The sequence below is a fragment of the Oryctolagus cuniculus genome, chromosome 8 (assembly GCF_051225735.1).
Source record: "Oryctolagus cuniculus isolate XC-2025 breed Fujian yellow rabbit chromosome 8, ASM5122573v1, whole genome shotgun sequence".
Taxonomy (NCBI): Eukaryota; Metazoa; Chordata; class Mammalia; order Lagomorpha; family Leporidae; genus Oryctolagus; species Oryctolagus cuniculus.
In genome coordinates this window covers 92,669,964-93,246,679 of record NC_142874.1, presented here as the reverse complement: position 1 = coordinate 93,246,679, position 576,716 = coordinate 92,669,964, and the positions used below count along the sequence as shown (strand labels likewise).

The following is a 576,716-nucleotide window of genomic DNA, read 5'->3' as shown; positions in this document are numbered from 1 at the left end:
ATAAAGGGTTGATAACCAGAATCTACAAAGAGATCATGAAACTCCACAACATCAAAACAAACAACCCCCTTAAGAGATGGGCCAAGGACCTCAATAGATATTTTTCAAAAGAGGAAATCCAAATGGCCAACAGGCACATGAAAAAATGTTCAAGATCACTAGCCATCAGGGAAATGCAAATCAAAAGCACAATGAGGTTTCACCTCACCCTGGTTAGAATGGTTCACCTTCAGAAATCCACCAACAATAGATGCTGGCGAGGAGGAACACTAACTCACTGTTGGTGGGAATGCAAACTAGTTAAGCCACTATTAAGTCAGTCTGGAGATTCCTCAGAAACCTGAATATAACCCTACCATTCAACCCAGCCATCCCACTCCTTGGAATCTACCCAAAGGAAATTAAATTGGCAAACCAACAAGCTGTCTGCACATTAATGTTTATTGCAGCTCAATTCACAATAGCTAAGACCTGGGACCAACACAAATGCCCATCAAGAGTAGACTGGATAATGAAATTATGGGATATGTACTCTATAGAATACTATACAGCAGTCAAAAACAATGAAACCGGTCATTTGAAACAAGATGGAGGAATCTGGAAAACATCATGCTGAGTGAATTAAGCCAGTCCCAAAGGGACAAATATCATATGTTCTCCCTGATCGGCGACAACTAACTGACCACCAAAGGGGAAACCTGTTGAAGTGAAATGGACATTATGAGAAACAGTGACTTGATCAGCTCTTGTCCTGACTGTTGATGTACAATGTAATACGTTATCCATTTTAGTGTGGTTTTTTTGTTCTAGTACTATTGGTTGAACTCTGTAATTAACACACAATTATTCTTAGGTGTTGAAATTTTAACTGAAAAGTGATCCCTGTTAAATATAGCTGATCAGCACTTGTCCTGTTTATGTACAATTTAATAGCTTATCCATTTCAGTATTTTTTGTTTTGTTTTGTTCTAGTACTATTGGTTGAATTCTGTAATTAACACACAGTTATTCTTAGGTGTTTAAATTTTATCTGACAAGTTATCTCTGTTAAATATAAGAGTGGGAATAAGAGAGGGAGGAGATGTACAATTTGGGACATGCTCAATTGGACTTGTCCCAAATGGTGGAGTTAGAATCATGCCAGGGGATCCCCATACAATCCCATCAAGGTGGTAGTACCAATGCCATCTCACTAGTCCAAGTGATCAATTTCAGTTCACAATTGATCACACTGATAGGTCTGAGAGTCAAAGGGATCACACAAAAGACTAGTGTCTGCTAATACTAGCTGATAGAATCAAAAGGGGAGATAATGATCCAACATGGGAAGCGGGATACACAGCAGACTCATAGAATTGCAGATGTCCTAAATAGCACTCTGGCCTCAGAATCAGCCTTTAAGACATTCAGATATGGCAGAAGAGCCCATGAGAGTATTTTCGGCATGGAAAGCCAAGACATTCTGGCAAAAAACAAAAACAAAAATAAAACAAACAAACAAAAACAAACCTAAATGGAAGATCTCAGCTAGTGAGATCCCAGTGGAAAGAACGGGGCCATCAAAGAAGGAGGTACCTTTCTCTGAAGGGAGGAGAGAACTTCCACTTTGACTATAACCCTGTTGGAATAAAATCGAAGTCAGCGAACTCAAAAGGCTTCCATAGCCTTGGCAACTCATGACTAGAGCCTAGGGAGATTTCTGACACCATAAACAAGAGTGTCAAATTGTTAAGTCAACAACAGGAGTCACTGTGTACTTACTTCTCATGTGGGATCTGTCCTTAGTGTGTTGTCCAATGTGAAGTCATGCTATAACTAGTACTGAAACAGTATTTTACACTTTGTGTTTCTGTGTGGGTGCAAAATGATGAAGTCTTTACTTAATATATACTGAATTGATCTTCTGTATATAAAGATAATTGAAAATGAATCTTGAAATGAATGGAATGGGAGAGGGAGTGGGAGATGGGAGGGGAGTGAGTGGGAAGGAAATTATGGGGGGGGGATAGCCATTGTAATCCATAAACTGTACTTTGGAAATTTATATCTACTAAATTAAAAAAATTTTAAAAAATGAAAGAACACAAGGATTGCCCAAGTGCTTGGGCCCCTGCACACGCATGGGAGACCAGAAGGAGGTACTTGGCTCTGGCTTCGGATCGGCACAGCACCAGCCTTAGCGGCCATTTGGTGAGTGAACCAATGGAAGGAAGACATTTCTCTCTGTCTCTCTCTCTCTCACTGTCTATAACTCTGCCTGTCATATAAATTAAAAAAAATATATATATAAAATAATACATCATTAAACATCATGTTCAACAAGTAAAATGTGGAAAATTCATTCCTCCACAGGAATATAGACAAAATGTAGAGAAACCACTCCTCCACAGGCATACAGACAAAAGCTATGAACAATAATCAAAGCGTAAGATGTCAGTTTTATTCTTATATATTTTTTATTCTATAAATACTACCTCAAATCAGAGAAAATACATGATATTTGTCTTTTGAGGACTTGTTTATTTCAAGTTTATGTCCAGTTGCATTTTGTTGCTTAAGACAGGATTTCATTCCCTTTCCTTTTCTTCCCTTTTCTTTTACTTATTTTTTATGCTTTACTCTGATAATATCTCTAGAATTCACTACAATCCCATTTTGATTTTTTTATATACATCAAATAATAGAAGCCTGGAATGCTCAAGTATATCCATTTCCCAGCTCATAACTTTGCTTTTTTATTTTTTTTTAATTTTTTGACAGGCATAATTAGACAATGAGAGAGAGAGAGAGAGAAACAGAGAGAAAGGTCTTCATTGTCCGTTGGTTCACCCCACAGTGGCCGCTATGGCCGGTGCCTTGCGGCCAACGAGCTGGGGAGATCCAAAGCCAGGAGCCAGGTGCTTCCTCCTGATCTCCCATGTGGGTGCAGGGCCCAAGGACTTGGGCCATCCTCCACTGCACTCTCGGGCCACAGCAGAGAGCTGGACTGGAAGAGGAGCAACTGGGACAGAACCGGCGCCCCAACCGGGACTAGAACCCCGGTTGCCAGCATCGCAGGCGGAGGATTAGCCTAGTGAGCCACAGAACTGACCACATAACTTTGCTTTGCATAGACCACAATTGCTGACTGCAAAGAGTTCGAGGAAGAGAAGCATTTTAAATCCTGCATACTTAAAAAGTGAACTTTCGTTTAAACTTCTAGTGTCGTTCAAGCAGTTAACAGTTTAAGTACAGAAGACTTCATCAAGATATAACAGCTGCCATTGGCCTTAATTAAGTGAAACAGGCAGGTATGACAGAGAAGTTATTTTCCTCAAAAGAGGGGTAAGAACTGATAGGTCACAAAATTTGTGATGAACCTCAGCTTGACGACACTCACATACATGGCGTCAGTTTCAGAAAAGGGGTTAAAAGGATTACACAAGTTTATTCAGAATTCTAATCATAGTTAATGCAAGAAGTAATAAATCAAAATAATTTAATTTTTCAGAGCCTTGGCATTTGTGCCAAGAGAAAAAGAATGAAAGTTTAATGCTCTAGATTTGGTGAAATATTTTGAAAAGGGCAAATCTTGTCATTTATGATCCTTTCTTTCATGAGGTTTTCTATTTCTTTACTTATACTAAATTTTGCTATTTCATTAGGCTAGCTTCCCCTGGCTGAGGATTTTTTGAATTGATAATGAGACAGTTTATGTCATAGGTAAGGTTTTTCATAAAATTAGCTTGAGTTTCTCCTTTGGCTGAAAGTACAGTTAAATCTTGAGCCAGATGAATTGAAACAGGAGTGCAGGGGAGCACAGTACCCAGGAGAATGGGCTCTCTCATTAATTATTGTGGAAATCTCAGGCAAATTCCCTGAAACTTTTTCCTCATTAGTAGAATGCAAATAATGGAATTACCTATTTGATGTTTAACTATTTGTTACTAAGAAAAAAATTGAATTTTAAATCTCAGACACATTATAATGACTTCAAAGCATTTTGGATATTATAAGAGTTTTTCAGAGAAAACCTAAAAAGTTGGGTATCTCAAGATAATCATTAACTTTGCTCAATTTACCATTATTGAAACTGCTATTTATAATATTTAATTAGAATTTACTTTTACTGAACAGATTTATGTGTCTGTATCCAAGTGTTTATCTAACAGAGGAAGTTTTTTAATTGAATCAACTTCATAGCTTTCCTCTTGCTTTTCTATAAAAAGCCTTATCAAATATAATGTTATTGCTAAGCCCACAAAATCCAAGAATCACTTTTCCTAATACAAATTTTTTGGCTACTTTACCTTATTGAATGGTTAAGTAGGAGACCTTGTGCTCTGGCCCTTCCATTGTCTTCTTTAATTAGGACTTTGCATATAAGGGCAAACACTGGAACTGACTGACTCTATTGTCCAAATCCTCACTGTTTAGGGATCAGACATGAAGGGTTAGGTTGTTAAAAGCTTTTGTCTCTGTCACAGAGCTGGTTAGTAGCAGAACTGAAGACCCAATCCTTCCTGACTCTCAATCCAGTGCACTTCCCAATAATTCCTTGGTGGATCTCAGCTACCTCTCCACCTGTCATTCAACAACCAGAGTTAGCTTAGGTACAAACATTTTTTTTTGTTAAAATAAGTCCAAAATAAAAAATCTACCTCATTCAGAGAACATATTTTCTTCCAACTCTTCTCTCTCTGTATACACTTTTTTTTAAAGATTTATTTATTTATTTGAAATAGAGAGAGAGAATCTTCCATCTGCTGGTTCACTCCCCAAATGGCTGCAAAGACCGTAGATGTGCTGATCCAAAGCCAGGATCCAGGAGCTTCTTTGGGGTCTCCCACATGGGTGCAGGGGCCTAAGGACTTGGACCATCTTCTGCTGCTTCCCCAGGCCATGGCAGAGAGCTGGATTGGAAGAGGAGGAGCCGGAACTTGAACTAGTGCCCATATGGGATGCCAGCACTGCAGGCAGTGGCTTTATCTGCTACGCCACAGTGCCGGCCCCAACATTTTTGCCTTTTGGATAAAAACATGAGTTGAGATGCCTATCTTGAAGATAGAGCTAACAGTTTCCCTTCCAAAATCTTGTAAGTTGGGAATATTAAGGAAGTGCATCCTTGGGTTTGCTATCACACTGAGAAAGTTGCTGGATAGTTGGGTGTTTTTCTACCCCTGATAAGGACACTTAAAGCATTGACTCTCTTCTTTCCCTTTTCTTGTTGTACAGACTTTTAGGTCATTGATTGAGACAAAGTACCTCAACCTGCTCCATTTAGAAATCCTTGCCCATGTACTTTGAAAGAAGGGAAAATCTGACTTTCAAAAATTTCCTGTGGACATGGAACAAAAGGCATTTTAAAGGAAAAAATATTTTGTGAAAGGAACCACTAGGCAACCTAGACTTAACCTTTTTTCTTAGGAAATTTTAGTAGTTTATATTCTGTGTAAAAATTAATGAGAAAAAACATTGCTCAAAGTTCATGAAAATGTTGAGCTACCCTTTGAAATATTGCTGTGGGTAGTTGAATACTGAAGCCAAGTTTCTGAGTCAAGGCTGAAGGACATCATTTCCCCATTTGGGTTTCCGAAGTCTCCTCCTCATAATGTCTTCCTTTGAGAAGGGAAGCTGCACAAAATAAGAAGAAGGGAAGGCTATTGAGGAGAAATGATGATTCATTACCACAACTCCCAGCAACAGAATCATCCATTCACACAGGTCTGTTTTTCTCAGTCATTATGCTACTGAATCACTGCTGTGTACTGTTTGGGGCGTAGCACATGTCAACACCTGTAAGAAAGAAGCGCTGTTTGAAAGCTTGTTTCTGGGGTGGACTGCCAAGATGGTTGGTGACATGCTCTAATTCCAAACGCCTCCTAGCAGAAAGGGCCACATTCATATTCTAGACTTGCACAGCCTGTGCTGCTCCTAGCAAGGGTTGTGTTCCTCCTGGAAGAGTCTAATTGATTGAGGCCTGAACGTGCTTACTTCTCTGTCAAGCAGAACAGGTTAGATCTGGAATTTATCCACGTTGACTACAAAGGATTTAAAATAGGCAAGTATAAATAAGGTGAATCTCCTTGCATCTTAAGGACAGTTTATTATGTTTTGAATTCACTCCCTGAGTAATAGTGATCATTTATGCTTTTAACTTTCCAAGAAGGTTATTTCAAGATAGTTGTTATCTGTTCTCCTCGTTAATCTTGATCTGCAAATGCAAACTTTTTTTAAGATTTATTTATTTGAAAGTCAGAGTTACACACAGCGAGAAGGAAAGGCAGAGAGAGAGAGAGAGAGAGAGAGAGAGAGAGAGAGGTCTTCCATCCACTGGTTCACTCCCCAATTGGCTGCAACAGCCAGAGCTGCGCTGATCCGAAGCTAGGATACAGGAGCTTCTTCTGGGTCTCCCACGAAGGCACAGGGGCCCAAGGACTTGGGCCATCTTCTGCTGCTTTCCCAGGTCAGAGCAGAGAGCTGGATTGGAAGTGGAGCAGCCGAGATTTGAACTGATGCCCATATGGGATGATGGCACTGCAGGCGTCACCCCCCAAACTTCTGAAATTAGTTCTAAAGTCAGCTGATTTTAAAAACAAGTTGGAAAAAGAAATAATTTGATTTAGGAGGATATCAACATTTTTATTTATTTTATTTGACAGGTAGAGTTATAGACAGTGAGAGAGAGACAGACAGAGAGAAAGGTCTTCCTTCTGTTGGTTCACTCCCCAAATGGCCGCTACAACCGGTGCTGCGCCAATCCGAAGCCAGGAGCCAGGTCCTCCTCCTGGTCTCCCATGCTGGTGCAAGGGCCCAAGCACTTGGGCCATCCTGCACTGCCCTCCTGGGCCACAGTAGAAAGCTGGACTGGAAGAAGAGCAACCGGGACTAGAACCGGTGCCCATATGGGATGCTGGTATCGCAGGTGGAGATTTAACCAAGTGAACCAGGGCGCTGGCCCTGAGGGTATCAACATTTAACTATATTAGCCTTGACTTGTTTTGCTTGAATGTTTTATTCCATCATTTTCTTACCCACAATTGTATGATAAGGAATAACACACTTTCTGTCAGATCCTTTGGAGCTGATAGATAAGGTGCCTTGCCTCATTACTTAGAAAGTTTATCAGAATATTGTAAATCATTTTCATGTTTCTTTAATTTGAATTTCCTCAGCAGAAATTTCTGGTAAAGAACCAGGTCATCTCTTTGGTAAGCAAGATAACTGTTGGTGAAGGCATTCCTTTTGGGAGTAGGATGACATCTCTCTAAAATCCCAATGGGAGACCAGAACAAACACTTTGTTTCTCTGATAATGCCCTGGAATACTGTCCTTCCAAGTACCCCACCCGTGAGAAACAGTTCCCAGAGCGAGAGAGAGGCAATACCTCCAGCTGGACATGAAAAGAGTAAGTAAAACAATGAATTTGGCAGGGATTAAATGAGGGCTCAGATAATCTCTTTCCTTTTAGTTTGAGTACATTTGTTTCCTAAACAAATGGAAAGTGAGTCTTAGAAATATTATTTTAACTAGCATGGCATTTTTACTTAAAAATCATTTTAAACCTAATTATAGTTCTAGATAGCTGGCATGAAAGTCATTCAACTCACTATGGAGGTAAAACTAAAATTTATAGCTGAGTATTTACTGGGATTTTGTTGTATTCTGAAAATTCAGAATTTTGAGAGATATCTAATGCATCTGGAAATAGTGCAAAAATATATTTTATGGGCATGATGTAATAATCTATACTATGACAAAGCTGAATTTTACATAATACACACTGCCAGGGGATATGAGTATGAAAGAAAGCAGCCATATCAACACTTGCTCACCCATAAGCTGAGTGGATTCCATGGCAACATAACATACTCTTTGTCCAGGCTCCCTGGGGTGGACTCCTTCTTTCAGGGAGTTTTGGTGACAAAAGATTAAAATACTGATCATTTCCACAGATATATTATTACTTTTTAATTTATTGCTGTGGACTGCTGCTACAGGGCTAATGAAAATATATGTGTTTTTGTGACTTTTGTATGCCGAAAATCAGAGATAACAGAGTGGCCCATCTCGAATCGCAATAATTTATCTAAATCTTTCTTCCCTGAGTGTCCCATCAGGGACTACCATGTGTCTAAAATTCCTATCATCACTTGTCATTCCAAGACGCATTAAAGCGTCTACTAGATTGTCTTTGTGGGTTATTTCTTGTCAAAATACAATGTTCTTGCATAATCTGGGGTTTGTTTTTTCATTGAATTTAGCGACTATTTATTGATTTCTAAGCACACAGCAGGTATGTGTCAGAGGGCTCAGCACTAGTCCTGGGAAACTTACAAGAGAGTACAGAGGCATGTGAGGGTAAAAGGCCTTTGTGTCTTCAGAACAGAGTTGCAGGAGCTCACAAAGTCTCTGACATAGTTTTGGGCTCCAAGACCCTCAGTTTTGTAAAGTATAGAATATTATTAATTCCCTGATTTGAGCCTCATATTTATTGGTAAATTAGAGACAATGCTTACATTAAAGGGTAGTTCTGAAGAGAGAATTTAGTATGTAGAAAGCAGCCTGTATGGTAACTGACACAAAACATGTTCAATGGAAGGCATGCATTCCTAATGTTATGCTAATATTTTTGAGAGGACTGTGCTCATCTGGCAACTCTGGAATTTTATAATACAGCATTTAGAAGTTGATTTGCTTAGAAATCTTTGGACTTTATTGAATCAAATTATGAAAGATCTTAGGGGCAGAAAAGAATCAGCCCAAATCCTTCACAAAAAGAAAGGAAAAGGAGTGATGAATGGTTGCAGAATTCTTTCGGAGATTTCTTATTAAACAGAGAGACCTCTGCTGAGTAGAGCAGTATATACAGAAACGTGTGCTTCCTTTAGGCAGACTCAGTGAAGGAGTTCTACAGACACAAATGCCTTATTTACTATTTGGATGTGCTCCCAAGGAATCATTCGTTCAATATTCATGCATCATTTGTTCAGTATACAAATATTTATTACATTAATAGAATCTAGTAGTCATTGTTCTTAAAGCTGAAAATGGAGAAGTAAAAATACAGTTGATAAAAATCAACATCCTTGTGGAACTTACACCAAAGAAGATGATGCAGGACAATAAACACAGTCAGCGAATAATATATGAGGTCTATTAGAAGGAGATAAGTGCTGTTAAGAAAAATGAACATAGGAAAGCAATTTGGAATGCCAAGAGTTGCAGTAAGTGAGTGGCTAGTGTAGGTTCTCATGATAATGTCTCCTCTGAGCCATTACTTTAAAGAAGTGGGGGAATAAATTAGGCAGATAGTCAGAGTTGATTATTCTAGGGAAAGGAATGAAAAACTTGAGATGAGACCGTTGGTGATCCAAAAATAGAATTGAAGATAGAGAGACTACAGTGGAGTAAGTAAAAAGTACGAGTATCAGGAGAGATGGTATGCAAACAGATCACGTAGGACTTGGCAGGCCATCCTAAGGACTTGGCTCTTCCCCCTCAACAATGTGGGGAGCTTTTGGAGGGCTCTGAGCAGGTTAGAATTATGATTTCACTTAATTTATTTAATTGTAAACTACCATATAGGAATAGATTTGGGGGGTACATGAAATGAGATCAAGAACAAAAGTAGGGAGCTCTCTTAGGAAGCAATCTTTTATAGGAAGATTCTTTTAAATAAAAAATTATCTACTTGTAATAGCCAGGTTATCTTTGGTGGTGTGATCTAAGTCAGTCCCTTCGATGTCAGTGGAACATCTACTCAGCATGGGCAACATAGCTATGTCTTGGGGTCAGCATTATGGTATAATGGGTTAAGCCACCACCTGCTATGTTGGCATCCCATATGGGTAACTTTTTGAGTCCCAGGTGTTCCACTTCTGATCTAGCTCCCTGTTAAACCACCTAGGAAAGTAGCAGACCATGGCCCAAGTCCTTGAGCCCCTGCAACCACGTGGGAGACCCAGATGGATCTCCTGGCTCTTGGCTCCAGCCTGGCCCAACCCTTGACATTGTGGCCATTTAGGAAGTGAACCAGTGGATGGAAGATCTCTCTCTCTCTCTCTTTCTCTCTCTCTCTCTTTCTCTCTCTCTCTCTTTCTCTCTGTGTATGTGTCTCCCTCTCTCTGTAACTCTGCCTTTCAAATAAATAAAATAAATATTTTAAAAAAGACAGTTGTGACTTGCAGGAAACCTTAAGGATTAAAATTAGATTCTTGATGCATTTCGAGTCCTGAAGGGCCATGCTCAACAGCAATAGTAGGTAGCAACACTGCTGTTCTCCAGAAGACTCTGGAATGGTCCCAGGGAGCAGAGTACTCTGATTTCAGGTGGAGTGAGCAGTGGGACAGGGGTGTGGTGGATTGCACCTGCATGAAGGTAGCAAAGTAGAAGTGTTACTGGTCTTGGGCTGTATACTAGGTGGCCCAACATGTGGGGGAAAGCTCAGATAAGCACTGCATTTGGATGTATCTGTTTGGATGATTTTAGAGTAAATGGAAACAGACATTATGACAGTATGATCTTTGTAATACTAACGAGTCATTTGAGTATCTAGAATTTGCATCGTCAATCGCCTTAGGGAAGAAATGTTCAGGGGAATTTCAAAAGCCCTATACTTGGGAGGTATCGGGACAGAAAGAATGCTTGATGAGTCAGACCACTCTCCTATCTCCCTGAAGTGACAAGGGTAAGGAGAAGAGAAAAAGGCAAAGCAAGGAGATGGTGGCTGTGGCTGTCTGTGCAAGGAGAGGCCTCTTTCCTGCTCCCCACAAGCTGGGATTCAGCAGTGATTAGACCCTAGAGAATCTGTAGGGATGTCAGAGTGGGGCATCCTTGTATCTCTTTTGCTAGATAGTGCTCAAGGAGATCACAAGGCTGAGAGGAAAGGCTTGAGTATTTAGTCTGGACAGATGTGTATGGCATGGTAACAGACTGGTCAGCATTACAGCTTAAGGAGGAGTTGAATGAATCTTGGAGTCCGTAGTGACCAAAAGATACAGATGGAGAGCTGGAAGGGAAAGTAAGAGAGGGAGAGGGGCTATGCATAGAGGACTTGTAAGCTGTATGAGATGCATGGGTCCTTTTAAAGGAGGATGAGGAAGAAGGCATCTGTGTCCTATGTGGGACAATCAAAGAAGTCCATTCAACATAGACATGACTCAGAAAATGGTAGTTAATGGTCTGGTTTCCCCAGTCCCCAGAAAACAGGAACAACCACCAACTGAGGAATCACATGGAGCTGGGGTGAAGGTCGGGAGATATTCCTCTCTTTCTGAGGGAAAAGGGTTTGAAGTAGACCCTGAGTGTCATATAAATTCGATATTTGAATTGAGACTTGAATTCATAATACCTTTGTAGAGCACATCACTATTATGTTTTGACCCTCAAAGCTAAGAAATATGGAAATATGCAATCCCCCCACCCACCATTCAGATCTACTACACAGGAGCCCAAACCACCCACTATTAAAAATTAAAAAAAAAAAAAAAACACCAAAACTGAGTGGATTCTTAGGCAGAAATTTCTTAGATTATAATTTAGGCTTTGATATTTTTTCCCAGAAGTGAGAACAGAGGGTGGGGGTTGTGGGAAGGAGTGTGACTCTATTAAAGGCAAGAAGCACACAGATAAGGAAAGCCTGGAGATGCTGGTGGCAAGAGGAAAATGAGGGCACCAAATGCCCCAAATCGGAAAGGAGCAGGTTGGGTAGGAACTGGAGAGCATGCGGGAATGAGGAGGCTGACAGAAAGAATTTAGGCTGCGTGCAGCCTCTCTCAGTGGGGAAGTAGAGGTCAAGTCATCTGCTGAGAATTGAAGTGTGTTAGAAAGAGTGGACTTGGAAGAATGGGTTATGTACCTAAGGAAGGCAGAAGAGTCAGAACAGCCACTCTGGAAAATGGAATATGAATCAACAAGGAAAGAAGTATTTGCTAAGAGGCACTGAAAGCTCTCTTGAAATTAGGTCACATGAATGTGAACTGTGTCAAGGTGGGTTTTTGCCTCTTAGTTTCTTTGAGTTACAGACTGAGAGAGGGAGAGACAGAGAGAGAGGTCATCCATCCACTAGTTCATTCCTCAAATGACTCCAATGACCAGAGCTGTGCATATCCAAAGCCAAGAACTAGGAGCTTCTTCCAGGTTTCCCACATGGGTGCAGGGGCCCCAGCATTTGGGCCATTTTCCACTGCTTTTCCAGGCCATTAGCAGAGAGCTGTATCAGAAAAGGAACAGCCAGGACGTGAACCAGCACCTATATGGGATGTTGGCACCACAGGTAGAGGCTTAGCCTACTATGCCACAGTGCCTGCCTGCGCTATTTTATTTCTTTACTAATTTTTTCCTTTATTCTCATGGCAGTAATTTTAAATGTTTTGGCCACATAAGGAAACTATTGATCATTTAGTATTTTATTTTTAAATATACTTTCTCTGTAAGAGCTTCAATAATTAAGTTATCTGATTTAATTAATTAAAAGAGCATAAGAAATCGACCTCAAGGACTTCCCATGTGGTTTTATTAGCTTTTAGCTTTTGTGTGTAATAGATGTAGGCAGATCACATTATCTTCTCAGTGTATTTGGCATGTTGTCTATGTGAGTGGTACTAAAAGTGCCTGGAGGAAAAGGAAAGTAGGAAAAAAGGAAGGGAAATTAAGTAGAAGGGAATATGGAGGAGAGAGAAGGAAGGAAGTGGAAGCAGAGGAAAGAAAGGGAAACAAGAAAAAGGAAAGTCCAGGAATTTCAGGCATCAAAATTTACCTCTCACAGATACAAATTTGAAACCATTTCAAAACATGTGGGGAGAAAGGAAATAAAATACACATTAACTTTGGTGCAAAACATTTGAAATCCATGCACATGAGGGGTTTTCAATAGGTTCATGGAAAATTTGTATTATGGAAAACAATGCATGGATTTCTATTGGTTTTTGCACCAACATAAGCTTATCCTTTGTGGGGAGCAACTCGGACTAGACTAAGTTACTGGAATTAAGACTTATTCTATGCATCTGCTCTCCCACAATATGGCGCTGAGAAGGGAGAAACAGCTTCTACACAGCTGCCTCCAGTTCAACCAGTAACCTGCAGGAGCTGATCCTGCTCCTGATTGGAGGAGAGCAGCGTACTCGGCGTGTGGGTAGCAGAGTTGGGATTGGTGGAAGAGGACTATAAAGGAGGAGAGAGACAACATGCACCAGGAACATCTAAGGGGAACATCTATGAGGAACACCTGAGCAGCCCCCGAGAGAGCCAGCCAGCGGTGTGCCGCTCCCCCGCGGAAGTGGGGAAAGTGGCAGGGGGAACCGCCCTTCCACGGAGGTGGAAGGGACGGTAGCCAACCCGGGAAGAACCAGCAGCAAACCCGGGGAGGGCCGAGCAGACAAAAGAACAGCGTAGGGTCCTGTGTCGTTCCTCCGTGAAGAGGGGGAGCGACAATCCTTCAATTTCGTGGTACAATGTAGTTTAAGAAGTACCTCCATATTTCCAAGACAGTTTAAATGTTTGAGGAGTCCTTGAATGAATGAACCTCTTTATAAACATGTACTTCCCTGTCCTTAGCCTGTAAAAAATGTTGACCAAAAATAGTGTATGAAGTTCAAGAGCAAAGCAGGTTTTTGAAGTTGGATGGACCTGAGGCTAGCACATACAGGCTTTGAATAAACAGTTGTTAATAATTGTCACGTATGTCAAGCCCTCAGTCTTAAGGCTGGTTTTTGCATAGTAGGAGTGGAGGCCAAGGAAGGAATGGGAATTGAGAGTTCTATGCTTAGTCTGACATAACCGAGGCTGGTATCCTTATTATAAGAGGCAAAAAGCAGATGTACTGATGTTAGAGCTGCAGGAAGAGAAAGGTGGGTAGTTGCTCAGGGCAGCAGCAGGCAAAAATCATGAAGAAAGGGGATTTTCACAGATGGACTTTTGTCACAAAAAGGTCTCCATCAAAAAGAAAAAAAAATAGAAGGAAAAAAGAGAGAAAAAGTGTTCATTCTTATACACTCTTTTCTTCATATATTTATACTTTCATTCCATCATCCACACACAATCCACATACCAATTGGTTTTCAGTTCTTTCATTTCTTACCAAACTTATTTAATGACAAGTAAGATCTCTATGCCATAGCAGCCTATGAGGGTATGCAAGAAAGGTCATAGAAAAATGGAATTAAAAGATAAGCTTATTTTGGTTTAAATATTTTTGAAATTGGGGCATAGTTTTTGTGTCTTGTGTATTTCCATGAGTTTTTAAAGAGGGCTTCTATTAACAAGGAGTCACTGCCTATAGATCAGATGACTGTGTCCACTCCTCTTGCCCCAGCACATCACTTTGGTCTGTTTCCAGGACCTGATTTAGGAAAATTAAGCTTAACACACTTTTTCAAGGATGCAGGAAGAAGAGCACTTTAAAACCATTATTGCAACCTTCCTCCTTGAGTTGTATTTATTTTAGAGAAATCAGAAGATCTAGGAAATCTCTTTTCCTATTTCTCTGCCCTTGTCTTCCCTGGCACACTTCACTTTCCTGCCAAGTCCTATGTCTTTATGCAGCTTGCTTTCCTGCAAAGGCAAAATCAACACTGCGGATCACCCTTCAGTAGCTGATAACTGCACAGAGAAGGCCTTTGGCCAGGGAAATACATCACTTTCATTTTGTTTTCAAAAGGCAGAGGAACCCTGAGAGGGAGGACTGCAAGCCACTAGAAGCTTTACTGGAAACAAAACACAGTTTCTCACTAGAGCCTTTGCCATTTTATGAAGACAAGTCTGAAAAACACCTTCTGAGCACATAAGAATGTCTAGAATGTAAATAAATTATACCTAATAAGTTCTCAGAGGGCTATTAGCTTCTTTCCAGTGCAATAAAAGCTGTCTCATTCTTGCACCAACACAAATGATGATGTTCCTTGGAAATTTTCCGGGTAAACTAGTTTGGAATTATGGGAAGGGCCCTCATGGCATCAATAATACCTCCCATTAATTCCAGATAAGACTTGTTTGCTGGCCACCTCCTATTTGGCTGATTTCAAAACTTATTTTTGCAGAAAATATAGCTAATTTAAGTCAGATATAAATGGAAGCATATAAAAATACCTATGATATAGTAAATGAACAGAAACTAAAATACCATCTAATCCATAATTACAGCTATTTAAAATTCTGCACAGAGAAGGATAAGGATTAGAAGTGAGCATGACAAGTGGCCCGGGACATAGAAGGTTCTCAGTGAACACTGTAGAGTGAATACTGCACATGAAAAAGAAACAAAGATTTATTAAAAATCATAACATTGCCAAAGACTTATACAATTTTCTGCTGAATAATATGTTTACAAAGTAAGTGAATTCTTTAAAACCAACCAGTTGCATGAAAGGAACCAATCTATCTTCCTTAGATCTTCAGTTTTTTCCACACCTAAAGTGCTGCTTCTTTTCTTAGGGCTGCACCCTGGTGATAGAAAAGCAGAGCTGATCACCATCAATGTAAAGTTGTCCAGCCAGCACAGAAAGATATGCATCATTGTATTCTCAAGTTCAATACTGGCCAAAAGGATGGTCTAATTAAGGAATTAGGTGACTACAAAGAATTCTGGTCCCTCAAATACAAATCATTTAATAGTGTAGCTTAAAATTTCAACTTTTACAGGCGTTTTTAATTGTTAAAAGCTTGGCCCCAAGTGAATGCAAATAACTGGAGAAATAATTCTATAAGGATTCTTGGTCATTTGTGCCTCAATGTTCGTAAGCTTTGGGGTACTTCATAGTCATTAGGTTTTGGAAAGGAGGAGAAAGAGAACATGAGGATTCTGGAGGTGGAAGTGTTTGGAGGAGGGCATATTGAATGGAGAAAAGGGCAAAGAAAGGAAAGACAAATTTCTCCTTCGCAAGTTCTTCCCATAGCTCTCTCTGTTGTCCAAGAGTGAATGTCATGACTGAGGTGCAAGTGCAACTGTTGGAGTCGGTGCCACAATGTTTACTTTGTTAAAAATAATGGTTGGGACATGGTTTGTAACTGTGACTGGGGTTGAAGATGGTCATGTCCACCCTCCCTTAAGGTCTGTGGGATTCCTGAGCAGGAGTGAGTGTATTTAGGGATTAGGATCTACTATTTTCAGATGGGATTTAGTGATCATAACACACAGCCGGGATCATGGTGCTTTAAATATGTTTTAAGAGAGTACGGAGCTATGCCATAGTGGGTAAAGCCATGGCCTGCAATACTGGCATCCCATATGGGCGCCGGTTCTAGTCCCGGCTGCTCCACTTCCAGTCCAGCTCTCTGCTATGTCTGCTATGAAAGCAGTGGAAAATGGCCCAAGTGTTTGGGCCCCTGTACCCACATGGGAGACCCTGAAGAAGTGCCAGGCTTCCTGGCTTCCTGCAGCTATGGTCATTGCAGCCATCTAGGAAGTGAACCAGCAGATTGAAGACTTCTCACTCTGTTTTTGCCTCTGCTTTCTGTAACTCTGCCTTTCAAATAAATAAATAAATCTTAAAAAAGAGTGAGAGAGAGAGCGAGCATACCAGGATATCAAATATCATGGCTTTTAACAGTTTTCTGCAATAGATTACGAATCTAGGGACTCCAACCCTTTACTCTCAGTAACAGAAATAATAGTTTGGAAAAAAAGGTAACTTTTGACTGTGAGTTAATACCCACCCTCAAAACAATTTGATTGCTTCCCTCATCTGTACTTTGTTTTAAACCATGAGCATTTTACTGTTGAACAGAGACAAATTTTTTTTGCTTCACTGATAAGAAGTTCATACACACCTGCTTCATTAATAATATAACTAGCCCTTACTTGAAATAACTGAGAATAAGACAGAGAACCCACACATCAAGTAGCCTGCGAGTGTTGTGTGTCTTGCTTTACAGACAATGAGTATGCATGTGTGTAAGTAGGTCTGTGTGAGCACACACACATGCATGCATAGATATATGTATTAGGAAAAGAAAACAAGGTGGATATAATGTATAACATTTCTAAGTGCTTATTATGTGTTGGCATTCTTTTAGGGACTTTTATCATTGAATTCTTAGATTGACACCTTACATAATGACATAAATGCCATTATCAGTCCCATCTCATAGCCTATCAAAACACAGTAGATAAATCACTATGTTATGTTTTGTAACCACAAAGAAATGAGGGAATAGAAGGGAAGTGGAGAGATAGCTCTGTCATTTTGTATCTTTGCAGAGCTGTTTTTTAGCATGGCAAAAGGAAAGGTTTTCTGAGAGCAGTGGTTCTGCTTTTGGTCAATATTGGAGAGCTAGGAGCATTATACGTGGCTTTTGAGTAATAAGTTGACATCCTAATCCATTTTATTTAGATGCCATTGATATGGTTCAATAGTTTCTTTTTTTTTAAACTTCCTTTGTAGTCCATGGTATTGTTTTGGATATGGCATTAATCCAATTGAGAATATAGCTCATAATCATAAGGCTATTTTTGATAGAAATGTCCCTTAATGTGTGTGAAATAAGTGAAATATTGCTTTCACAGGCAAAAGAGAAGCTTGGATTCATGCAGAGATACAGCAAAGAAATTATATCCTAAGATTTGGTCCCAGGCCCAAGCAAGCAAGCAGACTTGAATCAATAAATATAGAGTTTGAATCCATTTCATACATAACACACACACACACACATACACACATGGATAGGAGTGTGTGTGTGTGTGTATCAGCAAAAAAGACTACACCACCAAAAAGTACTGAATAGTTGCTGATGGGTGGTGAGTTAATTTTTTAATCTCTTTTCTGTTGACTTTAAAAATCTGTACACAGCGAACAGTCCTGAGTTTCAATAAAAATCCTGTGCAAACCACTCAGCCCCTACTTATGACATGGCTACAAATCAATAGAATCATGCTAGGATCTTTGTAGGAAATACAATCATGTACTAGGTGGGATTCTTATCCCCTAGGTATTGTTTATATGTTATGGAGATAGTCATGAAAAATGAAGTGATTATGTGATTGTGACAGATGCGTATTTCTTTATCAGAGGAGGGAATAATCTGAGTTGAGTTGTTCAAAGGATATTCAGAGGAGAAAAAGGATCAGGTTGGGCCTCAAAGTTAGATCCAGTCGAAGGGGACATATGAAGAGGAGACAGAGTTCCAATTGTATGGAACAATTTTTTATTTTTACAAAAAGGGACCAGAAACTTGTAATTTATTTGTAACTGCGAAAATGGCCTAGTGGCAAACAGAAACAACAAGATTGGTTCTGAATATGGCTACATTTGAATGTCAGATTAATATCTACTCAGAGTAACTTCTTTAAATACTTTTAGCATGCCACTCCTCAGTGTCATAGAAACTTGATAAAGTGATCCCTTATCAGAACAAGTAAAAGTATGCTTCTGTCTACCCCCTATATTACGTTTGCATCTTGGATAATACAAGAATATTTCAAAAAGCTTAAGGAAAATGGAATTAAAAGATAAGTTTATTGTCCAGTGCCGTGGCTCACTAGGCTAATCCTCCTCCTGTGGCGCTGGTACCCAAGGTTCTAGTCCCGATTGGGGCGCCGGGTACTAGTCCCGGTTCCTCCTCTTCCAGTCCAGCTCTCTGCTGCAGCCCGGGAGGGCAGTGGAGGATGGCCCAAGTGCTTGGGTCCCTGCACCGGAATGGGAGACCGGGAGGAAGTACCCAGCTCCTGGCTTTGGATCAGTGCAGCGCTGGCTGTGGTGACCATTAGGGGAGTGAACCAACAGAAGGAAGACCTTTCTCTCTGTCTCTCTCTTTCACTGACTATAACTCTGTCTCTATCACTTTCATCACTTTGATGAAATGCTTTCAGCTTTTCCAAATTCAATATGATGTTGGCCCTTGGGTTGTCATATGTAGCTCTTGTTTTCTGGAGGTATGTTCCCTCTATAACCATTTTGTTTAGAGTTTTAAACATGAAGGATGTTAGATTTTATTGAATTTTTAAAGCATTTTTTGAGATGGTCATTTGGTTTTTATACTTCATTCTGTTCATGTGATCAATTATGTCAATTGACTTGAAAATGTTGTACCATCCCTATATCTCTGGAATAAATCCCACTTAATCATTATGGATGATTTTATTTTTTAATGTGCTGTTGGATTAAGTTTGCTGGTATTTTGTTGAAAATATTTGTAACTATCTTCCATAATATAGTGGTTTAAGGTTTTGCTTTATGTCTGGTTTTGTAATCAAGGTAATTCTGGCTTCATAGAATGAGTTTAGAAAGGTTGCTTACCTTTAGGATTTTGGAATAGTTTGAAAAAATTGGTGTTAGTTCTTCCTAAAACTTTAGCTGAGGGCTGGCTCTGTGGCACAGCAGATTTAAGCCCCAGCTAGCATCCCATATGGGCTCCAGATCAAACCCTGACTGCTCCTCTTCCAATCCAGCTCTCTATTAATGCACCTGGGAAAGAAGTAGAGGATGGCCCAAGTCCTTGGGCCCCTGCACCTGTGTGGGAGACCCAAAGAAGCTCCTGGCTCCTGGCTTCAGATCAGCTCAGCTCTGGCCTATGTGGCCATTTGGAGAGTGAACCAGTGGATGAACTCCTCTCTCTCTCTCTCCGTCTCTCTCTCTCTGTAAATCTGCCTTTTAAATAAATAAAATGCTTCACTCGTATACCACTTTTCAGAGTAATGGCACAGTGCTCTGTACAGAAATGTCAACTGTGAAGATAAACCTATGTTGTGACCTGAATGCATGCAAAGAACTCTGAACTGTACAACCTGTGCTTGAGCATCCTTTATTGAAACCCAAAACTGGAGAAAGTATGGTATACCACAAAGCCCTGAAAACATGCTACAATATGAAAAGAACTAGGAGTCCAAGCTCTACATTGCTATGTGACAGTCATATACAAATAATTTGAGTGGACTGGGGTCTACACAGCATTTTAATTCTTTAATTACTTGGGATTTTAAAGGCCTTTGTGGTAGAGACTTGACCCTTTCAGTTTTGGAGACACAGTGTTAGTGTAGAGGGTTTTGGGAGCAAATAAATGGTTGCCCAAATTATTCTTTCAGCTGTTTAGTTTGATCATGGAAAGCCAGTATTTTCCCCATGATTTCTGGAAATTTTCAGGGATTTGTACATATGCCCCATTCTTTTTTATTATAAACACTTTTATTTAGTAAATATAATTTTCCAAAGTACAGTTTATAGATTACAATGGCTTCCCCCCCAATAACTTCCCTCCCACCCTCACCCCTCCCATCTCCCACTCCCTCTCCCATTCCATTCACATCAAGATTCATTTTCAATTATCTTTATATATAGCAGATCGATTTAGTATATATTAAGTAAAGATTTGCACCACACAGAACATAAAGTGTAAAATGCTGTTTGAGAACTAGTTATAGCATTACTTCACATTGAACAACACATTAAGGACAGAGATCCTACATGAGGAGTAAGTACACAATGGCTCCTGTTGGTGACTTAACAATTTGACACTCTTGTTTATGGCATCAGTAATCTCCCTAGGCTCTAGTCATGAGTTTCCAAGGCTATGGAAGCCTCTTGAGTTCGCTGACTTCTATCTTATTTAGACAAGGTCATAGTCAAAGTGGAAGTTCTCTCCTCCCTCCAGAGAAAGGTACCTCCTCCTTTGATGGCACGTTCTTTCTACTGGGATCTCACTCATCGAGATCTATCATTTAGGTTGTTTTTTTTTTTTTTTTTCCAGAGTGTCTTGGCTTTCCATGCCTAAAATACTCTCATGGGCTCTGCAGCCAGATCCGAATGCCTTAAGGGCTGATTCTGAGGCCAGAGTGCTATTTAGGACATCTGCCATTCTATGAGTCTGCTGTGTATCCTGCTTCCCATGTTGGATTGTTCTCTCCCTTTTTGATTCTATCAGTATTTTCAGACACTAGTCTTGTTTGTGTGATCCCTTTGACTCTTAGACCTATCATTATGATCAATTTTGAACTGAAATTATCACTCGGACTAGTGAGATGGCATTGGTACATGCAATTGTGAAGGGATTATATTGAAATCCCCTGGCACATTTCTAACTCCACCATTTGAGGCAAGTCCAATTGAGCATGTCCCAAATTGCACATCTCTTCCCTCTCTTATTCCCACTGTTATATTTAACAGCGATCACTTTTCAGTTAAATTTAAACACCTAAGAATAGTTGTGTGTTAATTACAGAGTTCAACCAATAGTATTAACTAGAACAAAAAAAATACTAAAAGGGATAAAGTATTAAATTGTACATCAACAGTCAGGACAAGGGCTATACCCCATTCTAATTCCCAATTCCCACCTCAGTTTTATCAGCATGTCCTTTTCTGTATTGTGTTGACTGAGCAGCCCAATCTTTGTATTGAGTCTAAATATTTACTTAGGCATTTTACCTATGTTCATTAACTGTTGATTATTCTCAACAACCCATGAAGATTTTGCTTATTATATTTAGTATTGTGCTTGATCCAGAATAGCAGGTACTGCCCTAAGCATTTTAATCTGCCTGAATTAGGGTCTCATTACATAATGATAAAATGTATAATATACTGCCCATGTGTTTGTATAATCTTTTTGTAGTTATGCTATGCCAATTATAATTTGGAGATTTAGCTACTGATTAATCCCATTAATGATTAGGCCCAGATAAAGCATTCTCCTAAGTAAGCAATATATGCTTCTGACTCCTTCCACTATCATTGTTACTTCTATTCTCCTTCACAACAGTAGAAGCTGGTGCTGGAAGAGGATAATACTTTACTTATCATTAGCTGGAAAACTAGAACATTCAGGAAGCTCTGTTGACCTTACCATTTTCCCATTACATTTAGTAGATCATTCCTCAACTTAAGGAGCTATCAATTGTAACACAATAATTAACATAAAATTACAAACCATATCTTAGTAGGAAACACTGTTCTTCATTATTACCTCCCTTAGTACTAGTAGCTGGCATTACCACTCTATTCTAATTTTTTAGCCGTTCAGAAATATTTATTCTCATTTTATCCTGATTTGAGATATGTTACATATTGTAATCTACTATTCTGGAACAAACAATGCATTTGGTTACCTAAATACTTCATACATAGCAACAGAGAACAATAATGTGAGCCTATGTTGACTGTCTTTCTAGGCTTTGTTGTATGAGTCCACCATAAAGTCAATTACAAATTAAATCAAAAGACAAATCTGTTTTGGTGCAAATTTTCCACAAACTTTTGACAATCCCTTGTATGCATGAATATCAGTATTTTTGCTGTAAAATTAACAGTTTTAAACCCATTTCTATGGACTTTTTGAGGTTCCCTTATAATGATTACAGTAGTAATAGATGTTGATAACTGCTACTAAAATTCCTGCTATTTTCATAGGCATTAAATTATTTCCCCTACTGGCAATCCTACCTGGAAGTAACATTAAGTGATCTCCAGCTATACTATTAGTTTTAGGCTTTAAAAAAATTTCCATTTGGAGGCCTGACAGGAATGTTACAGTTAATTCATCATAAGATGTAATTCTTTATATCACATATCATATTTTAGCACATTTTATCAATAGGAATAGTCTTCTATACTATTGGTGGATTCTTTCATTGATTTCTGCTATTTTCAGGACAGATACTCAATACAACCTGAGCAAGAGTTAGTTTTACAACAATATTTGTGTTATTTTTTCTTCCCCATAACGTGTCCTAGGTTTATATCCACACCTTTACCCAAAATGTTCTTATGCATTTATAATGTGAAATACTGTCTAATCTACAGGCTCCATTATTTCAGTAACAGAGATAATACTAATAATCTTTATAATCTGAGAAGTCTTCCCTTCAAAACAAGAAGTCTCGGCATAAGCAATAATTTATTAGTTTCTGTTCAATAATGATTAATAGAACTCACATTAAAACAAATAATAACAATGCACAATACTTAAGGATGAACTTGATCACTAATGTTAATTTCATCCATTTATTTATGGGCTCATCATATTTACTAGGATTATTACCTACTAATTTATAACAACTATTCCATTATCAATAATCCAAGGAATAATCATTCCATTATGAGCAAGAGTAGTAGTCAGCAGCTTCAACCACAAAATAGGAGTATCATTAGTACAATTCTACTCAGGAGTGTCGCTCCCCCATTCGCGGAGGAACGACACTGGACCCTGTGCTGTTCTTTTGTCTGCTCAGCCCTTCCCGGGTTTGCTGCTGGTGCTTCCCGGGTTGGCTGCCGACCCCTCCACCTCTGTGGAGGGGGCGGCACCCCCTGCCACTTTCCCTGCTTCCGCGGAGGAGCCGCACACCACTGGCCGGCTCTCTCGGGGGCTGCTCAGGTGTTCCTTCAGATGTTCCTGGTGCATGTTGTCTCTCTCCTTCTTTATAGTCCTCTTCCACCAATCCCAACTCTGCTGCCCACACGCTGAGCACGCTGCTCTCCTCCAATCAGGAGCAGGATCAGCTCCTGCAGCTTATCAGTCAAGTTGGCGGGAGGCAGCTGCGTAGAAGTTTACTCCTCCCCAACGCCATATTGTGGGAGAGCAGATGCATAGAATAAGTCTTAATTCCAGTAACTTAGTCTAGTCTCAGTTGCTCCCCACACAGGAGGAACATCCATTCTACTCATCCCACCAGTAGTAATCATTGAGACAGTTGACCTTTCTATTCAATGTATGGCTGTTCCTGTACAATTACAGTCAAAATTATAGCCAGTTACCTACTTATACACTTAAATAATGATGCCACTTTAGTTTTAAAATCCATTAACTCTACAGCAGTACTGATTACATTGTTATCTTAACATTATTTATCACTTTTGAATTTTGTGTAACCTTAGTTCAAGTTCTATCTTCATATTTTAGTTAGCCTTTACTACCAAATAGTTCATCCTAGCCCTTGAATGCTTGTGAGAAAATTATTAGCCCTGCCTGTAACATCCAGGATAGTAATGGGATTATGCTTTAATTCAATTAGTTTACTATCCTTACTAATTACATTAACAATGTATTAATTATGAGATAATAATTGAGAAACACATTTCAAAGCTACCACATATTAATTGTTCAAAGACAACTATAATATAGGATAATATTCTTTATTCAGTTAAATTTTTTCTCTTTCCAGACTTCTCTGAGCCTTTTTTTATCATTCAATCTGCCACCTCTGACCCCAGAATTTGGAAGTTTCTGATCACTCAGAGGTATTTACCCACTTAAGACCTTAGAAGTGCCACTGCTCACTACATTAGTAATACTACCCTCAGGAGTATCAATTACCCAAGTTCACCAGAGCTTAATAGAGGGCAGCAGCTGCAAATACATGCTTCAGGCCCATTTTATCAGATCTCAGTAGGCATTTATTATACATTACCACAAGCCTCAGAATATTTCAAAACATTCTTTACCATTTCCAGTGGTGTTTTATGACTCAGCACCATTTATAGCAACAGGCTTCCTCAGACTACATGTAATCATTGGTACTGCATTTCTTATTATTTATTTATTTATTTATTTGACAGGCGGAGTGGACAGTGAGAGAGACAGAGAGAAAGGTCTTCCTTTGCCATTGGTTCACCCTCCAATGGCTGCCGCGGCCGGTGCACTGTAGCCGGCGTACCGCTCTGATCCAATGGCAGGAGCCAGGTGCTTATCCTGGTCTCCCATGGGGTGCAGGGCCCAAGCACTTGGGCCATCCTCCACTGCACTACCTGGCCACAGCAGAGAGCTGGCCTGGAAGAGGGGCAACCGGGAGAGAATCCGGCGCCCCAACCGGGACTAGAACCCGGTGTGCCGGCACCGCAAGGCGGAGGATTAGCCTACTGAGCTGTGGCGCCGGCCTGCATTTCTTATTATTTGCTTCTTATGTCATTTGAAATTCCACTTCTCATTTAACCATTTCTTTGCTTTTGTAGCCACTTCCTAATATTGACATTTTGTAGATGTAGTGATGTATTCTGGCTATTGCTACTTTACTGAGGAGGATCCTAATATGGTTCTAGTCAGTATAATGGATTTCAATCACCTAGTGTCAAACCACCCAAAACAATGAATGTTATATAAACTTAATATAATAACTACATTAATATTACATTTTCTACTAATTATAATGGTTGCATTTAGAGTTTCATAACTAAATATACAGAAAGATCAAATCCATATGAGTACAGTTTTGAACTATATGATCTGACTCTTTGACACTGATTTGACTCTATATAACTTGACACTCTAAGATTTTGCTTAATAGTGATCACATTATTGTTATTTGATTCAAGAATCAGCTTCCTACTACCCTTATCATGAGAATCTCTGAGAAATAACTTAATGATATGATCAAGGTAACTGAGTAGAGAGGACTTTCACTTACGTGAGCCACAGAGAAAAAAATACCAGAACCAATGAAGGCCAAGACTGAGTTTGCAGGATACTGACTGAGGGAAAATGTCAGTAAAGAATCTCTGAGAACTTCAAACAGCACAGAGATTCTGAAAACCAGCAGCTCCTGTTCCCTAACTGGTGGAGAGAGAGAGGCCTTGCTGGGAAGAGGTATGTAGAAAGCACCATGACAGCTGCCAATGCCACATACCAGCAGACCTAACTGCATGAGAACTCCACCGTCCTCACTGGCCTTAAAACTAGGCTAGGAATCTGACTGGGCTCCAAGAGACTCCTTTGCTCCAAAAAAGAAACTCAGATCTCAGATTGCCTCCTTCCACTGCCCCCTCCAAAGCAGCTTAACTAGGCTGCTGTGGTTCATCTTCTGTGGAAAATCAATTCTGACTCAGACTCAAGGATAGCAAGCAGCCCCATTACCAACAGTTTTTGTTTGTGTGAAGAACACTAAGAGATCCATCATCAGCACGTTTCTTAGACCTACAGCAGGAATGCTGCATTATATCCAAAAGCAGGGGTGGGGAGGAGGGTGCTGAAGCTCAATGTCTATGCAACCTCTGCCTTGCAGGGTTTTGACATTCTTGATGCACATGAACCTCACAGTATGCTAACAGAGACTTCCAGAATTAATAATAATAATTGTAGCAATAGCTGTTATTGTACAGGAAATATTTCCATTTCTCCAAGAAACACAGTAGGACAGCACTCCTCTATCTCTTGCAGTTAGGTATGGTCGTGTGGTTTGCCCAGAATCAGAGACAGGGCAGTTTCCAGTGCAGAGAGAAAGCCCCTGCATATGGTAACTATGAGATTTCTGGGCACAAGCTCTGGAACTATGTTCATTCTGTGCGATCTAGGAAATTTTCCCTCTGATTCATTCTGGCAGCTGCCAGTCAATAATCCCCTGCATAATCACATTCACCCAGAGACACCTGGATAAGACCCCACTGAATCCTGCAGCTCCATCACTGTAACTTCTTAGTATTAAATTCCTTAGTCATCAGAATATAACCTCCAGGACCTAATGAAGAACCTGATTTCCATTACCTCATACGTACATCTACCAGTGGACAAGCCTGAGAATAGCCTGTATTCAACCTGTAGGACTAAGGCAAATTTTCTTTCATATCATCCCAGTGCTGGGACTAAAGATTTTGTTTTTTTTATACCTAAACATCAGAAATACCCACCTAGGAAAGACTACATTACACAGTCCACAAAGTCACAGATATCGGTGACATAAGCTGCATCATCATTTAGGTGTACTTGGAAGGTGTAGGGGACAGCCTCCTCTGTGTCCCACAGCACCAGGAACATGGCTACAGCTATCTCCAATCTAGTGTGATAAGATACCCAACTCTCTGAGGACTGAAGATACACACCTCAGAAAAGCCTACATACATGTCAGAGTTGCTAATTCACTAACCCAACAGATATAATCTGTAGTCAATCAACAAAGTGAAGAGAGACAGTTCTTACATATCAATATTTACCTTGAATATAAATGGATTAAATTCCCCAGTCAAAATATATAGATTGGCCAAGTGGATGAAAAAAATTAAGATCCAACTATATGCTGCCTATAAGAAACTCAGTTCACAGGTAAATATAGACTGAGAGTGAAGGGTTGGAAAAAAGATAATCATGCAAGTAGAAAAGTAGAAACCAAAAGCGAATTGAAGTAGTTATACCAGATTAAACAGATTTGAACTAAAAAATTACAAAAAGATACAAAGAAAAATATATGTTGATTAGAGGATTGATTTGGCATAAGATATAACAATCATAAAGGTATATGAACCAAGCATAAGACCAAAACAATTTATATAAAGCAAATATTACTAACCCTGAGGGGAGAGATATGATCCATTAAATCAATACTTGGGGACTTCAATGCCCCATTAATATCAATAGACAGAAAATAAACAAAAATCAATCAGAGTTGAATCATTCTGTAAAGTAAATGAACCTAATAGACATGTATAGCCCTTTTCATCCTTTTCTCCAATACCTCCAAAATATATTTTCATTTCAGCAGCACATGGAATTTTTCCAGAATATACCATATATTAGGCCACAAATAAGGCTTCAGCAAATTTTTAAAAAAATGAGATCATACAATGTATTTTCTTGGTCCACAAAAGAATAAAATTAGAAATCCACAATAAGAACAATAGGGGATTTACAGATACATGTAAATTAAATAACATGCTACTGAATAACCAATGGATCATTGAAAAAATTAAAAAGAAAAATTAAAGAATTCCTTGAGGGTGCTAACATTGTGGTGCAGCAGGTTAGGCCATTGCTTGTTATTCTGGCATCTCATATCAGAGTTCTTATTTTTCCAAAGATTCAATGATGTGGGTTTTTTAAATTTTATTTGTTTATTTGAAAGGTGGAGTTATAGACAGAGAGAGGGAAAGACAAAGAAAAAGATCTTTTGTCTTCTGTTTCACTCCCCAAATGACCACAACAGCCACAGCTGTTGGCAGGGGCTAGGAGCTTCTTCCAGGTCTTCCACATGGATGCAGGGGCCCAAGCACTTGGTCCATCTTCTACTTTTCTCCCAGGCCATAGCAGACAGAGAGCTGGATCAGAAGAGAAGCAGCTGGACATGAACCAGTAACAATAAGGGATGCCATAGGCAGAGGCTTAGCTACTATGCTACAGCACTGGACTCATAAATGATGTTTTTAAAAAAATGTTTAATTTAATTTAATTTTTATTTTTTTGCCAAGCAGAGCTAGAGAGTGAGAGAGAGAGAGAGAGTTATAGACAGTGAAACAGAGAGAAAGGTCTTCCTTCCATTGGTTCACTGTCCTAATGGGTGCTATGGAGGGCGCTGCGCTGATCTGAAGCCAGGAGCAGGGTACTTCCTCCCGGTCTCCCATGCGGTTCAGGGACCCAAACCCTTGGGCCATCCTCCACTACCTCTCGGGCCACAGAAGAGAGCTTGATTGGAAGAGGAGCAACTGGGACTAGTACCTGGCACCCCTAACCGAGATGAGAACCCGTAGTGCTGGTGCCGCAGGCAGAGGATTAACCAAGTGAGCCACGGTTCCCGCCCATAAATGATGCTTTAAGATTAACAAATAAATGCATGGAACCTTCTCTAAGACTGACCACATACTAGTCCATAAAGCAAGTCTCAGCAAATTTAAAAGAATTAGAATCATACCATGCAGCTTCTCAGACCACAGCAGAATGAAGTTGGAAATTAGCAACTCAGGAATCCCTAGAGAGTATGCAAACACGTGGAGACTGAACAATATGCTCCTGAATGAACACTGGGTCACAGAAGAAATTAAAAGAGAAATCAAAAACTTTCTGGAAGTAAATGAGGATAACAACACAACATATCAAAACTTATGGGATATGGCAAAAGCAGTGTTAAGAGGAAAATTTATAGCAATAGGTGCCTACATCAAGAGATTGGAAAGGCACCAAATAAATGAGCTTTCAGCACATCTGAAGGATCTAGAAAAACTGCAGCAAACCAGACCCAAATCTAGTAGGAGAAGAGAAATAATTAAAATCAGAGAAGAAATTAACAGGATTGAATCCAAAAAAAAAAAAAAAAGCATTACAAAACAAAAAAGGAAACCTGTTGAAGTGAAATGGACACTATGAGAAACGGTGACTTGATCAGCATAGCCCTGACTGTTAATGAACAACTTAATACATTATCCCTCTTAGTAGTTTTTTTGTCTGTTCTACTTAATATTACTGGTTTAATTCTGTAATTAATACACAGTTATTCTTAAGTGTTAAAATTTAACTGAAATGTGATCCCTGTTAAACATAAGAGTGGGAATAAGAGAGGGAAGAGATGTACAATTTGGGACATGCTCAAGCTGACTTGCCCCAAATGGTAGAGTTAGAAACATACCAGAGGACTCCAATTTAATCACATCAAGGTGGCATGTACCAATGCCATCTCACTAGTCCAAGTGATCAATTTCAGTTCACAATTGATCATAATGAAAGGACTAAGAGTCAAAGGGAGCACATAAGCAAGTCTAGTACCTTCTAATACTAACAGATAGAATAAATAAAGGGGAGAGTGATCCAACATGGGAAGCGAGATACTCAGCAGACTCATAGAATGGCAGATGTCCTAAACAGCACTTTGGCCTCAGAATCAGCCCTAAAGGCATTCGGATCTGGCTGAAAAGCCCATGAGAGTATTTCAGGCATGGAAAGCCAAGACACTCTGGCAAAAAAATAAAAACAAAAAAACAAACAAACAAACAAAAAAAAACAACCCTAAATGAAAGATCTCTGTGAGTGAGATCCCAGTGGAAAGAACAGGTCATCAAAGAAGGAGGTACCTTTCTCTGAAGGGAGGAGAGAACCTCCACTTTGACTATGACCTTGTCTAAACAGGATAAGAGTTGGAGAACTCAAGGTGCTTCCATAGCCTTGGAAACTCATGACTGGTGCATAGGGAGATTACTGATGCCATAAACAGGAGTGTCAATTTGTAAAGTCAACAACAGGAGTCACTGTGCACTTACTCCTCATGTAGAATCTCTGTCCTTAATGTGCTGTACATTGAGACTTAATGCTATAACAAGTACTCAAACAGTATATTTCACTTTGTGTTTCTATGGGGGTGCAAACTGTTGAAATCTTTACTTAATGTATACTAAACTGATCTTCTGTAAAAACAGGAAGAAGAAGAAGAAGAAGAAGAAGAAGAAGAAGAAGAAGAAGAAGAAGAAGAAGAAGAAGAAGAAGAAGAAGAAGAAATTATCAATTCCCAACTTGACTCTCACTGGGATTAAACATGACAATAGGTCTGATCTGATTTCATCATCATTTAAAAAATCATCTATTATTTTTCACTGCATGTTTCTGTGTGGGAGCAAACTGTTGAAATCTTTACTTAATGTATGCTAAACTGTTCTTCTGTATATAAAGAGAATCGAAAATGAATCTTGATGTGAATGGAAGGGGAGAGGGAGTGTGAAAGGGGAGGGTTGCGGGTGGGAGGGATGTTACGGGGGGGAAGCCATTGTAATCCATAAGCTGTACTTTGGAAATTTATATTCATTAAATAAAAGTTAAAAAAAAAAAGAAAAAAAATCAGCCAAGCGAGGAGCTGGTTTTTTGAAAAAATGAATAAAATTGACACCCCATTGGCCTAAGTAAAAAAAGAAAAGACCTAAATCAATAAAATCAGAGATGAAAAAGGAAAGATAACAACAGACACCACAGAAATAAAAAGAATCATCAGAAATTACTACAAGGAGTTGTATGCCAGCAAACAGGGAAATCTATCAAAATGGATAGATTCCTGGACATATACTATCTACCTAAATTGAACCAGGAAGACATAGAAAACCTAAACAGACCCATAACTGAGACAGAAATTGAAACAGTAATAAAGGCCCTCCCAACAAAGAAAAGCCCAGGACCAGATGGATTCACTGCTGAATTCTACCAGACATTGAAAGAAGAACTAACTCCATGTCTTCTCAAACTTCAGAACAATTGAAAAAGGTGGAACCCTCCCAAATTCTTTCATTGAAGCCAGCATCACCTTAATCTCTAAGCAAGGGAAAGATGCAGCATTGAAAGAAAATTACAGACAAATATCCCTGATGAACATAGATGCAAAAATCATCAATAAAATTCTCGCCGATAGAATACAACAACACATCAGAAAATCATCCACCCACACCAAGTGGGATTTATCCCTGGTATGCAGGGATGGTTTAATGTGCGCAAATCAATCAATGTGATACACCACATTAACAGACTGCAGAAGAAAAACCATATGATTATCTCAATAGATGCAGAGAAAGCATTTGATAAAATTCAACAATCTTTCATAATGAAAACTCTAAGTAAATTGAGTATAGAAGGAACATTCCTGAATATAATCAAAGTAAATTATGAAAAACCCACGGCCAGCATCCTATTGAATGGGGAAAAGTTGGAAGCATTTCCACTGAGATCTGGTACCAGACAGGGATGCCTACTCTCACCACTGCTATTCAATATAGTTCTGGAAGTTTTAGCCAGAGCTATTAGGCAAGAAAAAGAAATTAAAGGGATACACATTGGGAAGGAAGAAATCAAACTATCCCTCTTTGCAGATGATATGATTCTTTATTTAGGGGATCCAAAGAGCTCTACTAAGAGACTATTGGAACTCATAGAAGAGTTTTGCAAAGTAGCAGGGTATAAAATCAATGCACAAAAATCAACAGCCTTTGTATACACAGGCAATGCCATGGCTGAGAAAGAACTTCTAAGATCAATCCCGTTCGCAATAGCTACAAAAACAATCAAATATCTTGGAATAAACTTAACCAAGGATGTTAAAGATCTCTATGATGAGAATTACAAAATCTTAAAGAAAGAAAAAGAAGAGGATACCAAAAAAATGGGAAAATCTTCCATGCTTATGGATTGGAAAAATCAACATCATCAAAAAGTCTATTCTCCCAAAAGCAATTTATAGATTCAATGTGATACCAATCAAGATACCAAAGATATTCTTCTCAGATCTAGAAAAAATGATGCTGAAATTCATATGGAGACAAAGGAGACCTCAAATAGGTAAAGCAATTTTGCACAACAAAAACAAAGAGAGAGGCATCACAGTACCAGATTTCAGGAAATACTACAGAGCAGTTGTTATCAAAACAGCATGGTAATGGTACAGAAACAGATGTATAGACCAATGGAACAGAATAGAAACACAAGAAATCAACCCAAACATCTACAGCCAACTTATATTTGATCAAGGATCCAAAACCAATTCCTGGAGTAAGGACAGTCTATTCAAAATGGTGCTGGGAAAACTGGATTTCCACGTACAGAAGCATGAAGCAAGACCCCTACCTTACACCTTACACAAAAATCCACTCAACATGGATTAAAGACCTAAATCTACGACCTGACACCATCAAATTATTAGAGAGCATTGGAGAAACCCTGCAAGATATTGGGACCAGCAAAGTCCTCCTGGAAAAGACCCTAGAAGCACAGGCAGTCAAAGTCAAAATTAACATTTGGGATTGCATCAAATTGAGAAGTTTCTGTACTTCAAAAGAAACAGTCATCAGTGTGAAGAGTTAAAATGGGAATGGGAAAAAAGGTTTGCAAACTATGCTAAAGATAAAGGGTTGATAACCAGAATCTACAAAGAGATCAAGAAACTCCACAACATCAGAACTAACAGCCAACAACAGATGCTGGAGAGGATGTGGGGAAAAAAGGGCACTAACCCACTGATGGTGGGAATGCAACCTGGTAAAGCCACTATGGAATTCAGTCTGGTGATTCCTCAGAAACCTGAATATAACACTACTGTTCAGCCCAGCCATCCCACTCCTTGGAATTTACCCAAAGGAAATGAAATTGGCAAACAAACAAGCAGTCTGCACCTTACAGTTTATTGCAGCTCAATATACAATAGCTAAGACCTGGAACCAACCTAAATGCCCATCAACAGTAGACTGGGTAAGGAAATTATGGGACATGTACTCTATAGAATACTATACAGCAGTCAAAAACAATGAAATCTGGTCATTTGCAACAAAATGGAGGAATCTGGAAAACATTATGCTGAGTGAAATAAGCCAATCCCAAAGGGAAAAATATCATATGTTCTCCCTGATCGGCGATAACTAACTGAGAACCAAAAAGGAAACCTGTTAAAGTGAAATGGACACTATGAGAAACAGTGACTTGATCAGCCCTTGTCCTGACTGTTGATGAACAACTTAATACGTTATCCCTCTTAGTATTTTTTTTTTGGCTGTTCTACTTAATACTATTGGTTGAATTCTGTAATTAACACACAGTTATTCTTAAGTGTTGAAACTTAACTGAAAAGTGATCCCTATTAAATATAAGAGTGGGAATTAGAGAGGGAAGGGATGTACAATTTGGGACATGCTCAAGCTGACTTGCCGGAAACGGCTGAGTTAGAAACATACTGGTAGCTTTGGGATCCGCATGGAAGGAAGGCCTGTATTTCCGGGAATGGAGAGGCCTACTTCTGGGGGAGAAAGTCCTTGTCAAGGTCCCTGCAGGTGCCAAAGGTCAACCAATGAGGATCAGACCCGCCTCAACCTGTAACCCCCATGCCCTGAATCTATAAAAGGAGCTCTCCCAATCTGTGACACGTGACTTCCCCGACCCCACTCTGTTGCTCTGTTGGGACCGGGGAACCTCGCCCGGGAGCAGAACCCCAATAAAAGCCTGTGAATTAATTGATTCGTCTGCCTGGGAAGATTTGCTATGCACCGGACACTTTGCACATACCAGGGGATACCAATTCAATCCCATCAAGGAGGCATGTACCAATGCCATCTCACTAGTCCAAGTGATCAGTTTCAGTTCACAATATCATAATGATAGGACTAAGAATCAAAGGGATCACATAAACAAGACTAGTGTCTGAAAATACTAACCGATAGAACAAAAAAGGGAGAGAACTATTCAACATGGGAAGCGGGATACACAGCAGACTCATAGAATGACTGATGTCCTAAACAGCACTCTGGCTTCAGAATCAGCCCTTAATTCCGATCTGGCTGAAAAGCCCATGAGAGTATTTCAGGCATGGAAAGCCAAAACACTCTGGCAAAAATAAATGACCTAAATGAACAATCTCTGCGAGTGAGATCCCAGTGGAAAGAACAGGTCATCAAAGAAGGAGGTACCTTTCTCTAAAGGGAGGAGAAAACTTCCACTTTGACTATGACCTTGTCAAAATATGATCAGAGTCATTAAACTCAAAAGGCTTCCATAGCCTTGGCAACTCATGACAAGAGCCTAGGTTGATTACTGATGCCATAAACAAGAGCGTCAATTTGTTAAGTCAACAACAGGAGTCACTGTGCACTTACTCCTCATGTAGGATCTCTGTCCTTAATGTGCTGTACATCGTGATTTAATGCTATAACTAGTACTCAAACAGTATTGTTCACTTTGTGTTTCTATGTGGGTGCAAACTGTTGAAATCTTTACTTAATATATGCTAAACTGATCTTCTGTATATAAGAGAAGTGAAAATGAATCTTGATGTGAATGGAAGGGTAGAGGGAGTGGGAAGGGGGAGGGTTGTGGGTGGGAGGGAAGTTATGGGGGGGAAGCCATTGTAATCCATAAATCGTACTTTGGAAATTTATATTCATTAAATAAAAGTTAAAAAAAGATTAGCAAATAAACACTAAAAATCAACAGAACAAACAATAGAAATTACACAATCATCGCAACTGATACAGAGAATACATTTAATGAAATTCAACATTTCTTCTTGGTATAAACCCTCAAGAAACTGTTTATAAGGAACATATCTCAATTATAAAGACTAAATATGACAATCCAATAGCCAACATCGTACTAAATGGAGAATATATGAATGCTTTCCCCCTAGATCTGGAGAAAGATAAGGATGTCTACCGTCACCATTCTTATTCAATATAAAATTTGAAGTATTAGCAAGACAGCTGGGGAATAGAAAGGAATAAAATGCATTGAAATAGGAAAGGAAGAAATAAAAATACTCATGTTTACAGATAACATGATTTTGTACATGTAAAACCTAAACATTTCACCAAAACAGTGATAGTACTGATAAGCCAATTCAGTAATGTTGTGGGATACAAGATCAATATAAATTTTTTAAAGATGTTTATTTATTTGAAAGTCAGAGTTACACACAGAGAGTAGAGGCAGAGAGAGAGAGAGAGAAAGAGAGAGAGAGAGAGAGAGAGAGGTCTTCCATCCACTGGTTCACTCTCCAACTGGCCACAATGGCTGGAACCGAGCAGATCTAAAGCAAGAGCCAGGAGCTTCTTCTAAGTCTCCCATGTGGGCGCACGGGCTCAAGGATTTCGGCCATCTTCAACTGCTTTCCTAGGCCATAGCAGAGAGCTAGATCAGAAGTGGAACAGCTGGGACTTGAACCGGTGCCTATATGGGATGTCGGCATTGTAGGCAGCAGCTTTACCTGCTACACCACATTACTGGCCCCAAGATCAATAAGAAATACAAGTAGCATTTTTATATACCAACAGCAACCATTGTCAAAGATAATTCAAGAATGAAATCCTCCCATTCACAATAGCTAAACAACTAAATATTAGACATAAATGTTACCAAAATGAAAGAGCTCTACAATGAAAACTGATATTATCAAAATGTCCATACTATTGAAAATAATTTACAGATTCAATTCACTCTAACTACCAAGGACATTCTTCTCAGATCTAGAAAGAAAATCCAAAAATTCACACAGAAATATAAAAAAAAACCCTAAATAGCTTAAGTAATATTAACCAACAAAAATAAAGCTGGAGGCATCACAAAATGAGATTTCAAGATATAATACATTGTATGTGCAATCAAAACAGCCTGGTACTGGCACAAAAATAGGCATGAAGACCAATGGAATAGAATATAAGCCCCCAAAATTAATCTATGTATCTACAATCAACTGATATTTAAAAAATGAGCTAAATCGTTCTCTGGAAAATGTACTCTTCAATAAACAGTTCTGGTAAAATTGGATCTCCACATGCAGAATTATGAAACAATATTCTCACCTTACACACTATACAAAAATAAATTCACAATGGATCAAGTACCTAAACCTAAGACCTGAAACCATCAAAATAATAGAGAAAACATAAACACTGTATGATACTGGTATAGGCAGACTGCTTGGATGAGACCCCAGAAGCACAGGCAATTAAAGCAAATCTTAGACAAATGAGATTGCATCAAGCTCAGAAGCTTCTGCATAGCAAAAGGAACACTTAGCAAAGTAAAGAGGAAAATATGGAGGAAATATTTAAAAACTATGTATCTGATGAAGGATTAATATCCAAGATATATAATAAGCTGAAGAAATTCAACAGCAACAAAAAATGGTTAAGAAATGGGCAAAGTACTTGAAAAGCCTTTTTGCAAAAACTGAAATACAAATGGCCAACAGACATGAAGAAATGTTGAAGATCACTAGCCATTAGTCAAATGCAAATAAAAACAAACAGGAGGTTTCACTTCACCCCAATTAGCAAGACTATCATCCAAAAATAAAAAAAATAACAACTGCTGGCACCATAATGCACTATTGATGGGAGCATAAAGTAGTATAACCATTGTGGAGGACATTTTAGAGATTCCTCAGAAATAAGAAAATAGATCTACCATATGATCCAGTTATTCTACTCCTGGAAATATACCCAAATAAAATGAAGTCAGCATATAAAAGAGTTATCTTATTCCCATATGTTTATGGCAGCTGAACTCACAATAGATATAGAATCAATACAGATGTCCATCAACTTATGACTGGATAAAGAAAATGTGTTTTATATACCTGATGGGATACTACTCAGCCATGAAATGAATGAAATCAATCCTGTGTTTTGCAACAAAATGGATGAAACCTGAGATCATTATTCTTAATGGAATAAGCCAGATCCAAAAAGACAAATATCAGGTTTTCTCTGATTGCAGCTAATATATAAAATACAAAAAAAGTAAGAAAACCCCCCCCCAGAAAATGGCACTGATGAACAAAACCATCAAGAACACATATAATGGAAATATATTTCATGTTCATGAGTTGGAAGAATGAATATCAATAAAATGTCCATAATACCTAAAGAAATCTACAGAGTCAACAAAGTTCTTATCAATATACCATTTGACATTTTGCAGAATTAGAAAAAATATCTTGAAACACATATGGAAAAACTATAGACCCATAACAGACAAAGCAATTGTGAACAAAGGAAATCAATCTGGAGTTATCACGATATCTGATTTTGAAGCATACTACAAAGCTAAAGAAATTAAAACAGTGTGGCATTAACATAAGAATGGACACATAAATCAGTGGAACAGAACACAGAATCCAAAAATTAATCAACATACACACAATTAAGTAATTTTTTACAAAGGTCCCAAGAACACACATTGGAGAAAGGATAGTGTTTTCAATAACTGATGCAAGTAAAACTGGATGAACATAAGTAGAAATATAAATTGAATTGCTAAATCTCACCACATACAAAAATAATCTCAAGAAGGACCTAGGACCTAAATGTAAGACCTGAAACATAGGGGAAAACATAGGGGAAACACTTCAAGACATTGGTATGGGTGATGATTTCTTGGAAAAGATCCCCAAAACTACAGGCAACAAAATTAAACCAGATAAATGTGATTGTATCACATTGAAAGGCTTCTGCACAGCAAAGGAAACCGTCAACAATGTGAAGATGCATCTGACAGAATGGGAGAAAATAATTGCAACTAATTCTCTGACAAAGGATTAGTATCCAGTATATATATGGGACTCAAACACCTCAGCAACAAAAAATAAACAATCTAGTTAAGAAATGGTTGAGGAGCCCACACTGTGGCCTAGGAGGTTAAGCCACCGTCTGCGGTGCCAGCATCCAGTGTGGCCACCTATTCACGTTGGCTGCTCCCTGCTAATGCTCTATGGAAAATAGCAGAAGATGACCCAGGTGTTTGGGCCCCTGCACCCATGTGGGAGACTCAGAAGAAGCTCCTGCTTTCTGGCTTTGGATATGCACAACTCCAGCCATTTTGCAGCCATTTGAGGAGTGAACCAGTGGATGGATGATCCCTCTGTCTCTCCCTTTCTCTCTCTCTGTAAATCTGCCTTTCAAACAAGACTACATATTAAAAATAAGAAATGGACAAAGGACCCAAATAGACCATCCTAAAAAGAATACATATAGCAAAAACATATATTAAATAATTCTCAATATCACTAGCCATTAGCCATCATGCCAATGCAAACCAAAATCAACAAGATGTCACCTAACCCTTTTTCAAAAAGAATGTAACAAATGCTGATGAGGATATGGAAAAAGAGAATATTTATACACTGTTTGCGGGAATGTAAATTGGTATGGCCACTATGGAAAACAGTTTGGAGATTTTTATAAAAAACTGGAAATAAAACTGCCATATGATCCAGCAATCCCACTACTAGATATATATTTAAAAGACATAAAATTGTTGCATCAGATATACCTGCTTCACCATGTTTTTTGCAGCCCTGTTCACAATAGCCAGGATGGACTCAACCAAAAAGTTCATAATCAGATGAATGCAAAAAGGAAATAGGACATATGCACGCAATAGACTACTACACATTCACATCAGAGAATGAAATTCTGTCATTCACAGCAAAATGTAGACAACTAGAGGATGCTATGTTAAGGTAAGTAAATCAGACACAAAAACACAAACACTATGTTCTCCTTCATATGTAGGACCTAAAAAAATACCACCACAATCGGTACTCAGCCTGTTGATTACTAGAGGCTGGGAGGTGTGGGAGGTATAGAGGGAATTTGGATTAAAAAATGAGTGTAGCTGAGAGTAGTTCATTAATTGTGAGAAATATATGATACTAATATAGATGGTAATAAGGAAGATTGGGTGCAGCTTATAGATACATCATACTAATAAATATTAACAATATGGGAATTGGTGTGGGGCATAAGGGAACTGTTTGTACTTTATAATTTTTGTTTTGTAAATTTAGAACTTTTTGAAATTAAAACTTTAAAAAATTTTATGCTTATTCCTACTATAGCACTAATTTGAATCTTCATCCTGGCTCCAGGCCTAGTCTATGAATGAGTCCAAAGGGACTAAAATGAATTGAATGTGATAATTATTTCTATTCGTAAATTATATTTTGTAACTAAAAACATGCTTTCTATATATATATATATAAACATTATTTTAGGTTATATTACATCCTCAATAAGGCTTTTAGTATATTTATCATACCTAATATCTTCCATAATGTTTTTAGAAGGCATAGTATTATCATCATTTATCCTGGGAACTCCCATAATCTTTTTTTTCAACTTTTATTTAATAAATATAAATTTCCAAAGTAAAACTTTTGAATTATAGCGGCTTCCCCCCCATATTGCATAATCTTAAATACCCACTTGACTGTATCCACCATAATACCAATCATTTTACTCATATTTATAGCCTGAAAAGTTTAGTACAGCTATAATGGTATCTAATATATGTGGTGTAGACTACATTTGTAATTTAAACCTTCTTTAATACAAAAAATTATAATACCCACAGTTGTGCTTGTATTATGATAATTGTAAACATTCTATACTATTAATTAATACAGCTATACACAGCCTACTAATTAGTTTCACCAGATTTTTCCTCTTAAACTAATTAGGTGAACATAGCCTATACTTCTCACGTCTTTGACTCACTATCAGCCCTCCTTCTAATACTGATGACTTGGCTGTTTCCCCTAATAATTATAGAAGGTTAACATCACCTATCCAAAGAATCAAATACGTGAAAAAAGTATATTCACAATTTTTTTTCTACAAATATTGCTAACCTTTTCATTTACTGCCACAGAACTAATCCTATTTTATCTTCTCTTTGAAGCAACACTAATCCCAACTATAATTATTATTACCTGGTGAGAAAATCAAACAGTGATTAAATGCAGGACTTTACTTCCAGTTCTATGTACTGATTGGCTCATTACTTCTACTCATAGCCTTAATTTATATCCAAAACTCCACAGGCTCATTAAACTTTTTAATAACCTATTACTGAATTCAAATAGCACCATAGTCCTGATTGAATAACTTCCTGTGACTAGCATACAAAATGTCATGCATAGTAAAAACCCTCCACCTTGGATTACCAAAAGCAGATGCAGAAGCCTCAGTTGCTGGATCCATCATTCTTGCAGCTTTACTAAGATTAGGAAGCTATAGAATAATATGAATCATCCTTAAATCTACTAACAATATATAGCCTACCAATTCCTTATATTGTTCTTATAAAAAATTATAAAAAGGATATTTGTTCCAGACTTAAAATCACCACATATTAGCCTGTAGACCATATAGATAATAATAGCTATTCTTATCCAAACACTACAAGTTTTCATCAAAGTTGCAGCCCAAATAATTGCCCATGGCCTCATATCTTCAATATTTATCTTTCTCACAAACTCAAGCAATAAATAAATTCATATGGTACTATTAGCTCCCAAATCACAAATAGTACTTTCCTTAATAGTATAATGATGACTACTAGTTAACTTAATTAAATGGCTTATTACACTCAGCATAATGTTTTCCAGATTCCTCCATCTTGTTGTAAATGACTGGATTGTATTGTGTTTTTTTTTTTTTACTGCTATATAGTATTCTATAGAGTACATGTCCCATAATTTCTTTCTCCAGTCTTCTGTTGATGGGCATTTGGGTTGATTCCAAGTCTTAGCTATTGTGAATTGAGCTGCAATAAACATTAATGTACAGACCGCTTTTTTGTTTGCCAATTAATTTCCTTTGGGTAAATTCCAAGGAGTGGGATGAATGGGTTGAATGGTAGGGTTATCTTCAGGTTTCTGAGGAATCTCCAGACTGACTTCCATAGTGGCTTTACCAATTTGCATTCCCACCAACAGGGGGTTAGTGTCCCTTTTTCCTCATATCCTCTCCAGCATCTATTGTTGGTAGATTTCTGAATGTGAGCCATTCTGACTGGGATGAGGTGAAACCTCATTGTGGTTTTGATTTGCATTTCCCTGATTGCTAGTGATCTTGAACATTTTTTCATGTGTCTGTTGACCATTTGGATTTCCTCTTTTGAAAAATGTCTATTGAGTTCCTTGGCCCATCTCTTAAGGGGTTTGTTTGTTTTGATGTTGTAAAGTTTCTTGATTTCTTTGTAGATTCTGGTTATCAACCCTTTATCTGTTGCATAGTTTGCAAATATTTTTTGTTCCATTCTGTCGGTTGCCTCTTCACTTTCCTGAGTGTTTCTTTTGAAGTACAGAAACTTCTCAATTTGATGCAATCCCAAATGTTAATTTTGGCTTTGACTGCCTGTGCCTCCCGGGTCTTTTCCAAGAAGTCTTTGCCAGTGCCCATATCTTGCAGGGTTTCTCCAATGTTCTTTAATAATTTGATGGTGTCAGGTCACAGATTTAATTCTTTAATCCATGTTGAGTGGATTTTTCTGTAAGTGAAAGGTAGGGGTCTTGCTTCATGCTTCTGCACGTGGAAATCCAATTTTCCCAGCACCATTTATTGAATAGACTGTCCTTACTCCAGGGATTGGTTTTGGATCCTTGATCAAATATTAGTTGGCTGTAGATGTTTGGGTTGATTTCTGGTGTTTCTATTCTGTTCCATTGGTCTACCCATCTGTTTCTGTACCAGTACCATGCTGTTTTGATAACAACTGCTCTGTAGTATTTCCTGAAATCTTGTATTGTGATGCCTCCGGCTTTGTTTTTGTTGTGCAAAACTGCTTTAACTATTTGAGGTCTCCTTTGTCTCCATATGAATTTCAGCATCATTTTTTCCAGATCTGAGTAGAATGTCTTTGGTATTTTGATTGGTATTGCATTGAATCTGTAAATTGCTTTTGGTAGAATGGACATTTTGATGATATTGATTCTTCCAATCCTTGAGCATGGAAGATTTTTCCATTTTTTGGTATCCTCTTCTTTTTCTTTCTTTAAGGTTTTGTATTTTTATTGTAGAGATCTGTAACATCCTTGGTTAAGTTTATTCCAAGATATTTGATTGTTTTTGTAGCTATTGTGAATGGGATTGATCTTAGAAGTTCTTCCTCAGCCATGGCATTGCCTGTGTATACAAAGGCTGTTGATTTTTGTGCATTGATTTTATACCCTGCTACTTTGCAAAACTCTTCTATGAGTTCCAATAGTCTCTTAGTAGAGCTCTTTGGATCCCCTAAATAAAGAATCATATCATCTGCGAAGAGGGATAGTTTGATTTCTTCCTTCCCAATGTGTATCCCTTTAATTTCTTTTTCTTGCCTAATAGCTCTGGCTAAAACTTCCAGAACTATATTGAATAGCAGTGGTGAGAGTAGGCATCCCTGTCTGGTACCAGATCTCAGTGGAAATGCTTCCAACTTTTCCCCATTCAATAGGATGCTGGCCGTGGGTTTTTCATAAATTGCTTTGATTGTATTGAGGAATGTTCCTTCCATACCCAATTTGCTTAGAGTTTTCATCATGAAAGGGTGTTGTATTTTATCAAATGCTTTTTCTGCATCTATTGAGATAATCATATGGTTTTTCTTCTGCAGTCTGTTAATGTGGTGTATCACCTTGATTTTTTTGCGAGCATTGAACCATCCCTGCATACCAGGGATAAATCCCACTTGGTCTGTGTGGATGATCTTTCTGATGTGTTGTTGCATTCTATTGGCCAGATTTTATTGATGATTTTTGCATCTATGTTCATCAGGGATATTGGTCTGCAGTTCTCTTTTTTTAAAAAACTTTTATTTAGAATATAAATTTCCAAAGTACAGAATATGGATTACAATGGCTTCCCCCCCATAACGTCCCTCCCACCCGCAACCCTCCCCTTATCCACTCCCTCTCCCCTTCCATTCACATCAAGATTCATTTTCGATTCTCTTTATATACAGAAGATCAGTTTAGCATACATTAAGTAAAGATTTCAACAGTTTGCTCCCACACAGAAACATAAAGTGAAAAATACTGTTTCAGTACTAGTTATAGCATTAAATCTCAATGTACAGCACACTAAGGACAAAGATCCTACATGAGGAGTAAGTGCACAGTGACTCCTGTTGTTGACTTAACAAATTGACACTCTTGTTTATGGCATCAGTAATCACCCTAGGCTCTTGTCATGAGCTGCCAAAGCTGTGGAAACACCCTGAGTTCACTGACTCTGATCATATTTAGACAATGCCATGGTTAAAGTGGAAGTTCTCTCCTCCCTTCAGAGAAAGGTACCTCCTTCTTTGATGACCCATTCTTTCCACTGGGATCTCACAAGCGGAGATTTTTCATTTAGTTTTTTTTTTTTTTTTCCCCCAGAGTGTCTTGGCTTTCCATGCCTGAAATACTCTCATGGGCATTTCAGCTGGCTCCGCATGCCTTAAGGGCTGATTATGAGGCCAGAGTGCTGTTAGGACATTTGCCATTCTATGGGTCTGCTGTGTATCTCACTTCCAATGTTGGATCATTCTCTCCCTTTTTGATTCTATCAGCTAGTATTTGCAGACACTATTCTTGTTTTGTGATCCCTTCGGTTCTTAGTCCTACCATTACAATCAATTGTGAACAGAAATTGATCACTGGGACTAGTGAGATGGCATTGGTACATGCCACCTCGATGGGATTGAATTGGAATCCCCTGGTATGCTTCTAACTCTACCGTTTGAGGTAAGTCAGCTTGAACATGTCCCGAATTTCACATCTCTTCCCTCTCTTATTCCCACTCTTATATTTAACAGCGATCACTTTTCAGTTAAGTTTCAGCACTTAAGAAGAATTGTGTATTGATTACAGTATTCGACCAAAAGTATTAAGTAGAACAAACAACAAAAATACTAAGAGGGATAACATATTAAGCTGCTCATCAACAGTCAGGGTGAGGGCTGATCAAGTCACCGTTTCTCATAATGTTCCTTTCACTTCAACAGGTTTCCTTTTTGGTGTTCAGTTAGTTGTCACCTATCAAGGAGAACAAGTGGTATTTGTCCCTTTGGGATTGCCTTATTTCACTCAACATAATGTTTTCCAAATTCCTAACAGGGATCACTTTTCAGTTAAAATTTAAACACCTAAGAATAATTGTGTGTTAATTACAGAGTTCAACCAATGATACTAGAACAAAAAAAAAATACTAAAATGGATAAAGTATTACATTGTACATCAACCATTAGGACAAGAGCTGATCAAGTCACTGTTTTTCATAGTGTCCATTTCACTTCAACAAGTTTCCCCTTTGGTGCTCAGTTAGTTGTCGATGCAGTTCTCTTTCAATGCTGCATCTTTTTCTGGCTTAGGAATTAAGGTGATGCTGGCTTCATAGAAAGAATTTGGGAGGATTCACTCTCTTTCAGTTGTTTTGAATAGTTTGAGGAGAATTGGAGTTAGTTCTTCTTTCAATGTCTGGTAGAATTCAGCAGTGAATCCATCTGGTCCTGGGCTTTTCTTTGTTGGGAGGGCCTTTATTACTGTTTCAATTTCTGTCTCAGTTATGGGTCTGTTTAGGTTTTCTATGTCTTCCTAGTTCAATTTAGGTAGGTTGCATGTGTCCAGGAATCTATCCATTTCTGATAGGTTTCCCTGTTTGCTGGCATACAAGTCCTTGTAGTAGTTTCTGATGATTCTTTTTATTTCGGTGGTGTCTGTTGTTACGTTTCCTTTTCATCTCTGATTTTATTGATTTTGGTCTTTTCTTTTTTAGTTAGTTGGACCAATGGGGTGTCAGTTTTGTTCATTTTTTTTTTTTTAAAAAACAGCTCTTCGTTTGGCTGATTTTTTGTAATGTTTTTTGGATTCAATCCTGTTAATTTCTTCTCTAATTTTAATTATTTCTCTTCTCCTACTAGATTTGGGTCTGGTTTGCTGCAGTTTTTCTAGATCCTTGAGATGCATTGAAAGCTCATCTATTTGGTGCCTTCCTCTTTCTTGATGTAGGCACCTATTGCTATAAACTTTCCTCTTAACACTGCTTTTGCTGTATCTCATAAGTTTTGGTATGTTGTGCTGTTAACCTCATTTACTTCTAGAAAGGTTTTGATATCTCTTTTGATTTCTTCTATGACCCATTGTTCATTCAGGAGCATGTTGTTCAATCTCCATGTGTTTGTAGGTATTCCTGAGTTGCTAATTTCCAACTTCATTCCTCTGTGGTCTGAGAAGCTGCATAGTATGATTCTATTCTTTTGATTTTGGTGAGACTTGCTTCATGGCCTAGTGTATGGTCAATCCTAGTGTTTGCTATGAAAGGTTTTTTTTTCACCTTCATTCACAAATGATAGCGTTGCAGGATATAATATTCTGGACTGGCAGTTTTTCTCTCTGAGCACCTGGGCTATGTCTCACCATTCCCTTCTAGCTTTTAATGTTTCTGATGAGAAGTCTGCTGTGAGTTGAATTGGAGACCCTGCGAGAGTAATCTGACGTTTCTCTAGTGCACATTTTAGAATCTTTTCTTTATCTTTCACTGTGGTGAGTTTGATTACAATGTGTCTTGGTAAGGATCTCTTTTGGTCCTTTTTACTAGGGGTTCCATGAGCCTCCTGTACTAGGATGTCTGTCCTTCTCCAAACCCAGGATTTTTTCTGCTAGTATCTCACTAGAAAGACCTACTAATCCTTTCTCTCTCTCCATGCCCTCAGGAACTCCTAGAACCCGAATGTTGGTTTTTTTAATAGTATCCTGTAGATTCGCAACAATATTTTTAGATTTCTAATTTCCTCTTCTTTTCTTTGGTTTGACTGTATAGTTTCCTGTGCTCTGTCTTCTAAGTCCGATATTTCTCCTCTGCTTCACTCATTCTGTGTTTAAGGCTCTCTAATGTGTTTGTCATTTGATCTATTGAGTTAATTTCATTTTTATTTCTCTTCTCTATCACAATTTCATGTTCTACGAGTTTCTTCATTTCATTTTGAGTCCTCCTTAAGATTTCATTTTCATTAGAGAGATTTTCTATCCTGTCCAGTAAGGATTTCTGTAGTTAAAGAATTTGTTTTTGAGAACTTTTTTATGTTCTTATCATAAATTTTTTGAAATCCGTATCTTGCATTTCTTCTATCTCATCATCTTCATAATCTTGAATTGGGGTATCTTGTTCATTTGGGGGCGTAATAATGTCTTCCTTCTTGTTTCCTCAGTTTCTGTGTTTGTTGCTTGGCATTGTGGAGATATATTTGGTTTTTTCTTTTCTTTTTTTTTTCCCCTCGCTGTAGTGGTTTTTCTCAGTATACTATGACCCTAGATTAAGTGGACTGTCTGCTTTTGATGGGTCCTTAGAGGCTTGTGATGGGTGTGGCCAGTGAACTCTGTTCAGTTCTTCAGGGTTAACGGTGTGCCAAAGGTGACACACCCAGGTTAAGTGTGGTAAATCTCTCTTGCTCTCTCTCTGTTTTCTTTTCTTTTTTTTTTTTTTTTTATTCATAAGGGAAGTTAATCCGCACCACTGAGTGGAGTTGAAGGCAGTCAGTTTCTGAGCTCTGGCTCCTGTGGGTATAATATTCGTCTGCTCTGTCCCAAGGACCACACAAAGGATCTGTGCAGTCTTCAGTGTAAGCTCAAACTCAAACTCCCCTGCAACCTCCCACTAGGTTTCCAAGGTTACCGAAATTTTGGCATCTCCGGAGAGTACTCATGTCTCTGGTACTCCAGGAGTGCTCTCACACACCCTCACTTTTTTTTTTTTTCTTTTTCAGTCTCAGTTCATTAGCTCCACACATTCACTAGGTCCTAACCTCCTTTTATTTCTCCCTACCAGAGTCAGGTTTTTCTGCTTGGCTGATGGCAGGCACAGCTTTTACGTATGTCCAAAATGGCACCTGCTCTTTGTCCTGCTTGCCTTTGTAAGGTGAGTGGAGCGAGAGAATCGTGTCCATACTGGTCCCTTTTATTTAAAAAATATATATATATATATATATATATATATATATAATTTCTCTTCTCTAGTTAGGCTGCTGAACTTTCCCCCACGGGGTTTCAAGCCTTGTTTCCTCTAGGCTCTTCCTTCTGCTTTCCCGCCAGTGTCTCAGGCAGTAGAGGTTTCACTTCACCTCCCTTTCCAGTGCTGGTGCATACATTCACAGGCCGGGGTACTGAGCCATGGGTGCCTGTGCCCTCCACCTAGTTCCACCTTGTCCCACTACCTCTGGAAGAGTTTCCTCTGCTATTTTTTGCCTAACTCTTCCCTGAACCTACAGTATTTCCACTTTTATTCAACTGTCTTTTCCCGGACTATCAGTGTGCTCCCTCCCTATTCCACCATCTTGGAGCTCCTCCTAGATATTTAAATTTTACAACCTTGTAAGTTTCTTTCCAATAGGTATCACTTATCACTCTATCTAAACCTTTAAACAAGTTCATACACAGAATTACTTTTATTAAACTCAACTTGACTAGAGTAAGTAGCCCCAAAAATATTTCTCATTTCAAAACGTCTCCAATACAAAAGGCCTAATTAACTTATCTTTCTTCTCCTTCCTCATTTCATTTTTTTCCTAGCTATCTGATTTTCTCAAGTTATCTCAAAAACAAATATAGATTGATAAATAAAGACCACCTGCTCCCAACCGTCACTTACTTTCTATAAACATATAATGGAGAATCTACAAGAAGAAAACCAACTTTTTCACACTCAAAAATTATCCAATGCAGAGGCTTAACCTGCTATACCACAGCACTGGCCCTGAATTCTTAAAATGAATAATAACCACCATTTCATTGTAGCCTGTTATTCATATAATCACATTTAAGTTTCAATAAGACTAATAGTAAAACACCACAAATAATAACACTAGAACCTGAGGTCTTGGAGTATTTTTCAGTAGCCATTACTATGGCTTATTCAAACATCAATAACATTCCCTTTAAGTAAATTAAGAACACTGTTAACTCTGTAAAGGATCTACCAAACGAAATTACAATTCCACAACCAACAACAACACTGTAATTAACTCTAAGGCACCATACACAGACCACTGTTTGTTCATAAGTGAAGGTTTTGAAGTACACCAACAAAATCTACAACTAAAATCATATATAATAATAATAATAATAATACAGTATATGTCATGATTTTCAAGTAGAATTTAACCATGAATAATAATGTGAAAGATCATTATTGTGCTTCAACTGCTGGAACATTAATGGACAGCATTTGAAAGTTCTACCTCATAATGAAAAATTTCTATCATTACTTTATTGACCTGTCAGCTCCATCGAAACTCTTCAGTATGATGAAATTTTGGATCTACTAAGAATTTGACTAATCTTTCAAAAAATGGCAGGATTTTTCCTAGTCACAAGAGGACACCTTGCAACAAATATTTGTACAATAATGGCATTGTCCTCTGTCATGCCTATCTGTCAAGACATAAGCTATGTTTGAAGATCCATGTCTTCATCTACCTACTTATCCACATAGACTAAGGACTATATGGGTCATATACCTTTCTAGAAACCTTAAACCCTGGAATTATCTTACTATTCACAGTAATAGCTATAGCATTCTTGGGGCCATGTATTACCCTGAGGATAAATGTCTTCCCGAAGAGCAATAGTAATCTCAAAGTCATATTAGTCATTCCATTTGTTGGTCCTAACCTAGAAAAATGAATTTAAGGGTTTTCAGTTGACAAAGCTAACTTATCATGACATTTTGCTTTTAATTTATCGTGATATTAATTATTTCAGTCCTACTCACTATTCACCTTTTATTCCTCCACAAAAGAGAATATAACAACCTATGAGGAATCTCATCTAATTCAGTCAAAATCCCATTTCCTCCTTACTATATAATTAAAGAAAATCTAGGATTTCTTTCCTAGGCTTACTTGAACATAAACTGATCTTATCTCTCTTTAACTTTTAGAAGACCAAACAAGTAAAACCCAGCAAATACTCTTAACATTATACCTCATACCAAAATATTATGATACTTATTTATCTATGCAATCTTATGACTTATTCCTAATACACAAGAGGTGTATTAGGAATAATATTATTATTTATTATTATTCATATTATTATATTATTATTCCTAATACACAAGAGGTGTTCTACCTCTTGTGTTTTCAATCATAGCAATTATTTCAATATTTCAATTATCCAAACAGTAATAGTCCAACCACTGAACCAATGCTTATATTCTGCTTATATTCTGAATTCTAGTAGTTGATCTTACACTCACATGAGTCAACTAGTAGAACATCCCTCTATTATTATTGAATATGAAGCTTCCATTCTGTATTCTTGTACAAATACCATTTACAATTTTAATCAAGAGTAAAGTTCTAGGGCTAGTATTGTGGTGCAACAGGTTAAGCTAATGCTGGCAATATTGGTATCCCATATTTATGGAGTGCTGGTTCGAGTCCTGGCTGCTCTGCTTCTGATCCAGTTCCCTATTAATGTGCCTGGGAATGTAGTGGAAGATGCTTTACGTGCTTGGGCCCCTGTTACCCATGTGAAGGCCCAGATAGAATTATAGGCCCTGGCCTTGGCCCGGCCCAGCCCTGGCCATTGTGGCTATTTGGGGAGTGAACCACAGGTGGAAGATTTCTTTCTCTCTATCTCTCCATCTCTATGATGGAGAACACCTGGTCCCAATCATTACTGACATTCAAATAAGTAAAAACAAATAATTAAAACAAGAGTATACGTCTTACTTGAAGAGTACATTAAATTACTTTGGTCTTGTAAACCAAAAATGGAAAGCAGTTCTCCCCAGAACAATCAAAGATGACTTTGACTACCATCAGCATTCAAAGCTGAGATTCTATTTAAATCATTGCCTGATTCTTTCTCTTGAGGAAAAAGACATTTCTATGTCCTATATCAGTATTAAGAACATAAACATGAGCCGGCGCCGTGGCTCAATAGGCTAATCCTCCACCTTGCGGCGCCGGCACACCGGGTTCTAGTCCCGGTCGGGGCGCCGGATTCTGTCCCGGTTGCCCCTCTTCCAGGCCAGCTCTCTGCTATGGCCAGGGAGTGCAGTGGAGGATGGCCCAGGTGCTTGGGCCCTGCACCCCATGGGAGACCAGGAAAAGCACCTGGATCCTGGCTCCTGCCATCGGATCAGCGCGGTGCGCCGGCTGCAGCGGCGGCCATTGGAGGGTGAACCAATGGCAAAGGAAGACCTTTCTCTCTCTGTCTCTCTCTCTCACTGTCCACTCTGCCTGTCAAAAATAAAATAAAAAAAAAAATTTAAAAGAACATAAACATAAAATTGAAACACCCTATGTATATCATGCATAACGTATCTTTCCCCATTAATTATATACCAAATAATATATATACCTGAATTTTCTTAAAAAAAAGATTTATTTATTTATTTGGAAGGCAATGTTACAGAGAGGCAGAGGCAAAGAGAGAGCAGTCTTCCATCTGCTGGTTCACTCTCCAAATGACTGCAATGGCTGGAGCTGAGCCCAGCTTCTTGCAGGTCTTTGTGTGTGTACAAGGGTCCAAGGTCTTGGGCCATCCTCCGCTGCTTTCCCAGGTATACCAGCAGGGAGCTGGATCAGAAGTGGAGTAGCCAGGAATCAAATCAGCACCCATATGGGATGCCAGCACTGCAGGTGCTGGCTTTACCTGCTTTCTTTTGAAAGAACAAAGTTGACAAAAAATAAAGCAGCCCGGAAAAAGAGAGTATAAAATGATAGAAATCATGAGGAAATGTGAATGGCCTGAATATTTCTAATAAGGAACTAAGAGTCTCAGGAATTTATTATCAATTGTAAGTATCAGTTAAATGACATTTGTAGCATATGCGAGCAAAATTACACATAGACTTGATTTTTCCTAGTATATAAATATTTAATTGCATATTAAAATATACTTATGCATGTAAGAATGTGCATTCAGCCATTTGAAGTACACAACACATTGACTTATTCACCCACATAAAAAAGTTAACCATATAAATATCTAGTACATTCAAATTTTTATCTTGCATAGGACATGTAGTTATTAATCACACTCAGCACATTAACTCAAATCAATTCTCAGCAATATGCGCCTCATCTCCAGTTGGTTTTCTTTACTGCCAACTCCAGGAAATCGATGATTTGTTCAGGATGTGTTTCTCTGTTCTTTCCTGTTCCAGCACATTTGTGGGACTCTATACTGAAACTACCTGACATCTGGTTCTTACCTCGAACCCATGGACTTACAGTTTCCCACTACTTCCCCTGAAATAAATGAGTCTGATGGATTAATGACTAATCAGCCATTGATCATACTTAACTGTGGTGTCACACATTTGTCATTATTTTATTTTGGCAGTCAAAGACCTGATGTATTCAAGCAAATTATATTTGAACCATGTAAAATCAGCACAAACATGGGCTGCAAATCCTTCCATATGATTACCCCCAAAGCACATAGGAGCAACATGATGTACTATGAGTTTTACTGGACACTGTTTAGGGTGATAGTGGCTGGAGACAGATGCTACTGCAGAGGTTATGTACCACCACATAGCAGAGATAACTGAAGAAAAAATGTTTCTGAAAGGTTCCACAAGGATTGCTGATACCAAAGAATTCTTTGATCACTTTTTTTTCCAACTGTTTGTCACATCACCCTCACTTCTGTCTTTCTTACTGTTTTTGTGTTCTTCCTGACTTTGCATCCCTCCTTCCTCCCCACACTCATCCTCTTTTTGTTCTTTGTCCTCTTTCAAGACAGTTTATGGGAGGCTTCTTTTGTATGCAAAGCAGCCAGCAAGATATGTTCCCAAAGTGCCATATTTTCTCATATGAACTGTATCATTCCCCAGTAACCTGAATCCATTGCAACCCACTGTTACATTATAGAGCAATTTTTCTTTACCACAAAATATAATGCAAAGTATGAAATTATGAACAAAAAGTTCAGATAAGCACATGACTAAAGGTCTATTATTGCTGACACCGGTACTTAAATATTGTTATTTTATTTTACCAATAGTAATACATTTAAGCTACTCAAGATCATTGAAAGTATAACACTTTAAACATTTTACTTGGTTTATTTGACAGGAAAAAACTTATCTAAAAGTTGACAACACATGTAATTGCAACTACCCAACAACTTATTCCTATTTTGAATAATCATGTATTATTACTTTCAATCCAATGTTAGTCACACAAAAGGAGGTAATTTGCAGTGAAATGCCATGGTACAGAGTCTTTATTATTGTTATAATAATTCTTTCTAAATATATATTCACCTGCTAATGCACAGCATTTATTCAGTACATTTCATCTTCAAAATACTTTACCCATGTGAATTAATTCATTGCCAGAAACACCTTAGTGAGACAGATGTGAACTATTATCTTTTTTCCCAGGTGGGAGTATGAGATGGAGATAAATTGCCTAACAGCAGACAAAGAGAAAATTAAGACAAAGATAGAAACAAGAATTTCTCTGTATTCTAACCACACTTTTTACATCTATGTGGTTTTCTTTTAAATAAGAGAAGTTTGGTCTGTAGATTAGAGTTTTTCACTGAGATAGTGATGTTGGCTTGCTTCTGTGATTCCTCCTTGATCTTTTCTGGGTGATATTTCTTATCCCCTAACCTTTACTTTGTCTTTCTTTTATGAATATGGACAGGAGTGACGATTTCAGCTTCTCAGCTCAAGATGCTCCTGAAGATCTAGTCTTCCATTGCTGTGCTTTGAGGGAGTTTGTTCTGCATGGCTTGAAATCTCTCTACCTTTGAATTTCAACAACCTTCTGTGTATCAACATTTAATTTTTGTTTTGTAGGTGACTTGAGGGGAAACATGCAATCTTTGCATGCAGGCTGCTAATAATTGATGACTGTTTTGAACATTTGATATATTTTGTGTGTTGTAAGTCAGATCATCTTATTCTCAAAATTCTCTGACGACTTAGCATTCCACTCAGAACAAGTTTTATGTTTTTATCACAGCCTTCTACTGCTCTTTCTTTGCTTCTTTTATTCCAGTCACATAGGCTTCCTTGACCTTCCTCAAAAACAGATAGCACAGCCATCCTCCCATGCCCCTTAGGGCATGTGGGCTTAGTTTTCTCTGCCAATGCTCAGGAGACCATCTGGCTTTGGGGTACTCTGAAATCTCCAAAATAAGTTTGTGTTGCATATATGTTTAGCCTTGTTGCTTGCCACAAAGTGCTGATAGAAAGCCCTTAAATTTGGCAATTATACTCATGTCTGGTTGCGAAAATATAAGGCTATGGGTACTTAGTGTGACCATGCCACTAGAAAGATTAACATTTCACTCTAGCTCTGAAAAATTATATCCTTTTTAAGGTCACTCCAATCTTACACATAATTTTCCCTTTAGGGCATCCTTTTGACATTTAATGCATAGAAAAATACTACATTTTTTCCCAGTTTGTCTTCAAATTATCCAAAATATTTGCAACTGGATTAGTGAGTTAATCTCTACATAGAAATTAAAATATTTATCAAACTACTATTTATTGTTCAAAGAAATAAAAGTCACAAAGATTTGCCCTGCATATCTTTTTTTTTTTTTTCTGCAGGGCAGAGTTAGACAGTGAGAGAAAGAGACAGAGTTATAGACAGTAAGAGAGAGACAGAGAGAAAGGTCTTCCTTCCATTGGTTCACTCCCCTAATTGCTGCTACAGCCGGCGCTGCATGGATCTGAAGCCAGGAGCTGGGTACTTCCTCCTGGTCTCCCATGCGGGTGCAGGGACCCAAGCACTCGGGCCATCTTCTGCTGCTCTCCCTGGCCACAGAAGAGAGGTGGACTGGAAGAGGAGCAACCAGGACTAGTACCCGGTGCCCCAACCGGGACTAGAACCCAGGGTGCCGGTGCTGCAGGTGGAGGGTTAGCCTAGTGAGCCATGGTGCCCTGCATATCTATTCACCTGCCATTTACTATGCATTTGGAAACAACATAATAACATAAAAAACTGGAGATCTTTCTCTCCTTCTTCCCTTATTTTAGTATCCATAATAAATTGTATCCAGATATTCTTAAAGGTTTATTATCTCTGAACAACAATTAGAGTTAATATTTACTTATGCTTACCTATGTAAATGTTTGGAGCTAAAACCATTTAAAACAGATTTAATGACTTTTAATAAAAATTTATGTAATCTGTTTGCTTCTAGATATAGTAACTGTATCCTATCAATATGCTTGTCCTAAAAATGTGAATTTAATATGGCAAAAATAGAAATGTCAATTGTCATCATTTTCTAACTATACTACACATGGTATGTGAGTAAATCATTAGCACTGGTACTTACAAAAGTTAAGTTTGCAATAGCGAAAGCTTCTGACTCTTCCTGCAAATTCCTAGGGATGCTGTAGCTGGAAACCATTCTAGGTAATGTAACACTGTTCTGCTCTTTCCTTGAAATGGCTGCTGTTATGGACCCATTGGCACCAAGGGTATTTATAGTCCGATTTTCAAAGAAGTCTCAGAAGACGTGTGCCAAGAGTTCACTGAATAAAATCCTACTGAGAAGCATCTCCTAGCATGTTTGAGAATGTCAGTTGCAATGTGGCAGATTTAATTGTTTAGTAAAGCAGAAATGTTTGCTTGGTTAATAATGTCTCTTTAAAGCAGACTCGGATTTAATACAGAATTTTTCTAAGGAACCAGTCCTAAGAAACAGAAGTCAAGCTTTTCTGTTATTAATTTGCATAAGGATGAATTATCAGCTTTATTCTCTTCAAAAATTAATCCATTCCAGAGTTGGATTTCTCCTTTTTTTTCCCCATTGGGACCTTAATCATATCCTAGATATATCAGTGCTCTAGGATTAAGAAGATGGATTCAAACAGCCAGAGTCAGTGATAACTGTATTATGATCTTCCCTGAAGAGCTGAAAAATGGAACTATTGGTGTTTATTGGGTCATTCAGATAATGATGTCAGGAATCTGTTTTATAATTCATAAGTGGCAAATGAAATAAAATTGTGTCTGAGAGAGAAGAGCATGGTATTTGCTAAGATGGCGACAGTAATGAAATTTTTTTCCTTCTCAGGCTTCTCCTTCACAGCCTTGCTGTAAAACAAGGGGAATTTGGTTTCCCTATTAAGTGGCTTTAGTTGATTTTAATATCACTGGTTATTTATGCATTATAAAGATATTTGTTTGATAAATCCAAAACAACATGGATTTAACAGTGGTTTTAACATTGGAGACTTGAGTCTGATAATATTTATGTTCTTTCAAAATAGACTAAGCCACTTGCCTGAGATTTGAACTGGGAAATTTTCCCAGGAGCCTCTACCCGTCTACATTGATGTCTGATTTGATGGAGTTTCCTTTGTACGCAGTGCTACACTAGTTCAAGAGAAAAAGAATTGGTATAGTTGGCTTAGACTAGTCAAAGCATCCAGAATCCACTGAAGCTTATCTGATGCTTAGGAAACAACAGTTTTTCTGGCAGAAGAAAAGGGAGACATGGGTATTTCTAGGCTGACACAAGTGGCAGGCCATAAATTCCGTTTCCATTGTATTCAGCTTAACAAAAAGGAGGAGAAAGAATGCAGCGTTTCTCAACTCCTGACACTGTTGACATTTTAAAAATGTTTATTTAATTACTTGTTTGTTTTGTTTTTATTTGAAAGGAGGAAAGAAAGAGACACACAGAGAGAGACAGAGATATTCCATCTGCTGATTCATTCCCCAAATTCCCACAGCATCCAGGGTTGGGCCTATCTGAAGATGGAAGCCTGGACTTGGGCATCCCACATGGTTTCAGTAACCCAAGTACCTGCATCATTACCTACTGCCTACCATCGTGCACATTAGCAGGAAGCTGGAATGAGAAGTGGACCCAGGCGTCAAACCTAAGCACTTTGATATAGGATGCAGGAATCCCAAGAGGTCTCTTCGTCATTGTGCCAAATACCCATCTCAACTCAGTTTTTAAAATTAGCAAAAGATCTGAATAGATACTTTCACAAATGAAGATACATAGATGGCAAATGACCATAGTAAAATGCTCAAAATCATGTCATTAGCACATTGTAAGTTAAAACAGCAATATTATATAAGTATACACCTCTTGAGTAACCTGAAAAAGAAAGAAACAAACAAAATGCTTACAGTATCAAATGCTTACATGGAGGTGGAACATTTACCCTCATTCATTCCAACAGGGACACAAAGTCATGTATTCACTTTGGAAGACAGTTTGGCAGATTCTTTTTTCTTAAATTTTTGAGATGGCATATTTTTAATTTATATTATAATCAAAAGCTAATGCTTCTCTAAATACAGGGTTTGACAAATAAAAAGTAAAATGACAATCGCTCAGCAGGTGTATAGGCAAAGATAATAAACAATAATGGAATGAGAAGATATCAGTTTCACTCATAGTACATTTTAAAATAATCACAAATCATTAAAACTACAGTAATATGTTCTGTATTAAAAAATGAGAAATGTGTTGTAGTAATTATCATGCATTTACTGTGACCCTGTAAACCTAGTGTGTTAACAAATTCCTTTAAAAATAAAACTATAGTAGCATATCATTCTTTTTAAAAATATTTTATTTATTTATTTGAGAGACAGAGTTATAGGAAGAGGAGGAGAGACAGAGAGAGAAAGGTCTTCCATACACTGGTTCACTCCCCAAATGCCCACACAGCTAGAGCTGGGCTGATCTGAAGCCAGGAGACAGGAGCTTCTTCCAAGTCTCCAACATGTGTGCAGGGGCCCAAGCACTTGGGTCTCTTCTATTGCTTTCCCAGACCATAGCAGAGAGCTGTACTCGAAGAGGAACAGCCAGGACTCGAACCAGCACCCATATGGGATGCTGGCACCATAGACAGGGGCTTTAGTCCGCTAAACCACAGCACCAGCCCCCATAGTATATCATTCTTAACAATTTGCTTAAGAAATAAAAAAAAAAGTTTGACAAAACTATATTTGCTGCAATACTGATACAGATAAACGTTTTTAGCTTAAAAGATTTTTTTTCTTAATTTTAGTTCTTACACATAAGGTTGAACATGCAGTATTTGTTTTTCCATCTCCAACTTATTTTACTCAACATTTTGTTATCCAGTTTCAACCATTTTGATGCAAATGATAGAATTTCATTCCTTTTACAGTTGAGTAATATTTCATTGTATGTACACACACATGCACAAATCACATTTTTTTAACTTTTATTTAATGAATATAAATTTCCAAAGTACAGCTTATGGATTACAATGGCTTCCCCCCCATACTTTCCCTCCCACCTGCAACCATCCCCTTTCCCGCTCCCTCTCCCCTTCCATTCACATCAAGATTCATTTTCAATTCTCTTTATATACAGATCAGTTTAGCATATATTAAGTAAAGATTTCAACAGTTTGCTCCCACACAGAAACACAGAGTGAAAAATACTATTTGAGTACTAGTTATAGCATTAAATCACAATGTACAGCACATTAAGGACGGAGATCCTACATGAGGAGTAAGTGCACAATGACTCCTGTTGTTGACTTAACAAATTGACACTCTTGTTTATGGCATCAGTAATGACCCTAGGCTCTTGTCATGAGTTGCCAAGGCTATGGAAGCCTTTTGAGTTCACCGACTCTGATCATATTTAGGCAAGGTCATAGTCAGAATGGAAGTTCTCTCCTCCCTTCAGAAAAGGTACCTCCTTCTTTGATGACCTGTTCTTTCCACTGGGATCTCACTCGCGGAGATCTTTCATTTAGGTTTTTTTTTTTTTGGCCAGAGTGTCTTGGCTTTCCATGCCTGAAATACTCTCATGGGCTTTTCAGCCGGATCTGAATGCCTTAAGGGCTTATTTTGAGGCCAGAGTGCTGTTTAGGACATCTGCCATTCTATGAGTCTGCTGTGTATCCCGCTTCTCATGTTGGATCATTCTCTCCCTTTTTGATTCTATCGGTTAGTATTTTCAGACACTAGTCTTGTTTATGTGATCCCTTTGATTCTTAATCCTATCATTATGATATTGTGAACTGAAATTGATCACTTGGACTAGTGAGATGGCATTGGTAGATGCCAACTTGATGGGATTGAATTGTAATCCCCTGGAATGATTCTAACTCTACCATTTGAGGCAAGTCAGCTTGAGCATGTCCCAAATTGTACATCTCCTCCCTCTTTTATTCCCACTCTTATATTTAACAGGGATCACTTTTCAGTTAAGTTTCAACACTTAAGAATAACTGTGTATTGATTACAGTATTCAACCAAAAGTATTAAGTAGAACAAACATAAAAAATGCTAAGAAGGATAACGTATTAAGTTGTTCATCAACAGTCAGGGCAAGGGCTGATCATGTCACCGTTTCTCATAGTGTTCATTTCCCTTTAACAGGTTTCCTTTTTGGTGCGTGGTTAGTTGTTGCCGATCAGGGAGATCATATATTTGTCCCATTGGGACTGGCTTATTTCACTCAGCATAATGTTTTCCAAATTCCTAACAGGGATCACTTTTCAGTTAAAATTTAAACACCTAAGAATAATTGTGTGTTAATTACAGAGTACAACCAATAGTACTAGAAAAAAAAATACTAACATGGATAAAGTATTACATTGTACATCAACAGTCAGGACAAGAGCTGATTAAGTCACTGTTTCTCATAGTGTCCGTTTCACTTCAACAGGTTTCCCCTTTGGGACTGGCTTAGTTCACTCAGCATGATGTTTTCCAGACTCCTCCATCTTGTTGCAAATGACTTGGTTACATTGTTTTTACTGCTGTATAGTATTCTATAGAGTACATGTCCCATAATTTCTTTATCCAGTCTACTGTTGATGGGCATTTGGGTTGGTTCCAGGTCTTAGCTATTGTGAATTGAGCTGCAATAAACATTAATGTGCAGACAGCTTGTTTGTTTGCCAATTAAATTTCCTTTGGGTAAATTCTAAGGAGTGGGACGGCTGGGTTGAATGGTAGGGTTATATTCAGGTTTCTGAGGAATCTCCAGACTGACTTAATAGTGGCTTAACTAGTTTGCATTCCCACCAACAGTGGGTTAGTGTTCCTCCTAGCCAGCATCTATTGTTGGTAGATTTCTGAATGTGAGCCATTCTCACCAGGGTGAGGTGAAACCTCATTGTGGTTTTGATTTGCATTTCCCTGATTGCTAGTGATCTTGAACATTTTTTCATGTGTCTGTTGGCCATTTGGGTTTCCATTTTTGAAAAATGTCTATTGAGATTCTTGGCCCATCTCTTAAGTGGGTTGTTTGTTTTGATGTTGTAGAGTTTCTTGATCTCATTGTAGATTCTGGTATCAACCCTTTATCTGTTGCATAGTTTGCAAATATTTTTTTTTTCCATTCTGTCGGTTGTCTCTTCACTCTCCTGACTGTTTCCTTTGCAGTACAGAAACTTCTCAATTTGATGCAATCCCAAATGTTAATTTTGGCTTTGACTGCCTGTGCTTCTGGGGTCTTTTCCAAGAAGTCTTTGCCCTACCTATATCTTGCAGGGTTTCTCCAATGCTCTCTAATAATTTGACACACATCACATTTTTAATTCATTCTTCTGATGATGGATACCTTGGTTGATTCCATATTTTGACTATTGTGAACAGTGCTGCTATAAACATGGTGGTACAGGTGTATTTTTGATACAGTGTGTTCTAACAATTATCAACATCACCAGCCATGAGGGAAATTCAATATTATCTCTATCAGAATGGCTAGTATCCAAAAAACAGAGTTTATAAACCCTGGCAAGATGTGGAGAATGGGGAACTCTAATGCATTGTTGCTGGGAATGTAAATTAGTGCAGCCACTGTGGAAAACAGTATGCAGATTACTTAAAAAAACTAGAAATAGGGGCCAACATTGTGGCACTGCATGTACTTGGACTCCTGCTATCTATGGGGGAAACCCAGATGAAACTTCAGGCTCATGGATTCAGCGTGGCCCAGCCCCAGTCCCATCCGTTGTGGCCATTTGGGGAATCAACCAGCGAATGGATGATCTCTGTCTGTCTCTCCTTTCTTTAACTCTGCCTTTCAAACCAATAAAATAGATGTTAAGAAAAAAGTAAACAAGAAATAGCTTTGCTGTAAGATCTAGCTATCCCTCTACTGGGGATATACCTGAAATTCATGATCACAGTTATCCTTTGGGGTCAGAAAATTCTTGATTGTGGCAACTTTCCTGTACATTGTAAAATATATTAACACCTATTTTATGGGAAGAACTTAACTATTACCTTTTAAAAATTTATTTGTATAAAGGGAACAAATTTCATATATTTCATATATACCATTTTAAGAACATAATAATACTTCCCACTTTACCAACTTTCATCCCTTGCTGTCACCCTTCCTCTCCTTCCTTTCTTATTTTTTTTCTAATTTTTGCAAAGACATACTTTCATCTCCCACTAAATATAGACTTCAACAAGTAGTAAGTAGAAAAACAATTGTTTCTCAGGAGTATAGGCAAGGGCTATAACAATAATCAAATCTCAAGGTGTCAATTTCATTCATATACATTACATTTTTTGTACTCTATATATTAGGTACCACAATTCATAGAAAACATGATATCTGTCTTATAGGGACTGTCTTTTTTCACTAAACATAATGGTCTTCAGTTGTACTCATTTGTTGTAAAAGATAGGATTTCGTTCTTTTTAACTGCTGAATAGTATCCCATTTTGTCTCTATCTAATGGATAGAGATTAGCATTAGGTATTAGCATTTCCCACAGAATTTGTGACAGCCAGTTACACCAGAGGAAATTGGGGGAGGGGGAGTGATGTAAAATCACCTACAATTGAACTGCATCTATGTAGCAGATAGATTGCCAGTGGGTAGACTTTTGTATGACAGTGGCTTTAGGCTTGACTATGGGACTAAGGACTTGATAATAAGCTGGGATGGTTTATACATGAATGAGTTTAAGCAATGTATGTCTGGTGACCCTCTTTGAAGATCTTTCCCTGGTGTGTGGAGCTTAACTGGTCACAGCCTACAGTTTACTTGACTTCATATAATGTGACCTCCAAGACTTTCTCTGTGTGTGCGCAGATCTTCCAAGGAGAAGTCAAAAGTCAGGAAGGTTCAGGGAGGGAAAAGACAGAGACTGAACAATGAGTTCAATGGAAAAAAATGTACTCTTAATGTGAATTTAAAGAGAGTTGTTACAATGCAGTTCCATTGGGGAGAGGTATTTGAGTTATCTGTCAGTATGCATTATAGCACCCCATGCATTCTCATGGTGAATGGTTCAAATGCTGTGAGAGGGGGTATATCTTAACAAAGGAACTTTAAGGTTAAAGGAACATTCTTCCAAAATTGGGCACTATATGAGCCCTTGACTGAGACACACTTAACTGGAATGGTAGAGCTTAAAAGTTCAAATTTCTTGAGCTTGAAGGTAAAAAGAGCCATCATCTTAAATAAATTGAATAGCCAAAATAAGCCTGTTATTTGAAGAAGTTGTTGCTTAGAACTACAGTAATTCTATTTAAGTTTTCTTTCCCTTTTTTATATATTTTTCATTTTAATAGAAGAAAGTAATCTACACTGTACAAAATTTTAAAAATGGGGTCATTTCAGGGATAGAATGCAGCAAAGACATCTCTGTATAAAAAACAAGAAAGGAAAGTAAGCTACAAAAAATGAATAGTCGGAATGAGAGAAGGCATATGGATAGATACACTGAAAAGTACCAGTGGTACCATCCTGTACATAATTTATTCAGTTAAATTCACATATTTTTAAAATGTTGGTATTTATAATGATAAGTGAATTACAAATGATAATTCACTACATATTTTCCGCATTGAAAATTAAGTTGGTTGCTCTGTGGTTTTAACATCCAATTCTGTATGGCAGCATGGATAAGAGTAGGAGTGTGCAGCAGTGCTTAATAGCTGTGTGACATTGGGAAAATTATGTAACAGCTCTGAGAATTTTATGTGCAAAATGGGGCTGCTAATAGAACCTCACCTGCACTGCTGTGTGAGCATTATCTCAGTTATTACTTATAACATTGGCTGTAGAGGGACAATGTTTAACAACCGTTGCTGCTGTTTGTTGAAATACTTTCTTGATTCTGTCTTTACAGTGGATGCTGGTACTTACCTAAGTTTAGCCACAGCTAAAAGTGCTAGCTTTCTCCATTAACTGAATCCATGCCTAGTCCGTCACTTCTTTCTTGAAAATAGTAGAGTCCTACTGTAGTGAATCTTCCTTTTAACTAAAAATCAAGGCTATATTTATGACATTCATCCATGTGGGCAGGTGGAGATGCTGTTCTTTCACTATTACAGCTGTAATACTTCATTCCACAAAAGTATCTCATTCTGTGTCCATACCATTTGTTATTTATCTGTTCATCATTTATTATTTCCTGTTATTGGTTATTAAGTTATCTCCTGTTGTTTGTTTTCACAAAGATGCCACTGTCGCTCCCCCTCTTCGCGGAGGAACGACACAGAACCCTGCGCTGTTCTTTTGTCTGCTCGGCCCTTCCCGGGTTTGCTGCTGGTTCTTCCCGGGTTGGCTGCTGATCCTTCCACCTCCGTGGAGGGGCGGGCCCCCCTGCCACTTTCCCCACTTCTGCGGGGGAGCGGCACACCGCTGGCCGGCTCTCTCGGGGGCTGCTCAGATGTTATCCGGATGTTCCCCTTAGATGTTCCTGGTGCATGTTGTCTCTCTCCTCCTGTATAGTTCTCTTGCACCAATCCCAACTCTGCTACCCACACGCCGAGTACGCTGCTCTCCTCCAATCAGGAGCAGGATCAGCTCCTGCAGGTTACTGGTCGAACTGGAGGCAGCTGTGTAAAAGTTGTTTACTCCTCTCCCAGCACCATATTGTGGGAGAGCAGATGCATAGAATAAGTCTTAATTCCAGTAACTTAGTCTAGTCCGAGTTGCTCCCCACATGCCACAATACATGTCTTTTGCAGCACAGGAGTAGGAACTTTGTTAAAGAATGTAAACATTTTTTTGTTTTGGGATCATGTTAATTGTATTCCATTGTGAATATGCTAATTTTCACTCTCACCAGTAGTGCACAAAAGTTCCAGTTGCTGTACATTCTTATCCATAATGTTGTGAGACTTTTTTTTCTTGTTTATTTTTAAAGATTTATTTATTTATCTGAAAGTCAGAGTTATACAGAGAGGAGAGGCAGAGAGTTAGAGAGAGAGAAAGGTCTTCCATCTGCTGGTTCACTCTCCAGTTGGCCGGCCGCAATGGCAGTAGCTGGGCCGATCCCAAGCCATGAGCCAGAAGCTTCCTCCGGATCTCCCAAGTAAGTGCAGGGGTCCAAGGACTTGGGCCATCTTCCACTGCTTTCCCAGGCCATAGCAGAGAGCTGGATTGGAAGTGGAGCAGCCAGGGCTCATATGGGTTGCTTTACCCACTATGCCACAGCCCTGGCCTCTCAAGTTTTGCAAATGTAAAGATGTGAATGCTGTCTTCTTTTGAGTCTGAGCATGCTTTTTTTAAAAATTGCATTTTCATACTTTCTTTCCTGTAAGATGCCTCTTTTTATCTTTTGTCCATTTTAAATCTATTTTTCTTATCAGTTTGTAATATAATTTTTTATATTTGCAGGGCTAACTCACTGTTATTTGTGTTAAATATCTTCATCTAAATTTTGGCTTATGGGATAGGCGCTGTGTTATATTAGGTTAGGCCTCGGCCTGTGGTGCCTGTATCTGATGGTATCCCATGTAGGCACGGGTTTGAGTCCTGGCTGCTCCTCTTCCAATCCAGCTCTCTGCTGGTGGCCTGGGAAAGCAGTGGAGGATGGCCTAGGTGCTTGGGCTCCTGCACCCACATGGGAGACCTGGAAGAAACTCCTGGCTCCTGGCTGTGAGTTGGCACAGCCCTTGCCATTGTGGCCAATTAGGCAGTGAACCTCTCTCTCAGTTTTCCCTCTCTCTGAAACTTTGCCTCTCAAATAAATAAATACTTAGAAAATGAATTTTGATTTGCTTTTCATATTCTTTAAAGTATGTATAGTTGATACGCTTATCAGTATTAATTCCTCAATAGCCTGAAAAGTGTCCCACATTTGGAATAGTGAGAACAGGACATTCTGCAATGACACAAGCAGAGACTACACGTACTTGTGAGGTAAAGCCTGACATCCTGTACCCCAGCCATTCTCAATAAAAACAAACCAGTGATTAAGCCAATGGTCCAGGATGCCACGGGAGCAGCCTCAACTCAATCCCAAATCTGCAGCTAAGCCCAGCTGTTTGGAAAACGGAAGTGATGCCAACTTGCAGACGCATGACATCATTCATTTTTTGATGTGATTTGTTACACCGCATTATTGCAATAGCATACTAAGCTAGAACTAATCGGCAGAGTTCCTTAATTGAATATTGTTGATTTTATAATTCATTGCCTCTAGGGTTTGTACATTTTATGTCCTGTTTAAATCTAATTTTAGAAATTCTTCAGGGGCGGGCACTATGGCCCAGTGGGGTAAAGCCGGGGCCTGCAGTGCTGGCATCCCATATGGGCGCCAGTTCGAGTCCCGGATGCTCCTCTTCCAATTCAGCTCTCTGCTATGGCCAGTAGAAAATGGCCCAAGTCCTTGGTCCCCTGTACCTGCATGGGAGACCTGGAAGAACCTCCTGACTCCTGGCTTCGCATCAGCTCAGATGAGGCCACTGTGGTCATTTGGGGAGTGAACCAGCCTATGGAAGCTCTCTCCCTCTATCTCTGGCTCTACTTCTCTATGTAACTGTGTCCTTCAAATGAATAAAATAAATTAAAAAAGAAGAAATTTTTCCAAAGTTACAAATATATTCTTCACTTGTTCATAAATACCTTTAATTTTCCAAGGTTACCAACATATCCTATTATATATGCATTTAAGTTTATAAACAACATAGAATTAATTTTGGGTATATGTGAAATAGGGTTCAAATATATTTTGTATGAATACTGCAGTTGTCTCACTGCAAATTGTTCATCCATTCTCCACAGATACACAATATTATCTTCTTTCTGAAGAGTTTTGTCTACACTTGTGCCAAAATCACATTGACATAGTTCTTAGAACCTTTTAGTAAGCTTTGCTATCTGGTAAGGCAAGTCCTATTTTTTCCTTATTTCAAGAAATTTCTCTGTATTTGAGCTTTAATTTTTCATATGCTTTTCTAAGCAAGTTGTCAATTTCTCTGAAAATTCAGGCTCATGTTGGATCTATAAATTTGGAAGCATTTGACAATCTTATCCAGAATAATTATTTTTGTTTACTTATATTTAATACAACTTTATAAAGTTTTATAATTTATTTGATCAAGCTCTTGCACTTTTTTCAAGGTATCTTTAGAAATCATATTTTCTCAATGTCTATAGCTGTAGACTACAGAAGTAATTGAGTATTGCATAACTGACCCTTTGCCCAGCAATCTTGTTAAGCTTCATGACTAATTCTAATTCTTTATCTGTATAATCTTTCATATTTTCTGGGTACAAAATCATGCTTTCTGCAAATAATGAATAGAGTTTTAAATTTCCTCCCAGTATTCATGATGGTGATTTCTTTTTCTTTTTTTTTTTTCTATATAGTCTTAAGGGGACCACCAGAATAATGTCGAATAATATAATGAACTTCTTCATTTATGAATCAAAATGCATATATATTTACATATATGTCTGTCTTCATTCATGAATCAAAATGCCTATACATTTACATATAGATTTATTGCTGAATATATATATATATATATATGTATTGCTGAATATATATACATACATATATAGTGGCATACATATGCATATTGCTTCATTTTGCTCATATCAAGTTACTTTAACAGTTTATAGAAATCCATGCCTTTTTATGGCTGAGTAGCATTTCTTTGTGTATATATACCACGTTTTCTTTATCAAGTCATCAGTTGATATATACAGAATGGAATATTACTCAGCATAAAAAGAATGAAATTCTGTTTATTGCAACAGAATAGGTCCAACTGGAGACCATTATGCTTAGTGAAAGAATCCAGTCCCACAAAGACAAATATCATATGATTTCTCTGCTATGTGGTAGTTAATATGGACTACAAAAAAACTATAAGAAAGAAACTGCCATCTTCTGATTTGATTATTGTTTTTAGCCCTTGTCTATACTTACAACTCCAGTTTTATAATAATTCGGTCCTGTCTTTTTAGATACATTAGTCTTTGTTTACCTGCAGGAGATACATCTTGAAGCTGTAAATATCAAATTCTGTGCTTGTTTATACAATGTTTTTCCATATGATAAAGTTTAATTCATAAATTAGGCATAGAAGAGATTTATAAGCATATCATGTAATGAAATAAAACAATTATTATAACAACATACTGTATCCACAACTTCACAGATTCATTGTTACTGTAGAATTTAATAACCTCAGTATATAAATTTTTCTCTTTTTAAAAACGATTTATTTATTTGAAAGAGTTACAGAGGTGGGGGTGGGGGTGGGGTTGAGACAGAGAGATCATCTATCCACTGGTTCACTCCCCAAATGGCCATGACGGCTGGGATTTGGTGAGACTGAAACCAGGGAGCTTCTTCTAGGTCTCCTACATGGGTGCAGGAGCCAAGGACTTGGGCCACCTTCCACTGCTTTTCCTAGGCACTTAAGCAGGATGTTGTGTCAATTGTTAAGTCAACAACAGGAGTCACTGTACACTTACTCCCCATGTAGGATCTCTGTCCTTAATGTGTTGTACTATGCAAATTAATGGTAAAACTACTTCTCACACAGTACTTTATACTTTGTGTATCTGTGTGGGTGCAAACTGTTGAAATCTTAGTATATACCAGGTTGATATTCTGCTTATAAAGATAATTGAAAATGAATCTTGATGAAGAATGGGATGGGAGAAGGAGTGGGAGATGGGATGGTTGCTGGTGGGAGGGAGGTTATGGGGAAAACCCACTATAATCCAAATGTTGTACTTTCTAAATTTATATTTATTAAATAAAAGTTAAAAAAAAAAGTGAAGCAGCCAGGACTGGAACCCATATATGGGATGCTGGTGTAGCAGCTGGTGGCTTAAACAGCTGTGGCCACAGATTCAACCCTTTCTTTACTTATCAAGTTAAAAACTTTCACCTTTTCACCTAAAGGAAGCCCTTAATGACTCTGATTGGCTTATCTAAATCACCAGCATCACTACTCCTGTGCTCTAAGATCAATAGATTTTAAAACAGTTACTTGAACACAAGCACTGTGTTTCTATCTATCTGATAACCCAGATGGCTTGTGTAAACAGTGTGGATACTGATTGGCTGAACAATCAGTTGATTCATATCCTGGGTGTGACAGAGAAAGACAGGGTGAAATTTCATCATTCTTCTCAGAATGGGTCACAGTATAAAACCTGTGTATTGAATTGCTTACTTCTGAAATTTCCCATTTAACATTTGTAAGCCACAGTTGACTTGATAACTGAAACCACAGAAATCGAAGTCATGGCTTGGCAGAGGGCAGGCTGCAGTATCCACACAGGTTTCATTATTAGTAGTGTTCTAAAATGCCTGCGATTTAATCCTATCCATGTTTTTTTCCTCATCATTCTTACATTACAAGTCTATGTCCTGGAACCACATTCCGTCTTCCTAAAGTATATCTCAGAAATTATTTTAAAAGACTTTCGGTATTAAATACTCAGATTTACTATTATTTACAAATGTATTTTGTTGTGTAAACCATGCTAGGTTGACAATTTTTTCATCATTATATTAAAGAAACTTTTACTCTGATTTCTGACTTTTGTGTGTTAAGAAATCAGCAGTCATGTAAATGGTGATTTTTGTTGTAAGTAATTAGTTTTTTCTTTCTGGTTGTTTATTAAACATTTTTTTTTGTCTTTTGTGCCCTGCAGTGGTGTTATGTTATATCCAGATGAAGATTTTTGAAAATTTAGGTCTTGCCTGGCCCTTGTTATCCCTTTTAAATTTAAATGTGTATTCTTTAGTCAATTATGGGAGATTATCAGATATTTTCTCCTCAAATGTTACCATTATCTAATTTGCTGCATTATAATTTTCCAGCACTCCAGGCAGAGGTTTGTTAGTTTTCCTGACTTTTCCCACATAACTTTTCTTTTTCATAATTATTTTTGCTTTGTCATTTTGTTTTACATTATGAATTGTTTGATCAAATCCAATCTCCTACTCAGGGACTAATCAGATGTATTTAACATGATGTTTTATTGTAGTAACACACATATTCAGGAAATGTACCTCGTATATATGCTTGTTTCAATAAGTCACTCCATCTAGTATATTTTTAAAACTGTTTTTAGAGCAGTTTTAGGTTCTCAACAAACTTGAGAGGAAGGTTCAGAGATTTTCCATATACTCCTTCCGCCCATCATACACAGCCTTCCTATTATCGGCCTCTGCCAGGGCGGTGCCTGTGTTACACTGGCACACCCTTATCACCCAAAGTCCACGGTTTCTGTTTGAATTCACTGCGTGTTGTATGTGCTGTGGATTTTGACAAATGTGTAAAGACATCGACGCACCATTACAGTGTTATACGTGAGAGTTTCACTTCCCCTAACATCCTGCGTGTCTCCGCTGGTGGGTGTACATAAAGCATGAAACAATCCATGTGTGGGAGTAGGGGGATAAGGAAGATCACTGTATCTCCTTCCCAACTATGCTATAAGCTTAAACCCCACTAAAAGCCGTCTATTTAAAACAACAGCAAAATCCCTCTGTGCTCTGCTTCCTCATCGCTTCCACTCCCTGAAACCTGGCCATTACTGAGGGCAGTTGAAGTGAGCTGCTGCAACTTTTGTATCCCTGCATGATGATGCTGTCTCTTTAACTCTTGGTGTGATACGCCCACATCCCAGGATGCAACTGCAGTGTTCAGGACTAGGGCCCATGCTGAGCCCTACCCCCAGCTGTAGGTCTGATTGGATTACCACCCCCTTCCTTACAGAAAAAGAGAGGGAAGGCAGGAAAGAGCCGTTTCTGCACCTGGAACTCACTTGGGAATATCGCTGTCCCACCGCATTATTGCTGTCTCTCTTACCCATGGCAGCTACTGTTTTTGGTTTCATCTTTCTCTCCACTTTATGGATAACTCTTCAGCCCACCCATGATGGGTATTTCTGTGCGGGGTGGCCCACACACTCATGAAGATGTGTTTATTCCCTCGCTGTTAAATAGATTCTGTTCCAGGGCCGGCGCTGTGGTGCAGCAGGTAAAGTTGCCACCTCCGTTGCTGGCATCTGGTATGGGTGCCAGTTTCAGTCCCAGCTGCTCCACTTCCGATCCAGCTCCCTTTTGATGGCCTGGGAAAAGCAGTGGAAGATGGCCCAAGTGTTTGGGCCCTGCCACATGCTTGGGAGACCAAGAAGAAGCTTCTGGCTGCTGGCTTCAGCCTGGCTCAGTGCTGGCTCAGGTGGCCACTTGGGAAGTGACCCAGTGGAGGGAATATTTATTCTCTCTCTCTCCCTCTCTCCCTCCCCTTTCATCTACCTCTCACTGTATAGCTTTTTTTTTTTTTTTTTTTTTTTTTTTTTTTTTCAGACAGAGTGGACAGTGAGAGAGAGAGTGAGAGACAGAGAGAAAGGTCTTCCTTTGCCGTTGGTTCACCCTCCAATGACCGCCGCGGCCGGCGCACCACGCTGATCCGATGGCAGGAGCCAGGTACTTATCCTGGTCTCCCATGGGGTGCAGGGCCCAAACACTTGGGCCATCCTCCACTGCACTCCCGGGCCATAACAGAGAGCTGGCCTGGAAGAGGGGCAACCGGGACAGAATCTGGCACCCCGACCGGGACTAGAACCTGGTGTGCCGGCGCCACTAGGCGGAGGATTAGCCTAGTGAGCCGCGGCACCGGCCTCGCTGTATAGCTTTTTAAAATGAATAGATAAATCTTTAAACAATCTGTTCCCACTTGCAGGCAACAATAGTTTCTGCTTAGTGTTTTTATGTCTGCAGGAGACAAGAATATGGATTGGTAATTAATATATTCATTGATTACATCTCTTTCACCATCTCAATAGTTTGACCATTCCCAGAATGTCATAGAGTGATATGTGGTGAATCTAACAGTGTGTAACTACTTTCCAATGACCTGTGGAAGCAATTGGATCAGAAGTGGAGCAGCCTGGACTCTAACTGGCACCCAAATAGAATGCCAGCATTGCAGGCGGTGGTTTTACCCACTGTGCAACAACACAGGCCTCAGTGTGTAACCTCTCCAGACTTTTAAAAATATTTAGTAATATGCATTTAAAATTCCTCTTTATCTTTTCATGGCTTGATAGGTTATTCTAATTACAACTGAAATGTATTCCATTGTCTGAATGAACCACAGTTTATCCATTCACCCACTGAAGGACATCTAGGTTGCTTCCAACTTCTGGCAAGAATGTGAAAGGCTGCCATAAATATGCATGGGCAGGTTTCTGTAAATTTTTAACTCATCTTGTTAAATACCGAAAAGTGAAACTGCTGGATTGTATAGTAAATTTATGCTTCCTTTTGTAAGGAAACTGGGTATTTTCCTTCCTTCGTATCACCAAAGATCTTCTAAAACTGCAATAGTTTAGTCTTTGGTAAAATAATTTTTCCTAAAAGCATGCCTTATAATGAAGAATAGAACATTCTTCTCTGTGCAAAAATGGTTTGTTTCCTTTTCCTCCTTACGGAAGCATAAGTGGATTTTTGTTTGCTGTTCACTGTGAGAAACTGGTTGAGCTCCTGGAGATGAAACTCACAAAAGTATCAGGACAAAGCAAAACTGGGTCCCCTGAAGTTTCTCTCTCTCTCTCATAGTTGTACACACCCAGCCTCTAGCAATTTGTCAAGTACAGTTCAGCTTCTCCTACGCTGGCACTAGATCTTGCAGATGTTTCTGCGGGGTGGTTGGGGAAGAAGGACTGTGCTTCCATAAGGTTCTCTGTATTTACCTGCCTGGTTCTCCGCTGGGGCTGTTGCCGGTGCTGTGATGCCACTTGTCTGCAGGACCTAAGATGAGCTGATTTTTCATTTCTTCAGTGTTTTACTTGTTAGGACAAGCGACGACTTCCAGGCATCTACATATAGACTAAAAAGTAGAAGCTTGGGGAGCTCCACATGCGCTGAATTGTAGATTTCATATGACTTTCAGTTTTATTTCTGCGATTCCTATTTGTTCTTTTGCCTAATTTTCCTGTTGAAATTCTATTTTTTTAACTTTTATTTAATGAATATAAATTTCCAAAGTACAGCTTATGGATTACAATGGCTTCCCCCCCATAACGTCCCTCCCACCCGCAACCCTCCCCTTTCCCACTCCCTCTCCCCTTCCATTCATATCAAGATTCATTTTCGATTCACTTTATATACAGAAGATCAGTTTAGCATACATTAAGTAAAGATTTCAACAGTTTGCTCCCACACAGAAACACAGAGTGAAAAATACTATTTGAGTACTAGTTATAGCATTAAATCTCAATGTACAGCACACTAAGGACAAAGATCCTACATGAGGAGTAAGTGCACAGTGACTCCTGTTATTGACTTAACAAATTGACACTCTTGTTTATGACATCAGTAATCACCCTAGGCTCTTGTCATGAGTTGCCAAGGCTATGGAAGCCTCCTGAGTTCACTGACTCTGATCATATTTAGACAAGGCCATGGTCAAAGTGGAAGTTCTCTCCTCCCTTCAGAGAAAGGTACCTCCTTCTTTGACGACCCGTTCTTTCCACTGGGATCTCACTCACAGAGATCTTTCATTTAGGTTTTTTTTTTTTTTTCTTCCCAGAGTGTCTTGGCTTTCCATGCCTGAAATACTCTCATGGGCTTTTCAGCCAGATCCGCATGCCTTAAGGGCTTATTTTGAGGCCAGAGTGCTGTTAGGACATCTGCCATTCTATGGGTCTGCTGTGTATCTCACTTCCCATGTTGGATCATTCTCTCCCTTTTTGATTCTATCAGCTAGTATTTGCAGACACTATTCTTGTTTATGTGATCCCTTTGGTTCTTAGTCCTGTCATTACGATCAATTGTGAACAGAAATTGATCACTGGCACCTTGATGGGATTGAATTGGAATCCCCTGGTATGTTTTTAACTCTACCGTTTGAGGTAAGTCAGCTTGAGCATGTCCCGAATTGCACATCTCTTCCCTCTCTTATTTCCACTCTTATATTTAACAGCAATCACTTTTCAGTTAAGTTTCAGCACTTAAGAATAATTGTGTATTGATTACAGTATTTAACCAAAAGTATTAAGTAGAAAAAACAAAAAAATACTAAGAGGGATAACATATCAAGTTGCTCATCAACAGTCAGGGTGAGGGCTGATCAAGTCACCATTTCTCCTAGTGTTCATTTCACTTTAACAGGTTTCCTTTTTGGTGCTCAGTTGGTTGTCACCTATCATGGAGAACAAGTAGTATTTGTCCCTTTGGGATTGGCTTATTTCACTCAGCATAATGTTTTCCAAATTCTATTACTTTCTTAATAGTTGTATTGTTTTCATCGACATCATAATGATGCTAATTTTGTTTTTAGACTTAATGGTTCTGAAAATCTGAAGTGTTCATGAGTCTAATTATTCTAGTGTCATTGTTCATGTGTTCTTGTGATGTTTTAATTTTTCATAATTGAATTAAATGTTAGATGTGGGATTCTTTATATTTCTTCTATAAGGACATTTATTGGGCATCTTCTAAAAATCTTATAAAATACCTATAATATAAAATTTATCATTTTTTATTTTTTTAAGTTTTATTTAATGAATATAAATTTCCAAAGTACAGCTTATGGATTACAATGGCTTTTCCCCGCCATAACTTCCCTCCCACCCGCAACCCTCCCCTCTCCCACTCCCTCTCCCCTTTAATTCACATAAAGATTCATTTTCAATTATCTTTTTATATAGAAGATCAATTTAGCATGTATTAAGTAAAGATTTCAACAGTTTGCTCCCACACAGAAACACAGAGTGAAAAATACTATTTGAGTACTAGTTATAGCATTAAATCACGATGTACAGCACATTAAGAACAGAGATCCTACATGAGGAGTAAGTGCACAGTGACTCCTGTTGTTGACTTAACAAATTGACACTCTTGTTTATGGCATCAGTAATCTCCCTAGGCTCTTGTCATGAGTTGCCAAGGCTATGGAGGCCTTTTGAGTTCACTGACTCTGATCATATTTAGATAATGTCATAGTCAAAGTGGAAGTTCTCTCCTCCCTTCAGAGAAAGGTACCTCCTTCTTTTATGACCTGTTCTTTCCACTGGGATCTCACTCGTGGAAATCTTTCATTTAGGTCATTTTTTTTTTTTTACAGAGTGTCTTGGCTTTCCATGCCTGAAATACTCTCATGGGCTTTTCAGCCAGATCCGCATGCCTTAAGGGCTTATTCTGAGGCCAGAGTGCTGTTTAGGACATCTGCCATTCTATGAGTTTGTTGTGTATCCCACTTCCCATGTTGGATTGTTCTCTCCTTTTTAATTCTATCAGTTAGTGTTAGCAGACACTATTCTTGTTTATGTGATCCCTTTGGTTTTATTCCTATCATTATGATCAGTTGTGAACAAAAATTGATCACATTGACTAGTGAGATGGCATTGGTACATGCCACCTTGATGGAATTGAATTGGAATCCCCTGGCACTTTTCTAACTCTACCATTAGGAGCAAGTCCGATTTAGCATTGCCAAATTGTTCAGCTGTGGGATTATAATATTTGAAATTTATTGTGATGTAGTACATTTTTTCTCTTCCAATTTTTTTGAGAGAGTTTATCATGAAAAGATAATGTGTTTGTGGGCCGGCGCTGTGGCACACTTTGTTAATCCTCCGCCTGTGGCTCCCATATGGGCGCTGTTTCTAGTCCCGGTTGTTCCTCTTCCAGGCCAGCTCTCTGCTGAGGCCTGGGAAGGCAGTGGAAATAGCTCAAGTGCTTGGGACCCTGCACCTGCATCAGAGACCAGGAGGAAGCACCTGGCTTGTAACTTTGGATTAGCGCAGCTCCGGCCGTTGCGGCCATTTGGGGAGTGGACCAATGGAGAGAAGACCTTTCTCTCTCTATTTCTCTCTCACTGTCTGTAACTCTACCTGTCAAATAAATAAATAAGATCTTTTAAAAAAATAAAAAAGAGATAATGTGTTTTGTTGATGACTTTTCTGCATTTAACGAGATCATATGGTTTTTGTCATTCATTCCATTGATGTGGTGTATAATGTTTATTGCTTTGTGTGTATAGAACCGTCATTGCATCCTAGGCATAAATCCTACTTGATGATTGTGAATGATTCTTTGAAGGTGTTGTTGAATTCAGGTATTAGTATTTTTTTGAGTATTTTTGCTTTGTGTTAAGAAATATTGGTTTGCAATGTCCTTATAATGTTCTTATCTAGCTTTGTATCAAAGTAATTCTAGCCTCATGAAGTGTTTGGAAGGATTCCCTTTTCTGTTTTTGGGAGATTTTAAGAAGGTGGGAGTTGAGTTTTTTACATTGTAGTCTCCAGATGTAAAGCCATCAAGTGTTGGAATGCATTTATTACTGATTTAATCTCCTTTCTCATTGCTGATCTCTTTGTACTTTCTATTTGTACATGATACAGTCTTGGTATTTGTGAGGATTTGGGGGCTTTGATTAGTGTCTATTCTTTTGATTTGTTTTTAATGTGAAATTATTTGCTCTTAACTTCTGAAAGTCACATGAAATTTCTTCTATGTTTGGGTCCCTTTAAGTACTTTTCTGGGTATTGTTTTAGATAATGTAGGCGGTATAATTGCAGGTCTACAACTACAACGTAGTGGCTGGCTTTTGCTTAGACATGTTCAGAGAATTCTTCAACTGCTCTGTCCCTCTACCTCACATACTCAGAGGGAAGATTGCTATAGACAAATCCTGCTGGGTCCTTTTGTGAGGCAGTATTTTCCCCCCTAGTTTATCATTTCATGGAAGATGTTACTCACTGGGGCCCCTGGATTTATGGGTGGACCTTCCATACAACACTCCAAATACTCTATCTTTCATCTTTCATGTAGCTTTTGAGATCACACCTCTCTGTTTCTGTGGATGGCAGATGCCTCATGGTCTCTGTTGGATTCAGAGCCCACTTTCCTCTCCTGATTTTGTTATGCTGCTTCATTTTTTTTTTTTTGGAGAAAGAATTCGCTCATATTGTGTTACATACACAGTTTAGATATATGTTAAGTTTTTTATAAAATTTTGTAAATAATATTCATATATGACAGTGGAATTGCTTTCAGATAAATAATGATGTTTTTAACTTGGATGGAAATATCTTCACAGTTTAATTTTGAACTTGCATCATCCTTTTCTATATGTTAAAGGTAGATCATTCTATAAAGCAAATATTTTAATTCTCTTTGAATCAATAGTTGGTGTTTTTTATGATATAATTTTCCTTAAACTGCCATTTAGTTAAGTGATTGTTTCTTTTCTGCAACACACACACACACACACGCTCACACAAACACACACATTTTGTTTTCTCCTTTGAGCTAAAGAACTTTTGCTACTAGAACACAGAGTCCATTTTTTGACCTGTATCACTTTTTGACTTGCGTCTGTATTTCACAATAGTTTGGCTTCCACATTTGAAAATCCCTAGTGCAAAATTATATGTTTGTTGAAAAATATTATGTAAAAAGAACACACTAAAATGTGTTGAATTGCTGCATTAAAATATTTAATATGTTACAAATAGTAAAAACAATGGATTTGGAATAATCCTATGTCTCCAATATTTAAATAAATGAAGTGGATAGTATTAAATATATAGGTGTTTAAAGTTTTCCTTTGTGTTTTGGTCTTAACTAGCTTTTGGTTATAGAATTTAATGTGTGCAGGAAGAATTCTATGAACATTTCTTCAGAAACTATAGTATAAGATCATAACATTTAATATTATGTTAATCTTGACTAGTGTATTAGCAATCAAAACAGTTTTCTTGGAAATAAATTGTGAAAGAGTGGAATGTTTCCTGTTCTTAAAATGCATTAAACATTGTTTAGTATATGTTATCAAAGACCATCAATCAATATTTTAAAAGAAGCTGCATTTTTCAAATTATTTTTAATTAAGACAACGTTAGTGTTTCAGTATTTTTAAAAATCCGATTGTCTACATTTTTTAGTAAGCCTTACATTGACTATTGAATATTTGATGATGTGGTAGGCATTCATAATGCTAATTTCTCTTCTGTTTTCTGGCAGTGGAAGATTTTGCTTCTTCGCCTTCTTAAATTTACACAAGGGAGGGTGACTAGCTCTGGCCAGTGAAATGTGAGCAGGAGTGATGAGTATCACTTCCAGGAGGGAGCATTTAATTGCTGGTGCTCTGGTTGCTGGCTCTCTTCCCTGCCATGATGCTCATACAAGTATAGGATGACATGCAGCTACCATGAGACTGACGCATTCCAGAATTCTGAACCACACAGCCCAGCTGCCCTTTGAGTTACCTGGATCTGCATATTTCCCTGTAAAAAATTAAGCCTTTGTAGTATAATATCAGCAAAGCTTGAAGTTGTTTGTAACTGTAGCAGGACCTAGACAACCTTGGCTAGTATCAAGTGGTGAAGCATAAAGTGCTTTAAACAAATACAGAAAGAACAATTAACAAATGCAGGCAAAAAGAGAAAATTGAAGTAAATTATTTTATATTAGGAAATGTTATCCATGTCTCAGATTTTGTCATTTCAATAAAATTAGTTTATTTTTAGATTTCTTATTAAAGTAAGTTGACACCTCACATATCCCATTTTCTCAACTTGGTGAATTCAAATTTGCTTTTTTGTAAATTGTAATATTTTTTCCAGAGATAAAGTCTATGAGTATGTATTAATTATTTGTATGCTAATATTCTTGCTAAATATAATAATTATTGAATTTAATCAATGATCTATCCTATTCTAATCTAATAATTAATCAAATTGTTCTGTGTCATATTCGTCACAGCCTGAGGTTAGCACTGGAACCAACCTCTATTGAAATTTTGGAAGGAACAATATGAACTGCTCATTATAGGTGTGGGTAGACCTTTATTTTGTCCTTGTTTATTTATTATATGATTGTTTCTTTGGATGCTCAGCATTTGAACTCCATGTTCATGTTGGGTGCCTCTTTAGCCCCAGGTTTTTTTAATTTTATTTATTTTTTGACAGGCAGAGTGGACAGTGAGAGAGAGAGAGAGACAGAGAGAAAGGTCTTCCATTTCCGTTGGTTCACCCCTCAATGGCCGCTGCAGCTGGCGCGTTGCAGCCAGCGCACTGCGGTGATCCGAAGCCAGGAACCAGGTGCTTCTCCTGGTCTCCCAGGCGGGTGCAGGGCCCAAGGACCTGGGCCATCCTCCACTGCACTCCCAGGCCACAGCAGGGAGCTGGACAGGAAGAGGAGCAACCTGGACAGAATCCGGCCCCCGACCAGGACTAGAACCCGGGATGCCGGCACCGCAGGCGGAGGATTAGCCTATTGAGCCAGCATAGCCCCAGTCTTTTCAGGAAAAGTCTATCCTTAAGGGTAGCACAATGCTGGTTGGGGTTTCCCTTGAGCAATGGGACAACAGGATGCTTCCAGACACTGGTTGTATTGTAGAGAGATGACAGTTGTTCCCTAGTCTTGTGGTCTTGCTTCATTTGTGGTCTCACCACATTTGCCATATCTTCTTTAAGCCTGGAGCTGTGGCCATGCAAGTGGTTTTAGAAGGCCATCTTGTCAGTAAACTTCTCTTCTTCTAATATCAGTTTTAACTAAGACCCAACATAAGATAACACCTAACATTTGTTTCAGTTTCTGTATTAACACAATTTTGAGACATTTTTAAACCTTGATGTAAAGATTTGGCTTTTACAGTTAGGTGTTTGATTTATACATTATGTTTCTATTATTTAACTACTTTAATGTTCTGTTGGGACACAGAGATGTACGTCATAGTATATGGCATAGACATTATATAATAATAACTATAGCAATATAATAATATAATGTGAGACTCAGAGAAATGTTCTCTTTGTGTGTCCTTTTCTGAGTGGGCAATGTCTTCAATGTTAACATGAGACGGCAAGTTCTTTATTAAGTGAATCTGTGTTTAAGTGATACAATGGTCCATGCTTCATACAAATCCCTAAGAGCACAGCTTCCCTCAGGAGGAACGGGAGCTTTGCATCATGTCTGTCTGTAATAAAATGCTGATCACTGGAGAAAGTGCATCCTAGAGACTAGCATAGAGCTGGTAGAGCTATTGATGTTTCACATTAATTTGAAATTTGAATCCATGCTATGAGAAGTGAAAGGGAGAAGTAGGAACTTTTTTAAGATATAATAAAACGTACTGCTTCCATTTAAGTTGACAAGTGTTTACTGGTTGCCTACTGAGTACTGGGTGCTGTTTTAAGTGCTGTAGTAAGCGAAAGATGAATGATTCCTGTCCTCAAGCAGATCTGAGTGTTGAATCAGCCAGGGAAAGCCAGCGGAGGTAGAGTGGGTGTGGGAGTTGGGTAGGGTGGGGCTGAAAGTGTGTTTCAGGTAGGCAACCAGAAAGGGAATTGCTGGGGGTTCCTGAGAACTCCACAGAACAGATCAGGTTTGTTCTCTCTGGGGACATACTGTGGGCACGTGCTCCTCAAGAGGGATGGAATTCTCATGCCTGACTTTCAGCCCACATGCGGTCTGGCACGGTGTAAAAACCACTCTGCTAGATCAGTCTCAGCAAGGTTGCCGTTTCTTTTTCCCTGCAATTGTGGGTTCTCCATTTCTCTGATCTGCTCACCCTGTCATGAAGGAAGGAGATAAAGAGTAACATCTGTGAGACTGCTGGCAGAAGGGCATTGACTAGTACTAGACCTGGTGAGAGAACAAGGGATTCAGGCTGCCTCTATTCAAGGTAATGAGATAGAGAAGTTGACATAGATTCTGTCCCACAGTACCTCACTCGCCCTCTCAGGCAGGCATAAAAACCAAGGCAATGTGGACCATGCACATGAATGGTGGTCATTCTCAGTGTCGGTCTTCTCTTCTGTTGGAAATTCTAGGATTCACTTTCAGTTTGTTCCTTTTATGTTTCTAGATGTGTTGCTTGTGTTGTATGTCACAACACAATTTCATACTGGTCTTTCATTTGATATTTCATTTCTAAATTGAAGTATTGAATGCATGGTGCTTACAGTGTGATTTTTATCTTGTCATCTTAAATCTGTCAACTTATTAACCATAATAAATATAACCAATGAATTACAAAATAAGCCAATAAAACAGCAGTAAATAAGTCAATAAGCCTGTGATTGACTCACAGTGTGTAGTGATTTCCCAGGGAAGACCAGGAGCTGGACTTCAGTGCAAGTAGCCAAATCCTGTACTCGCTGACACACTTTACTTGGTGTTTTGAAGTTTACTAATATCCTCTCTCTGTGTTGAACTTTAAATGTTATATTATAGACTTGGAAGCTTTGGTTGCATGGAAGAATGAGCAGTGGGAAGAGTTATTTTAAAATTTTATTAATGATGTCATCTTTGCCAGTGGTAACTGCAGTAGGCCTTTGCCTGCAGAAGGGGCTAGCAATCTTTTTCCATTGATGTCACAAAGATTAAATGAGATACTAATATAAAACAGGGATTCAAATATACATCAAAATTCTCATGGAAAATGAAATTTTAAAAAGTTTATTTTGTTGTAAAACGTTTTGAAACCCATAAACAGTTTTTAAGAATGCAGATTTCCCATCAACTTTTTGAAGTAATCTCATGCATAGAGAGGCAGCTAACTTATTGCCTTGTTTATCTTAGTTACTACTATATTGATTAGTCTATATAAAATAGGTCTTCAAAAAGTTCATGGAAAAGGAATATTATGAACAATCTATGAATGGATATCAAAAATTGTTTTGGACTAAAGTAAACGTACTTTTTAATTCCATTTTCCATGAACTTATTGAAATACTCCCACATGGTTTACTGATATGGATGTTCACTTTTGACAGTTTTAGATAATTTTTTTATGATTTTTTTTGAGAGGTAGAGCTAAAGTCAAAGAGAAGGAGAGACATAGAGAAAAGTCTCCACATGGGAGACCTGGAAGAAGCTCCTGGCTCCTGGCTTCAGATTTGCCCAGCTCTATCCACTGAGGCCATTAGAACCAGTAGATGGAAGACCTTTTTCTCTGCCTCTGCCTTTCTGTAACTCTGCCTTTCAAATAAATAAATAAATCTTTTTTTAAAAAAGTAGGAAAGTCCACAATTCCCCAGGAGTATAAACAAGGGCTAAAAATGACAATCATATCACACAATGTCTGTTTCATTCCTACATATTTTTTGTGTTCCTTACTAACTCTCACATATCAGAGAAAACATGATATTTTTCTTTTTGAGACTGACTTATTTCACTAAGCATAATGGTAGGTTACAACTCTTTCCAGCTCCAGAACCATGTATATAAAGGTTTCTCTATTTTCCCCTTCTCAGGGAATGATAACAGCTGTCAGCTCAAGTTCAAAAGTGTGTATCCAATGACTCCACCATATTCAGTCAATAACTGGCTGGATCAAGTCTGTGTACTAAATGTTCCTGGGATTTCTCTACTTTGTTTCAACTTCAGTGTCTAGAAAGTCTTTGCTTGAATTTACTGAATGAATTCTACCTCTCAATGAGGTAGACCTGTTGTACACATCCAGAGCACATAGTTCAGCACTCACAGCACTGTAGTATAATTGCCAATAAACATGTCTGTCTCTTCCACTAGCCTGTAAGCACCAATTATTATAGAGATTATATTTTATTTAGGTTGGAGCAAAAAGTCAGGGAATATTTGTTAAAGTATGAGAATGGCAGTAGTACATTTAAATGTACATTACATCTAGTAGCACAATTAAAGTTTAAATGTATTTTCTAATAATATACCCCAGGAAGAGGGAGCACAACCCTAATTCAATTCACTCTGTTTCACAGGTAGCTAACTGATAAAATGAAGAGTCTAGTTAGAAAACAAATTAAACCCTTTCAGCTTTACTATTTTAGCATTTTCTGAAGATTACCCAGTGAGAATCTTCAAATACTAAGAAACCCAATAAACAAGAATTCAGAAGAATGGTTGCCTCTTGATTGAATTAACTAATGCTATTTTCCTAGGTTCAGTTATAGGGTAAATGTCCAATTTCACAAATTCTAGAGAACTTGCAATTAGAAGATCAATGAGGGCCATTTTAAACATGGGTCTAGAGCATTCTAGAATAATGTAGACCATGTGTTTCTTTTGAATTCTTATTTTGTACTGTGGTTTAAAGTTGAGACTAAATTACAAGTTTTGTGTGTTTACTTTGAAGGAACAGTGAATATAAAATAGAGTAACAACTTGAGAGCTACATGATCTGTACAGAAAGCACTGCTCCTCCTATTACTTCCCATTTTTTGGGCATATCTCAGTTTTTTCATCTGCAATTTAGAATAGCAATAGTAACCACCTTACTATGTTTTGCAAAGATGAATGGATGAATACATGAGAAGTTATTAAAAACTATCTCTGGTATAAAGTACATAGTCAATAAATGTTATCTGTTATTTTATGATTAACTTACCATTGTTTTCAATTACTTTCTCTTGGCTTAACTTTTAAATAGTGGGGTTTTTTTTTTTTTTTTTTTTTTTTTTTTTTTTTTTTTTTTACAGGCAGAGTGGACAGTGAGAGAGAGAGACAGAGAGAGAAAGCTCTTCCTTTGCCGCTGGTTCACCCTCCAATGGCCGCCGCTGCAGCCGGCGCACCGCGCTGATCCTGGCAGGAGCCAGGAGCCAGGTGCTTTTCCTGGTCTCCCATGGGGTGCAGGGCCCAAGCACCTGGGCCATCCTCCACTGCACTCCCTGGCCATAGCAGAGAGCTGGCCTGGAAGAGGGGCAACCGGGACAGAATCCAGCGCCCCAACCGGGACTAGAACCCGGTGTGCCGGCGCCGCAAGGTGGAGGATTAGCCTATTGAGCCACGGCGCCGGCCCGAATAGTGGGGTTTTGATAATCCAAGGGTCTTTTGCCATCTGTGTTCTGTTTGCATCCACCTTCAAGAACAGCCCCTTCTTTGGACCACCAGATGTCACTGTTTCTGACAGTTTCCAACTTCTTGACCATCTAAGATACTCTATTTCAAAGTTATGAAATTGGTGGAAATTTGTGGAAATAAAATATTTTAATCACTTGAATCATATTTAAATATTGAAAAGCATGTTTTTATATATTACACAAGGAGTGTATATTATACATATCACTGCTTTAACAATGCTGATGATATGACATCAAAATTGACTTCTAAACTGATTCTTCCGGATTTTCTTTTCATTAACTAAAAAAACAGAAAAATATTGCCATCACTGACCATGTTTAAGATACTTGATAGGAAAATAAATTACATCTCACATGGATACTATCATTAAATTAAGGCTAATTACAAAGATAAGATAGTTGTAAGTAGCTTATCACATTAACAGTGGTAAGTGTCATTTAAATGAGACTACCAAGCTATGAGAGAAAAGAAAAGAAAAAGCTCTTTTTTTGATAGGGTTCAGTAATATGGAGAAATATTTTAGTTCATTTTTAAAGCATAATTAGGATTGTTGTGGCAAGTGGGTTGGGGAAGATTAATGTATGCAAAAACAAAAAATACAGGAAAATATAGAAAACATATGTAGAAGAGTTAAGAGGCTCATTCTTCTTAAATAAAGATATACCTTGAGGAAAGGACTTGAGTACAAGGGAAAAGTTTTAGAAGTGTCAAAAGAAATAAAAAAAATAAGGAGAATATTGGCAATATGCATAGCTGAGTTTGAATCCTGGGAGTTAATCTCTTAATGTACAAGCTTAGAGCAAACAAACAAATTAAAATAGGATATGGGGGGGGGCATGTAGACATGTGTCTTAGGACTGCCTTTGTCTATAGCTTAATCAGGCATTAGTGTATACGGAGACCCTCTCAAACTACAGCAAGCTGCCCTGTGAATCCCAAGACATTCTAAGAAGTGCTTAGGGATTTGTGTTGAATACTTAACCTGAAATTATCAACTTTAAGCATCATCTAGCCCAGTAATGCTTCTAAATTGGATGCTAGAGCCCTGACAACCTTTAACAGGGACATTCCTATTACAGTAATTAGGCCTTTTATCACTTTAATAAAGGAAGAAATTATGCTTTCAAGACTTTACCAGCTCAATCTGTTTTTAAGAATTAAAAAAAGCTATTATTTACTTTCTCTTTAGAGAGATTCTATGGGTTACGTTTATTATGCTTTTTTAATATTCTGTAAAATTATTATTAAAGATCATGTGAGCTAAATAATCATAACAGTTTGAGGATAGATGAAAGTAAGTCTTCAAAGTCATTTTGGAATAGAATGGCTTGCTCTAATACTGCCTGTAATGTTATCACTTTTCTATCATCCGAAGAATGGAGTTTTGCCTGATTTCTTTTCAAAGGCTCTTTTGGATTACAATAACCCTACTACAAACTCATTTTTTGTCTCCTTGGGATATTTCTTATGACAGTCTAAATTTTCTTTTCTGAATTTCATATCCATCTCTATTCCCTTGAACCAAGCTAAATAATTCATTTCTTCCCATTTCAGCTTTTTATAACACATAACCTGTTTTTCTACTCCCACTTTGCTCTACCTTAACCAAACCATTCACAATTAAGGGCCTGAATCTTCCTTTATTTCCTTCATCATTCTACTCTTCATTGTGTTACCTGTGCCACTTGAATATCTACAGCATAAAATGCACAAGGAGCTTTTCAAGTTTGAAAATTGCTCTTGTGGATCCTGTTGCTAAGGAGACTACTTCTGCTGTATTCAGCTTTATTTAGCAGAGAGTCCACTGTGAGAATACACAGGGCTATGGCTGGACTTTTTTGTCTCTTATTTTCTTTTTCTCTTCTCCTCTCTTTTCTTTTCTCTGCTTTTCAGGGTTTTGTTTTGTTTTGGTTTCTTTGTTTGTTTTTCTTTTTTTATCCTGTCATTTAAAAAACAATCTGAGTTCAAGGAAGAAGTGGAGAAAAACAGTAACTCCCTTGAGTACCAACTTTGAATACATATAGTTAAAACACTCAGTGTTAGGTTGATAACTCTTGCTGGTGAAACACTTGGAATAGGAACTGAGGGACTTGTATGTATAACTGAATGAGTGAGTCTGTAAGGATTTGACCTTTACGATATTATTTTTTTCAATATTCACAAGTCTTTTTTTAACTTTTAATTAATAAATATAAATTTCTAAAGTACAACTTTTGGATTATAGCTGCTTTTTCCTCCCATAAGCTCCCACCCGCAATCATCCCATCTCCCACTGCCTCTCCCATCCCATTCACATCAAGATTCATTTTCAATTATCTTTATATACAGAAGATCAATTTAGTATATATTAAGTAAAGATTTCAACAGTTTGCACCCACACAAAAACACAAAGTATAAAGTACTGTTTGAGTACTAGTTATAGCATTAATTCACATAGTACAACACATTAAGGACAGAGATCCTACATGGGGAGGAAGTGCACAGTGACTCCTGTTGTTGATTAAACAATTGACACTCTTATTTATGATGTCAGTGATCACCCAAGGCTCTTGTCATGAGCTGCTAAGGCCATGGAAGCCTCTTGAGTTTGCCAACTCTGATCTTATTTAGACAAGTCCATATTCAAAGTGGAAGTTCTCTCCTCCCTTCAGAGAAAGGTACCTCCTTCTTTGATGACCCGTTCTTTCCACTAGGGTCTCACTCACAGAGATCTTTCATTTAGTTTTATTTATATTTTTTTCCAGAGTGCCTTGGCTTTCCATGCCTGAAATACTCTCATGGGCTTTTCAGCCAGATCCGAATGCCTTAAGGGCTGATTCTGAGGCCAGAGTGCTGTTTAGGACATCTGCCATTCTATGAGTCTGCTGTGTATCCCTTCTTAATTCTATCAGTTAGCATTAGCGGACACTAGTCTTGTTTATGTGATCCCTTTGACTCTTAATCCTATCATTATGATCAATTATGAGCTGAAACTGGTCACTTTGACTAATAGATGGCAATAGTACATGCCACCTTGATGGGATTGAATTGGAATCCCCTGGCACGTTTCTAACTCCATCATTTGGGGCAAGTCTGATTGAGCATGTGCTGAACTGTGCATCTCTTCCCTCTCTTATTCCCACTCTATATTTAACAGGATTACTTTTAAGTTAAATTTAACGATATTATTAAAGTGTCATTTTACACTATGTCATATCTCACCAAACTTTACTCTGTGATAATCTATTCTTTGGCAAGATAACAGAATATTCCTTCCCATAAACTAATGCTTTCAATTACTATGTTTTTGCAAATGTTACGTGATTATGGAAATACTATTTAATTGAGTGTTTACATAATTATATTTATATATGGCAGTCATTCATTTCAACCATACCATGCTTAGTTTTCAATTAATTCAAGTAATTATTCAGATGATAACAATTCTTTTCTGTCAAGTTGTTAGGAACAAGCCATCAAACACCTGTAAAAGATAGGTATTTGCTGACCATAGCGTCGGTCTTCTCAAGAAACAAATCACTATTTTCAGCCTTCAGCAGCCCGGATTTTTAAATATATCTGCCTCAAATTGCCAGAGGCAGACAGGATTAAAAACAAACAAAATCAGCCTTCTTCAGTCATCATCAAACACACATAGCTGTTCACTCCGGACAGTTGGCTACTTGCAGGTGGAAGTGCCATTCTGGCATCATCATCACACCTCCTACACTCTATTATTTCTGCAAATAGGTTTACATGCACAGCAAAGCAAGGGGGGAGGAGGGAGGATATTTTTCTTCATGGCATTAGTTTGTTTTGGCACAGATGGGTATTTAGATAAACCAGCAGGTCCTTGTTAAAACTGCAAAGGAGTTGATATTTGTCCATTTTATCCTGCTTTAACTCATTTGTAGCACACCCAGCTACATCCTTTAAGTCACCTCTGCCAACCTTTGCCACCAATCAAACAGGGACATTTACAGTATGGTTCTCACACATGCACAACATACAGTTATGGCAAGTAATTTGTCTTAATTTAAACTTTTCCTTTTGTGACTCCAGAAAATTTCCATTTTACTAGCTGCTGTATTACTGACTCCATAGTGAGATAAACCATGTGAACATATCAGTGAGATGAGGAGAAAATGGTTTATCTCAATTTTAGAACGATAACACTTCGGAGAGCATTTTTCAGGGTTTGCAAACTATATATACTCAAAGAAATGCAGTTTTTGTTCCTCCCTCCTGCCTTCCTTCCATCCTTGAAATTAGAGGACCTAAATGTTTAAATAGTTTATGGGATGATGCAGCCTCCAATTTCTTTTAGTTTAGTTTCTTAGAAGCTGTGCCAGGGTGAGTTCTGCTCTCTGAGCCCCTCCTTACTCCTGATCCGGAAACTGCTTTCCTGGGAATGATAAATCTCAGATAGGGCTGTTTATGGCCCATTTCCTGGGAGCTGATGGATACACAGGAGTGTATCTCAGCATCTGGTCTCTAAGTGTTTTAACCAGCCTTGCCCTTCTGTTATCTCTTTGTCTCCCTACACACTGAGCGGCACCCACCCACTCCCTTGTTTCTCATCTTTCTAGCCAGACATCTAACAGTGTTTACTTACCAGGGTCTCATTTCAAGTTCTATGCTGCACCTGTCAGCAGGCATCAAAACAAAAAAAAAAAGGCATTTTGGTCCTAACTGACATGAAATTGATGGTAAAATAGCAAACAGATGTGTAGTAGATATACACAATATGCTGTATTACCATGTGGATAAATGCTATGGGGCTGACTTGAAATGAGTCGTGAAGAATGCGTTAGAGTTACCCAGGGAAAGAGACAAGAAGGGTCATGGCGCTTGGTCAGAGGATGGCAAGGAGGTGAGCCATGATGAAGGATCATCATATACAAAGGCCTTGACTGAAGTGAGCAGTGGGTCAACAGGCAGAAGCTTCACATGTCTCACAGTCACCAGATTTTGGTGTTTTCCCATGAGCATGTCAAGGGGAGGACATCTATGATGATTTTTTGTTGATATTCACAGTACCTGCAGATGCTGGGAAAGTTAACATTGAAAAAAGTTTAATCTAGAGTAGTTATACAGTACTTATACTAATTACAGCTATAATTATAAAGAAATGCATATTATAATTAGATACAGATATGAGAGGGATCTCTTAGATCATGTAAGTCAATTCCTCATTTCACTGATAAGGAAAATGAGTCTCCATGATATCAAGTAACATTTTTTTTTAAGATTTGTGTATTTATTTTGAAAGGGTTACAGAAAGAAGGAGGGAGGGAGGGATGGAGGGAGAGAGAGAGAGAAAGAGAGAGAGAGAGAGAGAATCTTTCATATGCTAGTTTACTCCTCAGATGCCTAGGCCAAAGCTAGGAGTGAGGAGCTAGGAGCTTCATCCAGGTTTCCCACGTGGGTAGCAGGAACACAACAACTTGAGCCATTCTCCAGTGCTTTTCCCAGGTCATTAGCAGGGAGCGGGATTGGACGTAAAGCAGCCAGGACATGAACCAGTGCCCCTATGGGATGCCAGTGTTACTGATTGTGGCTATACCAGCTATACCACAATGCTGGTTCCATCAAGTGATTTTTTCAAGGTTGGTCTCATGGAAGCACAGCAGACACTGGATTAATAAAAATCTGTTAACTGAATTATAGTTTAATTTTATTACATTTTCATAAATAAACTCTCCATTTATACTTCAAGCATGGTATATTCATGGAGTACATTTATTTGTTCACCCTCAAGTATTCCTTTTCATCAATTGAAACTTTCAGTACTTATATAAAATAAAATGAACACCTGTTTTGTATGGTGATGTTTCTATTTTACCTTTGTACTTCTGAATCTGAATAAGTGAAATAATCTCACTAAGTTTTCAGTGGAAATGTAGACCATTAGTTATCAGAATGAATCTGGGGGCCAGCACTGTTGCATGGTAGGCTAAGCCTCCACCTGTGGTGCGTGCATCCCATATAGGTGCTGGTTGATGTCCTGACTGCCCCTTTTCCCATCCAGCTCTCTACTTATGGTCTAGGAAGGCAGTAGAAAATGGCCCGAGTGCTTGGGCACCTGCACTCACGTGGGAGACCTGGAAGAAGCTCCTGGCTCATGACTTTACATCTGCCCAGCTCTGGTCATTGCAGCCATTTGGGAGGTGAACCAGTGGATAGAAGACCTTTCTGTCTCTCCCTCTCTGTCTGTAACTCTGCCCTGCCTTTCAAATAAATAAAAATCTTTAAAAAATAAAAGAATGAATCTGTACAAGTCTGGAATACAGAGAATCCATATAGTGCAATTCTGAAATTAATGGCTTTGTAATAAAAATCTCATGTTTGTGTTAAGCATTTTTGTTGGCAGATGTACTAGTGTGCTTCAGAGAGGACTCATCCTAAATGAGAATAAGATTAACCCTTTATTGAAATAGAAAGGATAACACTGTACTGGAGAACACAAATGGAAATAAAGGGAAATCTCAAGAGAAACAAATGGGTATTATAAAGGCCAGTATCACGGTTTAATCCTCCCTGTTTACAATCCCCAAATGCAAATGGCAAGTTGTTTTAAGGCAAAGTCTAATCTCTTTTGCATCTGTTCTCTAAAGCCTTGTGTTAGACAGATATCTCACTACAGTGCTGGCATCCAAACAAGTTCAGTAACATGCAGATCTAGCAGTAGAATTAAACCAAAGAACTCTGAAATTTGATTAACATTTCCTCCATTTCTGTATTTCTGATTTCAACTTCCCAAATTAAGGAAGCACAACAAAACACTTGGCAGTAGAGTCACATATTGTCATTAATGGTCCATGTTTCATATTACCAGAATTGCTTGTTCTTACTAAAAGTGTATTGGAAATCGATAGAAAAGAAGAAACCTGAATATTTTGTCCCATACCTTGACTAACCATATACTGTGCTCCACAGTCCCAAAACTGCAAAATAGATACACAAGACAAAAGAAAACAACAGTAATAGTTAATGCCCTGTTGCTAAATGAGAAGTTACCCCAGATCTCAATTTAGTTTCTCAAAAAGCTAGCCTGGTACATGTGGAAACTTATTTTTGTTTTGGTAGAGATGCTTCTTGCCTTTAACCATTTTTTTTCAAACGGACTTTGCGATTTGTCTAATTTCACTATGATTCTTGCAACCGTGAAGAAAACTGACCTAGAAGGAGAAAAACAGTAGCAAAGCAGAAGCTCAAAGAAGTGCACAAGATCTGGGACAGAGAGGCTAGAACTTGTCTCATGTGTTACTTCCTTGTAAGCACTGCAGCTCTACCCTTCTGGGAGGAAAAGCATTAAAAAAATAACTAGAAAGAAATGTTTGTCCCCATACAAACTTACTTGTGTCTATAGTGCTCTGGTTTATAAAATACCTTTGGCCTCTAACCATGCCTGTCCTAAGAGCAAGAACGTCAGGATCCTTGCTCTCTCTCCATGCATCTGTCTTGATCAGCAAGATAGAAGAATTAGTGATAGTCAAAATTCCTTCTTTTAACTTTGTTTTTATCATAAAGTGCTTTTGCTTAAAGTTTCTAGCAGTGGCTGGCATCTGGTGTGGGGGCCTGTGGACAAATCTCTCCCACCTACTTACTTCTGGAATTAGAATCATGGGTTCACAGCATGTCGGAGTTGGAAGGAACCCTAGAAGGCAGTCTAACTTACTAAATGCTTGAATCTCTTTCATTGCATTTTTGCAAGTTGGTTTTCATTCCTCCTTGGATAGCACTTGAATAGTGAATGAAAGCCAAAAAGAAGGATGGAAAAGAATATTGATTATCTGGTACTGAGTACCAGGATCTGTGCTGATATTGTTGTACCATCTAAATGTCCTTCAGTTCTGTGAGTCATTGTTGTATTCAGCAGGAATCAAAAGTAAGAAAACTTCAGCATGTAAAAAGGGGCCAGTGTAAGGTGTCAAGTAAAGATTTGATATCTGGTCTTTCTGCACCCAAAGGCTCATGCTGTTTTACACAGTGGCTTTTACATCTTAAACCAAGGAACACCCGTTACTTGGCATGTTTAAGGGTACTGTTGTAAAAGGATAATGAAGCAATTTTGTGGAAAAACTGAGGTGAAAAAAATTGAATGTATTTTTTTAATTTTATTTTTATTTTTTGAATGGCAGAGTGACAGAGAGAATGGTAAACACAGAAAAAGAAGCAGAGAGAAAGAGTGAGAGAGAGGGAGAGGGGGATAGTGAAGGAGAGAATGAAAGCAAGGATCTTTCATTCACTTATCCACACACCAATAACCAGGCTAGAGTCAGGCCAAAGCCAGGAGTCAGAAACTCCACCTGGGTCTCCTATGAGTGACAGGAAGCCAAGTACTTGGGACCATCATGCACTGCCTTCCAGGCACAATAGCAGGTAGCTGAATGGGAAGCAGCTTGATGGAGGCAGGACTTGATACCATGCATTCTAGTATAGGATGTGGGTATCTCAAGGGGTAGGTTAATCAGCTGCAACAATGCCTGCCCCTGAACATATTATTTTTATAGTAGGAAATCACAGACTTTATTGTGTTAACATCCTCTGTGTTTCTCCCCAGTGTGATAAAAATATTTAGTATTTGTTGACTATTTATTATAAGGTCTGTTTAAGCATTTTAAGAGTGTTATTTAATATTTGTAACAATTCCCTCATCAATTTATGTCACAGCAAACACAAGGATTGATTAATTTGCAAAGAGTCATCTGGCTGGTAGGTGCTAAGACTGTGATTTTGAGAGATTGTGACTCAGGAGTATTAGTTCTTTCACATTATACTACACTGGTCCTCTATACAATATTTTGTTTCCCAAGCTTATTTACCACAGATATCTTGAGGAGTACTATTTCTTATGACAACACCAATGCTCAATGCAAATCTAGGCAAAAGTTTGAAGATAGGAAATATCAATGTGATCAATAATATCCTTATAGTGAAACAGAGACTTTGTACCAGATACTCATTTACTATTTTGAAAAATAGTTTTCTATTTCATACACAATTTATATTAATAGCAATATTTCAGAAGGGAAAAATGATTGTGGTTAACAGTGATAGGAAAGCTGGCGTCATGGCACAGCAAATTAAGCCATCAATTGCGACAATTTCATCACTACTCTGTTCCCAATCAAGGTCTTTCTAATGCTCTTGGGATAGCAGCAGACGATGGCCCAAATACTTGGGAATCTGCTACCCACATGGGAGAGCAGGATGGAATCTTGGCTTCTGGCTTTGGCCTGGCCCAGCCCTAGACATGGCAACCATTTGGGGAGTGAACCAACAGATGTGAGATCTTTCTTTCTCTGTTGCTATCACTCTGCCATTCAAATGAATAATTAATTAATGAGAATGTAATGATTACTTAAGAAAGAGAATACTTTACTAGATTCTTATTCTTAGTGCCATGATTAAGAACTTTTAATTTTATTTGGAGGCAAATAGTAATTTAATTAGTATTTCCAAAAAGATTATATTAATCTTTTACTAGAAAAAGTAAGTTTAATTTTATTTTAAAGTTAAAAAATAAAGTTTTCCTACTTCTGTAATACAAGAAAATAGTTTAATATCTACTATTATCTAAAACATAGTAGTAATTATTACCATAGCAATGTAATATGTGCTGAATTATTAGCAAATAAAAGCACCAGGAACGTTGCTTTCAGAATAATCTCTGTAAAATTGATATTTCTTTTGTTTCACAGATGAAGAATCAGGCCAAAGATTCGTTTTATTTTTTAGAGTAATTAAGGAGAATTAGGAATCAAGCTCAGATCTCTTTGAGAGAACTTCCACATACAGCTACATAAAGAAAATTGCTTGCCTAACCTAAGCAATATTTGTTGAGATTTAGGGACATGTGTATATGTATACATATGTAAATAAATAAATGAGATGTATACACACATATTTATATATTATAATAACTTATAGAATCTTACATAATCATTTTTAGAATTTATTAGGTGACCTGCTGGGTTGGGACAAAGGAGGGAGGTGAGATTGACTCAACTTGGGAACAGAATGGAATAGATTTGGGTGTGGAAAGTGCTAAATTCAGTTCTAAATACAGGGTGTTTTTGGTTTCTGTAAAACCTACTTGTGGAGATGCTTGGTGGGCACTTGCAATGTGAATCTGAATTTAGGAGATTGCTTGGGGAGTGCTCAGTACATAAGTGGTGGTAGAAACCATGTGTTCAATTGAAAGAATCTGTGCAAATTATTAGAAGCAACATAAAGGTCACAATGTTAAAATGAACTTACATTTTATATTTTCATGTAGAACAATTGACAAATAATGCTGTATTTAGATGATGTATAACCAAAGCATTTGTTATAGTATGCAATTGATGTTACATAAATATGAATGTTACATAATTCATTTATTCACAATAAAATATGCTAAAAGGAAAACATATGGAGTTTTAATTTTCACATCCATTAAATCTTTGATAAAAGCATTAAAAGATAAAAAAGATGAAACCTCAATATCTTTAATTCTTTTTCAACTAAACACACACACACACACACACACACACGGTCCTCAAAAAGGTTATGGAAATATTCATTATGAGAAAATTATGCATGGATTTCAAAAGTTTTCACACCAGAATAAATTTCTATTTTAATTCTGTTTTCCATGAACTTTTTAAAGTTTTCTCAAATATATGCATATGTATTCAAAGTAAGAAGTAGGTTTAGTTACATCAACCATGAAAAGGAAATGACTTTTTCTCTCTTTCTTTCCCACCAACATTGGAGTGAGATGAGATGAACCAAAGAAAGAGGAACTCATCTGACAATATTTTTAGTTTTCAATGCAAATCATTATATAATACCAAAATCTTTGCTCACATCTACCATAGTCTCAACACAATAGCTAGAATGATTCTTTTACATCTTAGATCTTCTCAAACCCTTTAGTGGCTCTTTTGGCTCTATCTGTGGCAAAAGCTTACATCTACCTATCAGGTTCTAACTGTGCCATCCCATTACTGCTCTGCATTCTTTTCCTCTTCTTGCTCAATATACTCCAGCCAGGGTGGCCAGTCTGCTATGCTGTCAAAAATGTCAAGTGTGTTTCTGCTAATGAGCTTTCTCTTAGCACGCATGCTCGCACACTTTCTTTCTTTCATTCAGATTCTCTTCTCCAGTTATCTGCTTGCCCTCTTCCCTCACATTTGCCAGACTCTGTGCAAATGTCACTTTTTTAAATAAGTCAGACTAATGCCTGTCCAGGACACCCCATTTAATAGTGCAGTCTGCCCTCTCCCAATTCCTCTCACCCCGATCTTGTTTAACTTAGGCAACTTTTTTATACCATTTATATCTTATGTGATACATAATTTACTTAGAATATTTCAGCAAACTTAACAATCAACAATTTTAAAATATACCTTTATTTTATGTACAACTAAGGAGAAACATTGCCAAACTATAATATATCATCAGTAGTTAGATATAACTCGATTTTATAGATGCTAAAATGTGAAAAAGAATTTCCACTTTGTACTTAATGAAATACATATTTATTGCATCATTTTTCTTCATCTTATACCGCAGTGTGGGTATACAATTGCAAAGTTCTTTTTATTTTTTGTCAACTGATATATCTCAGGTGCTTAGAACAATGCTTTTCAAGTAATAGAGTCTCAGTAAATATTTGTTAAATGAATTAAGTTTATCAGTTAAAGAGTAGTTACCCTAGACTAAGTAAAGATAAAACCAGAAAAAAGAATGATTGTTACCAAGAGATCAATAATTAGTGGAGACGATGGTGGCTCCAAGGTATTACTTCTGGATGAATCAGTTCATGAATTCAGATAATCACCCCGTAAGGTTCAGTATGACTACATTCTCAGCTGTGGATGGCATTGTTGACCACCTTATCTGCATTTGTTACCTATTACTACTTTTTTTTTTTTTTTTGACAGACAGAGTGGACAGTGAGAGAGAGAGAGACAGAGAGAAAGGTCTTCCTTTGCCGTTGGTTCACCCTCCAATGGCCGCTGCGGCCGGTGCACTGCGGCCGGCGCACCGCGCTGATCCAAGGCAGGATCCAGGTGCTTCTCCTGGTCTCCCATGGGGTGCAGGGCCCAAGCACTTGGGCCATCCTCCACTGCACTCCCTGGCCACAGCAGAGAGCTGGCCTGGAAGAGGAGCAACCGGGACAGAATCCGGCGCCCCGACCGGGACTAGAACCCGGTGTGCCGGCGCCGCAAGGTGGAGGATTAGCCTAGTGAGCCACAGCGCTGGCTCACCTATTACTATTTAATAAGTTACTCCAAAACTTAGCAACTTAAAAAAACACGCTTATTATCTCACAGATTTTTTGTGGTTAGGAATCTTGGCACATCTTAGCTGTGTCTTCTGTCTCAGATTCTCTCAAAAGCTGTAATACACCAGATATTGACTGTGCTGTTATCATCTCATGGCTTGAGTAGAGAAGGATCTGCTTCCAAGATCATGTGACTACTGGTAGGCTTCTATTTCTCATGGTGCCTTAAGACGAGGGACTCAATTCCTGGCTGGTAACTGCTGAGTGATTATTCTCAATGTTTTGCCAGTTTGGCAACTTGCATCATCAGAGCATGGAAATCAAGAAAGCAGTAGAGGATTTCTTTGCTAGATAACAGTCACAATTTTCTAGGATCTAATCATGGAAGAAACACACCATGGCCTTTGTCACTAAGTTTAGCCTACTCCTGCGGGAAAGGATTGTATGAGAACGTGGATATCATGATGTAGGGATCATTAGGGAACTATCTTGGATGTTCCCTCACTTTCCATCCATGGTGATTTATTTCTGAGAGTAGTACTTCTGTAACCATAGCTTTTTGGATGCAGAGTAGATAACTGATGCAGGCCATGCCAAATTCTGTTGTATAATTTTTATATTACAGTGGTTCGTATTTTAGTATTGCTCTGAGGAGTGCTCTAATCTTGGGAAATGTGTCTTGATTATCCTCTGTCACCTGGAATAAGAAGTCAGAAAAAACACCTATAGAAATTAAAGGGCAAAGATGTTTAGAGAAATCTAAAGACTTAAGGCCTGGTATAGTGGTGCCAGGGGTTGAGCTGCTGCCTGCAATGCTGGCATCCCATAGGAATCCTGGTTGGAGTTCTGGCTTTCTATCCGCTCTTCTTAACAGCAAACTCAAGATGGTTATATAACTTGCAAGTAGAATTCTTACTAATTATTCCTTTACAAAGCTCTGTACCTTTGTGACTGTGACTATTATTATGATACACTGTGATAACATTCTCTAATGAAGATGTAAAGAAAACTTGAAAAGGGTAGAAGACTTTGAACTTCTAGTCCAAATTATAGCACAACTTAAAATTTCAGAAGAGTGGTTATGGTTTCATGATTCCAGTCTCTATAAGGTTTTAAAAGCGAGCATATGAAGCAGAAATAGGTTTACATGACCCACTATGGAGTTAAATTGTCAGGAGTCTGAAAGGTGGAATTCTCTGGAGTCACATTTAAAGCATAATGGCTTCTGTCTAGTCATCTCTAATTCATGCAATACATTTGGTAACCCCAAAACATGAAACACAAGAAAAATACCGAACAATAGCATTGAATTCCTAAAGATTGGCTTAAACTAAAAATACATTAATATGGCTAAATGTAAAAACATTGTTTGTAGCCATGATTTTGTAAAAGTTTTTTTCAAATTTTCTGTAACGCAGAAAAGGAAATCACAGGATGTCCCAGAAATCTGAAGTTACAAGGATCGTAAAAGAATGAGTAAGAGATGAAGTGTTGTCTACACTGCCATTTCCTTTATTTGGATTCTTTGGTCAGCCTCTAATCTTTTTTCCAAAACACCGTTACATACCAGGTCACCTCTCAAAGCAAGGCTGAGTCAAAAGATGACTTTACAATGAAATGTCCATTCTTTTTGCTTTCTGTCTTTTATATATGTGGCTCATATTTTAAGCTCGGTTTCCCTAATATATAGTGGATACCTGTCTCCACATTCCGGGATTGTCCAAGTCTTTAGTTGGCGACTTTGTAGTGAAGTTGTGCAACACTGATTGGTTTTTATATTGTTGACACAAAGGAGACCTCCTCAGGAAGGTATGATTACATGTGTAGATAAAGTAAAATATTTTTAAAAAGAAATTACAAACGAAGACTTTTACAACTCAATTAATTATGTTAGAGAGCTCCCCCCATTGTCCTTATTCTCATTTAGGATGAAAGAGCTGTCTTTGTTTGGTGACAGGGTTCTGCTGAGCCAAGAACTAAAATTGAAGTTAATGGATCTTCTCTTTTATTGTGTGTTCCTGAACAAATCACTTCAGGACAAAGGCTTCATAAGAAAAGTCTCTGGGTTTAATTTACTGATGATTGATATAATCATGTTTTGGGGGGAAATTGGCCATCTGTGAATGGCATCCAATGAGATGTGTGGGTGTGAGTGGGTTGCCCAGAAGCCTCCTGGGCATGTTTCTGCCAAGCTGTCCTCAGCTCAGAGGCTAATTAAAGATGAGAAACTGCCAAGCAATATTGAAATACAGCCATTGCAAGATCACAAAATATTATTAGTTTCATCATAAATCAGAATTGTTATGGAACATGGCAATTTCCCTTTAATACACTAATATCTTGAGTTTATGTTGAAATTCCACAAATTTATACTTTTCTCTCAACTTCTAATGTGACCACCTTAGTTCAGTTTCTGATAATTTCACATACACATCACTACAGACTTCATAGAGTTGTGCAGGGTTTGGCTGGACTATCTGACACGTATGAGAGCTGTTTCTCAGTTCAGTGCCATGATTTACTCTGGGAGAACTGTGGCTCCCTTTGTATTCAATGCTCTTGCCAACATCCTCATCAGTCCCGCTTTGGTCATCCTCACTGTTCCATCTCTCACCCCCTTCTTTATCCACTCCTTTCCTACCTTCTTTCCTTTTCATTACCATTTCTGAACTTTTCCTTTCTCTTATTTGTTTTTTGTCTTTCTTTTAACTGATTTGATCATGATATAACCTTTTATTAAAAAAAAAAAAAGACTACCTTTTTTCAAAAATTCCAAAACTGATAAACCGAAAATCAAAGTAATTTTCCAGAAAATGATTTTGGGCCAAACATTAAACTGAAATGAATCCATTTTTCATCCTCATTTACCTCACATAGAGTGAGCAGTCACACTTTTGCCCACTGAAATGCTGATGTGTTTGGCTACGGGGTACTGTACCAAATTTCACTTAAGGCCTATAAGGTAAACACATCCTATTATGTTTATCAAAGAGGGATGAAATATGAATTATAAAAGACATCTGGCCTGGAAGATTTGGATGATAGACTTTGGATCTGTTCAGCATTTACTCTTGTCACTACGACTCTGAAAGCAGCCACTACCCTGTTTTCCAACCATATTCCATTTTGACCCAATGTCTCTCTCTAAAACTCTTGGTACTTTCTTTTCAAAAATATTTTGTATGTGAAAATAAATAACATTGCTGCAAAACACAAAGGAGAAACCATCCATAACACAATAAGTTGCCTGATAAAATGAGAATTCATTGGCCAAAATAACAGTAAAATGGAAGGAAATAAGAAACTTGGAGGTGGTGTACAGGTTGATGCATTGACTGGCTATCATTTCATGTGTGTAATCTGGTCTTCAAACTCTTCAAGTATTTATGGTAAATGCATACAGCTTTTCACAATCATACCTCAGTAAAGTGTTTTTTTTTTTTTTTTAAGAAGCAAAAGACCCAACTTCCTTTTTCCCCTTTATCCGGTGTACCCAACCAGAGAAATTACCAGAAGGGGCTGGAGTAGAGTTTCAGGGTTCCTCGGATGTATGTAAATATGTGTCTAAGCATTATACATGCACATATGTTTATGAAAATGAAAAATTATGACTTTGCATTTTTAAATGGTTTATGTCACAATTATCTTCCTACCTTATCGACAACATATCTCTAATTACTACGAATCATTCCAATTTTGCAAATGGAGAAAATTTTTTTTTAATTTTTTTCTGACAGATGAACAAAGTGCACTATATAAACAGCCTTAAGCTCTCATCTATTTCTAATGATAGATGAGGATGAAGATCCATTAACTTCAATTTTAGTTCTTGGCTCATCTGATGATGATGAGGATGGATACATGAAAGGAAATTTTTTATCCAAGGATAGGTCAATTTTACAAGTTTATATTAAATATATTTCAAAAAATTATATCAATTTGCATTTCCACATATAATATATTAGATGGCCTTGCTCTTTGCCAGGACTTGGTGTTATGAAAGTTTTTACCTCTTGCCAATCTGCTAAGTGGACAAAGATGTCTCATGCTTGTTTATATTTCCATTTTCTTGATTATCATTCTGGCAGGCTATTTTTTTTTTTCTGTTCCTGTTCCTCTTCCTTCTTTTTGTTTTCAAATTTCGGGTTTCTTCTTCAGGTAATTCCCCTTTCATCTCTCTTATTAATTTCTAAAAGCACTTTGTAAAGTACAAATACCATTTGTTTCTTTCTTTTACAAAATAAAATTTCTGTAAACTTTTTTTTTGATTTGTACATTTTTTATGGTGATCTGCATAGATACTTTCTTGTAACTTCATGGGCAAATCTCTGTATTTCTCTCTTGTTAACATGCGGATTTCCTGATTTATTAGGTAGATCACCTCAACTCAGATATTCACAACTATATTTATATTTAATTTGAATATATTTTTAGTTTCATTTCAAAATTTGGACTTTGTGTATTATTTAATATATCACATTCATGTATATTATGGGAGAATTTTGTTGTTAAAATGACAAAGTAGAAGTTTAATTTCTTCCAATTGTCCAACAAATAATTAAATCACCATACAACATGCATGGAATTATCAAGTTTTCTTTGCCAGTTTTACATGCTGCATTGATGAAATAATGTATCAATAATACGAATGATGTTTGTTTGATCTCATTCTAGTAATTGGTTCATTAGGATAGCTACTAGGCTATTTTATTGTAGGGCAAATTCTTCCTTAAAATTACTGGAGCTGGTATTGTGGTTAGAAGGTAAACTTCCACCTGCCAGGTTGGCTGGTCCATTCCTGGTTGCTCCACTTCTGAACCAGCTCCTGCCTAGTGTGCCTGGGAAAGCAGCAGAAGGTGTCCCAAGTGCTTGAGCCCCTGCATCCATGAGGAAGACCCAGAAGAAGCTTTTGGCTCCTGGTTTTGGTGTGACACAGCCCCTGCTGTTGCAGCCATTTGGGAAGTGAACCAGCAGATGAATGATTTCTCTGCATCTCCTTTCTCTGTAACTCTGCCTTTGAAATAAATAAATAAATCTTCAAAAAAATTGTTGTCCAAGATTTTCCTGAGATACATAAATAATCATGAATTTAAAAAGTTATGTTTGACTCATCAAAAGTATAGAATTATGTTTAAACCAGTATTGTGTGCATTTTCTGAATTTTTGTGAAAGTAAGTCTACTTGTCAAGAAATTAGTTGGGTTATGCTTTGTGTTCTTTATAAATTGCATAGGCTTTCTATAGATAAATATATGTAGGGCTTTTAAGTATATTTAAAATTTCTTTTCTATATTGGAATTGATCTTTATTCTCCATACTCCACTGTTTTTTGACTGGTTGGTAACAGACTAAATGAGACCTATAGCTTTTTATAACTTATATTTTATATACAGATGTGTTATCTAATTCTTGAAGAATTCTATATTTTTATTGTTTTGAGTTACCTAGATTTTCTAGCTATGTAAATCCTTTGATGGAAATTAATAATGATTTTTCTTTTCCATGTGATAAACAAAATGGCCTAATTTATTATTCAGTAACAAGCAACTTCAAAATTGCAGTGGCTTAAAATGACAAAAAATATATTTCTCATCAAAGCCACATTCAGCTGTGAGCATCTGAGTGCTGTATTTCGCAATGTTCTCACTGAGACCCAGGTGGAAGAAGGATTCACTCTCTGGAATAGTCCTGATTTTTGTGGCAGAGGGAAACAGCAGTGTAGGCATTGGAGAGTCTTGTACTTGCTCTTGAAGCACCTGCCTGGAATAAACACATTTGGCTTCTGTTCACGTTTCATTGGCTAATGCCAGTCACATTTCCACATCTAATTTCAAGGATATGGGAAATGTAATTCTTTGTATCTGAAGAAGATACGAAAATTAAAATAGAAAATATTTGGGAGTGAACAACAATGAATGCATACTTGTAGATTGTCGCTAATGAAATATTTACTAGATGTGTTTATTAGGCAGCCAAAAATACTCTAAAATAAATGGATTAATTATTCACTTATATTATCTCAAAAGAAATATAAGCATTTGTCCATACAAAAACTTGTACATGAGTTTTCTCAGCATTATTCTTTAGAAAAGCCAAGAAATGTGGCACATCCACCCATACAGTGTAATTTTTTTTTTGTCAAAAAAAGTATATAAAGTACTGACATGGGCAACAGCAAAGACTGACCTTGAAAACATTATGCTAAGTGACAGAAGCAAGATTCAAATACTACATATTGTATGGTTCCATTTGCATGAAATTTCAGAATAAAGATCATTACAGTCAAAAAGTAGATTGTTGATAGTCTAGGCCTGATAGAGATTGGAAGTAATGGAAATGACATTGAATAGCTTGCTTTTGGGATGATGAATATGTTCTAAAATTTATTGTGCTGACTGTTACATAGCTCTGAATATATTAAAAGCCAGTGAATTATATATTTTAAATGGCTGAATTATCTGTTATTTGAAGTATATCTCAATATGTCTGTTATTTAAAAACTATAAAAGCATATTAGACTACATAAAAATAATATAGATAAAACATTATAAATGTGATAGAAATAATACATAAAATGAAAGTGTTGTGCTTGAGAAGATGAAGAACATAGTCTGCAAGATTTATCAAGTTGGAGGAAAGAAAAAGAAGACAAAAATTAACACTGTTAGGACTTGGAAAGTTGTATGTATAATAAGCGTATGAATTATGTTCAACTTCATCAGTCATAGGGAAATGCAATTTAAAATGGCAATGTGATTCACTATACATCCACAGGATTGTATAAAATAGTCAAAGAGAATGCCAAATGTTATTGACAATGAAAATCAAGATCAAGTGTACTTTCTCATGCTTGGTGATGGGACAAACAAAGTGATAACTATGTTGAAACATTGTATCAACATTTCATTAATGCTAAATCCTTATATTTGCATAGCCAACGGTGCAGAAAATCCAGTCTTATGAGTCTATCTATTTATTTTTTTCTTAATCTATGGTTCATGTGTCTTTTATTTTGCATTTAAGTTTCCAGATACATGGGTTAGAATATGTTTATTGTGTTTATGGCTTTATGATATTTAGTTCAGAGATTACATTCTATAACAATTCAATTATTTGAAACGTTTGGAGACATCTCTTATGGCCAAATATATGGTCAAGTTTTAGAAAAGTTCCATTTGTTATTGAAGCAATGTTTAATTTATCTTTGTTGGATGAGGGATTCATTTTCTAGTTATTAGATAAAACACTTCCTCTTATTATTAATCATTTTCTGTTTTCTCTGTCACTAAAGCTATTTATTTTAGGAAAAAGATAACTTGTTATATTATGATTATAGGTTTGTCTGCGTCTTATTTCCTGTTATATATTCCCAGACTGTATTATTAGAATCCTGTAACTTCTTTTATACTCTAAATTATTAATGGATTGTCCCTTTGATTCGTGTGAAATCTCTCTCATTCTCTGTCTCTCTCTCACATACATACATGCAAACTTTGAAGTCTGTTTTATTTTTATTCTATTGATATTTGTGTATATGTAGTTTATAAATCTATTGAATATATGTATTTATATACATATATATAATATGCTAATATAAGGAAAATTCAAAAGATTCATGGAAAATGCAATTTATATTTGAATTATATTTTATACAAAGTATTTGAAGCCTATTCAATGTGTTTTTTCCCAGGAAAATATTTTTATATATTAGGAAATATATATTATATATTTATGTATATATGTATCACTGTCCTTTGTCTTATACAAATAGCCACTATTACATCTTACCTCATTATTTAACCTTTGAGTTTCAATATTTTAATTGGAGATTTTAGCTTGTATGTAGTATGTATTTAATGTTATCAATATACTAAGGTTTATCTCAGCAGTTTTATTTTCTGCTTTATATTTGCCATATTTTCTCTCATATCTTTTTGCTGGCTATCTTTATTTCCCCTCTTCTGATTGAGAACAAATTCATAATTTTTAGTATATGTTAAATTTTATTTAGGTATACAAATTATATACAAATATACTTCATGTATAAAGATTTAGGAATATAGTGATACTTTCCACCCTACCCTCCCTCTCACTCCTTGCTCCTACCCTTCCCCCTCCTTCCTTTCCTATTTCTTCTATTAATTTTTAAAATGATCTACTTTCAGTTCACTTTATACTCATAAAATTAACCCTACACTAATTAATGAGTCCAACAAATGGTATGAAGAAAAAGATGCTCCTCAACAGTAGAAACAAGGGCTGTAAACAATCATCAAAGCTCAAAATGTCAATTTCACTCCTATACATTACATTTTTGGTACACTATTCATTACCACAGATCAGGAAAAGCATAAGTATTTGTCTTTTGAGGACTGGCTTATTTCACTAAATATAATGGTTTCCAGTTGTTGCAAAAGACAGAATTTCCTTTTTTTTAATTGCTAAGTAGTATTTCATAGTGTAGCTATACCATAATTTTTTTTATCCAAACATCAGTTGATAGATATATGGATTGATTCCATATCTTAGCTAAACATAGGGGTGCAGATAACTTTCATATGATGATTTCACTTTCCTTGGATAAATTCCTGGAAGTGGAATTGCTGGGTCATATGGTAGATGTATTTTCAGCTTCCTGAGGTATCTCCGTACTGTCTTCCACAATATCTGAATTAGTTTACATTCCCACCAATAGTAGAATAGGGTAATTTGTCCTCATATCCTCACCAGCGTTTATTGATTTTTGATTTCTGTATGGAGGGCCATTCTAACTACAGTGAGGTGAAACTTTGTTGTCATTTTGATTTGCATTTCCTGGATGCCTAGTGAATTTGAGCATTTTTTCATATGTCTGTTAGCCATTTAAATTTCCATTTTGAGAAATGTCTGTTCCAGTCCTTTGCCCATTTCTTAACTTGATTGTTTTGTTATTGTTCAATTTCTTGAGCTCTTTATCAATTCTGGACATTAATACTTTATCATTTGCATAGTTTACAAATATTTTCTCCTATTCTGTTGGTTGCCTCTTCATTTTTTGAGTGTTTCTATCCCAGTGTTGAAGCTTCTTAGCTTGGTATAATCCCATTTATCTATTTTTGCTTTGATTGCCTGTGCTTCTGGGGTCTTTTCCAAGAAGTCTTTGCCCACGTAACTATCCTGCAGAGTTTTCCCAATGTTCTCCTGTAGTAATTTGAAGATATCAGGTTGTAGATTCAGATCCTTGATCCCTTTTGAGTTGTTTTTTGCATAAGGTGTAAGGCAGGGGTCTTGTTTCATACTTCTGAATGTGGCGATCTAATTTTTCCAGCACTATTTGTTGAACATAATGTATTTTCTCCAGGGATTAACTTTACCTACTTTGTCAAAGATTAGTTGGTGTAGATGTGTGAATTAATTTCTGGAATTTCTATTCTGTTCCATTGGTCTACTGGTCTATTTTTGTGCCAGTATCAGGCCGTTTTGATTATAACTGCCCTGTAGTATATCTTGAAATCTGGTATTATGATGCCTCTGGCTTTGTTTTTGCTGTATAATGCTGCTTTAGCTATTTGGGGTGTCTAGTCTTTCCATATGAATGTTTGCATCAATTTTTCTAGACCTGAGAAGAATGTTTATTGGTATTTTGGTCGGGATCACCTTGAATATGTAAATTGTTTTCAGTAGTATGGACATTTTTATGATTTTAATTCTTCTAATCCAGGAACATGGAAGATTTTTCAGTTTTTTGTGTCCTTTTCTAATTCTTTAATGTTTTATAATTTTCATTGTAAAGATCTTTCACCTCTTAGGTTAAATGTACTCTGCAGCTTTGTGAATGGTATTGATATTAGAAGTTCTTTTTCATCCATTTCATTGTCTGTATATACAGAGGGTATTGATTTTATATGTTAATTTCTTATCCTGCCATTTTATCAAACTCTTTTATGAGTTCCAATAGTTTCTTAGTGGAGTCTTTTGTTTTCCTTATATATAGAATCATGTCATCTGCAATAGGATTTCTAAGTTGTATCCATTTGATGTCTTTTTCTTGCCTAATGGTTCTGGCTAAAACTTCCAGGGCTATATTGAATAGCAATGGTAAAAGTGTGTATCCTTGTCTGGTTCTAATCTTAGTGGAGTGGAAATGTTTCCAACTTTTCCCCTTTCAATATGATGCTGACTGTGGGTTTATCATAAATTGCCTTCATTATGTTGAAGAAGGTTCCTTCTAAAGCCAATTTGGTTAAGGTTTTTATCCTGAAAGGATGTTGTATTTTATCAAATGCTTTCTCTGCATCTGTTGAAATAATCATGTTTTTATTCTTCAGTTTTGTTAATGTGATGTATCACAGTTATTTATTTATAAATCTTCAACCATCCCTGCATACCAGGGTAAATCCCACTTGGCCCAGGTGAATGATCTTTCTGATGTTTTGTTCCATTTGATTAGTTAATATTTTGTTAAGGATTTTTGCATGTATGCTCATCAGTGGTGTTCTGTAGTTCTCTTTCTCTGTTGTATCTTTTTCTGCTTTAGTTAATTAAGGTGATGCAGTCTTCATAGAAGGAGTTTGGGAGGATTTCCTCCCTTTCAATTATTTTGAATAGTTTGAGTAGAACTAGAAATTAACAAAATTGAAACAAAAAATACAAAAGGTGAGTGAAATGGAAAGATCAGTGTAATGAATAGATTTTTTTGAAAAAATAAATAAATTGATATGCCATTTGTCCAACAAATTTAAAAAAAGAGGGAGAAGATCCAAATTAATAAAATCATAGATGAAAAGGATATGTAGCAACAGATATCACAGAAATAAAAAGAATCATCAGGAATTACTGCAAAGAGCTATATACCAACAAATTGGAAAGTCTAGAAGAAATGGATAGATTGCTGGACACATACAATCTACCAAGATTGAGTCATGAAAACAGAAAACTTAAACAGACCAGTAATTAAGACCCTCCCAACAAAGACAAGTCCAGGACCAGATGGCTTCACTGTTGAATTCTTCCATATAAAGAAGAACTAATTTGAATTCTTCTCAAGCCATTTAAGCATAATTTTTTTGATATTACGCCTAACATTTATAACAGAAATATTTAGATCTATATTTCCTTTCCATTAAATAAAGTTATGAATATCTGCCTGCATAAGACAATTAGCTCAGCAATAAGGCTCAGAGAGTTTATATTTGGACAATCTCTGAATGGTCATTCTCAGCTTCAGAGGTCTGTGTGGCATTGACTGAGGCTGTGATTGAAACTGCATTACAACTCAGCACCTCCCTTCATCCAATCCACTTTTACTGCTTCTTTGTAGCACTCTGTAAGAAACTTTCAGAACACAAATCTTAGCAACACAGAATATGCTCCTATAGAAGCTGACCTGCAGTACTCAGATTGTATTCAGTTTGAGGAATTTTATCCACTATTTATAATGGTTTGCACATATTGTAGCATGTGAATGAAGTCCTTAAAACACATAATTGATTGTTTTTCAGCTTAATTTGACACAAATTCTTCCTTCAGACCTGATGATCTTACTAAATAATAAAAAGAAGTCCAATTTAAAATAAGACTAAATTAAAAAATGCTCAAGGATTAAGTTCATTTTTATGTTTAACACTAGTTTCAAAGATTTAGTGGCCCACACAAAGTATATATAATAAGGGCAAGTCTGCATATATACAAAGTGAAATAATTTGATTTACAATAATAATAGACAGTGGCCACCTGCTATTTGTGTTAAATATGAGTCATGTCCTGCAAAACCATCACTTGTGAAACTACAGATAGCTCATATTTTAATTCCAATTTTCAGGATAGGCCTAAATGAATAAAGATATGGCAGGTTTAGTGATTAAAAGAGTGGCAAAGTTCCAAATTCACTACATTAGTGGGTTCATTATGAGTTCTTAATTTGCAGCCTAGTGACACAGGGACAGTTGGTATGGATTTAATTGTTACCACACTTTTAACATAAGGGCTACCTGGTGGAATAACACATGTCACAGATTTGATTTTATTATGCATCTTTAAAATGAATCTGAGTTAATTCTAAAAGCAGCTATTGATTGAATGATGAGAGCACCAGTCTTAGACCCAACCTAAGGGTCAGCCTCAAATTTAGCTATCGTCCTCCGAAGCATGCATGCAAAAGGCGACCTTGTTAGTTATGCAATACAATATTTGCTCAGAGGCAATACTGAATATCTGTTCTTGGTACTAACAACAAGAAAAGATTTCTCTTGAGGTCCATCATGATCAAGACATTGTTGCAAGTTAATAAACAACATCCTCAACGGTATCCTTAAAATAGATGCAGTGACAAGAGCTTTATGAAAGTTTTCCAAATGGATCCTATGCATTATTCCAAGGGGTAGCTCAGTAAACACACTTCTGTGGATGGAAAGGAGAGAGCAAGATGGTTAAGTCTTGCTTATCTGACTCAGGGCACTGAGAAATAAGGTAACAAAAATCCAATGCATTCTGGGTAACTGGTCTAAGATAGGGATATATTTTATGGTATATGAATTTGTTTCTCTCACAAAGAAATTGTGAGATAAAGAAGGACAGGGTGCTTAAATTGTAATCCTTGGAAAATGCAAAATGAGAAGGTATTCTCTGTTGCTTACTCTACACATTTAACAGATATTTGAGCACCAACTATGAGCTGAGTAACCCATGGGCTTATTCGGCACTGTGTCTTAGTTTTGATGCTATATTTTTCTATATGTTTATGTAAACACACATATGGAGATGATCTCTCATTTATGATGGGGTTATTACCTGGGAAACTTCATACACTAAAAAAGTAGTAAATCAAAAATATATTTAATGTACCTCACCTACTGAATGTCATAGCTTAGCAACACAGCACAATGTGGAGTACTGTTTATTTACACTCATAATCAAACAACTGGCAGCTGCAGCTCACTGCCAATACCTTGCCTTAGTGAGAGGGTATCCTACTGCATATACTAGCCTAAGAATAAATGAAAATTCAAAGCATTGTTTTTCACTGAATGTGTATAGATTTCACACCACCATGGAGTCAAAAAGTCTTATGTTAAAGTATCATAAGTTGGGGATTATCTGTTCATTGTTTCTTTCTGATTACTGAGTTTTGGAAATTTTTATTAATCATGTCTTTTGATTGGCATATGCTTTTAAGTTTAATGGAATTTAGTTTATCATTCTCTTCTTTTATGACAATTCATTTCTAAAATATTTATTTCTTTATTTGAAAGGCAAAATGGCAGACAGAGGGGCAGGAGAGGGAGATAGAGAGAGGGAGAGACAGTGAGAGAGAGAGAGAGATTGTCCATCAGCTGGTTCACTTCCCAGGTGCCCACAACAACCAAGACCAGGCAATGTGATGCCATAAGCCAGGAACTCAATCTACATCTCAACTTGGGAGGTATGGACCCAGGTACTTGAGATATCATCTGTTGCCTCCCTGGCACATCAGCAGGAAACTGGATCAGAGCAGTTGTAAGATTTGATCCCAGAAGTTCCACTATGCCACAGTGTCCACCACTTTGTATCCCCTGTAAGATACTTTGTTTACACTTCAGTCATTTCTATATTCTCTCATTTTTGTCTTTTAGTAGATTTATAGTTTAGCTTTTATGTATATATATATATTAACTTTTTTGTGTGTAGACTTCTAATTATTTTTTGATTATTTATTTTTAAAAAGATTTTATTTATTTATTTGAGAGTTAGAGTAAAGACAGAGAAAGGGAGAGACACAGAGAAAGGTCCTCCATCTGCTGGTTCACTCCCTAAATGGCCACAGCAGCCTGAGCTGCGTCAATCTGAAGCCAGGAGCCAGGAGCTTCTTCCAGGTCTCCCACACAGGTGCAGGGGCCTAGGCACTTGGACCATTTTCCATTGTTTCCCAGGCCAGTGCAGAGAGCTGGATCAGAAGTGGAGAAGCCAGGACTTGAACTGGCACCCATATGGAGTGCTGTCATTGCAGGAGGTGGCTTTACCCCCTGTGCCCCTTGCCAGCCCCACGTGTAGACTTTTTATTCAATTGTTTTACTGTCTCTCAAAAATCACTTGACCATGTAGATCAGCTGTCCATCTAGACTTTCCTATAATGTTAATCTATCTTTCTGTTCTTATTCCAATACTGTTCAGTTCAGATAGCTGTACATTTGTACTAAGTCACACTCAACCTAGAGTTAGTAATACCATTTCATATAACACGTGAGACTTAACAACAAAATTCCTTTTACCCTTGAGTTTTGTGCTATGGTTGTCTCATATAGAACATGCTTGTGTGTTTAACCTCTAACCCAAGGCCATAATTTTTTGTTTTGGAAAGTCATACACACTCTAGTGAATTATGAACAAAAATGCCTTGTATTTGTATTTTCTCAGACACCATTTTCTGTGCTCTTTATTCATTCCTACAAATATAACTTGCCATCTTTAATGTTTTCCCTCCTGCCTGAAGAAATATCCTGGGCATGTTTTTATAATAGAGAACATCTTCTAGTAATACATTTTCTCACTTACTTGTTTAACTAAATATACCTTTATTTTGCCATTATCTTATAAAGATATTTTACTAGCTAGTAATTTTAAATAAAAAAATTTTTTTCCAGCAAGTGAGACTAGTCTATAGTTAACATGGTTTTCATTTATGTAGGATGTCATATTTGCTGGCTACTATCAAGATTATGTTTTTGTCTCACTTTATGCATTTTGATTGTGATGTGCCTATGTATGATTATGTCTGCATTTGTCCTTCTTAGGGTTCATTTTGTTTTTTGGGCATTTAAGATTGTTTTGTTTTACCAAGTTTTGGTGATTATACCTTCTATAATTTTTCTGCCCTATTTTCTCTCATTTTTCCTGGAATTCCATGTAAACATATTAAACCTCTTGATAATACTGTGTGTCAGTGAGGCTGTGTTAATTTTGGTTTTAATATTTTTCTCTCAATTTTCTGCTGGTCATTCTCTGATGATTTCATTATGTCAGCTTCATGTGTCAGTAAATTAACCTATTAATTTTTATATTTAAATATTCTACTTTTTAATCTTTGGTTTTCTATTTAGTCTTTCATGTAGTTGCCATTACCTGCTGATATTCCTCATTTACACTTTTTGTTATGGAAATATTTCCTGAAAATATTATAGCTGCAAATTCCAAAACCTGCATTATACTGGAGGTGCTGATTAATGGCTCTTTTGATCTTCTCTGTCTCAGTTTCCTATTTTATTCACATTTCTCTCAAACATTTAAATTATATTCTAGAAATCTGGGATGGTATGTTAGAACAACACTGGGTTTTGTTATCCTTCTCTGAATGGTGTTAAATTTTGCTCTAGCAGATAGATGCCTTAACTAGACTCAAAGTTTGTTTCTAGTGTAGTCAGCAGCAGCGGAATTCTCTACTCCGTGCTTCCAGTGCTCCACCAAGTGCTTTTTTTCTGTCCCCAACATTCTCTGTCTCCTTCAAAGCCATTTTAGGTGTCATCTAGGAGTTTTAAAAAGTACAATTTAACATGATTTTGGTTCTTTCTTCAGTGTCTTACTCATTTCATACTTCCCCCCCACTCACACTCATTTTAACTCATGCAACTCTGAACACCATTTTTGAACTCCTTGAGACAATACAGCTGTGGGTCTCTACTCTTATTTCTGCCTAACCCTGCCCACAATGATGCACTGTCACAGCATATATATATATATATACACACACATATATATATATAATAAAACATTATACATAAAACTGTATAGATACAGTATATTGTGTTTTATATATAGTATGCACATATATACTCTCTATATTCATATAGTATATTATAATCTGTAAACTGTATATATAATCTGTATATATATATATATATATATATATATCTCCCCCAGGGTTTAAAAAAGCTGTTATCTGTGAGAGTGTTAGTACAATTCAACATCTTTGTCATTGCTAGAAGCAGAAATCCTCACTTTGTGGTCTCTGAGTATATCCACTTATGCTTTGAATATTTAGCAACAAATTTAAAAAATGTTCATTTTTGTATTGGCAAACTTTTAAACTGTCCAGAAGACTTTGAAAACAAAAGTTGCTAAAGTACTTTTAGCTTGATCATATGGTAAGGCATTATTACAACACATTTATCTCAGAAAAAATAAAACTTCCATAAAGCATTCCTATAACTAGATTTGAATAATACTATATCCTGGAATGTGTACTAAGATAAACTATTTGTGAAACAGACATCAAAATAATTAAATGAAAAAACTTGGTTATGGAATTTTCCTAGCTCTGCTGCTTAGTAACATTTTGACCTTAGGCAATTTAATTACCCTGTATGCCCTGGTTCCTCATCTGAAAAACATAACAGTAGTGCCCACCTCAGAGACTTGTTGTGAATATGAAATGTGTAAATAAGTGGAAACTGCATGACTTATGAATATTTCTTATGTACCATATAAGTATATATCCATTAATATCTCTGGAGATCTTAGTATGAATTCTGAGTACTGAGAAAATATTAATTATTATATAAGTATTATAATTAATAAGAAGGAATTATTGTTATCAATTATACTTTGGCTCCAGTCGGGTCAGATCCATGTTAAAAATGCAAACAGAGGTTAACATGAATTAACATTTAATATATTCCAATATTTAAAATGGTCTACATCAGAGCTAGAGGAAAAATCATTCCTTAGTTGCTTATTCAATTTTTTTAAAAATTTATCAGTTGCCTGGTCATAGGAATTCTCAGAGTAAAGCAGTGGGAAGTTTATAAATTGGCCCTGATTGCTTTGGCAACAGAGCCTGAGCCTGTTGGATATCAATATTATCAATGGCCTCTCGACTCTACTGCTTCACTCAAAGGCTCATGCTTTGTGTTACTACAACCCCAAATTTATTTTTATTACCTTATCAATTGGTTATGCTCAGATTGCCACATGAAGAATGTTGCTTTTTTTTTTTTTTGCTTTCACTGCTTTTTTAAAAAGATTTCTTTATTTATTTGAAATGCAAGTTACAGAGAAGCAGAGACAGAGAATCTTCCATCCGCTGGTTTACTCCCTAAATAGCTATAATGGCCATAGCTAGGCTGAGCTGGAGGTAGGGGCCAGGAGCTTCTTCCTTGGTCTCCCACGTGGGTGCAGGGGCCCAAGGCCTTGGACCATCTTCTGCTGATTTCTCAGGCACATTAATAGGAAGCTGAATTGGAAGTGGAGCAGCCAGGACTTGAACCAGCACACATATGGGATGCTGGCACTGCAGGTGGCAGCTTTACCCACTATGCCACAGCACTAGCCCTTGCTTTCCTGTTATGAAAGATAGATGAATGCATAACAAATCAGAATTTAAACTCTAAAATGACTACTACTAATTTTTGTCTGAAATGGAATCTGTGAACAGCTTGGGAAACAGTACAACTTTTCTTGAAATTCATGTATTTTAAAAAATGGAGTTATGGAAATGAAGATCATAAAATCCAAGTTTTTTGCAACTGTAAGTATTTAATTCCTTCATCAAGTCCAAGATTGTGACCCTTTACTGGGGCCAAAACCAATTACACTTGAACACAAGAGTCTTCTGTTTTTTTAAATTTATGTTTATTTATTTTTTATTGTTTTATTTTAAAAGCAGAGAAATAGAAAACAGAGGGCTCTTCCACTCATTGTTTCATACTTCTGTCCACTGCTTTACAACTCAGTAGGGCTACACCATTTCAGAACCAGGAGCTCAGAACCCAATATGAGTCTCCCACATGGCTGGGAGTACTTGAACCATCATCTGCCTCCCAGGCCGCACATTAGCAAGAAACTGAGTCAGAAGATGAGTTGTTGGGACTCTAACCAGGCACTCAGATAATGGAAGTGGGAATCCCAAGCATAAATTCAATCAGACCAAGAAGTGAGGATTGCCCAACAGAGGGGTCTTTTTCATTTAGGAAATGTTATGATGGATGTAACAACATCCAGGCACTGATGGGTAATCTTGTTAGTTTCCAGCTCTTGCACTGTATGAAATGTCCCCTCATCTGGGTCTCCAACTCTTATTTTGGGTAAAGAATCCTAATTTTGTTTGTGTGTTGTAGTATTGTGTCCTGCAGAGGAGAATAGGATGTAGGCCATTCAGCTGGATGTGGTTCTGTATTAGTTTAATAATCAAAGCAATTTCACAGTATTCCTTTTCTCTTTTCCAGTAATGGTTTAGAACTAGGAAAGTGAATGGAATGCAATTCTGCCCAGAGAAATGTAAAGAGAAGTTTATGGAAATGCTTTTGGTGGTATTCATTACTCTTGAAAAGGAAAATATTCCCTGCCTTCTGGCCTTGAGAAATTATTTTGCAAAGAAATAATGCCACAAGTTGCTCCATCCCTCTTGTAACCATGACAAAATTAATAATTCAGTTCAATATGGCAGGGCCAAGAGGTCAAATATTGATATTGTGGAGTCATTACAGTAATGAATCCTGCAATTGCTGGTCATCTAGTGATGTTATGATTTTATGCTCAAGTATTTTTTGAGTCTTTTGTTTTTGAAGCCAACTGCATTCCAAAAACAAAAAAAATAAAAACAAAATTTGTATCTTATATTATGTGGAGGCAAACATGAAATACCAGACCTGACAGTTGGGTATGTGACCCTGGGAATGAACATATTAATAAATTCATTAAAATATAAAAAATAATATAAAAATAAAAGCTCCCACCAAACATTGGTGAATGGTCAAATTTGCAACACTCTAAATCTTGTCATATAATTGTGTACTGTATTTAAATAAATAAATATTTTACATTGAAAAGCTTAACACAAGTTTTATACTTGGAAACTTTTTGAATCTTGCTAAATGATATATTAATGGACATAAAGGCTACTTTTAATATACATTACATTAAAGCATTTAGATCTGGAGAGGTAGTTTTGAACACAAAAACAAAAAGGGAAATTTTAATATTTATCCCATTTTTTAAAAAGTTTTTGTTTTGTTAAAACTTTATTTGAGAGAGAGAGAGTGATAGAGAGAGGGACAGTGCTCACATATGCTGGTTCACTCCCAGATCGACTACAATGTCTGGGATTGGACCAGAGACAAAGCTGGGTGTTTGTTACTCAGTTAGGACTTACCATGGGGGTTGCTGGAGCAAGATTACTCAAGCAATCACCACTTCCTCCCAGAGTGTGATTTAGCAGGAAACTAGAATCAGGAGGCACAGCCAGGAATCAAACCCATGTACTTCAGTATGGGAGGTAGGCATCTTAACCGCTAGACCAAGTGACACTCCCCTAAATAGTTTTTATTTAAAAGAGCAAAATACTTGAGATAATTTATAAAAAATACCCAAATGTGACACATTTTTGAGGGGGGTCATGATCAGTTTTAGCAATCTTTAAGTGTTACATTATGTTAAAGGCTACATCAGAAAACCAGGATCGCATATGAGATTTGGCAAAAATCTGTGAAGTAGTTTTCACTGAAATACTTTCTTAGTTTTATTTTTTATAAGATGCATGAGAACATGGAACTCCTTCCCTGCACCACTCTCTGTCATTCAAAACTATAAAAAAGAATGTTGGGCCGGCGCCACGGCTCACTAGGCTAATCCTCCACCTTGCAGCACCGGCACACCGCGTTCTAGTCCCGGTCGGGGCGCCGGATTCTGTCCCGGTTGCTCCTCTTCCAGGCCAGCTCTCTGCTGTGGCCAGGGAGTGCAGTGGAAGATGGCCCAAGTACTTGGGCCCTGCACCACATGGGAGACCAGGATAAGTACCTGGCTCCTGGCTTCGGATCAGCGCAGTGCGCTGGCCGCAGTGCACCGGCCGCAGCGGCCATTGGAGGGTGAACCAACGGCAAAGGAAGACCTTTCTCTCTGTCTCTGTCTCTCACTGTCCACTCTGCATGTCAAAAAAAATGTTAATTATATATAGGACATAATGTTGGGTATGATATAGAGAACATAGGGTGTTAGCATAACATTTTCTGCTCAAATATGACCAGCAGCCCTGTATTCCAAACAAAGATAAGTTCAGAGTCTTCCTCCCAGCCTTCAAAGTTCTCTGCAATTAGAACTCTATTCATCAGTCCAGTCACCATTTAACCCCTTAGTCTTGTCTGTAACTCCACTGTCCTACTTCATCATCTCACTACACTGCAGACTCACCTGCCCAACATCCTTGTGCACCTGTTGCCTGTGGTGCCCATTTACCAGGGCTTAGGCTCAACTACAAAGGAAGGTCAATCATTCCTGAACTGTGTTCTCAGAGAATACAGTGCGTTACTGATTTTCATTATGCAGAAATACAGAGTTTGAGGGGAGGGTACCAGCAGAGAGAAACAGTGTTGAGAGATTTGCTTTTATTGGGCAGCCAAAGGGACTCAAAATCCTAAAACAATTGTAAAAATTCTTGGTTATTAAGATTTTTCTATTTTTGTGTACTACTATTTTATGAACTTAGCCTACCACAGGATGGAATTGTTTTTCTTCCTAAATAATGTGAGGAAGTATTTAATAAAGAAAAAAAATCCAGTTTGTTCAATCAATTGTTGATGAGAAATACTTGTACTAGGTATATGAACATACACTATGTGCCAGATATGTGCTAATGGTATATAAGGCTTGAGAGCAGGTTAGACTTCATCAATTTACTTCTTTCATGACTAAATTCAGTGGAGTGAAAGCAAACATTGAGGATATTTTACAATCAGCCCTCTCTGATACTGCACACTTAGATTCTTACTCTGGTCTTTCCAGAATCCAGATTAGGGATGCAATGCAGAAAATAAGCAGACTAAAAGTAGTAAAAAATGATTTTTTATTTATAAAGTAGTAGGCATCATAGAAATTTAAGCTTACTATTTCTGTTTAGAAATAAAAACCAAATTAATGTATGATTATTCTCAACAAGTGGGTTTAACACTGAACTTTAGACGCTAAAATACCAAGCTTTCATTTTAAAGAAGCTTAGAAGAACAAATTTAAGAGCTATCCATAGTTAAAAATTGAAAAGATCAAATCCTTTGAGTGCCACTTTAATCCTAGATCAAATAAGTCCTGCTGGGCCAAGAACTAAAATCGATTTCATTATCCATATCAACTCTTAATTCCTTCCATATTTTGCTGAAAGCAGATGGGATGTGTAGAAGATAAATATTATTTTTACATCTAACTTTATAAAGCTTGGATGGAATCTGTACTTCCATCAGTTTCTGTGCTTCTTATTCACATGTGAAATGTCCTTTGTCCCTTAAGGATAGAGTCACCCCACGTGTAACATAAAAATTATTTTTACTTTAATGAAGGAAAGTAGTCATAGTTCTTTAGGAAAATATTTCTCTTCACAGTGGCGTGATCTCCTCTGTTACCTTGTTTTATTTTAAAGGCAAAGTTACAGAGAGAGGTAGAGACAGAGAGAGGTCTTCCATCTGTTGGTTCACTCCCCAGATGGCCGCAATGGCCAGAGCTGTGCCGATCTGATGCCAGGAGCCAGGAACTTCCTCCAGGTCTCCCACGCAGGTGCAGGGGCCCAAGCATTTGGGCCATCTTATCCTCTGTTACCTTGTTCTGAGAAAAGTTTCATGACAGTGTGGCAGTGACAGGCGTGCACTGCAGCTGTGTCACTGGGGCTGTAGATGAAGAGGCACAAGCAAAGCTGCAGATATGGGAGATTATGGGGAAGGAGTGTGCTGAATGGTGGCAGAACTGCAATCAGATCTGTAGGATGCACCCAGACGCCACTCCCTTGACTGTCAAAGTCAAGCCATTGTTCAGCATGCAGGGAGGAGCCTCCATGCAGACTAGTCAAGAAAACAGAGCTGTCATTTCATTTCAGAAGGTGACTCAGACACCATCAGCTCCTCAGGAATGAAAGCTTACTACTCACGTAGCATTCGGGAAGAGTGATTTCTTCATATTGTAAATGTCAGTAAGGTATCATGTGAGTAGTGAGGGCTTGGCTCTTTCTCAACCCTGAATGGCTATGAGACAGCTGTGGAGAGATGTCTGTGAACAGAGGGAGCCTTGTACAAAGCTGTGAATTTCAAGTTTACCTTCAGAAAGTTTCCTCATGTTCCTACTGGTGTGTGTTCCAAAGCTCTCCCTTGCAAATCCATACACAGGACTTCTGGAATTCCTCAATGCCCACAGTCCTCCCTCCTCCCATGGTCTATTTGGAATAGTTAACCTGTTCAGAAAATTATTAACAAATCTTAACATTCATGATTACTATGGAGCTATGTCATTTTATAGACAAGAAGAACATGTATGCACATGAACACATAATCACATGGAAGGGGAGGGCAAGTGATATTGTTATGATGAATAATGTAACATATATATCTATATATATAATTAAGCAATAAATTATTGAAATCCAAAGAAGGTAGGGACAAAATTAGTTATCAGGGAAGATTGACAGAATGGTTATCCAGAGATTTCCCTCCTACCTGACATCTTTGCCTTAATTAATTGATGACAATGCAGTCTCAAGCTCCAAGTGTTACACAGTTGACTGAAAGGCTTTGGGATTGCACTTTTCCAAATCATGGGAGTTGCATGTAGAATGCTAAATAGCAATGTATAGTGTTGGGGTGTGGTGGGTCAAACCACTGCTTGAGACATCTGCCTCCCATATCAGAGTGCTTGGATTCAAGTCTTGTCTCCATTTCTGGATCTGGTTTCCTGCTAGTGCTTCTGGAAAAGCAGCCGGTGATGGTTCAGGTACTTTGGTTCCTGCCACCTGCATGGGAGATCCAGATGGAGTTCCTGGATCCTGGCTATCCTGGCTTTGGTATGGCCCAGTCCAGGCTTTTGTTGGTATTTGGAGGAGTGAAGCAGTTGCTGTGCTTTTCAAATAAATGAATAACTTTAAAGTTAAAAATAAAGTAAAATATAGCTTTCAAGTTGGAAGAATTATCAGTTTTTCAAAATGTGTCCCAAATTACTCATTCTTAAAAACTCAGGTGTAATTTAAAAAAAAAAAAACTTGAAAAAGGGATTTCTTTCTGGCTATAGAAATTACTAAAGAGCTACTACTTAAGTTGGTAGTTTACAATTTTAAATAAAACTAGTTTTCTGATATGAAAAATTGAGATTTAAATGAAGAATGTTTGTTTATGATAGAAAATACAGAAAAGCCACATGCCTCCCCTTGTATATTGATTGCTTGAAAAAGAGGCTTTACTAAAATGCAAGTCTACAAAAAATATTTCCTGTGGAAAGTTTAAAGTGTAAGTCAACATATTATCTTTGGGTATGACATTGGCTAACAAAAAAACCACTGGCTTTGGTAGGCAAGGTTTACTCCAACTTTCATTGCTTTGAGGGTGGTTGTCATGCACAAAGAACATAGCAAATTAAGGCAAGTCCCACTTGTTTGTTTGATTTTGTTTCTTGCTTCAGCTTTAGCTGTTTATGCTCATCATTCCCCCAAATTTATGGGCTTAATCAGCAGTCAAGGGAGACAGCTTTGTTGCTTACATGGGGAGATATGATTTTGTATAGCTATGCATTTCAAATGTTCATCAATCCACATAATAAAGTAATTTCTCTATTGTTAAAAAAAGTGAGTCAAGAGAAATTAATAAAAAATATGAATTAACTACAAATTGTTAATAAAGCCTAATGTGCAAGGCATTAATTGATGTGCTTTACAAAAATTGTCATCTTCTCAGTCATTCTCTAAAGTAGCTGCTGTCATTTTCTCCATTTTATAAACAAGGAAATTGAAGTATAGAGTTAAGAAACTTGACCATTGCTATATTACTAATTAATGGCATGGTTAATTTGTATTCTTAGATAATCTGGTTTTACCCACTCCTTAACAGTTCCTTAAGAGACAGCATGGTAAACTGCAAAGCTTCTTCCGGGTCTCCCATGTGGGTGCAGGGACCCAGGGAATTGGACCAACTTCCACTGCTTTCCCAGGTACATTACCAGGGAGCTGGATAGAAGTTGAGCAGCCGGGAGTTGAACCAGCGCTACTTTAACCTCAGCACCAGCCCTAAGTGCTAAGTTTTCTAAAAACATTTATGTGATTAAACTGTAGAAACTATAGTTTGTCTTTGTCTTTAAAAGCTGAAAATGTGCTTTTTTTTAATCTAAGAAAAGTAATTTCAAAAGGATTTGAGAAGGTAGGGAGAAAGTAGATCAAAGAACATCTTTTTGTCTCCAGCATCATCTGCAATGTTGACAATGAATTTCCCTCTTTTTGAGGGCTGGAGAATTTTCCATTGTGTATGTACAGTACATTTTCTTAATCTGTTCATTGATTGAATTCTTATTTTGATTCCCTATCTTAGCTATTATAAATCAGGCCCAAATTCTGCATGATCTGTCACTTATATGAAGAGACTGAAATGCTGAAATTATAGCAATAGTATAAAATGATGCTTACTAGAAGCTGAGGAGTGATTGGTGAGAAGTTGATCAAAGGATACAAAATTGCAATTAGACTGAAAAATAAGTTCAAGAGATCTATTGCACATCATGCTGACCTTACTAAATAATAATAATAACATTGTATATTTGAATTTTGCTAATAGATTATACTTTAAATGTTTTCACTGCAAAAAAATTCAGTGAGATGGTTCATAGGTTAAATGATTTAAGTTAACCAGTCTACATTATATGTATATATACATATAAATATATGTTTATATTTACCATGTTGAACACCATAAATACATATGTCTTTTACTTGTCTATTAAAAATATGTTTTAGGTCTGGCATTGCAGTGTAGCATGTTAGGCCTCCACCTGTGATGCCAGCATCCCATCCACTCCCTGCTAATGCACCTGGGTAAGCAGAGGAAGATGGCCCAAATCCAAGGGCTCCTGTACCCATGTGGGAGACCCAGGAGAAGCTCTGGGCTCCTGTCCTTGGCTTGGTACAGCCCCAACTGTTGTTGCCATTTGGGAAGTGAACCAGTGGATGGATGATGGCTTTCTCTCTCTCTCTCTCTCTCTCTCTCTCTAACTCTCTCTATAACTCTGTCTTTTTTGAAACAAAAATTTAAAAATTTGTTTATTTACCTGAGAGGCAGAGTTACAAAGAGATGGAGAGATAGGTCTTCCATTCACTGGTTCACTCTCCAAATGGCCATGATGGCTGGAGCTGGGCTGATCTAAAGGCAGGAACCAGAGCTTCTTCTGGGTCTCCCACATGGGTGTAGGGGCCCAAGCACTTGGGCCATCTTCTACTACTTTCCTAGGCCTTCAGCAGGGAGCTGGATCAGAAGTGGAGCAGCTGACACTCAAACCAGTACCCATATGGGATGCCGATGCCACAGGTGAATGCTTAATCTACTGTGCCACAGCACTGGCCTAAAAGAATCTATAAAGTGCAAATTAAAACAAATTTTTTTTACTTTGAAGCCTTATTTTTAGCTGTATAATTGTTAAGTCCCTCCCACTACAAAAATACTACATCCTAAGTAAAATGTCTTTCTTAATACATTGTTCAGATTACAATAGGAAGGGCAATCTATATTCCCATCCCCCAAATATTCCTGTGTGTTGCAGAGTTGTGACCTTGGACCAATGAATATATTAAACAGACACAGTAGATTCTAACTAACCACCTGGGTAACAGCAAGGTGAGGAACTGAGCCTTACAATCTCACTGAGCCTGGATCTGCCAGGAAAGAAAGTCCCAAAATAGCAATATCCCCTAGCTGTCAATAAGAGCAAGCTTAAACTATCTTAGAGGAAAACATTCCCAAGTTCAACTCTAGGGATTTCCATAGGTTAAGAACAAATAAACGTGAGGTTAAGCATAGCAAGAATAAAAAGCAGAAGGAAATGAGATGTATGTTTTTTTCTTTTCTTTTTCTGTATTGCTTATTGTAGCAGATATGCTACTTACCGCCAAAATCTGTTTTGCCTGTTCTGCTCTGCATAGGTCTAGGCTAGGGTTGCCTCCCCCACAGTTATTATGGCCATGTTACTAAGTTCTAGACACTAGAGCAAGGGCAGAAGTAATATACATAACCTCTGTGCCTGGCCCTTGAAACCCTTCCATATGCCGTTTTCTATTTTCTCTCTTCCTTCTGGCAGATGGAGGTGCCTTAAACACGTGACCTTAAAAACCATTAAATGAGGGTGGCAGAGCCCCCATCTCTAGATTCCTGTTGAATAATCGTGAGTGACAGAGCAAAAAATCTTTGTAAAACTAAGCATCCCTCATTTCTTTGGGGGATGTGACCAATTTGTATTTTTCATGCTTTCCTTGGGAAGATTCATATATTAGACTAAAAGGCTATATATCCACACATAATGGGAAACACTAAAGGTTTTTAAGTGATCTGAACTCTTGGCTGGGTAGAACTGTAAATTGTTCCCCTAAGGTCAGTGTGAAGGTAGAAGAACATGCATGGATCTGTTGGCTAGAGCTATAACAAAGCTTGCTTAGATGTCCACTAAAACCCTTTTCCCCTCTTGAACATAAAGTTAACTTTACTCTTCCCAGCACTCTGGCCAGGTAGCCACATGACTAGGTTTCTTTCTATGGAAGTGAACAGAAGTCATGCATGCCACCTGCTGGTCTGGCCTATAATAACCTCCCATATGCACTTGTCCAAGCTCTTTTCTTCTGATTGACTTTGGTAAAGACAAATCCTAGGCAAATTTGAAAATCATCATTGAAAATGGCAGAGAATCCAACATGAAACAATACACTGGGAATATTTCCCACTGACTTGGGAACTTTGGCAAGCAAGAAATCCATTTAATTAAATAATTTGTGATTAAAGAGCCTTATCTTTTCATATTGAGTATAAGCTTGCTATGAAGATTATTATTTATTATGTGTTAATGAACCCAAATTGCAAAAATGCTTGGCTTATATACCAGCTTAAAGCATCATTGCCTTACAGTTGTATATTATTATTATTTTTCAGAAATTCTAAATTATCTTATTTCTACTAGTCTTTGGATATAGGTATATATCAGCATCCATATTTTAGTATGCATTCATTATAAAAATGTTTCAACAACACAGAGCTATAAGAAGTGAAAGTATATCACAACTCGGTGATTACATTAGCAACTAGGTAGATATTATGTGACATGTTGACTACATTTTTAACAAGTTAGACAAATACATATGATTAATTATGCATGTACCTTTATTTAATGGATTTTCTATAATTTCCTACTCTACATTTTAAATAGAAGATTAAATGCTATTTTATTGTAGAAATTTATTTGAATTTATTTATTTAGCCAATTCCTTTGATTTTCTTTCATTTTTTACAGTTATAAAATACGTTTTTATTTAATTTTTTATATATTTATTTGAAAGACACAGAGAGGGAGAGAGAGGCAGAGATCTTCCATCCATTGGTTCACTCCCCAAATGGCCACAATGGCCAGTGCTGGGTCAGGCCAACGTCAGGGACCAGGCACTCCTTCCAGGTCTCCCACGTGGGTACAGATGCTCAGGCACTTGGGCATCTTCAGCTGCTTTTCCAGGCATATTAGCAGGGAGCTGGATCAGAACTGAGGTAGCCAGGGTTCTAACAAGTACCACATGGGATGCTGGCATCCCAGGCATTGGCTTCACCTGCTACTCCACAACACCAGCTCCATTTTTCTATCATTTAAAGAAGTTTAACTAACCTGATTTAATCTTCATGCTTTGAACACTTGTGTTGTTTTATTACATTGTAACTCATCAACATGTACAATTAAAATAATTGCAAATACATAAAACCTTTTGCACTTTTCTGTAGTTTTTTTTTTTTTTTTTTTGGCCTATCACAAAATTGTTAGGTGAAATGGTATGTTTAAATTTGTGCCACAGCACCGGACACACGTGGTACGTGTTTTTTGGTTTTTTTTTTGTTTGTTTGTTTGTTTTTGTTGTTGTTGTTGTTTTTGACAGGCAGAGTGGACAGTGAGAGAGAGAGACAGAGAGAAAGGTCTTCCTTTGCCGTTGGGTCACCCTCCAATGGCCACCACGGCCGGCGCGCTGCGGCCGGCGCACCGCGCTGATCCAATGGCAGGAGCCAGGAGCCAGATGCTTTTCCTGGTCTCCCATGGGGTGCAGGGCCCAAGTACTTTGGCCATCCTCCACTGCACTCCCTGGCCACAGCGAGGGCTGGCCTGGAAGAGGGGCAACCGGGACAGAATCCGGCGCCCCGACCGGGACTAGAACCCAGTGTGCCGGCGCCGATAGGCGGAGGATTAGCCTAGTGAGCCACAGCGCCGGCCCACGTGTTTTATAAATGTTTGTGAATGGGTGACTGAATGAATTAACTCTTGTGAATAAAGAGATGAAAAACAGTGTCTGCTTTTAAAGTCTCCAATCCTGTGGACATGAAAAATGAAAAGACAAAATGGAAAATAGAATAAATACTATGACAGAATTAATCATAGAATGAATGTGACAAGCCATGTAATGTCAGAGATAATTGGCTTGACCCCCAAATCCCCTTCCTCAAATTTGCTGGCCAAGACCACATCTTGCAGTGTGACGCAATTTTCTTTTGTGTGAAGTCATAAGGCACACTGACTTTGTTGTTAGATATACCTGAGCTTTACCACATTCTATTTGAAGAACCCTTGATAAAGTAGCTTCTATTCTTCTTAATTTCTTTATAAAAATCATTAAAATGTCTATATCCTAGGTCATTGAAATTTAATGGATAAACATATGCAAAGTGTTTTATTGTTAGAAGATACTCTAGAGATACTGGTTCTTTTCTCTGCTGCTCTGATAAACTATATTAAAAGTCACCCTATATTAAAGAATATCTGACAGTTTATGCCTATGAACATAATGTTTTACAAACTATTCTTAATTTATTACCCTAATTTATCAGAGTTTTGGATAATCAGTGCCAAACCCTTACCATGAGATTCTATATTCCTGTCTTAGAGCAATTCAGAGGGAGAAATTATCTACTAAGAGATTTAATTCTTCCAATAAATATGGCACAAAATTCTGAATTTCCACAGAACATAGCAAGTGTAAAATAATAAAATAATATGATACTTAATAGATTATTTAAATGATGAATAGATTGTTTTCAATATAACACAGTTTTACATTGCCTATTTTTAAATTATAATCTTATTTTCCAAGTAGCTATTAGCCACATTATTGATAAGAATAAGTATGCATTGTCAATTCTTTGAACATGTGTGTATGTTGAATTTTCACATACTTTTGCTGTGGGTATGTGACAAGGAAAAACCTGGGGATCCAATGATCACATTTCCCAAGATGTAGTTATTCTTTTTTTTCTTTCTTTTTTTTTTTTATAGAGTTAGGCAGTGAAAGAGAGAGAGGCAGAGAGAAAGGTCTTCCTTTTTCCATTGGTTCACCCCCAAAATGGTTGCTGTGGCTGGCTCACTGCGCCGATCCGAAGCCAGGAGCCAGGTGCTTCCTCCTGCACTTGGGCCATCCTCCACTGCCCTCCTGGGCCACAGCAGAGAGCTGGACTGGAAGAGGAGCAACCGGGACAGAATCCGGCGCCCCATCCGGGACTAGAACTCGGGGTGCTGGCACCGCAGATGGAGGATTAGCCAAGTGAGCCGCAGTGCTGGCCCCAAGATGTAGTTATTTTAACTGGCATTTAAAGAACCACCACCCCTACCCCCAGGGCCAGTGCTGTGGCCTAGTGGATGCAGCCACCACCTGTGGTGCCAGCATCTCATATGGGCACCAGTTTGACTCCTGGCTGCTCCACTTTTGATCCAGCTCTCTGCTATGGCCTGGGAAAGCAGTGGAGGATGGCCCAAGTCCTTGGGCCCTGCACCCACATTGGAGGCCCGGAAGAAGTTCCTGGCTCCTGTCTTCAGATCAGTCCAGTTTCAGCTGTTGTGGCCAACTGGGGAGTGAACCAATGGATGGAAGACCTTTCTCTCTCTGCCTCTCCTTCTCCCTCTGTGTAACTCTGACTTTGAAATAAAATGAATTAATCTTTTAAAAAAAATGAACCAACTCTTTACCCTTTGGTATTGGATATCAACCAAAATATTTTCTTATTTCTGTTACTTTTCCTAGCAGTTTTTGACCATTCTGATTTATATTATGTTCAATTATTGATATTCATGTTGCCATATTGAAAAGTAGAATTTCTTCAACTTTGCTTTTAGAAAGTGCACTAAATTTTCCTGAAATCACTAAATAGCTTACTAATTTTGTGGTAGAAAAAAATGATGATTTTTTTTAAAAAAAGCCACGTATTCTGGGGCCAGCACTGTGTGTAACAGGTAAAGCTGTCGCCTGCAGTGCCGGCATCCCACAAAGGCACCGGTTCGAGTCCCATCTGCTCCACTTCCAATCCAGCTCTCTGCTCATGGCCTGGGAAACTGGTAGAAGATGGGCCAAGTCCTTGGGGGCCCTGCAGCTGCATGGAAGACCTGAAAGAAACTCCTGGCTCCTGGCTTCAGATTGACGCAGCTCTGGCCATTGTGGCCAATTGGGGAATGGAAGACCTCTCTTTCTCTCTCTGCCTATCCTCTCTCTGTGTAACTCTGACTTTCAAGTAAATAAATAAATCTTTAAAAAAAGTCATGTATTCTTTATCTCAGAATTAGCTAGTGTTATCACAAATTCTATATTCAATTCTTCTTAAACTTTGCTGCCCTTAATCTACAAATTATTTACTTCTTTACTAAAGAATTGTTGTTCTGAATTTCTTCCTCTACTATGTTATGATATGAGTTATAACAGGATCTTGACTTTAAGAAGTATTTCCATAACTGTGTTTAGAAATATGATAGGCTATCTTTTAATAACTTTGAAATATTATTCTTTTTTTTTTTTTTGGGAGATTACTGATGCCATAGACAGGAGTGTCAATTGGTAAAGTCAACAACAGGAGTCACTGTGCACTTACTCCTCATGTAGGATCTCTGTCCTTAATGTGCTGTGCATTGAGATTTAATGCTATAACGAGTACTCAAACAATATATTTCACTTTGTGTTTCTATGTGGGTGCAAACTGTTGAAATCCTTACTTAATGCATACTAAACTGATCCTCTGTAAAAAAAAAAAAAAAAAAAAGAAATTATCAATTCCCAACTTGACTCTCACTGGGATTAAACATGACAATAGGTCTGCTCTGATTTCATCATCATTTAAAAAAAAATCATCTATTATTTTTCACTTTATGTTTCTGTGTGGGAGCAAACTGTTGAAATCCATACTTGATGTATACTAAGCTGATCTTCTGTATATTAAGATAATCAAAAATGAATCTTGATGTGAATGGAAGGGGAGAGGGAGTGGGAAAGGGGAGGGTTGTGGGTGGGAGGGACGGTATGTGGGGGAAGCCATTGTAATCCATAAGTCGTACTTTGGAAATTTATATGCATTAAATAAAAGTTTAAAAAAAAAAGAAAAAAAAAGAAATATTATTCTTACAGAGATTTCAATTTTTACTTTCAAGCTTGTTTTATCTACAATACCTTAATGTCTCAACATACTGATAACTATACTGGTATTTGTGAAAGACAACTATGAAGCTTTCCTTCAGAAACAAAGTACAAATGTCTTATGATTCCCTTGTATAAAAACAGCAAATCCATTCTCTAATTACATGAAAAGAACAACTCAATTACTGAAGCAAGACTTCCTCTTTTCTGGTAAAGATAAAGTATCAGAAATCTATGTGGAAGAAAGCATTTTCGCTTTCTCTATCTTCAGGAAATGCAGTACATAGCAATATAAATAAGCAGCAAATCATAATACAATTAATCAGGGCATTACAGGCACCAATCACACATATGTCAGAGATTTTCTCTTATTAGAACAAAATTCTGTCTAATTTTCTCTATAACTTGACTTATTTTTTCCTCATTTCTATTTGTCTTTTTAAATTTAACCTTGAGTTTTTCTTTTTTTTTTCTTTTTGAGTTAAGAGGTACAGGAAATGAGTCAAATTTCAGTGCTAAACGAGTTGTCTCATACTGAGTATTACCCAGAGGAGGTAGAATGCGACTTCTGAGAACTTTTCAATGTATAAACCATCAAAAAACAAGCTTTTTTTAAAGGAACTATTAAAAAAATAAGAAAAGAGTCTCAGGGACCTGTGGGACAATACCAAGTAATCTCCCATATACTCAGTTCCCCCAGTCCAGAAGAAGGACTGGGGGAAAGAGTCAGAAATGTATTTATAGAAAAAATGGGCTGTTGAACTTTTTAAAAATTTTATGAAAACTTAAACCCAAGGTCTCAAAATACAATACACATAAAGAAGGATTAGCAGAACAAAAAAGTCACACTAAAGAAACTTGTGATTAAGTCATTGAAAAATTCTTTATCACTTCATCTTTTAGTGATTAAAAAGAAAATAGTAAAGGCATTCAAAGCGATAGAAAGGTTTTGCTACAAAGAAAATAATGACCACAGATTTTATATCGGAAACCATGCAAGACAGAAAACATAATCCCATCAATCAAGCATGGAAAGAAGCTGTTAAACCTATACGTCTATTTACTGAAGTTTTTTCTAAAACACCGTAGTATTAACATACCACTCAGCAATTCTGCTCCTTCACCCAATTCAGTTGCAAATTTATGTCCACATGAAAACCTATTTCATTTTTCAGTGGCTTCATTTGTATCTGCCAAAACCTTGAGGCAACCAAGGTGCCCTTCAATAAATGAACATGTTTTTAAAAAATGGTACTAGTGAGGTATAATGGAACACTATAAAGTAATTTTTTAAAAAAAAATGATTTATTTGAAATGCAGAGTTACAGAGAGAGAGAGGAAAAGGGAGAGAGGGAGAGAGAGGGATAAGAGAGAAAGACTTTCCACCTGCTGGCTCACTTCCCAAATGGCTGCAATGGCTAGGATTGGGCCAGATGGCAGCCAGGAACAAGGAGCGTCATCCACGTCTTCTATGTGTGCACAGGGGCCTACGAACTTGGGCCATTCTCTGCTGCTTTCCCAGGCCTATATGCAGGGAACTATATCAGAAGTTGAGCACCTGGCACTCAAACCAGTACCCATATGGGATGGCAGTGCTACAGGCAGCAGCTTAACTTTTTATGCCACAATGCCAGCCCCTATAAACTGATTTTCAAAAATGGATTATCAAGCCATGAAAAGATGTGGAGGGATCTTAATTACATATTGCTGGGTGAAAGAAAACCTGAAAAGGCTATATACTAGATCATTCCAATTATAAAATAGTCTATTAAGAAAAAAAAAAGTATAGAGACAGTACAAAGTTGAATGGTTGGCAAGGGTAATGGTGGGGCAAGGGATAAATAAGAAAAGAAACAAGAGGACTTGTAGGTTGGTGAAAGTAATCTGTAGATAGTGTATGAGTATATCACATTATGTGTTTGAGAAGACCCATTGATCTATAAAATACTAACAGTGAAATAAAATACAGGGGCTGGCACTGTGGCATAGTGGGTAAAGCCACAGCCTGCAGTGCCTGCATCCCATATGGGTGCCGGTTCTAATCCTAGCTGCTCCACTTCCAATCTGGCTTTCTGCTATGGTCCTCGAAAGCACTAGAAGATGGTCCAAGTCCTTGGGCCCCTGAACCCATGTGGGAGACCCGGAAGAAGCTGCTATTTCCTGGCTCGTGGCTTCAGATTGGCCCAACTCCGGCTGTTGCGCCCATCTGGGGAGTGAATCAGTGGATGGAAGACCTCTCTCTTTCTCTCTCTCTCTCTCTCTGCGCCCCTGTCTCTCTGTAACTCTGCTTTTCAAATAAATAAATAAATCTTAAAAAAGAAATATAATGCAAACTATAGACTTTTGTTAGTGTAATATATCTATATTGCTCTATTAAAAATGTACCACGTTATTGCCAGATGTTACTATTAGGGCAAACTGTATATGTTTCGGATGGGGAATATATGGAAACTCTGTACAATCAGGTTCTGCTTTATATAAATTAAAAAGAATTGAGAGTGGAAGTTTTAGATTCATTGCATTAGTATAGAGAAAGTAAGGATTATGGCTTCTTTCAAGCTGAGTAAAACTTTCTGATGTGTTCAACAAAATTTTGGTATGCTATACATATATTTTGACTGTATTTTCAAGATTTTTGAAAATCATTGATTAAAGTTTTCTGGTGCAAACAGGAATTTCTGGTAATCTACAATTCTCTATAGAATACAAAATTGTATAAGAATGGAATGGACATCATGTGAAATGATTGTCATTTTTAGCCGTGTTTCTACTCCTATGGAACTGTGGTCTTTCTACTTTTTACTTGTTGAACATTATGGCTAGTGGTGAATTAAGCCTGTGATTTTGGAGTAGATTAAAATTATGTCTTTGCAAAAATTAATGAAAAGAAAGAAGTTAGGGAAAGAGAGGATTTGGGGGAAGGCGAGGGTGTAGGAGGGAAGTATGGTTATCTGTCTTTGATTTATTTTGTTTTTTTTTTCTCTTGCCATTATTTTGGGATTCCGTTGGGCCCCAAATTAATAGTAATTCATTGTGCCACTAATAAATATTTAATGTAGTTACATAGTTTTCTGCAACTATACTGAAAAATTGCATGCTAAGTATATTGAAAATTAGATCATAATAAATAAGAGACTTGACAATTTCTATCCAAGCCAAAAGAATTTAAAATTTTTGCAATGTTTACAAAATAATTACATTATATTAGATATGCAACTGGGTCTTTCCAGTCTCTTTCCTTTCTTGGATGCTTCTCTTTCCATTACTTACTGGAATCACTCCTCATCTCTTTTTTTTTTTTTTTTGAAATATTAAAAATTTTGGAAAAATTCTAGAAACAAATTTAATTGGGAAATAGAAGGTTGAAAGGCTTCCCAGAGATGATTAAGCTTTCTGATTTTGATAAATACAAGTGTTTTTAGTTAGTGCAGAGTGCCTAGATTCAAGTCCTGGCTCAATTTCTGATTCCAGCTTCTTGTTAATGCACACTCTGAGAGGCAGCAGATGATTACTCACGTAGCTGTGTGCTTGTCACTGATGTGGGAGATCCAGATTGCGTTTACGCCACCATGCTTCAGCCTGAGCCAGGCCTGGCTGTTGTGGGGATGTGGAGGGTGAACTATAGGACAGCAGATCTATTTCACTTTCTCTTTGTACCTTTCAAATAAATAAAAAATAAATTTTAAGAATTGATGCTAGTTGAAGCAATTGTTATTTCTTCCTCAACTGGAAGATTGCCAAATTCCTAACACTATCTTATTGTAGGAAACATTGTTCAAAATAAGGGGAAAATAACAATATAGCATTAGGCATCATAGATGAAAGCTTTTAGAATACCAGAATGTTATTTATACTCACTAAAAATATAGCACGCTAAATTAATATATTAGTCACATTTTACAAATATTACATAGCTAAAAGAAATCCCAAGATCACTTTCCATTTAGCATCTCTTACTTTATAGAAAATGTTAGGATTTATTCTCATAAAATCAACAGGTGCTCTTCATGAAGTTGTTCCATCATTATGTTTTATTTGATATTTGGAGGATTCTGTTATTTTCCCCTGTATGTCTTGTCCAACTATATAGTGCTTGTTCCAGCTCAAAAGTTTATCAGTGGGCACTTAAAGTACTGTCATGGCCTGTGTATTGAAGACCTCAAAGGCCTGTGTATTGAAGACTTGGTCCCCAAAACCTTACATTAATGGTCAATGCATTAATGTTAATGTTCAATAGATGAAGAGTGGAGACTCTACTTAATTATGGTGTCCAAGAGGAGGGTCTAGAGGGAGGTCCTTAGTTCTCTGGGACTGTGCCCTCAGAAAGTAGTTCTCACAAGAGAGTTGGCTATGAAGGCTGAGTTGACACTCCCTGTCTCTTTCTCCACTTCATGGCTCACCAGAAAGCTCCCCACACACAAATTCCACCACTCTCATCAGATGCCAGACTAATGGAATAGCCCAAATGTGGACCATGTAATGCCAAACTCATGAGCAAAATAACTTTACTTCCTACTAAGTTTTGCTCAAACATTTGTTTGAGTGACAAGAATCTGACTAACTCAAATGCTTTAAGGAGTAGTCTAGTAATTCAGACTAAACTAACTACACTATTTTGTTATGACTTTATCCTCCAATTAACCAATTGGGTTTCTATCTTATTCTGTGATCATACCTTCAAAAAATATCAGCTCTATAGATTGAATTCCTAACTTATTTCCATTGTGTATACTTCTGAACCCTATAGCCTACTGTGTTTGTTATTTTCAAAATTTAGTCCTATCTTGATTTTTCCAGCTACTCCCAGAATGTTCCTTCTGCCATCACATTCTCTATATGTCATCGCCTCACTAAGCTCAACAAACATTCCCTTCCTCATTGTTATTTCTTACCCGCCTGTTGTTAAAACACATTTTAGTGCCTTGAGATCACTCTGAATTTAGCCTATAGCTGTGAGAGAGAACACAAAGCTCCACTCAAGAGGCACATGAGATTCAGCAATAGTTACCATTTCAGGTTTTCAGCATGCTCAAGCTTCTTAGCAGAACTGAGTCTGGTCTTTCACCATATTACAGTGAAAAAGATGGACTCAGTCTCTATTTGGGAAGTGAAATTCATGAGAATTGGTGACTAACTCAATGATGGAGAAGTTGAGGGTGACTCAGGTTCCTGGTTTGGGGAACTGGTTAGATACTGGCTCACTGAATCTACTCTGGACTTCTGCAAGGCCTTCTTGATTACCTTTCCCATTGGTTAGTCTGATATTGCCTTGATAAATAATATATTGAATCCTTATATGGTTTCATATTAATATCAGGATAAGACTGAATTCTTGATAGCAGCTGAGTTCCTTGCAGCCCAATTTTAAACATAATGCCTTATCCTATCTACTCCCAGCATAGTATTCTGACCAATTCAGTTACTTTGCATATAGTTCCACATCTTTATGCATTTGAACATGGCATTTCCTCTAGTCTGAAAGGTTCTGACCACCAGTATTGCCCAGATAACTCTTGATTTTATCTCTAAATACAGTTCAAGTATTGCCCATTATGTAGATAGCTCCTTCTTTATTATCTCTCTTTGTAGGACTTTACTATTGGTGTTATGATATTGTATCACAATTATTTGCTTACATGTAACTATCACTAAAATGAAGCATATTTTACATAACTAATTCTTTTTTTTTCAGTTTTATTTTATTTATTTGACAGACAGAGTTACAGAGAGAGGCAGAGACAGAGAGTGTTCTTCCATCCACTGGTTCACTCCCCAGATGGCTGCAACAGCTAGAGCTGTGCCAATCTGAAGCCAGGAGCCAGGAGCTTCCTCTGGGTCTCCCACATGGGTGCAGGGGCCCAAGGACTTGGGCTATCTTCTGCTTTTTCTATTGCAGAGAGCTGGAGCGGAAGAGGAGCAGCCAGGACTAGAACCGGCAGCCATATGGGATGCCAGCACTTCAGGCCAGGGCGTTAACCCACCGCACCACAGCACTGGCCCCATACATAATTAATTCTTAATCTTATAAAGAGAATTTTAAACAGAAATGATCTGCTAGTCAGATACCACATTTTACTCAATACAAGGGATCTTCAAAAAGTTCATGAAAAATCTATGCATGGACTTCAATTTTTTTGCACCAAAATAAGCACAGTTTTATGCTGGCACTCCACAACATTGTAAAGAAAACTTGTGTTTCTAATACACAGTTAAATATCTGGCTCAAATTTTCCAAACATTAAACACATAATTTAATGGACTTAGTGTAATGGTGAAATTTATCAAATTATTTATTTTTAATTTTCATCTAATGAAAAGTGAAGTGACAGAAAAGAGAGAAAGATACCGAGGGATTTTACATCTGCTGGTTCAGTCCCAGTGTGTCTACAACAGGTCTGGGTATGGCCAAAGTCAGGTGCCTGGAACTCCTCCTGGGTCTCCCACATGAGTGACAGAAGCTCAAACACTTGAGCCATTATATGCTGCCTCCCAAGATGCATTACCGGGAAATTGGATAGGAAACAGAAGAGCCATGGCTTGAACCAGCAGTAAAATATGAAATGTGGACATTATAAGTGCTGTCACAACACCTGCCCCTTAAATTATTTGTTGTCCCAAGATATTAGTTTTAGATTTTTTTTTTTTTTGCTAAAATACATAGGAAGAGAGGTACTACTTTTGGTTGGTACCTGAATATTTCCAAGAATAGCCTCTATGTAGGGAGAATACAAACCATATTTTGTGTGGCTGAGTTCTGAGAAGTAGGGCTATCTGTGAATCTATAACAGTGGGATTGACCCATATCTGCAAGATGTAAAATAAAGAAATTATTGGAGCAAAATTTCATGTCCAAGACAGACAAAACATCAAGAAGGGAAATGAATGGTTGAGTTGGTGATTGGGATGAGAGAAATGGAGCAAGCAGTTTTTTTTTAATTTTGTAACTTTTATTTAATAAATATAAATATCAAAAGTACAACTTTTGGATTAGAGTTTTCCCCCCATAACCACCCTCCCACCCGCAACCATCACATCTCCCACCTATTCTTCATCAAGATTCATTTTCATTTATCTTTATATACAGAAGAGCAATTTAGTATATACTAAGTAAAGATTTCAACAGTTTGCACCCACACAGAAACAACAAAGTATAAAGTACTGTTTGAATACTAGTTATACCGTTAATTTACATAGTACAACACATTAAGGGTAGAGATCCTACGTGGGGAGTAAGTGCACAGTGATTCCTGTTGTTGATTTAACAATTAATACTCTTAGTTATGGTGTCAGTAATCACCCCAGGCTCTTGTCATGAGCTACCAAGGCTATGGAAGCCTCTTGAGTTTGCTGACTTCGATCTTATTTAGACAAGGTCATAGTCAAAGTGGAAGTTCTCTCCTCCCTTCAGAAAAAGGTACCTCCTTTGATGGCCCGTTCTTTCCACTGGGCTCTCACTCACAGAGATCTTTCATTTAGGTCATTTTTTTTTTTTTGCAAGAGTGTCTTGTGTTTCCACGCCTGAAATACTCTCATGGGCTTTTTAGCCAGCTTTGAATGCCTTAAGGACTGATTCTGAGACGAGAGTGCTGTTTAGGACATCTGCCATTCTATGAGTCTGCTGTGTATTCCGCTTCCCATGTTGCATCGTTTTCTCCTTTTTAATTCTATCAGTTAGTATTAGCAGACACTATTGTTTATGTGATCCCTTTGACACTTAATCCTATCATTTTGTTCAGTTCTGAACTGAAATTGATCACATGGACTTGTGAGATGGCGTTGGTACATGCCTCCTTGATGGGACTGAATTGGAATCCCCTGGCACGTTTCTTTCTTTTATTTATTTTTTTATTTTTTAAAAACTTTTATTTAATGAATATAAATTTCCAAAGTACAGCTTATGGATTACAATGGCTTCCCCCCCATAATGTCCCTCCCACCCGCAACCCTCCCCTTTCCCACTCCCTCTCCCCTTCCATTAACATCAAGATTCATTTTCGATTCTCTTTATATACAGAAGATCAGTTTAGCATACATTAAGTAAAGATTTCAACAGTTTGCTCCCACACAGAAACATAAAGTGAAAAATACTGTTTGAGTACTAGTTATAGCATTAAATCTCAATGTACAGCACACTAAGGACAGAGATCCTACATGAGGAGTAAGTGCACAGTGACGCCTGTTGTTGACTTAACAAATTGATACTTTTGTTTATGACATCAGTAATCACCCTAGGCTCTTGTCATGAGCTGCCAAGGCTATGGAAACCCCCTGAGTTCACTGGCTCTGATAATTTTTAGACAAGGCCATGGTCAAAGTGGAAGTTCTCTCCTCCCTTCAGAGAAAGGTACCTCCTCCTTTGATGACCCATTCTTTCCACTGGGATCTCACTCACGGAGATCTTTCATTTAGGTTTTTTTTTCTTTTTTCCCAGAGTGTCTTGGCTTTCCATGCCTGAAATAGTCTCATGGGCTTTTCAGCTGGATCCGCATGCCTTAAGGGCTGATTCTGAGGCCAGAGTGCTGTTTAGGACATCTGCCATTCTATGAGTTTGTTGTGTGTCCCGCTTCCCATGTTGGATCATTCTCTCCTTTTTAATTCTATCAGTTAGTATTAGCAGACACTATTCTTGTTTATGTGATCCCTTTGGTTCTTAGTCCTATCATTCTGATCAATTGTGAACAGAATTTGATCACTGGGACTAGTGAGATGGCATTGGTACATGCCACCTTGATGGGATTGAATTGGAATCCCCTGGTATGTTTCTAACTCTACCATTTGATGTAAGTCAGCTTGAGCATGTCCCGAATTGCACATCTCTTCCCTCTTTTATTCCCACTCTTATATTTAACAGCGATCACTTTTCAGTTAAGTTTCAGCACTTAAGAAGAACTGTGTAATGATTACAGTATTCAACCAAAAGTATTAAGTAAAACAAACAAAATAGTACTAAGAGGGATAACATATCAAGTTGCTTTAAGAGGCAAGTTTATGAATAACTATATGCTAACAGGGTGGAAAACCTCAAAAAAAATGGTTAAATTCCTGGGTAAATATAACCTGCCAAGATTAAATGCAGAAGATATAGAACATCTAATAGGCCTATAACAATGAGCTTCAATCATCAATTAAAAATTTCTCACCAAAGAAAATCCAGTACCTGATGGGTATACATCTAAACTGCACAAAATATTTAAAGAACTAACTCCAACACTTTTTAACTTATTTCAAAATATTGAAAAAGATGAAACTCTGCCAAATTCTTTTCATGAGGCCAGTATTATTATGAAAACAAAACCAAAGGCATAACACAAAAAGGAACCTACAGACCAGTACCCTTGATGAACATTAATGCAAAATTTTGCAATAAAATATTAACAAACTGAATCCAGCACTACATCAAAAAGATCATACATCATAATTAAGTGGAATTTAGTTCTCAGATGCAAGGGTGGTTCAACATTTACAAATGAATAAACATCAAAAATCACATCAACAGAATGAACTACAAAAATCATATGATCTTCTCAATAGATGCAGAGAAAACATTTGGTAAATGTCAACATCCCTTCATAATAAAAAATTCTCAACAAATTGGGTAGAGAAGGAACATATCTAAAAATTAAAATGGCTATATATGACAAACCAACAGGCAATATCATACTGAATATGGAAAAGCTGAAAGCATTTTCCCTCAGAAGATTTGGAGCAAAACAGGATGTTTACTTTCACTACTCTCATTCAGTATATTAAAGTATTCAGAGCAAGAGAAAGAAAGAAAGGACATTAAAATTGGAAAGAAGGGGCTGACACTGTGGTGTAGTGGGTAAAGCCGCCACCTGCAGTGCCAGCATCCTTTATGAATGTTGGTTCAAGTTCCAGCTGCTCCACTTCTGATCCAGCTCTCTGCTATGGCCTGGGAAAGCAGTGGAAGATAGTCCAAATATTTGGGCCCCTGCACCTGCATGGGAGAGCCAGAAGAAGCTCCTGGCTCCTGCCTTCAGATTGGTGCAGCTCTGGCCTTTGCAGCCATTTGAGGAGTGAGCCAATGGATGGAAGATCTCTCTCTCTCCCTCTACCTCTGCTTCTCTGTAACTCTGCTTTTCGAATAAATAAATAAATCTTCAAAAAATATTGGAAAGAAGGAAATCAAAATACCCATGCTTGCACATAACATAATTTTGTACATGACTTTGTAAACCCAAACACTTCACCAAAAACCTGTAAGAACTAATAAACCAATTCCATTAAGTCACAGCATACAAAATCAACATACACAAAACTAGCATTTTTGTATACCAGTTATCAGCTTCTGGAAAGAGAAATCAAGAAAGAAATCCCACTCACAATATTTTCAAGGAATTTAAATATTTACAGACAAATTTAACAAAAGAAATAAATGAAAATTATAAAACATTCATGAAAGAAATCAGGCCAGATCAGAAGCAATATAAAGATAGGTGACAGGCCTATTAAAGGCTGCTCCAGACAGTGATCTGCCCTCAGGGAGACCCAACAGGCCAGTCCAATGCAGTGGCTTTCAATGTGGAAATCCAGGGCTTCAGCAGAAGTCAGCTTATGAAGAGCTCTGGCTGCTCTGCCAGCCAAGAGTTAGATCACCAGAAATGGAACTGCCCTGGAGTCAAACGACACCCAGGTCAGAGCCACAGACCTTGTTGTCTCTAAGCTGAAAAGCCCTTCACTCGGCCCAACTGCCAAAGTGACCACCACTGCTGAGGAGATGGCCAAGTAGGTTCGGTGACATTGCAGACAGAACTGTAAATTTCCTGTTACAGATACCACCTGCCTTTACCTGCCCAGCTCTCCTCCCAGGCCAGCTGGGTAATGGAATTCAACAGGGTGCCTTCCCCAAGAGGTTCACACCTCCCTTAGGATGTACCCCATGTGAAGAGACAGATAAATCTGGGCCTCATAACTTAGAAGGCCTTAAAGCCCACCAGATCATTATCAAGCCCCTTCTGTCAGTTTCTATTTGCCTCTCAATCGGAGAACTTATTTGTGACTTAGATAGCACCTTTCTTATGTCCTCTAATAATGACTCTGTCTTTTGTTCTAGACCTTATCTAGCCCATCTGGGGCCTCATTCCTTTGTAATCATAGCCTCTACTCTTAAATCAATGGCTCTACTCATGATCTGTTTTGTATTGATGGTCCTCTTCCACACTTAATGTTGTATGATCGCTCAGAATTTCTCTACAGACAAACCTCTACCTGAAAAAGATGAGTGGCTTTTCTCTCAGGCTTGGTTGAGATCAGCTTTAAATCACGTCCATCAAACAGTCTTCACAAGGGTCCAGAGACCCCCCCCCCCCCAATTTCCTCTCCTCTATGAATTCCTCTCATTACTTGGCTAATGAAACTTTTAGGATCACTGGTTGCTCTTCTCACCCAGTCTTTTATGCTACCATGTCTGTTTAAGTGTTTATAGGAAGTGATAATGGAATGAACCAAGGCCTTCACCAACCAGGCGGCCAACCAAATGCTGCTACAGGGATATACTCAGCTTCCCACCCAGGAGACAGCGGCTTGAGACATTGCCCCATGCCAGCAGAGAGTACCTCGTCACTCCATATCAGCAGGAAGTAGCTCTAAAGACAGATCATCTTCCCTCGACCACTCCTGGACTTTTGAGCTGATGTAATCCCACACAGCACCTGCTTGATAGAAAACAAAAAGGGGGAATGTTAAAAAAATGGCACAGTCTTATCTTTGGCGTGATCTACACCTTGACACCATCCTAGCCTGTAGTCCCCGCTGCCGTTGATGGAAGCCAGGTGACCACATGGCACAACCACTAGTGTCAGCTCCACTCCCATCCTAATGGGATTTGCTGCACCTACTTCCCTGCCCACCCCTGGCAATGTTTCAAGAGGATCTATTCCTGAACATGTGACTCTCTTTCTCTCCCTCTTTCTCTCTCTCTCTCTTGATCTCTCTCTTTCTCACGCTTTCTCTTACACTCTCCTTCTCCCTCTTTTTCCCTCTTTGCCACTTCCTTCTGGTCTGTTGGGTTTCCCAACAAACCTTTTCCCTGAAAAGAAAAGAAAAGAAAAGAAAAGAAAAGAAAAGAAAGGAAAAGAAAGGAAAAGAAAAGAAAAGAAAAGAAAAGAAAGGAAAAGAAAAGAAAAGAAAAGAAAAGAAAAGAAAGGAAAAGAAAAGAAAAGAAAAGAAAAGAAAAGAAAAGAAAAGAAAAGAAAAGAAAAGAAAAGAAAAGAAAAGAAAAGAAAAGAAAAGAAAAGAAATCATCCACGCCAGGACACACGAAAAATTTAGTTATTCTCTGTTAATGGATTTGAAGAAATAATACTGTTAAAATGTCTGTGCTACCTAAAGCGATCTATAGATGCAGTGAAATCTTATAAAATAACAATGATTAAAGAATTTGAAAAAAAAATCCTAAAATCATCTGGAATCACAAAATATATTAATAGCTGAAGGGATCCTGAGCAAAACAAAACAAAGAAATCAAAAGCAAAAAATGAAGCTGGAGGCATCACAACACCTGATTTTAAAGCATACAACAAAGTGATAGTAGAACAGCATGGTATTGGTACAAAAACTTAAATATAGATCAATAGAACTGAATAGAGGGCCCAGAAATTAATCCATGTACATACAGCCAATTGATTTTTGACAAAGGTACCAAGCACATACATTGGAGGAAGGATAGTCTCATCAATACTTGGTATTTGGGTGGGGCTGACTTATAGTGCAGCAGATTAAACTGCGACTTGTGATACTGCCATCTCAGAGTGCTTCTTTGAATCCCAGTTGTTCCACTTCTGATCCAGCTCCTGCTAATGCTCCTAGGAAGACAGCAGATGACAGATCAAGTATTTGGGTTCCTGCCACCCATGTAAAAGATGTGGATAGAGTTCCTGGCTCTGGGCTTCTGCATGGCAAAGCCCTAACTGAAGTAGTTATTTTGGGACTGAATCAGGTATAGAATATCTCTCTCACTCACTCTTTCTCTCTCTTTCTGTTTTTCTTCCTTTTAAATAAATAAATAGATCCTTAACTGTAAATTTTGATGACAAAATTGGGCATATATAGAAGATTGAAATTTTATCCTTACCTCTTACCATAAATAAAGATCTACCCAAGGGGCCAACACTATGACACAGTGGGTTAGGCATCCGCCTGTGGTGCTGACATCTTATGTGGGCAATGGTTCGAGTCCTGGCTGATGTGCTGATGGCCTGGGAAAGCAGTAGAAGATGTCCCATGTGCTTGGGCCCCTGCTCACATGTGGGAAACCTGGAAGAAGCTCCCAACTCCTGGCTTCAGATCAGCCCAGCTCCAGCTGTTGTGGCCATTTGGGGAATGAACCAGCAGGTGGAAGACCTCTCTCTCTGTCTCTCCCTCTGTCTGCCTGTAACTCTGTCTCTCAAGTAAGTAAAAAAATATTTTTTTAAAAAATTGACCCCAGAGAGATCAAAGACCTAAGTGTAAGACCTGAAACTATTAAATTGCTAGAAAAAATATATGAAACACTTCAAGACATTGGTGTAGGAATTAATTTCATGTATAAGACCCAGAAATGCAGACAACCAAAGCAAAACTAGACAAATGGGATTATATAAAAATTGGAAGCAATGGAAACCTTCATTGTAATACAGATACATCCACTGAATAGGAGAAGATATTTGTGAGCTATTTATATGACAAAGGATTAATATCCAGAATATATCAAGAACTCAACAGATTCAACACCATCAACAAAGCCATGCAGTTTAATGAATGGGCAAAGCATCATTATAGAAAGAAGAAATATAAATGGCAAACACATATATGAAGAAATGCTCAACATTACTACTCATTAGGAAAACACAAATCAAAACCATAATGAGCTATCATCTAACTCCTGTTGGAATGGCTATTATCAAAAAGACAGAAAGTAACATAGGCGGGCAAGGATGTGGAGAAAGGTGACTCTTACATGCTGTTAGTGAGAGTGTAAATTAGTACAGCCACTAGGGAAAACAGTAGGAGCGATATCTTTTAAAACTAGAAATAGAACTGCCATATGATTCAGCAATTCCACTGTTGGGTATATCTCCAAAAGACAGGGAATCATTTTATCAAAGAGATATCTGCTCCACAATGTTTATTGCAGCACTGTTCACAACAGCCAAAATATGGTGTCAACCAAGGTGTCTATCACCAGACGAATGGATAAAGAAAATGTGCTATATATACACAGAGGAATATTGTTCAGCCCCAGAAAGAATGAAATCCTGTCATTTGCAGCAAAATGGATGGAACCGCAGGACAGCATGTTAATTGAAACAAGTCAGATACAGAAAGACAAATACTGTGTTTTCCTTCATCTATGGGAACAAAAAAATATGCTCAATCTGAACACAGAATGTTGGTTACTAAAGGCTGAGATGAGTGCAAGGGATAGAGGGTGTTCATGTTTTTAAAAATAGAGGAATCTGAGTGTGGTTCATTAATCATGAAAAATACTCTCATATGAGATGTTAACAGCAGTGAGGTGTTAGTAACAAGGTAAGTGGGTGTGGTTTATTTTTTGTGGCTAATATACTAATAAAAGATGTTAACAGTAGGGGAAGCTGGGTGCAGCTATATGGGAACTCTGTACTACTTCACAATTTTTGTTTTGTGAATGTAAAATGATTCTGAAATTAAAAAGTGTTTTTTTTTTTTTAATGGCAAGCTTGAGTTTACGCTGAAAGAGATTTCCTGAAATGTCTGATGAGGGACAGCGGTTTGAGGAGTGTTGTGCTCATCGAGGCTGAAGCATGAACTGCTCAGGGATTACACAGCTCACAAAGGCCAAGGATGGCACACTTCTAGGTTTCTTCCAGCTGGTAGTCAAAGAGTTTTATGACCATGCTTTATCATTTTCAGACAAGTTCCCAAGTCCTGTGGTTTTGGTTTTTATTTATTTATTTATTTTTATTTTTTGACAGAGTGGACAGTGAGAGAGAGAGACAGAGAGAAAGGTCTTCCTTTGCCATTGGGTCACCCCCCAATGGCCGCCGCGGCTGGCGCACTGTGGCCCACGCACCGCGCCGATCCGATGGCAGGAGCCAGGTACTTATCCTGGTCTCCCATGGGGTGCAGGGCCCAAGCACTTGGGCCATCCTCCACTGCACTCCCTGGCCACAGCAGAGAGCTGGCCTGGAAGAGGGGCAACCGGGACAGAATCCGGCACCCCGACCGGGACTAGAACCTGGTGTGCCGGCGCCGCAAGGCAGAGGATTAGCCTAGTGAGCTGCGGCGCTGGCAAGTCCTGTGGGTTTGTAAAATATTTTCCATTCCTTGGAATAGAATAGTGTTAACAGCAGCAGGAATGGGCTATTACAATAACCCAGGAGAGAGATGATGCTGATTTGTCCTAGAATATGGCCAAAGAGAAAAATGGTCTAGTCAAGAAATTTTAGATAGTTTTAATGAACATAAATCAGTGACTAATTGGATTTGAGAGATCAGAGAAAAGGCAAAAACTGACTCCTGTTTTCCTGCTTGATCACTTAGGTGGATGGAGTTGACATTTATTAATAAAAGAAAATCAATTAGAGAAACAAGTAGGGAAAATGTCAAGATTCTTTCATTTATTGAGTTTAAAGTACCTGTAAGACATCTAAATGTGATCTCTTATCACAATTCATTGATTAGGACATGTTCTGTTTTCACTTTTAAACAACTCTGAAATTGCATTGAGTCTTACAATCAATGGTGTGTCATATAATCTTGGCAGAACGTTTGCTTTTTGTCCTAGTGAAATATTAACTACCAGTGCAGCTTACATCTCAGCAGTATCTTAAATTTGAAGAAATAGGGTGGTATGGCGGTCCAGAAAAACAGAACTAGTAGGTTATACTAAGGGGCTTCAAAATATTCATGGAAAGCAGATTAAAAGATTAATTTTTTGATGCAAAATTTTTTGAAAGCCATGCACTTTTTCATAATTCCTATTTTCTATAACTTTTTGAAGACTCCTTTTATGTATGTGCATGTACATGTAGTTATAGTTTATGGAAATATTGAGGAGGGAGAGAGTGAGGGAAAATACACAAGGAATAGTGAGGGCTGGCAATCTGGGATTCACTGAGCACCAAAGCATGGCGAAGCACCTTGGAAAAAGTTGGTGCTGAGGTTTTGAGGCAGAATTTCTTCCTCTCTGAAACTGGGTGAGTCTACGGCCATACCACCCTGAAGGCGCCCGATCTCGTCTGAAACTGGATGAGACACACCCACGTTACCAGGGGCAATTTCATTAAACTGAAATGACCGTAGATGTTAAACACAGCTGCCCTCACTACAACGTCTGAATTAGTGTAAACCAGACACACAAAAACCTCTCCTTAAACATAAGTGATCACCAAATAAAGATGAAAAAAAATCGTATTTCTACCTAAAGTGATACAACTATCGTGCACACAACTGGAAATGCACTCTTAATTCTATCTCCGGTAGAGGAAGCAAAGTCCTTGGATTACACCTGTTCTTCTGCTTGATGTATAGCATGTATGTTGTGAGATAATGCTAACCACTATGAATATAACAGATTACATGGTATGGGTTAAGAAGGGGATGAAAACAGGCAAGTATGTATGTGCTTATCTTAGGGAAGATCTTTGATTCATGTAACTATGATTTGGTGATCCAAATCTTTCTGTGAGCTCAAATATCTGTCTTAACTTCTGACCAAACACATTTTTATTCTCTCTCCTTTTATTGATATGCCAGGGAGACTAAGATTCTTTTATCTGTTAAACTTTTCTTTCCAGAATAGTTTGCCCACTATATTTCTTTAAAAAATTTAGTCAATTAAAGCATGTTCCAATAAATGATAAGTCTGTTTTAGTATTTGTAGGTGGACAAGGCAGGCTTGGTCTTGTGCAGTTCCACCAAAAGTTTGGGGATAGAGAGATTTTCAAACCTCCTATAGTGTAGGGAAGGGTATGTGAGTCTTGGAAGAAACTGAAGTCTGTCAATATCATAACTGTGCTTTGTAAATCTAACTTATCTTAGATTTGTTTTTCTTTGACCTACATTGAGTTCCTGGCTTCTGACTTTGACCCATGGTATGCCTTGGAAGTAACAGGAATCTGGGGAGTGAACAAGCAGATGGGAGTTCTCTCTCTCTCTCTCTCAGTCCCTCCAGCTCACCCAATGATTTTAACTGTGAAGTGTTGATTACATAGAGGAACTCTATTTGATTTTAGCATAAAATGCTACTCACATTCAGAAATAAAATGGAAATAGATTACAGTATTAGGGAACACACTGATTAAATTTGGGTGAGATTTATTCCAAGAATGGTACCAGAAAGAGTGAGTTGAATGTTTTTAGAGAAAGTGAATTTTGAGACGAATATTTAAAAAGGCACATGTATTACTGGGACATCATGAATCAATAAAAGGCCATTTCATTGCCCATAAAATTTAATCCCTGCTGTTAAAATACATTGCAGCCTAGATATCATGATGTATTTTTCAGTGTAGATTTGATCTTTATTTTTTAATTAATAATACATAGCCTCGATATCCAAGAGCTGATTTATTATTTATGTATCTCTTTCAAAGAGCCATTCATGCATTATATATTCAGACAAGAAATTTGCCTTATTTTATTTGGTTAGTTTTCAATAGAAAATACATTAGGATGTTATCACATAAGTGAAATTGATATGCTGAAATTCACAATCCTCCCAAATTCATGAGTGCCCTGCATACTGACAGTTGGCAGCAATTAAATGATCTAGAGTGAATTTCATAAAGCTTTTTTTAACATTACTTTTATTTAGATATGAGAGAATGTTCAATGTGTTGATTTAAAGCTATGAACGAAAATCAAATTAAAGAACAAAGGCTCATTTTAAAAAATCATTTCTCTACCTTTGTCTACTTTCCCAGTGAAAACTAATAAGGATCACCCAAGCACTATATACTTGTAAACAATGTCTTGACAAGACAGTCTATAAAAATCCAATTCAAATCGTATTCATTAGCACTTAAAATGCAAAACACTTCACCCAATTTTGCCAATATACAAAGAAAGCATCCATCATGCTATTCAATAGCTTACAACTTTTCTTTTAAACAACAACCAAGTAGCATTGCTATTAAGTTATTCTCTTGGTGAAACTTCTCTGAAATATTGGAGTAGGTAAATTAAGTTTAAATCTAAAACTGAAAACGGAGAAAACAGTGGGGGCAGGATGCAGGGAGAGGGAAAGAACAGTTTAGGAAGTAAGAATCTTCAGAGGCACAGACAGCTTATTAAGTCAACATTAATTTAACCGTCCTTTGGGCAAATTACTGCTGTAGGTACGCAGGGTACACCTTTGAAAAAAGCAAGAATCTGTTTCAGCACTTTCATTCTACTTGCAATATGGTTGGAAATTTTATGATAAATATGAAGAATAAAATAAATGGAAAACCTTTTAGTTCTAAAGTGGATAATAGAAAAATGTTGAGTATCTTTTGCAATTAGTTATTTTTCAAAAGCTTATTGAACAGTAGATTTGCAGAAGGAGTTATGGTAATTATCTTTGATTTCCCTTACAAAATTAAGATGAAGTGTTACTTGGATTGAAACTCTCTGAGTGAGTATCCTGTTCTTTTACACTGTCTCTACAACAGCAAGCATCAGATTCAATATGGATCAGTTATATAGGTATTTCTTAAATTTTCAAATCAAATACAGGAGCTGGTGCTGTGTCACCGCCTGCAATGCCATCCCATGTGGACGCCGGTTTGAGTCCCAGCTGCTGCACTTCCTATCCAGCTCTCTGCCACAGCCTGGGAAAGCAGTAGAAGATGGCCTTAGCACCCTGCACTTGCATGGAAGACCCAGAAAAAGCTCCTGGCTCCTGACTTTGGATCGACCCAGCTCCAGCCATTGTGGCCATTTGGGGAATGAACTTGCAGATGGAAGACCTCTCTCTCTCTCTCCCTCTGCCTCTCTGTAAATATTTCTTTCAAATAATAAATAAATAAATCTTTAAAAAATCAGATACATCAGAATACAGTCATGTACTGCATAATGGTGTTTTGGTCAATGGCAGACTGCATAGTGGAACTGAAATATTTCTGTGATCTAGTGACATCAAAGCCATGGTGACATCATAGCAGAACACACTATATGATTGTGATGATGCTGATGTAAATTAACCTAGTGTGCTGCCAGTCACATAGAACTATAATGCTACAATTATAGTGTAGTACATAATACTTGATAATGGTAATAAATAACAATGCTCCTGGTTTATGCTTTTACTATACTTGATTATATTAAAATGTACTCCTACTTAAAAAGAAAAAAATTACCTGTAAAAAAGCCTCAGACAGTCCTGTAGGAGGTGTCTAGAGGAAGAGATTGGTATCACAGAGAATGACAATTCCTTGTGTGTTATTGCCTCTGAAGATTTAAGGGACAAGGGGTGGGGGTGGGAGATAGTGATGTTGATGATCCTGCTTGTGTAGGCTTAGAGGAATGTGCATGCTTGTGTCTTAGTTTCTTTCCTTTTTTTTTTTTTTTTTTTTTTTTTTTTTTAACAGGCAGAGTGGACAGTGAGAGAGACAGACAGAGAGAAAGGTCTTCCTTTTGCCTTTGGTTCACCCTCCAATGGCCGGCACGCTGCGGCCGGCGCACCACGCTGATCCAATGGCAGGAGCCAGGTGCTTCTCCTGGTCTCCCATGGGGTGCAGGGCCCAAGCACTTGGGCCATCCTCCACTGCACTCCCTGGCCACAGCAGAGAGCTGGCCTGGAAGAGGGGCAACCGGGACAGAATCCAGCGCCCCGACTGGGACTAGAACCCGGTGTGCCGGTGCCGCAAGGTGGAGGATTAGCCTAGTGAGCCACGGCGCCGGCCGTGTCTTAGTTTCTAACCAAAATTTTAAAAAAGAAAAAAAACTCATAGGATAAGGATATAAAGAAAGGAAATATTTATGTATAGGCATACTCAGTGTCTGTGTTTTAAGCTCAATGTTATTAGAGAGAAGCCAAAAATTGTATAAAAGATAAAGCTTAACAAGTAAAAATATTATAGAAATAAATAAATAAAAATATATAAATGCGAATTATATATATAAATAAATAAATACTAATAAATAGTAAACAAAGCTTACTTTATTGTTTTTAGTAACTTATTGGGCTCTTTTTATAAATTTATTGCAGCCTCAGTGTACACTATGTATAAGACCTGCAGTAGTGGTTAACTTTTGTCTTTTCTCCTCACCCACTCACTGATTCCCCTACAGCAACTTCCAGTCCTGCATGCCCCATTCTAGATAAGTGCCCTATAAAGGTATACCAGTTAATCATATTTTTATACTACTTTTTCTATGCTTAGATACACAAATATTTGCCATTGTGTTACAGCTGCCCACAGTATTCAGTACAGTATCATACTGAACAGGTTTGTAGCCTATGTGCAATAGGCTGTATCACGTGGCCTATGTGTCTAGTCAGCTATACCACCTGGGTTTGTGTAAGTACCATCTATGATGTTTATACAACGAGGAAATCCCCTAAAGTGCATTTTCAGAGCATATCCCCATGGCTCAAAACTGCATTAGCGTCATTACTATTATTTTTTAAATTTTAATTAATTTGTTTTAGTTTTAAGAGGCAGAGAGGCAGATAGAGAGGCAAACACAGGGATAGACAGAGAGAAATCTCCCATTTGCTGAATCACTCTCCAGATGTCCATAGTGGCTGGGACTCTGCCGCACTGAAGCTAGAAGCCAGGAACTCAATCCAGGTATCCCATATGCTTGGAATGGACCCAACTACTTGAACTATCACCTGCTATGTGGATTATCCGGAAACTAGATTTGAAAGTAGAGCTGAGACTCAAATCCAGGCACTTGGTATGGGATGCAGGGGTCCTAACCAAAATTTTAACTGCTAAACCAACCTCTCATTAATAATTTTAGATCACCATGGATTAGTTTGGAAATTACTCTTTGAGATGTTGAAGAAGCCCCCAATGTTAATAAAATACACATTTTTCATAAATGCTGTTCTTTTTTCACTTATTTATCTTTCCCCATAAAAAAGAGAATGAGTAAGTTCTCTGATGACTTTAAAATTATTATATCTGAAAACTTATGATAGTTTTTTCTATTTCTGTTATTATGATTTCCTGTGTTACTCATTCATTCCTTGGACATATAATTTGCTGTTCTTTGTTCTTGCCTCTTGCTCGAATCATTAATTTTCAGCCTTTGTTTATTTTTAATATATGCATTTAAGTCTACAAATTTTCCTCTAAGCAAAGCTTCAGCTACATCCCACCAGTTTTTATATGTTATGTTTTCATTTCCTTTCCATTCGAAATATTTTCTAACTACTTTAATGATTTCTTCTCTTGCCTATGTTATTTATAAATGTGTTGGTAAATCTCCAAAAAAAAAGGCAACTTACTTTACTTATTGCCTCTCACTGATTTTTTTTAGCTTAACTCCACGATTGTCAGAGAGTATATTTTAAATTATAGGAATTCATTTAATTTTTTAGACTTAAAATGCCTATATAAATTCTATTTTATTAAATGGCTAATGTGTATTTGCAAAGGCAGCATATTATACAGTCCTCGGTTCATACTGGGTTTATATAAATTAGGTCAAAATTGTGTTTTTTCAAAAAATTTATATCCTTGGTGATTTTTATTTGCATATTATATCAGTAACAAGAAAGTGTGCTAAAATGTTCTGCATTTGCAAATTTGACTATCTTTCCTTTGAGTTCTGTGCATTTTTTGGTTTATGTATGTTGAAGCAAGAAAGTTACATCCAAACTAATTTAGTGTTCTTATATCTTCTGTTCAAATGACCTTGTTATCATCATGAAACATCCCTCTGTATTTCTTGTAATGCTTCTTTCAAGGCCATTTTGTTGAATATTCTTGCTATAGGTTAAATACTTTTCTGCTTTTCATTTTTAAAGAGAAAATTTTTTGAGAAGCATAAAGATAAGGAGAGAGTGAGAGAAAGAAAAAGATAAAGAGTGAATGAGAAAGACAGAGACTCCTATGTAATGGTTCACTCCCCTAATGCCCTCAATGGCCTAGGTGGGGTCAAGGCCAGAGCCAGGAGCCACAAACAAAAATTCAAGTCTCTCTCATGGGTAGCAGTATCCCAGTTACTCGAGATATTACCACTGCCTCCCATGTGTGCCTTGGTGGGAAACTAGAGTGAGGAACCAGAGCCAGGAATCAAACCTTGGCACGTTGGTGTGGGAAGCAGACATCTTATCCATCAGGCCAAATACCCAGTCCCCAAACTATTTTCTTTTTTTAGTGCTTACATGGTATCCATGTATTCCCCATGCTTTTATTGCACAATCTATATATGTTCTCATATGTAGGTAAATTTCTTATAAGCAATATGAATTGTATTGCCTTCAAATTTAGCCTGATAAATAGTTTTAAAGATTTACTTATTTTATTTGACAGGCAGAGTTAGAGAGAGGAAGACACACACACACACATGCACACTCACACACACATGCACATATGCATGCACACACACACATATACACATAGATGGATCTTCCATCTGCTGGGCCACTCCCCAAATGGCCATTATGGCCTTGTCTGGGCCTGGCTGAAGCCAGGAGCATGGAACTCCATTTGAGTCTCCCATGTAAGTGGCACAGGCCCAAGTACTTGGGCCGTTTTTGCTGCTTTTCCAGGCACATTAGCAGGGAGGTGGATCAGAAGTGGAGCAGCTGGAACTGAACCAGCACACATATGGAATGTGTGTGTTGTAGGCAGTAGCTTGATCCACTATACCATAATGCTATCCCCTAGCCTGAAAATTTTTATTCCATTGGTATATCATGCAATGTATGTATAAATATTTGTAGTTATATATAAATTTTATTATTCTCTTTATATTATTTTTATTTATCATTTTTAAAGATTTATTTTATTTTATTTTATTTGAAAAGATTTTGTTTATAGTTGAACATACTTATAATTTTGACTATTTCATTTTTTTAACTTTTATTTAGTAAATAAAATTTCCAAAGTACAGTTTATGGATTACAATGGCTCCCCCCCCATAGCTTCCCTCCCACTCGCATCCCTCCCATCTCCCGCTCCCTCTCCCATTCCATTTACATCAAGATTCATTTTCAATTATCTTTATATACAGAAGATCAATTCAGTATATATTAAGTAAAGATTTCATCAGTTTGCACCCTCACAGAAACACAGAGTGTAAAATACTGTTTCAGTACTAGTTATAGCATTACTTCACATTGGACAACACATCAAGGACAGATCTCACATGAGAAGTAAGTACACAGTGACTCCTGTTGTTGACTTAACAATTTGACACTCTTGTTTATGGCATCAGTAATCTCCCTAGGCTCTATTCATGAGTTGCCAAGGCTATGGAAGCCTTTTGAGTTTGCCGACTTCAATCTTACTCCGACAGGGTCATAGTCAAAGTGGAAGTTCTCTCCTCCCTTCAGAGAAAGGTACCTCCTTCTTTGATGGCCCCGTTCTTTCCACTGGGATCTCACTCGCAGAGATCTTTCATTTAGGTCTTTTTTTTTCCCCAGAGTGTGTTGGCTTTCCATGCCTTTTTGATTCTATCAGTATTAGCAGACACTAGTCTTGTTTGTGTGATCCCTTTGACTCTTAGACCTATCAGTGTGATCAATTGTGAATTGAAGTTGATCACTTGGACTAGTGAGATGGCATTGGTACATGCCACCTTGATGGGATTGTATTGGAATCCCCTGGCACGTTTCTAACTCCACCATTTGGGGCAAGTCCGATTGAGCATGTCCCAAATTGTACATCTCCTCACTCTCTTATTCCCACTTGTATATTTAATAGGGATCACTTTTCAGTTAAAATTTAAACACCTAAGAATAATTGTGTGTTAATTACAGAGTTCAAACAATAGTACTAGAACAAAAAAAATACTAAAAGTGATAAAGTATTACATTGTGCATCAACAGACAGGACAAGGGCTGATCAAGTCACTGTTTCTCATAGTGTCCATTTCACTTCAACAGGTTTCCCCTTTGGTGCTCAGTTAGGTGTTTCAAGCATGAATTCACAAAGTAGGACCCATGTGAAAACTCTAGCCTGGTTTCACACTACAAAAGCAGATTTGAATTGTTATGACCAAGACTGTATGGTGGTGCACAAAGCTGAAAATATTTACTGTTAGATCTGTTATGGAAATATTTTGCTGACCCCTCCTATAGGTTTAAACATGAATCTCTGATTTGTTCTAATTTGTCTTAAATTTACATCACTGCTCCATGGACAATGAATGCAAGGTTGTAGGAACATTTTAAATTCATTTATCAACTCTTGTCTCATACTGTTTAACATATCATATGATTTATTTGTATACCTATTTGAAACTTACAAGTAATTATAGTTACAATTTTACACAAATATTCATTTACATAGATTTGAATATAGTTACACTTTCTAGTAATCTTTTTTATCTGTTGGAATTATTGTAGTTTCATCTGGGACAATTTTCTCTCTTCCTGAAGTGCTTTCTTCAGTAGTTCTCTTATTGTGTCTATACTTGTAACATTTTTTTCAGTTTTTCTTTGCCTGAAATATGGATTTATTTTATGTAGAATGAAATTTTGGTTGGCTTATTATTCTTGATTGAAAACATGTTTCTGTTAGCACTTTAAAGGTGTATTCCATTATCTCCATGATTTCATATTTTTCTATTGTATAATCAATTGTTAATAATATGGTTGTTTCTTTTAAAGTAATGTCTTTTTCTGGGTTATTTTGTGTTTCACTTCCAGCAATTTTCCTATAATATGAGTCAGAGTGATTTTCTTTCTGTTTTTTTATGGTGAAAGTTCTTGAATTGAAGAATTGATATCTTTGATTTAAGCTGGCAACTTCTCAATCATCTTCTCTTCAAATAAGATCTTTTCTTTATTCTCCTTTGCTATATCCTGGAGCCGCAGTGACTTATAGCCAAGTTCTTTCATTGAGTTTTTGTTTTCCTTGTTTTCTGAGTTTCAATCAAAATTCCATCAATGTATATTCGTCCTATTTCCTGTAACCCTAATTGGTAGTTTAATCCATTTAATTATTAGTTGGATATGACGTAATGTTTAGTTCTATTATTTTATATTGATTCATTTTATTATTCATTCAATTTTTCTGAGCAAATTTTCCATTTAGTACCTTCACCCTTTTAATCATATATACTTTAAAGTTCAGATCCAATAATTCAAAAAACTCTTCAAACCCTAGGTGGCTGTCCTTTTGGTGTGGGGTATGTGTGTGCATGTTTGCATGTGTGTGTGTGTTTCTTTTGGTTTTGGATGTCTGTTCCTGTATCTTGCCAAGAATGCTGGACATTGCTTATGAAAAATTATAGAGTCTCTGGCTATTACTTTCCAACAGATACTTTTTTTTGTAGTTAAGGCTGAATAAGGTTGGATTATCCGCTCCCATATGGGATGTGGTCACCACAAGGAGAGGCTTAACCCAATATGCTAGAGTGCTGGCCCCTGTTGATATTTGAGAGAGTGTTAGTTTAGGTTAAACTTTTGCTTATGTAACTTCACTTTTAAAAAATCTTTGGCTCTAGTTGTTTTGCAGTCTAGTTCTTCTGAAAATTGGAATCTTTATATTTTAAGTTTGCATAATGTTTTCACTTTCAATATATTTAGTCGTACTACCTCTGGACTACTCACAATAATAAAATTACATTTCCTTCTTTTTCTCTTGCCAAATAGAGTTCATTGTATTGTTCTTCTTGGTTATATTTGCAATACTAAATATATATTTTAAGATCAATAAGAAGTGATATTATTTGATATCTGGATATCATAAGTCAGGCAATAATTACAAGTACACACACACACACTCTTTCACCGCATACTGACATTTGATATGACTATATTTGCTTTGCATTCACCGTGTACATATGTGGTAGTGGAAACTCATAGCGGCCTTTATCTGAAGGCTTTTTAAAATCTGTTGGCAAGACACTCTGGCAAAAAGATCTCTGTGAGTGAGATCCCAGTGGAAAGAACAGGTCTTCAAAGAGGGAGGTGCCTTTCTCTGAAGGGAGGAGAGAACCTCCACTTTGACTATGACCTTGTCTAAACAAGATAAGAATCGGAGAACTCAGAGGGCTTCCATAGCCTTGGAAACTCATGACTGGTGCATAGGGAGATTACTGATGCCATAAACAGGAGTGTCAATTTGTAAAGTCAACAACAGGAGTCACTGTGCACTTACTCCTCATGTAGGATCTCTGTCCTTAATGTGCTGTACACTGAGGCTTAATGCTATAACGAGTACTCAAACAGTATATTTCACTTTGTGTTTCTATGGGGGTGCAAACGATTGAAATCTTTACTTAATGTACACTAAACTGATCTTCTGTAAAAAAAAAAAGAAATTATCAATTCCCAACTTGACTCTCACTGGGATTAAACATGACAATAGGTCTGATCTGATTTCATCATCATTTAAAAAAAATCATCTATTATTTTTCACTTTATGTTTCTGTGTGGGAGCAAACTGTTGAAATCCTTACTTAAGGTATACTAAGCTGATCTTCTGTATATTAAGATAATCGAAAATGAATCTTGATGTGAATGGAAGGGGAGAGGGAGTGGGAAAGGGGATGGTTGTGGGTGGGAGGGACGGTATGGGGGGGAAGCCATTGTAACCCATGAGTCGTACTTTGGAAATTTATATTCATTAAATAAAAGATAAAAAAAAAAATCTGTTGGCAAAGCCATATAACATAAATGCTGGGAAATTAGTAATCCTTAGCCAATGCTGGAAAATGATCTCAGCTCTCTAAGCCCTTGAAATAATTTAATGTTTTCTCTACAGTCTATCCCTTATCAATTCAGTGAGACTGCAACCCAGTTGGCCATTACACAATGGTGCACTTGTAATGGCAACTTCCTTTACCTGTTTTGTTTCCTGCTTCTCCAAAGGTGTTCACTGGAATAAAATATTACAAATTAAAAAAAAAAAAACCTTTTTGCTTAAATCCCTATCTCAGAATCTGCAGCATAGAGAATCCAATTGAATATGTGTTCCTCTCTTACTTCACCTCTAAACATCCATTAGCTATATCATTTTTACATTCGTGGACATTTTATTTTTTATTTTTTTTAAGTCTTAGACCTACAGCTAAATATAATCAATGCTTATTCCTTTACCATTTTAATTTATCTTGTATTTGACTGGAGTTAGTCCACCATTAGTTTCTTCAGTAAGGTCTCAAAGGAGCAATGCTACCTAAGTGCTTTTATTTTGAAAAATGTTTATTTTATTTATCTAAGGGAGAATTTGATTGTATAACATTCTTAGGTCAAATTAAGTGCATGAGGGCTGGCATTGTGGTACAGTGGGTTAATTCCTTGCATATGACGCCAACATCCTATGTCAGATTGCTGGTTTCAGATTCGGCTGCTCTACTTCCAATCTAACTTCCTGATAATGTGCTTGGGAAGACAGTTGATGATGGTCCAAGTACTTTATCCCTTGTTGCCCATGTGGGAGACACAGATGGAGTTCCTGGATCCTGGCTCCAGTCTGGCATGGCCCTGGCTTTGGGGCCATTTTGGAGAGTGGACCAGCTGAAAGAAAATTCTTCTCTGTGTCTCTAACTCTCCCTCTCTCCAACACTCTGCCTCTCAACTAAATAGCTTTTTTTTTTTCAATTAAATGCATAACACCATTGTCTTTTTGTGTTTAATATTGTTGAGAAAAACTGGGATAACAGCTTGATATCTGCCTTCTTTTTTATGTCTGTTAATCTTTGTAAGAGTAATTTTTATCCTTGGAGTTTAAAAATTTTACTACAATATAATTAATTTTGATTATTCTATGATAATGCTATCTCATTTCAACATGTGACTCTAACACTTCTTTAAAAACTGGAAAATATTCTGAGCTATAAATAAATACTTGTTCATTTTTTTTTTTTTTTTTGACAGGCAGAGTGGACAGTGAGAGAGAGAGAGACAGAGAGAAAGGTCTTTCTTTTCTGTTGGTTCATCCCCGCAAAGGCCGCTATGGCCGGCCGGTGCACTGTAGCCGGCGCACTGTGCTGATCCAAAGCCAGAAGCCAGGTCCTTCTCCTGGTCTCCCATACGGTTACAGGGCCCAGGCACTTGGGCCATCCTCCACTGCACTCCCTGGCCACAGCAGAGAGCTGGCCTGGAAGAGGAGCAACTGGGACAGAATCCTGCGCCCTGACCAGGACTAGAACCCAGTGTGCTGGCGCCACAGGTGGAGGATTAGCCTATTGAGCTGTGGTGCTGGCCGAATACTTGTTCATTTACTTTGATATCATTCTTTTGGAACTCCGGTTATGTCTATGCTTAAAAATTTTCATTTAATGTCCCTTGATAAATGTGTTATTCTTATTTCCTTTTTCTTGGGTTTGTTTTTTCTTAGTCTTGTCTTCTATGTATCAGATATATTTTCAGCAGTTTCTCTTTTGCTGTAGTGTATCCAATTTTAATTTTATAGTGATTTGGATTTTTCCTCCTAACTTTCTTTAGTATAAGTAATTTATATTTTATCTTTTCCTTAAATCCCTTTCATGAGGTTTTGTATCTATGCTTAGTACTCTTAACATGCTGGAAATATTTCACAGTTTAGGTTCTGGAAGTTTCATTTTTTTTCATGATAATATTTTTCTAGTGAGTTTTCATCATCTGTTTCCTCTTTTCTTCCTTATGTTTTTGTAGGTACTCATTTTGACACGAGGTGATTTTTTTTTCTGTTTGGATTTTTGAAGATTTTTTTTTTTTTTTTTTGACAGGCAGAGTGGACAGTGAGAGAGAGAGAGACAGAGAGAAAGGTCTTCCTTTGCCGTTGGTTCACCCTCCAATGGCCGCCGCGGCCGGCGCGCTGCAGCCCGCGCACCGCGCTGATCCGATAGCAGGAGCCAGGTGCTTCTCCTGGTCTCCCATGGGGTGCAGGGCCCAAGCACCTGGGCCATCCTCCACTGCACTCCCTGGCCACAGCAGAGAGCTGGCCTGGAAGAGGGGCAACCGGGACAGAACCAGCGCCCCGACCGGGACTAGAACCCGGTGTGCTGGCGCCGCAAGGCGGAGGATTAGCCTGTTGAGCGGCAGCGCCGGCCCTGGATTTTTGAAGATTTCATTTGAGGACAGGCTTGGGTTCTGATCTAGATTAATGGTTAGTTTTCATGTGACTCAGAATTAATCATTATTTCTCTTGATCCAATTGAAAGGAGATATTTAGGTAGAGCTTTCATTCTGTTTGTCTTTTTTCCTATCTGCCAGTTATCATGAGAACAGACTGTTTCTTCTTCATGTGATTTCTCTTAATAATTCTTTCAAATGGTCTCCTATGTTTTTCAAACCTATTTATGTCAGGTAAATTTTTATTGTTTATCTGTGCTCTTACATCCCAAATAGCAAACAAGAAAGTAGTTTTAAATTCAGTGTATACCTTTTACCTTTAAAATACCTGGTAGTTCTCTAGTGACCAAGTGCTGTAAATATCTTCTCTCTATTTTTTTTCCAAACAATTTCCACCAATTTGTGATTTCAGACTTGCTGACAAATTATTTATTTAAAGCTGGATTTTGTCAGCTTCTTGCTATCTTTTGTGCATTTATTGGTTGGTATACAGTTGAAGGAAATGAAACTGTTAAATGCTTACCATCACCTTGGAGCAGGACATCTGATCTGCATTTTAGTTCTCAATTATCAAAACATAAAAGAAGCATAGAAAATATTTGGACCAAGTATCTCATTTTACAAAGATGAAATTCTGGCTGAAATGAAATGATAATACCAAGGCCACGACCAAGCCTGTTTATGTAGAAGCATAAAAATCAACCCAGACTGTGTTTCTCAATCCAATGCCATTTAAATACCATAAATATTTTATTTCAGTACTTCTAGTGAAACTTGTTTCAAAGCAAGAGATTTGTTAGCAAGTTGTGAAAGTATTTGTACATATTGGAAATAAGGGTGAATTTTCTCAATAATAAAGAGATATCTTTGATACCAGACACTTCGATTCCACTAGATTAAAATAGTTTTGTACAGGTCCACATCGGATATTGCTTTAGTTTTAGGTGTTAGTGGTCTGATGAACACAGTTATTAGAAATGATGGAGGGTCTTTGTTGCCATTGAACACTAGGGTGTCCAGGGGATCAGTAATGTCTGATTCTATGCTAATTATTATCATTTGTTCTCAGGAGTTGGTTAAGAAAAACAAAAACCAATGGAGGTCAATTGTTATTTGGGACTTGCTTGAAATCCCTACAATTTATTCTGGGCATGTGGACTAAAGCATGGCATAGAGTAAGACCTAATTCTCCTGCATAAACTCAAATTTTAATTTAATTATTCAACACTCTGCATCTGTGCAAGATGCAGTTCTAAAAGAATGCTAATAAAGAGCTACATAAATATTGATTTGTGCCATTAAAAAAAGAAATGAAGTAGTATGTGGCTGTGGCTCAGTTATCCCACTGTTACTAATTGGGTTTGCTCACGTTTGACGAGTTCTGCAGGCAAAATGGAATAGGTCTAAGGAGTCTAGAACTGCAGGCTTACTGCCTTTATACCACTTCCTATTTGAGATTTGTCTTACTGTCTATTGTTTGCTATAATAGATACTTTATAGTGAACAGAAATTTATTGGCTTATGATTATGCAGTTGGGAAGCTCCAAAACAATGTGCCAAGACATCTGATGGGACTTTCCTGCTGCTTCATATTCTGGCAGAAGGCATCATGGGGGAGAAGGGAAGTACCCTGACATGACTCTAGTGGGTCCAGATGCAGCTCAACCCATTACTGTGGAAAGTTCAAGCCATTAGCTTTGTCCATGCAGTACTAATTCTACAAGCATGGAGAATGCAAGAGCTGGGGAGGTATGGCGGCTTCCACCTAGAATTTTAAAGGTTGTATCAAGTTTACTTGGGAACCTAGGAAGAAACTTTGCAGGGCAGAACCACCAGGCAATCCCTGCTAGGCAATGCCCAGTGGAACCACAAGAGTGGGTTCATACTTGTTGGGCCAATCTCCAATGCAAGTCCAGAAAGTGGATCATATCCAACTGATATTCTGTAGTCAAGGCTTTAAATGGTGTCCCCAAATGGTAGACACCTATTTAAGGCTCTGGGATGGCCATGGATCACCACATGGACTTAGGCACAGCCATCTTGAACACAAAGAAATTTTGTGCCACATACTAGACTGAGGAATAGATATTCAACAATGGGTAGCATCCCTGAAGCATTAGGAGGACAATGCATACTCCAAATCCCCTCAGACTACTAGTGTAAAATAAAATATAATGGCGGATGAAAGAGCAGTTGAGTTGGGAAACACAAGACACCACTGTCTACATCCAAAAAATAGCGTAAAGGAACCATAGCAATGAATAATACGAATGGAAGCAAGGAAGATGCCAGGTCCCATCCATATGCAAGAGCTGTCATCCACACTCAGTATTCCCACTTTTTATCTTTTTCCCTCTGGAACAAAACAGAAACTGATGAGTGGTAGGTTGTTTGTGTAGTCCCTTTTCAGTACAGCAAAGTTACAACCAACTTAGAACTCATGTTACTTGAGGGGACATCTCTCACTCCAAGCAGGGACCTATGGGAGACTATAGGAAGGAAGACAACCTTCATCAGGATTGTCAAAGAGAATGATTCTGCAAGTGCAGTTATGAAGTATATCAAGATGGTTGACACTATTACCCACCTGATGGGCCTCCTAGATCATACAAGTAAGATATGCATATGCACAGCCAAGGAGTGAACACCTGGTGAAGCCAGCACTTGCAGACAGGACATACAGACTAGGTATTGTGGAACAGCTAGAACACTCCCTTGTGGTTGTTAGATTGAGTACATCTGACACTCTGGGAGGTGTATATGTGGAAGGGGAGTAACTAACCTTGTCAACCTATTCTACTTTACAATCTTTTGGAGTTAGGTATGGCAGGGCAGTGTAATTGTTTACATTAACCAGTCAGTTCCCTAGAGTAACACTATGATAAGGTGGTGGGTTTGTCATCTGTGGATCCCGAATTTGTCAACCAAGCCTACATTTGTTCTAACATGGCTAATCATTAACTTTGCACCCAAAATCAATGACCATCCAGTTTCAATTGCATTAATACATATATATGTATATATATATATGTGTGTGTGTGTATATATATATGTCCTACACACACACACACACACACACACACATATATATATATATGTAGGACTTGAGTGGGCAAGAAATGTCAAGCATTGCTGGTACTTTGGCAAGACCAGTGCTCCCTTTAACTTTTTAATGACCACTGACCCATGGATGAATGCTACTCTGCAACTGGTTTAGTGCTCTTTATGACAACACTTTTTGTTTTTGTTTTGGCCATAGGAATATGAGCTCCCCCTACCTATATGTTCCTTTGTAGGGAATGCTGACCACAGAGCACTTGCCCTCAGAAGAAAGGCCTGTTGTTTTGTTGTTTAGGGAACCCAGGTACACAATGTTGGTGATAAAGGCCACTGCTGCTTATTCATTTTGTGTCCTACAGGTTCACCCTCTTCAAGGGCAAGTCAGACAGTTGGTTGCATCCCACTGTATGCATTCTTATACCTGGATAATCATCAAAACCCTGGAGACCATGGTACAGAATCCATCATTAACCATAGCAGCTATGATTCACACAACAGCTGAGGCAGTGTCTTAACAACCACACTTACTAAACTCCTGGTAATCACGTTTTGGACAACGATATCACCCTAGACTGCCTTCTAGCTGGGCAGGGAGGGTATGGATCAGAGCTAACACTTATTGCCATGTGTACTTCAGAAATACTAAAGTCATTAATACTAACACTTGACAAAAAGGTACTAGACCACAGAAATGACAAAGTAATCAAAGCCGTAGCTCTCAGGCTTAAACATTTATTGCTATATTTTGTAATATAAATAAGGCAAAACAAAATCTCTCTAGTTTCATTTTGTTTCTACATGAAATCAATTTTTAATTTATTTTTAATTTTTAAGATTTATTTATTTATCTGATAAGCACAGTTACAGAGAGACAAGAAGAAGGCACAGCGAGAGAAATCTTCTATCTGCTGGTTCATTTCCCAAATGACCACAATGGCTGGGGCTGGGCCAGGCCGAAGCCAGGAGCCCAGAGATTCAGCCAGGTCTCCTACTTGAGTGCAGGGGTCCAAGGACTTGGGCCATCTTCTGCTGCTTTCTCATGTGCATTAGCAAGGAGCTGGATCAGAGTGGAGTGCCTAGAATTCGAACCAGCACCTAGATGGGATGCTGGCACTGTAGATGGTGGCTTAATCTACTATAGCACAGCACTGGCCCAAGGTGTTTTTATTTTTAAACAATTGTGTATGCTTAAGGATTTAAATCATTCATATATACTTATCTGTAACTCTGTTGTTTGTTATCTACAACTATATTGACCTTGTTTATCCCAGATGCATACTCCCTTCTCCTCTGTTATCCCGCTTCCTTGATCAATAAAATTTATCATCATGGTAGTGGAATCTTAATTCTCATACATTTAAACTGCTTTAAAGATTTCATGCAAAATTGTTTATCTTAAGGGCATTTAATAAATGCTGACTGTGATTTTTTTTACTTTAAAAATTTTTTTATAAAGGGAATGTATTTCAGTATTTCATATACACAGTTTTAAGAACATAATGATACTTCCATGCTAACCTCCCACCCTCCCTCACTCCCATTTTCCCTCATCCATTGCTTTCTTCTTCTTTTTTTTTTTACTTTGTGCAATGACGTACATTCAATTTATTTTATAATCATAAGCTTAACCCTCCACTTAATAAGGAATTCAACAAATGGAAAGTAGAAAAACCACTTTTCCTCAGGAGTATAGACAAGGACATTTCAAAATGTCAATTTTATTCATCTACATTAAATTTTTTATTGTATATATTAGTTAGCAAAAATCCAAGAAAATATTATATTTTTCTTTTTGGGACTGGATTATTTCACTAAACATAATAGTTTCCAATTGCATCCATGTTATTTTGAAAGATGGAATTTCATTCATTTTTATGGCCAAGTAGTATCCGATCATGCATATGTTCCATAATTTCTTTATCCAGTCATCAGTTGATAGACATCTGGGTTCATTTCATGTCTTAACTATTGTGAATTGAGCTGCAACAAACGTGTGGGACAGATAACTTTTTCATATGCTGATTTCATTTCCTTTGGGTAAATTCCCAGGAGTAGAATGGCTGGGTCATGTGGTAGATCTATTTTGAGATTCATGAAGAATCCCCATACTGTCTTCTATAATGGATACACAACTTTACATTTCCACCAACAGTGTATTAGAGTAACTTTTCCACTACATTCTTGCAAGCATTTGTTATTTTTTGATTTTTGGATGACACCATTCTAACCTGGGTAAGGTGAAACCTCATGGTGGTTTTATTTGCATGTCCCTCATGGTTAGTGATCCTGAACATATTTACATGTGTCTGTTGGCCATTTGTATTTCATACTTTGAAAAAATGCAGTTCGAATAACTAGATCATTTCTAAACTGGATTTTTTGTTTTATTGTTTAGTTTTTTTAGCTCTTGGATATTAGTCCTTTATCAAATGTATAGTTTGTAAATATTTTCTCCCATTCTTTCAGTTGCTTTTTTACTTTGACAAGTATTTCCTTTGCTTTGTAGGAGATTCTTAGCTTGATGTAATCCCATGTGTACATTTTTGTTTTTATTGCCTGTGCTTCCAGAGACTTATCTGAGAAATCCTTGCCTATGCAAAGGTACTGCTGTGTTTTTTCTTATGTTTTCCTCTAATAATTTTATTGTTTTAAATCTTAGGTTTAGATCTCTGATTATGAGTTCATTTTTGTATAAGGTGTAAAGTATGTGTTTAGTTTCAAACTTTTTCATATGGAGATCCAGTTTTCCCAACATCATTTGTGAAGAGACTGTCATTTCTCCAGGAAGTGGTTTTAGTGCATTTATTGAAGATAAGTTGGTTGTAGATGTGTGGATTAATTTCTGTGGTTTCTAATCTGTTCCATTGGACCACATGTCTATTCTTGTGCTAGTACCAGCCTGTTTTGATTATAACTGATCTGTAATATGTCTTGAAATCAGATATTGTGATGCTTCCAGCTTAATTTTTATTGTTTAAACTGCTTTAGATATTTGAGGTCTCTTTAGATTCCATATGAATCTTAAGGTCATTTTTTCTGTATATGAGAACATCCTTGGTATTTTGATTGTGATCACATTGAATCTGTATATTAATTTGGGTAGTACAGATATTCTGATGTTATTAATTCTTCCAATCCATGAACATGGAAGATTTTTCCATTTTTTGTGTTCTGTTTATTTCTCTAATATTTTGTATTTTTCATTGTAGAACTCTTCCACATAATTGCTTAAATTTATCCCACAGTATTTAAATTTTTTGTGGCTATTGTGAACGAAACTAGTCGTACAAGTTCTTTCTCAGCTATGGCTTTTTGTATATATTTGCTGTTGATTTTTTTTTAATTTTATAAGAGTTATACCAATAAAAAATGGATTGGCACCGTGGCTCACTTGGTTAATCCTCCGCCTTGCGGTGCCGGCATCCCATATGGGTGCCGGGTTCTAGTTCAGGTTGCTCCTCTTCCAGTCCAGCTCTCTGCTGTGGCCCAGGAGTGCAGTGGAGGATGGCCCAAGTGCTTGGGCCCTGCACCCCATGGGAGACCAGGAGGAAGTACCTGGCTCCTAGCTTCAGATTGGCACAGCATCGGCCATGTCGGCCATTTGGGGAGTGAACCAATGGAAGGAAGACCTTTCTCTCTGTCTCTCTCTCTCACTGTCTATAACTCTACCTGTCAAATAAATAAATAAATAAATAAGAGTTATGCCAAAAAATTCCAGAACTATATTGAATAGCAATGGTCAGAGTGGACAGCCTTGTTTGCTTCTGGATCTTAGTAGAAATACTTCCAGCTTTTCCCTACTCAATATGAAATTGGCTGTGTTTCTCATACATTGCCTTGGTTGTGTTGGGAAATGTTCCTTCTATACACAATTTCCTTAAGGTTTTATCATGAAAGAATGTTATATTTTAGCAAATGCTTTCTCTGCATCTATTGAGATAGTCATTTGACTTATATTCTTCAGTGTGTTAATGAGATGTATCATCTTTATTAATTTGCATTTGTTGAACCATCCCTGCTTACCAGAGATAAATCCCACTTGGTCCAGCTGAATGATCTTTCTGATGTGTTGTTGGATTCGATTAGCTAGCATTCTGTTGAGGATTTTTGCACCTATGTTCATGAGGGATATTGACCTATAGTTCTCTTTCTTTGTTTTATATTTTTCCTGGTTTAGGAATTAAGGTGATGCTGGCTTCTTAGAAGGCTGTTGGGAGGATTCCCAATCTTTCAATTGTTTTGAAGAGTTTAAGAAGATTTAGGATTAGTTCTTCTTTATGAGTTTGGCAAAAATTAGCTGTGAAGCCATTTAGTCCTGAACTTTTATTTGTTGAGGGGTTCTTTATTACTATTTGAATCCACATGTTGGTTATTGATCTGTTTAAGTTTTCAATGTCTTCATGACTCAATCTTGGTCAATTTTATGTGTTCAGAAATTTATCCATTTCTTTTTTTTTTATTTATTTTATTTTTTTGACAGGCAGAGTGGACAGTGAGAGAGAGAGACAGAGAGAAAGGTCTTCCTTTGCGTTGGTTCACCCTCCAATGGCCGCCGCGGCCGGCGCACCGCGCTGATCCAATGGCAGGAGCCAGGAGCCAGGTGCTTTTCCTGGTCTCCCATGGGGTGCAGGGCCCAAGCACCTGGGCCATCCTCCACTGCACTCCCTGGCCACAGCAGAGAGCTGGCCTGGAAGAGGGGCAACCGGGACAGAATCCGGTGCCCCGACCGGGACTAGAGCCCGGTGTGCCGGCGCCGCTAGGCGGAGGATTAGCCTAGTGAGCCGTGGCGCCGGCCCAGAAATTTATCCATTTCTTCTAGATTTTTCCAATTTGTTGGTATATAGCTGTTTGTAGTAATTCCTGGTGATTCTATTTAATTCTGTGGCATCCGTTGTAACTTTTTATAATCTCTGATTTCATTAATGTGGGTCTTTTCTCCTTGTTTTGGTTAGTTGGGCCAATGGTTTATCACTTTATCTTTTTTAAGAAAACCGGCTTTTCATTTTACTTATCTTTCATATCTTTTTTTTTTTTTTTTTTTTGGACAGGCAGAGTTTAGACAGTGAGAGACAGAGAGAAAGGTCTTCCTTTTTCTGTTGGTTCACCCTCCAAGTGGCCGCTGTGGCTGGTGCGTTGCAGCCGGTGCGCTGCACTGATCCAAAGCCAGGAGCCAGGTATTTCCTCCTGGTCTCCCATGCGGGTGCAGGGCCCAAGGACCTGGGCCATCCTCCACTGCACTCCCAGGCCACAGCAGAGAGCTGGACTGGAAGAGTAGCAACTGGGACAGAATCCAGCGCCCCGTTGTATCTTTTTTGGCTTCAATTTTATTTCTTTTCTAATTTTTTATGTGCACCTCTATTTTATTTTTTATTTGATATATACAAATTTAATGTATTTCATATATACAGTTTCCACCCTAAGCACCCTCCTGCCTATACTCCTACCCTTCTTCCTCATTATTTCTTTCCTCTACTAATTTTGTGTTTTTTTTTCTTGATCCTTGGGATGCATTGTTAGCTTATTTATTTATGTCTTTTCAATTTCTTGAGGTAAGCATTAATTGCTATAGCTTTCCTCTTCACAATGCTTTTGCAGTATCCCATAAGTTTCGTAAGTTGTGTTGTAATTTCATTTATTTATGTCAATTTTTTGATTTTCTTTTGATATCTTCTAAGGCCCACTTCATTCAGGAACATGTTATTCAATTTCCATGAATACACATATATTATAGAGATTCTTAACTTGTTAATTTTTAGCTTCATTCCATTGCAGTCAGAAAATATACATGGCATGAATTCAATTCTTTTGAATACATTGATGCTTGCATTATGGCCTAGCATATGGTCTATCCTAAAGAAAAGTTCATGTACTGATGTAAAGAATGTGTATCTCTCAACTGTGGGATGAAAGGTTCCATAGATACCAATTAGATCATTTAGTCGATAGTGTACATTAGCTCTGTTGTTTCTTTTTTGATTTCTTCTGTAGTTATTTGACCATTATAAAAGTGGGGTTTTGAATTAACCCATTATTATTATATTAGAGCCCATGTCTTCCTTTAGATCCATTAACATTTGTTTTAAATAGCTGGTGGCCCTTATATTGGTTATAAATACATTTACTATAGACGCATCTTCCTGTTGAATTGATCTCTTAATCATTATATAATGAACTTCTTTGTCTCTTTTAAGAGTTTTTGTTTTAAAATCTCTTGTTGCTATTAGCATAGCTACTCAAGCTCATTTTTTATTTCTGTTAGCATGAGATATCTTTTTTTTATCCTTTCAATTTCAGGTCTGTGTATCTGTGTTAGTGAGGTGTGTTTCTTGTAGGCAGCACATTGATGGATCTTGTTTTTTAATCCATTCAGCCAGTCTGTTTCTTTTAATTGGAAAAATTAGACCATTTAAATTCAAGGTTTTTACTGAGCAATAATTACTTAGCCCTGCCACTTTCCATAAATATTCCTATTTTTTGGGATCATCTTTTTTTATTTTTATTTTTTGACAGGCAGAGTGGAAAGTGAGAAAGAGAGACAGAGAGAAAGGTCCTCCTTTTCAGTTGGTTCACCCCCCAGTGGCTGCTATGGCTGGTGCACTGTAGCCGGTGCACCACGTCGATCTGAAGCCAGGAGCCAGGCGCCTCTCCTGGTTTGTACTTTTTTTTTTTACTTTTATTTAATAAATATAAATTTCCAAATACAACTTTTGGATTATAGTGGCTTTTTGCCCACATAACCTCCCTCCCACTCTCAACCATCCCATCTCCCACTGCCTCTCCCATCCCATTCACATCAAGATTCATTTTCAATTATCTTTATATACAGAAGATCAATTTAGTATATATTAAGTAAAGATTTCAACAGTTTGCACCCACACAAAAACACAAAGTATAAAGTACTGTTTGAGTACTAGTTATACCGTTGATTCACATAGTACCTACAACACATTAAGGACAGACATCCTACATGGGGAGTAAGTGCACAGTGACTCCTGTTGTTGATTTAATGATTGGCACTCTTATTTATGATATCAGTAATCACTCGAGGCTCTTGTTATGAGCTGCCGAGGCTATGGAAGCCTCTTGAGTTCGCCAACTCCAATCTTATTTAGACAAGGCCATAGTCAAAATGGAAGTTCTCTCCTCCCTTCAGAGAAAGGTACCTCCTTCTTTGATGGCCTGTTCTTTCCACTGGGATATCATTAACAGAGATCTTTCATTTAAGTCCTCTTTTTTTTGCCAGAGTGTCTTGGCTTTCCATGCCTAAAATACTCTCATGGGCTCTTCAGCCAGATCCAAATGCCTTAAGGGCTGATTCTGAGGCCAGAGTGCTGTTTAGGACATCTGCCATTCTATGAGTCTGCTATGTATCCCACTTCCTATGTTGGATTGTTCTCTCCATTTTAACTCTATCAGTTAGTGTTAGCAGACACTAGTCTTGTTTGTGTGATCCCTTTGACACTTAATCCTATAATTATGATCAATTATGAACTGAAACTGAGCACTTTGACTAGTGAGATGGCACTAGTCACTTTGCCACTTTGATGGGATTGAATTGAAATCCTCTGGCATGTGTCTAACTTAGGGGTAAGTCTGAATGAGCATCAGCCCTTGTCCTGACTGTCGAGGAACAACTTACTACTTTATTCCTTTTAGTATTTTTTGTTCTACTTAATACTATTGGTTGAACTCTTTAATTAACACACAGTTATTCTTAGGTGTTTAAATGTAACTGAAAAGTAATCCCTTTTAAATATAAGAGTGGGAATAAGAAAGGGAGAAGATGTACAGTCCGGCACATGCTCAATCTTTGTTTTTTGTTTTTTGTTTTTTGTTTTTTTTTTTTTTTTTTTTTTTGACTGGCAGAATTAGACAGTGAGAGAAAGACAGAGAGAAAGGTCTTCCTTTTCCATTGGTTCACCCCCCCAAATGGGCACTGTGGCCAGTGTGCTGCAGCCAGCAGGCTGTGCCAATTTGAAGCCAGGAATCAAGTGCTTCCTCCTGGTCTCCCATGTGGGTGCAGGGCCCAAGCATTTGGGCCATCCTCCACTGCCTTCCCAGGCCACAGCAGAGAGCTGGAGTGGAAGAGGAGCAACCAGGACAGAATCAGGTGCCCCAACTGGGACTAGAACCCGGGGTGCTGGTGCCACAGGTGGAGGATTAGCCCAGTGAGCCGTGGCGCTGGCCAATCTTTGTACTTTTAATAGGAGGTTTTCTGCTTTCTCATTTTTACATGATACTGACTATCTTTCTCTGTATGTGTGTATCTCATCCTTAAGTATCATTTTTAAGGCTGGACCATTGGTGACAAATTTTTTCGATTTCAGTTTGTTTTGGAAGGTCTTCATTTCACCTTCATTTATAAATAAGAGCTTCACTGCAACATAATTCTGGGTTGATAGTTTTGTTTTTTTTTTTCCTTTCTTTTAAGACTTGGAGTATGTCCCTCCATTCTCTCATAGCCTGTGGAGTTTTTGATGTGAAATCAGCTGTCCATCTAATTGGATATTTTTGATGGTAATATGACATTACTTTTTTGTTCATTTTTGGATCTTTTTGTTTTGCTTTTGAAAGTTTGACTATAATGTGTCTTGGTGAAGATCTTTTCTGATCAGATGTACTAGGTGCTCTATATGCTTACTTAACTTGGATGTCCATATATTTCTTTGAATTAGAGAAATTTTCTGTCATTATTTCACTGACTAAGTCTTCTAATCCATTCTGTCTTTGCATACATTCAGGAACTCCTAAGACATATATGTTTGGTTCTTTGATGGTATCTCATAAATCTTGAATACTACTTTTGTTATTTCTAATTTTTCTTCTTTTTTAATGACTGAGATATTTCCAAAGATCTGTCTTCTAGCTTGGATACTCTTTTTTTGCCTAATCATGTCTGCTGTTAAGGCTTTCCATATACTTTTTATTGAATTCTTCATTCCTAATATTTTATTTTGATTTTTCTTTAATATCCCTGTTTTCAGCAGAATTTTTCATGTGTCATATATTGATTTCTTTAACTTATGTATTTACTTCTCTGTGTTTTTGAGTAATATTAGTATTATTCTTTTAAATTCCTTTTTGGGCATTACATCAATCTCTTCATCTTCACATTCTAATACTGAAGGATTATTGTGATGATTCAGGAGAATCATCTTGTCTTCCTTGTTCATGTTTCTTGTATTTCTACATTTATTTTTAGGCATCTGTGGAAACCCCTGGTTTTCTTCTCTGATGGTTTTTATATATTTGAAATATCCCTCCATGCCTAATAGAGTATTTGTTCCTTTAGTGGACATCAAGAGGTATGTGCTTGGTGGGGCCAGGGAGCTTTTTTCAGTACTTGAGAGTGGGTTCAAGAGTCCAGAGTGACATCCAAATTGAGTGTGGTAGATCTCCTCTATCATCAGCAGGGGGACAGTATGATCACATCAGCTGGCCTGTGCACAGTTTTAGACACTCTGCAAAGTGAACCAACTCACCAGCGTGAGCCAACAGTGGCTGCACATCCCACCCACTCCAGGTGTATCCACCACACAAAGGAACTATTTGCTCCCTGCTGTGACTTCAGATCCCCCTGCAGTGACTCACCCCAGCACTCAGGGAATTCTGAGCCTCTGGAGACAGACCTAGTGATTGACCAAAGAATCAGCCACATCCCATGCCCTGCCACATAGTTTAAGATTCCCAGTGTTACAGGGGACAGGGCTTCTACAGTCACAGGGAGCTGGGTTACACTCTCAGCCCCATGAGCCTCTCCATCCATGGAGAGAGCTGCAGCATTCTTGGAGCCAGCTGCCTGCCCAACAGAGATTGGTCAGTGCTTTGCCTTGGCAACTCACCCAGGACAACCCTCCAGGGCAGACTCAAAATCAGTGGGGACCATGGATTTAGCACTCTGAAAAAATCCCCCATTTGTTTACATCCACAGCAGCCTCCTTATTAAGATGTTTCTTTCTCCCTTATTAAGATGTTTATTAAGATGTTAACTCATCTTGTTAAGATGTTTCTTTCTCCCTTCTGGTCATGGTACCTCAGTTTGGGGAAAACGCAACGCAATGGGCTCTCCTTTCTCAGGTTGGTTGGGTTCCCTGCCCCTACTAGCACTTCAGGCCAGACTTAAAGTCGGTAGGGACCACAAGGTTCTCCCTCAAGCAATATCACCAGTGGCACAGCTGCTGAAGATTCCTCTCACTTCAATCTGAGAACAGGGAATTCCCACAAATCATCAGCTGTGGGAGACACTGGCAGTGTCCCACTCGCTGCTGTGTGGTTGGACCATCCCTACTTCTTTGTGGAGTCTCTCTTCTTTTTGTAGGCTTCACACAAAAATTTTTTCTCAAAATTTCCTCTGGGAAAATGGTTCCTACCCATTCTTCTGGTATCTTTTTGAAGTCAATCAGCACTCTTTTTCCCTATTCAGCCATCTTGGATCAGGTAACTGTGATATCCTTAGGGTCTTTCTCATTGTAAATCTCAGGCCCATTTAAGCTTATGTTGTGTTTTTGTGTTTTAAATCAGCATTTCTCCTTATTTACTTCGTCTATCAAGATAGCTGGACCACTTTAAGCAGTGTTTCAGGATTTTGGGAGAGAGAGAGAGAAAGAGAGAGAGAGAGAGATCCTTGCAGGCAAATTCCAATTTTCAAACCTTTATCAAGCTTCTGTTTGCATTATGCTATTTATGATATATTGCTCACATGGTCAACCAAAATCAATGTGGGAAAGACACATCCTTTCCTAACATCCAAAAATCTCACTCCATTACAACTTCAGGCTGTTTCTTGAAGTTTGGGTTTGAAGTACAGAATATCACCTGAAAGAAGGCCAGGTTATGCTGAGTCCTGGGGATGAAATTCCTTGTGTACAACTACTCATGAGCACTTTCCCAAGTATAGAACACTGTACACTAAATAGCTGATTACCATCTTCTTATGATTCCCCCAGTTGCAAGACAGAAGCAGGATAATTTAAATTGATAGCAGTCATAGGTTCATAGAAATTCCGAGATCCATCTAGGCAAATATTTTCAGTTTTATCTCCTCTAAGATTTAAAGAAAAATTCACTTTCATATCCAAGTAAGAAATTCTATTTAACTTCCAATGAAAGCCTGAAATGATTAAATCAGAGTTACTATGTACTTTATATGAGTTCAACAGAATACCCAAGAATTTCTCCAGGGTTAAAAAAAATGTAAATGGGGACCAGCTCTGTGGCGCAGTAGGTTAACCTGCAGCACTGGAATTCTATATGGACGCTGGTTCTAGTCCTGGCTGCCCCTCTTCCAATCCAGCTCTCTGCTATAGCCTGGGTAAAGAGTAGAAAATGGCCCAAGTGCTTGGGCCCCTGCACCCATGTGGGAGATCCGGAAGAAGCTCCTAGCTCCTGGCTTTGGATCAGCACAGCTCCAGCCAATGCAGCCATCTGGGGAGTGAACCAGCAGATGGAAGACCTCTCTCTGTCTCTCCCTCTGACTGTCTGTAACTCTACCTCTCAAATAAATAAATAAAATAATTTTAAAAATGTAAATGTATATAGGAATACTTGGGCAAAGCCAATAGGAATCTTTACCGCAAAAACTTCCAAGGGTCATGCTGGGTTCTTTCTCCTGGGGCTCACTAAACTGACTGAATCAGTTCTATTCAAATCTATAAAATGCCTCATACAAATAAACTCTTTTTCTTTCATATAGCTTTATCAAACTGAGCAATACCTTTGTTGGTTGTCTGTCTTTTCTCAGGAACAGTATGTTCTATTAATCATTTTTATAGGTATCTGAAGAGCAAATGCTCCTGGCTATTACACTAATCTTGCTGCCCATTACAATTATTATGCCCATTTTGCTTCTGATAGCTAAAGTATTGGAATGATCATTTTAGGATCCTCACATCCTCTTTGATGTCTCGTATCCTAATAATGCAAAATCCTTGACAGCATCTACTAAGTTTCTTAACAATTCTGGTTTCCCTCTCAGAAGTAGATTCTTTACCACTTTGATAAACAAGGCACTCCTGTGGGCCTCCCCATAAAACAAAATCATGTTGTGAGTCTTCCATCTTGTGTAATATATTTTTTCCAGCAAGCCTATATGAGCTTTTAATCTCCTTACTCTACCATTTGCCATATCAATTCTATTTTATGTCACAGGGGCCACCAATTTTTGTAGCCCTCAAAGTGCCATCTACACGGTATATTAACACTCTTTCTATATCCTAAAGCGTTGCCAGAATATTAAATCCTCTATCACAAGAGGACTCTCTCATCTGATGAACCTTACATTATTCAACTTTATGTTTCACTTGATTCATTTCATTCAAGATTCTCTCTTCTGCACTTTTTCAAGGTCTTCATGCTCTTTTGACTTATAAACTCTTTTGCTTAGGAGGTCCATATCTCCTTTAACCTGGTTGTGTTAGAGCTGAACCCTAATTATTAATATGGTGACACGGAAGGGAGAAGAAGATGGATCTGGAGGGGTAAGTATATTTTGTTTTGTAAGACACAACATTGTGTATTGTGGTCAAGCAAGGAGGAAGTGCAGAATTTCACATAGAGAAGAGGTATGCTTCTGTCGGCCCAGAGAGTTCAGAGAAATTTGCGGATCAAAAAGTTTATAAATATGTGGACAGAGAGACCGAGAGATCACCATCTCAGGTGTCAGGGGTCCTTTCCTCCTAATCAGGCCCTCACTTTGGCGCAGCTGACTTGTTGGGACTAAGAATTTGAATATCTTAGAAGCATTGATATGCATAGAATTTAGGTTTTTCCCTGATCCTTAACTTTCTCTGATCACTATCTTCAGACAATGAGAATCTCTCTGTGTTTCATATGCTGCCACAGAGACCCTCTGTCTGTTACAATTTATTTTATATTGGTGATTTGTTACCCCTAGCCTTTGTTTTTCTCAAATTGAATACTAATGGCCTTCACTATGACCATCAAGTTCCATAGTCTTTGGCATTATTATTCTCCCCAAACCTCTCAAATGCCTGGTATGTTGCACCCATGAATGCAGTCCTCCAAACTGGAAAATTGTGGTTTCACTACTGGACAAAAGTTTTATTTGTTACACTGAAGCCATATGTTAGGAGCTCTCAGTGTCGCTGAAGATGTCCTCAGGGCCAGCTGACTAGCGTAGGACTGTTATAAATCTTTTTGTTTTGTTTTGTTTTTTTTTTTGTTTGTTTTTTTTTGACAGGCAGAGTGGACAGTGAGAGAGAGAGACAGAGAGAAAGGTCTTCCTTTGCCGTTGGTTCACCCTCCAATGGCCGCCGCGGTCGGCGCGCTGCGGCCAGCGCACCGCGCTGATCCGATGGCAGGAGCCAGGAGCCAGGTGCTTTTCCTGGTCTCCCATGGGGTGCAGGGCCCAAGCACCTGGGCCATCCTCCACTGCACTCCCTGGCCACAGCAGAGGGCTGGCCTGGAAGAGGGGCAACCGGGACAGAATCCGGCGCCCCGACCGGGACTAGAACCCGGTGTGCCGGCGCCGCTAGGCGGAGGATTAGCCTAGTGAGCCGCGGCGCCGGCCTGTTATAAATCTTAATGTAGAGTCTACTCTCTAGGAATCCTCTTGGTACCAATTGTTTTAATTTCTCTGGGAATCACATTCCGATATTTACATGTAGGAAATTTGTTGAAAAACAGCCTCTGGAAGAACACATACAAGGTCTAAGGGAAGGAAGACTGGGCAAAGGGAGAAGCTGAACAAAGAAGCAGTTGCAGCAAAGACCTCAAAATACACTCTGGGACATTGTCTGGCTGGATAACCCTTGGGATTTCTCTTGAGTGGGTAAATGATTAACAAAAATGCTCTCATGTGAACAACTCAGTGGGTGTGGGTTGCCTCATTAGGGAAGTAAGTAAACTTGGGTCAGATGGCTTCTTTGACCAAGGGAAACTGCTGGAGTGAACAGAGCTCTGTATTGTCCTTGACCAACATTCTCAGGTGCTGCAGTTGGGTGCCACCAAACTGAAGAGGTGCCTGTGCAGGATATACCACAGCATGCACTACTTGAACCAATTGCTGGAGTCATATCTAGGTTTTTCTAGCAGATATCTTATAATATACATCTTTTTTTTTTTTTTTTTTTGACAGGCAGAGTTAGACAGTGAGAGAGAGAAATAGAGAGAAAGGTCTTCCTTCTGTTGGTTCATCCCCCAAATGGCCGCTATGGCCAGTGCACTGTGGCCGGCACACGGCACTGATTCGAAACCAGGAGCCAGGTGCTTCCTCCTGGTCTCCCATGCGGGTGCAGGGCCCAAGTGCTTGGGCCTTCCTCCACTGCCTTCCCAGGCCACAGCAGAGAGCTGGACTGGAAGAGGAGCAACCGGGACAGAATCCGATGCCCCAACAGGGACTAGAACCCGGTGTGCCGGCGCCACAAGGCGGAGGATTAGCCTGGTGAGTCACGGTGTCAGACAATATACATCTGTTTTTAAAATCTATCCTCACTTCTTTCCTTCTTCTGAGGATAGCAACCACTTTTTCCAAGGAAAATTTTCCCTTAATCCAACTCAATGCTCTGAATCTGTGTGGCTAATTTCTTACATACATTAACTCCTCCCTTCCCTTCACCACACAGAACATTTTTTCATCAGTCCAAAGATGAGCGCCTTAACTTAGATAAATCAGCATGCTCTATACCACCCTCTGCCACCTAAAACATTAGTTATTACATCAATATAGATAAAAGTTTTCCTCATGATTTTTATTATGTTTTTATTGAGATTATTCAGACCATAAAGATTTATCCATCTCAACTGTGCAATTCAATAGTTATCACTATATTCACAGAGTCTAGCAATCATCACTGCTATGTAATTTTAAAGCATTTTTGTCACCCTAGAGAGAAGCTCTGTATTCATCATCAGTCAGCGTTCTTCCATTCCTAAACTCCAGCCTTGGCAATCACTTATCTATTTTCCTTCTCTAAGGATTTGCCTATTGCTCAATATAAATGGAATCATACAATATGTGATTTTTCAAGGTTGATGTATTTAACTTGGCATAACACTTCCATGTTGTAGCATGAATTGTCTATATATATATATATATATATATATATATGGGGGGGGGGAATCTTCCATCCATTTGTTCACTCACCAGATGGTCACAATGACCTGGATGGTACCAGGCTGAAGCCAAGTAAAAGGAGCTTCTTCCTGGTATCCCGTGTGGGTGGCAGGGGCCTAAGCTCTTGGGTCATCCTCCGCTGCTTTCCCAGACCATTAGCAGGGAGCTGGATCAGAAATGGAGCAGCTGGGTCTCAAACTGGCACCCATATTTGATGTCAGTATTGCAGGCGGTCGCTTTACTTGCTATGCTACAACACTGGCTGCCGTACTTCATTCTTATTTATTACAGAACAATATTTTTAGTATGGTTATGCTATACTTTATCATTCATTATTTCATAGACATTTGGGTTTTCACGAATCTGTTACTAGAGAGAACAACTCTTGGTCCTCAGTCTGCCCCAGTTGAGCGTTGTTCAGCTTTTTCAGGAAACTGTTATGGAAAAAGAGAAAGGGGCTGTTGTTCTAGCACAGGGGATAAAGCTACTGCCTGCAATGCCAACATCAAATATAGGCACCAATTTGAGACCCAGCTGCTCCATTTCTGATCCAGCTCCCTGCTAATGCACCAGGGAAAGCAGTGGAAAATGGCCCAAGTCCTTATGTCCCTGACCCACATGGGAGACCCAGAAGAAGCTCCTCGCTCCAGGCTTTGGCCTGGCAAAGCCCTGGCCATTTTGGGAGTGAACCAACAGATGAATGTGCTCATTCTCTCTCTGTAACTCTACCTTTAAAGAGAGATAGACAGAGAGAGAGAGAGAGAGAGAGAGAGAGAGAGAGAGACAAAGTGGTAAGAGAAAAAGCATGCAAGTCCTGTCTCTCAAGGCCTGGATATATCACCACCCTGCTGATTACATGATTCATTAAAACATCACCATTCTATATTAGCTACTTTGAACCAGGTTTCTACCATGTGATAAAAAAAAAAAAAGATTTAGAATATAAGACTTCGGCAAAACCTTGACCAACCCTAGAACCAGGGAAAGCTATTTAAATAAGGGCCCAATGTTGAGAAAATAACTCACAGCTGCTCCCTCACTCTACCTCCCTCATTTTTTTATGGAAATAATCTGCCTGTATAAATAAGCCCAACCTTAAAGCAGCAGCAAACTTCAAAACCTACTTTGCTCAGAATGCTACTGGCATTTAATCACTTGTTCCACTTTTAAGCTTAAGCAGCTTTTCTTTTTATCGATGTTTAGGGTTTACTTCCATGGGATGTAACATTATCAGTAGTTTCTGTATCTACTTTCTTTGTTACTCTGAAAACATTATGAGACCTAGGATTCTGGTTCAACTTCATGTTTCTGGCAATCTTATAGCAATTAATTCAACAAACACTTATAAAATTTTGTATGTTAGTAACTGATTCCACAGTAGAAATTATGATTGGCCTAGAGGTAGAAAAGTGAGTAAGATCTCTTGAAGTGTTTATATTTTACTATGGAAAGATTTCATTAAAAAGCAAGAATTAATTGTGGGTGGGAGGGAGGTTATGGGGGGAAAGAGCCACTATAGTCCAAAAGTTGGACTTTGGAAATTTATATTTATTAAATAAAAGTTAAAAAAATAAGAATAAAGTATGTAAGTGGTGTTATGATAAAGAATAAGTATAGGGAATAGGTAAGCCACGAGAAGATGTGGTCAATGACATTGAAATCATAGAAATTCTTAGGAATAAAAGCCAATCTCCCGTGAACCCTTGCAGGGACTCTGGGCTTCTGGCTGCACTGTACAGCCTGTGGGTCCACAGCTACTTCGCTTTAGATCCACAGAATATCTAACAGCTTTAGTCTGATACCTGCTAATCAGTGTGAACATCCCTTTGCTGGTGGGATCTCTCCTACCTTTTGCATCTGAGGGGAGTTAGGGAGCCCCCTTCCTGGAAAGTAAAAGGGCCCTAAGCAAGACACTTGGATTACTCTGAACTGGTTATGCTTGTGTACAAAGAAGTACTGAGTACAAGATACTTATACAAAGGGTGAAAAAAAGATGACGCACTTGTATTTCACTTGTAGCTTCTCTATTTCTCCTTTAATGTACAATTTCTGATAATAATAAAAAAGACAGTGACTGGCAAGATAAAATGTGCAATCTATCAGTCATTCTTTAGCAAGCATGAAAGGCATAAAAAGGGGAAACTAACAGCAACTGAAGTTTGGAGTTTGAAGAGAAGAGAACTGAAAAAAATTTCCACTAATTGTGGAATTACAATGATAAAAAAATTACAGGAAATTTTAAAATATAGTAAGTTTAAAAACATAGTGTCATGGGCCAGCGCCGTGGCTCACTAGGCTAATCCTCCGCCTGCGGCACCAGCACACAGGGTTCTAGTCCCGGTCGGGGCGCCAGATTCTGTCCCGGTTGCCCCTCTTCCAGGCCAGCTCTCTGCTGTGGCCTGGGAGTGCAGTGGAGGATGGCCCAAGTGCTTGGGCCCTGCACCCCATGGGAGACCAGGAGAAGCACCTGGCTCCTGGCTTCAGATCAACGTGGTGTGCCAGGCACGGTGGCCATTGGAGGGTGAACCAAAGGCAAAGGAAGACCTTTCTCTCTGTCTCTCTCTCTCTCACTGTCCACTCTGCCTGTCACAAACAAACAAACAAACAAAAAAACATAGTGTCATGTAAAGTCATGTAAGTACTATTTATTATAATACATTTACTAATCTACTATTTATATATATGGTACAATGTAGAATTCCAACCTACATTAAAATATATTAAATGTAATTACAATGTGGGCATATATACAAATAAAATTATAATATTGGAATATTTTGTTACAATTACTATTCCCTTGCAAAAATATTTTTATGTATCAAAAGACACTTGCCATTTTTCTGAGTTGAAACTTTAGAAACTTTACTTATTAGTTTAACTTGTTCTTCAGAAAAAAACAGGGAGTTTTTTTTTCTCACCCAGGGCTAAGCTAATCTCTGCCTTGTCCTAATTGGCTAAATATTCTATTTAGTCTAGTGTCTAATTTATTAGATTATCCATTCTCTATTATAATATTGACATATTTTATTGTAGTTGTTTTATTACATTTACTATTGTTTGTAGTAGGAATAAATAGGATAAAGGTTTTAAGGGTTGGGGCCGGCGCTGTGGTGCAGTGGGTGAAGCCAAGCCTGCAGTGTTGACATCCCATATGGTGCCAGTTTGAGTCCCGGCTGCTCCACTTCTGATCCAACTCTCTGCTATGGCCTAGGAAGGCAGTGGAGGAAGGCCCCTGCACCCATCTGGGAGACCTGGAGGAAGCTCCTGGTTCCTGGCTTTGGATTGGCGCAGCTCGGGCTGTTGCAGCCAACTGGGAAGTGAACCATTGGTTGGAGGACCCCTCTCTTTTCGCTCTCTCTCTCTCTCTCTCTCTCTCTCTCTTTACTTCTGCTTCTCTGTGTAACTCTTTCAAATAAATAAATCTTTGGAAAAAAAAAGGTTGTAAGGGTAAATCATGGCACACAGTAGACATTCAGCATATAGTTACACAATGACTACACAATAATCCATTATAATTATTTTGAATATTCACCTTTTTTTCAAATTTATTAATATAATTTTATGTTAAGTATTCATTATGTCTCTAAAACAAGATTTGGGACCAGCACTGTGGCACAGTGGGTTTAAGCTGCCACCTGCAGTACTGGCATCCCATATGGGTGCAAGTTTGAGTCATGGCTGCTCTGCTTCTGATCTAATTCACTGCTAATGTGCCTGGGAAAGTAGCAGAGGACAGCCCAAGTGCTTGGGCCCCTGCACTCATGTGGGAGAACTGGAAGAATCTCCAGGCTCCTGGCTTCAGTGTGACCCAGCCCTGACCAATGTGGCCATTTGTGGAATGAGCCAGCGGATGGAAGACTTCTCTCTCTGTATCTACCTCTCTGTAACTTTGCCTTTCAAATAAATAAAATACATCTTTAAATAAATAAAGCAAGATTTATTCAATTTTAGGTGGAATTTTTATTATTAACTGTGTCTACTATTAAGGTCTCTTTATAAATTATGCATTTAGGTACATGGAATGCCCATCCATAGAGAAGATGCTCAGTAAATATTTACAGAATGAAAAATAAATTTCCTTTCTAATATTAAATTTCTAAATTTCTGCTACTTTTCAATATTATTTTAAGTCTTTTCAAAAAATTTGGCCATAGTAAACAACTGCAACAAACTTTTACAAATATTTTCAATTGCACTTACGAATTTCGATACTTTTTTTAAATCTTTGGGAGGATTTTTCAAAATGCTCTCCAAATCACATATCTAGTCTTAGATGAATTCACTATCACCTTGTTCCATTTTGTGTACAATCAAGCTGCCACCAGGTAGCCATACTTACGACTTACACTCTTATTTGTTTATCAATATAATGTTTTGTTTTTTTTTTTACTTGACAGGTAGAGTTAGTGTGAGAGAGAGAGAGAGAGAGAGGTCTTCCCTCCGTTGGTCCACTCCCCAAATGGCTGCTATGGCTGATGCTGTGCCAATCCGAAGCCAGGAGCCAGGTGCTTCTTCCTGGTCTCCCATGCCGGTGCAGGGGCTCAAGCACTTGGGCCCTCCTTCACTGCCTTCCCAGGCCACAGCAGAGAGTTGGACTGGAAGAGGAGCAATCAGGAGTAGAACGCCCGATTGCTCCTCTTCTGGTAGATCTGGTTCCCAATCCCCTCTATTTCAGTGTGTCTCTTTACTATGAATTATTTTCAATGAAGTCTTTCAACAATCACATTACTTAGAAGATTGTGCCCATATGGTTTGCTGGTGCCGCAGGCAGAGGATTAACCAAGTGAGCCATCGTGCCGGCCCCTTATCAATATAATTATAAACATCCCTCTGGTGTGATTGATCTAGACACACAAAGACATCACTCCTGAATAATATCTTCTTTTCTTCTAAAATATGTAATTTTTAGATTCCAGAAGAGATTCATGCAAAAATCCTTTTCATTTGTTTCAAGAAGAATGGCCTGAAATGTCCAGCGACGACCTCCCCCTGAGCGCAGAGCGCAGCGTCTGAGTCACTGCGCGTCCTCTCTCCCGCAGTCTCCTCGCCGGCTCTCGGTGCGGCAGGAGTTTCAGCAGCGTGCCCTCAGAAGACTGGTCGGGACCCCACAGCTGGTCCCACAGAGGCGGGGAATGCACTGCAACTGCAGCCACAGGAAAGGCACAGACAGAACGCTGAGTTGAAGCTGTCCTCGTGGCACTGGTGTCAGCTTTCAACATGGCTATTGCTTGCTTTTAGACATTTAAAACTGTTTTAGTGAGAATTTTCACCATAAAAATGCCACTTTCTGCTCTTAATCCCTGTTTCAGCTCTTTGGAAAACAGGCTGTTATGCCAACTGGTTTTTTTTTTTCCCCCCTCTCTGAATGGGTATTTCAGATACCAACAGTGAGGACATGTTCTTTCCAGGCCCTAGTCCAAGATGATCTTGACTGTAGAAAGAAACTAACTTCACTGGTCTCAAATAAATGTCTGAATTATCTTCGCCTCTAAACTGTTAACAGTTTACTCATTACTCTGTAGTGGTGGATGTAGAAAATACATCTTATAGGGCCGGCGCCGTGGCTCAATAGGCTAATCCTCCACCTTGCGGCGCCGGCACACCGGGTTCTAGTCCCGGTCGGGGCGCCGGATTCTGTCCCGGGCCAGCTCTCTGCTATGGCCAGGGAGTGCAGTGGAGGATGGCCCAGGTGCTTGGGCCCTGCACCCCATGGGAGACCAGGAAAAGCACCTGGATCCTGGCTCCTGCCATCGGATCAGCGCGGTGCGCCGGCTGCAGCGGCGGCCATTGGAGGGTGAACCAACGGCAAAGGAAGACCTTTCTCTCTCTGTCTCTCTCTCTCACTGTCCACTCTGCCTGTCAAAAATAAAAAAAAAAAAAAAAAAGAAAATACATCTTATATTTTCTTCCAATTCTTGGCATGTCGTGGGGCACATTTCTGGAAACTGCCCTGAGCACAATAATAGACAAGATTCACCCTATATCTAATGGTGAAACACATTATCTTTGCTCTTCTTCCGGTTGAAGTTTTTCTCCAACCACTTCCTGTTGTCTTCAGGTTCCAAGTCCCCTTTATTTCAGTGTGTCTCTTTACTATGAATTATTTACAGTGAAGTCCTTCAGCAATCACATTACTTAGAAGAGCATTCTTGATCCTTCCAGTGGTACAATGGTGTGGTACAATATCATAACATCATTTAGCATTACCTTATCTTGCACAATTCTCCACAGAAACAGAAGCAGAATGTCTAAATGGCAGCCTTTTTAAGAAGCAAGGGCTGCATTTTTTCACCACTCTGTGTTCAATGCCTAGCACTGTGTCTTGTATATGGTGAGTACTTACTAACCTGTTTTGAGCGAATTAATAAATAATGCAAACATGAAGAGCAATGTTCTTTTATCAGTTTTGTAGAGGATAAAATCTAGAGTTTCTGATATGCAGAGACATATGGTGAATTAGGTGCTAAGGAAAACTTAATTATGTGTTGGGTAGGTTGTGGAACTGCAACCCTAATCAAATCAATAAGTGTTAGATAGAAACGGAAACAAATGATGGCAGTTCACATCGAAAGCAAAAAAAAAAAAAAATCCCAAAAAGGAAAATGGAGAATTTTTGATTTCATGACATTCAATGTTTTATAGTGTTGTTTGTTAAATGCCGATCTATTAAGAAAGCTTATTTCCAGCCAACTTACTTTCACTTCTTAGTACAGGTAGGGGTGTGGTTGGAATGGGGTGAGGGTATGTGTAACAGTGTAAACAGAAGACATGGATATTTCCTCAGGCCATCCTCAATCTAATTGAAAAGCAGTACATCCATTCCATCACTAGAAAACAGAAGCAACTGTGGAATGCAAAAGCCCAGCAACAGGGAATATCAAAGAGTTGTCACAAGCAACAATTAGCAATGAGATATTGCTCTATAGGGACATAGTAAGTTATTGGTAAATGGAGTTAAGTAGTCTTTAAAAGTTTATTTAGGATCGGCGCCACGGCTCACTAGGCTAATCCTCTGCCTTGCGGCGCTGGCACACCGGGTTCTAGTCCCAGTCGGGGCGCCGGATTCTGTCCCGGTTGCCCCTCTTCCAGGCCAGCTCTCTGCTGTGGCTTGGGAGTGCAGTGGAGGATGGCCCAAGTGCTTGGGCCCTGCACTCTATGGGAGACCAGGAGAAGCACCTGGCTCCTGCCATTGGATCAGCGCGGTGCACTGTCCACAGCGTGCCGGCCGCGGCGACCATTGGAGGGTGAACCAACGCAAAGGAAGACCTTTCTCTCTGTCTCTCTCTCTCACTGTCCACTCTGCCTGTCAAAAAAAAAAAAAAAAAGTTTATTTAGAAGGATGCAAAAACACTTTTCTTATAGGTAACTTTCACTCATTTTTTCACCAAGGTTGATATGGCAATTTCCTATCACTGCTATAATAAATTACCACAATGTAGTGGCTTAAAACAACACAAATTTATCATCCTACAGTTCTGAAGGTCAGAGATCCAAAATCACTCTCACTTGGCTAAAAGTCAAGGCTGGTTCCTGCTGGAGTCTCAGCGGGAGAATCTGTTTCCTTCCTTCTTCCAGGTCCCAGAAGCCATTTGCCTTAGAGGCCCGTTACTTCCAAGCCCCACTTCCTTGTGACACCTCTCCAACTCTGACTTTCCTGCCTCCACCTTCTAGGGACCACATGCTTACCTAATGATAATGACCATACCTCAATAAGCCAGGATCATCTTCCCATACCGACATCTTAACATAATTCTTCCTTCCATGTAATGTAGTAGCAACTCAGGTTCTTCAGATTCAGATATGGACATCTTTAGGGGGAGGGGTCATTGCACAGTGAGATTAAAATTACAGAATTCAGTTAAACGTGAGGAAGAATTTTTTAAAAAATGAATAAAATTTCCCAGTAATAACAGAAAAGTATTATTGCTAAGAGGTTTCTTCACATTTTTCTAATATTTGGTCTAGCTTTGAGTTAAAAAATAAAAAGCATAATAAAATCTTAGGGGAATAATACAGTGTTCAAAAATATAGATATGTCCATTGAGAAGAAAATTCTCCAATTAATAAATAGTCCTGAGTATGCAAATGATTTCACTCTTACAAGGCTGGTTGTTTTAGGAAAGAATTGGGTTCGTTCTTCAAATATCTTTAGAATTCATAGAAATTATTCCAATAGCATGAGCAGAAGCATCCAGTCTGCAAAGGCACTAAGAATCAGCCATGGCAACCGGTGCAAGGCCTTAGTGAACAGCTTCAGCTATCCAATTACTGGAACATAGAGTCAGCGTGGGGCTCTTATAATCTCCACAGAGTGGTATAATCAGATTGAGGTTGTCAGTGTGGTGCTAGAAGGAAGAATGCAAGGAAAGAAGTCAATGGATCCAAGAGTCTGATATATTGAAAAACAAGAAACCAACTGTAGCTAGCATTTTCTGGCATTCTGCAACTGAGGTAAAATCAGAAACTTGCGATTACCCACTGCTGGTGGTATTCAGAGTGAAAAAGCCTCTCGGTGTGAGAATTACTAAGTGCCTTTTCCCTGGGAACAAATGTGAACTAAGAGATAACTCAACATTTCAGACAGTGTGATCTCCTTAAGGGAGAAAGCAGGGGGTAGAATAAAGTCAACTGTGATTAAATATGTGCTCAATACTGAGAAACAAGACTCAAACGAATTATGGCTTTTCTAAAATATATTTTCGTGGATGCACTAACAAAGTTAGAATACGTATAAGACTTAGGTTACCATACGAGTATGTTTGTGTGTGTGTGTGTGTATGTGTGTGTGAACATCTACATCCTCTACCAAATAGTGCCAAAATTATAATGAATAGTGAGTGTAGCTCACGTCTATTTTTAAGAACATTAATTTTTAGTTGAACAGGATTATAAAGTGGATGGAGAGCAGTTTTTCTATACAGTAGTCCTACCTTATCTGCAGTTTTGCTTTCCATGGTTTTAGTTATCTATGGTCAACAATGATCTAAAAATATTAAATGGAAAATTCCTGAAGTAAAAGAGATCATATTCATATAACTTTTATTATAGTACATTATAATTAGTAGTAATAGCTATTGTTAATCATATTTCACTATGCCTAATTGATAAGTTAAACTTTATGGTAGGTGTGCATGTACAGGAAAAAAGCATAGTACATCTACATAGTGTTTGGAATCAGCCACACTTTCCACTGGGGTCTTGGAATTTATCCTCCACAGATAAAGACTATTGTGTGTGTGTGCATGTGTGTGTGTGTGTGTAGAGTTGGCTATGATATCCACATGCTCTTTATTAAGATTTATGTATCACCTAAAAAGGAAGAGGGTGAACCTAATCAAAAAGATATGATATGGAATCAGCTCTAGGATTGAATTCTACCTGTGTCACTTAAAACTTTTAAAACCCAGTTTCTGCATTTGTAAAATATAGCTAAAGCCACATTGTTTTGAAAACAAAATGACATAAATATTGTGAAACTTTTACAAAGTGTTGGCACATGGAATTTCTTCTAACAAAAAAAAAAAAACAAAATAGCTATTAACAGTAACTAATAAAATACATAAGCTAGTGGGTTATCCATTACTTTACAACTATTAAATAAGAGCTGTGTTCTCATTAGATCCAAAATAAAAGTAGCTGGAATGATTTTTTTTTTTTTATTTTTGACAGGCAGAGTGGACAGTGAGAGAGAGAGACAGAGAGAGAAAGGTCTTCCTTTGCCGTTGGTTCACCCTCCAATGGCCGCCGCTGCAGCCGGCGCACCGCGCTGATCCGATGGCAGGAGCCAGGATCCAGGTGCTTTTCCTGGTCTCCCATGGGGTGCAGGGCCCAAGCACTTGGGGCATCCTCCACTGCACTCCCTGGCCATAGCGGAGAGCTGGCCTGGAAGAGGGGCAACCGGGACAGAATCCGGCGCCCCGACCGGGACTAGAACCCGGTGTGCCGGCGCCGCAAGGTGGAGGATTAGCCTATTGAGCCATGGCGCCAGCTTGGAATGATTTTTTTAAAAATTTATTTATTTATTTGAAAGTCAGAGTTACAGAGAGAGAGAGAGAGAGAGAGAGAGAAGGAGAGAGAGAGGAGAAGGAGAGGGAGAGGAAGAGATCTTCTATCCCCTGATTCACACCCCAAATGGCTGCAAAGGCCAGGGCTGGGCCAAGTGCAAACCAGGAGCCAGGAGCTTATTTTAGATTTCCCACATGGGTACAGGAGCCCAAGAACTTGGGCCGTCTTCTGCTGCTTTCCTAGGCACATTAACAAGGAGCTGGATCAGAAATGGAGCAGCCAGACCTGGAACTGGTGCCCACATGGGATGCCAGCGCTGAGGGCAGCAGCTTAATTGGCTGCACCACAGCACTGGCCCCATCCCAGCTGGAATGCTTTTTACAGTTCAGTGGAATTTCTTAAAGATTTTCTAAGCCAAATTTTAAAAAATACTCATATTTTAAAACGCATTTCACTTTCATTTTTCCATTCTCCAAGATCTTATTGACATTAATAGTGGAAATGAGCATGTGAAAATGTACTTAATTTTATGTACGTATCGAGAATCTTATTTTCAATATATATTATAGTGTCCTAAAACTTAGTAGCTGGCAGACACTGGGATATAATTCTTCCAAGTTCCTCATTTAGGTGAGATACGTAAAGTTCAGAAACATTAAGAAATGTTCTGGTTTCCCAGAGAGGTGCTGAGTCAGGATGAACCAAATTATTTTATAGGGGGCTGCACACAGGACAGCTGTTCTGTACATGTGACAGATAAGATCTATAATCTGAAAATTGTCCTTACTAACAAACTTTTATTTGCATAGATGGATGCATAGAATTGGGAGCATACGTTCGAGAGTGTATGTTGTTGAGATTAGCTGTTGTCAGGATTATGTCCACAAGCAAATGCATCAATTAGGACATTATAATTTCACTTAAGAAGACTCATGCTTTCCTAAAAATTGAATTCTGAGAATATTGACCAAAAGCATATACAGACCCTTCAAACCAAATCCTCTTTCTTTAACTTATTATACTGAAGCCTCATGGTAAACTCATATAGAGAACAAAATAGACCTTACAATATATTATTTCATAAATTACATAAAATATTCTGTTATTCAAATACAGAAATGACTCAAAATTGATAACGAGGTCAAAGGAACAACCAAAGTATCTAAAATAGTTTCCAAAACTGTCTGGCCCTTCACATATTCCTCCTAGTTTTCTACATTACATTATAAAGTTCTTACTAAACAGTCCAGTTATGTGAAAAAAAAGTTAACATTGTCTTTGACACTTGATATTTACAATAGTGTTATAAAAGTCTTTGTAAGAGAAATAGATGCTGACCAAGCCTTTTTTTTATATTATATTTAGGTTTCCTTGTTAAGGGAGACAGGGTCATTTAAACCATATATCATTTCCAAATCTTCAAGCTGATCTTCAAAATATCTTCTGCTTTAGAAGGTAAATTACTGGTTAGAGATCCTTGAGAAGAAAGGACATTTATTTTAAGGCTCTGGTACAACTCGGTTGGTATTTGTCTTTCAAATACACACACACACACACACACACACACACATCTTGTTTGGAGGTCCAGCGCTCCTTATTTTTCTTTTTCAACTTAGACGTATTTCTGAAGTGGAATAAGAGTAGGAGATACATTTTATATGGGAGTTAAAAATCGTTTTACAATTTATGAATCCTGTTTAGACAATCAGGGTAAAATTAATGATTTTATCTACATCTTTGTCCCTCTGGCTCCCTCTTTCCAGCAGATACCCACATTTTCCTGCCCTGTTTATTCCTGGAAGTAGGGGGCCCGAAGCAATAGCTAGAACGGGTCCAGAATTAACAGTAAACGCATAGGCCTGGGCAGACCCTGCAAGAATGGCTGAGGAGGGAGCCAGGGCCAGGGAGAAGTATGCAAAAACCACCCAGGCAGCCTTCAGAAAAAGGATGCAGGAGCAACGCCCTACTGAGAAGTTTCACTTCCGAGCCCGGGTCTTGTGGCTAGAACCCCGGGGCTGCGTTTCCGCAGACCGCGGCCACAGCCGCTCCGCGTGGAAAGCAGGCCCGGGAGCAGCGCGGAGCAGAGTGTGAGGAGACTCCGGCTGGCAGAGGCCAGGCAGGGCGGTCCGCAGGCTCCCGGGCTCTGGCCACCGCGATGCTGCCGGCGACGCGGAGCAAGGCGGGCGTGAGCCGGGACGCGCCCCGCGGCGGCCCAGCGCCCCCAGGTTGGTGCACGCGGGTCCGGAGAGGCCGGAGGGGGAGGCCACCCGGACGGCTCTGGGGCTTTGCGGAGACCCTAGGCTGCCGCCAGACATTAACCGAACTCGGGCCGCCGAAGCCAACAGGCTCCTGTGAGCAGCGCGTCCGCTTTCTTCCCGCCGCTTGGGGCAGCCCGAGGGTTTTTCTGGCCCCAGGCCTCCTGCTGGGCAATCAGGGATGTCAAGAGGTGGGGAGCTAGCTTCCAGCTCAGCGCTCAGCTCTGGCCCTCGGGATTCTGAAGGTTGGAATTTTCAGAGCTATTGAGACAGAGTCCAATAGTTCGCAAAGTCACTGTGGAACATGTTTCAAAGTTATACATGGGGTGGACATTGTGCTAAGCAGTTAGGACGCCTGATTAGGACATCGGGTGCACAGGTGCATTCCTGGCTTCAAGTTCTAGGTCTGGCTCCTGTCTCCAGAGTTCCTGCTAATGAGGACCCTGGGAGCATGTACGTGATGGCCCAAGTAGTTGGGTTTCTGCCACCCACTTGTGAGACCTGGATTGCGTTCCTGGCTCCCAGCCTCTACCTCTCAAACAAACAAATAAAAATCAAGGCATGCATGAAATTTCTGTAAGCATGTAGTGAAAACACGCTGTTGCAGCGCTGTGGCTTATGCGCCAGGCCTAACAAAGCCCCGGGCTGGTACACTGGCTTCTGGGATGGAGTGTGACGTGCCTAGGAGATAGTTTGCTCTACGGAGAAACTCCACGGCCAGCTGCCCTGGCCACAGCCTTCACTAACTGGGACAAAAGACAACCATCCATTTGGTAGAATAAAAACATGGATGAATACATTTTCAAAAGGGCGTGAAATCAGTTGTATTCGATTCTTGTCGAAGTAGAAAAGTACTTGAAAAGCTGGAGTTATGTGATGTTTATTTTGGTATAACACATTTGGAAACCCATGCCTACTGCAAATTTTCCCCGAACTTGAACATACCTTCATGTTTCAAATGCATTTGCAAATCCTGTAATAGTAAAACTGTTCAGTTTTGAAAAATGAAAAAAAAAAAACATGCTTCACTTGGGTATTAAAAATTAGTGAGATGTTCATGGTGAGAAATGCAACAAAAAGTACATTCTGGATGAAGTTCCTTTAATGTGCTAATAGAATTAAACTTTCATAGCCTGTTACTCTTTTAGGTAATGTAATTTTGGCTTAAGCTGTTTCTCTTGACTACTGTATTTTCAATAAATAAATTTAAAAGATTGCTTTTCAGTTAAAATGGGAAGTATATTTGTGATGATGGAAATCAACACGGAAGAACTTAGAGGTCATGAAAGTGTAATGTTAACATTTAAAATATGGAATGTTGACCTTCCTGTAAACTTTTTGTGGCTCCCAGAAGCTAGTTTCTGTAAATAAACCAGCCACGTCTCTCACGTCTTGGGTAGATCACCCCTTGTGTAATTTCAGTGGAATTTAGTAGTTTGGAGTTCAATTTGTTTTAAACTTCTGGATTGAGTATTTATCAAGAAAACAGCTTTTACTTCATTTTATACTTAAGTAACACTTTAATTTCTTATAATGTCTATAATGTGATGTAGAGTGTGATAAGAACCAACTTTTAGGTCATTCCTATTTTTTTTGTTTTTTAACTTTTCATGTACTTTTCCCCCATCTCCTTTGGTCCTTTTCGACACCTTATTTATCACTTGCTTCAGTTTCTTATGTGGACAGGACAATGAAATTTTCTTTTAATGACTTGTATTTTGACATTAACTCATGCCCATGTCCTTGGCTGGAGTATCTTCTAAGTGAGCTAGTTCTTATTAATCCTTTTGGTTTGCTTGCTTGCTTTAATGGGGGCATGTTTTAGGGAGACCTCTCACTGCTCTGAGCATGGCATGTTTTTCCCTAGCACTGAAGAGTGCAGCTTCCCATGATATGCTAGGGATCAGTTAGTCTAGCTGCTCAATTTTAGAGAAGAGAAAAAACATCCAGTGAGTCATTTGCTGACAGTTCCATAAGCAGTAAATGTTTAAAGATCATCCATTCATCAACTCCCTGACAGCCTGTTATCCCTCCACCAAAGCTGTGCAGTAGTAAGGGTACACAGTTTCCTTCATGTGAAAATATTTCATTCCTAGGAGTAGGTGACTGGCTTGTAAAGACACTATCTGTGGATACTGCCATCAGAGAAAAACTATCAGGACCCACTTGTCCTTTAACTAAAGCAAGAAAGGTATAATACCCAATACTGAAACAAAGTAGAAACTGTGTACATTGAATGAAAACTCCATAGAATGTATTTTCAGAGTACCAGTTGTGACTCAATTTACACATAAATATGTGTGAAACAGTAATTATCAAACTAAATTGTGGTATACTTCAACTTATAAGATGAAGAATCTTTCACTAAAATATTTACAGCTGTATTAAAAAAACACAGGTGAGGACCATTATTTTTACCAATTATATGCACAAAAATTACATCATTTATTTTAAGAGTAAATGGTGTTGCTTAATAACTTGTTACAGTTGTTATTTTATTACTTTATTCATATATTATAGAATATCTTTTGGGGACAGATATGAAATAAAAATACAAAGGGCAGACATTACAGAAGTTATTATTTAAAAAGTAACTTGTCCATTGGCTTCATAATTTGTTTTCTGCTTTAAATAAAAAGAATGCTGCCTATGTTTTACACCAGGTGTTGAGATAGTCCAGGTGGTGACAAATACGAGGTATTGCATAGAATCACACTAATCTTATATCTGTTTTTCACTTTGAGAAAAATAATGAGCCTTTTAAAAATTTACCAGTGGATAGAACTTTCTTTGTTATTTCCAAGTGCACTGCACTGAGGTAATCCAGCAAGACAACTTCCTTTGCAGTCATGAAAAGTAATTCATCAATGCTTTGTGGTCTTTTATAAGATTTCCTTCGTGTCTGGTTTATTAAAATAATGTATGTTTTATTATACTCTATGTCATATTTTCCTTTCTTATAAGCTCCTCTGCCACTTTTCCATATTAGAAGTTCTCTTTGCTTCATTTTTATATGTATTCCACATGATAAAAACAGAATGAAAAGTACAAGAACAGTCTTCTGACTATAGAATGCTGTTTGCAGTAAGTATGTCTCGTTACTTCGGTCTGATCCATGCTGTGTGAAAATTCTCATCCTCACGTCTGAATCAATATTCTCATTCCTTTTCAGCCATAAGATCACACCTAACTTTCAGAGGAATAATACAGTGTCAAGACCACTTGAATGTCTGGCTTTCTTTTTATAGCCACCGTTCTTTGTGTTCCTACTTTGAACTCATATGAAGTGGACATGGAATTACCTTGAGAAGCAAGAGCACCATGAGCAAGAGGTTACGTTGATCAGGAGAATTATATAAAAATATGTGATAGTTCATTGTGTTCTTTCATTTATGAAAGTTTTTCTGATTATTAAATTTAGAACTTCTGAGTCACAATATTTTTAGGGGGTGTGGAGAAGCACCAATGTGCAGTATTCTACAAATCACTGGAATAGCAGCTGTGGAACATTGGTCTTGTTACTGTCTGGAGAATTCCCTAAAGTTTACACAGTTTCTATCAGTTGACAACACTTTATTTAGGCTTAACATTGATAAAGTTAAACATCTCTTTAGTTAAATATATTTTCAGTACAGTTACTGACTTATTAGGTGCTATCAGAGAAAGTCAGTGAGATAAAGTTGGAGCAAAATGAGATAATTTCCTTAATTCTCTCATCACTTTCTCAATACAAACTTGGAACTTTCATTACTCCAAGCACTTCTCTATAGCTCACAGAGCTTTCCTACAGTGGATGCTGTCAATCTATACCCATATAAAATGGGTAAAGCCCTATGACTCATTCAAATTCTCAGACGTACTCACTTAGGCCAAGAATAAGCACTTGATTCAAAGATAGCAAGTCCATTGGCTACATAATGGCCAATGACAACTGTGATTGGGATGATACACATTTGTTGGACTCAAACAAGCTCTTCCCTATTAAAGTAGATATAATAAGATTATTGTTAGTGGAAGGTCAACAACTTATCTGATTTACATAGCTGACAGCTCCTGTGCAAGATGGTTAATTAGAAAGAAGCTGTGATGAGAGAAGAGAGGACTGAAAGAGGGAGCAGTTAGTCTTCTTTTCTGCCTTCCTAGTCTCAGGCCAAGCAGGCACCAGCTGCATTTGTTTGCTGGTCTTGTATGTCCCTCAAATTGCCTTTGATGTTTTTACAATTATTCTCTTTTTGGAAGAAAAAAAGTTGAGGTTAGAGAATCTTTGTTTCTCAAAAACTGCAACTTCTGTCACTGTAAGCTTCTTTTGCTTTTAGAAAGTTGATGTTACTGTTAAAATGTCTGCTTTGTATCTTCCATTGAAATGTAAACAATTTGAGGATGAATCTGTTCCTTTTACGAACGGAGTATGAGTACGTGTAGTGCTCCTCCAGATGAGGATATTTGGAGTTTCTAGGTCTATGATTGAAAGTTGAAAAAAGCCCGTACAGTTATTTTTTAAGATTTATTTATTTATTTATTTGAAAGGCAGAGTTGAGAGAGAGAGAGAGAGAGAGATCTTCTATCTGTGGTTCACTTACCAGATGGCTGCAGTGACCAGCTGTGGGCCAGGCCCGAAGCCAGGAATTTCATCCATGATCCATGTTTCCCACATGGCTGGTAGAGATTGAGACACTTGGGCCACCTTCTGCTGCCTTCTCAGGCACATTAGCAGGGAGCTGGATCGGAACTGGAGCAATCGGTACATGAACTGGTGCCCATATGGGACTGTTGTCACAGGCATCAGCTATACCCTCTATGCTCAATGCCAGCCCCTCCCTGCAGTTATTTTTTTTTTAAGCCTCCAACTGAAGTTCCTAGAGTTGGTGAGGAAATAATTAATTCAAAGCTTAGTATTGTAAGAAGTGAGCATTGTTAAAAGTTTGAACTTTATCATCATAAAATTATAACATTAGTATTTTTCCATGTTTTGTTAATAGGACATTTTTTATTTATCTGGAAAACTTATGGTATTTTGGATAGATTTAAAAATGTATTTAGGGGCCAGTGCCTATAGTGCCAGTGTCCCACATGGGCGCCTGGTGGAGTTCTGGCTGCTCTACTTCCTATCCGGCTCTCTGCAATAGCCTGGGAAAGCAGTAGAAGATGACCCAAGTTCTTGGACCCCTGCACCCACGTGGGAGACCCAGAAGAAGCTCCTTACTCCTGTCTTCAGATCAGTGCAGCTCCAGCTCTTGCGGCCATCTGGGTAGTGAACCAACGGATGAAAGACTTCTCTCTATTTCTCTCTCTGTATTTGCCTCTCTTTAAGTCTGCCTTTCAAATAAATAAATAAACCTTTTAAAAATTTTGTTTAAACTGACACATACAAAGTGATAATGGTTGTGACATTTATCTTAGAAAAAGAGGAAGAGAGGCTATAAGTATAGCATGATTTACCAGCTACTATCTCAATCCCCCTGGTATATGAAGAAAAATGGCATCATTGTTAGGCCATTTTGAAAACCTTTTTATACAGTATCAGTGGATAAGTATCAATCTGAACTATAAGTATTGTACTTCAGAGGTTATTAGTCCTTGCTAGTCCTTGACCCGCACAATTTTCTGTAGTGAAATAGAAAGGATAATATCCTCAATAAGTTACATATGATATGTTAAGGAGATTAATGATCACATTGGAAAATAATTCAGAATCCACTTTAGGGTTGCTGAACTATAGAGATATGAATAAATAAAGTTCAGGTGTGATCAATTAAGTGCAGTGATGTAGATGAAGGAATGATATTCAGAATGAATTTTTTTTTTTTAAATTTAACACGAAGTGTCATGATGAGTGAAGTGAGAGTTGCAGAAGGGGCTGGCACTGTGGCGTTGGAGGTTAAGCCTCCACCTGTAGTGCCAGCATCCCATATGGATGCCAGTTTGAGACCCGCTGCTCCACTTCCAATCCAGCTCCCTGCTAATGCACCCTGGGAAATCAGTGGAAGCCTGTCCGAGAGCTTGGTCTCCTGTACTCACATTCTCTCTTCCTCTCTCTGTAACTCTGCCTGCCTTTCAAATAAACAAAATGTTGCAGGAGAAGAAGCTGGAAAAGTAATCCAAAACTAAATTGCATGAATCTATGTAGAGTGTCCCATAAAGAGTAGCTCTTGAAGAGTTTTTAAGCGGAGGCATGACATGATTGGTTGTATTTTTGTTCTTAAAAGAGCACAAGAACTGCTACTGGGATAAGAAAGAAGGAAACCATGGAAGCTGGTGAACAATGTGGAGCTTACTGAACAGTAAAATACAAAGGGGTGTATTTGTTATTAAGAATTTATTACTTACATACAAATTTAGGAACTTACTACTTACATACTTTTAATGGTACAGTATATATGGTGCCTAAGGAAGACTGAGAAGTGGATGGTTACTCTGAGGCTTGTAGCATGGAAAACTGGGAGGATCCCAAGGCTTTGTTTACTGCAATGGAAGAGATTGAAGGAGCAGGAGAAAACTAGTGGTGCATGAAAGAATATGTTTTCACTTTCTGATACATTGCACTTGAGGGGTGTGAGGAATCATTAGGTTGAGATGTCAGGGATAACACGAGTGGAATGTGGGAAAGGCTATTCAGTCTGGAAATACAAGATTGGGAAAAAATATGGTATTTAAAACTGTGACTGTAACTAATTTGTAGTAGGAAAAGATAGAAAGTAATTTGTAGTAGGAAAAGATGACTTATGATACAGACTGATGGGAATCAGACACGTGAGTGCTGGTAGACAAAGAGTCAGTCCCACTGACTGCATGTAAAAATGACAGTATTTTCAAGTTATTAAATATATCATTAATTTAACCTATTTATTTGTTGCAATAAAGGGGCTAAAATTAAAATTATGTCTGTGGCTAGTAATTGAGATTTGCATTGTGTTTTCTATTGTAGAACATTACCTTCATCTTTTAGAAAAAATTTCCAGTGAATCCTCTTAGAGATTTTATTTCGTTTTTGTGACACATCATTGGTTATATAGCATCAGATTGTTCTCACAAAAATTCTAGTGAAAGTCCCATTTCCTCCAGCAGTGGAGTTAGCACCTCTTTACATTCCTGCAGTGTTATTTCATGATTTACTTAGCATTTTTTTTCTTGAACACTATTTTTTGGGTACTTTTTGGGATTAGGGTTTCTCTCTTCCATGTATTACATATTCATATAATTTACTCATATTTCCATTGTGACTTTTGTCAAAATGTGTGAAACCACATTACATAGTGAAGATTTAAACTTTATGTTCCTCATCTCAAATATTTTGGTTAATTTATTTTTGTTAAATTGGTTTTAGGCTTTTGGGCTGGGCCATCAGGAACAATTTTTCTAACTAGCCCACCAAGAGGATCTTCTGTATATATCACTATTAGGAAGTAAGAGAACCATAAAGGCATTGAACAAGGTGTTGACACCTGGAACACTCTGGTGTTTGAACCCCAAGAATTTCTGGCTCCTGAACCATCTCCTATTTCTTAGATCCATAGCAATAAACAGAGATGCCTTTCATTTCATTGGTAATTAATTTTATTTGTGTATTCATTTGAGGAGAACTAAGTTTGATATGCTAGTAAATCTTTCATTGCATTAATTTGAGTAGAAAAGTTCTAAAAGGTTATTGGTCTCGGAAGGAATATATAATAACTTGTTTTATTTAAGTCAAATGACAAAGCTGGAAGCTTCATTTACTTCTGGTACAACCACATGAAGGCTTAACTCTGCGTTAAAAAGATGAGAAGGAAAATCTATTTTGATTAGTTGATACTAAACTGTGTAAAATGTTAAAATAAAGCACTTAATGCTTTTTTTTTTCAGATTTATTTGAAAGGCAGAGTTACAGAGAGAAAGTCTTTCATCCACTGGTTCACTCCCCAAATGTCCACAACAGGCAGGGCGGCGCCAGGCAAAAGCTGGGAGCCAGGAGTTTAATCCAGTTATCCCACATGGGTGCAGGGACCCAAGCACTTGCCCAGCACTTAGGCCATCATCAGATGCTTGCCAAGGCACATTAGCAGGGAGCTGGACGGGAAGTGGTATAGCCAGGTCTCAAACTGGTGTCCATATGGGATGCTGGCGCTGCAGGCTCTGAGGCTTTACCCTACGCCACAGCACTTCTCCCCATTTAATACTTTTTTGAAGGATTTAAAATATGCATGTAGAATTGCAGTTTAAATTATGAAAAGAGTTTTATTTGTATAACAGACTAGTTAACCTGATCTTCTAATCTGTCTGATTTCCTATACATTTTTAAAATATTAACTAATGACTTTTTTAAAAGATTTATTTATTTGAAAGACAGAGAGAGAGAGAAAGAGAGAGAGAGGTCTTCTTTCCGCAGGTTCACTTTCCAAATGTCCACAATGGCCAGGGCTGGGCACGCTGAAGCTAAGAGTCATGAACTTCTTGGAATCTCACACGTGGGTCCAGGTCCCAAGCACTTAGGCCATCCTCTGCTCCTTTCCCAGGCTCATTAGCAGGGAGGTGGCCAGGAAGTGGAATAGCTGGGACTGGATGCCAGCGTTGTAGGCGATGACCTTACCTGCTACACCACAATACCGGCCCCAACTTAACTGGTTTTTGAAGATAATTAAAGCTTCAATTTTGTTTTCATTTGTGGGATTATAATACTGATATCTATATTCAAGTATGAGATGTTACTTGCTTGTTCTATGATTTTTGGACAAGCTACTAAAGTTCTCTAAAATCTGATTTCTTTATATCCGAAATGAATAGCGCACATATTTTATAAGGCATCATGATGAAAATGTGTTTTCATATGTATTCTAGAAAGCATGCATAGCAGATGCTTATTAAATGGCAAATATTTTGCTCATGAAATAGTGTTCAAAGTTCACTTTTATTAGAAGGAATATGTATGGTTCATTTGTTGTACTTTTGGTGTCGATTTCATATGAATCTTAGGAAAAAGAACCCTATAGAATTGTTTTTTCATATTTTCTGATTAATTTTCCCCATTGTTGTGTTGAACACTATAATTTCTCAAACACATGTGTCTAAGTATTGAATATAAATTGAGCTTGATGAGATTTATGATCTGTTAGGAAAACAAATTACGTGGTATTACATGTGAAATTGTGTGCTGTCTCCAGAGAAAATAGTTAATGAGCAAACAAAAGTTAGTAATTTTGAAAATTTAATTCCATTTATACATAATTTTAATAAGAATACAGCTAATTTTTCACGTCTTTATTTCTTGAAGGAGATGTAGTCCATAACTGTATCATATATCATTCTCTTCCAGACTGAAACAAAAATTAAAACATCACACACAAAATGAGTAGATTATAGTGGAGTTGACTCTGAGATTCTCAATGGCTTTTGAAATAAAGACATTTCAGATGTTATCAAACAAGTAAACGGAGTATCATATATAGTTCTATAGGCAAAGCTTTAGTGATATATTCAAGTTGTTTAAAGGATTTCTGAAGTAATTTTTTGCCTATAGGGTATGAATCGATAAAGTATATAGTGTCTCCCTTAGATCTTTGATGTTCACAGAATAATAGAAATATTACTCAAAAAAAGTTTTAGTTAATTAGGAAGCATAATTATGGGAAGAAGAAAGGGATAGCTCTCCTATTTCTTTTATGAGGACCCACCTACTGTGATAAAAGTAATTAACAAACATTATGTTTCTGCTTTTCCTCAGGAAAATCTAGAGAATTCATGACATGTCTGCTGTATTGATAGATAGTATTTCATTACTTTATGATCTCTCAGAGTCATTTTCTGATCTGGTGCCTGTAATAGAATCATCATTTACTAGTTGTAAGACCTTAGATAATGCCATCACAAGTCATCTCTATAACTCATGTTTTTCAGTTGGCAAAACATGAAAGAATATGTGGTAATCATCGAGTTTCGATAATTGATAGTTGTCATGGCTGTCGCTGGGTGAGTAGGTGTGTGGCCAAAGGCATCAGTACAAGGGGTGACTCATACTTTTCTTACTTGATAGTCAACAGCTGCAATACTTGAACTCACACTTCCATGCCTTTATTCTTTGGGTACTCTTTGGCCTAAACTGTATTCTGCAGCATATATGTTTCTTGGAAAAGGTGTTAGTGGTGAATATGCATATTTGAATATTCTTTTGGTTTGAGAAATTCCTTAACTGAAGAATTCTCTCTACTTCTACTATGGTGTGGCTATGACTTGGCTCTTGAACTCATGCATGGCTTTTCATCCCAAAGTCATTAAGTAATGGTACTAAGAGGTAGGACACTTAATCAAATTATGGTGTTCAGGAGTGGGCCTAGTCAGCCGTTCTCTTTCTGCTTCCTGTTTCATCATGCAATCCTTTATTCCTCTTGTGCTCCAACATTTCCATTTGCCACCCTCACCAGAGGCCAAACCAGTGGGCCACCCAGTCTTGGACCTGAACATCCCAAAACTGTGAGCTGAAAGCCCTTTTCTCATGAATTTAATTTCTTCAGGTATTTCTTTATAGTGAACAAATCCGAGTACTACAAATTCATTGTTTCACAAATACAACTAGCTATGGGATGTTGTTATCTCAGCCCTGGTAGAGACATAAGTTCCTTTGCAAGTGTATCAGCTCTATGATACAGCAGGTAGTTGTTGAGATAATTGTTCTCTCACAAAGTTGTTGAGATAATTGTTCTCTCACAAGAAGATCAATGGCACCGTGCTTACATCTTTTCTCTAGTGCTGTGCACACCATATTGGAAACAAAGTTCCGATCTTTGGCAGATAGCCACGCTTTGAATGAGTGAGATAAAGGAGAACTTGAAATAGGAATAGAAACTTTAGAGTTACAGAATAGGGGAAATGGCACTGATGGACACACAATTTTTTTTTTTTTTTTGACAGGCAGAGTGGACAGTGAGAGAGAGAGACAGAGAGAAAGGTCTTCCTTTGCCGTTGGTTTACCCTCCAAAGGCTGCCGCGGCCAGCGTGCTGCGACCGGCGCACCGCGCTGATCCGATGGCAGGAGCCAGGTGCTTCTCCTGGTCTCCCATGTGGGTGCAGGGCCCAAGGACTTGGGCCATCCTCCACTGTACTCCCTGGCCACAGCAGAGAGCTGGCCTGGAAGAGGGGCAACCGGGACAGAATCCGACTGGGACTAGAACCCGGTGTGCCGGCGCCGGGGGCAGTGGATTAGCCTAGTGAGCCGTGGCGCTGGCCCAATTTTTACGTCTTTTAATACCCTTATGATTGATTCCAGTTATTTGTGTGGGATGATGGTGGAATGTGCTACAGGAGATAAGAGGAAATCAGAAAGTGATTCGCTTTAGGAAAAGTAAAGTATAGGAATGAAGTAAAACTAGGAAAGTGAAAAGGGAATGATAAATATAAGAAAATTTTGTGTCTGAATATGCAGCTGATATTTTAAAAAGCATGTGTGCATTTAAACTGATCAATTAATTGTACAGGTATTCATGTTGGATTCTGTGAGCTGATACCAAGTCAATGATGATATAACCTATGCAACACACTCTGTTTAAATATTGGGATTTTATTCATAATAACACTCTGAAATTCAGAGCAATTTAACAACAATGCCTCAAAACTAATTATTTCCATGTGAGAAATGTTTGTCAGTGAAGAACATTTCTAAAACAAACATGTAGACTGTTAAAAATCATCCAATCAAATCAATGTTGAAATATTTTTTCTGCTTAAAACAATAGTAACTGATATAAATGCAAGTAATTTAGACAGAGAATGGCTTTTACATCTTTTAGGCTGACTTAACAGGCCATGTCAAAAACAAAATTAATATGGCAATGACTTTTATCAATTTCATAGATTGGATGCTCTTTAAAGGAAAGGGTATCCTCTGTCCTCAGTGCAATAGAGATAAGCACATGAATAGATACTGGCTTATTAGTTGGTACAAAGAGTGTCATTTGAGTGGCTAATTAAGTTCATGGACAAATAGAACTGGAGACATTTCAGATTGTTTTGTTTCTAGGGTGTTCTGAAAGCCACACTTCTGAGTATCTCCAGAGTTCTCTTATCTACTCTTGGATGACCACCCTAGCTTTGGGCATCTATTTTCAAACTAGTTTACAGAAGATCTTCCTTTGTTATGGGGAAAAATCTTAAAAATTCATGGAGCCTTTAATACAAAGTTAATATTAAGGTATTTCTCAATATTAAATTAACTTTTAATCTGATAAGAAGTACTTTAGTTATTTGTACCAAGATTTCTGTAACCTTTTAATATAACAATATTTACCAATTTAAAACAGAAAAAAGTATAATTAGGATCTAAAAGCAAATGAAATTTAATATCCTCTCTGCGTATCTGGAAGATTAACACACATTACTTTATTTTTATTTCTCTAAGATAAAACATGAACATAATTGAAACTATGTAACAAGGTGAAAAAAGTAGGAAAAAAAAAACACTGTGCCCATACTTTCTAGTTTTAAGTTTTCTATGTTTACCTCTTCAGCTTTGTAGCTTTAATAAATTTAATGTTTGTATATGCACCTTAAGGTTACATTTGTATGGTTATTTGGTGAGGTCTTATTAGTAAATGTTTCAATTTTGCTCTTTCCCTATATAAATTTATTATACAATATTTAAAAAGCATAAGAAATTTTTAAAAATCCACAATGATTTGTTGGGTAAAAGAATAGATAATCCTCCATATAAGACTATTATTATTAATCTCAGGAAAGACCAAATTGTTCTTATCAGCATAGAAACATTTTTCATAGCACTGGATTTGAAGTTGAACAAGCACAGGAGCAAATTCTAGCTCTGTCACTAACCTTAGTCTTTTGGAAGCTGTGGAACTTGTCTGATACCCAGGAGGCCTTACCTATTGTAATAATCACATTAATTACTTATGACAATACTTTGTTCAAAATAGCAATTCAATTAATATATTTTTTCTTAAAAGAAAAACACTGCAGAAATGAATATAGCTTTGATTAGGCATTTAGAAGTGAGGATGTTGGGTGATAAAGTGTCCTGAAGCCTCCATAATCTTGTGCAAGGGTAATTATTCTTCATTCCTTTGTTCTCCAACTGGCTAGTATAGAGCTACTCTGCCAGGTTCAATGGATATACAAAAAAGCTTCCACTCTCATGGATTATATTTATGTGACCTAGGGATGAGAAAGCTGAATAGCTCTACTTAATTTTATTTTCACCCTAACAACATCAGATGACTCAAAAATGGTAAGCTTGCCAAGGTCTGAATAATTCAGTTTATAAGAACTAGTTAGTCGGGGTGAGCAAAAGTTGAGTGTTTTCACTACCTATTGGGGGTGACTCCTGACACATAACTGCTGCTCCAGAAACTCACCACTCATTTCAGAAGGCAGTCATGAGTGCAGTCCCTTGAGACAGTGCTTTGCAAATGTGTTATTCCCACAAGACCTTCCTCAATTTTTGAGTATTCTACTGTTCTCATTTCATTTCACTACCAGAAATGAGAAGCCATTGCCAAATACCATAGATACAAGGCAACCATACAAACAGATTGAAAATAAAATGATTTTGAAATGATTAGAAGTAAGGAGAGACTCTGGGCATATTCCCTTGGCTCATAGCTTTTGAAAGTGTTGGAATTCCTGAAGTCAAAAGCTCTCCAAACTCAGACACTGCACTGGTGACAGCCAGAATTGGGAAGCATTCTAGAGGGGCTGATTTTCTATTATTCCTTACCACAGGAGTTTGCACGTGACCCACTGGCTAATATTGTTTACCCAAAGAACATTTCACCTTCCAGGAGTTTGAAAATGAACTATTTAGCACTTACAGGTGCTTGGCATTATGATAATTGCTCTGCAAACTTTATCTTCCTTAATTCTCACAGCAACAAGTTTCACAGGTGGTGTTAGCCACTTGGGGAATCCAGGCACTGAACAGTTAATTATTAGCTTCAGGCCTTGTAGATAATCACTATTTTAGCTTGAATTCAAATCCAGGGCACCAAAGTCTGGCCTCTTATCCACTATATGTCTCTCTGAAATAAACTCATTTCATTTTTACAGAAATATATTATCTACATCCATATCAGAAATTCTTCCTATGTGGACATTTCTGTTTTTGTAATATGTACAGGAGTATTATTGTAATTATTTTAATAGGAAAAATATGCTGCATAAAAGAGGCTATTGTTACCTGTTTGTGGATTAACATAAAAACCTTCTTTACAAGGGCTGAAACAGACAAGAGTTCCCCTTTGATAATAGTAAGAAATTTAGAAAATTTTACAGCTTTGTAGATCTTTGGAGGCCAATGAAATAACAGAAAACAAAATGCCTGCAATGTTATGTAGAAAACCAGAGTCTTTAGTGATATCATTAGTTTACATAAATGGTCAAAGCTGTGATACATATGTCATGAAAATATATTGTAAAATGCCAGCCATAAAGAATACTTTGAGGATGCAGGGCTAATGTGCTTCTGTCTTTGCACCCTCTAAGGAATTTTCAACCCCCCACTACCTGACTCTTAGAAAGTTCTTCTAATACACCATGTGCTTTGACTGAATGAGTAACCTAAACAACGATCATCTGAGCTGTTTAATCAGAGTGATGCTACAAAGACTGGGTGAAAACAGCAGATCCTACACTGCAACCTCTCTGTTTGCTTGAGAGGACTCTAGGTGAGAGAAAGAGCTAGAGAGGAAAGTGGCATTCAGACGTTGTGGTGGACAAAATAACATTCCTACCCAAACACTCATGTCCTGACCCTGAACCTTTGATTATGTCAAGTTATCTGCAAAGGGAAATTAAGGTTGCAGAAGGGATTATGGCTGTTCATCAGCTCACCTGGCCATGAGGCAAGCATCACTAGTTGTTCGGGTGGGTCTGATAGATTCACCAGCGTCCACTTTAAGCGGAAAAAAGAGGCACAGGAATCGCAGAAATGGTGGCGTGTGACATCCAAAGGCTTGAAGAAAGAGGCATGAGGCCAAGCGTGAGTCAAGAGCGAGGATGGCTTGGAGGAGCCGGAAAATGCGCGTTAAGTAGATGCGTCCCCAGCGCCTCCTGGGGAGTCGCTCTGCCAGTATCATGAGTTATACCAGTGAAACCCATTTCAAACTTCTGGCTTCCAGAAACTGTAAGATAAATTTGTGTCACTTTAAAGTCGCTAAACTTGTGGTCTTGCAGATTTTTAAAGGCAGGTAGATCCAGCATACTACAGCATGAAGGTTTCAGACAGGACCATGGCAATGAGCCATTGCTACACCATCGGTCTAGCTAACAAAAACTGGATGTAACTCAGAAAAAAATAACCTTTTATAAACTATGAGGAACACATCGATGTTCCCTTTGGGTAGTCATCTTGGCAAGATATATACCTTTTCATTATTATAACATGTCTGTGGAAGTCACTGTTGTTTTTATTACCAAGGAAGATGGCAAAGTCCCATTGTTTATTCACAATCAGTGGTTTTACTGGCCACTGCTGTAGTGACAATTCATACTAGTGCAAATACATGGACTGCAGCAAGGTACTGATTTTTATAGTGCTTATTTAGCATGAGTGCAAAACGAGAATAACTAGAGTGCAAGATTGTTATGAGGTTAAAATAAATTAATGTTTGTGAGATAGCAGAATGGTGTTTGGTCCATAGTAGGCCATCATCACTGCTGTACATTGTCAGTAACTGCTGGGTACCAGGCCCTAAGCCAGTTTTACAGGTTTCCTATTTTACCTCTAGGAATTAGTGATCGAGATCTTTATTTTCTAGGTTTATTTTATTCATTTTATTTGTAAGGCAGTACAAAAAAGGACGGGGGGAGATATCTTCCATCAAGCAATTTGCTCCCCAAATGCCTGCTATAACTAGGGCTGGGCCAGGACGAAGCCAGGAGCCAGGATCTTAATCTGGGTCTCCCACATGGGTGGCAGGGATTCAACCACTTGGGCCATCACCTGCTGCCCAGGGTGTATTAGCAGGAAGCTTGATTGAAAGCAGAGTAACTGAGACTTGAACCAGGCACTTTGATATAGGATGTGGGCATTCTGTATGGAAGCTTAACCTGATGTTCCACAACACTCACCCCTCCATTTTTTTCAGGTAACTAATGGAGTATAGAAAGTCACTTAACCAAAGTTGAAAGCTTTTAAGTGATGGAGTCAGGACAGCTGCTGAAATGATTTACTATCCATGAACTTGTCTTAGTACTGGATGCTGTGTGACTCCATTAAATCTCTATTTGGTCTTGATGCCTCAAAGATAAGAAGATATTCTGAGAAAGACAACTGACTTAGATGTGCAAGTATTATTGCACTGCTTTTGAAAGGTCAATACTATTACTTTATGATTCCTCTGTGTTTATTATCAGAGAATGAAACCTCTGTAACACTGGAAGGAAATTATTGTGACTCTTCTCCTAATGATAAAATTTCAGGTGGACTGTGCTGGTTTGCCCTGTGTGGAACTATATGACATAATTAAGATTACCATCTTATAAGAGTAGTATATGTGCATTATAGAGTATTTGAAGAACATAGAATAATATAAAAATAAAATTATAATTTACCATGGATCTCCACTCAGAAATGAGTACTGATAATATTTGTCTTGAGTTGTATGAGTTTGTGTATATAAGAGCTCATATTGTGTTTATGGCTTTGTAATTTTCATGTAATTTATGCATTCATTCTTGATATATTTTCAGTGTTTCAAATGTCAGATCCTAAAAGCACAGGTACATTTGCCAAACACAGGCATTATGTAAAATTTAGATCATTCTGATTTATATATAGTCAGTCCTTCATTTTATGGTGCAAAGTTTTTATTGACACTTTACTTCCAAGACAATATTTATATTCTAATCCTTGGTTAAATGAGATTAGAAGATTCTTCAAGCTCAGGTCCTAGTGAAAGTAAACTATGTTGTGTTAAAGTAATTCCATGTAAGTTTGCTTCCTTTTTATGATCTTGATCCCTTTAGGGGCATGAATTATGCTTTATAGTCTTTTTATCTCTTAAAATCTGAACAATTGATTTTCAAAAATCATTAAATGGCCGGCACCATGGCGCACTAGGTTAATCCTGCACCTGTGGCACCAGCATCCTATATGGGCGCTGGTTCTAGTCCCGGTTGCGCCTCTTTGAGTCCAGCTCTCTGCTGTGGCCCGGGAAGTCAGTAGAGGCCCCTGTGCCCATGTGGGAGACCAGGAGGAAACTCCTGGCTCCTGGCTTTGGATTGAAGCAGCTCCGGCCGTTGCGACCATTTGGGGAGTGAACCAAAGGAAGGAAGACCTTTCTCTCTCTCTCTTTCTCTCTCTCTCACTGGCTGTAACTCTACCTGTCAAATAAATAAAATCTTTTTAAAAAATTAAAAACAATCATTAAATGATTATTAGATAAACATAAAGGCATAATTTTTAAATATAAGGAATTGATTTTATGTATCTTTAATATGGATGATTTTAGTAAACCATCCCTTTGGATTTCAAAAATAACTGATATGAAAAATCCAAATGATGAGTAAAAACTATAAAAATATTAGTCTACGATGGTAACAGAAACATAGGAAGATTGTACCATTAAATCCAAATGAGTTTAAGTATTAAGAATTTTCAAAGAATCAGCTGTAGTTTGTCTCATTATTCATTTGTGTATCTATTAATTTTTCTCTATTTTAAATGCCTATTACTTCCTATTTTGATTATAATTGTAAATTACATTAACATAGTCATATCCTCAAGTCAAGTGGTAAACTACATACCATTTTATATTTACAAATTCAGACAAAATGTTTTTATGTATGGAAACTATATTTGGATAGCTATGCTATATTTGAATGTAAATAATAGATTCAACAAATGGATTGCTAAAATTAAGAATAAATTTAAAACATTCATTTTTCATGTATTCTTGACAGTATTCCATTTTTAATACAGTCATATTGTATAGAGCTTCAGTTTTGGATGAAGAATGTCCCCCACATTTTAATGGAAGAAAAGAAAAATATAAACAGCTGTAATATTTCTTTCTGATTCTTCATATTCTGAAATACTATTTCTTTGGGCGTTCAAATGTTTATGAAACTTATATATAGATCTTATTATACTTTCAAATGTCATGTATTAATGAAAACAAATATTAATGAAAATGTCAAGTGGTACTGTCAAATATTAATGAAATTTCCAATACTTTCTTATCTCAGCTCAAAAAGGAGTTTAGTATTCAATATTGTACAAAGTATCAAGCATAAGTAAAATAATTCAGCATTAATTATATAAAATTTGGCTTTTGTAACCAGGTTACTGTCTGAGTTCTGAATTAGTTTTTTTAATATGAAATCTAAAATGTGGGAATTGAGTAGTAAAAAAAAATCTTTATAAAAGCATAAAATTGAATACTCTTAAAATTACTTTTATTTAATCAATGTCATAAAATAACCTCAGAAAACATCATGTACTAATATACACTTTTTATAGCTTTGGATAAGCCTCATTAATACAACATTCACTTCAGAATTGCAATACAAATTTTAGAAACATAATTTCAAATATTGTGTCCCCTATTTGTCAGTAGGCATTTTGGCCCTTAACTGACAATCATTTTACTGAATTAAGATTTTGACCAAGTTAATGACTTTATTGAATGGAATCATTCACATTCAGTTCCTTAACAAATAATATTATAGGCCATTTGGAATTTTTTGCCATAAGAAAGACTAAAATCTGCATTTTCTTTATATCAATGAAAAAAGGAATTATGGCTATAATAATAAACTGTAGCATAAGAAATATTATCAGAATTAAAAAAAAAAACTCTATAGTGATTCTCCAGATTAACAGACTTAAGAATTTTCCAGATGCTTAGTTACATGATTATCCTTTCCTGGACCTCAGTTCCAGAACAGTCAGACTCTAATGAGCTCCCAAAGGAGGATCCGATGCAGGCAGGCCCTTCACCGCATTTCCAGAAGGGGATGGAGTTGATATGGGAGTAATGGAGTTGTTATTGACTGCTGTGACAGAGTGCAGAATGGTTCTAGAACTGCTTGGTGCTTTGATCACTTGCTGTGCTGTGAGCCCTACCCAGAAGTTCTGTTTACCCCGCACACAGGCCCCAGGAGGCCTTGGGGAGCTTCTGCGGCTGGCAAGAGACAGACTCTGCAGGTCTGCTGCTTCCTTTCTTACCAAGAAAAGCTGCAGCGGATGCAGACCTCAGGAGGCTACTTTCTTGCTGGTTTTTCTTGAGTCAAATAAGTAGAAATCCATCCTATTCTTTCAGTGTACACATATTTTCTAGTATCTTGTTTTTCTAAGATACTAAGAACCCCAGTAGGGTATGAATCGTGGTGCAGTATTCCTGCAGAATGTTTTCCTAAAGGTGTGATCTTAATCAGCTGTGTATTCATAATGCGATGCCATGTAGAATTTTGCATATAACAATGCTTGAAAGACTTCAGTGTCAAAGGAATAATCACATGCTTGCCAATGTAATTAAATTGCAAGTTACCATTTTAGAATTAGAAGGTGTGGAGTGTATACATCACATCTTTGGTTTATGTGCTTTCGTAACAGAGGTTAAGAAGCATTCATTTGAACAATTAAATCTGCCTGAAGATCATGAAAGAAAGGAAGGAAAATCATCCCAAGTCAAGTTCAGTCTTACTCTCTGTCTTTATTAAACCACGGCTACCATCTTGAGAGCTGGAAAGAAGAGCACAAATTGGGGAGTGATGGAAAACAAAGAAACAAGGAAATGCCAACACATTTTTCTTTTGCTCATAAATAAGACTTCAAAATTAGATTTGCTAGTGTAACTGAAAATAAGCTGATCTGTTGACATATACTGTCATCTCTAGGGAGCCCTAAGGAAGAGATGGAAATTTTGCTTTATTTTATCAGTAATATTGTCTGCATTTTTTAAAGACAAATTATTAATTTATTTGAGAGTCAGAGTCAGAGTCAGAATCAGAGTTAGAGTTAGAGAGAGAGAGAGAAAGAGGTCTTCCATCCGCTGATTCACTTCCAAGTTGGCATCAATGGCTGAAGCTGCCCAATCCAAAGCCAGGAGCCAGGAGCTTCTTCTGGGTCTCCCATGTGGGTGCAGGGGTCCTAGCACTTGGGCCATCTTCTACTGCTTTCCCAGGCCACAACAGAGAGCTGGATCGGAAGTGGAGCAGCCGGGATTCCAGCTGGTGCCCATATAGGATGCTGGCACTGCAGGGGCAGCTTTACCTGCCACACAGCAGTGCGACCCATGTCTGCATTATTTGACACTGAAACCAGAGTTAAAAGATGTAAATTTAAGTAAAACTCTGTGGTTTAATATTGTTGTGACTGGGAAAGTATCAACTTCTAGTTTAAAACTTTTCTAGCCGGCGCTGCGGCTCAATAGGCTAGTCCTCCGCCTTGCGGCGCCGGCACCCCGGGTTCTAGTCCCAGTCGGGGTGCCGGATTCTGTCCCGGTTGCCCCTCTTCCAGGCCAGCTCTCTGCTGTGGCCAGGGAGTGCAGTGGAGGATGGCCCAGGTGCTTGGGCCCTGCACCCGAATGGGAGACCAGGGGAAGCACCTGGCTCCTGGCTTCAGATCAGCGCAGTGCACCACCGCAGCGGCCATTGGAGGGTGAACCAACGGCAAAGGAAGACCTTTCTCTCTGTCTCTCTCTCTCACTGTCCACTCTGCCTGTCAAAAAAAAAAAAAAAAAAAAAAAGGAAAAACTTTTCTAGTGTGTAAAATTTTGATTTTGAATTAAATTGAGTTAAAATACTTTTCCCAAAATGTTAGTACTATTAATAGTCTCAAAATATGCCATGATATTCATGTGAATATATTTTGTATGTTATCACTATTGAATGGGATTTCAGCAAATAAGACTTTGAAATGTAATCAAATTAATTTACTTTTCAGTAAAAGAATTAAGGACTTGTATGGAAATTGGAATGAGAATGGAGCAGTGAATACCCCTGTCTAATGCTCGAGTTATCAAGTAATGTTAAGAAATATGGAGGCTAGCATTGTAGTGCAGTGGGTTAAGCTGCCACCTGCAATGCCAGCATCCCATATGGGAACTGCTTCAAGTCCTGGCTGCTCCACTGCTGATCCAGCTCAGTGATAATGTGCCTGAGAAGGCAGCAGAAGATGGCTCAAATCTTCAGGTCTCCTCCACACACACGGGAGACCCAGATGCTATTCCTAACTCGGGCTTCCACCTGTGTTAGCCTTGACCATTGTGGCCAGTTGGATAGTGAACTGGCAGATGGATCTCTCTGTCTATCCCTCTCTCTAACTCTGCATTTCAAATAAATTTTAAAAAGAAGGTAAATATGGCAAACACTGGTGTTGTGGCACAGTGGGTTAGGCCACCACCTGCAAGGCTGGGCATCTCGTATGACTTCTAGTTCAAGTCCCGGCTGCTCAACTTCCAATACAACTTCCTGCAAATGCTCCTGGGAAAGAAGTGGAAGATGGCTCAAGTGCTTGGGAGCCTGCCACTCATGTGGGAGACCCAGATAGAGTTCCAGGCTCCTGGCTTCAGCCTGACACCCCCACACCCTCATTCGTTGTGGCCATTTGGATAGTGGATCAACAGATGGAAGCTTCTCTCTCTCTCTCTCTCTCTTTCCCTTTCTATCTTACTCTGCTTTCAAAGCTTTATTAAAAATAAGAAAATATGGAAAAAGAAAGAATAAACTAAAGGGAACTCAGATATTGCCTTTATTACCGATGAAATTGGTATTAGCTAACATGGCTTATATCTTTGAGAAAAAATTTGTAATGTGAACTGTCAGAATTAGACAAATGTACCCATCCAGCCACAAGAGACAAAGGACCATAGACCACGAGCTATGAAGAACAGATACTGTTTTTTGTTATAGAAACTTAACAAAATAACTATTGGTTAAAAATTGGGAGACTGACCAGCCATCTCACTAGTCCCAGTGATCAATTTCTGTTCACAATTAATCATAATGATAGGACAAAGAACCAAAGGGATCACATAAACAAGAATTGTGTCTGCAAATACTAGCTGATAGAATGAAAAAGGGAGAGAACGATCCAACATGGGAAGTGAGATACACAGAAGACCCATAGGATGGCAGATGTCCTAAACAGCACTCTGGCCTCAGAATCAGCCCTTAAGGCATGTAGATCTGGCTGAAAAGCCCATGAGAGTATTTCAGGCATGGAAAGCCAAGACACTCTGGGGGAAAAAAAAAAAAAAAAAAAAAAAAAACCCTAAATGAAAGATCTCTGCGAGTGAGATCCCAGTGGAAAGAATGGGTCATCAAAGAAGGAGGTACCTTTCTCTGAAGGGAGGAGAGAACTTCCACTTTGACCATGGCCTTGTCTAAATATGATCAGAGTCAGTGTACTCAGGGGGCTTCCATAGCCTTGGCAACTCATGACAAGAGCCTAGGGTGATTACTGATGCCATAAACAAGAGTGTCAATTTGTTAAGTCAATAACAGAAGTCACTGTGCACTTACTCCTCATGTAGGATCTCTGTCCTTAGTGTGCTGTACATTGAGATGTAATGCTATAACTAGTACTCAAACAGTATTTTTCACTTTATGTTTCTGTGTGGGAGCAAACTGTTGAAATCTTTACTTAATGTATGCTAAACTGATCTTCTGTATATAAAGAGAATCAAAGATGAATCTTGATGCGAATGGAAGGGGAGAGGGAGTGGGAAAGGTGAGGGTTGCGGGTGGGAGGGACATTGTGGGGGGGTAAGCCATTGTAATCCATAAGCTGTAATTTGGAAATTTATATTCATTAAATAAAAGTTAAAATAAAAAAAGAAAACAAACAAACAAAAATGTTGGTCCCCTGGGGCCAGCACTGTGGCATGGAGGGTAAAGCTTTGCCCTCTGCCCGCAGGTTAGATAATTCCCCCATGAAGCTATAGGTATGTATGGAGAACTAGCAAAGCAATAAGATTTGGTGTCACAAAAGTTTGAAGCACATGCTCATGGTACTGGTCTCATTTAGACCTGGCTAAGTCTGGTTTTGTATATATTGTATCCATTTCTCAATGGAATCTGGTATCTCACAATGAAATTTATAATTGATGGATCATAGCACAGCAGTCTATTTATGGTCCTGGAGACTCTCCAAACACATAATATCGTATAAACAGATATTCTCTACCAGTACCTCTATTAATATCTCACACGTGAATTTTCAAGTGGAAAAGAACAAGTGGCAAAATAATCCTGCTCCAAGTCTTAGGAGTCTGTGCTGTGGAGCTCTACTGAAAGTTGCCATGAACTCAGTCAAGCATTATGATGCTACTGCAAAGCTCAAGTGACAGGGTGGTTTGCATTTTAGTCTGTGTGGTGGCGCCCTTTCCTTTTCTGGGTCCTACTCTAAAGTAAAATCCCTACCAGTTAGTTACCTGATATATAAGTCAGAATAACCCAAATGTCTGTTTCTCCAAAATGCAAAAAGGCCCATCAGGTGGTGGGATTTAGCAACATGTTTTAGCACACAGAGGAATCCTGGCACACCTTAAAGCACTGTATGCCTTGAAAGTTTTCAGGCTTCTGAAATTCAACCTGATTCATCCTTTATACACCTGCACAAATGCATCATAAAAACATACTTCAAAATGTTCATGAAAAATACATAAAAAGATAAGCTATGCAGGTGCAAAAAATCTTGAAACCCATGTATATGGATTGTGTTCAAAAAGTTCATGGAAATTTATATTATGGAAAAATATGCATAGATTTTTGCAGTAAAATAAACATCATCTAGTTCACTTTTTCCATGAGTACTTTTTATTATTATTATTTGAGAGAACAACACAACAGTAGGTTCACTTCCCAAATACCTGCAATGGCTGAGGCTAGGTCTCCCTCAGTCCAGGTCTCCCACATGACTGACAGGAATCCAGTTACTTAAGCCAGCACCCCTGCCTGCCAGGATCTTCATTAGCAGGAGCCTGGAGTTGAGAGTTGGATCTGGGACTGAAACCTATGCATGCTGATGTGGCGTGCAGGCATCTTAACTGCTAGTCTGTGTACCTGCCCCTCTGTGAACTTTTTGAGTTACTCTCATATTAGAACATCTAGGCTATTTGCTCATTCCTTAATAGCAAGTTTAGCTAATATTATCAGTTATATATCTTATATGTAATACAAGATGTATTTTACTGCATATCAATATGATTAACATTTCTACAGATTCTATTATGACAGGAAGTGGTAGCTTTGAATATAGTCAGTGATGCATTACTTCTGTCCCTGACAAGAAAAACTTCTTGCCTTTAATATTAAATCAAAAAGTGATTACTTGATCAATATCTGTTCCTAGTTTCCATGGGCTGATAGATTTTTCTCAAGTAAAGATATAATGGGTTGAACAGCAGTTAGTATCAACACTTAATTATATTTATAAAAATTGAGTCTTATAAATCTTAAGGTTTTTGTCCTGACAAACTGGTGAGTTAAACAGAACTGAAAAGAAATAATCCCTATTACATCTTTTGAGTGTTTGTCAGTGGCACAAATTTGTAATTCTCAGGAATGTAATATTTTGCTTTCTTTTTCTGCCTTTCCTCTTCATTTTTTTAAAATTTATTTATTTGAAAGGCAGAGTTAGATCTTCCACCTGCTGGTTCACTCCCTAAATGGCCACAACAGCTGGGCTAGGCCAATCTAAAGCCAGGAGCTTCTTCTGGATCTCCCATGTGTGTCCAGGGGCACAAGTACCTGTGCCATTTGCTGCTGCTGCTGCTTTCTCAGGTGCATAAGCAGGGAGCTGGATCAGAAGTAGAGCAGCTGAGGCTCAAACCAGCGCCTGTAAAGTCCTTACCTGCTGTGCCATGGTGCTGGCAAGCCCTCTCCCCCACATTTTTTTTTTAAGATTTAATTATTTGAAAGGCAGATTTACAGAGAGGGAGAAACAGAGATTCTGCCCTTCTTGCCATAATATCCCTCATTCCTTTATGGGTTGGCATTTATGATTATATAGTGATATACATGTCATTATACATTCCAGGCTTAGAAAAATACCCACAGGATATCCCCCTGGTGCCGTTGGAGCCATTATTAGATATAGTCCAGGCAAAATGTCATTTATTATTATACCTGACTTCCATGAATTCTCACTCTTACCAATGTCCCATGGTGGAATTTCGTATTTGGGGGAACTTTGGTCAATTGAGACCTCCCACTAGTACTCACTAGAATATATTCCTGGGTATTATACTATATGGATATTCCTCTTTCCCTCTTACACGTGGCTGCAGGCTCCTCTGAAGAAGACTTGAAGATTTATAATATACATATTTAACAGCACAAAGAATCCTCTCTCTAAGGGACTTGACTTCCCCTCAAAGGCCCCGACACCTGCAAACTAATTAAAGACTCCGAATGTCCCTTATGGCAATTCTTGTCAGTTTCTGCATTCAACTTCACAATGGTTTTGTTTATGAAGAACCTTCACAGGCTGTACTCAGATTTTGTTCTTAAGGACCCGCAGATCAATTAGCTACCACCACAATTTGGCACTGAATAACACTTGATTACTGATGTTGTCTCCAATGATTAAGTGCTGCCACTCATTATCTAGCAATCCAGACTTCATCAAGTGTCGCTCCCCCATTCGCGGAGGAACGACACAGGACCCTGCACTGTTCTTTTGTCTGCACGGCCCTTCCCGGGTTTGCTGCTGGTCCTTCCCAGGTTGGCTGCCGACCCCTCCACCTCCGTGGAGGGGCGGCTCCCCCTACCACTTTCCCCGCTTCCGCGGAGGAGCGGCACACCGCCGGCCGGCTCTCTCAGGGGCTGCTCAGGTGTTCCTTCAGATGTTCCCTGTGCATGTTGTCTCTGTCCTCCTTTATAGTCCTCTTCCACCAATACCAACTCTGCTATCCACACGCCGAGCACGCTGCTCTCCTCCAATCAGGAGCAGGATCAGCTCCTGCAGCTTATCAGTCAAGTTGGCAAGAGGCAGCTGCGTAGAAGTTTACTCCTCCCCAGCGCCATATTGTGGGAGAGCAGATGCATAGAATAAGTCTTATTTCCAGTAACTCAGTCTAGTCTCAGTTGCTCCCCACAATCAAGAAGTTCTATTCAGAGGCCTAACTCCAGTTCTTGTCTCCATGCTGGAGGTGATACACACAGCACAATATTCTTCATGAATGGATTTCCTTGAAGTTTGGAGAAGGGAGTAGAATACTGTAGAATAGGACTCGGGCAAGCTACAGCCAATAGGTAATACCCAGCTGGTGTCTTGTTTGTATACCAGAGTGTTTTTACACTTTAAAGGGTCATAAAAAGGGAGGAGGCAGAGAGGGAACAAAGGAAATAAGACAAAAGTAAGAAGAAAAAGATTTGGCTCCCAAAGCCTAAAGTACTGACCATCTATCTCCTTACTGTAACTTTGCCTTCTGACCCCTGCTCTGTACCATTGAAGGGACAATGTGGCTTCACAGCCTATTGACTGTAGGCTACCATAGGGTCCAGAATTGGATAGTTATGCTATTGTGTTGTTACTGTCATCCTCAGAACTTGAAGTGCCTGACTAAATCTTGAATTTTGTATGCATAAAACTGTATTGATAAATTCAGTCATATCCAATCTTCTGCTTTGTCTTCCTTTGTCTAATAAGCCCTCAGATGTATTCCAGGGGGTCAGCATTGTGGTGTAGCATGTAAAGCGTCAGCCTGCAATGACGGCGTTCCATATGGGCACCAGTTCATGTCCCAGCTGCTCCGTTTACCATCCAGCTCCCTGCCAATGACCTGTGTAAAGCAGCAGAAGATGTACAAGTGTTTGGGTCCCTGCCATCCAAGTGGGAGACCCACATGAAGCTCCTGGCTCTGGTTTTGACCTGGCTTAGCCCCTGCCATTGCAGCCAACAGGAATGAATCAGCAGATGGGAGATCTCTGTACAACTTTCATGTATAAATAGATCTTTACACAAATGTATTCCATATGTGCTTCCAGAATCATGCTTCTGCACATGACAAGACCCAGTGACAAATTTTGAATTGGAAATAGTTTCTCTAGAAAATACTTCCTTTCATTTATAGGAGCTAACTCTAGCTATTGATCATAAAGACAATCAGTTGTGATATAGGGACTGAGAAAAGTCAATGTTACTTTTAAGGCAATTTACTAAAGAGATGTGTTAAAAACTTCTGGTTTTGTTTGCCTGTTTTCTTTTTTTTTTTTTTTCTACAAGAAAATACTGGTTGTCTATGTTAAGATCCAGGGGCATTTGGAAGCTCAAATTCTCAGCCTCATGTCTTTCCCAGTCTTCTTGTCTCAAGTCTTTTGAGTCAACACTTTCCTGAACAGTGCTATTTCATTAGTGCCAGAATCTTGGAGGGTTTTGCCTGTTGCTAGAGTTGAAACTCTGTACATGTGTATACCCAGCTGTTATTTCAACCCCATCCCAATCTTTGTAATTCCAAATGCCACCATAGCAACTCAAGTCTGTAGACATTTGATCTCCTAAAACTTTCCCCTTCATTAACACTCCATACTTATTCTTCTCTGGAAACAATCTTAATCCTTATGGTACCTCTTTGTGCTGTAAAGTTGCCAGTGCTGGAGGATTGCTTGTGTATTCCACAATTATGAGAACACAATTCTGAAATCATCTTCTAGAACTTGTCCTGTGGGCACTCCTTGCACCTGTGTTTATTAGGATCCTGACGGGTAATAGATGGTACCATTAATTTTAACTGAAAAGAAATGGGATTACTTATCGAGAGGAGCAGAGTTGAAGATCCAAGGAGGGGTAGTGAAGACTTCAGGCAAACAGCAGGAATCCTTTAGTATGCCTGTGTGGGAAAGAAAGGGAAATGATGACTAGAGTCATGTGAAAATTGGAGCAGTGGGTAAAAAGCCAAAGAAAAAGGAACATCCAAGAAAACTTTTTAAAATGAGAGTAGAGAGAGAGAGGGAGGGCTAATAAATAACCCCACCATTCATTCTTCCCATCTTTTGATGTTCTAATGGTGGTTTCCATTGAGGTAGGCATGGAGCCTGGATAATGTAATGCATGGAGACCAATCTCCAGGAGAGGAACCAATCTGCGGATATTACAGACAATAACCAGGACCTAACGAGGTCACTCTTGAGAGTGAGTTGGAGAAATAAACACTTGATAAATTATATTAGATGTTTCCAATACCATATTTAAATTTTTTTGTCCTTTGAGATTCTGAGAAATTAGAATTACCTTAAAATTCATAGCATATTTTACTATGTTTGATCACAGTAATCTTCTCTTACAATAACATAAATAAAGGGCTATTTTATGTTCCATATCTTAAAATTGGGGTTGGCATTATTGTGCGGCCTGTTAAGATGCCAGTTGCAACACCAGCATCCCTTATCAGAGTGCCAGGTTGAGTCCTGACTGGTTTGCTTCTGATCCAGCTCCCTGTTAATGTACCTGGGAAAGTGGCGGATGGTGGCCCAAATACTTGCACCCCAGCACCCACATGGAAGACCAGGATAGAATTTCTGGTTCCTGGTTTTGGACTGCCCCAGCCCTGACTTTTGAAGCCATTTGGAGAGTAAACTGGGGAAAGTAAAACCTTTCTATCCCTTCTCCCCCAAACTCCCTCCTCTACCCTGCTGTTATCTGTTTTAAATAAATAAGTAAATCTTTTTTGAAAGAAAATATTTCATGTTGTAATGACAAAAAGGGAAAGGAATGATATAAATATTACAGTATAAAATTGTTCAAACTTAACAGTGTGAAGCATTTTAGAGCTTCCACATAGATCTAGAGTCTTCTATAGATCTAGAGTCTTATATATTTGAGGTTTAAAAAATGAGCTGTTAACATTTTGTAATAGTTGGAGTGTAAATATTTGAATCCACTCTGCTCTTGCATAAGTATATAAATAATAATAATACTCAAAGAACTGTAGAAGTTAGAAAAAGAAAAGGATTTGGCTAATGTATATTCTTTCTAATGAGCTCTTGTCCAGATAAAGTAACCAAATCACAATGAAGACTGATTATTCATACTAAGTGATTAAGTAGATTAGAAGGCTAGTATTGTAGTTGCATTGAGCAGGATGGCCTGGGCTTGAATATCAGCTGGACTTGCTATATGTTGCAACCTTGAGCAAATTTATTAATTGGTAATTTACAAATCTGAAATTTCCTACTCTGAGAAATAATTACAAAAATAGTAACATAGAATTTTTGTGAAGATTGAAAGATTCTTCTAGAACAATCCTAGATTATAGTGAGACACCCTAAAACTTAGCAGCAATTATTATTACTCTATAATTATTATGACTTGATTTCTAAAACATGATTCATACATCTTAAGACAATAACAGATCATTTCCAAAATGACACACTGTCCAAATTTTAACTTAACTACGTTTTTCCTTCTGTTGATGCAAACCGCCTTGGAAACTTGGAAAGGAGTAATAAATTCTCATTCATGATATCATAACTTGATATGAAATTTGGAAGAATTTTTCTCTTATTTCCATACCAATATCTATAAACAAGGCAGATAATATACTTTGAAGAAAGTCCTTTATTTCAAAAAGTAATATATGCTTAATCCTTTGTATATCTTACTGTGGAACTTTTGAATATGCCCTTTCCCCTTTCAGATGTAGACAGTCTCACTGGAAAGAGCTTGAACTTCTTGACTTATTTTTTATCTTTGTGATAAACATATTAAATGCACTTTTCAGTTAATGTGCTCAACAGCCAATCAGGTACTTGTGTTTTGCTAAATGTGATGGGTTAGCTTAAAAATTGATGAGAGGTGAGAATTGAACATTTTCAGTTTATATATGCGAGGTTAGTAGGTCTTTGCAAAATAATCCTGTCATAATTAACACAATACTTTTATATAAAAGAAACAAAATCCCTTCTGTGATTGCTCCATGAGACCTGCTTGCATCTTGCAAAGGAAGAGAAGATTTTAAATTTATATAAAAATAATTTTACTTGTCAATCTTTACCATACCTGAAAATGTCTTAAAACTATGTGTTGGTGCTATCTAGTATAGGAAAGTAAGAACTAAGTTAAAAAACACGCATGACTGGGGCTGGCACTGTGGCGTAGTGGGCTGGGCCTTCGCCAGCCGTGCCGGTTTGAGTCCCAGCTGCTCCTCTTCAGATTCAGCTCTCTGCTTATGGCCTGGGAAGGCAGTGGAAAAAGGCCCAAGTGCTTGGGCCCCTGTACCCACGTGGGAAACCTGGAGAAGGCTCCTGGCTTCTGGCTTTGGTTTGGCTCATCTCTGGCAGTTGAGGCCATTTGGGGTGTGAATCAATGGATGGAAGACCTTTCTGTCTCTCCCTCTCTATGACTGTAACTCTACCTCTTAACTAAATTTAAAAAAAAAATGACTAGAGATTTTTTAAGAATCTGAGAGATGTTCTTGAGTACAGGTGGTTTATATATAGGAAACGGCCATGAAACACTATTGAGAGAATGGGGAATGTTAGCCCTCGAAAGGAGAAGTCAATGGTGTGTATGTTAATATATGAGCAATTACCATTCAGTAACACTGGGAACTATCTGATTACTGTGTAGAACAAACCTCCTGATTGTCCAATGTCAAATGGAAAAACTGAGTTCTTACAAATTGGCTGAAGTTCTTCCTGCCCCCCAAATCCTGCCATACATTAAGTCCTTGGCATTTCTGAACTGGTGGAGAGGTGCGCAGGCTGAGGCTGCAAAGCGGAGGGGAGACGTGGTCAGTGTGCTTATGAACTGCCCACTAAGCTGTAGCTGATGATCCAGGGAGCTGTGCCTTGTACATCAGCAGCCTCCACTGCACAGGTGTATGCATATTATGCAGGAAGCTGTTGGTACTTTTTGCCACTCTGAGTAAGTGAAATTAACCGATTTTCCCAGAGGAGAAGTATGACTTGTAGTGTGTTTCACTATGGGAATGCACAGTTGTGTTTCCTCTATTTTACTAGAAATAATAGTACAAAGTTAGATTATAAAACCTATTCAGTTACACTTACTCTATAATTTAAGTAATGGCATGTGTGTCTGCCTGTGTGATATCATGATTAATGTCACGTCACATCTGAACCCATTATGGCTGTAACTTTTTTGGGGGTAATTTTCTACTTTCTTCTTTTCTGTACTTTGGTTATCAGTTAGAAAAATGTAATATTGAAGAGATACATCATGTAATCTTTTCCCATTATGCACAATCAAAACATGCATATGAAACTGAAGCTTCTTCAAAAGAAAATCTGCTATTTGAAGTTGTGCATATGTAATAAGAAGGATTGTGATTTATGTTTGGGCTCATTCTTTTGGTAATATATAATATCTTTTTGGTAGAAAAGCAGTTTTAAATTTCCTTCAAGTTAAAAATTTTTCTATGTTGTAAGATAATACATTATTGAATCTGAAAAACACATTATAAAAATTAATATGGCACAACTTTGTTCCTACAAAACCCTTGGATAGTGCTGTCATTTACTTTATGCTATTAGATTGAAAGTTAGTGTTTTAAATAATTTATTTGCTGGGGCTAGTGTTGTGCAACCATTTAAACACCACTTGTGATGTCTGCATTCCATATTAGAATACTGATTTGAGTCTCAGTTGCTCCTCATCTAGTTGAGCTCCCTGCCAATGCGCTTGGGAAAGCAGCATATGGTGGCCCAAGTGGTTGGGCTACTGCCAATCTATTGGAGACCTGGATGGGATTCCAGTCTCCTGGCTTTAGCCTAGTCCAGTCGAGCCTGCTGTGTTCATCTGGGAAGTGAAGCAGGGGAAAGAAGAATGTGTCTCTGACTGTTAGTCTCTGTGTCTCTACCTTTTAAACAGATAAGTAAATCAGTCTTTTTTTCCAACTTTTATTTAATAAATATAAATTTCCAAAGTACAACTTTTGGATTATAGCAGATTTCCCCCCCATAACCTCCCTCCCACCCACAACCATCCCAGCTCCCACTGCCTCTCCCATCCCATTCTTCATCAAGATTCATTTTCAATTATCTTTGTATACAGCAGATCATGTTAGTATATACTAAGTGAAGATTTCAACAGACTGCACCCACACAGACCACAAAGTGTAGGGTAATATTTGAGTAGTTTTACTGTTAATTCGCATAGTACAACGCATTAAGGACAGAGGTCCTACATGGGGAGTAGGTGCACAGTGACTCCCATTGTTGATTTAACAATTGACACTCTTGTTTATGGCATCAGTAATCTCCCTAGGCTCTTGTCATGAGTTGCCAAGGCTATGGAGGCCTTTTGAGTTCGCCGACTCTGATCATATTTAGACAAGGTCATAGTCAAAGTGGAAGTTCTCTCCTCCCTTCAGAGAAAGATACCTCCTTTGATGGCCCATTCCCTCTGCTGGTATCTCACTCACAGAGACCTTTCATTTAGGTCAATTTTTTTGCCACAATGTCTTGGCTTTCCATGTCTGTGAAACCCTCATAGGCTCTTCAGCCAGATATGAATGCCTTAAGGGCTGATACTGAAGCTAGAGTTCTGTTTAGGACATCTGCCATTATGTGAGTCTGCTGTATATCCCGCTTCCCATGTTGGATTGTTCTCTCCTTCTTAATTCTATCAGTATTAGCAGACACTAGTCTTGTTTATGTGATCCCTTTGACTCTTAATCCTATCATTATGATCAATTATGAACTGAAACTGATCACTTTGCCTAGTGAGATGGCATTGGTACATGCCACCTTGATGGGGTTGAATTGGAATCCTCTGGCATGTTTCTAGCTCTACCATTAGGGGTAAGTCCAATTGAGCATGTGCCGAACTGTACATCTGCTCCCTCTCTATTCCCACTCTTATATTTAACAGAGATCACTTTCAGTTAAATTTAAACACCTAAGAATACTTGTGTGCTAATTAAAGAGTTCAACCAATGGTATTAAGTAGAACAAAAAATACTAAAAGGAATAAAATAGTAAGTTTTTCAAACAGATAAATAAATCTTTAAAGACAATAAGTAAATAATGTATTTGAAGACCTTAGTTGTTATCTTCAATGGTAATGTCTCTTTATAATGATGAAGTCTTCTAGGAATGAATATTTCTGTTTCAGGTTCATCATTTCACAACCTACATAAGATAGCCAATCTGAATGGCAGTAACCCTCTTCAAATGGGGTACATCATGATTTAGACTCAATTAAATTCAAGTATATAAAAAATGCATTGCCAGCCAACACCTTGACAATTCACAGGGAACTACTGTTGGGTCCTCACCTAGATATTATGCAAGTACAAGCTTCTGTTTTATAAAACATGGGAAAAAATCATGACTATTAAAATAACTTAATAATTTGGTTTCATATGAAAAGAATGAAGCCGACTGTAATAATCAATGTTCATCATTGTGGTTCTGACAGATTATTAACATATCTGAGACTCAGTATAATCATTAGAAAACATAAGCCCTGCTCCACATAGTTCCATGAGAGTTTAATGAGGTAATATGTTACGTGTTTAACAACATATTTAGTGATATGCAAAGTCTCAGTTACAAATTATAGGAAAATATGGGATTAAACTGACGTAATTTCATCTTTAGAGAAGAAAATAATGATATTAATGCTAATATTCAGATTTTTGAAAGTTGGCCTAAGGAGGTTATTGACAAAGTATAAGAAACATAAATTTAACAGGAAGGCTCAATTTTCACCCTAAGTAAAACTCGCCATAGACTATCAAGAAATCCAACCTGTAAAATTTCCTTGGGATTTAGAAAGACGTATGATATTCTCCAGAATAGAGTTCATGTTATTGTCTGTTTCTTGTGATACCAACCACACAACATGGGAGTAATCATGATAGGTATCATAGCTTCTTATATAATTACATTGATTGCATTTTAGAGCCAAGAAGTAAGTCCTAGAAATTCTTCTTTGATAGCTGTACTATTGAAATATGTTCTGTTACTTTATTTCACTTGACAAGAAAAATTACTCCCAGTAAGTTTGAACATAGTTTGCATACTTACAATTAACTCTTAGGCTGCTTAATATTGACTAATTTTTATTTAAACATTTTATTTTTTATTTTTATTTATTTATTTATTTTTTGCTTTCAAACTTTTATTTAATGAATATAAATTTCCAAAGTACAGCTTATGGATTACAATGCCTTCCCCCCATAACGTCCCTCCCACCTGCAACCCTCCCCTTTCCCACTCCCTCTCCCCTTCCATTCACATCAAGATTCATTTTCAATTCTCTTTATATACAGAAGATCAGTTTAGCATACATTAAGTAAAGATTTCAACAGTTTGCTCTCACACAGAAACATAAAGTGAAAAATACTGTTTGAGTACTAGTTATAGCATTAAATCTCAATGTACAGCACACTAAGGACAAAGATCCTACATGAGGAGTAAGTGCACAGTGACTCCTGTTGTTGACTTAACAAATTGACACTCTTGTTTATGGCCTCAGTAATCACCCTAGGCTCTTGTCATGAGCTGCCAAGGCTATGGAAGCCCCCTGAGTTCACTGACTCTGATCATATTGAGACAAGGCCATGGTCAAAGTGGAAGTTCTCTCCTCCCTTCAGAGAAAGGTACCTCCTTCTTTGATGACCCATTCTTTCCACTGGGATCTCACTCGCAGAGATCTTTCATTTAGTTTTTTTTTTTTCCCCCAGAGTGTCTTGGCTTTCCATGCCTGAAATAGTCTCATGGGCTTTTCAGCCAGATCCGCATGCCTTAAGGGCTGATTCTGAGGCCAGAGTGCTGTTTAGGACATCTGCCATTCTATGGGTCTGCTGTGTATCTCACTTCCCATGTTGGATCGTTCTCTCCCTTTTTTATTCTATCAGCTAGTATTTGTAGACACTAGTCTTGTTTCTGTGATCCCTTTGGTTCTTAGTCCTATCATTATGATCAATTGTGAACAGAAATTGATCACTGGGACTAGTGAGATGGCATTGGTACATGCCACCTTGATGGGATTGAATTGGAATCCCCTGGTATGTTTCTAACTCTACCATTTGAGGTAAGTCAGCTTGAGCATGTCCCGAATTGCACATCTCTTACCTCTCTTATTCCCACTCTTACATTTAACAGCGATCACTTTTCAGTTAAGTTTCAGCACTTAAGAAGAATTGTGTATTGATTACATTATTCAACCAAAAGTATTAAGTAGAACAAACAAAAAAAAATACTAAGAGGGATAACATATCAAGTTGCTCATCAACAGTCAGGGTGAGGGCTGGTCAAATCACCGTTTCTCCTAGTGTTCATTTCACTTTAACAGGTTTCCTTTTTGGTGCTCAATTAGTTGTCTACATCCTTGCCAGCATTTGTTATTTTTTAAAAATATTTATTTATTATTTGAAAGTTGGAGTTACACAGAGAAGGAGAGGCAGAGGGAGAGAGAGAGAGAGGTCTTCCATCCACTGGTTCACTCCCCAGATGACCGCAAAGGCTGGAGCTGTGCTGATCCGAAGCCAGGAGCCAGGAGCTTCTTCTGGGTCTCCCACGCAGGTGCAGGGGCTCATGTACTTGGGCCATTTTGCACTGCTTTCCCAGGCCATAGCAGAGAGCTGGATCGGAAGTGGAGCAGCAGGGTCTCGAACCGGCACCTATATGGATTGCCGGCGCTTCAGGCCAGGGTGCCGGCACCAGCATTTTTTATTTTTTAAAATTTTTGGATAATAGCCATTCTTACTGAGGTGAAATGATACTTTGCTTTGGTATTTGTTTGCATTTCCCAATGGCTAGTGACCCTGATCATTTTTTTATATGTCATTGGCCATTTGTCTTCAGTCTTGAAAAATGGCTATTCAAATTCTTTTCTTACTTATTTCAGATTGTTTATTATGTTGAGTTTCCTGAAATCCTTATACATCCTGGATATTAATACTTTATTGGATGCATAGTTTTCAAATATTTCTAATATTCTTTTTGTTACCTTTTTACTTTGTTTCCTATGCTGTGTAGAATCGTCTTAGCCAGATTGGTCTATTTTTGCTTTTATGCCTAGGCTTCTGGGGTCTTATCCAAGAAGTCTTTGCCTATGCCACTATTCTGCAGCATTTCCCCTAAGTTTTCCTCTAGTAATTTGATGGTTTCAAGTCTTCAGGTTAGATTCCTTATCCACTGTGAGTGGATTTTTGTTTAGGTTGTAAAGTAGGGGTCTTATCTAAAACTTCTGCATGTGGAGATCCATTTTCCCAACACTACTTGTTGAGGAGACTGTCCTTTGTACAAGGAGTTATTCTAGCACATTTGTCAAGGATTAGTTGGTTGTAGACATGTGGATTAGTTTTGTAGACAAGTGGATTAATATAATTTTTCTGTTTTGTTCTGTTGATCTACATGTCTGTTTTTTTTTTTTTTTGCCAGTATCAGCCTTTTTATTATAATAGCCTAGTAGCATATCTTGAAATCTGATATTGTGATACCTCTGGATTTGTGTTTTTTGCTTAAGATTTCTTTAGCTATTAATGATCTTTTGTGTTTCCTTATGAAGTTTTTCTAGATGTGTGAAGAATGTCCTTGGTATTTTGGTTGAGATCGCATTGAATCTTGCTTTGGGTAATTTGAACATTTTGATGATATTAACTGTACCAATCCATGAACATGGAACATTTTTTCCATTCTTCTGTGTTTTATTTCTTTCATTAATACTTTGTAATTTTCATTGTAAATATCACACTCTTGGTTTAATTTATCCCAGAGTATTTACATTTTTTGTAGCTAATACGAATGGACTGTTCTTATAAGTTCTTTCTCAGGCAGAACATTGTTGGTGGATAAGGATGCTATTGATTTTTATGTGTTGATTTTTATATTCAGCAACTATGCTGAATTCTAAATTCTAATAGTCTCTCTCTTTCTCTCTATTTTAAAGATTTATTTACTTGAAAGTCAGAGTTACACAGAGAAGGAGAGGCAGAGAGAGAGGTCTTCCATCCTCTGGTTCACCCCCCAATTGGCTGCAATGGTTGGGGCTGTGCCGATCCAAAGCCAAGAACCAGGAGCCTCCTTTCGATTACCCTCATGGGTGCAGGGGCCCAATGTCTTGGGCCATCTTCCATCGCTTTCCTGGGCCATAGCAGAGAGCTAGATGGGAAATGGAGCAGCCGGTACTTGAACCGGTGCCCATATGGGAATCGGCACTGCAGGCTGTGGCTTTACCAGCTATGCCACAGCACCAGCCCCTCTAATAGTCTCTTAGTGGTATCTGTTTGGTTCCCCCATCTAAAGGATCATGCTATCTACAAACAGGGATAATTTTACTTCCTCTTTTCCAATTTGTATCCCCTAAATTTACTTTTCTTGCCTGATGACTCTGGCTAAGACTTCCAGAACTATATTGAATAGCATTTCTGAAAGTAGACATCCTTGTCTAGTTGCAGATCTTGGTGGAAATGCTTTTGTATTTTACCCATTCAGTGTGATGCTGGTTGTGGTTTTGTCATATATTGCCTTAATTCAGTTCAGATAGGTTTCTTATATACCCACATTTTAAAGATTTTTTTTTAATCATGAAAGGAAATTGTATTTTGTCAGATGCTTTCTCTACATATTGAAATAATCATATGGATTTTATCACTCATTTTGTTGATGTGATGTACCTTGTTTTGTGATCCCTGTATCTCTAGGATAAATCCTATTTGGTCTGGGTAGGTGATCTTTTTGATGTATTATCAGATTCAATTTACTAGTATTTTCTCGACAATTTCTATGTCTGTTCATCAGAGATATTGGTCTATGGTTCTCTACTCTTTTTTTGTTGTATATTTCTCTGTTTTTGGAATTGAGATAATTGTGACGTCATAGAAAAAAGTTTGAAAGATTCATTCTCTTTCTGTTGTTTTGAATAGTTTAAGAAGAATTGGGATTAGTTCTTCCTTGAAAGTTTGGTAGAATTCAGTCCTGGGTTTTTCTTTGTTGAGAGGCTCTTTATTACTGATCTCAATCTCAGTCTTGGTCATTGGATTTTTTAGGTTTTTTATGTCTTTCCGTCTCAATTTTGATAAGTTGTGTTTCTAGAGTATATCCATTTCTTCTGGATTCTCCAGTTCATTGACATATAACAATTTGTACCAATTACTAATGATTCTTTGTAGTTCCATAGTATCAGTTGTAATACTACCTTTTTATCTCTGATTTTATTAAATTGGGTCTTTTCCTTATTTTTTTGGTCAGTTTGGCTAATTCTTTATCCATTTTGTTTATCTTTTTGAAAGATTTTCTATTTTGTTAATTTCTTTAATTTTTATTATTTTTTCCCTTTTACTGATCTTTGGGTATGGCTTGCACTTATTTTTCTAGGCCCTTTAGATGCATTGTTATGTCATTTGAGTGATACCATTCCGATTTCTTGATATAGGCACTTATTACTATAAACATTCCCCTTAACACTGATGTTATATGCCATAAGCTTTGATATGTTGCGTTTTCATTTTCATTCACTCCAGGTATTTTTTGGTTCTTCAATGACCCATTGTTATTCAAGATCATGTTACTCAGTCTCCATGTGCTTGTATTAGAGTTTCTTTTGTTAATTTCCGGGATCATTCCATTGTAGTCAGAAAAGATACGTTATGATTTCATTTTTTAAAATTTGTTGAGACTTGCTTTACGTCCTAGTGTATGGTCTATCTTTAAAGAATGTTCCATGCACTGATGTAAAGAATATGTATTTGGCAACTATGAGATGGAATGTGCTGTAGTTATCAACTAAGTCCACTTGTTCTGTAGCATAGATTAGCTCTGTTATTTATTGATTTGTTTGCTTGATCTGTCCATTGATGAAAGTGGAGTATTAAAGTCCCCCATTATTATTGTACTGGGGCTTATGTCTCCATTTATATCCATTAATATGTGTGTTATAAAACTGGGTGCCCTAGCATTGGGTGCACATGCATTTACTATAGTTACATCTTCTTGTTTAATTGATTCCTCAGTCAGTACATGATGACCTTCTTTGGCTCTTTTAACCATTTTTGTCTTAAAGTCTATATTGTCTAATATGAATACACCTACACCTGCTTGCTTTTGATTTCCATTTGTATAGAATATCTTTTCCATTCTTTCATTTTCAGTGTCTGCATCTTTGGTGAAGTGTGTTTCTTTAGGCAGCATATAAATGGATCTTCTATTATTATACATTCAGCCAGTCTATATCTTTTAATTGGAGAGTTTACTCCATTGCATTCCAGGTTAATATTGACAAATAATGACTGGATCCTGCCATTTTTCTTTGAATATTCCTATTGTTTGTTTTGAATCTCCTTTGCTCTTTTACTGGAGGTCTTTTGCCCTCACGTTCTTTGATGATGCTGGTTATCTACTATGTTTTTGTGTAGTACATCTTTAAATATCTTTTGTAAGACTGGGTGATGAAGATTATTTCAATTCTTGCTTATCACCTTCACTTATGCATGAGAACTTTTGTTGGGTAAAGTATTCTGGTCTGGTACTTTTTTTCTTCGATTAGTACTTGTACTGTATTTCTTCATTCTTGCCTGCCCTGTATGATTTATGTTGAGAAATTACCAATCTCATTGGATTCATTTAGAGGTGATCTGGCATTTCTGTTTCGCGAATTTTAGAATATTCTCTCTGTTTTACTTTTGAAACTTTGAACATAATTTGCTGTGGGTAGGATCTTTTCTGATGAAGCCTATTTTGGGTTCTATGTACTTCCTGTAATTGGATATCCATATCATTCCGAAGAAGGGAATATTTTTGCTATTATTTTACTGGATAGGTTTTCTAAGTCATTTTTTCCCATATCTTTAGGAATTCATATGCAACTTATATATTTGATAATTTGATGGTATGCCATAGATCCCAAACACTGTTATGGTCTAATTTCTTATTTTTCTTCCTTCTCCACCTCCTCTTCGTCCTCACCATTCCCCTCCCCTCCCCTCTCCCTCTCTCTCATCCTCTTCTTTTTTTTTTTTTTTTTTGTCTGACAGATATTCGAAAAGACCCGTCTTGTACATCTTTTTTTTTTTCTTTTTTTGATAGGCAGAGTTAGACAGTGAGAGAGAGAGACAGAAAGAAATGTCTTCCTTCCTTTGGTTCATGGCCACTATGGCTGGCGTGCTGCGCCGATCCGAAGCCAGGAGCCAAGTGCTTCCTCCTGGTCTCCCATGCAGGTGCAGGGCCCAAGCACTTGGGCCATCCTCCACTGCCTTCCCGGGTCACAGCAGAGAGGTGGACTGGAAGAGGAGCAACCGGGACAGAACCGGCGCCCCAACCGGGACTAGAACCTGGGGTGCTGGTGCTACAGGCGGAGGATTAGCGGCGCCGGCCACTGTAGAACTTCTTACTTTGGACTCACCAAGTCTTCTATTAAAGCTTTCCACTATGTTTTTTGCTTCATCTTTAATATTTCTGATCTTTGCAGAATTTCTTGTCCATGTCATTTACTGATTTTATTATTTCCTTTAAATATTTCTCTGTGATTTTGTGTAACCTTACAGTCATTCTTTCAAATTCTTTTTCAGGTGTTTCAACAATATCCCTTCTTTACAGTCCAATCTTAATGTATTACTGTGTCCATCTGGAAAGTCCTATTGCCTTCCTTGTTCAAGTTTCATGTGTTTCTACATTGATTTTCTCACATTTTGGAGATCTCTTGTTATTATCTCCTTTGGAAGATTTATTTTAAAGCTTTGTTTTTATTTATTTGAAAAGCAGTTAGGGAGAGATCAAGCTCCTCCATTTGCTGGTTAACTACTCAAATGGCTACAATATCCAGGGCTTGGCCAGGCTGGAGCCAGGAGCCTCATCCAGGTCTCCCACATGTGCTTTCCCAGGCATATTTGCAGGGAGATGGATAAGAAGTGGAACATCCAGGACTTGAACAGGTGCCCATATGGATTCCAGCATCGTGGGCAGTGGCTTGACCCGTTATGGCAGAACACTGGCCCCAGATTGTCTTTTGATTTTTTTTTTTTTTTGAATGAATGTTGGTTTCTTAAGGCTTACAGTTGAGTTCCAAGGTGTGTGCTTCTTGGGGCCATGGAGCTCAATCCACAATTAGTGGGTGGGTCAAGACTGCAAAGGGGACCCAAGATCCACATGGTGGAGTACTTCTAGCTACAGTCAGTGGTGGGAGGGGATGTTGGAGCAAGCTAGTATGTTCACATTCCCAGTCCTTCTCTGTGCCAATGTGAAGCAACTGATTCAGAGCCTAAAGTGAGATCATGGTGGCAATGCCCCTAACCCATCCAGGCACATGTGTTGTCCAGAGCAGAGTCCCATTCCACAATATGTCCCCTACCCCTTTGCAAGTCTCTCTAATCAGTCTGGGTGGATGCACAGTAACCTAGCTGCGACCCACGGCCTTTTCAAATTTGTGGCCTATGACAATAACTCCCATAGTCACGGGAGTCTGCTTTCCATCCTGCAAGCTGCTCAGACCTGGTCCCAGCGGATCCTGGTATCAGCAGGACTACCTGCTATGCTCCAGTCAGGACAGAGTTCAGCTGTAACTCCACCACAGCAAACTGAGGCTGGTACTTTGATGGGGTGGATGGGAGGAAGGCAATGTAGCCTCCCTTCATAGAGCAAACTAGTTACCCAGATCCCTGCCACTTCCCCAGGCTTCCCTCAAAGCTGGTGGGAAATCTGGAATTCTTCCTCAGAAAGCTGCCAGTGGCAGGGGCCACAGCAGGTGCCTCTCAACTTACCCAGCCAAAATGTCACTTTGTGCCTTTAGCTGGCTGCGTAGGTGCAGGAGTGGCTGCCGGGGAATTTATATACTGCTTAAAGGGTATATTAACGACTTCACAACAATATAATCTACTGTTAGCACTTCAAATATAAGAAAATTAATAGATTGTTTTCTTTTTTTTTCTAGGAAATACAAAAGACATCATAATCCTGTATGAGGAAGATGCAGAGGAATGGGCTCTGTACTTGAGGGAAGTTTTCTCGCATGTTGTGAAAACGGAAGCAATCCTCTTATATCGTTTGGAGAGTTTCTCCCTCTGGCATTTGGAATTAATGAGCTTAAATTCTTACAAATGTAAACTTTTGATATTATCAAACAGCCTGCTTAAAGACCTAACCCCAAAGAAATGTCAGTTTCTGGAAAAGGTACTTCATTCTCCTGAAAGTGTAGTGACTCTGCTTTGTGGAGTGAAGACTTCAGATCAGCTCTATAAATTATTAAATATCTCTGGAAGCAAATGGGAGGTCTCAACTGCACAGGAGCCTGAAGACTACATCTCTGTGATCGAGAGTGTCCTATTCAGAGGTAGTGTTGCACGTTTTCTCTTTTTTAAAGCAATGAAAATTTGATATTAGGATAAAAGAAAGAAATAAAAGCCAATTCGATTTAACAGTATGTTGTACTTTTCACAAAATGCATTAGGGTTCTTACATTTTAGCTTGATGCCAGTCAAGGCGTCTCACTTGTTCTGAAAATGGTTTATAAAGGTATTTCTTTGGGAAGACTGAGACCATGGTGGAACAAGTATGGTATACTTTCCCAATATCCAGGTTGATACTGGAAGCTGGATTCTTATTTAACTGAGGCTTGAGATTCTACCCTATAATTATTACCAGTCAGCAGGAGTTCAAAGTTACAATTATAGAGTATCAGTTGTGCTGATAACTGTATGATATTTATTATTAGGGTATGAAATACTGTCATTTTTATTCATTTTAAATAACAACTTTAATTTTAAGCATATAATCATTATGCAAAAAATCAGAACGCAAGGGTCCCATATACTAATCAAAACTCCGACATGTACAATTGTTGAAACTTCTCTCCAATGCACTTCTATTTTGTATATATGCAGGGAGTGTTGTGGTCAGCCCTTGCCTGGTTTTCTCAGCCTGTACTTTGCCTTCATCTCTGTCTTGAGCTAGGAAAGAGATGGCACAATTATTTATATAGACCATGTTAATTATTAAAAATTAGCTCAATTTCTTGGAGCATGTGTCTGAGTTCTGCAGTTCCTTGGTGAGAGGAGTGATCCCTTTGATTATGGTTGTTCAACCTATACATTGTTTTGTCCTATGGCTTTCTCATGGTGAAAATCACCCTAACATAGCTCCTGGATGGGAATTCTCACATCTTTTGTCCTGATGCACTCTGGTCATCCAAACCATTCCCAGCATAGCAACCACCGTCCTGCTCTCAGAGCAGCAACACATTCATAGTTACTTGTCTTTAGTTGTTTCTGTACATGAGCCAAGCACAAGTGATGGTTAGGGCAGGTATTCTGGTGCAACCAGCAAAGCTGGTACATTTTGTGCCCTTTATCCCACATCCGAGTGCTGTTTTGAGTCCCAGATCTTCTGTTTCCAACCTGGCTTCCTGCTGATGCATCCATGGAAGCTTTAGAACAAGTGCTTGAGTCCCTGCCACCGATGTGGGAGAACCATAGGGAGTTCCTGGCTTCAACCTGACCTGGTCCTGGCTTCTACTCAAAAATAAATAAATAAGCAGATGGAAATAAATAAGCAGATGGAAAATATCTTTCTCCCTCTCCCTCCATCCCTACTTCCCTCCCTCTGGCTCCTCCTCCACACTCACATGTGCCTTCCCCTTTCTTCCTAACCCCCTGGCTCTCTGACTCTCAATTAAATGAAATTAAATAAATAAAAACTTTAAATAAATAAATCCAGGGAAACATACCAATTCCAAATAATTTGCTGGAAATTCCTCTCACTACACTTGAAGGAGTTAATATCCCTCAATCTTCATTTATGGGAAAGCAACTCTCTTTTAAAATAAATCTCTTCTTATATACTAGTATTGCATTTCTTCAAATTCAGTACTTCAAAAAATTATTTGTTACAGAACTAGAGAGAGCAAGAGAAAGAGGGTGAGAGGTCAATTTTCGTCTGGATTATTTTGCCCAGAGACATGTTGTTTTTTAATATTTTCCCCAAAATATAGATTTAAGTTTTCTTTAATTTCGTTAAAAAATTTCAGTCTTAAATCCAAATATTTTCTCTATCCTAATAATATGACTTTATGTTTCGGAGATTTCTTTTATATGTATTTTGTGTTTCTTTTGTCTGTGATGCATTGCACCATTTCTCTCTAATCTCTTTTGAGTCTATTAACAGCTAACTTACTTAGTTTGTATTTTTCACTTCAGCCCAAGCTAGTTTCTCATATTTTTAGTGGTTTCTCTTCCTCTGTATTACTTGTAATTACTCTTTCATTCTTATACTAGTTTTGCTTTTTTCCATTACACTTTTTTACATGACACTTTTCTGGTTGAGCACTTGAGCTGACAATTCCACTCTTGTTCTTGTTTGGCTCACTTCTCCCTTCCACCTTGCATTTCTGCATTTTACAGTTGCTTCGAAAACATGATTGCTCTTCATTACGTTTGGAAATCCATGCTGGAATGTTTGGTTATGACGTTTGACATCCTTTATGGCAGTATGTTTTTTAGCTTGTGGTCTCTGGGTACCTTGGTCTTTCCCAACCACCAGCATGCTATCTTTATGTACACCTTATGCTGGATCAGTTTCCCTTTTTTGTCACAGAGTAAAGTGAATGGGGTGGGGGTGGGAGGTGAGCCAATGAAGATGGAAATGTGGATTTTGTTTTTGGTTCTATTTTTTCTGTTTTGTTATTACTATTTTAGAATAAAAAACTTCTCTGCTTTTACAGATACAGACTGATTTCTGTAATTTTTCTTTTCTGTATAGTTCCACTTTTAGCCTCACTGTATCTTTGGAACCAGACTTTTTCCACAGCAGCTTCTACCTGAAGCTGTTACATCATGTCTAAAATTAGAACAAAGCAGGTACCCCAGCCTTCTAGAACACTGCATCTGTACTGTTTGATAGGCAGCTTCTAGATTATTTCTTCAAAGTTTCTTTTCTGTTTCCTCTGGCAATCCTTGTGTTAAGTCATCACTGTTTTGTGAACCAGTTCATTAAAATTTGGGGGTCCCAGCATTTTATTTCCTATTTTCACTAGATAGGGCAGTTGCATAATTGTTTCTCGCTGTCTGTCTTGGGATGATTTCCAGGAATAAAAAGAGAAAACATAGCACTGGAAACATCAAGTTTCTTATTTTTTTTTTTTTTTGCATTCTTGAATTGTAGTAAACTTTTCTTGGTTTAAAAAAATTAGAAAATGATGAAAAAATCACAAAAAGTACTTATAAGTAAATGTGTACTACTTCTCTGCCATTATAGAGGTTTACAGCAGATTCATCGCAAATTTTGGAGAGTTCCTTACATTCATAATTTCTGTTTCCTCAGAAAAATTTGAATCTCTTGGTCATTTAAATCATGATAGCACTGTTATGTTGTTTAAAAGTTGTTTTATTGTGAGTACATTTGGGTGCCTGTGAAAGTGGTATTCTGTGCTGTATCATTAAATTATGTTCCTACTTATCAGGAGAAAAGCTGACACATTCTAAATAATACTACTCTGAAGACACTATTAGCTCTCATCTTCCCACATTCAAGTTTTGGACTTTGATTCTTTCAAATAACATAGATGAACTTAATGGAAAATATAACTGTGGAACATGGAAAAGAGTGTTCAAATACAACACATTTCTCTGAGTTACAAGAACGTACTGTAGTGAAGGTCTGAGGCAATTTCCAAACTACGCATAAAATAACTTTTATAGATGTGTTGTGTCCCTTGAAAAATCTGTCAGTATTGCTATAGTCTAGGCAATGATGAATTTGTTTTAATAAACAGCTTAAGTGGTAGATTACTTTGTGTTTCATGTTCCAGTTGTTTTGAATTCATAACGTCTACTTTTCAAAATTAAGAACAGTTTAAAAATGAATAAAACAGGGGAGAGGGAGTGGATAAGGGGAGGGTTGCGGGTTGGAGGGACATTATGGGGGGGAAGCCATTGTAATCAATATTCTGTACTTTGGAAATTTATATTCATTAAATAAAAGTTAAAAAAATGAATAAAACAGGTTAAAAGATTTAGAATTTTATTGTTACTGCCCTTTTTCTATATTATCATATTCCATATAGAAAGTATACAAATTATAAAGTAAACTTATTATTTAGTAACATTAATGATAATTAATAGAAATGCCAAGAAAGACATGAAAATAAACATTCTAATATATTAAAATGAGACAAAAATCAGGAATTTAATAAAACAATGTAAGAGAAAGATATTTTATAATTAATCAAGGCTCCAGGGAAAAGTTTTCAATATTAAAAATGTTAAAGAAAAGAAAAGTTCATTTTTTTTATTTTTGTTTGACAGAGTTAGACAGTGAGGGAGAGACAGAGACAAAGGTCTTCCATCTGCTGGTTCACCCCCCAAATGGCCGCTATGGCCGGAGCTACGCTGATGGAAGCCAGGAGCCAGGTGCTTCTCCTGGTCTCCCATGCGAGTGCAGGGCCCAAGCACCTGGGCCATCCTCTACTGCACTCCCAGGCCACAGCAGAGAGCTGGACTGGAAGAGGAGCAATCGGGACTAGAACCTGGCGCCCAAATGGGATGCCGGCGCCGCAGTCAAAGGGTTAACCAAGTGAGCCACGGCATCGGCCCCAGTAATTCGTGTTTTATCTGAGTATTTTATTTCATGTTAAGGAATTAAGAAAACTAAATTTCCTTTATCCTTTTCAAAATGTTTATTTATTTATTTATTTGAAAGATAAAGTTATAGAGGCAGAGAGTGAGTGAGAGAGAAAGAGAGATCGATCTTCCATCAGCTGGTTTCATTCCCCAAATGGCCACAACAGTCTGAGTTGGGCCGATCTGAGACCAGAAGCCAGGAGCTTCTTCCAGGTCTCCCATATGGTTGAGGGGCCCAAGGACTTCAGCCATCTTCTACTGTTTTCTTGGGGGGGGGGGAGGTCATAGCAGAGAGTTGGATTGAAAGTGGAGCAGCTGGGATCAAACCTGTGGCCATATGGGATGCCAGGACTGCAGATGGTGGTTTTACCCACTAAGCCACAGCACTGACCCCTGCTGTCTTCTGAATTCCAGTTGGGGGTAGTAACAAACCATGTTTCCATCTTTCTGTGTGCTTTAAAACCACTTCAATATCATGCCTGCCTTTACCTTTCTTCTATTTTTTTAGGCATTTTTGGTCATTTACCCAATTTTCTCCTTCTTGTCTTCCTACATTATAGATTTAATATAGCATTATTTAAATATAATATGAATAACCTAACTTTACTTTTTTATTTTATTTTATTTATTTTCATTAAGATTCATTTTTAAGAGGGGTTGTATTTTATTTATTTTTTTTACTTTAAATTTTTTTATAATTGTAAAGAGAACAGATTACAAGCAGATCACAGATATAATTCTAAAAATATAGTGATACTTCCCTTCCTCCCTCCGCTCTCTTTGTTTTTTTAACTTTTATTTAACAAATACAAATTTCCAAAGTATAGCTTTTAGATTACAGTGGCTTTTTCCCCCCCATAACTTCCCTCCCACCCACAACCCTAATATCTCTTGCTTCCTCTCCCATTCCATTCACATCAAGATTCATTTTCAATTCTCTTTATATACAGAAGATCAATTTAGTATATATTAAGTAAAGCTTTCAACAGTTTGCACCCACACAGAAACACAAAGTGTAAAGTACTGTTTGAGTACTAGTTATAGTTTTAATTCACATTGTACAACACATTAAGGACAGAGATCCTACATGGGGAGTAAGTACATAGTGACTCCTGTTGTTGAGTTAACAAATTGACACTCTTGTTTATGGCGTCAGTAATCTCCCTAGGCTATTGTCATGAGTTGCAAAGGCTATATGGAAGCCTCTTGAGTCTGCTAACTCCAATCTTATTTAGGCAATCTCATAGTCAAAGTGGAAGTTCTCTCCTCCCTTCAGAGAAAGATACTTCCTTCTTTGATGGCCCCATTTTTTCTATCACTTGCAGAGATCTTTCAATTAGGTTTTTTTTTTTTTTTTTGCCAGAGTGTCTTGGCTTTCCATGCCTAAAATACTCTCATGGGCTTTTCAGCCAGATCCGAATGCCATAAGGGCTGATTCTGAGGCCAGAGTGCTATTTAGGACATCTGCCATTCTATGAGTCTGCTGTATATCCCACTTACCATGTTGGATCGTTCTCTCCCTTTTTAATTCTATCAGAGAGTATTAGCAGACTTATTAGTCTTATTTATGTGATCCCTTTGACTCTTAAACCTTTCATGATAAATTGTGAACTGAAACTGATCACTTTGCCTAGTGAGATGGCATTGGTACATACCACCTGATGGAATTGAATTGAAATCCCCTGGCACGTTTCTAACTCCACCATTTGGGGCAAGTCCGATTGAGCATGTGCCAAACTGTACATTTCTTCCCTCTCTTATTCCCACTCCTCTATTTAACAGGGATCACGTTTCAGTTAAGTTTCAACACTTAAGAATAATCGTGTATTAATTACAGGGTTCAACCAATAGTATTAAGTAGATTAAAAAACACTAAAAGGGGTAAAGTATTAAGTTGTTCATCAACAGTCAGGGCAAGGGGGCTGATCAAGTCATTGTTTTTCATGGTGTCCATTTGACTTCAACAGGTTTCCCCCTTGGTGCTCAGTTAGTTGTCACCGATCAGGGAGAACATATGGTATTTGTCCCTTTGGGACTGGCTTAATTCACTCAGCATGATGTTTTCCAGATTCCTCCATCTTGTTCCAAATGACCAGATTTCATTGTTTTTGACTGCTGTATAGTATTCTATGGAGTACGTATCCCATAATTTCTTTATCCAGTCTACTGTTGATGGGCATTTAGGTTGATTCCAGGTCTTAGCTATTGTGAATTGAGCTGCAATAAACATTAAGGTGCAGACTGCTTTTTTGTTTGCCAATTTAATTTTCTTTGGGTAAATTCCAAGGAGTGGGATGGCTGGATTGTATGGTAGGTTATATTCAGGTTTCTGAGGAATCTCCAGACTGACTTCCATAGTGGCTTAAGCAATTTGCATTCCCACCAACAGTGGGTTAGTGTCCCTTTTTCCCCACAGCCTTGCCAGCATCTGTTGTTGGTAGATTTCTGTATGTGAGACATTCTAACCGGGGTGAGGTGAAACCTCATTGTGGTTTTGATTTGCATTTCCCTGATTGCTAGTGATCCTGAACATTTTTTCATGTGCCTGTTGGCCATTTGGATTTCCTCTTTTGAAAAATGTCTATTGTGGTCCTTGGCCAATCTCTTAAGTGGGTTGTTTGTTTTGATGTTGTGGAGTTTCTTGATCTTGTAGATTCTGGTTATTAACCCTTTATTTGTTGCATAGTTTGGAAATATATTTTCCCATTCTGTTGGTTGCCTCTTCACTTTCCTGACTGTTTTTTGAAGTACAGAAACTTCTCAATTTGATGCAATCCCAATTGTTAATCTTGGCTTTGACTGTCTGTGCCACCGGGGTAATTTCCAAGAAGTCCTTGCCTGTGCCTATATCTTGCAGTGTTTCTCCAATGCTCTCTAATAATTTGATGGTGTCGGGTCGTAGATTTAGATCTTTAATCCTTAGGTCCTTGGCCCATCTCTTAAGTAGGTCGTTCATTTTGTTGTGTGGAACTTGTTGAAATCTTTGTAAATTCTGGTTATTAATCCTTTATCAGTTGAATAATTTGTAAATATTTTCTCCCATTCTGTCAGTTACCTCTTCAATTCACTTTCTTGACTGTTTCTTTTGCAGCACAGAAACTACTCAATTTGATGTAATCCCAACTGTTAATTTTCGCTTTGCCTGTGCCTCTGGGGTTTTTTACAAGAAGTCTTTGCCTGTGTCTATATCTTGCAGGGTTTCTCTGATGTTCTCTAATAATTTGATGGTATTGTGTTCTTGATTTAGATATTTAATCCATGTTGAGTGGATTTTTTTGTAAGGTGTGAGGCTTCATACTTCTGCTTGTTGAAATCCAGTTTCCCCATCACCATTTGTTGAGGACTTTCCTTGTTCCAGGACTTTGTTTTAGCTCCTTGATCAAATATAAGTTGGCTGTAGATTTTTGGATTGATTCTGGTGTTTCTATTCTGTTCCGTTGGTCTATCCATCTGTTTCTGTACCAGTACCACGCTGTTTTGATTCTAACTGCCCTGTAGTATCATGAAATCTGGTATTCTGATGAATCCTGCTCTGTTTTCGTTGTACATAATTGCTTTATATATTCAAGGTATCCTGTGCTTCCATATGAATTTCAGCATCATTTTTTCCAGATCTGAGAAGAATTTCTTTGGTGTTTTGATTGGTATCTCATTGAATCTATAACTTGCTTTTGGGAGAATGGACATTTTGATGATATCTATTCTTCCATTCCATGAACATGGAAGATTTTTCCAGTTTTTGGTATCTCCTTCTATTTCTTTCTTTAAGATTTTGTAATTCTCATCATAGAGATCTTTGACATTTTTGGTTAAGTTTATTCCAAGGTATTTGATTGTTTTTGTAGCTATTCTGAATGGGATTGATCTTAGCAGTTTTTTTCAGTGTGACATTTTCTGTGTATACAAAGACTGTTGATTGTTGTGCATTGATTTTATACCCTGCTACTTTGCCAAACTCTTCTATGAGTTCCAATAGTCTCTTAGTAGAGTTCTTTGGATCCCCTAAATAAAGAATCATGTCATCTGCAAAGAGGGATAGTTTGAGTTCTTCCTTCCCAACTTGTATCCCTTTAATTTCTTTTTCTTGCCTAATAGCTCTGGCTAGAACTTCCAGAACTATATTGAATAGCAGTGGTGAGAGTGGGCATCCCTGTCTGGTACCAGATCTCAGTGGAAATGCTTCCAACTTTTCCTCATTCAATAGGATGTTGGCTGTGTGTTTTTCATAAATTGCTTTGATTGTATTGAGGAATGTTCCTTCCATACCCAGTTTGCTTAGAGTTTTCATCATGAAAGGGTGTTGTATTTTATCAAATGCTTTCTCGGCATCTATTGAGATAATCATATGTTTTTCTTCTGCAATCTGTTAATATGGTGTATCACATTGATTGATTTGTGAACATTGAACCATCCCTGCATACCAGGGATAAATCCCACTTGGTCTGAATGGATGATTGTTATGATTTGTTGCTGGAATCAATTGGCTAGAGATTTGTTGGGGATTTTTGCATGTATGTTCATCAGGGATATTGGTCTGTAATTCTCTTTCTCTGCTGCATCTTTTTCAGGTTGAGGAATTAAGTGATGCTGGCTTCATAGAAAGAATTTTGGAGGATTCCCTTTCTCTCAATTGTTTCGAATAGTTTGAGAAGAATTGGAGTTAATACTTCTTTAAGTGTATGATAGAATTCAGCAGTGAATACATCCAGTCCTGGGCTTTTCTTTGTTGAGAAGGCCTTTATTACTGATTCAATTTCTTACTCGGTTATGGGTCAGCTTAGGTTTTCTGTGTCTTCCTGGTTCAATTTAGGTAAGTTGTGTGTCCAGGAATCTATCCATTTCTGATAGATTTCCCAGTTTGTTGGCATACAACTCTTTGTAGTAATTTCTGATGAGTTTTTATTTCTGTGGTGTCTTTTTTTACATTTCCATTTTCATCTCTAATTTTATTGATTTGGGTCTTCTCTCTCCTTTTTTTAGTTAGTTGGGCCAATGGTGTGTCAGTTTTGTTTATTTTTTTAAAAAATCAGCTCTTCATTTGGTTCATCTTTTGTAATGTTTTTGGTTTCAATTTTGTTGATTTCTTTTCTAATTTTAATTATTTCTCTACTACTAGTTTTGGGTTTGGTTTGCTGTTTTTCTAGATCCTTGAGATGCATTGATAGCTCATTTTTTTGGACTTTTTCAAATTTCTTGATGTAGGCACCAACTGCTATAAAACTTCCTCTTTACACTGCTTTTGCTGTATCCCATAAGTTATGATATGTTGTGTTGTTATCCTCATTTACTTCCAGAAAGTTTCTGATTTCTCTTTTGATTTCTTGAATGACCCATTGTTCATTCAGGAGCATGTTGTTCAATCTCCATGTGTTTGCATATTCTCTAGGGACTCTTGAGTTTCTGACTTCCAGATTCATTTGGTTGAGATCTGAGAAGATGCAAGGTATGATTTCAATTCTTTTGAATTTGCTGAGACTTGCTTTATGGCCTAGTATGTGGTCAATCCTAGAGTAGGTTCCATGCACTGCTGAGAAGAATGTAAATTCTTTCATGTAGGATTGAAAGTTCTGTAGTTATCTGTTAGATCCATTTGGGATATAGTGTCAATTAAATCTGCTGTTTCTTTGTTGATCTTCTGTCCAGTTGATCTGTCTATTTCTGAGAGTGGAGTATTGAAATCCCCCAGTACTATTGTATTGGAATCTTAGTTTCCCTTTAAGTCCCTTAACATATCTTTTAAATAACCTGGTTCCCTGTAATTAGGTGCATATACATTGATAATAGTTACATCTTCCTGTTGAATTGCTCCCTTAATCATTATAAAGTGTCCTTCTTTGTCTCTCTTAACAGTTTTTGTGTTAAAGTCGATTTTGTATGATATTAAGATGGCTACGCCAGCTCTTTTTGGTTTCTGTTGGCATGGAATCTTTTTCCAACCTTTTACTTTCTGTCTGCATGCAGCTTTGTTGGAGAGATGTGTTTCTTGTAAGCAGCAAATAGATGGGTTTTGTTTTTTAATCCATTCAGCCAGCTTGTGTCTTTTAACTGGAGAGTTTAAACCATTTACATTCATTGTGACTATATGATAAGTAGTGACTTTGCCCTTCCATTTTTCTAAAGATATTTCTAATATATAATTTGAATTTCCTGTGACCTTTTACTGAGAGATTTTCTTCCTTTGCCTTCTTTCATACAAATGGCTGTGTTTCTGTGTGTACTTCTTTAAGCATCTTTTGCAGGTGTTGGCAAGTGGTGACAAATTCTTTCACTTTCTGTTTGCTATGAAAGGTCTTTATTTCACCTTCATTCACAATTGGAGCTTTGTAGGATATAATATACTGAGATGACTCTTTTTCTCTCTTAGTACTTGGACTATATCTCGCCATTCTCTCCTAGCTTGTGGTGTTTCTAATGAGAAGTCTTCTGTGAGTCTAATGGAAATCCTCTAAAAATAATCTGATATTTCTCTCTTGCACATTTTAGAATCTTTTATGTTTCACTGTGGTGAGCTTGAATATAATGTGTCCTGGCGAGTATCTCTTCTGGTCATGTTTATTGGGAGTTCTGCTTGCTTCCTGTATTTGGACGTCTCTTTCTCCAAACTGGGGAAGTTCTCTGCTAGTATCTCACTAAAAAGGCCTTCCAATCCTTTCTCTCTCTCCATGCCTTCAGGAACTCCTAGAACCTGAATGTTGGGTTTTTTAATAGTATCCTATAGATTCCTAACAATATTTTTTAGATTTCTAATTTCCTCTTCTTTTCTTTGGTTTGACTGTATACTTTCCTGTGCTCTGTTGCTCTGTCTTCTAAGTCCGATATTCTCTTTTGCCTCACTGATTCTTTAAGGCTTTCAACTGTATTTTTAATTTGTTCTATTGAATTCTTCATTTAATTTGGTTTTCAATATCTCAATTTCATGTTGTATTGAATTCTTCATTTTGATTCCTCCTTAAGATTTTATTTTCATGAGAGAGATTTTCTTTCATGTCCTGCATGGATTTCAGTAGTTTGTGCATTTGCTTTTGATTACTTCTAAGTATTCTTATCATCAATTTTTTGAGTTCCATTTCTTGCATTTCTTCTATCTCATTGTCTTCATATTCTTATATTGAAGTGTCATGTTCTTTTGGGAGTGTCATGTCTTCCTTATTGTTTCTTGGATTGTTGCATTTGTTCCGCATTTGTGGAGATACTTGTTGGTTTTTTTTTTTTTCCACCGTGGCAGCTTTTATCATACTATGACTCTGTAGATAAGTGGACTGTCTGCTTCTGGTGAATCTCTAGAGGCTTGTGGTGGGTGTGGCCAGAGAGCTCTGTTCAGTTCTTCAAGGTTAAGGGCATTCCTAAGGTTGCACACTGAGGTTTGGTGTAGTAAATCCTCTCTCTCTCTCTCTCTCTCTCTCTCTCTCTCTTTTTATCAGAAGGGAAGTAAATCTGCCCAGCTGTGCTCTTCTCCTTGATGGTGATCAGTGCCTGAGCACTAGTCCCAGTGGGTATAATATTCGTCTGCTCTGTCCCAAAGACCACACAAAGGATCTGTGTAGTCCTCAGTGCAAGCTCAGATTCCCCTGCAATGTCTCTCACCAAGTAGCCTGGACTGCCCAAGCTTGTTGTGTCTTCCATGGATACCACTCACATTTCAGCCACACCATCTGTTCTCCCACACACCCTCAGTTTTTTTTTTTTCCCCACAGTTCTGGTTCAGAAGCTTCACACAGTCAGAAGTTCCTAGCCACCTATTATTTCTACCCACCAGAGTCAGGAATTTCCGCTCAGCTAATTGCCAGGCGCAGACATGAGCCTGCACAGCTATTACGTATGTCCAAAATGGCACCTGCTGCATCAGCTTGTATGCCTTTGTAAAATGATTGGGGAGAGAGAACTGTGTCCAACCGTCCCTTTTATATTTTCTCTCCTCTTATTAGGCTGGTGTACTTTCCCCACGGGGCTTGAAGCCTCATTCCCTCTAGGCTCTCCCTGCCACTTTTATGCCGGTGTCTCAGGCTACTGCGGTCTCATCACCCCTCACTTTCTATTGCTGGTGTGGAGGCTCTCGGCTGCTGGAGTCCCAAGCTGTGGGCTCCCACACCCTCCATGTAGATCCACCATGTCCCTCTAATTATTGAAGAGATTCCTCTGCCGTTTTTCCCTAACTCTTCCCTGAGACTACACTATCTCCACTTTTATTAAACTATCTTCTCCTAGACTTGATCAGTAAGCTCCCTCCTATTCCGCCATCTTGGAACCACCTCTTCACATTTATTTTTTAAAATTTTTATTTGTTTATTGTAATTTATGTAAAAGATACAAATAGTAATCTCTCAACTGCTTGTTCATTCCTCAGAAGTCCACAGCAGCTGGGGTTGGGACAGGTAGAAGCCAGAAGCCGAGGAATCAATCTGGGGTCTCACATGTGGGTGGCAGGAACTAAACTAGTTTAACGATGACCTGTTGCCTCCTTGGGTGTACATTAGTAGAAAACTGGAATTTGGAGTAGAACTTAAACTCGGGCAATCCAAAATAGGATATGGGTGTCCAAAGGGGAACCTTACTTGATGTTCCAAATACCTGCCTAGTCTCAAATTTATACAAAATCAGCCACCATTTCTGCGTGTCAGTGTTTTGTACTTAAGTTCTCCCTCTGACAAAAGTTGTTTGCCGGGTTTGTGCAGGAGGCTCTGCTCCTGGGCCTCCTTCCTCCCTTGCTGTGTCCTTTGCTCTGCTGCCTTTGCCTCTGGTCTACCCAGACCCTGCTCTTTTAGCCATGAGTTATTTTCACCAAATGCTCCTCCATTGCTTATTTCCTCATGTATTCTTCATTGTCACGGATCGGAACAATGTTTAATACTTTTTTGTGATTTCTACATTTCTTATTTATAAAAAAGGAAGTTTTCATGCATTTCATATATGCAATTTTTAAAACATAATGATACTAACCACCTTCTCTAACTCATTTGCTCCCACCTTTCCTCCTTCCTTTCTTGTTTTTCTTTTAAATTTTTGCAGTGACATACTTTGAATTTACTTTATAATCACAATTTTAATCCTCCACTAAATAAAGAATTCAACAAGTAGTAAGTAGAAAAACCATCATTTCTCAAAAGTATAGACATGAGCTATATACAATAATCAAATCTAGGGGTGTCAATTTTATTCATATACAATACAATTTTGTACTCTATATATTACCACAAATGAGAGTAAACATGATTTTTGTCTTTTTGGGACTGGCTTATTTCGCTAAGTATAAATGGTCTCCCACTGCACATCCATTTCACTAAAAAAATAAAAAAAAAACGGTATCATTCTTTAAGTCTTTGTAGTATTCTGTCATGTATATATACTACATTTTGTTTGTCTAGTCATCAGTTGATGGACATCTGGGTTGATTCTATATCTTACCTTCTATGAACATGATAATAAATATAGGTTCCATATGCTGATGTAATTTTCTTTGGGCAAATTCCCATGATAGATCTGTTTTCAGATTTCTGAGGCATCTCCAGACTGTCTTCCATAACAGGTGTATGAGTTTACTTCCCACCAGCAGTGCATTACAGCACTTTTTTTCTTCACATCCTCACCAGCATTTGTTGACTTTGATTTGTGGAAGATAGCCATTCTAACTGGGATGAGGTGAAACTTCGTTGTGGTTTTCTTCTTGGTAAAAAGATTTATTTGGCCGGCGCTGCGGCTCACTAAGCTAATCCTCTGCCTTGCGGTGCCGGCACACCGGGTTCTAGTCCCGGTCGGGGCGCTGGATTCTGTCCCGGTTGCCCCTCTTCCAGGCCAGCTCTCTGCTGTAGCCAGGGAGTGCAGTGGAGGATGGCCCAAGTGCTTGGGCCCTGCACCCCATGGGAGACCAGGAGAAGCACCTGGCTCCTGCCATCGGATCAGCGCAGTGCGCCAGCTGCAGTGCGCCGGCCACAGCGGCCATTGGAGGGTGAACCAACGGCAAAGGAAGACTTTTCTCTCTGTCTCTCTCTCTCACTGTCCACTCTGCCTGTCAAAAAAAAAAAAAAAGATTTATTTATTTTGAAAGTAAGAATACAGCATGTGCCAGTTCTGTGGTATGATCCTTTTGATGTCGTTTTCTATTTGATTTGCTAGTATTTTATTGGGACTTTATGAATTTGTTCATGAAGAATATAGGTCTACAGTTTCATGCTGTGTCTTTATTCACTTTTTGTATTAGAATGATGCTGGGCTCATAGAAAGAGTTTGGCAGAATTATATCCTTTTCAATATTTTTGGAATAGTTTGAAGACTATTGGAGTTAGTTCCTCTTTATCTGTTTTGTAGAATTCAGTAGTAAAACCATCAGGTCTGGGAGTTTTCCTATATGGAAGACTTTTTTTTTAAACTTTTATTTAATGAATATAAATTTCCAAAGTACAGCTTATGGATTACAATGGCTTCCCCTCCATAACGTCCCTCCCACCCACAACCCTCCCCTTTCCCACTCCCTCTCCCCTTCCATTCACATCAAGATTCATTTTCGATTCTCTTTATATACAGAAGATCAGTTTAACATACATTAAGTAAAGATTTCAACAGTTTGCTCCCACACAGAAACATAAAGTGAAAAATACTGTTTGAGTGTGGGGAGCAACTCGGACTAGACTAAGTTACTGGAATTAAGACTTATTCTATGCATCTGCTCTCCCACAATATGGCGCTGGGAGAGGAGTAAAAACAACTTTTACACAGCTGCCTCCAGTTCAACCAGTAACCTGCAGGAGCTGATCCCGCTCCTGATTGGAGGAGAGCAGCGTACTCGGCGTGTGGGTAGCAGAGTTGGGATTGGTGGAAGAGGACTATAAAGGAGGAGAGAGACAATATGCACCAGGAACATCTAAGGGGAACACCTGAGGAACATCTGAGCAGCCCCCGAGAGAGCCGGCCGGTGGTGTGCCGCTCCCCCGCAGAAGTGGGGAAAGTGGCAGGGGGCACCGCCCTTCCACGGAGGTGGAAGGGTCGGTAGCCAACCCGGGAAGAACCAGCAGCAAACCCGGGAAGGGCCGAGCAGACAAAAGAACAGCGCAGATTTCCTGTGTTGTTCCTCCACGAAGAGGGGGAGCGACATTTGAGTACTAGTTATAGCATTAAATCTCAATGTACAGCACACTAAGGACAAAGATCCTACATGAGGAGTAAGTGCACAGTGACTCCTGTTGTTGACTTAACAAACTGACACTCTTGTTTGTGGCATCAGTAATCAGCTGATGAGCTGATTGAGCTGCCAAGGCTATGGAAGCCCCCCGAGTTCACCGACTCTGATCATATTTAGACAAGGCCATGGTCAAAGTGGAAGTTCTCTCCTCCCTTCAGAGAAAGGTACCTCCTTCTTTGATGACCCATTCTTTCCACTGAGATCTCACTCGCAGAGATCTTTCATTTAGGTTTTTTTTTTTCCCCCAGAGTGTCTTGGCTTTCCATGCCTGAAATACTCTCATGGGCTTTTCTGCTGGATCCGCATGCCCTAAGGGCTGATTCTGAGGCCAGAGTGCTGTTTAGGACATCTGCCATTCTATGGGTCTGCTGTGTATCTCACTTCCCATGTTGGATCATTCTCTCCCTTTTTTATTCTGTCAGCTAGTATTTGCAGACACTAGTCTTGTTTATGTGCTCCCTTTGGTTCTTAGTCCTATCATTTTGATCAATTGTGAACAGAAATTGATCACTGGGACTAGTGAGATGGCATTGGTACATGCCACCTTGATGGGATTGAATTGGAATCCCCTGGTATCTTTCTAACTCTACCGTTTGAGGTAAGTCAGCTTGAGCATGTCCCGAATTGCACATCTCTTCCCTCTCTTATTCCCACTCTTATCTTTAACAGTGATCACTTTTCAGTTAAGTTTTAGCACTTAAGAAGAATTGTGTATTGATTACAGTATTCAACCAAAAGTATTAAGTAGAACAAACAAAAAAAGTACTAAGAGGGATAACATATCATCTCCTTATGAAGGAGAAGAAAAGGCAAAAGGCATTGAAAACCTGATAAATCAACTAGAACTTGGGGCCAGCACTGTGGCGCAGCGGGTTAATGCCCTGGCTTGACGCGCCAGCATATGGGCGCTGGTTCTAGTCCCAATTGCTTCTCTTCAAGTCCAGCTCTCTGCTATGGTCTGGGAAAGCAGTAGAAGATGGCCTATTGCAAAATAGGATGACTACTGATGATAACATACTTTATATGTCTCTAAAAAAAGAAAGAAAACTAGAGATTCTGAATGTTTTCAACATAAAGTAATGTTAGGTATTTCAAGAGAAATTATATTTACTCTGATTTAACATTATATAGTGTACCCACATATGGAAACATCATATAGTCCATGATAAATATGCATAATATTTATGTGTCAGTCAAAAACATATAAAATTACATTTTATCCTATGTAAATCAATTTTTATCTTGAATCAGTACTCTATCTGCATTTTACATCATTTCTTTTATGTTGGGTTTAAATTACGTGAAGAATATTTCATTTAAAATTTCCTTCTTCTTCCTTTCCCTCATCTACTTAGAAGAACACAACTGAATCCTTGTTTACCACAGACATGATGTCACTTCATTGATTCCTGTTAGTAAAAAACATCAAGTAATTATGACTGGAGAGAATGTGTGTCCCCTGCCACTCTTTTGCTTATATGCAACTTAAGTGAAGACCAATATATGAGAAGTAAAAAATAAAAAAAATACAAATATTTTGTTGCTAAATGGTATCTCATGTTTTTTTAAAATATTTTTCTTTATTTGACAGGTAGAGTTATAGTCAGTGAGAGACAGACAGAGAGAAAGGTCTTCCTTCCTTTGGTTCACTCTCCAAATGGCGGCTATGGCTGCCACTGTGCTGATCCGAAGCCAGGAGCCAGATGCTTCTTCCTGGTCTCCCATGTGGGTGCAGGGCCCAAGCACTTGGGCCATCCTCCACTGCCCTCCTGGGCCACAGCAGAGAGCTGGACTGGAAGAGGAACAACCAGAACTAGAACCCAGTGCCCATATGGGATGCCGGCGTGGCAGGCAGAGGATTAACCAAGTGAGCCATGGCTCCGACCCACGGAGTCTCATTTCACTTATACTTTCTTAATTCTTTTCTCTTTATTTTTGTCTGGATTTATTATTTCAAAAGTTATGTCCTCAAGGTTAGAACATCTTTCCGGCCGGCGCTGTGGCTCACTAGGCTAATCCTCTACCTTGCAGCACCTTCACACCTGGTTCTAGTCTTTGATGGGGTGCCGGATTCTGTCCTGATTGCCCCTCTTCCAGGCCAGCTCTCGGCTGTGGCCCGGGAGTGCAGTGGAGGATGGCCCAAGTGCTTGGGCCTTGCACCCGCATGGGAGACCGGGAGAGGTACCTGGCTCCTGGCTTCAGATCAGCGCGATGCGCCGGCCACAGCGCGCCGGCCGTGGCGGCCATTGGAGGGTGAACCAATGGCAAAAGGAAGACCTTTCTCTCTGTCTCTCTCTCACTCTCCACTCTGCCTGTCAAAAATAAAAAAAATAAAAATAAAAAAAAGAACATCTTTCCTTCACTTGGTTTATTCTGCTGTCAAAGGTCTCAATTGTATTTTTATATCATTGCTTGGTGATTTCATCTCCAAAATTTGTATTTGGCTCTGCTTAAAGATTTCTATATCCTTAATGAATTTTTCCTTCATGTTATTCATTGATTCCCTCATTTCTTTCATCTGTTTCTATATTGCATCACGCTGAGTTTCCTTATAATGTTATTTTGAATTATTTCTGGCATTTCTTAGATTTTGTTAAATTCAAGATCTAATTCTGGAGGATTTTATTTTGTTCTTTTGGAGGTATCATGCTACCTTGATTTTTAATATCTCCTGTATCTTTGTATTGACATCTGCACATTTAACAGTCCCTTTTTTTAATGGAGTAGGTTTTATTGGAAAAGGGTTTATGATTTTGATGGAAAGCAGGGTATAATTTGGCTTACTACTTTGACGTAGGTTCTAGGTGAACCCAGAAATACTGTCTAAGTAATTTATTTTGGTATAATCAAAGTCAGTTGTGTCTATAAGTGACACAAGTGGTCTAGTCTACTACGGTTCTTAGGGTCAGAAGTGTGCATTTGACATGAATGTAGGTTTTCCAGGGGGATTATCTCCAGTCCAGAGAGAGTTTGGTTACAGTAACCCTGGGGATTATGATCGATAGGACCTTGTCTGGTGCTTAGGGAGACAGATGTAACTATCCTCTTGTGCCACTGGTAAACCTGAGTGATAATAGGACTTGTGGCACCAATTGCTATGACTCCAGGGCTGTGTGATATGCATAGGTCCTTTCTCAGGTCCTGCCAGCAGAATGTAGCTGTTCTAGTGGCTCTAAACACTAACAGCCCTAGTCCTGGGGGATGTGAACTGAATATACGTGAGATTTTGCTCTGACTGGCGTCTGATCAGGGAGGTGAATTGTAGGTAGGTTTTTCTCTGGATGCACTGGGTATATTTCAGTGGGATTGAGGAAATTAATACTGATTGTTACATTCCTGGTAGTGTATAGTATGGTGAGTCATTACACAGACCTCCCAGGTTCAGGGCAGATGTTATAGGGGCTGCTGCTGATACCAGACCCCAGAAGCTAAGGGGATCATGTGGAGTGAGTGAGTAGCTCTGAAGCTAATGCTCCAAAATTCCCAGTTTTGGGATGCAGAGGTTTGTTATCTGCTCTCCAAATTGCCCTGACTCCAGCTGTCTTTGCTTCCAGTAGCAGCATTATAGAAGTATGCTGGGAGATTTTTTTCACAGAATCCGGTGCTCTGCAGGGGTAGGGGAGAGGGGTAAAAGTCCATGGGTGAATGTAGAATTCTCAAGAATATAATAAATAAAGTAGTCTCACTCTACTCTTTTATCAAAGTGTGGCATATCTTCACAAAGAATACAACAGTCAACTTCAGGTGCTGTCACTTTGAAACACCACCTAGAGCTTAAATAAGTCTATAAAAAGGCAGCTGATCAGTGAACTTCTGAATGTGGAAGAAAAACAGAAATCAGCATTTATCTTTTTTTGAGAAGGTCAATATTAATGAAGTTCCCCAAACTCTCAAGCAGCCTTCTGGGTGTGAACAACACTGAAGAAAGCTGCAGGTAGCAGGGTGATAGCAATTCCTTCCTACCTTGACTTGCCAAGATGGTGACTCCCAGCTGGCAGCTGGCTGTGCCTTGTGGCCTTGTGCACCAGCTTCTCTGTCCTCCCTCCTCTTGTCCAACAGAGTATGGTTTGTCACTTTTCCAATGACGATTTCCATCCATCAGACCCTTGAAAAGATTGTTCCTCCCTTGTTCTTTTTGTATCCCGAGGCAGCTGAAGTCCATGTAGCTGCAATCTCTATTCAACCATCTTGAAACTTTCCCATCCCCCTATCCTCAGAATTTAGGGATGGACTCAGTGTTGTCATCTTTTACAAAAGTATCTTGGACTTGATGGAGTTTATGTTGAGAAACAATTATAGTTTATATTTTTACCTCTTTTTGAAAATGATTATTTGAAAGGAAGAGTAACATGGAGGAACACAGGGATGAAGGGAGGGAGGGAAGAGGAATACAGAGAGAGAGATCTTTCACTGCTGGTTAATTCCCCAAATATCTACAGCAGCTGTTGCCAGGTCATGCCAAATACAGGAGCCAGGGACTACATCTGGACCTCACACATGGGTATTAGGAACTTGAGTATTTAGGTCATCATTTGCTGCCTTTTCAGGCACATTAGCAGGAGGATGGATAAAAAGCTAAGGTGCTAGGACTCTAGCAGGCACTCTCATATGGGGTGTGATCAGCGCTCTGACCAGCTTGCTAAGCTACAAAACCTGTTCATTTCAATTTGTAAAATTCCATTCTCCATGAATGTTGATGTACCCTCATATAGGTAAGCATGTGAATATTTATAGATCTATGTAATTTTATATATGTAAACACACAAATAGGCATATGAATCTATATACACAGACATAGGTGCACATAGAAGTGGCCTTCAAATATTAATAGAAATGTAAATTATGACAAATATACATGTATTTCAAGCATTTTTGCACTAAATTAGTATTTTAGTTCAATTTCCCCACAAACATTTGATGTTCCCACAACTGTATTTGTGTGTATGATTGTTACTGAGTTATTTACTGTACATATCTATAGTTGACAGAAATGCACACCAACCAAATTAAACACAGTCCTTCACTATGTGCTGATTGTTGTGTAGGTTTTAGAGTTGATGCTTCTTGAAGGAGAACATAGTTCAAGGTAGGTACTGTGACGTTAGACCTACTTGCTCTATATTAGACAACCATGGAGCCTCTAAATATCTATTGTGTGTAAATATATAGTGTTCTACTTCAGATCTTACTGTGGGTTAGGGGATCATTTGACATGAGAAGTCCTGTTCACTCTGTTTTGTTCACAGATCTTGTTTTCTACGTGTTATGTTAGCTTTTTATGTCAAATAGCATGTCTATGTCTTATATTCTAATCTATTATATATTGTGGTTGAGTAATATTTTCTACGTGATATGATTCTAATCATATTAATATGTATGAAGGGCTTAGAAGAGTGACTGGCCTAGAGAATGTGCTCCAGTAAATATCTGCTAGTATTTTTTAAAGATTTATTTTGTTTATTTGAAAGGAAGAATGACAAAGAGACTGGGAAAGAGAGAGCCACTTTCTATCTGCTGGTTCACTTATCAAATGGCTTTGCAGAAGCCACGAGCTAAGAACTCCATCTGGGTCTCCCACATGGGAGGCAGGGTCCCAAGTACTTCAGTCATCTTCCACTCCTTCTCAGGCACAATAGAAAAACCATCGAGTCATAAGCAGTGTAGTCAGGATCAGAAGCAGCCTAGCTGGCTGTGCCACAATGTCGGCCCTCTGTAAACTAGTTTTATTACTATGTATACATAAAGTGAAAGAGAGAGGATGAAAGGAAGGAACTCGGGGAAGAAGGGAGGGAGAGAGAAGTGAAATGAGAAGGAGGGTGGGGAAAACAAAGGGGAGGAAAGCAATAGAGATCAGGAGCTCCATCCAACTGGAAATAGAGGTCTGACTGTTTCTAATATGGAAGAAGCAAAGATGATAGTGGAAGATGGAAAACTCAAGGTAGAAAAGAGTATCAGGTAAAGAGTTAAGTCAGGAGCTGGCACTGTGGTGTAGTGGGTAAAGCCACCATCTGCAGGGCTGGCATCCCATATGGGCATAGGTTCGAGTCCCAGCTGCTCCACTTCTGATCCAGCTCTCCGCTATGGCTTGGGAAAGCAGTAGAAGATGGCCCAAGTCCTTGGATCCCTGCACCTGCATGGAAGACCCAGAAGAAGCTCTTGGTTCCTGGTTCCAGTTCTGCACAGCTCTGGCTGTTGTGGCCTTCTCAGGGAGTGAACCAGTGGATGGAAGACACCTCTCTCTCTCTCTCTCTCTCTCTCTCTGCCTCTGCCTCTCTGTAACTCTTTCAAATAAATAAATAAATCCTTTTTTAAAAAAAGAATGAAGTCAGAAACAGGGTAACTATCAGAAACTCTTCAGTGAGTTGGAGTTCAGGAAACTGGTAAGAATGGAGGAAGCAGGATAAAAAAGGAAGAGGAGATGGACTTGAATCATCATGGCTCAGGAATTGCACCTTCTCCCTTGGCTGGCCCAGGCTAGTGACAGGTGAGTAACTGCAGGTTTGGGACCCTGCACAGAAGGAAGTTCTGCAGGAGTGGGAAGGGAGAATTTGAAGAGAATGACATTTCTGATAACTTACCTGTTGGATAGCTGGAATTGTTTTTCTCCTGAGCTTTATGTTGCAAATCGGCACAGATGGATGCATATGTTAAAGATAAGTAGAATTTAATTTTCTGGTGAATCTAACTGTCCATTTCACTGTGTGATACATTTGGGCTTTTTATGAATGTTTTAGAACTATTCCTACTTATTCAGTGTTTATACTTTTCAAAGTATCAAGAATTCTTTATTCTGAAATGGAGGGGCCTTACAAATTGTTAATCAAAATTGTTTTTTAAAGATTTTATTTATTTATTTGAAAGAGTTACACAGAGAGAGGAGAGTCAGAAGGAGAGAGAGAGACAGAGAGAGGTCTTCCATCCACTGATTCACTCCCCAGTTGGCCACAATGGCTGGAGCTGTGCCAATTCGAAACCAGGAGCCAGGTGCTTCTTCCTGGTCTCCCATGCGGGTGTAGGGGCCCCAAGGATTTGAGCCATCTTCTGCTTTCCCAGGCCATAGAAGAGAGCTGGGTCGGAAGTGGAACAGCTGGGACTCGAACTGGCTCCCATATGGGATGCCGGCACTGCAGCCGGCAGCTTTACTCATACCACCACAGCGCCAGCCCTTTTTTTTTTTTTAAATGGACTGTACCTGTGTTGTGTCAAGTGTATGTAAGAGCAGGAGGAATACATATAAATAAATTGTTATTATTCACTGCATTGGGCTTTATAAATCTGTAGCAGATGGCAAGAGAGTGGGCAAGGAGTCATATCCAAACTGGAGATACCTGGCCCCAGCCTGGTCCTCATCTGTTAAATCTCTGGGACTGTGACAGTGTAGGGAGTCATGGGAATCAGCATTGAATGAGATTCCCACTCGCACTTAGTGTATAAGTTTAAGATCACTGCTCTGGAACAATTGTCCCAGGAATACAATTTTTATTAATGAGTCACTAAGCATTACTTAAAGAATTAGAAACCAGTTGTCTCTTGGTATCTTTAGGGTATTTGTCCCAGGATCCTCAGATACCAGAAATCCGTGGATATAAAAGTCCTTTATATAGAATGGATTAGTATTTGCGTATAACCTACCTACAGCCCCCTGTACAATTCCATCACCTACTTATTACTTCCCATACATAATATAAGGTAGATGGTATAAATAATTGTTATACTATGTTGCTTATGGAATAATCACTATAAGAAACGTCTTTACAGATTCAGTATAGAAACAATTTTTCTGAATATTTTTCATGTATGCTAGGTAGAACCCATGCAAGTGGAACCTGCAAATATGGAAGGCAGAGGGGCACAGAGCATTTTTAGATCAGTATCTCTATTTTGCTGATGAAAGTTTCTCAATTTTTTTTAAAAGACACTGTATATGTTGGTTTTATGAATGTGTATGCAGCTATAGTTTAGTTCATTACTTTGGAAAATAATTATCCCAAAACATGATTACTGGTCATTCTTACTAGTCTGGAAACATGCTTTTGATACACTGTCCTTGTTTTACTGTAATTGTAAAGTACATTATGCATTCCTGGTAAAGTGTATGTGTATACACATTTTGTGCAATAATTAAAAAGCCAAACAACTGGGAGCTCACATTCACCTTAAGAAATACAACATCACGAATTCCCTGGAAGCTACTTGGAAACTTCTCCCCTCTTATCTTCCTCTCTGCCTTCTTTTAAGTAACTATCCTTCTGAGCATCGTTTTAATCATTTTTTTGGTTTTTTTTTTGTTTGTAGTTTTACTGTATGCATATTCATGCATAAAACATGTTATCTGAATTTCCTAGGATTTCTGTATTTTGTAAAAGTTACATTAGTGGAAACATTGAATTTGTTCTTTTCTGACTTCACTAAATGTTATTTTAGGGGATTTATTCATACTGATGTATATAGCTATAGTTCAATTAATTTTACTGCCACATAGGTGGAATACCCCACAATTTACCTGTCAGCTTTATGCTCCACATGAATTGTGGTGACTTGCGGAGCTTTCTCCTTGTTCATTTTGTTATTTTATTTGTTGCAATTATAATCATCACTCAGTGAGTAATTTTACTCAAGTCTCCCAGTGCACAAGTATTACAATTTTGGGTTGCATATGTACAGGGAGAGAATTGCTGTATATAATATTTAATATGTTTAATATAATTTGTGTATATAAAATTTAAAGCAAGTTATATTTCCCAATACAATTGTACCAGTTTCCTTTTTAAAAAAGATTTATTTTATTTCAAAAGCACAATTATAGAGAGGAATAAGAGACAGATGAGAAAGAGAGGGGCGGGGAGAGAGATCTTCCCTAAATGAGTGCAATGGCCAGGAGCCAGGTGCTTCTTCCCGGTTTCCACATAGGTGCAAGGACCCAAGCATTTGGGCCATCCTTACCTGCTCTCCCAGGCACATTAGCAGGGCCTAGATCTGAAGTGAAGCAACCTGTATTCCCATGTGGATGCCCATGTGGGATGCCCACATCTCAGGGAGTGGCTTTACCCTCTACACCACAGCACTGGCCCCACTAATTTACTTGATAGAAATACATGAGAATCTCTAATGCTTTCTATCCGGGGGTGTTTTTTACCCTCAGAGGTTTTAGTTTTTGTAACTTAATGGGAAAGTATACTTCATTGCACATTTAACTTGCATTTTCTTTTTTAAAAAAGTATTTGAAAGAAGTGAGGAACAGACACACACATACACAGAGAGAGAGAGAGAGAGCGCAAGCGAGCGAGAGTGCTTAAATCTGCTGGTTCACTGCCCAGATGGCTACCAACAGCCAGGAATGGGTATCCCATGTGGATAGCAGGGTCCCAATAACTTGCGTCATCTTTCATTGCTTTTCCCAGGCCATTAGCAGGTAGCTGTATCACAAGTGGAACAACAGGGATACAAACCAGCACCTATATGGGATGCTGGAGGCACAGGCTGCAGCTTTACCCACTACACTACAATACCAGTCCCTAACTTGTATTTTCTTCATTACCAATTATCATTTGCTCATATATTTATATTTCATATATTGAGTTTTAGGTTGAAGCTATGAAACACTTCCTTTTGTCTTTTATCTACTTCTCTGAAAATACTATTTATTTATATTCTTTATATATAATACTTATATATCTAAACATCTGAACATATATTGGGTGAATCTTTTATAGGCATGTACATAGCCTGATTTTAAAAATCCAATTATTATTCAGTCTTTTTTTACATGTAATTCAATAAACTTTTATATTGATTGAAATCCCTGACACAGATTCAGTTCTACCTTCTTATTTGTAGTCTATGTGTTCCCTTATTATATGTTTTTTTCTTTAACCTTTTGTCATTTTTTGGATTGGATTTCCTTAGCCATTCTATTTACATTGTACTTTGTTCTTTCAGTGATATTCTAGAAATTATAAGATGTATACTTAATTATTATCAATTATTTTTCATTTCTTTTGAAAAATAAAAACGTCTCATCATGCCTTATCTCTAATCATTTAATCATTTTCTCTCCAACTTTATAGGTAAATTATATGAATTTTTCCATGTTTTTGATAATTATGGAATTAATACTTGTTTAAAGAAAATTGTAAAGGTGTCATTTTAGTTACACACATTTCTTTCTTGCATCCCAAATCTTTCTTCCAGGATCATTTCTTTTTTCTTCATGAAGTATAGCACTGAAGAGTGTCTTTGAGTTTAGGTATTGATATACAATCTCATTTTTCATTTGAGCAAAACATTATCATTTGCATCATTACTAAAATATGTCCCCACTGGAGTTTGAAATCCACTTGTTTTATCAATTCTGAAACATTCTTCTCTCCTTTCACATCCATTGTTAGTACTGAGAAGTCTGTTTCGTCTCTGACAGTCCTCTGTAGGCAGCCTGTCTTCTCATTAGCTACTATTAAGATCATCTTGTCTTTGGCTTTCTCCAGCTTTACAAAGAACTGCTGAGATATTTAATATTTAACAACTTTACCCTGTCTGTAATTATTTTTGTTTCTTAGTTCTGGAATTCTGTTTTTCAAGAATTAAAAAATACTGAATTATCACGACCCCCATGATTCCCCCCCTCCCCTTCACTCTGATCCCTCCCAGATCCCTCTTTAGGCCCATGTATGGCTCTAGCCTGCTGTGTCTCTCTACTCTGCTCCCACCTCCCACACCCTTCCATCCTTCTCTCCCTTTCTCCCTTTCTCCCTTCATATCATTATAACCTTCCTTTCACACTTACCTCAAATGTCTTGCTTCATTGGACTTAATTTTTTCAGATCTATCTTTTGGATGACACATTCTTCAGCTCTCATCTGCCATTAGAAATCATTGGGTTTCTAATTTCAGTTGACACTTTTCTTTTTTTCATTCGTAAGAGATGTATTTGGATGTTTTATTAAAGCTTGTCCCACCTTAACAATCTTTGATTTCTTCATTTTCTTTTTCTATTTCTTTCATTGTATTAGTACATATTTTTAGTCTCGTTCTATAAATAGTAATATGCAAATCACTAGCCTGATTCTTGGAGTCATTTGTTTTTTAAATATTTTTTGTTGATTATCGTAGTTCTGTTTTTATAGAAAACCTTGGAAGCTTTGTTTTAATGTATTTTCTTAAAGAGAAGATTTGGTTCTCGTTTTGCCAAAAAGTTAAATTTCCACCTGGGACCACTTTAAACTGAATTTCTGGCTCATTGCTTTTTGTTGTTTTTGAGGAAGAATCTATCCAGGTCCTAAATCCTCTTAAATGTTTCTTGTTCAAAAATCTCAAGGAGTGATTTTCTACTTTTCTGTTCCACCCAGAAGCATGGCTGAAAAATTTTTTTTTTCTTTTTGCAAGTGTGAGTATCCCAGATTTAAAACAAGAACTGTCGTCGGGCCTCTTATTTTTTGTCTGACTTTGCCTCTATCCCATGAATACGGAGCTCTTTAAACCAGCATCATTGGGAATCCTAATATAAGCTCACAGCAAATACAGGTTCCAGTGTGTCCCCTCCGCCAGTGCATTATTGGAGCCTGTTGTTTTTTTACAATGATAAATATTCCTACTTTACCATCAGAACATTGATTAGTAACAGACTGTAATTACCATTATTATTTGTACTATTTTAAGTCTCACACAAAGAAACTGAGATTCTGAATCTCTAGATTGTTATATTTCTGTAAATGGATTACTATATTTTTAACGATTTATTTATTTGAAAGGCAGAGTTACAGAGAAGCAGAGGCAGAGACAGAAATTTTCTGAGAGAGATCTTCCATCTGCTGGTTCACTCTCCAAATGGCAACAGCCAGAGCTGCACCAATCCAAAGCAAGGAGCCAGGAGATTGCTCTGGGACTCCTACGCGGGTGCAGGGGCCCAAGGACTTGTGCCATCTTCGACTGCTTTCCCAGGCGATAGCAGAAAACAGCACCAGCCCCTCTAGACTTTATAAAGTGGGAAAGAAATTCTTATTAGTTAGGAGTATATGGAGCTGATGCTGTGGCATAGCAGGTAAAGCCGCCGCCTGCAGTACCAGCATCCCATATGGGTGCTGGTTTGAGTCCTAGCTTTTCCACTTCCCATCCAGCTCTCTGCTATGGCCTTGAAAAGCAGTAAAAGATGGCCCAAATCCTTGGGCCCCTCCTCCTGTGTGGGAGACCTGGAAGAAGCTCCTGGCTCCTGGCTTCAACCATTGTGGCCATCTGGGAAGTGGACCAGCAGATGAAAGACCTCCATCTCTGATTCTGCCTCTATGTAACTCTGCCTTTCAAATAAATCTTTTTTGAAGTATAGCATGGACTGGAAACAATTAGAGATTTCAACTGAAAAAGATCTTTGACAAAAATCTTCACACAGAGCTATAATGATCCTTTGAGTTGAACAAGTAAAACTTTTCTCTTTGTTTTATCTTCACATGCTGCATTTTCATTGAACTATCTATTTCTGAAGTAAAACATTCAAAATATTTTAGTGAATTAATACTGAAAAATTTATAAGCATTCCAGTTTAAGAGGAAAAATATTTTTAAGAGATTATAAAATGATGAAAATAAACACTTTTTCAAAATACTCCAATTAAACAGGAAGTTATATTTAAATTTATATAAAAAGGGATTCCTTAGGAATAGTTAATATGTCATTACTTTTTGTTGTTAAAAAATTGAAGTTATAGAAGTCTCACTTATTTCATATACACAGCTTTAGGAACAAAATGATACATCCCTCCCTCCCACCCACAATCCAACCCTTTGTCTTCCCTCTCCCATTCCTGCTTTTAAGTTTTGGAGATCTACTTTCAGTTTCCTTAATAATCATAAGGTTAACCCTTCACTAAGTAAACGAGTTCAACAAGTAGTATGAAAAAAAAAAAACCCACTGTTACCAACAGAAGAGACAAGGACTGTAAACAATCATCAAATCTCAAAATGTACATTTCTCCAATACATTACATTTTAGGAAATCTATTAGTTACGCCTGATCAGGGAAAATGTGAAATCTGTCTTTTTGGGAAAGGCTTATTTCATTAAGTATAATTATTTCCAGTTGCATCCATTTTGTTGCAAAAGACAGGATTTCATTTTTTAAAAGCTGAATAGGACTCCATAGTGTTCATATATGATCATTTCTTTATCCAATTAACAGATGATGGGCATCCAGGTTGATTTCATATCTTATCTGTTATGAGTTGAGCTGCACTAAATATAAGGGTACAGAAAACTCTTTCATATGCTGATTTCTTATGGTTTGAGAAAATTCCCAGGAGTGAGATGACTGGATCATATGGTAGGTCTATTTTAATATTTCTGAAGTATCTCCATATTGTTTTCCACAGTGGCTGCACCAGTTTACACTCCCACCATCAGTGGATTAGGGAACCTTTTCACTCACATACTCGCCAGCATTTCTTTGTTGTTTTATGTATGAGAGCTATACTAACTGGGGTGAGGTTGCAACCTCATTGTAGTTTTGATTTGTATTTCCCTGATGACTAGTGATCCTGAGCATGTTTTCAAGTGTTTGTTGGCCATTTGAATTTCCTCTCTTGAAAAATGTCTTTTCAAGTCCTATGTCCATTTCTTAACTGGATTGTTTGTTTTGTTGTTGTTGAATTTCTTGAGCTCTTTATACATGCTGTATGTTAATCCTTTATCAGTTGTGTAGTTTGCAAATATTTTCTCCCATTCTGTTGGTTGCCTCTTGACTTTGCTGAGTGTTCCTTTTGCTGTGCAGAAGCATCTCAGCTTGATGTAATCCCATTTGTGAATTTTGGCTTAGATTGCTTGGACTTCTCGGTTCTTTCCCAAGAAGAATTGCCTATGCAGATGTCTTGAAGAGTTTTACCAGTGTTTTCTAGTAATTTTATAGGATTAGGTCATAGATTTAAGTCTTTGATTCATTTTTATTGGATTTTTGTGTAAGGTGTAAGGTAGGATTCTAGTTTCATACTTCTGCATGTGGAAATCCAATTTTCCCAGCACATTTGTTGAGGAGACTGTCCTTGCTCCAGGGATTGATTTAAGGAGTTCCTATTCTTTTCCATTGGTCTATATATCTGTGTTTTTTTGTTTGTTTGGTTTTTTTGCCAGTACCAGCCTGTTTTGATTATAACTACCCTGTAGTATGTCTTGTAATCAGATATTGTGATGCCTCTGAGTTTTTGTTGTATGAGATTGCTTTAGCTATTCAGGGTCTCTTGAGTTTTCATTTGAATTTTCACATTATTTTTTCTAGATCTGAGAAGAATGCCATGGGTTTTTGATTGGTATCCCATTGAATCTATAATGTGCTTTTGGTAGTATGGACATTTTGATGTTGATTCTTCTAATCCATGAACATGGAAGATTTTTCCATTTTTTTGTATCTTTTATTTCTTCCTTTAATGTATCATAATTCTCATCATAGAGGTATTTGACATCCTTGGTTAAATTTATCTCAAGGTATTTAATTCTTTTTGTAGCTATAGTGAAAGGATTGATCTTAGAAGCTCAATCTGAGCCATGACATTGTCTGTGTGTACAAAAGCTGTTGATTTTTTTTTTAAGATTTATTTATTTTACTTGAAAGTCAGGTACACAGAGAGAGGAGAGGCAGAGAGAGAGAGAAAGAGAGAGAGAGAGAGAGAGAGAGAGAGAGATTCTTACATCTGCTGGTTCACTCTCCAGATGGCTGCAACGGCTGGAGCTGTACTGATTCAGAGCCAGGAGCTTCTTCTGGCTTTCTCATGTGGGTGCAGGGACCCAAAGACTTGGGCCATCTTCTCCTGCTTTCCCAGGCCACAGCAGAGAGCTGGATTGGAAGTGGAATATCAAACCAGCACCCATTTGGGATGCCGATGCTGTGGGTGGTGGCTTTACCTGCTACACCACAGTGCCAGCTGTAGACTGTTGATTTTGTGTGTTGATTTTATATCCTGCCACTTTATCAAACTCTTCTATGAGTTACAGTAGTCTCTTAATGGAATCTTTTGCATTCCACTTATTGCAAATGACCAGAGTTACTTTTTCTTTTTACTGCTGTCTAGTATTCCATAGTGTACATATCCGATAATTTCTTTAACCAGTCTTCACTCAATGGGCATTTATGTTGATTCCATGTCTTAGCTATTGTGAATTGAGCTACAATAAACATGGAGGTACAGATAACTCTTCTATTTACTGATTTCATTTCCCTTTTGTAAATTCCCGGAAGTGGGATAGCTAGGTCATATTAGGTCAATATTCAGATTTCTGAGGTATCCCCATACTGTCTTCCACAGTGGCTTTACCAGTTTGCATTCCCACCAACAGTGGATTAGGGTACCATTTTCCCCACATCCTCTCCAGTATTTGTTGTTTGTTGATTCCTGTATGAAAGCCATTCATTCTAACTGGGGTGAGGTGAAACCTCATTGTGGCATTGATTTATGTTTCCCTGACACCCAATGATCCTGAATATTTTTTCTTGTATTTGTTGAACATTTAGATTTCCTCTTTTGAAAAATATTTAAATCCTTGGCCCATCTCTTAAGTGAGTTGTTTTTTTGTTGTTGTGGAGCTTTTTTTTTTATCTCTTTGCAGATTCTGCTTATTAATTCTTTATCAATAACGTAGTCTGCAAATAATTTCTCACATTCCGTCATTTGCCTTTTCACTTTCCTGCATGTTTCTTTTGCCGTAGAGAAACTTCTCAATTGAATCTAATCCTGTTTGTTAATTTTGCATTTAACAACCTGTGCCTCTGGGTCTTTTCCAAGAACTCTTTGCCTGTGCCAATATCTTGCAGGGTTTCCCTAATGTTCTCTAATAATTTGATGTCACATCATAGATTTAAATCTTTCATCCAGTTGAGTGGATTTTTGTGTAAGGTGTAAGGTAGGTGTCTTGCTTCATACTTCTAAATGTGGTAACCCAGTTTCCCCAGCATTATTTGTTGAAGAGACTGTTCTTGCTCCAGGGATTGGTTTTAGCTCCTTGATCAAATTTAAGTTGGTTGAAAGTGTTTGGATTGATTTCTAGTGTTTCTCTTCTGTTCCATTGGTCTATCCATCTGTTTTTGTACCTGTACCAGGCTGCTGTGATTATAACTGCCCTGCAATATGTCTTGAAATCTGCTATTATGACACATCTGGCTTTGCTTTGTTGTATATGATTGCTTTAGCTATTCGAGGTCTCCTGTGTTTCCATATGAATTTCAATATCATTTTTTTCCAGATCTGAGAAGAATGCCTCTGGTGTTTTGATTGGTATTGCATTGAATTTGTAAATTGCTTTTGAAACAAGGAACATTTTGATGATGTTGATTCTTCCAATCCATTAACATGGAAGGCTTTTCCTTTTTTTCTGTTTTTGTATCTTCTATTTCTTCCTGTAATGTTTCATAATTCTCATCGTAAGATCTTTGACATCCTTGGTTAAATTTATTCCAAGTTATTTGATTTTTTTGTACCTATTATGAATGGGATTGATCTTAGAAGTTCTTTCATAGCCATGGCATTGTCCACTTATACAAATGCCGTTGATTTTTGTGTATTGACTTTGTATCCTGCTGCTTTAGCAAATTTCTATGAATTTCAATAGTGGAGTCTTTTGGATGCCCAATACATAGAATCATGTCAGCTGCAAATAGGGATAGTTTGACTGCCTCATTCCCAACTTGTATCACTTTGATTCTTTTTCTTGCCTAGTAGATCTGGCTAAAACTTCCAGGACAATATTAAATAACAATGCTGAGAATTAGCATCCCTGTCTGGTACTGGTTCTCAGTGGGAATACTTCCAACCTTCCCCCATTCAATTTGATGCTGGCCATGGGTTTGTAATAAATTGCCTTAATTATGTTGAGGAATTTTCCTTCTATAACCAATTTGCTTAGAGTTTTCTTTTCTTTTCTTTTCTTTTCTTTTCTTTTCTTTTCTTTTTCTTTTTTTTTTTTTTTTTGACAGGCAGAGTGGACAGTGAGAGAGAGACAGAGAGAAAGGTCTTCCTTTGCCGTTGGTTCACCCTCCAATGGCCGCTGCGGCCAGAGCACTGCGGCCGGCGCACCACGCTAATCCAACGGCAGGAGCCAGGTACTTATCCTGGTCTCCCATGGGGTGCAGGGCCCAAGTACTTGGGCCATCCTCCACTGCACTCCCTGGCCACAGCAGAGAGCTGGCCTGGAAGAGGGGCAACCGGGACAGAATCTGGCGCCCCGACCGGGACTAGAACCCGGTGTGCCGGTGCCGCAAGGCGGAGGATTAGCCTAGTGAGCCGCGGCGCGGGCCTTTTTTTTTTTTTTTTTTTTGCTTAGAGTTTTCATCATGAAAGGGTGTTATATTTTATTAAATGTTTTCTCTGCATCTATTGAGTTAATCATATGTTTTTTTGTTCAGCAGTTTCTTAATGTGATTTATCACATTGATTTGCAATGTTGAACCATCCTACATACCAAGGAAAAATCCCGCTTGGTCTGGGTGGATGATCATTGTGATGTGTTGCTGGATTCAATGGGCTAGAGTTCTGTTGGGGATTTTTGCATCTATGTTTATCAGGGATATTTGTTTATAATTCTCTTCTTCTGTTGCATATTTTTTGGTTTAGGATTTAATGTGTTGCTGGCTTCATAGAAAGAATTTGGGAGGATTCCCGCCCTTTCAATTGTGTTTAATAACTTGAAAAGAATTGGAGTTAGTTCTTCGTAAATGTCTTGTCGATTCCATGGTGAAGCCATCTGGTCCTGGGCTTTTCTTTGTGGGGAGGGCCTTTTATTTACTGATTCAAGTTCCATATTGGTTGTGGGTCTGTCTAGGTTTTCTTTGTCTTCATGGCTCAATTTAGGTAGATTGTATGTGTTCAGGAATCTATCCATTTCTTCTTGGTTTCCCAGTTTGTTGCCATATTGCTCGCTATAGTAATTTCTGATGATTATTTTTATTTCTTTGGTGTCTTTTGTTACATTTCCTTTTTCATCTCTAACTTTATTGATTTGGTCTTCTCTCTCCTTCTTTTGGTTAGTTGGGCCAGTGGTGTGTCAATTTTGTTTATTTTTTTAACTTTTATTTAGTAAATACAAATTTCCAAAGTACAGCTTATGGATTACAATGGCTTCCCTCCCCCATAACTTCCCTTCTACCCGCACTCCTCCCATTTCCCGCTCCCTCTCCCATTCACATCAAGATTCATTTTCAATTATCTTTATATACAGAAGATCAATTTAGCATATATTAAGTAAAGATTTCATCAGTTTGCACCCACACAGAACATAAAGTGTAAAATACTGTTTCAGTACTAGCCATAGCATTAATTCACTTTGGGCAACACATAAAGGACAGAGATCCCATATGAGGAGTAATTACACAGTGATTCCTGTTGTTGACTTAACAATTTGACACTCTTGTTTATGGCGTCAATAATCTCCCTAGGCTCTAGTCATGAGTTGCCAAGGCTATGGAAGTCTTTTGAGTTCGTCGACCTCGATCTTACTCAGACAAGGTCATAGTCAAAGTCCCAGCCACACCATGAGTCCTCCCACACACCCTCAGTTTTTTTCACCCAGCACAGAAGCCTCCCACAGTCACGAGCTCCTAGCCCCCTGTTAGTTCTCCCCGCCAGTCAGGAGTCTCCACTCAGCAGGTTGCTGGGCATGAACACAAGGTGGCACAGCTGTTATGTATGTCCAAAATAGTGCCCGCTGTATTGGCTCGTTACAGGACAGCGTTGTAAAGTGATTGGGAAGAGAGAAATATGTCCTTCTTTTTTTCTCCTCTAGTTTGGCAGGCACACTATCCCCTATGGGGCTCCAAGCCAGGTTCCCTGTAGTCTTTTCCTGCTGCTTTATAGCCTGTGACTTGGGCTGTTGTGGTCTTGTTTCACCTCACTTTCCAGTGCTGGTGTGTGGGCTTTTGGCTGCTGGAGTCCTGAGTTGTTGGCATCCATGCCCTCCGTGTAGGTCTACCGTGTCCCTCTAATTTGTGTCCCTCCTCTGCTGTTTTCTCTCTAACTCCTCCCTTAGACTGCACTCTTTCCACTTTTTTTTTTAAACTATTTTCCTCTGGACTAGAGCAGTAAGCACCCTCCCTACTCCGCCATCTTGGAACTTCTCTATCTTCTTGGAAAATATAGATTTCCTCATTGGGAACAAATATTGTTCAACAAATATTGGTTTTTTTTATTAAAATGAAAATTTCACTTCCTTCACTTTGCCAGTACCCAAGTCTGAATAACCAATTCATCTGTTCTTTGAGCTACAACTATGGTTTAATGGGGGTGGGAGATGGGGAAAGGCCATGTGATTTCTTTAGCTGCAATACATAAAATTGCACATAAAATTTTCCTTAAGATAACTATTGAAGCTAACTATGTAGCAGAAGTGAAGCATGCATTTTGCCACATAGAATATCAAAAATTGAAGACCTGGACTTCCTTTTTGTGTCAAACTTGTGTTAATTAGGACCCAGAACTGCTAGACAAAAATGGGAAACATACATGAAATGACCATTTTCAGATATTGGACATCGGACAGGTCAGGGTCATTGTTGAGAGAAGGAAAACAATAAGCCGAGTCCTCTAATTGCCCCAGCTTACAGCTTGGAGAGAATTCCTAGGCCACAGCACAGCAAGGGGAAGCCCAGGCGGAGCCAATTATTTCCCTGCATTCAGATATGTAAGTGGGAGCACAGGGAGATGATGGCAGCTAGGTTTTTCTGGGAGAATACTGGAGAGGAGAGCATGGTGCAGGGAGGGACTCTCAGCCCTGCAGAGGAATCCCCTTTCATCCGCTGCTGAGGTCTAATTGGGGCATGTATGGGAAGAAGCTACTGAAGACCAGGCAAAGAAACATCCTCAGGGAGCGGAGAAAGAATCTCAAGGACTGCCTCAGGGCTAAGCAAGCTTTGTGTTCCTGCCAGAGTGGAAAACCTTCGTCATCCAAAAACAGCAGGTACCGTACTCAGAAATGTGCTGTCTGGGTATTCGAGCCTTATTGGTCTAGGATTGAAAACTGTTCTGGCCCTACCTAACAAATATGAACAGAAAGCCTTAAAGAATCCAACTGTTTTCAAATAACACAGCCAAATCCTAGGGCAAAGCTAAAGAAAATCTTTAAGAAGATAACACCTAAGCAGTTCAAGTTCATAATATCTGGCAGCAAATAAAAAATATTCAGCAGACAAAGCAGCAGGAACTTTTTCCTCATAACCAGGAGAACAATCTTAAAGAACATGCATCCAGAGTATCTGAAAACTTTGAAAATGTGATAAAGCAGACGTTTCAGTTAAAAAACAAAAAAGGGAAAATGTTTAAATAGGTGCTTCCTGAAACATAATATCCAGAATCTAAGGAAGCATATGAGATGGTATTCTATGCATTAGTCATTAAAGAAATGAAAATTAAAACTGGGGCCAGTGTTGTGGCACAGTGGGTTAAGCAGCCACCTGTGACACCTGCATCCCATATGAACAACAGTTCAAGTCCCAGCTGCTCCATCTCCCATCCAGCTCCCTGCTAATGCATCTAGGAAAGCAATGGAACATGGGTCAAATGCTTGGGCTGATGCCATCCACATAGGATACCTGTAGGAAAACCGGATGGAGTTCCAGGCTCCTGGCGTTAGCCTGGTCCAGCACTGGCTGTTACAGCCATTTGAGGAATGAGTCAACAGATTCAAGTTAATCTCTCTCTCTCTCTCTCTCTCTCTCTGCTTTTTAAATAAATAAGTTTTTTAAAAAGAAAAACTGCTATAAGACATACAACTGCTAGAAAGAACTTTCAGTCCTGCCTGTGGAAATCAAAATTTGTGCAGTCACTTTGGAAATAGAACATTGTAGTTCCTTTTTTTTGACAGGCAGAGTGGACAGTGAGAGAGAGACAGAAAGGTCTTCCTTTCTCCATTGGTTCACCCCACAGTGGCCGCTGCAGCCGGCATGCTGCGGCTGGTGCTCCACGCCTATCCAAAGCCAGGAGCCAGGTGCTTCTCCTGATCTCCCATGTGGGTGCAGGGCCCAAGCACTTGGGCCATCCTCCACTGCACTCCCGGGCCACAGCAAAGAGCTGGCCTGGAAGAGGAGCAACTGGGACAGAATCTGGCGCCCTGACTGGGACTAGAATCTGGTGTGCCAGTGCCGCAGGCAGAGGATTAGCCTATTGAGCCAGGTCGCCGGCCTGTAGTTTCTTAAAAAGGTAAATATATACCTATATACCTACCGTATGGTCCAGCCATTCACTACTACTAAGTATTTACCAAAGAGAAATGAATGCATGTCTACATGGATATTCATAGCAGCTTTACATTCATAGCAGCTTTACTTGTAATAGCTGAAACCTAGGAACAACCCAATTGCCCGTTAACAGGTGAATGCAGAAGCAAACTGCTGTGCACCTATGCAATGGAATACAAATGCCAGCCAGCAATAACAAGGAATGGACTAATGCATACAGCTGAACTGAGTCAAAGATTTAGAAGCTAAAGAGAACATACTATATGAGGCTAGAAAAGGCAATGTAATCTATGGTGGCAGAAAGCATATTAGTGTTTGCTTGCATGTCCAGGGCATAGTGCAAGGAGGAAGGAGGGAACAATTTAAACACTGGAAGAAACTTTTGTGATTATGGCTTTATTTATTATCCTGGTTGTGGTGATATGTGTGTGAGTGTGCATGTGTGTATGTGTAGTAGCTGGCTTATATGTCTCCTGCAATATATATGACACACTCATCAAATCGTACATTGTAAACACGCAGTTTAAACATGTATTTCTCACTGAAACATCAAAGAACTTGTAAAAAAAAAAAAACTTCGAGTGGAATCTAATGAAATTTACTGTTTAGTTAAGGACATTCTTGTATGAAATTAACATCAGTGTTAACTGCAAGTTAACAGCACAGTTTTTATCACTGCCTTTACTCATGCTGAGGTGACATCTGTTTTACTCCCTATTAGTTTTGCACCATCACAGACAAATTATCTTAGTGTTTTTATGAGAATTATTTCGACCTCATAGACCCTGTCAATTGCTCTCCAGCCTACACATAGACTTTACACTGTATTATTTTTGTTTCACTTCTAGATTTACTAAATTATTATTCCTTCCATCCCTGCCACTCATAGAAACAGTTAACTCTGTTCATGCCTTCTGTATCTTAATTAAGAGCATCACTACAAACCCATTACTCCAGAGCTGTCACAGACCCTCCCCTTCTTCCATATTTAGTTAATTTGTCTGGCTAATCCTCTGCCTTGCGGCACCGGCACACCGGGTTCTAGTCCCGGTCGGGGCGCCAGATTCTGTCCCAGTTGCTCCTCTTCCAGGCCAGCTCTCTGCTGTGTCCCGGGAGTGCAGTGGAGGATGGCCCAAGTGCTTGGGCCCTGTACCTGCATGGGAGACCAGGAGAAATACCTGGCTCCTGCCAGCCGCGGCGGCCATTGGAGGGTGAACCAACGGCAAAGGAAGACCTTTCTCTCTTTCTGTCTCTCTCACTGTACACTCTGCCTGTCAAAAAAAAAAAAAAAAAAAAAATGTCTGTCCCTTCCAACTTTATATACATTGGCCTAGGAATTGATCTTCCATTTCACTCTGTGCTTCAAGTATCTCCCAACTGGTCATCTGTTTTCTCTCTACTATCTTCTCTTTCTGTGCTCTTCTTACACATACACACACACTAGATTATGTGGCTCTACATCACTTATGGAATAATCAGAATACCTTAGAGCAATAGATATGGATCCCACAATCACATATTATGTAAAATGCATTTTAAAATTATCTGCAGGATTTAAAGCACCTACACTGATTGTTCACTAATTTTGACGATATTTGATCAATTCTAAAAGTAAATGTTTAGTAATAGCTTAGTATATTTAGGACAAAGACCAGTCAGTAGAACTGTTTTTGTACTTGTAGAATTTACTACAGTTTGAAAATTTATTAGTTGTCAAATTTAAAATACAGTTATGAATATCTGCTTTTTTCTCTCTAAGAAACTAATAGTTCATTATATGTTCAGAATTCCAATTAAAATGATGGATTGTTTGATGGGTATATTACTCAAAATGTCTGAACCATGAATGTGAGTTCAGTTATCTGATGCTTTAACCAAGGGTTTTATTTTGCCCCAAAGAGCTTCCTGGCTAGTATGAGTTCATAAAAGAGCTCAAGTCATTTCTGAGACTATAAAGACTAAGGTTTGAACATTTTACCCCAACTTGTGAAATATATTCAACTTTTCTATGTGGAAGTTTATCTTTGTGTTATAGCCAGTTTGTCATTGTAATTATATTTTCATTATCTTCTTTTCTTTTCTTTTTTTTTAACTTTTATTTAATGAATATAAATTTCCAAAGTACAGCTTATGGATTACAATGGCTTCCCCCCATAACGTCCCTCCCACCCGCAACCCTCCCCTTTCCCACTCCCTCTCCCCTTCCATTCACATCAAGATTCATTTTTGTTTCTCTTATTATACAGAAGATCAGTTTAGCATACATTAAGTAAAGATTTCAACAGTTTGCTCCCACACAGAAACATAAAGTGAAAAATACTGTTTGAGTACTAGTTATAGCATTACATCTCAATGTACACCACACTAAGGACAAAGATCCTACATGAGGAGTAACTGCACAGTGACTCCTGTTGTTGACTTAACAAATTGACACTCTTGTTTATGGCATCAGTAATCACCCTAGGCTCTTGTCATGAGCTGCCAAGGCTATGGAAGCCCCCTGAGTTCACTGACTCTGATAATTTTTAGACAAGGCCCTGGTCAAAGTGGAAGTTTTCTCCTCCCTTCAGAGAAAGGTACCTCCTTCTCTGATGACCCATTCTTTCCACTGGAATCTCACTCGCAGAGATCTTTCATTTAGGTTTTTTTTTTTTTTTTTCCCCAGAGTGTCTTGGCTTTCCATGCCTGAAATAGTCTCATGGGCTTTTCAGCCAGATCTACATGCCTTAAGGGCTGATTATGAGGCCAGAGTGCTGTTAGGACATTTGCCATTCTATGGGTCTGCTGTGTATCTCACTTCCCATGTTGGATCATTCTCTCCCTTTTTCATTCTATCAGCTAGTATTTGCAGACACTATTCTTGTTTCTGTGATCCCTTTGGTTCTTAGTCCTATCATTACGATCAATTGTGAACAGAAATTGATCACTGGGACTAGTGAGATGGCATTGGTACCTGCCACCTTGATGGGATTGAATTGGAATCCCCTGGTATGTTTCTAACTCTACCGTTTGAGGTAAGTCAGCTTGAGTATGTCCCGAATTGCACATCTCTTCCCTCTCTTATTCCCACTCTTATATTTAACAGCGATCAATTTTCAGTTAAGTTTCAGCACTTAAGAAGAATTGTGTATTGATTACAGTATTCAATTCAACAAACAAAAAAAATTCTAAGAGGGATAACATATTAAGTTGTTCATCAACAGTCAGGGTGAGGGCTGATCAAGTCACCGTTTCTCATAGTGTTCATTTCACTTTAACAGGTTTCCTTTTTGGTGCTCATTTAGTTGGCACCTATCAATGAGAACAAGTTGTATTTGTCCCTTTGGGATTGGCTTATTTCACTCAGCATAATGTTTTCCATCTTATTTTCTAAATGCCATTTTGGCTCACTCTTACATGAATTGAAGAATAAAACTCGAACACCATTATTACAGGAAGTGCATTAGACCTAGATATTATAAAATTATTAATCTTTATTATAAAACAAGGCAATGTCATTTAGTTAGGATATGTTTACTTCTGCTGGAAATGACACTCTGTGTAGTTTTTCTACCATGTATATATATAGTGCCCTCTAACCTGTTTTTTACCACTTCTCTTTTTGAGTCAACACTAAGCTGTACTCTTTCATGTGAATCAGGAATCTTGGGCTACCAACTACTTAGTAGATTATATTGTTCTTTTGCTATTCAAAAAATCCTAGCTCCTTTTAGATAATTTCTTTTCACAATTGCTATAATCTGGCTTTCTTTCTCATGTTTCAAGTCCCCAGGAGAAATGAACATCTGTAGCTTGACCTGACTACATCTTGCCCTAGCTGGTGCCTGATCATTTGCTACTTTCAGTAATTAGTTCCCTAGAGAAACATTTTACACTTTATGCTCTTAAAATCAGTAACAGTTTTTTTTTTTTAATCCACATTACGTTTATTCTGGAAGACAAGATATAGGCTCATATAAGATCAGTTCACAGCTTGATACAAGGAAATATATCTGACACTGCTTTACCATATCTTTATATACCACATAGAAAATAGAGTGAGAGACTTACGTATTTTAACCTTATTCTTTACTGAGAAACAAAATAATCAGTTTAAATTGATAAATATTTTTTTGACAGGCAGAGTTAGACAGTGAGAGAAAGACAGAGAGAAAGGTCTTCTTTTCCATTGGTTCACCCCCCAAATGGCTGCTATGCCATTGCGCTGTGCTAATCCGAAGCCAGGAGCCAGGTGCTTCTCCTGGTCTCCCATGCGAGTGCAGGGCCCAAGCACTTGGGCCATCCTCCACTGCCTTCCTGGGCCACAGCAGAGAGCTGGACAGGAAGAGGAGCAACCGGGACAGAATCTGGCGCCCCAACCGGGACTAGAACCCGGGGTGCCAGCGCCGCAGGCGGAGAATTAGCCAAGTGAGCCATGGCACCGGCCAATAAAGTTTCTAAATGTCAGGTATTTTGATACCACCAAATGGGGATTCACTGGCACTCCTATGTTGAGGATGTGTATTTTTCACCTTCAAGTTTCCATGAGTTATTTCAAATTGTCTTAACTAGTATTTTAATATTCCTATATATTGAGAGAGCTGACTTTGGAAAAATTATCATTTCAAATTGCATAATAGCATTGATGAAACTGCATATTTTTCCAGGAACTTTATTAAATTTTCATTGTTTCACTCTATACTAGGCAATTATGGTTCCCTCTGAATTGCAATAGGAATGTTGGCACAGACGGAAATCAACATGAGTCCTCCTCTTCAGCTCATCCTATATCTGTATGGTTAAAGACGATTAATTGCTGTACAAATATTGGTAGGAATGTTAAGTAATGTTCATCAGTCTCTTTAGCAGCTTCCCATATGAGGAAGCTTAACTCTTATTCAATGTTACTTTTTATTGAAGTACCTAAATAAGAATTCCATTTGGGTAGCATTATGGAAATTGAGAAAATGTGTTTTTCATCCCTAATTGAATGTCACCTGATCCACTAATAAATGATATATCAATCATTTCACTAGTCTGGAAGTTTCTTAATCGAGTCATTTGTCACAATCAGTGTTTCACTGATTACAATAACTAATACCATATGCTATGTGTATATATATTTATCTAACTGTCCAATTTTTTTAAAACTCATGTAAACTCTTAGAATATGAGAAAATATGATTTCTTTCTAATGTGTAATTGTTTCAATCTTTTTCAAATCTGCTTAGACTTAAAAGAAAGAAAAGCTAGCCACGGCGCCATGGCTCACTTGGTTAATCCTCTGCCTGTGGCGCTGGCATCCCATATAGGTACTGGGTTCTAGTCCCGGTTGCTCCTCTTCCAGTCCAGCTTTCTTCTGTAGCCCAGGAAGGCAGTGGAGGATGGCCCAAGTGCTTGGGCCCCTGCCCCACATGGGAGACCAGGAAGAAGCATCTGGCTCCTGGCTTTGGATTGGTGCAGTGCCAGCCATAGCAGCCATTTGGGGAGTGAACCAAAGGAAGGAATACCTTTCTCTGTCTCTCTCTCTCTCATTGTCTATAACTCTACCTGTCCAATAAAAAAAATAATAAAGGAAAGCTATGAATTGATTTTCAGTGGTGTATTTTTTGTCTTCTTTCCTTTTGTAATAGATACTGCATAATTCCAAATTTTTAACTTTGTAACACATTTCATCTCAATATGACATGGACTTTGAATTCTAGATAGTGATTTAAAAAAAAATCCTGAGAAAAACATTTAAAAAGTTAAGATTTCTTTTTTTTAATGATTTATTTTTTGAAAGAGTTACAGAGAGGCAAAGAGAGAAAAAGAGAAGTCTTCCATATGCTGGTACACTCCTCAAATGCCCAAAATGGCCTGGGTGGGATGAAGCCAGGAGGCTGGAGCTTCTTCCAAGCCTCCCACATGGATGTAGGGGCCCAAGGACTTGGGCCATATTCTGCTTTCCCAGGCCACAGCAGAGAGCTGGTCAAAAGTGGAGCAGCCAGGTCTCGAACAGGTGCTGTTATGGGGTACCAGCACTACAGGTGGCAGCTTTACCTACTATGCCACAACATTGGCCCCAATATTTGCTTTTTCTAATTATCAAAATAATGCATGCTCATTATTAAATAATCAAATAAAAATTAAATTGAATAGTATAGAAGATATAAAAAAGAATGAAAAACTTTTCACTCAGAATGAACATACCCAGAGGAAATCACTATTAACATTTTGGCATATTTCATTGCATAGATAGATGCCTTTTTAGAGTATTTTAAGTATTGAGTGGGTACTTGCCAAATATGTAGACAAAATCATTTAAAACACAATCATGGGGCCAGAGCTGTGGTGTAGCAGGGAAAGCCATCACCTGCAGTGCTGGCATCCCAGATGGGTATCAGTTCAAGTCTCAGCTGCTCCACTTCCAATCCAGCTCTCTGCTATGGCCTGGGAAAGCAGTAGAAGATGGCCCAGGTGCTTGGACCTCTGCACCTGCATGGGAGACCTAGAAGAAGCTCCTGGATCATGGCTTCAGATTGGCCCAGCTCCAGGAGTTGTGGCCATTTGGGGCATGAACCAGTGGATGGAAGACCTCTCTCTCTTTCTGTGCCTCTCTGTAACCCTGCCTTTAAAATAAAAAAAAAAGTTTTTTATTTTTGACAGGCAGAGTTAGACAGTGAGAGAGAGAGACAGAGAGAAAAGTCTTCCTTCTGTTGGTTCACCCACCAAATGTTCACTACAGCTGGCGCACTACGCCAATCCGAGCCAGGAGCCAGGTGCTTCCTCCTGGTCTCCCCTGCGGGTGCAGGGCCCAAGCACTTGGGCCATCCTCCACTGCCTTCCTGGGCCACAGCAGAGAGCTGGACTGAAAGAGGAGCAACCTGGGACAGAATCCAGCACCCCAACTGGGACTAGAACCCGGGGTGCCAGCGCCTCAGGCGGAGGATTAGCCTAGTGAGCCGCAGTCCTGGCCTAAATAAATAAGTCTTTTTTTAAATTTATTTTATTTTATTTTATTTTATTTTGACAGGCAGAGTGGACAGTGAGAGAGAGACAGAGAGAAAGCTCTTCCTTTTGCATTGGTTCACCCCTCAATGGCTGCTGCAGCCTGAGCGCTGCGGCTGGTGCACCGCACTGATCAGAAGCCAGGAGCCAGGTGCTTCTCCTGGTCTCCCATGCAGGTACAGGGCCCAAGCACTTGGGCCATCCTCCACTGCACTCCCTGGCCACAGCAGAGAGCTGGCCTGGAAGAGGGGCAACCGGGACAGAATCCGGCGCCCTGACCGGGACTATAACCCGGTGTGCCGGTGCTGCAAGGTGGAGGATTAGCCTAGTGAACCAGGGCGCCGGCCCATAAATAAATCTTAAAAACACAATCACAACTTGTGTTACAAGAAAAAGCAAAGCATAAATGAATGAATATGAGAATAATTTTTTAACTTAAAAAATTTGATAAGTCAGATATTGTCTTTTCTTAGGAATAAAATAATAACAACTGTTCCATGAGAAAATAAAAATCTCACCAAAATCAATGTTACATACTCATGAAAGATTCCAGTTTGGAGGAAATAGTTCAAAATAATGGGGCAAAATATGAACGTAAAGAATCATAGATTCTAATGCTATTGATAACCTTAATTACATAGAACTGTGCAGTGTATGGATGTTGGAACAGGCAAAAATATGTGTTTCAGAGATAAGCTACAAACATGAAAGGTTATAAAAAAAGTTATAAATTTGTGTGAACATTTTTCTAGTACTTGATATGATGAATTTTTAGAAACTCTCATAAATAAATCATAGACTAGTTCGAGAGTTAAAACTGGTCTCAAATAATATCTTCTAAAACATTGTTATTTGACAGATGGTACAACTGAGACTCAAAGACATTGCATTCCTTGCACAAGAAGCATAATCTAGAAGTGGGGAGAAAACTGAGAAAATCCTTATTGAATCAGAACACTGGTTTTTCTCTTCTGAAGCCCAATTTTCAAATAGCCTTGTGCTTATACAGGAGGACATACTATTTCTTATATTGTGTGTTCATGATTGGCCAATTCCTTCAATTCTTACATTTAAAAGAAATTCTAACATCCTTTGAGCCAAGCAATGTCATAAGAACTGTGGAGAATTGTCATTACCTATTGATAATAATTCCACATTTGGCAGTATAAAGAAGAGAGTCATTTTTCTCTAGCAGCAAGATTCAATCCAACAACATATAAACCACCCCTGGGAATTTGTTGTAAACTAAAATATTCTTGTGAGATAATTCAGTGATCAACAAGAACTGATAAACATACTCATTTACATAAAAAGTGCCATTCCTATGTAAATTAGCAGTTCTAAACCAGAGCATCAATTTAATGTCAAATGGAGTTTAATCTTATGCTATGGTAAGAATTAATGATTTAGACATTTTGCTGGGGGTGTGGACCATATGCTGTTTTGAACAGAACTGAATTTTTTTTTCTTCAATTCTTTTTTCAAAAAAATTATTTGTGAGGCAGAGATAGAGAATAAGACTGATAAACAGAGAGAGTCGCTTACTCTGATTCACTCCCCTAGTGCCCACAATGGCCAAGACTGGGCCAAGGTCAGAAGCAATAGTCAATATCACAGCCAAGGTTTCCCTTATTCACAATAGTAACCCTATTTCTTGAGTGATCACCACTGACTCCTTTTGGGTCAACATTAGCAGGAAGGTGGCAACAGGAGCTGGAGTCAGGTATTGAACCTTAGTACTCTAATGGGGGCCATGGGTGTCTTACCTGGTATTTTAACTGCTAGGCCAAATGCCTGCCAAGTTGATTCTATCATATCCTTCCTATGATGGATTTACTGTTATATATGTGAAATATTATTGTAGGGCAGGAAACAGCAAAGAAGTGATTAGGGGGCCTCTGGATTCTGATTAGCCAGATTATCAATAATAATAAGATGTATGGCCTTGGAAGGATGAATTATTGGTCAGAACCCTATTTTCCTTGTTTGAAACAGCAACTCTTAACCCCTTGCCTTGTGCCCTCTATCAGGTTTCGTGGCTTCAGTTTCCTTCTGAGCACCAAGTGCACTTGCTACCTTTCTTATTTTACTCCTCTGTTGTTTGCCTCCCCACCCCCACTAGATTGCTGGTCCTATGAAGAAAGGCTCATGGCAGTGTCCTCGGCATCTTTAATAGTACCTAATACATACTCGGTTGATAAATATTTGTTCACAGAATATATTATCCTATATAATGCAGGTAATACCTATCTCAACAACTTTGGAGACCTTCAATAGTTGTGGTTATCAATACTCCTATGGAAATTGGTTTAGAAAACCATGGATATTCAGTTTAGGTCAAATTGCTAAAATTCTTGTCTTTTATACAAATAATTGGTTATAGCTTTCTATTCAAGCTAAGCTAAAAGTCATCATTTCTAAGAACTTTCCAGTTTCCTGACAGTAAATTAAGGCTGACCTTTTTGACATTAGAAGAGTAAGATCAGGCATGATATCCACATGGCTAAATCACATAGCCATTCACTGAGGATGGGAAAAAAATAAAACATCTGTGGTCAAGGGCATGGGATTTAAAATGAAGGGTAATATTCTTTTTTTCTTTTCTTTCTTTTTTTTTTTTTTTTTTGACAGGCAGAGTGGACAGTAAGAGAGAGACAGAGAGAAAGGTCTTCCTTTGCCGTTGGTTCACCCTCCAATGGCCGCCGCGGCTGGCAGGAGCCAGGTACTTCTCCTGGTCTCCCATGGGGTGCAGGGCCCAAGCACTTGGGCCATCCTCCACTGCACTCCCGGGACACAGCAGAGAGCTGGCCTGGAAGAGGGACAACCGGAACAGAATCTGGTGCCCCGACCGGGATTAGAACCCGGTGTGCCAGCACCGCAAGGTGGAGGATTAGCCTAGTGAGCCCTGGCACCGGCCCGGTAATATTCTTATACTGATTTATGTCATTGCTTATTCATTTATGGTCATGAAAACAACACAGAGTGAAGCCACTCTGTTGTTACCTAAACACAGTTTATTTTAATTTGCAGCCTTTAAATATTCTTACTCTTCCAGGCCTACAGAAGGATGTGCCACTTTGTTTCTAGCATCTTTCCAACTCTCTCTTTCAGCCTTTGAATTATTTCCCAAGTTCTAGCTACTTAATAGGCTGAGTCATTGAGTAGATGACAGCTGGACAAACAAGAATATTTCCAAAATTCATGGTAAATGGAATTAAAAGATAAGCTTGTTTTGAATTCATACATAGTGATTTTTTTCACAAAATGCATTTTCCACAAACATTTTGATCACATCTCATATGCATGAGTTTCAAGAAACTTTTTCACCAAAATAAAGTTAACCTTTAATGCTATTGTCCACAAACTTTACTCGTTTCTTCAACCATGTCTTACTCTTCCTTCCCTGCACTTTCTCTCGTGTCGCTATCATGTGTAAATACATGTAGTGCTCTGAATTCAGGTAGTACTGGGAATGATCACATTAAAGTTGTCATTAATTCCCTGAGTCTCATGATTGTTAGAAACAGGTCCTTCCCAAGCGGAGGTGGGTACCTTTCCACTCTTAGTCTACTGCTTCCATCCAACACCATCCCCTTCAAGTATTTCTACTTGAAATGCAATCGTCTGTTCATTTTACCAAGAACTACTGAATAGATGTTCCATTCATCAGTGATTAAGATGGTCACTTCCTCAGTATGTGAAGACTGGCATAAGAGATAATGAGAATCCATGTCCAATGACTAACATGTTCTCTGTCTCTTATTTACTATTTTCAGTTTTAGTTTCATGTCTGAGGAGTTATAAGGATGACAGCTTATATGCTTAATACTACATGTCTTTATCTTGGCAATTAACATGGTGGTGCTGTTTTAGTGTGTGTGTGTATTCATGAAAATACATATTATGTAAAAATTATGAATGCATTAGAACTTTTGCCCCTATATGTACTTATCTTTTTAAAAGTATTTATTTGCAAGGCAAAGTTAGAGAAAAAAATAGGGAGAAAGACACACACACACACATGCACATACACACAGCTCTTTCATTTGTTGGTTCACTTCCCAAATGGCCTCAACAGCCAGTTCTGGGCCAGGCTGAAGCCAGGAGACAGAAACTTCATCTGGGTTTCCCACATGGGAGGCAGCGGCCCAAGCACTTGGGCCATTCTGTGTTGCTTTCCTAGGCCATTAGCAGGGAGCTGATCAGAAGTGGAGCAGCTGGGACTCAAACCAGTGCCTATATGGGATGCCAGTGTTACAGGCAGTGGCTTAACCCACTACGTGACAATGCTATCCCCTTACTGAACTTTTAACTCAATTTTTCCATAAACTTTTTGAAGTATCATTGTAGATATGAATTCCTACTAATATTTGAACAAACTTTAGCTGGTATAGTGTGGATAGTAAGAATGTATAGGGGGAAGGGGGTAGGAAATGGGCATTTAAAGCAAACTAGATTTCTCTTCCTATTATTGGAAACCAATGTTTACATCTGAGTATTTTTTCTTATATATATATGATAGGTAAATAGTTTTTGTTATTATTGCTACAGTATCCTTGAAAAATACATTTTATTTTATATCCCTTGGTTTACACTGCAGAAACAATAGTTTAAGAATGTCAGTGCCAAACCAAGAGATTTGTGAAAATTACATCTTTGCAGTACATTTATGTCCTTTATCACTTGGAGATATGGCAGTTGATTTGAGTGGTGGGGAGTATTATAGTCTTTTATATGACATTGAAACACCAGAAGGGCTTGCTAGAATTTGTATTGCTTCAGCATACACTTAGTATAATGATCAGAATTATGATTATAAAATCACTTACCAGGGTTATAAATTTGACAGAAAGTGTTGCTCCATGTTGACATCCCACAGAACTGTTGCAGTTGATTTCTAAGTCATAGTGGGATAGACAGAAAACAAATGATTTTGACAATAAAATTTACAGCTTCTGAAATAAAACCGTTGTTTTATTCATTTTGATATCTGAAATCAAAGGAAAAAAAGAGACTAATACTGCGTGTCTGCTCTAGACCTTTACATTGTCCATATTCTTTGATGAAATCAACATGACTCAGCAAAGAAGACACTGTTAAGTCACTGAAGAGACTGAAGTTTATAAGTTCTTAGTGGTTTCCTAAGGTCACACTAAAAGATAGTTTTTTTTTTTTCTAATAGTGGGCAGATTTCTTCTAGATGAAGTGCTTCTTTTTTGTTTCATCCACATGATGTAAAAGAAAACAGAACATTAGACTTGCCTGTTACCTATTGTTAGATTTTAAGTCATTGGGCATTGAGGAATAACTTCTTTTATCATGTTAAATCATTATAATGATAGTGATCCAAATATGATAAAAATTAAATATTCCAATTTTTCCAATCTTTCCCTAGTTTTATCAAATATCAGGAAATCTGCCCTTTTGTTAAATGTGGATTTAACCAATTGATTAAGAATTAAACACAAAATATAAAAATCTTAAATTTATATGAAATTATATTTTAAAAATTGATCTCAGGGGCTGGCACTGTGGCACAGTGGGTTAAAGCCCCAGTCTGCAGCTCCAGCATCCCATATGGACACCGGTTCAAGTCCCGGCTGCTCCTCTTCTGATCCAGCTCTCTGCTATAGCCTGGGAAAGCAGAAGATGGCCCAACTCCATAGGTCCCTGCACCTGCATGGTAGACAGGGCAGAAGCTCCTGGCTCCTGGCTTTGGATCAGCTCAGCCCTGACCATTGTGGTCATTTGGGCAGTGAACCAGCTGAATGCAAGACCTCTCTCTCTCTCTCTCTCTCTCTCTCCCCCTCCCCCTCCCCCTCTCCCTCTCCCTCTCCCTCTCCCTCTCCCTCTGTCTCCATCTCCGTCTCCGTCTCCGTCTCCATCTCTATCTCTATCTATCTCTGTCTTTCAAATAAATAAATCTTGAAAAAAAATGATCTCATACAAGTAGAGAATAGAACAGTGGTTACCGGAGGCTGGAAAAGGTGGGAGGAAAGGGGATGTTGTCTTTCAGAAAGTTAGGAAACACATCTGGCCTCGTGCTGTTGCCTTAGGCAGACCCAGTACCATCTTGTCGTGTTTGGAGTCTGGAGCTCTTATCTTAGGGCAAGAGCAAGCTGCTTTTTGCTCAGCAGAAGTAGCAGCTGAGGAAATTCCAATTATTTCAGTTTTATTAATGAAATTTCAACTGATTAACACTAATTTTGTCTTAGGAACACTTTCTGCTCTTTGAATTTTGATTTGGAGTTTCTTAAGATTTGGAAATTAGTGTTGGAAAACCAACCTTGTGTTTGATGTTACATTTTCCAAACATGTTTTAGGCTCTGCTTTTTCTTTAATTGCAGAACAACCCCCCAAAACTAGTTGGAGGTATTGCTATAGAACCCCCCAAACTTGGGTCCGCTCATGTAACCACAGACGGCCAATCACTGACATGGGGTGGTGGAAGAAAGTAGGTATTTATTTGCAAAGGGCTGAGCAGCTATTTCTTAATTCCCAGGCTCTTTGGGAATTCAGGGGCAGAGGTTCTTCTAGATTGAAATTAGGGAAAGGTACATGTTCTGTTTGTATCTGTGTCCCTGATTGGTCAGTGGGCTTCAGCGGTCTGGGGGGTTACATGTAGGTATTAATTACATTCTGCCCCAGGCTGGGAATTTCTCTGTCTAGACTGGGAATTATCCTAAACAAACCCCTCTAGTCAATATTGGCCCACAAATTTTTAGTTATTGAAGAAGAAAATAATTTATTGAGCCTAGTAATTAGAATCCCCCAGGGCCAGTTGTACCACTGCCACAATTCAGTGAATTCTTTTGGCCATCCTAGGGGAAGGGGAAGGAAACCTTGGATTACGATTAAGATTGGGTCCCAGTGATATCTTGCCTAGGCTTTTAGAGACACTTGAACAGAGATTTGCTTTCACTCTTTCATTTAATTCCAGATTCATTTTTAGATTTATGGAAATCTTTAAGTTTTGTCTTATGTAATTGAGTCATTTATCAATTTGTAGTATTCTAATATATTTTTTAAATAATCTTTTCTATTTATTTTATTTACTTGTTGTAGAGAAGGTAGATAGTGTGCTCAGTCTACAATCTTAACTCATTCCTCTGCTTGAAATGTATATAGTTTAATGTGTAAAAAAATACATTCTCATTGTAGAAAAACCATGCTTTTATATGACATGGTATTTTATTATTAATATTTTATGTACATATGCATATATAATGAAATTTCCCTGAACTCACTAACCAGAAATAACCCTTTTGATATTTTTGCTATATATAGACATCTTATTCTTTATTATTTTAAAGATTTATTTACTTAATTGAAAGGCAGAGTTACAGACAGAGGAGAAACAGAGACAGAGAGCTTTCATCCAGTGGTTTGTTCCTCAAATGGCCTGAATGGCCAGAGCTGGGCCACACTGAAGCCTGAGTCATGAGATTCATCCAGCTGTCCTATGTTGGTATAGGAGCCCAAGGATTTGGGGCATCTTCTGCTTCCTTCCCACATGCATTAGCATGGAGCTGGATCAGAAGTGGAGCAGCTGGGACTTGAGTTGGCACCCATGTGGAATGCCATCATTGTAGGTGGTAGGTTAACCTGCTATGCCACAATGCGAGCCCTGGACAGATTATTCTTATTCAAGAGTATATCTTGAATTCTTACCATATAATCCTTTGTATGTGTGTTTTTTTTTTTAATCTTACTTAAGTGAGAATTTACTAATTGACGATTTTGTGACTTGAACTTTTTTAGTTATATTATGTACTTGTTCCATGTTGTTAAATATCTTTAGTAGAATTTTATTACTGGCAGTATCTTTTTATCATAAAACATGTTATTAATCTAGTCCCTTGTTGCTTACATTGCTTGCATTTTTCTGAATTTTAAACTGTGCTGTGTGAACATTCATAGAGATAAATCTTTTTGTACATGTGTAATTATGTCCCCAGGGTAAATAAAAATAGGTCTTCCTAATATCACAGAGAAATTATTAGAATCTAGATACTGCCATGGTGGATTGACTTAAACCTCCTTCCTGTAATGTGTATTAAATAAAATCAGTTCACAAAATGCATGAGCTAGTTTTATACAAGTTTTACACTATGTTGATTTGTGTGTTTTTGAGTGTGTGTGTGTATGTGCACCAACAGAGAAGAAAATGAGACTGCTTATGAAAGTGCCTCCAATTGTCAGAAAAATAAAGGCTGTTTGTCATTTCATTTCAAACAAGACTAGTGCTGAGAGAAGTGTGGAAATCCCAGGTGTGGTTGTGCCTTAATTCTTCAATTTCCATAAAACAGAAACCAAAAAACAATAACAAAAAAGTCTGCCTTTTTTAGATGCAGAGAGACAGTTCCTCTCTAAGGAACACCTTTTGTTACTGTTTTTCTGATAAACTTACCTTTGTGGAACTGGGTCTTTACTGTTTTGGGTAGAATGAGGTCAAAATTCTAGCTACATCTAACTGTACTGCCTTTGAGTCATCTTCCTATTTATTCTATCAATGCCCTATACACAAAGACCACCAGGAACATATCTGCACTTGAACTCTTCGGGTTTTTTCTTGTTGCAGTGAAGAGGACATATACAATGGAGAACCATAGAGTATCTTAGTAAGAAGGTATTTAAAAAGACTTTGCAGGACCATAGGCTTGTTTTAAGTAAGTTGAGGGAAGGTTCAAGGAAGCAGAGTTTGCCTAGAGTTTGCTTCCTGTCAAGAAGCAGGGACAAATTGATAATATGATGTAGTCATGATATGTTAATGACTATTTAGAAGTGGGACATGCTATTCTAGTTATCATGGAATGGAAAGAGTTTCTAGAACACGGCATTTTCTCTGCCCAAATGAGGTAAATCCTAGGCAAAATGAATGTGTGACCTATCTAGGAGGCAGGAGAAATTAAAATAGTCTTGGTAAAGAACAGTCATTCATACTGGTTAGGACTCGCGCTATATGGCCATTCATGGATTTGAGAAATGTTCATTTCTTGTGTTTTGTGTTTGTCTGGACCCATTGGTGACAGTGACCTTGCCTGATGATGTTTTATGAAGATATTGATGCTCAGTCAGAGAAGTCCCAGGTCTACCTGTGGGGGCCAGGCCGCCTTCACAGAGCTCTTTGTCTCCTCAAAGCCCTGGGACAGTTTCCAGCTGTCAGGAACTTATTTTCATTTTTCCAGTTTTCTACTTTGGAGATTTGAGGGGTATTTCAATGTGGGCTAAAAGCTTGCAGATATGACCTTGCTGCTTTGAGAGTCTTGATTTCAGTCAAATTGATTCTATGTACCAATGAAATACTTTGGGCTTTGAGACATTGGGTAATAATAATTGTCTATTTCTTAATATATTTGTTTCAATGAAGAACAATGTTTGGTTGAAACTAAATGCTAAATTTCTAAATGTTAAAATGTGCTTTTAAAAATGGATACTGTACCCCTTCTTTGATGTTAAAAATTCATATTAGTATGTCAATGTTGTTAGCAAAACTACTGTAAGAAAACACAACTTATTTGATATAGAACATGTTCCTTTTCACAGAACACATTAACATTTTGCTAATCACTAATTTCACTATGAAATGAGTATTTCATAAAAACATGTTAGTGGTTGTCTCCTAGTTATACATTTTATTTTTAAAAATCACAGAAAGGGCTGGCGCCGCTGTGGCTTAGCAGGTTGACAACCTGGCCAGAGGTGCCGGCATCCCATATGGGCACCAGTCCAAGACCTGGCTGCTCCACTTTCATCTAGCTCTCTGCTATGGCCTGGGAAAACAGTGGAGGATGGCCCAAGTCTTTGGGCCCCTACACCCCTGTGGGAGACCTGGAAGAGGCTCCTGGCTTCGGGTTGGTGCAGTTCCGGCCATTGCGGCCAATTGGGGAGTGAACCATCGGATAGAAGACCTCTCTCTCTCTATCTCTCTTCTTTTTGTGTAACTCTGACTTTCGAATAAATAAATCTTTAAAAAAACACAAACATATGCAAATGGTGAAAATTGTTCTGATGTAAATTAAAATGCATTTTCTTCATAACCATCATGAAAAAGAAATGTCTAATATTTTTCAGATTTGCTGTTTTAATTTTAAGAGAAATTATAAATGGTAGATGGACTTTTTGTTTTTTGGAAAACATTTAGTTGAATATAATATACAGCTGATTGTAGTTTCCTCAAAAAGGTAATACTGCCAGTTATCTTGTGAAGCATTTTTTAAATCATAACATTGTTTCAATTATTTCAGCTGGCTTACAGTCAGACTTCCCATATATTGATGAAATTAATGGTCAACAATTTTCACAGAAATAAGGGAAATATATGGCTATAGTTATATTATATATATATTCATTGAATTTTCTCTAGGTCATGAAGACTACCTTGAGTTAAATATTCCAGCAGACCTAAGAGTTAACTATCCTGGGAAAATAAGCCAGAGAAAGGAAATTGATGTCTTACCAGAAGCTTCCAGAAGCATCATGCCACTGGTGATGGTGATCCCCACTGAAATTCCATGTGAGGTTAGTAAAGATATCTTGTTATTTAGGGGGTCCTATTGTTTTAAGAAATTGCACTTAACAGGAAAGTATGACCCAACATAACTGGCGTTTTGGTCAACTCTGTTCCTAGCTGAATCCCCAGAATCTAGAACAAAGTCTGGCAAATTGAAGTCACTTGATACATATTTGTTGAATAGTTTAATACTGGAGGATACGGGAATGCTAATTTCATCAAAAGTTATTTGAGACTTTGCAAATAGATCTGTAACTACCATAACTACCATAGATACCAAAATACCAAAAACAGTTGGATTCATTGTTTTAAAAAAGGAAAACATATTCTTGAATGGAATGTTTTTTGACAGGAGAGTTAGAGAGAGACAGAGAGAAAGGTCTTCCTTTTTCTGTTGGTTCACTCCCCAAATGGGAGTGCCGATCCAAAGTCAGGAGCCAGGTGCTTCCTCCTGGTCTCCCATGCGGATGCAGGGCCCAAGCACTTGGGCCATCCTCCTCTGCCTTCTCGGGCCATAGTAGAGAGCTGGATTGGAAGAGGAGCAACCGGGACAGAATCTGGCACCCCAAATGGGACTAGAACCCAGGTTGCTAGCGCCACAGGTCGAGGATTAGCCAAGTGAGCCACAGTGCCAGCCTTACTGAATGGAATTTTAAAACATTTATTTCTAAGACCACTAGTTTCTTAATTCTAAGACATCTATTAAAGATCAATATTCTTAATGGAAATATAAGAGCTAGAAGAACTTAGACTTCCAAGAATGAGAGTATAATGTTGGGGTAGGATTTCTGGTTAGATAATTACATGAAGCACAGTTCTGATATTTCTTCCTCTAAAGTCTTCCTTGGGTGAATCCTGGTAGAATTTGACTGGAATCTCTGGCTATGTTATCTTTCTTAAGTGAACAGAAAGATGTTGGGCTTCAGTGTCTGGGGTGTCCTCCAAGGGAAAGAGCCAAGAACACAGGAGAGCCTTATGGTTGTCACAGGAAGGGTCCTAGGTGGAAGCCCATGGGTTCACAGGACCTGATGACGGACTCAGTGACACTGTGGCTGGAACCCCCGACCCTGCCACAGTCCTGAAGGAAGGAGAAGATTCTGAGCTGAGTGAAGTCTAATTCTCACTCCCATCCCCTCCCGTATCTAAGAAAAAGCACCCCCATTTTATGCTATTTTGCTGTCAATTCCAGAAGAATAAAAATTGCTCAGACACTACCTTGGAAACCCCAGAAACCTGACTATCTATATAGGATTGAGGGGACTGATGGAGATGACCAGAACAAGAAAAATTACAACCCATTTGAAAGGCTCCAGAATAGAAGGGAGGAGATCAGACAAAATGATCAGAACCAGCAGCTCCTATTGAGTTAGAAAAAATGGCGGAGACAGAAAAGGACTGTAATAAAGAAGAAACGAGAATGACTCTCAAGTAGATGAAATCAAAGCAGAAACTAAAAATATCTTGTGGGGAGTTATGCAGTGAGTCTACATAGCTGCTTTTAAAAATATCTTCAATAGTAAGATGTGAGCACTATAAAACCCTCCCTTTACCAATGTTACAATGAAATCAAAGTTCAAAAACTGCACTTCACTACCCTCTAAGGAGAGATATCTTATGCAGGTGACTGGTTAGGTTAGACATTTTGGAGTTTTTCTTTAAAGATTTATTTGAAAGCTTAGAACGAGAGCAAGAGAGAGAGAGAATCAATCTTCTACCTACCGGTTCATTCCCCAAATACTCCCAACAGCCAGGGCTACACCACCACAAAATTAAGAACCAAAAACTCTATCCTGCCTGAGTTCGCATAAGTGGTCCATTTCTGCTGTCTTCTCAAGGGAATTAGCAGAAACCTAGGAGTTAAACCAGTGTTCCAGTATGGATGCTGACATCACAAGCAGTGGCTTAACACACTGCACCACAATGCCGGTCCTGGTTAGGGTTTTTTTCATTAGCAGAATCACTGCTGTTTTTTATTGACATGGATATAATTCTTTCAGTCCCTTTGAAGTTAAATTATTTCAGTATCCAGTCTGTCTCTCAGAATCCTACTTTTTAAAGAATTGTAAAAGTTGAAAAGTTGCACAAGATTATTTCAACCCCAGCCCCTTACTAAAAATTCAAAATAAGCTAATCCTTGGCCCAAAAATAGTTATTCCAGGCAAAAGCATGCATTGTCCATACCTGGAACTTATGATGGTCACCAAGCAACTCCCAAAAGACTGTTTGTATTCAACTGAGTGCAAATCATGTTTTAGATTAGCCATGATAATACTCATTCTGTGCTAATCATCTGAAAGCATCACTTTTGAACTTAAACTCATTTCTGAGAACTCTTCCAACCAATACTTTCTCACCCAAGATGCAGTTGAGGCTTTCCTGCCATTCTACACCACTGCAAATTGAGAATGTTATTCCTGCCAGTCACCAGGTCTTGTTTAAGATATGTCTTATTCACATCCACCATCTTCAAACCTATTCATTCCTTGTGGCAGTTTTGACTTTCCAGCATGCAAACCTTGAGTTAATGCTGAGATTTTTAGAGTGGCATAATCTTCATTTTCTCTGATGAGCAAGTAGTTAGTATCAAAACCTCCTGCTAACACTTCTTGCTTGAAATCTCTGCACCTGCCTCTTAGAGAAGTTCTCCTCCAGTCATGTCACCTGTCCTGGGGAATCATCATTAGATTGTAATGGAGGCAGTGGGTGCTGCTGCTGCTGTCAGAGACATAGGAACTTGACAGTATGGATCTGTCTGCCTTGACATCTTGCCCAGCACTGTTGCTTTCCACAGAATTTGTATGTCCTAGGCCTTAAACAATTTGTGCCTCCTTAAAAACAGCAGGGCTTTTTCTTTCTTCAACATTTTATCCATGCACGACCAAAGAAACGCCTTTAGTGTTCTATGTATGTAAATTACTCCATGTCTCTTAGAGAGATACCTAGGTAAAGTTTAACTTTGCTTAATTTGGCCTCTTCTTTTACTTCTGTATTATTGACACATTGTTCTATTTCATTTTTTTAAGCCTTTGTATATGGGCCTAGGCAGTTATTTTTCTAGTATAATCTAGTTCTCTTGATATTTATCTTATGATAATTGGCCATGAGAAATACAAAGTCAGTGAATTCCAAGTCTGTCAAACATACCAATTGTTCAATGAATTCTATCCAATTTTATCTCACTGATCAAAAATCGACCTGTGAGGCATTCTGTTGTTCAAATAGCATCTAGACTAGAACCAGATCTGATGAGTTTGGTAGTGTCTCTTTGGTTGTCCATTACACCAAAGTCTTAAATCCCACAAATTTCCTCAGCAAATACCCTCAAAGCAATGGTTTTCAACTGGGAGTAATTTTGCCCTAACTCTACTAAGGGCGCATTTGTCAAAGTGCAGACATGGCTTGCTGTCGTATTTGGGGGATTGCTACTTGCATTAGTGGGTAGAAGCATGGCATGCTACTAAACATCCCATAATACAACACTCTAACAAAAATAATTTTTGTGTTCCAAAAAATATCAATAGAGAGGCGCATGTTTTTCTTAGCAGCTAAGATGGCCATGTTCCACATCAAAGTAAATGGGTTTGATTCCTGGCTAGAGCTTCTGAGTTCAGCTTTCTGCTGGTATAGACCCTAGGGGGCAGCAGGTCAAGTGGTTAGGTTCTTGACACCTACTTGGGAGACTGGGATTGAGTTCCAAGCTCCCAGCTTTGGCACCCTAGCCATAGTGGACATTTAAAGAGTAAACCAACAGAGGGGAGCTCCCTCTCCCTCTCCCTCTCCCTCTCCCTCTCCCTCTCCCTCTCCCTCTCCCTCTCCCTCTCCCTCTCCCTCTCCTTCTCCCTCTCCCTCAAGTAAATAAAATTATATCTATCGAGATAAATAGACAAAGTGAAATCACTCAAGGCAGAAAATATATCTACCTTCTTACCTAAATCACCTTCAAACTTGCCTTACAATGGGATCAAGAATTCAAGGATACCCTCCAAGGCTTCTCTGCAATTTGCCTAATTGCTCTAGAATGTCTTGCTAGCACTGCCTAATCTCTAAGGAATGAGTCAAGTCACTCTTCTTACAGATTTTACTGGAAGCTTTGAGAGCATCCAAATGTTTTCCTTGATGGGGCCACTCTTGCAAGTGCTGCAGTTTGCTGTCTATTCCTGACCTCGCCTGTGATTTCTATGAGCTCCTGTGACAGATTTGATAATGGCTTCTATATTTAATTCCTTTGCAGTAGCACCATCCCAGAGAGCAATTAAGAATGAGCTTATTTTCTTTGTCCTGTTTTTTGTGTCCAGGCAGATGTTTAGCATGCCATTTTCCTTCCACTTTGGAAGAACATACAGAGTGCAATCTTAGTTTGTCTCCTAAACTTTTTTGATATACTTTAGCATAATAAATTCATACGACTGAATTTTGTTTTATTCTCCCATTGTAGAAATCCTGATGATAATGCTAATCATTTTATTTGAAAGGCAGAAGGATAAGGATGTCTTCCATCTGTTGTTTCACTCCTCCAATGCATGCAACCATCAGGGCTGGCTGGGCCAGGCCAAAGGCAGGAACCTAGAACTCAATCCAAGTCTCTCATGTGTGTGTCAGGGACTCAAGTACTTGAGTAATCACCTGCTGCCTCCCAGGGTGCACAGTAATAGGAATCTGTATTGTAAGTAGAAGGGCTGATGCTCAAACCAGTTAATCTGATATGGGGATATGGGATGTAGGTATCACAGGCAGTGAAACACCTTCCCCAGACAGAAACATTTTTACAGGCAGTTCAGTCACCTTTTGATTTCTTAAGTAAATTTAATTCTTGAAGTTATAGTGCAACCACAAGAGCCATTAAAATGATTTGAGCAGTAGCCAGAACTATGTTAATTTCATTGAATGGTTTTTCTGAATCCTGGAAAAGGGCACATTCCCTGGTAGAGGCCTTCATTTTGTAAGACTTCTCATTGACATCCTTCTGGGGCTGAAACCAGCTGAGTCTCCAAACCCACAAGACAGAACAGCAACTGTGCAATCAACAACAAATCTAGAGCTGCCCTGAGTATATTGAAAGGATGTGATGCTTAAGGGCCATAAGCATCTCAGACATTACTTCCTTCCAGTTCATTCCTAGGCAATGAACAGAATGAAAAAAAAAAAAAAACCACAGTAACTAACAGCAGCACTCTTCTGATGCCGAATCACAAACCAGTCTTGGTAACCAACGTTGACTTAAAGCCTGATCCTGTGATTTCATTGAAAAATAATGAAATAGCACAAGTTGATGGAGTGTGTCATTATCTGCATCATCTATATTGTGAAATGTTACCATTTTGCAGGTGATTTTTTAAATATTTTATTTTTATTTTTTTGACAGGCAGAATTATACAGTGAGAGAGAGAGAGAGACAGAGAGAAAGGTCTTCCTTTGCCGTTGGTTCACCCCCCAAATGGCCGCTATGGCAGGTGCTGCACCAATCCGAAGCCAGGAGCCAGGTGCTTCCTCCTGGTCTCCCATGCAGGTGCAGGGCCCAAGGACCTGGACCATCCTCCACTGCACTCCTGGGCCACAGCAGAGAGCTGAACTGGAAGAGGAGCAACCGGGACAAAATCCAGTGCCCCAACTGGGACTAGAACCCGGGGTTCAGGTTGCAGGCAGAAATTAGCCAAGTGAACCGCGGCGCCGGCCGATTTTTTTTTATAGTAACCAAAAGACATCTTTTCACTTAGTCAAATAGTTCTCAAACTTAGCTCCTTATAGAAACTCCTAGGAGAATTTTGAAAAACTAATGATTCCTGTATCCTATTGCCGGAAATTCACATATAAATATGGTCTCTTAGAACCTGTGCACTGAGAGTTTTAAAAGCTTCCAAGGTGACTCTGAAGGTGAGAACTATCAGCCCAATCTTTTCTTTTCTTTTCTTTTCTTTTCTTTTTTTTTTTTTTTTGCCAGAATGTCTTGGCTTTCCATGCCTATATTACTCTCATGAAGAACTTGGGCCATCCTCCACTGCACTCCCAGGCCACAGCAGAGAGCTGGCCTGGAAGAGGGGCAACTGGGACAGAATCCGGCGCCCCAACCGGAACTAGAACCCGGTGTGCCGGCAGCCTGTTGAGCCGCGGCGCAGACCTCAGCCCAATCTTAAACTATTGCCATAATCAAATGCTTGCTCCGCTTTCATGGGCCAGAGTGATGTCACCTGCAGAAATCTGCAGAGTTGTCCTTACTTGACAAGTACCTATCCTGGTTGACCTGTGCCGGATAACATAGTCAGGAATACATGAGAAGCCATTGGCCACTGTACAAAAGCCAGGGTAAGCTGATATGGTCCACTAGAATCAGAATCATCCGCTGCTAACTAAAATGATTTAATGAAGAAATTCACTCTAACACAACCAGGATTTTTCATTATCACCCTGTCATATGGTAGACTAAGTTTCCATCCTTTGGGTTAGGTCTCAAGATTTGTCTCCAATGTGGCAAAACTTTAGAGTTTGGCAATGATAATACCAAATTTTTTTGTTTCTCTGAATGCTCAGATCCAAATAAAGGATATACCAAGGAATTGGAAAGATTGAGAGCAAAATAGTAGATTCAAATGGCAAAAAAAAAGCTAATTTTATGACAATCTGAATGTTCTGGTTTGTGCTCCATTGAATGAAATGTATCCATATGATAAAGGAGGAGTCTTCCCTCTTGGAGAAGGCTATGTACATGGAGATGCAGGCAATTGGTGAATATATTTCTCACGTGCTTAGTACTTTCAAAGTTCCACAATGATTTGAGAAAATAAAACACAATTAAGATGTATAAAATTTAGTTGGGAAGATGCAGCCATGACAGACTAAGAGTATGACATAGAAATAGAAGAGAGGTATGGGAATGAAAAACTCCAACCTCTTTGAAAGTGCTAACACTCTTTGTGGATATACTCTCATGAAAGATTTTGTGCAGTTGGTGAAACCTGAGTTAAACCTATATGGGAATGATAAGTGTCAGAGGTAGAGGAAGAAAAGGAACTAACTAAAAAGCATACCAGTATGATGAATAAGCAGGGTCAGCCATGCAATTTAATTTGCAGTGCAAAATGAAATTGCAAGACCCCTGTTCAAGTTATTAAGCAATTCAAGGAAGTGACAGAGCATTTAACCAAGTGCAGAGGCTTTAGGCATAGGATCCCAGGTGACTGTACATGTCATTGGCCCATGAAGCCAGCCCTGGGTACAAATGAAGATACAAATCTCTCATTTGAAGTGGCAGGTGTGCTTGTCTTTGGTTTAGAACTTTTCTCTGGAAATGGTTGAAAGGTCAAGTCTTGCCCTCTATTAAGGAAGGAATCTGATGCATAAGAAGCAGCCTGTGTGAGTACTCTAGAATGAGAATGAGATGGCTGGGTGAAGAAAGCACTGAGAGAATACACGTGCATTGATCAAGCTTGGAAAAGGGATAAGTCAAAGTAAAGCAAGGAGTGATGCATAGAAAAGAACCTGAAAGAGCTTTGAAGCAGAGCAGCTTGGGGAATTGAGCAAAAGTGAAAAGGAAAGTCAGTATTTCGATGTTAAAGATTTGAGGTAAGGAGACAGGAAAAGCAAAAGGAACAAAAGAAATGTGCTAGAAGTGAGCTTTATTGAAGAGTGGGAGGGAGGTTGCAGTGGTGAAGATTGGGGGCACTCACATTCTTGACCTCTTGTCTTGTTGCCAGTGTGGGACAAGAGCAATAGTAGGAATTCTGGTGGTTCCATTGCAATAGGGTCTCTTCTCCATGTGCTGTTTACTGGCAAGGAGGAATTCAAAATATTTCGTGGCCAAATAGTTGGGAGTATTAGATTCGGGTGGAAAATGCCAAAAGTGGATTTGTGTGTCAGCTGAAATGATTTTATAACAGGAACACATAATATTTGTAGAAACTATGAGGGACTAGCATTGTGGAATAGTGGGTAAAGCAACCACCTGCAATGCCAGCATCCTGTATGGGTACCAGTTTCTGTCCTGGCTGCTCCACTTTTTTTTTTAACTTTTATTTAATGAATATAAATCTCCAAAATACAGAATATGGATTACAATGGCTTCCCCCCCAATAACGTCCCTCCAACCCGCAACCCTCCCCTTATCCACTCCCTCTCCCCTTCCATTCACATCAAGATTCATTTTCGATTCTCTTTATATACAGAAGATCAGTTTAGCATACATTAAGTAAAGATTTCAACAGTTTGCTCCCACACAGAAACATAAAGTGAAAAATACTGTTTGAGTACTAGTTATAGCATTACATCTCAATGTACAGCACACTAAGGACAATGATCCTACATGAGGAGTAAGTGCACAGTGACTCCTGTTGTTGACTTAACAAATTGACACTCTTGTTTATGGCCTCAGTAATCACCCTAGGCTCTTGTCATGAGCTGCCAAGGCTATGGAAGCCCCCTGAGTTCACTGACTCTGATCATATTTAGACAAGGCCCTGGTCAAAGTGGAAGTTCTCTCCTCCCTTCAGAGAAAGGTACCTCCTTCTTTGATGACCCATTCTTTCCACTGGGATCTCACTCGTGGAGATCTTTCATTTAGTTTTTTTTTTTTTTCCCCCAGAGTGTCTTGGCTTTCCATGCCTGAAATAGTCTCATGGGCATTTCAGCCAGATCCGCATGCCTTAAGGGCTGATTCTGAGGCCAGAGTGCTGTTTAGGACATCTGCCGTTCTATGGGCCTGCTGTGTATCTCACTTCCCATGTTGGATCATTCTCTCCCTTTTTCATTCTATCAGCTAGTATTTGCAGACACTATTCTTGTTTCTGTGATTCCTTTGGTTCTTAGTCCTATCATTACAATCAGTTGTGAACAGAAATTGATCACTGGGACTAGTGAGATGGCATTGGTACATGCCACCTCGATGGGATTGAATTCGAATCACCTGGTATGTTTCTAACTCTACCGTTTGAGGTAAGTCAGCTTGAGCATGTCCCGAATTGCACATCTCTTCCCTCTCTTATTCCCACTCTTACATTTAACAGCAATCACTTTTCAGTTAAGTTTCAGCACATAAGAAGAATTGTGTATTGATTACAGTATTCAACCAAAAGTATTAAGTAGAACAAACAAACAAAAAATACTAAGAGGGATAACATATTAAGTTGCTCATCAACAGTCAGGGTGAGGGCTGATCAAGTCACCATTTCTCCTAGTGTTCATTTCACTTTAACAGGTTTCCTTTTTGGTGCTCAGTTAGCTGTCACCTATCAAGGAGAACAAGTGGTATTTGTCCCTTTGGGATTGGCTTATTTCACTCAACATAATGTTTTCCAAATTCCTAACAGGGATCCACTTTTTTTTTAATGCATTCACATTTTATTTTTTGTTTGTTTGTTTGTTTGTTTTGTTTTGTTTTGTTTTTGATTTTTATTTAGTAAATATAAATTTCTAAAGTACAGTATATGGATTATAATGGCTTCCTCCTCCCATAATTTCCCTCCCACTCACACCCCTCCCAACTCCCACTCCCTCTCCCATTCCATTCACATCAAGATTCATTTTTCATTTTCAATTACCTTTATATACAGAAGATCGATTTAGTATATACTAAGTAAAGATTTCATCAGTTTGCACCCACACAGAAACACAAAGTGTAAAATACTGTTTCAGTACTATTTATAGCATTACTTCACACTGGACAGCACATTAAGGACAGATCCCACATGAGAACTAAGTACACAGTGACTCCTGTTGTTGACTTAACACTTTGACACTCTTGTTTATGGCATCAGTAATCACCCTAGGCTCTAGTCATGAGTTGCCAAGGCTATGGAAGCCTTTTGAGTTCGCCTACTTTGATCTTACTCTGACAGAGTCATAGTCAAAGTGGAAGTTCTCTCCTCCCTTCAGAGAAGGTACCTCCTTCTTTGATGGCCCCATTCTTTCCACTGGGATCTCACTCACAGAGATCTTTCATTTAGGTCTTCTTTTTTTTTTTTTTTTTTCCAGAGTGTCTTGGCTTTCCATGCCTAAAATACTCTCATCGACTCTTCAGCCAGATCCGAATGCCTTAAGGGCTGATTCTGAGGCCAGAGTGCTATTTAGGACATCTGCCATTCTATGAGCCTGCTGTGTATCCCACTCCCCATGTTGGATGGTTCTCTCCCTTTTTAATTCTATCAGTTAGTATTCACAGACACTAGTCTTGTTTGTGTGATCCCTTTGACTCTTACACCTATCAGTGTGATCAATTGTGAACTGAAATTGATCACTTGGACTAGTGAGATGGCATTGGTACATGCCATCTTGATGGGATTGTATTGGAATCCCCTGGCATGATTCTAACTCCACCATTTGGGGCAAGTCCGATTGAGCATGTCCCAAATTGTACAATCTGGCTGCTCCACTTTCAATCCATCTCTCTGCTAACAGCCTGGGAAAAGTATCAGAAAATGGCCAGAGTGCTTTGGATCCCATCACCCACATGGGAGACACAGAAGCTTCTGGCTTTGGCCTGGACCAACCCTTGCTCTGTAATAATTCTGACTTTCAAATATATAAATAAATCATAAAAAACTAATAAAAATCATTCAGATGTGTTTTATTGTAGGATGATTCATGTTTAGAGAGATAATGTTTAAATAAAAGAATTTTAAAATTAATATCTTATGCATAAGCATGACTTTATAAGAGCGTGTAAATGAGCTTCCTGTTTATTATAGGACTAAAATTTAGTATGACATTGAAGAAAGCCTTTAAATGGTGATATCTGCTTTCTTTATGATATACTTATAAAGATAATACTTATTTTTGGAATAATGTAGATTTGTGAGTTAGATTGTTTTCATTATTCTTCAGGATGTAAGTCTATGTATTATTTGCCCTGTACCTAAAAGGGAGAAATAACCTTCTCCGTTTTGGTTTTTCTATGTGTATGTGTATATGTATTTATGTTTTGATTAGGATTTATAGGAATGCCTTCATATAAAGGGTACTTAGCATAATTCCTGGTATAAAATAGATGCTCAATGAATGTTTATTCCTTTATTTTCTCTGAATAAACTCCAGTCTTCTCATCTCTATTATTTTTTTCTGAATTATTTTTCAAAAAACAAAATTCTTCAAAAATTACATTGTATTCCTAGATTTAACATTTCCATCTTAATTAAATCTTGAAACATTTAGATGTATGACCTTTGAGCAACTCAGAGCCTTCAAAGACCCTCATAAATAATTACCATAGAATTTCTATTTTATAAAAATATACAACCATTAAAAATTTTTAAATAACATTATACTTAAAATTTAAGAGTTCTTAAAGTTGAACTTGCTCAACCTTCATATATAAAAAGCAAGGTGAGTTGTAGAAGGATAGAAGGAAAAGGATTTGATTAACAATTGATTTTGTAGCCCCTGCTGTATCTGCAAAATCTTGCTTGGACCATGGCCTAGGAAGTCATACATAGAAGGAGGTAAGAGGAAAAGGGAGCAACTCAAATCTCACTGGTCTTTGTTGTTTCAGCTGGAAAACATGGTATTGGAGAAAAACAGAGCATTTAAAAAACACCAAAATTATGACTTTAAAATGCAGTGAGAATCACATTTATATTTTTCATATCTGAATGTGATTGAAAATAAAAACACAATTTGAGACTTATTCAAGGATAGTTTATGACCTTTATCATTAATAAATAAATTAGTTCTTTGGTTAATGCAAACTTTGCAGTTGCTTAATTGGGTCACATTTTCATCTTATAGAATCCTGGTGAAATATTCATTATTTTGAGAGATGAAGTAATTGTTGAGACTGTGGAGGCTGAATTTACATCAAATAATAAGCGCATTAGAACACGACCAGCCCTGTGGAATAAGAAAGTCTGGCGTATGAAAGCTTTAGGTAAGGCTTTTATATACAACTATAGAACATCATCCTGAGTTCCTTTCGATAAATTTATGAAAAATGGTTTCACTTCCCTACAGAAATGAATATTGTTCCACAGGTGCTTCCTGTGTTTAGTTTTCACACCCAAGTTTGTTATTATTAATCTGTATTTGCAAAAGGAAGAATGTGTAAATTATGAGAAATTAGTTTGTGTACTTTGTAACTAAGTGACAGCTAGTAACATCACCCATTTTTAAACTGACAGCAGAGAGCATTTGTTAATATACATCAACAATTACATACAGAGCTGAGATCACTTACTCTATTCAACATTAGGGCTAACAGATAATCGGATTTTTAAAAAAATATATGCAGGTTTTAATACATGTAAACATTTACATTAGGTACCTATGTTTACGAGTATTTCTACATACCTATTCAAATATCCAAATATTATGATATTAAGACTAGAGAAAAATACAGGTCTGTTCTATAATCTCATGCTACCTCACAAGGCTCTTTTCACATGTAATTCCTTAATTCAAGATGACCTTAAAATATTAAATCCTATTCTGTTCTTTTTTAATTCAGAAAATGAAATAAATAAATGGGATCAAAGCTAAAGTAACCCGAACTTCACAGCCCAACACTTTCTAATACCAAGGCCAATATTGCAGAAAGCTGCCAAAACAACTGTGACTTTGGAGACCCATTTTGATATCAATCTCCTACAGCTTTTAAAAGGATTAATACACTGTAGTGAGATCAGTTGTTAGATGTTTCTGTTCATCTCGAATTGTACATTTCACGATGTTGGAGTCCATGATTATATATCTATGGGTAGCCAAAGTGGACTTTTATTATTTACATCCTACATTAATCTTTTTCTTTTCCTGTAATTCACCCTCAAGAATTCAAGTTTTTTGTTGTTGTGGAAAGTATAATTAGTTTTTATTGCTTTATCATCATGCTGATTTCTACATGTAATATTCCCATCATTTCATCGTTTCATTTATGAAGCTAACAGTTTCATTATTCTGCTTTGCTTACAGCATGATAAATTATGTCAGATTTAAAATAACCACACTTGCTCCAGTCATTGTACTGAAGTAAAAATCTATATTAATGTCTGAATGTTTTCATATAAATGCAGGACTGCTTGGTGGTTTATAATATCCATTTATGAACAGAGAGTGACATTACCATGTGAAACCTCATAAATATGACTTCATAAATATTTGGAAATAAAAAGATGCCCAATCTTACTGTGAACTGGGAATATAGCAAAAATATATAAAATTGAATTTGATGTTAAACACTGAGCATATTTTGTGTGTGTTTTTTTTTTCCTTTTAGAATGTAGCTATAGGCGCCACGGCTTACTAGGCTAATCCTACGCCTTGCGGCGCCGGCACACGGGGTTCTAGTCCCGGTCAGGGCGCCGGATTCTGTCCCAGTTGCTCCTCTTCCAGGCCAGCTCTCTGCTGTGGCCCAGGAGTGCAGTGGAGGATGGCCCAAGTGCTTGGGCCCTGCACCCCATGGGAGACCAGGAGAAGCACCTGGCTCCTGCCTTCGGATAGGCGCGGTGTGCCGCGGCCATGGGAGGGTGAACCAACGGCAAAAGGAAGACCTTTCTCTCTCTCTCTCTCCTCTCTCTCTCACTGTCCACTCTGCCTGTAAAAAAAAAAAAAAAAAGTAGCTATAATGCAGTTCAATTACAGAGCATTTGTAGGCCGTTGTTGTGCAAAGCGTGTGTCCCCTACACGGACTTGCTTGCACAGTTTAGGTTGGAATTACTTTATAAGAAGGAAAAGACTTTGCATGGGGCCTTTATAAACACTTCATTTACAGCTTCCTTTCATGGACGAGTACATGCAGAAGTGAGATGAGAAAGAATCCCCTCTCCCTCCCCTAGCTGTTCTTTCCTCCTTGTATCTAATCCCCCTATTTCTGTAAACTGTAGTCTTAACTAATTAAATGAACAATAATTTTGAGCTAATTAATTTTAGTGTTTAAATCTTGTTGGACTGAAATCACTACAGAAAAGTCAATATGGTAAATTAAGAAATACTTAAAATAATATTTCTCAAATAGCAAATCAAGTTATCAAATAAAATTTTTGACATTAAAAAGGATATTTTGGTCAGTATAATTACTGGTTAAGAGTAATGGCAAGAATAAAACATATTAAAGTTCAAATTGTTTATTAGAAAAGCAGAAAACTAATATACCATGTTTCTCAAGTTTTACCATACTATAATATTATCTACATGGTTAAATAGCAAACTTGTAGTAAATAAATTATTTACCAATTATTAAAATTTTTCAAATCTTTTTATTTTTAAAAAATCGTATTTATATAAATGGAAGAAATTTCATGTATCTCATATATATAGCTTTTTTTTCTTTTTCATTTTCTTTTTTCTTCTTTTTTTTTTTTTTTTTTTGACAAGCAGAGTTACACAGTGAGAGAGACAGAGAGAAAGGTCTTTCTTTTCTGTTGGTTCACCCCCCTCAAATTGCCGCCAGGAGCCAGGCACTTCCTCCTGGTTTCCCATGCGGGTGCAGGGCCCAAGGACTTGGGCCATCCTCCACTGCCTTCCCGGGCCACAGCAGAGAGCTGGACAGGAAGAGGGGCAACCAGGACTAGAACCTGGGGTGCCGGCGCCACAGAAGGAGGATTAGCCAAGTGAGCCGCGGCGCCAGCCTCATATATACAGTTTTAAGAGCATAATGACACTTCCTACCCAATCCTCCCTCCCTCCTTCACTCCAAATCTTTTCTTCAACTGCAGTGTTCTATAAATTAATGAGAGATTTCTTTAAAAAAAAAAAAACTATTTGTTGATATGTAGCAATATACACCACCATTACATGAATCTGTATGGGAATATGAAGAAGAAAAGCATCAGCAAAATTGGCCCACAGTCTTGTTTTCTCTGCCTTATGAGAATTTTTTTTAAAGATTTCTTTTATTTATTTGAAAGGCAGAGTTACAGAGAGGCAGAGGCAGAGAGAGAGGTCTTCCATCTTCTGGTTCACTCCCCAGATGGCCACAACAGCTGGAGCTGTGCTGATCTGCAGACAGGAGCCAGGAGCTTCTTCTGGGTCTCCCACAGGAGTGCAGGGGCCCAAGGACTTGGGCCATCTCCTGCTGCTTTCCCAGGCCACAGAAGAGAGCTGGATCGGGAGTGGAGCAGCTGAAACTAGAATCGGTGCCTATATGGAATGCTGACACTGCAGGTGACGGCTTTACCTGCTATGCCACAGTGCTGGCCCTGGCAATATTTTTTGGAACATTTTGAACCCAGGAAGAACTACATCTTATATCACAACCCAGTATTTATCTACAAATACAGAATGAAAGCAGACATTTTTTTTAAATCATGCTTAATATTAATTATTTAATCCCCAAAATATTAAGAGTTTAGAACTCATCACTCTCATAAGAAAAAGCAGAAAAATCAGAGTTGATCAATTTTCTTGAATCTATCAAAGATCAGAAGTTTACAGTGTAGTGCCGGAAAGGCATGATAGCTTTCCTTACCCACCTTAAAGGTTACAGACAACACCTCTATAACAAAACACAGGACAGGGGGCCGGTGCCATGGCTCACTTGGCTAATCCTCTACCTGCGGCACCAGCATCCCATATGGGTGCCGGGTTCTAGTCCTGGTTGCTCCTTTTCCAGTCCAGCTCTCTGCTGTAGCCCAGGAGGGCAGTGGATGATGGCCCAAGTGCTTGGGCTCCTGCACCTGCATGGGAGACAAGGAAGAAGCACCTGGCTCCGGCTTCAGATTGACGCATTGCCGGCCATAGCAGCCATTTGGGGAGTGAACCAAGAGAAGGAAGACCTTTCTCTCTGTCTCTCTCTCTATCTATAACTCTACCTGTCAAATAAAATATAAAAAAAGAATAACATAAGAAAGGCTTCAAAATTTGTTTAATCAGTTTTATAATAACATGGGAGCCTTAAATGAATACACAAGCACCCAGAGAAAACTACTTATTTTTATGCTTAGATTATATAATGGATGGACAAGTGTGTAAAAAATGATTGGACCAAATGTTTACAGGATGGGGGGGGGGGGTGCTCCAGAAAGACCATGGACAGATACTTCCAGTCTTCTCTGTGTAGCATTACTTCCTGCAGGATATAAAGCAGGATCCCTATGGAATAAGGGTCTTCAAGGGAAAAAAAGAAACCTTTCTAGGTTTTATAACTTGCTTTGGGGAAGAGGAGTTCCAGTGTATATGACCAGCCTTAGTGAACAGACATTTTGGTTTCTGTGACTCACTTAGAGAGACAGAGAAGAGGAGTACGAGAAGGATGGAGAAGGTCACATATGTCTGCCATCAGAGCTTTTCTGCTCTCTTTCAGTGCAAAGCACTTGGCACACTGAATAGCCACACACTGAGGTTTCAAGTTTTGAGCACCAACACAGGCAAACTAATACTCAGAAATCTGGAGAGAAAGCTAAACTTGGAGAGTGATGTCTGAGATCTGCTTCTCTAGAGCCCAAGTCACAGAAGCACGTGTTAATTCTAGCGAATGCTAAAAGCGAAGTGAGGATACATTTGAGACAGCAAACTGTCTAGGGGGCTGTCCTTTTAAAAGGCCCCCACACTTTGTGGATTTTACCTCTAGGAACCCCACCAGGCTCACATAGTGAAGATCTGAGAAAGAGCCCCTGTAGTCCTGGCTGGGTCAGAGGAAGAATAATCAGAGTGAAATACTCCCAGCACGTTCTCCATAAACAAGGCTTATCACCAGGGGACGATGCTTTCCGCAAGCCTTGCCCCAGCTGCAGAGCGTCACGCCACCCATGCCGCTCCTAGCCTCCCTGCCTTTCTTAAGAGGGTGTTGGGGAAGCTGTCCCACACCTAAAGTGCTTACGAAGTCACAGCAAAGGGGCACTGGGAGATTAAGATTGAATCATGAGACTAGAAAGTTCCCCCTCCCCACTACTTGCAGTTATGCACAACAGGATTTTTGTATAATGTCACTGACTTATGGTGAGAACTGCAATTCTCCTCCTCTCAACAGAAAGGACTACTTAGGAAGATACAGTCAGCAAGGAGGACAGCAAAAGGGACTGTAGAGAAATTGGAAATCTCTCGCACCAATGGCTACAGCAAGCATTAAATGCAGCCTGACCGCTAGACAGATTATCATACATTTTTTTTCACACTAAGATTATTTACTTCAACTCTGATGACCTGGTACAGGTCGTGTTTTCAACCAAAAATTATAAAGCATGCTGAGAGGCAAGTTAAAATACAGGAGCAAAAGAGAAGCATTAGAGCAGACTTAGATGTGACATTGGTACTGAAATTATCAGGGAATTTTAAATAACTATGATTAAAACGTTAAGGAGTCTCATAGAAAAAGTAGACAGTGTGCTATAAGTTATGTAAAAACTAGATTGTTTTTTAAAAAAATATTTATTTGAAAGGCAGAGCTAGAGGGAGAAAGATCCTCCATCCACTAGTTTGTCCTCAAAATGGCCCTAACAGCCAGGGCTGGGCCAGACTAAAGCCAGGATCCAGAAAGTTCCACCAGTTCTCCCAATTGGCTGCAGGGGCCCAAGCAGTTGGGCCATCCTCTGCTGCTCTATCAGGTGCACTAGCAAGGAGCTGGATAGGAAGAAGAGTCGCCAGAACTCGAACCTGCACCTGGGATGCCAGCACTGCAGGCAGCAGCTTAACTTGCTACACCAAAATGCCAGCCCCTAAACAGATAGATTCTATGAAAGAATCAGAAGGGAATGCTAGAAATCAAAAATATCAGAAGTAAAAATTAACTTTGATTGGCTCTTTAGTAGACATGGGTGAGAAAAGACTCACTGAACTTGAAGATAGGTCAATGAAGATTTCTGAAATTTAGATGCAATGAGAAAGAAATTTTAACAGAAAGGGCTGATATTCAAAAAACATGAACATTTTTGAAAGAGTAACATGCATTTAATTGCAGTACAGACAGAAGAATGAGAAAAATGAAGCAAAGAACGATTCATATATTAATGACAGACCCAAAAACACAGATCCAGGAAGCTCAGAAAACAAAGCATTATAAATAAATAAAAAATCATCACCTAGATAAATGAATATGCTTCAAAATGTTCATGGAAAATGGAATTAAACTATAAGTTTATTTTGGTGCAAAGAGATTTTGAAATCCACATATGGTTTTTCCAAAATTTTCTGTGAATGTTGTAAAGGCCCTTGGGCATGAATTTTGTGCCAAAACATGCCTATCTTTTAATTGCATTTTCCGTGAACATTTTGAAGTATTCACATATCACAATTAAAATGCAGAAAGTTGAAAACAGGGAGAAAAATCTTATAATGCAGAACAAACAGGTACCTTGCCTATACAGGAGAAGGTAAAATAATTATGTTGGACCTCTCTTCAGAAAACATAGATTCAATGACTGCTTACAACCTTGTCTCTTTTGTTGAAGAACAGTATTTTTTTCCTTCATACTATTTGTTGAACTCTTTTATTTAGTGTAGGATTAACTATAAGATCATTAAGTAAACTGAAATAGATCATTGTAAAAATTAAGAGTGGGAATGTGACAAGGAAGAGGAAGAAGGGTTGGAGCTCAGGTGGGAGGAATGGTGGAGGAAAGTGGCACTATGTTCCTAAATCTGCATATATGAAATACATGAAACTTGTATAACTTAAATTTAAAAAAGAAAAAGTGAAACCAAAAAAGAAAATGCCTTAAGCAAGAATAGACTGAAGTGAAATACATTAATTATTGTAAAGCAAAACACAACCTGATAATCCATATCCAGTGAAATTTTTCTTAAAAGATAAAGGCCAAATAAAGACTTTCTTAGAAAAACAAGAGATGAGGGAATTCATTGCTAGCAGACCTTTTCCTGTAAGAAATGTTGTAAGTCCTTTGCAAAAAATGGTAAATGATAACAGCCCAGAAACTTGTTTCTACACAAAGAAAGAACATGTAAATAAAAGTAAACGATAGACTGTGTTATTTATTGTTAACTGATCTAAATGATAAATCCATCTCTAAAGTAAATGCAGTAATGATGCATTGGTGATGGTAGACTATGGATAATTGAAATGAATTACAGCGGTGTCAGAGAATGGGAGGTAAGAATTGGAATACTCTATTATCAGGAACATATGCTACATGTAAAGTGATACAAAGTTATTTGTAGGCAGACTTAATTTATTAAAAATATTTATTTTTAAATCCAGCGCAGTAATTAGGAGATAAGTGGAATCATATCAAATTCTCAAAACATAGGGTAGTTAAAGGGCGAAACAAAGAACAAATGCAGTGAGAAAAAAAGTTAAAATATGGTATATATAGCCGGCGCCGTGGCTTACTTGGCTAATCCTTCGGCTGCGGCACCAGCACCCCAGGTTCTAGTCCCTGTTGGGGCGCCGTTTCTGTCCCAGGTGCTCTTCTTCCAGTCCAGCTCTCTGCTATGGCCTGGGAGTGCAGTGGAGGATGGCCCAAGTGCTTGGGCCCTGCACCTGCATGGGAGACCAGGAGGAAGCACCTGGCTCCTGGCTTCGGATCGGCGCAGCACCGGCCTTAGCAGCCATTAGGGGAGTGATCCAATGGAAGGAAGACCTTTCTCTCTGTCTCTCTCTCACTGTCTAACTCTGCCTGGCAAAAAATAAAAATAAAAATAAAAATAAAAATAAAAGAATAAAATATGGTATATAGTAACTCAACTATTTACTGAAGCCAAGCATTCTCCACTCAAATGTAAGTGGTCTGAGAGTACCAATTAAAAGAGAGATTGCTAGACTGGATTAAGAGCAAGACACAACTGTATGTTGTTTATAAGAAACTCATATATATAAAGACACAGATAAAAATAGTTATACAGCAAGAAATATCATACCAACACTAACCAAAGGAAAGCTGGATAGCTCTCTTAATTCAGGAAAAGCACATTTAGAATAAGGAAAATTATTTAATGATAAGCAGGAGTACTGTATGCAAATAAAGGTAACATTCTCCAAAAGGACAGAATGGTCCTAAACATTCATGCATTTAACCACAGAGCATCCAAATATGTGAAGCAACAGCTGATGGAATGAAAGGGGAAATATACAAGTCCATTCCAGGTGAAGCTGTGTGCACCCCTCTTTCAGTAACTGTGTGATCCAACAGCTAGACTATCAGTAGGTAGACAGTTGGCCTGAACAGTTTTAGTAACTGATTAGTTACTGATAGTAAATTATTTAGTTGACACTTATAGAATACTCCATGTAATAATAGCAAAATGTATGCTATAACTCACATGGTACAAGTACCAAGATAAACCACATGTTGGATGTTTTTTTCAAAATACTGTAATCAATTCAAAAAATAAATCATGCAAAGTGTTTTCTCAAACCACTTTAGAATTCAGATAGAAATCAATAACAGAAAGATAGTTAGAAAATCTGTAAGAACTTAGAGATTTAAAACATGTCTAAATTTAAAATAGTTTGAGATGAATGAAAGTGCATCTTATTAAAGCTCATGGGGAGTAGAAATTATAACACTTGTAGCAGAATTTTATCAGTAAATATTTCTAACAAAAAAAAAAAACTAAAATCAGTAACTCATACTTCCTTCCTAAGAAACTAAAGAAAGATGAGTAATTTAAGAATAAAGCACCACAAGAAATTCATTAGTTAAAAATTAGAACAGAAAACAATGAGGCCGGCGCCGCGGCTCACTAGGCTAATCCTCCGCCTAGCGGCACCGGCACACCGGGTTCTAGTCCCGGTCGGGGCGCCAGATTCTGTCCTGGTTGCCCCTCTTCCAGGCCAGCTCTCTGCTGTGGCCAGGGAGTGCAGTGGAGGATGGCCCAGGTGCTTGGGCCCTGCACCCCATGGGAGACCAGGAAAAGCACCTGGCTCCTGGCTCCTGCCACCAGTTCAGAGCGGTGCGCCGGCCGCAGCACGCCGGCCGCGGCGGCCATTGGAGGGTGAACCAACGGCAAAGGAAGGCCTTTCTCTCTGTCTCTCTCTCTCACTGTCCACTCTGTCTGTCAAAAAAAAAAAAAAAAAAAAAAAGGAAACAATGAAAGGCAAAGCAATAAAGACAATCAATGAAACCCAAAGCTAGTTCCTTTCAAAGAGTAATAAAATTCATAAGTTTCCAGCCAGGCTAACAACAACAAAAAATAAAGACATAAATTGCCATTATCATGAATGAAATAGAGGTCATTACTTTGGATGCATGAATAGTGAAAGGATAATAAAGAGAGTACTACAATTAACTTTGTGCCTTCGAATTTGGTAAGTTGGACAAATGGACAAATTTGTTGAAAGATATGAGCTACCAAAAATAACACATGAGAAATGCATAACCTCAAGAATTGGGCTCGTAATTGTTCACTTTCTATAAAAGAAAACACCAGTGCCAGACATTTTTACTTGGCAAAAATGTAGAGACAAGCAAAAATTATGTTAGAGTAAAATTATGCTAACCACTGAGAAAATCCAAGATACTCTCTTCTAAGTCATTCTTTCCCTTTTGATATACCTCCCCATCTTAACCTGACTTTGTATTTGGTAAATTAGCTAGTGTTGCCATCTCTCCTTTCCTTTCATCTCAAAAATTTGATATACCTAATATTAAAGGGGTCTCCAAAAATCCAACAAAATTAAGTATTAAGAAAAAAATGCAAGGATTTCAAATTTTTTCACCAAAATAGTCTTTCTTGAACCTAATTTTTCCATGAACTTTCAAAATACCTTCATAATTTATCTTTTAGGAGGCATGCTGTATTAATGACATACATAACTGTGTCTCTGACAAAGATTTTTTGCAAATGCTATAATCTCAGTTTACAACAAAAACCCATAAAAATATATTTGAGTGCTTTAAACTAGAAATATTAACTAATTTCTACACTGGAGCAAGAGAGTATTCCTCAGGTACCTTAAAGACTGCCAGCAAAAATTCAGCACAGCAGGGAGACAACCAATTAAAAGTTGAAAGGAATGCGTAATGTATCCACAAAGATAAAGAATCTCTTTATTAATTAAGAAACTGTGCTTTGGATAATGTAAATTATAACTTTATGTTTCATTAAAGGAACATGAAAGTTACCTCAGGATATGCCATATATTATGCTGAATTTGCTTGGGAAAAAAAATACCAACTGATAATAAGTTTTTGTAGGTATCATAATTCAAGAAAACAATTTTAACATACTTCCTTTTTTTAAAAGATTTTATTTATTTGTTTGAGAGGTAGAATTACAGACAGTGAGAGAGACAGACAGACAGAAAGGTCTTCCATCTCCTGGTTCACTCCCCAAATGGCCTCAACTGAGCCGATCAGGAGCCAGGAGCTTCTTCTGGGTCTCCCACACAGGTGCAGGTTCCCAAGAGCTTGGGCCATTTTCTGCTTTCCCAGGCCAAAGCAGAGAGCTGGATCTGAAGAGGAGCAGTCAGGACTCAAACTGGCACCCATGTGGGACACCAGTGCCACAGGCGGAGGATTAACCTGTACCACAGTGCCAGTCCCAACATACTTTAAATTGATATTAATTTTAGGCCAGGCCAAGATTTTAAAGCCATCCATTCTTATTGAAAGATAACGTTCTAATAAAAGCAGTGATATGCAGGTTTCGGTTCTTATGTATCTACTTGCTGTTTACCAAATCGGAAAAAGCTAAAATCGGTTAATAAAGGAACATAGCTTTCCAGGTAGTAGAAATACATAAGCAGAAGTGCTCTGAAATTAATATAGTTGCGAAATATCTGTTTTGTGAAATTAGTGAAAATTCTCACTACTCAGAAAGATATACATTGGAATTATATTTTCCATAAAGTACTTCAGCTTGTCCCTAATCTAAATGGATGGACCACTTAAATCACGGGGAATGGGAAGGTTGACAAAGATGTTAGAATGGCCTTGAATTCGAGATTTGAACTTTAACCAGAATTCTTTTTCTATCATTACATCTGTACAACTGTACCTTATTTTGTATACATGGGGAACTTCAAATGCTCATAAAAATGGAATTAAAAGGTAAAAATAGAAATGGGCATTACTACACAGTGGGTTAAACCATACACTGGAATGCCCACTTCTTATCCAAAAGGTAGTTCAAATCCCAGCTACACTACTTCTATTCCAGCTTCCCTGCTAATGCATCCTGGGAGGTAGCACACAATTGATTCAAATGCTCAGGCCTCTGCCACCCATGTAGGAGACTCAGATGGAGCTCCTCACTCCTGCTTTAGTCCTGCTCAGCCATGGCTGTTAGAGGCATTTGGAAAATGAACCAGTGCATGAAAGATCTCGTTCTTGTCTTCTGTTGCTCTACCTTTCAAGTAGGTGAAGATTAAAAAAAAATAAAAGCTACAAAATTTATTTCCCAACATATGTTTTATAAAATTCAAGACACTTTTTTAAAGTCCATCACTAAAGAAATGAGGCTTCCTGAGAATTTAACCATGGCAATACATTGTTTATTATTAACTAAAGGGAAATGTGCATCCTTTAGAGAGTTTTTAAGATTAACCAACAAATAAAATGAGAAGGAGCCACCTCAGGGCTACAAGGTGAGTGTCTAATGACATCCCATCAAAACTCTTGCAAAATTGTCCTAGTTTGATGAAAGGAATGAGCAGCATTGTAAAGATAGAGATGTTCTCTATGGGGGAATATGCCTAGATGTATTTCTAGCATAGCTTTGGTTAACTTTCTCAAAACACTCTCCTACTAAGCATGTGTTATCATTCTTTGGCCCTCTAGAAAATAAACAAACAAGATGTCTTGAGAATCCTTCAAAAAACTGTTGCCATGACCTTTGCTGTTGACTGATAAACTTGCTTTGACGGAACAGCTTCTACCTCTTAGTACCTACAGTTTTAATTAGGCTGTGTCTTCAGGATCACACTGGTAATACCATATTTCATCTCTTGTTATAATTCTTTGAAGAAATTCTTTAGGATCTTAATCCTACTTATTGCAAATTTCCATTGAAAACTCTACTGTTGTCTGCATCGGTATTGGGCACAGCATATCTGTTACCCATTGAGCAGAAAGTTTGCTGCACTTTGATTTTTATGGTTAGAATGGTGGAAGCTGAATCATTGAAGATGCTTATGATACTGGTAGTGTTTCTAGCATTATTCTGAGTCCTCTTCAATTAGGATGTGTACAAGATTGTTATTTTCCTTGCAAATTGATGTGGATGGTCTGTTGCTGTAGGCTTCATTTTCAGGGTACCCTCATCCCTTCTTGAAATGAGGTGTCATTTGTAAACTGCTGATTTCTTTAGGGAATTATGCCCAAAAACTGTTGGTAAATCATGAATAATTTCATCATTCTATCACCCAAGCTTCACCATTAATTTAATGTTTGATTTTCAATTTTAGCAGAATTCATGTTGTTCAGATAGTCTCTCTTTTCACTCTCCTTGGTACCTATAAGCTAGATCCTGTTGAGAATAACAAATTAACATGAGTTAATTTGGGCGCAAAAAATAAATTTAAATCCATGCAGTTTGTAAAAAAATATTTTCCTTAAGATTTTCAAAGGTCTCATGTATTTCTGATGGGGACAAGGGAGTCCAATTTTTCCCTCCCAGGTGTGCCTTGTTTCTCTTCACAGCTGACTATCCCTGATTTGGCAATCTGTGTGCACTTCCAATTTCAGATTTTACATATCTGGTCTACCTAGTAAACAGAATTTTATTTTGCTTTCTTCTATTAGAGTCCTTAAGTTAATTGATTTTTTATTTTTATTGAAGATCTGTAAAATATAGTCATATTGAACCAAAGTTAAAGGAAAATAACGCTCAAACTGCCAAAGCATGTGGCCAATTCAATACTTATTAAGGATGACCTCCCAACCAGATAAATCCATAAGGCATTCTCCTTATGAAATACGGAGTTCTCTCCTTATGACATTGCTCTTATATCAGCATCTTTTTCAGTAGATATGTTTTTAATATTTTGAATCAGCTAATGACAATATATCAGAAACAAGGCAGTTTATTTTCACGTTAGATATAAAGAAATTGAAACAGTTAAGTATTATGTATCAAAGAATTACCAAGAACTCTGACCATATATCTGTCATTATTGGTTACCTTTCTTTCAAAAAGTTGATTCTCTATGGTGAAACTTCTAATCTCTTTCTGATAAGCAAAATCAATATTTTCTTTCAAAATCATTTTATTACTTACTATGATAAAATAAGAATTGAAACAAAAATATTATCTTTATGAAATCTACTGAAGTTTATTTCATTTGACTCTGGTAATTCTTGAAACTTCTTTGCTATATGCATACTGCTTTACCTGATAAAATGTACTTTACATCATCCAGTTTTGTTGTGATTTCTCTCACATTCAATATTGGGAGAATTATTTGGGAAGAGAGTACTTCTACTTTTCTACATATATCTTCTTCATAGCACAACTTAGATGTCTAGTCAAGCAATAAGAAAAGAGGAAATTTCAGTCGCTTTAGCTACTTAAGATTGTTCTCCTTGCCTTTTAATTTTCCTAAATATTATAATATTATGAGGTCCTTCAGCCTCTTCATAAGTGAAATCAATGCTTAAACCTAAGAATTACGTATTCAACGTAATTGGTCTTATGATTAATGACCTATTCCAAACCTCAGATTATTGGGTGACAGTTTCTCTGGAGAATTTGGGAAATATGTCCTTGACAGACTGAATGCTTTGAAGGTTTGTTCTATAAATGAAATGAAAGGGGCTAGCACTATGGCATAGTGAGTGGAGCCACAGCCTGCAGTGCTGCCATCCCACGGGGGTGCTGGTTTGCGTCCTGGCTGCCCCACTTCTAATCTAGCTCCCTGCTAATGCACCTGGAAGGGCAGCAGAGGATGGCCCATATCCTTGGGCCCCTGCACCCATGTGGGAGACCCAAATGAAACTCCTGGCTTCATTGCAGCCATTTGAGAGTGAATCAAGGATAGAACTAACTTCCTCTTTCTGCCTCTGCCTCTCCTTTTCAGTAATTGACTTTCAAACAAAAAAATAAAAATCATTTTAAAAATGAAACAAAAGAGCAAGATTTTGTTAACTTTTGTTAGATTAAAACACAGTAACTATTCTATTTAAGTGGTTGCCTCTTGCTATTCTTTCATGGAAAGTCCCAGATTCTTGTGTAATGTTACCTCTGCTGGTATTTTACAGCAGAATTCATAGTACAGTATATCAGATACTTAGAGTGACTTGTTTATAAAGAAGCTTTGGATGAATGTATGTGTAAATGATCCCAAGAGATCCGAGCTTTAAATCTTGCTTTCACAAGGGGTTTTTGTTATAATCAATTGAATATAAGTTCTGTAATATTAATTGGTTCTACTTTTTCCAAATATAGCATTGAGAAGCCTAGTTATAGTTAATTAGATTTCTCTCCATAAGATAAATAACAAAAACCTAACTTTAAATGAGTAGTTGTACTTCTCTAAATTTTAAAACATATAGAAGGGTGATTTTAGGCCATGACAAAGATAAGTAGTGAGAAATGTTTAGTGACTTCCTTTTATTATAATTTAACATGTGTTTTTAGCTTGTATGTTTTTGGAAAAATAATCAAGTCTAAAACTGTGCATTCCATTTTGTGGTTTGACCTACTAAGATTAAAAAAAAATTAACTGCTAGAGATTAGTAAAATTATTATGAATTCTTAAAGTTTTCTTGTTTGTGTTTCATAAGATTTTCCTGCTGGCTTGGTCAATGTGGATGTCTACTGTGATGGAATCATGAAGGCCACAACAGAGATTAAATACTATATGACTGCAAAGGCCATGGGATGTCTATGTAGAGTGGCAGATCCAGGGGAGGGCTTATGCCAGGTAAGTTGATCTTCCCTTGAAGTTGATCAGAATGGAATCTAAAGAGCTAAGGCAGGATAAGAGGATTCCCACTTTGCTGTAAAGTCGGAATGTTCTTTGAATAAGATAGAATTACTGCTCAATAGGAAGGGAAGAAGTGAATCTCTGTTACAGACAGGCAGACAAATTTCCAGATAATGTCAGTAGGAGACAGCTAATCCATTACAACATCACTGTTGTGATGAGCTCATTTTAAAGCTGTTTCAGAGCAGATAAAGAGGGAGGGATTAAAGAAGATTGTTAAGGCATGAATTTCTTCTTTATTCAGGTCTGGACAACACAAAATAAAAAAGGTCAGATAATCTATCCAATGCATTGAAAATAAGGACTCAAGCCAAACATGGAGCATTTGGTATTTATCTAGACATTAGTATTTTCATGAGGACACTTCCAAGATCAGCGTGTTTTCTTAGTTTCATTACTTTTCAGTCATTAGTTTAATTTCTGCATTTAATTATATTATTTTAGGTTACTTGACACTTTGTTTTTATGTTTTTTTTAACTTTTATTTAATAAATATAAATTTCCAAAGTACAGCTTTTGGATTACAGTGGCTTTTTCCCCTAAAACCTCCCTCCCACCCACAACCATCCCATCTCCCGCTCCCTCTCCCATCCCATTCACATTAAGATTCATTTTCAATTATCTTTATATAAAGAAGATAGATTTAGTATATACTAAGTAAAGATTTCAACAGTTTGCACCCACACAGAAACACGAAGTGTAAAGTACTGTTTGAAGACTAGTTTTACTGTTAATTCTCATTGTACAACACATTAAGGACAGAGATCATATATGGGGAGTAAGTGCTCAGTGACCCCTGTTGTTGACTTAACACTTGACACTCTTGTTTATGGCATCAGTAATCACCCTAGGCTCTTGTCATGAGTTGCCAAGGCTATGGAAGCCTTTTGAGTTCACCAACTCCGATCTTATTTAGACAAGGCCATGGTCAAAGTGGAAGTTCTCTCCTCCCTTCAGAGAAAGGTACCTCCTTCTTTGATGACCCGTTCTTTCCACTAGGATTTCACTCACAGAGATCTTTCATTTAGGTCATTTTTTTTTTCTTTTTTTTTTTTTTTTTGCCAGAGTGTCTTGGCTTTCCATGCCTGAAATACTCTCATGGGCTTTTTAGCCAGATCCAAATGCCTTAAGGGCTGATTCTGAGGCCAGAGTGCTCTAATATGCCATTCTATGAGTCTGCTGTACACCCTGCTTTCCATGTTGGATCGTGCTCTCCTTTTTAATTCTATCAGTTAGTATTTGTAATCCCTATTAAATATGAGTGGGAATAAGAGAGGAAGGAGATGTACAGTTCGGCACATGCTCAATCGGACTTGCCCCAAACAGTAGAGTTAGAAACGTGCCAGGGGATTCCAGTTCAATCCCATCAAGGTGGCATGTACCAAAGCCATCTCACTAGTCAAAATGATCAGTTTCAGTTCATAATTGATCATAATGATAGGATTAAGAGTCAAAGGGATCATATAAACAAGACTAGTGTCTGCTAATACTTCACACTTTGATAAAGAGAAAGCCTGTTTACTGTGGAAAGTTGATCCTTTATGTACTTATTTCACCAATTTCAAAGTGAAATATGTCATTTCTTTTTATATCCACTTGATAATTATAATTATAACATTACCTAGTGTGTGTGTGTGTGTGTTTGTGTGTGTGTTGTGTTTGTGTAGAAGGGAGAACAGAAAGGAGCTGAAGAGGTAGTTGAACAACACAATCTTCAAATTTATCACAAAATATCCTATTTCTAACAAAGCTATCAATGATAGTGTGATTGGGAGGTTGTCCGGATGCCTGTGTATTTAAACTGACTCAAATTGAGTGTTTGTTATTCATGTCATGTGAATTTCACATTTTTCTATGAGAGTTCTCCTTTATGAATGACATATTTTAGAATAGTGGGAAAGGTAAAAATGTATTTTAAAAGGACAGTGAGTGAAATACCATTTGTCAAACTAGCAAGTCTGAGACCATTTGACAAAATGTCAATAACAAAGCCAAGTGCAAAAGTAATAACTTGAAATATGGAATGTTTCATTTCCTTGTGACAAGCCTACCTTATCATCTACTTACTTCTAATCATAACAGAAAGATTAATAAATGCAACATAGTACATGATCAGTATTCAGTGAGTATACAAGTAAAGCAGTTCCCAAACACATTTTTTGTGGTTTTTAATTTTTTTCTCTTGCTGGGGAGAGGAATATTTATATATGGTGAAAATTAAATGTAATTTATGACTCCTGGAAAATTTTTCGGAGTGCTATAATATGAAAGTCATGATTTCTTCTACAGCTTGAACTGAATAAAATTTTGATTTGCATAGTTTTAGATAACTAGAAAGTGTTCTATTTCATTTTAACACTCAGTGTCAGAAATGAATGATAAAAAAGGGCATTCTTGAATACTAAGATTTGTCCCTCCTACCAAGCTCTAATAGGCTAGTGCAGGGAAGAATGAAGGGAAGTCGGCTTGATCCAGGATTCACGAACAGGAGAGTCATTTGAAGCCGGGGGACTGAGTTCTGATGGGTAGAATTATTCTAACTTGCTAATAGCAACAAGGTAAGTTAGGGAGAGACATTAAGAGATTAGATTTCATTTACAAAAAGTAAGATAAGCCTACCATCTTACAAAAAGATTTTAAGATTTTGCCACCATCATTAGGGTACCAAGAAATGTTTTGGGATTAGAATGAACAAATTCTCAGCTTGGGATCTTTGCCCAGACCAAGCCATGGTATCACAGGATGAACAGAAGGAAATATTGTACTTCAGCCTGTTTCTCTGCCGTCTTAGACTAGATATGACCTTGGGGGCTCATGTAAATCCACTGGTATTTGAACCTCACAGGTTATCTGTGAATTCACTGAGATGGTGAAACGCAGACTCTGATGAAGAGGGAAGTGCAGAGGCATTTCCTTGGTGTGTTGCAGGGTTGTTTGGCCTTGAAGGAAGTGGCCCAGCCCATACTGTGCTTCTCCTTTCAGGCACTTGGTCTTACCTTTTGATGTTTTGCTTTATTCCCACATAGGCAAGATTTAAAGACTTGTGTTGAAAGCTGTGCTTTTGTTCCAGTATAGGATACTATAGTAATTTTTTCTTTTCTTGTGTTGGAATTGATATCCTGATCATTCAATTCTTTTGTTCTCTTTATAGTAATAAAATTTTAAAAGCAGCCGCAAAATCTACTTATGCCTATTATAAAACTATTTTTCTGATTTCAGATGAGAGTATTTATTTGTAGCTCTTCAAGAATGTGTAGACATCAAATAAGCTGATTGAATGATAAACATTAAATATTAAATAGAGCATTTCTTTCATATGCTGCTCTGTAACCTGTTTAGGAAATCTGGATAGTTTGCAAATGGTTCACTTGAAATCTCTCTTCAAACCACGGTGCACATTGTAACTTTAGACACCATAGTTATTCTGTATTTGTAAGAACATATTTCAGCATATTTTAATTTTTTTCAATATCTTACCTACTTAGCTGAAATGGTATGTTTCAGGAACTATACTGAGTTTTCCAGTAGATTTTATTGGCAGATAAAAAAATAAGCAATAATAACCTTCTGTAATCATTCAAAAGCTATTGCTCAAATAATAGCAAGAACATTGTGTGAATTTAAAGAATGAGTGAGCAATTATTGAGTTTTATTTTACAGTAATTCTAGTTTATAAGAGATTTCTTTCTATGATCACTGAAAAGCTGTTGGACATACAGCAAAAACAGCTATTCAGTGAATCTGAGACAAGAAATGATAACGAGGAATCTGGTTTTCTCATTTCATTTTTAATGGTGTCCATTAGCTTTTAGAATAATTTACTGCAACCAGCTTAATTATCTAACTGCATTGTAAATCATTTCATTTTTTAGATAAATACTATTTCTAGAGCATCAATTAAAACAGTGAATATAAGTGATAATCAAATAAAAACAACTCCAAATTTGGGTTGATAATTAGAATTCAAGTACTAGCATTAGCAATGCTAGTAACTTCTATTTAACTGAGATAATTAAAACCTTTGGGATATTTTTCTATTTCCTAAGGAGTCTTGGGGCAACTACTAAAGTTAACTTTGTATAGGAATTACTATATACAAAATAAAAACAGAATTAGGTCAAATGTTAAAATATCATAGCAATTATTGATCAAAATGTTAGGTTCCTATTCTTTAAAAGCGTTTTCAAAGTGATACAAAATTGTTATGCTATGTTTCTGACTAGTAAACAAGTTATCTTTGCAGTGTGTATATTTATCATTTTGCATATTTTATTTTTTATATATTGAAATATTTTCTTTTTAAAGATGTATTTATTTGAAAGAATTACAGAGAGAGAGAGAGAGAGATCTTTCATCCTGTTTCACTTCATAGATGGTTGGAATCCCCAGGAGCCAGGAGCTTCTTCCAGGTCTCCCATGTGGGAGGCAGGGGCCCAGCTACTTGGGCCATCTTAAGCTGCTTCCCCTGGGCCATTAGCTGGAAGTTGGATCAGAAGAGGAGCAGCCTGCACATGAACAGACCCATATGAGATGCTCCCATTGCAGACAATGGTTTTACCCAAACACCACAACTCCAGCCTGAAACATTATTTTCATGTTAAATATGCTTCTTTTTTGTTTTCATTAAATTGTGTATATATATTCAAACTTTGATTTTCTGCCTATAAATATTTAATACAATGTGAAAACAGATGAAATTGTGGTGAGGGAAGGAATTCCGACGTTATGTGAAATTTCCCAGTGTGTTTCTCCCTGTTAGCAGTTCCCTTAAAGGTTAATTTCATCAAAAGTTAAAGCTTAGGTGTTATCAATAATATCCCTTAAAGCATTCCTCAGGAGATTTTTCCACTGAGAGATAATAGTAACTCCCAGATCTTTGAATAATTATTTTTAGGTCCTTATTTTCTTCAAAACATTGAAGGAAACATTTCTTTTTCTTTTCTTCTGTTCTTATTGATAAAAGGTACAAATTCAGTCCAAAGCTTCAACATAAACCAGTGTTGTCTAAGAAACTGCCTTACTATAAATTTTTCAGTGGCTCACTGGATAAGAAGATACAAATAGGGGCAGGTGTTGTGGCACAGTGAGTTAAGCTGCTGCCTGGGACATCTGCATCCCACATCAGAGTGCTGGATCAGAACCTGGTTCTGCTGCTTTCAATCCAGCTTCCTGCTAATGAGCCCGGGGAGGCAGCAGATGATGATCCAAGTACTTGCCACTCAGATGGAAGACCCAGATGGAATTCCAGGCTCCTGGCTTGGTTTGGCTCAGCCCTGTCTATTGCAGACATTTGGGGAGTGAGCCAGAGTATTTAAGATGGACCTCTGTCCCTCTCACCCTTTCTTGCCGCTTCTCTTTGGTTTCTCCCTCCCTCTGTCATTCTGCCTCTCAAATGAATGCATGAGTGAATAAAATCTTTTTTTTTTTTTTTACAAAAGATTTTTTATACAGGCTGCAGGGTCATGCATTGTATCAAGGATCAACTCCTCCTGTTGTGCTTTCTTGGCTCTGCGATTCTGATTTTAGATTCCTCTGCTCTTCACTACAGAACACCGTGCTGCTCCCTACCCCCTGTGTTTAAGCCATGGCTGTTGTGTTGTCTCTCTTGCATGCCCACTGGCTTTCCCACAATTATTTCCTGGTATGTGAGTCACAGCTAATATTTCTTGCTTTAAAAAGCAAGGCAAACAAAAGTGATTCCTTTGTTTAAAGTGATATATGAATGAGTGAAAAACACACAAAGATATATAAATAATATAGAAAGAGAAATGAAAACTGTCCTTGTAAAGTACATTAGTTTTTTTTTAGGAATTTGAATAGATGCACCTGCTGCTTACACGTGTATGACACTAGAAAAATGAAGAACTTGTGCTATAAACTTTTTCTTCATGTCCTACCTGCCTGATAAATACACTTCATTACAGATTTTCAACTGCCATATAAATCCATTTTTGCTTTTCCTTTAAACAATAAGGGATTTTTTTTCTATTGAAAAATGCCTGATATGTTCCCTCCCTTCCAAAAGCTGCATATTCTCTCTCCTTTACTAAAAGCAGCAACATTATATATGGGAATTAGTTCTGGATGGGGTAAGAGTAGAAGTTAGTCTACTCTATCAACAGTTACTTCCTGCAAGGTCATAATCCTCAGGGGTAAAGGAATCCCTTCAAGTGTGCAATGCAGAAAGCAGAACATATTGTCTTCAAGGTCACTTATAATTCAAATATTCCACCATTTTATGCAAAGGGTAAAGATACTTAGATTGAAGATATAACTACTCTCCATTATAGAAAATTGACTTGCAAATATGGATTATCCTCATGTATCCTATAGTTCCCTTTTTCCTAAAACAAAAAAAAAATGATTTATTTTATTTGAAGGGCAAAGTTACAGAGAGTGAAAGAGAGACAGTGAGATTTTTCATCCTCAGTTTCACTCCACAAATAGCTGCAATGGCCAGAGCTGAGCCAGGCCAAAGCCAGGAGTCTGGAACTCCATTAGGGTCTCCCTTGTGGGTGGCAGGGGAATAAGTACTTAGGCCAACTTACGCTGCTTTTTCAGGCATGTTAGCAGGGAGCTGGGTCTGAAATGGAACAGTCAAGACTGAACTGTGCTCCTATGGGATGCCGGCGTCACAAGCCACATCGTAACTCACTGTGTGGCAATACTGGCCTCTCTTCAGTTCCTTTTTTATTTGGATTTCTTCCTCTCTTGCCGTAGAAGAAGAAAGAGTTGTATTTCATAGGTTTTGTTATGTTTTATTACTTGATCTATATTTCTGATGAAAGTTGTAGGAAAAGTAGAGAAAATAACAATCAAATAAACTGCCATTTGGAGATTTATTCCTGGATCCCCTTTTTCATATTGTTTGTGTCCATTATTCAAATGGATCAATAATAAAAAGGCATATCTGTTGAAATTGATAAAACTAGGACAGGGGCAGGCAGTTGGTGCAACAGTTAGTACAGCACTTAAGGTATCCACACCCTAAATCAGAGTGCCTGGTTCAAGTCCCGGCTCCACTCCTGATTCCAACCACCTCCTAACACATATCCTGGAAAACAGTGGATGATGGCTCAAGTATTTGGGATCTCGTTTGAGATCTTGACTTTTAGTTTTGGCCTGACTCTGGCCTGATTGTTGCAGGCATTTGGAGGGTGAACGAATGGATGGAAGATCTGTTTCTCTGTGTGCGTATCTATGTGTGCACGTGTTTCTGTGTGTCTGTCTTTCAAATTAATTAATATAAATAGGTAAATCTTAAGGTATGGTTATTAAAACAACAAATGCCATTTCTTTTGTGTCCTGTCTCTGCTTGTGATAATAGTTGAAGTATTGTTATTGATACTGATGGGGTATTTCTGACTTTCTAGTTATATTCATTTCAGGTACAAATCATTAAATCAAACAGGAGCATACCACCTAATACATTATAGAATTTAACAAAAAACTAAGCAAATACATTGATTAAGAACAGATTTAGGGACCAGCATTGTATATAGCAGGATAAGCTATTGTATGAGATGCTGGCATCCAATTTAATACCTGTTTGGAGTCTTGCTCCTTTCTGATCAAGATCCCTGCCACCCACACGAGAGCCTCTGATGGTGTATCTGGCTCCTGGCCCCAGCCTGGCCATTTGGAGAGTGACCAAGTCCTCTGTGTGTGTGTGTCTCTAACTCTGCTTTTGAAATAAAATAAATAAATCTTTTTTTCAAAGAAAGCAGATTTAGCAGATGTTATAGGGAGGAAAAGAAATATTTTCTTTTTGACAGGCAGAGTGGACAGTGAGAGAGACAGAGAGAAAGGTCTTCCTTTGCCATTGGTTCATCCCCCAATGGCTGCTGGGGCCGGTGCACCACGCTGATCTGAAGCCAGGAGCCAGGTCTCCCATGTAGGTGCAGAGCCCAAGGACTTGAGCCATCCTCTGTTGCACTCCCGGGCCACAGCAAAGAGCTGGACTGGAAGAGGAGAAACTGGGACAGAATCCGGTGCCCCGACCAGGACTAGAATCTGGGGTGCCAGCACTGCATGCAGAGGATTAGCCTATTGAGCCTCAGCACCGGCCCCAAGGCTCATTTCATTAGCTGCCAAGGCTATGGAAGCCTTTTGAGTTCACAAACTCCGACCTTAATTAGACAAGGCCATATTCAAAGTGGAAGTTCTCTCCTCCCTTCAGAGAAAGGTACCTCCTTCTTTGATGGTCCATTCTTTTTTTTTTTATCTTTTATTTAATGAATATAAATTTCCAAAGTATGACTCATGGGTTACAATGGCTTCCCCCCCCCCATACCGTCCCTCCCACCCACAACCCTCCCCTTTCCCACTCCCTCTCCCCTTCCATTCACATCAAGATTCATTTTCAATTATCTTAATATACAGAAGATCAGCTTAGTATACCTTAAGTAAGGATTTCAACAGTTTGCTCCCACACAGAAACATAAAGTGATAAATAATAGATGATTTTTTTTAATGATGATGAAATCAGATCAGACCTATTGTCATGTTTAATCCCAGTGAGAGTCAAGTTGGGAATTGATAATTTCTTTCTTTCTTTTTTTTTTTTTTTACAGAAGATCAGTTTAGTGTACATTAAGTAAAGATTTCAATCGTTTGCACCCCCATAGAAACACAAAGTGAAATATACTGTTTGAGTACTCGTTATAGCATTAAGCCTCAATGTACAGCACATTAAGGACAGAGATCCTACATGAGGAGTAAGTGCACAGTGACTCCTGTTGTTGACTTTACCAATTGACACTCCTGTTTATGGCATCAGTAATCTCCCTATGCTCCAGTCATGAGTTTCCAAGGCTATGGAAGCCCCTTGAGTTCTCCAACTCTTATCTTGTTTAGACACGGTCATAGTCAAAGTGGAGGTTCTCTCCTCCCTTCAGAGAAAGGCACCTCCCTCTTTGAAGACCTGTTCTTTCCACTGGGATCTCACTCACAGAGATCTTTTTGCCAGAGTGTCTTGGCTTTCCATGCCTGAAATACTCTCATGGGCTTTTCAGCCAGATCCGAGTGCCTTTAGGGCTGATTCTGAGGCCAGAGTGCTGTTTAGGACATCCGCCATTCTATGAGTCTGCTGAGTATCTCACTTCCCATGTTGGATCACTCTCCCCTTTATTTATTCTATCGGTTAGTGTTAGCAGGTACTAGACTTGTTTATGTGCTCCCTTTGACTCTTAGTCCTTTCATTATGATCAATTGTGAACTGAAATTGATCACTTGGAATAGTGAGATGGCATTGGCACATGCCACCTTGATGGGATTGAACTGGAATCCCCTGGTATGTTTCCAACTCTATGATGGTCCATTCTTTCCACTGGGATTACACTCACAGAGATCTTTCATCTAGGTCATTTGTGTGTGTATGTGTGTGTGGCCACAGTGTCTTGGCTTTCCATGCCTGAAATACTATCATGGGCTTTTTAGCCAAATCTGAACGCTTTAAGGGCTGATTCTGAGGCCAGAGTGCTGTTTAGGACATCTGTCATTCTATGAGTCTGCTGTGTATCCTGCTTCACATGTTGGATTGTTCTCTCCTTTTAATTCTATTAGTTAGTATTAGCAAACACTAGTCTTGTTTATGTGATCCTTTTGACACGTAATCCTATTATTATGTTCAATTATGAACTGAAACTGATCACTTTGCCTAGTGAGATGGCATTGGTACATGCCACCTTGATGGGATTGAATTGGAATCCCCTGGCACGTTTCTAGCTCTATCATTAAGGGTAAGTCCGAGTGAGCATGTGCAGAAATGTATATCTCCTCCCTCTCTTTTCAGTTAAAATTTAAACACCTGAGAATAATTGTGTGTTAATCACAAAGTTCAACCGATGGTTTTAAGTAGAACAAAACAATACTAAAAGGAATAAAATACTAAGTTTTTCCTTGACAGGACAAGGGCTGATCAAGTCACTGTTTCTCATCGTGTCCATTTGACTTCAACAGGTTTCCTTTTAGGTGCTTGGTTAGTTGTCACCAATCAGGGAGAACATATGATATTTGTCCCTTTGGGACTGGCTTATTTCACTCAGTATGATGATTTCCAGATTCCTCCATTTTGTTGCAAATGACCAGATTTCGTTTTTTTTTTTACTGCTGCATATTATTCTATAGAGTACATGTCCCATAATTTCTTTATCCAGTCTTCTGTTGATGGGCATTTAGGTTGATTCCAAGTCTTAGCTATTGTGAATTGAGCTGCAATAAACATTAAGGTGCAGACAGCTCTTTTATTTGTGAATTTAATTTCCTTTGGGTAAATTCCAAGGAGTGAGATGGCTGGGTTGTATGGTAGGGTTGTATTCAGGTTTCTGAGGAATCTCCAGGCTGACTTCCATAGTGACTTTACCTGCTATGTCACAGTGCCAGCCCCTATATGGTTAATTCTTAAGAAATGTTCCAAATTTCCCTTGAACTCCAACCTTTCAATGTTCTCTAATTCATAAAATGTATCATCACGAATCCAATTTAAAACTGAACATGAATTTCCTTAACAGCTTCTGTACTCTCACCTTACAAATAGAATCCATACTAAGCTGTATCAGTTTTCTTTGCCCAGTACTGACCAGTCCACTCTACATCCCTCTGTGCTGACACTTTCATCTGTGCTTTCTTCTCTTGCCTGTGGAATGAGAGCTTCCTGACTGTTGCTCCCCTACGGCAAACCTCCTTTCTCTCTCAGGTTCTTTGAGAGGTTCTTTTAAAAAGCAGGGTTGCAACAGCAACCGCTCCTGCTCCAACCCTTCAATGGATTCCAATTGTTGTAGGAATTAGAAACCAAAAAATCTTTGGCTTGAACCATACAATGCTGTAGACTATCCATTCTCTACCTGTGCAACTCAATCTTCACCCTCCGCCTCTCCCTCTGCATTTCAGACATGCTGGCCTGCATGCAGTATCTGGACCATGAAATCTACCACAAGGCATTTGCATATGCTCCTCTCTCTAGTTTAATCTATTCCAGTCCCTTCTGATCCTTCACTATCTTTATCTATTTAATTCTAATTCATATCCCAAATTTTAATTCCAGTATTTCTCCCTCAGCCTTGCCTCATATGTCTCTCTGCTATGTCTCTGTAACATTGATCATGTCCCAATATCAGTGTATGCAATATTTCTCAAATTGATATATGTCTTTCATTAGACTAAATGACAATTTGGGCAAGGTATTATTCAGTTCTATCTTTTATTCCCAAAACCAGGGATATTGCCAGACACACAGTTGTCCATTAAATACTTTGTTTTGTAATTCAAGAAATGTATCCTAGTGAGTCCAGTTTAAAAACCACAAAAATTGGGTATGACTCTGTGGCATTGAAGGTTAAGCCTCTGCCTGCAATTTCAGTTTCAGTATCCCATATGGGTGCCAGTTCGTGTCCCAGGTGCCAGTTCAAGTCTTGGCTTCTTCACTACCAATCCAGCTCCCTGCTAATGCACCTGGGAAAGCAGTAGAAGATCACCCAAGTCCTTGGGCCCCTGCAACCAACTAGGAGCCTGGGAAGAAGCACCTGGTACCTAGCCTTCTCCTGGCCCAGCCTCAGCTGTTGTGGCCATTTGGGGAGTAAACCAGCGCATAGAAGATATCTTTCTTTCTCTCTCTCTCCTTCTCCCCTTCTCTCCTTATCTCTCTATATCTCTGCCTTTCAAATAAATAAATAAATCTTTTTTTAAAAAAAACCCAACATGTGATCCTCCTAAATACCTCCTATGACCTCACCCTACAAACTCAGCAATAGAGTGACATTGTTGCATACATTAAGTTTCCCATCCACTCTCAAATGAATCACCAGAGTCCATTGTCCCAACAGCCATTGGCCCAGGCACAGCCCTTTTTGCAGGAGGTTATTGGCTATTGGTTCCAGCAGTGCTGCTTCCAACTGAGCAGAAAAAGCAAGGCAAGGAAGGGAAGGACCTTGAAGGAAAGAATCAAAGGAATAAGGAATGATGGGACTGATTCTTTTGAACTGCTTGGAAACTGGCTCCCAACAGGGAGCAACATTTTCATTCCAAAAAGTTCTGAGGACAGCATAGCATCATCATTTATAGAAGACTTTTGTGGCAGACATTTCTTTGAATACGTTAGTACTAAATTTGTCTTACAAATTCTAAGTTATTAGATATTTAAGAGTAAGTTGTTAGAAAATAGTTGCTAGGTCCTATCATTACGATCAATTGTGAACAGAAATTGATCACTGGGACTAGTGAGATGGCATTGGTACATGCCACCTCGATGGGATTGAATTCGAATCCCCTGGTATGTTTCAAGAACCAAAGGGATCACATAAACAAGAATAGTGTCTGCAAATACTAGCTGATAGAATAAAAAAGGGAGAGAATGATCCAACATGGGAAGTGAGATACACAGCAGACCCATAGAATGGCAAATGTCCTAACAGCACTCTGGCCTCATAATCAGCCATTAAGGCATGTGGATCCGGCTGAAATGCCCATGAGAGTATTTCAGGCATGGAAAGCCAAGACACTCTGGGGAAAAAAACAAACAAACAAACAAACAAACAAAACTAAATGAAAGATCTCCACGAGTGAGATCCCAGTGGAAAGAATGGGCCATCAAAGAAGGAGGTACCTTTCTCTGAAGGGAGGAGAGAACTTCCACTTTGACCATGGCCTTGTCTAAATATGATCAGAGTTGGTGAACTCAGGGGACTTCCATAGCCTTGGCAGCTCATGACAGGAGCCTAGGGTGATTACTGATGCCATAAACAAGAGTGTCAATTTGTTAAGTCAGCAACAGGAGTCACTGTGCACTTACTCCTCATGTAGGATCTTTGTCCTTAGCGTGCTGTACATTGAGATTTAATGCTATAACTAGTACTCAAACAGTATTTTTCCCTTTATGTTTCTGTGTGGGAGCAAACTGTTGAAATCTTTACTTAATGTATGCTAAACTGATCTTCTGTATATAAAGAGAATCGAAAATGAATCTTGATGTGAATGGAAGGGGAGAGGGAGTGGATAAGGGGAGGGTTGCGGGTGGGAGGGACGTTATGGGGGGAAGCCATTGTAATCAATATTCTGTACTTTTGGAAATTTATATTCATTAAATGAAAGTTAAAAAAAATAGTTGCTAAAGGGTGATGAGGTTGAGAAAAGGCATGGCTCTTAGGCTTTATTTAATTCCTATGACAGAAGAACTTTTAAATATGTTTCATCTTTACTGTTACTAAACATCTCTATTAACAAGTCTGTTCAGGTTTGGTCAAGTTACAACATTGAGGCTTTTGATGTTATGAATTAACAATGGAATATGGGGAGTTCAAGTTGAAAATTTAAGCACAACCAAGCTTCAGTCAATATTTTAGATGAATGCTTGTGCATTTTTACATGATTTTTAATAATTGCTTATTTTTTGAAAGGCAGAGTAAAAGATTTTTCATCCAAGTGCTTGGACCTTCTTCTCCTGCCTTCCCAGACTCATTAGCAGGGAGCTGGATTGGAAATTGAGTATCTGGGACTGGAACTGGTACTCACTGTGGATGCTGGCATTGCAGGTGGTGGCTTAACCCATTGCACCATAATGCTGGCCCCAATTTTGCATAACAGATGCAGATTCAAACACTGTTGGTTGTCCCCAAGTGTTACTTTTTCCTTTTGTGCAGGATATTCTGGGCACATACCCACTGAGAGAAATATGGCATTTCTACACTACACATTTCTATACTCTGGCTAGGTGTAGCCATGTGACTAAGTAATTCCCAATGGCATGGCATGTCAGCACAAGTGATAAGTGAAAAATTATGAGCATGTCATTAAAAGATAGTTAAAGTAATACTTACTCAGTCACTGACATTTTTCTTTCAACTGCCTGGAATTTTAACAGTGAAATAATGGATGAACCATCTTGGGCCGTGAAGCTGACATAAAACTTTGAAATAAGGTAGAAAGAGAATGAATTCCTAAATCCAGGGAGCCACACATCAGACCTGGACTACCTCATTCCATGCTTATATTTGAGAGGCTTCTGACCTGTTTAAGCCGTTGTCACCTTATTACAACAGAAAACTTGCATGCTATTAAAAAGATGAAAAATAAAATTAAAAAACTAAAAAATGAGACCAATGTATTTTTCAGTCAGTGGAAAAACAAGGTAGAGAAACCAAGATTCCTCTTTGATTTACTTGCTGGAATACAGTGATTGCATTTTGTGAATTGTGTCTGAGAGTTTGCATCACAACATTTAGAGAAAATTAGTATTTACTGGAGAGTATAGAATCATTTGAATTCCTAATTCTATTGGTTATGTGCATTATTAAAGTCCATAGCTGCTGAGTCCTGGAGCAGACATATAAAACACAAGTGTTTTGAATTTCAAAACCTATTTTCTTCATGTTATATCATTTTCAAGTTACATAAAGAGATTCTACAAATATATGAATACCTAACCAATAATACATATAAAATCATTTGAAGAAGGTCCTAAATTGCAGCGCATTTTGCACTATTATATTTATTTTTGCATTTATATTCATAGACATGTTTCAATTCTAGGAAATGATTCATTTAAAACTTAGAAAGATTATACCAACAAAGGAAAATATCTATTATCTCAGACTTACTTACTTAAATTATTCTTTTAGATGAACTGCTTGGAGTTGAGTACTTGTAAAGATTTTTTAAAAAGTGTCTTTGCATAACCTAGAAAATATTTGCTTTGTTCTTTTACCTATCATTTTCTTTACACAATGCAGTAGGAAATTTTGAAAATAGGTTATGTAAACTATTTATCAAATTCCACTTTAAATGGCTGTTTTGGCTCTCTTTCACAGCACACATTATGAACAATGGAACAAACAGGGTGGCTTTTCTTTTGCTAGTGAAACTTAAACAAGCTCAGCAATTTGTTATAATAAGAAAAACCAGACTGTGTTCAGCTCAACTATAGGCTTTTCTTTTAGATACTGCAAGAGTAGCAGTCTCAAATACTAATGGATTTTTCTTCCTGTCATGAACATTTCACAAAGTTTCTATGGTTATTTCATTTAAATTGTTTTTCTTGTTCATCAAAGCTCTTTAGTGTTACTCTTTCTGTGTCACATTTTTTTTCTTTACTTTGCCTGTAATCACTGCTGAAAACCCCTTCCTTTTGTCTACCCTCACTATTGAAGCTGCAAAGGCCAGATTCCAACATTTTAAGCATCTTCTTGGCTAGATGTGAGAGTTTTAAATGGTAGAGCACAAATATATCTGGAGCTTTTGCTTTTGTGCTTAAACAATGAAAAGAATAGATCTGATTGGCAGCAGGTCTCCATGTCCCTACCCTGCCCTGCCCCCAGCACAAGTGCCACTGTCCTGGCTCTTTGTGGCTCGAACAGATGTTTGGAAGAGCAACAGTCATCTTACAATGACGGAACCAGAATATACTCTTTATGTTACTCTGACACTATGATAGATACTTTCTCCATGATTAGAAGGTAGTGTTAAATGTAGTATGTAGGTTTGATGGCATCGATTAGAACTCTTATTCTACTACTATTAGTTCGGCTACTTTCGATGTTACTGAATCGTTTCTATCATGATTACCATAAGAGTGGACGTTTAAAAACAATACACCTTCAGGATGCTATCAAAATTAGACATAAGTTATATAAAACCTGGTACATTATAGTTATCATTACCTTTTACACACTCTGAGTCTGTTCATTGCAGGGAATTACTGTACACCTGTGCTATATATCCTTTCACACCACTCCAAACATCTAAAGTATCTTCCAACTGCTTGCATTATGTGAGATTGCCTGGACATCACTTTCAAGTCTGTCTCTGAAAGCTACCACATGCAAGTAGCATTCACACTCCTCATCAGAGAACAGAACAGCTTTGAATAGGTGCTACTGTGCAAATATCTACTCATCTCTAGGAACTCAGCTTTGTGTCATGAAATCTATTTTGTTGGAGGAAAATGGTTCTTTGTCCTTAAGTGAACTGTTAATTTTTAGATAATTGTAGATTCACATGTGGTTCTAAGATAGAGCTGGGTGAGATTGTGAGTTATGGTAGTTTGTCAAGTAAATAGTGTGTTTCATTTAAGATGTCAAATTTTAGTGTTTAAAGTTGTTCTTAGGCTACCCTTGTTTGCCTCTCAGTGTTTGAAGGCTCTGCAGTGATACCCTGTCTCATTTGTGATATGTGTAATTTGTATCTCCTCCCCTTTTTTCCCCTTTATTATTCTTGCTAGAAATTTATATTTTTTTTACTCTTCTAAAAAATCGTTTGTCACATTGATTTTCTATTGTTTTTATAATTTCAAATCCATTCATTTCTGCTGTTACAGGTTTATTTTCTCCTGTATGTGTGCTTTGAATTTGATATCATTTTTTTCTATATCCTTGAAAGGAAGGCTGGATGACAGAGTTGAGATGTTTCTTCTTTGTAGTGTGCATTAAAATTTCCTCAAAGCCCTGGCTTAAGTGTGTTACACAAATTTTGATGTGTTGTATTTCACTTTCATTCAGTTCAATGTCTTTTTAAATATCCTTTGAATCTTCTTTGAATCTTGGGCCACAACTTATGTTGTTTGGTTTCTAAATGTTTAAGACCTCTATTTTCATTTCTAGTTTGATGCTGTGTGGTCAGAAATCTCGTTTATCAAGTGATATAAGATATTTTAAATTTGTTGATATTTATATCTCAGTATATAATTCATCTTGGTATAAGTTCCACAGATCCATGAAAAGTGTTTATTCTGCTATCCTGTTATAGAGTGGTCTATGTTATTTGATAAGATGCTGGCTGGATAAATTTTACATGTGTTTTCATTTTTCTATATTCTTGCTAATTTTTTGTCTACATTTTCTATCAATTATTGAAACAGTTGTTTCCGTTTCCAACTATTGTTGGGGGTTTGTCTTTTTCTCTTTTCAGTTCTGTCTGTTTTAGCTTCACATATTTTTCAGCTTTTTTTCTGTGGTGCATACATATTTGAAATTAGAAGGTCAGGGCTGATGTTGTGGCATAGCAGGTAAAGCTGCCACCTGCAATTCTGGAATCCTATATGGGTGCCCACTTATGTCCCAGTTGCTACACTTCCAATCCAGCTCCTTGCTAATGGCCTGGGAAATCAGTAGCAGATGAGCCAAGTGTCAGAGCCCTTGCTGCTCACAAGGGAGCTCTGGAAGAAGCACCTGACTCCTTGCTTCAGCCTGGCTCAGTTCTAGCCATTGTGGCCATCTGGGTAGTGAAACACTGGATGAAAGATCCCCCCTCTCCCTCTCCCTCTCCCTCTCCCTCTCCCTCTCCCTCTCCCTCTCCCTCTCCCTCTCCCTCTCCCTCTCCCTCTCCCTCTCCCTCTCCCTCTCCCTCTCCCTCTCCCTCTCCCTCTCCCTCTCCCTCTCCCTCTCCCTCTCCCTCTCCCTCTCCCTCTCCCTCTCCCTCTCCCTCTCCCTCTCCCTCTCCCTCTCCCTCTCCCTCTCCCTCTCCCTCTCCCTCTCCCTCTCCCTCTCCCTCTCCCTCTCCCTCTCCCTCTCCCTCTCCCTCTCCCTCTCCCTCTCCCTCTCCCTCTCCCTCTCCCTCTCCCTCTCCCTCTCCCTCTCCCTCTCCCTCTCCCTCTCCCTCTCCCTCTCCCTCTCCCTCTCCCTCTCCCTCTCCCTCTCCCTCTCCCTCTCCCTCTCCCTCTCCCTCTCCCTCTCCCTCTCCCTCTCCCTCTCCCTCTCCCTCTCCTTCTCCTTATTTCTCTCCCTTCCTATGTAACTCTGATTTTCAAACAAATTTTAAAAAGTTAGTGCATCATCTTGTGGATTTACTCCTGTATCATATAATGGCCTTATCTATGTCCTGTAATTTTGTTTTTTCTATTTTTATATTAATACAGCCATCCTAGCTTCTCTTTGTAATGGTTGCATGATATCACTTTATAGAAATTTTTCTATGTTCAACCTATATCAATCTTGTTTATTTGAAGTGAGCGCCTTAAAGAATGTATAAAGTTAGGTCATGTTTTTAAATCCACTCTACCAGTATCTGTCTTTTGTGTCTTTAAATTTTTTAAGACTTTAGTTGGCTGTCTTTTTTCTCTTTTTATTTCTCTGATTTTGTTTTTACTTTCCTGTAAGTTGCTTATACTTTTATTAATCCCTGGTATTGGTATTTTAACTGTATTCCTTTGCACATCATATTTAGTGGTTGTTCTAGATATGATGTTACATATGCATAATTTATATTTTGGTATCCTCATTTAAGCAGTTTGAGTGAAATATGAAAAACATAAATCTTCTTGTTTCCCTTTACCCACCACTCAATTAAATATAAATATCTTGCATATTTTTCTGCAACATTTGTGATATAGTACAATTTTTAAAGAATCCTGATCTCTATAATAGAGAGTAGCTATATTCATATAGTTACTGTTTATCTGCCTTGTGGGGGGAAGCAATATTCTCCCTCACTTACACACAGAAATAATACAATCTATATGACTATCCCACCTATTTTAAATCAAAGATACAAACTATCATTTTTGTTATTTCACTTAATAAGAGGTACCATTTGTTTTATCAGAATTTAATACTGAAATCAATTTTAGTGTTATTGGCCTATTATGATATTGTTTTAAATTAATATTTAAATAAAGTTGTCATTACTCACAGAAAATGAGGGGATTTTATTTCGTGCATTCATTTTCCTATTATCTTAAAAAACTTAGGTAAGCCCCTAATGTTTGCATTGTTCTTTCAAAAAACTTGTGCTACTAAAGAGTATCCAATATTTATAGCAACTGGCAAATTTTTATTATATTGTACTAAGACAAGTTTATATGCAAATGACTGAACTAATAGAAAATTTCTCTTTCATCTGAAAACAGAAATACATTGAAGAACTTGATGGTGTTCTTACATCCATATTCAAACATGAGATACCATATTATGAGTTCCAGTCTCTTCAAACGAAAACCTACCCTCAAGAACAAAGTGAGTATTTTCCAACTACATTAATTATTTTCTATATAATATTTCACTGTTATAACCACTTAATAAATTTTATCACTAAGAATATAGCTAGCTTCACTGCTGAGCAAATGTTTTACACAACTCCTAATTCCTGGTCAAAGGATCCACCAGAACAAATTTATGTAGGTTTATTTGGCAATTTATTTTTATTACAAGCAATAAAATAATTGCCCATAATATTTGAAATGAGTGTTTCCAGGAATTTTTTGATTTATATTTTGATTTATTCTATTACTCTTCATTCAGGAACATGTTCAGACTTTGTGCTTGCATATTTCTAGAGATTCTTAAGTTATTAAATGCAAGCTTCATTTCACAGTGATCAGAAAAGATACATGATATTATTTAAATTTTTTTGTTTGGAATTAGCTGAGACTTGCTTTATGGCCTATCATGTGGTCTATTCTCACTGGTGAAAAGAATGTGTATTCTGCAACTATGCAATGAAATGTTCTGCAGATATCAGTTAGGTCCATTTGGCCCATAGTATCTGTTAGCTCTGTTGTTTCTTTGTTGATTTTCTGTATATTCGATCTGTGCATTAATGAAAGTGGGGTGTTGAAGTTCCCCATTACTATTGTATTGGAGTCTGTGTCTCCTATTAGATCCATTAACATTTGTTTTAAATATCCAGGTTCCTGTTATTTGGTACATATACATTTGTTATAGTCACATCTTCCTGCTGGATTGATCCCTTAATCATTACATAGTGCCCTTCTTTGTCTCTTTTAACAATTTTTCTTTTTTTATTAGGAAGAGTTAGACAGTGTGTGAGAGAGAAAGAAATAATGGTCTTCTTTCAGTTGGTTTACCCCCCAAATGGCCACTATGGCCAGCGCGCTGTGCTGATCCAAAGCCAGGAGCCAGGTGCTTCCTTCGGGTCTCCCATGTGGGTGCAGGGGCCCAAGCACTTGGGCCATCCTTCACTGCCCTCCTGGGCCACAGCAGAGAGCTGGACAGGAAGAAGAGCAACCAGGACTAGAATCCAGTGCTCATATGGGATGCCAGTGCCTCAGGTGGAGAATTAACCAAGTGAGCCATGGTGCTGGCCCCCTCTTTTAACAATTTTTCTGTTAAAGACTATTTTGTCTGATATTACGATGGCTACACCTGCTCATTTTTGCTTTCCATTAGCATTCAATATATTTTTCCATCCTTTTTTTTTTCAGTATGCATGTATCTATGTTTGTGAGGTGTGATTCTAATAGGCAACAAATAGATGGGTATTTTTTTTTCTTAATTTTTATTTAGTAAATGTAAATTTTCAAAGTACAGTTAATGGATTACAATGGCTTCCCACCCCCCCATAATTTCCCTCCCACTCACACCCCTCCCAACTCCCGCTCCCTCTCCCATTCCATTCACATCAAGATGCATTTTCAATTATCTTTATATACAGAAGATCAATTTAGCATATATTAAGTAAAGATTTCATCAGTTTGCACCCACACAGAAACACAAAGTGTAAAATACTGTTTCAGTACTAGTTATAGCATTACTTCACATTGGACAACACACTAAAGACAGATCCCACATGAGAAGTAAGTACACAGTGACTCCTGTTGTTGACTTAACAATTTGACACTCTTGTTTATGACGTCAGTAATCTCCCTAGGCTCTAGTCATAAGTTGCCAAGGCTATGGAAGCCTTTTGAGTTCGCCGACTTCGATCTTATTCCGACAGGGTCATAGTCAAAGTGGAAGTTCTCTCCTCCCTTCAGAGAAAGATACCTCCTTCTTTGATGGCCCCATTCTTTCCACTGGGATCTCACTCACAGATCTTCCATTTAGGTCTTCCTTTTTTTTTCCAGGGTGTCTTGGCTTTCCATGCCTAAAATACTCTCATGGGCTCTTCAGCCAGATCCGAATGCCTTAAGGGCTGATTCTGAGGCCAGAGTGCTATTTAGGATATCTGCCATTCTATGAGTTTACTGTGTATCCCACTTCCAATGATGGATCATTCTCTCACTTTTTGATTCTATCAGCTAGTATTAGCAGACACTAGTTTTGCTTGTGTGATCCCTTTGACTCTTAGACCTATCAGTGTGATCAATTGTGAACTGAATTTGATCACTTGGACTAGTGAGATGGTATTGTTACATGCCATCTTGATGGGATTGTATTGGGATCCCCTGGCATGATTCTAACTCCACCATTTGGGGCAAGTCTGATTGAGCATGTCCCAAATTGTACATCTCCCCCCTCTCTTATTCCCACTCTTATATTTAACAGGGATCACTTTTCAGTTAAAATTTTAAACACCTAAGAATAATTGTGTGTTAATCACAGAGTTCAACCAATAGTACTAGAACAAAACAAAGAGAAAATACTAAAATCAATAAAGTATTACATTGTACATCAACAGTAAGGACAAGAGCTGATCAAGTCACTGTTTCTCATAGTGTCCATTTCACTTCAACAGGTTTCCCCTTTGCTGCTCAGTTAGTTGTCTTTTAATCCATTGAGCAAGTCTGTATCTTTCAATTGGAGAATTTAGGCCATTTACATTTAGATTATTACTGATAAGTAACTATTTGGTCCTGCCATGTTTCCATACATATTCATGTTTTTTGCTTTGGATTTCTTTTGTACTTTTACTAGGTGATTTTCTGACTTCACATTCTTTCATAATGATAACTATAGTTCTCTTTTTCTGTGTAGTGCAACCTTAAGAGTCATTTGAAAGGATGGACAAATGGTATAAAATTCTTTGAATTCTTGGTGGTTTTTTTTTTTGGCAGGTCTTTATTTCACTGTTTATTTATAAATGAGAGCTTAACTGGGCATAGAATTCTGGATTGACAGTTTCTTTTAGGTCTTGAACTATGTGTCCATTCTCTACTAGCCTGTAGGATTTGCAATGAGAAATCAGCTGTTAGTCTAATCCTCTAATATACTCTGAATGTAATCTTGTGTTTCTCTTGTGCACATTTTAGAATCTTATGTTTTACTGTTGAAAGTTTGACTATAATGTGTCATGGTAAAGATCTTTTCTGATCATGTCTTTTAGGAGTACAATGCTTCCTCTACTTGGACGTCCATTTCATTCTCCAAGCTAGAGATGCTTTCTGCTATTATTAAACTAAATAGGCCTTCTGATACATTCTCTTCTTCCACACCTTCAGGAACTATTAAGGCATACATGTTTGTTTGTTTGATAGTATCCCATGAATCATGAACATTGTTTTCAGTTTTTCTAATTTTTTCTTCGTTTTGGGGGGAGGGTCCTGAGATATTTCTAAGGATTTGTGAGATATTCTTTCTTTTGTCTCACCATCTCTGGCTTTAAGGCTTTCCCCTGTATTTTATATTTGACATATTGAATACATTATTTATAATATTTCAGTTTAACTTCTCTTCAGTATCTCAATCTCTTGGCAAAGCTGTTCTTTCATGTTAGGTATTTGTGTAAATACTTGTTGGTTTTCTTCTCTGTTGGGTTTTATCTTTGAACCATGCCTCTGTGGCTTAGAGGGGATATGCTCCTTCAGGAAATACCCAGTGTCGTGTGCTGGGTAGGGTCAGGGAGCTATGGTCTGTACCCAAGGATGGGGTGAGAATACAGAGTGATACCCAAGTTGAGCATGGTGGATCTCTTCTATTGTCAGCAGAGGAAGGTATGGTCATAGCTGTTGATGTAATCATGACCTCACCTCCTCTTTTCCAAGGTGATCAGTGCCCAGAGTTAGCCCACAGTGGGAACACCCACACTAGTACATGAATGGCACAAAGGATCTTTGTTGTCCTCAGTGTGACCATGGAACTCTTGATGACCCACCCCAGTCTGTTGGAGATCTATGAACCTCTGATACCAAAAACAGTGAATGCCCAAGACCCAGCTATAACCCATGCCCTAGCGTGCAGTGACAGAATTCCCATGGTCACAGCACACAACACTCTCACAGTCATGGGGTGCAGAGGATCTGCTCACAGCCCCACTAGCCTACCAATCCACAGAGAGCAGAGGCATTCCCAGGCCAGCTGTATGGGGGTGCTCCACATTAGCAGTTTGAGCCCCAGAGCCTGTAATAGGTTGAAAGAATTGGAGAACCTCACAGTCCTAAGTGGATGCTCAGCCTTCTGCCAACCCTCCTAGCCAGACTCACAATCAACGAAGAATGCAGTTTTCCCTCTGGTAAAATCCCCTATATGTACTGGTGTCAAGATGATGCCTGCTTCTCGTTGGTTGGCGAGAAAATATGTGCTTCCCCCTTACTGGAATAGGTGGGCACCCTACCCCCTACTAGGACTACAGATAGGACTCAGAATTGGTGTTGTCCACACGTTTTCCCTCATGCAATATCCCCAGTGACTTGGCTGCTGCAGTCTGCTCTCAGCTTGCTCTCAGAAGCTGCCATCTCATCTGGACCCCTGGAATAGATTCCTGGACACACATAGTCTACAAAAAGTGAGTCATGATTATATAGAAAGCCTGAAAACACCAACAACCAAGATAGAGATTTAATCAATAATAAAGACCCTTCCAACAAAGGAAAGCCCAGGACCAGATGGCTTCAGTGCTGAATTCTACCAGACTTTTAGAAAAGAACTAATTCAAATTCTCAAACTATTCAAAAAATTACAGGAGAGGCATCCCTTCCAAACTCCTTCTATAAGGCTGTCACAACCTTAATTCCAAAAAACAGAAACAGATACAATAAAGAAAGAGAACTATAGATCAATACCCCTGATGAACATGACACAAAAATTCTCAACAAAATACAAGCGGATTGCATCCAATAACGCATCGGAATGATCATTCACCCAGACCGAGTGGGATCGCAGGGATGTTTCAAGATACACAAATCATTAAATGTGATACCTCACATTGACAAAGACTAAAAACCATATGATTACCTGAATAGATGCAGAGGAATCATTTGATAAAATACAACATACTTTCATGATAAAAACCTTAAACAAATTGGGTATAGTAGAAACATTACTCAACATAATCAAGGCAATATATGACAAACCCACAGCTAGCATGATACTGAATTGTGAAAAGCTAGAAGAATTTCTGTTAAAAATCTGGACCACTATAAGGATGCTCATTTTCACCATTGCCTTTCAATATAGTTCTGGAAATTTTAACCAGAGCTATTAGGCAACAAAAAGAAACCAAAGTGATACAAATTGGAAAGTAGAAACTCAACTTATCCCTGTTTTAGATGACATGATTTGATATATAGGGGAACCAAAAGACTCAGCTAAGAGACTAGAACTCATAAAAGTTGTTGTTAACGTTGCATAATATAAAAGCAAAACTGAAAAATCAATAGCCTTTGAATACACAAACAATGCCATGGCTGAGAAAGAACTTCTAAGATCAGTACCATTCACAATAGCTACAAAATTTTTTAAATACCTTGGAATAAATTTAACCAAGGAGGTAAAAATCTCTACAACAAAAAATTACAAAACATTAATGAAAGCAATAAAAGGAAGATGCCAGGGGATTCCAATTCAATCCCATCAAGGTGACATGTATCAATGCCATCTCACTAGTCCAAGTGATCAATTTCTGTTCACAATTGGTCATAATGATAAGACTAAGAGTCAAAGGGATCACATAAACAAGATTAGTGTCTGTGAATACTGATAGAATCAAAAAGAGAGAGAACGATCCAACATGGGAAGCGGGATACACAGTAAACTCATAGAATGGCAGATATCCTAAACAGCACTCTGGCTTCAGAATCAGCCCTTAAGGCATTCAGATCCGGCTGAAAAGCCCATGAGAGTATTTCAGGCATGGAAAGCCAAGACACTCTGGCAAACAAACAAAAATAAATTGAAATGACCTAAATGAAAGATCTCTGTGAGAGAGATCCCAGTGGAAAGGACAGGTCATCAAAGAAGGAGGTACCTTTCTCTGAAGGGAGGAGAGAACTTTCACTTTGACTATGACCTTGTCTAAATAAAATCGAAGTCAGCGAACTCAAAAGGCTTCCATAGCCTTCGCAACTTGATAAGAGCCTAGGGTGATTACTGATGCCATAAACAAGAGTGTCAATTTGTTAAGTCAACAACAGGAGTCACTGTGCACTTACTCCTCATGTAGGATCTCTGTCCTTAATGTGCTGTACATCGTGATTTAATACTATAACTAGTACTCATACAGTATTTTTCACTTTGTGTTTCTGTGTGGGTACAAACTGTTGAAATCTTTACTTAATATATGCTAAATTGATCTTCTGTATATAAAGATAATTGAAAATGAATCTTGATGTGAATGGAATGGGATAGGGAGCGGGAGAGGGGATGATTGTGGGTGGGAGGGAAGTTATGGGGGTGGGGAGCCATTGTAATCCATAAGCTGTACTTTGGAAATTTATATTCATTAAATAAAAGTTAAAAAAATAAATAAGACACAAAAAATCAGAAAAAAAATCTTATGTTCTTGGATTAGAAGAATTAATATCATCAAAATATCCACACTGCCAAAAGTAATTTGCAAATCAATTCAATCCCAATTAAAATACCAAAATTCTTCTCAGATCTAGAAAAAAGTATGCTAAAATTCGTATGGAAACACCAGAGACTCCAAATAGCTAAATAAATCTTAAACAACAAAAGCAAAGCTGATAGTATCTCAATACCTGCATTTCAAGATATAGAGGGGAATTACAATCAAAACAGCTTGGTACTGGCACAAAAAGACCAATGGAAGAGAATAGAAACCCCAGAAATTAATCCATGTGTCTATAACCAACTAATCTTTGACAAGTTAGTTAAAACTGTTCTCTGGAGAAAGGACAGTCTATTCAACAAATGGTTACTGGGACATTGTATTTCCACATTGAGAAATTTGAAATAAGACCCCTACCTTACACAGTATAAAAAATCAATCACGGTGGACAAAGGCTCTAAGCCTAAGACCTGAAACCATCAAATTGCTAGAGGAAAATATAGGGGAAATGCTGCAAGACACTGGCCTAGGTAAAGACTTCTTGGATAAGACCCCAGAAACACAGGAAAGAAAAGGAAAAATAGAAAAATGAAATTAGCATCAAGTTAAGAACCACCTTGTGCCCACTAAAGAAAATAATTAACAGTGTGAAGAGGCAACCAAATCTGTACACTTATGCACATTTTCTGGTAGGTATGTTGTATTTCAATAATTTTTTTTGCAAAAAAAAAAAGTAAATGCTTTCCTTCAAATTATGTATTTTGTCTTTTTGGGCAAATATTACCCTTTAGGAAGCCCAGTTTGGTCCACTAATGTATTCTCTCTTCCTGGAAGGATTTTGAGCAATCAGTACACACTGACAGCATTGATGTATTAGTTAATGGCAGCATAGTTAACCACAGACTTAAATAAAACCTTGGTTATCAATGTTGTATAGGGGCCGACACTGTGGCGCAGCAGGTTAAAGCCCTAGCCCGAAGCACTGGCATCCCGTATGGGCACTGGTTCTAGTCCTGGCTGTTCCACTTCCAGTCCAGCTCTCTGCTATGGCCTGGGACAGCAATGGAAGATGGCCCAAGTCCTTGGGTCCCTGCACCCATGTGGGAAACCCGGAAGAAGCTCTTGGCTTCTGGTTTTGGATCGGCGCAGCTCTGGCCATTATAGCCATCTGGGGAGTGAACCGGCGGATGGAGGACCTCTCTCTCTCTCTCTGTCTCTACCTCTCTCTGTAACTCTGTCTTTCAAATAAATAAAATAAATCTTAAAAAAAGGAAAATATTTGCTTATTTAAAAAATTGTTGTATAGTCTATGAATATTTAAGCTCCAAAAATAAAAGGGACCTTCTTTGTTGGCATAAGCAGCTACTCAGATTGTCATGATTTTGTCTCTCATTTTACTTCCTCCTTCTTACCCATGGCATCTGCCTTTGGCAGAATGAAGAACTGGCATGTGTGCCTTCTGAATATGCTGTACCGAACTGTCTGTGCTCAGATAACCAAGGTACATATGCTCATATTCTGGGCCAACACAAAATGTAGGTTTTTCAGCGTCAACAGTAATAAGCATCTTTACTTTCCTAAGGTTAAGAAGAGAACTATAAGTACTGCCCTGTAATAATGGATAGCAGGAAATAAGCTCTTTAATATCCATTCATTTCAATAAAGAAAATGCATGCATGTGTTGTCTTTAATTAGGCAAACACACAAGGGGAATGGACTTAAAATGAATAAACTGAATAAATTCCTACTCCAGCAACCCCTTTCACTTGTGCAGTTATTGTGCAGTCCCGATCCTCAAACCTGTAGGTTCTGTTCTTTGTAAGTCATGACAGGTCCAGGAATCCCTCTCTACTACCCTGTTACAAATCTGCACTCAAAACCTCCCTGCACTTTGTGAAAGCACTCCTTTGCTGTCCAGATGCTTCCATTACCAAATGCTTTGGTTTTTAAAGATCTGTTGGTTTAAAGCCTCACGTTGCATTATGCTGGGCATGCAGGGGACTCAGGGAAGCAGAGTAACTTGTTTCTAGAGATTATGGTTTATCAAAGCCATGTGATACATGACGCAACCCAACTGTTTAACTGCCTCATGGCTATCTGGGTTTGGAAGTGGAAAGCAGATAATGGACAAGCATATTCTCTTCTTTACTGCATTTTCAAAGTTTTCCAGAGAAACAGAACCAATAGAATGCACACATAGACATGTGTAGGTAGAGGAATAGAGAGGCAGATAAACAGATATTTATGCAAATGCTCATAGATATTATCTATAATAAATGCACATATATTAATATACATAATATATGCATATGTAAAATGTTTATGCTATAAATAAACATGTAAGACAAATTTGTGTTTGGTAGATATAAATAAATGACTATTGACAAGTCTAAAATCTACAGAGTATGTCTGCACTTGGGTATTTTCCTATTTATCCTCCTTCTCTGTTTTCCTCTTGACCGTATTTTACATATAATAGTGCTCTCAAAAGACGTCTCAAGTTCTACCCAGTCCCTTTATTGGTCCAAGGATTATCCATGTTATCCTCCTTACCTTTGTTTTTATTATCCACATTGCTTAATATTATTTAAAGAATAAATCAAGTACGCGAGACTACAGGGAGTTCTTTTCAAAAGGCTAAATACTCCTTAATAGTGAAATCAAGTGCCCTTGCCTGATGTGTCAATTTACTACCTGCTGCTGCACATTCCTTGATTTTCCATAGGAGACCAACATGAAGGCCCATGAGCTTCCTGTCTGTAAGGCAAGGCCCTGTGGGGGAGTGGTTGATCCTCTGAGCCTAGCTCAGCCTATCTAATTTACTTTATTCTTACATCTTTCGTGATTCTTTAGGTCTTTGGTTCCATTGCTGTCAAGACACAGCAGAGACAAAGTTGATAATTTTTCAGAGTATCTTTAATGGAAGTACAAGAAGGCCGACACCGTGGCTCACTTGGTTAATCCTCTGCCTGCAGCGCTGGCATCCCATATGGGCGCCGGGTGCTAGTCCCAGCTGCTCCTCTTCCAGTCCAGCTCTCTGCTGTGGCCCAGGAGGGCAGTGAAGGATGGCCCAAGTGCTTGGGTCCCTGCAACCACATGGGAGACCAGGAAGAAGCACCTGGCTCCTGGCTTCGGATCGGCTCAGTGCCAGCCATAGCAGCTATTTGGGGAGTGAACCAACAGAAGGAAGACCCTTTTCTCTGTCTCTCTCTCACTGTTTATATCTCTACCTGTCAAATAAAAAAAAAGTAAAAGAAATTAATACAAGTACATATGTATAGAAATGACGCTTTCCTTATATTAACCATAGGTGACCTACAAACAGAATGGACTATTCAAACATGATACAACCCAACTATTTAACTTCCTCATCACTCTCTGGGTTTGATAGTGAAAAGCAGATAACAAGCAAGCATATTAAAAAGCAAAGGAATCTAATTTGAATTAATACAAATTCTAAGAACTAATAATAATAATAATAATATCACATCTCCCCTGGCTTTCTAGAATTACCTCCAGACATGGGCTCCAAGTTTCCAAGCTGTTCACTGTGACCTCATTCCCTGTTTCAATTTTGTTCTGCGTATGTTTTCTTTTTTCTGTCTATAACTGGGTCACAGCCCTAGATAAGAAGGTGCTTAAAATTTGTGTGAAAACATTCCTTCTCTGGAACTAGAGCATCTTGCACCAGTCAGCTAGTTACATGTTCTGCTGTTACTCATTTTGGTATTAGGTGCCTACAATCCTTACATCTCCACCTCTGTTTTTCTTCACATTTTCTTCCCTTTATCTTCCTTCTCCTTTGCTTTTTCCTCCTCTTATTAGTGCTGTTGCTAGGATGGATTCTATCCATTAATCAGTAAGCCATAAAGTTTTGAGCTCTTCATTTTTCATGTCACTTGTTGATTTATAATTCAGGTGCTTGCATGTCAGGACATCTATCTTCCAAAACTCAGTTTTTAGGGTTTTGTGAAACTTCCAAGTCTTAAGTATGTAATTATTAGAAAATAGAGATTTCTCACCAAAATTAAAAATATATACATCCCCTCAAAGGAATTTGCATTTTCTAAGAACAAGTAAGGATGCACCTCTATCCTAGATTGCCTACTGTTTGCTTACACCTAACAAGTAAAATAAGCAAGAGAAAATCAAAGCCCTAGAACCATTCATTCCACTTACAGAGTGCGTATGTAAGTGGGTTCTAACCACATCAAGTATGTATTTTAAATGAGAAAACCCCAAACATAGAGACAACCAGGGAGAAGTCTTCAGAAATCCTGGACTTGAATGCTCACAGTCTCAGCAGCTTCTCCCAGGATCTCTGTGTGTGAAGGGAAAAAAACACCATGCTTTTGAAAATGACTGGCCATGCTGCAACAGGAAACCAGTTCTGAACTCTCTCTCCAAAATACAAAGGAGCCCTGTAGACTGCTTAAAATGCAGTTGATTCTCCTTATTTGCAGTATTTATTTTCTATAAGATAATTGAATAAGCAAATAGTGAACTGTTATTCCTAGAGAAGAAAAATGTTAAACTCTGCTTGCGAGCATCTGCTTGCAATGTTTTCATCAACCAATTAATACATAACCTTGTTTGAGCTGTACTTCTGTTTAAAGACACCTTCTTTAATATATACTGTTGATTCGCATTGAACTCACCAACAACAATGCTATTACTCATTCATGCCTGGATGAAGTTTACTGAACAAAAATTATTTCCTCTGTAAGACACATCACAGCTTCCTTATGTTTGGAAACACTAGACAGCATTTTGGCACTATACTAGGCAGGCATTCTAAATAGCTAAATCACTAACAAAACCCAGAAAAACTGAAAAATTTAGCACTAAGTGGATTTTAGCAAGGACACTTGTTTATAGTTTCAGAGTTGAAATAAAAAGACAAAGCATAAACCTACTTGACCTCAGCTGGAAATGTGTGCTTCTAGTGACTCTAACTTTCCATTTCTTTGCACATGTCTGAAAATGGCCAGGAAATTACTTTAAGTATTGGGGTTTCAAATAAATTATACTGAAAACAGATTTGCAAAAAATGTAAACCCTAGTTGAGGGTCAACAGTACTTAAGGACAGATGTATTGGACCTTCATTTAATATCTGGTTGAATATGTGTTATTATCTTCAAGTAATAGCTGAGAAGGTTGAAACATGAAAAGCTCAAGTGGCTTGTCCAAATTATGATCATGGTAAATGTTAGAGTTGGTATTTAACCCATACAATCTGGCTCCAATGGCCAGATATTTATGTGTTATACTATATCCCCTCTCATAAGAAATAAGTATTAAGTTTTATAATTTTAGGATAAATAAAATATATTTATCAAGGAGAAATTGATTCATCAATGCTGATTAAGGACTAAATCTTTTCAACTAAAGCATTTGAAAAAAATAATATCTTGTATGTACTTTCTTGAGACAATAAAGGGAGAGCTACACATTTTAAATTTTTCTCAAATATTTAAGGGAACACTTCAGTTACAAGAATTCAACTGCAATAATTGAGGTAAATACATAACAGGTTAACAGTGAGGTGCCTATCTAGTGATATTCTTTATATGTTTCTATTTATGTAATGTGAGAGCTAACAAGACAGCAGCAGAGTTTTCATGGACCATGATTTCCCTTGCACTCTTTGTCTACATTACCAAGGGTTTTTTTTTTTTTAATTATTTATTTGAATGTCAGAATTAAAGACAGTGAGGGAGAGATAGACATCTTCCATCTGCAGTTCACTCCCTAGATGGCTGCAATAGCCAGAGCTGAGCCAGTTCTAAACCAAGATCCAGGAGCTTCTTCAGGGTTCCCCACAGAGAAAACAGGAGTCCAGGAACTTTGGTCATCTTCTGCTGCTTTTTCCAGGCTGTGAGGAAGAAGTTGGATTGGAAGTGGAGAATAGCCCAGGCTTGATCCAGCATCTATATGGGATGCCAGTGTTGCAGGCAGCAGCTACCCACTATGCCACAGTGCCAGCCCCATTACCAGCGTTTCAGAAACATGTTAACCCTCAGAGCATTTCTTTCTGACATTCTAAATAGAATGGTACATCCATTGTTTGGGCAGAATATAAAGAGAAACCTCACATGTTGCATATTAATCGCAGCATAAAAATTTTCAGGCACTGTTTTACACATATGCAGAAATACTAACATTGCACTAATGTCAAATCTGATTATGAAATGAGTGAAAACCAATATCTTTAACTTTTGCAAATAGGTTTTGTACTCTATTAATTGATATTTGATTAGCACCTAAGCTATGAAATCAATTTAGCTGTCCAACTGATGACTGAAAAAAAAAAATATGGTGTATATATACACTATGGAATGCTACTTGGCCATAACAAAGAATGAAATAATGTCTTTTGTTTTGTTTGTTTGTTTGTTTTTTAACTTTTATTTAATGAATATAAATTTCCAAAGTACATCTTATGGATTACAGTGGCTTCCCCCCCCCCATAACTTCCCTCCCACCTGCAACCCTCCCCTTTCCCTCTCCCTCTCCCCTTCCATTCACATCAAGATTCATTTTCTTTCTTTCTTATTTTTTCTTTTTTGACAGGCAGAGTGGACAGTGAGAGAGAGAGAGACATAGAGAAAGGTCTTCCTTTGCCATTGGTTCACCCTCCAATGGCCACCGTGGCCGGCGCAATGCTGCCGGCGCACCGCACTGAACCGATGGCAGGAGCCAGGTGCTTATCCTGGTCTCCCATGGGGTGCAGGGCCCAAGCACCTGGGCCATCCTCCACTGCACTCCCTGGCCACAGCAGAGAGCTGGCCTGGAAGAGGGGCAACCGGGACAGAATCCGGCGCCCCGACTGGGACTAGAACCCGGTGTGCCGGCTCCACAAAGCAGAGGATTAGCTTAGTGAGCCGCGGTGCCGGCCAAGATTCATTTTCAATTCTCTTTATATACAGAAGATCAATTTAGCATATATTAAGTAAAGATTTCAACAGTTTGCACCCACATAGAAACATAAAGTGAAAAATACTGTTTGAGTACTAGTTATAGCATTAAATCACAATGTACAGCACATTAAGGACAGAGATCCTACATGAGGAGTAAGTGCACAGTGCCTCCTGTTGTTGACTTAACAAATTGACACTCTTGTTTATGGCATCAATAATCACCCTAGGCTCTTGTCATGAGTTGCCAAGGCTATGGAAGCCTTTAGAGTTCACTGACTCTGATCATATTTAGACAAGGTCGTAGTCAAAATGGAACTTCTCTCCTCCCTTCAGAGAAAGGTACCTCCTTCTTTGATGACCTGTTCTTTCCACTGGGATCTCACTCGTGGAGATCTTTCATTTAGGTTTTTTTGTTTTTGTTGTTGAATACTGTAATCAATACACAGCTATTCTTAAATGTTGAAACTTAACTGAAAAGTGATCACTGTTAAATATAAGAGTGGGAATAAAGAGGGAATAGATGTGCAAATTGGGACATGCTCAAGCTGACTTACCCCAAATGGTAGAGTTAGAAACATACCAGGGGATTTCAATTCAATCCCATCAAGGTGGCATGTACCAATACCATCTCACTAGTCCAAGTGATCAATTTCTGTTCACAATTGGTCATAATGATAGGTCTAAGAGTCAAAGGGATCACATAAACAAGACTAGTGTCTGCCAATACTAACTGATAGAATCAAAAAGTGAGAGAACAATCCTACATGGGAAGTGAGATACACAGCAGACCCATAGAATGGCAGATGTCCTAAACAGCACTCTGGCCTCAGAATCAGCCCTTAAGGCACACGGATCTGGCTGAAAAGCCCATGAGAGTATTTCAGGCATGGAAAGCCAAGACACTCTGGCAAAAAAAAAAAAAAGTAATAATAATCATGTCTTTTGTAACAAACAACGCAACTGGAAACTATTATGCTTAGGGAAATAAGCCAATAACAAAATACAATTAGCACATTTTATCTGATATGTGATAATTAATATAGAATACAAAAAACTATAGGAATGTAATAGACATGTTATGATTTGATGATTTTAGCCTTTTTTATACTCTTGTGGAACTGTGGTCTTCTACTTGCTGCTTGTTGACTTTTATGATTAGTGGTGCCTTAAACCTGTGATTATAGAGTGGATTAAAATTAGATTTTTGGAAAAATTAAAAAAAAGGAAGGGGATTATTGGAGGAGGGAGAGAAGTATGGTTATAGACTTAGAATTTTATTTAGGAAATACATAAAATCTGTTCTCTTTATAGTAATAAAATTTTAAAAAAGAAAAGAAACAGCCATCCTGTGGGTCAGTTTATTTTATTTTTTTATTTATTTTGACAGGTAGAGATATAGACTGAAAGAGAGAGGCAGAGAGAAAGGTCTTCCTTCTGTTGGTTCACTCCCCAAACAGCTGCTACGGCTGGCGCTGAGCTGATCCGAAGCCAGGAGCCAGGTGGTTCTTCCTGGTCTCCCATGAAGGTGCAGGGCTAAAGCACTTGGGCCATCCTCCACTGCCCTCCCGGGCCACAGCAGAGAGCTGGACTGGAAGAGGAGCAACTGGGACTAGAACCCAGTGCCCATATGGGATGCCGGTGCCGCAGGCGGAGGATTAACTAAGTGAGCACGGCGCCGGCCCCCTGAGTATCAGTTTAAACCACTTGTGGAGTAGCTGCAGTGGAGACGAATATTGGAAGTGCCATAACTCTGAATCCAGTCATCTAATCTATAAATGAGGTCCTGGGAAAGGAAGGAACTTTCTTGAGAGCACAGCTTTGGTGGTAGACGGGGATAGAGTGCAGATCTCTTGACTTTAATCTCTTTATTGTATGCTTCAGTGTTTTTTCCTAAAGGACCACATGGCCATCCTGCTTTGAGTGAACAAATATATAATATTCCACGTAGAAATTTATGAGAGCTAATGAATTCCATGATCAAGCACTTGCACTAACTTTTTGTTAATTTTTTATTTAATACTTACATTCTAAACATGGTACATTCCCACTTTGTCATTCTAGTGAATTAAGTTAATCTTTGGAAAGCTTTGGTTTGATTACTTAAGTCTCATTATTGTCCATCTTTTATAGGGATTACTTTGAACAGTTTAGAAACAGCTCAGCATAAATAAGTATATGACTCAATTTTTTTAATTGTCAGCTCATCTGTTTTCATTTATTGGTAAAACTTGTGAAACTAGACTTTCCTTGAAAAGCCATCCTAGACATTTTGTTTTGTATTCCAGTAATTACTAGTTTACAACATTGACTAGAGCCTGAAAATCTATTCTGTCTAGAAAAAAATCAAATACAAATTTGCCAATCCTCACTGTAAATTATGGCTTCTCTATACTTGATTATAAAAATAGATACAATGAATCTTGATCAGTTAAATGAAAATTACAATGAAATGAAGCACATGTACTGCAGATTAAGCATACTCTATAAGGTTCTTATGGCTTTGTGAGAAATCTATTTTAATCAAAGAATGTGAAAATTTATGAAGTAAATGCTATAAGTTCAAGAAAATAATGACGTGGCCTATGAACTAAGACAGACAGAACTTCTGCTCCTGAATAGGGTGTATAACATCACAAAAGGTTGTTACTCCACTGTAACAAGAACAAATAAGATTATCTTCAAAATCACAGTTACATGTTTTTCATCCCAGTAGAAAATTGATGGGAAAGGAAAATAAATTAACAAAATTCCAGACACTGGCAAGACTTTCAGAAATGAGAAAAAAATTAATGACTACCTTCATCTTTGATGGAACAAAACAAAAGAACTCACTGTAGATTAAAAGTAAAGAGAAATCAGCTTAACATTCAGGAAACTTGGATAGCTGTTTGTAGGCTAGTGTGATGGTGGGTAAGAATCCCAAAGCACCCTGGTTACACAGTGGAAATGTGATGCCTTCCAACAATACAGCTGTTCTAAGCTGTTGTGAGTGCACAGTTTGTGTAGTTTGTATGCCAGTGGCTGGTGGGAGGCCAGGGAAGCTTAGAGAGATCCTTAAAAAGATAATAATAAAAGAAAAACACCTGGAGCTTCTCTGGAGGCCAGCTAGTGGCTGCTGCAGACTGGGAGTGAGACAGAGTTGCTGAGACAAATCTCCCAGAGCTTTCACCATCTGCAAAGCAGCAGCAGAAACCAGTTTCTAAATACGCAGAATTAGTGTGAGGAAATAACCAAGTGGTATATGAGCTCAGACTCACAGAACTTCTGATTCTCATTAGGATGTGGTAGTTGTCTAGGTTGAAGAAAAAGTGTGCTTTATCATGGGTGTAAATCTTTTTCCTCTGGTTCTTTAATAAGGTTCCCAAAATAAAATAAGAAGTTACAGGGCCGGCGCCGTGGCTCAATAGGCTAATCCTCCACCTTGCGGCGCCGGCACACCGGGTTATAGTCCCGGTCGGGGCGCCGGATTCTGTCCCGGTTGCCCCTCTTCCAGGCCAGCTCTCTGCTATGGCCAGGGAGTGCAGTGGAGGAAGGCCCAGGTGCTTGGGCCCTGCACCCCATGGGAGACCAGGAAAAGCACCTGGATCCTGGCTCCTGCCAACGGATCAGCGCGGTGCGCCGGCTGCAGCGGCGGCCATTGGAGGGTGAACCAACGGCAAAGGAAGACCTTTCTCTCTGTCTCTCTCTCTCTCACTGTCCACTCTGCCTGTCAAAAAAAAAAAAAAAAAAAAAGAAGTTACAAAAAAGGAAGATAAGAAAATGACCAACAGTGCAGATAAGAAATGGTCAAAGGAGCAGACACAGAAATGTTACATATGTTGAAATAATCAGAGGAACACTAAAATAATTGCAGTAAATTTACTTTAGAATATATTGTACAAGTTGGACATTATGTATGAAAAGTAGGGAATTTCATCAAAGAAATGAACATTTATAAATATCCAATATCAGAAATAGATTTGAACTTGGATGGGTTTAACCTCAGAAAAAAACAGCAGAAAAGTAAGGAATCAGTGAACTTGAAGACATGTTAAAAGGAAGTGTGCAAAGTAAAACTGGAAGGAAAAACTCCCAGACCTTAAGTAAAGTCTTAAAAAATAATATATTCAGCTCATCTGTTTTAATGTGACTCAGCTCTAACTGAAGCTCTATAGGACAATATTAATTAATGTAGTATATGTGTAATTGAATGCCCTAACTAGAGCTGACAGAGAATGAGGCAAAAGAAATATCCTAGAAAATAATGGCTGAAAATGATCCAAAACTGATGAAAGACATCAATCTACAGATTCAATAAACCTTGCAAATTCCAAGCAGAATTTTCAAAAATCGCACATAAACATACCACAAACTGTTGAAAGATCAAAGACAAACAGAACATTTTTAAAGTAGGTGGGAATGATAGATTGAGAGGTGTTGGGGAAGCACATTTCATACAGGAAATCAATGATAAGAATGACATCTAACTTTTATTTTTAGGATTTATTTATTTGAACATCAGAGTTGGAGAGAGAGAAAGAGGGAGAATCTGTCTTCCATCCTCTGGTTCACTCCCTAGATGGCCACAATTGTTGGATCTGGACCTTGTAGAAGCCAGGAGCTTCTCCACGGTCTCCGTGTGGCTAGCAGGGACTGAAGCACTTGAGCCATCTTGTGCTGCTTTTCACAGGCCATTAGCAGGGAGGTGGATCAGAAGTGAAGCAGCCAGGACATAAGCCAGTGCCCATATGGGATGACAGCGTTTCAGGTGGCAGCTTTACCTGCTATGGCACACTGCCGGCCCCAACACCTAACTTCTCACTGGAAGTAGAATGGCTGAGGGAAATAGAACATGAGTATAAACTATTAAATGTACAGAGAAACATGTTGCCATTTCAGGTTCTCATAATTGAATAATTATGAAAATGCATGTTTCTATTTGTGAGTACACAAAATCCAAAACTAGTTCTTAGCATAATATATTTATTGATTTAAATACTTACATTCATAAATATATATTTATTTATATTTGTATAATATCATGTACTTGCTGAGTATATTTGATTTTATGTTCTTCAAGTATTTCCCAGAGATTATTAACATTAAATATTTAATAGAGCTTCTGTAAGTCATTTAAAATTATTTGACAGTTTATCATATTTAATTGTTTTAAAATGTAAATTAGAAGTTTTCTGGTTATTGACCATAAACATTAGCAGGCTAAAGGAATTTCTACTTAATGTTTTTAAGCAGCTAAAATAATCCCATTCAAGACAATGACAAGGAATTCTTTCTGGTGGTTTGAAACTAAGTCAACATTTTATAAAGCACCAACTATTCTAGGTCAGGATTTCAAGGAGAGGGATTTTGGAATTAGGGATCACACCATTGAACAAACTAACCAAAAAAGGGGAGAGGAATCATGTAAGAGATGAAAAAGGAGATGTTACAACCCGTAACACAGAAATAAAAATTATGTGGAATAACTACAAACAGCTACATGCCAACAAACTGGAAAATCTAGAAGAAATGGATAGATTTCTGGATACATATAATCTATCAAAATTGGGTCAAGAATTCATAAAACAACTAAATAAGCCAATAAACATGATAGAAGTTGAATCCATAATAAAGACCCTCCCAACAAAGAAAAGCTCAGGGCTGGATGGCTTCACTGCTGAATTCTACCTTATATTCAAAGAATCCTAATGCAATTCTTCTTGAACTATACAAAACAATTGAAAGGGAAGGAATCCTTCTGAATTCCTTCTGTTAGGCCAGTAAAACATTAATTCCAAAACCATAAAAATATATAGCAAAGAGAACTATAGACCATTAATCTTGGTGAACATAGATGCAAAAATCCTCATCAAAATATAACCTAATTGAATCTAACAACATACCAGAAAGATCACACTTCATCCAGATTTATTCTTGCTATGCAGAGATGATTCAACACACACAAATCAATAAATGTAATACATCACATTGACAAATTGAAAAATAAAAACCGTGTGATTATATGAAGAGATGCAGAGAAAGAATTTGATAAAATATGATATCCTTTCACATTAAATACCTTAAGGAAATTGGATATAGAAGGAACGTTCCTTAACAATCAAGGCAATATATGACAAACCCACAGCCAGCAGCATATTGAATGGGGAAAAGTTGGAAGTATATACACCAGGATACAGAACCAGACAGCTCACTATTCAATAGAGTTCTGCAAGTTTTAACCAGAGCCATCAGGCAAGAAAAAGAAATCAAAGACACAAACTAGAAAGGAGAAGTCAAATTATCCCTGTTTGCAGTTATCATGATCCTATATATAGGCAAACCAAGAGACTATTGGGACTCAGAGTTTGTTAAAGTTATGGAATATAAAATCAACTCACAAAAATCAATAGCCTTTGTATACTCAGACAATGTCATGGCTGAGAAAGAACTTACAAGATTAGTACCGTTTACAGTAGCTACAAAAAATAAGTACCTTGGAATACATGTAATGAATAATGTGAAAGATCTCTACAATGAAAATTACAAAACATTAAATAGAAGAAGACACAAAAAAAGGAAAAATCTTCCATTGTGGATTGGAAAAATTAATATCAAAATGCCCATACTAACCAAAGCAATTTATAGATTCAATGCAATCCTAATCAAAATACCGACATTCTTCTCAGATCCACAAAAAAATGATGCTAAAATTCATATGGAAGCACAATAGCCCCTGAATAGCTAAAGCAATCTTAATAAAAACAAAGCTGTTGACATCACAATAGCAGATTTCAAGAAATACAACTGGGCAGTTATAATCAAGAAAGCCTGTTACTGGCACCAAAATAGACATGTGGGCCAGTGGAATAAAACAGAGACACCATAAATTCATCCATAAATCTACAACAGGTTACCATTATCAAAGAATCTAAATTCAATCCCTGGAAAAAGGACAATCTGTTCAACAGATGGTACTGGGAAAATTGGATCTATGCATGCAGAAGTATGAAACAAGACACCCTATCTTACACTTTATATAAAAATCAACTCTAAATGGATCAAAGATCTATCTACAATTTGATATGCCCAAATTACTATAGGAATATTGGGGAAACTTTAAGATACTGCAATAGGTAAAGACCTCTTGGAAAAGATCACAGAAGCATAGACATTCAAAACCAAAATTAACAAATGGATTTACATCAAGCTGAGAGGCTTCTGAACTACAAAGGAAACATTCAACAAAGTGAAGATACATCCTACAGAATAGGAGAAAATATTTGTGAACTATAAAACTGATAATGGATTAATATCCAGAATCTATAAAGAGTTCAAGAAACTCAACAACAGTGAAACAAATAATCCAGCTAACAAACTGGCAAAGGACATGAACAGGCATTTTTCAAAGGTTGAAATTCTAAAGTACAACAGACACATAAAAAGATATTCAGGATCACAAGCCATCTGGGAAATGCAAATAGAAAGTACAGTGAGGTTTCACCTCATCCCAATTAAAATGGCCATCATCCAAAAATTTTAAAACCATAAATACTGGAGAGGAAAAAGGCATCCTAATGCATTGTCAATGGAATGTAAACTAGTACAACCATTATGGAAGACAATATGGAGTTTCCTAAGATATCTGATAATGATCTATCATGTAATCCATCCATCCCATTCCTGGGAATTTACCAATAGGAAATGAAATCAGCATGAAAGCATGAAATCAGCATGAAAGAGTTATCTGCAACCCTATGTTTATTGCAGTTTAATTCACAATATCTAAGATATGGAATCAACCCAAATGTCCATCAACTGATGACTAGGTAAAGAAAATGTGATATGTATACACTAATGGATACTACTCAGCCATAAACAAGAATGAAATCCTGACATTTACAACAAAATGGATGCAATTGGAAACCATTATGCTTAGGGAAATAAGTCAATACCAAAAGACAAATATCATGTTTTTTCTGATTTGTGGAAACTAATATACAGAATATAAAAAATATAATGTATATGAGTGGAACAGACATCTAGAGATTTGATTATTGTTTACAGCCCTTGTCTATACTCTTGAGGAACAATGGTTTTTCTACTTGTTGAATTCTTTGTTTAGTGGAGGATTAATCTTCTGAGTATAAAATAAACAAACTATGTCATCATAAAAAATTTAAAAATGGGAGAATGAAAGAACAAAGGAAGGCTATGAGTATGGTGGGATTGGATGTGGGATGAGAAGTATCATTATGTTCTTAAATCTGTATATATGAAATATATGAAATTTGTTTACCTTATATAAATATAAAATTTAACTAAAAAAACTTAAGTATGATAAACTCAAGTTTCCTAGTAATTTAATAAAAGTTATTAAGTAAAAAAATTAAAGATCACAGATTGAGACAAAAGTGAATTGAGAACAGGATATTTTAACTATTTGATGCAGAGGGAAAAAAGCAAATATAAATATAAAATTTAACTAAGAAAACTTAAGTATGATAAACTCAAGTTTCCTAGTAATTTAATAAAAGTTATTAAGTAAAAAAATTAAAGATCACAGATTGAGACAAAAGTGAATTGAGAACAGGATATTTTAACTATTTGATGCAGAGGGAAAAAAGCAAAAGAAAATATCCCTGAATGCCTGTTTCATTTCCGTCACTTTGCTTGGCACTTTATATGTTAATTCGTCTGATTAACTCAGTAACCTTACAAATTTGCATGAGGAGCCTAAACTCAGATAATTAATATTGTAATTATCTAATTAATATCATTAATGTTGCGATATTATTACTGCTAATTTGTTTACTCTTACTGATATATGCAATAAATTAATATGATGACTATGTGGCAGAACCAACTGTCTCTAAGCATATTTTTCTATCATAATGTCCAATGTTAAAATAGCAATGAAATACATTTCACCTTAATATAAGTAATAATTTTCTATTTTTTTTTCTGACCAAGAATCATGTTTCCTTAGGAAAGAGAAAATTCTGTCATTAAAGGTACTCAAGCAGGACCTAGAAGATTAACTCTTATAAAGACTCTAGGAAAGCAATTTCATTACTGGGTTGGGAACTGGAAAACTGTCCTTCAAAGATCTTTCATGTTTATAACTCTGCAAAGTGTTCTGGTAGATTAATAGACTTTAATCTACACTAAAAATGAAGTAACATGATGGCAAAAAAAAATTTTAAATCCTGTGGTCTAGTTGTATATCAGCAGCATTATCTCAAGTCACCAGTACCATCTCCTTTGGAGTGTGAGAAAACACACTGTTCAGGGTAGCACAGCTATTACTGAATAACCATGACCATTTGACCATATTTTGACTCTTTGTGGTATATAAAATGATAGATTCTTAATGAAGGTTGTTGTATAAATAGAAACTTAATACTTTTAGAAGAAAATACATTTTGTTGAAGTTGGTACATGCACTAAACGGTTTCAACTTTATTCCATCTTTATGAAATAGTTGATCTTTATTCAAATGAGGACATGGATCAACCTATAACCACCTAGTTTGAACACATTTCAAAGGATAAAATATGTCTTTTACAGTTAATTCTTACATGTCTTAAAGTTTTTTTTGTCTGTTTAATTTTTAAGTTTTTATTTAATGAATGCATTTTTTTTTTTGGTAGGCAGAGTGGACAGTGAGAGAGAGAGAGACAGAGAGAAAGGTCTTCCTTTGCTGTTGGTTCACCCTCCAATGGCCGCCGCGGCCGGCACGCTGCGGCCGGTGCACTGCGCTGATCTGATGGCAGGAGCCAGGTGCTTCTCCTGGTCTCCCATGGGGTGCAGGGCCCAAGTACCTGGGCCATCCTCCACTGCACTCCCGGGCCACAGCAGAGAGCTGGCCTGGAAGAGGGGCAACCGAGACAGAATCTGGCGCCCCAACCGGGACTAGAAGCCGGTGTGCCAGCGCCACAAGGTGGAGGATTAGCCTAGTGAGCTGTGGTGCCGGCCTATGAATGCATTTTTCATAGGAACAACTTTAGGAATATAGTGTTTCTTTCCCCCATACCCACACTCCCACCCCAACTCCCATCACACCGGTCTCTCCCTCTCCCATTCCCTTCTTCATAATGGTTCATTTTTAGTTTGATTTTATATACTGAGAACAACTGCATGTTAAGCACAGATTTATACAGTTTTCACCCACACATACACACACAACATATAGAGTACAGTTTGAGAACAAGATTTGGAGTCAGTTCTCATAGTATGACTCATTAAGGATCAAGGTCCTACATGGGAAGTATGTGCACAGTGACTTCTGTTGTTCCTTTAACAATTAACACTCTTATTTATGACGTTTGTGCTCACCCGAGGCTCTTGTCATGGGCAGCCAATGCTATAGAAGCCTTTTGTGACCATAGACTCCATCAGTATTCAGACATGGCCATAAGCAAAATGGATCTTCTCTCCTCCCTTCAGAGAAAAGTACATCCTTCTTTGATGGCCCTTTCTTTCCACTGAGTTCTCACAGAGGAAATCCTTCATGTAGCATATTTTTTTTGCCACAGAATCTAGGCTTTCCATGCCTGATTTGCTCTTATAGGCCTTTCAGCCAGACCAGAAAGCCTTAAGGGTTGATTCTGAGGTCAGAGTGTTATTTACAGTGAATGTCATTCTAGAAGTCTGCTGTGTGGACTGCTTCCCATATTGGACTTTCCTTCCTTTTTAACTCTATTATTATTACCAGGTACTTGATGTTATTTATACGATCACTTTTATACTTAAACCTATAAATATGTTGACTTTTAATTTAATATGATCATTGACTTTATATAACTCATTGACTTTATATAAATATGTTGACTTCTAATTTAATATGATCATTTTAACAGTTATGATGGCATTTATACCCCTGATGTTAATGGGTTTTGAGTCCCATGACAAGTTTTCAGGCTGTATCCTTAGAAGTAAGTCTGTAGGACTGTATGCAGAACTATACTGCTTTACAGTTATAGACTACCTCCTCCCTCTCTTATTCCCCCTCTTATTTTTGACTGGTATATTTTTCCAATTGACTTAATATACATATGATTAACTCTATGTTACATAAAGAGTTCAGCATATAGTATGAAAAAGAGAAAAGAAAAAGAAAACAAAAAAAAGGAAATACAAAATAAAAATTAACAATAATAAACTGTCCCTTGAGGGTCAGGTCAAGGACTATTCAAGTCATTGATCTAAAAATGTCAATAACTTTCATGTTAGAAATGCTATTAATTCTCTCAAATCAGGGAGAACATATGGTATTTGTCTCTGTGGAACTGGATTATTTTACTAGGTATGAAGCTTTCCAGCTTGCTCCATTTTGCTGCAAATGACTGGGTTTCATCCTTTTTTACTGCTGTGTAGTATTGCATGGTGTCCATATCCCACAACTTCTTTATCCAGTCTTCCGTTGATGGGCATTTAGGTTGATTCCACGTCTTAGCTCTTGTAAATTGAGTTGCAATAAACATGGAGGTGCAAATAGCACTTTTGTTTACGGATTTTATTTCCCTTGGGTAAATTCCAAGGAGTGGGATAGCTGGGTCATATGGTAGGTGTATATTCAGATTTTTGAGGTATCTCCATACTGTTTTCCACAGTGGCTTTACCAGTTTGCATTCCCACCAACAGTGGCCTAGGATGCTCTTGTCCCCATATCCTCACCAGGAATTGTTGATTGTTGATTTCCATATGATTGTTGCATTTCCCTGATGGCTAGAGATCCTGAACATTTTTTCATGTGTCTATTGGCCATTTTGGATTTTCCTCTTTTGAAAAATGTCTAAGTCCTTGGCCCATCTCTTAACTGAGTTGTTTGTTTTGTTGTTGTGGAGTTTCTTGATCTCTTTGTAGATTCTGGTAATTAATCCTTTATCGGTTGCGTAGTTTGCAAATAATTTCTCCTATTCTGTTGGTTTCCTCTTTACATTCCTGACTGTTTCTTTTGCTGTACAGAAGTTTCTCAACTGTGGTAATCCAATTTGTTCTTTTTGGCTTTGACTACCTGTGCCTCTGGGGTCTTTTGCAGGAATTCTTTGCCTGTGCCAGTGTCTTGCAGGGTTTCCCCCAATGTTCTCCATTAATTTGATGGTTTCGTGGCATAGATTTAGATCTTTAATCCACGTTGAGTGGATTTTTGTGTACAGTGTAAGGTAGGGGTCTTCTTCATATTTCTTAATGTGGACATCCAGTTTTCCTAGCACCATTTGTTTAAGAGACTATCCCTGCTGCAGGGATTAGTTTTAGCTCCTTTGTCAAATATAAGTTGGTTATGTTTGAATAAGTTGATGTTTGGGTTGATTTCTGGGGTTTCTATTCTGTTCCATTGATATATCCATCTGTTTTTGTACCAGTATCGGGCTGTTTTGATTATAACTTCCCTGTAATATGCCCTGAAATCTAGTATTGTGATGCCTCCAGCTTTGTTTTTGTTGTATATGATTGCTTTAGCTATTCAAGGTCTCCTGTGCCTCCATATGAATTTTAGCATCATTTTTTTCTAGATCTGGGAAGAAAGTCTTTGGTGTTTTCTTTGGTATAGCATTGAATCTATAAACTGCTTTTGGGAGAATGGACATTTTGATGATATTGATTCTTCCAATCCATGAACATGGCATATTTTTCCATTTTTTAAATCCCCTTCTATATCTTTCTTTAATGTTTTATGATTCTCATTATAGAGATCTTCGACATCCTTGGTTATATTTATTCCAAGGCATTTGATTGTTTTTGTGGCTATTGTGAATGGGATTGATCTTAGAAGTTCTTTCACAGCCATGGCATTGTCTGTTTATATAAAGGCTGTTGATTTCTGTGTAGTGACTTTGTATCCTGCTACTTTACCAAACTCTTATATGAGTTCCAATAGTCTCTTAGTGGAGTCTTTTGTATCTCCTTTATAGAATCATGTCACCTGCATATAGGAATAGTTTGACTTCATCCTTCCCAATTTGTATCCCTTTGATTTCTTTTTCTTGCCTAATGGCTCTGGTTGAAATTTCCAGGACTATATTCAATAGCAATGGTGAGAGTGGTCATCCCTCTCTGGTACTGGATTTCAGTGGAAATGCCCCCAACTTTTCTCCATTCAATATTATGCTGGCCATGAGTATATCATAAATTGCCTTAATTGTGGTGAGGAATGTTCCTTCTAAACCCAATTTGCTTAGAGTTTTCATCATGGCAGGGTGTTGTATTTTATCAAATGCTTTCTCTGCATCTATTGAGTTAATCATATTATTTTTGTTCAGCAGTTTGTTAATGTGGTGTATCATATTGATTGATTTTTGAATATTGCACCATCCCTGCATACCAGGGATAAATCGCACTTGGTCTGGATGAATGATCTTTCTGATGTACAGTTAGATTCAATTGGCCAGGATTTTGTTGAGGATTTTTACATCTATGTTCATCAGGGAGATTGGTCTATGGTTTTCTTTCTCTGTATCATCTTTTCTGGGTTTAGGAATTAAGGTGATATTGGCTTAGTAGAAAGACTTTGGGAGGATTCCCTCCCTATCAATTGTTTTGAATAATTTGAAAATAAATGGTGTTAGTTCTTCTTTAAATGTCTGGTAGAATTCAGCTGTGAAGCTTCCCAGTCCTGGGCTCTTCTTTGTTGGGAACACGTTTATTACTGATTCAATTTCTGTCTTGGTTATGGGTCTGTTTAGGTTTTCTTTGTCTTCATGGCTCAATTTAGGTAAGGTGTGGTTTCCAGAAAACTATCCATTTCTTCTAAGTTTCCCAGCTTATTGACATACAGCTCTCTGAGGTGGTATCTGAGGATTCTTTTTATTTCTGTGCTGTCTGTTGTTACATTTCCTTTACCATCTCTAATTTTACTGATTTGAGTCTTCTTTCTCCTTTTTTTGGTTAGTTGGCCCAATGGTGTGTGAGTATTGTTTATTTTTTCAAAAAACCTGTTTTACTGATCTTTTGTATCACTTTTTTCATTTCAATTTTGTTGATTTATTCTCTAATTTTAATAATTTCTTTTATTCTACTGGTTTTGGATTTGGTTTGCTGCTGTTTTTCTAGATCCTTGAGATACATAGAGAGTTCATTTATTTGGCACCTTTCCAGTTTCTTGATGTAGGCATCAATTGCTATAAACTTTCCTCTTAACACTGCTTTTGCTGTATCCCACAAATTTTGGTAAGTTGTATTGTTTTCATTTGTTTCCAGAAATTTTTTGACTTCTCTTTTGATTTTTTCTATGACCCACTGCTCATTCAGATTCATGTTGCTCATTCTCCATGTGTTTGCATATGATGCAGAGATTCTTGTGTTGTTAATTTCCAGCTTCATTGCATTGTGGTATGATAAGATGCATGGTATGATATTGATTTTTTTGAATTTGCTGAGACTCTGTTTATGACCTAGCATATGGTCAGTCCTAAAGAAAGTTCCATGCACTGGGATGAAATATTTTTGCTCTGTGGCTGTTTGGTGGAAGGCTTTGTAGATATCTGCTAGGTTTATTTGGTCTAAACTGTCAATTGGCTCTGTTGTTTCCTTGTAGATTTTCAGTCTGGTTAATCTGTCCATTGCTGAAAGTGGGATATTGAAGTCTCCTCTTATTATTGCATTTGAGTCTATATCTTCTATTAAATTCCTTAATAATTCTTTCAAATAGCCAGACACCCAATAATTAGGTGCATATACATTAATAATAGTCACATCTTTATGTTGAATTGATCCTTTAATCATTATATTGTTTCTTCTTTGTCTCTTTTACTAGTTTTTATGTTCAAGTCTATTTTGCCTGATATTAGGATGGTGACACCACCTCTTTTTTGGTTTCTGTTAGAATGCAATATCTTTTTCCAGCCTTTCACTTTCAGTCTGCATGTGTCTTTGTTGGTAAGGTGTGTTTCTTGTAGGCAGCAGATAGATGGGTTTTCTTTTTTATCCATTCAGCTAGTCTGTGTCTTTTAACTGGAGATTTGAGACCATTTACATTCAGTATGACTGTTATTCAATACTGTATTTTTCCTGCCACATTTCCTTAAGTAAACCTATTTTTGTATTTTGGATTTCATTTGTACTATTACTGGGTCATTTTCCATATTCATCTTCTTTTGAAGTGAAGTTCTTGATTCTGTGTTTCTGTGTGTAGCACATCCTTGAGCCAGAGTTGTAGGGCTGGGCATAAAGATACAAATTATTTCAATTTCTGTTTGTTGTGGAAAATCCTTATTTCTCCTTCATAAATGAGAGTTTTGCAGGGTACAGTATTCTGGGTTGACAGTTTTTTTTTTTCTCTTAAGACTTGGAATATATCTTGCCCTTGTCTCCTTGCCTGTAGGGTTTGCATTGAGAAGTCCGGAGTGAGTCTAATTGGATTACCTCTGAATGTGATTTGTTGTTTCTCTAGGGCACATTTTAAGATCTGTTCTTTTGTTTCACTGAGCTGAGTGTTGCCACATGTGTCATGGTGAATTCCCCTTCTTGTCATGCCTGTTGGAGGTTTCTCTGTATTTCTTGTACTTGGATGTCTCTTTCAGTCTGCCTATTGTGGAATTTTTCTGATATAATTTCATTAAGAAGGTCTTCTAATCCGTTCTCTCCTTCCACAGCTTCTGGAACTCCTATGATCCATACGTTGGATCACTTGATAGAACCTTGTAAATCTCCAACTGTGATTTTTAATTTTCTAATTTCTTCTTGTGTTTGTTCTGACTGTATTATTTCTAGAAGTTTGTCTTCTACTTCTGATATTCGCTCTTCTATTTCATCTGTTCTATTTCTGAGAGATTCCATGGCATTTTTTTTTAATCTGGTCAATTGAATTTTCATTTCCAGTATTTCATTTTGGCTTCTCCTTAGAATCTCGATTTCTTGGGAGCGCTTTTCATTCAGATCTTGAATCTGTTTCTAATCGCTTCTAAGTAATCTGATTATTAATTTTCCGAATTCCTTTTCTGGCATGGTTTCAATTTCTTCTTCTTCAGCCTTCATTATTGAAGATCTAGATTGTTTCATTGGCCAATTTTTAGATTCTTCCATATTCTTATTCAGTATTTTTCCCTTGTTCTTCACCATTTCTGTTTGTTTTCTGATTGGTTCTATTTCAAAGTCGATTTCCCTCTGCTATGAGCTGCTATGTGTCTGTGCCTGTTGCCAGTGGAAGCAAGCGTCTCCACCTCCTGAAGCTTTGTTTATTTCTGGGTCCTTATGGAGGCAGGTACCAGGGCTTTGGTGTACTAAACCCCACCTACTTGGGGCTTGGGCTCCCTGCTCTCTTGTTTGTAGAAAGAGCTTTGGTTTTAATTGTTTAGAATTATTCATTATTATACAACTTGCATGATGGGGGGGGGAGGGAGTCACTCTGAATTGTTGTGATCATTGTTTCTGGAAGGGGTGTGTTGTGAGGTAGCCCCCACAATTGATGGGTTTGTGTGCAGGAGGCGAAAGCAGCAGCTCACTGCCCACTCTTGAAAATGTAAACAATTAATATGGCTTCTCCCCGCCCACTGCAGCTCTGTTTGTGGGGAGGGGGAAGAACCAGAGGGATCTGGCATGTCAGCCTCTCTACCCATCCCAGAATTTCTCCTTCCCCCTTAGAGCTCCAAATGCTGCTCACAAAATTTCCCCACTTATCAGTGTCTGCATCTCCATGGGCTCGCAACCTCTCACCTGGTTCACTGAAGGAGTGGCACCTGTCTCCTCTCTGGGTCTCTATGCCGTTCCTTCTCTATACTTCGGGCACCTCTCTACTTCCCCTGGTGTGGACCCGAGCAATCTCTGATGGACTGCTGGGCCACTCTGCACAAACTTTTCATGATTCCACCACCCACTTGTAACCCCTCTACTCATTGATTATCCGTATTTCCTTGCACGACTCAGAACATCCTCTTGCTATACCGCCATCTTGCTCAACTTCATTTCCCTGTTTTGTTTAACACGCAACCTAACAAACTAAATTTTTTGTATCCTGAAACACCAAAGTGAATGGGAAAGTCCATGTTTAATTCCTTTTCTTAACTTTTTCTTTCTTTAGTCCTTTCTTATTTCCCCCATTGTAAATGAAGCCATGCAGATTCATAGCTTTCAAAAATTTTAAAGTGAAGATTTTCCATTGACATAATTTGGTTAGAAGAAAATTAACTTTTGCTTTGTTCCTATAAGCCTTTATATCTTTGCTTCAGATAATATAGCTATTAAGCTTTTTATTCAGCTAGATGTGAAAGTATAGAATAATAAGCCATCACTCCATTAGTAACAGATTACTTTAATTATCTTTTTTTTTTAAAGATTTATTTATTTATTTGAAAGTCAGAGTTACACAGAGAGAGGAGAGGCAGAGAGAGAGAGGTCTTCCATCCGATAGTTCACTCCCCAATTGGCCGCAATGGCCAGAGCTGTGCAGATCCAAAGCCAGGAGCCAGGAGCCTTTTCTGGGTCTCCCACATGGTGCAGGGGCCCAAGGACTTGGGGCATTTTCTACTGCTTTCCCAGGCCATAGTAGAGAGCTGGATCAGAAGTGGAGCAGCCAGATCGGAAGTAGAACAGGCCAGGGCGTTAACCCGTTGTGCCACAGAGCTAGCCCCAATCTTATTTTTATATAATTAATATGTTTTAATTGATAATGGTAGTTATGAAATTCAAAATCTAAATCATTCATATGAAAGTTAAAAAACTGTGATGGGAATTTCCAAAATGAAGTTGCTTACAAAAGTGCTCATCTGTGTTTTCCATTCCAGTTATTTTTTGAAAGAAAAATTTCATGTAGAAATCTAATATAAATTTTCTTCAGTAACTTCATGTTCATTTCATCTTCAGAAAGAAGGAAACTAAACCTGGCAATGGAAAACTCAAAGTGGTTTTATAAATGAAACTACAGAATTTTGTGTTGTAGGATGTACCCAATGTCAGAGTGTATTCAAAAGGAATTATTCCAATATAATTCTTCTGTTTTATTGTGCTTTGTTTTACATTTAAGAGGTTGATGTGGCTCTCTGACCTTAACCCACAGATAAGAGTGGAGCATTAATGCCAGTGAGAATATTAGTTTATATTTAAATAGGAATTAGAAAAGGCAGGAAGATTCTACATCGCTAAAGACATTGATGGTTTCTTTTATCTAGACTTATACTGAAAGCCTGCTCTTGTTTGTGAGAATTACTTTCAGGTTGAGATTATGTTTGACTTTTTTATGTAACTGTAGATACAATAAATGCACTTTAAATTGTACTACTTCTTATGCTTACAGATACTCATTTCGAAGATATTCCAACTCTTCTTCACTGTGCAGCAAAATTTGGTTTAAAGAGCCTGGCTATTCATTTGCTTCAATGTTCCGGAGCAAGTTGGGCATCTCAGGTGAAAAATAAGGAAGGTTCAGACCCAGCACAAATTGCTGAAAGGTTTGGTCATAAGGAACTCAAGAAAATCTTTGAAGACTTCTCAGTAAGTTGTTCTTCATTATGTTTCTAAAACTCTTCATAAATGTGTATATACACGCAAGCAAGTGTTTTGCTTTCTTGGAAATAATGGTACTACACAGCTGGTTTCTGGTGTCTCTTGGTCCTGAGTTGTCCATTGTCGTCAAAAGCATTTTGCAAAATCAGTCAACCATTTTTAATATGACCATAAACCAACTATGACTCATTTCCCACCACTAACTATCCATTTTTAGAACTCATCTGGTCTTTCTAGCTTCTATGTACCTTGTTTGATATGGAGAAGAGATGGTAAGAAGGAAGTGAATGCCTGTTACCTTCATTCACACTATTAGGCACATGAAAGCAGATCAGTAGTTATTAGGTTATAGGACTATATGTTGACAATAGTTCAAAACGTCTACCTAGTAAAAAATCAGTTCATATTGCTTAAATGTGTTCCTCTTACACAATTCTTACTGACTGCCTGGAGAGTCTCAGTGACTTATTATTAAAGTGGAAACCCTGAATTTCAGAACACACTTCGAAGGGCGTTTGCTTTATAGGAATTCCCAAAGGAAGAATTTAATAGGGGATAATATCTCAGTACACAAAACATACTTTGTGCTTTCATATTCAAATTTAGAAAAGCAATTGTTATCTGTTTGTAAGAAAAGTATATACATTTTTTCCAGGTAGTGAACTAAAGCTCTGATATCTCTTAGGAAAATATAGTAGAACAACAAATATTCTGGTGAATATAGCAACATTTACCTTGGGATGCTCAGAAATAACATTCATTGTCAATGCACTGTTAATATAGACACTGAAATACTGCAAGTAGCTTCTAGTTATTTCAGCATTTCTTCTGATTATCAGTTTAAGTCAATCTAATCTTGAGCTTCTAAAAGGTCATTGGTATTTATGATTTCCAGACAGCTGATACCCAATAAAACTTTCTCCATTAAAAAAAATTGCAAAAATTGTTGTCAGAAGAGCATAGCTATCATCCACAAATTGGAATTAAAATAGTTTATATTTTGTCCAGATTTAAAATAAATACAGAACATGAAGTTTTTTGATAAAATTGATAAGCCATTAATTTTTTTATCTGTTTCTCTCAAATCAGATATAAGCATTGTTTTCATTCCTGGAAGAATTTTAGATAGTGATTTTCATATATATAATGTTCTCATATACACTGATGTTTAATGTTTATAGTTTATTCAGTGAATGCATTCATTTTATAATTAACCACCATATGTAGTCACTGTCAAAGCAACATGGCATCCGACTCTTGAAGTAAATGAGCCAATTCAACTTGAGAAATTTTCCCATAATACTGTTATTCAGAACATCCTGGGTGCCTATCTCATAATTCTCTGACACCCTACTGTCTACATCTTATGTTAAATTTTCCTCTAGAGTTCTCAGCAATCTGGGTTACTTCCTAAATAAGACAAACCCTGATTTTCATGAAATGATGCTTTCACTTCTTGCTATGCGGTGAAGATTTGGCATATGACAGATTCAGCCCCCTGAAAACTGCATATGCTCCATAAATAAAAAAAGCAGTCTGTAATGATGACAGCATACATGAAACTAAGTAGAAGGTTTAGGAGGTGAGAGTTGATGGATGTGATGTTTTCTTTTACATATCTTGGATATTGATATGTCTGCCCCTGCAACAATAGCTCTGGTGTAAGTCAACTGTTACATTGTCTCTAGGTAGCTATTCACTCTTTTGTAGTGGAAGCATTCAAATTCCAGTTATTCTTGATAATCATTCCATGGACTTTGTTAAATAATTTTATATATTCTCTGTATATATTTTGCAAGAATGTCTAAGGTAGACATTGGCATTACACATAGGATAGATATAAATTATTTTTTGAATACTAGGCTGTCAATAAGGAAGTGATTGTGGCTGTTACAAGGTACAAAAGATCTGTGTGTGCATTTTAATGGCTGTGGACAGTTTTAAATACAATAATTTTTCAAGCTATCAGAGGCTTTTTTGCAAATGTGTGATGAAGGAAATATGTATTAGGTTGTGATACACACAGGAAAGTGTTTCTTGGTGATTTATCCTATGAATTATTCTTCTATCAATTTGACTTAAAATACATTCAGAAATCATATAATTTTAGGGAAAATATGCCAAATAACCACATTTTGTGTGTGTTTTTAAAAGATTGACTGATTGATTAAGACAGAGTTACAAGGAGAGATGGAGAGGTCTCACATCCACTGGTCCACTTCCCATGTGACTGCAACAGCTGAAACTGGGCCAGTAGAAGCCAGGAGCCCAGAACATCATCCAAGTCTCCCCTTTATGTGAGAAGGGCCCAGGCACTTGGGCCATCCTCTGTTGCATTTCCAGGCTCATTGGCTGGCAGCTGGATTGGAAGTGGAGCAGCAGCCAGGACTCAAATCTGTGCTTATATGAGATGCTGGTGACACAAGAGGTATCTTAACCTGCTGTGACAGTGCCAGTCCTTCAACATATTGACATTATTTATTTTAAACTATGTAGCTATGTCATTTTACAATTATTTATGAGCCTGATAGAAGAAAAACTGTGGAAACTCATTATACTAGTGAAATATGTCTTTCTTTAATAATATTTATATGGCTTTAGTATTATAATAACATTCTGACAAATCTAAGATTGTCATGTAGGCATTCAGACTTTCCATATATTGTTGTTTAAGAAGAGTTAAAAAGGAACAGCTGTCTTCCAGGTTAAAGGCTTACAATTCAACACTGGGACACATTTCTGAACTTAAGAAATATCTTTAAGTTTCAACATATTTTTCACTCAACTGACTTAATTTTTTCAGTTATTCTTAGTCCCCCATCAATGAAACATTTTCCATTCTAGGATCTCACAGAGAGGGCGCAGTGAGTTGGCTCATACTGAATAAAGTTAGTAGAAGGAAAAAAATCATGATTTTAGAAAAATACAGAAAGCAAAAGCATGAACAAGCATTCATAAACCAAATGGCAGATCATTATTTACTACACAGAGGAGAAAGAGGGTGAGAAAGAGGGGGGAGGAAGACAAGGAATCTGAAATCCCTATGCTTTATTTTTTATGACTTTTTTTTCCTTTGAGATGTTGATAATTTATATATAATCTAATATAGTTTGTTCATTATGAATAAATAGCTTTCTGGTATTGGTAAAGTTATTTAACTAGAACCTATGCTTCTTTCAAGTTTTCCATACAATTACTACATGATAATGCCATATATTTCTATTATCCATAAAATCTGTCATGTACCTGCACATTTTTCAGTTTCTGACATTGTGTGTAAGAATTAATGAGAACTATATGGACCAAGAGGGAAATATTTGGTTGTTAAATTCACACTTGTTATGTAGAAGGAAAGCACAAACCATTCCAAATAACAAATAGCACTATTAATGCTTACTATTTTACAATGTATATTCTAAATAAAATGAAATATTGAAAACAAACTGTATCTTGCCGTCTGAAGATTAAATGGACAACAAAGAATATAAGTTTTAAACTATATAATGTGAGCAAAATTTCCCTCTATTTCAAGTCTGCTACCCATCCAACTCCATCATTTTATCTGTCACACAATAATTATGGCAATGTATAAATATATAAGGAATATACATCCTCCCCTGTTGGCTAGAAATGGTATTTTTTCTGTCATTTCAAAAATTTCTCACTCAGTACTTTATATGTACTGCTTTGCTCTCACATAAATAGTGTCATCTAATACATACTAGTAGTATATGGCTCAGTTTAAATGGCAGAATGCACTGCTTTTACTATGTAGTTTTCTTCATTACAATTCTACAAGTTCATATGGGTAATGGATTCCCCTCCCCTCCACTGTCAGGTGCACAGCAGGTGCTCAGCACATATTTACTGGTTGATAGGGTAGAAGGCAACTATATAATTTAAGGATGTATTTGATATCAATTACTCAGTGTTTACTTCAACGTTTTTTTTTTTTTTAACTTTTATTTAATGAATATAAATTTCCAAAGTACAGCTTATGGATTACAATGGCTTCCCCCCCATAATGTCCCTCCCACCCGCAACCCTCCCCTTTCCCACTCCCTCTCCCATTCCATTCACATCAAGATTCATTTTCGATTCTCTTTATGTACAGAAGATCAGTTTAGCATACATTAAGTAAAGATTTCAACAGTTTGCTCCCACACAGAAACATAAAGTGAAAAATACTGTTTGAGTACTAATTATAGCATTAAATCACAATGTACAGCACACTAAGGACAAAGATCCTACATGAGGAGTAAGTGCACAGTGCCTCCTGTTGCTGACTTAACAAATTGACACTCTTGTTTATGGCATCAATAATCACCCTAGGCTCTTGTCATGAGCTGCCAAGGCTATGGAAGCCCCCTGAGTTCACTGACTCTGATCATATTTAGACAAGGCCATGGTCAAAGTGGAAGTTCTCTCCTCCCTTCAGAGAAAGGTACCTCCTTCTTAGATGACCCATTCTTTCCACTGGGATCTCACCCGCAGAGATCTTTCATTTAGGTTTTTTCTCCCCCCGCCCAGAGTGTCTTGGCTTTCCATGCCTGAAATACTCTCATGGGCTTTTCAGCTGGATCCGCATGCCTTAAGGGCTGATTCTGAGGCCAGAGTGCTGTTTAGGACATCTGCCATTCTATGGGTCTGCTGTGTATCTCACTTCCCATGTTGGATCATTCTCTCCCTTTTTTATTCTATCAGCTAGTATTTGCAGAAACTAGTCTTGTTTATGTGATCCCTTTGGTTCTTAGTCCTATCATTATGATCAATTGTGAACAGAAATTGATCACTGGGACTAGTGAGATGGCATTGGTACATGCCACCTTGATGGGATTGAATTGGAATCCCCTGGTATGTTTCTAACTCTACCGTTTGAGGTAAGTCAGCTTGAGCATGTCCCGAATTGCACATCTCTTCCCTCTCTTATTCCCACTCTTATATTTAACAGCAATCACTTTTCAGTAAAGTTTCAGCACTTAAGAAGAATTGTGTATTGATTACAGTATTCAACCAAAAGTATTAAGTAGAACAAACAAACAAACAAAATACTAAGAGGGATAACATATTAAGTTGCTCATCAACAGTCAGGGTGAGGGCTGATCAACATTGTTTTTTTGATTATTTATAAACAAATAGTCCAACTCCTATCTACAGTATCTATTTGTAATAGGCCAGACTATACTGAATTTCAGAATTCTGGCTTGGGTTCAATATTGATGTTCTGCTAGAATTGAAGAAACTGGAACCACATAACTGCATCTGGCAGCATGCATTACAAATCCACGTCTCAATGATGCTTCTGGAGCTACTTAGCAATCTCTAAAAATCCCATAAAAGGCACCAAAGCAGTTATTACAAGATTTTCTCTGCCCCAAGTTTTCAAACCTAGTTATGATGCCCTAACTTTGTACCTCTCAGTATCTTTTTCAAACATCCTTAATTCTGTCCCTTCTTTGTCAAATTTTTAATTTTCTACTACTCATAAAACCGTAGTTATTGAACAGATTCAAACCTAACTATCAAAAACCAAGTTTGTATCCTTGAGAAAAAAAAATTACCTACACATTGTTTTGATTAAATAAGTAGGAAAACATTAAATACAGAAAAGATCCACAAAAATGACATTGCATTCACCTTATTTTCTTTTTATTGTTATTCATATGAAGTTTAGATCTCACCATCAATCACATTGGCTCTTTTTGTATCTCTCTGAATGAGCATGTTTAAAGCATATATAAATGAAATGTCTTTAAAGCATGCATGATGAAAAAAAATGCACAGACTTCAGAAATGTGTGTACCAAAATAAACACCTTTTCACTTCACTTCAACAAACTTTTTCCAGCACCTTTGAATATGCTTTACATATACATGTGTATTTTTTATTGTTTGTGCTAGGCACTTTCACATTGATTCTAAGACCAATCTGAATGCATTGGGTATTTTTACTTTCATTTTATCAGGAAATTAAACATCAAGGACAATGTCACTTGCTTGTGGCTACATGCTAATCAGGCAGCATTGGATTTCTCATCTAAGTCCTACTCTTTTCCATTTAATGATTTTTTAAAACTGCATAGTTTTGTTTTCTTGAAGTTGAATACTATTAACATATATTTCATCATTCATCTTCAATATTTGCATTCTAGTAGTATGTTTTATAGATACATATGTGTTTGTATACAGATACCCTTAAATCTTACACTATATGAAAAGAATTTGCTGGTAAGCATTAGAGCCAAGGAAACAAAGAAAAAACCATCCCCACATTCACAAAACAGCCTGCATTAAATTGGGAAATATTTTTACATTGAAATTTTAAGAATTTTTGTCATTATTTTGATTTTCACAAAATAACTTGCAGTAACCAGTACATAAGACATTTTTCCCCTCAAAACAATTTGGCAGCAAGTGAATTGATATTTTATTCCAGATCATAGCATATTTTACTTAGATAAAACAATGTCTAATGAAGCACCCCACAGTCATTTCTGGTTGGAATCCAAAGACTTGTCTGGTGAAAAATAATTACAGGATTTTAGGGGAAGCACATGGATTCAATTCTGACTGGGATCACATCTGCATTCAATGGAAAAAGGGTATGTCAGTAAAAGGGGAAAATATGCAATCATTTCTCTCCCTAAATCATGAATGCTTGGGGCTGAAGTCCCTTGGTGGCTTATACTCAGTGAGCACAGTACCTCAGACAACTGAAAGCCTCATTGCTGCTAAACTTGTTCATAATAAATGAAATAATAGCAGATATCTCTGCCAACAATGAAATTGCTAAACATAAAAATGTCCAAAACTTCTACATAAGTTTTTAAAGACCCTGAAATCGATGGCAGTGTCATAATTGGAGCAATTATGATCATCTACAATCTATGTGGAAAAGAAGATAAATAATAGGACTTCAGTGGTGGCAATTTGGTGCAGCAGTTAAATGGCCACTTGGGAAGCCTGCGCCCTATATCAGAGTGCCCAGCTCCATTTTCAATTCAACATTTCTGCTAATGGGCAGAGAAAGCAGGTAATGGATCAAGTACTAGGATTCCTGCTAGTCACATGGAAGACCCAAATGGAGATCTGGGTTTGTCCTTTGGTATGGCTATTGAGGGCATTTGGGGAGTGAAACAGCAGATGGAAGATCTATTACTACCTCTCTGTCTCTCAAATCAACTGAAAATAAATGAACAGGATTTCAAATAAGAAGAATTTAATGGAGAGATATGAACTATGCATCTGTGTGAAAAGAATTGGATATGCAGATGTAGGAAGACACAGAACACATGTAAGCTCTGATTTCTGGAGTCATAATACTCTTGTTACTTGTTATTTTTTCACACTATCCTTTGACTTGTTTATGAAAGGACTGTATCTGCTTTTAAAGTTTTAGTATTTAATATAGTATTTTAGTGAAATATACAAGAAATGCTTGTAGAGGCCCCACAAAACAGAAACACTGCTTAATGGCAGGTATTTTAAATTTCAGGGCTTTGTGTATTTTTGCCTACTTTGTTATTCGGAGAAAATACTTGATTTTTAATTATGTATTTCTTTATACATTGTCTCCCAGGTTATATGCTTAATGCAACAAACATGAGACAACTAAATTCACTCTGGAGAAAAATATAGTATTAATTTTTCCAAATTCATTTTATAACTGTAAGATGTCAACATAAGAAATCCCTCATTTGGCTGTACATCAGTAGAATGACCATTAGGAAAGACATTTCTCATGGCCATTAAGCCCAGTATGTGAAACTACTTAGAGTAATCTCCCTCTCCCTGAAATGGTATTAGTTCAGTTTAACAGTTGAGCAAAAGCCCCATTTGTAATTCTTAGGGAGAACCATTCACAGAAGTCACAGCTGCTGTTTTCTCAGTATGTTGCTATGTAATAAATGATTCATATTTTCATAAAGTTCCTAGCTACCAGTATCTGCAAGCTCTCTCTTTATGTGCAAGACATAATCCTAAAATGTTTTCTTGTGACCTTACCCTTACTCTGCCACCATACACAAGGAAACAGAAGCACCAATGTCAGACCACTGTGTAGCAGTGTCACAGGAGTGTAGTCGTGGGTGACAGGAAGCAAGCATCACTGGGGAAAGCAAGGTGAGTGAATCACACAGGTGGTCCTTGAGCGTTCTTTTCATCCCAAACACACATATAATTGCATTGTCATTTTTATATCACAGCAAGTGAAATTAGCCCTAATGTCCAAGAAAAGCAGAGATTTTGTGTGGGGAGCAACTCGGACTAGACTAAGTTACTGGAATTAAGACTTATTCTATGCATCTGCTTTCCCACAATATGGCGCTGAGAAGGGAGAAGCAGCTTCTACACAGCTGCCTCCAGTTCAACCAATAAACTGTAGGACCTGCTCCTGATTGGAGGAGAGCAGCGTACTTGGCGTGTGGGTAGCAGAGTTGGGATTGGTGGAAGAGGACTATAAAGGAGGAGAGAGACGGCATGCACGAGGAACATCTAAGAGGAACATCTATCTGAAGGTACACCTGAGCAGCCCCCGAGAGAGCCGGCCGGCGGTGTGCCGCTCCCCTGCGGAAGTGGGGAATGTGGCAGGGGGAACCGCCCTTCCACGGAGGTGGAAGGGATGGTAGCCAACCCGGGAAGAACCAGCAGCAAACCCGGGGAGGGCCGAGCAGACAAAAGAACAGCGCAGGGTCCTGTGTCCTTCCTCCGCGAAGACGGGGAGCAACAATTTTATAATACAAATATATAATGTGTTTATGTTTTCAATTTCTGGAATAGGTACAGTTTATGATCTTCATGATTTAGTGCTATATTCTCATTTAAAAAGAAAGACGGCCGGCGCCGCGGCTCACTAGGCTAATCCTCCGCCTAGCGGCGCCGGCACACCGGGTTCTAGTCCCGGTCGGGGCGCCGGATTCTGTCCCGGTTGCCCCTCTTCCAGGCCAGCCCTCTGCTGTGGCCAGGGAGTGCAGTGGAGGATGGCCCAGGTGCTTGGGCCCTGCACCCCATGGGAGACCAGGAAAAGCACCTGGCTCCTGGCTCCTGCCATCGGATCGGTGCGGTGCGCCGGCCGCAGCGCGCCGGCCGCGGCGGCCATTGGAGGGTGAACCAACGGCAAAGGAAGACCTTTCTCTCTGTCTCTCTCTCTCACTGTCCACTCTGCCTGTCAAAAAAAAAAAAAAAAAAAAAAAGAAAAAAAAAGAAAAAGAAAGACATTTCTTATATATATTTGTTATTTGTATTCCAAGATCTATTTTACTTCTATACTTCTCCCAATTAAATAATCAGTATTTTAAAACAACTTATTGCTTAAAAATATTTTCAGAATAATGGCTTCTTTGATAAATTCAAGAAGGCAGTGTGTCCTGGCAACAGCAGAACAGTAGAAGTCACATCTCCTTATCCCAGACAGAGGAAAGTCTTAGCCTTTTGACCAGATGTCATAATTTCTTTCCTACTGAGGATTATATTGCCATATTTATTTTCCTTACCTTTGTAAAAATACTCCACAGATCTAGGTCAAGCCCCCGAGTTTATAGTGAAAGTCCATTGCCCATTGTCCTCATCATAAGAGTATACGAATAACAGTCACAATGATAAATTCAGCACCGCAAATCTATATTTCCAAATTATTCATATGACTTTGGCTCTTTTTTTCATTGTATCAAAAGCCATAGCTACTAGTAATGCAACCACAGAATATGAGGACAAGCAACAGGATTTTGATTGACTATGGTTCAGTAGTTAGTGATGTTTATGATCCTTATATGTGTTAAAATTAATTGGACACTCTCACAGGTAGCAAGGCACTCATGACAATCATAGAAGGAAGTAGCATGGCCGTGCTTATAGTTCTTCTCCAATAAATATCATTAATATATCATTAAATAATTTGTATATTCATTAATTGGAATCAGTATCTCATTCTAAATAGATAACTCATTATTTGTGATATATTTGTGTCTAATGTTGTAGGTCTCTTGTATCCTACTAAGGGTCACGTCCCCTACATTTGGTAGCTAAATGATCTTTAAAGTTCTTTGGAAATTTAAGCTTTCATAATTCTTAGATATCTAATTTCTCAAAAGCCTTCTAAACTTGGGTCTTTTTTTTCCGGGCCTTTTTCAAACCGATTAGCTTGCATAGAACAGAGTAGTCTAGAGCTGCCACTTACATGCTTGCTGGTCAAGAGGAAATGTGATCTCAGAGAGTGCAAAATTAATCACAAATGCTAATTAAAGCAATCAGTATTGGCATCACAGCTTTAGAGTGGGCCTCATGAAATAAACACAATGGCATTGTCCTTTCCAAAGGAAAGTATGCGAGACAAATGAAATAAAATTTCATTGGAAAAATATGGTTCTTAGAAATTCTTCTCTATTAATTGGCTTTGAATTTTAATCACTCTTGATGCTTGAGATAGAAGAGGGTATTTAATATAATCCCATGTAGATTGGGTACATACTTTTCTATTAATAACATAGCATCACTTCAATTTTAAATTTATGTGAGGGCCTTTCTATAGCTTGACTGCATGTGGAAATAACACATGCATATTGAAAATCAGACAGAGTGTTCATCAAATATACCTCTGAGCCTGAGCAATATGATTTGTTTTTCATCTTTTCTTATGCAGCAAAACTTTCTTTGTGATGTAAAAAAGTAAAGGTTATGATCATATTTCCTTGGTTCTAAAAATATGTAGTATTAAAGAAAAATAGATGGTACCAGTTGAAGGTTAAATTTTAGATTTGTTTGCAATAAATTAATCAACTCTCAGCTGAGCCAGAAAACCAATAGACTTTCTAATTTTAGTGTAGCAAATCAGTGTATTGACATTAATTCAATGAATATTTACTGAGTACCCATTAGGTACTATGAATGATTATAAAATCCTGGAATTCAGAGCAGACCAAGTCTACTACATTAATGCAAAAACACTACAAACGCATAAACAAGATACATAGTATGTCACAAGGGCATTACTGTTTAAAGTTAAGAACAAATAGAAAGAACCATCTGTGTAGAATCGTGTGTGGGAGGAATTGGGGGTATAATTTTGAAGTGAGTAGTCTGGAAAGTACTTTCTAAGGAGACCTTTTGGTTACAACCTGAAAACTATGAAGGCAAAAGATACATAGGTATCTGTTAGGTCTGGAATAGCTTAGGGTTCTGGCCATTTCTCCCAGAAAGGAGAGAAAGATAAAGGAGATGGAGACCAACTTCAGCAGAGACAGGTTGCTTTGTTGGGATCAAAGAGGTTGGCACAGTCTGTTCTTTCCAAGAGACTGACTGCCAGGCATGTTTAGAATTCAGGTTTTTAGCTGGTTAAGGAGGGAATTTACCACTATCCAGGGGAGGAGGTAGGGGGCTCTTTGAAGTCTCATGGAATTTTTCCCCTTATCTGTTTCATAGCTGCCCTGTGCAGCTCATCTGCTTTGCCATTTGCATTACAAGCAGTTGAGAAGGGTCTGGTTAGGCACCAAGGATCTCCACAAAAGGGAGGAAGTGGGGCTGGGAGTTGGTTGAGGGGGAAGAAAGGGAGGAGGGGAAAGGTGAGACAAGTCCTTTAGTATCTAGGAGGAAAGTTTCCAGTAAGAAAAAACAGCACAGAAAGTGCAGAGGCCCTGAAGTGGTATTCCCATTTTCAAAAAATAGCAAATTGTTCAATGTGACTGAAGCAGAGCAAATGAAGGAGAAAGAGAGCAGTAATAGATGGTGTCAGAATGGTAACTAACCAGACTTTGTAGTGCCTTCCAGGCAATGCTAAGGATAGAGGATTTGGGAGAAAGAAAGTCATTGGAGAATTCTTAGAACAGGGGGTGGCATCATAGTGGGTTAAAATGCTGCTTGTGACATAGGCATCCTATACAGGAGAACCAGTTCATGTGCCAGCCCCTCTACTTCTTATCTAGCTTCCAATTACTGCACTGGGAAGGCATGGGAACATGGTGCAAGTACTTGGGCCCCTGCCACCCACTTGGGAGACCAGGATAGAGTTTCAGGATTCTGGCTTGGGCCTAGCCCAGTCCTGCTTGGTGTGGCTATTTTGGAAGTGAACCTACAGTTAGCAGATCTCTGTCTCTCCCTCTCTGTCTTCCCTTCTGTCTTTCAAATACACAAATCATTTTTTAAAATGAATTCTTTGGACAGATGTGATGTGTTCTGTTTTAAATTGGACAGAATCTTACCTGTATTGACAAAAGGCTATGCACAGCAAGGACAGGAGAGATGAGAACTGATTGGAGACTATTCCAGCAATCAAATGATAGACTGTAGAAAAATAGTAGTCCAGCTTGGGACAACAGCAGCAAAGACAATTAGAAGTGATCGAATTTGAAATATGCCAGTATTGTCACGCTGAATCAAGATTTGCTGATTCTTTTGCAGTATGAGAAAAAAAAATGAGTACTTACTGATATCTCTAATAATGTTGACAGAGGAAGTAGAGGAATTAATTGCCATTTATTAAAAATGAGGAATATTATATGAAGAATGAGCTTCCAGTAAGATCAATAGATTTATTTTAGACATATTACATTTGAAAAGCCTACTAGATATTACAAAGTTTATATAATAATCAACTTTCAAATACTACTAACAAGTCAGCCAAGATTGGACAGAGAATCAGCTACTGGACTCAGCAATGCATGTGTGTGTTTATGCATGTTTTAATATTTTTCTCCCTGAAATTTAAAGTAATATGCCTTTCCAAATCTTGGAAAGTTAAAACTAAGATATTTTGACAAATAAGAGAGATTAAAGTAAAATTTTCTAAGGAAGCATGAACTTTATAATACTTTGGGAACAATTCTGATGAATAACTTGCCCTAGTCTGTCCTAAAGACATTTTACCAGCTGTTTGTGGAAATAAGAGTGAAGCATGGTGCTGCTTCAGATAGACTTCTCCCGACATGTAGTTCAGAATCCTTCATGAAAATCTAGGGGAAGAAACAGTTAGCCTCCAATTGGAACGATTGTCTTAGAAAGTGAGCTATCCAAGAACAAAATCAGATGTTCTTATCTGTCAGACATTAATGTCCATTCAAATTGACAAATCTTAATTTTAGATCCTTGATTTGAGCCTGGGGCTGAGATTTCAGCCTAAGCAAGCACATTTCTCTCTTTATTAGTGTTTAATTTTCATTTCACAGTACTGCCGAGTCCACTTATTCAAATCTAGCTCTCAGTGAAAACATTAGTAAGCCAATTAATCCATTTCCTTAATGAGAACTCTCTATTACAAAAATGGATAACTACACAGACTTATATTGAACCTATCAATCTTACATTTGGAGGGGAGAACACCAATTATCCAGGCAATCTGGTTCATTACTGTGGTATTGGACAGTGTTGCTAAACAAGCCTACAGTGCAATTACAATAGCACTATGGAGTAGGGAGTGCTTAGAGGTGAAAAAGTGTTGAGGGCTTTTAATATGCTAGGTCGAATTGGAAGCCTTATTATGCACCACCTCATTGCATGCTTTCCATACCCTCAAAGAGTTTCTGCTTAGTTTACATTTGGGGTAAACTGAGGTTCACAAGTTGAAGAGTTAGTGAACTATAAATGCATCAAGTGTCCTTCAAAAGACAGCTATCCATAAACAGGAGGATGCACTAATTTGATGGTCTTACCTTGTGATTTCTCTGGTGATTAGAATGGTCATTTCCAATTTCGGCATAGAAAATATCCCCTCAAAAAACTCCTACTGCTGCATGGTTTCACAAGCCCCTCTTCTCTAGAATTCTTGAATAACAAAAGTGCTTTGAGGGAGGAAGAGATATTATGGAAAACTTACTGGAGGATATAATTTGGTTGGTGGTCAAGAAAAGGGATGCTGAATCTGAGATATGGGTGTTGAAATCTGGCCAAATGTAAAAGGTTGGCAAAAATACTAGAAACTAAATGCAGAGGTTCTAAGGCCCTTAAGAAGGGTAAAAGGGTATGATGGCAATGGCACTGGAGGAGCCAAAGAAAGTCCAAACGAATAGTGAGTTTCCTGACAAGTGTTATGTTAAATGTTCCTAAGGTAGCTTTTACTTAAAGATTGACATTAGGTGTACACACACACACACATATATTTACTATTGATCTACAAAGACAATTACATATTTATTTAATCCTGTCAATCATTATCCTCATTTTTACAAAGGACACTAAACTGGAAGAATTAAGTAACTTTTTCAAAAATAAAAACTATCCGATCGTCTTCAAAACAAATAGAAAACAGATAGTATAATTGCAAACTTTAGTAATTAATCATTATAAATATGGAATGTTAGAAAATATTTTATTATTTTTTTTGTTTTTTTAAAACTATTTTCTGGTAAGATCACCTTTTTATTCCTATTCTATCTGCTACCTCCACTACATTGCTCTCTGCAGTCCGTATTTTTGTCTGACATGAAAATTTAGGTATAAAGTGGCTCAATTTAGCTTTAAAATACCATCTAAATTTAGATACAAGGTAAGCATTTCCTCCCAACTGTCCAAAGTTGAGCTCCTATCTCCCTCTCAGATCTCTTTTTCCCCTTCCATTCAACATTCCAGTTAAGAGGTCCACTCTTTATTTATACAGGCATTTAAGCCAAAGCCTCCTATTGTAGGGCCATCATTATATCTCACTAATTGGAGGACTTGCCTCTTTCCCCTCTGTCACTCTCTTTGTTCAGGTTCCCATCATCAGTCATTTAATGAGTCCTCTTTACATCTGCTGTTTTCCTATAACACTCTCAGCACTGTGGCCAGAATGGGTTATGTCTTGATTGCCGCCATGCCACTCTCCTGCACAACCCTCTTTAAATTTTTCTTTGTTCTAAGGACAGAGTATTAATCTGTTAGTATGACTTCGAGCTTACTACTTTGATTTCATTTCTTTAAAAATTTCCATTCTAATACCACATATTTACTTAATGTTATTAAATTTATTGAATTTTTCAAGTTATTTATAATCTCTCACTTTTGGCCTCTGCTCATCTTAGGACTGCAGTAGCAATTGTTTACTTCTTCTCCTGACTAGCTGTTATTGATTCTTTGAAATGCAGTTCAGACATGGGAAGGCACTTCTGATTGCTTAGATGATATCCTTATTAACAATGCTATCACACTTCTTATAATCATACCACATTGTCACATCATTCAAAGCAATGTCCATTTCATTAATATTTGTATCCTTAAACCAAGCCACAGTATCTATTTATATTTAAAAATATTTGCTAAATGAAGAAATTTATTTTACTTTTAAATGCTGCAACATCTTAAATGATTACAAATGATGCTTCCTCATGTTTCTACCTTCTCCCTCATTTAGTTCCCAGCATTTTATCTCTCATGTCCACACATGAAATCAGCTAACATCTAATTTGAACACTTATTTTAAATTATGGAATTATAAGTAGAACAACTGTAAATTCTTTAGGATTCTGTTTCTGAGGAAAGAGTTCAAAGTTTCTTTGTACAGTGGCTTAACTTTAAAATGTAATCTAATTTTAGAATTTTTGTTAGCTTGCAAATTTATTTCCCATAAGAGACCAGTGTCAAGATATGTTCACAGCTATTTCACTTATTTATGCTGTTTTCTCAATCCAGCTTTCTAGCTTAGGATGAAAGGGTCTACAGAGAAATATCAGCCTCTAGATCCTTCACTGAGAGAGAACAAGCTCAAGATGCCCACTCCCAGCTCCGTGCCACTGTGTGCTTTACTAGAGGTATTTTCCACTTGGGTGATGGAGAAGTCTGCCTGATGGCACAGAATTTTCTGCATGCATTAAAAGCAGACTCTGAGGCTGTGGACTGAGAGCAGTTTTGTGGAATGACTTTGGATGTTGCAGCTGCAGAATCAATTAAGGATGAATAGAGTCCCAGGTTTCCAATTTTAGTAATAACAGAAAAATGAAAATGCTGAGGCTAGTGGTCGCCCAGATGTTTCAGCTGTGCTGACTGGCACATCACTGTGGATTCTTCCTGATGTTTCTCTGGTTCTTGGGCTTACCCTCCGATGTCAATAACTCTTGCTTTCTCATTTCCATGAAGTCCAATTACTAAAGGGCTCAAAATAGTACAGTAGGAAATATAATTCCATTCCCATGGCTGAGAAGTCTCAATTATGGCACCAGTGGATCATGGGAGGGTCCAAAACAATGATAAAAAGAAAATGAATAGGTAAACAACTCCCAAGAAATACCAGGGAATTAATACAATGATTAATTCAGTTGTCAAAATGAAAAGTGTAGCATGAAGTTCAAATCTTCTGAGTTTCATTAGAGAACAATTTAAAGATATGTAGCTCTATAAAAAAAATTCTTGGAAAATGCGCATTATAAAAAATGACACATGGATTTCAAAAAGTTTTTTACCAAAATAAACTTATCTTGTAATTTAGTTGTCGATGAACTTTTTGTGTTTGAGTGTGTATACACACACACGCACATATATATAGACACGCAGTCATGCACCATGTAACAACAGTTAAGTTAGCAATGAACTGCATATATAAGAATAGTCACACATGATTTTATTACCCAGTGTAGTCATAGGCAACTTGATTTGTGAGACATGATCACATGATGATGAAATATTCTAATGATGCATTTTTCAGGATCTTTCCTAGTCGTGAAGCAATTTATGACTGCATGCATGCGTGTGTGTGTGTGAGAGAGAGAGAGAGAGACAGAGAGAGACAGAGATCTTGCACATCTACTTTGAAAACCAACTGTGGTAACATAGTACCACTATATACTTTATACTTCTGATGAAGTATACTGCTCTAGGAAAGCTCCCACAAAGATTTTTCAGAAGTAGTGGTTCTTCTTTATCCTTTTCAGTTTTCCATAGCTGTCAAAATACCTCACATAAGAATGAATATTCTTGTATTCTAGAGACTGGATGTTTGGATCCAGTAATCCTGAGACTGATCTCAGGCTTACTGAATGAAAAACATGCATCCTTCTTTTTAAAATTTATTTATTTTTATTTATTTGAAAGGCAGAGTTACTGAGTGGCAGAGGCATAGGGAGAGAGATCTTCCATCCTCTGGTTCACTCCCCAAATGGTCACAGCTGAGCCAATCGAAAGCCAGGAGAACAGGAGCATCTTCCAAGTCTCCCATGTGGGTACAGGGGCCCACGTACTTGGGCCATCTTCTACTGCTTTCCAATGCCATAGCAGAGAGCTAGATCAGAAGTGCAGTAGCCAGGTCTTGAACCAATGTGAATATGGGATGTTGGAAATACAGGGAGCAGCTTTACCTGCTATGCCACAACACCATCCCACGTGTATCCTTTGTTTTTTTCGTTGAAAGGGCCTCAAAGCAATGTTACCCAGTATCTCTGAGCATCCCTAGTATCCCTTTCTTGATTTCTAATATCATTTTCCTGTAAAGGGAACTAGGACTTTTTAAGAAATAGTAGTTATAGGGCTGGATTGTGGCACTTTGGTTTCAGCCACTGCCTGCAATGCTGGCATCCCAAATCATAGTGCCACTTTAAGTCCCTGGATGCTCCACTTCCAATTCAGCTGCCTGTTAGTGGTCCTCAGAAACAATAAAATATGGCCCAAGTACTGCTGCTCATGTAGAAGACCCAGACAGAGCGCTGGGCTCCTAGCTCTGGCATGGCTTAGCCCTAGCCATTGCAGGCACTTGAGGAGTGAGCCAGAGGATGGAAAATTCTCATTCTCTCATTCTCATTCTCTTTCTCTCTCTCTCTGTATTTATCTCGCTCTTGCTCTACCTTTCAAATAACTAAATAAAATATCATTTAAAAAGAGAAATAGTTAATAACTATGGCAGAGATAGAGAATGCCAGATAAATGTTTAAAATGCAATATCAGAAAGTAAGGAACTATTCAAAAACTCCCCACAGTTATGAAGTATATCAAAGGGACAGAGGAGAGACAGCTCCAAGTAGCCTGAGCAGGATCAATTGGAGCAAAAAAATAAAATAGTTTGGGATCACAGCCCAAAGTATAATACAATCATCCATGAGTTCATACCGATAAATATAAAATTTAAAATGGGGAGAAAGGGGGCCTCCCATGCAGAAGGATTCCATACACTTCATGTAAGCTCTGCTTTCAAGGAGTTGGAGCACAAATCCCTACTCCCTATGTGCATAGTGGCTGCCTTCCAAAGAGTACAGCATGGAGATCTGATAAACACTACTTCAGCCAGTTGATTAGGAATAAGAACAGCAGTAATGGGTTATGCTGATGCTCTGAACCACAAATGGGATGAGAGGTTATATGATGAGAATGGTGCTCCACCTCTGTAGTCTTCCTTCCCTAGACTCATAACCTCAGTCTGATTATGGGAAAACATTAGACAAGCCCCTCTCCAGTTGCTTAACTAGCACTCCCTAACACTGCTCATTAAGTACAAGGAAACTCAGAAACTGTCACAAATAGAAACAAGCTTAAGGAGACATGACAGCTAAGTTTAATAAGGGACCTGGAAGGGGTTTGGAATGAAAACAGTGATCAAAAAAATATGAATAAAGTCTATATTTTGTTATTGATAACTTGGTCCTTGGGGAAAATATAATATATAAGATATTAATATAAAATATGTATATAGAAGGGTATATGGGAACTCTGTAGTATATGCAATTTTTTTCTTAATATGGAAGTAGTCTAAAACACCAATTGTGTTTTTCTAAAGCAAACTTAATGACTTTCAAATCAGTTTTTTTCCTACTTGGAAAATTAAATAAAAAAGTCCCTGGCCTTGCAATCTTTAATATATACAATTAAATTCATTTGTCAAGGGAAATAAGTAGAAATCTCATAATTTTATCCTGGGATGGGAAATCTGAAAGGACACATTTCTTAGAAGCAATAATCAAGCAAATCCATTAGAATAAGTTGACTAATGATGAAAGGGCTCCAAGTAGACTGGTTTACATATGTATAGAATAGTTCAGGAGAGAAGTTCAGAAACGAATTTGTTCTTGATCAAATCAAGCTAATAGTTTCATTTACATGATATTTGAGTAGTTCAGAAAAGCTAACTTGTCAGAGGAGATATCTTTCAGTGATTTTATATTATATTGGAAAAAATGCATTCTTACTAATGGATTTTGTCTTTCTTCGTATCTTTGGAATATCTAGATACTTAAAATGTAGGTTTATTAGAGGCATATACATATTTAATATATATAAGCAACCAAAGAAAAATGATAGCCCTTGAAAGACTTTGTGAAGTTAAGAAACAAAAATTAGTCAAAAGGAACCAATTCAGGAATGTAAGGTAGATGCCTAATGATTTCCCACAGAAATTCTGGAAACTTTTCCTTTGTTTGATGAGAGGAATATGCAGAAGCATTGTTATGATAAAAAAGAACTCTCTGACAAAGCCTTCCCAGGTATTTTTCTGCTAAGCTTCAGGAACTTTTTCACAACATTTCTCCCAGTAAGTATATGTTAACCTTCTTTGGCCTTCCAGAAAGCCACTGGGCAAAATGCCTTCATTTGGGCGATTGGCTCCTGCAGAGTTCATCTTCAACATTATATTGTCCCTTCTTAAGATGAGTTATCCGTTTGTAAACTGCTGATTTTAGGGGGCCTTATCCCCATGAAATTTTCATAAAACAACAGCGATCTTACCATGCTTCCAACCAAGCTTCTCCATAAACTTGATGTTTGTTCCTGCTTCATCTAAAGCAGTATCTGTGTTCCTCTAAGAGGGGTTCTTTTCAATCTGTTGTCACATCCTTCTTAGTAGCTCAAATGAGATACCATTCAGACATGTTATAACAACTTAGTGTGAGCTTATTTTGATGCATTTTTTTTAAATTCACGCATATTTTTTTTTGACGGGCAGAGTGGACAGTGAGAGAGATAGAGAGAAAGGTCTTCCTTTGCCGTTGGTTCATCCTCCAATGGCCGCTGCGGCCGGCGCACCACACTGATCCGATGGCAGGAGCCAGGTACTTATCCTGGTCTCCCATGGGAGTACTTGGGCCATCCTCCACTGCACTCCCAGGCCACAGCAGAGAACTGGCCTGGAAGAGGGGCAACCGGGACAGAATCTGGTGCCCCGACTGGGATTAGAACCTGGTGTGCCGGCGCCACAAGGCAGAGGATTAGCCTAGTGAGCCATGGCGCCGGCGCATATTGTTTTCATAGTATGCATTAACTGTGATCATTTTGAAGACTTCTCAAGTTTATCACATAGTGTATGATATTCTGTATGTTGAAAATTTATCTGTTGCTAAATTTATGTTTATTACTCTACAACTAGCAAGAAAAATTGAATATATTTCAAGAAATTGATATCACATTTTAGGATGCTTTGTTACATATAATCAAAAGAGCTTTGAGATTATTTTAAGTTTTGCTTTATACAGACGCCAAATCACACAGGATTTAGCCCTCGCAGGATTTTATTAAGAAAAGAAAACTTAACATTTAAAAGGAAGCAGGTATAAAAGTTCTGTCGGGGAATGAATTTTTTTTAACAAAATCAATATAGGAAGGAAGGAAAGAATTCTTGTCAAATTTAGGAAACTGATATACATCTGAAACATTGGGAAAATGGAGATTTTGGCAATTTAATATTTCAATGGATGATATGCCAGGAAATGATACAAATCTCACATACAGAAAGTAATAAGTAACATCTACCACTTGATCTGTGACTTTCAGGAATATGGAACAAAGAAATAATGACTTTTGAAACTTACATCACATTGTTACTAAAGATAAGGAGAGAAAAGTGTTGATTGAATGGAGTATAAAGTGTTTTGGGGATTTAGTATAAGATGCTATGTTATGTTAAATCTTTAAAAATATGAGAGTATAAACAAAGAACACATTCATGCTTGGCATATAATAATTTTGTAGACCGAATTTGAATGGAATATCATTAGTTGTTAGCATTACAGTGGGTCGGATTGATGGACTGAGATTCCCTAAGAGCATTCTGCCATTCATCTAATAATGCCTGATATATATGTTGTCTGTTTTTTCCTGGTAATTAATCACCTTAATATGAGTGTAGTAAGAGGGTATGTTCCATGTTTCATATATACCCTAGGACTCAACCTAAATTAATTACTTAAGGAAAGATGACCTTTCTTACCATTTTTTATGATGTTATATATAAACAAGATTTTCAATGAATACTGATGACACATTGAGTAATAAATGTGAATTCAAGGAATGTTGCTTTCCCCTTTTTTATCTTAATAAATGATGTCAAAAATTTTTTTAAATTTTCAAAAAGTAGATTATTGTCCTTGGGTTAAGGCATTACTAGTATATTTCTGTCTACTCAACTAATGAGTAGTGCCACTGCCCCACTGAGGATCCCGATGTATTTTTCAGAACATTGACAGGCCACAGAAAGATTTACATTTTAATTTACACCCACAAGGCAACTTTCTAACACAGCTGTTTTCCTGATTGACTCCTTAAGAATTTTTCTTACAAGTTTCTCATGGCTTTGCCTTTAGAATTACAGCATGGGTGTTCAGTCTACTAATTTAGATTATCTGCTTCAATTTTAGAAAGACTTTTAATTCAATAAAAATGAAACAAATATCTCTATCTTTTTGGTACTTATATTTTGCATGGGTAATGGTGGAGTAGGGCAATACTGTTTGCTGTGTTGTATTCCAAAAAGTGATAAGTGCTAAGAAAAACAGTAAGTTGAGTAATACAAAGGGCAAATTGGAATGTCAGGTTAAGGGGAGTCAGGGTAGAGAATTTTAAGTAGAGTAGTCAAAATATACCACATTGAGATAGAATTTCAGCAGAAGGGTTATTCATGGTTCTGATATTAAAATAGTAGGTAAATGCTGGGCCGGCACCATGGCTCACTTGGCTAATCCTCCGCATGCAGTGCCGGCATCCCATATGGGTGCCAGGTTCTAGTCCCAGCTGCACCTCTTCTACTCCAGCTCCCTGCTGTGGCCCAGGGAGTGCAGTGGAGGAAGGCCCGAGTGCTTGAGCCCTGCACCCACATGGGAGACCAGGAGGAAGCACCTGGCTCCTGGCTTCGGATCGGCGCAGTGCACCAGCCGCATTTGGGGGGTGAACCAACAGAAGGAAGACCTTTCTCTCCATCTCTCTCACTGTCTAATTTTATCTGTGAAATAAAAAAAAATAGTAGGTAAATGCTGCCCATAAAATAAATGTACACTAAAGAATTGTGGCATTGGTGAATATGTATGAAATTTGGAAGAGGTTCCCCCTTGTAAAGTTGATTTAAGATAGAATATCTGGATCTGGCTTCAAAGTCTCCCTGAGTACTGGGGTGGCTCATCACGAGGGGCACCATACTCAGTGGAAATATATTACAAAAGACTCAGTGAGGCAGAAGAAAGAATATTTGAGCTAGGAGCCAGATCTTTGGAAATTTCTCAGATTAAAAAAAAGAAGGATTGGAAAAAGTGAAAATAGTTTTCAAAATTTATGAGATAACATCAAATGACTAACATGTGTGTCTTAGGAGTTCCTGAAGGTACGGAAAGACAGAATGGATTGGAAGGCCTATTTAGTGAAATGATTGCAGAAAATTTCCTTAATTTGGAGAAATATATGGACATACAAGTATATGAAGCCCATAAAACTCCTGATAAACATGATCAGAAAAGAGTTTCACCACAACATATTACAGTCAAACTTTCAAAAGTAAAACATAAAGAAAATACCATAAAATGTGCACAAGAGAAATTCTCAGGTTACTTTAAACAATCTCTAATTAGATAGCTGATCTCTCAGGAGAAAATGGAGAGACATAGTTCTATACTCCTAAGAAACAATGATTTTTCTATTTACTATTGATGAATTATTTATTTAGTTAGGAAGAAGCTTGTGATTATAAAGTAAATTGAAAGTATAACATCGCAAAAATTAATAGAAAAATAAAATAGGAAGGAAGAGGGAGGGTAGTGTGGGAGGTATCATTGTGTTCCTAAAACCGTATCTGTTGTTTCAATTCTTAATATACCTTCCTGCCCAGAGGATAAGACAGTCAAGAAGAATATGGAAAAGTTTGAGTTCAGAATGTGATTAGATACAAATATTTTGCTAATATTCCTTAAGAGGGATCTGTTGGGATTTTGGACAGGCCCATTCTTCATAAGGAAAAACTTTCCCCCAACATACAAAATGTCTGACATCCATCTCCCGGCATTCTGTAAAACTCTTCTGTCATTAACAAAGGTCTACTTACTTCCTAAACACCCTCCTAAGAGGTACTTGAAACAACTGAAGAAGTTAAATTGCATTTTCTTATAAAAATATTATCATTTTTTATATTTTTAACAACGTTAGTTATTCTTGAGTTGTTATGGAATTTTATTGCTTTGACTGTGGTACATCTGTCTGCTTGTCTCTTTCTGCCTTCTGGGGCTTTGCATATCTCTAGCTTCATCTCTAGCTCTTCAGCTCTCTCCATCTGAGTTATCGTGCCAACAGCACCATGGAACATTATCTCATTAATGTAGCATTTTGATGATTTCTTCATGTTGTGCCAATATGTGATTGAAAAAAGAATGTTACAGAAAGTTTTTTTTCTTTTTTTTTGTTTTAACCAATTATTATTTACAGAATATAAATCTCTTCAAGAAGATACATTCCTTCATTTAATCAGTGGTAAAAAGTCTTGTTAAACAAAAAAAGCCTAAACATCATCACTTATCTTTAAACAGAAATATACATCATTAAAAGTGTATGAAAATACAATAAAAAATGTAGTTTTTACTTAAGCAGTTACATGAATGAGGCTGTTTTTAAGTTTCTTTACTGACAACTCTATTTTAACCATTGAACAAATTGTACTTAAATTAACAGTAGTAAAATGTAAAAATTCAAACATGAAAATATGGAACAACAACAACAAAAAAGTATCTTCATTACCAAACAGATTAACAAATTTACAGACACTGAGATACTTTCTGAGGCATTATCAAAACACCTAAATCAAAGGTTGAAAACATTTGATAGGAATCAATGCATGTTCAGTGTGAAACTATTTGTAGCACTTACAATACATACAAAGCAGCATTAGACTACTGAGATTCGCATTTGAGAAACACAGATTTAAGTTTTATGTTACAACTTGCCAATTTAACATTATAGTTAATGCAGTGACAATTATTTATTTCATATTTTTTCTTCTGAAGCTCAATAAACAAGGTATCACTTAAGCACATGGAATAATGCCATGTCTTCTTCCTTGTAAGAATAAATTTAAAAATCCACATACTTGTAACATGGAAATTTACCTAACTGTACAAAGACTCCCAAATACAGTACAGCCATAAAGTTTCTTCTTTGTAGATTCCATTAATTTATAGTTACTTTAGTACAGATAAATATAGGACACTACAGGAGAGATGAGAACTGATTGGAGACTATTCCAGCAATCAAATGATAGACAACAAAAATGAGGCAACAAAAATAGGGCAACAAAAATGTCAGTGTGTCTGTCACTACCTGCATTTATGTACAAGCACACCACAACCACAACCGTGGCATGTAAATGCCATCACATGTCCTCCACTGCTTCCAGGGCTCCTTTCCATGTCATGGGAGCTAGTTTAACGGATACTCTCCGATCTCAACCTATCTCTGAAAGTTCCTTGATTAAAAACTTTGAAATTTAACTAATGGAACATCTACAGTCTCAATAAGCTAGTTTTTTGTTTTTTTTTTTACTTATCACTAACTAGTTCAAATACAATATGTAATGTTTTAAATTTTTTAGGTACCTTATTAAAATGATTAAAGATGTCTCAATACCATTAATGAGTAAGATATTAACCAAAAAAAGACACTAAGTATTTTTGAAACTACTTTTTTTCCTAACTAGAAAAGCTATGGGATTCATAATGAACACAGATATAATGACACTTTAACCCTGCTGTTTTACAACATCAATAATAAGAGTAATTGCTGGAATAATAGAAAAAGAGCAGGATTTGAGGAGAAAAATCTAGTAAACACTTTAATTTTGGATGCCTCAAACACAAAAGAATTCACAGTGCTTATAAGCACTATTATTTTCACCTTTTAAGTAGTTCAGATCTTTATTTCATTTCTAATTTTTTCCAGAAATAAAATCCTAACTCATTACATAATGTATCATCAGTTATAGTAATCAAGTATTCAAGTAATGCAAACCCAAGAATTTTCTTCTGTGGCAACAACACACTTAGAGACTGAACTTCAGAGACAGGGAAAAATTCATTTAAAATAACTGATATACTATCCTGTCTAAAGACATGAGAACTAAGACTTAACACTGTAATCACACAAATGATATGTAATAAGAGAAGGAAAAAAATGGTCCAATATAATAAATGTCTTCTTTTTTAAAAAGATTCAAAAACAGAATGCTTTAATATGTGGCTATATTTTCAGTAACAGAATATTTTGAAATCTAAGAAAATATAGAAGAAAAACCAGAGTAACTTCAATTTCCCCATTCAATAGGATGTTGGCTGTGGGTTTTTCATAAATTGCTTTGATTGTATTGAGGAATGTTCCTTCCAAACCCAGTTTGCTTAGAGTTTTCATCATGAAAGGGTGTTGAATTTCATCAAATGCTTTCTCTGCATCTATTGAGATATTCATATGGTTTTTCTTCTGCAGTCTGTTAATGTGGTGTATCACATTGATTGTTTTGCACACATTGAACCATCCCTGCATACCAGAGATAAATCCCACTTGGTCTGGGTGGATGATCTTTCTGATGTGTTGTTGTATACTTTTGGCAAGAATTTTATTGAGGATTTTTGCATCTATGTTCATCAGGGATATTGGTCTGTAATTCTCTTTCAATGCTGCATCTTTCTCTGGCTTAGGAATTAAGGTGATGCTGGCTTCATAGAAAGAATCTGGGAGGATTCCCTCTTTTTTGATTGTTCTGAATAGTTTGAGGAGAATTGGAGTTAGTTCTTCTTTAAATGTCTGGTAGAATTCAGCAGTGAATCCATCTGGTCCTGGGCTTTTCTTTGTTGGGAGGGCCTTTATTACTGTTTCAATTTCTGTCTCAGTTATTGGTCTATTTAGGTTTTCTATGTCTTCCTGGTTCAATTTAGGTAGGTTGCATGTGTCCAGGATTCTATCCATTTCTGATAGGTTTCCCTGTTTGATGGCATACAAGTCCTTGTAGTAATTTCTGATGATTCCTTTTATTTCTGTGGTGTCTGTTGTTACATTTCCTTTTTCATCTCTGATTTTATTGATTTGGGTCTCTTCTTTTTTTAGTTAGTTGGACCAATGGGGTGTCAATTTTGTTTATTTTTTCAAAAAACCAGCTCCTCGTTGGGCTGATTTTTTGTAATTTTTTTTTTGATTCAATCCTGTTAATTTCTTCTCTGATTTTAATTATTTCTCTTCTCCTACTAGATTTGGGTTTGGTTTGCTGCAGTTTTTCTAGATCCTTCAGATGCATTGAAAGCTTATCTATTTGGTGCCTTTCCAATTTCTTGATGCAGGCCCCTATTGATATAAACTTTCCTCTTAACACTGCTTTTGCTGAAACCCTTAATTTTGGTATGTTATGTTGTTATTCTCATTTACTTACAGAAAGTTTTTGATTTCTCTTTTGATTTCTTCTATGACCCATTGTTAATTCAGGAGCATGTTGTGCAATCTCCATGTGTTTGCTTGTGCTCTAGGATTCCTGAGTTGCTAATTTCCAACTTCATTCCTTTATGGTCTGAGAAGCTGCATCGTATGATTCTAATTCTTTGAATTTGCTGAGACTTGCTTTATGGCCTAGTGTGTGGTCAATCCTAGAGAGGGTTCCATGTACTGCTGAGAAGAATGTAAATGCTTTAGGTGTAGGATGAAAAGTTCTGTAGATCTCTGTTAGATCCATTTGGGCTATAGTGTCGTTTAAATCTACTGTATCCTTGTTGATCTTCTGTCCTGTTGATCTATTTCGGAGAGTGGAGTATTGAAGTCCCCCAGTACTATTGTATTGGAGTCTAAGTCTCCCTTTGAGTCCTTTAAATCTTTTAAATAAACTGGTGCCCTGTAATTAGGTGCGTATATGTTGATAATCATTATATCTTCCTGTTGAATTGATCCCTTAATCATTATATAGTGCCCCTCTTTGTCTCTCTTAACAGTTTTTGTGTTAAAGTTTATGTTGTCTGATATTAAGATGGCCACGCCTGCTCTTTTTGCATTTCTGTTGGCATGGTATATCTTTTTCCAGCCTTTTGCTTTAGTCTGTATGGATCTTTGTTGGAAAGATGTGTTTCTTGTAAGCGGCAAATAGATGGGTTATGTTCCTTAAACCGATCAGGCAATCTGTGTCTTTTAACTGGAGAGTTGAGGCCATTAATGTTCAATGTGACTATTGATAAGTAGTAACTTTGCCCTGCCATTTGCCAAAGATATTTTATAATATATGCTTTGAACTTCATGTGATCTTTTGCTGTGAGGTTTACTTCCTTTACCTTCTTTCATATCGATGACCGTGTTACTGTGTTTCTAGTTTTCTAGTTTCTTCTTTTTTTTTCTTTTTGTCTGTAAAATTTCCAGAGATTATCTTCTAGCTAGGATATTCTTTCTTCTGCCTCACTGTTGTTAAGGCTTTCCACTGCATTTTTTATTTGTTCTATTGAAATCTTCATTTCTAATATTTCATTTTGATTTCTCTTTAAAATCTTAATTTCATGGAAAAATTGTGCATTCATGTCATGTATGATTTGCTTCTGATTACGTCTATATAATCCTATGACCAATTTTTTGAATTCTGTTTCCAGTATTTCTTCAGTCTCTTCATTTGCACATTCTAGTACTGAAGTATTTTGTGTTCCTTTGGAGGTGTCATGTTGTCTTCCTTATTCTTGTTTCTTTAGTTGCTGCATTTATTTTTGGGCATTTGTGGAGATATTTGTTTTTGTTTTTCCTGTGATGGCTTTTATCATTGGACGATGTTTATGTGGATTAGTAGAGTGTCTGCACTTTCAATAAATAGTCACAGGCATGTGCTGGGTGTGGCTAGGGAGCTCTGTTCAGTGCTCCAGCATGAGGGAAGTGTCCAAGGTGACATCCAGATTATTGGGTATGGTAAATCTCTCTCTCTTTTTTTAAAGATTTATTTATTTATTTGAAAGCAGAGTTATGGAGAGGCAGAGGAAGATGATAGATAGAGAGGTAGAGAGGGAAAAAGAGAGGACTTCCATCTGCTGGTTCATTCCCCAGTTGGCTGCAACAGCCAGAGATTCACTGATCAGGAGCCAGGAGCTTCTTTCAGGTCTCCCATGCAGGTTCAGGGATCTAAGGATTGGGGCCATCTTCTACTGCGTTCCCAGCCCATAGCAGAGAGCCGAATCAGAAATGGAGCAGCCAGGACTCAACCTGTTGCCCATGTGGGATGCCAGCACTGCAGGTGGCAGCTTTACACACTACACCACACTCCCAGCACCCCCTTTTTATCAGAGGGGAGGGTTTATCTGCTCTATTGCGTAGTCTCATGCTCACCTCCTCTCCTGCAAAGAGATAAATGCCTGTGGCTATCCGTAGTGGATATAATATTCATCCATGCTGCCACAAGAACCACACATGGACATGTGCAGTCCTCAACATAAGCACGGATCCCAAGGCAATGACCCTCACCAGGAAACAGGGAGTTCAGAGCATGTGGAATTGCCATAGTAACTACCCAAAGACCCAGCCACACCCTGCACCCTCACATGCAGCCACAATGTTTTCACAGTCCCAGCACATAAGACTCCCACAGTCATGAGCACCCAGCCCCCTGTCAGTTCTCCCAGCCAGACTCAGGCCTCTCTGCTCAGCTGGTCATGGGGCTCATGGACGCAAGCTGGCACAGCTGTTACATATGTCCAAAATGGTACCTGCCCTCTCTCAGCTAATTACAGGACACTGGTGCCAGTGGTCAGCGAGAAAGAAACATGCTCCCTTTTATTTGAGTCTAGTTTGGCAGATACTCTGTCCCCAACAGGGTCAAACCGTACTCATGCCAGGCTCTTCCAGCAACTCTATCACCAGTGGCTTGGGCTGCTACAGTCTGATCTGACCTCATTTCCAAAGCTGGTGCTGAGGCTCTCAACTGCTGGAGTCCTGAGTTGTACACGTCCACATCTTCCTTGTAGGTCCATAGTATCCCTGTAATGTATGTGGGGTTTCCTTAAATCTTCCCTGAGATTGCACTCTCTCCATGTTTTTGTTTTTTTAACTGTCTTCCCCTAGACCAGAGCAGTAAGCACCCTCCCTATTCTGGCATCTTGCTGTCCCAGAAAGAGATTTATGATAAAATCAATGCTTGTATTTGTGTCAGGACTCACCAGAGAAACAGAGGCAATAGGAGAGAAGTATCTCATCTCTTCACTCGCTCACTCTTGCTCCTGCTCTACCTCTCTCAATTATGAGGAATTGGCTCATGCAATTCTGGGGACAGTATGTCTCACAATCTTTAGTTGCAAGCTGGGACCCAGAAGAGCCATTGGAGTAATTTCAGTCCTACTCCAAATGGCTGGGAGCTTGTGAAGCCAATGTTGTAGTTGTAGTCCAGAGGCTGGTAGGAGACCTAGGTTGAGCTGATGCAATTTACTTTACTAGATATAACAGCTTAAGTGCTAATCTCATCAAAAACACCTTCAAAGAAACACTAATAATATTATTTGAACAAATATCTGGGTGCCCTGTGGCCCAGTAAAGTTGAAACATATATTTCTTCACTGTAATACTCTTGATGGTTAATCAAATTATACCAACAATTCAAGTTCAGATCAGAGGGTAGGGTTAATAAGTTAAGCATGTAAAAAGCATTGCCCAATTGAATTTTACCTACAAAAAACTAGACCGTTGGCTTTTTTTCCATATTTTTAGAGATACTTTAGTTAATGTGCGTACAACACAGATAAAGCTGAGTTTGGACCCCCACTTTCATCTGAATTGTATCATTTGTGATGCTCAGCTGTGATTGTATACAGAAAGACCATGGGTCAGATTTGTAGTGGGATAAACTACTAGAGAACATAGTAAAAAAAAAAAAATCTGTTTACCTTTCCTTGGCACTTAATGCCATCAACTTCAATGTTATAACATGCAACTAAAACCCACACTGCCTGTGTTCAAATCCCAGTCCAGTTGTATGGACTTGGGTATTCAGTTACCCAAGTACTCTGTACTTATCTTTCCTTAGCTGCAAAATGAGGGTAGTAAAACAAGGCTATTTTCATAAACAGTAAAAGTAGATACTAGCACTTTGTAAGTTCTATATAACTGCCTATTCATTTTATTGTTTTGAATTCTTATACTAATGTTTTAGGTCTTTTTTCCAAAGTAGTTAACTGTTTAGTAATCTTAAACCAAAGATCTCATATTGGAGTAAACAGTTACAGTAGAATTTTGAAGAAGGATAGATATTAAGGACACCTGTACACAAGAGTAGTGATTTGTATGCTACCATAAATTTGACAATATCCAACTTACAGCACATGCCCAAATATTGCTGGAAATAAGTCATTCTTCTATGAAGAAATTGTTAATTAAAGCAAAGGAGTTTGGCTGAGCTAGAATCCCAGGGATAGTAGCCCTTTTTATATTCAACAATCTGAAGATATGACTGCCATTTTGTAACACTATGGAGAAGAAATATCAAAGAAGTATCCCAACATTAATTGTAGTCTCTCAGTTGGAACAAGTATTTTTTTGCATTTCAGTGGCCTTGATGCTAGAATTTTCCTTGTATATTACCAAACAGAGTAATCGTGGCAGAAAAAGCAAGCATTACAAATGGACAGCAGCTCTCAGGTCTCAGATATTTTCTAAAAAGATCCTCTGCCTTCTACAGGGTTGACACCTTGTAGATGGAACGAAGATCATCTAAGATCTGAGAAGGTGCCATATTATGCCTGTTCTCTAGCTCCTTTTGGAATTGTTGTGGTGTTTATAATGTAAAAGAACCTTTCTCATGTTGGCTAAATTAAAAATGCTCCTTTTGGAAAGTTTAAAGAAATATAAACTATGGCCTACTTGCTTGCTTCCTGATTAGAAACAATTTTTCCAAACTTCTATTTGTTTTGGGTGTATGTGGAGCAAACATTTTTTGCAGCCCAGCTATCTACAGGTGGTATGTTATACATTGTGCATGTCATTTTATTTTTTTCTGTTCTAAAAAACCTGATCCTATTTCATTTTACAGGTAAAATTGACATCTTATACTATAGAGATAAACGTTTTTAAATAAAGCCATGATTTAGTAAATCATGAATCAATAGAATTCATGATTAAATAAACAAAAAATAAGAAATACAGCACTAATGGGCATTGTGTAGACTACAGTGTTCTCACTCAACTCAAAAGAAGACTATGTCAATTTGTTCAGTGCCTTCTATGCAATAGCCTTGAGTAAGTTTTATAAGAAACATATTTAGTAGAAGTAATAGGAGGACAAATCGTTTATACTCAGATAGTACTTCAAACTTTCATGATTTTTTTTCATTTGATAGCTCCTTATAGAATGCTTAAAAGATAAACAGAATAGCATTATCATCATTTAATTCTTTATTCCAAGCAGAGAATGGAAGCATTTGGGATCCCATGTGTTGTTTTTATCTCCTCCCTAGTTGAAGTCTGTGACATTGGAAAATAAACTCATATATGAGAATAGAGCAGACAAATCCACTGAAACCTCCGAAGTACAGACTTTAGTTTTCTTGGGTTGCTTCATGGTAACATAATGCTGGGGAGATATGAGGTACCTCATGAAGACTAAGGAAAAAAACTTAAAACAGATACACCCAATGTCATTTCAAAACTACTTTAATCTGGTATTTATGGGCAAGGGAAAAAAAATAGGAAGATAAACACTCGCCAAATGGCTGCAAAAACCAGAGCTGAGCTGATCCAAAGCCAAGAGCCAGGAACTTCTTCTGGGTCTCCCACGTTGGGAGCAGGGGCCCAAGCATCCTATAGAATAGCAAGTATTATATTAATCCCCATTGAAATTCTAGAATGCCTTATGATTTATTAACACTTAGGAGAGAAAAAGGACTTTACCACTAAAATCATTCTCAATAATATCATAAATGTAAAAGGATATATTTTCTTTTGGATGAACTTACTTGCTAGTAGAAATTGTATAAAGTTGAGCATTTTTTCCCATGGCTACATTTTGGGCAACATAGAAAAGTAAATACTTAATGAAGCAACTTTGAACTTCTTTCCCAAATGCAATTTTTAGGAAAATGAAGAAAAAATTGGCTCAACCCTTTACAGGGCAGATTTGAAATACCATACCCAACCTTAGGATTTAGCAATCCCTAACATGCTCTCAGTTCAACAGGTATTTGCTGTTGAAAAAAATGTATCCCTAAGTTTGGGAACTCAGTAACTTCGGAATATTCATTGGAGCTTACCATTTGCTCAAATGTGGGTGTATTTTAATGAGAAACTTCTGAAGCAATAAGAGCTAATGGTTTCATAGCTGTAGAGCACTGAAAGGGTATTATGGTGGTAGGTGTGGTATGTATTATGTAATTATAATATATGTGTGCTGTGTATTCCTCATCAGGTTTAATCTTGTAGGAAATTGATCCATGTGTGAACTCTTGAGTCTCTCCAACTCTCATGGGCAACTAAGAAAGTCTGACTGAAGGATACATAATTAAAGTGAATTTGTTAAAGGTGTCAGATGGGTTCAAGAAGAAACAAAGGTTCTTAAAATTTGAGTTATTACAGATACAGGTGGTTTTATTTTACATCACCTTTCCATGTTCTTTTAGAATTAGTGTTTGTTCCTTAGGATTGATTAATTAAGTTCATAATCCAAGTAAATATAAATTATAATATTAAATTCAGAGAAACTTAGAGATATAGATAAATAGATGTCCATTTTTAATATTGAAATCCAAAATTGTCTAATATTTACTTACCACTTCATCCCATTACATTAAAAAAATCAATGATATAAAATATTTTTGAAGAATTTGTTTCTCCCTTTCTGTAAATCACCAAAAATTATCTGACTCTGATGTAAACTCACAGCCAGTAGTTTGTCAATACAATGGTTCTTTTCTTCTAAGCATTATTCATTAATTTTTAAACATTAATATGCTCAATAAGTGCTATGTACTCAACATAATACTCAACATAATTATATTGTTGTAATTGTATTATCAATCTTATTGCTGTAATTTGGTCTATTGATGAATGAATTTAATGATTATACTCAGTTTTTTTTGTTGTTGTTGTTGTTTTGGGGGGAGGTAAAATAGCAAGGTTTATTAGGGCAGGGACATCTGTAAGGATGGATGGGCACCTCTCCAGACAGGACCTGGGAAAGAGTGCCATCACTCAGACGGGGCGGGGGGGGGGGGGCGGCAAAGTTACATGATTCAGTGGAAAGATTACACCTGGCCAGGCAGGCAGCTCAGCAGAGAGGCAGAGGGCTGAGCATGCAGTCCAGTTGAGGCCAGGGGTTTTTAAGGAGATGGGTCTTGCTTCCCCACCTCTGTTCCCCTTGGAACAAAGGGCTTTTTGGATGTAAATAGAAAAACTTCTATCTGAGTTTTCTCTTGAAGGTCTGAAACAAAGGACTTTATGGATGTAAATGTTATCAGACAGGAGGAAGGGTGGGCAGGACCCCCTAGAGAATTGGGAACCAGAGCAGGGTATTTGAAATGCAGATACTGGGCTGCACCTGAGAGATATCAGGTAGAAGGGGTCAGGGCAGGGCAGGATGTGAATACCAGGCTGCCCCTGAAACACCATCAGGACGACCTTCAAATGCAGCATATGCTGGACATAGATGTCCTCTCTCTAGGCCTTTATGTCGCACACACATAAGCTCATAACTGACTTCCTACCTAACATTCCACCCTCAAAAGGCAATACCCAAAATTCTTCTTTGGAATTATGGATGGAGATCCGTTTTCTGTAACTTCTTCAAAGCTGGCATGTGGGCGTCTAGGGGGTTTTGGGTATTTCCTCTTGCTATCTGTCTTATGGTGTGTGACAGAGGCCTTGGAAAGACTGTCCTGCTTGGTCCAGAGGGCTACTCAGGTCATCCAGTGGAATGGGCTGGAAGCCTTGTCTGACAACTGTTTGGAGTTCGACAGCTTTTAGTCTGTTAGAGACAAAACAAACAAGGACATTAAAAACACACGGTGCAAAGAGAAGCATCAAGATTACAGAAGTTATTGGGCCAAGGAGAGGAAATAGCCAGGATTTCTATGATCAGATGTCAGGCCAGAAATCCCAGCCCTGCTTGGCCTGGTCCTGGAGCTGTTTGGCTTTGTCCAGGAAAAGTACGAATTTGGATTTGTACCTGTCTAGTCTGATTGACCCAGAGACAACATTCTTCCTGGAACATGGCACAGACACCCTCCAGAACAGCAATTAGCATGTCCAATATTTCTTTCTTTCATAACTTTTTGTGACTTCCACACACCCTCTTCAACTTACTTGAAACATTCCATCATTTCCATTCCAGTCTAGAGTAAACTAGCCATCAGGATTCTTAAAAACCATGTCCTTTCCTTATTTAAAAAGCTCTTTCCTTTTTAACCCTTTTTACCAACAACACTCTTTCCCTCTAAACCTTTCTTACCAAGCACACAATTCTATACTTGTGATGTTTTCCATAGAGTCTGGTTGACTCTTTCTACCTTACCGGAAGACTGAGGTCTTCATGCAGAGTGAAGATGCCTTACAAATCCCTTGTGTGATCTAGAGCTCTATTTAAGGTGATCAGTTCTGCTAACTGAGCAAAAGTTCCTGGGGGCAGAGCACGCTTCAATAACGTGCCATGCCGTAACTGTTGCATACCCTGAGAAGCAGGTCCTGTCTGACAAAGCTGCTTCATCTGCGTTAGTCAGAGGGCTTTCCTTTAGGTCCCTTCTGCTGGCATAGATCAAGTGTATAGTCTCAGTATAGGAGTGGAGGGGACCACTTTCCCCTGGAACTGGCATTAAAGTAGCTGGGTTTAGAGTAGAGCAATGTCTTATTTTTACCTGAGGGTTTTCTAGAAGGAGGACCTGATACATTAATATCCTACTATCTGTGAGCCGTTGAGAGCCCTTTTGCTCTAATAGAGAATTTATTTGATGTGAGGTATAAAGGATGATATTTTGCTTCTTCTGTCAGCAAGGCAGCTGCTGCTGTTACCCTTAGGCTGTGAGGCCATCCTTGAGCAACCATGTCTAAGGTTTTAGAAAAGTAGCCTACAGGCTGTTTAATGGGTCCCAGATCCTGAGTTAGTACTCCTAAGGTGAATCTCTGCCTCTCAGTGATGTACAGCTGGGAGGATCTCCCTGGGTTTGGCAGTCCTAGCACAGGGGCTTTAGTCATAGCATCCTTTAGCTGAACAAAGGCTGTGGTTTGCTCTTTCCCCCAGAGGAGGGGGCTCTGCTTTGGCTGCCTGTCAAGAGCCTGGTTTAGGAACTGTGCTATTTCCCTGTATCTAGGAACCTGTCACCTGATAGAGAAAAGCTGGGACTGCCTGATATCTGCAGAAGTTGGAATTTGCTGCATGATTATATTCAGTTTTTAAACATTCCTTTTGCCAATATTTATGAGAATAGCCCCCACAAAAGAGGGATATTGCAAAATTTTGTGAATTGTAGCAATTGCTGGGCTACCACCAAATTGACACCCAAGGATTTCAGAATCTGTATGGTGGGTGCTATTGATGCCCTGCCCAGATAATATTTCCCTGATCTATGCAACATTCTCAGAAAAATTGTCCTAAGGATGGAAACTTCCTCTTTCAGCAGGTGTACAATCCCACAGCAATTTGCAGACTTTCATAACCAACACTCAGATGTGCAAATACAACATTTGATTTCAATTTGTGTCTTCTTTGTAATGCCTTTGTCCCAAAAGTTAGGGGATAATGTATTATAATCTGGTAAATTCAATGCAGTCTAAAAACCAAAACAATCTTTTTAGAAAACTCAGTCTATTGGGTGATTCTGTTTTTTATATTTTATCCCTACCCCCTTACTACTGTCTATAATAATGTTTATCTCTCCATATAATATATATGACTGATATATAGAAAACAACCCTCAAACATAATTAAAGCAAAAAGAATTTTTTTTTTTTATGAGTTGCACCACTGACCAGTGCTGTGCTGGGCTGCGTTGATTCCTGAAGCAAAAGGAAAGATCAATCAATAATACTTATCCTAGCTTTACTCTACATTTTGATATTTATGTCATCATAGTTTTTTGCATTGATTTTACAGTATTTTGAGTTATTGCAGTGAAATATTATTAATTTTTATTTGCGTGTTTAATACCTCCTTAAATTTTGTGTGGTATAAGTACTTTGGCTTGCCTTTGTCACTGAGGTTTGGTCTTACTCATACATCTGTGGTCAGCTGTTAGGCCAGCTGGGCACTCTCTTCTTGAGGATGTTGTTGACTAGGATGGTTTAGATCCTGTCCATGAGAGCTCTCACATGGAGTTGTCTCTTATGTCTTCCCAGCAACTACATTAGCCATATTCTCAGGCTAACCTGGGCATGTTCTATTTAACAGAGGAGCAAGGAGAGAAACATACAAACTCTATTTCAAGCCTCCTCTTGTTACCAGAGAATGGCAGGGTTTTTCTTGCAAGAAAGAATTCAGGCATGAGACAGAGTAGTAGGAGGTAAAATAGCAAGGTTTATTAGGGAAGGGACATCCGTAAGGACGGATGGGCACCTCTCCAGACAGGACCTGAGAGAGTGCCCAGTCGCTCAGACTTGAGGGGTGGGGAGTGAGGTTACATGGTTGAGTAGAGAGATTACACCTGACCAGGTCAGACGGGCGGCTCAGCAGAGAGGCAGAGGGCTGAGCACGCAGTCCGGTTGAGGCTGGGGGGAGAGGGGGGTTTAAGGAGATGGGTCTTTGTCTTCATACATCTCCTTCTGAAACAAAGGATTTTATGGATGTAAATATTAAGAAGCTCCTATGTGAGTTTTCCCTTGAAGGTATCAGACAGGAGGAAGCCTAGCTGGCGCCTTGCCATCTTGGGTTTAGAGGAAGGGTGAGCAGGAGCCCCTAGAGAATCAGGATCCAGAGTAGGGTGTTTGAAATGCAGACACTGGGCTGCATCTGGGAGACTGTGGAAGATTTGTCAGGCAGAAGGGGCGGGGACCCCCACCTGGCAGGTTATCAGGTAGAAGGGGGCAGGGCAGGATGTGAATACCAGGCTGCCCCTGAAACATCATCCAGATGACATTGAGATGCAGATGCATATGCTGGACATAGACGTCTTCTCTTTAGGCCTGTCAAACACACATAAGCTCATATCTAACTTCCTACCTAATACTCAGGTTAAGTTTGCCACTGACTTAAGTTAGGTGACAAAATGAAATCATAAGGAAAATAAATAAGGGATAGGCTACAAAGTTACAAGTTACATGGAAAAAAGAGATGTATATAGCAAGACTACTAATTAGAGTTCCAAAGTAATCAATCATACATATTCTGTAAGTCTTAATTTCCTCATATGTAAAATGAGAATGCTATTAGAATTCTCTGTATAACATCACTGGGGAGACTGAGTGAGCTATTACCCTTAAAGCTATTAGAATAGTTCCTGGCTTGTGATAAGATTTAGTAAAAATATTATTTTTATTATGTATTTGAACATTCTGCTAACTCTGAATTAACATTTTGAACAATGGAGACCAGGACTGTTCCTTGGCAGAGGATTAAGAACATACTGTGTATGATTATCCACATAGCAGGTGCAACAAATATGCAAAATCAGTGTGTATACTTTAAAATAAACCATATAGAAGAATAGCAATCAGTGCCTCTCACCAAACAAGAACTCAGTGTTCTTTGAAATTGTGTCTGAATTTCCTCATCAAAAAGTACATGTGACTTGTTAAAATCTGTGGGAAAATAAAGAGTCAAACTATTCCAAAGAGGAGAAACCTTGACTTACCCTTGTCTGAAAAACATCTTATTATTTTAATCATGGGCAAGAACAACTACAAACTAGTTTTAAAAAATAGTAAGGGTGTGTGTGTGTGCGTGTGTGTGTGCACATGCCCACATAGGTGAGACCCTAAGACACTTCTCCATTTCTCAGATTACTGGACTCCTCACTTCTGGATTAGCTGACTGATAAAGGAAAACAATGACTGCTTAGATCTGCTCATGGGCATTTTATATCATCCTGCTCCTTCTTTCTTGCAGTAGTAACTCAAAACTACGTAAGCCACACAAGATAGGCATTTGCTATTAAATCTAAGGAAGATGATTCTTATAATGTACACTGTGGGTAAAATTTGAAGAATACAGGAAGATGTGCTAAATGCATATAAAACTGAATCCTAAGATTCTGCACATTTAAAGAGAAACTAGAATGGGATGGGAATTGTTCAATGAGTCCCATAACTATTTGGATCATTGCCTCCAGCAGAATGTTTTAGCAAAAAAAGGGGACGATTCTGTGTGTGAATTTCCTAGTGCTCTTTCTTTGTAAACAAAACATTTACAAATTTACTTAGTAGCAACTTCATACTGGGAAGCAATCATGTTGAATTTAAAGTTAAGAAAATGGGCCTGCGCCGCAGCTCACTAGGCTAATCCTCTGCCTTGCGGCACCGGCACACCGAGTTCTAGTCCCAGTCGGGGCGCTGGATTCTGTCCCGGTTGCCCCTCTTCCAGGCCAGCTCTCTGCTGTGGCCAGGGAGTGCAGTGGAGGATGGCCCAAGTCCTTGGGCCCTGCACCCCATGGGAGACCAGGAGAAGTACCTGCCATCTGATCAGTGCGGTGCACCGGCCAGAGCAGTCATTGGAGGGTGAACCAACGGCAAAGGAAGACCTTTCTCTCTGTCTCTCTCTCTCTCTCACTGCCCACTCTGCCTGTCAAAAAAATAAAAATAAAAAAATAAAGTTAAGAAAATGCGAAATATGAGCATCTACCCCATAATTGTGAGCCACATTTAGTGACTCTTCCTAATCATATGTATAAAAAGACTGATGAAGAATATCTTTACAATGGAGAAAACTGACAAACACTATCTCAACTTGGTGATCAAAAATATTACCAACAGTATCAACAGTGACAAATCATGTTAATATGATGTATGTTGATGTGATAGGAATAGCACTCTATCTCTGATATTCCTTCCCCAAACCCATAGTCACAGTCAAATGAGGAAAACATTAGATAAGTCTCTCTGAAAGAACATCCTACAGAAGATCTGACCAGCACTCCTTGACCCTGTCAGAGTCATTAAATGCAAGGAAAGGCTGAGAAACTGTCACAGACAAAAGGAACTTATGGAGACATAATGATTAAATGCAATGAGATATCCTGGATAGAATCTTGGAACAGAAATAGTCCATTAGTAAAATCTAAGGAAATCTGAGTAAGATATGGGCACTAGTTAATAGTAATATACCAGTATTGGTTCATTCATCATGGGAATTGTGCCATAATAGGGGAAAGATGTTAATAATAAAAGGAATGGATGTAAGGTACAGGGAACTCTGCTGTCTTTACAACTTTTCTGTAAATTTAAAATGATGGTTAATGAAAAATTATTTCAATAAATAATTTATTTCAAAATTATTTCAAGTATCGTTTGAATAGAGAATTTATTCACAAATTATGTATACACCTGCCTCTTCCCCTACCCCCCACAACACTGGGAGAGGGCAACAGAATCCTAGCTCATCTGAATGTGCCTGTGGCTCCAGAGCTAGCAATGGGCTCTCTGCTATGAATACATCTTTAGCAAGTGGATATTTGTATTTAGTAATTCTATTGTGGTTATAATTAAAATAGTAATAATACAATTAACTATTGAGTGCTTAGTATGTGATTATAATTTAGTAAAAACATCTATTTTAGGGGTAGTCATTTGTCCTAATGGTTAAGACTCTCCTTAGCATGGCCACATCTGTATGTCAGTTCTGGAGTTTGATACCTGGTTTCACTCCTATTTCTAACTTCCTGCTAATGCAGGCCACAGGAAGCAGCAGTATGGCTAAAGTAACTGGATTGGATTCCTGCTACCCTCTTGGGATATCTGGATGTAGTTCCCAGTTCAGCACTGCTTTGCCATCTATGGAATTTGCGGAGTGAATAATCAGAAGGTTCCCCACCCCCAGCCCCACCTTTGTCTCTCTCTCTCCCTCAGGGAAAAAAAAAAAAAAAGCACTTCTCATTTTTAAGAAAAAAGATCCATTATATAGTAGATCCATTAAGATAGAAATTTGCACTAAAACGTTGGCAAATGATAGATACGCAGTTAATATATTACAGATAAGTGAATGCCAGGCCTTGATTACAGTAAATCTGTGAGACAGGAGTTCTATGTTGGACAAATTAGCAAAAGAAGGATGAGAAGGAGGAAAGACCCGGGCGAAGCTCCCAGTTCCTGGCTTCCATCTGGCCCAGCCCTTGCCATTGTGGTCATTTGGGAAGTGAACCAGCAGAGGGAAGATCTCTCTCTTTCTCTCTTCTCCCCTTCTATCTCCCTCACCATTTCCCTCTCCCTCTCCTCTGCCTCTCAAATAAGTAAACAGACCTGTAAAAAAAAGTGAAAAGAATATAGTTCAGCAGAAACATAGACAAAGGCTATAAACAATAATGAACTGAAAAAATATCAATTGCACTCATCTACTGTATATTTTAAAATAATACAGATCATTACCAAAAAGGAAACCTGTTAAAGTGAAATGAACACTATGAGAAACGGTGACTTGATCAGCCCTCACCCTGACTGTTGATGAGCAACTTGATATGTTATCCCTCTTAGTATTTTTTTTGTTTGTTCTACTTAATACCTTTGGTTGAATACTGTAATCAATACACAATTCCTCTTAAGTGCTGAAACTTAACTGAAAAGTGATCACTGTTAAATATAAGAGTAGGAATAAGAGAGGGAAGAGATGTGCAATTCGGGACATGCTCAAGCTGACTTACCTCAAATGGTAGAGTTAGAAACATACCAGGGGATTCCAACTCAATCCCATCAAGGTGGCATGTACCAATGCCATCTCACTAGTACAAGTGATCAATTTCTGTTCACAATTGATCATAATGATAGGACTAAGAACCAAAGGGATCACATAAACAAAAATAGCGTCTGCAAATACTAGCTGATGTGGGGAGCAGCTGGGAGCAACTCGGACTAGACTGAGTTACTGGAGTTAAGACTTATTCTATGCATCTGCTCTCCCACAGTATGGCGTTGGGAGAGGAGAAAACAGCTTCTACGCAGCTGCCTCTTGCCAACTTGAGTGATGACCTCCAGGAGCTGATCCTGCTCCTGATTGGAGGAGAGCAGCGTACTCGGCGTGTGGGCAGCCGAGTTGGGATTGGTGGAAGAGGACTGTAAAGGAGGAGAGAGACGGCATGCACCAGGAACATCAAAGAGGAACATCTAAGGGGAACACCTGAGCAGCCCCCGAGAGAGCCGGCCGGCGGTGTGCCGCTCCCCTGCGGAAGTGGGGAATGTGGCAGGGGGAACCGCCCTTCCACGGAGGTGGAAGGGATGGTAGCCAACCCGGGAAGAACCAGCAGCAAACCCGGGGAGGGCCGAGCAGACAAAAGAACAGCGCAGGGTCCTGTGTCGTTCCTCCACGAAGACGGGGAGCGACATAATGGTGGCGTGACTCGGATAGGAAACCTAGGAGGGAAAAAACGGGAAGAAGCAGGAAAATACCGGAGAGAGAGACTAGAAGAGCCTAGGGGAAAGCCGGACGGAAAAGGTGCTGGAAGAAGCTATTGAAAGCCTAGGCATAGACTCGGATACGGACTGTGGGAAAGAAGTTAGGATTTAAAGTGAAAGCAAGAAGAAACTTGGACTCAGATACGGACTGCAGGTTGAAAGTGAAAGTGAAACCTATAAGAAACTTAGATTTGGATACGGACTGTGGGGAGAGGCCAGGAGAAATGAGGGAGGAATGTTGTTGGAAGAAAACTTAGGGAAACATACCGGGTAGAGAAAAATGTTAGGGAGGATGAAGCCGTGAGTGCAGGCCGAGGCGGAGACGGAAGCCATCTTGGAATTCTTCAAGTCAGCCCGGGGAGCAAGAGGCGAAGATCTGGAACCAGAGGCAGAGACTTGGGCCGCCAGGTTGGAATTCGCCAGGTTAGTCCGGGGAACTTGGATTGAATGCTAGTGGCAGAAACGTGAGCTACGCTGTGTGATTCGCGGAAGCCGCCGCGTGCAGAGAGAGCACGGGGCGTGAATAGATAGGGAACACGGGGCTAGTGTGAGGCCGTGGTGTAGGCGTGAAGGGGCGCGGAGACCGCGGAGTGCACGCGCGAAGCCGGGAAGCCACGCAGATGAGAGAAGTGCGGAATGAAGTGGCGCAAAGCCGGGAAGCCGCCGCGGGGCGGCGAGGTGCCGAGAAGCAGCCTCGGGGCAGGCGCTGGGAAACCGCGGGGATAAGAGAAGCCACGGGAAGTTTAGAAGTAAAATGAGAGAAATAGGAATGCTGGCAGAAAGAAGAAATAGGAGAAATAAGAATGCCCGGAGATAGAGAAATAGAGAAAAATAAGGCCTCCCCACACCACAGCAATGAGAGAGCTTGGATTCGGTCTGCCTGATTAAGACGATAAGCACCTGTGGGCGGCTGCAGGTCACCGAAGACAGGCATGTTATCAACACCAATAAGTCTCCCCACAAGACGGCAAAGAGAGGGCTTGGATTCGGTTTGCCTGATAGGGCTTGTAAGCACCTGCATGCAGTTCTAGCAGAGCAGAGCATGCGCTGCAGGGCACCGAACTCAGGCACACATCAGCGCCTAAAAACCTCCTCACAACATGGCGAAGAGAGGACCCGGATTCGGTTTGCCTGATTGATAGGACTTGTAAGCACCTGTGGGCAACTCTAGCAAGCAGAGCAGAGTGTGTGCCGCGGGGCACCGAAGACAGGCGTGTACCAACGCCAAAAATAAAAAGAAAGGGGGATCTGTGGGGAGCAGCTGGGAGCAACTCGGACTAGACTGAGTTACTGGAGTTAAGACTTATTCTATGCATCTGCTCTCCCACAGTATGGCGTTGGGAGAGGAGAAAACAGCTTCTACGCAGCTGCCTCTTGCCAACTTGAGTGATGACCTCCAGGAGCTGATCCTGCTCCTGATTGGAGGAGAGCAGCGTACTCGGCGTGTGGGCAGCCGAGTTGGGATTGGTGGAAGAGGACTGTAAAGGAGGAGAGAGACGGCATGCACCAGGAACATCAAAGAGGAACATCTATGAGGAACACCTGAGCAGCCCCCGAGAGAGCCAGCCGGCAGTGCGCCGCTCCCCCGCGGAAGTGGGGAAAGTGGCAGGGGGAACCGCCCTTCCACGGAGGTGGAAGGGATGGTAGCCAACCCGGGAAGAACCAGCAGCAAACCCGGGGAGGGCCGAGCAGATGAAAGAACAACGCAGGGTCCTGTGTCGTTCCTCCACGAAGAGGGGGAGCGACAGCTGATAGAATAAAAAAGGGAGAGAATGATCCAACATGGGAAGTGAGATACACAGCAGACCCATAGAACGGCAGATATCCTAAACAACACTCTGGCCTCAGAATCAGCCCTTAAGGCATGCGGATCCGGCTGAAAAGCCTATGAGAGTATTTCAGGCATGGAAAGCCAAGACACTCTGGGGAAAAAAAAAAAAAAACTAAATGAAATATCTCTGCAAGTGAGATCCCAGTGGAAAGAATGGGGCCATCAAAGAAGGAGGTACCTTTCTCTGAAGGGAGGAGAGAACTTCCACTTTGACCATGGCCTTGTCTAAATATGATCAGAGTCAGTGAACTCAGGGGGCTTCCATAGCCTTGGCAGCTCATGACAAGAGCCTAGGGTGATTACTGAGGCCATAAACAAGAGTGTCAATTTGTTAAGTCAACAACAGGAGTCACTGTGCACTTACTCCTCATGTAGGATCTTTGTCCTTAGTGTGCTGTACATTGAGATGTAATGCTATAACTAGTACTCAAACAGTATTTTTCACTTTATGTTTCTGTGTGGGAGCAAACTGTTGAAGTCTTTACTTAATGTATGCTAAACTGATCTTCTGTATATAAAGAGAAACAAAAATGAATCTTGATGTGAATGGAAGGGGAGAGGGAGTGGATAAGGGGAGGGTTGCGGGTGGTAAGGACGTTATGGTGGGGAAGCCATTGTAATCCATATTCTGTACTTTGGAAATTTATATTCATTCAATAAAAGTTTCAAAGCAAAAAAATAATAATAATAATACAGATAATTAAATCTACAGTAGTCTATCCTTATACATTTGCTCAACAAAGATATAAAACAAAATTTAGCAAAAGGATATTTACAGCAATACTGATACAGACGGGCGTTTCTTTCTTTTTTTCTTTTCAATTTCAGCTCCCACATATGAAAGAGAACATACAGTATTTTTCTTGTATGTCTGGCTTATTTCACTCAGCATGATATCTTCTTTTTAAAAAAAAAAAAAAAGATTTATTTATTTTACTTGAAAGTCAGAGTTACACAAAGAGAGGTAGAGGAGGTAGAGGTAGAGGCAGAGGCAGAGGCAGAGGCAGAGGCAGAGTTAGAGGTCTTCACTCCCCAGTTGGCTGCAATGAGTGGAGCTGTGCCAATCCGAAGCAGGAGCCAGCTTCCTCTTGTTCTCCCACGTGGGTGTAGAGGCACAACACCTGGGACATCTTTTACTGCTTTCCCACGCCATAGCAGAGTGCTGGATAGGAAGTGGAGCAACCAGTGCCCATATGGGATGCCAGCACTTCAGGCAGCAGCCTCACCTGCTATGCTAAATCTGTCTTCCATTTATATTCATTTTGATGCAAATGGTGGAATTTCATTCTTTTTTATATCTGAGTTATAATCCATTTTCTTTATCCATTCAAGTGATGATGGAAACCTTGCTTGAGTCCATACTTTGATTATTGTGACAGTTCTGCTGTAAACAAGGTGGTGCAGGTATCCCTTTGATATGTGTTCATGTCTTTTGGGTATATACACCCAATAGTAAGATTGCAGGATCACAGTACAGGCAAATCTATTTCCAGTTTTTTAAGAACTCTCCATACTGTTTTCCATAGTGGCTACACTAATTTACTAATTCCCACCAACAGTTTTTAAGAGTTCTCCTTTCAGGGCCAGTGCCGTGGCTCATGTGGCTAATCCTCTGCCTGCAGCGCTGGCATCCCATACGGGCGCCGGGTTCTAGTCCCAGTTGCACCTCTTCCAGTCCAGCTCTCTGCTGTGGCCCAGGAGGGCAGTGAAGGATGGCCCAAGTGCTTGGGTGCCTGCACCCGCGTGGGAGACCAGGAAGAAGCACCTAGCTCCTGGCTTCGGATCCACGCAGTGCCGGCCATAGCAGCCATTTGGGGTGTAAAGCAATGGAAGGAAGACCTTTCTCTCTGTCTCTCTCTCTCTCTCTCTCTCTCTCTCACTGTCTAACTCTATCTGTTAAATTAAAAAAAAAGAAAAAGTTCCCCTTTCTCCACATCCTTGCCAGCATTTGTTAATTTCTGTCTTTTTGATAGTAGCCATCCTGACAGTGTTGAGGTGATATCTCATTATGATTTTGATTTGCTTTCCCCTGATGGCCAATGATGTTGACCATTTTTTCACATATTTCATGGCCACTTGTATTTCTTCCTTTGAGTACTCTATATTGCAGTCCTTGGCTCATTTCTTCATTGGCTTTGTTATTTTTTATTAGTGAGGTTTTTGAGGTTGATATAGTCTGGGTGGTAATCCTTTGTCAGATGGGTATCTTAATTTTTCCCATTTTGTTTGCTGTCTCTTAAGTCCATTGATTGTTTTCTTTGATGTGTAGAAGCTTCTGAGTTTGTCTCTTTTTGCTTTTGTTTCCTTGCTTTGGGGGTCTTATCCAAGAAGTCATCAACTACACCAATGTTTTGAAGTGTTTCGCCTTTATTATTCCAGTAACTTTATTTCCTCAGGTCTTAAATTTAGGTGTTTGATCCATTTTGAATTGATTTTTGTATATCGTGAAAGGCAGGGACCTAATTTCATTCTTGTGTGTGTGTATATATATATATATATATATATATATACATTGAGTTTTGCCAGCACCATTTAGTGAAGAGATCATCCATACTCCACTGTATTGTCTGGGTACTTTTGTCAAAATTAGTTGGCTGTGTATACATGGCTCTATGTACATATTAACTTGGCAGATCTCTGTTCTTTTCTATTGGTCTAGATATTTGTTTTTATGCCAGTACCATGGCGTTTTAAATACAACTGCTTCATAGTATGCTTTGAAGTTAGGTATTATGATGCCTATAGCTCGATTTCTTTTGCTCAGGATCACTTTGTTTATTCTGGGTCTTTTGTGATTTCATATAAAATTTAAGGTTGTTTTCTCTAATTCTGTAAAGAATAATATTGACATGTTGATGGGGGTTGCACTGAATCTGTAGATTGCTTTAGGTAGTATATACATTTTAATGATATTAATTCTTCCAGTCCATGTACAAGGACTATCTTTGCATTTTTTGTGTGTCCTTGATAATTGCTGTCATCAATGTTTTATAGTTTTCATTGTATAGATCTTTAACTTCTTTGATTCTTAATACTGAATTTTTGTGGCTATTGTCAATGCAATTTCTTTTTTGATTTCTCATTCAGCAAGTTCATCATTAGCATATAATAAAGCTGCTGTTTCTTTTGTAGCCTGCAACTTTACTGAATTGGTTTATAGTTCTAACAACTTTTTGGTGGAGTGTTTAGTTTTTCCATGTACAACATCATGTCATCTGAAAATATAGATAATTTTTCTTCTTTCTTTCCAGCTTTGATGCCCTTTATTTCTATCTCCTCCCTAATTGCTCTTGGTAACACTTCCAATGTTATATTGAATGAGAATGGTGAAACTGAACATCCTTGTCTTGTTCCAAATCTGAGGGAAATGCTTTCAGCTTTTCCCCACTCAGTATGATGCTGGCTATTGGCTTGTCATTTATAGCCTGTAAAATTTTGAGGAATGTTCCTTCTATACCTAATTTGTGGGAGAGTTTTTATCAAAAGGTATGTTGAATCTTATCAAAGGCTTTGTCTACATCAATTGAGAGGATCATATCATTTTTGTTCTTCATTCTGTTGATAGATATGTAATGTTTACTGATTTGCGAATGCTGAACCATCTTTGAATCTCTGGGATAAATCCCACTTCATCATGATGTATGGTCTTTTTTGATGTAGTTTTGGACTCAGTTTGCTAGTATTTTATTGAGAATTTTCACATCTATGGTTATCAAGAATATGAGTCTGTATTTTCCATGTTGTGTCTTTGTTCAGTTTTGGTAATAGAGTGATGCTGTCCTCGTAAGAAGAGATTGGCAGTGTTCCATGCTTTTACATATTTTGGAATAATTTAAGAAACACTGGAGTTAGTTCCTATTAAAATGTTTTGTTGAATTCAGTAGTAAAGCCACCAGCACTGACCCCAGCTATTGTGTTCTTTTGGAGGTGTTATGCTATATTGCTTCTTCATATTTCCTAGGTCCATAGGTTGACATCTGTACATCTGGTATAACTACCTTTGTCTTAAAGTGTAGATTTTATTTTAACAGTGTATGATTTAGATTGAATGCTGGTATCACTTGGTTTATTGTTTTGCCTTTAGTTCTAGATAATCCCAGCAGTATAAACTTTAATCAATGTCAACTATGTCTATAAATGACATGTGGTATAGTCTGCAGCAGCTTTTAGGGCTTAGAAGTATGGCTTTGAAGTGATGTGGGCTTCAGTTCCCAGTGACTTCAGTGTCAGTTACATGAAAGATTGTGGTATCCAGAGCCTCATTCTAGATGCTGAGGGACACAAATGGGGCTGTCCATTTGTCCCACTGGCAAGCCTGAGTAATGCTATGGTTGTGGCAGTAGAAACTGTGGCTCTAGGACTATGTGATGTGGCTAAGCCATCCCCCAGTTTCTTTGAGGAGAGTGCAACTAGTTCTGGGGCTTAAAACACCAAAATCCCCAGTCCCAGGACTGGGGGATATGAACTGAACCTCATTCCAGTCCTACAGGGTGACTACCAGGAGATTTTACACTGTCAGGTATGGGTCTGAAGATGTGGAATGTGTACAGAGTCTTTCATATGTACCACCAGGTAGATTCCAGTGGGTTTGAAGGTATTGGTTCTGATTATTATGTGGCAGTTTATAGAGTAGGGTTTTTACCCCGGTCTCCCAGGGTGGGAGTCAATGTTGGGAATGGTGGCAGCCATCTGTCTGATGCAGAGCAACACAGATGGAGCACTCCAGATATTTTGAGTGAGTGTGAATTACTCCAAAGATTGTACTTCCAATATCAACAGTTCAGGTTCTGCAAGGCACAGAGGGAACTGCCCGCAGTTCTCACATGGCATGCAAAGGTGATGCTGGGGTTTTTACAAGTGTTCCCAGCTCTGTGAGCTGAGAATTTCAGAGAGAGCTTTCCAGGTCAGGTCCAAATTTTTATGAACTGCTGCTGGTGCTAGCCCCAAAAAGTTGAGGGGAACCCCTTTTGATTACATGCAGTGAGTGAGTTCAACACCACAGCTTATGCCACAAACTCCCACAGCGGTAGGATATGGGGGTCTACTCTTCTCCAAGTAAGTTGCCTATATGTTGGCTCTGAACACGTCTGGTAGCAACATACTAGATATCAGCTACATGACAGTACACAACCAATTGAGTCTGGCACTTTGAGGGAGGGTTGATGAAGAGGAGAGAAGCAATGTGGCTTTCCTCTTCAGAGCAAAGTTGACAATCAGGCCCTTGTCAGCTTCCTAGGCTGGAGTTAAAGTCAGTGGAGGTTGGGAGAACTCTGGAATTCTCCCTCAGTTTAAGTTGACAGTGGCAGAGTGTGGGGCGACGTTTCCTACCCTGACTTAGAATCATTGTGACTCCCAGATGGCAGCTGGCAGAGTAGATGCAGGGTCAACACCCCACTGCCATGAATGGACAGAATAGAGACAAAAAAATCAATAAAGAAATATCAGTGTTAAAAAGTTAAACTATACAGCAAATGGACCTGACATGTTCGAACATTCTATCCAACAGTTGCAGAAAACACATTATTTCACCAGCACATGGAACATTCTTTACAATAAACCATATATTAAGCCACAAAAAGTCTCACAAACCCCCCAAAAATCAAAATCATGTCATATATCTTTTATGACTGCAAAGGAATAAAATTAGAAATGAATAGTAAAAGAAACTCTGAGAAGTATATAAATACGTGGATACTAAAAAAGATGCTCATGAATGAACAATAGGACACTGAAGAGCTAAAAAGGAAATTTTAAAATTCCTTGAAGCAAATGAAAATGGAAATATGACAGAGGCAAAATTCCATTCACTAATGATGATGAATAAGAGTAACAAGGCAAGGCTTTCTGCTTACATTGGCACCAATAGAGGGCGCCCTACATCTACTGAAGCAGGTTCAAGGAGAGGTTGGAGGTGAGTCAAGGTTAATTCTTACACCAAGGCTCAGATGATGGTAGCAAAATGAGACAATAAATTGAATTATCTGAAGCAACAGTATGTACAAGAATCTTGGGGATAATACAATTGTGATCTGTTACCTATAAATTTAATATTATTTAGCTGAGAACAAAGATAGCATAAATTATAAGTAAGCAGGAACTGAAAGGTTCCCATCTGTTTTTTCCATCTTTTATAATGCTTATAGATAATTCTGTGCACAGAACACTTAATCTTGAAACAGTGAACAATGAGCAACCTTCGCACAAATGATATACCTCTGTTCTTGCTCAATAAATATCAAGTTTGCAATATAGCAGAACTACAAGGAGAGATAGACATATTAATAGCGATTTCTAGAACGAATGATATAGTAATTTGAACTTTTGCAGTTGCCTTGCTATCCTGAATTACTGCTGTTTAATGAGTCAATTTAGAATGAAAAATAAAGTGTTGTAATCTAGGGCACACAAAGAATGCTGCCATCTGCATTTCTCAGGTTACAACTGCCTCCCTAGCCCACTTCTGACACTCAGTTCTCTGACAGTTCAATTTTGTTAGCTGTGACTTCTGAAGTAATGCAGATGTTGCCTTTGGGAAGGTGTGTGGTCTTAGTGATAATTTAAGTGAAATCTCACTTAGTCATAGATTATATTTTATTGTTACTTGATGTTATATGAGTGATAAGATGACACATATATTGAGCCTTATGTTTCATATACCTCTAGCAACATTGTACCTCTTGCCTTCTGTCTTTTTCAATGGTTCTTATAACAAATAACCACAAATCAAGTAGCTTAAAACAACAGTTCTGGAGGCTAGAAATCTGAAATCAAAGTATCATCAGCAAGGTAAGGTCCTTCAAGGGAGAACCTGTTCCCTGCCTCTCCTAGAAAGTCCTGGTCTTCCTTGTCTTACAGCTGCTTTATCTCTGTTATCATTTGGTGTTCCCCCTATGCATCCATCAGTGCCCCTTAAATTCCTAAGATCTTTTTAAAAGAACATTAGTCAGTGAACTTCAAGCACAGTCTCATCCAGTCTGACCCCATGTTAACTTGATTATATCTTAAGTGACCACAGAAGGTCATAGCTACAGTTTCAGTTGCTAGGCAGTTAGTGTGCCCTTGGTGAGATACAAGACAGCTCACAGTGTGTTCCTCAAGAACCCTCAATTAGGAGACACAATCACATGATTTTTAGATTCTGCCAAACGTAGTGGTCAGTCATGAAGTCTTATTCTGACTTCATACACAATGAGACAATAAAATCCAAATAAAGCCACTGGCAAACATCATTATGCCTATGTGAAAAAAAAAGAAAGGCATTAAAACTTGTGGTACAAGAACTCGCTTTTCTCAGGAAGCCAACTAATGAGGCAACTGAATTGAGTGAGCAAACAGAATGGACAGGCACTTGGAGGGCCAGCCATGTTGATAAAGGAAATACCAATATGGTGGTATGGGAAAGCTTAGACCCAGAAATGTAGCTATGAAATCTTGTGGATTTTTCCAATTTGATTTAGTGTGATCAACATTCACCAATTATGCAATTGGTGGTCTGAGGAGAATTAAAAAAAAAAAAAACATGAAATTGCTTGAAATATAGTAGAAGCATTTTTACCCAATGTCACATTCACATTAGTCTTAAAGGGAGGGAAACTTGAGCTTCACCAGAAGGCAATCTTCACTGCTGATGGGAGAGTTTTAAGCACAGAGGCACAGTTTCTACATTTGTGTTTGTTTGCCACAGAGAGCAATGTATGGTTTATCGAACCAAACACCAGAATTTAAAGATCCATGATAGATAAGTATGAATCTAATTAATTAATGAAAAGAAAAAAGAAACCCTACTTAATGAAGGGCTATGTTAATACATTCACTCTGTGCAGTCCTCATTTACAATTCATAAAAGCTGCAGTAACAGGTACCCTGGACAGAGGAATAACAGGTTAGATATAGCACGTGAGGCAATGATGCAGCATGGAGGAAGAGCACGTTAAACCAGATGAGCAACCAGAAGCAGCAATAACGACGTTAATAAGAGAGACAATATAGTTAACACAGGAATGCATGTCTCTGTGGCTCAGCCACCACATTTTTTTTTTTTTGTATTTATCATTGTTTTTATTTTACTGGTAGGGAATGGAGACATTTCATGAAAAATGAAATCAATTGTATGATACAGTCAAGATCTTGAAAAAGAATGATCATTTCTCACCTTTAATCAGTAAACATTCCTCTCCAAAGGAGGTGAAAAAATACTTATATTAAATGTACCAAAAATAAAACACATTAAATACCACATCTCTCTAACTTCTTTGCATTCATTAACTACCACTCTAGAGTAAAAACAGTGATGGCTTTTGTTATGGCTTCATATTTCTTTAAAATACTAACTACAATAGATTTCCTTGTACAACTGTATTATTGCATGTTAATCGACAAGATAAAATGCAGGGAGAAAACAGTGACATCATCATTTGGAGGTTGTGGCAGTCAACTGCTCACCGTCCAATCACACATCCTTTTAGTTAATTTCTAGCAGCAAGTGTGAGAAACCCATGGGTTACTCTGTACAGCACCTTGGGAAAGAAAGTGCAAATATAGTGGACCAGCAGAACAACAGCAGTCGAACATCTTATTTAAACTTCTGAGATGAGAAATCGCCATGGAATTCTTGGTAGCAAGATCATTAATACTTTATAAACTTTATACTTGTGGTGGCATACTGTAAAGTTTACAGAAAAAAAAAAATAAGCAAGAGAGCTAAGAATCACTGCATCAGAACTTTTACAGGTTTCTTACATTTCAAGTAAGTTTAATCAACTCTCACTGTTATGAGCACCACCTCGAGCAGGCCAGCGTGCCATCGAGCGGCGCCCTACAAGTGGCTCTTACTCGCCACATAGTTCTTGGGATAAATGTGCTTGTACTGTGGCTGAACGGTCACGTGAAGGCTACAGTGATGGCGGCTGTGGATCACTATTCGGTGAAACTTCTTGCCTTCCCTCATGACTTCTTCTATACTTTTTTCAATAGACAAAACTTTTTCTAAAAAGTCTGAATCTTTCAAGTATAGCTCATCCCCAGGTAAAAGCTGGACCACCCCATCAGCGGTTAACAAGGTGATGGGCAGCCATCTTTCCACTCCTTCCAACGCACGATCCAAACAAAAGATGTGCAAGTCAGACAGGGAGGCAAAGTTCTCAAGTCTTCTGATTTCGTAGAACTGTGGTGGGGGCAGCCAAATTTCCTTCGAGATTAAACTTCTGGTTGCCTCTGAAGGAGAGGACCACTGGGATCCCACCACCTCCGCCGAGTCGGGGCAGACAAGCGGCGGCTCCCGCAGGCAGCACAGGTAAAATCAGCCACCACATTTAGCAATGTCCCACGCATTTAAATAGATTGGTCAAAATATTCATTCTGGATTTAGATAAGGAAAAAAATGAGTCTAGGACTAGATCTCTTTTTATTTGTCAGTGGGGCTAACATGAACTTGATTGTTATTTCTTAGCATAGTATAGATGTCCTTCTTTCTAATTCTGCTACATAGCTAGTTGTTTTTTTTTTAATCTTTTCATGCAGTGCATTTTACTGCTTAAGTTGTTACTCCATCATCAAAGTAGGACAGGTGATGCTTCTCATGTTATTCCACCACTGACCACTTAGAAAATAATGCAGTACAGATATGTAATAGGAATTTGATCCTTGGTTTCTTGTTCAGGAGAAATGGTCTCTTCCCTGGCCCTTCCCCTCGTTAACGATATGTAAGATGGCTGACATTTTCCACTTCTAGAGTTCCCCTTCCTTAAAAAGCAATAAGAGCCGGCGCTGCGGCTCAAGAGGCTAATCCTCCGCCTAGGGCGCCAGCACACCGGGTTCTAGTCCCGGTCGGGGCGCCGGATTCTGTCCCGGTTGCCCCTCTTCCAGGCCAGCCCTCTACTATGGCCCAGGAGTGCAGTGGAGGATGGCCCAAGTGCTTGGGCCCTGCACCCCATGGGAGACTAGGAGAAGCACCTGGCTCCAGCCTTTGGAGCAGCGCAGTGCGCCGGCCACGGCGGCCATTGGAGGGTGAACCAACTGCAAAGGAAGACCTCTCTCTCTGTCTCTCTCACTATCCACTCTGCCTGTCAAAAAAAAAAAAAAAAAAAAAAGGCAATAAGAATCTATATGCAAAGAGAAAAGAACTAGGAAATTGCTTCACAAAAGCTTTATTCTTGTGATTGTTGATATCCCAGTTCCATCAATTAAGCATAGGTGTTTCTTCAGGCAAAACACACATATAACAGACATAATAGTGCCGATTTCATTTCTTGTTGTGGGGATTAAGTAGGATAATTGATGCAAATATTTATCACAGGATCTGCTTATAAATGCACAATAACTATCAAGCCAAATAAAAAGAGTTTCTGTGGAATTTTTAAATGTTACTTCCTATTTTGTTAAAAATGAGAACATATATTTTAAAATAGAATTCTCTATGTGATGTTTGGGAATATAACAAAAAATAATTTGGGACTCAAAACAAGGAAGACTATGCCTTCAGTGTGTCCCTTGTCACTGGAATGCTTAGACAAAGTCAGAGTGGCCACCTGGAGAATCCCCACATGGTTGGAAGCTGGAACTAAATCACCTCTACTTCAATTCCTGGCTCTATACTTCATCTCCATGGAAACTGGACCTGCCAGTTTGTTTATGATAATCACTTTTTCCCTCAAAGTATTCTAACTCTTCAGGCAATTGTAATAATATATAGTTTTCTGTTTTGATTTTATTCTTTAAAATTATAGTTTGAAAACTCAGAGTGGAGGACAGATACAAATGACTCTCAACCACCCGAAAGTTCTAGACATCATCTGCTGTAGGCAATTTGGGTAATACCTTTTGTAACATCAGTTTGGTAAAAGGGTATAAAACTTGAGGGTAGCACCTAGACTTTCAGAAGTGCCAGGTGAACTAAGATTGTGCCCCTGGTTTCTGAAGAGGGAACCAAGATCCTCTAGCACTAGAACTATCACCTGCTATCTCCCTGGGTGCACACTGCAGATTCACAGTAAGCTGGGTGGGAAGCAAAGTAGCTAGGATTCAAACAGACACTCTGATATGGAATGCAGGCATCCCACGTAGTGATTTAGGCACTGTACCGTTGTCTTGCCCCAGGCTTTATTTTTTTAACATGAAGTAAGCTACAGCCCTGTGATTATTCAGGGCCTAACAGAATCTCTCTCCTTTCTCAGAGGAAGCCAGTATTTGGACAAAGCATAACTCTTACTCAATGGAGTTCTCATCTGTGAATCTACTATGACTCATTGGCTAAGGGCACTTGGCAGTTCCCAGATCATCAAGAAAATGCTGGCTGAATCGCCCTCAAACATAGAAGGGAAAACTATTGAGATAATGTCCTTTCACTTTCTGAACATCTCAAGATTATGTAAGAAATTTCAAAATGCCTGTTTCCCAATTAGAGTTTTTGCCTTTCACTTAATTTGGTAGTATTATGTTTGAAGATCCTGATGTGGTAACTGGAAACATAATCTTTGAAGTGGAAACTTATTTTTCTGCTTTGTGCATGTGAAAATTAAATTGGCTGTATTATATAGGCATCAATATGTGTTTTACTTCACCATGTATTTATTATCTGGTGTGTGCTGGACCCTGAATTAAATGTTTGATTTTCTAATACTTACAACCATTCTGCAAGAAAAACTCTACCATCCCCAGTTTACATAATCTAAAAAAAAAAAAAATGGGATTCAATGCTGCTAAAGAACTTCCAAGAATAGGCTAGTAAATAAAATAGATATGATTTATAAATAAATCTGTAATTAAAACCCATATCTCTTTTATTAAGTGCTATAGTTGGAAAGTCTCCCTCTGACCTCATATTGAATTTAATTGCCATTGTAACAGTCCCAGAGATGGAACCTTTAAGAAGTGATTAAGTCTGAAGCCTTGGTCTTCTAATGGATTCACACCTGTTTACTGGCATGGATTAGTTACCATAACAGTGAGTCCCTTATATAAAGAATCAGTTGGACCTGATTTCCTCTTTGTCTTACATGTGCTTGCTCACCTTTCCACCATGTGATGACACAGCACAAAGACCCTTGCCAGATGCTGGCACCATGCTCTCAAACTTCCCAGCCTCTAGAACTATGAGCTGAATAAACTTCTATCAATGAGCCAGTCAATGTTATTCTGTAACAGCATTAGAAAACAGATTAAGATACCAAGTCATGTTAAAAACACTGTCTGTTTTGCAGACTGCCCCAAAGCTTTTTACTTAAAATATTTCTTACTGTTTCTGATGGTTGAATGCCAGCTTGGCCCATCTGGTGCTATTTTTCCAGAACTTTACAAGAGTGCTTTTCTATTAAAAGAAATGTTTTAACATTGCCTAAAACATTTCTTGTACCCACTTTGCAATGGTCACTACACTATGGTCACCTTGCCACACAGTGAATTGTAATGAGCTGAGCATGTGGACATGAGGATGTCAGGAAGATTGCAAGCAATTGTGTGGATAATAGATACAGACATCGCCTGCCACACATGCTCAGCTCCAGAGTTCTTGATGCAGCAAAATCTGTGTTGCTGCTAGCACAGTGGCAGCATTCCAGAACTCTGGTGGTAGACTGAATGGCAATGCAGGTATTTTGGGAAACTCTTGCACCTCAACTAGTTGAGAATACATATGATCAGGAATCCTTATGAGGGCTCCGAAAGCTTTTGGTGTGTTGATAGTTTCACTGTGTTGTATAAAACTCATGAATTTTCTCAGAAAGTCAGCTCTTCCTATGGATTCATGATTGTGGCATCACAAATTGAAGGCAGACACGATATAGCAGGGAAATCTTGTGTCTAACCAAGATGTTTACTTTCCACATTGAAAGCTAATGTTATGCTGATTCCTAGAGAGTAGATTTTGATGTTCTGACTTGTACAGACAAGAAACTTAATATAGGAAATACTGTTAGAATTTGAAAAATTACCTATAGTGCTAATCCTCCGCCTGTGATGCCAGCACCCCGGGTTCTAGTCCCGGTCGGGGCGCCAGATTCTGTCCCAGTTGCTCCTCTTTCAGTCCAGCTCTCTGCTGTGGCCCAGGAGTGCAGTGGAGGATGGCCCAAGACCTTGAGACCTGTACCCACATGGGAGACCAGGAGAAGCACCTGGCTCCTGGCTTCGGATCAGTATGAAGCCACTCTCACTGTCCACTCTGCCTGTCCAAAAAAAGAAAAATTGCCTATAGTATGAAAATTCCCACAATATTAGACTAAAGTGTAATGAGTAGTGGTAATGCCCACAAAAAGGTCATGAAAGTATCATAAGGCATTTCTGCAGTATCTGAACTCCTGTTCTCTATAAAAACCCTTAGCAGTCACTGGAAATTCATTTTCATGGCTGATTAATCAAGCGTACTCACAGAGCAAACCAGAGTGGTGGTGGTGCTTGTCCCTACACCATTTCTTTAATCAAGGCTGGAGGAACAGAAATCTACCCATCATGAACTAGGTTGACAAGAAAAATATTATATGGCTAAACTTACACACAATTTTTTTAAAAATAATGAAGTATGTTTTGAGTTGTAAGAGATCTGAAAGTTTAGTATTCTCTCTGACATAGTAGCCCTCAGCATCATTTTTAGAAAATGTAGTCATTACCTTTCTTGATCTAATCCTCAAGAGTTAGGATTCTGACACTGACTTACTTACATGAGAGGAGGGAGGAAACTAGAAGGTGTTAAGTATACTCCCTTACTCTATGGATGAAAAGCATGAAGTCTAGACGAATGATCATGAACAGATACAGCAGTAAAAGCTCTAATTCTGCATCATTCCTTTTATAAAACAGTATAGGAGTATATTTTTAGTGGAAGTCACCAAATCATCATAGTTTAAAAATGCAAGTGGAATTTACTGAAGGGCCTTTGAGTGCCAGTGCTAATGTGACGTGTAAAGGAAATTAACAAAAAGATGAGTCCGCATGATCTTCTGTTTAAGGATGTTATTTTCTACTCAAATTTACATGCAGATAAATTTCAAAGCTACTCATAGGTTAAGAATAAATTGATACGATAACATTGAAGGCCAGAAACAGTAAGAAATATTGGTCGCCGTGAGCATCTAAGAAAGATGGAAATCATAGTGAATGCCATATCCATGGATGCCTTCAGCCTACAGGTATAGTGGGTGCCAGTCATGCCCATGAATATTTGGTGGCCAGCAGAGAACCAGAAGAGTTTGAGGATGTTACCGACTGAGCAACGATCAATGCAAAACTGAGCAGGGATCAAGCAGAAAGAGCAAAATTGTTTCTACTCATGTTGAGAAGAGACAGAGATGGCTAGAAGGGTCAGTTTTTCTCATCTGGCGCAAAACTTCCTTTCTTATTGCTCTGTTGAGTGTTGCTCAAATACATCAAAACTCCATGAATCAATAGCAATTATAAAAGTATAGCTATCTGCATTAAACCTGCAACAAGTTAAACAGCTATTCAGTTGATCAAACATGCAAGGAGCCAGGATTGCGAGGAAGTGACATGATTTTTAGCTCTGCCTCTTCTATGAACAAATTATTTTGACCCCTTGAAAACCACTTCTCAGAGACTCTACTTCTTCATCTGTAAGATGGAAGAAATTAACTAATCACTGAAGTCTGTTTAAAACCATCTTATTCAATCTTCTGACTTGAGGGGAAAGAGAAAATGAGTTAATATTGATCACATGTGAAGGGGAAATATGGGACAATGTGTCAAGTGAAAATACTGGTATTTCTTTTAAAAATCCCTTTCCTTGGGTGGCCCTTTGGCTTAGCAGTTAACTTGTAACCTAGGATGCCTCCTCATGTCATGGTCCCTGGGTTCAAGTCTTGATTCTATTTTGAAGCCATTTTCCTGCCATTGTGTACTCCAGGAAACAGGAGTGCTGGTTTAGTGAGATTTATGAACCCGGAGATGATATGCCGAGGCCTTTAACAGGAAGCAGTCTTTTATTATTATTACCATTATATTTTTATTTAAGGTATACAAATTTCATGTTTTTCATTTATACAGAATCAGGAACATAGTGATACTTCCCGCCGTACCCTCCCTCCTGTCCTTGGTCCCAACCCTTATTCCTCCTCCCTCTCCTATCCCCATTCTTATTTCTTGCAAAAATCTATTTCCGGATAATTTTATACTGATAGGATTAACCCTACACTAAGAGTTCAACAAATACTGTGAAGAAAAAAAAATAAACACTGTTCCTCAACAGAAGAGAAATGGGCTGTTAAAAATCATCGCATCTCAGAGTCAATTTCACTCCTATAGATTAACTTTTAGGTACTCTATTAGTTATCACAGATCAGGGAGAATATATGGTATTTGTCCTTTTGGAGACTGGCTTATTTTACTAAGTAAATGGTTTCCAGTTAGACACATTTTGTTGCAAATGACAGGATTTCATTTTTTTACTGCTGTGTAGTATTCTGTAGTGTATATATACCATAATTTCTTTATCCAGTCTTCAGCTGATGGACATCTGGGTTGATCCATATTTTTAAAAATTTATTTATTTATTTGTAAGGCAGAGTTACAGAGAGGCAGAGGCAGAGAGAAAGAGAGAGAGATACTTTGCATCCACTGGTTTCCTCCTCAAATGGCCATAACAACCAGAGCTGGGCCCATACAAAGCCAGGAGCCAGGAGCTTCCTCCAGTTCTCCCATGTACGTGTAGGGGCCCAAGGACTAGGGCCATCTTCCATTGCCTTCCCAGGCCATAGCAGAGAGCTGGATCAGAAGTAGAGCAGCGGGCGCTCAAACTGGCCCCCATAGAGGATGCCAGCACTACAGATGGTGGCTTCACCCACTACGCCACAGCACCAGCCCCTGATTCCTTATTTTAGCAGTTGTGAATTGTGCTGCAATGAATGTGGGGGTGCAGATAACTCTCTCATATGCTGATTTCTTTTGGTTTGGGTAAATTTCCAGGAGTGGATGGCTGGGTCATATGGTAGGTCTATAATCAGATTTCTGAGGTATGTCCATGCTGTCTTCCACAGTGGGCACATTCCCACTGACAGTGGATTAGGGTATCTTTCTCCCCAAATCCTTGCCAGCATTTGTGATTTGTTGATTTCTGTATGAGAGCCAGAAGACGTACATCAATCAGAATTGAAAAACAAATGTAATAACTACCACAGAAATAAAAACAATCATTATTATAGGAATTATTTTTCTCATTATGCTGGCATCAGGCTCAGTTGGATTCATATCCAAAAAGACTGAGTCCCAAACAAAGAGGGGGCATTGCCTTATATATTTTTCGCTTTTTTGTTCCCCATATATGGTTACACACGTTTTTGATTGGATGTCTTAGGTAGCTATAGGAATTGATACAAAGCTGGGCACGCAAACATAGTTACTGATAATGTTTAGCTAGTTTCCATTATCACACCTGACATTTTGTCCCACGTATACTGAGATGTACACTGTCCAGCATTGGCTAGCACTGTGCTGACAGGCGGAAGCTGCAACAGTTACAAGTAGATAATGGCCACAATCCATTCCCAGGGTAAGGGTCTTTGGTTGGTTGGTTTGCTTTTCTGTCTCTGGAGGGCCTCAACCATAATGGTTCCAGCACTTGGATCCTTGCCACCCAACCCACAAGAGAGACCTAGCTTGAGCTCCAAGCTCTTGGTTTCTTCCCCCTTCCTCCCTCCCTCTTTTCTAACATCATTTCCCTCTCCCTTGTAAATAAATATTAAAGTACAATCTCTTTCTCCAGTTTTTCATCACTTTTTCAGATTATTACAATAATTATTAGCCAATCAATGCAAATAAAAATATTGGGTGGAGAATATCCAAAGATGAAGTTAAATAAAGTCTTCCATTTATTAACAGAATTATATTGAATAGTCTCTCATCGGTACGCAATATTTAATAAAGGTTTGAATAGATGGATACATGTTTAATAAATTAGTGACACTGACATCACTTTTGTCAATATAAAAACTTTTTATCAGCCATGTCCAGATGCTCATGGTGCTGACTCACCTTGTTATGATGAATGTATTTTTACTAGCTTATTCAGCAGTCCAGGGGACATTGTCACATAGGAAGGGCCATAACATTAAAATCCTGTGAGAAAACTCACATAATCATTTCCCTGGGGAGTGAAGTCGTATTTACTTCGGTCTCTACCCTTTTATTCAACTCAAAGTTTATCCTCTTTACAGTCTTATTTGTCTTCTTCATTGTCAGTTTCCCTGCTTTTTTTTTTTTTTTTTGTCATCACGTTGGTTTCATGATCAAACTATTATCTTGAAGTGATTTGTTCTCAAGAAAAGCTAAAGCAAATAAATGGTTCATTTAAAAGCCTGCTTTAGGTGAAGAAGGAAACCAAAGGTTGCAGATAGATTAGAGAACTATGCCTCAGATCCTTTGTGTTCTTTGTTAAAGAGAGAAGGTAAACATAACTCCTGTGGTGCTATTTAAAATACTCTCTTCCTCCACCTTATCCTCCACCTCTAAGCTCTGTCCAACTGGGTCCCTTAAGAATGGGAAGCAATTTACCCTGCTAAGTGTTATATTGAAGTGTCTACTGAACAAATTTGAGAATATTATAGATAGGCCTACAAGTGCTTGCTTATGTAAGCTCCCTCACCAGGAATAACTTTGCTGTCATTGCTATTTCATTCTCTTAATTCTAATTCATTTCCTGATGCCTACCTGATGAAATAATTAGAAAGGTTACAGAGCAAAGGATAAAAGTCAAATGTGTGATTGAGAGGGAAGCACCTGCTCTGTCGCAACCTGGCTTCTCTCAGCACGTATTCTCTGAGCTTATTCTCTCAGAAGTCATCAATAACTCCAGCGTCAATCTCCATTGCTCAGATTTCCTTCTGCTGAACTGTCTGCTGTGAGTGTGACATGGTTCTCCCTCTTCACACTATCTCAGCCCTGTGCCACCACAAAAACTGAGTTTTCCCCTATTGTCTTCGGTTCCCTTCACTGTTACTCTTTAGTACTCATCTTCCTTCAACACATATATTGTCAATTGTTTTCCTTTTGAACAATATTTCTTTTCTATATCCTCTAACTCTTGGTGTTAGTCCGTGATTTAAGTCTTTTTATTTTTATTTTTTAACAGGCAGAGTGGACAGTGAGAGAGAGAGACAGAGAGAAAGGTCTTCCTTTCATTGGTTCACCCCCCAAATGGCAGCCACAGCTGGCACGCTGTGCCTATCTGAAGCCAGGTGCTTCCTCCTGGCCTCCCATGTGGGTGCAAGGCCCAAGCACCTGGGCCATCCTCCACTGCCTTTCCGGGCCACAGCAGAGAGCTTGACTGGAAGAGAAGCAACCAGGACAGAATCCGAAGCCCCAACTGGGACAACAACCCCAGGTGCTAGTGCCGCAGGTGGAGGATTAGCCTAGTGAGCCACAGTGCACGCCTGTGATCCAAGTCTTATCTTTACGTAGATAACCCCAAATATCCCTCTCTTCCAAATTCTTCACCTATCGTCAAACCTTCCTTTCCTATCACCCACTTAACAGTTTCATCCATCTGAGCTGTTGACATTCCAAAAGTTACTTTATCAGCTCTGCCAAACTAAATGTTTGTATTTACCTCCACTTCTTTTAATAAGCTATTTTCATGGTCATCTGAACATGAATCACACTCTTGAACTATATTTGATTCTCGCATTCCTCTATGCCAGCTTAAGTCAACTAAAACCATGCTATAAAAATGTGTAAATATGCCTTTCGCATTTGGCATACATAGTCAGTATTTTCATTTTAATAGATGTATAGTATTGCAGCATACTGCTATATGGTAATTTATTTAATCTCCTGTTTGTATATGTTTAGATTATTTTCAAACTCTTTTATTAAATGTAATGCTATAATTAGGTAATTATTGAATATTTATGTGAAATTACTGCACCTAAAAGGATGAGCAGTTTAATTCTGAAAATGCTATCAAATTATCCTTAAAGTATACAAAATTTGCCTTGTTGCAACACTGCATTTCTCATCTAAAATTACTGTAATGATCTGAAATACCTTTTCATGTTAAGATATTCTCACATATCATGGTCATTTTTGATTTTGCAATATGTTTATTTTGAGCAATGCTGAAATTTTCACCAGTGTCATACAATATTATTCACTGTGGTTTTCCATCATTTTGCTATCTACATAGGCATGACTCCTAATAATAATCTTTCTTTTTTTCATTTTTTAATTTTATTTAGTAAATTTATATTTACTAAATAAAATTAACCAAATGTTAATTTTGGCTTTGACTGCCTATGCTTCTGGGGTATTTTCAAAGAAGCCTTTGCCAGTACCTATATCTTGCAGGGTTTCTCCAATGCTCTCTAATAATTTGATGGTGTTGGGTCATAGATTTAAGTCTTTAATCCATGTTGATTGAATTTTTGTGTAAGGTGAAAGGGAGCAGTCTTGCTTCATGATTCCGCACATGGAAATCCAATTTTCCCAACACCATTTATTGAATAGACTGTCCTTACACCAGGGATTGGTTTTGGAGTTTTGATCAAATATGAGTTGGCTGTAGATGTTTAGATTGATTTCTGGTGTTTCTATTCCGTTCCATTGGTCTATCCATCTGTTTCTGTACCAGTACCATGCTGTTTTGATTACAACTGCCCTGTAGTATGTCCTGAAATCTGGTATTGTGATGCTTCCAGCTTTGTTTTCGTTGTACAGGATTGTTTTAGCTATTCAAGGTCTCCTGTGTCTCCATATAAATTTCAGCATCATTTTTTCCAGATCTGAGAAGAAGGTCTTCGGTATCTTGATTGGTATTGCATTGAATATATAAATTGCTTTTGGGAGAATGGACATTTTGATGATGTTGATTCTTCTAATCCATGAGCATGGAAGATTTTTCCATTTTTTGGTATCCTCTTCTATTTCTTTCTTTAAGGTTTTGTAATTTTCATCGTAGAGACTTTAACATCCTTGGTTAAGTTTATTCCAAGGTATTTGATTGTTTTTGTAGCTATTGTGAATGGGATTGATCTTAGAAGTTCTTTCTCAGCCGTGGCATTGCCTGTATATACAAAGGCTGTTGATTTTTGTGCATTGATTTTATACCCTGCTACTTTGCCAAACTCTTCTATGAGTTCCAATAGTCTCTTAGTAGAGTTCTTTGGATCCCCTAAATAAAGAATCATATCATCTTCAAAGAAGGATAGTTTGAGTTATTCCTTCCCTGCTTGTATCCCTTTAATTTCTTTTTCTTGCCTAATAGCTCTGGCTAGAACTTCCAGAACTATATTGAATAGCAGTGCTGAGAGTGGGTATCCCTGTTTGGTACCGGATCTCAGCGGAAATGCTTCCAACTTTTCCCCATTCAATAGGATGTTGGCCGTGGGTTTTTCATAAATTGTTTTGATTGTATTGAGAAATGTCCTTCCATACCCAATTTGCTTAGAGTTTTCATCATGAAAGGGTGTTGTATTTTATCAAATGCTTTCTCGGCGTCTATTGAGATAATCATATGGTTTTTCTTCTGCAGTCTGTTAATGTGGTATATCACATTGATTGATTTGTGAACATTGAACCATCCCTGCATACCAGGGATAAATCCCACTTGGTCTGGGTGGATGATCTTTCTGATGTGTTATTGCGATCTATTGGCCAGAATTTTATTGAGGATTTTTGCATCTATGTTCATCAGGGATATTGGTCTGTAATTCTCTTTCAGTGCTGCATCTTTTTTCAGGCTTAGGAATAAAGGTGATGCTGGCTTCATAGAAAGAATTTGGGAGGACTCCCTCTTTTTTGATTGTTCTGAATAGTTTGAGGAGAATTGGAGTTAGTTCTTCTTTAAATGTCTGGTAGAATTCAGCAGTGAATCCATCTGGTCCTGGTCTTTTTCTTTGTTGGGAGGGCCTTTATTACTGTTTCAATTTCTGTCTCAGTTATGGGTCTGTTTAGGTTTTCTATGTCTTCCTGGTTCAATTTAGGTAGGTTGCATATGACCAGGAATCCATTTCTGATAGGTTTCCCTGTTTGATGGCATACAAGTCCTTGTAGTAATTTCTGATGATTCTTTTTATTTCTGTGGTGTCGTGTCTGTATTTACTTTCCTTTTTCATCTCTGATCTTATTGATTTGGGTCTCTTCTTTTTTTAGTTAGTTGGGCCAATGGGGTGTCAATTTTGTTTATTTTTTCAAAAAACCAGCTCCTTGGTTGGCTGATTTTTTGTAATGTTTTTTGGATTCAATCCTGTTGATTTCTTCTCTGATTTTAATTATTTCTCTTCTCCTACTAGATTTGGGTTTGGTTTGCTGCAGATTTTCTAGATCCTTGAGATGCATTGAAAGCTCATCTATTTGGTGCCTTTCTACTTTCTTGATGTAGGCCCCTATTTGATATAAACTTTCGTCTTAACACTGCTTTTGCTGTATCCCATAAGTTTTGGTATGTTGTGCTGTTATCCTCATTTACTTCCAGAAAATTTTTGATTTCTCTTTTAATTTTTCTATGACCCATTACTCATTCAGGAGCATGTTGTGCCATCTCCATGTGTTTGCATGTGCTCTAGGGATTCCTGAGTTGCTAATTTCCAACTTCATTCCTTTATGGTCTGAGAAGCTGCATCGTATGATTCTAATTCTTTTGAATTTGCTGAGACTTGCTTTATGGCCTAGTATGTGGTCAATCCTAGAGAAGGTCCCCTGTACTGCTGAGAAGAATGTAAATGCTTTATGTGTAGGATGAAAAGTTCTGTAGATCTCTGTTAGATCCATTTGGGCTATAGTGTCGTTTAAATCTACTGTATCCTTGTTGATCTTCTGTCCTGTTGATCTATTTCTGAGAGTGGAGTATTGAAGTCCCCCAGTACTATTGTATTGGGGTCTAAGTCTCCCTTTAAGTCCCTTAACAAATCTTTTAGATAAACCAGTGCCCTGTAATTAGGTGCATATACATTGATAATCATTATATCTTCCTGTTGAATTGATCCCTTAATCATTATATAGTGCCCCTCTTTGTCTCTCCTAACAGTTTTTGTGTTAAAGTTTATGTTGTATGATATTAAGATGGCTACGCCTGCTCTTTTACATTTCTGTTGGCATGGTATATCTTTTTCCAGCCTTTCGCTTTCAGTCTGTATGCATCTTTGTTGGAAAGATGTGTTTCTTGTAAGCAGCAAATAGATGGGTTTTGTTCCTTAACCCAATCAGCCAGTCTGAGTCTTTTAACTGGACAGTTCAGGCCATTAACATTCAATGTGACTATTGATAAGTAGTAACTTTGCCCTGCCATTTGCCAAAGATAAGTTCTAATATATGCTTTGAATTCCCTGTGATCTTTTGCTGTGAGGTTTCCTTCGTTTACCTTCTTTCATATTGATGACCATGTTTCTGTGTTTCTGTGTGTAACACATCTTTAAACATCTTTTGCAGGGCTGGACGAGTGGTGACAAATTCTTTCAATTTCTGTTTGCTGTGAAAGGTCTTTATTTCACCTTCATTCACAAATGAGAGCTTTGCAGGATATAATATTCTGGGCTGGCAGTTTTTCTCTTAGTACCCGCGCTATGTCTTGCCATTCCCTCCTAGCTTACAGGGTTTCTGATGAGAAGTCAGCTGTGAGTCTGATTGGAGCTCCTCTGAGAGTAATCTGACGTTTCTCTCTTGCACATTTTAGGATCTTTTCTTTATGTTTCACTGTGGTGAGTTTAATTATAACGTGTCGTGGTAAGGATCTCTTTTGGTCATGTTTAGTAGGGGTTCTATGAGCTTCCTGTACTAGGATGTCTCTGTCCTTCTCCAAACCTGGGAAATTTTCTGCTAATATCTCACTAAAAGGGCCTTCTCATCCTTTCTTCCTCTACATGCCTTTAGGAACTCCTAGAACCTGACTGTTGGGTTTTTTAATAGTATCCTGTAGATTCCAGACAATAGTTTTTAGATTTCTCATTTCCTCTTCTTTTCTTTGGTTTGACTGTATACTTTCCTGTTCTGTGTCTTCTAAGTCCGATATTCTCTCTTCTGCTTCACCCATTCTGTTTGTAAGGCTCTCTAATGTGTTTGTCATTTGATCTATTGAATTCTTCATTTCATTATGATTTCTCATCACTATCACAATTTCATGTTCTACTAGTTGTTTCATTTCATTTTGATTCCTCCTTAATATTTCATTTTCATGAGAGAGATTTTCTATCTTCTATCATGGCGAGATTTCTGTAGTTCAAGAATTTGTTTTTGAGAACTTCTTAATGTTCTTATCAATTTTTTGAGATCTGCTTCTTGCATTTCTTCTATCTCATCATCTTCATAATCTTGAATTGGGGTGTCTTTATCATTTCGGGGCGTCATAGTGTCTTCCTTGTTCTTGTTACCTCGGTTTCTGCATTTGTTTGGCATTGTGGAGATATTCTTTGGTTTCTTTGCTGTGGTATTTTTTCGCATTATACTATGACTCTAGATTAAGTGGACTGTCTGCTTTTGATGGAGCCTTAGAGGCTTGAGATGGGTGTGGCCTGAGAGCTCTGTTTGGTTCCTCAGGGTTAAGAGTGTGCCAAAGGTGACACTCCAGGTTAGGTATGGTAAATCTCTCTCTCTCTCTTTCTTTCTTTATTTTGATTCAAAAGGGAAGTAATTCCGCACAGCTGGCATTCTTGCGCTGGTGTGTTGAGTCTGATGCTGGTGTCCCGAACTGTGGGCTCCCAAGCTCTCCACGCAGGTCCACTGTGAATCACTAGTTACGGAAGAGTTTCCTCTGCTGTTTCTTCCCCTACTCTTTGTTGAACCTGCAGTATCTCCACTTTTATTAAACTGTCTCTTCCCGGACTATCAGTGTGCTCCCTTCCTATTCCGCCATCTTGCTGCTCTCAATAATCTTTCTTTACAAATAATTCATGATTTTCCTCATACCTTTATTCTCCCCATAAGCAAAATTCTTAGCATTTTTAAGAAGTTTAAATTCTCCTGCATTTCTAACTATTAATTGATATTTTATTTACTTGCATTAAATGTATATAATTTTGTACATCATTACAATATTGAATCTTTCCATTCAGAAGGAAGATACTTATTTCTCTAGTTACTTATTGTGTTAACACTTTTCAATAACAGTTACAATTTTCTTCATTTATGCCTTGGGCTCATGTTAACAGACTTTTTTGTGGCAACAGTACAGTTTACATAAATGCAATTTTTACTATGTTTTCTAACTGGGTATTATTATAGTAGAGGGTAGTTTTAAATATTGCAAGTTTAACATCTTGGATATGCCACTCAACAAAACTATCTTATTTATTCAATAGTTCTCCTAGGTACCTTATCATAAGATATCTATGTTAACTTATTTTTAATTCGAGATATAATGCTTTTCAAACCATTCATGCAACAGAACAATTTTGATTTTGGAAGAAACAAATCTTCAGGCAAATATTCATCGAGGCTTCTGCTGTTTCCTGGTACTTAACTGAAACTCCCATGTGCCAGCCTACCTCCACCTGCAGTGTGCATGCCCTCACTTCTCCATCTCTGCCCGACAATGAACTGTTCATCATTCCATTTCTATCTTTTCCAGAACTCCAATTCAATGTCATTTCAGATCATTCTACTCAGAAACCTCCTTCTACATTAGTAGATCCCATTCTGAACATTTTTTGTATAAATCATTTCACATCAATTATTAGGCTACAAATATGTTGGAAACAAGGACTACTATTTTGTGATTTTTGTCTCTCCTGTAGCACTAATGTTGGTTTCTTGTATGTTTTAAGAGAGCTCGATAGATATGTTTTGTTCAGTAAAATGCATCAGGTGTGCAGAGTCTAGAATTTTAGCCAGGGGATTCCACTTTCCATTCATCCCATGGCTGTACCATTAATCTTGGCTGAACTAAAGTTTGGTTGGTCATCCAACACTGGAAGTGTAATTAGATGATGAGGTCAACAGGACATGAGAGAAGTGGATTCTTATGTGCTTATTAAAAAATGTTACTTAAGTACTTTCACTTTCCTTTAAAAATGTACTGTCACATAGCCCCATAGAGACAATAAAATTCTGAAAATTCTTAACTGATCTATAGAACTGGGGGTGTAATTGCTTTCTCTCCTGGCTGTTAAAATGTTCTACTTAGGAAACAGTGTTCATTTTATTTTTATAACTTAATTTTATATTTTATAGGTACATAATGTTATTTTCATATTGCAGTTTTAACTAGCACATACCTGCGAGTTCAATTATGAAACTCAAAAAATCCATTCATACTAAAAGCTGTGTAATGTCATTTTTCACAATGGTTCTGCATTAAATTACTTCTTTACTGAAATAATATTTTTCTTCTTGCTTAAGGATATAGAACCTCAACTATTTTTCCATTAGAGATAAGACTACATTAAAATAAATAAAAGAAAATTATTGTAATAAAGATGTTGATATACAAAATACTGACCCATTCCTGTACACAATATTGACAACTATCCACCTTTCAGTCTGCACTTTGACTGAAAAACAAAAAGATTTTTTTTTCTGTCTGAAATGACAGGCTCTTTGAAACCTAGAAGAAACTAAGTAGCTTTTGCCATTCCCCATTACAATTACAGTAGTGCCAAAAAGTATACAAACTACTGGGTCTGGATCCAAGTAAATGTTGCAAGAGTGTTATAAGCTCTTCAAGATGGTAAAGCTTATGGCTCCTTAATTAATAACAATAAAATAAAAGTTCATTGAGATCAAATATGAATTTCAGACTGATTTTATTTATGCCAACATATTCTTTATATTTAAAAGCCTCCTGGCTAACACACCGCAAAAATTAACACAATTTATGAAGCCACATCCAGTGCCTGTACAGTAACAATCTCTATCATACATGAGCCTCAAGTCTCAGCAGAGTGGCCCCTATGTGACTCCAGTATTGTGGAACTTCTCTGCAGAAAGCACAGCTATTCATCTTGCACACTGACCCCTACTGGGATAAGCCTACGTGGGTGAGCACCCCCTGAACTTTCTGATTATTTGCCAGTGTGTCCAGAAGTTTGCATTATCCCCAATTCTTGTCTGATATGATCTCTCTTCAGAAATTTTCATTTTGTAATAGTGTGACACATTCTGGATAGTGCCCTTTGTACTAGTTCACAGACTTAAGGTACTCAGGAAGGTTTGGCCCCCTTCTTGCCCCAGGATCAAACTTCGTTAACCCACATCATTAAACACACATGAACCTGTCAACAACAAAATACTGAGAAAATTTGTTTTACCAGAATTTTTATTTTCCTAACAGGCTTAATGTTCGTGCTTGTTCATTCTTCTGTTCTTCTATTACAATAGCAGTACGATTAAAATGCTTCTGAAAACTTTCAATATACCAATCAAGAAGCAAAGTAATCAGCTACTTCAAGCAGTCTGGTCAAACACAGTGCCTGAAATCATTCCCCAAATAGTTTAGTTTATTTTTTCACAGTGATCTTTTTCCTCTTCTTCCCCTCCTTTTCCTTCTTGTTTATGAAACAGAGGTCAAGATTTTAAAAACCTTTTAAAACAAATACCTGATTTTGGTTTTAAGAATTTTTTACTCCAATGCCTGGCTAGGCAAGGCAAGAACAGTTTGTTATCTAGGAAAGTAAAAATTGGACCACAGATGTGTAAGTTAATGCTTATCAATAGTAAGAATAAATTATTGAATCTGCGACAGACAAGTTGGAGAGTGGCTAGTGCAGTTCTGTTAGTTTTTTCAATCTTCTAAAATGGTAGAGGAGGAAAAACTACTGGTTTTCCATTCATGTGTGAAGGGCTCATTCTTCTAATTCAAAGATATTTAATTAGTTAGTTTAGAAACAGATTGACAGCTCTAGTGATCTCTGATTATTGCTGCTTCCATACATGCTTTGAACTACCAGGCACAGCCTACTCCACACATCAGCTCACAAGCTACAACAAATCACATGAAAACATATTCAGTGGTAAGGAATATTAGCCACGGCCCAGGATTTAAGACTTGCAAGTCATGGGATTATGACCCATTGTGGGTTTCAGAGGCAGCATTCAATCCAATACATGAAACATTAATTGAGCACTTATTATACTCTAGGTAATAGCCCCTTGGCTATGGAGAACTAAATAAGTGGGAATGAAATGTCACCATCCAAAGGGTTATGGTTATGTGGGAGTCATACTGTTTATTGATCTGTTGCTGTAGATCTAAAACTAGTTTAAGTCCTTTGAAAGAATTAAAATACTTGAAATAGTTATATATCACTGCTATTACAATTCTTATTTTGCGAATGAAGAAACTGAGGCACAGAGAGCCCAAGAATATTGCAAAGGGTTTGCAGTAATTTAGAGCCAGTTTCTGGCTCCAGAAATCTCATTGCCATCTGTCCTATCTCTACAGAAATAACTACAATGTACTACTGTCAGTGTTGCTCTAGAAAACACGAAAGGTACAGGACAGCACAGAGAAGGAGTTGAGATTTAATCAAGTGAGGGGGGAAGAGAATACAGACAAGAACAAATGCATGGGAAGTTCCTGGAAAATAACATTAAATACATAAACTAGCAAGGTCTCAATAATTATCCTAATTGTGATGGTTTTCCTGAAAGAAACTATTGCTCTGTACATCTAAAATCACACAGCTCATACACAGACAGAACAGGTTTCACTTCCCAGACTGTCTGCATTCCACTCTGATGTGCTGGTCCTTTTGGATTAAACCTTTACTCAATTATTATCCCTGAGAAAGGACCCAGATGAGGCAGGATGAAAGGCAACTTGGGAAATCAAAAGAAGAGTGGGAGAAGTGAAGTTAAAATTAAACAGCCGTGGAAACAAAGGAATTTCAGGATGACTCAGAGTAAAATCAGAAGCATAAAACTTAACTCTTTTCAGGCAGCCAGTTGCAGAGACATAGACTTAAGGAAGGCAGAGGATGGGGTCAAGGTGACCATGGCTTGGCATAGAAAGGAAGAGGATCTCTAGGAAGTAAGGAGAAGTGTAGGCCTCTCAGAAGGAAGAAAGCAAAACACATACAAGAGTAGAAGGATGGTTTATTCTAGTGAAAGATACACTGAAGATAAAAAGAAATACCTGGGTAGGATGTTTAACACAGCAGTTAATTCACTGCTTGTGATGCCTGCATCCCATGCTGGGGAGCTTGGCTTGAGTCCCAACTCTGCTCCAGATTTCAGCTTCCTGCTAATGCACACCCTGGCAGGCAACAGGAAAGACTCAACTCATTGGGCCTGGATGGATTTCCAGCCTCCTGGCTTTGACTTGGCCCAGGCCTTGCTCTTGTGAGCACTAGATAAGTGAACCAGTAGATGGAAGATATTCATTCTCTCTCTCTCTCTGTCTTCTCTCTCTCTCTCTCTCTCTCTCTCACTGCCCCCACTTGCTTTTCATATGAAATGGAAATAATTTTTTTTAATGAAGGAAGAAATCCCAGCACAAGAGGCTATGTGAATGAGAGGGTATGACATCAGCAATTCATTGGGTACTATGTTAAAAGATCTAATTGCTGCAATTTCAGTTGTCAGCAAGAAATAATTTGATTTAATCTTTAGGGATGGAATGATACAGGGCAAATGCTAAAAAATAAGTATATATCACAAAGTTGCTGGGAGGCATTTGCAAAGAAACTATTCAACAGCCATAGGTTGAAAATGGTAAACTTGATTTACACACAAGATGCAAAGAGCATGGTGATGTGCTTGCTGAAATGGCAGCTCTAAGGGTGCGTGCTCTCAGAACAAGATTTTGGACTGATGTGAGTCTCTATAGAAAGATTCAAGCGTGAAGGAGAACCATATAGGCATTTTGTGCTCACGCACGCGCGCTCTCTCTCCCTCTCTCTCTCACTGAATATATATTGTGGCCAAAATGTGTTCACCAAGGCAGACTTCAGAGTCCAGGGGACATAAATGAGCTTTCAGCTTTCAGGCTCATGGGCAGTGGCCTGCTGTACAGTCGGAGCATGGTGGTGGGCAATGGAGTCCTCACTGGCTGCAAGGAGAAGACTTGAGAAGCCAGAGCAGGAAGGCTGTGGTGTTGCTCCCAGAGAACAAAAGTAGGGAGGCACTGCTGAATCGAGAGTGAGTGATTCAAATGTGAAGTGGAAAGTTTTTAAATTGCAGGAAATTATAGAGGAAAGAAATAAAAATCATTAAGAATTCTTCCCTCACATTATCATACAAATGTTAGAAAATTTCTCATGTTGGAGGCAGCGAGAGGGAAATCCAGATAAATAGGATCTGACTCATAGGTAGGCAAACGAAGATCTGACTGCAAAATAATGAAGAGTATTTCAAAAATTATGTGTTGCTAAAGTTTTGTTGGGAATGAGAACACCCAAAGGTGACAGCAGTATTTCAGAGTAGATGCGAAACCACCATCCTTTCCCAGACAACTGTGACTGTTGAAGCTTTGGAAAACAGACAGAGGGCTGTTGTGAGATAATGTCTGGGATTTGAGCTCATTGTAAGGGAAGCGGTCTCTCCCAGACACTTCTCAGTGTGCTTAGGTATGACTTGGAGCTACTTGTGTTTGATAAAGATAGGATGCTGTCTTGTCTGGAAATCAGATCAAAATATAGAAGAAAACAGACTACAATCCTGAAATGTATCCTTGATATACTGACTTTTACAAAATGAAGATGCAGTATCTTAAAATACTGGAAAGCAAAGTCATCTGAACACATGTGGAGTTTGTATTATATCCTTTGCTAAGATAAGTAGAATTGGAAGGATATTGTCTGTTTGATTAAAATACCTTAGATACATAATTATGAATTAATTCAAAAGTTGGCATAATGAGAATCATATTGAGAAAAGTGAAATTTCAGAGAATTGTATCAATATAGGTATCTAAAAAAATCTAGTTGTTAGAAATTTTCATAGCCACACATTACCTTCCATTTCAGATACTGTAAAATATTTCCAGATTTCTGAAAGCATTTCTAAAAGCATCTAGAAATATTTCACTGAGGAAAACAGTTATTTGAATAAGGAATGATCCCTATTTACATCATAATTCGGAGTCCATATTTATTTTTACCAAGCCCATAAACATACAGTCTCTAAAGAATTATATAATTGATATCCTATTTGTTGCTATGGATGGACAGGAAGCCAATCTTCCATAGAAAGTGGAGTAAGGAGGGAGAGAATAATTCTTCCTCTCATGCTAATTTTCAGATGAAAATTCATATAATAGTTCAGCAAAATTCTTCATAATTTCTCCAACTAAGCTTTGCTGTTGGGACTGTGTATTTGGTACTCATTGTTTGCATGGGATAGTTTTAGATGCTAAAATATCTTCAGTAAAATATCTATTTTGTTCTTGCATCACCCTATGGCTACTATAGGAACAGCTAAAAGTGATTATAACTAAGACTGTACAGGAATATACTGTGCTATTATTAGAGAAGAAAGATAGCCCAGTCTTCTAAGTCAGGTGGTCATGAGTTTTACAGGCTTTTACTAGCTGGGCAAGTTTGGGTAAATTATTTCATCTCTCTAAACCTCTTTTCCTCCTCTGAGATCCTGCCAGTCCAGTTCTTGGTTGAACTTTTAATTGAATTCCTGCTGTGTGTCAGGCACTGTTACTACATAGGATTGTTGTAAGGGGCTGTCCCATATTAGGAATTTACTAGCTACTGTTACCATGGGTATACCATGTTATAGTTACTATGTTCTAATGAAGCAATTGAGACTATGACTGTAGGGTTATGAAGTTTTAGAGTAATGGTGTACAGTTTTAGAATAGTTAAGGAAAGACAGTTTGGCAATTGTATAGTGAAATATATTTCATATATCTGAGAATTACCTATAATAGGAGAAAGAAAGATAAAAATCAAGTAACTCTGGAAAAGTTTCAGAAGTGAGCAATCCTCAGTGCTTATCATTTTATTTTATCTTTATCCTATTATCACCACTATCCCTGAGTTGAGGGAAAGCAGCAACAACCAATAAAGAATCTTGGAAAACAGGGCTAGTTTTGTGCTAGATGAACCTGTACTTTGAGAAAGTGGTGATAGCTTTTACAGCATGGCATGCTAAATCAATCTGAAAACAGATATCAGCTCACTCAGTCACATGTGTCTGGCATTCTTACACAATCCCCACTTAAAAAATCTCTCCTCAGTCCACACTATGTCCCAGGACTTCTGGAAAGGAACAATTGGTAGAATCTGGTTTTCCCTTCATTAGACTCAACCCACAGACAGCTATGAGAAGGAAATGTGATTTTCTTAAGTAGGCGTCAATGATCATCTAAAATTTTCTATTTAGCAAACTGTAAACACACAGGCTCAAGTTACTAGTGCACAGGTTGTCACATGTGTGCCAGAGCATTCAAGTGTGTAGAGGAAGCGTTCCACAGATGCGTTCTCAAAGGAGAATGACCAGGTGGGATATTGAGGGGAAGAGTTCATGCAATGTTATATGAACTGTTTTGGAATTGATGAAGTGACAAGAAATATAGCACAATATACAGTATTCAGGGGATCACAATGGGCCATAAATAATGCTGCAGGATAATTAAGTAAATTAGAGTGAAAACTAAATATTTTTATACACGTCATAGGACAGTTTTTTTTTTATCATTTATCCATTGTGCCTCCAAATATTCCATTATGAAAAATGTGGTAAAAATAGAAAAAAGGAGAACCACTTATGTATTTGGTAGAAATTCTGAGAGCAACATAACCATATAATATGGCTGAGGAATCAGCCAGAAATAATTCTGTTTTATTTACAACAATAAAACTAACTTATTATCTTCTCAACTAAAACTCTCCTAGGTTTTCATTTATAAAAATACTTTATGATCAGAAAGTATTTGCATTACAGACTAGATTTCATTATGATTTTTATTTTATAGAATGGAAAATTTGAATTTACATGAACTTGCTTAAAGTAATATAGTCAATAAGTTGGGTAATCAAAGCTTAAACATGAACTTTCGAGTTCAGAGAGTTCTCATTTAGTCACTAAATTCTACTACCTTAATTGCCAAACTCTTCTGCCTGAGCTATTTCTCATGGGAATAGCTGATCAGTAAATAAACTATTTCATGATGCGGAAATTCCAGGAAGTGGTAATTGTCCTCAAGTGATAAAAATAGTTATTATGCATATTATAGAAAAATTGCAAGTATTTCTTATAATGGAGCTCATTTGATGTTATGAAGCATTGTTTTTTACAAGTGGAAGCAAAAGTAATTTTCGCATTTAAACATTTTCACCTATGCTGTGAGATGGAAAAGATATCGTTTGATTAGATCCATTTTGAAGATGTCAAAATGGAGACTCAGGGAATTTAAACTGACTTCCTAGTTCTCACCAGGTATTCAGTCTAAGCCTAATGTTATATCAAAGAGGTATATCCAAAGTATCCTAAATTAACACTGAAAGGTTTGAACAACATACTCATAGCTCTTCCCTTTCCTTATTTAATTAACACAATTAGCAAGCATTGCTTTGTTAATGAAAAACCCAGTGCTTAACATAGGGTAGGTGTTCAATAAGTGCTTACTATATCAATATCAATGAGAGAAAGATTATATTAAATAAATATAAGTAGTAATTATTCCTATTGGAAATATTTAAATGCATTTTCTATGTCATTCCTATGTAATAATACTTTTTTCCTGGCTAAAGATTACCTGAACAGGGAAAGATTAACTGAAACGAAATGTTTACTCATCCATTTCTCTGTCATGGGGCAAAATTGATTTTTGGCTCCTTTCATTCCTCTTTAAACATTGCACTCTCAAAAATATAACTGCATCTAAACACTCTACTCAAAGAACATGAAATTTCTGCCATATTGTGTAAGAAGTAAGGGCATGAGTTGGGATGGCCTTCAAACCTCCTATGTTTCTTTTTTTCAATCATGGGAGCAGTCTAAGTTTATTTTATTTCATCTCCAGCTTCTGAGCTTGAAGGTAAGATATTCAGCACTGAGTTGATAAAAGCAAACTTCCACTATAACAAATGATTCTATGATCTCATATAGTTTGCTGTATAGCAGCAGATAGTGCCAGTAATGTTATATGACCCTAAATCTAACACACTTTAAGCTGTAACTCATGCTACATCTTACCGAGATTCTACACCACTCCTAGTGTGGTTAACTTTCTCATTATGAGGACATCATCTTGAGAACAGAACTCTATAAACACTGAATTCAGTTGCAGTGTGCCCATTGGTAACCTGGAAGCTGAAAGAGTAGGCCTGACTCCTTAATCTTTAAATATAAGAAAAGTTATAGAGGGAAACAATCTATTCTAATCACATTTTTAGAGATGTCAATGAACAAAACCCTCCAAACTACTTACAAGGAAGTGCTGACTCAACAAGTGGTTACTTCTATATGATGAGATCTATTTAAGCTTTCCTTTATATAAGGTACATAAGTAGTTTTAGAGATAACATTTAGATTGTCATTAAACATGTCTAGCTATCCTCTTTTATTTAGATTGAAACCATATAAAATATGTAACTCCATCAGACACTAGTTTAGCAATAAGATCTTCATGAAAGTCTCAGTTATCTAAATGATGCCGGCCATAAAAGCATACTGCTCTCTGTATTTCCTCTGATATTGCTTTGCAATGAATACAATTCATTAGACAGGCCATAGAAGATAGTGACAGAGTGTGAAATATTCAGACGGATGGCTTTGACTCAAGACTGTTGTGCTTCTTCCTGGTTATTTGCAGACACTTCATTCCGTGTCTCATTTTGCTCATCTATCAACTGACAGTACTAACAACAGAATCTGCCTCATGAAATGATTGTAAGGGTTAAATGAGTTAACATCTTAAAAAGTGCTTTTACTGGCAGTAAAACTCAGCATTAGCTGTGATCCTAATCATCTCTTTTCTTTGCTGCATTTTCTAATAGACCGTAAGCTCCATTTCTGTCTCTACTGTTTATTCTTTATCCTGAGCACAGGTCTAGGACATTGCAAATCATCGATCGTGGTTGATTAAATGAATGTGTACACCTTGTTATAATGAGAAGGGATCCAGCAACTGATTCTAACCACTAGTTTGATCACATCTACCTTTTTTCTCTTGTTAAGGTCCTTACATGGGTGCTATTACTTCTGTTAGGGTTTTTCCATTCTTTTCCCAAAGATCTTTTTGCACAATATATTCTCCCCAAGAAAGGGAAGAATCTAGCTAGACATTAATTCATTCAGTAAATAATTTTTAGTGTCTGATGTGTGTACAAACTAGCACTGAAAAGCATTTAAAGAAACATCTCAGGTTCTCAGTGTGTCCAAACATCTAAAGTATCCATGGTCATAAACAGTGAATTAGAGAGATTGCTCTTTGCTGCCTCTTTTTGGATTCTAAATACAGCTTGGCTGTCTCTGCATCTTCTACTTCAATGCCACCAGAAAAATCGATAGTAATAACACAAGATGCTCAGAGTGGGGGTTATGTTGCTTCACTTTTAAACTCATCTTGCAAGTCTGAGACTGCCCTGGGAACTTGGAAAATGTAGAACCATCCAGGATTCAGCTTAATGCTGGGAAAGACTCATTTTAGTCACTTTGATGGAATGTTTAATTTAATTAGAACATGTAGCTTTGGCATGCTAACATTTTCTTTAATTTTCTAGCCAGAGTAAAGTGTTGATTTGACAGTTTTCTGCTTTGAGCATTATATATCTAAATTGGAAATTTGGGATAATAAAGAGCCCAGATTTGCTTCCTTCTCATGCCGGATAAACACCATATTTTAATTGTCAATTATAAATTTCATTTGATTCTCGCTAGAATGCCATATGCTTTGCATGAATATCATAAAATTTATTCTGAAGTTTTATTTAGTTTTATAATGAAGACTTTTGGAAAGCTTATTCCTTAGAGTAATGCAGTTAAGAAAATAAATTACCTACAAGCTAAGTCAAAACAGGCATTATTCATTGGAGCAACTTTTAATAAAGTTAGTGGTATTAGGTTCTTTATATGCAACTGAATTGCATATTAGAATATTCAGTGTTGGATTATTTTGCAGGATGCAATACTATTTGTTGTATAATAAAGTTAATCATATAATGAATCCAAAAGTAAAATTACTTTAGTATGCAAACATCAAGGTTTTGTGCATTTGGTCAAGACTAATGTGTATGGTCCATGGTGGAATAAGACTGTATTCCCAGATAAGCTGAGTCAGGATTGGCTAGCTACAGTAGGAGATAGCATCAGACTCTACCTGGCTTAAAACAGCCTTCACACGGCCCGTTGACTGAAGTTCAGCCTGAGGCCTCGGCTCCTCAGAGCCACTGAGGGACCAAGGTTAGGAGACGACACACAACCTTTCTGCCCCAGAGGATGGGAAGGTGGTGAATCTCACCAACTGGCTCATAAAACTTCCTGACAATGCACGGCCCATAGACAAGTCCAAGGCATGGAAGACAGTGAAATGTAGTCCTACCTCCTGATACGCCTCGAAGAGCAGCAAAAAAGCCCTAATGACACAAATTAGCTTGAAAAGTGTGCTTGTCACTGTCATCTTCGAGTGCTACTACTTGCATCTTTGCATCCTTTTGATTATAAACTCTGTGATTACTTCTAAAGGTATTCATACAAAATGCTCATTTTTCTGTCTTATTGGCTATTAAATTAATTTGAGGAGCACGATGGCATTTCTTAAGAATCTAATTATTTCCAGACAATGAAGGAACTCAGTTGCTTTAATTTCTTTCTTTCATGTATTTTCTAACATTAGGCCAAAAAGATCACCTGAATTACTATACTGAGTCAGACTAAGGGTCATCCCAGCCAAAAATCTGATCCATGGCCAAAACAGAAAATGCATCACTTCTATTATTTCTCCATAGTTCTTAAAGAAAAATGATAGAATTATTATAAGAATTGCTATTTCAAAAATAGATGGTTCTATTTAATGTGCATGATGATGAATATGTACTTACCAAAAAATCAAATATTTCTTTCTTGAATTTCAACAAATCTCAATGAAAAATACAATCTACTAAAATGGCTTCAGAGAAATATTTCTAGAGCATTTTGAATGTTATGATGAAAAAGAAGTAACACTTTTGAACAAAAGTAAAACAATGGGATTCTAGTGGCTCCCTTTACTTAGTCTTACATTTTCAGGCTGAAAATGATGAAGTTTATTTTTAGAATCACAGCATTTTAAAGCAGCCCTCCCATGAGCTGAGTCCTACAACTTAACCTGATCACCTTACAAATGAGGAAACTGAGGCCTAAAAAATATTCTAATGACTAGGAAAGACTAAATCCTTACCTTCACAACATTAAATTCTATGGGGAGATATTAAACTGCACTCTCTGCATTTGATTGATTATTTCATTACAATCATATATATGACATGTCAGGAACATGGTAAGTACTCTACAAATAATAGATACTATTATTGTTATCCCCAGTATTTAGCTCCTGTTCACACATCTCCAGATCTATAGAACTTTTCAAAGCAGTTAGAAAGCATGCTCAAATATATTTGCTATGTACATTTTTCAATTTTGGGAGAACTTAAATATTAGCAACCAAAATTTGTCATAGTTTATTTCTTTCCAATTAAAAAAAAGGTAATAGTTTGACTGCAATAAAAATTTCCTGGTTTTTAATTTTTTATATAATTACACATAATTTTGCTAAAAATATTTCTCTGGAAGAAATACAGACTTGGGTACAATCTGTTTTTTAGAAACATCAAATCTGTGTCACACGTAACTGATGTCACCAAATTTGAAAAATTGACATCCTGTGACGTTTGGTTTTAGCAGTGTAATGATATACCTTTTAAGGTTTAGTTTTCCTATTTTAATGTAAAATTTATGTATATCATTTGGCAAAGAGAGTGGTTGAAAATTAGGTTTAGAATAACACATCCTTTGAATCTTCTAATTTTTATGAATTTCTGAAGAATATAGGGCACACAAAAGAAGGAATAATAAAAATATTAGGCACAAACGGTTTAATAAAATGGAGATCCAATACACTTATAAAATATATAAAAATAAGTTTATAATAGCCGATGTATAGTCTTATCTTTTAAAAAGAATGGTAGCAATGTAAAATCTCAATGCATCAAAGTCTTTCTTAAAAAACTGCCTCTAGTAGCATTTGAAATTGTATAGCTTGGTTTTTGACCATATGAACTTCATTTGTACAAATGATTTCAAAGGAAACCAATAAAGCTATGGATATAATCCAGAGAGAGAAAGAACAGTAAACAAGCTGTTATTGTTCTGAGTAGGAAAACTACCTGGCTCCTGTTGAAATGCCGCAAATGACTCACTCTGCTATTAAATGTTTCCTTTTCATAGAGTCAGTTACCATCATTTTTAAGGAATACATTGTTTTCAGAAAGACAAATTAAGAGGAAATCAGAGAGAAATGTTAAATAAGTGATAATGTTTGCTGTTTCACTTAATTCATTAAAACAAAGTTTCCTTTCTATATAATATGTAATATATAACCAATTATTTATGATTTTGATTGACACATTATTAGGGACTGATGTCATATACTTTTATATATGTATGTATAACAAATATATATATAAACTATTAACCTTTAAATCACATATTTATGAGGGATTTATCTTGGTTTAATCAGTGAAAATTCGTTCTTTTTTCCCAAATTTGTATCTTATTGTCTAGTTGCTAGTTTATTTTTTTCTCTGACTAGCTATGCCATCCTTCATCACATTATAAAATTCCAAGTAAATTTAGGTCAACTTCTTTACTGTTTGTTGTTCTATTGTCCTTGTTTTCCTGTTCATGAATGAGTCATTCTAGTGTTTTAATATGGTAATTCTAGCACCCTTCCTTCCATCTCTCTTCAAGAATTTTCTTGGATATGCTTATTTATGTTTTCTTGCCATCAAAGTTTAGAAAAACCTAATGTGGTTCTGTTAAATAAAATATCATTGGAATTGATTTTATTAAGAGACCATTTATATCTTGATGATATTGAGCCTTCCTCCCCATAAGCACATTGTGTCATTCCATTATCATCATCTTCTTTCATATCCTTAAGGACAATTTTTTAAGAGATTTATTTCAAGGCCAGTGCTGTGGAGTAGAAGGCTAAACCTCCTCCTGCAGTGCTGGCATCCCATATGGACATGGGTTTGTGTCCTCGCTGCTCCTCTTCTGATTTAGCTCTCTGCCTATGGCCTGTGAAAGCAATGGAAGATGGCACGAGTACTTGGGCCTCCACACACATGTGGGAGACCCAGAAAAAGTCCCTGGTTCCTGGCTTTGGATCAGCCCAGCTTCGGCTGTAGCAGCCATTTGGGGTGTGAGCTCGCAGATGGAAGACCTTCTTGTCTCTCCCTCTCTCTGTCTGTAGCTCCACCTCTCAAATAAATAAATAAACTCATTTACAGAAAGAGTTATTTCATTTATTTGAAAGGCAGAGTGATAGAGGAAGAGTTCTTCCATCCAGTGTTTCCTTCCCCAAAGGCCAAGGCAGGGCCAGGTCAAAGTCAAAACCCTGGAACTCCCTCTGGGTCTCCCATATGGGTGATAGGGGCCCAAGTACTTGGTCATTGTCTGCTGCCTTCCCAGGTGCATAAGCAGGGGACAAGCGTTCAAAGAGGAGCAGCTAGGACTCAAAACTGCACTTCAATATGGAATGCCAGTGTCACAAGCATTGGTTTAAACTTCTGTGCCATAATGCCAACTCCAAAGATGGTTTTACATTTTTCTTTGTTTTGCTCATTCTTGTTAAGGTTACTGCTCTGCATTTGATTGTTTTTAAATGAGTTTTTCATCTGTATCTCAAAATAAATTATTGTTTGTATACAATGGAGGCTATTGATTTATGTCTATTCATACTGATACTTAATTATTTTCATATTGGTATTGCAATTGATTTTCATGAGTTTCTCAAACAAACAAGATGTCAACTGCAAATGATGGCAGTTTCTTCTCTTTTATCCAGTTTTGGCACATATAATTTCCTTCTTTCTTAACTGTACTACTTACCCAATGATGTGTAATTGAATAGTTGATACTGAGCATCTCTGCCTTATTTCCAACTTTAATGAAAATTCCTCTATGATTTTCAAAATGAGCTTGAACTTGTCTTTGGGACTTAAATAGATGTATTTGTGAGGATATATAAATTTTTATTTGATTCCTTTTTTGGAGGTACTGTTTCATGAATTTGCATAAATGTTGTCAAATACCTTTTAATGTCAATGGAAGGGGCAAATTATTTTTATCATTAGGTTAACTGGTATAATAAATGAAAAGATTTAATACTATTGAGCTATTTTGTTGTTCCTGGAATAAATTCCCCTTGGTCATGGTATATTTTTCTTATAATGTGTTGATGGATTCTGAGTGATAAATATATTATTTTTACATTGAAATACATGAGTACAAATGTTCTGTAGTGTATTTTTTTTTTGACAGGCAGAGTGGACAGTGAGAGAGAGAGACAGAGAGAAAGGTCTTCCTTTGCCGTTGGTTCACCCTCCAATGGCCACTGTGGCCGGCTGGCGCACTGCGCTGATCCGATGGCAGGAGCCAGGTACTTATCCTGGTCTTCCATGGGGTGCAGGGCCCAAGCACTTGGGCCATCCTCCACTGCACTTTCAATTTATTATGTTTCCTATAAGACATTCATCTAGTTGCCAAGGGGCCAGGTTATTTTGTAGGTTAGCCAAGTTTGAGCTGCCACCAGATAACACAGCTTCCGGGAGAGATGGCTGCTCTGTTCACTGCTTGGTGTAATCCTGTACCCTCTGCTTTCTGAGCTAAACTGGGAAAGGCAAGATGGGGGTGTGGAGGTTGAGTCCATGGTTCTGGTATCACTTATTCCTCCATGCACCTGCTATTACAGGTGTGGGTTTAAGACCTCTGTATTGGCTCCTCACCACAATGAAGTGTGCTTCTGCTTCACTGTGTTGGAATCTGTCTCTTCTGTTTCCATTCTGCTTCTTTCTGATGACTCCTATAACAACTTAGTAGCTTTTGGCAACCTTTTATGTATATTTTAATTTTTAAAACATTTATTAATTATTTTCACATTATGTGAAAGGCAAAGTTAAAAAGAGAAAGATCATGCATCTGCCGGCTCACTCCCTAAATGCCCTTAACAGTTGGATCTGAACCAAGCCAAAGCCAGGAGCCCAGACCACAAACCAAGTCTTCTACATGGTGGCAGAGACCCAGATACTTGAGCCACTTTTGTTGTCTTCCAAAATGAGCATTGGTAGGAAGCTGTATCTGAAGTAGAGGAAACAGAACTCAAAACAGGCACTCTGATATGTGGTGCAGGTGTCCCAAGCAGCTATTTAACCATTGTGCCAAATGCCCACTCCCATTTACACATTTTTTTCTTCTAGTTTCATTAACAATAGATTTTACTATTTTTATAATCATGTCATGTTGCTTTTGGGTGACTTCTAGAAGAGATAGAAAAAGTATTGGGTTGCTCAGCCATGAAACAGAAGAGTTAGGAGTTTTTTCAAAGATAGGACTTCAACAACTCATGTGAATTGACACTGATAGTCTATGATTCTTTTTTTTTTAAACTTTTATTTAATGAATATAAATTTCCAAAGTACAGAATATGGATTACAATGGCTTCCCCCCCATAACGTCCCTCCTACCCGCAACCCTCCCTTTATCCACTCCCTCTCCCCTTCCATTCACGTCAAGATTCATTTTCGATTCTCTTCATATACAGAAGATCAGTTTAGCATACATTAAGTAAAGATTTCAACAGTTTGCTCCCACACAGAAACATAAAGTGAAAAATACTGTATGAGTACTAGTTATAGCATTAAATCTCAAAGTACAGCACACTAAGGACAAAGATCCTACATGAGGAGTAAGTGCACAGTGACTCCTGTTGTTGACTTAACAAATTGACACTCTTGTTTATGGCCTCAGTAATCACCCTAGGCTCTTGTCATGAGCTGCCAAGGCTATGGAAGCCCCCTGAGTTCACTGACTCTGATCATATTTAGACAAGGCCATTGTCAAAGATTCTGCTATTGGATCATCTTCTTGCAGAAATCAAAAGAAGTAGGCTTGTTATTTAACTAAAACTCCTACCAATGTAAAATCTAGTAGATTTACATTTCTGTGTGTTGTGCTATTTATCACATCTAAAGAATACTTTAGTAAAATGACTACATGTTTACTTTGCAGTAAACAAATATGATTTATTTAAATGCAACATTCTCTTGAACACAAATTTTGCATTTAACAAAGCTACTTACTACAATAGTCATAAAATGCAGAGTTCCTGTGATGTGGTACAGCAGGTTTGGCCACCACTTGCAACGCCAGTATCTCATATCAGAGTGTCAGTTCGAGTTCCAGCTGCTCTACTTCCTATCCAGCTGCCTGAAAATATGCCTGGGAAAGCTGTGGAGGATGGCCCAGGGAACCTGCTACCAACATGGGAGACTCAAAAGGAGTTGCTGGCTCCTGACTTCAACCTAGCCAGTCACTGCAGCCTTTTCAGGAATGACACAGTGGATGAACAATCTCTTTCTGTTTATCTGTCTGTCTCTCTGTCTCTCTCTTTTGTCAGCTTCAAATAAATAAACCTCTGCCTTTCAAATAAATAAACAAATTTTTAAAAAGACAGAGTTCATGATGCACATTTGAATTATCATATTTTTACCACATGTGGTATTTCTAATATTCCTAGAGTACATTGCAACTATGTAAAGAGAGGAGCAGTTAGATTATATCTCTTTCAGTTGAGATTTATTCTATGAATATGGTAATTAAGTATGATTAAAAACCCTCCTCAACCAATGCAACATAATAAACCAAGTATCAGAAATCTAAGGTTATCCATATGTATACACATAGAATTTTAGTAAACTTATACTGATGTTTTCTCTAAAATTTAACCTCTTAAATAATGAAAATTGGTCATTATATAATTTTCTGATAGACATTTTTAAAGGTTTCATTTTAGTTTTATTTTCTTTAAAGGCACATTGTAAATATTATGTGACAGTTGTGACTTGGTTAGGCTTCAAATGTTAGGATGTTTCTTAATGAAAATTTCTGGCAGTTAGTAGAAATATCATTGATTTATCACAGAACATTTTTGTGTTTGAAGTACAAGGCAATGGTATAGATGATCTGAAGTTAAAATGAATTATTTAATTTTAAAATATATACCTCCTCTACTTAAGTATGCTATTGACATTTAGCCATACTATGTTAGAGAAAAGTTAGATAAAAATATATGGAAATCTTTTTGTTAAAATTTATTTATTTATTTGAAAGGCAGGCAGAGATACAGATATCTTCCATCCACTGGTTTACTCCCCAAAGGCCTTAACAGCTGGGCCTAGGCCAGACCAAAGCCAGGAGCCAGGAACACCATCTGGGTCTCCCATGTAGGTGGTAGGGCACAAGTATTTGGGTCTTCACCTACTGTTTTCCCAGTGTGCTACCAGGGAGCTTAAGTGGGAAGCAGAGCAGAAATGATACTCGGATATGGTACACCAGAATTGCATGTGACGACTTAACTGCTGATTCACAGCGCCAGCCCCTGGAAATCTGTAAGATGTTATTTGCCATTCAGTATAAAGCTACAAAATCAAGCTCTGAAGTCATACTACCTATTTCTGAACCTTGTCTCTAATACTTAATATCTGTCATGACTTCAGGCAAATGATTCAATCTCTCTATGCCTTAAGTTCCTCATCCAAAAAAATAATACCTTCCACAATTTGTTCAAAATAAACTCTTGTATGGATAAAATGAGTTAATAAATGTAAAGTGCTTACAACAATGCCTGGCACAGAGCTCTTAACAATTTCACATCACACATTTCAGATAATGTGAAATTTCCTATTACTGCTAGACAAGATTATGAATACCTCATCTATTTGAAACATAGCGTGTTCTTCACAGATATTCACAAGTTCACCATGAGATTAAAGGCAATAAGTTGGACCTGATTAAAGAGTTTTTACCACAAAGGACATTTTGGAAGAAATGGAAAAAAAGGAAGTTCAGGATATTTAACATAGAAAGAAATAATTTAGCTCAAAGCATTGGATTTGTCAGTGCCCCAGAGCCTCCATGAATTAGCTTATTCACTCCCAATCACATTTTGATTCATTTGCCAAAAAATAACCCAAATATCATGTTGGCTAGCATGAATGTTTGGGCAAAGGCATCAAAGAGGAGGAGGTACTCAGAAAATATAAAGTCTGAAGTTCATGAGAAATGAAACTCCAGAGCCAATAATAACATGTTTTTACTATATTAAATCACAATTCTGCTTACAGCTAGAGAAGAGAGGGAAATGTACAGTTACCTCAAGATAGTCCCGTATCAAACATGAAACACATATAGCCTGAGAGAAAAGAGAATTTTACTTACAAGAGACCAAAATTTGTCATAATTTTGCTGAAATCCTCTGGCCAGCTTAAGTTGCCACACTTCCAAAAGGATATGAAACCTAAGAAAGCTTGAGAGAAATGAAAAATTAATAAATCATGAGAAAAAGAGGACCTAGGAAGAAAGTTAAGGATTATAGTAGTTGACCTGAAAAATAGAAGTCAAGATCAATATCATCTTCCCTTTAATACTATGATGAGATTATCTGAAAATGACACTGTTCTCTGTGTACACAAGGTAGCTAGTCCGAACTTCAATTCCACTGGCTCACCAGAAAAAAGCTCTTTGCTTTGAGGCCATATCCCTTCCTAAATACCAATGATGGTACTTGTTTACCACTGACCTCTCAGCATTTTTGCATGCATAGCATGCAATTTTTTTGATTTTTAACTTTTTAAACTTTTATTTAATAAATATAAATTTCCAAAGTACAACTCTTGGATTATAGTGGCCTTTTCCTCATAGAACTACTCTCCCACCTGCAACCCTCCCATCTCCTGCTCCCTCTCTCATCCCATTCACATCAAGATTCATTTTCAATTATCTTTATATACAGAAGATCGACTTAGTATATACTAAGTAAAGATTTCAACAGTTTGCACCCTCACAGAAATGCAAAGTATAAAGTACTGTTTGAGTACTAGTTATACCGTTAATTCACATAGTACCACACATTAAGGACAGAGATCCTACATGAGGAGTAAGTGCTCAGTGACTCCTGTTGTTGATTTAACAATTGACACTCTTGTTTATGGCATCAGTAATCACCCTAGGCTCTTGTCATGAGCTGCCAAGGCTATGGAAGCCTCTTGAGTTTGCCAATTCCAATCTTATTTAGACAAGGCCACAGTCAAAGTGGAAGTTCTCTCCTCCCTTCAGAGAAAGGTACCACCTTCTTTGATGACCCATTCTTTCCACTGGGATCTCACTCACAGAGATATTTCATTTAAGTCATTTTTATTTTTTTGCCAGAGTGTCTTGGTTTTCCATACCTGAAATACTCTCATGAGCTTTTTAGTCAGATCTGAATGCCATAAGGGCTGATTCTGAGCACAGAGTGCTATTTAGGACATCTGCCATTCTATGAGTCTGCTGTATATCCCGCTTCCCATGTTGGATCATTCTCTCCTTAATTCTATCAGTTAGTATTGGCAGACAGCTTACTACTTTATTCCTTTTAGTATTTTTTTGTTCTACTTAACAGCATTGGTTGAACTCTTTAATTAGCACACAATTATTCTTAGGTGTTTAAATTTAACTGAAAAGTGATCCCTGTTAAATATAAGAGTGGGCATAAGAGAGGGAGGAGATGTACAGTTTGGCGCATGCTCACTGGGACTTACCCTTAATGGTAGAGTTAGAAATGTGCCAGGGGATTCCAATTCAATCCCATCAAGGTGGCATGTACCAATGCCATCTCACTAGGCAAAGTGATCAGTTTCAGTTCATAATTGAACATAATGATAGGATTAAGTGTCAAAGGGATCACATAAACAAGACTAGTATTCCTGACACTTTCCTTAATGTAGCAAATGATGAAGGCAGACTAAGTTGCTCAATATTTCCTGATTCTACTCCTTTACTCCCTCATTACAGAATAACATAAAAGAAAAACACCACTGGTCTCAGAATTCAAATTACTGGATTTTGCTGAGCCTCAGTTCTTTCTTTATTTTTAGAATGTGTATGATAAATTCACCTTTCTGAGTATTTTGATGGCAAGAAATAACAAGAGTAAATGTGCTTGGCATTTTTAAGACTTTCAATAAATGGCAGTTACTCTTATTATTAAGAAGTTGTCATGTCATGCTCTCTAAGCTAGAATATCGTTTCACCAAAAAGCCCCTAATAAAATTCAGATCATCATTTCAGTTAGAAGAGCAAACATTTCCTATTATTTACTAAGTGATATGTGTGTGTATTTATGTGTGTACTCACTGACTTCTCATAGAACCTCATAAATAAAATGGACATTAATATGATACCATCATATATAAACAAGGAAACTGAATCATGGACAGATCAAATTATTTCCCCAAGTCATGCTGCTAATGAGTGGCAGAGCCAGGATTCAAACTGACTCCAGGGTTTTAACCACACAAGATATTGCCTCTTAGTTTTCATATCATCTTACATTCTTATTTAAAGTCTACAAATAGTAAAATATCCCATACAATAAATGCAATTTCATTGAGAATTGTTCTTCCTCAATGACCTTAGTGTTTTGTACAGTCAGTTCATGCCACTTATCCAAAAATTCCTCAGACTTCCTAAGTGCAAAGAAGCCCTTCTGTTCACTACAAATACTACAAACAGGGCAGTAATCATATTCTACTGCTGTCTCATTCATTTGAATGTGATACAGGTTTGTGTGAGTCATTATATCTCTTTATCAAAAATGTATGCTACTCCTTCTGGACACATGCAAGCATGATGCTGTCTGCTGCTAAGGCCCAGTGTGAATTCCAGGGCTGGTTTGATCCATGAAATGTGAGTAACTACATTTGTTGCCTAGGAAAACTCATGATGTCAGTGCAAGGTGCTCAGCTTCTCTTTCCTAGTGTGGAGGTGATCATAAAGCACAGGTTGAGATAAAGCCTGTATCCCAGAATAAACACAGGGAGCAAAGGTCCCTGACCACACAAAATAGCACAAGAGTTGAGCAAGAAACACATACCTCTGGAGTTAGGATCCTGAGTTGTTTGCAGTTAACCTTCAGCAGCTTATTCTGACTCTTTGTGGCTTAATTATCATTGGAGACACTTTGTAGAGTTTATATATTTAGCTAAGATAGTTTGCTTTTAAAAGAGTTGCTAAATCATATGGCATTGTTTGACTCAAATGCTATGTTTTCTGAGTTTTTATTTTTTAACAAGGTATGTTTTCTATAAATGAAAAGCATGGAAACATTTCCTAGATGTTAAAACGGCTTTTAAAGTTCTAATTAACACTGAAGTAGCCTGTTCTTTCACTTGCAGGGATGTTCCCTGAGAAATGAAATTATTTATAATTATACATATGATAGTGCTATTTATGCCACTTATTCTATTTATGCTATTGTTGTGTTTGAGTTGCATTGAATGTTTTGCTCACTCTTCTCCTTTATTTATAGACTACCAGACATAGCTGGCACAACAAAGAATTTTTCAGAATGTTTCAACACAACTAAATTTTAACTTTTCAACTACAACAATTCCCTCGTACTATTATATTAGCAGTTGACTATAGATATGATAGGTAATGTATATGAGTCTTCATCAAAACCTACAAGAACTTTATTTTGATAAGCCTTTGAAAACTTGTCCAAGGACCACATCAGTCTTTGAATCATTCCATCTTGGATTATTTCTGATTTTTATTTATTTTTTTCCTTTTTTTTTTCGTTTTTCTTTCTTTTTCTTTTTTTCTTTTATTTTTTAATTGTAAAACCGGCCGGTGCCATGGCTCACTAGGTTAATCCTCCACCTGCTGCTCCAGCATCCCATATGGATGCTGGGTTCTAGTCCTGGTTGCTCCTGTTCCAGTCCAGCTCTCTGCTGTGGCCCAGGAGGGCAGTGGAGGATGGCCCAAGTCCTTGGGACCCTGCACCCGCATGGTAGACCAGGAGGAAGCACCTGGCTCCTGGCTTCGGATCAGCGCAGTGCCGGTTGTAGCGGCCATTTGGGAAGTGAACCAACGGAAAGAAGACCTTTCTCTCTGTCCCTCTCTCTCACTGTCTATTACTCTGTCAAATTAATAAATTAATAAATAATTGCAAAACCCTTGTTTACTCAAACTCATGGAAATAGCATTTATACTTAAATTTAAAACCAGAAGTGATCAAGGTGCATTAATATTTGCCTCTGGGGATCACTACGTAACATTTTCTTCTTAAATTTTTTTAAGTTATACAAGTTTTATGTATTTCATATATACAGTTTAGGAACATAGTGACACTCCCCACCACCCCCACCCATGCTCCAAACCTTCCTCCTCCTCCCTCTCACATTCCCACTCTTAATTTTTACAAAGATGTATTTTCAGTTTACTTAATGATCATATAGTTAACCCTACACCCTACACCAAGTAAAACAGTTCAACAAATAATATGAAGAGAAAACAAAACAAAACACTGTACCTCTACAGAAGAGACAAGGGTTGTAAACAATTATCAAATCTCAAAATGTTTATTTCACTCTAATATGTTAAATTTCATGTACTCTATTAATTATTACATCAGATCAGGGAAAACTTTTGGTATCTATCTTTTTTGGTCTGGCTTATTTCACTAAGTATAAAGGTTTTCAATTGTGTCCATTCAATTGCAAAACATAGGATTGCATTTTTTTTACAGCAGAGTAATACTCAATAGTGTATACAAACCATAATTTCTTTATCCAGTAAACAGTTGATGGACATCTGGGTTGATTCTATATCTTAGCTATTGTGAATTGTGCTGCAATAAACATGGGGGACAGATAACTCTTTCAGATGCTTATTTCTTTTGGTTCGCGTAAATTTCCAAGAGTGGGATGGCTGGATCATGTGGTAGGTCTATAAACAGATTTCTGAGGTATCCTCATACTATCTTCCACAGCGGCTGCAGCAGTTTACAGTCTCACCAACAGTAGACCAGGGTACCTTTCTCCCCACATCCTCGCCAGCGTTTGTCATTTGTTGCTTCTATATGAGAGCCATTGTAACTGGAGTAAGGTGTAACCTCACTGTGGTTTTGGTTTGCATTTCCCTGATACCTAGTAATCCTGAGCATTTTCTTAAGTGTTGGCCATTGAATTTCCTCTCTTAAAAAATGTCTATTCAAGTCCTTTCCCCATTTCTTAACTGGATTGTTTGTTTTGTTGTTGTTGAATTTCTTAAGCTCTTTATAGATTCTTGATGTTAATCCTTTATCAGATGCATAGTTGCCTCTTCACTTAACTGAGTGTTTCCTTTTCAGTCCAGAAGCTTCCCAGCTTGATGTATTCCCATTTGTCAATTTTGGCTTTGATTGCCTGTGCTTCTTGGGTCTTTTCCCCAAGGTGGTCTATATCTCCTTGGCATCACTTGCAATAGGACAAATGACCAGAGGTGGATACTCAGAGTGTTTGTAGGATGGGGAGCCACCTTTTTCTGGAATGTATCACCTTATTTTTGTCTCCAGGGTTGATATATCTATTAAGTGACTATCTGATTCCTTCTATATTCTGTAAAAATGTATCCAGGAGCTGCATCATCTGGAACTATTCACCTTTCCAGTTGTCAGAAACATCCTATGGCAAGGAGCCATTGTTAGTTCAAGAGTTGACTATGTTTTCTTGTTAAATGTTCAAACTTCTCTTTTCATTTTTGAAATGATAGTTCTTAATACCAAGTATTTGAATAGGTATATTTTATTTTATTTTTTAAAAGATTTATTTATTTATTTAAAGCCAGAGTTACAGAGAAAAAGATAGAGACAGATAGGTCTTCTAACCACTGGTTCACTCCCCAGATGGCCACAATAACCAGAGGTGGGCCAAGCCAAAGCCAGGAGCCAGATCATCTTCTGGGTCTCCCACATGGGCTACAGAGGTCCCAGCACTTGGGCCATCCTCCACTGCTTTTTTCAGGCACATTAGCAGGGAGCTGGATTGGAAATGGGGCATCAAGGACACATACTGGCACTCATGAGATGTTGGCATTGCAGGCAGTGGCTTTACCCACTATGTCACAACCCAGCGCAGTATAAGTGTATTTTAAACAAATGTGTGGTTCAGTGGGTTAGCATTTAATAAATCTTCCAATAGGTATTATGTTACATGAATAAAAAGATGATTCTTATCTCTGGCCATACATTTGAATCATTTAAAATGGGGAAAAGTTGGAAGCATTTCCACTGAGATCTGGTACCAGACAGGGATGCCCACTCTCACCACTGCTATTCAATATAGTTCTGGAGGTTCTAGCCAGAGCTATTAGGCAAGAAAAAGAAATTAAAGGGATACAAATTGGGAAGGAAGAACTCAAACTATCCCTCTTTGCAGATGACATGATTCTGTATTTAGGGGACCCAAAGAACTCTACTAAGAGACTATTGGAACTCATAGAAGAGTTTGGCAAAGTAGCAGGGTATAAAATCAATGCACAAAAATCAACAGCCTTTGTATACACAGACAGTGCCATGGCTGAGGAAGAACTTCTAAGATCAATCCCATTCACAATAGCTACAAAAACAATCAAATACCTTGGAATAAACTTAACCAAGGACGTTCAAGATCTCTACGATGAAAATTACAAAACCTTAAAGAAAGAAATAGAAGAGGATACCAAGAAATGGAAAAATCTTCCATGCTCATGGATTGGAAGAATCAATATCATCAAAATACTACAGGGCAGTTGTAATTAAAACAGCATGGTACTGGTACAGAAACAGATGGATAGACCAATGGAACAGAATTGAAACACCAGAAATCAACCCAAACATCTACAGCCAACTTATATTTGATCAAGGATCTAAAACTAATTCCTGGAGCAAGGACAGTCTATTCAATAAATGGTGCTGGGAAAATTGGATTTCCACGTGCAGAATCATGAAGCAAGACCCCTACCTTACACCTTACACAAAAATCCACTCAACATGGATTAAAGACCTAAATCTACGACCTGACACCATCAAGTTACTAGAGAACATTGGAGAAACCCTTCAAGATATTGGCACAGGCAAAGAATTTCTGGAAAAGACCCGGGAGGCACAGGCAGTCAAAGCCAAAATCAACTATTGGGATTGCATCAAATTGAGAAGTTTCTGTACTGCAAAAGAAACAGTCAGGAGAGTGAAAAGACAACCGTCAGAATGGGAAAAAATATTTGCAAACTATGCAACAGATAAAGGGTTAATAACCAGAATCTACAAAGAGATCAAGAAACTCCACAAAAACAAAACCAACAACCCACTTAAGAGATGGGCCAAGGACCTCAATAGACATTTTTCAAAAGAGGAAATCCAAATGGCCAACAGGCACATGAAAAAATGTTCAAGGTCATTAGCAATCAGGGAAATGCAAATCAAAACCACAATGAGGTTTCACCTCACCCCGGTTAGAATGGCTCACATGCAGAAATCTACCAACAACAGATGCTGGCGAGGATGTGGGGAAAAAGGGACACTAACCCACTGTTGGTGGGAATGCAAACTGGTCATTTAGAATTTTTTTTAAACGGATTCCTGAGCCTCATTTCCAGGGGTTTAATTAAATTGGTCTAAGGTACTTCCTGGAAAACCAGTGTTTTTTTAAAGCATCTTAGAAAATTCCCATGTGCAGCCAAGGTTGACAACCATTTCTTAGATTTTTCTCTAGGACAGAATCACGTTTCATTCCCCACACTCCTGAAGTGTTTGAAATATGTTCTGGATCCTCATTTCCAATATTGGAATTTTTTTATTCTATTCCTCTGTAAAGTAAGTGCTGGTTTTCTTCTAGTCTTTGTGCTTAACTGTTTCCCAAAGTCATGAAGCAGTTCTACTTCAGGCTTCAAAAAACTACAAAATAAAGCTACTAATTCAAATTTCTCTCTAACAACAGTTGTTTCTGACTTCTAACCAAAGATCTCAAGAAACACATGTATAGGCAAAAGAATTAGGTTCATTATTTGCTGCCACAAAGGAGACCGTATGACATGGTTAATCGCGGGGAAGGCATCTCAGTGAGAAAAGTCAGGAAAAGGATTATTTAAAGTTTTGGAAGATTTCTGGTATCTTTCCTTTAGAAAGTTTAAGTAAGTCTTTGAAGAGTTACTGTTTTTTTAGATCAATTTGTTTATATTCCTATTTTGGGAAGCAAACATCTGAATGGAAATTTGATCTTTAGTATTTGTGATAAGCATAGTGATTTTGATTTGGTAGAGGTTCACCTTTCGAAAAATTGTGACTTGCAAGCTTACTTCCTCCCTCACAGTATACCTAGCCCTGAGCAGGACTACGTTTCACATGATAAGATTCATGGTAGAAGATGGTTTTTCACTTTCAATGGAGTAGTTAATATTTGGCTATAGCAATAAATCATTAGGCAATAGATTCTAGGTAAAAATGAAAATATGAGTCATCCAAAGTATGTTTAGTAGTCTTTACTCTTTTCTATATGAAACAGCATGTTTTTATTATTTGTTTGCTGGAAAACATAAAACTCGGCAACATTAGCCACTTTTCTAACTTGAAGGGAATGATCCCAATCTATTCCAGGGGCCATCAAAGTTGGAAGTTGTAGTTCTCATAAAAGTCACAGAAAAATATTAAGAGATTACTCCTCATGGGGAGTGGTTTTCCTCCTAATTTACCCTACATTGCAAAGAAATGGTCTCAGTTCAGAGGGGTAAAATTTGTAATAAATAATTACGTTTTCCTTAAAAGCAATTGAGGGGCAATTCATGCTATATCTCACATATAAAATGAAAAACTTGACTTTAGAAGTCACATGGTCCTCAGCTCACCGTGGAGTTACATTCCAATAAACTCATGGTAAATTAAAAATACCATTAAGTCAGGGGGCTCACTTGGTTAATCTTCCGCCTGCGGTGCTGGCATCCCATATGGGTGCTGGGTTCTTGTCCCAGTTGCTCAGCTTCTAGTCCAGCTCTATGCTGTGGCCCGGGAAGGCAGTGGAGGATGGCCCCTGCACCCACATGGGAGACTGGGAGGAAGCACCTGGCTCCTGGTTTCAGATCAGCGCAACACCAGCCGTAGCTGCCATTTGGGGGTGTGAACCAGCGGACGGAAGACCTTTCTCTCTCTCTTTCTCACTGTCTATAACTCTACCTGCCAAATAAAAAAATACCACTGAGTCAAATATGCATTTAATACACCTGACCTAGTGAACCTAGCAACATGACACATTGTAGAGGGTCAGTTGTTCCCCTGTGATCATGACTGGGTGGAGGAGCTCTGGCTGTGGACATTGTTCCACATCATGGAAGAGGAACATGCCACATATTTCAAAAAGAACAAAATTTAAAATCTGAAGTATGGCTTCTGCTGAATGCATATCATTTTTATACCATCATTGTAAGATCAAAAATTGGACCATTATAAGACAGGGACTTCTATAATTAGTTAGCAACAATTTCTTACTATTGGTGCCTATAATATAAAATGATAAACCTGGTTTTCAGGTGTAGTAGCAGAATATAGAAACTTACGTTTAAACACCCTGCCATTTCTTTTTCCTTTGTTCTTCACCACATGCCTTGGAATGAAAAGATCTATGGTAGAACCCTGAATGGTGCACCACTTACTATTGTGTAATCCAGGCCATGTCAAAGTACTTGGGGATTTAAGTTTATATTTCTTATTTTTAAATTTTTTAGTTTGAAATCATTTCAGATTTACAAAATATTACAAACATAGTACAGAAACTCCCATACGCCATTGTCTAGGTTCCTAAAAGGTTATCATCTTATGTAACATTACAATTTTTAAAACCAGGAAAGTGATATAAATACCATACTACTAATTAATCACTAAAAAACTTACTCCAGTGTTGTCAGTGCTACTAAGATACTTTTCAGGTCCAGGATGCAATCCAGCCTGAGTGCATTTAATTGTCATGTCTCCTGGGCCTCTTTTAAAACTGGGACAGGGGCTGGCGCCGTGGCTCACTTGGTTAATCCTCTGCCTTGCCACACCGGCATCCCACATGGGCTCCAGGTTCTAGTCCCGATTGCTCCACTTCCAGTCCAGCTCTCTGCTGTGGCCCGGGAGAGCAGTGAAGGATGGCCCAAGTCCTTGGGCCCTGCACCCGCATGGGAGACCAGGAGGAAGCGCCTGGCTCCTGGCTTCGGATTGGTGTAGCTCCAGCCATAGTGGCTGTTTGGGGTGTGAACCAATGGAAGGAAGACCTTTCTCTCTGTCTCTCTCTCTCACTGTCTAACTCTATCTGTCAAATAAATATATAAAAATATAGAAATAAAAAATTATTAAAAAAAAACTTGGACAGGTTCTTGTTTTCTTTCATGACTGACACATTTGAAAATATGATTCCTTTGGACCGCTCTCCATTTGGGTCTGATTTTCCTCCTCTTGATTAGATCAGGCTACATATTTCTGGAAAGAAAGCTGGGAAAGTGATGTGCATTTCTCAGTTTTTCATATCAAGAGATGTGATGTTGCTGTATCTCGTTACCACTGATGCTAACTTTGGTCAGTGGGACAGTGTGATGCCTGATGGATTTCTCCACTGTGAAGTTGCTTTTTTTCTAGCAAAGAGCTACATTTAGTGTGTACTATCTTTCCTTTCCTTCTTTCCTCTTTCTAAACATGATGTAAGTTCCAACAGTAATAACAGTTCTAACAGTACTTAACAGTACTGTTAGTACTAACTAGTTAGTACTAACATAGTTTGGCAGTACTGTTAGTACTAAGTTCTAACAGTCTGAGACCCACTAATTAAGCAGTGATTTCCCATTAGTATTTTCTCTACCTTTTCAACATTTTTCACAATAATGATTTATTCTGAATAACAGACTCAGCGTTAGAGGAAAGGTCTATGTGAAGATGGTCTCCTAAAAGTCGTCTTGAGTGATTTGGCCTAAGGCACATTTAATACCTTCAGAAAATTTGGTCCTAAATGAACCTTCAGCCCAGGAGAAGCCATGTGGTACAATAAAAGGAGAAATATTTTTGTTTTCCTACACTGAAGAAATTAGTCTTTCAGAATAAAACTGGAATTATATCACCTCCTAGCTGTTTCATTAGCAAAATATAAATGAAGACAATTGCACAATGTAGAACAGCAATTTACTATAATCCCCTCATGTTTACTTCAGTATCTCTTTCCCCTAATTTTCTTTTCTTGCTAAAGCTGTGTATATGCTTGGTCTCAACTCAATTTTCAATTCTTGAATAATTTAACAGAAGTACCTTGAAAGCGGAATTGCATAGAGTCCAATATACATTTGGCAGTACAAGAGGAAGGATTCAGATTTTATACTTGGATGACTTGACTATGACTGAGCTTGATCCAAGGTTTGCAGAGGCCAGAGCAGTGATCTCACACCTCTCAGAAAATGGGCAATTAGTGGCGCTTAGGCTGACTGCAAGTTGAATGCAGGCTGACAAGAGGGAAAGCCTCATTCTTTCTTTGTGACTATGATGTATGATGGCAAAGAATGCCTGCAGGGACCAGAATGGACTGGAACATTCACTTGTTCTCAGCATCACATTTCAGGGAGTGGTGGCAGAGAGGAGTTACTGGACAGTCATCACTGGTGATGCTGACTTGGACCTCACTCTGCCTAATTAATAAGGAGAAAAGCACAAAAGTTTCCAGCCTTCTTCCGTAAATAATTCCATTTAAGTAAATTATGTATAATATATTATTTTGGACTGAAACTGTATTAAAGCTTAAGAGTTTTGAATGTAATACTTAAAAATAATAAAGAAGGGGTGAACTTTTGGAGCAGCAGTTAGCACGCTGCATGGGATGCCAACATCCCATCCCATACTGAAATGCCCGAGTTCAAGGTTTGGCTCTGCTTCTGATTCCAGCTTCCTACCAATGCACACCTTGGGAGGCAGAAAGTGATAGCTCAAGTACTTGGGTCCCTGATACCTATATGGCAGACACAGATTGAGTTCCCAGATCCCGCCTTCCATTTGGCCCTGCCCTGTCTTTTGTGAGCATTTGGTGAGTGAAGCAGTAGATAAAAGAACTCTCTCTTCCTCCCTCCCTGCCTCCCTGCCTCCCTCCCTCCCTCCCTCCCTCTGTGTGTGTGTGTGTGTGTGTCTGCCTTTCAAGTAAAGAAAACATTTTTAAATAACTATTTTTCCTTCTTTCTTGTGCTTTACCTAATCCTCCCAGCTCCCATGTGAGTTAAAGTTTTCTTCCCATTTATTTTTTATTTATTTTTTTTTTATTTGTGAGGTAGAGTTAGAGAGAGAGAGAGAGAGAGAGGTCTTCCTTCCCCAAATGGCCACTACAGCCAATCTGAAGCCAGGAGCCAGGTGCATCCTGGTGGTTTCCCATGCAGGTGCAGGGGTCCAAGCACTTGGGCCATCCTCCACTGCCCTCCTGGGCCACAGCAGAGAGCTGGACTGGAAGAGGAGCAACCGGGCCTAGAACCCAGCTGACGCTGCAGGTGGAGGATTAACCAAGTGAGCCACAGTGCCGGCCCCAACCTCCTGTTTTAAAGATAAGGAAGCTGAGTCTTGGACAGAAGATAAGTGGTGTGTATCAGATTACATAGCTAACAAATAAGTATCAGAAAAAACTCATGTATTTGGCTCATGCATTTTATCAAAGAAAATATCTTTAACTCAGTGGAGTTTAGAATCCTAAGTTCTGCAGACTAATAAAATTTTATATCATACATTTATTTTGAAAGCTTAAGTACTGATGCAAGATTTCTTAGCCCATAAAAATAAATGAAAATTAACAAGTCTATTCATATGAACAACCATAATTCCATGTGCACCAGAATTTGGCTAACTTAATTTGTTAGAGATTGAGTTGTCTATACAATCCGAAAAACGGACTTTTTCAAAACATAAAGCATCAGCACATTTTAAAAAATTGTCATGAACAGAAAATATTTGAAATGCCTAACAGTAGAAATACATGTAACTGGGGCCAGCGCTGTGGCACAGTAGGTTAATCTTCTGCTTGCAGCACCAGCATCCCGTATAGGTGATGGTTCTAGTCCCGGCTGCTCCTCTTCTAATCCAGCTCTCTGTTATGGCATGGGGTAGCAGTGGAAGACAGCCCAAGTGCTTGGGCCTCTGCACCCATGTGGGAGACTGGGGGAGAAGCTCCTGGCTCCTGGCTTCAGACTGGTGCAGCTCCAGCCATTGCAGCCATTTGGGATGTGAACCAACAGAGGGAAGACCTTTCTTTCTGTCTCTTCCTCTCACTGTCTGTAACTCTACCTCTTAAATAAACAAATAAAATCTTTAAAAAAAAAATGCATGTAACTTTCCATCCCTTAAAGATGGTGCTGTGACTGAATGGGAGTCCCCCCACCAAAACACCTAAGTTGGATCCCAAATACTAATGTGATCATGTTAGGAGGGGAGACCTTTCGGTGACTAGGTCATGAGGGTTCCATCCTCAAGAGTGGCTTTAGGGCCCTAGTAAAGGAGATTTGAGGGCCCTGCTTGCCCCTCCACTTCCTCCACGTGAGGAAACGTGGGTGGTACAGTTTCTAATATAGACAGCAAGCTCTCACCATACACTGCAGTGGCTGCTCAGGCTTCCCCGCCTCCAAAACTGTGAGCAGCACATGTTTGTTGTTTATAAATCACTCAGTTTAAGGTATTTTGTTATAGAAGCCTGAATAGACCAAAATAGGTGGTTTCCAAGATTCGTTCAGAATCAAGAGCAATAATGGAGAGCAAATGGGGTGAGTGACCAGGATTTAGTGTTTGGATTAGTACAGGAAGTTGGAGAACAGAAAGAAAGGCATTTGAACAGCATTTTCTTTGAGCAAATCAGAACCTTAATAGAATCAGAAGCAACCGAGCCTCAGTTCAACTCTCTCGTTTTGCTCATTTTGCTTGTAGAGGAACTGAGGTACAGGCAATTTAAATAACTTTAAATTTAAATAACTGGTCACACCAGTTAACTGGACAGGAATTTGATCCTCTGATTTTGTAACTCAATGTTATTTACATTCTGTCACTCTACAGCTCTGCTAATATGTGTTAGTTGTTAGGCATAGAGATATTTTATGAATGTATCATGTGACTATTTATTACATAAAGTATTAAGTTGCCAACAATTTACTAAATACCCGCAACACATATGACTCTTTTTAAGTCCCTCAAATGACAGGGCCATATAGATATAGAATTGCAGGTAGGTGTTTGGCCTGGCAGTTTGGTTGCCAGTTGAGTGTCTGGGTTCAATGTCCAGCTCTAGCTCATGACCTCAGCTTCTTGAGGCAGTGATGGCCTAAGTCATTGGATTTCTACTTCTCAAGCGGGAGACCTGAACTGAGTTCCCAATTCTCAGCCCTGGCCATTGTGAGCAGCAAAATGGAGTTTCTGTCTGTCTCTGTCTCTGTCTCTGTCTCTCACTTTCCATCTCTTCCTCAAATACATATTAATAATAATGTTTTAAATGTATGTCTTTTCAAAAATATTGATCAGTTGACATTATAATATGTACAATGTTATAGACTGAATATTTTATGTCCCATTAAAATATGTTAACTATATTTTAAATCCCTGACCCCCTGTGTGATGTTATTTGGGATTGAGGCCTTGGAGAGGCCATTAGAATGAGATGAATGAAGTTGTGAGGGTGGGGTCCTCAGGATGGGATTAAGTGCCCTTATAGAGAGATGCAAGTTCTCTCTCTCTCTCCCTCTCTCCTTTGTCTCTCTTCACCTCCCACCCTCACTTGCTGTCTTCCTCCCTCTTCATCATGTGAACACATAGTGAGAAGCCAGGAAGCCAGCCCTCCCTTGACTGTGGATCTGCAGCCATCTCGATCTTAGCCTTCCAGGCACCAAAACTGTGAGAAGTAAATGTCTGTCTTTCAACCACTCATTCTATGGCACTGTGTTACAGCAGCCCAAGCACACTCATATAAATAGAAGATCAAACAACTTGCTCACGAACTTACACATGTAAGTTTACTATATGCACTAGAGTAAAAAGACTCAGCAAGAGAAGGCCCTTTCTTTTGGTAAGTCCAGCTTCTAATAAAACAAGCACATAGACAAACAATGCCAGTATAATGGGGTAACAAATACAAAATAGGGTTACACAGAATATTAATGAGCTAAGGGACATCAGGCTGCTAACAGTAATGGTAGAACAGAGCCAGCAAGGTGAAAATAAATTCTCTGAAGTTCTGATCTTGTAAGTTTGGAAACTAAAAATATGCTGTGTGCTTATCATAAAAGAGAACAGTGATATAATGGACATAAAGCTATCAGAAGCAAAATTAGAAGCTATATAATTTGTTTAATCAAAAAGTACATAGAAACCTCACAAAACAGGAGACTACGAGATTGTACTCAGTTCCTCATATCCTCATAAGGACAAAAACTGATATCATGGGACCAGTGCTATGGCATAGAAGGTTAATCCTCCACCTACAGTGCCGGCATCCCATATGGACGCTGGTTCGAGTCCCAGCTGCTCTACTTCTGATTCAGCTCTCTGCTATGGCATGGGAAATCAGTAGAAGATGGTCCAAGTCCTTGGGCCTCTGCACCCGCATGGGAGACCTGGAAGAAGCTCCTGGCTCCTGGCTTCAGATCAGTCCAGCTGAAGCTGTTGTGGCCATTTGGGGAGTGAATCAGCAGATGGAAGACCCTTCTCAATCTAACTGTAACTCTAAATCTAACTCTGCCTCTAACTCTGCCTCTGCCTCTCTCTAACTCTGCCTTTCAAAGAAATAAAATCTTAAAAAAAAAAAAAAAAAACTAATACCATTCACACAGACTGAAGTTCCCACCAGATAAAAAAAGTTCATCTTTTCCATTTTTATTATGGAGTTTATATTACTTCTTTCTCAGTCTTCTCATTGCTGTTAATGATTGTAAAATATGGAAAAGCAAACGCATGGCTAAGAATGTGTTGCACCCAGTCTCAGGTGATGTTGCAAGGCCAACTTTGGAAACTTAACCAGATGATTTACCAAGCATATAACTCTTTTGGAAAGCTTCATCTCTAGGCTCATACCTGGAGTTTTTCCTTCACTCAAAGTGAAGGCATGTCCTCCAAAGCTGGCGGAGGCAGATGATCAGATTGGCAGCTGAATGGTGGAGTTGTCCCAAGGGTGCTGAGAAGCCATGGGCTATGGGGTCTGGAAGATTTGATGAGGAGATATTAAACCATCATAAGACCAATAAATCAGAGAGAGTAAGAAAAATTGGAATGTTATTTGTTTAAATAAGGTTAACATGCAAGCAAGACAGAACAAAAGTGAAAAAAAAATGGTAGGACCATGTGGATTAATGGTGAGATTACAGATTTTAACACAAAGATAGAGATGCGGAAGATAGCGTTGGATGGAAGGCATTTGACTAGCCAAATGATTATCAGAATTTCAGTGCAATGTGGTCATTGACAAATGCAGAATCCCCATCTGCAGAGCAATTGCTTTAAATGGCAACACCAGCAGAGCCTCCAAAAGCATAACAGCACTGCCCACCACTTTCCTAGAATCCAGCTATGTGATTTTCCAATTATGCATCCTTGGAAAAGCTTCCAGAGCCGATCCATATATATATATACCCTTCAGACAAAGACTATGATAATTAATGACTGCATTAGTGAAAAAGCAAAATGTTTGACAGTGACATTAGGGAATGTAGACATATACTCATGACGTATTCCAGACACTACATGGATTTACAAAACTAAATTATTTCTCTTGTTCAGCCCATGAAAAAAGCAAAACAACCACAGCAACCAACAAATTAGTATTCTTTGGCTCTAACAATGAATTAGCAAGAATGACTTCATGATCATGAATTTTTCACACATAAAGAATTTCTACTTTGAAATCTTTGTTTTAAAAGATATTGCACTCTGTGAGCATTCTAAAAAATTAATACATGTGTAGTGTTTCCCCTGAGAGTTCCAAAATATCTCCCTTATTTTTTGCCATATTATGTTAAAATACATTGCTATGGTATTCCTGCTACCCACATGGGATACCCATACTGAGTTTCTAGCACCTCCTGGCTTCAGCCTAGCCCAATCCTTGAATGCATATTCATATTTCTCTCTCTCTAATAAAATGAGTACATATTTTTAAAGTAAAATGCAAAATACTTTCACTGATGAAAGAAAATGAGTGACTTAAAAGAACATACAACTAGCAGACATGCCTGTGTGCACTGTCCCATTGAATGCTTTGTTTTCATGATTATGTAGAATTGTTTTTTTTTTATTAGACAGGTAGAGTTATAGACAGTGAGAGATAAAGAGAGAAAGGTCTTCCTTCTGTTGGTTCACTCTCCAAATGGCAGCTACAGCCGGGGCTGGGCTGATCCGAAGCCAGAGCAGGTGCTTCCTCCTGGTCTCCCATGCAGGTGCAGGGCCCAAGCACTTGGGCCATCCTCCACTGCCCTCCCGGGCCACAGCAGAGAGCTGGACTGGAAGTGGAACAACTGGGACTAGAACCCAATGCCCACATGGGATGCCGATGTGGCAAGGCAGAAGATTAACCAAGTGAGCCATGGCGCCGACCCCTTGATTTTGTTTTTTATTTTTTACATTTTTAGATACAATTGTCTAAAGGTTAGAGATAAGCTTAGAATGACTTCTGCTATTTCCATAGGGGTATCGTGTTTTGCCACTGTAGCTTTAAAAATAAGCCTAGAAATGGCGTTATTGTAGCAGAGAGTGAGCACATAAACTTCTAATCCATATAAGCTTCCAACACACTACAAGGCCCTGTGGGCCTTTCCATGTATGCTTAATACAAACCAGTTCCATAGGTATATTGGGGATAGAGGGACCACCAAATAGGAGTTTTCAAAGATAAGCAAATTCTATCTGGTTCTCTGCATGTATATGTACAGGCACATGCACTCACACATGTGTTCAGGCACATGTATGGGGTATGGACATGTCTGGTTGGGTCTCATTTCTTTATTTTATCTGATCTAGCCTTTTAAAGGACATGCAGAGAATCAGTAGTCATAAAATACTCACCACCCCCTATGCATGTGTGAAAGTCTTTCTGAAGCCTGAGAGCAAATGAACATGGCTCTTTTCCACTGCTTCTTTTTTTTTGTGATTTATTTTATTTATTTGAAAGACAGAGTTACAGAGAGAGGTAGAGACAGAGAGAGAGGTCTTCCATCTGCTGGTTCACTCCCCAGATGGCTGGAATGGCCGGAGCTGCGCCTATCCAAAGCCAGGAGCCAGGAGCTTCTTCCAGGTCTCCCACGTGGGTACAGAGGCCCAAGGACCTGGGCCATTTTCTACTGCTATCCCAGGCCATAGCAGAGAGCTGGAATGGAAGAAAAGCAGCCGGGACTAAAACTGGCGCCCATATGGGATGCCGGCACTTCAGGCTAGGGCTTTAACCCACTGCATCACAGCACCTGCCCTTCCACTGCTTCTTAGTTCGTGTGGGTACATAGGATATAAGCAGTGTGTTTTAGCCAATGTTATTGAAATCCTTAAGTTTATGGATGAACAGTTGGAGATTCTGGAATGTTTGGTGCATGTTAAAAATTGGACAGCTAGTAGATAGTCAAGCTAGAAATTGAACACAGATTTTTGTTTTTGTTTTTTTTTTTTCATTCTAATCATGTTCTTATTGAGCCACATCACCATTTTAGTTCAATGGGAAAAACAAACAATAACAAACTACAAAACAGTAGGAAACTTCTTGAAGTCATATATTGATGACCATGTGCAATGGGCTCTCTCAAACCAGCTATATTAAAAAGGAAGGATTATAGAATAATGATGTTTGTAAATCCTCTCAACACAATATATGGGCACAGACATTTTCTTTCATTCAATCCAGGATATCTTAGACTTTGTAAATGTAAGTTCAAGTATTTTCACTATTATCTTTTTATAGAGCTTGTGTTTAAAGACATAAGTATCATGGTTATAGCAATTCATAGAAACTGTGTAAGAATAGGGCATAGAAACATTATTCAGGATGTGTTTTTTTGTTTGTTTGTTTGTTTGTTTGTTTTGACAGGCAGAGTGGATAGTGAGAGAGAGAGACAGAGAGAAAGATCTTCCTTTTGCCGTTTGTTCACCCTCCAATGGCGGCCGGCGCACCACACTGATCCGAAGGCAGGAGCCAGGTGCTTCTCCTGGTCTCCCATGGGGTGCAGGGCCCAAGCACTTGGGCCATCCTCCACTGCCTTCCTGGGCCACAGCAGAGAGCTGGCCTGGAAGAGGGGCAACTGGGAAAGAATCTGGCGCCCCGACTGGGACTAGAACCTGGTGTGCCGGCGCCGCTAGGTGGAGGATTAGCCTATTGAGCCGCTTCGCCGGCCGTGTTTTTGTTTTTACATATCTCTTTTGAGGATGAGTCATTTTATACATCATTCCTCCCACCTGGCTTCCAGTGAGGCATTTAAATTGGAAATGAAGAGCAAGCTGGTACATTTCCCAAAACCCATATCATATGCAAGATGACCTATGTCATCAGATTATTTAAGTAAAAGCCCATGTATTTGCAATTCAAGCATGCGATTTTAAGTCAAAACACAATCTTATGATTTACCCCAAATAATTGGAGATTTTAAAAGTGTATTAAAGAAACCACCATCCCAGTTGGGGGATCAACCCCAATTGCCTGAAACTGACAAGATTCCCAGGATCCTGTAATTTAGGGTTAAAACCTGGGCAGTCTCAGGCTCATCACCCTATAATCAGCCCAAATCTGTAAGGAAGCTCACAACCCCCTTAAGAACAGCTGTTTCTGTTCATTGCCACTCTAAAGCACTGTGAATTCTCATGGAATAATAAGCTTATATGATAACTTTCCAGAGATTCAGGTCATCATTTTGTGGAATCTGTTCATTGCAAATGTACACACTGATTCTGTAAAGGCCCATATCAAACAAGTGACAGAAAGGATGCATAAAGAGGGGGAAATAACTCTGAAACAGGGACCCTCAAACAGTTGGAAAGAGTTTTATATATTCTTCTAATAGCTTCTGCTTAGGTTTTCACCAGTAGTAGCAATCATGTCGGACAATTTATTTTATTCTATCTTGGACTACTAGCCTAGGGAATCCTTATAAAAACCCATCCAGTTCTAGAATTCTCTTTCACACAAAGCAATGAGAAGAGGGAAGTGCAACTTGGGGAATAATTGTGGAAAATTGAGGCACAGGATGTAAAGAGTTTCAGGACCTGAGGTTTTTAAATGCATTGCCAAAGCTGACTAAGTGTATTTCTTTTCCAGCATTAATAATTACTTGGCACTAAAGAAACACTTGCTGATAGAGCATTTTATAGTATGTTTTATTATCTCTCTCTTAGAAAATGGTAGCCACTGATAATCTAATAGAGAGGAGAAACTCACTTCATTAATTTATTATAGCCCAGAATCCTAGGCAGGGTGTTTGATTACAGTGAATATTCTTTTATTGCTGCCAAATGAAAAAGCTGGCACAACACAGTAGGTGACGTAAAGCTTTTGGTTCAATGCCTCCAAGATCCTGTTTTCTAAAGGATGAACTAAGAACTTGCAGCCTAAGCTTTTCTTACCACTTTTATATTTGTTTGTTTTCTCCTGACTTATTTTTACTGTTTAATAGGAAGTTCACAATTTTGGTATTAAGTAGTTTTGTCTCACCCACGCAGGGTAACAGAGGCAGAGGCCTGGGTCCAACCCTGGCAGCACTAAACATTCCTCTCTGTGTCCTTGGGCACAGCACTTCATCATGGGCCTCCTGTTTCTCTGACATGGAAAGTTTGGATGAAGCTCTCCTCCAGCTTCAATATTTTATGATTCACGATTGGATTAAAAGTCAAGGATAAATAAATATGAAAGAAAATTTCTTTCAAAGTGCAGAACCTGGAATTTATTTAAGTTTCGTTAAATTGCAAATTAGAGAATGGGTTCTTTGATTTAGTTTGCAGCTTTCTACATGCAGTAGATAGGACCCAGAGGCTGTAGTGATGCATGCAGTAGCAATGCTCAAGGCACATGAACTCTTCCTGATTGAAAGTAAACTTCTAGGTGATTTCTGCAAAAGTGGCAACGAACTCATACATGACGCTTTTGCTGTTGGATAGGATTGTATATTTTCCTGCGTGCTCTACTTTCTGCAAGTTTCACCATCTGTCTAATGTTATCAGTTATTTGGTTTATTTATTGATAGGCTCTGTGGATTCTTTAAAAAAAATCTTTCTCATCTGTTTAAAAAAATTCAAAAGTCTCTGAGCTACATACTGTTGTGCATGGTGCGTGACAGTGGAATCAGAAACAGTGCTAGAGCTGGTACAAGCATTCAAGATCAGTTCATTCAAAGCTCTCATTTTGTAGATGCGGAAAAACACTCAGGCATATTTGGCAAAGCCAAGAGCCTATATCTCCTGACTCATTTTTTTTTTCTTTGCATCATTAGCAAATTATATCCGTCTCATTCACAGGAGTGCATTCCTTGTGCAATTTAAAAAGCCCTTTGACTTCAAAATGACAGTGAAACAAGGAAAAAGGAAGTTTGCAAAATTAATTATAATAAAAAGAATTGAGATGGACACTGTTGAAAAGCCAAATATTCTGCAAGATTAATTATGAAAAAATAGATGTTTTCTGGTCTGCTACTTGTAATTGTGATGCCCCTGAGGTAGCTGCATTTATTTCTTTAGCTGCTGTTCTTGACATTTCCTTTCATGTTTCTGTATCAATATTTTCTATTGTTGGGCCTTGATTTTAAGTTTCAGATATCACCTATTGACTTGCTGCTTTAGAATATGAGAATTTAAGCTTTTTTCTTATACTACTCCATCCAAGCAAAACCTTTACCACACCCTAACTTCTGTCTTCCAGATACAGTTATAATACTCATTTAATTAGGTTAATAGTGTTTACATTTTATAATTATTTAGGTAATAATCACAGCTGAGCCGGAGAATAACTATTACATTTCCTGTCTTGTTTAATTTTTTCCTCCCTGAAACAAATAAGACCTAATTTTTATTGTTGTTATTTACCTGCATCACTATCAGTAATTCACACCTAAATTCTCTGACACAAATGTATATGTTGGCTCAATGCATTCAAAATCGTCTGATCTAGCACTATCATCTTTTCCTGGGGTTTTTCTGTTCTATTGTACACTGAGAAGCCCCTGGCCAATTAGTATACCCCTGGTTCAGTATTTTTGGTCCCTGATTGTGTCACTTACATTTGGATTCTCTTTCCTCATTTACTTCTATGTTTGATTGGAGTACATTTCTAAGTAACATCCTGCTAAAGGAAAAAGAAAATATTTTGAGAATTATAACACTGAAAAGCAAGAGCTCACCCTTGCTCAATAGTTTGGCTGGATATAAAGGTCTACGTTGGAAATACTTCTCTCCTACAAATAGTAAAGCAGTCTGCTCATTGTCTTGTGGCTTCCAGTGTTGTTCCAGATTTCACCGTGATATGCCATGGTTTGGGTTTTGTTCATCACTTTTACTGAATATTGGATGGAGCACTCTCAGTATCAAAACTTAGGTCCTGCAGCTGGGGAACATGTTCAAGAATTATTTCTGAGAATTTCTCTAGATGTTGACCAGAGCCTTATTTCCCAGCACTAGCAAAATGTAGGGCCAAAGCACAAATTATATGCATACTGTCAAGCCTCTGTGTCAATCAATGTGCTTATGCACTGAACTGGTTTTCTGTGGCCACTGTGACAAATGATCACAAACTTGGTGACTGAAAATAACACAGGTTTATCCTCTGAGAATTCTAGAGTTCAGAAGTCTGAAACTGGTCTCTGTAGGCTAATGTAAGATGCAGAGGTGCATAACCAAAATTTTATACACATTGAGAAATAAATCCTCATTTTCTCCTCCTGCAAGACCCTGGGAATTACTATCCTATTGTCTGATTCTGAATTTTACAATTTTCAATGCTTCAAAAAGAAGAAATATACAGTATTTGTCCTTCACTTAGCATAACGTTCTCCAGCTTCATTCATATTGTCACAAATGGCAGAATTCTCTTCTTTATGAAGGCTGATTAGTAGCCGTGTGTGTGTGTGTGTGTGTGTGTGTGACCACATTTTTTTTCCTTTCATCTATCAGTGGATATTCAGCATTTGGGTTGTTTTGATATCTTGATGATTGTGAATAATGTTACAGCAATGAACATGGAAGTATAAATACCTCTTAGAGATACTAATTCCAATTATTTTGGACATATACCCAGTAATAGAATTGCTGAATCATGCAATGATTCTATTTTTAATCTTTTAAGCAATTACTCTATTCTATATTCCTATCAACAGTGTGACAAGTGTTCCTACCCAGTGTTTGGTATCTGACTATCTATCAAGACAGACATATAAGCCATTCTAACAGGTGTGAGGTGATAGCTATTGTAGTTTTGATCTATATTTCCCTGATGATCAGTGATGCTGAGCAATTATTCCACTGCTTGTTGGCCATTTATGTATCTTCTTTAGAGAAGATATCTGCTTTACAATATAGTACCTGTAATTAACAATATGACATTGTATGCTTTAATATATGTTAATAGGATGCTTCTCTTGTTAAGCATTCTTACTAAAACACACACAAATGCAAAGGCATACAATGAACATTTTCTGGAGGTGATGAATGTATTTAATATGTTGTGGAGGCAGTATCCTGATGAATGCTTATGTCCAATTTCATTAGGATATATATGTTTAATGTATGCAATTTAGTATCAATTTCATATCCCTAGAGCTACATATTTTTCAAAAGATGTCCACAGGACTACAGAGTCCTTTTGCTAGGACTACAGAGGAGAATCCATTTCCTGGCATTTTTCAGCTTCCAGAGGCTTCTGCACTCTTGATTTCTTGTTTTTGGCCCCTTTCTCCATCTTCAAGTCTGTTGTGTTGATTTTTTTCTTTTTTTAAGATTTATTTATTTATTTGAAAGTCAGAGTTACACAGAGAGAGGAGAGGCAGAGAGAGAGAGAGGTCTTCCATCCAATGGTTCACTCCCCAATTGGCTGCAATGGCCGGAGCTCCACCAATCTGAAGCTAGGAGCCAGGAGCTTCTTCCAGGTCTCCCACACAGGTGCCTATGCTAGCATTTAGATTTGTTCACTTATTCATTACTCAGTCATTTAGTAAATATTTTCCAAGAGTCTATTATGCCTTAGGGACTGTGTTAGGCACTGGCTTATAATAATGAGCATGAAATTATCTGAACTTTAAAGTGTTTACATTTTAGTGGGTGAAACAAACAATTGTAAAAATGATTGTCACTCATTACAAATGCTTCTATAGAGCTGAGCATGGAATGCAAAAGATGTAGATATTCCAGCCTTTGGAAAAAAGGAAAGGATTTGTAGTTATCATGGGACAATTGACGAGTAAGCTAGATAAACAATGAGAAAAGCAGCCTATTCAATGATAATAGAACGTGCAAAGACCCGGAAGTGAAGGAAGTCATAGTGTTTTCAGGAACAGTACTCATATAATCTGATGCTTAGGCACGTAAAAATAGAGATGGATTTGGAAAGGCAAAATAAGGAGTGATTATACCAATTAGGTGAGCACAGAATGTACTATTCAAACCTGTATTCTTTTAGAAGTGAAATGGATGATACTTATAATCGTGATATAAATAAGTACTTGAGAAATTACAAGGTGGACTTCCCTAATCAAGCCAGCATATATGACTACCTTACTTAGAAACCATGTAAAACTTCTCTTCTTTTCCTATCCAGGATACTGAGAAACCACTGGAAAGGTTTACATGTAGGGGGGGTGACACATCAAATATTGTTTGTCCTGCTGTAATGCATTACTTGTGGATTAGGGAAGCAGGGTTATATAAAAAGGAAGATAAATGAGATAAAGGAAACAGAAATGAGTTGCAATAGTCCAGGAAAGGATGAGGTTGCCTCTTGACTGGTAATATAATAATGGAGGCAGTAAAGTATTGATGAATTCTAAAGATATTTAAGAAATAAAATTTATAGGATTTGCTGATTGACTGTGTGAAGGATTACTTGTAGTATTTTTTCTTCTAAAGTATTAGACTGATCCCTAAATAATCTGAACTTCCACAGTGAATGAATGCAATCAGTGCTGGAACAAAAAAGAGAAAACTAAAACCAATGGTGAGGAGGACTAGAAAGCCCACAAGGAGCTCCCAAATTAAGGCTTTCTTCAAGAGCAAAGGAGTGTATAGTTATAGGCTGGTTTCAGAACATCCAAGGAGCAACACTGTAGTCTATGAGAATAAAGGCAGCACATCCACTGTGCAGGCATGTGCAAAGGAGAGTCTATACAGCCCAAGCAGAGTCTTAGACAATAGTTACTGAAGCCCATTAAGACAGCCTGTAGTTATAGTTTTGTCTGTCACTTGTTTCTCTCTTAAAGGCACCTGTTAGGATAGAGGTGCAAGATGAGTGAACAGGATGAGTAGGAAAGGTCTGAATAAGTATAGAAATCAACCATAGATGATCACTGTGAATCACAGTGATGTTGTGGCAGACTGTAAGGAGTTAGAAATCATAAACACAGGGCCAGTATTGTGGCACAGCTGTCATCACTTGCAGTGCCAACATCCCATATGGGCACCCCTTCTAGACATGGCTGTTCCACTTCCAATCCAGCTCCCTGCTAATGTGCCTAGGAAGGCAGCAGAAAATGCCCCAAGTGCTTGGGCCCCTATTGCTCTCGTGGGAGACCCACATGGAGTTCTGAGCTCCTGGCTTCGTCCTGGACTAGCCCTAGTCATTCCAGCCATTTTGAAAGTGAACCAACCAACAGAAGCTCACTCGCTATTTCTCTCCCTCTCTCTCTCTCTCTCTAACTCTATTTCTCTATATATATCTCTGTAACTCTGCCCTTCAAGTAAATAAAATAATTTTTTTAAACATTTATTGATTTGAAAGAGTTAGAGAGAAGAAAATACAGATCTTCCACCCACCAGTTTACTCCTGAAATGGCCACAACAGCCAGGGCTGTGCCAGTCCAAATCCAGGAGTCAGGAGCTTCTTCCAGGTCTCCCATTTGTGTAGCAGGAGCCAAAGCACTTGGGCCATCTTCCACTGCTTCTCCCAGGGAGCAGGGAGCTGTATTGGAAGCAGAGCAGCCAGGACACGAATCTGTACCAGTATGGGATGCTGGCGGCAGCCTTAGCCACTATGCCACAATGCTGGTCCCAAAAATAGTGTTTCAAAATCATAAACATAGTAGTAGTTGGAAAGGCTCAGCAGTGAAGACCTGAGAAGGTGAAACTGAAGCCAGCAGGAATGGAAATTTGATGGTATTCACCATGAAAACTGAGGACAACAGGAAACCATAGACTGAGTCCAGCCCAAGACCCTGAAAACAAAATTTAGAAGCTCCACAGTGCTACTTGAGAAATCCATGCAGGGCACTAAAACTCCCAAGTGCTTGTTCTCCAACCAGCTCTCTGAAGCCCTGCTTTGCACTGAAGATGCCCTGCCTTTGGCTGCTTGCTTCCCACTCCCCCATTTTTTTTGGCTTCACATCATTTAATGATAACATAGACAGTGCCAGCAGCATCAATGTTTACAAAATTCTCTCTCATTTCACGTCTGTGTTCCACTCTTTCCATATGTGGGACTCTTTCCTGCTGCTTCGTTCACTTATATCTTTTAAGCTATTTCACATCTTCCACACAAGTGATCTCATTTGATATGCCACAGAGTGCCCAAGGGACCAGGCTCTGCGAGCAGAAATACTTAGCTTTTAAATCCCACACTTACATTTAGTGTTTGATCTTGGGCTAGTTACTTAGTCACTTTGTAATTCAATCCCTTCCTTTAAAGTCGTTGGCAATATTACAATCAGTGGTTTGGAGGGGAAAAAAATGGACAATGTGTGAAAAGCACATAGTACAGCGTCTAGCACTTAGTATGCGTTCAGAAATATTAGTAATTATTATTACTGCTAACATCACAGACCTATGTGATACATAATTTTAATACAAGCTGATAAACAATAATGTACCTAAGTGCCCACCTACAGAAAGATTCTTAAAGGTTATATGATTTATTCAAAGTTGTTCCCCCTCTTGATTTTCATATTTCAATCTACAATTTCGACCTCAGGTTCACTGCTTCAGTGGACAAACCTGGACATAAAATTCAAAGAATTCAGAGAAAAACACCTACCCTTCTGTCAGGTGTGACCCTGTTGACATGGGCCACACTCTTGCTTTCAGGAACTAAGGTGGGCAGCACGGTGGTCTCTTTCTCAAGACACAAAGTTATTTTCAAATTGTTTCATTTGCCATTTTATCCTGAAAATTGGAAGTAATACACCCAATTGAGATTTAACATAATTAGCCTTGCATATTTGTTTATAATGTCCTGGCTATATATTATGTAACAAAGCTTCCTAAAACTCACTGGATTAAAACCATGACAATGATTGAGTTTGCTCATAAATGTGCAATTCAGAAAGAGCTCAGCAGGGCAGGTTCCTCTTTGCTCCAAATGACTTCAGTGTGGCAACTCAAAAGAGGGTTGGAGGAGCAGGTGTTTGGCACAGTGGTTTAAGACACTGCTTAGGAGACCGATATCCCATATTTGAGTGCCTGGGTCTGAGTCTCACCTCCAGTTCCAATTCCAGCTTCCTGCTGAGGCGTGCCCTGGAAGGCAACAGGTGATAACTCAAATACTTGAGTCCCTGCCACCCACCTGAGAGACTTGGATTGAGTTTGGGGCTCCAGGCTTTGGTCTGGCCCAGCCTCAGGGGATATCAGCACTTAGGCAGTAAACCAACAAATGAAAAGTCTTTCTCTGCCTGTCTGTCTAACCCTTCAAATAAAAATATATAAGCACTTTTAAAAAAGGATTAGATGATACTCTTTCAAGAGTGGATTGTTGATATGTCTATAGGTTGGAGGTCTGACCCAAGATCAGATGTGGCTATGAGCTAGGGCTGTGTTCCTTTCTATGGGAATGAGGCTCTCCAAGTTTCTGGAACTGCCTCACAACATGGTGGTTGAGACCTAAGGGTGAACAACCTGCGAGAAGAGACAGGCCAAAGTGTTCATTTCCCATACGCTGCAGAAGTCTTGGGGGGAGGCCTTCAGCCCTAAGTGCAACCACAAAACTCCAGTCCTCCTTAAGGAGAGGGTGCATGTAAACATGCTCTATGGTGGGGAGTGGCAAGTTCTGGAAGAACATGTGTTGTGGGAAATGGAAAGAACTGGAAATATATGTATGAGTACAGACGCACATATAAATCTGTAACTGTGTATATTTCATAACAAATACTTATAATTCTGTATTTTGTGTGCATATTTCACATTCAGCTATGCACTTATAGTCATACATATGTGTACATACTTCTATATGAGCTATGTGAGTTGTATAAAATAACAACCCTTTCAAGCACTGACTCTCTGATTTTTTTGCACAGCAGTTTAACACCTTGGCATATTGTGTATTCATGGCTTATTATCTGTCTTCCCTCCACTAGAATGAAGCTCCACAGAGGCAGGAACTTATCTTATTCCCTTCTATGATGGGCATATAGTAGGTGTTCATCTTATTTGTGGAAAAAAACAGATAGATGCGTGAATGGATACAATTTGCAATATGTAAGACCATAAGTTTACTAGCATAAATGCTGACTTCCAGGCTAGATGCTGAGACATCAGTTAAATGAGAGGTCCAAGACATTCTCTTCCACATGTAACAAACTTAGCACAGGATAAAGAATGTCACCGAAGCTGCTGACACCTGCATTTCCAATCCTATGGAAAATGTAAGGTCTGTAACCACTTTCCCTCTGTAGTTTACTTCTCCATTGTTGACCCACCATTGCTAGAAGCTTCAGCAGAGGTAATTTCTGGTTAGCAGCTGTGAAGTATTAAGAAAAAGGCAGTGCCAGATGTGAGGATTTTATTTGCCTTCCACAAGATGAAATTCGTGAAGCCTCATGAAGTCATAGTTAATAAGTTGCTTATTTTGCCGTGAGGTGTTTTCAGTAGCTCATAATATCATTTATTTCAGAAAGAATGGGAGCTGTCATCCATGAATGTCTTTTGGCACATTAAGAGTCAAGCAAAAATGATGAGAAAATACCTTGTTTGGGTTCAGAAAAATTAAAGCCCTCAAAGCATAAAAAGCAATAAAAAATATGTGCCATTTGTCAGATATGATATACATTTTAATGCATCTCTTATGACAGGTACCTTTGCAGCTTTAGTTGTAAACACCTTATGTTGACTACTAAGTGCTACAGCCAATTGGATCCTTGACACTGTTGTGTGATCTGCTCCACAGACATTTTCATTCCGGTGAAACACTACTTAATAGTTATAGTGGGAAAAAACAGATAGAAAATTCATGAATTACACATGTCTCTGATACAGTGGTGTAAATATATTAAATATAGATTACAGATGCCAGAAGAATAGCATTAAAGGCTATAATATAATATTCACACTATCAATGAAAATCAAATATCTCTATACCCAAGATGTCTTCAAGAATATTTTATTAAAGCCAAAAAGGAAGCTTTCATAAGAGAAAATAACAGTGATAATTTTAAAATTCTCTTAATCTCTTTCTTTTTAATTTCAACATTGATCTGTGATCACAAATAACCATATGATATGTGATTTAAAATGCTTATAAAATAACTACATGGACAAAGAAGATGCTATTTGTTGTCAATCAGTAAGACACAATCTTTCAGATCCTTTTAAAGCTATAAACTTGAATCATTACTTCCAAAAATTCCTTGAATTAGCAGATAAACAAGGGGTATTAACTTTCTCCTTTCAAACTTTTTTCTTCACTGCTGATTCTAGTGGGCAGGGTATAGGAGAATAGCTAAATAGAATGGAAAAGATCAGTTGCCATGGTGTTAGATTTTGCCTCTAATGGAAAATAGGCACTTTGATTAAAACATCCATGACAGAGTTCACCACCACCATCATCATTATTATCATTGTCATCATCAAGATAGAAAATATTCAGTATTTTCCAATTCCAGGGACATTCTAAATGCTTTATAGATATATTCTGTATTAATGCATTTACTCATCACAACATTCTTTGGAGGCAGGTACTGATAGCTCATTTTACAGATGAGTAAACTGAGGGACAGAAAAGTTAAATATTTGATCAATGTCTTGGAGCTAATTGATGGTTAATCAGGATTTAAACTTGGCTGTTGGTTCCGGGGTTCACACGGTAACCATACTGCTGTAGTTCTTCAAGAAGGTATAATCTTTCATGTAGATAAAATTTTGAAGTTCTCATCCAGGAAATTATATGTTGGTGGAAATCTGGAATGCCGTCAGGCATTGGAGTACAGGACGTACAATGCTGCTTCAGAGACTGGCACATAACATCACATTTCACCTGCATATTCAGTGGAAGACAAGCTGCTTGTAACAGCGATAGCTCTTAATCTATGCCAAAATGGATTAACCCCAAGAAATAAGTACTTGTTTTATAGATGAAAACTAGTTCTGCAGAGTATTAAATAACTTGTTCATTATCATTAATCAAGGGCCACTTTGAATTTAGGTCACCTGACTCCAAATATGCTTCTAATCAGCAACCACATGGTTCTTCCTCCTGGATGCACAGTGAATTCTCAGCTGAGCCGTTAACAAATGCCAGTGGCTGGATCATCACAACCCTAGAGATTCTAGATTCTAATTTAATTGGTCTTGGTGGGGTTTGGGAATAACCAGTTTATAAAAGCTCCTTATACAAATGTAATGTGCATTCGAGGCAAAGAACCACCACACTCTCAAATACTGTTCCTCATCCTAGCGATATCTTTGACCTCAACCACCTAAGGTCCAGGGATCTGTATTATTCTTTTCAGCATGGAGTGAATTATGAATAGGAAGCTAAAGTGATTGGAAGCTCAAGTGCTTTCTTACATGATTTTTAAGATACAAGTTATCAACATAAAATATGAAATGGATTTCTTTACCCATTCACAAATAACAAGTGACTCCAGATAGGATGTCATAATTTTAAGTTCATATTTTCTGATCTTCATAATAGATAATATTTCTATTACATGATTTTTCTTCCTTTTTACTGTAATTTAGTGTTCCTGACCCATACTTGCTAGCTACTATAGCTCTGATTTACAAAAATATAACAGTCACATGACCTATGCCAACTGTGTCTCAACAAGCTATGGTGTGACTGGCAATAAAGATTTGCTAACTCACTATATATAATAAAAACGTTGGTTCTGTGATTTGTGTTTATTTTTAAAAGTGAAAGAAAAAGGACATAAACATTGAGTTAACGAATAACTCTGAAAAGGTTGTCTTACAGTGAAAAAATACTGTCCTTAAGACAGAATAGCTTACAACTGGATCACAATGTGTAAGTATTTGATCAAGTGGAAATGCATAACTGGATAACAGTTATTTGATAGAACTAGAAGAAACAAGTGCAAATTCAATGACTCCATCAGTGGGCTTTGTGTTAGAAAACGTGATAATGGTCATAGAGCTGTAAAACCATGGTGGGAGTATATTCCAGGCGCCCTTTGAAATGGTTCTAAAGCTTCAGGAAATAAAAGGAAACATGGATATAAAATTTCTGTGGCAAATGAGGGCCAGGGCAATAAGATAGTCTGAAATCACAATTTAAAATTTCAAACTTTCCATCAAAAACTTAGATAAATGTAACTATATACTGTAGAGAATTTTACTTTTTCCTTTTTATTCCATCTATCAAAAGGCAATGCATACCTGATAAAAATCTTTCTCTTCTGAAAAGGGTAACATTTTCTAAAAAATTCAATTGCTGCTAGATAAATAATAGAATACAGTCTTTTCTAACAGTCTCAAGAATATTCAGAATTGTATTTTAATATCCTTATACTCCTAGTGGTCATTCTTAGCTTGGAGCTGTGTCATGATTTTAACTGATTACTTTTTTGTTGAATTAATTTCATAATTTTCTCAGTCATATTCTTTAGATTATCTCATTATTAATCAAAGGCAGAATTTATGAATTTCAGATTCATTTTTACTACCAACATAAATTTTTACACTTTCCTTCTCATTTATATAGAACTTTGTGTCACGCATGATTTTGTTCAATGAGGGAAAAGTCCAATATATTTTATCTTTCACTATGTCTCTCTTAATGCACCTGTCTACCATGCAGATGGGCTAGAGAGGGGAAGACAGCACCACGTTGTAGTCTGATTGCTCTGGACTTAGATCTACACATGTGCATCCCAAAGCTCTGCATTATACTTCATTTGTATCTGTGTTTTATTCATTGTAAACTATGGACAAGCCAACATGTTTTCATCTTAGTATCTTTAGCCATAGGATTCCCCTTGCCTGTCTTGCAGGGTTGATACTGATATATGTGAAACTGCTATGAAACCCATTAATTTCTTTACAAATAGAATTGTAGTCAAGGTTCTAAAGCTTGAAATCTGCACCTTTTGTTTGACAGCAAGACAAGAGCTAGAGCTTCTAACTACAGATCTTACCTGTTTAAGAAATGAGATGTGGATAAAACTGTTACTACAAGAAACTCACTTCATCTAGTGACCAGGAACAAATCATTTAGTGGGTAATTATATATATTGCTTTAGGTAGATTTAGAAGGAATAGCCAGACATACTTTCCATCTGTGCTATCAAGGAGACACAGCCCATTAAGTTATCAAACTATATTACTGTGAATCCCATATGTGCTTACTTGTACCATTTTCATCTTAGAACTTTTTTGTGAAAGATTGGGCCTACAGGAACATTTTATGATTACCACTTAGCTCCATTCACCCCATTTTTCATTTCTCAGAATACAAGAAACATTTATATGCTACTTTCACTATATTTGTATTCCTGCCAAATGTAAAAAACATAGCTGTCTCCTGTGTCTCAGAAAAAGTACCTAGCTCTTTTGCAAGCAAGGGCAACAAAGGTCTGGGAGTCGCCTTTGCTGAAACTCACTGACTTTCTCTGTCCCAGGCCCCAGCACATCCTCTAGCATTCCTCAGCTGGCATCTATGTTAAATATTATTGTGATGTCTTACTTGTGGTTTCAAGGGCCATTGCTGCTGCTTTGACCATCTGTTCTTTGGAGGCTGAGAGTAGGGCTTCTGTTTCCTCATAGCTCAGACCACAGCCTATCGGTCACTTACCCTTCTGTGTGAACTGAAGTCAGCACTGACACACAATCTGACTCCAGGCCACTTGACTGGAAGGCTGGGAAGTGATAAGGTAAAGGGGGAACCATCCACAACTGGGTTTTCCCTGTGTCCTTTAGGTAGACGTCTGCTGCCCCTGCCCTCTGGCCAAGCTGGATTATTCACTGTTTCTCAAACATGGCCTATGGGCCCACATGTCCAAAGCGATTATTTGATGTTGCATCAACTGCCCTTGATAGCATGCCTCTGCCTCATTGCCTCATTCTCTTCTTTGTAACATTTTACCAGCATTCAAAGCATCTCAAATGTCAACATCAAGAGGCTTATACAATTCTTGCAAATTTTTGTCTGCTGTCCTCTCATGTATTTTTATGACTAGTGATTTATATAACTCTTTGGTGACAGAGTACACCTTCTTTATATATATTCATTTACTTATTTTCCTCATTGACTATTTAAAAGAGGTACTAGCTGTGTAACCTCAGACAAATTATTTAACTCTCTTATACTAGTTTTTCATTTGTTACATAAAAATTACAATAGTAAATCACAAAAAAATTATGATTAAATATGTTAATATAGGTATAGAACTTAGACCAGCATCTGGCACATATTAAATATTCTGTGTGTCAGAATTTTAGATAATTTATTACACCTACTATAAGTATTTAGTTTCTGATGTTTAGGTTAATAAAATTTATAAATAAATCCCATTTGCCACCATTGTAATTCTCTATAGATTAAGCTTTAGCTAAATTGAGTTGACATTGCTCTAGTTTCATAAACTTCTAAGCAGTTGAACTTTTTAGTGAGGAATAAAGCCTTATAAAACTTAAAAATATCTTCAAACAGAGGGCATAATATTTAAATTGGTATTCATTCACTTAGCTCAACTATACATAAATGCCAGTTTCAGATAAAGTAACTCATTTTTTTAAGATTTTTTTTACTTTTTAAATCCTAATTAATATTTTTTTCATCAAATTAATCCAACAGTATTTTTAATTGTGTATTTTTTTATTTTCCCTCCCACTCACACCCCTCCCATCTCCCGCTCCCTCTCCCATTCCATTCACATCAAGATTCATTTTCAATTATCTTTATATACAGAAGATCGATTTAGTATGTATTAAGTAAAGATTTCATCAATTTGCACTAACACAGAAACACAAAGTGTAAAATATTGTTTCAGTACTAGTTATAGCATTACTTCACTTTGGACAACACACTAAGGACAGATCCCACATGAGAAGTAAGTACACAGTGACTCCTGTTGTTGACTTAACAATTTGACACTCTTGTTTATGACATCAGTAATCTCCCTAGGCTCTAGTCATGAGTTGCCAAGGTTATGGAAGCCTTTTGAGTTCGCTGACTTTGATCTTATTCCGACAGGGTCATAGTCAAAGTGGAAGTTCTCTCCTCCCTTCAGAGAAAGGTACCACCTTCTTTGATGGCCCCGTTCTTTCCACTGGGATCTCACTCGCAGAGATCTTCCATTTAGGTCTTCTTTTTTTTTTTTTTTTTCACCCAGGGTGTCTTGGCTTTCCATGCCTAAAATACTCTCATGGGCTCTTCAGCCACATCCGCATGCCTTAAGGGCTGATTTTGAGGCCAGAGTGCTATTTGGGACATCTGCCATTCTGTGAGCCTGCTGTGTATCCCGCTTCCCATGATGGATCGTTCTCTCCCTTTTTGATTCTATCAGCTAGTATTAGCAGACACTAGTCTTATTTGTGTGATCCCTTTGACTCTTACACCTATCAGTGTGATCAATTGTGAACTGAAATTGATCACTTTGCCTAGTGAGATGACATCGGTACATGCCACCTTGATGGGATTGTATTGGGATCCCCTGGCACGATTCTAACTCCACCATTTGGGGCAAGTCCTATTGAGCATTTCCCAAATTGTACATCTCCCCCCTCTCTTATTCCCACTCTTATATTTAACAGGGATCACTTTTCAGTTAAAATTTAAACACCTAAGAATAATTGTGTGTTAATCACAGAGTTCAACCAATAGTACTAGAACAAAACAAAGAGAAAATACTAAAATCGATAAAGTATTACATTGTACATCAACAGTCAGGACAAGAGCTGATCATGTCACTGTTTCTCATAGTGTCCATTTCACTTCAACAAGTTTCCCCTTTGGTGCTCAGTTAGTTGTCACCGATCAGGGAGAACATATGATATTTTTCCCTTTGGGACTGGCTTAATTCACTCAGCATGATGTTTTCCAGAGGCAGAATTGCAGAAGAAAAAGTGAGAGACACAGAGAGAGAGAGAGCTTTCTTCCGTTGGTTCACTCCCCAGATGGCCACAAGGGCCAGAGCTGAGCCCATCCGAAGCCAGGAGATTCTGAGATTCTTCCGGGTCTCCCACATGGGTGCAGGGACCCAAGGACTTGGGCCATCTTCCACTGCCTTCCGGGGTCACTAGTAGAGAGCTGGATTGGAAGAGGAGTAGCCAGGACATGAACCAGTGCCTATGTGTGATGCCAGTGCTGCCGGCAGAGGCTTAGTCTACTATACCACAGTGCCAGCCCCAAAAGTAACTATATTTGTGTTTTAATCACATGACCCATCACAATGTAAAATTATTCAAATATCTGGACAGAATGTTAACATGCAATGTTAGCAAACTACATGACCCAGCATTTCAAAATTATCTTTATATATGCTAAGCTACTGAAGATTTTTATAGAATTTTATCTTAAGTAAATTCAGAGGTACTTTCTGACAAAATGAGTAATATTAAAACCTCTATTTTTTTAAGTTAAAGAGACTGTCTTAAACTTACGCATGATTTATTGTAAAATCATCTTTTTATCATATGCAGAGCCCTACTTTCTGGACATAAATAACTCTCTATATTTTGAACCAGAAAATGTTTTGTCAAAAGATATATAAAGTTAAAACTGAAGCTAATTGCCTTTTTCAAGTTGATTTAAACTTAATGTAAGGCTACACATTCATGGGAGTTGCTTTCACATTCAAGTGCATATTAGACACACCCTGATTTCTCCTAGGCCATGACTATGGAGATTAGGAATTATTTTCACCAGTGACTGAAATCTGTCTAGTAAAGATGTGAACTTTATAAATGCTAAGCCACCTCAGAAAATGCAGGTTTGCAATTCTCAGTGGAGGGGGGAATCATTGTGCAGTATCCACAGCATGTATGTCTTCATTAGGGTTCCCACAAAAGAGATTTTATTTCATTATTACAAGTTTAAAATGTTCAGATTTCTGTGCTGCAGAAAACGATGTTTTCCTTCCAAAGTGAGTGTGTTCGGTTATTTGATCCTCATCCATTTTGATTTCTCATGCAATTTGGGGGGAGGTATATTTCTTTAATAACATAGTTTCTTCTACCAGAACTATTTTCCATTTTATTTTACATTAAATACAATGAAAATTTGTTATTAAGAGTTTTTTTTTCTATTACCAATGTATCAAAGTTTTTCTATGGTTTTTGATAGCTTCTGTCACATAAAATACTTTTCTCATCCAGAAGTTGTGTTCCTTAAATAGATTTGTATTTAAGTGAGTTCTAAGAGTGTACAGCCTGCCAATGTGTTCATCAAAGTTGTGTGGGGGTACTGTCAGTGTTATGATAATGGATTGGGAGGAAATCTAGCAAACTTGAATGGGGAGAATATGGTGGCTTCTAATTAGGAAAATTCTTCATTGAGGGATACCTATGTGTGTCTTTCAGTTTCCTTTTTGTCTTTGTAATGAGATACTTCTCTGCTACTACTGGGACTCATATCACTACAAGTTAAATTCCAGAATTCAAATGTAAAATGGTAAAGAGAAAGAAATACTGAAGGTATATGGTAAAGTTTTTAATATACTTTTATTGTGACTTTTTGCTATAGGAATAGCCTCATCTACCTTCAAGTTGAAGGGATGAGGTCAGAAATTTTATTTACTTTCCCATCATGTCTTCATTGAATTTATGGTTCACATTTTCTGTCAATCCTTCATGTTTTAAATACTCTGATCAATAAGAATTGACTTTTCTAATTATGCATTTGGAAGCTAGGGATTGTCTCAGCCACATAAACAGCTACTGAGAATAGATGTGCAACAATAAAAGCTTTTAAGAATCTTCCTATTTAATTTGTCAAATAACACTTATTTTCTTATAGTAATAATACAAATTTTAAAGGCCTTTTGTTTCATTTATCAAATAACACTTATTATATAACAACTGAAGAGTATAATTTTTATGGGAAATTGCTATGTCTACAAGTGGTATTTTAGGTTTGCTTCTGGCTTGAATTTCAGAAACCACTTGCTCCTCTGCTTTTAGATAAATGAAATGTCCAATAGTTTTGATGATAATTCAGCCTGTGTTTTTCCATTTGGTTCTCTATGACCCTCACTCAAATTATCAAAAGCTCAGAAGAAGAGGAAAGGAATTGGTTCTCAGCCGTGGTCAACATAAATGTTGAGCCTGCCTTCCTCTTCACTGACTTTAACCTACGACTTGAAAACATATAAATCTATCTATTATTTAATTTCCATTCAGTTTTCCTCCAAAATAAAGAATGTTTTATTAATTTGATCTGATTGAAGTATTCAAAAATACCATGATGATTCATAGAGTTGAAGAGTGGCATTTTGTGCATCCTCTATATATCTTTATTAACTTACATAGTTTTGAAGCTAAAACTGATTTCACAATTTTAGAATGGTCAATAGCAAAATTTTATGTAAGTACTATATACTGTTGTTCTTATAGGAATGGAAAATGAGAATTAGGTGCTGAGTGCAGCCATTATTATTTTTAAAGATTTATTTATTTGAAAGGCAGAGTTACAGAAAGGCAGAGAGAGAAAGAGAGAGGGAGAGAGAAATCCTCCACCCGCTGGTTCACTCTCCAGATGGCCGCAATGGCCAGAGCTGTGCTGATCTGAAGCCAGGAGCCAGGAACTTCTTCCAGGTCTCCCACATGGGTGCAGAGGCCCAAGGACTTGAGCCATCTTCTACTGCTTTCCCAGGCCATAGCAGGGAGCTGGATCGGAAGTGGATCAGCCAGGACTCAAACCGGCGCCAATAAGGGATGCTGGACACCCACTACACCACAACACTGGCCCCTAGTGCAACCATTATTGATTCATGTCTTTTTTTAAAGTTTATATATATATATATATGTGTGTGTGTGTGTGTGTGTGTGTGTGTGTGTTTGAAAGTTACAGAGAGAGAGGAAGAGAGAGGGATCTTCCATCCACTGGTTCACTCCCCAAGATGGCCACAAAGGCCAGGCTGAAGCCAGGAGACAAGAGCTTCTTCCAGGTCTCCCACGCAGGTAGCAGGAGCCCAAGCACTTGGACCTCCTCCACTGTTTTTCCCAAGTTATTAGCAGGGAACTGGATCAGAAGTGGAGCAGCTGGGACATGAACTGGTGCCCACATGGGATGCCAGCATTGCAGGAGGCAGCTTTACCCACTATGCTACAATGCAGACCCCCGATTTGTGTCTTGAGACGAGTTCTTTAATCCTTGACTATTAACATGAATGCTTTGCATCTCATCCATAGCCAATTTCTTTTCCCTGCTAGTGGAGCTCCTCCTCTGAAAAACAGTTTTTGAGGCAGCAACTGTCCTCCCTCGTGTCATTTAATGCTAAAAGAGGGAATACCAGTTTTAATAGTAGCCCAAACAGGTCCTGGTTGTAATTTCAGCATTGTTAAAGCAAGCAAAAGCTATTTGGGCATTAGATACCTTGTGGAATCATTGAGAGTCTCCCACTCCCAACCCTGTGGTCATCCCACTGGTTGCCTTATATTTTATAATCTAAGGGAATGGTTCTCCAGGAACTATTTGATTATATTCTACACAATCATAGCCAGAATCCATACTTAATTGCTAAATGGCCCAATATTAACCTATTAACACATCTGGTTTGTGATTTGCTTTATATAAAAATAGAGATAATTTTTAAACATTTATTGTATTTGAAAGGCAGAGTTACAGAGGGAGAGACAAAGCGACAGAGATCTTCCCTCCACTAGTTGACATCCCCAAATGTCTCAAAAGCCACATGGAAGCCAGGAGCCTGGAATTCCATCTTGTTCTCCCACATGGGTGGCAGGGGACCGAGTACTTGGGCCATCTTCTGCTGCTTTCCCAGGCACATTAGCAGCAAGATCATTGCAAGTGGAGCATCCAAGACTGGAACCAGCACTCATATGGTGTGCCTGCATATTGGGCAGTAGTTTAATCTGTTGTAGCACAATGCCTGACCCAAGATATTTTTTTCTTTTATTATAGTTAGCTATTGTAAGCCACACACATGGGAGACATGATTGTGTTCCTGGCCACTGGTTTCAGTCTGGTTCAATTCTGGCTTTTGCAGGTATTTGGGGAGTGAACTGACAGATGAAAGATTGGTCTCTGTCTCTCTGCTTTTCAAATAAATATTTATGAAATAAAACAATGTACCACCATTTCTTCAAATATTCCTCCATGCAATCTAATCAAACCAACTACATCTGTTCACCATTTTCTTGCTGCTTTGCACATGCTCACCCATTGTCCTATAATTTGTGCCCCCATTTATTTGCACAGTAAAACCACACTTAGCCCTTAAGACACAACTAAGATACTACCTACTCTGTAAAATATTCTATTCTATCCACACAAAGGAAATGGTTGCATGTTTCTATCTTGTAGTACTTTGTAAATGTATGTATATGTTTAAAGAGTTTCTTTTTTCCCTATTTATGTTGCTGGTCTTCTCTATTACCTGTGAAATATCTGAGATTAGGGATCATCAAACTTTCAAACTGATATATCCTACATTGCCTTGTACAGTTTTTTGTATCTGGGAGCTCCCAGTGTTACTCTCCATCACTGTAGCATGCTCTGTATTGAAGTGCTCTTAAGGTTTGTTTATTTGAGACAGAGTGACAAAGAGAAAGCCAAAGACAGACAAAGAATCTTCTATTTGCTGGTTCACTCCTGAAATGGCCATAATTGCTAGGGCTGGGGCAGGCCCAAGCCAGGAGCCTGTCACTCCATCTTGGTCCTCCACTTGGTAGCAGGGTCACAAGCACTTGGATCATATTTCTCTGCTTTATGAGGAGCATTAGCAGGGAACTGAGTCAGAGGTGGAGCAGCCAGTATTCAAACCCTGTGCACCACAATGCTTGCCCAATGAAACACCCTTTCTTTTATATTTACTAAATAAAAGTTAAAAAAATTTCCAAAGTACAACTTATGGATTACAATGGCTTCCCCCCCCATAATTTCCTTCCTACCTTCAACCCTCCCAACTCCCACTCCCTCTCCCATTCCATTCACATCAAGATTCATTTTCAATTCTCTTTATATACAGAAGATCAATTTAGTATATATTAAGTAAAGATTTCAACAGTTTGCATCCACACAGACATAAAATGTAAAATACTGTTTGAGTACTAGTTATAGCATTAATTCACATTGAAAAACACATTAAGGACAGAGATCCTACATGAGGAATAAGTGCACAGTGACTCCTATTGTTGACTTAACAAATTCATACTCTTGTTTATGGCGTCAGTAATCTCCCTAGGCTCTTGTCATGATTTGCCAAGGCTATGGAAGCCTTTTGAGCTTCAGTCAAAGTGGAAGTTCTCTCCTCTCTTCAGAGAAAGGTACCTCCTTCTTTGATGGCCCGTTCTTTCTACTGAAATCTCACTTGCAGAGATCTTTCATTTAGGTTCTCTCTTTTTTTTTTTTTTTGCCAGAGTGTCTTGGCTTTCCACGCCTAAAATACTCTCATGGGCTCTTCAGCCAGATCCGAATGCCTCAAGGGCTGATTCCGAGGCCAGAGTGCTGTTTAGGCCATCTGCCAATCTATGAGTCTGCTGTGTATCCCACTTCCCATGTTGGATCGTTCTTTCCTTTTTTTATTCTATCAGCTAGTATTTGCAGACACTAGTCTTGTTTATGTGATCCCTTTGACTTTTAGACCTATCAATATGATCAATTGTGAACTGAAATTGATCACTTTGACTAGTGAGATGGCATTGGTACATGCCACACCCTTTTTATAACTTGTTTTTTGAAAAACAAATCTTTAGCACAGTTCCCCAACATCCCCTCTGCACAGTATGGTTCCTGAAAGAAAACTCTATACAGAGCGCCTTTGATTTTTCACCCTCTTAACTTTGTAAGATTCTTCAATCCAGTGTGAATTCACACAGTTCTGTGGTACTTATCTTCACTAGGAGATGAGAACTGGTTGGAGATTCTGATGAACTGTTTCAGAGTTGCCTCCTTCATACTTGGGGAAGCATTTACCATTGATCTACATTAAATTCTCTACCCTTAGTTTTCTGATAAATCTCTTCTCTCCAGGTTTTCCTCTTTACTTCTGCAACTATAGTTTCTAGAATCATTTTATGTATCCTACAGTCTAGATCTCAAAGACATTTGGAGCTAATCCATTTGTCCATCAGAATAGAAATATAAAGGTGATGGAAGATCAACCAAGGAGAATGCATTCTATGGGAAGAGAGAGAGAGAAGGAATGCAGAAAAGCAAATTTATAAAGAGGGTTTGGCAGTGGAGACCATGGGCTGCATTTTTAAACAACTTTTGCTTGGAAAAAAATCCAAATTTTTAAATTTTTAATGTGCTACATTGTTGTACTATTATATTTAACTATTACTGTTAACAGAATGAACTTGCTACCTGTATGTTCTTTAGGATTCCGTAATTGTAAATGAAGGTAGATATGGTTCACACTTAAAAATTGTAGCAAAGAAATGGATTTTAATTTTAACACTCACATGCTAGTGACAAAGACTGCCAAAATTCAAACCAAGCAGATGTTCCTATAAAGGTGCTCCTGGCACCTCAGAGAAATAGCCATGACCACAGTGAGTTTGAAACACAGCTACCATCAAAATAGGTCTAGAATATATTTTAAAAGGCAGATGCCTGAGCTCAAAGTTAAAAACTGTAGTTACAGATGCTTCCAGAGCCAAACCACAATCCCAGGAAGGCAACCAGAGGGTGGCCTTAGAGAGATGGAAGAGCCGGGTGCTCACACAGGTCAAAAGCAGCGATGTGCCAGCTGTAGAAGCCAGCACTCCATAATCTTACTGAAAGTTAAACTTTTTCAGTTCTGTTTTCCTACCTTTGTGGGAATAGTTCTCAGCACAGCTGATCTTGCTTCTTTTCTACAAACTAGGGGATGAAGCCATCACTTACAACAGATGAAACCTTGGCACCTATTCCTTTCACTTCTCTAGACAGTGCTTGTTAGTCACAATTAGAAAACTGAATTCCTTATTGTGAAGAATGGTATTTTGTTCACCTGGTCAAAGTATCTTTCTATAATAAGATTCTGTATGAAAAAATAGAATATATAAAATATGAGTATTCTAATGAAATTTTTACTACTGCTGTGGAAAATCTCTACTTTCCCCCTCCAAGTTTAATAGCTCCACATCTATTTTATTCTTCATTTTTCTCCCAAGCATGGACAGGCTTCCTATTAATGTGTGCACTCAGCATTCCAATTCCTGTAAAATAAAAAGATCATTCATAGAACATTATATGAATCTGATTTTCCTATATGTCCTAAGGAAAAACATTAAAAGATACAGAGAGTTGGGTCTGGCATTGTGGTTCAGCACCTACAATGCCTGCACCCTATCAGAGGACTAGTTCGAGTCCCAGCCCATCCACTTTTAATTCTCTGTAAATACACCTGGGAAACAGCAGAAGATGGCCGAAATATCCAAATATCCGAAAGAGAGACCTGGATTGAGTCCCTGCCTCCTGGCTTCAGCTTCACCCAGTCCTGGCTGTTGTAGCCATTTGAGGAGTGAACCAGGGGATGGAAAATCTCTCTCTGTCACTCTGCCTTTCAAATAAAAAAAATCATTTAAAAAAATGTAACTAGAGCTAAGATATTACTTTCCTACAATGTGCACTTAAAAAGTTCCCTTGAGACTAAGTTAGCTGTTACCCATTATTCTTAACATATTCTTATACAAAGTTCATTCTCTTGGGATAACATATAAAATATTACAGAGACAATTTGTTATTCTTAAACATATGTATGTCTTTTTATTCTCTTCTAGACTGCCATATGCTTTAAAAGCTTGTAAATTGCTTAGAATCAAAACTGAGGCAAGTCGGGCCCATTACAGTGTCTTTAGAATCTCATAGAATGTTTTTGAAACCAATTGCCATGGACAGATTGTTTTTATTCACTCTCTCAAAATCAGAATATTGTGATCAACTTTTATGGGACCAGATGCCAAGGCCATATGGAGCTTACAGTATAAATCACAGTCAACAACAAGTTCTCATTTTAGATGGTCTTTGTGTACTACAAAGGCTATCTATAAGTTGAATTCTTCTGTTAATTATGTTCACCTAAATGATTGATATTTACTATTTCTCTTTCATTTAGAGAAGGGAAATCACTAGACGTATTGAGATAAGTTTTAATTTAATCTCTCCACCCAAAAATCAAATTAATAACACTTTTGTCCTGGTTATCTATTTTTTAATTCTTTATTTTACATGTAAGGACTGAGTTTGAGTTGTGTATTCTAATTGTCTATTACATGTCTTCCTCTCCCAATAATAATGTGACCTTTGAGAGGTAGGAATTTTATTTTTATTTTTAACTTATTATATATTAGCTAATAGAGTATTAATCTAGGAGGCTGCCTAAATTCTGAACAAATGAATAAATAAAGGCAGACTCTAGTCCTAGAGAAACAAACCATGCTACCTTAAAAGTAGATCTATATTTTATATGATAAAAGGAATTTTAACGTGCCAATGGCATTTATTGAGCACTTACTATGCGGTAGATGTGGTATGTGTTTTGCTTACATAATTTAATTTAACCCTCCCTTCAAACTAATGCCATAGTTATTACTATCCACATGTTTTTAATTTTTAAGCTTTTTATTTAAGTTATACAAGTTTCATATATTACATATATACAGATTTAGGAACATAGTGGCCCTTACCCCCCTACCTTCCCTCTCTCCCCCACTTCAACCCTTCTCTCTCTCCCTCTCAGATTTCCACTCTTAATCTTTACAATGATCTATTTTCAGTATACTTAATGATTGTATACTTAACCCAACTCTAAGTAAAAGAGTTCAACAAATAGTATGAAGAGAAATAAAACAAAACAGAACACATTTTGCAGAATAGGATAGTGAGGTTTACACTCAAGGTTCTTCCTAATGCCACAAAGCTAAGAAACTATAGAACTCTGATGTGTTCTGAAATTGACACCAACGTCCACATTCTATCTACTACTGCACAGAGCCAATTATAAAGTGATTAGATAACAAAAGCTCATGAAACTTTGAAGCTACCGTTAATTTTATCAACAAACTATTGATTCATCACTAACTCTAGCATGTTTTTCAAATGTGATTATAAATGTAAGGAGGCCAAAAAAGACATATTTGTTTTTTATTGTCAACACGTCCAATAATCCTTTCATTCCTGAGAAAGCAGTTATTCTCTGCATGGATTATGAAAAATACCAATTGTGCATAATTTTTATCAAAGTTCTTAAGTCAGTCCAAGTAGGCTGTTTTTTTTTAAATTTGGAAATACTTCCTTAGAGCCATTCTTGGGTTTGGGATGTTTGTTTGTCCCAGTGTCACTTGAGTTAAATTATGACACAGAAAATATTCACCATAGATGTTACCTCAATACATACAGATATTGTGTATTTATACACATATCAACACACTTGCCCAGTGTTTCTTTATTAAGCCAACTGATTTTAGCCCATAATCCCTACACTGATAAACATAGAGGAATTGTTCAGCACTTCTGAAATCTTTTGAAAATCAATCCTGTGATTCTAATAGAAAATAATTCCTTAGTATGGTTTTGAGAAAACTTTGGATTTTTAAATATATTCTTGACTTATGAAATATCCAGGATGCTAATTGAAAATCAATAGCCATATTAAGAAATTATTTAGTGTGCTGTACATTGAGATTTAATGCTATAACTAGTACTCACACAGTATTTTTCACTTTGTGTTTCTGTGTGGGAGCAAACTGTTGAAATCTTTACTTAATGTATGCTAAACTGATCTTCTGTATATGAAGAGAATTGAAAATGAATCTTGATGTGAATGGAAGGGGAGAGGGAGTGGATAAGGGGAGGGTTGGCAGTGGCTCAAACACTTGAGCCCTTCTCTTATGCTTTCCCAGGCCATTAGCAGGGAGCTGCATAGGAAGTGAAGCAGCCAGAACTAGAACCGGCACCCACGTGGGTGAGAGTGGTTTCACCCACTGTGCCATAACACCAACCCCAAATGCTTCTAATTATTTTATTCAACTTTATTTCAGAACAAAACATACATTATTTAATTATTTAGAGTTAATATTAACAAAATGTGACTTATGTTAAATGCAGACAAGCTCCATGTCTTTCCCTAGATGCTTTTGTACAAATATAGCTGTCCTTGGTATTACTTATCTTTCTCTGTGAGTACCAGTCTGATACACAACTGCAGACTCCGTGTCCCCTTAAGAGATTATAAACAAAGACCAGCAATTCTGATAATAAGAGGCTTCTGATATGAATAATTCTATAAGTTTATTTCTGAAATAAAAATAAGCAGAACTACTCTTGTTGTCTCTTTTCATGATATCAAGTAGGTCACGTTCTGATTTCATAGTTTTTCCTTGTATCATAATACCTGATGTAATTAAGAATCTTTTAAATGGATAGAAGATACAGAAATGTTAAAGCAAATCTCGTTTAATAGAAACAGTTTTATTCAATTGTATGTGTTTTAAGATTTATTTTATTTATTTGTAAGCATTACAGAGAGAGATATAGACATAGAGGTCTTCTATCCGCTTCTATCCGCTGGTTCACTCCCCAAATGGCCACAGTGGCTGGAGCTGAGCCAATCCAAAGCTAGGAGCCAGGAGCTTCCTCCTGTCTCCCTCATGGGAGTAGGGGCCCAAGGACTTGGGTCATCTTCTGTTACTTTCCCAGGTGCATCAGTAGGGAGCTGGATCAGAAGTGGAGCAGCCAGGACTCGAACTGGCACCCATATGGGATGCCGGCACAGTAGACCAGGGCTTTAACCTACTGCTCCACAAAGCTGGCTCCCATATGTTCTTTATTACACATAAATTTCATAAGTACTTTCTTTAAATCTTAACTAGTTACAATGTTGCATTTATAATGAATAATAAATTTATTAAAATTATTCACTTTCCCATTTATGTTTTAGTACCATGTGCCATTAAGCATTTGTAGATGTTACAAATAACCAAGATCTGTGGTATAATAAAGTATTAATACAACTTAAAACTACTGATCTTTACAAGTATCAGCTGCAGATGTGGTAGAATTCATGCACATAATTGAAAATTCCATTAATTTTTCAGGTCCAAGAAATTAGCAGAATTAACGAGGATGAAAATGACTATGAAGAGGATTTTATCTCATTTTCTACATATTCTCCCTGTAAGTTTTCCTACATATTACATACATTCATAACCTACATATCATGGTATAGTTGACTAGAAAAGTATTTAGTTAATTTAATGACTTTCAACTTATGTTGGAGATATTACTACATTATAGTGTTCATTTCAATGCTTTTTAAAATTTAAGCATTAATAATCAAACAGCATTTATCCATACCTGGAGAGCATACAAGTCATGCTGCTGTAAATATTTTGTTGAATTGAAAAGTGTGTGTTTTTTTTTATTTTTCTTAAAGCATAGCCACGTCTGTAGAGGACCTCAGTTTTCTTGTTATAAAGTGAAAAGCTTGTACTAGAATGCTCTCTGAGGTCCTCCAGGCTCTAACAGTTATGATTTTCTCTGCTGATATCTAAAGACTAATTCAAGCTGTTCCTACGTGTTTGTAAACTCTACCCATGTTGCGTGTTTCGTTAGTATACAATACTTACTCAAGACCTACCAGCATGCCTGCTAAGCATCTCACACACCAGCTTTCTGAAACATCCAGACTCCAATGACAACCCCATCTCCGTAACTGAAAACGTCTTACTTTGTTCAAGTCAATGCAAAATCTTAAAACAAAATATTTATTTATTTAAAAGTGAGAGTTAGGCAGAGAGAGAGGTCTTCCATTCTCTTGTTCACTCCCCCAATTGTCCTCAATGGCCAGATCCAAAGCCAGGAGCCAGGAGCTTCTTCCGGGTCTCCCACATGGGTGCAGAGGCCCAAGGACTTGGGCCATCTTGTACTGCTTTCCCAGGCCATAACAGAGAGCTGGATCAGAAGTGGAGCAGCCAGGTCTCCAACCGCCACCCATATGGGATGCCAGCACTGCAGGCGGTAGCTTAAGTCTCTGCACCACAGCTCCAACCCCAATCCAAAATCTTTGACATCATTCTTTGCTGTTGTACTTTCTCTTCTACACCATATAGTGCTCGACTCTACCATCAAGGTGTCTCACCTGTTTCATTGTCACTTATCCTAGTCCATACTGTCATCACCTTTCCCCTGGTTTATTTCACTGGTGAAATGGTTTTCAATGGAGAGCTAATTGCTACCACTGTCAGTTATGCAAAACACAGACTTTGAGTGTTGTGACTCAGATATGGAGTATTTCTATTATTTAGTGAGTATGGACACCAGAAATGCTAATAAATACCCTACAATGCACAGGAGAGATTCTCACAAGATTAGCCCACCCGAAATGTCAACCATCTGCCATTAACAAACACTGCAGGAATAGGCATTGTGACACAGGGGGTTAAGCCACTACTTATGATGCTGGTCTCCCTTATCAGAGTTTCAGTTAGACTTGGCTTCTCATTCAACTTCCTGCTAATATACATGGTAAAGCAGCAGAAGGTGGCACAGATGCTTGGAGCCTCACCTCATGGGAGAATTTAGTGGAGTTCAGGGCTCCTGACTTCAGCCTGGGCCAGCCGCAACTATTGTGGCCATTTGGGGAATAAACCAGCAGACTATCTCTTTCTCTCTTGCTTTCTTTCCCTGCATTCTGCTTCTCAAACAAATCAATTTTTTTTAAAGTGAGGATATAGCATTGTGATATAGCAGGTTAAGCCTCTGCCTGCAGTGCTAGCGCCTCATATCAATACTGGTTCAAGGCCTGGCTGCTTCAGCTTCCTGGTAATGTGCCTGGAAAAGCAGCAGAAGATGGTCCAAGTCTTTGGGCCTTTGCACCCACGTTGAAGACCCACATGAAACTCCTGGCTTTGGCCTGGCCATCTGGGGACTGAACCAGCAGGTGAAAGAACTGTCTCTTCCTCCCTTTCAAATAAACAAATCTTAAAAAACAAACAACACTTCAATAGCAACTTCCACATCTGTGGCCTTTCATGCCCTATGCTTCTTGAAGGAACCAACCTCTCTTTTGCTCCCAATATCTTCTTGGAAGTCATAATCTTTCTCATCATTTACCAGTCTCTACATAATCATTTTGATCTGATCTCTGACCAAAATGCTTGGCCTTAGCTGCAGTGAACACACCAAAGCTGCACCTGCCTCAGGGAAATTGTTCTTCCTGCTCCTTCAACATATTCTTCCTCCAGGTGTCTACACGACTGGCTTCATCACTTCTCCTTTCACGTCATGACCTCTTTCTCAACCATTACTTTTCATTTCCCTGTATCTGCTCCTTTTCTTCATTGCATTTATCTTCACTAACATTTTATGTATTGGGATGTTTTTAGTCTGTCTTCTCCTTCAAAAATATCCAACTATAGGGATCAGGACATGTTCTGTGTAGTACTTTGATTATATTCTCAATACTTGTAACAGTACGTATATGATGCTCAGTTAAAAATTATTGACCATAAGTTTATCAAATGGCAAATTGATCTGCAAATCAAATATAATGTAATACAATGCCTTAACCAGTATGCATTGGCAAAATCAATAAACTCCTTTAAACATTATTGCAGAATTCATGAAAAAGCATGTTCAATATTAATTGAATTAATGCAACAAAATATAAAGTTATATATTATCATTTTTAACAATAAAAGTGATGACAAAGAATGGTTGATAATAACCACAGGTTCATCATGATATTTAATCCAGAGACCTGTCTATAATAAAATATTATTTCAGTTCTTTATAAAGAAAAGCATCATTTCTACAGTTTGGAACTGTTTTGTATATAGAACTTGTGATTTGGTTTATCCCTCAGGCACTTTCGTGGTGGGGTGTGTGTTTGTGTGACTCATAGAATGTACTAGATCGGTGAATATCCACTGGTTTCACCATCACTAGTAGCATGCCAAAATTCACTGGTCCATTCAATCTGACTTTCCAGGGCTGGATTCCAGATTCAAGCATATTTGACAAATAACAGGTAAACTCTGTTACTTAGTCCGGGTTTTGAAACGCTGAACACATAAACATAGTGGCCATGAGCAATTCCCTTTGAAGGGGGGTGTAATTCTAACTTGATGACTAGTTTGTCCAGACAGGAAATAGTGAAAGCCCTTTGCTAGCCTGAGCAAGATTTCTTTCCAATCCTTCTATCTATTCCATCAACCTTTCTAGAACCTACTGTATTTCATTAGTTTGGCCTCATTGATTGGTATTGAGGTAGAAAAATGAATGAGGTTTTTGTGCAAATCATGCAAAATGGAAGTCTGTCTGCTCTGCTCCTGCCGGTAACTAAAGAAATCTTGGTTCAGTTATAATGTTAGAAGCTGGATCTTTCTTCTTTCTCATGTGAACAAAGAGAAAGAAGAGAGTCCATGTGGTATGACTGGACACCATCACAGACATGGAGTTTATACATTATTAATTGTTTTGTACCTTTCATTTTTAAAAAAATCCTTCTCAACAGTATTCGGAGTTTTATTCATTATGTTTTAGCTTGCAACAATTTTAAATCAATAGTTATTGGCACTGACAATAACAATTCACATATTTCAAACTCTATTTGGAAACCCCAGATTCTGCCTTAAATTTTTTCGAATCCTTTATGCAGAGAGTTTTGTAGAGAAAATTTAATAAAATATTTCAGTCTTAAAGTTACTGCATTCTGATATAATTTTTGCTATTTCCTTACCAAATGGGTAAAGAGCATTTATTGTATAAAATATAAAAATAGCATGTTTCTTAGAGTAGAGGGAATTTTACTGGGTCATTTGGCTAAATCTCAAGTTAGAATGCATTTTATAGGTGAGATAACTGACCCTTAGATTTACCTGATTTGAACGCCTTCCCCATCAAAAAAAAAGAGTGAATATTTTTTCTCAAGTAATATTTCTAAAAGTTAATTTAGTAACTGCAGTAAATATATTTATATATAAGTTTAGCACACTAGATATATATTAAAATAAGTCCGATTCATTTGTATTCATTACTTATAAGCAAATCAAAGTTCATTTCTTTTACCTTGCCATCACTTACTTAGTACCTCCTTCATTGGATCAGTTTTCTAATAAAATGTGTCATGCTATTAAAGATAGGAATCCACTCAAATAATGACTCCAGAGAAGCAGAAAGTCACTATGTGCATGACTGTATCATGCACTGAGGTAGTAAGATAAGGAAAAATGGAGCTTTTCCTGTTCATTTGGTAAATATTTTAGAAGCCCAGAAATGACTGTTCACTAGAGTTATGCATTTGACAACTTTCTTCTCTTTCGGGTCATAAACATTTTATTAGCAGGACTACTTCTTCGGTATGAATTTACAAAATATAAAATGCCTCCAGATGGTGTGTCTAAATGAAATCATGCCATCTTCACCGTTCACAGCCACAGAGAGCCCAGCATTTCATCATGAAAGCAGGAAGACACATGGGCCAAGTGCAGACGGAGCTGAGGCAATTGGAACAGCAGGGGGAATACTCGAGAATGAATCAGGCATGGAGGCAGAGCACAGGCTGGCGGAGGTTGACAGTGGGAGTCCTGAGAACCATTATGATGACTTGTATGCGTTCATCCCAGAAGTGGAGCCAGAAAATTATTCCCGAGAGTCACGCTTGAGCTACAGACCTCCCCTTCCCCCACCACGACCTGTGACTGCTGGCTTCCAACTGGAAAAGCCTCACTTCATGTTGCAAGGTAAGCTTAAAGCTGACAAAACAAAAAAGATTGACATCCTACCATAGAACAATGCGACGGCAGGTGTACACAGATCAGCTACTGAAACCTTGAAGCAACTGGGAAATGAAGCGAGAGACACCTGCCTCTACCTCTGCTTCCTTGCCTACCTTTTCTGTCTCTTCCCTCCTTTTTGTTTTTGTTTCTTTCTTGTGGAACAGATTCCTGACAAAGCTTTAAGAAAGTGACGAAATCAGACTTGGAAGGGGTTTTCAGTTTTGGTCATAAAAGGAGCCTTGGGATCTAGTCGGAAAGTAAACAATATTGCTTTTTGAAAAGTTTTTGTCTTCCAGCAAGAAAGGGTATTGTTTGGCACTCAGATCAGTTTGCAGTCTTGAGCACTTAGCTAACTGTAGGAGAAGGAAGGTTGATGGCCTACCACACTGGGACCAAAGTGTAAGAGCACGCTATACACTTCTAGAGTGGGAAGCAGGAAAGGGGCTACCAAGACCCTGGTTCCCAGATGCAGGGCTTGGGCAAGCTAGGCAAGGATGGGGAACAGGCTCTTGCAAAAGACAAGAGGAGGAGCTTCCACGTCAGGATTCCAGTTCCGCATTCACTTTCCCAACATTATTTTATGTTTGTTTTCCAAATTCATAGAAGAGTCTTAACAAAGAAAATGTAAAAACAAAAATGAAAAATAAATACTCATTAGTAAACCCTATCTGCCACTATACATTAGACAATGTGCCCTAGAAGGCCACAGATACATAAAGACTGTTTTACAAAGTGAATTTTGAAGCCATGAACTTCAGCACATGTATATCATCTCATCAATGCCCTAGGCATGAAATTACTCACAATGACTTGTGGACATGTTCATTGGATAAACTAAGGCCATAGAACTCTACAGAGAGTACCTCTCAGTTGATAAATCGTATATGGTCTCTCTTTATCTGCATAACCAAAGAGTAACTCTATAATTCTTTGACTCAAACCTAAGAAGCTAGAGCTTGTAATTAGAATATGCCAAATACTGACTTCTCTGATCAGATTTCCTGGGCTTTTAGGATTATTCTTCCTTTTTTACATACTCTTGCCTGGTTATTTAAGGAGGTAGATTTTTAGCAATGATTTATGTTGGCCTTCATTTATTAATATATGACCTGAATTGAGAAAGCCAAGGTTCTACTCTTTAACGAGCAATATAATCGGATAGTTTGGGAAACAGAGTAAAATGCATTATTTCTAGTGCCAGCCCAATGTTAGAGAGTTGGGAAGAGAGGTGGGTGGAGAACAGAGACAGTTATCAGCTCAGAAAATCAGTTCACAAAGTAAGACAGGTGACACATTCTGCTGAAAATGAAGCACTGCAAAAAGTGATTCCCACACACGTCATCTGATTTCACCCGGGATTCTGTCAGTGAGACACAAGTCACGATGTCAAAACTCTCCAAACCAAATTATTCATAAGGGAAAAGGCAAGTCATGATGATTTCAAAGTTAGTGCTAGATTCATGGGTAATTAATCCCTCTTTGGTTAAACTAATGAAAGCAATAAGATGTAAGACTCTATTCAGAGATTTTCTTGGTCTCTGAACCTAAGCCAATCCAAAACAATGGCTGAGTTCTCCTACAGTAATATTCTTTTTAGCTACCTTACTATTTGTTTCTCCCTTAGTTTCTAACTCTTTCCATTAAAATCCTAGTAACTAAAAACACACACAGACACAGAGAGAGAAATTAGATTTTCACCATAAAAAAGAGGTGGGGCTTGGAGAAAGGGGAAGGACAAAAAAAAAAATACCCTCTCATTGGCTGGTAAGAGAATCATCAAAAACTTATTTATTGACCAAAATATATTATATAGGATGGGCTTTTAGCCTAATAGCTAAGATGCCAGCATCTAATGACACCTAGCTCCAGTCCCTGACTCCAGCATCCTGATAACTCAGATCCTAGGAGACAGTGGTGATGGCTCAAGTATAGTCAGGTCCCTACTACCTATGTGGGAGTCCTGGATTGTTCCCAGCCCCTGACTTTGTCCTGACCGTTGTGGGCATTTGAGGAACGATTCAGCAAAATGGAGCATGTTCTATCTCTCTCTCTCACCCTCAAATGAATAATCATTAAAAGTATCTGTCTCAAATGATTACTGCTAAAACATTTTAATATTTTTACAAAACATATACAGACTTTGCTGAATATGAAAACCATATAGTCTCCAATCTATAACATTTTTTCCATATGAATTAATTTTCAAGCCTTTGATTGTTTATGCTGTTTTTTATGTCCTGAACCCTAATTTCAGCATCCTTTATTTATAAAGGAGGCTCGTGTTGTCTTGGAGATACCAAAAGCTGCATTTTTGAAGGTCAGTTTGTCATAGCCACAGACCAATTTCTAGGAAACCAAGTAATGGTAACTTTGACTATTCCCTCTGTAATTTTCACAGAAATTGAATTCTAGGCAAAATATCCAAAGCAAAGCAATAGGAAAGATAAAATGACTCCTGATGCAAAGAAAAAAATTAAGAATATTATGCTTATGTGTGTACAAATTGTTGCACTCTTAGTACAAAGTTGGTCTTTTGTACAAAGTTAATTGAAAATGAATTTTAATGGAGAATATGGGAAGGGGAGGGGGTGGAGAAGAGGGAGTGGGGGTGGGAGAGTGGGAAGAATAACTGTATTCCTAATGTTATGAAATTTGTATTTATTTTTTTTATAGTTAGTGAGAGAGAGACAGAGAGAAAGGTCTTCCTTCCATTGGTTCACCCCCCAAATGGCCACTACGACCGGCATGCTGTGCCAATCCAAAGCCAGGTGCTTCTCCTGGTCTGCCATGCTGGTGCAGAGCCCAGGCACTTGGGCCATTCTCCACTGCCCTCCCGGGCTACAGCAGAGAGCTGGACTGGAAGAGGGGCAACTGGCACTAAAACCCAGTGCCCATATGGGATGCCGGCGCCGCAGGCAGAGAATTAACCAAGTGAGCCACGGCGCCGGCCCTGAAATTTATATTTCTTAAAAAATAAATAAAACTTTATTAAAAGAATAAAATACGAGTTTGCAAAATATTTGGAGTTTGAGACTGACTTTTACCTTTCTGTTTCCTGATATAGTAGCATTCACTATATAATACAGATAATGTGAAAAATATTTGTAGGTTTTCAAACAAATCCATGTCTTAAAATGGTTTTCTTAAGAAAAATTCACTATTACAAACCACAGGAAGATATGTCTGTAAATTTATGAAGTAATATATTTTTCAGAGACTGGAATTGTTCTTTCTTACACTGTTTCCTATGTCATTTGATTAAGTTACTCTGGGAAGCGCCAACAAATGACAGAAGGGCACCGATAATACTGCCTATAATCAGAGAATAATCACAATCTAAATATTTCATAAGCAGGAAAAACGAAGGAAGGCCAAATGGAAAGAACTCAAAACTGGTATGATCCTGGTGTAAAACAAGAAATGGGAGCTGAACCCAAAGGAGAAAAAGAAAACAGAGAGGATGAACTGGAGCAGGAGGAGGAGGAGGAAGACCCATACATCTTTGCTGAAATTAATGACTGTGAATATGACACGATCCTGGCCAATCTGAGTATAAAGAAAAGAACTGGAAGTCGGTCTTTTATTATAAACAGACCTCCTGCCCCCACACCAAGACCCACAAATATCCCTGCAAAAGAGGAAACCACACCTTACATAGCTCAAGGTAATGTGTTGTGGCGGTGGTGGTTTGTAGATTTATTTTTGCTATTTTGTGTATTGGAAGGCAGGCAGTGGTAGGTGATAGGATTAGTTCTCCAAAACTCCAAAAATTAAAATTATATTTTCAAGTCTCAGGTGATTTATATTGGTCTCTTTGTGATTTAAAAGCATAGTGAATAGAGAAATAAAAATGATGGATTGGGTCCTGATTTCTAATTCTTCATTGATAAGAATAATTTTAACAAAGCACCCAGGAATCATGAAACCATTGCAAATGTAGATATGTTATATTTGACATTTCCTCCATAATTCTACAACAGTTCAATTCCTATAAATTATGTGCAACACAAGAACATTTAAAATACGATTATTTGTGCATAACATTTTCCAAAGAATCCTTGCTATTGCTTAAGCATTATGTATTGAGAAATTTGTGTGTGAAAATTTAACAAGTATATATATATTATTTACTGATGTACAGTGTACTTATTTAACAGTGACCTACCACTGCTAATATTTAAGAAATAAATGAAGACACTCTAAAAATTAATAAGTGTTCTAGACAAAATAGAAAATGTAAATTGGAACAGTTATCTCCATTATAAAGCTGGGAAACAAGCTTTACTTAGATATCAGATTTTTTATCATAGTGATCTCGGCTATAATTCTTTTTTTTTTTTACAAGGTTGCTAGATTTCAATAAATGCATTTAAAAGAGAAAATGAAAATCTCTCCATACAAGAATTTTGTTATATTCTAAAAACTTTGGAGTGGTACATCATCTTTTATACTCTGTTCCTTAAAGGGTTTCTTATGACCACAAATATTAATTCCTGTATCATATTGTGCTACTTTAAAGATTTCATCATCCCTTCTTCCCATTGGTAGTCATATTCTTATTTTCCAATATCCCTTTCTTGTTCTCTGTTCTTGTTTTACACCATTAATTGCTCTTTTTGAGGGAGGTGGCAGAGAAGAAGTAAAATTCAAATCTTTGTTTTGATTTGGGTTTTTTATAAGGTCTTATTATTTTTGTTTTTCTTCTGCCTTCATATATCATCTCATCAATCTTTGTTAGTTGTTTGCTCTGTCTGTGCTTGACATTCCCATCAAATATGGGTATTCTAAGCTATGTTTTCATGTTGAAGAATGAAACATGAAAAGCCTGAATGGAAACTCTACTTGTTAACTTGTGGACTGCTCTGTAGGGATAAATAGAGGTACCCTACTTTTTTCATTAAATGACATCATTCAGTAACTTGGCTTATGTAGCTCTATTTTCCTATGCTTTTCAGTTTTTCTAGAATAAAATCCAATTAACTCTAGTCTGCACTTACATATATATAGTGCCCAGAATGCTGAGATCACAGCATGAGACGACCTGGAAACCTACCATTCAAATGCACAGTGTAACTTGCTCTCCCTGTTTCCAGGCCACTGTGTAATTTCTGCTACCCCTGTGCCTTATGTCCCACATCCACAACTACTTCTATTCAGTTTGCCTAAGGAATAAGTCTCTCACCACAGATGTGCATCTCACCTTAGGGAACTGCGGGAGTTTGAGTCTGTACTGACTCAGACTTTCAGCCAATCCCCACATTAAGGAAGTGGATCGGGACGGATTTCCTCCTCTCTTATTTATATATTAACTAAATGAAAATATATTCATACCGATTATAAAGTCTTTCTCAGTATTAAATATGTAAATTCCATACATAGCAACCGTACAACTTGTCCTATATGTATACACATGTATAGGAATGTTAAAACGTTTTAGGAAACCTGATTTTCTGAGATATTTTGAGAGTTATATGTCTCATGTTCCATGCTAGGCCTGACACCGTCAGTATTTATAGGACATTTTTGTAGTTAAGTTATACAATCAAAGTTGTTCTTACAATATGTAAGTTACGTGGGGAGAGGAAACAGTATTAAAATAGTTTGTTTGGGTTTGCAATTAACCATATAGGACAGTTGTGTTTATTTGCCCCACGTTCCAAATCAGTAGTAAAAGCTAGGCTACAAATGATCTCTCTAAAACGTCCTCCCATTATTTCTTCCGTCCCTTTCACTCGGATATACTTATCTGCTCATTTTGTGTGCCATCGATTTTTGATCATTCCATTCTCTCAGTAGGAAGAGAGCACTTAATCAGCTAATTAATTCTTTCTTTGTTTGTTGTTCTCTGCATTTCATATGACAAAGATCTTTCATCATATAGTTCCATTTTTTCACAACCTCAAATAAATCTATTAAATAGAATTGCTACCTTTTCCCAGAAAGTCATCCATTTGATTAGAAGAAAATTAAATGCCTCAATTCTTGCCAAAGCAAAGAAGTGGTAATAGAATGTTGGCACCTCCAGGGTTAACAGAGCCAAAACAAAAGGATGGGGAGAAAGGGATGGGAAGAATGCAGATGCAGAATCCCAGGAACCACAAGTGCTGACAGAGACTAGCTTCTGTATGGGACAATGGGAACTGCCTTGGCAACTCCGTACAATAATTTTTATGCAATTTTTGTCACAGTTTCTCCTTCATGCAATAATCCTGCATGGCTGACATTAATATCCTAATTGTAGAGATAAGGAAGCTGATATTCAAGGAGTTTTACTCTTTTGCCCAAGATAATGAAACTAGGAAGAAGAAGAGGTAGGATTTGAGCCCAGAAGTGTCTGGCTCCCATACCTGTGCACATGACACCACAAATTTTCTTCAGTATCCTGGTTATTTCTGGATTATTCATTAATATATGTTTCCTCCTTTTAATCCATAAGATCCCTAAGAAGAGCAACCTCATCTGCATTTGTCCATCATTGTATCTCAACAGTGTGAGAAGTTCAGTGCTGAATTCATAGTGGAAACTGTGACTATATGATTAATTTTAACTGAATGAATGAATGATGCAACTCACAAGAGCCACATCAATGTCGTTATAAGAGAAGGCATCGTTGACACTCTGCAGCATGGTCAGAAGAATGTCAGCCTACTACATTTGAATGAGCCCGAACAAAAGAAGGGAAAACACTAGGATAGTCACATATAAGTGAGCTTTCTAATTGCTTTCACAAAGCATTACAGTGTCCAGTATCCCCTCTGCCAGTAGTGTAACTTAGTACTGCAAAACTGAACCCATGTTGACCTATGTTAGCCAAAAATATATTTCCAAGTTTATCATGTTTATATTGTACTAAACCAAATCTTATATTAACAGTCATAACAAGAATAATTTATTTTTCTTAAATAAGAAGTTTTGAACTCTGCCTATTTTTAGATGTCTTTTTTTCTCCTTGTTATATTGGAAGGGATCAGATTCATTAAGCTTCAAGAACACAGAAGAATTAATATGGATTTGCAATTTTCTTTGGTAACAGAATTCTTTAGACAAATCAAGGAGAGAGAATCACCATTTAGGATGGTGTAGACAAATCATAAAGGCATACCCATAAATCATGCAAAAAGATAAATACCTATTGGAAAGATATTTTCTACATCAATAGACAATTTTCCATTTTCCCTTCACATGATTAATAGAACAAAGATCCTTTTTCAGAGTCCATGTGGCTGATCTGGGGTAGAAATAATTTCCTTTTCAATTGCTACTGAGTTGCCCTTGGCATTTTGCTATGCAACAAAGTTGTACGTGACCTTTTGGAGAGCTACTCAGCCATTGGGACCCCAAAATGTCAAGTATAACTCAGTTGCTCTCACAAATTTTCCACTTGCAATCCACTTATATTTGAAATTGATCACATACAATGCTATTGAAATGCAAAAATGAGAAAAAGTCCTTGTAGAAATGCTTAGGAAAATTAATCCCTATCATCGTAAACATGACAAAGTAGAATGGTCTCTGTCCTCATTTGTAAAGAATTATAGTCAAGTGGATTAAAGTAGGTCTTGGATCAAGTACCTTGGGTCCCATTCTCTGGCTGGGTGAACTTGTCCAAACCATTTAGCTTCAGGGCATAGTATGTTTATCACAGGTGCTCTCAGAACAGAGGGACATGTTTACCTTTCTGTTTACAAGCCTACCATTCCTGTTGTTCCCTGTGTCTCTTGCTCTCACCTTTCCACTAGTGGGTGCTGGTGCAGCTCTGCACGGGAGCAGTTGTTCTGAGTTCCACTCAAACTGTCAACTGGAGGGGACAGAAGCTGCCTGTGTAACCCAGGTGGTTTAGTTGCCTCTTTTGCTTCTCACAGAAGATCAGAATCCCCTGGATCCTTCTGAGACTGTGAACAATACCTGAAGAGGCTGTTGCAGACCACCTAGTATGAGTGTTTTCGTAATATTGATGAACTTTTCCAGCCTCAGTTTCCAAGGATTCTCGTTCCTTTACATCCGAGAGGTTAGAAGGTGGCAGTAATCAACTGTGGTGGGAGTTTGCATTGATCTGCTCATGTAATACAAATCCTTTAATGCCAACACTTAGATGTTCAATGACCTTTTCCCCCTTAACATATGATACGTCTAAACTCTTAAAAACTTCTTGAGTAAGAAGTTTAATTGACCTAGAGCAGTTCTTAATTGACATTGATTTCTCTCCAAGAAGACCTTAGGCAATGTCTAGAGACATTTTGATTGTCATAAATAGAGTATTGGTGGCATCTAGTAGTTATAGACCAGGGATGCTGCTAGACACACTGCAGAGAGCAGTGATCCTCTGTTACTTCTTAGAATAGCAATATTTTCTGATCCAGGGGGAGAAAAAGGCCAGAGAAGTCACTTTTGGTCAACACTAAGCAGGACCCAAAAGGTGAACTCATCATAGAGTCCAGGGTCTTCCAGTGACTTCCTTACTACTCCAACCACTTCTCATTGAAACAAAAGGGAAATCACTTGAGCTGTTACTAATGACTATACTTATAAAATTTCCTTATTGCATTCAAACTAGCAAAAAGAGAAGTCAAGCAATGAGCCAGGATGAAGTCTTACAGGAGATTAACCCTCAAGGTATAATTTCATAGAATCCCACAAACCTACTGTCCTCTTTAGTCTGTCCCAAATTACTGGATACAAAACATGTCTAGAATATGAATACTATTTGAATCAGAAAAAAAAATGAAAAATTAAGCTGCCTAGGAGTAGAGAACATATTCTATACTAAGATTGCCCACTTTAGGAGAGGATTTTTATTGGAACACTTTGTTTTTTGTTTTTTTTTTTAACTTTTATTTAATGAATATAAATTTCCAAAGTACAGCTTATGGATTACAATGGCTTCCCCCCCATAACGTCCCTCCAACCCACAACCCTCCCCTTTCCCACTCCCTCTCCCCTTCCATTCACATCAAGATTCATTTTCAATTCTTTTTATATACAGAAGATCAGTTTAGCATACATTAAGTAAAGATTTCAACAGTTTGTTCCTACACAGAAACATAAAGTGAAAAATACTGTTTGAGTACTAGTTATAGCATTAAATCTCAATGTACAGCACACTAAGGACAAAGATCCTACATGAGGAATAAGTGCACAGTGACTCCTGTTGTTGACTTAACAAATTGACACTCTTGTTTATGGCATCAGTAATCACCCTAGGCTCTTGTCATGAGCTGCCAAGGCTATATTGGAACACTTTGAACACTTAAAATCTCTTTTACAAATAAGAAAGAAAATAAATGTTTTCTTCTGAGGAAACTAAGGCATTCGTTGTTATATCTACTGCGTTAGAGTTTGTATGCCACTTTCCTTAATGCAGATTTAAGGTAACTTTCCATCTCTGCCAATCTCAAGAGCAAGCCTTAACCACATCATTGACCTCCTGTGTGCTGGCGGACCATTGACACACCCTTCCTAAAAATGAAAATGACCCGATGGCATATATCTGCCAGGCAGAAAACTATCCCAGATGAAGGACCATCCTGTAATGTGGCTAGGACTATTTGCATCCACTTCACCTTGAATGTACCTGTTCGAATGTGGTGGTCTGTATTTGATGAATTTGTTCAATGACCTGTAATTATTGCTAACACAGTGGAATGGTGATTTGAAGATGACTGGAGGGCTCCATCTCTTTTTCCATATGCAGAGATTATAGATCAATCAGTTTGCCTTTACAAGCTTAGGAAATCCTGCTCCCTGTATTTACTGGCCGAAAGAAGGGGTTGCTTAATAGTGCTTTCAGTGACTCCTTCAGCTGTTCTGTGATTATCTTTTACAGAGAGAAATTAAAGGAACAACCTAGGGAGAATCGGCTTCAAGGATTGAATTTTGACCCTTGCTCCTCCTGATTGTTTCTCACCTCTGTCTTCTCTTATCAGTGGCACTAATGATGTTTGTCCTTCATGTAAATGAATATATCAGTATTGACGGACAGTATGGAAACTGTGACTGTATCTTACTTTTTTTTTTTTCCAGGACATAGCACAGGGCTTGGCTATGTAGTTAGCAACCTAAGGGAAGGTTTCTAATGGAACAATAAGCACAGCGCTGCTGCCCCATATAGGATCCCTGAAGGCCTAGAGCACAATTCAAAATATGAGTATTTTGTTTTATGTCCAATCTGTAGTTACTGGAGTGAAAGTGATAGTTGTACAGCTCTAAACAACATTTCACTTTTCATCTCTAATGGGAATATCAAGGGGTCTCTGGTTTATAAATCACATCTTCATGAATGCTGTTAGCTATTGCACAGACTGTCATCACTTTACCCAATAACAAAATAATTCAAAATAAGATTCATCAGATTTTCTGAGAAAGGCAGCTCTGAGACACTCCCTTTGCTTGAAATAGGTCACAAATGAAGTTAGGAAGCATGTTCTTGCAGATGCAGCCTGGAAAGACAAAAAATGCAAGTGAATCTGTTGTATTTCACCTTCTCCTCCTCTATTCTTCAGCTAGTACTACTTTAAATTTTTGAATATTTAATTCTATGCCCATTTTTCCCATAAACTATTCCACCAGCATATAAAATAATGGTGGTATTTGTTGGTATATTCATATTATTTGGGATTATTTTAAACCCCAAAACTTGACTTTCTTTCCTATGAGCTTTTTTGTGTTTACAGATGATAACAACCAATAATACACTCATGTTTCTTTCATCTCAAATGTCATCTCAAATTAGATAGGAAGGAAAAAATAAGATTTCTCTGGGACTAAGAGTCAAAGTTGGCATTTGTCATAATTGCCTGGATAGCATTCTTTGAATATTGATGATGTAAAATATGGTTGAAATTATATCCTCCAAGAATTCAAATATGTATGCACAGATCATTTCAAGATATTAAAAAAAAAACTAAAATTGGTCCGTGCTATAACTTTCTATTTTTACATTCATCAAAGCCCAGATTACAAATAATTTTTTCTCATTAAATTAGGTTTTGTGTTATATTTATTTAATACTTTATTTCAGAATAATTTTAAATTTTCAAAGCAAAAATTGTGAGGTGCTAATACAAAGTTCCTACATACCCCTCACTCCATTTTCCCCTTCACAATGTCTGTAAGAAAGGACATGGAGTATTTGTCTCTTTGCGTCTGGCTTATCTCACTCAACATGATTTCTTCCTATCTGTTTTGTTGCAAATGACAAGATTTTTTTTTTTTTTTTTTTTTGACAGGCAGATTTAGACAGTGAGAGAGACAGAGAGAAAGGTCTTCCTTTTCCATTGGTTCACCCCCAAATGGTTGCTGTGGCCTGTGCACCGCACAGATCTGAAGCCAGGAGCCAGGTGCTTCCTCCTGGTCTCCCATGCCAGTGCAGAGCCCAAGCACTTGGGCCATCCTCCACTGCCTTTCCAGGCCACAGAAGAGAGCTGGACTGCAAGAGGAGCAACCGGGACAGAATCCGGTGCCCCAACTGGGACTAGCCGGCACCGCAGGAGGAGGATTAACCAAGTGAGCCACGGAGCCGGCCAGGATTTCATTCTTTTTATAGCTGCATAATTTTCCACCACATGTATATGTGTGTGGGAACATTGGTTGATTGCAGTGCTGCTATAAACATGGTAGAGCAGGTTTATTTTTGAAGCAATGAGTTTGTGTCTTTGGGTATATACCCCATAGTGAAATTGCTATATCATATGGTAATTCCATTTCCAGTGTCTTAAGAAATCTCTCTTTTCCAGAGTGGCTTCAATAATTTGCCCTTGCGCAAATAGTGTGTCAGTGTTCCCCTTCCCCACATCCTCACCTGCATTTGTTACTGTCTTTTTGATTATAGACAATAATTAAGCAATATTTCATTATGGTTTTGTTTTGTATTTCTCAAAACATTGTCTTCTACTTAAACCCATACTCACTTAAGAATATATTCTAGCACCAATGATTCTGGACTGATCAAACAATAATTAGTAATACCTTAGAAGGTTTGAGCTGAATGAGATGTTAGGAATCATGTCACCTAAGCTCTAACTATATTGTCAGAAAAACAAAGGCCCAGAGTAAGAATGCTATGTTCCCATGTCAAGATAAAGACAAAAACGTATAATTCTTCCAAGGTGTCAAGTTGGTGAGTTTTCCGGTATACACATTTTTTTCAGTTATTCTATGTTGAAAACAGACTCTAATCCAACTCACCACAATTCTTGCTTCCCCTCCCAATAAAAATCATAAAATAGGACTTTGTGTATATAAATCAGAGTGGCCCACAATCCAACACACAGCTGTTACTCCCCCATAGATTTTATATTTACTTCCTATGAAGGTAATATGGGATGATTACTTATGGCAAATAAAGGAGATGAAGATTTTTACACAAAAGTTTTTATGGTTCAGCTAATATTTACCATAAAAAAGAAAGATTAACAAATGCTAAAATTTTATATCTATTCTTTTCTTAAGGGTCATGGAGAATGTGTTCTTGATCTGTAGATTTGCCTCACTGATAATTTTGATGAGCTTGCTATTCCCTCAGGAAACAAGTTCAAATAGGTCTTTTTCCAACATGACTTAATATTTTTAAATATGACCTAACTGCATGATGGAAAGACTGCATTTGGCAATCTGCTGTTGCTAATTGAGTGTCTGTTAGGAGGCAAGGCTCATCAGTAGGTAGAAGAAAAAACTGAAGGTGAATCAGGAGGAACTCTACCTTGGATTAAACAGGAAATTTGCATCCTGGGAGCATGACCTGCTGCACATCTTTGAAAGAGTTCTGTTATCAGCCTTTTCCGCATTTGCCTCCCAACAGCATCCTTCTGTCCCAATCCAATCCTCCAACCCTGGCCCTTACTATTCTAAGGACAAATGCTGGTGAAGTCTCAACCTACTTGTAACTTCTTAATCCTGTAATTAAAATGGATCAGTTATTTAACATTTACTGTATTTCACATAGGGTGACCACAGGTTATCAGCAGAATGTATTCCAGCAAAATATATAAATATAGAAATTAATGCCAAAAGGCTGAAAAAACAATTCCATTTTCAAGTACTCTGTAGCTTCCAGCTTCAGCAGAAATTTTACTGTTTGAATTGATCTTTTGGTTCAGGTCCCTGTTCATATTAATGATGTCAGACCACAGCATTTTAGTCTTAGAAATTGTTATATTTTAACAATATCAGGGAAAAAATAGCACAAAGACTTTGAATGTTATTAAAATTTCAAAAGTATTGTAATTTTGAGAATTTTTAGAGTTGACAATGGAAAAATAGTCAAGCACCACTTATAAAACTACTTCTAATACTCTCAAATATATTTGCACGCCATATATCCCTCAATGTTTTACTGTAGGAAAAAATGTAAACCACAAATCCAGAACTTGCCAGTTAGTTATATTTAGTATGTTTCCCAACTACTAAATTGATTCCGAAACCTGATTTTCAACTATAACTTATTTCATATGTATAAATTTTTCTCAAATGCATCATAACTTGAAAATATATTTTCATCTCCTGAGGATAGTAGAGAGAGGTACCATTTCTCTTCACAGCATCTGGCAAACTATATATGCTTACTAAGTAATTTCTGAGTTAATATTATTTGGGGCACTTCTTTTAAAGCTCAGAAAGTGCCTTTTGGATTAATCAGATCTATACTCTTGATAGTAGGTTGGTTTAAAGAATATTAAACCAAAGAGATCCAAGGTAACTGTTGGGATGTTTCTCCCAATGAAAGTGTTCAACCTGGCCTTTGTTGGCTGTGGCTCAGCCGGTTAAGATACCACCTGCAGTTCTGGCATCCCATATGGCCACCAGTTCAAGTCCTGACTGCTCTACTTCTGAGCCAGCTCCCTGATAGTGGCCTGGGAAAGCAGCAGAATATAACCCAAGTACTTGGGCTCCTGCACCCAAATGGGAGACCTAGAAGAAGTTCCTGGCTCCTGGCTTCAGCTTGGCCCAGTTTTGGCTGTTGCAGCCATTTGTGGAGTGAATCAGCAGATGGAAGATCTCTCGCTAACTTTGACTTTCAAATAAATTAATTAAATCTTTAAAAAACATAAAAATGAATGTGGTCAAGCACCATCCACTTGCCTCAGGTGGATTTCCCTAGGAAACAAGAGATGGTGGAAAAGGCATCAGAGTCTTTTTATCTGCCCTTCTGTCTCCTTTGGCTTTCAAAGAGAAAGACACCAGCGCTGTAAGGAGCCAAGCATTAGATTGAAGTTCAATGCTGGAGGGTCTAAATCACATCTCTACCAACAGCTCTGCTCTGGAATCCTTGCAAAATTACTTAGCCCTTTCATAAGCTAGTTACGTCTACCTCCCTCATCTGTAAACATATGAGGTTGGACTAAATCTCCCTCGCCTCTTCCAGTTCCCAAACCCTGTAATTCACACTGCCTATAAAAAATAAATGTAACTCTGAATGTTCACTTTCTAAAGTAAAGTTGTAAAGGGCCTGGACTTTTCCATTACAAACGCCAGAAGCTATATGGATCTTTGTGGGTGCTCAATAAATATTAAACAATCAATTTTATCTTTCATCTGCAAAATGGGGTGAGTAATGCTGACTTGTCTCCCAGAATTTCGTGTGAGAAATAACAAATGAGAACAAAGCACTTTTCAGATAATGAAGTAATTCGAATAAGCTGCTTTAATAGGTCTGAGGTCTGGATAGATGATGCAAGAATAAAGTGTCTTTTTTATTATTACATCTGTGAAATACAACAGTCTTTTCATCTGTTTAAGAAGAAACAGTCATTACCCTTGCTTATCGCCAGAAAGTCAGCTTGAGTAATTCCTGTGCAAATGGAACTTTTCATGTGATTTTAACATTTATCAGTTTTAACAAAATGCAGCTTTTAAATCTTTACCTGATATCAAAATGGAATCATATCTTGATTTAACTAGCTTAATGAGCCATTCCATCAGCATTATACTATTCTATTCAAAGAAAATGGTTTCTGAAATGACTGATAAGCTGCACAAATGAGAAAATTGCAAATTTAATAATCCTCCTCCTCAAAAATAATACAATTCAAGAGTTTTTACTAAGGAAAATGATATATTACATTCTAGCTTCCTGCAGACTTGCACAGTATGCTGCTGCTTTTAATGTTTATGCACAGTAAATAACATGCCTCTCTATATTTTTTGTAGTATTCCAACAAAAGACAGCCAGAAGACAATCAGAAGGTGACAAGCTCCATGGTCCTCCTAAGAAACAAGGTACTGGCACTAACTTGCATCTGTTTAATAATTTCTAAACAAGGTTTAGAAAAATATTGCAAATACTGAATAAAGCCTCACAGGACAAAGTAAATAACTGCATGTTTGATTAATTTTACTCTTAAGTTATCTCACCCAAATCAAATTTTGACATAATAAAATCAATGCATGAAACTATTTCAATTCACAAAGGCAGGAAATGGCCCTGAGATAATATTTGTGATAATGTTGTAGATGTCGTTATCAGGTCTCCAGGAAGGTCAAATAAGATAAATTCTCCAACAGGCATCAGAGGCCACATTTTCATGTACCTGTACAGGGAAGTTTCTGGAAGTTAGCTTAGTGGGAGGGGCAGGTGATTGATTGCCCAAAGGAAACTAGCATGGCTTTTCTCTTGTCTGCACTGAATGCCAATCAAAAGTTGTACCCTTGTCCCACTGTTCTCTAGCCTTTGGCACTTGACCTGATACTTTTCAAGCAATTACTTTTTATGCTTAAAGAGCTGAACACTATAGCCACAGAATTATCTCGCACAGGTATCAGATTTTTTGCCTCCATTTCTTCCCTGAAACATATGTCTCTTAGTGAAAAAAACAGACTATCAAGTTACTCACCACGCTGATTTTCTGATAGTCACGCCTGGCTTAATGTTCAAATATGAAAAAAGTAAAAGGTGGTAGAGTCAGTAGGTAATATTAGCTAGCTCTGATAATTAATGAGCATATAAAGACCCAGCTCTGAAACTACTTCAGTCCAAAAATCACACCACTTTGGAAATGGTGCCAGGAAATTTTTGAGGGAAACATTAAAATAAAACAAGGAAAGTATTACACAGCAAAGTCTAAGCATTGCTACTGTCAGTTTCCTTTTGTGCCGTTGTGGAGATGGCTAGATGTGATGGATGGCACCAACTCCTAACACCCAATGAACTATTAAATACAGCAGCTCAGTGGATCTGCTCCTGAGATGCTGTCTCCTTGTCCAAAGCTATGTCCTCAGATGAGTGAACTTCACCCATCACTAATGCAGCATTTCCTATGGCAGCAAGGTTGTACTTAGATCATTTTTCCAATTAGGAACATGGATGGTATTTGAATGCAACAAATGATAAAGTTGAACTTCTGCTCTTCCATGAAGCACTTGGGTATAGTGCTTGTAAATTTACATGCCAAAAAAAATCATGCTTTTTACTTGACAGTTTTCCATTTTTAGTGCTTTTGTATTTTAAGGGGAAGATAGATCTTTTTAAAGTCAACTCTTATCCTCCCACTATGCCTTTAGCTCACTCAAGACATAAATGCAAAGCTCCATGTGCGATCCTTGTACAGTTAGGATCAGAACAGTTCCTAAAGAATTAAAGTAGATAACATTATTCCTATAAGGACTCCTCTATATTACTCACACAGCTTTGGAAAGAATGAAGAGTGGAGATGTTTTGAGCTCTTTGGGAGAAAATTTCCCTGCAGCATTTTTCTCCTAGGTTATTCAAATATCATATCTCTAATTAAATTTTGTTGGAATTAAGGGAAAAAATGGAGACAAGACCACAGGAGAAGAAGAAGGTGACAAGTACCAAGGGTAACTGAGAGACCTTGGAATGCTGGGCTGTCAGTTGTCCTTTTGACTGGGCCACAGACAGCAACATAAGGAAAGGTTCAAACAACCCCAATATTACTCTGTCTTATGTATGGAAGGACAGAGTAATATCCATATCTACCCAGAAAAAAAAGAGGAAGAATGGCAAAAGGAAACAAGACTTAATTATACAAAATTGTGTTGGCTTAAAATCTGTCTATATCCTGTTACTTAATTTGTTTCATCAGGTAATTATTACTAGATTTTTGAAAGTCTTTGGTACAATATGCTTAACTTTTTAAGATTTTTTTTATTTAAAAGGCAGAATGAGAAAGGAGGAGGGAGAAAACTAATCTTCCATCTGCTGGTTCACTCCCCAGGTGGCTGAAATGGTCAAGATTGCCCAGGCCAAAGTCAGAAATCTGGAACTTCATCCAGGTTTTCTACCTGTGTACAGGGGCCCAAGCACTTGGGACAACTTCTGCTGCACATTTGCAGGGAACTGGATTGGAGGTGGAGTAGCCAGGACTCAAACCAGCTCTCAGATATGGCATGCTGGCATTGCAATCAGAGCTTAAGCCACTGTCCCACAATGCCAGCTACTACATGAAGTTTTAATCACATTCTATTGGAAATTTTTTTTCTGTGTATTCTTAATCTAGTTTATTGATGACATCTTTGATTGTTCACCTTACAGAAGTTTCCCTTGGTTCCTTGAACCCTGGACATTAATAACCTACCAGGATAAAACTGAATATTGTTCTATTTGCAAGAATTAGGGGAACATCAAACCTTATGAAATGTTTTTTAACTAAAATCTAGCAGAAGAAAAAAATACACTAATTGGAAAGAATTGGGAATAAAAATAATTAAATGTATAAATACTTTAAAGGCTTAATCCATCCAACCATATTTGTTTAAACAGTTTCAGATATTATGACTCTCCAGTCCCTGGAACATACAAGGCAATCAAAGCTGCATAATATTGAATTGGGGCTGATATTGCAGCACGGTGTGTTAAGCTGCTGCTTGGGATACCAGCATTCCACATCTGAATGCTATTTTGAGTCCCGGCTGCTCCACTTTTGATCCAGCTTCCTGTTTATGTACCTGGAAAGGCAAGGGAGGATAGCCCAAATACCTGGATCCTCTCACTGATCTGGAAGACCTGGCTGGTGTTCTGAGCACCTGGGTTTGGGAGGACTCAGCCCCAGATGTTGTCGGCACTTGGGAAGTGAAAGAAAGGAAGAAAGACCTCTGTCTAGCTCTTTCTACCACCCCCTCACACACACACACACATATATACACACTCACTCACTCACTCTTTCTCCCTTTCCCTTTCTTTCTAACCCTCTCTCATTCTGCCTTTCAAATGAATAAAGAAATCTTTATAAAAGCAAAAAAAAAAATACTGAATTAATGGATCCTCTCAGACACCCTAGTGTTTCATGGTATAATAAGGAAAGACACTGATGGTGTCTTTGTTAGGTAGAAAACAGCAATTAAAAGGACTTTGATGAAATATGTGTCAGAGTCAACATGTTCTAGAGGGACAGGACAATTTCTCTAAAGAAGGTTAAGGAAATTATCAAATTCTTTGACTATATGCTGGAAAGAAAAGATATTATGAAATCCAACTATTTTACCATGGAAAATATAGGTATTTCAGGTGCCTTAAGTTTCGGACTGCCAAGAGAGGGCCAGGAAATTTCATTACTGCCACATCAAGGAATTTTCCTTAGGAAAAGAGAAAAAAATTAATTGGCACCATTTTCATGGAAATTCAACAGATTTCTTCAACTCAATTTTTACATCTTGAAAAAAATATGAGGAAATTGCTGAGGCCTTTGAATAGCAGATAACATTTTCCATCAAAATACAATTTTCAAATCAATTTTCCCAAGTTAATTTTGAACTTAGAAAATGTCAGAGAGCTGTCAGAGGTGGAATTTATTGCCACTGCACCTTCACACCCCCTTCCCAAAACGATCTTCACAAGGCAGTCATGGGCTTGTTCTTCAACATTAAAAGTCAAAAAAAAAAAAAAACTCAGTTTTTGACAGGGTGTTTGGAAGTGATCAGGGATTGGCAGACTGAGTTATGTTAGCCAAGTTCACAGAGGACTGATTTATAACCCCCAATTCCAATCTATTAAACCCAAAAGAGGAGAGGATTTCTTCTCAGGGAGTAGAATGCTTGCATGCATGTGGACCTTGCTGACTAATAAAGTTTTTATAAAATGTAATTAGTAATTAGAAGCCCACTAGTGAATATGCTCAAGTCAAAGAGTGCTGGTGGAATGAAAGGACACTGTCTACCAGGACATGGAACTGCCTGGCTGATTGTCCCTGCCTCACAAGAGCATATCACGGTCTCACAGCAACATTGCCCAGTGTCCCAATCCATTATTTCTTTCTGCCTCCCTTTTCTTTTTCTTTTTTTTTTTGGGGGGGGGGGGGCGGCAGTATTTCAACAGGGCTTTTCCTATCCACGCTAAGATCATCACCATTTTACTAACACAGTGTTGTTGAGGTATGACACAGGGCAACTGACAATGCACAAGCATTCTTTACACTGCCACCCTGTGTTTGTGGATCCGGTCCACAAGTCTCCTCAGCCACGCACTTGAGCAATGAACCTCATCCAGGATGTGTTATTGCTCTCAGGCATGGAGGACAAATCATTTCTTTGAGGAGTGGGGTTAGGTGAACAGGAGGAGCATGCCTACCCTGACTTAGGACCTACACCAGTTATCACCCATCTCTGGATGAGCACAAGAATTATTAGTAGACCTAAAATTGAGCTACCTAAGCCTTACCTGAGACACAGAATAATAGCAGAACAGATGAGAATAGTCTCATCTCCTTAATCTCTAAACCAGTACAGAAGAAACAAAATCCTGGCACAGCAGGTGAAGCCCCTGCTGGAACACTGGCATCCATCAATACCAGAGTGCCAGTTTGAGGCATGGCTGCACAATTTTATTCTTTTTTTTCTTTTATTTAGAAAGAGTTACTGAGAGGGAGGGAGGGAGGGAGGGAGAGACTTCCATCCACTGGTTTATTCCCCAGGTGGCCATAGCCAGGAGCTTCATCTGGGTCCCTCTTATGCTGCTTTTCCCAGACCATTAACAGGGATCTGGACTGTAAGTGGAGCAGCCAATAAGCGAACTGACACCCAGTTCGGATGGCAGCATCACAGTCTGTGCTTTATGCTGCACCACAGTGCCAGCCCCTAGCAGCCCCACTTTCAATCCAGCCCTCTGCTAATGGGCCTGGGAAGGCAGTGGAAGATGGACCAAGTGCTTGGGCCCATGCCACCCTTGGTGGAGGCCAAGATGGAGTTCCTGGCTCCTGATTTCATTTTCTCTCTCTCTCTCTCTCTCTCTCTCACTCACTCACACACACACACACTCTTTCAAATAAATAAATAAGTCTTTAAAAAATCCCACCAAAAGAAACTATGTTTGAGAAGCCACATTGTTGTCAAACTTAGCCTCTAAATATGTTGTATTGCAAAAATAAGCTAAACAAAATAATATTTGGTGGCATTTGGTGGCATTTGTTTCCTGTCAAAATTCCAATTTCCAGCCACTCCCTGTTATATAAATATATCATTTGCCACAAATGGCTTTTGCTATTATAATTCTTTTCACATTGTTTCCCTCTATTTGAGACACATTTCTCTGAAGTCATGATCTATAAAATATCTTGAAAGTCATGTTATCATGAAAAGTGAAAGAGCATGTGCACTTGTGAAGACTGTGAAGACCACGCTAATGTATTTAAAACTCAGGCACCAAATGTTATTTGCTCAGAAATTTTATCTGCCTGAGCCCCAAAGGCTTGAGTTGGCAACCCCTGATTTAGTCTCTCCCGCTAATTCTTCATTCCAGACTACAAAATCATTATTGGCTGGTCTGTTTTTTCAGAGATGGGGTGGAAGAGAAATGTTTGCCTACCCGTGGGAAAAGATATAACCAAGGAATGTATCTTTTATGTGAACTCTAAGTGCCAAGGGCTATAGCACTTTGATAAATGTTGAATTATAAAATTATCTATAAGCAGGAGACTTGGGGGACATGGAAGGTATTACCTTACGTGGGGAAAAGAAAATGCTGATCTGAGTATTTTCATCAAGATATTTTTGCCAGTACTGACTATATTAAATAGAAAAAGAGAAAATTGTGTGTGGTCATTTGTATACAGAATAATGGCCTCAGTTCCCTTTTCCATTATAGCACTCATTACCTTTTGTCATATTCCTGAAAAATATTTTTGTCACAGGTATACCTGTGACAATTTGTATAATAGCTGAGTTCTTGGGGCCGGCATTGTGGCATAGTGGGTAAAGCCACCACCTGTGATGCCAGTATCCCAGTATCTGGAACTGGGTGCCGGTTCCAGACCTGGCTGCTCCACTTCCAATCCAGCTTCCTGCTAATGTACCTAGGAAAGCAGCAGAAGATGGCCCAAGTGCTTGGGCCCCATCCACCCACATGGGAGACCTGGAAGAAGCTCCTGGCTCTTGGCTTCATAATGGCCCAGCTCTGGCTAATGTAGCCATTTAGGGAATGAACCAGCAGATAGAAGATTCTCTCCCTCTTCCTCTCCCTCTCCCACTCTGCCTTTCAAATAAATAAGTAAATCTTAAAGAAATAGCTGAGTTTCTTGCCTAAAATGGCAAAAGATTAGCAATCCACAGTATGGCCTCTCTCAGACATGAAGGCAAAGGAAAAACCCTTAATAATAGTGAAAGGGCTGGGAAACAGGCTTGCTGGAATCTAGAACTAACTCCAGGTAATGCCAAGGTTGAAAAAAAATGATGGTTAAGACAAAAGAAAAAACTGCGTTTTCTGCCCCTTACTGCTATGGAACAAAGCAGCCCTTCGTTTGTCAAAGCTGCCAGTGCTTTCCTGGCTCACTGACCCCCAGCTTTGTTTCCGCTAGACAGGTGCTGATTTTTAAGTATTGTACTCCCCAACTCTGGTCTGCCTATACAGAAGAAAAAAGTAATCACTCCCATAGAAAGTGAGTAGGCGGCCAATGATATTATTTCATTTTCCTGGTCCTGGAAACGTACCTGAAGTGCGGTGATGAAAGTGGGGTAGTCAAGAAGAATCCTAATGGTGATTTTTCAGGGACTTAGGTACACGGTGTCAGGGCATCAGTCTCAACTCTGTGTGGCGAAGCTGAAATGAAACAGAAGCCTGCTGCCTCTGGGTCCTTGAGTTGTATACTGCACCTCTCAAAGTCCTTTGTGGTCCAGGGACTGAGAACAAAGTTTGACCTGAACATGAGGAAGGGAGCCAAAGGACAAATAAACACCAAATGCCTTGGGGACAAAGCTTCTGTGCTGTGCATTCTTTCAAGCAGGATTGAAGAAAACAGAGAATGTAAGAACTTCAAAAATTGAAGAGATGGACATTTGGAAGAGATGGAGATTTTCATCACGAAGACGGAGGATAATTCTACTCCTATAAATTATTTATTTATTTAATGAGAAAGGTTATCAGAGATCGTCCCAAGTGTACCAAGCTACTTCCATTAAGATAATGGGAAATACACACACACACACACACACACACACACAGAGAGAGAGAGAGAACTTTTCAACAATTAATAATCATTTAAATCTGAATTTTTTTTAACTTTTATTTAATGAATATAAATTTCCAAAGTACGATTTATGGATTACAATGGCTTCCCCCACATACTGTCCCTCCCACCCACTACCCTCCCCTTTACCACTCCCTCTCCCCTTCCATTCACATCAAGATTCATTTTCGATTATCTTAATATACAGAAGATCAGCTTAGTATACATTAAGTAAGGATTTCAACAGTTTGCTCCCACACAGAAACATAAAGTGAAAAATAATAGATGATTTTTTTTAAATGATGATGAAATCAGCTCAGACCTATTGTCATGTTTAATCCCTAAATCTGAATTTTTTATAAGTATTTAACTTTTTACAAAATTTTCCAAAGCAGTAATTATAAAGAAGTATGGGAATTATCATTCACCAGTGTCAAAGCATTCAACCTTCATACCCAGTATAGGACATTAGTGACAAACAGAAGCCAACAAAATGAAAATTTCAGAAAATTGGGAGCTCAAACAAACTGAAAACGTAATAAAAAGCAGCAGAAAGTCGGGAGTCAAAGAAAATTCAGGCTGAGGTGAAAGTAAATGGACTGAGAGATAGTTTGGGTAAGATGATGAGATTAATTGTGACATGAAGAAAAAGGAGTGAATGGCAAGACAAAGTATAGTAAAAAATAAAATAGAAGACTAAAATTTCGATAAACAAATGAAAATCCATTTTGGTCACAACAGAAAGAGCTGTTAATAGTAAAATCAAAAAAGTAAAGTAGAAAACATACCAGAGAAGGGTTTGTCTTCACCACATGGAAAGACTGAAAACAAGAAAAAGATGGAGAACACAGTTCCAACTCATGTGTGATAGATGTTTAAAAATAGAATAGAAAATTCAATGAATGACCTAGTTAAACAAAGCTTTGAAGAACAGGGAAATGAAATATGCAGATTGAATATGTGAATAATGTGACCCAGGAAAAAGTAAGCAAAGCTACCCATGATTAAAAGCACCATAGCAAATCTTTTTAATTATATGGATGAAGAAACCATCCTAACCTACTGAAGCAATATTTTAACTGAGATGTTTGAATAAAATGTATCAAAATCAGCTTCAAAAAGAAGATATCTGGGCAACAAAAAAAATGAGATAATGGACTACAGTGTTTGGGAAGAGATCACAGCTTAAGAAGTTTATATTTTATCAGGTATTCTGTTCATGTAATATGAGAGAAGTGTTAAAAAATTTATAGGAGGCCATTTTTTGGACTGAGTTCTTATACTAGGCTTCAACAGACCAGACCAAGCCAAAATGGAGTCATTCATATTAAATGCCACATAATCAAACTAAAATTGTACAGAAGCAGACAGACCCCAAAACCCAGTAAGTTTTCTTAAAAATAGGAGATTTCAGTCCACCTGCATCAAAATAACGAGGAAGTCTCCTCTGCTTTAAACTTTATAAAGAAGTAACAAAAAGTAATCTATATTTTTCTATTATAATAAAAACTAATTAGATCTGTAACTAAACTTGTTTTCATTTTGAATACTGATAGAATAAGCCAAATAAAATGGTATTTAATATCCAACATTTTAGAAAAGATAATACTCCTATGTCATCATGAAAGCACTACCCAAAATATATTCTAACCTAATAGGAAATTAAATAAAAAGCTTAAAAGGAAGTAGTATTAAAATTTTGTAGAATAATAAATCCAGTTAAACTTGGAAATAAAGTTCAATAGTTTTTATACATTTCTATATAAAACAGGTGATGTATATATTGGTAAAAATGTGTAATATTACCAATCATAAGTTTATGGCAATAGTCTAGGTGTAGTGACTAAACACTATAAAGCTAGCTAGGAAATAGAATAAAAACATGTTTTTTCAGTCATGATTTATTAACCAAAAAAATCTCTGAAATTAAAAAAAAAACATTATTTAACTGCTATGGCTTTCTGGGAAGATTTTCCTTGAGATAATTTCTCTGCAAGCAAAAAATGCAGCTTCACAGGTGACTTGAAATAAACATGAATTTGCACTCAGGTAAAGGGCTGAAGGAAGTGAGGTGGCAGTTAGGTGGCAGAGCTGTTGAATGGTGATGCTGAAGTGCCAGGCCCTTTCAGCCATGGCACATGAATCCTCCTGGGAAATGCCTTTCACAAGTGAGTAGAAAACGTGCATGTTATAAGAGGCAAGACTGAAACTGTTGTCTGTGCTGGTTGCTGCTGACTCAGTTAGCCTGCTGGCTGACTTGGGCTTCTCCCAGTCTCCTGGGATTTCATACGCCCTCATCCCTGAGGGAACATTCAGAGTGCAGGCTCTGTTGACATCTTGTTAGTTCTGGGGGAATACACTTCTGAAGAGAAAAGACAAGGCAAGAAAGCCCTGTGGGAATCAGCAGGATTCGACAAGGAGAATCTGTATGTGCACAGGAATTTTTATCAGATGGGAACTCTTCCCCTGCCCCTGTTGGAAAATTCATTTTTAGAGTCCTTCTCAAAATTGAAAGGGACATTAGAGGTCAATCCAGAAGAGCCCCAAGCTCAAGTCCCTGTCAGATAATGACCATGTTAGGAAGTATTTGAAATTTCTTTATTCCAGAATAACCCATCCTAATTCCATCAATGAATCTGTATTACGATAGAATTGGAAGGTCTCTCCATTTCCCAAGTCCTTGTCTATATTTTCTAAATGCAGTCTATCTATCCTTTTCTTGAAGAAGAGATCCCCATAATGAGCAGATTTCTCCACAACAGCCCTGTGGCATGGAGCTGAGCAGGACAAGCTGCTCTCTCCTTCTACACTGCGCAGGTGTTTAAAGTTCACTGTGCATGAATGCACAGGCTGCTGCTCAATCACCTCACACCTTTTGAGGTGATACACTGAGTATGCCAGACTTAACGGAAAATCATATACTGGTAGTGTGTATCTGTGTGTCTGTCTATATCTATATTGGGAAAGGGAGATACATATGTCTATAATATCGATATCTATAAGTATGAACTCAAATGAGCTTGGTAGCCAGGCACATAGAACAAATGTTTTGCCTTCCAGTGACTATAAGAAGTAGACAGGGGCGGTGCAGTGGCTCACTTGGTTGGTCCTCTGCCTGCGCGCCTGCATTTCATGTGGGTGCCGGTTCTGGTCCTGGTTGCTCCTCTTCCAGTCCAGCTCTCTGACGTCGCCTGGGAAGGCAATGGAGGATGGCCCGGGTGCTTGGGCCCCTGCACCCGCATGGGAGACCAGGGGGAGGCACCTGGCTCCTGGCTTCAGATCGGTGCAGCGCCGGCCGTGGTGGCCATTTGGGGAGTGAACCAGGGGAGGGGGGACCTTTCTCTCTGTCTCTCTCTCTGTCTGTAACTCTACCTGTCAAATATAAATTTAAAAAAACAGTGGACAGGGATTTGGGTAACCTGGAGAGTTGATGCCATCTCTAAAAGCATGCAGGCCCATTGATGTCATTAAACACCATCATGGACAAATGAAATGCTGAGCTTGCCCATGGTCTGCCAATTTGCTACCTCTGCCTCAGGCCAATCTCTGATTCTGTGTTAGCAGTGCCATGTGGGAAACCAGACCATCTAATATTTATTACATTAAGCTAATGCTATGTGGCATGCTTCAAAATAAACTCGTTGGAAAAGGAATCATTTCACTACAAAATGACCGAATATTGATTTAAAATTTCCCATGAATAAATTTTCAAATGATCCCAACCCTCTTGTGACATGAAGGTGCTGGTTGAGATCTCTTTTTATTCATATTCTATAAATATTTACTATTAATAAAACTAATATCTAGCTTATGGTGTGGCAGCAACTAGGCAAATGCTTTCTGCACATTATTTCTTTTAATTCTCACACACACAAAAACCCTTGAAACTGGTACTTTTTGCAGTGAGCACAGTGCAGGCCATTTGCTTCCTCAACCCTGTAGGTATCTAGTGACAGGACACATTCTTTTGCCCAGAACACGGGTGTGAAGCGCCATTGTCTCCAGAAGTAAGATCACTAAAAATTATGGATTTTTTCTGTAACTGCTCATTCTCAGTTAAGAAGAAGAAATTCCAAATGCCAATTTTTCAGATTGCCTTTTCTCCCAGTGGTCCGTATGGTGCCTTCCTGTTAAGAAACTCAACCTTCATATTGCAGACAGAGCTCGAATGGAGAGTCCAGCCTTTGCTACCCTCAGTGACTGTCTGGCTGCTGAGCAGGAAGAACTCATCATCCTGCAGGAAAAAGTCAAAAATGGGAAAATGTCTGTGGATGAAGCCTTGGAGAAGTTTAAACACTGGCAGATAGGAAAGAGTGGCCTGGAAATGATCCAGCAGGTAAGACTGACCCCAACTGCTTCTAGAAACTTCCCTCATTCGTGGAGCTCCTAGATCCTCTGCAAATGTTTAGTCATCACAAGAAATATCAAATGACTGTTCTTTAATGTTTAACTAGCAACTAAACTGTTTAATCAATGAAAAGCTTACACACAAGGCCAGTGTTGTGTGAAAGCGAGTTAAGCAGTTCCTTGTGACTTTCCCATGCCGTACTGGCTCAAGTCCTGGCTGCTCCACTTTCAAACCAGCTCCCTGCCATTGCACCTGAAGATGGCCTAAGTACGTGGGTCCCTGCCACCCACACTGGAGACCAGGACAAAGTTCTAGGTTACTGCCTTGGGCAGTGAAATAGTGGATGGAAGATCTCTCACTCCACCTCTCTCTCCATCAATACTGCCTTTTAGTTGATAAGGTAGGTAGGTAGGTAGGTTGGTAGAAAGATAGACAAAGTATTTTTAGAAAGCTTACACATATCCAGGTACTGGGTTTGCCAGCCACTGGTAAACTCAGTCTTGGACCACAGTGTATCAAAGCTGGTGTTTCTTCAGCTTATAACAGCATTCATTAGCAGTGAGTGTTTTTTGCACCTCACTGCTGAACTTAAGGTGAAGCACCTAAGGTGTTCAGCCTTCTGAGGTGGATTATATGGAGTAGGCTAATGGTTAACAAGAAAGTGATTGAACTCACAGCAACTAACAGTCTTAAATGAACTGTAATAAGTCTTATCTTCTTTATTCTTAACTGCTGTACGTGTTTGTGTGTGCATCACAGAGTTTGTAGAGAAATGCCAAGAAGATTAATTTCAAATTTGTCTGTCTTCTATATATATCATCTACATCCTGAGAGGAGCTTGAAGTTGGTGGTTCTGAGATAACAATGAAAATAATATCTGCCTACATGTACCCTTTGGCATTCCTCAGTAAGGCATATCTGGACCATAGTCTGTCTATCTCACAGGCCATCCCTTTACCAAAATATACCAACCTTTTTTTATCATCATCAAAGAAAGTCCCTTTGCTACAGATCCCAGTTCTCAGGTAGTTGTTTGATTAAACACACTTAATAAGCTAATTTAGGCCAAGGTATAAATAACTTAATTTAGGCCAAAGTATAAATGCTTAACACTAGCTAAATATGCTACCTTTCCCAAGAGATAATTTATTTAAAACATAATGCTTAGTAAATATGTTTAAACAGTAGAACTATGAGTCACAATGATGAAATTTCAAAGACAGCACGTGAAGAGACAGTTTAGGCAAGGATACTCAGTACATCTGTGAGTACCTTGTGGTTCTGGTTCTGAGTTGGTGGCTGGAACCACTGTAGATTTTACAGTGCTAAGCAAGAGCATTTTTTTTTGCAAAAAAAAATCTAGAATAATACTAAGCATTGGATCCTGCAACTGTTTATTGTTCACAAAATTATAACATTGCTTCTCAGTCCCTGCCAATGTCATCACTACCACATACCCCATAACCCTGAAATAGGGTAAAATGTACTTAAATGTACACTTGCAAATCACTTTCCTGGCATTGCTAGATTACACAGGGTTTATTGAAGAGAATCAACTGTACTTTCTCTCAGATTCTTAAATAATGAAGTTTTCAATTTAGAGTAATACAACCTAAATGTCTTTCTGGAAATGATTTTACTGCTTGTTTCTTTAAACCCTTGGTTATTTCAATTTGTATATTTTCATTCAGTCTTGTTTTAGGAAGAATTTAAGGTGGTCCATACCCACCACATGCAGACTGATCCCTTATTACACAGGGACAATGTAATAAATTGTATTTTAGTGTTTATGCAAAAATAACATTTTGTCTTTAACCTGTAAATTTTGCAAACCACATGATGAGAATAATTCTATATACAAGAACCAAAAGTTTAGTGACTCTGGCTGACTGTCATTAGAGTAATGTCAGTCCTTAACCCAGGGGCTTGAACAAAAGATCAAACAACAGAAACAAAAATTATTCTCTCCATCTCCCAACATGTATGCTCCCATGTATTTTTCAATAGTCCTTTTGTAGTTTGCAAAATTCTTATTTGTACCCTGGGAGTGAATCTATCAGATAACAGTGAAGCTTATATATATATATATATATATATATATATATATAGTTTTATTTGAAAGTCAGGAAGACAGAGAAAGAGGTCATATTCTGTCTACTGGTTCAGCTCAAAATATTGGTAACCTACCCAGGCCTGGTTCAGGTGGAAGCCAGGAGCCCAGAACTCAATGCAGGTCTCCCATGTGGGTAGCAGGGACCCAAGTACTTGAGCCATCGCTGCTGCCTTCCAGGGTGCACATTAAGCAGGAAGCTTTATCAGAAGTGAAGCTGGGACTCCACCCAGGCGCTCAAGCATCCCAAGCAGTATCCTAACTGCTACTGCAAATACTTGCCCCTGGTTATATTTTTATTGATAGGGAAATTGTCCTAGAGAACTAAGAGGAAAATGGCACAAACTCTGAGTTCATGGCACAATAATAAAGATTCCTGTAGAATCCCTGGCCTGAAGACGAGAAGGTAGAGAAAGGGAAAACCTTGCCTTTCACAGTCATCCCCAAGCACAGTCTCAAGAGTGCCTGAGGAGGAGCCCAGCTCCATGGAAGGAGAAGACCTGAGAGGCAGAGGTAACAAAGACACAGAAAAAGTGGTGTCCAGGGAAGCTCCGTGGAAAAGCGCTACTCTTAGGTTGTTTGATATGCAGGAATTTTTTTTATGTAAGCTTTCTTTACTTTTTGGTCAAAAGATGCTTCATGTAGAATATTTGGCAAAGAAAGATCACAAATTTGCTAAGCAGGGGGATCTAAATATGTGTCATCTGCTCCCAATTCCCAGTGCTTGGAACACCAGCAAGGAATGTGCCCACACGGGCTGGAGATGGCTCTCACAGCAGCAACTGACCACCATATAGCCCTTTAGATTTTGAGTCCCACACAGTCAATGTTCAGTGTGGGAAAACGGTGTCCAAAAGGATTAGGATTAGGGCTCCAGTAGTGAATCTATCACTTTTCACTGTCTAATTTGGGAAGATTACTTAATCCCTTGTACCTCAATTTCCATGTCTCTAAAATGGGATGAAGACATTTTTACTTCCACTTCAGGAAGTTTAGGACTATAATACGTGGAAAGCATCAGGATGGCAATTGGGCATCATAAGTAGCAAACTGTCTAGTATTAGTGTTGGTATTTGTAATAGTTGATGTTTTCTTCTTGATCCATGAAACATTTTTAAATCTGGACTTCTGTGCCCTATTTCTTCAATAAGAAAAAACTACGCCAACTGCGAGATTGCATTATTGGGAAACGGCCAGAAGATGAAAATACCTGTGGTAAGTAACATTTGCCTGATACTCGGATGATAGAGTGATGAAGCAGAAAATGCAGGAGCTACAGAGTCAAAGAGACCTGAGTTCAAATCTGCATCCGATCACTGCCTGCAGCCTGACCTGGGGAACGTCTTTAACCCCTGGTCCTCAGGTTCCTGGTCTGCAAAACAGCAATTTTACATTCATCTGGGAATTGCTGGATGAGCGCATTAAGTATTTATATTCTCTGATCCATAATGAACCCTTTGGTTACTTTCCCCCTTTTGATTTCTATGTAGTTATATATAGGGTAACTCTAACTCTGTTTCAGTTTTTTTTTTTTTTAATAAGCCAATATGTAGAGAATCCAATAATTAAGGAACCAAACTTTTTTTAATAAGGTCAAATAGTCTCACCATAGTCCAATCACACCATTATCTGCATGTGACTCATATTAAATTGAATATCTCAGGTTGGCTTCCTGGGGAGCACAAGTGTTTCTGGGCAATGCAGATTCCCCATGATAATAATTAAAAGTTGCCTTGGTGAGAGGAGGGCAGTCAATATTAACAAAATCCAAACAATATTAGGTAGTTCATCTTCTTCAGAGATAAACAACACATCCCAAAATCAAAAATAAATTATGTTGTCACTGTCTAACTACTTTTTCCCCAAGTCTCTACTCCTGCACAGATAATTAAAAATTAACAACTGCTGAAAGGCTTCAAAAGCTTCCATCTCTTCTATTATCCAAAATATTGCCCAGCCTTCAGCTAGTGCTTCATGTCAAAATTCACTATGTAGAAATTCATTTCTCTTCATATTATGAGCTGTTATCTATCGTTCTATATAAAATTCTTTAAGCTCTCTTAGAAGCTATTTCAAAAACAGAAACACTTTCTAAAATTATTAAAGTCATATACCCAAACTACATGAACATGTTGTATCAAAGAGAATCATGCACCACCATGTTTATACCAGCACTGTTCATGATAGCCAAAAAAATACGGAATCAACCAAGGTGTCCATCATCAGATGAATGGATTAAAAAAGTGGCATATATCTACCCACACAGATACACACACACAACGGAATATATTCAGCTATAAAAAATGAAATTCTATCATATTCATCAAAATGGTTGCACTTGGAGGACACCATGTTGAATGAAAAAAGTTGAACACTGAAAGACAAATACTGCATGTCCTCCCTTTTATACAGGGGCCAAAATTTAAAAAGTAAAATAAAAAAAGAAATGCCTGTGTTTAAACAGACTAATTGTTAAGAATTGTGTACTCCTGCAGTTTTAATGATCTGTGATGATTTTAAAATGTACTGTATATGAGTGAAGTTATTGTTTATAGTCCTTGTTTATATTTCTACTGAACCGTGGTATTTTTTACTTTTTATTTGTTGAATTCTTTGTTTAGTGAGTCACCAGCCTTTGACTATAATGTAAATTAAAAATGTCTTTTCAAAAATAGAAAAAGGATAAAAAAGGAAAAATTAACCATAAACATGGTTCATTTATAGATAGTGGATTTCTACAAACTTTATTCTAATGTACAGCAAGATTAAAATTTGAGCAATTTATAAAACTATAATTTTTATAAATAATTTTAGCATGGACTATACAGTATTATTTCTTGTAATAACTCTACATGGTAGGTATTATACCCCATTTATAAATAAGAAACAGGTTCTGAGAAACTAAATACCCCAAAGATGCTAAGATTAGAAACTACCATCAACTTCTATTTGAATTCAAAATCAATGCTTTTAATCTTGGGTGACTTCATTAAGAATCAATCAGTTCTCCACTCAGCCATAATGGAATAAATAATACCAGATACATCCCCTCATTGTACAGAATGTTAATACTGGGCAAAAAAAGCATGAAGCAACCGACTTCAGGAAGTAGATACTGGGCAGACTGTAACCCCAGAGACAAACAAAACTTATCAGGTGGTTCTCATGATTATTCACGTCTCTGCAAGAGGTGTAGCTCACTCCCCATATAGGACCTCCGTCCCTAATGAGTTGTACGATGAGAATCAACTGCAAATTTTGTTCCCAAATGTACTCTGTATGTTGTGTGTGTGCATGGGTACAAATTTGTTGAAGTCTATGCTTAGCATGGAGTTGGTCCTCTGTATATAAAGTCAAAGTAAAAATGAACCATAATGAAGAAGGAGATGGGAGAGGGAAAGTGGGATGGGAGTTGGCAGGGGATGGGTATGGGGGAAAGTACAACTGTATTCCTAAAGTTGTATCTATGAAAAAGTGTATTCATTAAATAAAAACTTTTTAAAAAGTGCAAGGAAGGACCACTCAAAACACAAAATTAAAACTTCTAGGATACTGAAAGCAAATCAGACACAGTAGAATTTAGCAGAGTTGGGAAAAACCATGCTGGCTGTGTCTTTTCAAAATCTCCATAAAACACTGGAAATCTGGCTGCAACAACCAACAGATGTGCTGAATGTGGATGCTGGGGTGGGGATCGTCTGGCCCATGGACCATATAAGGCCAGTGAAATCATTTGATTTTGCTCTGCCAAGGTAACTGCAGGTGCAACTCAAAATTCATTAAGTGTACAGCAGGCTAATTTTTAAGTTGATAATTTTATATTTTTGAAGAAATAATGGTTAAAAACTTGACAAATTAAATGCAAAATACATCCATACAGTTCCAAGAAACTAGGAGGGCAGGAGAAGGTCAATTAATTAACTGTTGTGAGAAGGATATCAGGAAACTTGCGGTTGAACTACTTCAAATGAAAGTAAGGAGAAAATCTTGAAAGATGCCCAAGAATTAAGACACATTACATACAAAGGAAAGGGATGAGAACATTCACTAATAACTGATTGTAGACAATGGAGGGTGAATGGAAATGTACTAATACCTTTAAAGTGCTAAAAGAGGGGACTCCAAGATGGCTGAATGGGCTGCTCTGGGATATGGAAAGAAAAAAGGAAGGACTATAATTCTAGTGATCTGGCTGATGTAAATTTTCAGTGAAGAAGCCAAAAAAATTTTATAAAGGCTACATATCACAATCCAATAGCCAATATCATACTGAATGTGGAAAAGCTGAGACCATATCCCCTCAGATCAGCAGTAGGACAAGGATGTCCACTTTCATCATTCTTATTCAATATTGTACTTGAAGTTTTAGGGAGAGCAATTAGCGAAGAAAAGAAATAAATGGCATCAAAATTGGAAAAGAAGTCAAGTTATCTATGTTTGCAGATGATGTGATGTTGAACATGGAAAAACCTAAACACTCAACCAAAAAGTTATTAGGATTAACCAAGCTGCAAGTTAAAAAATAACACAAAAAGTAGTGTGTTTTTTGTATGCTAATGATGAACTCACAGAAAGAAATCAAGAAAGAAATTCCATTCCCAATAACCACAAAAAATCCAATATTTAGGAATAAGTCTAACCAAAGTAAAAGGTCTCTGCAATGAGAATTATCAAACATTGATGAAAGAAATCATCAAGTACACACACACACAAAATGGAAAGATATCCTTTGCTAAATCAATCTAAAGATTCAATGTAATCTATAGCAAAATACCAATGACATTTTTTAAAGAAACAGCAGTCCTAAAGATCTCAAAACATGCAAAAATACCCAAAGTGATTCTGAACAAGAAAAATGAAGCTGAGGGTATCACAATACCTGACTTCAAAGCATACTACAAAGCTATATTAATTAAAATAGCATGTTACTGGCATAAAAACAAACACTTGGACCAATGGAATAGAATAGAGGGCCCTGAAATTAATGCACATACATATAGCCAATGGATTTTTGACAAAAATGCTCAGACCAACAATGGAGTAAGAATAGTCTCTTCAACAAATGGTGCTGGCAACAGTGAATTTAGATCTATAATTCTCACCATATTAAAAAATCAACTCAAGATGGATCAAAGATCTAAGTTAACCCGAGACAATGAAGTTGCCGGAAAAAAACATAGGGTAAACTCTCCAAGATACTGTTGTAGGGAATGATTTCTTGGGCAAGACCCCCAAAGCACAGGCAACAAGAAAACTAAACAAATGGACTATCTCAAAGTCAGAAGCTTTTGCACAGCAAAGGGAGCCAAGAATAGAGTGAAGAGACATCCAACAGAAGGGGAAAAATATTTGCAAAGCATCTGATGAAGGAGTTATATCCCAAATATACTAGCAACTTTAAATATTCCACAACAAAAAAATCAACCAATCCAGTGAAGAAATGGGCAAAGGACTTCAATAGACAGCTCTCAAAAGAAGAAATACAAATGGCCAGCAAATATATGCAAAAATTCTCAACATCACTAGCAATCAGGGAAATGCAAATCAAAACTACAATGAGATATATCTCAGCCACAAAGAATGGCTCAAGCCCAAAACACGAATCACAAATGCTGGTGAGGATGTATTTTATATTACATATCAACTTAGGAGTTTTACCAAAACGCGTGAAGTGAAAATTTCACAGTATTCAGGGATATTTTCATTCCTTGCTAAGGAATTAACAGACAGAAATCAATGAAAATACAGATGACCTAAACATATCAACTCACTTGACCCAATTTACATTTACAGAACACAAGATCAAAAAAAATTAAGAATACATGTTTGTTGAAGATGTGCATGGAAAATTTACCATACAGAACAAGTGCTGGACCATCAAAAAGTTTCAGTAAATTTCAAAGTTTGAAATATTAAGAGTATGTTCTCTGAACCATTTCAGACTTTTGAAGTCATCTTCACTTACCACAACAACAGTTAGACAATAATTAAAAATTAGATATACTAAAAATAACCCAAAATATTTGGTGGTGAAATACATTTCAAAGGAATCCATGGGTCATATAAGAAAAAGAAAATAGTTCAACATGAGCTTTAATGTAGAAAACATCAAAATTTGTGTAATATAGCTAAAATAGTTATATAGTTAACAGAAGGAAATTTACAAATATAAATGTTATACTAGAAAAGATGAAAAGTTTGAGATCAATAATTGAAATTTCCACCTGAAAAAACCTGAAAATGGAAATAAAACTAAATTCAAAAACAGATAAAAAGTAAAAATTAATATTAGATCAGAAATCAATGAAAAGAGGTGAACAAAGGAGAAAATTAACAATGTTGCAGCTCATTTGTTATTTGAAAGCATAAATAAAATTGACATGTCTACATGAAGAATGATCATGAAAAAAGAGAAAACCAAAGAATGGGTTATTATAACAAATCCTAGACATCAAAAAGATACTAAAAATATGATTCATTTTTTCCAATTTATTTGACAACTTAAATGAAAGGACAAATTGAAAAATCATGCTTTCTAAAATAACAAGAAAAAAATTCATTTTTCTGAGTTACAGTTCTTTGTATAGTCCTGACATTTAGAACTTTGTTAATCTTGCACATATTCATAAATAGAACAAGAAGGCAAAATAGAATATAAGCTGAAATAAATTAAACTGACAGTATTATAAATAAATGCATATCCACACTGATAGGAGACAGGAAATAATGATGTAAATAAATTTAGAAAACATTATATTCTGATTTTTAAAAAGTCAACAATAATTGTAACTTCTCCCAGTTTGTGAGGCTTATTCTACACAAACATATAGACCAGCAATTTTAAAACCACTTTTTGTCATCTGCAAAGAGGGATAGTTTGACTTCTTCTTTCCCAATTTGTATCCCTTTAATTTCTTTTTCTTGCCTAATAGTTCTGGCTAAAACTTCCAGAACTATGTCGAATAGCAGTGGTGAGAGTGAGCATCCCTGTCTGGTACCAGATCTCAGTGGAAATGCTTCCAACTTTTCCCCATTCAATAGGATGCTGGCCATGGGTTTTACATAAATTGATTTGATTATATTGAGGAATGTTCCTTCCATACCCAATTTGCTTAGAGTTTTCATCATGAAAGGGTGTTGAATTTTATCAAATGCTTTCTTTGCATCTATTGAGATAATCATATGGTTTTACTTCTGCAGTTTGTTAACGTCGTGTATCACATTGATTACTGATGCCATAAACAAGAGTGTCAATTTGTTAAGTCAACAACAGGAGTCACTGTGCACTTACTCCTCATGTAGGATCTCTGTCCTTAATGTACTGTACTTTGTGATTTAATGCTATAACTAGTACTCAAACAGTATTTTTCACTTTGTGTCTCTATGTGGGTAAAAACTGTTGAAATCTTCACTTAATATATGCTAAACTGATCTTCTGTATATAAGAGAATTGAAAATTAATCTTGATGTGAATGGAATGGGAGAGGGAGTTGGAGATGGGAGGGTTGCTGGTGGGAAGGAAGTTATGGGGGGGGAGCCATTGTAATCCATAAGCTGTACTCTGGAAATCTATATTCATTAAATAAAAGTTTAAAAAAAAAGAAGCCAAGCACAGACACAAAAACATTTTATGAATATTCCAGGATTGAGCTACTAAATAAATGTACTATAAATAATGAGAGCCAGGTTTCTAGTTCTCAAATAAAGGCATAATTAATAAGGAAAGCCAGAAGGAAACTTGTGATATTGCACTGCTATTAGAGAAGTTTAATGAATCATGGTTGTTAAAATATATGTTACAGATAAATATACACATATAGTTGTGTATATAAATCCATATATTTCTTTAGCTTTACCTGCTGAGAGGACCTAGAAGCAATGATAACCCAGAGCCCAAGTGCAAACCTAGCATCCATATCTTATCTTACAAAAGCAAATAGGCAATAGGCAGGTGAAAAGATGCTAAGCATCATTAGTCGCCAGGAAAAGGTGAATTAAACCACCACGGAATAACAGTACACAACTACGATGAAAATCCAAAAAGACTGTCCGACCTAAACGTTAGTTAGGATGTGTAACTCTATGTACTGCTGTGGGTAAGTAGTGTGATGACTTTATAAAAATCACATATGAACTTATCACATGGCCTGGGCATTCCATTCCTAATTATTTTTTCCAAGACAAATGAAACCATATACCCACCCAAAGGCTTGTTCACAAAAGATCGTAGTTGCATTCATAATAACCAAATTAGGAACAATCCAATGTCTGATAAGAAAATAGCTTTATAATATATTTTGTAGTATATTTATACCATGGAATGCTACTCAGCAATGAAAGGCAGTGTCAAGTATTAAACATAATATAGGTGCAGGTGCTGTGGCATAGTGAGTAAAGCCACCACTTGCAGTGCTGGCATCCCATATGGGCAGCAGTTGGAGACATGGTTTCATGCTTACTGGCTAGAGGAAGATAGATTTGGGGTTAATGTTTTTAGATCACATGGTGAGATTTCATAGTCTCCTCAAAAATAAGTAGTAAATAAGAACAAGAGGGTTTAAAATACATATGGAGTAAAACTCAACAGAATTTGCCTTTTTTGTCTTCTAGAAAAGCTCACCATTGTGCACCATCCAAGTGGTAAGTGCTAGTTATTTACTGAAATATTTTAAACTAAAAGTACATAGCTATTTTCAGTATTAATGGGAACATATTAGCTCAATATAAAAATTCATACGGATTTTATATATTTACATGCAGAACCACTTGACATCCAAAATAATGTGAGGTGATTCTGCAATAGCAATGCTAGAAGCACCACAAGACAGAAAAAGGAGCATTGCCTTCAACTCCAGTGGACCTAGCTGTTCAGAACTTACTAGTTGTGACCCTTAGCACATCCAAGCACAGCTTAAGTAGCTCTCTAGGCCTCAGTTTTCTCATATGTAAATTGTAAACTAGAATCGTACCATGGGGTATTGCTACATAGAGAGAGTTTAGACTGATAATTTATGTACGTGGAGGCTGGTGCTTGATACTTCAGAGTTACTGGTAAAGCAAAGAAATCTTAGCAAAACTTGAAAGAGTGATCAGCTCAACACAATGGGGACAGAATGTGAGCTGAATTTTGGAAAGATCAAGAGGGACCATTAAATAGCCTAGAGGCATCTCTCTGTAGCCTGGACCAAAGCCCTTGGTGGGGAAACGGAGAAGCAATAGTACAGAGCCTGCAGCTCGGATGGAAAATGGGAAGCCTATGGGGAAGCAGGAGGAGCCGTCACAAAAGCCAATGCAGAGCAGAAGGAACAAGATTTCTTAGAAGACTGTGCTTTGCAATTGGCCCATCCTAGTGAATGTGGACAAGAAAAAGAAAGTGTAACCCAGTGAAGATTTTAACTTCAAGGTGTGAGACAGATTGCTCCTAAAATGAGATGGCTGCTCCATATCCTACCCAACTCAATGTAAAAGGATAGGAGAAATTAAAGCCTATTTGCCAAGGATGCCTTTTCAGTATGTCCTTTTTATCACGTTAGTAAATTGTCTCTTCATTCATATATCATTTTTAAATGTCCTGAATAGATGAATAACCAAATGTGCATATGACCAGAGGTTGTGACAGAGTTTGTGTTCTTAGGTAACGAAATTGCCCACAATGAAAATCTGTTGTATAATGCACCCTTCAGCCATAAGGTAAGCAATACACATGTTCTTAATTTTTATGATTTACAGAGGAAAAAACTCCCTTGTTGGGGAAAAAAACATGAGTCTTCTATCCTGTGTTTTGAAACATTCTAACAAATGTGAACAAAATAGTTTACATGAATCTTTTTTGTAAAAACCCATGAGTAGTAATTTAATGAAATTGCACAAAAAAAAAGAAGGAGCTCAAAGAGGAAAGCCACCAAGGCCAAAATATGGCTAAATTCAACATATACAGACCAAATACATCTTAAAGGAATTATAAATATATAATACATATTGCTTCAACAATAAAAATATGACGAGTCCCTATCAATCACAATGTATTTATTACTTAAAGTCTAGGTAGTGGAGCAATATAGCTCCAAAATATTGTTGATACAAATATGTGTTACTTTATATCAACAAATTTATAGAAAACAAACTGCTAATGAGAAGCTAAAAATAACACTAAAGGACAGCAGCAACTGAAAAACCAAGACCACCAATTCAAGACAACACTCAGCAATATTTCTTCTTAAAAAATCACACAATTCCAACTAACTACATATATGATATAGGATATTTGCACTGTTACCAAAGGTTGTGTGACAGATGAATCTGTAAAAATACAGAATTAGAGTCCTTGGAAATTTTCATAATTAATCAATTTTAGTTTTCCAATTTTGGTAGCCCTGTGCTCTCACGACTAGCAGAAATCCTAAGTAACCATAAAAGAAATTTACCCTAAAAACATTGATTTATTTACATTTCTGGGCCATTATGAAACCCACCAATAAGTTACAGTGCCATGCAGTCATACACAAGGAGGCCAGCATTGTGGTGCAGTGGATTGGGCCACCACTTCTGTTGCCATCATCATCATCCAGACCCATCTGCTCTGCCTCTAATCCAGCTACCTGCTGGTGTGCCTGGGAAATCAGCAAATAACTCCTGTTCTTGGGCCCCTACCAGTCACATGGGAGACCAAGAAAACTTGCAGGCTCCTGGCTTTGGCCTGACCCATTTCTGACCTTTGCAGCCATTTAGGGAGTGAACCAGTAGATAGCAGATCTCTCTCACTGTCGTGTCCTAACTCTGTTAGCCTTTCAAATAAATAATCTTTTTTAAAATTGAAAATGTTCATAGAAAAATGGATTTAGAAGTTTATTTTGATGCAAAAAGATTTTAAATACATGCATAGTCTTTTTTTCATAATATGCATTTTTCATAAACATTTTGCTGATTTCTCATACTATAAACTTGTTCTAACATTCCAAGATTGTGGGATGCACCAAGGTCTGGAGTTTATGAAAATATCTTTATCAATTGAAACTTCTATAAGATCAGAAGGACTATACTGATGTGGCATTTGTTTTTAAGAGGAAGATTATGGATAAGAGGCAAAGAATCAGAGTTGCTAATGCTTAGCCTATTCTTCCTTAAAATAGAAATAAAATTTGAATTCAAAGGCTTTGATGTAGTTGATTGAATTTTACAATGATCCTGTTTCCTTTTAAGATGGAGGATTGTCTTGCCATTTGCCTCTACAAAGCTATTTTTCCCCCATGGCTGTGGAAGACAACTAGGATTGTGCTGCATTTCTATGTTCACTCTTAAAAGGGAAAAATGCCAACTCTGTATTTTTTACTTTTTCTTCCTAGCTTCCTGCTAGACCCCAAGTTGAAAAGGAATTTGGTTTCTGTTGCAGAAAAGATCATTAAAAAAGGTAAAACATAATATATATATATATTACATATATATTAAACATAAGTTAAGGACTTGAAGGAATCATTTGTCTAAAACACAGAAATCTTTAAATATTTCATTGTCTTCTCCTAAAAGGATAAACATGTGTTTTTCCAGTTAAAGGTGATTGTTGCTTAGAAAGATTTATGGGTGGGGTGATTCTGTGCTAGCTAATAAATTTCTATTGATGAGTCATTATTCAATAAGACATTTCCTGTGATCTCATTTTCAGGTTATTATAATGAAACTCAAGAATCTGCAGACATTGCGCTTTCTGCATGAAGCAAGTTAGCATTTGGATTGTCTGCTCTCTCCATGGCAAATCTATACCATGAAAACAGAAGTAAGACTCTGGAGTTTCCAATTTGTCATGGTCACAACTTACTAGCATTGTTCCTGTTCCAGATGAGTATATTAATGTTAAAATAGAATGCCAAACAACAATCGTGTTCTTTGAAAATATTTGCATTGTGTAATGCATTTTGTCACTGAAGCAGCTAGTTCCTATTTTGACAATTAAAAGTAAACAAAAGCAAAGAAGTTAAATGCTGTGTGGCAAAGTTATTGGGCCCGTTTGAGTCACTAACTTTAATAGATTACTCATCCTCAGTTGACAATCAACATGTAAATACAAATTCTCTTCCTGCATTTTCTAGATTTCTTACATTCAAAGCTCTAATTATTTTTACATCATGTTTGCAAAAACCTTTCCTCATTTAGTGGCTGTTGGCATACAACTCTAAGAATCTTATTTTATTAAATCTGTATCTCAATAGAGTTCCACAAGTATATTCTTTAAAAACTTAGTTTTATCAACTTATTTCTTGAAAGCAATTTACTAGCTTAGACTAAAATGCAGTTTTATCATACTATGATTTACACATGCAAATGCTACAAATAAATTGACATGTTCATAGCTGTGCCTTTTCAAATAAATGTATGAAAATTAACCACTATATTTTTCTGATTACCAGTATAAAGAGGGAGTTATACAAAAATATTTAATAAATAAATGAACTTCACTGTGTAGGGCCTAAATAGTAACCACAGATGATATTTTTTCTAGCTTCTAAACAGTGACAGGAATGTCCATGGGTATTTATAGTCATTCTGTAAAATGCTTCTCATGGGACTCATAACTTAATATTAACGTTCTCAAATAAACTCATTTTCAAATGTCATACAGTAATTTGATTAGGCTTCAATAGAAGGTGCCTTTGGTTATGACATTTGCAAATTCAGTACGTAGTTTCACATCCACAGGGTGAGTCATCATTTCTGTGTGCTGTCCCAAAGAGTTAGAAAAAGGGAAAAGTGCTTTTCTGTAACTTTATAGATCTACAAATCTCAAATGAATTTATCATTTTTGAAGGAAGAACTTCCATATTATCCTTTGCATGATGACGACAATTCTGCCATTGGCTTTATTCCTGTCAAAAATTAGGTAAAATGTCAACTTTTCTACTTGTAATGCAATTAAATCACTTCATGCCTCAGACTCAATTTAGAGTGAAAGTGGGAGATTGTCTTTCATACAGGTAGATATCAAGTATCAGGACTTCTAACTGCTACCTTTACAGTTGGACCTAGATTAAAACCATGGCCAGAAGCCCCCTTTCCTGGCCCTGGAAATCTCACTACTTAGTCATGACAAAGAAAAATGGAAAAAGAAATCTAGACATAACTGACATCTCCAGGATTCCTTTACCATGGCTCCTATCCTTGACCAATTAGGCTTTGCCAGAATCATTCCTAACATACCTTCTCTTTCCCATCACCTCTCCTCCAGAATCAGATTTGTTCCCAAGCCATTACGCCTAACTTAGCCAGGAACCACCCATCCCTTGGGTTCTTAAGTTTATCAACACTGACTTCCAGAGAAATTTGAACTGGTACTGAATGCTGTCAAAAGCATTGTGTCTGAGTGTGTGTGTGTGTGTGTGTGTGTATTTAACACTAAGTCTCTGGCTTTGCCAGAGCCAGAAATATGGATAGACAATGTTGGAGGAAGAGAGCCAGAAGACTCTTTATCCTGCCTATTGCTTAAAGAAAAAAAAAAAATCAGATGAAAAGTAAATACAAAGAGGTTAAGAAGAATAAGCCAAATGTACGAGTGATCCCAACTGAAAATGATCCATGGGGAAGTGATAGTTTTTGTCTCTCGAGGAAGGCCATAGATGAAACCCACATAAAGAACAAGTATAAATTTAAGTTTAACCACCTAATAGATGCCTTTCCTTAGCAGTGGAAGAGAACGGGGAACAGGAGCAAAGAAAGAAGTTAGTGGGATAGAAGGACCTGATATTTATTTCCCTGGAGGTTTGCGCATTTCTACAGGAGCCCTAGCTGCGTCCAGAAAAGGCAGGCCTGCACAGAAGATCTGAAGACCCTATGCTGTATCTGGAAGCCTCAGCAACAAGTTGCTAACATACCTTCTCTTTCCCATCACCCCTCTTCCAGAATCAGATTTGTTCCCGAGACATTATGCCTAACTTAGCCAGGAACCACCCATCCCTCAGATTCTGAAGTTTATCAACACTGTGACTTCCAGAGAAATTTGCACTGGTACTGAGTGCTGTCAAAAGCATTGTGTCTGAGTGTGTGTGTGTGTTTTAACACTAAATCTCTTATTTTCTAGCTAGATAATTCTATATGATATAGAGGAAGCATATATGTCAGTAGTTTCATAACTGGGACAGTTTTTCTCCCACTTCCCCGTACATTTTACAATATCTGGAGCCATTATTGACTGCCTTGCATGTGGGAGGTGGTCTTAAGAAGTGTGTACAGGGGCCTGTGCTGTGGCACAGTGGCTTAACACCCTGGCCTGAAGTGCCAGCATCCCATATGGGCGCCAGTTCTAGTCCCGGCTGCTCCACTTCCAATCCAGCTCTCTGCTATGGCCTGGAAAAGCAGTGGAGGATGGCCCAAGTCCTTGGGCCCCTGCATCCACGTGGGAGACCAGGAAGAGGCTCCTGGCTCCTGACTTCTGATCAGTGCAGCTCCGGCTGTTGCAGCCATCTGGGGAGTGAACCATCAGATGGAAGACCTCTCTCTCTCTTCTCCTCCTCTGTGTAACACTGACTTTCAAGTAAATAAATAAATCTTTAAAAAAAAAAAAAAAGAAGTGTGTACAAATCAAGGATGCTGATAAACATCTTGCTACACCCAAGTGTCCATTCCAGAATGTCAGCGGTCCAAGGCTGAGCAACCCTGACCTAAACTATAAAGATTAATGCATCAGTGTTGTTAAAATAAGAACAAACTTTAGGATTTTTGAAAGTGGAACCCCTTATGATAGTATAAATGAATGTCTTTATTTTGAAGTACAAATGACTTAAGCTTAAATGGATCACTGAAGACTCAGAGAATGGAGGAGTCTAATGCATTTTCATAAGTCAGCATTCAGAGTTCTATCACTGGAACCTCTACTTTTTTAGAAAATGAGACTACTCTCCGTACTTTCTAATGAGAATGACCTTATAACTTGAGTCATTATTACATCCTATTTATGTGCTAAGTATTAGCTCATCTGTGTTCCTTCTTGTTTCCTACAATCCTCAAGGGATCTCATTTTAATAACTTGGCCTTACACAAATTTTTACTTCATACTGTTTTTCTAAGTGGGTAAATATTTAGGTAAGAGATCTGCGTTGTGAGCCTCATCCAGTAAGTCCAAGCTGATTGACACAGTGGTGGTCCAAGGCCCTACTTGTAGCTTTTCCTGTGGCTACACCTGCCAGTTACACTTGTAGGCCTGCCTTATTTTGTGGTACCCAACTGTAGAAACAGAGATACCACATAAAATACAGCAAAAACCAACAGTTTACAACAGATCTCAAATTTTAACTGACAGTATATCATGTGCTCATTACTCTCATCCTCAAGATGCAAATGTTAGTGCTTCTTGTGTGATTCTATGGCTATTGAATGACACCATGCAAAGGAAATGACCAGTGCAGCATCGCTTTCATGAGTATCAGCTTTGAATCAAAACTCACCTAGTTCAGAACCTGGCTCAGCTAAGTCCTAGCTGTGTGAGCAGTCAGTTTTTCCATTTCCCCAAGCTCTTTGACATCTTTGACAAGATGGAGATAACAATATTAACATTTGAGGAGTCTTATGGTACAGCTAGTTAAGCTGCCCACTTGGGGCACCAGCATCTCATATCAGAGTGCTGGCTGAGGCCCTCCTGCTCTGCTGCTGATCCAGTTTCCAACTTACGTACACCTTGGAAGACAGCAGATGGTGGCTCAAACACTTGGCCCCTGCCACCCATGTGGGAGAGACGAATGGAGTTTCAGGCTTCTGGCTTCAGCCTGGCCGAATATGGGCTGTTCCAGGCGTCTAGGGGAGTGAGCCAGCTGATAGATATCTGTCTTGTCTGCCTTTCAAGTAAACAAACAATTAAGAATACTAACATCAGCTTTGAGAATTAAATATAGAGAAATAATTTATCAACCAGAGAGGACATTTTAAGTAGTTAGATGGATTATTTTTAATAAGGTGGTTTGCAAAAAGTAATTCTCTTTGAAATGGGAATGCTGGTTGATCCTTTAGTTATCTGACTGGCTCTTACACACAGCCCTGTAGCCTGTGATACACATATATGCTATTAAAAAATAATATGAATGAATACAAACTATTCGATGGCCACTCTGATCAGTCATAAGCATCAGAAATGTAGAGTCCAGTGGAAAACTCCAGAAATGGGAAGATCCTATAGCAGTGTTTTCCCAAGTTATGTTTCAAGAAATTTATAGAGGATATTGCACTAAAATGAGATTCAGTGACCAAGAGAATTTGTAAAATGCCATGTATTTTATTCCATTTGAATAGTGTATCAAAGAATTATAAAACTCATCATGTGATGAAGAAACATATACTCAGGAAGCGTGTGCTTATACTTGATAAATATGTATGGTGGCCAGATTTTTCATTTGTTGAGAAAAGACTGTGTGGAGCCACTTGTTAAGATGCAGTCTGAAGCCTGTCTCAGTGGAAACTGTCATGATGAAGCACTGATGCTTGCCGTGGGTAATGAAGAGGAGTCAGAGTGGTAGCACACATGCTACATTTTTGGAACTCATGTTTTACACGGGGAAGCATAACGTAAAATATCGAATTCTGAGTTTTGCAAATAATAACATTCTGGTTCATTCAGAAAAGGAGTTTAACTGGCCTATCACTTGTCTTCAAATAAATTAGTATACATATCTTTGGATAAAATACTCATTTCTGTTTATTCTGATTATTCTTACCAGGTCTTCAAATCAATACCCACTTTTGTTCCAACTCAGAACTGATCTAACATCACTGAGCAATGCTGCATTCTTTTTTTTTAATTATTTTTTATTTTTTATTTATTTGACAGGTAGAGATATAGTGAGAGAGAGAGAGACAGAGAGAAAGGTCTTCCTTCCAATGGTTCACCCCCCAAATGGTTGCTGCAGCCGGCGTTGTGCCATTCCAAAGCCAGGAGCCAGGTGCTTCTTCCTGGTCTCCCATGTGGGTGCAGGGCCCAAGCACCTAGGCCATCCTCCACTGCACTTCTAGGCCACAGCAGAGAGCTGGACTGGAAGAGGAGCAACCGGGACTAGAACCGGTGCCCATATGGGATGCTGGCACTGCAGGTGGAGGATTAACCAAGTGAGCCATGGCACCAGCCCGCAATGCTGCATTCTGAAGTGTATAATACACTAAATCAATTTCTGAACCAATGGAAGCCAGTGGGATGGTTTTGCTCTCTATAGCAGTATGTGACCCTCAGAGACAGAGAGATATTTGCCTTCAGGAAATTAACCAACAATGTGATAGATTTTCTCTTTCACTTCCCAGAGTGAGGATAGACATATCATCTGAAATGAAGGTATTATTAATTTTGCCCTGAGCACTTCCTCTTTTCTTTGTTCAAGCAAAAGGCAGACAGGGGACTCACAGAAGTGTAGAGTGATGCTCTGGCACTCAAGTGAAACTATCTGCCGTCATGCTCCGGAGCCTTGAGCTCCCAGATGCAGGACTGGCATTTCTCATCATGGAACGGAGTTGCCCTGTAACTCAGACAGAGCCAGTGATGCCCAGACTCTTCCCAAGTCTTCCACATCAGCTGACTTGGGGGAATCCCAGCCAATGACCTTCCGTAAACAGTGATACTGAAAAGCTCAAAATTTCACTTAGGAGCTCCGTCTGTTCTCCCAAGTTGGACTTCCATACCTGTGGTTCTTTGAGTGGCATACACAAATACCTCCCCAAATGGATTTTGGTCATAGATAATCTTTCCTAGTTTAACATAAAGAGAAATGACCAAAACAATGGCAAACACAGCCCATCTATGACTAGTAAAACTCTCTGCTTCACATTTTTGTGAAAGGTATCAGATAAGCGTTATGCTTTCCTGAAGAATAAGCTATTTCTTCAGCCAGAAAAGCCAGTGTTCATGAAGGATCTGCTCATGTGCCAGCCTCTAAAATGGGAATGGAAGAAAGTCCAGTCGTCTTTAGAATACAGCAGGAAATTTATTTGAACAAAAGTTGTTTGAGACTATTTGAAAAAGTGTAAATAGTACTACACATCCTAGAAAAAAATATATATTTACATAATAGTTTGTGTTTTTTACTCCAGGACCACTATTGCTACTTCCATCATTTATATTTATTATAAACATTTTTATTAATACCAACTGTGTATGTATGTGTAATACATTTCCCCAGTCAACAGGAAGATCATTGCTGTGCTCATCAGCTGCTATGGATGTGATCAGACAACAAATGATCGCATCATTCACCATCCCGCCTTAATATTTATTTGGGGATCTCCTGCCAGAGGCAGAAGCATGCAGCACTGATACGCAGTCAACTAATATGCACAGTGAGGCTATGGACTGCAAATGCCTATGTTCAGATCTCAAATCCAATACTTACTATCCATGTGACATTACAAATCTACTTACCCTCTTTCTGCTTCAGTTTCTAAGCTGCAAATATAAGAATACTTTCCTCAGGGCCAGCGCCGCGGCTCAATAGGCTAATTCTCCTCCTTGCGGCGCCAGCACACCAGGTTCTAGTCCCGGTCGGGGAGCCGGATTCTGTCCCAGTTGCCCCTCTTCCAGGCCAGCTCTCTGCTGTGGCCAGGGAGTGCAGAGGAGGATGGCCCAGGTACTTGGGCCCTGCACCCGCATGGTAGACCAAGAGAAGCACCTGGCTCCCAGTTTTGCATCGGCGCGGTGCGCCCGCCACAGTGCGCCGGCCGCAGCGGCCATTGGAGGGTGAACCAACGGTAAGGGAAGACCTTTCTCTCTGTCTCTCTCCCTGTCCACTCTGTCAAAAATAAAAAAAAAAAAAGAATACTTTCCTCAGATTATTTTGTGATTGAGTTGAATCAATATGGTACTCAATGACTATTATTTATTATAATTATTTGAATTTCTATTAAGCTTTTCAAAATGCTAGGAACACAGGAATAAAATGTTCGGCCACAACAGAAATAGTTCCTTGCCCTAATGGGGATATAAAAAATAAGCACAGTAACCAATATAAAAGTGCAGTCCTGTTAATTATTATGAAAAAGAATATGTTGTACTAAGACAGCTATGGACAGCTATGGAAGTGAGGGTTGACCCAGTTGGCAAAATCAGGATCAAGATTTCCTAAGGAAATGAGAACTGAAAAAGATTAGGATGAATGAGTGGTAATTCAGAGGAAGGACCATAATAATGCTTCAGAAAGAGAGAATAGCAAGTGCCAAGGCCCTGTAGTAGCAGAAAACAGAGAGCATCCAAGAACCCAAAGATCCAGTGTAACTAGAAAAAAGGGGAAGTGTACAATAAGCAAGACTAGGCAGAGCAATAAGAAATATTTTTTTTTGGAAATCACAAATAAGTTTTAAGCAAAAAGGATATCATATTTATATGTTTGCAAACAAGCATTCCAGCTGAATTTGGAAAAATAAAGTTGATTTGGTAAAGCAAAACAGAATCAATTGCCCAAGTACAAGGCCTCACATTTGCTCTTAATTTTGAAGTTATAGGTATTCATTTTCTATGCTACATAACAGATCACAAAGTTAGCAGCTTAGAGTTAGCACCTGTATTATCTCAGAGTGTCCATGTGTCCCATGTGTCCCAGCAGGGCTTAGCTGGTCCTCTTCTCAGCGTTTCACAAGGCTGCAAGATCTGCTTCCAAGTTCCTTCAGGTTACTGGAAGAATTCACTGTCCTGTGGCTGCAAGCCTGGGGCTCTCACATCCTTGCTGCTTATAGGTCACCCTCCAGGCCCAGGGCTCTCAGAATCACCTGCCATGTGGAGGTCTCTTTAACATGGCTATCCACTTGATCAAGCCCACAGGGGGGCCCAGACCTCTCTAAGGTAATATGCCTTTTATTCTCTTAAAATCAATTGATTTGGGACTTAATTAAAAGTGCAAAATCCTTTTACTTTTGCCTTAACATCTCACCCAGAAAGTCACAGGTGCCACCCACATAGGGAAGACGTTCACACCGGGCATCCATAAAAGCAGCAGGACCATGGGTGGGTGCCACCTCGGAATCGTGCTTACTGTCTTACCAACTCAATTTTATATTGCACACCTGACTCCACATTTCAGTACCCTTAGGACCCTGCCTCAGAGCTTACCTTCATGTGTTGAGATGGACATCACTGACAGCTTTCCCGAGATCTCCAAAATGCCTTCTCCACACTGTCCATCAAATCTCACAGTAATGTTCCAAGACACGTGAGCACCCTGGAATCTTTTGCTGTTTTTCTGTAAATTGGAATCTCTAGGATTTTCTGCTTCTATGTCCACCTGCATCAGCTTTTACATCTGTGTTTAGCTAGGTGGTTTTCTCCAGTACCACAATTCCCTCAGAGTAGATGCACATGGGCATTGAAAAGAGAAACGGGAGCCAAAAATAATGACAGAAACAAAAAGCTCTCCGACTTTCTTGACCTTAGCAAGTTTCATCACATTTGCCAATTTGGGATTCTTCTCAGAATTGTGCAGACTTATCATGGAATCTAAACTACAAGGAGTGATACCTGCAAAACTACTAAAAGTTTCAGAAAATCAAAATTTAATCTTCTAACTTGTATATCAGTGATCATTTCCCTGGTAATCAAAATGGTACTTCAAATTATATTTAATACTGACAGCATATTTTTAAGAACAGTTCAATGACAAAATTCTAGGAGTGAAACAGATCTACATTTAAAGCCCCAATCCCTCTTTTTGCCTCCTTCATTCTCTCTTCCTGTTCTCATGGGTAAGGCTGGCAATGTTTCATGGGGTGGGAGAAGACATTGAACAAGTCAGCCAAGGTATCTGCCCTCTCACAACTTACATGCTGGCTCATACTTGGGAAAATAGATAAGCAACAGAAAGTAACAGAAAGCGATGGATCTGATTCAAAAATATAAAATGGGGGGGTGGCCTCGTGGCATGCTGGGTGAAGCCACCCACTGTGGCATCAGCATTCCACATGGGCACTGGATAAATTCTTGTCCACTTCCCACCCAGCTCTATGCTAATGCACCTGAGAAAGCATCTGGAGGATGGCCCAAATGCTTGAGCCCCTGCACCCAGGTGGGAGACCCCGAAGAGGCTCCAGGCTCCCGGCTTTGGATCGGCCCAGCTCCGGCCACTGAAGCCATTTGAGGAGTGAACCAGCAGGTGGAAGAAATTTCTCTTTCTCTGTCTCTCTCTCTTGAACTCTGCCTTTCAAATACATAAATAAATCACTTTGTAAGTTTTTATTTATGCATTTGTATATGTAATATACATATATTTGTATATGTAATCAGAGTTACAGACAGAAGGAGAGACAAAGGTCTTCATCTGCTGGTTCACTTCCCAAATGGCTGCAACAGCCAGAGCTGGACTGGTCTAAAGCTGGAAGCCTGGAGCATCTTCTGGGTCTCTCACATGGGTGCAGAGGCCCAAGCACTTGGGCCATCTTCTACCTCTTTTGCAGGCCATAGCAGAGAGATGGATCAGAAGAGGAGCAGCCGGGACACAAACAAAAACCCATATGGGATGCCGGTGTTACAGGCAGAAACTTAGCCCACTACACGACAGTGCTGGCCCCAGTAATTTTTTTTAAAAATAAAATAAAAAGGGAAAACAGAGGGATGTGATAATAAAGGAAATAACTTGGAAACTACTTCAGTTTGGGTGGTCCGGGAAAGTCTCTTTAAGAAGAGACATTTGAGATACCGACAGAATAACAGAAATGACCCAGGCATGCAGAGCAGAGTGATTACAGCAGGGAAATTCGGGGCTATACCCAGTGCAAAGACCCCAGGGTGAGAATTCGGAGGCAGGGAGGGGGCGGGGAGAAAGTGGACGGTATTTCTGCAAATGGAAAGATTAGTTTGATAGTCTGAATTGTGACCTCAAGCAAAAATTATTTTGCAGTCCCAACCTCTAGTACCACAGAATGTGACTCTATTTGGAGTTAAAGACTTCTAAAAACTAGGTAGATCAAAACACTGGCATTTGGTTTGGCTCTTTCTCTGTAGTTCTTATAGGAAAAGGGAATTTGGACACAGGCACATGCAGAATGGAGATGGGTGATGATACTGCTAGGTGGTGGTCATTTACAAGCAAGAGATAAGGCTTGGAGCAGATCTGTCCCAGAGGACCTCAGAAGATACTGACCGTGCTGGTGCTGATACCCAGTTCCCAGAACTGTGAAGAAATAAATTTCTGTCACTTAAGCCACTCAGTCTGCATGATGCTGTTACTGTTATGGCCACCCCAGTAAATGAATACAGTCTGAGGGACTGGAATGCTATGCATAAGGGTGAGAATTTAAATGATGTGAGTTTGGAGTGGTGAGCAGAAGCCATGCTGGGGATTTTATTCTAGGAACAGTGAGAAGCCAATGATGGTTTTAAGCAGAAAACCTCACTCTAACTACAGAATGGGAGCAGGATGCACTTGCACCTGAGGGTAGAGGCAAGGTGCCTAGTCAAGGGGGTGGGTGACCTTGAAGAGACATAGGTGGCTTGCACTAGCGTGGTAACAGAGATGACAGAGAGGAGGAATATTTCAAACATAGTTCATAGATCAAGCCAACTGGACTCACTGATGAGTTTCATGTAAGACTGAGAGAAAAGAAGAATAGACAATATCTGCATTTCCTGATTTGGTTGGTTTGGTGGATTATATCAATAAGATGGAGAAGATAGCAAGATCAGTTGTGGTGGGTTGTGTGATATTATTCAAGTCTGTTAATCCAGTTATACATTTTCTCATGAGTAAAATAGAGTTAACAGTGGTGCTGCTTCATTGTGTAGTTGTGAATATGAAAAAAGCAATGCTATGGAAACACTTGAGAAGTGGTTAGTGCTCAATAAACACTGAATAATAATAACAATTATTATTACCATCAACATTAGTTCTTACATTGGAATATGATAAATAAGTAAAGCTGAATTCAATGTGAATAGGGACTGTATAACTTCTGTGGTTAAAATTTCTCCTTGTACTAAGTACAGAAGCTAAAATTTTAATTTTGGATGGATGTTTAGTATTTTTTAATCCTTGAGAGCTTGTGTCAGATACTGATAAAATGTTAGCCATATGTGAAGTTACTTGTGAATATAAAATAGTTTGATGGAGGTTTTGTTATATTTTTACCTTCCTAAATGCAGACAGGAGGCTAACAGGGATCTTTACAACAAACTAAGTCTTCTGGATGTAGTTCCAGCAAACATTTCCATCCCTTGCCATGATGCACCTTGGATTAAGAAAGCTTGGTGGCTACAGCCTGTACCTCTCAGCTTCCCCACAGGTAGGGGCAAGATGTGACACGCATTCCACCAGTGATACTCTCATGAAAGATGTAGAAGATGGAGCAGGGGAGAGAGTGAGTGAGGAGAGAGAGACAGAGAGAACCTCCCCACTGCTGTAGCTGGTTAGATCAGGTCATGTTAGTATCTTTAGCCAATGGGATCCACATGCAAGCGTCCAGCGATCCACACGCCCAGCTCCATACGTGCGAGGTAGTTGTGGTAGCACAACCATTCCCCCAAACTCTGAGTCTTAGCTACAAAAGTTGTTAACTTCAGCTAATTCTTCTAAGTCTTTTTTAACATTTCATATGATCTTAACTCCGTGTATGAAATCCCTTTTTCACTAAAATTCTAGAATTGTTTGTTTTCTGAATGAAAAAGTCTAACTGGTACACTGAGTCATATCAAGGTTCTAAATTTAACACAGACTTTGACTAATTAGAATTTTGTCTAGAAACATTTTTGTTCACTAAAATTTCCAGTCTCCTTACCCTGCTAATCAGTTCTCAGTTCAGGCACTCTCATTATACCAAGTGCTTACTTAATGTTTGTTATAAGCATAAGTATTATTGGGTCATCTTTTGGGTTATCTGATTCATAAAATAATAACATTCCTCCTGGCATAAATCCACCTTTCAAGTCAATCTAATTTTGTATTCATCAAAATACTCAGATGTTCATAATCATTTTGCGATCCTTTGAACTTTATATAATCAAGCATATAATATTTTACAGCTCAAATGGGAAATTTAAATGCCACTATTACCACAGGCATATCTAAAGCTTTATTCATTGGCAGCATAGTTGTGAAATTTAGATACTATTTTAGTTATTTCTCAAAGACATTTAGTTAAATCAAATGACCTTAAACTCATTTTTCAGCAAAATTTAAAAATAACAAATTGCAAATTCAATAAGTATTTCACTTACAAGTATAATCAAGGCACTGCCATTAAATTACGCATTGATTGGTTCTTTTGTTAGCTTTATTCCTGACAGAAAAATTTTGGATTATGTTGAATATGATTATTCCTTCTTTAAATGTTCAGGCCCTAATTAGTAATAACTTTATAAGCTGACTAGGACCATACTTTGAAGCCTAGTGTGCAAAAAAAGACCTTTAAATACCTGACATCAAATGAAACAGTAATCAAATGTGTAGCTGGATTAACTTTCTCCATTTCGAAATAGTGGATATGCAAAAATGAAACAAATGGATGAACTGAATACCAAGGCATGACTGTAGCTTGTTTGGGTCACAGTAGTATTTGCTCTAGTTTCCTTCCCTGGGAAGCTGAGTAGAAAAGCACTCTAGACACAGGCATTTGAAGTAAGTACAGTCTCATCTGTTGGAGTGCAGTGGTACAAACAGGAAACCAGAGAGCCTTCTGATTCACTTATTTAGCTCAGAGTTACAGAGCAAGACTTTCTTAAGGCTACAGGCATAGATTTGATAAAGGAGCAATCGACTGCTGGAATGAAGGTTCACTTGCAGTGGTGCTAGTTACCTGAAAGTCACTACTTATCATGGTCTAATGTCCCGAAAGGCCATGACCTTATCAATGTTACCAGAGAACTACTGCGTGGTATGATGTTTTATATCTTACTCCCCTCTTCTTGTGGTTACAGAAAGCGACAGTATCATATTGAGCAATATATTCACTATTCCTTATTGGAAATGCATTGGACATTTGCCTTTAAAATGTTTATATTTTATATTTTTAATTATTTTATTTATATAAAATCCAGAGAAGGGGAAAAAGACAAACAGAGATCTCCCGTCAGTTGATTCACTCCCCAAAAGTCCACACCAGCTGTGGCTGGGCTAAGCCAAAGCCAGAAACTAGAAAATCAATTCAGATCTCCCACATAGGTAGCAGGGAGCCACCTACTTGAGCCATGATTTGTTGCCTTATAAGGTATGCATTACCAGGAAGATGGACTCAGAAGTGGAGCCACGACTAAAATCCAGGCACTCTGATATAGGATGGGGACATCAAGAGGTGTCTCAACCACTGCACCAAACACCTGCCTCTACATTCTTCTTGGAATTCAGGTAATTTCATATATGTACTATTCAAAGAGAACTCATTCATGTTGATCAAACTAGTCTGTCAAAGAAAGCTTCTTTCTATTATTCTCATTTTTACCCACCCAGTGCATGTGAGGACATAGAAAAGGATTTTTAATATCTGACCAACACTGGCATTATGTTTTGGCTTATTTTTAAATATTTTCATTTCATTAACATCTGCAACCAACACAAGCCAGGTATCACAACCAGGGTGGTAATTTAGGAATGGGCACTCTATGAATTGCTCTAGTCAACAACCAGGGTACATAGAAAACAAGCCTAAAACCTCTGTGACATATATTGTGAACAGGTATTTAACTCACAAGTATATGGAGGCTCAGCTGCTCTGACCGGGTTTCCTCCTGTGAATGCACTCACCTGTATATAATGTTAGTGACTCTGCTCATCTCACTGTTGGTACAGAGCTAGGACAGCCTGGGCTGGGACTTCACATCTCCTCTCTGCACAGCTTGTCTGCCATCCACCAGCAGTGTAGCTCAGGTAGTCTCATGGCCACTGCCCAGAACAAGAGATACTCAATGCACAAGTCCTTTTCCAGACTTTGTCATTGCCATAAATAATGCATATTATTACCTAAAGTCAGTCACATGGCTGACCCATTGTGTGGGAGAGAATAAAAAGTTGTATGGCACAGAATGTAGAAACAGGGAAAGTAAAAAAGTCAGTCCATTAACAACATCAACCACAGACAATTTTTAAAAATGTATCCTATTTCTTCGAAAGAGTGACAGGGATAGAGAGAGGAAATAGAGTGAGATTCCCCCATCCACTTGTTCATTCCCAACATGCCCACAACAGCCAAGGCTAGGCCGGGCCAAAGCCAGAATCTCTGGAGATTCGTCCTAGGTCTCCCATTTGGGTGGCCAAGATTCAACTACTTGAACCATAACTTGCTGCCTCCCAGGGTACATATTAGTGGGAAGCTGGAATCCAGAGCAGAGCCAGTACTGACAACTAGGCACTCATATATTGGATATGTGTGTCCCATCAGTGTCTTCACCATGTGCCAAATGCTTGCCCTTACAAACACTTCTCGATGTTGAGTTTATCCCACAAAAATGTATACAAAACCACAAAGAAAAGCCAAATTATGAAAAGTAGCAAAACAAAAACTAATATCAAATTGGGATAAGTATTTTTATTTCTAATACATGGATTCATTCCGATTTATAAGAAAAGTATCAACATTCCAATGATAAATTCCTAAAGGACAGGAACAAAGAGTTCATTTAAGAAGAAATGCAAGCAGGGAACAAGTATGTGAAACAAATGTCTGTTCTCATTATGCTAAAACAATTAAAAGTAACCTAACTGCACTTAATAAATTAGCATAAAAACAAAAACTTCAATTGCAAATAAAATTGATGAGATCTGGGTCAATTGGAATAGAGTAGGGTAATACATAGAAAATGTGTACTGCAATGGGGTTTTGGCCATTGCTGTTCTGTCTCCATCTATTCATATGCCTCAATCTATTACCTCATTAAGAGCGCTCTCAAAGCAACCCTCAGCAAGGCCTGACAGCCCCACCCCTCTTTTGCATTTTTCTCCATAGCATGTGTCACTAACTGATCACATATTGTCTATTTATTGTCCATCTCTCTCACAGGAATAAAAGTTCCAGGGACTGGCATTGTAGCATAGTGGATAAAGAAACCACCTGTGATGCTGGCATCACATTAGGGTACAGGTTCACATCCTGGTTGTTCCACTTTTGATCCAACTTCCTGCTAACAGACTGGAAAAAGCAGAAGACAGTACAAGTTGTGTACCCCTGCCACCATGTTGGGAGACCCACAAGAAGCTCCTAGCTTCAGTCTGTCCCAGCCTTCACCATTGCAGCCACTTGGGGAGTGAACCACTAATTCTGCCCTTCAAATGAATAAAATAATTTTAAAAAATAATCCCATAGAGAACATAATCTACCTTTTTCATATTTTTTCTTTGACATAAAACACCATCCAATACAAACATGTCAATTAATGAATAAAAAATGGTTGAATAATGACAAAGAGAATGAGAATGAGTATGATCAAAAGCACATATTCTCTTTATCAATGTAATGCTAAAGAAACCCAACAGGCAAAGATACATTCATTTGTGCATGGACTACAACAGAAGTGTGGGATTTATCTAAATGCCCATTTATTCAATAAATGTGCTTTAAATGATAACTATATGGTAGGCATATCTATTTACCCTGCTGCATTGAATTTATTTTAGTGGGATATGCAGTCATTAAAGAAAGAAGTATGTTCTATGATGTTAGGCAATGATAAATGCTATGCAAAGATAAAAATCAGGAAAGGTTAGAGAGTGAGGGAAAGGGTGATTCAGCCCATTGTTCTGAGGTCCATGTAGAAAAGTACCCTAATACAGCATGGGAAATAGAGCACAACATTACATAGTAAGCATGTGTTGTTATTAACTGTGTAGAAATACATAGTTGTGGTAGCATGAATTGAAAAAAAAAAAAGAAAGAAAAAAAGAAAAAAGAAAAGATGATTAGCTTAGGCAGTAAAACTATGCAAAATTTTAATTCTCAAGTTTATTACTGCATCATTTTTCCATTAAAAAGAACAAAATAATATGGAGACATAAAGCCATTTGAAACAAAGAGACCTAAAGTGTAGAACTATTGAAGCACGCTGCTCATGCTGTACTCTGGGAAGAGCTACCTACCTGTATAGAAAATAGCTTGGATGTAGACTGGTACTTTGGACTTTTTTGTACTTCCTTTCTTGTATAACCATGAATAGCTTCTACCTCTCCTCTTATTTCAACCAGTTCTTAGAGCTATCTAGCTTTCCTGGTAGATTTAAAAACATTCTTCTATATATAAAATACAGGAGTCATCTGTCTTTTATGGTTGGGGCCATTTATTATAATGCCTGTATTTTATATATATATGCATTATATATATATACATACATAAATTTTGACAGGCAGGGTTAAACAGTGAGAGAGACAGACAGAAAGGTCTTCCGTTGGTTCACCCCACAAATGGCTGCTAAGGCCGGCGCACTGTGCCGATCCAAACCCAGGAGCCAGGTGCTTTCTCCTGGTCTCCCATGCAGGTACAAGGCCCAAGGACTTGGGCCATCCTCCACTGCCTTCCCAGGCCACAGCAGAGAGCTGGACTGGAAGAGGAGCAACCAGAACAGAATCCAGTGCCCTGACCGGGACTAGAACCCAGGGTGCCAGTGCTGCAGGCGGAGGATTAGCCAAGTGAGCCGGGTACCAGCCTTATATTTTTGAACTACATTTTCTCTTCCATTCATTCAATGACTTTTTTCAAAACCTATGCAGATTAAAGTCATCTGAGTAAAAGTGCACTGACAATCCAGCTTTCAAACGATAGAGACCATGACTCACAGCTCACCTTCTTTCTGCCAGACCTCTTGCATATATATATATATATATATATATATATATCATTTCTTATCTTCACAGCAACCTTGAGTAGTTGGCTTTGTATATGTAGACACAGATTTCAAGATGTGAAATGCTGTTGTTGGTATTTCCTCCAGCTACTGGTGGTCAGAGGGTAACTCAGAAAAGGTAATCTGGCTGATATATGAATCTGAAGGTTTTGTTAAATCATAAGAAGTTGTCCATCTTACTTTGGTGCCATAGACTTTATCTTCCTGTAGAAGACATTTGTCATATTTGGCGGTCTTGTGTCTGATTTCCTCTTCCCTTTTCCTATGTTCCCATCATCCCTTTCAGAAAATTCTCTATCTGCTATAGTTTTTCTTAATGGAGGGAGGGAGGCTGGGGGACAGAGAGAGAGAGAATATGCAATCCGTTGGTGTTAGGCCAGGCCAAATCCAGGAATCAGGAATTCCATTGGAGTACCCCAGATAGGTGGCAGGAACACAGTACTTGTGCCATCAGCCTCTGCTTTCTGGATGCACTGACAGGAAACTGGATAGGAAACAGAGGCGAGACCCAATCCCAGGCACCCCATTATGGGATGCAGATGTCCCAAGTGGTGGCTTAGCCTGCTATACCACAAGACCTGTCCTCTTACTATAGTTTTAACAAGAACATCATCCCAGCTGTCTCACTGCCACTTCGTAAGTAAGGGTGGCAGATTGGCAGATTCTTCTTTAACCCATACTTGGCACTACCATTTTCCTAAACCCAGCCAATCAAATACTCATTCCTAGGAGGCTAATTCAACAGTTATATTGATCAAGTACAAGGGCAGGAAGGAGGTCAGATTATTTCTGTGGCACAATTTTGGCTGCAATTTTTATTTATTTATTTATTTATTTATTTTTATCTTTTATTTAATGAATATAAATTTCCAAAGTACGACTCATGGGTTACAATGGCTTTCCCCCCCATACCGTCCCTCCCACCCACAACCCTCCCCTTTCCCACTCCCTCTCCCCTTCCATTCACATCAAGATTCATTTTCGATTATCTTAATATACAGAAGATCAGCTTAGTATACCTTAAGTAAGGATTTCAACAGTTTGCTCCCACACAGAAACATAAAGTGAAAAATAATAGATGATTTTTTTTTAAATAATGATGAAATCAGATCAGACCTATTGTCATGTTTAATCCCAGTGAGAGTCAAGTTGGGAATTGATAATTTCTTTTTTTTTTTTTTTTACAGAAGATCAGTTTAGTGTACATTAAGTAAAGATTTCAATCGTTTGCACCCCCATAGAAACACAAAGTGAAATATACTGTTTGAGTACTCGTTATAGCATTAAGCCTCAGTGTACAGCACATTAAGGACAGAGATCCTACATGAGGAGTAAGTGCACAGTGACTCCTGTTGTTGACTTTACAAATTGACACTCCTGTCTATGGCTTCAGTAATCTCCCTATGCACCAGTCATGAGTTTCCAAGGCTATGGAAGCCCCTTGAGTTCTCCGACTCTTATCTTGTTTAGACAAGGTCATAGTCAAAGTGGAGGTTCTCTCCTCCCTTCAGAGAAAGGCACCTCCCTCTTTGAAGACCTGTTCTTTCCACTGGGATCTCACTCACAGAGATCTTTTTGCCAGAGTGTCTTGGCTTTCCATGCCTGAAATACTCTCATGGGCTTTTCAGCCAGATCCGAGTGCCTTTAGGGCTGATTCTGAGGCCAGAGTGCTATTTAGGACATCCACCATTCTATGAGTCTGCTGAGTATCTCACTTCCCATGTTGGATCACTCTCCCCTTTATTTATTCTATCGGTTAGTGTTAGCAGATACTAGACTTGTTTATGTGCTCCCTTTGACTCTTAGTCCTTTCATTATGATCAATTGTGAACTGAAATTGATCACTTGGAATAGTGAGATGGCATTGGCACATGCCACCTTAATGGGATTGAATTGGAATCCCCTGGTATGTTTCCAACTCTATTTGGCTGCAATTTTTTTGCCCATCTCCCAGAGTATCCCTGCTTCCTATCTCCTAGAGTTCAATCCTCCAGTCTCTCATCTATTATGTCACTCCCAAAGATACTAACAATATGTTGTGCTTTGCTAAAATAGCCAGGGTTGGTTTTGTGCTTGTAACCAAGACCCTAGAATAAAGAAATCAAAATGTATACACTATGTGTTGAATTGTGGACCACTCAAATGTTATATTATAGTCCCAATCCCCATGATCTTTGAAATTAACTTCATTTTTGGAAATAAGTTCTTTGCAGACGTAACCTGGATAAAATGAGATCATATTGCAATAGGGTTGGCCCTTAATCCATTAGAACTGGATTCCATATTGGAAGAGGACAGACAGGTACGCAGGGAATTGAATGTCATGTGGGGAAAGAACAGCCACAAGCCAAGCATGGCAGCTCAGCCACTGGAAGGTATAGAGAGTCGTGGAGAGATTCTCCCGTCCAGGTTTCACAAGCAGCATGGCCCTAGCAATACCTTAAGACTTCTAGGATCCAGAATTGCAAGACACAGATGTGTGCTTTTTAAGTCATGCTATTTGTGGCACTGTTAAGGCAACCCTGAGAAGTGCGTCATTTAAATGATCTCTAATCACAAGTTCAAACCAGAAGTCACATTGTTTGTTCAACAAACTCATGATATATATGAAAATACTGCCATCCTTTCATAAGGTAAATGTTCACATGATTTTTTTTGCTTGCTGAACCCAAAGTTACGCATGTTATAACAGAAGAACCCAGTTAGTATATATCAGCAGGCAGATGAACAGAAAGCTCAGTACCAAGTAGCAGTACCCTAACATGTTTTCTAATTCTCATTTCCTTAATACTTTACTCTCTTTGTTACCTACTCATGGATAAAATGTCCATTTGCTGAATACTACACAAATGTTTACTAAAAGAAAATGAATCCTTGAGAAGCAAAGGATTAGATCCAATGTTAAAATAAAAGATTGGGGGAGGATCTGGAGTTTCCATGACAACACTCTCCAATTCTGAAGTATTTATAAATTAAGTAGGTTATCTAATTGTGGTATTTGAGTTCTATTCTTCTGCAACATATTATTAATTACTTACACAGGTAAAATAGAAGGGAATTAAAACAAAAGGACATAGGTGCTCACAAAAAAAGGAGAATCCTCAGAAAAGGCTTAAACACCATGAGCAACTATTTCATCAATTGACTAGACAGTGATCAGGGCAATTAAAGTGGGTGATTGGGGTCAGCATCCTGGCACAATGGGCTAAGCTGCCATCTGTGAACACTGCCATCTGTGAACCAGGCATCCCACATAAGCCCCCACTGCTCCACTTCCAGTCCCACTCCCTGCTAACCCTCCTGAGAAAGCATCTGAAGATGACCCAAATACTTGGCCCCTGCTATTCATATGGGAGACCTGGATGGAGTCATGCAGGTACCTGGGTAGACCAGGCTATTCCAGTCTTTTAGGAAGTGAATCTGAGAATGGAAGATCTACCTTTGTCTCCTCTAACTCTGCTTTTCAAATAAATGAATAAATCTTAAATAAAAAAGTAGGCAATGATTATATTTTTAAATTCCCTTGAAGTTCTTAAATTTTATGAACAAAAGCCAAATTTGACTGCAGAAATATTAAGCGAACAAAAATATGTTTCCAGTATTATGATAGCATTTTTATATTCTACTAGGACTTTCATTATATGTTAGCACCTTAGTCATTTTGAAATTCTTTTAATCTCTTCCTGGTACTTGCCATCTCGTTTAGCAACTGGATAGAAACAGCTGAGAGCATTTCTTGCTCTTTAATTAGAGCTGGCCATGACAAATGTTCCAAAAGAATATAGGATGGATCCCACACATTTATCACGACATCTGGGCCATGTTTGTTTCTGCAGGATAGAGGAGAGGGTAGGAAGGATTCTTGTGTTGGTAAACTGGAAGTCTAAGAATTACACTTGCCATCTGGCATTGCTTTGATGAGAACACTGGCCTGTTCTTCCCACTTAATTACCAAAATGAAGAATCATCATGCAGAGACAATAATGTTGGTTATCCAGACTTAAGTAAAACCAGTAAGAATAAATACTTTCTTTTAAATATGGGTGTCTTTATTTACTATGATATTCAACAAGCTTGTAGACTCTATAGAAAAAGATTCATGCTTATATTTAGCCCATCCAAACACAAAGGAGTTACATAAACCCCACATAATTAAAGCAATTTATATAGGGCATAAACTTCATGACATTTACAGTCAACTTGCAAGCAAAGGCGGCAACTAACAGAAATAACTGCTCCTAACAAAAACACTTATGTGGTTTGCACAGTTCCAAAATACCAGTCTTTAAATATGTGCTATTCCACCAAAGTACCAAAAAGGAGAAAAGCAAACTAAATAGAGAAAACATGGCCTCAATTTCAACATTTGGTAACAAAATAAAATGAAGAACTGCTTGCTATCATAAAGGATCAAGTTCCTTTCTCCAGTATGAGAATTTTGTTAACTCTATCAATGAATATAATTTCAAATAAATGGTTGGTTTATTTAGAGCCATTAAATAATTAATGCAATAGTATTACTGCTGGTGCTAAAGCCATTGAATCCCAGAAAAACAAACTCTCTGCCTCAGAATCTCCACTATTAAATAATAGAAATCCTGTGTTTTTAATGTCAGTTGTGCTACTAGGAAGTATGCTAAGTGAATGCCAGAACCTTGAAGTGCTGCCCCTTACAGCAATAACACTAAATCCAGTCTCTTCCTACTAGCACACTGTCAGTAAACCTGAGCTCGTAGACCCAGCCTTGCACGCCAGTACTGAGCAGATGTGCGCCAGCAATTTTTCAGTGGATGTGCTGTCAGGCCCCCAAGCTTGCTTTTGACAAAATTGTTACAACAGTCAACATTGGCCCTTGGCACCAATCTGACACAGTTCTTTGACGAGCAGCTTCCCTCCAGCGGTGAAGAAAACAGATAGGATTCCTGCCTAATAGACTTAGTGCTAGCCTCATTTAGAAATGATATGGGTAAAAACTAGCGATAGCAGCAACTCGTTTTCTGATTCTTCATCCTGAAACAGAATTGCTGTCTTTTGTAATCAGGTAAAAGTTATGCTTTCATTGGCAGTGCTCTCTCCATGCCAATTGTGGACTGTCTTTAACTCACATGTCTTCATCATTAGAAATCACCCTTATCTCTGCAGAAGGGAGGGGCTAAGTCATTTGCAGGAAGCCCTCAGCAAAGGGTCTACACAAGCAAGGATCCAGTTTTGGTCCTGTCATAAAGGATGGAAGGCCTGGCTTACGTGGGCATAAAACTGAATTGTAAACATTGGAGTGGAAAGCTGGTTCAGAACATTCCTCCCAACGTCATTTCTTTCGTCTGTTTTCTGGAAGATACAGAAACGTTGTTTTGTTTAATCCAGAAAGCCATGGTGTCAGCATTAAAAATTGCCTTCCTGAGGGCACTTCACAGTGCTTCCCCCTCTCAGAGTGAAGACACTCTGACCTGCTTAGCCCCGAGAGGAGGAAGTGAGCAGAGTCCTGGTTATTCCGGGGAGCACATTCCTGCCTAGCTGAGCAGATCTCCTGGCTCGCCCTCTTCAGAAGCAGATGAGACACCACTGGACCAGTAGGCTGAGCATCCTCCTCAGACATGCTTGCCCCACGCTGGGCTTGCATCAGTGGCTCCCTCGGGCTGAGCACCTGAGAGATTTGGAGCACTGCTGTTGTCTGGGGTGAGAACGGGGCTTGTGCTAGAGAAACACTCATCTGCTTTCCACTCAGCCCCAACATTCCCTCCCTAGTCCACAGTGTGTGCTCCCAGATTGGCTCAAGGTTAAGACTGCTCTTCCTAACCACTGCCCCTCACCTCTGAGGCGAGGAGAGACTTACACTTGGCTAGCAGTGTGACATACTTGGAGGAAATGGCGCTCACGTGACTAATCCTCCGCCTGCGGCACTGGCACCCTGGGTTCAAGTCCTGGTTGCTCCTCTTCCAGTCCAGCTCTCTGCTGTGGCCCAGGAAGGCAGTGGAGGATGACCCAAGCACTTGGGCCTTGTACTCTCATGGGAGACCAGGAAGAAGCACCTGCTCCTGGATTCGGATCAGTACAGCATGCCAGCCGTGGCAGCCATTTGGGGGGTTGTCGCTCCCCAACTCACAGAGGAATGACACCGGACCCTGCGCTGTTCTCTTTCCCCGGTCCTTCCCAGGTTTGCTGCTGCTCCCCCCCGCCTCCACACTTGGTGGCTTCTGCAAATCCCAACCTAGCTTACATCTCTGCTTTCAGCTTGGCTTTCCGTCTTTGCTCCCCGGGCTAATCTGACGAATCCCAACCTAGCTTACGTCTCCGCTTCGGCCTACCCCCACGGCTTCACCTTCCCCTAGCTTATATTTTTCTCTCCCCAGTACTTTTCTTCCAGCAATTTTTCTCTCTCATTTCTCCTAGCTTCTCCCCGCAGTCCATATCTGAGTCTATGCCTAGGCTTTCGCTAGCTTTTTCCGGCACTTTTCCATCCGGCTTTCCCTAGGCACTCCCTAGTCTCTCTCCGATATTTTCCCACTTCTTCCCTCCTAGGTTTCATATCCGAGTCACGGCACCATTATGTCACTCCCAAATTCGCGGAGGAACGACACGAGACCCTGCGCTGTTCTCTTTCCCCGGCCCTTCCTGCCGGCCCTTCCTGGGTTTGCTGCCGTTCCCCTGCCCCCCGCCCCCACCCCGCTGCCTCCACGGAGGGGCGGCACCCCCACCACTTCCCCCACTTCCGGGGAGGAGCGGCACACCACCGGCCGGCTCTCACAGGCGTTCCTCCGATGTTCCTTCCGCATGTTGTCTCTCTCCTCCTTTATAGTCCTCTTCCACCAATCCCAACTCTCCTGGCGTTCTCTCCCCACGTGCTGAGCACGCTGCTCTCCTCCAATCAGGAGCAGGATCAGCTCCTGCAGCTTGTTAGTCGAATTGGTGAGGCAGCTGTGTGGAAGTTGTTTATTCCCTCTCAGCGCCATATGGTGGGAGATCAGATGCACAGAATTAGTCCTATCAGTTCCAGTAATTTAGTCTAGTCTCGGTTGCTCCCCACAGGGGGTGAACCAACAGAAGGAAGAGCTTTCTGTTTCTCTCTCACTGTCTAACTCTGCCTGTCCAAAAAAAATACATTAGCAAAAAAATATATCTGAAATAACACATATTTTTCACAGCCTCAGCTATGGCACAGAAATCAGTCAGGACACTCAGACAAATGCCATTGAGTCACATGTCTCATGGAAAACTACAGCCCAAATGAGAAGACTGATTTGGGCATAGATGCCAATTACAGAGCAATAAATGGGAAAAGTTTAATGAAATGTTCATTAATGAAGTACTGTTTAGGTCTCTGGTTTTAATACAGAAACATGAAGACTAGTGCTTGCAAAAGAACATAAGAAAGGACAAAATTTCCAGAATTCAAATAGCGGTCCAAATGTTTGTGTCCCTATCCCCACCAAGAGACTTCACGGGTTGAATCCTAACCACCATGCCCCAGGTGATGGTACTAGGAGGCGTGGCCTTTCATGGGTGATTAATTCACACTGGGAAAGCCCTCAAGAGTGGACTCAGTACTCTTACAAAAGGGGCCCAAGAGACTCCTTACCCTCTTGGCCATGTAAGGACACAGCAAGAAGCCACCATCTATGAGCCCAAAGTGAGCCTTCCCAGGCATTAAATCTGCCTTGATATTGGCCTTGCTAGCCTACAAAACCATGGAAAGTAGGTCCCTGTTGTTGAAAAACTCCCCAGAGTATGGAATGGTGTTACAGAAACCTAATACCATGGGCAAAATCTGAGACATTTTCAGAAAGTTCTTGGAAAACACATACGATGAAAAAAATTACATATGGATTTTGAGTTTTTTTTTTAACATGGAAAAAAGAGAATATTTTAATGCCAGTGTTCCCTAACTTTTTTAGGTGCTCATGTAATAATAGTGTGATGTCCAGAGGGGTGCACGGCTCAGATTGACCTCATGAGACGAGCTTCTACAAAGAGTGTGCCTAGTCGACAGCTCCCAATTCCTCATGTCTGGGATCCATTCCAGCATTCACCATGAGCCACGACCACCCCAACTTGCTCTCAACCAAGATTAGAGCATAGTGTAGATGCTACAACCAGGCCATGTTCGATCAGTGCGAGATTCCTCAAATGCAGAGCCTTTGCTTGGGGCACTCCATCAACCTCACTCGGACTTTTTTGGCAAGAGTGCTGCAGTCTTCAGCTCTTCCAACCTGCTCATGCCTCCCCCATCTCACAGTGCTAGGCACTCAATGAGGACTAAGGACTCCCTCAGCCTGCCCCTGCTCTCCCTCCCATTTATCTTTCTAAGGTGCTTTCCTCAGTAACTATCTTGCATTTCTAATTCCATCATGCCATCCACTTCCTGAAGGATCTGAACCAATGCCAACAAATATGTAAGCGGATGGACTTACAGAGTATTTCTTTTTTAAAGCCTTCGGAACCTCTATCGCCCAATATGTTCAGAGACCTCCCCTCACGAACTGATGAAAATGGACCTGCACCCAGCATTTGAGACTCAACATAGGAAACAAAGTTTCTTTGCAAATCAGCGTCGTAAATTAGATATGAGGGAGTAGGCTACCTTCCTCGCCTTTAAGAAAGGGAGTAGATGCTACCTGTAGTTCAGGGAGAAATCCGCTTCTTCCCCATTCTACAGGAGAGATGTCAGTAGCAGATAAATTAAGAGGCTGAAAGAAATTGACAGAAGAAAGAGCAAGGAGATGGGAAAAAAAGGGAGGGAGGGAAAGTAAACATTTATTGTACAGATTGATTAAATAAAATCTCACTTAGCCCTTGAGGTAGTTGTGCGAGAGAGAAGGCACAGTTTCTATGGGGGAAAAAGAGATCAAAAGGAATCAAATAATTTTCCCAATGATAGACACATAGATAATAGCAGACCTGAATGAATTGAAATAGAAAATATACATTACTCATTGAAAAGTAACAATTTTGAAAGATACAGGCAAGAAAAATTTCTTGTAAGTTTAGCAAGAAGAAAGTGTTCTAATAGCAATTCATACAATCCATTGTGCTCACAGATTTGGATTAATAAGCAGCTCACCCCTAAAATGATACAATTCCCTCAGCTTGAAAGGCCTTTCAAAATGCATCTTAAACTTTTCATGGCATTTGTCCCTGGGGAGTTAAACCTCAGTAAGTTGAGTAAATGAGACACAACTAATGTGACTCCACTTTATTCTCATTTTCTTGATCCAGAGGGCTCTTTGCAGTAACTAGATGGTTGGGGTATAGAATTATACTTGAAAGAATAAACCAGCATTTTAGTATTTGTAGGAACTGGGCTAGTCCACAAACTCATAAATCTTTTCTCCATCTTCAAATATCAGTGAAGAAATCTGCTGGTAGCAAAGTGGATGTGAAGGAGGTTAGGAAACTCTTGGTACACTGATGCTCTCCAACCTACAGCCCAGCAATCTCTTTTGAAGACAGTGTAAAGTGCACATTTGCACTGCAGAAATTGGCAGGGTTAACTGGTATTGTCACAGATTGCTTGAATTAGGTTTTGGATGTGGCTTATGTTGTGTTGCTCATACATCCTCACACAAGTCTCAAACTGAGGGCTGAGTTGGTGGGGAGGGGGAAGTGAAGGGGTACAGCTCACACCTTTTGCTGGTGCGACTCTTGCAGATATAATAATTTCAGGAGTTCAGTTATAGTGCAAATTTCCTGACCTTTATCTCAGGCTACATCGCAACAATCCCAAAGCCAGAACCAACGATGGGAACAGGAGATTCCCTAATTCATGCTGAGGTAAAGGCCTATTCTAAAGGGTCAACCCTTCAGATTGGCCTGGAGCCCATAACTACCCAATCTCAGAAATAATTTGACATTTAAATTTATTAGAAAAGTTTGTAATCTAGCCTATTTACAGATACTTAAAAGGCATTCATCTCCATAAATAATACCAACAATTGCTGTTCCTTAGAACAAAAACTTTTCATCTTTGTTTATTTATAGCTAATCTTTCTAGCACTGTATTCAAAACATGTTCTGAGTCATGCCTTTTCTCATCACCACCTCCAGTATGACCCCTCAACAGACAAAGAAAGCACTACAATATTTAGAATAATCAGTTTTTCCTTTGAAAAGCATAAACTATAATTTCAGAGTAAAATTAGATAAGTCTTCAAGAGAACATGAGATAATATAGCCTTTTAGAAATAAATACTTTACAGTAAAATACTGAAAGCCACAAGTATTGCTGAAAGAAATTAAGAAAGATATAAATTAGGGGCCAGGGTTGTGGCATAGCAGGTAAAGACAACACCTACAAGGCAAGCTTCACATGCAGGCACAAGTTCATGTTCCAGCTGCTCCACTTCTGACCCAGCTCCCCACTAATAGCCTGGGAAAAGCAGAAGACAGCCCAATTGTTTGGACCCCTGCACTCACATGGGAGACCTGGATGAAGCTCCTGGCTTCAGCCTGGCTCAGCCTTGGCCATTGCAGCCATTTGGGGAGTAAACTATTGGATGGAAGCTCACTCGCTCTCTCTCGCTCTCTCTCCATCTCTCTGTAACTCTGATTGCGAAGTAACTTTTTAAAAATTATCCAGATTCAATGGAGATGAATATATTATTCATGGTTAAGAGACCCAGTATCGTTAATAAGTCAATCTTCCCCAAATTAATCTGTAGACTCAAAGTAATCCCTAACAAAGTTTTTTTTTTTATAACAGAAATTTAAAATATGAATTGCAAATTAATAGTGAAAAACAGGGCTGGCACCGCAGCTCACTAAGCTAATCCTCTACCTGCGGCGCCAGCACCCAGGGTTCTAGTCCCGGCTAGGGTGCCGGATTCTGTCCCAGTTGCTCCTCTTCCAGTCCAGCTCTCTGCTGTGGCCTGGGGAGGCAGTGGAGGATGGCCCAAGTCTTTGGGCCCTGCACCCGCATGGGAGACCAGGAGGAAGCACCTGGCTCCTGGCTTCGGATTGGCACAGCACGCCGGCCGTAGTGGTCATTTGGGGGGTGAACCAACAGAAAAGGAAGACCTTTCTCTCTGTCTGTCTCTCTCTCACTGTCTAACTCTGCCTGTCAAAAGAAAGAAAGAAAGAAAGAAAGAAAGAAAGAAAGAAAGAAAGAAAGAAAGAAAGAAAGAAAGAAAGAAAGAAAGAAAGAAAGAAAGAAAGAAAAGTAGAGGAAAGAAAAGAAATAGTGAAAAACATAATACCTAGAATAAACAAAACAACATTTTAAAGGCAGAGAAAATAGCAGGCTTCATACTATGTGATTTTAAGATTTGTTATAAGCTTCAGATATCAAAATAGAGAGTTTTAAGGATAGTTAAATATTCTAGAAATAGGCTCACACATGTATAGTTAATTGGTTTCTGACAGTGATGCCAAGTATTTAGCAAAGATATTCTCTTATCAATGATTTAGAAACAAATTAATACTCACATAAAATGCTTTTCAATCCCCTCTTCACATCTCATATAAACATCAACAGGACAAGAAATATAAATCTAAATACTCAATGCAAGCTAAAAGTAAAAATATTCTAAAAGAAAGTATACAATAAAGTCTTTGTTTCCTTGGGTTAATCATGGGCTTATTAAGACCAAAGTAAGAAACACAAAATAAATACATTGATGAATTAGACTACATCAAAATTCAAAACTTCTGCTCTTCAAAAAGACACTCTTTAAAAAAAAAAAAACATAAGCTCAAATGGAAAGAAGATATTTACTAAACACATATAAGAACTTAATACTCAAATACGTAAAGAACACAACTCAATAAGAAAAAATCATAATAACAGTGGACAAAGGCTTTGAAATGACTTTTTTTTTTTTTTTTGACAGGCAGAGTGGACAGTGAGAGAGAGAGACAGAGAGAGAAAGGTCTTCCTTTTGCCGTTGGTTCACCCTCCAATGGCCGCCGCTGCAGCCGGCGCACCGCGCTGATCCTGGCAGGAGCCAGGAGCCAGGTGCTTTTCCTGGTCTCCCATGGGGTGCAGGGCCCAAGCACCTGGGCCATCCTCCACTGCACTCCCTGGCCATAGCAGAGAGCTGGCCTGGAAGAGGGGCAACCGGGACAGAATCCGGCGCCCCAACCGGGACTAGAACCCGGTGTGCCGGCGCCGCAAGGTGGAGGATTAGCCTATTGAGCCACGGCGCCGGCTTTTGAAATGACTCTTGCCCAGATAATATATGATCTAAACCACAAGCAAAGATGCTAGCTTTAGTAACTGAGATAATGCAGACGAACATCGCAGTGAGATAATACTTCAAAGGTGGCGATCAGAATCATGCATTGCTGATGAGAATGCAAAATGACACGAACCCTTTAAAAACAGTTTGGTGCTGTCTTATCATGTTAAGTCTTTACTTAAAATAAGACCCAATAATTCCACTCCTAGATATTTACCCAAAAAAAGTGAAAACATCCATGCACAGAAAGATGGATATATAAATGTTCTGGTATATGAATGTTCACAGCAGTTTAATTCTTGGTCAGGAGATGAACAACCCAAATGTTCATAATTGGTGAATGGACAAATTAAAAGTGGTATCCCACACAATGATATATTACTCATCAATAAAAAGGAACAGATTGCTGGTAATGTAACAACACAGAGAAATCACAAAAGCATTTTGGTACTTCTAAAGGACCGTGGAAAATGGAATTAAAGGCTAAGTTTTTTTTGGTGCAAAACAACTTTGAAATCCACACAGATGAGGTATTTGTAAAATGTTCACAGGAAATATATATTATGACATAATTATGCAAAAAATTGCAAACAATAAACTTATCCTTTTGTCCCATTTTTCATGAATTTTCTGAAGTACCCTAATATTATGGCAAGTAGAAGAGGGTAGAAACAAAAATGCAAATGCATATTGTAGAGTATTAGTACCTACTAGATTATCTTCTAGAACAAAACTAAAGGAACAGAACAGATAAACTGCATAGAGGCACAAAGAATTTTTTTAGATATAATTGATGTATGTCTTGATTGTGTTGGTTATGTAATTATATACATTTAACAGTATTCAAATTGTATACTTTAAAAGGATTTGTTTTATCGATATACTTTAATACCTCAGCACTTAGTATGGTCAATGAAAGGACAAGGTGCTCGTTGGGAAATGGCTGTGAAACTTACACTACACAAATCTGATGTTAATTGCTTCTAAAACTAATAGCTTCTGTTACACTTTCTGCCCAAAAACTTAAGCAAAAGAAGCTATCATTTCACTTTGACCTCTGAGAAGTAGAGGAATAAGTAGAGTCTCCGAAACTTAGCAAAACAATAAAATTAGCCCGGTTATCATGAATTTAAATACTTCCAATAGCCAAGACAGTCACTTTAATACAGAAAATAAATTAAGACATATGCAGCCATGGACTCAACCACAGTGGCAATGGAGGATTAGTGAAATCTTTATCGATGAAAATGCATGCTCCCCGGAGAGGATTCAGGGTATGTAATCACCTCAGGGTGGCCAGTGGTGTGCAAGATGCAGACACAGTTTTGCCATTTTTCCAATTATTTCAAGAAGTCAGAAACTTGGATTTTGTATGTGAAATATCTTAAATTTGTTTGAAAGTTTTTTGAAAGCCAGTATGCAGATTTGCACAAAAGATTTAGCCAGCCTGGAAACTCTGCATCAAGAGAATTAAAAATAAGGAATAAACAGCAAACCATTAAAAAAGAAAAAGTACAGAAAAATATACAACTATACCAAAATATAAATTATGACAGTAAAGAAGAAATAAAACATAACAGTATGAAAATAGTAAGACAAATACTTATAAAGATATCAAATTGCCAAATAGCCCTATTTATGTCAAAGACATTAAATTGGTTCAACAAAAGTGAAACAAAGATTTTTTTGCTGAAAATATCACTTTAAACAAGCTCTGAAAGTTAAAACACTCTTTAAAATAATGATTAAACTAACACTTAACCTGGGATCTAGTCCCACCACCACTTTTTTTTTTTTTTTTTTTTTTGGACATGCAGAGTGGACAGTGAGAGAGAGAGAGAGAGAGAAAGAGAGAAAGATCTTCCTTTTCCGTTGGTTCACCCCCCAATTGCCACTGCGGCTAACGCACCACGCTGATCGAAGCCAGGAGCCAGGTGCTTCCTCCTGATCTCCCATGCGGGTGCAGGACCCAAGCACTTGGGCCATCCTCCACTGCATTCCCAGGCCACAGCAGAGAGCTGGACTGGAAGAGGAGCAACCGGGACAGAATCCGGTGCCCCAAACAGGACTAGAACCCAGGGTACCGCGCCACAGGCAGAGGATTAGCCTGTTGAGCTGCGGTGCCAACCCACCACCACTTTCAATCCAGATTCTTGCTAATGTTCCTGGGAAACAGCAGATGGCAGCTCAAGGACTTGGATCCCTACCATCCAGATCAAGACCTCGTCGGAGTTTTAGGCTCTTGGTTCAGCCCCAGCTGTTACAGACATTTGGGAAGTGAACCAGCAGCTGGAAGATCTGTCTCTTATTCTTTCAAGTGAAAACACATTTTTTAAACTTTAAAACATATTTTAAAATTCAAGGCAAGAATATATTTTTTTAAAGTTTTTGCATTCATAAAGAGTAGAGTTCAAAATGAAAATGTCATTGTTAACCCTGATGATATTAGTATGCCCTCATGGTTATTTTTATATTATTCATTATCTGTGCTTTTGTTTCTGGGCCTAGATCACCTAATCACCACTTGCAGAATAACTGTTCATTAAGCAAAAACAAGAACTAGACTATTCTAAGACAAAGAAGTGAATATCTACTGTGTTAAGCCACTGAAGGGTAGGGTTTACTTCTTCAGGCAAATTGTATTACATGATTACTGCATTGGGCACTCAATCTGATTTCCTGCATGAGTAGCAGGGACCCGACTACTTGAACCATTACCTGCTTCCTTACTAGGTACACATTAGAAGGAAGCCAAAATCAGGAGCAGAACTGGGGCTTGAACCCAGGTAATCACATATATGATGTGAGCATCTCAGGTAGCATCACTATACCAAATACATACCCAATAATATTATTTATAGAAGTGAAAACTCTGGAATGATATCAGAAAGCTTAGTATATATAAATACCTGTGTATCAAATTGATGGATTATTCACACTGAAAATTATGGTTGAAAAGATTATGTAAATGGTAACTATAATAAAAATTTTAAAGCTAACATTATAAAATCCTCCCTATGCTCAGTCATTATTCTAGGGGTGCCCAAGTTGAACACTTTGAGATGATACATTACAGATCTTCCATGTGTTCATCTTCCACTGATTCAAATTCCGCAAGCTGCAGAACCAGTGGAACAAAATTGATTATGATTTTTGAGCAAGCACTATCAACACATTAATTCCTTTCCTCATTTATCGGTTGTGAAAAGCTTCAATAACAATAAATGCATGTTAGCTACAATAACACATTGGTGACTGAGGAAACTCACAAGTTACTTATATACAGGCTTTTGCTGATAGAAAAATGAGAATGAAAGAGAAGTCTAAGGCCACAAATTTGCCCATATGATTCAGAAATCAAGCATATTAATAAAAAAATTTTCATATGCTAACAATGAGTACTTGTCAATTATATCATATAAATATCTACTAGCTTCAGTTAGAAATGTGCCAGGAGATTCCAATTCAATCCCATGAAGGTGGCATGTACCAATGCCATCTCAATTTCCGTTCACAATTGATCATACTGATAGGTCTAAGAGTCAAAGGGATCACATAAACAAGACTGGTGTCTGCTAATACTAACTGTTAGAATAAAAAAGGGAGAGAACGATCCAACATGGGAAGCAGAATACATAGAAGACTCATAGAATGGCAGATGTCCTAAACAGCACTCTGGCCTCAGAATCAGCCCTTAAGGCATTCAGATCTGGCTGAAGAGCCCATGAGAGTATTTCAGGCATGGAAAGCCAAGACACTCTGGCAAAAATAATAAATAAATAAATAAATAAATAAAAATAAAAAACACCTAAATGAAAGATCTCTGCGAGTGAGATCCCAGTAGAAAGAATGGGCCATCAGAGAAGGAGATACCTTTCTCTGAATGGAGGAGATGACTATGACCTTGTCTAAGATTGAAGTTGGCAGCGAACTCAAAAGGCTTCCATAGCCTTGGCAACTCATGACAAGAGCCTAGGGAGTTTACTGACGCCATAAATAAGACTGTCAATTTGTTAAGTCAACAACAGGAGTCACTGTGCACTTACTCCTCATGTGGGATCTCTGTCCTTAATGTGTTGTTCAATGTGAATTAATGCTATAACTAGTACTCAAACAGTATTTTACACATTATGTTCTGTGTGGGTGCAAACTGTTGAAATCTTTATATATACTAAATTGATCTTCTGTATATAAAGATAATTGAAAATGAATCTTGATGTGAATGGAATGGGAGAGGGAGCAGGAGTTTGGAGGGTTGCAGGTGGGAGGGAAGTTATGGGGGGAAAAAGCCATTGTAATTCATAAGCTGTACTTTGGAAATTTATATTTACTAAATAAAAGTTTAAAAAAATCTACTAGCTTCAAAAATGTGGTTTCTTTGGACAATGCTCTCCCTAAACCAAGTTCCTAGTGCACAAATGATAGCAATAACTAATGAAAGCAACTTCTCTATTGTGGTATCTTAAGTAGCGAGTATTTATATTGGGCTGATTATGCCCTAGCTACATTCATAAGGAAGCAATGTTAGCATTCCACAAATTTATGATGTTTTCATCCTAGCACATGTTTCTACTCTGAATCTTGCTCTTAGATAAGGGTTGCCTTCATTTTTCCATGCTTCCACTTCATGACCCTGCTCCATCTCAGATCACATCTTACTGGATCAGTTGACCTGATCCAGGGCAGAAAATTTATTCTCTCATCAGAGACCAATTGAAACATTCAGACCTTTAGACAGAAACAGAGCTGGGAAGTGGTCTAAGAAGTAGAATCAAAGTTCAAGAGCCTCTTTGAACTACTCTGAATTTTTTTGTGGCCTTAATAAGTCAGTAGTTCCTTGTATTCCATAAGCTACCATAGGAAGCATACTTTAGTTTAAGATATTCTGGAAGGAAATGCTACAATTCAAAGCAGAAAGAAGTTTTAGAAAAATCACAGGCATTGTGGCATGGCGAGTTAAGCTACTGCTTGAGAGTCCCACCTCCACTTCCAATCCAGCTTCCTGCTAATGCGCACCATGGAAAGAGTAGATGATGGTTCAAGTGCTTGGGTCACTGCCACCACTAAGGTAGACCTAGATATAGTTCTTGGCTTGTCGCTTGAGCCTGGCACACCCCTCAGCTGTGGTGGGCACCCAGGAGCAGTGAATCAGCTGATAGAAATTCTCTATATCACCCTGCCTCTTAAATAAAAATTGGCTTTAAAAAGAGTAGGAGTAGTTTATTAATTTTAAAAGGAACACATTTCAAAGTAAAGAACGTAATCAAGGATAAGAATGACATTACATATTGATAAAAAAAGCAAATCTCCAAGAAGATATAACAACCTTTAACACATGTAGTCTAACTGTAGAGCATCAAATTACGTAAGGTAAAAACTAGCAGAACTGTAAGAAGAAATTGATGAATCCATTGCTTAATTGGGAACTTCAACACCATTCTATCAGAAATGAACAGTTCCAATGGGATAAAAGCTCAGTAATAATATAGTTGAATCCAACATAATTAATAAACTATATATAATTGATATATATGGAGTATATCATACAATAGCAACACATTTTTTATTAAGCTCACATAGGATATTCACCCATATAGATCACATTCTGGATCATAAAACACAACCTTAACAAATTTTGAGGAATAGAAATTATATGATGTCTGCCCTTAGTCCACAATATTAGCAACAAAAATGAAAAAGTACAAATGGATAACAGATATTTAGAAAATCCCAATACATGTGGAGATTAAATAACACACTTATGCACAACAAACATGTCAAAGAAATCTCATAAGCTCAACTTATGACTATAAAATAAACCACAAGCACATCATTGTAAAAATTTAAAAGAATAAGAAACACCTTAGTTTCCCTATAGACAGGACTTCCTAGTGGGCGGAGTGACCCCACTGACAATCCATGACCCAGAGAGCCCTAGGAGCTACGTTTGAGAAAACAGTGACTACATAAGAGGAGACAGAGTGTGTCTAGGTTCTGGGCAACCACAGAGTGCTTCTCGGCACTCCCCAAGCTCCTTGGTTACCTATAGCAGCTCCCAACAGAACGAACCAGGCTCACAGGAAAGACTCCACAGATCAAATGTGCAGTTCATTAAGCAGCACTGATGAGTGCTGAACACACTGGGGACTAACACCGGGGCATCAGTCAGCTGTGAGAAGGGCTGGTCATAGCAACAGAGGTGACTATTTCTCTCCATCCAGTTAACCATAGGAGAGCTACCACACCCAAAGGGGGTCTTACCATGGATACTTGCCCCACGCTGGAATACTGAGCAGAGCACCGTGGCCACACCTAGGACACACCTCTTGGTATTAACTGAATGTGTAGATATCTCACTAAGCCACAAAGACACAGTCCAAAAAACCCAAACAAAAAAAATTCTAAAAATGCTGAAAAACAAGGGGAAAAAATTTAAGAAATAAGAATAAGGAAGACACTATGAGCCCCCAAAGGAACACTACGACATTTCAGTATCACAATGTGAAGATGAAGAGATTGAGAAAATGCCAGAAACAGAATTCAAAAACTAATCATTGGATACTCAATCAGAAGCAAAACTATGAACTAAAGAAAACTATATATGATATGAAAAATTTCCCATGAGATTTTGATATTAAAGAGAAATCAGAATGAAATACTAGAAATGAAGAATTCTGTAGATCAAATAAAAAACACAGTGGAAAGTCTTATTGATCAGTGAGGTAGAGGAAAGAATATCTGAGCTACAAGATAAATCTTTGGAAATTTTACAATCAGACCAGAAATAAGAAAAGGATATGAGAAAACTAAAAACACTGTTGGAGATCTACAGGATACTATGAAATGACCCAACATACAGGTCTTAGGAGTTCCTGAAGGTGTGGAAAGAGGGAAAAGATTAGAAGGACTTTTCAATAAAACAACAACAGAAAACTTCCCTAATTTGGAGAAAGGGACATCCAACTGTAGGAAGCACATAGAACTCTCAATAGACATAACCAGAAAAGATCGCCATCACAGCACATTGTAGTCAAACTCTCCACAGTAAAACAAAGAAAAGATTCTAAAATATGCACAAGAGAAACACCAGATTGCTTTCAGAGGATCTTCAATTAGACTTACACCTGACTTCTTATCAGAAACCCTACAGGCTAGGAGAGAATGGCGAGATATATTCCAAGTCTTAAGAGGAAAAAAAAAAAAACTGTCATTCCAGAATACTATACCTTGCAAAGCTCTCACTTATGAATGAAGTTGAAATAAAGACCTTCCATAACAGAAATTGAAAGAATTTGTCACCATCCATCCAGCCTAACAAAGGATAATTATGGATGTGCTACACAGAAATAACACAAACAGGATCATCACTTTGAAAGGAGGTAAAGGCAGAAAATTTCTCAGTAAAAGTAAAAAGTAAATCCAAAGTAAAAAAATAGGAATATTAATGGAAAAATGGCAGGGCAAACTCATAATTTATCAATAGTTACTTTGAATGTAAATGGCCTCAACTCTCCAGCTGAAAAACACAGACTGGCTGAATGGATCAAAAAACAAAAACCATCTATTTGCTGCCTACAAAAAACACATCTCACCAACAAAGATACTGGGAGAGTGAAAGTGAAAGGATAGAAAAAATTATAACATGCTAACTGAAACCATAATAGAGTTAGTATAGCCATCATAATATCAGACACAATAGACTTTAACACCAAAACTGTTAAGAGACAAAGAAGGGCACTATGTAATGATGAAGGGATAAATTCAACAGAAAGAAGTGACTATTATACACATATATGCACTTAATTATAGGGCACCTGGCTATTTAAAAGAAATGTTAATGGATCTAAATGGAGACATAGACTCAAATACAATAGTAATGGGTGACTTCAGTACCCCACTTTCAGCAATGGACACATCAAATCATTGGATACTCAATCCAATACTCACAGATAAAATCAGCAAGCAAACAACAGAGTTAATCAATACTATAGACCAAATGCACCTAACATCTACAGAACTTTCCAAAATACAGCCACAGAATACACATTCTTCTCTTTATTGTATGGAACCTTTTCAAGGACTGACCACATGCCTGGCCATAAAACAAGTCTCAGCATATTAAAAAAAAAATCTGGAATCATACCATGCATCTTCTATGACCACAACTAAATTAATATGGTAATCAACAGCACAGGAATCACCAGAACATATGCAAACACATGGAGACTGAACAACATGCTCCTGAACAAACAATGGGTCTTTGAGTAAATCAAGAGAAAAATAAAAAATTTCTAGAAACAAATGAAGATGACAATAAAACATATCAAAATGTATGGGATACAGCAAAAGCAGTGATAAGAGGAAAGTTTATAGCAACTGGTACCTACATCAAGAAACTGGAAAGGCACCAAATAAATGAGCTATCAAGGCATCTCAAAGACATAGAAAACAGCAAAGCAAACCCAAACCTAGTAGGAGAAAAGGAATAATTAAAAGTAGAGAAGAAATAAACAAAATTGAAACCTATAAAACAATACAAAAGATCAGAAACACAAAGAGTTGGTTTTTGAAAAATAAACAAATTGGCACACTATAGGCCCAACTAACAAAAAACAGGAGGGAGAAGACCTAAAGTAATAAAATTAGATATGAAAAAGGAAATGTAACAGACACCACAGAAATAAAAAGATCATCAAAAATTACTAGAAAGAGTTGTATTCCAACAAAACAAGAAACCTAGAAAAAGGGACAGATTCCTGAATAAATACAACCTACCTAAAATGAGCCATGAAGACATAGAAAACCTAGATAGACCTATAACCAAGAAAGAAATTGAATCAGTAATAAAGACCCTCCCAACAATGGGACATAGCCCTCCCTTGCTGGTGCATTTTCAATATTGTTTCTGGGGGCTGGCCATGTGGCACGGATGGTTAAGATGCCTGCAACACCAGCAGCCCATATGGACCAGGGCCAGATGGTTTCACTACTGAATCCTACCATTTAAAGAACTAACTCCACTTCTAAAGCTATTCAAAAGAATTGAAAGGGATGGAATGCTCCCAAATTTTCTTCTATGAAGCCAGCATCATCTTAATTCCTAAACCTGAAAAAGATGCAACTGAGGAAGAGAACTACAGACCAAATTCCCTGATGAACATGGATGCAAAAATACTCATCAAAATACTAGCCAATCAAATCCATAGCAGATAAGAAAGATCATTCAACCCGGAACAAGTGGGACTTACCCCTGGTATACGGGGATGGTTCAACATTCACAAATAAATCTATGTGATACATAACAAACTGCAGAACAAAACCATATGATTATCTCAATACCTGTGAAGAAAGCATTTGACAAAATACAACACCCTTTCATGATGAAAACTCTAAGCAAATGGGGAATAGAAGGAACATTACTCAACACAATCAAGGCAATTTATGACAAACCCATGGCCATTGTCCTATTGAACAGAAAAAAGTTGGAAGCATTCCCACTGAGATACAGAATCAGACAAGGATGCCCACTCTCACCATTGCTGTTCAATACAGTCCTGGAAGATTTAGCAAGAGCTTTTAGGCAAGAAAAATAAATCAAAGGGCTACAAATTGGGAAGAAGGAAATCAAACTATCCCTAGTTGCAGATGACATGATTCTTTATTTAGGGGGATCCAAAAAACTCCAGCAAGAGGCTATTGGAACTCATAGAAGAGTTTGGTAAAATAGCAGGATATAAAATCAACACACAAAAATCAATAGCCTTTGTATACACATACAATGTCATGGCTGAGAAAGAACTTCTAAGATCAATCCCATTCATAATACCTACCAAAAAAATCAATTACCTTGGAATAAATTTAACCAAGGATGTCAAAGATCTCTATGATCAAAATTATAAAACATTAAATAAAGAAGATACCAAAAAATGGAAAAAATATTCCATGCAGACTACAGTGGTCAACAGAGCACTTATGGCAAGGCATCTCGAGGGGGTGGCAATCAACAAAATAATTACCAGTCATACTAAAGAGGACTCTGGAGAAAACAGGAGATGCTAAAGAAACCCATCTTGCAGAAGGACACTGAAGATTGGTCTTCTGTTGATCTAAGATGATTATTTTGTAAAAGACTTTCTAGTGTACAAGGCACAAATGTGTCCAACTGTATATAGCCGCCAACTAGTTTTGTTTTTACTTTGTCCTTTGCTATCCGTGTTATGACTCAATGTGGATTTGTGTTTATACAAATTTTATTTGTATGATTTCATGTTAAACCTCAAATAAATGCTTCCTTATGTGATTGTTAAAAAAAATATTCCATGTTCATGGATTAGAATCAATATCTTCAGAGTCCATACTATTGAAAGCAATTTACAGATTCAATGCAATACCAATCAAAATACCCAAGACATTTCTCTCTGATATAGTAAAAATGATGCTGAAATTCATATGAAAACACAAGAGACACCAAATAGCGAAAGAAATCTTATACAATCTGAATATAGACCTACCATATAACCCAGCTATCACACTCCTGGGAATTTACCC

The 576,716-nt window shown here is 38.2% G+C and overlaps 2 protein-coding genes and 1 long non-coding RNA gene across 6 annotated transcripts; 1 reads left to right on the top strand and 2 right to left on the bottom strand.

Annotated features, from left to right (window-relative positions):
- The first annotated feature begins 184,580 nt into the window (after positions 1–184,580).
- BANK1 (B cell scaffold protein with ankyrin repeats 1) lies at positions 184,581–537,215 on the top strand. 4 transcript variants are annotated; one of them, XM_017347389.4, is made up of 17 exons: positions 184,581–185,014; positions 226,806–227,204; positions 281,190–281,344; positions 293,046–293,184; positions 307,865–308,004; positions 326,900–327,005; positions 358,586–358,782; positions 491,717–491,795; positions 496,055–496,363; positions 499,752–500,063; positions 511,544–511,612; positions 522,942–523,120; positions 526,394–526,457; positions 533,853–533,882; positions 534,877–534,932; positions 536,585–536,649; positions 536,902–537,215. In XM_017347389.4, the coding sequence occupies exons 1-16, from the start codon at positions 184,945–184,947 to the stop codon at positions 536,642–536,644; spliced, it is 2,364 nt and encodes a 787-aa protein (XP_017202878.4). In that variant the 5' UTR covers positions 184,581–184,944; the 3' UTR covers positions 536,645–536,649; positions 536,902–537,215. The 4 variants fall into 4 exon arrangements, with proteins under 4 accessions (XP_017202878.4, XP_008265787.4, XP_089159146.1 ...); XM_008267565.5 differs by having other exon boundaries at positions 184,758–185,014; positions 499,755–500,063; XM_089303020.1 differs by lacking the exons at positions 184,581–185,014; positions 226,806–227,204; positions 281,190–281,344; positions 293,046–293,184 and adding an exon at positions 304,922–305,068 and having other exon boundaries at positions 499,755–500,063.
- LOC138843448 (acyl-coenzyme A diphosphatase NUDT19-like) lies at positions 410,911–411,544 on the bottom strand (the record flags this gene model as incomplete). Its single annotated transcript, XM_070047301.2, has 1 exon — positions 410,911–411,544. A coding segment is annotated over one exon (483 nt), but the record flags the coding sequence as incomplete, so codon positions are not given.
- LOC127483287 (uncharacterized) lies at positions 506,707–518,404 on the bottom strand. The gene is made up of 3 exons (XR_011378333.2): positions 518,270–518,404; positions 514,834–514,924; positions 506,707–506,835 (listed from the first exon to the last, which is right to left on the bottom strand). It is a non-coding gene; the product is annotated as an uncharacterized LOC127483287 (long non-coding RNA).
- Positions 537,216–576,716: the final 39,501 nt, after the last annotated feature.

What these genes read in the sequence shown, in the direction of transcription:
- BANK1 (XM_017347389.4), top strand. Translation starts at nt 184,945, where the DNA reads ATGCTGCCGGCGACGCGGAGCAAGGCGGGCGTGAGCCGGGACGCGCCC. An exon ending in CGAGAGTGTCCTATTCAGAG is followed by an intron (nt 227,205 to 281,189) that starts GTAGTGTTGCAC and finishes AATTTTCTCTAG; the next exon opens with GTCATGAAGACTACCTTGAG. An exon ending in AACCTACCCTCAAGAACAAA is followed by an intron (nt 327,006 to 358,585) that starts GTGAGTATTTTC and finishes TTATGCTTACAG; the next exon opens with ATACTCATTTCGAAGATATT.